General features: G+C 42.0%; 2 protein-coding genes, 1 long non-coding RNA gene and 1 pseudogene across 19 annotated transcripts; 2 read left to right on the forward strand and 2 right to left on the reverse strand.

The window, feature by feature from the left end:
- Positions 1-13,437: 13,437 nt before the first annotated feature.
- Positions 13,438-480,865, reverse strand: LOC124545007 (protein bric-a-brac 1-like). Of its 16 annotated transcripts, none has more exons than XM_047123769.1 (10): positions 378,178-378,525; positions 331,048-331,105; positions 175,491-175,655; positions 42,002-42,357; positions 40,735-40,933; positions 26,646-26,803; positions 16,271-16,642; positions 16,086-16,154; positions 15,274-15,355; positions 13,438-15,130 (listed from the first exon to the last, which is right to left on the reverse strand). In XM_047123769.1, exons 1-10 carry the CDS (start codon positions 378,523-378,525, stop codon positions 14,937-14,939), a joined length of 2,001 nt encoding a protein of 666 aa, XP_046979725.1. In that variant the 3' UTR covers positions 13,438-14,936. The 16 variants fall into 16 exon arrangements, with proteins under 16 accessions (XP_046979725.1, XP_046979723.1, XP_046979727.1 ...); XM_047123767.1 differs by lacking the exon at positions 378,178-378,525 and adding an exon at positions 352,112-352,502; XM_047123771.1 differs by lacking the exons at positions 331,048-331,105; positions 378,178-378,525 and adding an exon at positions 480,503-480,865.
- On the forward strand, positions 162,414-179,320 carry LOC124545009. The gene is made up of 3 exons (XR_006967584.1): positions 162,414-162,587; positions 175,462-175,670; positions 178,915-179,320. It is a non-coding gene; the product is annotated as an uncharacterized LOC124545009 (long non-coding RNA).
- Positions 480,866-512,502: 31,637 nt separating the features above from the next.
- Positions 512,503-567,831, reverse strand: LOC124545008 (spermine synthase-like). 2 transcript variants are annotated; one of them, XM_047123784.1, is made up of 8 exons: positions 567,660-567,831; positions 567,348-567,568; positions 554,531-554,642; positions 552,905-553,027; positions 552,597-552,751; positions 530,781-530,870; positions 524,332-524,523; positions 512,503-513,926 (listed from the first exon to the last, which is right to left on the reverse strand). In XM_047123784.1, the coding sequence occupies exons 1-8, from the start codon at positions 567,718-567,720 to the stop codon at positions 513,774-513,776; spliced, it is 1,107 nt and encodes a 368-aa protein (XP_046979740.1). In that variant the 5' UTR covers positions 567,721-567,831; the 3' UTR covers positions 512,503-513,773. The 2 variants fall into 2 exon arrangements, with proteins under 2 accessions (XP_046979740.1, XP_046979741.1); XM_047123785.1 differs by lacking the exon at positions 554,531-554,642 and adding an exon at positions 566,544-566,655.
- Positions 530,269-530,385, forward strand: LOC124546330 (annotated as a pseudogene).
- Positions 567,832-576,716: the final 8,885 nt, after the last annotated feature.

Consider the following 576,716-nt stretch of genomic DNA (forward strand, 5'->3'; position numbering starts at 1 on the left):
AAGAAAACTACAGCCAATGGATGACGTGTATTGCATTATGATTTACTCCGAATTGAATGTCATGGGTAACTTTCCCACTATTCCTTCTTTCACAACTGGATGGTGATACTGAATGAACTAATGACAGGTGCAAAGTCAGCTGAAAATTCAAAGCTGATATCTGGAGCCCGAAGTGGGCACTACACTGCTTTCCTTTAATGTCCTCCTCAAGAGCTATGACAGTGCTCGATACTGATCTATAATTTATCAGATACACCAAACCACACGATAATCCATTTCAGTTCAGTAGTATCAGTAAAGAGCTGTGTTTCACACCACTGCTATGGATCAGTGCAATAAAGCATTGTCTAATCAGTATATAATCATTTGTTTCATGGCTCACACAGCTGCACTATTGTTATCCTATTTAAATCACCAGAATTCAAAATGCAACTCTTTACCAAGGGTTGGTGTAAGTACTTAAACTACAAATAGATTTATATATTGGAAACTCATAACAGTTCTTGAGCGTCTCTGTTTCTGTGCACCACATATGAGTTGCATGTAAGTGGTTACCTTTCCTAATTCTTGTCTATACCTACTGTAAACAGCTCAATTCCATAATGGAATAAATATTTCCTGGAGTCTTCCACTTGTTTAGTTCATTCTATGTTCAGCACCTAAAGGCTCCTCTTCCCTCTATTCTCTCTCTTCAGGTGACACTTAACATTTTTTAGCATAAAGACTTGTAATTGCTTTTAAATTTGTCTTCTTCAATTTGTGGTTTTATTTTTATATCGATTGGTATGATAAAACAATGCAAATAAATGCAAAAAATGATCAGAATATTGGTTGAACATTAAAATAACACAAGAAAGACAATTATAAGCCGTTTCCCTGTTTACTCCATTCCACAGGCTCTCCACTGCAGTGGACATGTTGCTATTCAGGATAGCAATATATCCCACTTCCTTTTTACAATGCCAATGAAAGATTGTCGTTCAATTTATGGTGGTACTGGTAGAGCAAAAACTGTATACTTCGTAAGCACAGTACAACCATAAGGCGCGATGGAAGGTGATTGTTGTACTGGCAGCAAGGAGGCATTTACTCTTTTATGTCGTGAGTTGGGGGTGCCACAGATGCCAAAGACGATGACGACTGTTGTTCCAAAAGAAAAAACACAAAAAGAAAACACAAAAGAAGATCGCACAGAAATATTGGTTAGGTGAATTCATACTTTCCTGGAGATGGTGAAGACGTTCTATATAGATGCAAGTGGCACTGCATAGCAGGACCACAGCTTTAAGCAATGACACTAGTGCAGAAAGCGAAGATTTAAAGGTAATTACAAACTTATGACTGACAGTTCACATTCACAGAACTGGTACCCTGGTTAAGCACTCTGCAGCAGCAAATACCAGTGCTAACATTACATCACCTTCCTCTTCCTCCTGCTCCTCAAATCCTTCATTTGTGAGCATCTCTTGACTGCAGAGTGAAAATGGAACACACACTTTGACCCCTTTATTACAAAACTTCGAGAATGTTGTTTAAATGTACATAGACCCCGAGCATGTTTCTAGATGTGTGTTTATGTCACCTGCATATGCAAAAATTCTGAATGTAACAGCAGAAAAAAAAGAAGAAAGAAACATTGAAGACAAAAGCATGACTGGAGGTCTTTAAGAATTATAATGGGTGAATGACTGCACAATCCAAGTAATCCGAGAAGCAAATACAAATGTTATGATCATTTGCTGTAATGTTGCCTTGCACTGCAATATCTATGCAGCCTGGTATAGCATTGAAGTGAAACATCCTTTACTGCATGTGTGTGGCACATCACGTCCTCAACCACTTGTTAATTGTGCTCTGTTCCAGTTCAGTTCAAGGTTGCATTTTATGCAGTTTTGTAATGAAGTTTACTAAGACACACACACACACACACACACACACACACACACACACACACACACACACACACACAAAAGGAAGGATTAAGTGATTAGTGAAACATTTTAAACCAGCCAAGTGCAAGTAGTGCTCAAACTCTTGAGTGTACCATACCAATTGTTTTATCACCAAAAGTTTTGTACACTTATGGTTACTTTTCAACATAATCACCGAAAAGATTGAGACATTTATCGTACCTGTGAACAAGCTTTGCAACACCCTCTTCAAAAAATGGTGCCGCCAACGACTGCAAATGAGCACTGGCGTCGTTTTGACATCTTCAATTCAGAGAAAAGGTGAAAGTTCCTGAGTGCCAGGTCAGGACTGTGTGGCGAATGATCAAAAACGTCACATTGAAATTGTTCAAGGAGCCATTCAGTTATGCCAGCAGTGTGTGGACGAGCCATTTATTTATAGCCTGTCGGAGGTTGAAAAAATAAAACGGCCCTCATACATGGTTCATATGAAGGGCTTATTTCAATAGTGTACAAGTCCACTTTTCAAAAAATGGAGTTATCCTCCCGTACGTATTCACACAAGTCATTTTTAATTTATTTGCATAGTGGGACAGCTCCAGCTTCGCCCTGCTACCAACAGAGTGCACCTCGCTGCTGACGCATTAGAGAAAGCAAGCAGGAATTTATTTTATTAGTGGTACAAGTCCATGTGCTTTTGTGCACTGCAGCGTGTATTTCTTGTGAAGATTATGAATTCAGGAGCATTATCAAGTGACTGTGATACAATTGATGATTAAGGTTTCCAAATGATTGCAGGTAAAAAGAATTTACTTACTTTTCTTTCAGCATGATAGACATTTTGTTCCAAAAAAGGAACATGTGAGAATGAAGGTTATTTTTACAATAACAATGGAAATTGAGGGTGTCCATCTTAATGTATTTCACTTATACAAATGTTTTTAATTGTCTGGTGCTGTATAAATCATAACTTGTGTTACTTTCTATCTAGATACCAGTACTGCTGACAATGAAACTTCCAATGAAAGTGCAAAAAATGACAAAACAGGAGACGCTGTATCTGATGCCTGTGTGAACGGTGCAGGACGCGTACTCCAAGCAAGAAAGGTGTAAGGAAAACTGATATACATGAAAAGCATATTCAAAAAAAAAAGGGAACACAGGGGAGTTATACGTCACAGAAGCTAGTAAAATAATTTCTCCAAAAACATTTTGCAATGCGGACTGCAGGTGTGCACGCAAATGTTTCAATAAAATTTCAAGAGGAAGAGCGGAAGACATTGACAATTACTGCGCTATGGACGATATTAATTGCCAAAATAGTTACCTGAACGATTTATGCATGTATCATTCATTCAGTTAACCATCAACAACAAAGAGATGGCTCTGCTTCTCAGAAAAGCTGTATTCATGAATATCTATTACTTGTGAACAGAAACTGTCCAATAGTATACAAGTAGTATTTCTTGAATACTTTTGACATTTCTAACGGACAACTCTCTAGGCTTTTAAAAAATTGCAAGGAAGAAGGTACACCTCACCTTGATGGACGGGTCAAACATCAGAACAAATTCTCTGTACCGGAAGGTCTGATCAACGACGTAAAGGAACGCATCAAAAGCTTTCCAGTTTCCGAGAGCCATTGTGCAAGAAAGGATAATCTCCACAAAAGGTTTTTAAATCCTTAGCTGTGGGTGGCCAAAATGTACGATTTGTACAAAGATAAATGCATGTCTCGAATAAAGAAATTGTGGGGGAGCACATCTATCAAAAAATATTTAACAAAGACTTCAACATGTCATTTCCACCACCATGTAAAGAGAACAAACATCGCCTTAACAATAATGAAAGTGACACCATCTCCTCAATTTCATGTCAACATTACTAATTTAAAGTTCCTGCTCCCAAGTCACTCATACCTGCCAAATGACAGGGATTTTGCCCACATAGAAAAACAAATATAGAGTTTCTGTTTTCCCCAGACGATATTTTTGAAACAATTAGGGAAACTGGCAGAAAAAAAATTTGTATGCACAGAAATGAAGCATTCTAACTTTTTATCACTGAAACAATTACAAAATGCAGTGGTAAGAAGAAAGTAAAATGAGGAGTATGTTCAATGTAACTGGTTGGAAATAAAATTGATGCATTTTGAGAGGCAGAAGCCATACAAAACGCTCTACAAGGAAAAACTGATGATGAATGACTTCCACGTGAGAGGGAGACCACACGCATATGGTACTATTGTGGTTTCACAACTTTTCCCACACAGGAGAAAAGCGCTGAAAAAGTAAGAGCAGGATATGCTCAATTTGCTCACTTATATTCCAGCTATCAAACATAAGTTATTTCCTTACTCTACAAACAGAAGACAGAAACTGGAAGAAGAAGAAGAAGAAGAAGAAGAAGAAGAAGAAGGTAATCCTTAGTTTTACAGAATCTAATTTACCTGAAGAATATCTATATTCACATAACATGTGAATTTAGTAAGGTGTATATTAAAACAGTAATAAAAATTATTTGCAATAAAGGAATTAACAGAGTTATGTACAATGTTCAATTTATTTTATCTCAACAGTGTTACAGCTCCATTACCTCCACTTTTCTGCCTATAATGCTGCTGAAATTATTGATCCAAACAAATAGGAAGAAAGGTTCATCTCTAGCAACAAGCCATAAACTGAATATTTCTGGTATTTCAACTGCAGATTTTTCAGCACTCATTTAACTTTAGGACTCTATCTCAAAATGAAGAAAAATGACTCTTACTACTATTGAAATAAGCCCTTCATATAAAGCAATGGTCATCATCAATCTTTTTTTGCTCGAGAGCCAATGCTGACATCAAGGGGCAGCACCTTAGGCTGCATATGTACCAATTTTTATTACTAATTCATAACATATATAAATTAGTAGGTTAGAAGACCGACATTTTGTGTCGAACATACATCAGCAAGGTTGAATTCTGCAACTCTTCTGACGAAGGCATTTCAATAAAAATATTGAAAACAGCTAATTTCACAGCAACTCACTGAATTACCTTCATAATACATGAATACTAGCTGTGGGAGGGAAGGGGAAGAGAGGGAGGGAGAGCACAAACGGTTAGCAGAGCACCTTGCCACCATTCCCACCCCATGTAATTTTGAGTACACTTTTTACTCATTACAAAATGGATATTGAGTATCAAGCATTTATCATTGTTCACAATGTCTCAGCTGTGATTGATCTTCCGTGAAAGTTGTTTGCATTTTTTGCATTCCTCTAATCCAGAGCCAGTAGTTAATATGCACCACCAGTCACTGGCAGTTTTAACACTAATTGACTATTTTGAAAGCTGTGATAAAATTTATACAGCTTTCGTGTCACAATCATAAATGGCTTTTCAGATGACGATGGACAAATGCTGACAGTCACTACGCACAGTGGACCTCGCAGCACACTGGAATATTGCTGCAGAACAAGCAGATTCTTAAGTTTCAACATTGTCGTCAGGAGGCTGGCTGAGAGCCTATTTATGGAAAAGCTAATCCCAGTACTAAATTTAATAGGTTTAGTGATGAAATTGCGCTATTTTATGAAAATGTATTCCAAAAACAAAATATACAGTGCACTCAAAAAATTAATTAAGAAGCCATGGACTACTTTAGGAACTAGGGACTACTTTAGGAATCAGAATATGCTGCAAGAGGAAATCAGCTATACACTGTGAGCATATCTTCAAATAATCCTGATGAATATCCAAAACAAAGTTATTGGAAAAGCAAATAATATGTACTTCTTAGACAAAATCAGCAAGTCACTCAATTAAAAGTACGTGGAATGCCATAAAAAGTAGACAGTTGTTGCTTCCAATATTATCCTAATCTCAACAACAATTAATCTAGTGATACACTGCAAGTGATTGCTAAGCTCTTCAATAAACACTACGAAAGAGTCACTGAGCAGGTGCACTGTACAATGAGGCGCAAAACGATTGCCCAGCCTGAATAATTTAGCGTCCAAGATTAGAGCATTGCGCCAGGTTTCAGAATTCTAGTAGTCTGTGAAGCTTCAGACTGATGTTCCCATCATCAAATAGAAGCAATATGATAGTGATACAGTACACCTCAAGATTCATTGCAATTTAATTCATCGTATCATTTCTTTTGAACAATTATTCAAGCACACAGAAACGGTTGAAATGCAGAGCTCGACATCGGCAGAATTACTAAGAAGATGAGCAATTCACACATGAGCTTATGTTTTATGAACGTAAAGAACAAGTGTTCGAATCAAACTTGAGTCAATTACAAGAGTAAGTCAATTATTATCCACAAAGTAGTCATAAAATTTTATTGTAATCAAATAGGAAACTTACAAAAACATCATTTTCCTACAGTCTTCTTGCATTTCAACGCACCTGGTCCATCGTTATACAAACTTCCTTATACCCTCATTAAAGAAAGTTCCCAGTTGAGCTGCGAGCCAGAAATGCACCGCTTCTTTCACTTTGTCCGAGGCAAATCGACAGTCCTTTAATGCTTATTTGAAAGGACCAAACAAGTGATAGTTTGGAGGGGGGGGGGGGCAAGATTGGGACTATATGGAGGATGATCCAGTACTTCAAATTTGCGTTTCTGGAGCATTTCAGCAGTGTGGTCAGTCAGCAGTATGCAGATGGGCATTGTCGTGCAACAACAACACCACACCACGCCACACCACACCACACCACACCATGTTTGCTTCGAATTGCAGGGTTTAGCCTGGCAGTAAGCATCTCACTGTAATGTACACTGTTTATTGTTGTCCCCCTTTCCCCATAATTTTCCAGAACTGGACCTTGTGCGTCCCAAAAAACCATAAGCATCAGTTTTCCTGCGGGCGGTCGAGTCTAACTACTTCCTGCACAGTGAATTTCGATGTTTCCATTCCATACTCTGCCATTTACTCTCCGGCTTGTAATGATCGATCCATATTTTGTCACCTGTAATGATCCTGTCTAAGAAGTTGTCCCCTTCGTTACCATAGTGATCCAAATGTTTTTTGCAGTTGTCCAAGCACGTTTGTTTATGCAAATGTGCGAGTTGTTTTGGGACCCATCTTGCACAAACTTGATGAAACCCACGTCTGTTGTGGGTGATTTCGTAGGTGGAACCGTGACTAATTTACAGACGGTGTGCCACTTCATCAATAGTTAATCGTCTAAGAGAATATTTCACATGAATGCTCAAGGTTTCTTCATTTATGGCGGTAAGCGGTTGTCCGGCTTCCTTCATCGTGTGTAACACTTGTGCGACCATTTTGGAATTTTTCAATCCATTTGTAGACACACTGTTGTGGCAAAACACTGTTCCCTTACTGTTCCAAAATTCTTCGATGAATTTCAACCCCTGAAACACCTTCCAAACACAAAAAAAACGTATCACTGACTGTTGCTCTTCTTTGGCGCAAATATACAGCGGAGCAGCCACGATTAACAACATGGCCATGGTAACGAAACTAACCTAGCAGCTTGAAAATTGCATAGATATAAAAACAAATAAACAAAGCATGTGTTATCAATGTAAAATGACAGTACTACCAAAATAAACAAAAATATAACTAAATTGCGGATAATAACAGACTTACCCTCGTATCATATTTATTGGTGAGGTAGCGGCACGCCCAATACCTCACATACCACGAGTCCTTACACAGAGGCAAGATGAAGAATTGGTCAGGGCAGCAGAGAATTCTCTTTTGTCAATCATTCAAGGACTAAGGAGAGCTTCCCATTTCCTGGGCTCGTCGAGAACTGTTCTCAGAAGATAGAAGGACCATGAGATCAGCTCCTGTCGTGCTCTTACCCAAGGACTGTTGCCTGTTGAACAAGCCACGGATAGGCTAGCCATTTTTGAGTTCCTGGGAAGCTGTCAATTGCAGTGAAAACACTTTCTCCAATGAGTGCATAACTGAGTCCACATGCAGAGGTCCTGCTCTTGTTTACCACACAGACGGGTAACGATATGATGCACGCTTCGGGGCCACACACACTAGAAGTAGACACACAAGTGTGAAATGTTGGGGATGGACTTCTTACATGGATGCAGGAACTGTAGAACATATCCAAGACAAATTCACTTCAGCATGCTATGAACATTTCCTCGAATATGTTAATCATTCCTGGAGCTCGACTTTGGTACCCCGAGGGACGTCTCTCTTATCAATATGATAATCACCCATCACACACTAACATTAGGATTTGTAGCTGGTTTCAAAGGAGGGAGATTATTATTCAGTGCCTTCCACAGTCTTCAAAGTCACCTAATCTCAATCCAATTGTGCATTTATGGACTCTAGAAGACTGCGTAACAATTAGACAGATCCTCCTATAGGAGCTGTGAATGCCCTACGGGATTTGGGTCATTCTTCACGAGAGAGAATTCCCATGGATGAGGACTTTTTCCACAGACTTGTAAATTCTATGCCTCGAAGGATCCAATCCTTTCTTGATGCCAATAGCATGTTGACAAAATACTGAAGCTATACGTACCCTACTAATCATTTTATTTTATTTTTCTGTAAAAGACCTATATAGTTATTAATTTCAAAACACAAATCTACTTGCCGCTATATCAGTTGTATTTTAATAGATCAGATGAATGTAATCCTCCAAGGAAAATTACTAGTATTTTTTTATGGGATGTCAGATGAAGATCACCCTCCAAGAAAGATTATTTTTAGACATCAAATTCACAAACCATAATTAGTTACTTACTGAACGGAATACTGAAGAAGTAAAAAAAAGTAACCATAACAAAAGGTAAATGAAGCATAAAATGTCTGCCACGATTTTTTATTTCAAGGGGAGGGGACTTTGGTGAGATTTGAGCTGATACATCCTACAGATACTGGTACAGTAAGCTACCAAGGAGCTACTGATCTCTTCTTTGTAACATAAGGGTTGAATAGGCCTACCGTAATTGAGGAATGCATATTGAACTGGAAACGACAGATACTGGAAGGCACACCCACACACTAATGTATATTGCACCTAAGGTCTTAGAAAAACATGGAAATTCACTTAGTTGAAAGCTGTAGAAGCATCAGCATACACTCGCTGTAATTCCAAATAATTACATCCATTTTCAATGCCTATACTATGGCCATTTGTTTGTTTAAAGCAATCTTTAGAAAGACTGTGGAACCTTGGAAAGCCTAAAACCGCACAATTTGTAGCCAATTACGGCTTAAAATATTATCTGTACTGGCCTTTTTAGAGAGAGAGAGAGAGAGAGAGAGAGAGAGAGAGAGAGAGAGAGAGAGAGAGAGAGAGAGAGAATTATTCCAGTTCAATTCGAATGCTCGTCCTTTACGTTCGTGATGATTAGCCTATCCACTCAGCTACTAAAACAGATCCAAACACACGTCGTCATAATAATTCTAGCAAAGTGGAGTTTTTATAATTCAATTATTTCTACATGCTCAATGATTTTTCAAAAGAAATGATATGAGTTAAAACACAATGAATGCTGACATAGGCTGTATCATAACTATTATATTTCTTCTATTTGACCACGTAAACACCGGGCTGAAGTACTACAGCCCACTAGAGTTGCGAACACTGGCATTTCAGAATTTGTGCATGAGCGATGCTCTGTTCTTGGATTCTAAATTATTCGGACACAATCTTTTTACCTTTCATTGTACATAACATCTATGTGAGGATACTGATATTTGTAAGTGGCAAGCTTAAAACATTTTGATGAAATAATGTAGTCATCTACAACCACCAATAAACTCAACAGTCACTGTCTTATTAAAAAATAAAAATTCACTTGACTGACAATATCTTAGGTTGCTAATCACTGAGCAAGTTCTTTGAAGAAATTTTAAAATGCCAACCAATAAAGAAATGTCAAGAGCTGTTGCCAGTATCTTGTCATGCACATGAACTATTACCGTATTAGCTGCCTTCTGCCAAGTCTGTAACACCTCATTTACAGCAGTGACAACCTTGGCAAGTAATATTGGTGTCCATTGCATAATTTACGTGTAGCACACTTTGCACTGTGCTCTACATTGTTAGGCACTCTTTTTCCAGCTGCTGCCAACGCAATATACGAGGGGGGACCCAAAAGTAACCGGAATCTTAATGACGCACATCGTTTACTTGTAGTAGTAGGTTGTGGCGCCAGATGGTTGTAGTAGGAGCTCTGCTGAGTCATTCTGCCTCGCGGCGTCACCCAACAGTGAGAAGTGTGGTTTCTTTGGCAGTTATCTGAGTGTGCGTACAGTGCAGACGTGACACGAGGAAATGGCTAGTTCTTACGAACAATGTGCAACAGTGAAGTTTTGTTTCTTGCTCAGCAAGAACGCAGCAGAAACTGTTGTGATGATTGAGACAGCCGTGCTCTTAGTAAAACGCAAGTGTACGAATGGTTTTCTTGGTTTAAAAAGGGAGAAATGAAGGTAGAAGATAAGCGCTGTTCTGGTCGACCTTCAACTGCTCGAAGCGAAGACAACACTGACAAAATTCATAATCCCATCAGTGAAGATCGACGCAGGACAATCGACCAACTCGAGAACTTGTCTGGGTTGTCCTGGAGCTCAATTCAGCGCATCTTGACCATCGATTTGGAAATGCGAAGAGTGGCAGCAAAATTTGTGCCGAAGCTTCTTACCAGAGATCAAAGGGATCGTCGAGTTCAAGCCTGTCTCAAAATGAAGGACGCGTTCAAAGAAGATACAGTTTTTCAGCAAAATCGTTACAGGCGATGAGTCATGGTGCTATGGGTACGATCCAGAAAGTAAACAACAGTCATCACAATGGAAGTTACCGGGCTCACCTCGACCAAAAAAGCTCGACAAGTGAAATCGGACATGAAAACTATGTTGATCTGTTTTTTTTTTTTGACATCAAAGGGATTGTACACACAATTTGTCCCTGAAAACCAGACAGTAAACCAACAATTCTATTTGGAGCTTATGAAACGGCTTCGCAGAAGTTTGTCGCAAAAACGTCTGGCTTTGTGGGCTTCTAGCGTGTGGTTCCTGCATCACAACAACGCTTCCGTGCACACGGCTCTCAGCGTTCGCCAGTTTTTGGCCTCAACGAAGACGACTACCTTGACCCACGCACCCTGTTTGCCAGATTTAGCACCCTCTGACTTCTTCCTATTCCCGAGGATGAAAAGAGACTTGGGAGGGAAGCGTTTTGCGGATGTGGAGGACGTAAAATGCAATGTCATGAAAGTGCTAGCAGGTATCAAAGAGGATGAATTTAAAAGGTGCTTCAAACACTGGAATGAACGTTTGGACAAGTGTATTAATGTTAATGGAGAGTACTTCGAAGGAGATTAAGGTTGTATTTGAAAACAATAGAGTATATGCTTTCTAGAAAGAAATTCCGGTTATTTTTGGGTCCCCCTTCGTATAGCTCGTGCCAAAATAGCAATGCAAGCATGTGATGCATCCACAATAGCTACAGACAACTATACTACAATTTCTGCAGATGCACTACAAACCATTTGCTTCCCTGACGATTTCAATTTATGGTCATGGTCAAAGACAAGTTTCTCTTGGAAGCATTTCATCTCCTAATGCTGAAGACATCCTTAAAGGCTGAAAAGGGTTTTTTTAGTTTATTTCTGAACTCAAAGCTCAGCACACATTAGCCCACAGCCTGATGCTCATAGGACTAACCTGGTCAAGGGTGTAAACCATCAGCTGTGGAAGCCTGTATCGTATGACGCCAGTTGCGCTGCTGCCATATGAAGCTTTCAGCCACGCACCAATATCATGACTCCACCTGTCCAGGGACTTCTCTTGCCAAGGCCTTCTGATGTGTGTTTACAGATCTCTACTATTTTTGCTACTCAAATGGTTTTCACTTCAGAGCAAAGTCCACCTCATAATGGAGTTAATGTCAAAATGCCACTGCTTGCAAACCAAGCACTGTGTATCACTGCAGTTGGGCTGCATACCGTATTTACTTGAATCTAAGCCGCACTTTTTTTCCGGTTTTTGTAATCCAAAAAACCGCCCGCGGCTTAGAATCGAGTGCAAAGCAAGCGAAAGTTCTGAAAAATGTTGGTAGGTGCGGCCACAGCTAACTTCTGCCGTCGAACATATGTAGCGCTACACAGGCATGCTTAGTAGGCGCCAAAACCTCTGCGTCAGTAAATAAATTAAAAAGTGGAAGACGAGCTTTTTTCTCTGCCCCGAGTTTCGACCACTGCATTTTCGTACATTATCCAACGAAGTAAATACAAATTCCGTATTGTTCATCTTCGAATGTAGCAGAACTTCAATGTATTACGAAAATCCGACTGGCAAGACTGTTAGGGATGTTTGTCAATATGGCCAACTCTACGTTCCGAGTTTTTTCCTACCTGTGAGAAGAGATGGTTGCTAATAGGAACCTGATGAAATGTGAATCACATGCAGTATTCTCTTCACCATAAGAATAATACGAATATAAACATTTTGCCATGTATTCTTTCATGTTTGCTGCTATCTCATTTAAATCCTGTCTGCCTAATAAACTACAAAACTAGAGTGAGACAACAGCAAACGCGGAAGAATATACGTATCATTTCATGTTTATATTCGTATTATTCTTATGCCTAATAGTGACACAGTCAGAAATGAAGTACGGCAACTGACTAGATTTTTAAATCTAAGGTGACTAATTTCTGTGCAGAATTTGATGCACTAAAGAAGCGGCCGCAAAAATTTTCAAACGGAGAAAATTTTTCGACTAACTCTCGTTCAGAACTATGTTCTATCATACGCAGTCTATTATTTGGTTCTTGTTGATCATTATCAAAGAAAGTAGCAGTGTAAGTAACAACAAATAGCAGTCTCTTGCCGTTGTTTCGGTTATGAGACAATTCCTCTCTTTTTTATTATTGTAACTGGCGGTAGCGCGCACAAAAGCAAGCCATGCCGCGAGCGGCGACAGGCCGTAAACACGAACTATCAGAATGCGACAAACAATGCATGACGCAGTACAGTAATGCATTTTCAGCTTAGAGTGACAAACACCTATAACAAAGAAAACGGCACTTATCAGATCAAAGCAAAATAAGCAATCGATTCAAACCAGACGAAGCGCGTGAAAAAGGAAGGGTACCCGTATAAATACGGATGGAACGCCTGACGCATAGCAATGGCTACCTGCTAAAGCTTAACTGCTAAGCTTATGACTCGAACCAAACTACTGTAGCTGCATCGTCATTCATTCGACCTAAATTGTCTCTCATATTACAATGGACCAACTTTGTTTCGATTTGGAGGTGCGGCCTAAAACTTTTTTCTCCCTTGAATTTCAAGTCTCAGATTTCAGGTGCGGCTTAGATTCGAGAATTTTTTTTCCCTTTATTTCGAGTCTCATTTTTCAGGTGCGACTTAGATTCGAGTAAATACGGTATTCTCCTACTTCTCTTCTAAATATTGTATCCATTCTTTTCAATATTTACATTTATAATGTCCTAAAATAATGATCAATCTAAAAAGGTTAATATGGATTTTAATCTCCTCCTGATGTGGAAACACAGTTGCATCATGTTCAGATTTTATTTTTCATTATTTCTACAAAAACATCAAACTCAAATGTAACAACTACACACTTATAACTAATAATATGGAGGGGAAAATGTCTACTTTGGACAATGCATACTGATCAGTCTGATGAACAAAGTATTCTTTGGGTACATCATTTTTAACACAATAAACTGCCTTACAAATAATGGATGTTTATAAAAAAGAAATTTTTAATACAGACAACATATATAACATATCATATTGTTCTTCATGACACAATCCAACTACTACGGCAAATTGTGTGCAATCCAATACTGCAATATTTATTTCGGGTTCCTACATCCTAGTTTTGAAAGTGGGGGGTGAGAAAAACATACCTCCAGATTGCTGCAATGTAGTGGATGACGAGTTACAGGAAAGAAAATTAACCAGCACATCCAAGTAATAAGCTGCTTTATCTGTACAGGAAGATCAGAATCACTTCTTTCCCATTTTTATGTAACATTCTGTCCAAAATTTCAAGAATAGGAACATTCAGATGAATATTACAAATTTACATCCTTACAGGTAACCAGTTGTAGCATAGAATTCTACACAGCATGAAACACACATTCATTGAGCACCAAACTTCATTTAAATAATGATGTTTGATGCAAGGCACCACAAAATATGGCTACACCATACTGCCATCATCTGACAACACTTTTTAAACAATCAAGGCAAGTGATTCAACATGTTTGAAGACATTTAGGCTCACTAGAAGACAGTTCTGTTGACAACATTTCAGAAGACTTTGCTAATGAATGTATTGCCACTGTGTGCCTAAACCACTGGTGTCATCACTTTTGGGCAAGGACAGAATGTAATATTGCTAGAAGCAAACTGTAAAACATTTTGTATCCAATGTATCTAACCTTGTGCAAAATATAAATCATCAATTATAGCTAACCTGCCGATACAAAAAAATAATCTTTTTTAACAGCTCTGTAGTTCACAGTTACTATAAACCAGAACACATCAGCATTACTTTCAGTTTTCAAGGTGTTAAATGTGACTAATTATGAACATCAGATCTTGAACATCAGATTTTAATTTGTGTAATTTACCAATACGTCACAATGAGAACACAAGTTCTGAATGAATGAAATATGTAACCAACATATATCACGTAATGAGACTATGAGTCTTAAATGAATGAAATATGTACTGTTTTTGTGTAGTCACAGACTATCAAATCAATCCAGTATATGGTTTAAATAAATATAATTAGAAGTATAAAATGCTACCTCATTTCACACAGTTCAGAGACCAGATTATTTTTATGGATGGCCCCAGAACTTCTGCACTAAACCCTTCTCTGTGCGTACTTTCTTACACATCAATTATTAAAAAATGTAGCTGTCAAAACTATGTTTTCCACCTTCACAGTCTTTCTGAGTTAAAGGGAAAAAACCCAAGTCACATAACAATATCACGATTCAGTGGAGCATTAGGAACTGTCAGGAGGACGCAGCAGGCCTAATCTTCACCCGGTGCATCACGAGAATTGACATCATCTCCTCCTGGACTACTGCCAAATGGAGAATCACTTGTGGCTTCTGCAATGTTCTCAGATTTAGCTCCACAGCTGTTGCTCCCCGGCTCGAAAGGATAGTCTTGCATTTCTTGCACATTCGATAGTTCAGTTGCACTAAAATTTTCCGTCTCAATATCTGAAAAAAGGAAGAACAAATTGTTTTTGTTTCATGCGGTACCGAAGAGTTGAGAGGAGATAAAGCCTTAGTGAAGAGAAGATAAACCATGGATATAAGAGTGTCACTGACAGTAATTAAAGACACACCCCACTTCATCTTACCAGGTTTCTGCTCAGTCACAGGTTCAGTCACTGTCTCTGCTCCTCCACCATCATCTTTGGCTTCAGTAGGTGGTGTAAATTTCTAGAAAAGAAAAATTGTTTACCTATGTAGCTATTCACAATAAGTAATACTAACTATTTAAGAGTATTATTTGACTGATTTGGAAAAACCAATCCTTTGTAATTCTACAGTCTTGCCAGTGCATACATAAAGTGCAATATTTGCAAGTCTTAGACTAGAATCAACGTTTCTGTTCAAACAATATAGGTTAAAGGGAAGGGAGAGACGGAAGGGGAGAGGTACGGCATAGTAAAGCTCACGCAAAAATGAAGTAGATGGGTAGAAAAAATGGAAAACACTGTCTGCACACAGCATCCCCTTATTTCAGTTATTGCCTTTTTCCTTTCAGACTAATTTCAAGTTTTGTTACCATAAAGAAACCACAATTATGCCAAAATGAGAGCAATTTGTCTTCCCCACACTCACCTCCCAATCATTATCTACTCCTTCCTGGATTCATCTTTTCTTTCTTGTTCTTACATTTACACTTCCCTCTAGGATCACAATCTCCCCATCCCCTTTCTTCCTGCCTGTCTAGTGAAGCGTGCATACTTTACTACATATGTATTGAGTAAGTATTTCCATTTTGGAATTTCAGTTACTTATACATGCCACTTTTAAAGTATAAAAAATATGCCAACAATCTATCCCAGGTAACAGCTTACTACAACTGTGGTTCCTTTTTATTATCAAGCAACAGTTTAGGGCTACATGAGTGTGACAAATTACATTGCAAACAACTGTTACTTACTTTTTCAACAAATTCTTCATCCATCGAATCATTACTCAAGTCAATATCAATTGGCTCAATTTTCACTTCCTAAACAAGAGAAATAGTAACAATCAGTTGAAGATACAGAATCGAACACAATAGTTTCATCATTAGACATGAATAACAAGTGGAATTTAATATTTCCTCTAAAGCAACAAACTCACTGGTAGTGGTTCAGATCTCCGTTGCTTTCGTGGAGGGGCAGCTTCAGACATTGGCTGTTCGTGCCGGTAACCTGAGGTGGATGGTATGGAGTTAGGAGGGTTGCGAGCTGGGAGCTGCTGAGGCTGCTGCTGTCTCTGAACTCTTCCCAAGGATGATTGTCCTACAGATGAGGTGGAGGATGGGAGAGAGACATGTCGTTGGGGCTGGGGTTGTGGATGTGGCTGAGAATGGCTCTGTAGCTGCTGATGGCGTTGCTGATGTTGATGCTGCTGTTGATGCTGCTGCTGCTGCTGTAACTGCTGGTGCTGTTGCTGTTGCTGCTGCTGGTGGTGGTGGTGCTGCTGCTGCTGCTGCTGTTGAATGTGCTGTGGCTGTAACATAGGAGAGTAAACTTAATTATAATCTTGGTTCCAGCCCCGAGCTATCTAGAATAATTTGTTTTCTTTACAAATGTTATCAATTGCATTAACCCTTGCAATAATGTATTTTCAATAATGTATACTACTGGGGGAGGGAGTTGGTGTACTTTATGCCTACAACAAAAGATTAAAAAATACAAATTTCTTTAATTGTTTTGACTTTCATGAACACATTCTTTACAGAGTCACTGTCTTGAACACACATTTGGTATTTTTCATTTATTTAATCATTTAACTTTCTTTAGTCTTATTATCTTGAGCAATATCACCTCTAAATTGGTAGTGAAAGTCATTATAGAAGTACTACAGTTTACTATGATTCAAAAGTATTACAAATATTTTAGGTAATAAAGAAATAGGTCACGTAACACTTTCTGAGAGAAATTATCAACCTTTTTTCCTGTCATATACTTCACTCCTGGAAAATGCTGTCTAACAGTTTTCTTGCTGTGTTTACAACTGTTACAGATAGCTGCTTTATCACTTTGTTGGAGTTTTTTTTCTTTTTTACTTGCTTTCACTTATACACAAATGACCAGCTTTAACTCTATGAGCTTCCTTTGTGCCAAAGTTCCACTTGATTTTCCATCCGAGAACACCATCCGTGGCTGACATCACAAACTTTTGCAGTCCTACAGCATTGTTGCCTTTTCTTCAAAGTGTGGTTTCATGAGTTGTTGTCTTAGTTCTTGAAGGGAAAGCCATTGTCTATTAGGTTTTTCCTTACTCCAATCCAGGAAGTTGAGTGGAAGTAATGTATAACAATATGCCACTGCTATGTTCACAAGGGTAAAGAAAATAATGCAGTGGCCACCTTCTTGTAGCACTCTTACATAATACTGCCTCATCATTTGACTGGCTGTGTCAATGCAGTCTTTGGTCTCATTATAATATAAATTCATGACTGTCTTCTTCTTATTGTCAATTGCAATGTCAACGTTGGGATGATAGCAACAGAAGCTTCTTTTGGGTTCTTCACAGGGGATATAAGAAACAACTGTGATTGGAAATGTCCCACACTAGAATCATTGAATGCAAATTTACTAGAATATAGTTCTATTCTTGAGATAGGCTTCAGTTCTTGATGCGTATGTTTCGTATCAGCTTGTGATGTTCCGAAGAGTGTTAGCTTCTGATTTCTTGGTAGATCTTTGGCCAAATCAACTGAAGTGTAATATCTGTCTGTGGTGACACTGCTCCCTGAAGTACGTGAAGAAACAACCAGGCATGTCACCACAGCTGCATCTGAATTGTTCCATGCCATCATTTTTCTTCCCTGCATATGACCCATGCTGATAGATATATGCTCACCAGGTATGCTAAGTATTCCACACCTCCCAGATTTTTCCTTCATGAATATGTATTAATGCTTTCACTGCTGTGGATGTGTATACACATCCTGCTCTGCCTTTCCACAGATGCTATGGACATGTGTCTACATGTGCCACTTTTTTTTCCCTATAGAGCCATTGACATCTGTATGCTTTCTGAACCACCAACCTCTCACTACTGCAGACAAGGAAGTTCCAGAACTCTGAGACTAAAAACATTTTGAATGCTTATCATACAACATATGTGGTTTGTGTGCTATCATTTGAAAAAAAAAAAAAAAAAAAAAAACACACAACAACAACAACAACTCATTTCAGTATCTTGAACTGTTTACTGGTATGACCACACAATTCTCAATTCACAGGGACAGAAATGGGCATGTCATGCAAAACCGCCTGTCAGATATAAAAATCAGTAACTCGAGAACAAAATGAGATATCGTTGTGCGCACAATTTTAAATAAAATTTCGAGACCTTATTTACATTTCATATATTGCAAAGTGCGAGATAAAATCAACCATATACGAAGTTTGTGCAATGTGATTTTACTTCTGCAAATTCTTTAAAATAGAGTGCAATGTTTTACTTTACTTGATGCAGCACAGTAACTATGACGAACAGCGAAAAGAACCCAGTCCTTGATCAAGCAGACACATCAAGACAGCTGAAAAATTTGATTTTTGCAAATCTTGCTAATAGGTTTATTCAAATCAGTAGTAAGCATTTCACAGCATTCAGACCATCATCTATCAGCACAAGCATTAGCATTTGGCAAGCAGTACAGCAATAATGAAGCCCCACTCAGCATGAAATTTAAATAGCTCGTACGTAGCAGCTAAAGGGTTAAGGGGGCACCTCCCATGGAACAATGACATTTTATCAGTAACAGAGTGCATCCCAGCAAAATATCTTGGCAGTAAGTCATTCATCTTATCAAATACTTCTCATATTGCAGCAAACTTGTCATATTACCTGTCCTTATTTCCCACTCTTTCTCCACATTTTGAGTTACCCACAGTATGATGAGACATGGTTTCGATGTATGAACTACTCCAGTGATTGTAATGGATTTGTCACTAACCTCAACATCTGGGTCATGATCAGTTCCACCAGGTCGCCAGAGATCATCTTCAGTCAGTCTTTAGTCCACCACTGTCCATATCCTCGCACACAAGAGATTCCTCTCCAGATTCAATCACCACTTCATCAGTATCATCAAATTCACTTCATCTATCATCAAATTCAATTTCAGAATCTGTAGACTCTTCTAAAACCTGTACTATTTCTCTCTCAGTAAGAGAACATCAGTACATTTTCAATCACAGTTGTATCTTAACACTGGACAAAATTCCACTTAATAAGAAAGAACAAACAAACAACCAGAAACTGAAGAGAAAGGGAACATTGAGACCAACATTGCCATCTGCATAGAGAAATTTGATGTCCAGGTGTTCTATATTTCTGCAGTGCTATTACTTACGGAATAAGACATTTGTTGTCCAAAGCCACATCAACTATGGGGGAGGTTTGACACTTTATGATTGCTTTCATTATACTTAAATCTTCAGATTATCTTTGAGTGGAGAAACATAAAATAACTGTAGAATCTGGTAGAAGAATTCATTACAAACAATAAATATTTTTCTCAGAATTTTAAATTATAAAATGCACTACTAAATTACAATGTTTATGAAAGGTGGATACAAAACAATGCACCCCTCCTTGGTACTGCAAGGGTTAAAAGGGAAATTCACTCAAGAAAACTGTAAGATCATGAAAGAGAATTGCTAACCAGTGCTTACTTTCACTAAGGGAAATGTCAGTACTGCCAACAGACACCTATAAATGTACTTACACTATCCTTATTTTCAAACCTAATAGTTCTTTCCATGGGAAGAAGATAGGGATATCATACAGAAGGTTGGAAATAGATAGGTAATTCAAAAGTCCACAGGATGGCAGGCAACCTCCTGTTGTGTCCTTTTTAACTTTTCCCAAATAATGCCTCTCTCCTCCGTGAGGAAGGAAGAATTTGGCTCCTGAAGGCAAATGTAAAATCACACATTGAAATATAACTAATGAAGCTAATATGGCCCAGAAACAATAAAACAGTAGAAAAAATAAAAAAGATGCAGATAAGTAATTTATAGAATGAGGGCATCAAAAGTACGCAGAACTGCCAGAAATGTTATCATAGAAAGAAAGTAAATAAACTGTCAGGGAATAATTATTTAGCCCACCTATTTCCCTTAGCTGTGGGCGAACAACACTACATACAATAACTTCTTACAAACATGATTAGTTGCTGCATAATCCATTACCTCTGTAGTATCGTTCAATGGTGAAACTCATTAAGCAGACTTAATTACTACTAGGGTACTGCAACATTCATATTTTGCAATAAATGTGAGTTTTGCCTCAAAATGAAAATGCAAAATTACCTAATAAATGCTATTTCATAATGAATACTACCCAGATTAAGCTTTATTTTCTACACAAATATTTAAAATTTGATCAACTTTTGTTTACTGGTATTGCACATCATCTAACGAAGCCAAATTTGGAAAGATAAGTCGTAAGAAGCATAAGAACGCGTTCGCAAAATAAAAAGCGAACTCACACAACAACATATGAGTGCATTGATGCTATTGCTGCACCAATTGTGGGTGGCTGAAGGGTCATGTCTGTGTAAAACACATGCTGCGTAATGCTAAGTACTTAGTAATGGGACCTAGCATCCTACAGAAATACGAAAAAAAAGAAAAAAAAGAAAAAAAAAATTTGCCTGCTGGCTTTCAAAAGTTGGTAAATGCGGCCACTTTAATGTGGCAGTTTCAGGTGATGCATTTTTAGAGCTGTAACTGCATCAAATACCAATAGAGATCAGGTCGTTAAATTATCTCGTTTATGACACTGCCCACCTCAGTAATTGTGCGGTAGCCACTATCAAATGCTTCGTGTTGTGCACTCCAACGTTTTCCTCTTCATTTTCAAGTAAGTAAGGAGATTCACCATAGTACATCACAGAGTTGGATTACAAACTTCACAACACCAGAAGGAATTGGGTATCCCATCACCATGTGACAACTCTGCATTTGCAGAAACAAGAAACATGGATGGACGTTTGCTGTCCAATCAGCAACAAAATCTGTGTTGCCAAAATCATTGAGACAAGCTTAACAAATCTGTCATTATATCTATATAACCAAAATACGTAAAAGAAAACAGGATGTTGATGAGAAAACTGAAGTGTTAGGAATAATCCAGAAATACCGTGAAACCCCACTTTCACAGTTTTCAAGGGATTTAAAAAAATAGTGTAAAATGTCAATTCTGGGAAATAACATTTTAAGCTGTACAGGATACTCCCTAGCATTTTCGCACTTTATGTATGATATATGTACACAACAAGCATCAAAAGACTTGTCAAGGACTTGTTAGATAATAACGGTCTTCCTTCTTTACCTTCCCACAACCTCATGATGCTGCACCTGTTGGCATGCTAGGCCCTACACACTCCACCAGATAATGTTCCTCTCTGACGGCCCTCCCCCACTCTTACACTACTATCCGTTCCCCTTCCCACCTCCAGACTGCTGCTTCCATTCATGTGATAGCCGCATTCTGGCCCGAGCTGCCGGAGTTGACGGTCATGTGTGAGTAAAGTGTGCTTGCTTGTGTGTATGAATGGTGTGTTTCCCCTTGGCTGATGAAGGCTGAGGCCAAAAGCTTTCTTCAGTGTCTTTTAATTGTGCCTGTCTGTGATTTAATGTGTCTCCTTTATGGTAAGGAGAATCTATGTTTTCCTACACTGTTTATATTCCCACCTGGAGTTTCCATTTTTTGATACATGCAGGATATAAGATATGTCAGAGACAAATGTGCCAAGAATATTTTAATAATGGCACCAATGGATGGTCTTCTCGATCCAAAAATTTTCTAAGTGGCTGTTCCTCAAAATGTAAGTTTTGAATGACAACCAAATACTCCGTTATTTAATAAATTCATGGCACATGCAGTTTTTAACTGAAGTCATACAGCATTATAGGAAATTTACTTTGAAAGTAATGCTTCTCAACCTCCCCATTCGCAATATTTTCCTGTCATCTGTTATAAAAGTAAACAGTTGTGATGCCACAATCACCAAAAGCAGTTTTTTGTTACTAAGTGTTTTTGAAGCTGTTGGCACATTTTGCTGTCAGCAGACACTTGGCACACTGTCTTGTTGCTGTAAACGCTACATTTTCTTTGCAGCTAAAACTGTGTTTTGGTTTTATTCTCTCGTTTATTACTGCAGTATTATCCTACAGCAGCAGGCTTAAGTGAAATTTTTTCTTAGATCAGTAAAAATTACAAAAATTTAACTCAAAACCAAAACTGAAAAATTCCTGGAATTCTAAAAAAATTTCCAGGTTCTTTCCAGATTATCCAGTTCTGTTGGGGCATATATACCCCGTTTATCTCCAGAAATAATTGTGGGATAATCGTAAAACTTTGCACTAATAACTTACCAATACAAGGTCTTATAAAATTACATTTTCCTATTACTTTCCAATAGATGTTATGGGCAAAGGTTGTGATTTTCATTACTAAAAAAAAAACACCAAAAATGGCTGTTTTTGTCCCATATTTGCAAAAAAGTGTTGTCCATAAATTCTTTTACACTGTTTTCATTACAAAGACTATGTTCTAGACCACCTAAAAACCATTTGATTTTGCAAAGCGAGCATACAAGGCTCTAAAAAAATGACAAGGTGGAGGTGCATTGAAAATGCAGATATATTCCACCAGTACTTAAATGTAACATCTATTATGTTCTGCAATTGCTTAGTACTACCTGGGGAAGGCCCTATCTGAAGTCTTGATTACAAGGAAGAGAGATAATGTACAAATAAATTGATAATCTTCAAAATGGGTAAATAATGAGCAAATGTTTAATGAGCACAATAATGATTTTTTAAAAAAGAACAATATAGTATATACGTACGTTTCATGAAATTGTATGTGCACACATTTCCAAGTTGCAAAAATACAAGTTACATTTTAAAGATGTTGTTTATAGTCATTTTAAAATAGAACCTCCATTTTTTTTAGCACCAATGACGCGCCATTTTCTAGAAAGCATGGTGTCAGTTGGAGTAGCTTCCGCTTGCTGCTTGATATAAAGCAATGCCACATCTAGCGCTGCCAAACATTCGGTGTGAGTGGTCAATTGTAGTTTCTTCAGGCAATTCCACATTGCCACTGTCTTCAGTGGGTTCACTAACCATTTTGACAACTGCAAGAATCGGCTACTTCTAACTGTTAATCACTGTTAATCCAATCTGAAACATCACTCGCATTCACTTTTTCACATCCAGCAAGCTTTTTCGTCAGTCCTGCCAACAATAGGTCATCTTCGTCTGTGCTGAAGGTATCCATTTCATTCTGTAAAATCTGGTTCCAAGACATTTTTACAGTGTCCGCCTTTATTTCAGGCCATGCATCAGCTATACAACAAACTACATCTTTTATCATAGTTTTTTTTCTCCCCCCAGGTATTTGTTGATGGTCCCTTCAACTTTTGTCTGCAGAAGCATCTGATCCGAATGACGACAATCCAGTTTTTTCAAGCACTATAAATCGACAGACTGTATTAAACTCTTCATGTTCAGAGATAAAAATAAGCAAATACTGTCCCATTATCATTCTTCCTCATGAAGTTCTGAACCAACATTGTCAAGTGTTAAGGTTGCTTTGGAAGGCGAGAACTTTCTTTAGGTATCTTTGGGTCTCTTTAACAGAATCTTCAAAAACCACTTCCTAAAAATTATTTGTGTCTATCCAAGTAGATTGTTGGTGTACATGTGTAACAGGCAGTGACAAAGCAGTGGTATTTCTTGAAGCTCTAGACTCAGCTGACTCCCATATTACCATAGCTTCAGTTTATGGTCTCCGCTTGCATTCAATGCAGCAAGAACTATTGATCTCTCTTTACATGTTTTTGTAGCCCAGAGCATTTTATAATTTAGCCTGGTTTCATCACATTTGTACAGTTGATCAGGAGGCAGAATTTTACCTTGTATAATTTTTCCTAATTCCTCTCAAAATTGTGTAATAGTCAGAAAATCCATAGAAAAGTTTTCACCACGAATTTCAAGTTGCTTTATGCCGTATCGGTTCTTCCATCAATCCAATCATCCTGAATTGCAGTAAAATTATCGTCACCTTCCTTTTACTCATCTCTAAAAAATACAGCTTTTTCTTGTAAAATAGGTACTGAAATTGGATCTCCTTTGTGGTCCTTCTTGTTGTACTCAACGGTGAGTGTTCATAGGAGACAGGAGTGCCCCAGGGAAGTGCGATAGGGGCACTGCTAATTTTCTATATACTTAAATAATCTGACAGACAGGGTGGGCAGCAATCCGTGGCTGTTCGCTGATGCTGCTGTGGTGTACAGGAAGATGTCGAAGATAAGCAACTGTAGGTTGATACAAGATGACCTAGACAAAATTTTTAGTTGATGTGATCAAAGGCAGTTGGCTCTTAAAAGTAGAAAAATGCAATTTAATGCGGATGAGTAGGAAAAACAAACACATAATGTTTGGACAGAGCATTAGTAGTGTTCTGCTTGACACAATCACGTCATTTAAATATCTGGGCATAATGTTGCAAAGCGGAACGAGCATGTGAGGACTCTGATCTGGACGGCTGACTTTGGTTTACTGAGAGAATTTTAGGAAAGTGTGATTCATCTGTAAAGGATACCACATATAGGACGGTAGTGCGATCTGTTCTCGAATATTGCTGAATTGTTGGGATCCACACCAGGTCGGATTGAAAGAAGACACCGAAGCAATTCAGAGGCAAGCTGCTAGATTTGTTATCAGTAGGTTTGATCAGCATGTATGTGTTAACGGACATGCTTTGGGAGCAGAAGTGGGAATACCTGGAGGAAAAAAATGGTTCAAATGGCTCTGAACACTTTGGGACTTAACATCTGAGGTCATCAGTCCCTAGACTCAGAACTACTTAAACCTAACTAACCTAAGGACATCACACACATCCGTGCCCAAGGCAGGATTCGAACCTGCGACCGTAGCAGTCGTGCGGTTCCGGACTGAAGCACCCAGAACCGCTCGGCCACCACGGCCGGCCCCTGGAGGAAAGAAGGCATTCATTTCAAAGTACACTACTGATAAAAGTTTAGAGAACTGACGTTTAAAGCCGACTGTAGGATGAACCTACTGCCACCAACATACGTTCCACGTTGGGACCATGAAAATAAAATACAAGAAATTAGGGCTCATACAGAGGCAAATACACAGTAGTTTTTCCCTTGCTCTAAATGCAAGTGTGACAGAAAAGGGAATGAAAAATAAAATACAAGAAATTAGGGCTCATACAGAGGCAAATACACAGTAGTTTTTCCCTTGCTCTAAAGGCAAGTGTGACAGAAAAGGGAATGACTAGTTGTACAGGGTACCCTCCGTCATGCAGTGGCAGTCCCTTCCCAAGCATAGTGCGCAGATGAGCAAGACAGTGAGCAATTTGACATGCTTCCTGGTGTGGCTGAAGACTGTGAGGCATCCATTGGGCACACACTTCACGCATATGCAATCGTTCCTTCATGATGGTGTGAACACTTCCGACCCTCAATACAACCGTGGTGTTTATGGCTTTCACTGTCACTTGGCAGTCCTGGATAATGAGTGCATCCGCCAGTCATTGGTGATCAATGTGGTGCTCTAGACCGTGCGTCATCAGCTAACAACTGTCATTCCCTGAAGCGCTTGTGCTACGCCTTGACCATTGCAAGGGACATGCAGTGCTTGCAGTACACTTGTGACATTCGTCTATGAATGTCCAATCCCCTACTCCTTCAGCTGTCAAAAAACGAACACCACCTCTTTGCTCTTCTTTTGACATCTCCGTGTCACTGTTTGCAATGCAATTGGCAGCCTTGGACGATTGATGCATGCTGCAGCTAGCTCTGTATAATCATGTGACATGCACCTGTGCCCTCTAGCAATGGGCTGTGAACTTCCATGCTCTGGTTGGAACCAAACCTCACTACACACACACACACACCAGGATATTACCCTCCTGTACCCCGTTTGCACATTCCAGACTCAGCTCGTTTCTTTTTTCAATGCCCCTTATACAACAATGGTCAGCCAATGTTGTTAAATGTGTACTGTATTTTAATGACCACTGCTGCAGAGTAAGGCACAACATTAGGGATAACAGTAAGCACGGTACGCTCTATACCCAAAGAAGGAAGGAAGGGTGCGTGTGTGCACACAAGAGAGAAAGAGAGAGCAAATAGGAAAGAAGGAAAATTGAGTTTAACGTCTCATCGTCATTGAAGTCATTAGAGACAGAGATAAACTCTTTAACTGTGTCATCAAGAATGGGGAAGGCAATTGCCCGTATCCTTTCAAAGGAACTGTCCAAGGATTTGCCTGGAGCGATTTGGGGAAATCACGGAAAACTTAAATCTGGACGGCCGGGCTTGGGTTTGAAGCGTCGTCGTCCTGATGTGAGTCCAGTGTGCTAACCACTGCACTACTTCACTCAGTACAACAATGGAATCACAGTATAAATACTAATGATTAGGTGCATAACATGCATTGTAAATTACCCTTATAGTCTGCTGCTGTGGAGAACCCATCATTCTGCGCTTCCGCATGCGCCTCTCAGTTATGGGAGACGGCACTTGCTCATCCAGAAAATCCTCAATAGTTGCGGGCATTGAATCTTCATCTTGTGAGGATGGAGTGGAGGCAGGTCCTGCTAATCCTGTGCAACATATCACATACGATATATCATAACAGTCAAACTATGAGACACATTATTTAATTTTCATTTTTATTCCCTCCAAATATAAAGGATTCATGAATATGGATACGCATGAATCACAGGGAAACCCAAAATTATTTTTTTGGACACCGATTACTGTAAATAGGTTCTGTCAGGAACTAGATATAATGAATCATTCATTACATTTACTTGCACTAAAAGCATATGCTTCTATCATAACATTGCCTTTTTCCCGGTAGGGATTTGGAAACTGGACAGCTAAAAACAGTTTTCCATCGCCCATATACATTCTTTTGACTATGGGAAACCACTTCATATAGTCACTTAGTACAAGCAATAGAAGTAAACCTGCATTCTCAGCACAGCTCAGTAGAAGGCACTGTATCTCTAATTACAAATTAAACAACATGGCTTGCGTATGTTATTCTGCCTGTCAACAAGCTTGACAGGTTATTTGCTAAATAGGTCACATGTGCCTTGTCACTTCACGACGAGAAGGGTTGTCACCATGTGAAGTTGGCTGCTCAGTTGATGTAACTTCACTATCATGAGACACACAGCACTGAACTGCATCATATTGTTCGCTTACAGTCAACACAATCATGTGATGACTTACCTACAAATTACCCAAGTCGAATGAAACAGAAATATAAGCTGAATTTTTGGACAGCTGGGAAGGCTGTGCCAATCCACACAGAACAAAATGGTTTCCACTAAATCAACTTTGCCTCTATGCATCAGTTCAACCACCACAAACTTGTTCTGGGACTTAAGTTTATTTTTGTTCTCTTTCATAGATTGAGGAGGGCAGGGCCCAGAGATCTGGTTTCTGCAAGATACAGAACAAACAGAGCAGGTGACCTTGGGGTGCACAGACTGTGTATTGTGGCCAAATTGTTGTATCAGGCCTTCAGCCTGAGAGGTGTAGGGGGAAGAATGTTTGTTTGTTTTGTTTTGTTTTGTTTTGTTTTGTCGCACAAAAACAACTAGGATCATATGCACCCATGTCAGAACCATAGAACAGGAAGACAGAAAAGTAGTTAAAAACGACTACAACATTAAGCCCAATCGACGGAACAGGGACTTTGAGAAAGGTCCATAAAATATGCCATAGAGAAACCGTTATCCAGAACTAAAAATTAAATTGCCTTTGTCGTACAGCCTCATTTCCTATCAGACCTACGTGACCAGAAATCCACATAAATGTCACAGTGGCTCCATGAAGAGTGAGAAAGTGACAAGCTTTCCTGGACCCGTTGCACAAAGTGATGGACAGCGTGCAGCACACAAAGGCTCTGAAGGGCACAGAGTGTCGGAGCAGGTGATGTAACTGAAAAGCCTGTGTATTCAGATGCACTGCATGGACTGATACAGGGCGAAGAGTTCCGCAGTAAATACTCCGGAAACCAATACCGGAAAAATACAGCAGAATGACAAGTGTTCTATGGGCAGGTCCTGCAGACAGACTCTCAACCAGACTAGTGTAAAAGATGCCTGTCGCCAAACGGATGCCACGATGGTGGATGCTACTGAGACGGTGTAAAAGGGACAGATGTGCAGATGCGTAAACAAAACACCCATAGTCTAGTTTCAAACGGACATGGGGCCTGTACAAATGGAGGAGGGTGGTCCGATCTGCTCCTCGTGGACTACTACTGAGGACACGTAGAACATCGAGGAAGCCAGCGACCAGGTAAGACATGTGGGAGTACCAGAAAGTTTTCTGTCAAGCATAAGCCCCAGAAATTTTTTAGTTTAAACTAATGTAAGAGCAACAGGCCCAAGATGTAAAGGTGGTGGAAAGAACCAGTTGTGCTGCCAGAAATTCGGTTTTGTCAGTGGAAAAGCAAAAGCCATTGTCAATGCTCCACGAGTAAAGAGGATGGAGACAATGCTTGAGACCCTGCTCAAGGAGACAAGTCTGTGGTGAACCGCAATACATGGCAAAATCATCAACGAAAAGGGAGCCGGAGATGCTTGGCTGGAGACAGGCCATAACAGAGATAATAGTGAAGAGGACGACGACAGTAGGGATGGAAGCTTCAGGCACGCCATTTTCCTGGATAAAGGTGTCCAACATGGCAGAACCCACACGTACCTTGGAAAATCTTGTCTTTTAAAAATTCCTGAAGGAAACAGGGCATGTAGTCACAGAACCCCCACATGTACAGAGAAAAAGAGGATACCAATCCTGAAGCAGGAGTCTTAGCGTTTTTCCAAATTGAAAAACACAGCCATTATCTAGTATTTCTGCAAAAAACCATTGATAATACAGGTTGACAGAGTGACAAGATGGCCAACTGCAGAGTGGCACGCTCGAAATACACAGTGTGTAGTAGTTAGTAAATTATGAGACTTCAGCCACCATACCAGACGGGCATCAATCATACATTCCATCACCTTGCAAACACAGCTGGTGAGAGAAATGGGGCAGTAGCTAGAAGGAAGGCATTTTTTCTTAATGGGCTTAGGTACAGGTATGACAGAGACTTCACGCCAGCATCTGGAAAACGTACCCTCTGCTCAGATGCGATTGTATGTATGAAGAAGCAAGTGTTTGCCTGCAGGAGAAAGGTTCTGCAACATCTGAATGCGATCATCATTGGGCATTGGGGCGGAGCATTGAGATAGCAAAGGCAGCACTGTAGCACTCGCAATTCTGAGAAGAGATGGGTATTGCCTGAGCCCTCTCCACTCCTTTCCAATGGAGGAAGGCAGGGCGATATGGAGTGGAGCTCGAAATCTATGCAAAATAGTGGTACAAAGTGTTGGAGATAGCAATAGGGTCCACTAAGAAATTATCTGCTACGGTCAAGGCCAGAAATTGGGGTATAGACCTTGGTCCCAGAAAGCTGTAGGAAGTGGCCCACACAAAGTGGGAATGGAACTGTTACATAGTTAAGGAAATCCAGCTAGCTTTACTGCTATCCCGAATAACGCGATGACACTGTGCACGCATTTATTTATAAAGAACGCAGTTTGCCATTGTACAATAACTGTTGAAAAATGCGGAGTGTCTCCACATGCAAATTGCATCGCTGCACGCCTCTGTCTATCAAGGGAACTGGACACGGCGTGGTAAAGAGGAAGTGGGAGGAATGGAACTTTCTGCGGTGGTAAGGATAATGTTTGTACGATATTCTACCTGGTCATCACAACGAGGGACATGTGGTTTGTTGAAGGCTGCCAGGGAGGAGTAAGGCCTCCAGCCAGCCTTGGAAAGCAGCCATTTGTGTGCACATAGGTAGGGTAGGGTAGGGTAGGAGTCAGCAAAGGGATAGCACATGGGAAATGTGTCACCAGCAGACCACTCAAGACGATGGACAAGCTGGACAGTGTAGGAGGAGAGGTCCAAATGGGAATACGTGAGTGAGGGGTGTGAAAGGAACTTGGGTGCTCCTGTGTTAAGGGAGACGAGATTAAGTTGACTGGCGTCAGCCAGATTCTGGGAGAGCCTTATGGAGGATGGTGCACACAGAAGTCACCAAGCAGCAGAAAGGGGTTAGGGAGTTGCCCAATAAGGTGGAGGAAGTCTGCCCTGGTGACACCAAATGACTGAGGGATGTAAACAGTACAAACTGAAAAGGTGAAATGAGGAAGGAAAATGCAGACTCTGACTGCAAGAGCTTGGAAAGGGATAGTCAGATTGTTTGACTATGAACATCATCCCAGATGAGCAGCATGACTCCCCACAAGATGATGGAATGCCATCCTTCGTGGAAGGGGGGGGGGGGGGGGTCAAAGCGAAATGTAGAGAAATGTGAGAGCTCAAGGCAGTCGTGAGGATGCAAGTTTGTTTGCTGCTATTTCAAAAGCAGCTGTAAGTCCTCACTCTTGGATCTATGGTCGTGAATGTTCCATTGGAGGAGAATCATTATGGGCATAAGGAAGGACGGAAAAATGAATGGGTGTTACCTCGAAGCTGCAGAGTGTGGTGGTGCACACCAGCAACACAGAGGTCAGTCAGATGAGGATATCATGCAGTGACACCACTGAAGGCGATTTCCGAGCCGTCAAAGAAGAAGGACATTTACATTTGTTTGCTATTTTTGAGCCTTTCTGGTTGGCGGACGACGACTCAGATGTTTGTTGGCTGGCGGCGGGGGGATTGTAATAAGTCCTTGCGAGAGCATTCCTTCTGTCCTTTCTGGCTTGCCGGTTGTGTAGCGGGTGACTTCGCCCTGTGAGGTGAAGGTTTGGTGGCTTGTTGCAGAGCTGGAGGATGAGACAGGGATGCTACCGTGACAATGGGCAATTTTACAACCACGGTACAAAATTTGAGGTAGCATGCCTGTGGGGGCCACGTCCTTCACGAAGATGAGTCCTGTACGTGCCAGATCATTGAACACAAGATTTCTGACTAGCCAAAAATTTGCGAGCGACCGAGTAAGGCAATTTTTCTTTCACCCGGATCTCCTGGATAGCCCGCTCATCGAGATTCACGGGACAATCTCAGGAGGAGGTTGCATGGTCACCGTTGCAATTGATACAGTAGGGATGAGGAGGAGGAGGAGGAGGAGGAGGAGGAACACCATCGCCTTTACGAGAACATCTACCACAGGTTACACAATTGGCCAAGTGTTGACACAACATTCATGTGTGATAACTTCATAGCCTGTTTTGATCTTTGGTGGAAGCACCACTCTATCAAAAGTAAGATATAGAGTGTGTGTGGGCACTAAGGATGCATTTACCTTTTTCATCACCCAACGGACTGCAATGACACAGTCAGAGAGGTACGTCCGGACTTCTGCCTCAGTCAGGCCATTGAGCAGCCCACTGTAACACCAGAGGAAGAATGCAGCATTCAATGCGCCCTGACATGAACAGGATAGCCGTGGAGGAGTGAAGCTGCAAGCTGCTGTTGTGCTTGAGAATCAGAAGCCGTGTACAAAAGCAAAGTGCCACTTCGTGAGCGAGAGCACGATTTCATGGGTCAATTGCATCAACACCTATCTGAACAATAATGGGATTTACTGCAGCATACTTGTTGAGCCGGGGGTGGGAATTGTATGTTACCCAGTCACCCATCACGCATCAGACATGTGGGCCGGCCTCGGAGAGGAAGAAGATCAAGAGGAACTTCAAACACCATAGCGGAGGAAGGTTAGTAGAAAGGGAACAAGGAAAGAAGAAAACGAATGAATATCAGTGTTGGGATTGTTCTCATGTCAGCTACCGAAAATGTGGAACACATTACCAAAAACATCCCAGACATTTTCCCCAAGGGAGGGGAAAAAGGATAACAAGAGGACACACACACAGTGTAGCAGAGGAAAGATGCTGCAAAGGTTGGGGCCCCACGGTAACCAAGCAGGAACCCGCCAAAGAGTGAAGGGTGCCCTTGGCCCAACACCAAAGAAGGGGGACACTTCTTTGGCCTGTGAAAGAGAGCAGTAACCACTGGGGAGAGCATGGGAACCACAGGGGAGGGGGAGAGGAGAGCAGGATGAGACTGATTTGAGGAAAAGGGGGAAAGGACATAACAGAGGCAAATGGAGAAGTCATCCACACAGTGTTGAGTCGGTCAAATTTTTGACAAGCCTCAGTGTAACTGACACGATCCAGCGACATATACTCTTAGTTATCTACTCTTCTTTTTTTTGTAAGCTGGGCAATTTGGTGAGTGTGGAGAGTGACAGTCGTGACAATTTACAAGAACAGGTGGTGGAACACACGGGCTCCCTCATGGAGAGGGTGTCCAGTCAGCACACAGACGGTCTGCCATCCATCGGGAAGATGTGCCTGAAATGCAAGCACCGAAAGCACTTCGTGGGTGGCGGGACATATGGCTTCACGTCAGACTGTTAACACACAACCTTGATGATCTCTGGTAGGGTTATCTCTCTCTAAAGACAGAATAAAGGTGCCAATATCGGTGCGACTGTCCTTCAAAAATGCCCCACCATTTCAGATATATTCAGAGCCTGGTGAGGTGTAATAGATAGTAGGACATTGCCAAGACACTCAAAAGCAAGAAGAGCAGCAGATTTGGCAGCAGAAGCAGCTTTGATCAACAGGGAACCTAACCACATCTTACTAAGACACTCCACTTCACCAAACTTGTCTTCGATATTTTGCACAAAAAGTAGCGGCTTTGTTGCGGTGAATGTTTCGCCATGTGTCCTACTACAGACCAATTTGTGGGGAAAGAGTTTCATTCCAAGCCAGCGACGCTAGGGAGGCAGTTATTCCCCAAATGACTTGCACTACAGAAAAAAAATTTGGAAGTGGAGGTCAAACCCTAAAGTGGAACCAAGAATGCAAAAAAAGATGAAAGAGAAAAAGCAAGGGAAACAAAACTGCACAGAATACAGGCTACCAGGTGGATAGCCAGGTTGACGTAAGAAAGAACACTGAAAAAGGGGGAGGAGGGGACAGTGGGGAAGGATTGAGTATCGGGGAGGAGGAGGAGTGAGCATGGGGGAGGAAACGCAGCCCAGGAAGGAAGAATTATCTGCAACAGCTTGGGCCTCCTGGGCACTATACATGAACTCTCGAAACAACCGTCAGACACTTAGGGGTTTAATTGACTGTTTCTTACACTGCAAGAAAAGTTAAAACAATATTACTAAAATGAATTATCATGACAGTAAATAGTTGCAGCAGCAAAATGCATAAATCCTTTATGGCCATTTTTACTGTACTAAAAAAATATTAGTGTCTACCACCGTCTTAATTTTAAACCGTCTTCTGCTTTTCAGCCTTACATCATTCTCAATGGCTCTACAAGAGAAATACATGAAGGGTATCAGTGAAATATCACTGGTACAATTAAATAAAATATACTTCCTACAAACTGAAGAAGCCATTACATCACTCAGTTTATTATCTACCAAATATTCATCTGGTGCAAGAAGATTGCCAAAAATTATCACTGCAAGGTGGCGTCAATGTATGAAAATATTACTAAAATGAGTAAGATGTAGCTCTTCAATAAAATAATTGATTACAACACACACGTAATTTAGTAAACGGTAATGCACATTTACAAATGTTAAAATCAGTATACAGTGCAACCTCACATAGCAAGCGTAATTCGTTCCAGAATCTTACTATTAGTGCAACACACTCATTACCCAAAACCATTTAACGCATATAAATTAATGTAAAATACAATAATGCGTTCCATGCAGTAAAACTACTGTAAGTTCCATCTTATTCACGCCATTTATTCAAAGAAAATTATGTACTTTATTATTCACGATATGTAAATAATTCTTTTTTACTAGGAAGCTACCTGTAGTCTTTTGTTCCTGCCAATGCTTGAACAGATGGCGAAAATGCAACACAGCATTATTGTCAAATTTGCAGCGCGCGTAACCACTGCTTTATTGGGGTGATGATTTTCAATGTACGATGCAACCTATTCCCATGCTTTTATTGCAGCGCAAGATTGCTGCTTTGCTCTTACCACCTCCACCTCAACTTCTTGCTGTGAAACACACTAACTTCATAAGCTCTTCAGCGATTATTTCTTGGCTGTGATCTTCCACAAGCTTATTGCTATCATTATTGTCCAGTTCTAGTCCTATGCTCTTGGCCAAAGACACAATCTTATTGACTTCAGGCTCCCACAGGTACTGACTCACATGCCTAAAAGTCAAAATCGACAACATACTCTAGCCAAAGCTTGGTCCAAGCAAAAGTGAGAGTTCCCTAGGTAGCCCATTCCCATGCCTTTTCAATCATCTTGACGCAGGCCACGATGTTGACGTGATATTTGCAAAATTCTCCGAGAGAGAGAGAGAGAGAGAGAGAGAGAGAGAGAGAGAGAGAGATAGAGATAGATTGGTAGCTCCACTCAACTCAAAGCAACACTCGGAGAGTGCTTCAGTGTAGAACAACTTTTAGTTAGAAACAACCTGCAGGCCCATAGGTTGGAGTAACAGAGTTGTGCTGGGAGGCAGAAATTGGGTCTTGATGAATTGAAATTCTTCAAGGAGGTGGTCTTGTAGCCTGGAGAATGGGCAGGAGCATTGTCCAAAACAAGTGAGGCATAGAGGGGCAGATTCATCTCAAGCAAAGTTTTTCACCGAACGACCGAATACTTCATTGAACCAATCACAAAAAACATCATGTGTCACCCATGACTTCTTGTTGAACCTCCACATCACATTTAACCTGCTCTTCTGGACTTAACACTTCTTGAAGGTTCATCGAGTTTCTCAGTCGTAAACTAGCAGCAGTTTAATTTTCAAATCACTGCTGCATTGGCACCTAATAGCAGCACGAGACAGTTTTCCATTGGATTGTGACTGGGAAATGCATTCTCCTCCGCTGTTATAAACGTAAGCTTCGGCGTTTTTCCAAAACAGACCTGTCTCCTCACAATTAAAAATCTCCCTCGGAATCTATGAGCATCTGAAGTTGCTGATGAAGCTCTCTGCTGCCTGTGTGTCAGAGCTGGCTGCTTCCTCGTGCCTTGCAATTCTGTGGTATGCCGGTTCTTCTCTTAAACTTCCCGAACCACTCACAGCTTCAACCACAGATGATCCTGGCGTCATCTTAATGAGGACGATGAAAATCATTCTCATCTTCTCACAAACGACAGTCTCCTTGCAATTTCTTTTCATTTATCCATATAAGGAGCAATCTTCCATCATCATCCTGAATATGAAACTGTTGTTTAGATACTTTTGTCACTCCCTTTGAAATATGTCTCTCCTTTATCTTGTCCTTGAGGATAGTGTAAATAGTTTATGTAGACCGATTGTATGTACTCGATGCATCAGCAATGCTCACACCATGTTCAAGTTTTTCAATGATTGTGTGTTTCATTTCCAAGGTAATTTTCTTTCTCTTATGGCCGTCGTCTTGTGACGATCTTTGGAGACATTTCTATGAAGGTAATTAAAATTTGCACACACAAAAAAACACAGTATGAATCCCAGTTTAGAAAAACGTGTTATCACAAGCTGCGCTAAGATGATACCAGAGAGAGCACTAAACCCAGATTGCAGTCCTGAAGACATTGTTCATATGCCATTCCCAACGATGAAAGGTGTTCGTTCTGCTGAACATTTTCCCAGCCATACACAAACAGTTGGTAATCTCACACTAAACTGTGAAATCATTGTCACTCATTACTCAAAGCATCGCGAATTGTGATTTTGGGAGATGCTCATTAAGCTAGGTTCCATTGTATTGGTAGCATATATGTATATTATATATTTTGATTTACACACTTGTGCTTCTCTCTGCAAAACTGTTACATGCAAAATACATTTCCTGTCATTTTGCATACAACTTCATACACTTTGTTTTATCTTATGGCTGGAATACCAATATACTGATTTTAACATTTATATATGCATTTCTGAATACTGACACATCCATTGTAATTCATTATTTTACTGACAAGCTAGATGTTCACTTATTTTCATCACATTTTCATGCCTGATGCCACCTTGTGGTCTCCTTGCACCAGTTGGATATTTGGTAGATGATTAACTGGGTGATGTAACAGATATGATACAATATTATTTGTCATTTAAAACAAGACTGTCAATAACTGTATCAGTACTTCTGTATTTCAAAACAATTTTCATGTTGTTGTTGTTGTTGTGGTCTTCAGTCCTGAGACTGGTTTGATGCAGCTCTCCATGCTACTCTATCCTGTGCAAGCTTTTTCATCTCCCAGTACCTACTGCAACCTACATCCTTCTGAATCTGCTTAGTGTATTCATCTCTTGGTCTCCCTCTACGATTTTTACCCTCCACGCTGCCCTCCAATACTAAATTGGTGATCCCTTGATGCCTCGGAACATGTCCTACCAACCGATCCCTTCTTCTGGTCAAGTTGTGCCACAAACTTCTCTTCTCCCCAATCCTATTCAATACTTCCTCATTAGTTATGTGATCTACCCATCTAATCTTCAGCATTCTTCTGTAGCACCACATTTCGAAAGCTTCTATTCTCTTCTTGTCCAAACTATTTATCGTCCATGTTTCACTTCCATACATGGCTACACTCCATACGAATACTTTCAGAAATGACTTCCTGACACTTAAATCAATACTGGATGTTAACAAATTTCTCTTCTTCAGAAACGCTTTCCTTGCCATTGCCAGCCTACATTTTATATCCTCTCTACTTCGACCATCATCAGTTATTTTGCTCCCCAAATAGCAAAACTTCTTTACTACTTTAAGTGCCTCATTTCCTAATCTAATTCCCTCAGCATCACCCGACTTAATTAGACTACATTCCATTATCCTTGTTTTGCTTTTGTTGATGTTCATCTTATATCCTCCTTTCAAGACACTGTCCATTCCATTCAACTGCTCTTCCAAGTCCTTTGCTGTCTCTTGACAGAATTACAATGTCATCGGTGAACCTCAAAGTTTTTATTTCTTCTCCATGAATTTTAATACCTACTCCGAATTTTTCTTTTGTTTCCTTTACTGCTTGCTCAATATACAGATTGAACAACATCGGGGAGAGGCTACAACCCTGTCTTACTCCCTTCCCAACCACTGCTTCCCTTTCATGTCCCTCGACTCTTGTAACTGCAATCTGGTTTCTGTACAAATTGTAAATAGCCTTTCGCTCCCTGTATTTTACCCCTGCCACCTTTAGAATTTGAAAGAGTATTCCAGTCAACATTGTCAAAAGCTTTCTCTAAGTCTACAAATGCTAGAAACGTTGGTTTGCCTTTCCTTAATCTTTCTTCTAAGATAAGTCGTAAGGTCAGTATTGCCTCACGTGTTCCAGTGTTTCTACGGAATCCAAACTGATCTTCCCCGAGGTTGGCTTCTACTAGTTTTTCCATTCGTCTGTAAAGAATTCGTGTTAGTATTTTGCAGCTGTGACTTATTAAGCTGATAGTTCGGTAATTTTCACATCTGTCAACACCTGCTTTCTTTGGGATTGGGATTATTATATTCTTCTTGAAGTCTGAGTGTATTTCACCTGTTTCATACATCTTGCTCACCAGATGGTAGAGTTTTGTCAGGACTGGCTCTCCCACGGCCGTCAGTAGTTCCAATGGAATATTGTCTACTCCGGGGGCCTTGTTTCGACTCAGGTCTTTCAGTGCTCTGTCAAACTCTTCACGCAGTATCATATCTCCCATTTCATCTTCATCTACATCCTCTTCCATTTCCATAATATTGTCCTCAAGTACATTGCCCTTGTATAGACCCTCTATATACTCCTTCCACCTTTCTGCTTTCCCTTCTTTGCTTAGAACTGGGTTTCCATCTGAGCTCTTGATATTCATGCAAGTCTTTCTCTTATCTCCAAAGGTCTCTTTAATTTTCCTGTAGGCAGTATCTATCTTACCCCTAGTGAGATAGGCCTCTACATCCTTACATTTGTCCTCTAGCCATCCCTGCTTAGCCATTTTGCACGTCCTGTCGATCTCATTTTTGAGACGTTTGTATTCCTTTTTGCCTGTTTCACTTACTGCATTTTTATATTTTCTCCTTTCATCAATTAAATTCAATATTTCTTCTGTTACCAAAGGATTTCTACTAGCCCTTGTCTTTTTACCTACTTGATCCTCTGCTGCCTTCACTACTTCATCCCTCAAAGCTACCCATTCTTCTTCTTCTGTATTTATTTCCCCCATTTCTGTCAATTGCTCCCTTATGCTCTCCCTGAATCTCTGTACAACCTCTGGTTCTTTTAGTTTATCCAGGTCCCATCTCCTTAAATTCCCACCTTTTTGCAGTTTCTTCAGTTTTAATCTACAGGTCATAACCAATAGATTGTGGTCAGAGTCCACATCTGCACCTGGAAATGTCTTACAATTTAAAACCTGGTTCCTAAATCTCTGTCTTACCATTATATAATCTATCTGATACCTCTTAGTATCTCCAGGGTTCTTCCATGTATACAACCTTCTTTCATGATTCTTAGGTTGGTTGGTTTTGGGGAAGGAGACCAGACAGCGAGGTCATCGGTCTCGTCGGATTAGGGAAGGACGGGGAAGGAAGTCGGCCGTGCCCTTCGAAAGGAACCATCCCGGCATTTGCCTGAAGCGATTTAGGGAAATCACCGAAAACCTAAATCAGGATGGCCGGACACGGGATTGAACCGTCGTCCTCCCGAATGCGAGTCCAGTGTCTAACCACTGCGCCACCTCGCTCGGTCATGATTCTTAAACCAAGTGTTAGTTATGATTATGTTGTGCTCTGTGCAAAATTCTACCAGGCGGCTTCCTCTTTCATTTCTGTCCCCCAATCCATATTCACCTACTATGTTTCCTTCTCTCCCTTTTCCTACACTCGAATTCCAGTCACCCATGACTATTAAATTTTTGTCTCCCTTCACAATCTGAATAATTTCTTTTATTTCATCATACATTTCTTCAATTTCTTCGTCATCTGCAGAGCTAGTTGGCATATAAACTTGTACTACTGTAGTAGGTGTGGGCTTCGTTTCTATCTTGGCCACAATAATGCATTCACTATGCTGTTTGTAGTAGCTTACCCGCATTCCTATTTTCCTATTCATTATTAAACCTACTCCTGCATTACCCCTATTTGATTTTGTGTTTATAACTCTGTAGTCACCTGACCAGAAGTCTTGTTCCTCCTGCCACCGAACTTCACTAATTCCCACTATATCTAACTTCAACCTATCCATTTCCCTTTTTAAATTTTCTAACCTACCTGCCCGATTAAGGGATCTGACATTCCACGCTCCGATCCGTAGAACGCCAGTTTTCTTTCTCCTGATAACGACATCCTCTTGAGTAGTCCCCGCCCGGAGATCCGAATGGGGGACTATTTTACCTCCGGAATATTTTACCCAAGAGGACGCCATCATCATGTAATCATACAGTAAAGCTGCATGCCCTCGGGAAAAATTACAGCTGTAGTTTCCCCTTGCTTTCAGCCGTTCGCAGTACCAGCACAGCAAGGCCGTTTTGGTTATTGTTACAAGGCCAGATCAGTCAATCATCCAGACTGTTGCCCTTGCAATTACTGAAAGGGCTGCTGCCCCTCTTCAGGGACCACACGTTTGTCTGGCCTCTCAACAGATACCCCTCCGTTGTGGTTGCACCTACGGTACGGCTATCTGTATCGCTGAGGCACGCAAGCCTCCCCACCAACGGCAAGGTCCATGGTTCATGGAGGGGGGGACAATTTTCATAAATTCCTATAATACAGTCATCTGCCGTCTTGTCCACTTAATACTTTCATGTTTACAGCAAGTCTGTTTGCACTAAAATATCAAAGTAATATGGACTAGATATTCTGCAGCCACATTTGGCAGATTCAGTTTCTTTTTACCGAAAAATATGTTATAGATATTTCGACGCGTTAACCTCTCCATTTTTTTCGATGTGCATTTAATGTATTTTATCAATATTTTGTCACTGAATGCTTTCTTCTTCCACCTTTACAAGTACATTTTATGTAACTGCACCAATTTTAGGGCTGAGCTGCATCAGGATAGCATCTTTCAAAATACTATCATACTTCTCACTCAACGTTTCAGCTAAAGGTTCGTCTTACACAAGATAATGCACGAATACGACATGCACTTTTGTGAAAATCTTCAAGTAACTATAAATCGATTGCCTGCAGTATGTGCAGACACAAATCCAACGGAACATGTTTGGGACCAACTGACTAGCAATTCATAGCCACACGAATACACACATACTGAGTCATTTCTAATGAGTCACTGTCAATGACCAAGGCACACTCGAGCAGCAGCATCTCGACAAAAATGTGGGCAGCATGCCAAAAAGGATCCATGTGTTACAATGCATGGGGCAATGTTAACCAGCACCAAATTTTGTTTTCAAAGATGATTCTTTGAGAGAGGGGAAAAAATGCATTTATTTTGGTATTTATTTCACAGTAAAGTTAGTTTTCTGTTTCATAAAGTTAATTGCTTTATTGCCAACACAATCCTCTGCAATAACTAGTTAATAGAGGCAAGGAAATACCTTTGATTTGGAGAGCCTCTGCAGCAGCAAGCAATGAGGGTAACTTGTCTTGACCAACATTGACTTCTCCCCTATACATGAAGTCAACAAGTGCCTGCACTTCCCAATAACGCAGATCCTTCATCAGTACAATTGGGTGCTGGCATGGGTTTTCACTTAACAGTCCTTCAAAGTACGAACTGCAAGCTGACAAGATGACCTGTAGAGGAAAAAAGCTTATCAATTTGTTGAACCCAAAAAATTATGATTCAGTCTTATCAATTTGTTGAACCCAAAAATTATGATTTATTGGAAGTAGCTTCTGAACTATCATTCCACATTCTAATCAGAGATGCTTTAAAATGTATTTAAATTATTAAATCGTTCCCATTACAAGTATAAGGTAAAATCAAAAAGTATCTGTCTGAAGGCCATATAGTCCACAATGAGAAAGCTGATCAGGAAAAATCACTGTGAGCAGTGAGGTAATCATTCCACCAACACATCAGGTTGAAGATATCCGTTTGGTAAAACGGCAGCATCCTGCTGCGTAAAGAAGTCCATAACTGCCTGCTACACATCTCTGTCCACAAGAAATTGTTGACCCTTCAAAGCCTTGTTTAAGGGACCGAAGGCATCATAATCTCACTGGGAGAGATCAGAACTATACGGCAGGTGCTTGGATGTCTCCCACTTGAGTTGGAGTGCCTTCAGAGTTACATTTGCGATACAGAGGCATGCATTATCATATAGCGGCAGCAACCCTCGTGAGCGCACCATCTGACAATGGCGGTTTTAGACATACATGCTGCCCCAGACAGGTTCTACATTCTTTAATGGATGTCTACTGATATTCATCCTTCGGTAGCCAAGGAAAGAATAATAGCACACTGGTCCTGTTTGGACACATTTTTAATACCGTCACCATAGTTCACATTTCCCTACTTACACACACACACACACACACACACACACACACACACACACACACAGAGAGAGAGAGCCAAAACATGAAGGCTACACTAATTCCTTGCCTAATGTTAGTACTTCCATACCCACATCAGAGACATGCTACACTGCATAATGCTGCAGAAATTCCCTCAGACAGAAACTTTTTTAACCCCCCTTATAGCTTTAACTTCTCAACTGTTTCACTGGGTTCAGATAAATGGTCAGTTACTGTGATGTTAATTATCCAACATACTGAAATTTTTAATCAAACTGTTGGTGCTGTCGCACAATTTCCCCCTAAACATCCTACAATAATGTGAGGAATGTAAGAAAATACCTTGTGACATTTTATGCTGCGCCCTTCACACGCCAGCGTCACATCAACAAATTGCTCATTGGTCAGCAAGCTGGGGAAAGTGGCTTGCATGTTTGAGTGATAGCTGTTCCAACGCAGGCAAACCTCCGGAGGGGCCACTTGTGGCGACTGCGGTGGGGACGGGCTCACCGCACGCCGAGGTGGGCCTGTAGCCTTGTTGGCACCGTGCTGCTGCATTGTGCCTGGCTGCCCAATTTGCTTCTTAAGCATTGCCATCTGTTGCCCAACCGACTGCTTCGCAGACTGCTGACCACCTCCACCTGCACCACCTCCCCCTCCTCCTGGGCCTCCACTCGTCCCTGGCATCTGCTGCGGAACTGTAAATATTGGAAATAAAACATTCTTGTGGCTCTGTGTATGTAAGGTTCATTTCGATAAATTAAAGTTGTTCTCAAGTTATCAGATCACAGCAACAAAAAATAACCATTAGTGAGAAAAGAAAAAATTTCCAGCTATGATTCATTAGTAAGAGCTATGTACAATAAATTATGTAAGAAACAGTTTCAAAATGCGTGTACAAGAACAGAGTCAACTGTCGGTTGCTAAATTAAGCAGATGATAAAGCATTAAAATTGTGGAGGAGTGGGGGGCAAAGTACTTTCTTAGGGTCCAAAAAGTGTGATGTGTGGTTTATTTGTTTTGACAAGTAGCTATCTTATCAAATGCTTCACACTGCACTAACAAATGTGTAGACTCTGGCATGGTTATCTGAGCAGAAAGTACAGATTTTTGTCTGTTTACCCCAACAGCAACAGTTCACTATTATAATCAATAATTTCCAGTGGTCTGTTCAAATATCCTGCTTCTCAAGTAACCACTTTGCATGGATGACAATAATACTGCTGAATTTAGCTATCTGATCGGTCTAGAACAGACAACATTATCACATCAGGCTGCAGAAAGAGACTAACAGTGTGCACAGATCGTTTTATGCCTGTGCACATGCTTACGTAATGCCTGTACTAAACTTACTCACAAATGATTCTGTGCATGTTATATTCTATTATGAAATAACATCATCAATAACCTTGCACAACAAAGAGTGGTCTCATGACCAGTCAAATTTTCACGGGCACCATCACATAAGCAATATGGAATTAACCGATATGTTGCCGAGAAGTGTACTGTACCCTGTACAGTACAGATTACATCCTAAAAAGCTTAATCTCAAAAACTTCAAATACTGGAGGTATTTGCTAGTAATAGGTTATAATTCTGACATACTGTTCTGATGATTAAATTAAGGGCCAATGCCTTGGATTAAGTCTCAGGAGTGTTCTCTAACTGTTTTGTAAGAAGTTCACATATTACTTATTTCCAAGGCTTATTTTCTTCTCCCTTGAGGACACACAATTTCTATCCTCATTTGGAATTCCTGGCAGGTAACCCTCCGTAAAACAATACTTTGTTTTTCTTTTCTGCCCAGCCACAATGAATCACTATAAAGTGATTTCTGTAATGAAAATTGAAGAAATTGTGAATGACCACAATTTCATGGCTGCTTCTGATGGTCAGGATGGAGATGAAACAAATGAGACCACTGACATCATCAATCTCCCTCCAGATCACGTAGATGAGGTGTCTGTCTGTGATAAAACATTTGAAGATAATCTTCCAGCTGATGTGCCAGGTACCTTGGAAGTTCACACTTATGAAGATACACAGGATGAGGAAAACGCACACCACCCCAAGAAGAAAATCACTTCTAATCATACAACAGAATATGCAGCCTACAACAAAACCTACCTTGATATGGCAGAAAGTGAACACCACAAATGCAATTTAGTGGCAATGTCTGTAGCTGAGTGCTTTGAAAAAATTTTTTTATGAACAAGTACTGAACTTTATTACCAGTCAAAGCATCCAATATGCTGCACAGAACAATAATCATAGCTTTGAGTTATCCAGTATGGAGCAACATGTCTAAAAATCCTGTATCTATTCATTGGATACCATGCTTTCCCACAGGATCAGCAGTATTGGAATGAAGTCCAGGACTTCGGTATAAGAAGCATACAACAGTGTATGAGGCAAAACAGATAACAGTTAAGTGAAGGCACCACTTCATTTCCAGATAATGCATTTGAACAGAATCACAGCTGGTGAATGGAAAACTTGAAATTTGTCCCTTGATGGCCTTGGTGAATGAGAATTTAATGAAATTTAAAGTTCATTCTTATAGCGGGAGCAATAACGAGCAAATTGTTTGATATCCCTGACACCATTATCTGAAAGAATTTATTTCCACAAAACCAGGTAAGATTTGGATTCAAACAGTGGGCCATGTGTTGTTCCAAATTAGTTGATGTTATTTTAGGATGTTCTATGAAGAGAAAATGAAAGGATTCAGGTGGTGTTTAAGTCTTGGGACTTGGAACATTTGTACTCAATGCTCTTAAGACTTCTATTTTCTGCAACTTCCTGAACTTCACAAAATCTTGTCAAGAATGACAACAGACAATTTAAAGAGTTTCATGTAAAAGTAAATCTGTTGTGCGCTCATGTATTGCAAAAACAAACACTCCACCTCCCTGCCTAAACAATATTTTTGTCCACCCAAATCATCACACTACAATTTGTATTTCAGTAAAAGAAATAATGACAGATGCTTGAAAATTATATGCTAATGTTCAATGTGCATTCCAAAAAGTGCACGACAAGCAATTTTGCCATACGTGGTTTACATGCTCTTATTACTTAGCATCTAGGCCATACCTGTCATTGTGTATGTACACTGCATTGGTGCTTACAAGTCTTGTAAAAGGGTTGATTAAAACCTATCATTCAGAAGGACGTAAGCAACCCAACTCAAATGCTCCATAAATGACTGACTGATGGAAAACTGCCACAGGAGTTTATCACAATGAGAAACTGATTGATAGAATTTTGCATTATAGCAATTTTATGATATAATGTGTGTTGTAAAATAATAAGAGGCTATCAATTTAGGAAATCACAGTTAACTGTTTAAACGTTACCTGGGGAACAATCATGAGATGAGACGACACTCTCTCAAGATATAACTTGTCTTGCGACATTGTTCTGAAGACTATAGTACAACTGCAAGTGTTATTATTAAGGAATAATCCTTTTACCACTGGCAATGTGTTAGGTTGTAGGTACTGCTAGTTACTACACACAAGGATGGTAATACATTCAAACTTCCTGTAACTGTGTATTCATTGTAAGCAATTATTAAAGTTTGAATCAAGGATTAAATACTTTACAGTCTGCTTTCTAGCCCTGATATGATTAGCTGTCTCCCATTCACACTTATTCAGAGCATCAACTCAAGAGTGCACTGTTTATGACAACATACTACTAACAGCACAGCTGGGACCAATCTGCTGAGCTGCGTAGGTCATGCTTCATCGCGGAGAGCTGCTCATGTTCGTGAATGTGCCTGCGCCAAACGTGTCTTTCCAGGTTGGCAGCGTGGTTTCCCTAAGTACAAACAAGTTGTTTAATAAGGAAAGATCTCGTGCAGCACGAGTGTTACTTCAGTTCAGGGTGAAAATAAGAAACAACTTTTCAAATGATTATTTTGGAATACTTGGTCAAAGGGGTAGGCACTGTATGAATTAAGGAAAGGTGAAATTTAGATACTTGTATGTATGACAACTCAGTTCTGTGTAACTAGGAGAAAATTAGAAAGGGTATGAAAGGTAAGCCTGAGTCTACATGCAATGGAAAAAACATGGGCGGGAAAGATGGAAAATTAGTGCTCTATGTCCTATTAACAATGATATCAGCAGTGACAAGAAACAAGTGCGACTTAGACATTGCAATTTGTTTCTTGTATGTTTCTTTGACAATAATTTCAAATTTTGCTCTGACTATACTTCAGTAAGCAGAGAGTACATTGGAAAAAAGTGCGGAAATTTTCCAGTCTTAAGACTTACTGCAAATATATGCATCTCTCAATATTATTATTATTATTATTATTATTATTATTATTATTATTATGTCAAACAGTGCAACTTTCAGTTAACATCACTTCTTGGTATCCTTACAAAAACAATGAAAATATGATTTTAGGACTGCTATTAAAATTCAAGACACCACAAAAAGTAGATTACATAGTGTGTTCGGAAATTCCTGTTACAAGGGGAGTGAATATACAATATTTTGAATAAGAATCCATGCCCAGAAACAAAGTTCCGTCCTATGACACTTTCAGTTCAGATGTTTAAGTCATCCACTTCTACTTTATGAATTGAATTTGGCATTACAATATGATTAACAGGTAACAATCTGAAAGGACATAACAAAAACATTATTTATCACTTAAGCACATTGGCTTGTATTAACACTTAAAATATTACATGTTTATATTATTCCAAAACAAAGTGGAACCTTGCATATTGTACACGCAGAACAGTACTGTTGCATTACAACAGTGGCTCGATGTGGCGACCACTGACATTGCTAAGACATTGTACATAGAAAGCAGATTATCGTAGACACACACTATTCCACATGGTCTCTCTTCAATCTCTAGTGGAGTGGCCAGAACTCTTGTCAGCAGGCATCATCATGCTGAAACCAAATTTCCTGATGTACATTCAGTGCACAGCTTCCAAGAACTGGTCCACCATGTTTTGTAGGAAGATCAAGTGCAAGGAGGTTTGGCCTAATCACATGACCATCCAGAATACCTGCCCACAAACTGATAGCAAACCAGTGATGAAATCCCTGAACACGTGTGGCATGAGGGTTTCATTTGCCCAGAAAGTGCTGTTCCGCGAATTCAGAACACAGTCTCCAGTGAACTTACATTCATTTACTATATTGCAGATACACAGCAGCAAGGCAGACATTAACCGACATAGGTGACCGTCTTGACGTAGCAATTGTAATCCTGCCTACACTACTGCATATCACGACAAGCAACTCTTGACCCTTTACTCTTTCCCTCGGCAGACATTGACACATTACACATCTGAAATGAAACCGTCACAGGATGGTAATGGCACATTCCCAGATAAGAGTTCCTATTCAAAATATTATCTACTCACTCCCTCTACAAGTCATGAAAGTTTGTAACAGGCAATTCCAAATAGCCTGTATGTAGCATAATTGGTTTAAATATCGTGCTCTTATTCCTTGCACCCACTGAAACATTAATAGCTTAAAATATTCAGTTCAATCACACATCTCCCTACACTTCGACCTCTTAAAACCCACTCAAAAATGCATGCACACTTAGCCTTGAACCAGTAAAAAGTGAGCTGAAAACAAAAGTGAGTGGTACATATTAACTAGAAGAACAGTAACAGGATACTCTTACGTAACTTATAAACACAAGGAAAATTTAACCAAAGTCATATTCGTTTCATAAATAAAAGCATCCTTTGGCAAGTGTTAAATTGTTCCAGTGGTTTCTAGGGATGTCGTTACACTGAAATGTATTAGGTAATACTAACACAACTTCCAATACTTTTCATTACGATCTCAAAGTGTCAAATCATGCTTTGGCAGTTCAGCTACTTGAGACAGACTAATATAACATGATACGGTTCAGAAACATTTTTCTCAGAAACATTTTTCAAGTATGAACACTGTGATATGGGAGATGTTCACAAAATAGAATTAAACAGGCAAAAGGAAAGAACTGTAACAGTTCTCCGAACTGCATCAGTATCAGTGTGTGTCTGCTTATCGTATACATGCTAATGTTCCTGCAAAATAATTGTGTTATGTGACTAATAATGACCACACCGAAGGAAAAATGCTTCAACAAACTGAATAATGTAACTGTGTGTTAAACAGTGTGACACACACACACACACACACACACACACACACACACACACACCTGAGCAAGGCTTTCCTGTTGAGCCCAGTTTACTCAGCTTTGTAATTGTTTTCAAGAGTCAGCATTGTAACCTTGAAAGAATCAGCAGACAATCTCTCTCCTTATATTTGAAACTCATGAATGCCGTGTCTTGACTAGGCAGTGCTTGCTTTAAAATTTGACAGCTGCCTGAATGGGGCCAGGGATATGTTCTCCTTGTGACATTTCCCTGTAAACAACTTGTCAACAATCATCTTGATCAGTATTCATGGAGAGATTATTTGTTTTACAACTTGTCACTTCATACTTGGTTCCAGATTCACCATCTTCTAACCTTTTATATATATCTCTCATAGAATGGACAAAACATTTATGTGCAGGCATTTTAATCCCACTTTACATGGCAAAGCTGACTCAAGTTGTCATAACAGAGTGCAAATTAGTATTGTCAGTACCAGTGCAACTAGTGGATGGGGTTGGTGGTGAGTGAGTGTTAGACAATAGCAGGCGCAGGACGGCACTGCAAGCAAGAAATGGTTTGGTTAGGCAGTCGTCCAGTTAACCAACATTTGGATAACACTCTACAGTAGTTGCTGTTGAGTATATTCCTCTGCTCGGCTTGCTAGTAATGCTTGTACTATCTGCAAGAATGGACGATTCCCCCTCCTAATTCAAATAATTTAATGATTAACACAGAGTAAGAACAGCAATGGGCAGCAATGGACCCACTGCAATTTGCCCCATGGAGATGATGTAGCATCCCTACTATTGTTACTAGAACATACCAGCCAAACCTTTTGGATAATGGTCCTTAAACAATAACTAAACCAAGCATATGCTACATTATTTCTCACATCAAAATGTAATATGTGGAAAAATTAAGAATGACAGAATCACATGCCTTCTATAAGTTGCAGAATGTCATTAGTGATATTTTAACAATAAATTTTTTAATGTACATAATGTAAATAACTGCCCCAGTAGATCAGTCTCTTGGAAATCCAAATGTCAATGAATAAGTATACCATTACTAGAAACATGTATGACAACTACTAACGACTAAATTTTGGACTATATACATTAACAATACTGAACACACATACCCTTTATGTAAATTATTTGTTACTTTCCTTACTCAACAATATCTCTAAAAACACTTCCTCTACCACAGATCAATAAGTACACTAGAGTTTGTTGACAAATGAATGCCACAGCAGGTAGGAAGGGAACTGTTCTATAGTGTGACATGTGCAATAGGACTGAACTCGTGGATACTGACAACTTTAAGTAACACCTTAAATCATCCTTTCGATGTAAATAATTCCTGGTACCTTGCCACATTCGGGGCATCTCATGGTGAGCCACTATGACTTGTCTTGTTGTAATAAGAATTGAACAGTCACAAAAGATGACTGGTTGAAGTAATTTCTGAAAACATTTATTTCTCATAGCTGCATTGTGCCACCACAGCCATAACGGATAAAAGTTTTATTTCACCATCTAGCCAGATAACAGGAACAAAGAGACATACAGAAAATTTAATACAGTGGGGTATTTCAGAGTCAATCGATTTTGAATATTACCTACCCAGGGACACTTTGTTGAATCACCATAAATACTTGGATGGAGACGCCAAAGTTTATCAGTCGTTCACAACAGTTTTTGTACCTCCCATATAAAGATCCATACAGATCACTAATTACCCCGTCAAAGTGCCAATTTGATATTTGACAATGATGTCAGCCATGTCAGTCTATGACTAGTGGAAATCTATACTACACAAGTGGAAAACTATACTACACACAGATAAGTCACCATTTAACATTGTTGCCAAAAATATTGATGATTACTTAACCAAGTTACTTCAAATTTTTTTTACACAATACTCAGTTAAACATTAGAGAGGGGGAGGAGGTGATGCACAGACAGTGGGAGAGCGGGGTGGGAGGGGGGGGGGGGAGAGGGGGAGGGGGGGGAGGAGCAAAGTATTGTCAGGTTCGCTACTGGCTGTACTAAACAACATTCATTTGGTGGGTTTGCCAAGGCACTTACTGACAGACTACTACCTACTGACAGATTTATGTCTGGCTCTGTCAACATAGAATGAGGAGAAAAGCTCAGCTATACATTTTTGTGTGTGTGTTCTGTTCATGTGTGCTGACATGAAGTGTGTTACCCACCATTTCAGTTTTAATGTTATTTGATAAATTCCTTTCAAAAACAGCTCATTTCAAAGTTTTTATAATCTGTTGTTTAGGTTACCGTAAAACACTGTTATAATTATTCAGGTGAATGTTCATAAATGATAGAACAGTGTTTGTTTACAATTATCTCTACTGGCAAATCCATTCCTAGTTCATAATGCGATTAGTTTACATTTACTCCTGACGTAATATGGTAAATATAGACTGAAAACAGTGCATGAATCTTTTACAAAAAATGAAAACATTTTACTTTTGTAACAATCATTGAAATTTAGATTGGTGCATATATTACTACCAACAATGCACCTCTTCCAAAAATTTGTGCTGGGCAAAGAAAAATCCCTGCTTCAATGCAAAATCTTTTCTGAACAAGTACAGTCACACAATCATTATTATTATTGTTATTATTATTATCTTTTTTCCTTTCTCAGACCTCAGGTCTGGTTAAAAACGGAAAGTGACGCGGACCTTGATCAAGCGTGACTTCCTTTTAACTGTGTGGTATATGTTATATTGCATTTAGGAACTTTCGGGTAATTGAACATGTATCAATAATTACAGATTTCTGTAGTTGTATACATTCGTTTGGATGTAGCTGTATTGCGTTGATGTACTGGTGGATATTGTGTGGTATGACTCCTGTAGTTGATAGTATAATTGGTATAATGTCAACTTTATCCTGATGCCACATGTCCTTGACTTCCTCAGCCAGTTGGATGTATTTTTCAATTTTTTCCTCCTGTTTTCTTCTGTATATTTGTTGTATTGGATATGGATATTTCGATTAGTTGTGTTAATTTCTTCTTTTTATTGGTCAGTATAACGTCAGGTTTGTTATGTGGTGTTGTTTTATTTGTTATAATGGTTCTGTTCCAGTATAATTTGTATTCATCGTCCTCCAGTACATTTTGTGGTGCATACTTGTATGTGGGAACATGTTGTTTTATAAGTTTATGTTGTAAGGCAAACTGTTGATGTATTATTTTTGCTACATTGTCATGTCTTCTGGGGTATTCTGTATTTGCTAGTATTGTACATCCACTTGCGATGTGATCTACTGTTTCTATTTGTTGTTTGCAAAGTCTGCATTTATCTGTTGTGGTATTGGGATCTTTAATAATATGCTTGCTGTAATATCTGGTGTTTATTGTTTGATCCTGTGTTGCAATCATGAATCCTGTCTCACTGTATATATTACCTTTTCTTAGCCATGTGTTGGTTGCGTCTTGATCGATGTGTGGCTGTGTTAGATAATACGGGTGCTTGCCATGTAGTGTTTTCTTTTTCCAATTTACTTTCTTCGTATCTGTTGATGTTATGTGATCTAAAGGGTTGTAGAAGTGGTTATGAAATTGCAATGGTGTAGCCGATGTATTTATACGAGTGAGTGGTTTGTGTATTTTGCTAGTTTCTGCTCGTTCGATAAAGAATTTTCTTAAATTGTCTACCTGTCCATAATGTAGGTTTTTTATGTCGATAAATCCCCTTCCTTTCTGCTTAATGTGAATCTTTCTGTTGCTGAATGTATGTGATGTATTCTATATTTGTGGCATTGTGATCGTGTAAGTGTATTGAGTGCTTCTAGGTCTGTGTTACTCCATTTCACTACTCCAAATGAGTAGGTCAATATTGGTATAGCATAAGTATTTATAGCTTTTGTCTTGTTTCTTGCTGTCAATTCTGTTTTCAGCATTTTTGTTAGTCTTTGTCTATATTTTTCTTTTAGTTCTTCTTTAATATTTGTATTATCTATTCCTATTTTTTGGTCCGTATCCTAGATATTTATAGGCATCTTTTTTCCATCGCTTCTATGGAGCTGCTGTGGTTATCCAATATGTCATCTTCTTGTTTAGTCTGTTTTCCCTTGACTATGCTATTTTTCTTACATTTGTCTGTTCCAAAAGCCATATTTATATCATTGCTGAATACTTCTGTTATGTTTAGTAACTGGTTGAGTTGTTATTATTACTATTATTACTATTATTATTATTATTATTATTATTATTATTATTAGCGCCACTAATTGTTCACTTGTTACACTACTAGGAGCAACTGACAAATGCTAGTGAGCTAGTAGCAACAGATGGTGGTACTTGTATCCACTTTATTTCCACCACATTAATGGATCATCTATTAGAGGAAGTCTTTTTCCTGTTTGTACTCCAGTAGGTTTGGGTGTAGCATCAAAAGCAGATTGTCTTTTTCGTTAGTCATTGAATTTCATTCATATTTAACATTAAATTCTAACATTTGTAACAATGTTCCTAATTGTGATTCTGTGATTAAGGCACAACTTATTGTTGGGGTGGGGGGGGGGGGGGGGCGGGGGGGGGGGGGGGGGGTTACCTTCAGATTCTCTGATTTTATTGAATTTAGCATGTTAAAATTCAGGAGCAAGTAAGACACACTTTTTTTTGTTTTCTTCGAAAAAAAATTCCTACCCCGAGATACAGGCCTCCAAAATTGGCACTGCAAATTTCAGAAATATTTTTAAAATGCTGTATATCTGTAACAATTCTAGATATTTTGTTAGAGTTTTTTTATTTGAAAGATAATTGCTTTATGATTACAATGGTGTCCTCTGTTTGGACATATCTGCCACCTTTTGAATTTTTTTTTATAGTTTACAGACATTTTTTTGAAAAATGCCAATGCAGAAAAGTTAGATTTTTTTCTGTTGATTAGTACCATGTAGATAGGTAGTACTACATTCTCTGTAATAGAGAGCATCCACTTTAATTGTTTACTGAAGAGGCTTCTAAGAAATCTGAGACCATACAGTGAGTTCTGTGCTTCCATAAGGAATTTGCCAGTGTGTTTCATGAAAAGGACTGTTTGAAATGTCTTCTGACTGGGGCCACAGGAGAGTGAAGTGTGCTGACTATTTGCATATCCATGAATGAGCGATATATAAGAGACAGACAGACTTTGTTCAGGTTCTCATTTGACGAATGCCAGGAATTTTTTTTACGAATATCAATTCAGCTGCTGAATTTGTGCATCGCACAGTGAAAAGGTCCAAGTTTTAACTATTATTTCAGAGACATTTTCAAAGAAAACAATTTTTACCACGTTCCAGCAGTATCAAAGTACATGGAACACGAATCAAGAAATTTGAGGTCTGTAAAAGGAGTCTTTGGAAGAGCAGATCCACATTATGGTCATCCTGTAGAAACAGCTCAAGTTCAAATAGTGCAGTCATTTTATTTGGGAGATATATGGGACTGTTCTCGCCAGAGTGCCAACAAAAGAGGCACTATAACTGTAACAGTTGAAGATCAAAAAGTTGTGAAAGTGAAGAGGTACACGACTCTCAGCATTAAAGAAACTTTTGTAATTTATAAGAGCAACTACACAACTTCACATATTGGAAGACCAAAATTGTATGCACTACAACGTAGTTCCATACCTACCTAGAGATGTCTGTTTATGTGAGAACTGCACAAATTTTGAACATTGTGTGATAATTTTGAAGAACTTAATGGAGCATGTGACATGACACCTTGGTTGGGCATGTGAAGTCATTAGTAGTCTTCGACATAAAGCAAGAGACTTGTTTGTTGCAAGAATGTGGTGATTGCGTTGGAAAGGAAGGACCGTCTTTACAGACACTTGGCCTGGAAGACGTAGCAGATAACTCTGCAGGAATTACATACGTGACATGGGAGGAAAATAAACTAAGTAAGAAAACTATCTTTAGTGCCTCACTGTGATTTTGCTGAGAAATGGCCTGTAATTCTCCCACAAGAAGTCATTGGAGTAATGACCAAGTTTCAATTTTCACAGGAATGACATATTTTCAAAAGAAGACCACAAGTATTGCAGTTATAAATGTTGACACAGGACATGACTCTGAACATGCTTTGCTATCAATGCACAAAATTCTTCAACTGCAAACAGGGCAGAGAGGGTCATCATTATTTCTGATGGTGCTCCTAGTCATTTTAAAAATCGTTACCAGCTTTTTGAGTTGGGGAAGTCGCCTGTGCCAACTGACTGGGTATACAGTGCTACAGGTCATGGGAAGGGACCTTATGATGGTGTAGGAGGCCTGCTGAAGCACCATGCTACAAAACATAAATCTTTCCAGACCAAATACAGCTGCGATTCAGAATGCTAAGGATTTTACAAGTTGTGAAATCTCTCACACCCATAGCCCTCATTCTTTTGTCCAAAGAGGAAATCAAAGAATTCCATGACCAGAAAAAACAAGAATGGTCCAAACAAACTACTCCTGTAATTCAGAAGAGACATTTTTGGACTCAGTGTGATGGCCATGCACTTTAAAGAGCAAGAAAGAAGAGAATTTCGTTCGTTCAGCCGACACTTCAGAAACAACAGGATAATATTCAGATTCACTACTTGAGAAGGGGGATGTTTGTGGCGTGTGTGTGTGTGACTGGTGTATTGCAGAGTTTATAGACACTAGTTATGAGTTAAACAAACTTGTAGTGAACTTTATGCTACTACATGGACCAGCTGCTGGATACAGATTTCCAGCTGAAGGACAGCAACAACGCCATCAGTGCTCACTTCCTGTTCATAACGTTTTGAAGTTTGTAAGTGCTCCAGTTCCTATTGGTTCAAGAGGAAGGCATCACTCTATATCAAAGGAAAATTCTGAAGCAGTGGAACACATTTTTAGTTCATGGCTGGCTAATTTCAGTACAAAACAGAGTGCACAGAAGTTGTATAAATTGAAACATTTTAAGTCTTTGGACCTTTCACATACATTTTGGAACAATTTAAAATGCTTGAAAAATGAGTCTTACTCATCTTTCAAAACTAAAATTAAGTTAAAGAGAGCTATGTTTTGATATTTATGTGCCTTTTATGTGACAATGTGGTAAAAAAACAGGTTTGATGTTTGGAAAAAATATCAATTGTTTATCAAACCAGTTCAGAGGAAGACCTCCTTTTCAAGGAAGGTAGAACTGTATGGTATTAATCAACAGAAAAAAAAAAAAAAAAATTTTGGAGTAGCATTTTTGGAAAAAAATTCATAAATTATAAAAGTTCAAAATGCTATAGTAAAAGAACTTTGACAGATAAGTCCAAATGGAGGATGTCTTTGAAATCATAAAGCAATTATCTTTCAAATAAAAGAAACTCTAACAAAACATTTTGAACTGTTCCAGAGATACAGCATTCTAATTTTTCCCAAAATTCTCATCGTCAGAATGGTATGCGCCGTGTCATCTTTGGAGGGCTGTATCTCTTGAGCAGTATATATATACATATATATATATATATATATATATATATATATATACAATTTTTTTTGACAAAACAAAAAATACGTGTACCTTACTTAGACTTTCATTTTAACATACGCTAAATTCAGTAACATCCGGGACTATGAAGACAAGATTTTTTCCTTGCCTGCCTGAATTAATAGGGGCTACGCCAGACGCTAACACTCGTGATTTACTACATCTACACGCCATCTTGGTAACTTTGCCTTTTACGATGTGAATTGTGCAGTACCATCAGATACGATATTGCAAACAACTGCAATGCTTTACCCTGTTAGATCTGCTATCACAAGCAATACAGTGCACTGCTTGGTGATTTATGCCCTAATCTTTAAGTATCGTTTCAAATTTTGTTGACAATATCTTGAAATACCATGAGAAGTCAAAGAGCCATGAAGTTCCAGAATGTGGATCACAACGTAAGTCAGTTGTGAAAGACCTTTTTTTCCAAATTCAAATAAATTTGATTTTTCTTGCCACCTTATTGTACAAGTTATCAAACGAATCTGCTTTCTTTCTTTTGTTGGTGCATTGTCCCACGGCTTTGCAGGGTCGGCATTGTTGGGAACGGATTGGCAAAGTTAATTTTAAGGGGTGGCCAGATGCCCTTCCTGCAGCCACCCCGTACCCCCCCTCCCAGAGGTCGGAATTAGTGTAATCCATGGAACAGTTCGAACGTATTCATATGTCTGCGAGTCGTGTAACTGAGGCGGAACGTGGGTACCAGCCCGGTATTCACCTAGTGGGATGTGGAAAACAGCCTAAAAGCCACATCCAGGCTGGCCAGCACACCGGGCGGATTCGATCCGTGGGCGGCGCGCCTACCGAGTGCAGGAAGCGGCGCATTAGCGCTCTCGGCTAACCTGGCGGTACAAGTTATAATGATAAAAAAAAAAATCACCTTCCAACTTATACTCTGGAACAGCAGCATTCATTACTCTGCGAAACCAGGTACCCTCGACAAAATTACGCGATGATGTCCGGTGGGTAATCACACAATCCATTTGTTGAGACTTTAGGTCTGAGGAATCCTAATAACCATTTACTTGCAGGCTTTGGTGCAATGATAAAACAGCTTTGCACCACGGCGGTCAGAGCTCACTCTATAATATAATAATCGAACTATATTTTAGTACCTGCCACAATGTTATATCAATATTGACAAGTCTTTGTTTTTTCGCCCCCACTGGAAGTTTGGTATTTTCATCTAACTTCTCGAACTCTGCAAATTTTTTGGCATGTAATGATTTAAGAGAACTCTTAAATGCAGTGGTCGTGCGCCCTTTTCGCGGATATACCGTCACAGATTTTGCATTTGGCACTCAAATAAATAATCTCAACGAAATAGTTCCAAATAAGACTTGTTATTTGGTTTCATTATTGCAGTCTTACGTTGCACCACAAAACTTGTCTAAAAAACACTGTACAATATAGTATTATACAGCAACACAAAGTACACTGACCGGCGCGAAGACAAACTTTCGCGGCGATTGACAAAGATCACTGCGTAATAATCCAATCGCTACGGGCACTTGTCGGCTTGCTACACACCCCACCAGCACACTTCCATCTGCGCAGTACCCCGCGCTTCGACATGTTGAAAGTTCCAATAAACTTCAGATACAAAAATGCGGAAGTGCATAAGAAAAAATGTGCGGAAATAGCTGTGTCGCATTACTATAACGATGGCTTAAGAGGGTGGGGGAACGGCAGCGGCTGTACGTTTACTAACTGCGTGATGCTTCGTTTTCAAATGGCTTTTCATAGTTGAAGTACCTGATAGGTAATATTTATATTGGGTTTAAGGTAGGTTAGATATTATCTGTAAGTTTTTTGTAACTACGTTTCAGAAAAACATCCGCTCATTCCACACAACTGTAATTCGATGAATTAGTACAAACTTTATGGTAACCGTAAAAGAATCAAAAAGAAGCCTAAGGCGCACCTGCTTTTTCCTTCTCCGCTAGTAGATGCACATGACAAACTTACTGTTGTCACCGTTTATAATAAAATACTCCCAAACAGATCTTTTCTGTAGCGACGACAATTTTCATAAATTATCTAGCAATTACCAGATACTTTTCATTAGAAACACAACAATTCGTATTAAATCAAGTAGTTCAGTCAACCACTGTATCTTATCCGTTCTGAAAGACGTCTATTCGTCCACTAAGCCACATGAAATTATACTCACAAACGACAATCTCCCCCCCTCTCTCTCTCTCTCTCGCTCGCGCGCGCGCGCTTCGGGTGCACAGTTTTTATCTTAAAGGAATGAAACAGTCTCTTGCAGACGTGAAAATTACACCGTAAAGAAGCGTCGGAGAAGCCTTGGCATCCTGCATCCTAGTGCAATACAGTCAATCTAGAAATAAAACAACCTGAATCTTCTGCAAAGGGCTACGTATAAGAATCAGTTGTTGCACTAACGCACGTTGTTACCTCACACCACATTCAAGGCAATATAACCAAGTCTAGGAGTTCTATCCGCCTGAATTTTTGACTGAAAAAACTTTCAGACTGCATAGCAGACGTACTGGGATCACTTTCCTGAGAATTTTCACACCACTGACCCGAAGAAGAGGCAAGTGTTACTGTAAAAACCTATATTGTGTGTTGCAGCTCTGCTGGAAAGTAACTATCGTCGGTAGATCATTGTTTCGTAAGCAATTTTTTTGTCTAATTTATTGTAGAATCTTCTCTGAATATGACTGATGGCATAACTGACTTTGCTCTGTCTCCTGGTTCTTCTCTGAAGAAAACCCAGTCTGCTTCTTTTCCTTTCCATAATAGCACTACACAATGATCAATTTATGTCACCCCAAATCAAATTTAACTGAACTGCAAACTGTAGAACACATAGGTAGGTCAAACACACACACACACACACACACACACACACACACACAGACAGACAGAGAGAGAGAGAGAGAGATCCCACAGCAGCTGGTCACGCCATTACGCACGAAAACTATCAGCTAATAATAAGGAAGCAGAGTATGACACAAACTGCACGCGGAAAAAAGAACATGGCGACTCACAATATATTCGGTTTTCTGCACAAAGAATAGGAAACTGGAGGAATATAAAAACAAACGACTAGGTGCAAACTGAGCACTTCTGGTGAGAAAGGAGAGGGAGGGGTCAGCCATGGTGTAATGAGTGAGACTGGCCGATACTAGTCACATTCGAAAAGTCTAACAACGGCAAATTTTGATTATAATACACTGTAAATATCGTTTGAATAGCCGTACATAACCGTAAAAGTATATGCTTAATTTCAGTATAACTTCTTGTTATAATTAAAACTCACTGACGATGCATAAACAAACATATTCCGAGTCATGGCGGCAAACACCATGACAGGTGGAAGCTTCAAAGCACAAACTTCCACTAAAAACGAGTTTCCCAGCTCAATTCAGTAGCTATGAGCTCTACTCACAAGAACGTAATCAGTTTTCACGGCCAGCCGTATCATACAAGTTCACAGCAGAGCTGCTGCCATCTTCGTGCATACAATTCCGGTTCGTCAAACATGATGTGACCTTACCTTAAGGATCTTGTTACAGTCACCGATCTGGCAGGCTGACCTATTCGTTCTACAGTCATAGACGAAGAACTGCCGTACAGGGTTCCTCCTGAGACGGCCCATTGCACTTTCACACAGTCCCGGATACAATGGCTACCGGAAGAAAACGCAGTGCGTTGAAGAATCGTTGCGCAGATGCGTCGCGTCATACCACGCGCACAGAAGCAACGGCGCATGCGCGAGGTCTGCGCCGCACCAAAACAAAAATGAAACCGGTATCCGGCAGCGAGTGGTGGTGGGGACCGTAGGGTACTCGCATGCGGTATTGAGCCACGGGAGGCGGCAGAAGGATGGGACAGCGAGAGTGAGGAGCGCATAGGGTACAGAAAGTGAACGCTGCTACTGATCATGCGGAGAGCACAGCCGTCGTTAATTATCCTGCGCTGCTTTTCACGTCTGCGTGTTTGGCGTCCTTGTTTATGGAGACTGTTTTCTGATCAGGCCACCTGCCGACGTTTCGGCTAAGAGACGCTGACAGGGCGTGGCAGACGAAGGTAATCGCGGCAACAGCGCAGCGGAAGCGGCGGCGGCGTTGTCGTCGTCGTCCGGGGGCGGGGCATGGCGCGACGCGCGTGCGGTCGATACCGGTAGCGCCTGCTACTGCCGCCGCCGGCGACGCTACTCACGTTTGATGCTCGCCTTGTCGATGCGTCCGTACTCGTCGCGTTGCGGCTTGAAGCCGAAGTGGCGGCCGATGTGCACGCGGAGGTTGGTGGTGCCGTGGTAGACCATGACGCGGCCGCAGTGGTCGCAGCGCACGTGCGTATCCGACAGGCGCGTGCAGAAATTCCAAACGTCCGATACCATGGTACTCTACGAGCCCGTCCTTTCGCGTGGCGTGCCCAACCTCGACTCTGTCCGGCGGGTGGGTACCGCGGCAGCCGCCTCGGGCGGTTGTGGACGCGCGGAGGGGAGGGGGAAACGCCCGCCGGGGCAAATGGGGGAACAAGTCGAGTGCCGCAAGGGGGGCGACTCCACCAGCTACGGGGAGGCCTCGCCACAGGCATGCTCAACACTGCCTCCAGCCAGGAACCCTCCAGCCAGGAACATTATACAATTTAATACCACGAGCACACAGTCTTGTCGCAGTCTACAATTCACAGTACGATTCTGGCTGACACCGCCGACGATGCCACTACACAATTCACACACAACGGTATGTGTTCACATCGGACGCGCAACTATATTCTTAAATCAGTGCTAAACGTGTAAATGAGGTAACGGGGTACCTTGACATGTCAGAATATATCTGTATTAAGTAACTAGCAATGACAGCATAGCAGCTCACACACACTCCACAGCATAACCAAAACACCTCTCACCGCCTGCATCCGAATTCCGCAATTAACAGCAGATCTTTAATTTTGTCTTGACACTCCAAACTACACGCCAGAAAGCCGTACTGTAATAGTGTATTACACTATCATATTTCTTTGACAAAGATCTTTGACGTGGCGCTAAAAAGGAGAATTACACTTTCTTCAAATTTCAAGATGGCGGACAACAACTTGTTATGCGCTGCAGTCGCTAGTACCAAAATCCGTGCATTTAGGGTAAGACAAACGTAACTACATTTTTGCCACTCTTGAGTTATTAGTACCGTAATGTACACGCCATCAAGACCTACGTTACGATTAAACAAGTCTTATGTGGTTTCCGCTGTAGTTGTCAACGTATCTACATTTTACGATAAACAGTAAGTATCAGACAGAAGAACTGATCCGTTTTCAGACCACAGAACGCAGGGTGAATTTGTGAAACGGAACAGCTCTTACGTTTCTCTGATCCTAGAACTGTTGCTTTTCCACTACTTCTCTTTAGACGCATTGTCGTCGTCGCTTTGACAGTAAGGAAATGAGACTTCCTGGCAAGCAAGATAAATACTTTTTCAGTTGTGATTGGATTTACAAGCAAGTACAAGCGCTATCAGGTCCAGAGGAAGGAGGATGGTGAAAATGGAATTTGGTTGCCATTTACAGCTGGGACCACGTTGAGACACTCAGAGATGGAGATGTGGAAATGAAGTAAAAAGTTTATGTAATTAATGTTTTTAGAACAATTTCATGGGACTTGTAGCGCCAGATGTAGTTGGTACACCATATTTTTTTAGAAGATTTCATATCTTTCAGATTTTTTTCCCTTTTTACGTATTTATATAACTCGATGCAAGTCATCTTGTAGTTAGGCTGGCACCAAGTCTGATCCCACAGTCCTTGGCCGCAGTGTATTTCTTTCATCGATCCAACGGGCTGACATCAGCGGAAATACTCTTTCCACACTGGCGATGTGTGCGGGAATAGAAGGCAAATATTCCATTTATTTAAGTAGTCTGCATTTGCGTTCGGGATTTTTGGTTTTCCTAAAGAACGTAAATTCACCTTTCTTCCACGAAGTGTTGAGACTTCCATTCTTCCGAGTCACTCTTAGTTTCTAAGGAGCTCTTCATATATTAACCCTGCTGTTCTGTTCGGGTCTATATGACCCGAAACGAATATGAACGTTATTTTACATTATGTAAATACCAATATATATTTATGAAACTTTGTGACTTTGTCTGAAAATGGATGAGCAGCATGTGTTTTAAAAGGTTTTAAAAAAGTTTAAGAAGTTTGGGCTTCAACTGTAATAGTTGCATATGTAATGTTCGGGTCATAATGACCCGACACAAATATGTTTAGTGTAACTCGTATTTATTTCTAAAATCTGGAAATGGCGAAAATTATTTTTGTTGTGTTGTGTGGGAATAGTGACTGCATCATTCCAACTTACTCTCAACAATCACCTAAAGCTCCATGCGTTCACAACAATGGGCTTGTTTGTTGCTTTCCCCAGGAAATAATAATTGGCAGTTCTCAATAATTGGAATGCTTTGTTTCTGCCCAGTTTGACTTGTGACACCATGGCGATGAGACCATTGAATGATCGTGAGTTGGAAGAAATAGTAAATGCCTCACCAGATGAAGGATCACTTTCTGAGTTTGAAGATCACATCAGCAATGCATCTGAAAGCGAGTGTTCCGATGACAGTTACGACAGTCCACAGCCCATACAAAATAGTGTAGAGACTTTTCTTTCTAAAAATGGGAATATAGAATGGCAGTTGCATCCACCAGCACAACATGGTCGCCTACCAGCTTCGAACATCATCAAGAGTACCCCAGGAGTTACCAGGTATGCAGTCAGCAGAATATCTGATGTAAAATGTTCATTTGAAGCAGTATTTCACACAGCGCTTCAAAATGAAATAATAGAGATGACAAATATTGAAGGGCAGCGAGTTTATGGTGAACAGTGGACAGATATTGATGGTTCTGTTTTCCATGCATACTTAGGACTCTTACTCCTAGCGGGTGTATATCGATCTCATGGGGAGTCTACAAAAAGTTTGTGGGATAAAGATACTGGGCGAAACATATTTCGAGCAACCATGTCTCATGAAACATTCTGTAAGATATCACGTGTCCTGCGATTTGACAAGAAATCTACTAGAGAGGAAAGACGACGTACTGACAAACTTGCCGCAATTCGTAGTATTTGGGAGAAGTGGGTAGAGGTCCTTCCTAAACTGTATAATCCAGGAGAAAATGTTACTGTTGACGAGCAGTTAGTAGCATTTAGAGGTCGCTGTCCATTCAAGCAGTATATCCCAAGTAAACCGGCAAAATATGGGATCAAAATATGGACCATGTGTGACAGCAAAACTTCATACGTACTGAAAGCCCAAATTTATACAGGAAAGGTGAGTGGAGCGGCACCAGAAAGAAATCAGGGAATGAGGGTGGTATCTGATCTCACTTCTGAGTTACGTGGTCAGAATATCACGTGTGACAACTTTTTTACGTCGTACAATTTGGGGCAGCTGCTTCTGAAAAGGAAATTGACTATGTTGGGAACTATACGGAAAAATAAGCCGGAGCTTCCACACAAAATGACCAACAAGGAGGTACACAGCTCTTCATTTTACTTCACAAATGACACTACTGTGGTTAATTATATTCCTAAGAGACACAAGAATGTTGTACTTATGAGCACTCTCCACCATGATGCGGAAATCAGTGACAGGGCTGATAAGAAGCCAAAAATGATTTTGGACTATAATTCAACCAAAGGTGCTGTAGACACGCTTGATCAGTTATTAGGTACATATACATGCAAACGAAAAAGTAATAGGTGGCCAATGATAGTTTTCTACAATATTCTTGATGTTTCTGCTTATAATGCATACGTTTTGTGGATTTCGGTTGACCCTAATTGGAATGCAAGCAAATTGACTAGAAGGAGAATATTCTTGGAGGAACTTGGAAAGTCACTGATAAAAGAACATATTGCATCAAGAACGCATTTCCCAAGAACAGAAGATTCTTTGAGAATGGTCACAAGCATCCAAAACCCGAATGATGTGGGTGGTGTGTCAGAATCGGTAACAACAAGAAAATCTACAAAACGTGCACGCTGTAAGTTCTGTCCATCAAGTAATGACAATAAAACAAACATGGTGTGTGGAAAATGTAGTAAACATATTTGCAAGAAACATGTAACCTACTTGTGTCCACAGTGCAAGCAGTAAGAAAAGAACTGTAGTATTTTATAAGATGATTGTATTGAAAATTCTGTTGTTTCAAATTTATGTGAATACTTGTGCCTAAACTACAATCAGTAAGAAGAGAGGATTCTAAAGTTGTAGTGCTTTCTATGTTGGAATGTAATAAAAAAACTGTAGTGTGTTCTGTACTGTAGTGTGCTCTAAGATGAATATCTGTAATGACAACTGTCTGTTGTTAGAAAATGTCAATACTTACGTCTAAACTGTCAACAATAAGAATAGAAGTATGGAAAAACTGTAGTGCTTTCTAAGTTGAATGCCTGTAATGGAAACTGTCTGTTGTTTCAAATTTATGTGCATATTTAAATGAAAAATATCCCTCAATAAAGTTGTATGCATTGTTATTATTATTATTATTACCATTATTATTATTATTATTATTATTATTATTATTACTAACAAGGTACTGGAATAGAACAACAATGTCGATAGCTAAAACTGTACCAAAATTTATGTTTCTAAAGCATTTTGATATGTCGGGTCATATTGACCCGAACAGTATATATGTCAAGTAAAAGTGAACAGAACAGCAGGGTTAAACAGTTATATAAAAGTGTCGTCAAATCACCACCCAATTGGGGCTTTATGTAGCGTCATCCAATCAAATATTTGGCATTTACTGAAAGAAAATAGCCCATTTCTCTAAGTAATCAAATGCTTTAGAATAGGAAGCCACTGTCTCTTCCTCAGATATCGAAATCAAATTAAATATATTTTCGTTAGGATTATTATTCACTGATTTGTTCAAATTCATCTTGGTTTTTGCTTGCAAAAAAAACTGGCAGCCTTCCTTTCATGCAGATATCTTTGGGTGCCGATTACTGTAGTTCGTATTTCAACTGGCTTTATTCTGTTCCACGCTTTTTGCTTTTTCCAACTCTGACTGCAGAAACATGAAGTATATTTCACTTATCGGAATAACGAAAAATCTGAAATGATTTTAGCTGGCCCGATGGCGTTAAAAAACTGTTTTAATGGAATTCTCTCAACTGCAGATTAACGACAGTCAATTGTTTTTGAGTGATATAGTAGAGTCTGATGATCGACAACATATAAGCAGTACTCTTTCAACTTCTCGGTCCCTACCGTGTATAGTGAAAAATTATTAGATATTTTCACGACGATTAGTTCTACATTCACAGTTAAGACTCCAACATTGATGGATATGGAAGATGTTTGCATCGTCGATACAGGGTACGCAAACATGTAACACCATCTGTGAGACGACCGTGTCAAAATGGTTCGAATGGCTTTAAGCACTATGGGGCTTAACATCAGAGGCCATCAGTCCCCTAGACTTCGATCTACTTGAACCTAAGTACATCACATACAGCCATGTCCGTGGCAGGATTCGAACCTGCGACCGTAGCAGCAGCGCGGTTCCGGACTGAAGCGCCTAGAACCACTCGGCCGGGACGGCAACCTTGTCAACGTGAACTTGTTGACATAAATAAAACTAAATGATGCTGCTTATGCTTTAGTTTGCGTTACTTCAGTACTGGGGCCAAGCTCGTAACAGTATTTTGTAAAATTGGGTCTTGGTGGGATGTCGGGACAGGAAGGTCCATAACCGTGACGGTTTCGATGTACCTGGACGTATGGAACCCCACTTGGGAATATCAGTTCGTGCCCTGCAGCTTATAACCAGACTGCTCATGGGAGGCCTGACAATGAAATAAAAATAGGCATAGGCACATTATGAGAAGAATGAAGAAAAGACGTTAATGCTGGGGAAGATCGATGGCATAAGGTGAAGAGGGCGGCGAAGGACGAGATGGGTGGGATCGATAGAGATAGATATAGAGAGAGAGAGAGAGAGAGAGAGAGAGAGAGGTGGGGGGGGGGGGGGGGGGGCTGCCGGAAGATTTTAGTTAATGACGAGGGTGGAAAATATAAAAAATTTTACTGAGAAGCATCAAAATTTCAGTTTGTTGTGGAAGTGATAACTCCGAGTGGGGTCAATTTGCCTGGAAATGTGCTAATGAGAAGCCAAGCCACACACTCTGTCTAATACTATACTGCACTGCACTGTCGTTTTATCCACCGACGTGTGCATACTAATTTGCTTATGTTTCGCCAGCGAGCAGCTCGGGGTCTCTAGTTACCTTTGCTGACTCAAATACAGTGTTCCGGGTTAGATTCCCTGTCGAGTAAGGGATTTCCTCCGCTCGCGACTGCGTGGGTGTGGATGTTACTTCACCATCGACGATCAAGTCCCTGCAGTAGCGTCAGACAGACTTGCACTGGGTCGGTGAACTCCCCAGGAGGGACACCACCGGCAATTTTGCCACACGCGCATTTCGTTTTTATTCATGTTTCGAAAGTTGTCGCTTCGCGTTTCTTTTGTTATTTCTGAAGCAGCGTGGAGTGGTTGAAAGTCACGGTATCGGAAGTCAGAGGACGAGTTCACACAGAGACAACAGATCCCGAAATTCTTTTCTTGAAACCAACGTTGCGCGCTAGTTCATTTCAGTTTCAACATTTTGTGAATGCCACAGCGTAATTATCCAACTAGAAATGAAAACTGGGTAAATTAGTAGTGGTTTAATTCACGCTTCTCTGAAATCAGTACAGATGAGAAGAGAAACAACAAAGATGTTTGGATTCGTGATTGGATATAGAAGAGGACAGCTGTAGTGTTCAGCGAAGAAGTTAAAACAACATATTAGCGAAGACTCAGGAGGTACTCAGTTAGCGTAAGAATGACTCCAGAACAATTCACGGATCACCTTAACAGACTTCAAAAACCCCGTAAGGAATTAAGATACTGAAGGCGAGAATGATTATCGTCGGAACTGGAACGAGATCACCGAGTTTCTTTTGGCAAGTCGTGTTTTTCATTCGTCCCTTCCACGTCGCTTTCCTAACTCCCCCCCCCCCCCCCCCCCCCTCGCCCTAAGATATTTGTGATACCAATAGTTTCGGCAGTTAAAATTTCTCAGACATCAAAGCTTTTCGCAATTGACTCCACACTGTATTCTTTAAGTAACTTCCGTATTTGTGCAGCTGTGCTATATATGCTGGCTGTAACGTCTGTATCTTCCGGGTGGCTTCATACTGACCTCAGAGCATATAAAGCATTTTCTAACTGCAGATAGGGTTCTCTATTAATCTTGCTTTCCTTACTGAATTATTTTGCTCAGTGAGACCGACACCGTTAAGTCTTTCACTGCTACAGCACGAAAGATTGTCTCGTCTGCCGTATTGCCTTGTAATGATTATAAAACGATAGGTATTTCTTGTTCATTTTAATTCCTTTTATGTTTACTAGTATTGTTTTTGGTTCTGCCGTATATCTATAATGGAATTGCCAGTGAATCCAGCACTCCAAAATTAGGAAAATCCACTCGTTACCAACGGGATACAGAAAAAAATGTTTAACGTCTCGCAATCATCATCTACGCATAGCATAACTTGCCATAAGCTACCAATTTTCTAAATTTCCCCACTTTCATGTTGTGTTTGCTGAAATGCGCCACCTAACCTAAAATCACACGCCACTGACAATTTCGTGTCGTAAAACTTCGAGGCACCGGAAGTAAATGATCTGGCCAATGACTTTCGCCCCTGCCCGCTGCGCATGCGCACTGCCTGGCAGCACGTTTTGCAACGTAGTCTATCTCAGCGTGAAGTATGTGTCTGCTCGAATCGCGCAGCTGTAGTAGTCTCACAATGCAAAGATTGCGGTAGCGTCGCGTACACAAGGTACAGAAGGGCAATGCATTAGCGCAGCTGCAGGGATGCCGCATGGTTCCGTTATGGGTCCCACCTTATACTCAGTGTAAACAAGTGACATGCCCAGCAGATGGGGAGCCATCTTGCCTTCTTTGCCGATGGCACGGAGATATATAAAAGTAGGAGCAACGTTCCAAACATAGCTATGAAGCTCCCGCAACACCTAGACGATGTTCATCACTAGGCTCGGCATGGAAAATAACAATAAACGCCGACAAAACGCAGGTCATCATTTTTACCTACAAAAGCATACCACAGAATGTCATCCATCACTTGATAAAAACAACGTACCTATCAAATACCTCGAAATCTGACTACAGACTAACCTTTCAAGAACATGCAGGGCATATCTGTAATAAGGGTCAAGGGCTTATCTGTCATCTGTATGCACTAACCAAAGGAAACGGATTATCATTTAAGACGAAATTCATGATGCTCAAAACATTGATACTTCCAGTGATAACTTGCGGCTTCGAAATCTGGTTGATGACCACCGACACGCATACGATGAAAGACAAAATACCCCAAAAAATATTCCTAATAATAGCTGTGGATGGTCCCCGATTCCTTCTAAACACTCAGATACACAATGTTCATAACATTCCTAAAACCCTACAAATTCTTCAAGAAAAGGCCAGCACTTCTATCAACGTTCCCAAACCTCCCCATAAGACCTCATCCAATTCCTAGGGACAATCCCTCCTGACCCCCAATCCGAATTCCCGCGTATGCTCGATGCTCCTAAACCGCACCTTCACGATATAACTCGCAAATAACATTTCACCATCTGCCAACGAGCTCGTCCCCTCAACCAAAACCCACATATCCGATACAAGGAGAGAGACTGTATAGTACGGGCCTTGAGAAGACAGGGGCCCTGAGCTAATCCGACTAGGCAACGGCAATGGAGCTGTCAGTGGTACTCAGGCGATTGATGTGGAAAGGTTTCCGACGTTATTGTGGCCGCACGACGAGAATTACCAGACTTTGAACGCGGAATGGCAGTTCGAGCCAGACCCATGGGACTTTTCATTTCGGAAACCATTAGAGAATTCAATATTCCGTGAACCACAGTGTCCAGAGTGTGACGGGAATACCAAATTTCACCATGTACGATGCAGTGGCCGACGGCCTTCACTTAACGACCGAGAGCAGCCGTGTTTAGGTGGTGGTGGTGAACGTGGAGGAAAATCAAATATTTGAAACAGGAGGAAAAAAGGAGTTTCCTACGAGAACTGAACGACAACGACCGCATTATGTGGAAGGATGCTTAAGAAAGGACCGTGACTTGGAATGGGACAAGAAGAAGTAAACAGTTGACTGATGATACCCAGATAAATGCATAATAAGCAGCTACGAAAAGAACGGCGGAGAGCTTGCACGACGAGAATACTGAACTAACTGAGTGCGCCTGTAATTTAAATGTGCACGTGAAGCAGCGTAATGGCACACAGTTTAATTGTATCACGCTATGCTGAGGGAATTACATTAGGAAATGAGAAACTAAAAGGAGTAGATCAGTTCTGCTGTTTGGGGAGCAAAATAACTGATGTTCGAAGTAATAGGGATATAAAATGTGGACTGGCTACAGTGCGAAAAAAGAGGAACTTGTTAGCATCTAATACAAATTTCCGATAGGAGGAGAACAGAGGAGTTTGAAATATGATTATAAGAAGAATGTTGCAGATTAGACGCGTAATTTGCATAACTAATGAAGTAGTACTGAACAGAACTGGAGTGAAAAGTTTTTGAAACTCGTCGACTAAAAAGAACGGATCGGTTCAATTGGGCACATGAAGCACTCATCAGTTTTGCAGAGAGAGAGAGAGAGAGAGAGGGGGGGGCACAGAGAGGGGGGGCACAGAGAGGGGGGGAGAAAGAGAGAGGGGGGGAGAAAGAGAGAGGGGGGGAGAAAGAGAGAGGGGGGGAGAAAGAGAGAGGGGGGGAGAAAGAGAGAGGGGGGGAGAAAGAGAGAGGGGGGGAGAAAGAGAGAGGGGGGGAGAAAGAGAGAGGGGGGGAGAAAGAGAGAGGGGGGAGAAAGAGAGAGGGGGGGAGAAAGAGAGAGGGGGGGAGAAAGAGAGAGGGGGGGGAGAAAGAGAGAGGGGGGGAGAAAGAGAGAGGGGGGGAGAAAGAGAGAGGGGGGGAGAAAGAGAGAGGGGGGGGAGAAAGAGAGAGGGGGGGAGAAAGAGAGAGGGGGGGAGAAAGAGAGAGGGGGGGGGAGAAAGAGAGAGGGGGGGGGAGAAAGAGAGAGGGGGGGAGAAAGAGAGAGGGGGGGGAGAAAGAGAGAGGGGGGGGAGAAAGAGAGAGGGGGGGAGAAAGAGAGAGGGGGGGGAGAAAGAGAGAGGGGGGGAGAAAGAGAGAGGGGGGAGAAAGAGAGAGGGGGGGAGAAAGAGAGAGGGGGGGAGAAAGAGAGAGGGGGGGAGAAAGAGAGAGGGGGGGAGAAAGAGAGAGGGGGGGAGAAAGAGAGAGGGGGGGAGAAAGAGAGAGGGGGGGAGAAAGAGAGAGGGGGGGAGAAAGAGAGAGGGGGGGAGAAAGAGAGAGGGGGGGAGAGAGAGGGGGGGGGGGGAGAGAGAGGGGGGAGAGGTCAGGCTTGATTACAGTAGTTCCAATGATGTTGAGGGTGTACAGCTACTTCAATTTCAGGACTGAGGACGATGCTGATGACAAAGCGATATGAGTGCTGCTAGGGTTGGTTTGTTTTGGGGGAAGAGACCAAACTACGAGGTCATCGGTCTCATCGGATTAGGGAAGGAAGTCGGCCGTGCCCTTTCATAGGATCCATCCCGGGATTTGCCTGGAGCAATTTAGGGAAATGACGGAAAACCTATCTCAGGATGGCCGTACGCGGGATTGAACCCGTCGGCCTCCCGAACGCGCGTGCCCAGTGTGCTAACCACTGCGCCGCCGCGCTCGGTAGTGCTGCTAGGCTCCAGCACAAACGTACTGTAACAATCGTACGCGACTGTACCCGACAGAGCGTTATTTGCTTCCCGCCGGTGTATTAAAACATAGAATACGGTCGAACTCGGAAGCCGGTAGAGGGGGATGTATGAAGAAGGGGCCCCGAAGGCGCGGCCTGGCGGGCGGCTCACCGCGCTGCCGACGCACCGGTGTCGTCGGCTAGGGCCGCGCCCGCCTCCGCCCCGTCCTCGGCCAGCGCCCGCTTGCGCCGGCGCTTGGGCTGCCGCCTCCTGCGCGGACCGCCCCCCTCGTCGTCCGCCTCCGCCGGCGGCTGCTCCGGCTCGGGCTCCCGCTGCTGCGCCGGCGGCTGCGGCTGGGAGCAGGTGTGCGGCGAGACGCGGACGACGGCGGAGCCGCAGGTGGTCATGCGGCCGCGGCACCGGTCGCAGTAGTCGCGCACGCAGCGCCAGCCCACGACGGTGCCGCCGCGGCCCACGCGGTCGACGCGGTAGCGGTAGCCGTTGTGCACGGCGCACGGCCGGTTGCGCCGCGTCAGCACCAGCTGCACCGTCTCCATGTCGCACCCGCACGCGACTGCCTCGGCCGGTCGATGGCGGCCCGGCCTCCGCCCTCCATCCCCGTTCTCCCTCCGGCGCCGCGCCGAGCCGCCTTCCTCCTCCGCCTCTTCCTCGACCGCGCAGTCTCACACCGCCCGTCTCTTTCCCTTTTATCGAGCTCTTTTACAACTCGCCTTCTCGGCAGCTGCACGTCGTTGTCGGAGATACGTTACCGCGTAACTGACTGTCGAGTTGCCGCATCAATTCTAAAGCGCTCGCAGCCACAGTACACTGTGTTGCTCCATATATGTAACTCTGCAGACATCCATGGCCGTTGTCATTTACAGCGAAACATTCAGATTTCTTAGACCGTGTCATATTCCTCTTCTGCTGGTATCTTCACGACGATTCTGGTGTCCAACTATGGCTGAATATTGTCGAAAAGTGTTCGTATTCGCGTCCGCTTATAAAATGGCTGTTTCTCCGCACTTTCTCGAGGAAGTGCAGTTACTGGGTAACAATCTTCAGCCTGCTACTGGTGGGTTGTCGTCATTGGATAAATGCTAATGGCAGATGCTGCGTGAAATGCGAAATGTTATCAGAATATCATTTTGTGCAGGTGCTACGAGATAGCTGTTTCATCATCATCAGTAATAGTCAATTTCAAGTAGAATGCAGCTTATCTTTCCACATAGTCTTAGAACACCCGACACTCCTTTTCCTTCGAAGTGTATATTTCTACATGTTTTAAATATTCGTTCTTCTGGAATCCTTTGAATGTGTTCATGCCATTTCTTTCTTCACCACTCTATTTTCTGAAGAATGATTTTCAGACCAATATCATTCCTTATTTCACAACTGTAAGTTTGTAACCAGTTGGAGGTCTTAGTAGTCATCTCTGCTCCCTCAATCCTCCTCCTCCTCTGGTTGGTGTTACGAATCCAAGACTGACCCATTACAAAATTTTAGTACTCTCTCTCTTTACAAACTTCTTTAGGGAGAGTGCGATTTGTAGTATCTACCACCTGCTAGAATTTTTGCAGTTTGCATTCTAGATCATTGTGTGAGATACAGCTTTGCTTACTGGCGCGATGCGTTTCTGTCTCGTCGCCGGGTGACGCTTCGGTCGCCTGTTACTTGAATCTTTGGTTGTAGTTTCTTGGAACAGGTTGTTGACTACATTGGTAGGCTGTCGGTCGCAGTAAGCGGGAGGTGTGTGTGTGTGTGTGTGTGTGTGTGTGTGTGTGTGTGTGTGTGTGTGTGTGTGAGAGAGAGAGAGAGAGAGAGAGAGAGAGAGAGAGAGAGAGAGCGCATGTGACGTACAGGGAGCTGTTCACAGAGCTTAAGGGCGCAAGATGGTTAGGTTAGAATCTATTTAATGTATGAAGTATGTTATATTTTAACCTCCAAGGACGGCATGGATACAACTACGCCTCCGTGCTTGGAGACGAGTGCTGCAGTGCGGCTTTTGCTATTACAATACATGTAAATGAGCTGTATCCGACTCGAAACGAACGTAGCGATACTGTAGACTATGTCCTCGGTTACTGGAATTACCAGACAAATTTTACGAACAAACGGAATCAAGGGGAAAACACCACGCCACAAAAGTTACAAACCCTTTACCTTCTCTCACCAGCTATTAACGTCAGAAGGGACCACTACCTTGGAAACTAACACGGCGTAATGAATGTTTATCATATATATACGCGCGTATTACGAAAATATGTTGTTTCAGTGATTCACTGCACTAAAGATTTCTTCAAAAGACGTTGTTCAGATTGTGGTTTATTATACTACAGTGGTAGGATGTGCGACTTCGGTCTGTTAAGTTTTTGCCTATGAGGTTATGAGCACGTAACTTAATTTACGTGACGTACATGTCTCTATCACATGATGCATGGATAAAATTTGTAAGGGAGCAACTATAATTAATGAATGAAAAATTTGTCGTTTCACAACAGCTCACTTTAGTCTAAAAATGATGAAAATTAACGCAGTACCGGCTAGATATTCAGATTCTCGTAAACTTCACTATTTTCTAAACATTTACCCAGTGGATTTGAGAAATGAAGAAACAATATTCCTGGTGGCGGCATTATTTCCAGTTTGAGTGTTGCTTTTAATAAAACGTTACATTGTCTTTTAGTACACTTACACTGCTTCAAAATTTGGTTTAGAAAAAATTAAAAATTCCTTACAACAGGTATTGGGGGCACAAGAGTGAAAATATTAGATAAATTAGTATTTAGAGCATTGTAAATAACATCCTGCCAAAACGTTGTATAGGTGTAATTATGAGAAACATGAAATTGACAGATCAAATATCAAATTGTCACTTCTGGTGATACCTGAATCAGAACTGCATCTTCAATACTTCAGGTATCGATCTGATCTGAATTTCAGCCTAAGCGGCCGGTGGTCGGTAGAGCTCTGTTGGTCGGCAATATCTGGGCCTAATGTCGACGCAGAAGGTTTACCCTTGATTAATGACCCATAGTTATGGATGTGGGTGTTGGAGCTTTGTTCATTTCCTGGTACAGTCTGTTCTGCCCTCTGAGGGTAAGGTACTCGTTACTTCATTGACATGTGCTCCCGCTAAGCTAGATTGCCTGTGGTTCTCCACCACTCGATGTCTCAAGTGTTAAATTTACCTTTTGGTGCCTCAAATTATTTGAGTGCCATATTTGATGTGTTTTAAAATATCTTTTAATTGCAACTTGTTCAATGTCTACATATTTTGTCACTTGGGCATAGATTTTGACCCCTTAATATTTATTGTTGTACATATAATTACTACTGTAGTCTGAGTGTTAGCCTTCAAGATTTGCCTATTGCCTTTTAAGTCACTGAAGTGTGTTCGAGTATCCTGCGATTTCTTAGCAGTAGTTGTGGTGTTCAGTAAAGAGACTGGTTTGTTGCAGCTCTCGATGCTACTGAATCCTGTACAAGCTGCTTCATCACTAAGTAACTACTGCAACCTACATCCTTCTGAATCTGCCATGTGTATTCATCTCTTGGCCTCCCTCTACGATTTATACCCTCTACGATCTATGCCCTCCACGCTGCCCTCCAATACTAAATTTGTGATCCCATTCTCTTCTTGTCTAAACTATGTATCGTCCATGTTTGACTTCCATACATGGTTACACTCCATGCAAATACTTTCAGAAACGACTTCCTCACACTTAAAATCTATACTCGATGTTAACAAATTTCTCTTCTTCAGACACGCTTTCCTTGCCATTGCCAGTCTACATTTTATATCCTCTCTACTTCGACCATCAGTTACTTTGCTCCCTAAACAGCAAAACTCATCTACTACTTTAAAGTGTCATTTCCTAGCCTACTTCCATCAGCCTCACCTGATTTAACTTGACTACATTTCATTATCCTCGTTTTGATTTTGTTGGTGTTCATCTTATATCCTCCTTTCAAGAAACTGTCCATTCCGTTCAACTCTCTTCCAGGTCCTTTGCTGTCTCCAACAGAATTACAATGTCATCGGCGAACCTCAAAGATTTTATTTCTTCCCCATGGATTTTAGTTCCTACTCCAAATTCTTCTTTTGTTTCGTTTACCCCTTGCTCAATCTATAGATTAAATAACATTGGCGATAGGCTACAACCCTGTCTCACTATCTTCTCAACCACTGCTTCCCTTTGATGTCCCTCGACTCTTATCACTGCCATCTGGTTTCTATACAAATTGTAAATAGCCTTTCGCTCCCTGTATTTGACCCCCGCCACCTCCAGAATTTGAAAGAGAGTATTCCAGTCAACATTGTCAAAAGATTTCTCTAAGTCGACAAATGCTAGAAACTTAAGTTTCCTGTCCTTAATCCATCTTCTAAGATAAGTCGTAGGGTCAGTATTGCCTCATGTGTTCCAATATTTCTACGGAATCCAAACTAACCTTCCCCGAGGTCGGCTTCTACCAGTTTTTCCATTCGTCTGTAAAGAATTCGCGTTAGTATTTAGCAGCCGTGACGTATTAAACTGATATTTCGGTAATTTTCACACCTGTCAACACCTGCTTTCTTTGGAATTGGAATAATTATATTATTCTTGAAGTCTGAGGATATTTCACATGTCCCAGACGTCTTGCTCACCAGATGGTAGAGTTTTGTCAGCGCTGGCTCTACCAAGGCTATCAGTAGTTCTAATGGAATGTTCTCTACTCCCGGGGCCTTGTTTCGTATCAAATTCAACACCTCTTCTGTTAACGAAGGGTTTCCACTAGTCCTCGTATTTTTGCCTACTTGATCCTCTGCTGCCTTCAGTATTTCATTTCTAAAAGCTACCCATTCTTCTTCTATTTCTTTTGGCACTTCTTTCGACGCATGACGACGATCCACACTGCACGTCAACAGAACGGATGAGAACGTTCGTCAATTGGTGGTATGTTCACACCAAAGGAAACGAAATAGCGTCTCGCCGACCAGCTAAGCAATGAGTGGTAAATGTGGTGTTATGAGGGATCATCCTTTACGGAAAGCATGATCACAGCGCCAGCAGAGCCATGGTAGTGATCTGTCCAGAGAGTGGTTTCTGAGACACTAATATTTAGCAGGTGAGTGATACCGAATCTAGTGATATGGGTTTTGCCTTCCATGCTGCTTGCCAACATATCTGGAAGCGAATCGACACGGCGCGCGCGCGGTATTTAGCAGCAAGCGTTTGATGTCCTTAGATGCAGACAACCATGAAAGACATGGCCAGGCCACTTCATCATCATGAGATGGATGGATGGAAAATACATTCGCGTTACGGTAAGTCCGCGCCGACTCCAATGAAATTGAAACTGAGAAGATTCTATTGACACGTAGTACAATTTTACAAGGTAAAGCATGATTCACAATGGACACTCTTCACAAAGATCATACAATCTATTCCGCGCATTACTGAAAAACTAAAGGAGAGATACCGTTGAAAACTTTTCTATCGTTTAAAACCTTTCAAAATATCGACACGATTCAAGAGAATATTATCAATACCTGATGCGACCTCCGCATTTCAGAAAAACAAGGGAAACAATAAGATCTTTATTACTTCTCGGCTAAAACTGTTGCCCTGTTCTAGTAGCAGATACTGTAAATTGCGCATGACAGCACTTTCAAACTGCCAACAAAGTTAACATACAATTTCAAACCTTTTTGTTTCTAAAATTCAAGGGCAGGCAACTCTCAGTATGGATCAAAACAAGAATAAAATATCTAATAAACAAAGGATCTAAAATGCATACCTTAACAGCTATAAGCATTTTTCATCTTCGGTAATGTGAAGCATCTCTTCCACTGAAGAAGTGCCAACAGCTCTTGAGGTAGACATTTTAATGTCGTCGTTTACGACATTTTTTCTTGTTTTGGTCCATACTGCCACCTCTGAAAGTTGCCTACCCTCCAAACTTACCGACACAGTCCCGCGGCGTGAATTCCACTGTCAAGAGATATCAGAATCATTATTTCCTACAACTTTCGACTCTTTGTTATTTCCGGACCAGAATCCCTCTCCTTATATTAATACTTCGTCCATCATCCCTGAAAATCTCAATCATCATCACGGAATCACCACGTACATCATAATTACTCCTATCCAATGACTTGGCCTGTACCTAGTAATAATATAATATCATTACATCAACAGTAATAATACAATATCATTACGAACAGTCGTTTAAAAAATTTCTTGGATGCATAGCTAATTATTTTCGATCTCTATCACGCGAATAAACAATGAACGACGAACGACTGAGGCTCAGGATTATCGTTTCGATGCGTTGTGTAACGCTACTATTATTGTTCAGGAGAAATACGGAAATAACTGAAGATACGGTGTTCAAATGGCAGCAGTTCCTGGCCAAGACGCTGAAGTTCACCCGTGTTGCTGTTCCCTTCGCTTCCTTGAACAGGATGCTAACAAAAGCAACAGCGGTACCTCACATGAACCGCGCAGCAGCTGACTCACTCGCAACTATATAGCGTAGGAGTGAGCAAGAAGTCGCGTATTTGTTAATAAACACAGTGATTGAGAAGTCACAGTGATTGAGAAGTCACAGTGATTGAGAAGTCACAGTGATTGAGAAGTCACAGATATCACAATAACAACTTTATAGAATTTGGTTACGACTTCAGTCACACCTAGGAGAGTCAAGCGGTCTTTAACATTCAACGCCGTGTGCCATCTGTTGGTCGAATTTCGTTCTTCTTCCTGTGACCCTCTTGTCTGCACTCAGTTCATCATAAGAATAAAACATTACGCCATGTATTCTTCCGCGTTTGCTTGCATCTCATTGGATTTTGTTTCATGTGGAGAGGAAGACAAGTTGTGACCAGTACAGTAAAGCACGTTCATAAGGACACGTTTTATGCACATGGACTGAGCGATAATGAGGGGGCAACAGCTTTACCGGCGCATCAAACTTGGACAGCACTGGCCAACCATCGGTCCAATGATGTGGGCACTTGCAGTTCACACGTAAAGAGAGACGGGTAAAGAAACAGTATAGCTTCGAATGTCATTTAATTTTTAAACAGAATGAAATAATATTCAGCAATTCTCCAGCTCTACCGCGCGCTTCTTAGGTCACCACACGGAAAGCGCAAAATGCTCTCGTTCTCACTTGTCGGTATTATCACAAACAAGAGTGATGAAAATTCCTAACAGAGAGCAATTTTTCTGAGCGAACCATGTGTGATGCAAAAGCATACTGCAGGGATTTCACCGTACTGTTGAATACTGAAGCCAATTAAGGTATTAATTACAGTCAGTCGTCTGGTAATCTCTTAGCTCCTTCCTTATCCGAATCCGAGAAATACATCAGTACTGGAACTGTCATCTGCTACGTTGATAACGAGTCGATCAACAACCGAATCCACGAAGCCACCAAGGCATCGCATTTTCTCCTTTCATGACGTGTCATTCTATATCCGGCCACCGTTCGCAGTGATATGAAAAAGCTGCGTGCGTTAGATCCAGTACATCTGGCAGCTTAACGGTCCTGTTACCTCTCGGGCCAAATCCCTTAACTTGGCTCCATATCAGTTCAGTTGGGTTCTTATTGTAATGGTGCAGTGGAAAATGTAAAAATAAAGCATTTGTATGAAGTGCTCGATGATGTGATAATGACTGTTTTTCATGTTTCTACGATTCATCTTTGCCTTATAAAATTAAAAACAAGAAGACTTACATTATTCATAAGAAATGACGATGAATTTTACAATTACGAGATGTAGGTAATTCAAATTGAACGAGGAAATAATTGATTGAGGCGAGATTAACCAGCCTACCAGTGCAGCAATAAGTCAGCAAGCTGTCACGCTACCGATTCCGCTGTCTACCTACTAGCGCTTTGGTTGCATCTGTATCTAATACAGTTCCTCGGATAAGTTCAAAGTCGATTATCTATGTAAACTTATGACAAATATTAAGAACCTACTTCTCGGTACTTTTTAACCGTTTTCTACAGCGACACAGAGCACAACAGTGCAAAGGCTGTGACTATACACTGTTTTTGAAATAAAAACTACATAACCAAAGCATAGAATATGTTACAATTTTCATTTAACCTAACTCAGCAATAATATGTCTAATGCATGTGTTATCCTACGTCTTTACTTCGTTCTAAGACCCTTGTATCTCACAATGTGGATGTATTACATGCTTACTGTTGAAGAAATGCTCTGAGAGAATTATATACTCGACTGAGAAATAGTGCAGCCGAGGAATGTGAAGGCCGAATGTAGGACCTACTTCCAAGAGCCTAACTACATCAGTGTATATGTGCTGCGGCTTCTGACCGATCATCGCGTTTGTATTTGTTTACATCAGGTTTATTCTTATGATGAACGGAGTATAGATGCGATTTCCGTGAAAAGTCTCTAGTAGCACCTAAAACGCGCAGATGACATTCAACGCCGGGTGCCATCTGACGCCATAAGTTCGTACTACTGTTTTTCTTTGTGACACGCTATCAATCAATTTTTTCCTCGTTCAATTTGAATTACCTACATCTCGTAATTGTAAAATTCATCGTCATTTCTTATGAATAATTTAAGTCTTCTTGTTTTTAATTTTGTAAGGCAAAGATGAATCGTAGAAACTTGATTTTAACTGCGATTTCTGCGACAAGTCGCAGCTAGAAGTCGCAAGCAGCAAACAAAAAGCGCAGTTAACATTAGATACCATATGCCATGTGTTATCCTACGTCTTTACTTCGTTCTAAGACCCTTGTATCTCACGATGTGAATGTATTACATGCTTACTGTTGAAGAAATGCTCTCAGAGAATTATATGCTCGACTGAGAAATAGTGCAGCCGAGGAACGTGAAGGCCGAATAAAGGTTATGCTAATAGACAGACCTTTCGCGGAGACTGGAATTTCCGTGACTTATTTTAAACACACCGATCATCATAAAAGGTAAACCTGCATGGTAATTTCAAAAACAGATAAGGCTCCGATGGGTATTTTTATGCGTATTACATACATATATCGTACTGTACTACTAAAAATGCAATGTGGTATCTACTATGTATCTTTTACCCAATGTTTAACAACTGTGTTCACAGGACGGACATTTTTTCGTACAGTACAATACGCAGTTACACTTTTGTCTATATTTTCAAGTACTGCATTAGTAAAATTCCCAATGTCAACTTGTAACTGTAAGCCCAGTGCTTTCCACCGTTTTCGCTTCTACACCACGAACCTTAAAACACGCAATCTTCCAACGTAACCTAGACCTTGGGCTACGCTACAGGTCAGGGTCATCACAACCAACAACTGAGAGAGGGGTGGACGGATCAGCAAACTCTAGCAAGTCTATCACTAAAAACACGGCAAAAATTTTTGGTTATGGGATGAAAGATCAGAACGAAATGTTCATAATTCACTCACAATGTGGTTCAGGTTAATTTATCATCCCCTTCAAATCATGTAATGACTTCAATGACACACTGTACCAATACTCATTTTGCACACTTATGATATCAATAATGGCTCTTTTACACATCGAGTTTTTCAAGCGTCGTTTTGAATTTTCACGATTCTCTCTTCTAGATGTGGATGGGTACATAGAACAATAAGTAATCGAAATGGGAACTGCCTCTGGAGAGTCACGAGTATTCTTATACTTTTATGGTGCTTCTAATTATTAGCAACGTAATTAACATTATAAAACTGCTAACACTTCTGGTAATGAAAGCAAATGAGTGGGGGGAGGTTTCCCACTCTGCATACACGAACTGGGAAACTAAACTTACTTCTTGACGAAGACAGTGTAAAGACGCTGTGCCAACTTTTCCATTTCTGCTATCACTGATATTTTGAATTACTGCTGTATTGAGTGACTGACAATACGGTTCAGATACTTGCGAACGTAACGACGTGGTTAGAATCCGTATTCTAAACACGAATTCCTGTACTACTATGTGGTAGTTTGTGTTACGATTCAACATCACACTATCAATATTTTCTGACTTGTTCCATTAATATAAAACTGAAGCCAAAGGAAGAACATAAGTAAAATATACTCAATATTGACGGATTTGTTGAGATTAAATTTTGTCTGTGGGCCAGCGTATCTTTCGTGTATCACGTAAAAACTGAGGAAGTATTGTTGGAAATGTTAATAATACCATTTCAGGTACGTTTTTTTCAGTTGGGTTACTGAAACGTTACATTAGGCACTCACAAATAATCGCCTGTACAAGCGTTAACATATTTCTCGGTTGCATCGACACAGATCATTTCTTTCTTACGACTGATGACAGTGTAACATCTACGGTGATAAATTGCAGATATCGCGTGAAGCGCAGAAGCTACACAAATTGCGTTAGTCGCAAAAAAAATCAAGTAAATCACCGGAGTAGCAAAAATCGCAGAAATAGTGCAGGGACACAAGTTGTGAATTGATTAACTGCGATTCTTAAATGCGAAAAATAGCAGTTCAGAATCACAGTTACCGGAAAGTAGCATTCATAGAAATCACTGATAACGGAAAATCGCAGTTTAACCTATCCGTAACATAGCGCCATTAGACAACCGGGTCGCTGCTGCTTGCCCAGTAGATTGCGGCAGGGTCGGCAACAGCGCGTTCAGTCCTCTCTAAGTCTTAAGCGCAGTCCCAAGACCATCTTGCTTCAGCACATCGCCCTACCACCTGCATTTTATGGCCTCCTATCTCCAATACGGTACCTGCTGCCCGAGAAGCGTTGACGGTGACTTTCCGCTGCGTTGCGATCCATTACGCTGACGGCTAGCGTGAACGGCAACATCTGAAATCCACTGTGGGATGTTCTGATGCCCAGTGTGGATCGACCTTAACGCAAGCTCGAAAAACGAATGGTGAGGATTTGCGACGTCTCCCTCCCGGGCTGCCCCGTGTGGCAACGCCGCTGGCTCGGCTTACCCAGGCAGAGGCGCGCCTTGGACTCGGCGCCGTGCGTGTGCGTGCCGGAGGCCTTGACGACGGTGCCGAGCCCCGGGTCGGTGCGCACGGTGCAGTGGCAGGCCTTGTTGGTGCAGCGCCACACCATGTCCCCGCCGGGGGCGTCGCGCACGTGCCTGTACTTGTAGCCGCCCAGCACCAGGCACGGCAGGCCGCGCTTCGTCGCCGCCAGCTGCAGCCTCACGTCCGACCTCTCCGCCGTCTCCATGGCGACTGCCCTCACCCGGCAGCGCGCCCGGCTTTTGACTAATTGCGCAAGCGCGCACACTTGTCTGCACGTACCTTACGTCGCGCTACCCGGGTCGAGCTTTGTGCACGACGGCCGGTGCTGCCTGCGCAATTTCGAGACAGTTTTGCTAAGGACGGAAGCTGGGCGGCGCGCGCCTGCGAGGCAATCGATACGAGCCAGTATGGTGCACTGGGCGCCGTGTGGGCGTCCTGCTGACCTGTAGCGGCTGACCGTTACGCACCGCCCTGTATTTGGAGACGAGCGACACCGCGAGCATGTGCTACGCGATACCGCTCTTCCACCAAAACAATAACGTACCACAGAAACAGAGTAAATACGAATGTGTGCTTAAATTGAATCTGACTGGCTTTTGAGCACACCAACGAACATCGACAGAACTGGAACTTGAGTTATCCTCATTGCCGCCTGAGGGTAGCCGTGCCCATGTAACACCCTGCACGAGAACAACGCCACATGCGTTAGCAGAACAAGAGGGGTGTTTCCGGTTGAGCAGTAACCTTCCGACGGTCGCGGCGACTTGCCCAAATAATCGAATTTAACCCCAGCAATACCAAAGTATTTTCAATAACGTGTATTACCATGAGTGTTTGCTTTACGCTCATCATACTGAAAAAAAAACCTTCGTTAATTATGGTCGACTTATATTCACAAACTTTTTAAACTGGTACCGATGTGTATAGTCCTTAAGATATTGAATATGTCATTCACTGTGGACAGTCACAACTACAGCGGCGGAATTATTTATTGCTTCACCAATAATTACTTCTTTCGCGGGTGTTTCCTTCAGGTTATACCAATCCACTGTTGTTAAGCCGTCGATTACACATTATTGCATATATAGTTTCACTTCGTACCGTCTTTTCCACCAACATCCAACTGCTTGTTGCCAGTTATCTACAATGAGGCAGTGTCCACACAGTTATTAGAATTAACGCCAAAGAACAAGCAAGCCGCTATACCTGCTCATGCACCAGTTGGTCTGCGCGTGCGCAGAGAGAGACGTTTTAGTCACTCTACAATTTCGAGGTCACTGAAAATATTCAAAAATGCAGGGAGAAATGAGAAAAAAAGGCGTCTACCGTCAAACAAGATGGATATTGAAAGGACTTTCTCACATGGATCGTCCCCTGTCATCATAAAGCTGTTAGAAACAGACTGCTAGAATCTGCACCCGCTGCCCGTTGACCTAGAAAGAAGACTAATGACAAAAACAATGCTACAAAAGCTGCTAAAATGGGCAAAAGCACATGCGACGCTGGAGATGTGGAACTGAGTAATCTTTCCAGAGGGGTATAAATTTAATCTGCATGGTTCCAATGGCGAAGTGTTCGTGCATCGCAGAGTAAGTGATGAATTTTTGCCTTACTGTATAACACAGACAGACAAACATTAAGTACGGCAGACGGCTTGGGGATGTATTTCTACCCATGGAGTAGGTCGTCTGGTCTTCATCAATGGCACAGTAAAATGTATACATCAACATCCTTGAAAAGAAGCTTATGGCTACAATAAGAGACCAACTGGAAATGTTTCCCATTTTTCCAGTTAGGCTGCGACTTCCTGAACTTGCGCCATAGCGTTGAAAGCTGTAGGATCTCTCCAAATGCGTCAGATGTGCACCACACGTCAGGTAAGTGACTGTGTGTGTGTGTGTGTGTGTGTGTGTGTGTGTGTGTGTGTGCGTGTGCGTGTGTGTGTGTGTGTGTGGTGCACAGAGGGTTTTTAAGGTCGGGCGAAACTCCAACCCAGATAACGATAGCTGTAGGAATCCAGGAAGTATCAGTGTACGATCAAAAGAAATGCCGCACATAGATGAGAGCATTAAATAATGATCTTTTTTTTGTTTGTGGGGAGCTCGACAGCGTGGTTATCAGCACCCGTACAAATTCCTCATCTTTTCACTGTCTAGTCCCGCCTTTTCCTGAATGATGATGGAATAACGAGGACAGCACAAACACCCAATTACCGGGCTGAGAAAATCCCCGACCCGGCCGGAATCGAACTCAGGACCACGCAATCCAGAGGCAGCAACGTTACCCACTAGACGACAAGTTCCGGAGGAAAGTATTGAAAAGCTAATAGTCAACTGGCAAATCGTTGCAATAAAGTGCCAGAGGTCGAAGCGCTAAGTGCTCACGAAAAGAGGTGAAGCTCACATCAAAGCTGGTTGAAACCTGTAACTGATGTAAAGAGATTTTTGGGGAAATTTGACTATATATCCAAAGGATAGGTAAATGGGAAATATTTTTTAATGGAATCCAAAGTTAAGTAAGAATTCTGTCGACTGCGGGCATTAACGACAGAGAATCTGATGTCTGTCAACGTACAAGCAGAATTCTTTCAACTTCTCTGTCCTCACCGTGTATACTAAAAAATTATTTGATATTTTCACGATGATTATTTCAACCTCGACAGTTAAAAGACTCCAGCAGTGCTGGATACAGTATTATGGAGAATAAGGGCAGGGCATCGCGTTTCACATGTTTTCCTTGTTCTTTCATTTGGCGAAACATTCCGTTGATCGCGTCGATGAAGCCCTCCGAAGTTTCTATTGATACTGTCTATACAAAAAGCGATTAATTTATGTCATGGAATTTGCAGTTGCTGTGAAGTACCTAGACAAATCTTTGCAATTGTCTCCGATGTTTCGTTATTCAGCGAATCAAACTTCAACACCTGCTGCTGGATTCCGTCACTTTCAGTAAAGTACTGACAACTAAAGGAATCATCTTTTCTGCCTTATGGTCCGATGCGTGGGCGTTATGACGTAAAATGAAACTTCTTACAACGGTTTTATGCATTCGGATACGGAGTTCTTGGCTATAGGCTACTTTGTGGCGACTTGGCAGTCAGGATGCATTGCGGCATTCAGTTTTACAGTACAATTATCGAAGTACACGTCACTATACACTTCACACCGCATATATCCGCACTGAACACTTCGAACATTACCAACATTACGTTATGGAAGATTCGTTTTATCAGATCATTATTCAAATGGGAATTGTTCGACTCTTCCGCGTGGCGCTGTTTAAATACGAGTAATATACCCATACTACTGGAAAAGGTTGGTTGGTTGGTTTGTTTAAAGGCGGGAGAAGGGGTCAAACTGCGAGGTCATCGGTCCCTTGTTCCTAATAAAACAATGCCGCAAGTGTGAGAATAAAACGGACGAAACATATAACACAAAACGGAAAGAAAGGAAAAGCTACATGAACGAAGGGGGAGCAACGAACACACAAAGGAACGAAAGAGGACAACTAAACAACAGAGACGCTAGTAACAGAGGAGAGTAAAACACGTAAGATTACAGTGGCTGACCAACCACGAGAATGAAAGGGAAAGCCAGCCACTCTGCAACACATTAAAACCTTCACCCTAAAAGCTCTAGGGTTGAGGACACAGGGGGACAAAGGACATGCGCTAAAAGCTACAAAGAAGTATAAAACCCACTCTCACGGATAAAACGTAAAACTAAAGCTGCTGTGGAGGCATTGTTGCCCAACACCGAAGGCAGGGTGCTGGGAAAGTTAAAAGTCTACCGCAGAGCGGCTACAAGTGGGCAGTCCAACAGGAGGTGGACGACTGTCATTTGGGAACCACAGCAACACTGAGGTGGGTCCTTGCGATGGAGTAGGTGACCATGCGTTAGCCACGTACGGCCAATGCGGAGCCGGCAGAGGACAACTGATTCCCTGCGAGACGCCTGCATGGAAGACTTCCACACATTCATAATCTCCTTAATGACACGCAGTTTGTTGTGCGTGCTGTTATGCCATTCCGTCTCCCAAAGCCGGAAAACCCTGTGGTGTAAGAACGCAGGTCAGCTTCGGAGATGCTTATCTCCAGAAGCGATTTCCGCGTCGCCTGTTTGGCCAGCCTGTCGGTAAGTTCGTTGCCGCGGATTCCGACGTGTCCTGGGGTCCACACAAACACCACGGAACGGCGGGACTATTCCAGGGCATAGATGGACTCCTGAATAGACGCTACCACAGGGTGGCGAGGGTAGCTTGTAGGCTGTTCAATGAGTCAGTACACAGGAGAAATGACTCGTCAGGGCATGAGCGGATGTAATGAAGAGCACGAGATACAGCCGCCAGCTCTGCAGTGAAAACACTGCTGCCAACTGGCAAGGAGTGCTGCTCAATATGTCCTCCATGAACATATGCGAAGCCTACGTGACCATCAGCCATTGAGACGTCGGTGTAAACCGCTTCAGAGCCCCGGAACACGTCAAGAATCGAGAGGAAGTGACAGGGGAGAGCGGCGGGATTAACGGAGTCCTTAGGGCCATGCAAGAGATCCAGACGAAGCTGCGCCCGAGACGTACGCCATGGAGGCGTACGTGAACCGACCGCAAGTAGAGGTGATAAAGGAAAGGACTCCAGTTCGGAGAGAAGGGACCGAACGTGAACCGCAATCGTTAGCCCCGATCTGGGCTACCGATGCGGGAGATGGGCTCTAACTGGAAAAGCCTGGGGATTTTCCCATATGAAGGCGCTAGATCTAGAAAGTGCTTGCATTGTCCATACAAGATACACAACATGCAACGCCATCTGTGATACGACCTTGTCAACATGAACTTACTGACATAAAACTGAGGCCGCAGCATTTACATGTTGCTCTGACAGATGGAGTTACTTCCGTACTAGAGCCAAGAGCGTAACAGTATTTTGTGTAATGAGGCAAAATTGGGTCTTGGCGGGGCGTCGGGACAAGATGGTCCATAACGGTGGCAATTGCAGCAGGACTGAGCTTGGAGAGAGAGTTCGAAAATCTTCGGACTGAGACCTCTCCTCTTGAGTTATGGGTTAACCTTAAAACAACAGAAACGGAAACGAACAAACAAACAAACTTCACGACGTTTCGTATTCTCCAGGCCATATTCTTGAAAGACACGTGGAGTATGTGAACCTTTTCTTACACAATTGTATGCTAACCTATGTTCTAGCTTGTAGCGCGCGCTATCCTATGGCAGATAACGTCAGTCACCACCACCCATGAGGCACGACAGAGAAAGCTAGCTACTCCGCCCGTCGGCCTAATGTTCGTACAGTTCAGCAATGAAAGTGAAAGCGTTCGGGAAATTCGAGCTATTTTGTACAGAACTTGACAAGAAGTTGTGTCGTTAGATTTCGCATTTTGTCTGGATGTCGAATGAAATGTGCAGAGAAGCTAGACGAATTCCGACCACCTGAGAACTGTGAAGATGAAACAAAATTTAACCTCTTGTCTCACCTAGCCAGTATTCTTATCGCCCAATGTGTACAATAGGGCTGGGCTAACGATACTCGCGTTCTAAAAGGCTCGAGATTTCCCGATACACCGCAGCGTTCGAATACAGTATCCAGCCTTTTCGAATGATCACGTGACGTTTGACTCGCTCTGCAGAAGTTAAAGCGATATTAGAGACGGCCTACACTCTATCATAAGAATAAACAACATGTAAAGCATTGCACTATGTATTCTTCCACGTTTAGTGGAATCTCATTGGATTTTGCTTTACGTGGAGTGGAAGCCATGCTGTCTGGACTACAGTCAAGTACACGTTTTATGCTGTGCGTTACGCGTTCATCGACTCAGTGAGAATATGAACAGCAGCTTTACTGGGGCATTTAGGAGGCCCGGAAAGCCCTATCTTTCCAGTATTAAAATAATGCTTATAACGTACATGTTTCGGTGTGAAGTATTTGATCTAGGAAGTTGAAATTCTTACAGGTTAATTATTGGAGTACTGGCTACAAATTACCACAGTGATTTTTAAAAATGTGAATTCAGTTTTTAGATTAATATTGTCTTTTGTTAATAAATTCAACAATAGACAGGTTTTTTTTGGAAAGGCTGTGGTAAGTTACGAAGAAGGGGCTGTGTAACATTTCCTAAAAATTTGAAACAAATTAGTTTGATAGATACTGAGAAAACATGTAATTTGTAGGAAAAAATAAGACTTTTGAGAATCGGACGACAAGGTTAGATTACCTTTTTAGTGGATTCCAGGTCCATATGACGGATTGTCTTCATCTTCCGCAACTACTACTACTATAGTTTCCTCTTTGCCCTCCTGTTTACTTAGGCTTGTATTTGAAGGCTATTTACAGACCTGTCAGCGGCTCAAAGACGTTCCTTTTCGAAAGCAAGCATAGTTCATACCATGCCGAAACCTACCTTCATTCCAACATTCCGAAATACTTTGCACCTTACAACGTTGCCATCATTGAAAGTAACAATAGCATCATACGCACCCAAATGAAGTGTTGCTATTACACCAATTCTTGACCGTATAACACTATTTACACTTTCATTTGAGCTTTTAATTTTTCTATGAACGCACTTTTTCAACAGTTCAGATGCTGCTAAGTCTCTGAAAATAGGTTTCAATTACCGCAAAAGGCAGACTGTTAATGAGTGCACTTCTTCAGCTAGCAATCCCTTATCGTTTCTCATCTGCGACACAAGTAATGATGGGGGACTTTCATCGGTAGAGAGAGAGAGAGAGAGAGAGAGAGAGAGAGAAAGCGCGCGCGCGCGTGCGTGTGTGTGTGGTTCCAATCCAACCTTTTACAATCATTGAGTCCTTGTTTTTTGTACGAAGCTTTCGATCGTCAAGTCTTGATCCCATTCGTTTCTGTTCGTGCCCAACATACATTTCTGCACTGCATCACCACCATAGGGCTTCAGTTCTTGAATATGTTTGAAACTTTTAGAATAATCATCACCATCACCAGGTAATTCACGTATCGCACTTTGCCAAACGCAACAGAACGTTGAAACATACTAGCCACTTCCATTCCTCCACTACTGCCACTATCGTTACCTGTGCAATTATTTTTTAGTACATTTTCGTGGACACCTACCACATTTTTATATTACTGCTACATCAAACTTTCTCTGCATACATACTGCTGGCAGATACACCACGAAAAGGTGTCCCCCCGTTGATGCCAGGTACCATCTCTTGCTGCAGTAAAGTCTCTATTACCACTGGTTTTTAATACTGCCTCTTCCACAGCATTCTTCATAGATTCTATACAGACAACTATTTTAGCCCTATAAATCGACTGTATAAGTGGCGCCCAAAAAGAAACGGCGGCATAATTACAGAAACCAGTACCTGTAGGTTAGAAGTTATTGACCCTGGCTGTTGAGACACTTGTCTCACTGTGACAAGGCGGTGAATGGCTCTATCATAAAATTCCCGGGGCTGCGATGTTAACCAATTCCGCACGTACAGCTGGACGTCGGCGTCCCAGGTGAATCAGTTGCCCCTCAGAGCCTTTTCAAGGGAACCAAAAATGGCTTAATCACAGGGACAACAGTAAATGCCCACCGTTACAGGCAAACTTTGACCAACTTTCGCCAAGCGATCAAATCAAAACGACCAGGCAATCTCACCCGTGGGGTCATTCCGCTCCACGACAATGCAAAGTCTCATACGACCAGCACAGTCGCGACACTCCTGTAGAAATTGGAATGGGAGGTTTTCGGCCACCCTCCGTACAGCCCGGACCTCTCTCCCTGTGAGGGGTAAACGATTAACCTCGGACGACGACGACGACGACGGCGGCGAAGTACGTGCGCAACTGGTTAACATCGCAGACCCGGAAATTGTATGGGAGATTCATTCACTGCCTTGTGTCACAGTGGGACAAGTGTCTCAACAGCCAGGCTCAATACTTCTAACATACAGGTACTGGTTTCTGTAATTATGCCTCCGTTTCTTTTTGAGTGCCCCTTATTGTTCGTAAACTTGGTGGTGGGATTTGGAAGATTCATCATGCCACAAAATCTGCACCTGCAGTAGCACCCTCACCAATTTTATGCAAGGTATAAACAAATCTTATGTTGTGTTCATGGATTTTGCTGCCATTTTCTTCATTTGGAGTTACTGCAACAATATTCCAAAAGGTGTTCATGTATGAAAACTTACCACATTTCAGCTCTATTTCCCTGACAAGTCCTAACTGATTTTTTATAGAGCTTCCAGACAGACTTCACTACACTGAAAATCTTTCACAGTTTGCAAAAATTCCAATTACAACTGTCATAACAAATTCATTCACACGCGATTCGCACATAAAACATTCATACTTTTTCACTAACTGAACAAAATTTCCTCCGCGAAGTATTTTCTTTCTCACTTTCACTGTAATGCGCTGTTGTACCACCATGGTTAGGTTCATACACTGTTATCGTCTTCATTGTTTACGGAAATAACGCCTAGCTTTGTCTTTCCAACATTTGTCCTCTTCAATGACTTCAGAGAATTTCTAGTCACTTTGCGTTTACCAAAGATTATCCTTCAATAAAAGAGACTTCGATGAACAGAAGTCACTACGAATATTTTCGGGATAACGAAAGAGTAAATTATCATGAAACACGCGACAGTCGAGCAAGCGATATATATCAAACTATAAGGTTAGCCACAACACAACACTTACTTTGTCTCCCCGGCCACCAATGCCATACGCTCATCATCATCGTACATGATGAGCATGTAGATTCATGAGTACAACATTTGACAGCAGTTTAACAACGCCACAGTGGGTCATGCCCATGCAGAACATATTTAAAAAATATTTTAAAAATAGTTTTCTTCTGAACTGAATAAATTACATGTCAATTGAAAGGGGGAAACACTGTACATTTTTAAAATGCAAAGAAGTAAAAATTGACCATTTCATGATTTTGAAGCTTTCCAGAGCCTCGTAACTTGGACAGCACTGCCCTGCCACCCGGTCCAACTAACCTGCAGTGGTGTGAACAGTCGTAGTAAGGATGTAAAAAAGGGACAAGCAGGGAACAATATAGCCTTGAATGTCATTTAATTTTTGAACAGAAAAAAATAAAGGTAAAACTCAAGTGATACGCTTCTTAGGTGATCTGATGGAAAATGTAACAAGCTCCATCTTTGCTAACATTCTCCTGTAATTGAAAACAACAATGATGAAAATTCCTGACTAACAAGGACTTCTCTGAGCTATGAGAGGCGTACAAAGCGCACTGCTGGAATTTCACCCTGCAGTTAAATATTGAAGCCACTTAAAGGTCTCGTAATCTCTGTAGTTCTTCCATACAGGACTCCGAGGAATACGGTACATTTCAGTATTGTTACGTTCATAACGAGGTGATCAGCAACAGTCCCAAGCCACCAGAAAGTGCACATATCCTCTTCCTTTGTGACATGCAGTTCCGCATTTCGCCATCGTTCGACAGTGATTTGTCACAAAGCTTCTCCCATTAGTTCCAGTACGTTTGGCAGCTGAAGTGTGTTATTTCTCGCGACATCTCTTAACTTGGCTCCAGAGATTGCAGTATTAAGGTGACAACTGTGAAAATGCATCATGTACAGTGTTCTCGACACCGCGAAAATTGTTTGCCATGTGTCTACTACGCTTATCACTCTGGCTCGTGAGAGACCTTCAAAACAAATGGGCATATTCCAAGGAGGACTATCTTATTTTCTCCAAAAAGAATTGAGTAATCTCAACTTCAAAATATTTAACAAGCTTTTAGAAAATATCGATAGTTAAGAATGTGTATTTGCAACGAAGACCAGAATTTTCCGTGTGATACGTAATTAGGAACTAGGAGAGTACATTTTTCTTGAAAAGATTATGCTTGAGTATGAGTTAATTAGCACATTTGATAAATTTCATATTTAAATGATTTAGGTACGGTATTCAAACATAACAAAAAATTGTAAATCTCAACTAGATTGGAACCGCCGCCCACTGTCCAACAATATCAACAACCTACCGATTACACCACACATTGTACTTGTAAACCCTTCTTTAAATTATTACCTACTGCTGCTCGAAAAACATCAAAGCTGATTCTTCTCTGCAATCTTGTGAAAAACAAACAACACGCTTCTAGACACTAACGGTGTTCCGCGCGCTTCTTTAACTATGAAGCAGAAAGCAGTGTTATACAGGTACATAAGGACAGCGAGACACTCAGAGCTCAAGTAGCGCTTACAGAGATAGTGACTGTACACGATAATTCAAATAAAAACCACGTACCTAAAGCATGCTTAAGAAAAACGTTGAAGGCTGTTAATACAGCCGAATGTCTTTAAGTTTCATTTACAGCGACATAGCAACAAGATATCTAATACATAAGTTGGACCTACTTCCACGAGCGGAACAAAACCGGTGTACGAGAGCCACGGCTGCTGACAAATCATCGCGTTTGTGTCAGTTTACATCAGGTTTATTCTATGATGAACGGCATACAGCCGCAACAACCTAAGGCTCTGCTTAAAATTCAACGATGTCGTGAAACTCTGTAGAAAATAATTGTAAATTTTACTACTGCACAAACTACTGTTGTATTTGAACAAATCTGCAGTAGTAGTACTCGGATAATACTAGACTGAATGCATATAGGAACATGTATGTTGCCTTAAGGAAAGGTAACAAAGGCGAAAAATGTATTTCCGTAATAACAACATGACTGAACCTAGTAAAATATTTAATTTGTTTAAGAGAGGCTAATGATCCACAAAGTACGTTGCAAAATAGAATTTCATTCATAAATACCTTTATAAAAGCACAGAAAACGTCACAAATCAGTTCGAAAACATGGTGGCAATATTCAGCTGAAACAAGGAGTTCCCGGCGGGTCAGGGATTTTCTCTGCCTCGTGATGGCTGGGTGTTGTGTGATGTCTTTAGGTTAGTTAGGTTTAAGTAGTTCTAAGTTCTAGGGGATTGATGACCATCGATGTTAAGTCCCATAGTGCTCAGAGCCATTTGAACCATTTTTGAAACAAGGAGGAAAATTAATAAAGAATTAAACGCCTAACAAACAATCTATCGGTAAACTGCATGTAATTGCTATCGCAAGAACAAATTATATGAAGACCGGTTTGAGATGGTACAGTCAGACGTCACCAGATCTCGAGACGAGCAAAAGCTTCAGAATTGGACACAATCATGATTTCTATCTCCTATTTGTTGTCGCTGTTACAAGTGATCTACATCCCAGAAGCTATCTTAGTTTGTATTCCGCAGTTTTTACCATAAAAACCAATAGGACCCCGAGATTTCTCGAACTGTGACAAATCGTTCAACAGCTCCAGTCGTGTTAAAGACAAAGTCCTAACAGTATAGTTACTGACTTAGAATGTAAGGAAGTTGAAGTGTCTGAGATTTATTTTTTATTATTGTTGTTTGTACGAAAGTGTTTGGGATGGCTGCAATACGACCGCAGACACAATAAGCCGACCAGTACCAGAGTCACAACTATGAAGGTAAGTGAAAGACTTCGCTGTACGTTGTTTTGCAGCCACAGAGTACGCGAGGCCTGCCGCCATTTTAAGAGGCCCAAAACAGTAGACTGCTGTTTACTATTTCTTGTTGCTCGTTATTTGTCGTATGCATGTGACAACTGTTTTAATTACTAAGAACGACAGTGCTTGCATTTGTAAGTGCTAGGGAGGCAATTTGAATGATTTTCCGTTCTTGAAATCTTATTTCCTCTAGTAATGACAGGTTTAGTCTCGTAAATGTAATTTGTTTTTACAGATGCATTTCGAACAACAACGAAAGGAACGCCGTGACGTGAGAAGGATGCTTTCGTAATTTTATTCCACTTTTACTATATTTGTATTGGTGGCAAATGAAGCAGCAACTCCTAAACTAATGCTTGTTTGCTTACTGGTACTGCTTCTTGTTAGTCACATTTCCAGTTTTCAACTCCGTATACACATCATTTTTATTGTTCACATTTGTAATAAAACTTACGTGTTCTTTGCTAGCCAATAAACGTGTGAAATGTGAGAAGAAGCAAGGCATGATGTCGTATATTGTGCAAGTCAACGAACATTAAAACGTTAAAAGAATTGCGTAGATATCTATTTCCACGTAGAACTGAGTTCTTGTTTTATTAAATTGTCAGTGTATCAGTTTCACTGTAGTTTACATATCTTCTCACCTTGAAATTTTACCTATGATGCATCATTCACAGTGTAGCCAGTAATAGCAATTTACAGGGCAAAAAAAGTAACTTTTTAAATATCTTCCAGCATTGTGGAATGCTATAAATGTGATTAATGGAAAGATCCTACAAAATGGATATTTTGCTAACATGTATGTAAGTAATTTTTTTTAGTAATGTGGAAGATCTAGACCTACCTTTCCAACAGTAGCCTATTTCCTTCTTTTTCAGGAATATTTCTCGCCAGTAGCTGTCTGTTTTTCAAGAATAACCAAAAATAGCACAATTGGAATGGACGTGTACTTTGATGAATTTCATTCTGAAGTTTTCAAAATATATAAGCCTATATCATGCTTTGTGATATACCAATAATTATTTTACACACACACACACACACACACACACACACACACACACAGGCCACTGTCTCTAGCTGTTCTAGCCAGAATCTTGTTTAAAGGTGGGCAGGAAATGTGAACAACGAATAATTAATTGTTGGTGGGGGGGAATTTGGGGCATCAGATGCTGCCCCAACAATCTGCGCGATTACGTAGCCGTGTGTTGTGTAGGGATGAGACCGCTGACAGTGTGGCACGGATATCTGAGCGTTTGCTATTTAGAAGGCAATGAAAACACACAAGATAAAAGAGAACGGATATTGCGTAAAGTAAGGCAAATCTTAAGTTAAATGACAGAAATACAGCCATTACAATAAACGTAAACAGTGCAGCCATGATTCACGTACACAAAAGAAAATAAAAATATTGTTTGAACGGCCGCACTTTACGAATAAAATGTGACTCCATTGAACTTGAGACTACGATCGGATTGATTAGGGCACCCGTAAACAAAGTATAAGCTGGCATTTTTTATGAAACAACTACGTCCCCACACAATGTAAACACTCGACACGGTCGACACAGGGCACAATCAAGTCACAGTGACATCACGGAGTAGCATCACTGTGGTGAATCATAGAGGTATGAATGCGGTGAACCTTATGTTTTGGGTGGCTATTTAAAATAACTTTTTTACCTCCATGGTCACAACGGAGGACAGCAATGCGACGAAGATTCTTTGGCGCTTAGTGTTGATCATCTCTCGTCCTCGTTATGCATTACTTGTTAATGTAATTAACTGAAAAGTTGAAAATCGAAAATGTTAACATCAATGTGTACGTCACGTATAATGGATCTGTGTGTAATTTGTCGCCAAACTGTTAACGTCTGTCCTTATCGCATCCCGGCAAGAGCAGAGACAATTCAAAAAACGCCGTATTTGAGAAAACTATTTAAATAATTAATTCTATAAAATTTATAACCAATTAGTGTAAGCTTCAATTAAATTTCAAATGTGTTGTTGGCAGTAAATTGCATTCATGATATTTTTTTGTGCACGTTGGGACACTTCACTCGTAATTTCGGTGACAAACTAAAATTGCCGTTTGGCTACTTGGGGCAACTTTTCTTGCCAGGGTGCGGTACGAGTGTTCTAAAACGCGAGGACGCGAAAAATTTGTTTCTCTGCCTACTAAATCCTGAAGTATTAACGGAATTATGAATTTGTGTATCAACAAAGGGTCAATTTTACTGGATGTTTAATTTACCCGCTCAACAGCAGTTTGAATTTTAGGAAGGCGTACTCATTAGACCTGATTGAGCAAAAAAAACACCGAGATTCACCTAATCTTTGATTTACCAGCAACATCAGTTTTCTCCAAGTAAGCCTCGCGACAAATTAACTTCGTGACTGAATTCAAAGTCCGTTTAATGGAACATAATTAAAATTCTACCTCCGTTTTGCTCCTTGGTCACAAGACTTCCTAATACTGTCAGACATACTGGGAGGAAGTTGTCCAATATCCAAGCTTGTCACCTGATCCAGGGGACTGTAGCAGCGCACAACCCCACGCCCCACTCACCTACACATACCTCACCTTCTTTGACACTGGAAACAAAAAGAACTGTACGAACTTTCCGCGAAATAATTATCTACTTTAGACCTGAATTTTCAATAATAGCCATCTTTAAGGACTAGCGGTCGTTAAGTCAATCGTTATATTTATTTAGCACTTAACATTTAACACAGTAAAACACAAGAAACGCATTTTGAAAGTCATGCGCTCCTGTGGCTACACATTCTTAAATCACTAAACGACGGCACCCTAAAATGTCAAACAGTGATCACTAAATAATAAAAAAAAAAAAACTTGGACATAAAGCCCCATGTTAGGATGCATCTATTAAATGATTTAGGAATGGAGAGACCGATGAAAGAAGTGTGACCCGAAACGCACCGTTGTGTTCGTTTTAGCGCGGGTTTATGATAAATACAGATGATTAGACTTGCGGTTTCTAAGCGCGAGCCACTCAAAACGTGCTTGCACAAACATATTTGATTTTGGTACAAGCAAAGAACGACAAGATACTTCCGTATACGTAAGTAGGCCAAGGGAGTGTGTGAAACGAATGCCTACTAACCGTTTCTTGCTCCAACAAATTAGTACACGTGACTTTTTAGTAACAGTTTATTAACAAATTTCAGAAATAATGAGACAAACAAACATCCGCTGTTTCGCCAACCATAATCAGTGACGTTATCTTCGTGTAACTGACCGTTTATGACGCAGTGATGTTGCAAAACTAGGGATATGTTGATTGCTTTCTATTTGCGAAACCAGCGTTGTATCTGCTTCGGGGTTTTCTTTCTCACCCAGACCTGAAAATCTGCTACACTGAATTCCTACGACTCGCCACAAACAGTAACGTGTACATTCCGTGGGATTCGCGGAACTTTTCAATCATATTTGAAACATGCTGTGAATTTGGTTAACACTACATTTCACGATGCACTGTTAAAACTAAACTAACCACCACCAGCTTTCAAAATCACTGCTGTAGTTTTAACAACCATGAAGTACTTGATACTGTTTTATATTACAAGAACATGGGTGTAAAGTTACCGAAGTAATGATGTTCTTATGCTACAGAACACAAAGATCGAACCAGATTTTTGGCATTCACATCAACAAATTATCTAACTTCATAAGCTACTTTCAAAGTGTCTACTACGTGATACTACGAGTTAGGGTTAATCCCTGCTGCAATATTTTGGAACCATTTGCTCACATATATGCTCAGATCTGGACAATCTCCACGTGCCAGCCCGACTGCTGTTGACAGTCGAGGGAAATATTCTTGGAACTGCTCCAGGCCTCAACCGCGGTCGTTGCAAAGCGAGTGAATGCGTAGTTCCCGACTCTGTACGAAAATAGCCTGTCTCTCGGCGTATGTCGCCCTCTTCGAAGTGTAGTTGACACACCTAGAGCAAAAATTTAACACGTCATTTTGCTAAAATTGTGTTCCGATGCACTTATGTTTTGATAGAATGTAATTACGTCAATAGCACACGGTCCTAATCGAAGTCAAGAAGTGGTTACAGTCCACGCAGAATACGTGCCTTCGTGTGTATACTGGGTTCGAAATTATCTCGAGGGATTGCGGCAATCCATTGCTGACGAAGTGCTACATCCTTGGGAAAGGAGAATAGGTTCACGTTGTAACCTCTTCTATAATTCGCCCTGCAATTGGGCACGCAACATTGCATCACCATTTCTTAACCTTACGCTGCTACGGCCGTAACTGGTCGGTGTCCGCGGCTGCAACGCGGGCTGTTTCGCGTGACGTCACAACCAGCTTCCCAGGCAGTGTTGCCGCGACTGCCGCCCGCGCGGCCCTACAGCTCCACACCACGCGAGTGGAAGTTTGGCGTCCGTGCAGCTGCGCCTGCGTCCTTGTGGCTGTGGAGGACCCCAGCGGCCGGCACGCGCGTCATCTCTGGTCGATACCTACGTGGGGCCGCGATCACCTGATGGATACCTGACAAATATTCCCACTTCAAATACTGTATGTGTAGCCACTTAATGCTTCCCTCCATTGCAGTTTGTCTTTTAAGAACTGACAAAGAGAATGCTAGTTATATGAAACTACAATTCTGTGCCAGTCACAATGGTAGCACTGATTCATCCACTACGCGTTTCGACGAAACTATCACGAGTTGAAAACCATGTTACGTAACTGCTTCTAGGACCAAGCATTGCCGATTTCTTGCAAACGCATGAGAGATGGCAACGAGGTTACGTCGCAGCTTGTTCTGGTGATATTAAGTTGAATTAGCCGCAGTAGCTATAGACCCAACATACCACAGACGTTCTCTGTTAATTACCATTGTCGCAGAGTAATTATTCGTTGTTGCGCGGTGCTAAATTAACAGTATTCTCACACGGCAAGCGTATGAAGAATAGCGTTGTGCTTCACTATGATGCTGAAAATCGGATATACTTATCACTCTACCTGAAACGACATAAGTGGTTGTGTGACAAAGGAATCAAATTTCTCCCGTAAAGGCCTGTAGCGGATGATCCGCGCTTCGCGTGCGGTTGGCAGGAAGGGTCGATGGCTTACACAGACGGGCGGATGCACATCGTTGTTTGATCACATGTATAAAGGTGAGCTCGCTGCAATTAAGAATCATTTCAACCTATCGGATGTACAAAAAGAGAAATTCTACACGCGAGAGAAGGTTTTGGGTGCATCCAAAGGTGGACCGGAGATGTACGAAAGGAGCGTTCGTCACACTGTATTCCGATTTGCGCAACGACGAAGACAAATTTGTTACATATTTTCGTATGTTTTTCCGTTCCTTTCACGAGCTTGTCGGCATAACTCTCAAAAGGATAGCTACTACTACGACAGAACGAGTAGCAGCAACCTTAAAGTAAGAATATTAATTAAGTGTAGGGATGACTAAATGTATTTAAGGATTCAAAACTTTACTACAACTATGTATTACAATTGATGTCGACGTTGATTGAGCTAGATGGGTAGTCGCAACTTGCATCTGTAAGGTCGGACCCTCGTGATACGGCATAGATTGATTTTGATGCTGTTGGTATATGGTGGAGCACATGTGAAGGATATCAGTGGGTAGTGGGAAGACCTGAATGCTGCTGAGGAAGGGGGGGGGGGGGAGTGTACGTTTTAAGCTTGCGTGAGTAGTTTGTTTAGTTGCAGTTGAAGTACTTGACTACGAAATAATAGTTCCGGATTTTACATTTGAAGTCTTCAAAGAAGGCAACAACGACGCAAAGAATGCTCGGTCGTCTTCCTCCTTTTCCTTACTATCTTTTAATAATGCGAGCAAATTATCTTCAAATGTGTTCTTGATAGAATTCTTTCTCTCGAAGGCCTGTTTTTCGATGTTTACATTCGATCGGACATCATGGACTTGTTCTTCAGAGGTTTCGTCTCGACTTTTTTCCGCGAGTACGTCATTGTTAGTTATTATCTTTCACAGCCAATTGTGAGTCAATGTTACTCTGTTAGCGCTTCAGGTCTGGACCTTATTAAAATAACAAGTACAAAGCTCATAAATATTTTATTACTGAGGACACATCCATTTGTTATTTTGAGGAGGATTACATCCAAGATTTGAGATAGGATTATATCTAAAATTAACTCTACATTGCTCTGTGATCGTGAGTATGTATCAAACATATGCTTTATACTTCACACGTATAAAGGATGCGGAAGCATTTCCGGATCTTCATTACTCTTATTAAATGGATGCATCAACAACTGGACAGATTACGAGGCAAGTATGTGCCACTTATTTGGACTAGAAGAAGGCATGTCAAAGCCCCCCACAGACAAATAAGACGAAATTAGAAATGATTATCTAAATTTCGCCGTTTTTCTCATTGCATCGGAAAACATAATTCTAGTATAACCTAGCCATTGTTCTCACGGCCATCTGTGACTACTGCTTCATGTTAATTGATGTCTGAGAACGTGGAAGGAACTGATGCAAATCTATTTAAAAACAGCGTGTTTTGCGGGAAAATGGAACGAAGTACATTCGCGTCACTCCACCAACGCCTATGTGCAAAAAAACATTACTCACAAGGTGGTTTTTTAATTACCGACTTACCCGAGCCCGGAGGTTTACTGAATGCATTTTCGAAAGCTAAGTCGCAAGAGTAGGGTTTTCCATCTATCCCTGAATCAATCTTGATCTTGCAGTATGTTGCATTTTGCGTGATTTTGTTCGAGCAAGGGACAGATACAACTTTGAGGACGCCATGTACCTTATGCGATTTCGAAGATGTGGCAGAAACTACTACTGTCAGTAAATCGAGTAATACTGTGCGAGATATTTTTGCGGAGTATTTTGTTGGTACAGGAGCTGTGCCTCGACAGGAATAAAAAATTCACTGAATACAGGCCACCTGTCGGATATTTGCTGTTGTGTACAATTTTTCTACATAATTATCCATTGTGCTGCGCAGAAAATGAACTTGTGAATTTAATTCCTTGACTATAATGCTTTGTATTTCGTATAGAAAAACAAAAATACAAGGAAAATATGCGTCTACTTACCATGTTTCTTCTAATCTGCCTCGTTCAAACCTTCACAGCCGAGTATTATACTTGCACTGGCTTCTTGCCACGCCTTCAAAGAAATTCCACGGATCTTGTAGTCCCCGTGCGACGTATTTCATATGTACAGTGGTCTTTCAACTTCACTAATTAACACGTCGGTATCGATGTCACTAGGCATTGTGGAAACTTCTAAAATTATATTCTTATTGCCACGCCAGTGGAATGCTTCTGCAGCGAACGGTATCCGCATGACTGTGCACGCGCCAACTCGTCCCCATGTATTTGACTGACGCGGACAGTCCGCGGCGCGGAAGGCTTGCCTCTTGGGAACCATCCGCACACACTACCAACCGCGTGCGGAACGCGGGCCATCCGCAAACTGCGCAGCGGGCTCAAGTAAATGTACGCCAACGAATTTACATCAAAGATTTAAAGCAGTTTGAAACAAAGCATTGGCGAGGGCATGTTATGTACATTTTCCGTGTTTATGGTACTTTTGATGGGGAAACGATTAGTACTTTTATTAGGTACTTAGCAATAGTACGAATTGAATAAACTACTTGTGTGTTGTACAATTTACTGTATTGTATTCTACTACGCAACAATCAAATGAACGGCATACACAAGTAGTTACTTCAGTTCCTACTTTTGTTAAAAATGCAATAAAAATTATGATTGAGTTCCCTTGCGGTAAAAGTCTACTGTGAAACAACCACATAAAATTGAGCTTACATGTTCTCATGCACCTCCCGTAAATGTTTTGTACATTATTTATATGTAAATTTTTTCCACACAACCACAACATTGAGTCACGCTGTGTCACTGGTCGCACAGTGATAAGTATGTCTGATTTTCCGCGTCAAAATGCGTCAGCCACACTGCACCTTACACCCCAATTTTTTTTAATCTCTTTAAATTATCTGTGTGTCACATCTGTAGCTACCATTGTTAATTCATTAATTATTGGCATAACCTTATGAGGTTATGTTAACGATCTCACAGGCGTTTGCGCCGGCCGGTGTGGCCGAGCGGTTCTAGGCGCTACAGTCTGGAACCGCGCGACTGCTACGGTCGCAGGTTCGAATCCTGCCTCGGGCATGGATGTGTGTGATGTCCTTAGGTTAGTTAGGTTTAAGTAGTTCTAAGTTATAGGGGACTGATGACCTCAGCAGGTAAGTCCCATAGTGTTGAGAGCCATTTCAACAATTTGAACAGGCGTTTGCAAAAAATCGCCGTGGTGCTCCTAGTGCAAAATTTGTACTTCGGGTGTATAACAATCAGAAGAGAGAGCTACCAAATTCCTCACCCACTAGATGTAAATACATTTTTAACGACCTTACCAATATCAAGCCAAATAATCTATGAGAGGAAGAAGTGGGAATTGTGGCGCAACAACGCTGTGCTCAAAAGAACATGAAAAAAATTATTCAGATTCGGATTGTATGCACAGTCCCAAAACAAAGTTATTTAATGCATTTTCATTACGAGACATTCTACAACTGTGCTGAAATTTAAATTTATGTTCTATTTTACTGCTTCGGTTGAACAAAAAAAATGTCCAAGTCATGGACTGAACTAAAAGATTAAAATTATTGTACAAGATGACGTCATTATCCACTAATTGCAGCGTAAGTTTTTATTCTGCCATTGTGATTTCAGCGATATGCCGACCTCTGGCAAAAATAGTCGATGCCATGTGCAACGGCACATATTTTATACCTAACACGTAGCAGTACTCTTGTAGGGCTGTCTCGTAATCCATAGCAATGGAAGGAACACCTGTGATCGGTCAAGTGACATAATATCTCAACTATTTTGATGCAGATTTAAATAAATCTGACGATACATCGACATACAATGGAGTTAATTTTTCTACTCTCATGAAATTATTTGTATGTTACATACGACTGGCGAGAAGCAACAACTCTGTCGCAATTCTTTTAGGCAGTAGCTTTTACGAAAAGTTCTCCCTCAAATGAAATGCCAACAGTTTATTATACTACCCAGTAAAATGAAATGGATAGGTGGTGGCGGTTAGTGTTTAACGTCCCGTCGACAACGAGGTCAGTAGAGACGGAGCGCAAGCTCGGGTTAGGGAAGGATTGGGAAGGAAATCGGCCGTGCCCTTTCAAAGGAACCATCCTGGCATTTGCCTGAAACGATTTAGGGAAATCACGGAAAACCTAAATCAGGATGGCCGGAGACGGGATTGAACCGTCGTCCTCCCGAATGCGAGTCCAGTGTGCTAACCACTGCGCCACCTTGCTCGGTGAAATGGATAGTTTTTGTTTTTCCGGCAGATGGTTCTTGCTTATCCTATCAAAGCCTGTATGTCTCGTGAAACAGTAATTGCAGACATGCAAAAAGTTTGTCTCCAAGCATACTGCTCTGTATTGTCGTTTGACGGCAACACCATCTACCCGATAACCAAAAATACACCTCTTTCTCATTCGATTAGTCAATGAAGGTTTTTCTCTATTTAATATTACCTATATTTTGTTCTGTTTTTCAACCTGCGTCACGTATAAATGTTTTATTCGTGTCTACATTTTTGTTAAAGTCTGAGCATAATAGAGGAAATTAAATTACTTGGATGTTCGTTCCCTCAAGTCTTTTCGTCCGAGAATTACCTTTATTCAGACCAGTTTCCGTAGCTAGCAAATTCTAATAACTTCAAAAAAACATCCTGTGATAGTATGGCAGCCATTAACGTTAATAAAGATGAGACAATTCTTAAGTAACCATCGTACGACGAAATAATTAAAAGACAAACTCCACCTTAATGGGTAGATTAAATACTGCCGCGCCCTTTCAGAGGTGATATATACTTGTCATCCTTAAATATGAAACCCAGGTCATAAGGTACGGCAACGTTAACGTGTACGATCATAGTGCAGAAGGGCCAAATAAGCACATGTTTTATGCAACACACACAGGGGGGCCGGTTAAGGCTCAAACGACACAAGAAGCTGCTTGGTGTGTCAAGCTCAGAGGGGCGCCGTGGTGCTCCTAGTGCAAAATTTGTACTTCGGGTGTATAACAATCAGAAGAGAGAGCTACCAAATTCCTCACCCACTAGATTTAAATACATTTTTAATGACCTTACCAATATCAAGCCAAATAATCTACGAGAGGACGAAGTGGGGATTGTGGCGCAACAATGCTGTGCTCAAAAGACCGGAACATGAAAAAAATTATTCAGATTCGGATTGTATGCACAGTCCCAAAATGAATTTTCAATAGCATTAACTTGGAAACGGTACGCCAGTGATGAATAATTCATTTCTATGACTGGCAAAATCGGTTAACATGACGTGATGTTACTACTTCTACCTGACACTTCATCAAGCAAATAATAAGCAACATGTTAGTTTTAGGGCCTATACATGATTTTCATCACTGAGTTAACATATCAAGTAATTATCTTTATTCACTTCATATGATAGTTTTTAAGCTAAGAATGATCTTCTACAAGTAGTTTTTATACATAGTAGATATTCATTTACCTGAAGTTGGTAACTGTTACTGTAGGAAATGCCCAGAACATAAACGCACTATACATTTACAGGAGTTAGTTATAACAATTCCGCAAATACGTGAATCTTTTCGGACAATGTGCTCATAAATTCGTCATTAGATAAGCAATGCTCTCTACATTTACAGTTACACTCCACAAGCCAATCTAGAGTGTTTGACATTAGATGCTTGTAAAGTACCTCATGATACACGAAACCTCTTGTCCCATTTCTAAAGGCGCGTACACACTAGGACTAGGCCAACGAACGACTGACAGGATTCCGCCGCTCTGATAACATGCCGACCTTACTACCACTTTGTTACAAAGCAGCGGAGGGCTTGGCAGTCGTTGCATTTGCAGCATTTATTTTCCTGCAAGAAGCTGAGAAAAAGAAGGAACGACGATGGCGGACGCCCTCTTTTAGAATGTAGGGAGCAATGTTGTGCAAAATTACTATCTACCTCATAGTTGAACTGGAATATGGGTTAGTTCATATGTTTTCCCCTAATGAAAGTTACTGATCTCTAATTGTTATTGAATGTGCAGACCCTAAAAATTCCTAAGTTAACGTCTCTTCTAGGAGATCTATACCTCCAGCAGAAAGTTGACAGTCAGTGCTAGTTTCTTTTGGTCGTTCACAGCGGAAAGACGTCAACAAAGGCACCATTTTCTTTTTCATACCGTGCATATCCCTTTCTAGTACCTGGGTTATTTCCCGGCAAGCGCTTTGTCCTTTAGTTTGTTTTTATAATTGCAGTTCGTAGATGCCTATTGAAATTCCATTTCACGATAAAACTATCGGCTTCAGTCTTCGCTCCGTATTCCACTCTATACGACGGTATTTTTAAACACCATAGATAAACACCCTTTGCGAGAGCAAGCACTGCGTGCTGGAAACAGAGACTGTTTACATTTTTTCCGGACAGCCACATGTCGCACTCGATACGTTTTATGGACTGGTATCGATATGTAACAGCCAACTACTGCACTTTATACCGTAAGTTACAGAATTACTTATGAAGCTCTCAAGTGTGACGTACGGCTGTCCTGAAAAACACACATCCGTTCTAGAGACAACGAATTGATACTGAATCATCGAACATTTGACCGGCGCCCACACAGATGCGTCCCTACGACAACAAACCGCCGTTTTGGCGCTACCGCCAGCAGACCGAATCGCAATTCCGACCGACCGCTTCGTTGGCTCGGATTTGCCGCCCTTACACACTAAGCAAATCTCTGGCAATATATCTTGGGTGTCCTTCGTTGGTCTCGTGCGTACGCCGTTTAAGTTTGTATCTCCGTTATCGCTGAAGTCTATACCATCGAGTCTTATATCAGACTTCTTCGCTCCTCTTGCATCTAGCGACTTCGTGATTCGCATTCTAAAGGCGACTCACCGCTCCACAGGTTTTTAAACTCTGACTCAACACAGCCCTCTTCGTGACGTAGCAGTGGCTCTAGTTTCTCCAGTGGGCCTGTCGGCAAGTGCATTTCCTGTGGCAGTATCTCCGCACTCCCACTCCTTGGCGAACTACAAAATTCAGCAAGAGTTAAAATCTTGCTACTAGCTTGATTAAAATTTTTAAGTTTAGTATGTGGCAGTTTGCAATAGCATTTATGTTAATAACCACTTTTTAGGTTGAGTAAATGTGATTCGCGTAAGAGTACAGAAAGTCCAGCCATCTGCTGTTATGCCCGAAAACTATTCTATTCAATTTAACATTTGCTTCGACAACAAACTAGACCAATATCCAACTTATGTCGCAATGGAATTGTGTAATTGGGGAACTTAATATTTCAATAAACCTTGAATCTTCTACAGCACAAAAATGCTACATAACTTTTAGAATTAGTTTTAATATTAGTAAAGCCTGATTTTCCAGAATGGCTTTCAGATTGCAGAAACACACGTACTAGTATCAGTTTCCAGATAACTTTCACACTGTTGACTTGAAGACGATGGAAGTGTAGAAACCGTTCTTAGATGCACTGATGAAAATGAGGTATCATAGGTAGATCGATGTTTCGTAATCAAATGTCTTTTCAAATTTGTTGTGGACCCTCCAGTGTACGAATATGACTGTCGACATATATTACACCTTGCTTTACATCCTGGCTCCTCTTTGTAAAAAGCCCATAGCCTGCTTCTTTTCCGTTCCATGATGATTGCACTACACAATAACAAAATTTACTAAATTAACGTTAATGTTAAGTAAAACTGTAGAACGAGTGATTATAAAACAGAACTATCTTTCTACTCACCTCAGATCACAATATAACACTATAATCGAAATTAACACTTCATAAAAAAAGTCGCGAACTATGTGATTGGACGAAGTTCCCGCACTACATCGCTCGCGTCGTCTACTGGAAGCACGAACGGTATCGAGGAGTAAGGAACTCGAGGATTCCGAATACTGCCGACTCTAGCCGAGACCGACACGAACAGCAGGCGGCGCAGGAACATGGCGACTGACCGGGACGACTAGCCCCGCTGGGACTATAAGAAACTGGAGAAACGCGAGAAGTGCCGATTCGCAATGAAACATGTGGGGAAGAAGACGGGAGAGTAACGAAACGTTACAGTTTCTCCGAGTGATGAGGATAATGCATTGAGGAATATGGAAACTACCGTCTTATTCCGAACTGCGTACGGGGAAGAAAACGTGCGAGTAGCGAAACGGTAACAGACTGATGGCATATTCGTTAGCAGCGAATGCACACGATATGTAACAGCCATGGTGCAAAGCAAATAATATAATCTTAACAGCACAAATACCTCGCCCTCTCCTTGCATAAATATCCTGTCGATTTCCTAGCGATAGTTTTCACACTGCCACGACTACACCAGCACCTCCTTCCGGTACTAACAGCCGTTATTATTGCTCTATGAAAAACGTCCTCTCGTCTATGCACCTATCACATAACAGATTATTTCCCTTTTCCATTCACATCGTTGATTCCCCTTTCCCACCATTCTTAATCTTCACTTGAGGTTCATACGTTAAGTCGTCGCAGTCCTACCTTAGCCACACAAAAATCGATTCCTCAGTTGCTGCCCAATTCCTCTTTCCTTTCTTCAAATCTCTCGTGCAGTTTGTTCGCATAAAACGGCTACTGCCAATTACTACTATCTTTATCCTTCAATCACTGAATGCCTCAAAGTGTTGCGGAACTTGAATAAATAGTGTCATTTAATGCGTAAATCAAAGGCACAATCATTCCTGAAAGAAGATTTTTGTTCGGGTTAGGGTGTCTGATTGTAGTACCAGGCTCGCTCTCCCTCTCAGACCATTTTAGTGGGGGTACAGCTTCAAGATATCAAGTTCGGTTATCGTAAAGCAAAGCTTCGGAATCATTTGTAGCATACTGTAAATGGAAGTTTGAGTACGACACAGTGCCAAGGAAACATTTCTGATGGCTTGCACTGGAAAACAGCTAGTGTCCACGGTCAAAATTTGAAGTGGGAGGCACTGAGAAAGTGTCACGGCTAGCGAGAACACCGAAATCTGTTTCACTCGACGGTATCAAAGAATCTTGATAAGTTATGAAGTGCTTCTGGCGGAAGTCTGCTCTTGCAAGTTCCGATGGGAAAAAACGACTAGCGCACCTGTCGAATAAGGATAAAAAAACGTCCACACAGACAAATGCGCGCGCAGAGATCCTTGCCGTGCTTGACACGCGAGTGGACCCTGTGTCTTGCGAGACGCTCGACTCACCGTCGGCATCGGCGCCGGTGACGATGTGCAGCACGGCCCTGGAGACGGGGTCGCGGTCGGGCTTGCTGGTGTTGCGCGCCTCCCACTTGAGGTAGGTCCACTTCTTGCGCACGTCGGTCTCGGAGCGCGGCAGCCCGTCGGCGGCGGAGACGGCGGCGGCCACGTGGCGCCAGCCGTCGGCCCACTCGCGGCCGCCCGCCACCCCCTGCAGCAGCGCCGCGCGCTGCTCGCGCACCGCCGCCAGCAGCGCGCTCACCTCGCGCGCCGTGAAGTTGCTCTTGCGCGGCCGCGGCCTGTACGCGTGCGCCACCGCCTCGAGCGCCTCGGCCGACTGCGGCCCGGCCTCCACATTCCACGCCTGCCGGCCCAGCACATCGGGCGCGTACGGTCCCGCGTCGGCCATGAGCGGAGCAGACGGTCACGACGCGCGGTCTCCGTGGCTCGCGCTCGGCGACTGCCGCCCGCCCGGCCTCCGGCGGCCGCCGCTTTCCCGCCGCCCTGCCCCCTCCCCGCGCTTTCTCCGGAACAATGTCGGCAGCTCGCCGCATTCTAGAACACTCTTGCCGTGCACCGACAACGAGTCCTGCTCTACGTACCATCTCCTCCCACGCCAGACGAGACAATCTACCACAGACGCTCATTGCTCTGATCTGTCTGTCTAAGTTGACCAACGGTTATTCGACTCGACACTGCGGACATTTGACTATGGCTGACAAAGATGTAAGAAAATTTTTGGAGGGCCAAGCCCTGACGTGCAACGTCTACCAACCTCCACATTATCCGTTCTTAGTTCGGCGATTTTTGAAAAAATAAGAGGCCTGACGAAATATTTTCGTTCAGAATAAACTAATGTACATGTGATCTACGTTGAACAGTCAGAAAATAATGACTTAATTAAATTGTCGGACGAACACCTCTCCGTTGTTTCCCCATCTAATCTAAAGGTAAACGCGGTGACTGCCGTTGTACGTCTGTTAAGCCTGTTTTACACCAGCGACTTTCTGGTCAAAGTCGACTACTCAGAATGAGTGCAAATCAGCACCAAACCACGAAGAAAGTGTGTGTGTGTGTGTGTGTGTGTGTGTGTGTGTGTGTGTGACGTCAATTATCTATAGACTGTGCTGAGTGTGGCCGGCTGTGGCGTTCTAAATTTCAGAGTATGCTGCATACTACGCATGCGCAAAAACGAGGGACTTTGGCGGCGTATGCTAACATCCGAAGTTAACCTATTCTGCGCCGCGCGGGATTAGCCGAGCGGTCTTAGGCGCTGCAGTCATGGCCTGTGCGACAGATCCCGGCGGATGTTCGAGTCCTCCCTCGGGCGTGTGTGTGCGTGTGTGTGTGTGTGTGTGTGTGTGTGTGTGTGTGTGTGTGTGTGTCCTTAGGATACTTTAGGATAAGTAGTGTGTAAGCTTAGATTTCACACGCATTTGAAAATTTTTTAACCTATTCTGTTCATTCTCATTCCTATAAGAGAAATGGATTTTGTGTACTCTTGTTTCAATCTTTATTGTGTTTGAAACGTCTTGCTAAAATCGCAGGACAGGACAGGTAATTGGAATTGTGGAAAGGGGCCAAAATGAGCGACTGCCAGTTTACACTCTAACACACATAACTTTATTTATTGACCAAACATTACAGTGCAAATTCTTGAACTTAGTTATCGGCTGAATACGGCACACTATCTTATGCCTTCAATTTAAAAAAAATAAAAATAAAAAACCGGCTAAAAGCCATTAACTCAAAATTCAGACGCCCAAAGGAATATTTAGAAGGCAGAAGGCTTCACGTTAAGTAAGTTCTGTAATTTGGCTAAAAGCCCAAGACTTAAAGACTCAAGGTAAAATTAAATTTAAAAAAAAAAAAAAACAAGGCAGAAGGCCTTCAATTAGGCTGAAGGCCCCAAACAGTCTGATGCTCGAAAGACAAAGATCCTTAATTTAAAAACAGATGAGGCCCCATGACTCGAAACTCAAGGTGAAATAAACTTAAACAACAAACCCTCATCTTAAATTCGGCTGAAGGCCCAAACTAACACTTGAAAAGCAAGGAACTTTAATTTTAAAGCAGCTGAAGGCCCATGACTTAATACACCACTAAAAACAATTCAACTTTAATTCAAGACCATCGGCTATGTGCCATATAAATTCACACAACAGAAAATAAGAAAAGGCAGTGCAGCTAACGGCGCTCAGAAGTTTCGGGGGTCGGCCAGCACTTGAAATACTGATGTCTACTTGGTGAGACAGGCAGTCGGCACAACAAATCTCGATCTGACGACAACCCAACCAACAGTCAACGGACCCACCGGCAAGGTGACTTGCGATCCACTCGACCAGCAGACAACCGGGAGTTCAATGCAAACGTAAAAGGCATGGACGCCCACAACAATGCCTACAATAAGCTGTCGAACTACACACCGTGCTGGACAGTGACAACACGGTGAGGAAAGGACACTGACTAAATTTACGTCAACGGTCAGGGCAGGTACCCGGAATGTTAACGGCCACGAGGCAGAAAATTCCGCTGGTGCACTTCAATTGCAAATAACCAAATACAGTTAGACTCCACGGGACGGTGGCTAAACCATCGCCAACTCTAACACACACGTTGTTGCTCGCGGGACTGTCCCAAAAGCCAACAACGAGAACCATACGACACAATGTGAACAGTCTTGACTTGTTGGTAAATTAAATCCAAACTCAACTTTCGTGTCAAGGGTCGGTGAGCCACGGACCTCGTAGCAAAGGGAACGCCCCACACACTTGCTGTGTTTTCATGACACACTCAAAAGTTAACCAAGGTCCTCATATTCTTTCCTACTAGTGTTCTCTTACAAGACAGACGAAATATATGAAAGCATAAATGCATTTACGTATTACAGAGAAAAAGCCTACATTGTGCATAAGCAGGAACACGTGTTTTGATGTAAATTATTTCAACAGTGAAACAGAATCGTTTGTCGAGAAAAGTGATTTTCGTTGTTTTTGGCTCTTAGCAATAAAAGAAGATACGAAGGATATAGAAAAAAGGTTCTATTTACTGCGTTCTAGGTACTGTTTAATGTGACACACTAAATATAGTCTCGAACAATGTGTGTATATGTTTTCAAATGTTTGGATGAAACGCTTTGTACTCTTTCGGTTCCTAGGAGTGTAAGGAATTTACCACGCGATCCTTGACAATAATGGCCACCGCGAATTCTCCTTTGGTCATTAGTACACTATTATACTTGCTTGTTCCTACATTATGTACCATATTTTTTCGTGAAAGGTATGTATATAGTCCCTCACTTTCACATTTCAAACGTCTAACTGCACAGCACACACCTTTCACATCACATGCAATTTTGACGCAGACATGTATACGAAAACGACCACACCAAAGAGCAGAGTCTCAGAAGTATAGGAATAAAACGTCAATCTACCCTTACCAGCGAGTAACGCGTTAAATAATGCTGTGGGCTTTCTAGTGTGACACGTAGTATGTTCTCTAAATAAAGTAAATAGCAGTTACTGTTTTTTTCCAAAAGAATGTGTATTTTGATTTATCCGTTAGTCGCATTAAACCGGATAATGGAGGAGCCTGTTGCATATTATTCGCTGACACCGACTAACCACGTTTAAACACTGCAGCATTCGGCAGGGCACTTTCGTTTTCCTATACCAAAAATTACCCCATTTTTTGTTTGTTCTCTTCTGTCTTAGTGGAAGGAGGGGGTGGGAGGCCCACCAAGACATTTTTTTAATGCCATTCATCTCGATTTATCCTATCACTAATCTTTTGCTGATGATTTCCGTCGGACCCATCTTGGTGTTTGATTCCTATTGTGTGGAGGTCGTCTGCGGTATTTGTACACCATGGAATTGCGTTTTTCTCTTTGTGTAGCAAACTTTTTTTTTTGTTTTTAGTCATTTCCATCCATCTTAAGCCATAGTACAAATGCTTTCGCGGTTGTTTCTACAAATTTTCTTACTCTACTGACAAGTTACTTGTTATGTTTGTTTTATAATGCTGTTCTCGTAACTGGATTCTAGCACCCCTCTTAACTGCTTTGAACTTGCTTCTCCATCTCTCCGAGGCTGGGAAAGAGCGTTTTGGCTGCGTACTAAACTATTAGTTTCAGAAACTGCTGTGTGATCATAGGCGACAACAAGGGTGGGATTGGGAGGGGAGGGGTTCAAAAAGCACCGACTATCTGCGATCGTATTAATTTCCCTTTTTTCCTAATTATTTTTGTGGCAATTTTATAATTCCTTTTGTTTTTTATCTCAGATTTTTTCACCAACACGGGTTGAAATATTGATAAATGAAGAAATACATGTCTTGTGAATAACTCGTCGAATACTCTAGATTTAATCATAACATGGATGTAATTTCAGATAGTTGGATAAACATTACGACATACTTACTGATATCGGATACAGAAGTTCAGCATGTACTTGCTTTCGGTTTCGGTATCAATCTACCTATGAAGCCTTGAAGGCAGACCTTTAATCGTTTAAAATACTTAGTCGAATTTAGTCCTTTGGGCTCTTATGTTCACGTCACCACACCAATTAGATAAAGCAAAGCAAATTATACTCTTACTCAGTCTTGAATAAATTTCTGTGGATGCCCAAGTGTATGATGATATTCTGGGAAAGGCTTTTTATTATGGATTCTAAGAATTACTATAGTTTTAGTTAGAAAAATTCTTAATGATTGCAAGGTGTATTACTGTTTTTGTTGCTCCGTCATGCGGTTTTCATAAATTATGTGTGTGTCTAACAGTTTTCATCCAACTACTTAGTATCCATTTTTGTCAAGTCACAAACGTGTCTATGGCTGTTCTGAATATATTGTTAACGTTTTCTGGTAGTATAACACTATTTGTTATCCCTCTTAATATTCTTGTACTTCGGTATTTTTGGAGTTGGTTTCTGTCAATATCTTGCATCCAATTGGGTGGTTGATTTTAAGTATGTAACCACAAAACAATACTTCGTGCACTGGGCCTACAATTTATTTATGTAGAAACCGATTTTATAATCTAGGTCAAGTATATTACATAAGATCTTTATTTTTATCTATTATTATTATATTATTACTGACGGATTTCAGAAGCAAGGGGAATGTCGTACATTGTGATCTCTATCGAACTGGATACTCCGCGAAGGATCCTGTTTTTCACCCATACTCCTTGGTTCCGCAAGACTTAAAGAACAGCAACAATACCATTAACAAGAAATTTGTCTGATTATACAGGGTGAGGCATAAAGCACGGACGTATAAAAAAACCCACTCTATCGTTACCTGCGTTTCAAATTTTTTTATTTACAGAATAATATTCAAACGTGTAGTCATTTTACAAAATTAATGCTAGAAAACATCTTTCAGGTGACGGCCGTTTTCAGCGACGCACTTCTCAAGCCGCTCTAGGAAGTTGTCTTCCACACTCTCCAGCACTGCTCTATTTCAAGCAGTTCCACACGAATTGTTTCCTTCAGTTCTTCAAGTGTACTTGGTTTATGCTCTTATTCATGTGACTTGGGGTAGCACCACAAAAAGTAATCGCACATGGACAGGTCTGGGGAAGGAGGCGGCCAACTGATGTCACCAAACCAGGAAATGACGCGATCGCGAAAAATAGTCAATAGCTTCCACCGACAAACAAAGTAATGTCATTTTGATCAAGTATGGCTTCAACCTTTTTTTGCAGTGCTTGCTGAGTGAGGAGCCACTGGCGGGTTTCCATTCATCACTGTTCCTCGTAAACGAAATGATTCACCCGAACGTAAAACGGTATTACGAGTGGGAACACTATCATGTCTCGCAAGCCTGAAACGGCGAAACTCACGCTGAACTGCAACGACCGACTCATTATTACGAACAAACCTATCTTAAGGAAACAATGTTGCACAGTCCACAGCTTCATGACCTCTACAAAACGTGACCACGAGTTCCCCCACTCCTACTACCTGAGCCAGAATACTACCTGTTAAAGAAACGTCTGTCGTTCCAGCCTCAGCCCGCATATAAATGTAACTTGGACAACAATCAGTTCGTGGTTCACAAAATAGCATTTTTAATTCCACCACCTGGTCCAAGTGTACAGTGTAACGTCTGCTATAGTATGGAAAAATAAATACTCATTAGAAGAGGCAAAGCTGTTGCTATCTCCAATCTAATTGCCGCCTATTTACATAACAGTGGTATCCAACGATGTACAAAAAGGAAAATATCACATCCTTCGCCGAACCCGTTAGGGGCGCGACGGCGATAATCAGCGAGCAATATTTACTTCATTATTTAGATAGAGAACACAGCACGGCCACAGTCTATAGAGGAATGTGTGCGTAACGATAGCGACGCGGTACACAAGACAAATTGTGGAACAAAACTCATTATTTCACATTTAGCTTTCATCTGTTGGTATAATTTGGGTAATTTTCCAACTTTTTTCCTTCGTTCTCTTAAAAAAGCATAACGACTTCTTGTCACAGATATAAATTTTCAAATTTGGAAACAGGAAAAAGTCATGGGACTTTATCTGAAGAAGCCACCTCTATAAAAGAAAATTACTATAAAATATGTTGGAGGATCACATTAGCATCTTTACACTCCATAGTTCATATTCTTTGTATGTTTACATCTTAGCTGCTTTTGTGATCCACACCTGCCATATGAAATTTAAACTGAAGTGTTTATGTCATTATTTCACCATCTTTCTAATGCGTATGGAACAGCAGATACATTCACAACACGACACGCAACTACTCTTACAACACAGTATGTCACAGCTTTATATTACTGAATGAATTCAAACATCCCATGTAACCAGCTTTGAAATTTTCATGTTCAATGGTTGTCACTTTCATAATTACGTGTATTAAATTTGAAGACTGATTTCAGAATGCTTGAAAATGACCACGTGTCGAAATTCCAATCACAATACATGTTTTTACATCCTAAAGCGGAATGATTTCACTTGAAAGGGTACTTTTTAATGCACCAATCACAAATGGAGCGTGGGAGGAATGACTGCACGCACGATTCTCCAAAACTAATCACGGTAATACCACTTTTTTTTTTAAAGACATGGGTTTGTGTCCGGTTGTAACCACCTTCAACAATCTTTTAAGATAATAGCAGTCACACAGTTCAACAAAATCACACACGAATAACTGGAATGAGAGAGAATGTGACAATCGTGTGGCAGCAGTGCTTTTCGATTTCACTGTTTCAACGGCCAAGTTGAAAATCTTTAATCCGGAAACAAACCGTGTTCAGTGCAGGTGCCGATCCCCAGCGGCTCCACTCAACCCATTTTGGTTTCTACAATAGGTCAACATCTCAAATAAAGCGGGGTTATTAACAGCACGATATTTTATTTTGCTGCAGCTGCTGCAATACTGCCTGAGCAGTTACTGCCTGACTATACACATTATTTGTTACAACAATCACGTTTCTTGATGACGACGCCGTCCGAGCAAGATCCCCACCGGTTCATTGAAATTATCGGACTTACCGAATAAACCTCGCACACGATGGAAGATAACACGATAAACAAAACTTTTGACGCAGAACTGAAACCAAGACGCGAATTGGGTATATCACGTCTAGTATCACTAGACGTATTATTTAAAACTTCGTTTGTTGCCTTGTAAAATTAACAGTGCTAGCGCAAGTAGTTCAGTGAAAGTAAGCGAATTAACTAGTGTGGGCAATAGATACACCGAAGAAAGAAGCCAATCGTAAAAATGAACCACTACTGCACAATTAACAACAAATTACTTAGTAACACTGAACATTGTTGAGTGAAAAGAAGACAGCAGTTGTGATATAGTTGTGAGTAGCACAATCGTTTGTATAGTCACTGGAGTTTGCAATGAATTGAACGACACAAGGATTACAAGTTTCGGAACAGCGTTTCAATAATTACCTTGGAAATCTTGGTCGGTATCCTTCCTCTCCTGCCATTATTCTCCCTGAGTCCAATAGGGCCATGCCTAGTAAATCACTGCAGTGTTCACAGCAACCTTCGATTTAATGACTGCTTTTCTTTCTAACGTGTTCCCATGATATGAAGAGTCGGGATGGATTTTTCTGCATTAAAGAATAGTAATATAAAAAAATCAGCAAACACTAAGAACGATTATTTATGGCATTTCTGTTCGCCTCTATGTGTTTGAAAGTACACTTAAGACAGTTCTCCGGAGGCAGCTCCCGCCAACTCCTACCTCTTTCTTCACAAGTTCGAGTTAGTTTTTCATCTCTGAGAACTGTAGGCGCCTCAAATTGTGGTAATATTATTATTAGACATCATCATATCCTGGGCAGTACAATACAGTTATTTAAATTCTGAACATCTACTGTAAGTACACAAGACGTGCCGGAACGTTTGCTGCAATCAGGTCATTCAGCGTGCTGGGCTTCGGACAACTTCGGGCAGACCAAGAAGTGGTCAGGTCAGAAGTTCTCCACATTCGCTAGTTTCATCTCCAGTAATAAAGACCCACTGCTTCAAGTTGTGTGTGCACCGTGCCATTCCAGTTCGCAGTCTGTTCACTGTCTTCCACATCTGGTTGGGTAGTGGCAAACCAGTAGCGGGCTATTTCTTTAGGTTTTGGCTCTATCTTCTGTTGCCATGTTTCGCCAGTTCTATTCGGAGAGCGGAAGGCGATTACTTAATTTGCTTTAGTTTTTCGAAGAAAGCGCTTTCTCGATTTCGGCCTAAGACACGATGCTTCGCTTTCAAACATAGGATGCTCGGAAATTTTTTCCCGTTTTTTTCCTTCTCAAAATCAAGCTGGAGCTCTCGGATCGACGAATACCAGAATAGCTTCATGACAGGAACAATCTTGTTATTTATAATAAAACTAATTCCAAACTCACTGCACTTAAAAAAGAAAAAAAAGTTCAAATGTGTGTGAAATCTTATGGGACTTAAACTGCTATGGTTATCAGTCCGTAAGCTTACACACTACTTAACCTAAGTTATCCTAAGGACAAACACACACACCCTTGCCCGAGGGAGGACTCGAACCTCCGGCGGTACCAGCCACTGCACTTCAATAAATATGTCCTGTCCCTACCGCTTGGAAGACTTAATGAGAAACATATCTCGGCAGATCAAAGTTTCCATTACTAACAGCACAGAATATGGATTGTAAGATATGGACCAGGTAACTTGCATACAGATGGTAAAGCGACGAAGGCTTTACATATGTAAGCAACTTTAAACAGAACTTGTAAAGTACGTTCTATGTTCTATTAGTGTCTTAAGTTCATGAGCCGAAACATAATAAAGGAAGGCAGTTCTCGAGACACACAAGAAGCATTCACTGATTTGTGCGTAGCATGAGTTTGGTTATTTGGGCAAGTTTTTTTTATCTGGACAGCAAAATAACTGATGACGGTCGACATGAAGGTGTAAAATGCAGACTGGCAACAGCAAGAGAAGCATTTCTGGAAATGAGAGCTGAGTTTACATCTAGTTACGAAACCTATTCTAAAGGTATTTGTTTGGACTGTAGCCTTATGTGGGGAAGTAAACGGTTATAAAAAGAAGAAAATAGAAGCTTTTAAAATGTGGTGCTGCAGAAAAATGGCGAGGTTTAGATGGGATGATTGTATATCTAATGAAGAGTTACTGAATCAAATTTTGATCAACTAAATCTGAACTTGAATACAAAATGAAATAGGTTGATAGGGTGCATCCTGGACCGTCTAGGAATAGTCAATTTGGTTAATGGAGGCAAGTGAGGAGAAGAAAAATTGTAGCACGAAACTGATGAATACAGTAACAAGGACAAAATGGCTGTAGGTTGCAGTAGTAATGCAGATACGAAGGGGGGCTTGCATAGGACAGACTAGCGTGGAGAGCTGCATCAAATCAGTCTTCGGAATAGAAAAAATTACGCAGAAACGCTATAAGGAACAATGTTAATCCCAAGAGAACTTGTTATGTTAGCGTTTAACTACCGGTAGTCAGCGGGCGAACAAGGTACGGCAGGTAGTTGGTTGGTTCTAAAGGTGCACTGTCTGAAAGTACGGCTGTTGTAGCAAGGTTACGTGTACGCAGTTATGATGAAACTGTGTGTGTGTGTGTGTGTGTGTGTGTGTGAGAGAGAGAGAGAGAGAGAGAGAGAGAGAGGTGTTCCGACAACCTGCAGATGCAAGCGGTGGATCAATACTGGCCGCGGGCTGGCCTTGAGTGAGGGATCCGCCACCACCAACACCGCAGGCGACACTGTCTACGTGAGACCCGACCCCTCTGTACGTCCGATCCTGCACTCTTGAAGAAGAGGCTCAAAGAGCTTACAAACCGCCGGCCACATTTTCCAAGATTCTCTGGTCCCCTTTTGCATCCGTCACTAGTCACTTCTCACATGGTTGCTTCAAAAATGAATATACAAGCAAGAGAACACCGTAACATACACTTGTAGCAGGAGCGATGTAGATGACGTACAGCTCGCGTTAGGCGACCACTGAAGTGATGTGTCAGACGGCTCGGCAGTACGCCACCAGCCCAGTAAGATGGGTCGACGGTGGAGACCTAACAGAATGGCACACTGGAGGTATCGTGTTTGGACATGTCCAAGACCACGCCGTTATGATGTTGCCCTACTTCTTGGTGTATCAACGCGGACTGTCCCGGTCTAAGGTGTCTACAAGGAACTGCGCACCACTGCTGCCGGCGTAAGAAAAGTTGTATAAGGCGCAGTCAAATGAAAACGAGGCAAACAGTAAAAATTAGAAAACTGCTCATTATTTAAAAAGTAATCGCCGAACTGTTTATACATTTGTCCCACTGTGAGACGGTAGCAACGTCACCGCGACGAGTAACGACATTAATTACATCAGCTCTCACTAATTACAACTAGCGAACAACGATTAAAATTCAATCATTGTGTAGTGATGAGAAAGTCCATATTACCGAGAAAAGTAACAGAACACAGCACTGTAGCGAAATCACTATTTCGAGATCGTAGTGCGAAGTCGTCCCCTCGCTCAGGTGGCCTGATACATGGGCCAGATACATGTAAAAGACACGGTCTGATTACTACAGGCAAAACTCGACGTACCGGCACCCAATTCAGTTCACATGATGATGCAATCATGCGCGCTGGCAAAATACTTCGCTAGTGCAGTGCCGCAACGCGGTTCGAATTTCACGTTACCTAGTTCCCCCTATAACTTGAATAGGCGAGTTGGTTATCGGACAAAATCACAAGATTACCTTGCCACTTCCAGTAGGCCCTAGTTGAGCTTTTCAGCGGTTTATAACACACCAAGATATTCACTGTGGTGTGTGTGTGTGAACCAGACAGCTGGTTCGTTCATGGCTAGCAAGGGTCCAGTCCTAGCCCGGCACCGTTTTAATCTGACAGGAGTGTTCATCACAGCACACACATCACCGCCGACTGTAGGTGTCATTCTACGAATAAATACTATTAACAACAAGTGCCAATCTTATTCATTATACCTGCAATGTGGATGGTAAGGGTTTTTCAGCGCAGAGAACTAGCTGTTGATTTTCCATCTCTTATTCCCCCATAGCTCCAGTTACGCAATGCGGCTATATTGTTTACACATGAGCAGAAAAGTAAGAACAGAATAATAGAAACGTTAAGACTACTTTCTAGCGCACATGTGCGCATGATCACGCCCCAGTTCATGACATCCAATTCGTGATGCCTTCACTCGTTCGTTCGTCGCGCCACACGTCATGATAGATGTGGACATCAAGCTCACTGATGTTCTTGAATTTTTTTTCTGGACAGACCCACTTATACAAGAGGATTTCCGTAACAACAAATAATATGGACTGAAAAAGACGCAAAAGAAGTAGAACAATAGCAATAGTAATAATAGTAGTAGTAGTAGTAAGAGTTATCTTTACGAAAATTGTGAAAGGCAGAGCAAATTTTAATGTTCTTAGATGCTGCAGTAATTTAGACGGATGCAACGTGAATCGTTAAATACTCTCCCCTCTCTCGAGGTAAGCGTTCCAGTCAGCAGACCTTGAGATTATATGACAAACATCGCCAACGGTGGCCGAGCGGTTCTAGGCGCTTCACTCCGGAACCGCGCTACTGCTACGGTCGCAGGTTCGAATGCTGCCTCGGGCATGGATGTGTGTGATGTCCTTAGGTTAGTTAGGTTTAAGTAGTTCTAAGTTCTAGGGGACTGATGACCCAGATGTTAAGTCCCATAGTGCTCAGACCCATTTGAACCAATCTTTACATGACAACGTGTACGTGGATTGTTCCACAACCATTCTAACAGAACTAAGAGGTAAAAGCGAAAGTGCACTGACATGCTGCTATAGGCCCACGTCGTCTGTGTGCTGCTGTAGGCACACAAGTGGATAAATACGATTGCACAGGCTCTTGTACAAAGGATTTTGCAATACGACGCAACAGTAAGTCGCAGGAGTCTGATTGTTACTGTGTTCTGAGTCGAGATGGGCTAAGTCGTTCATCCTTGGGAACTAGTTCACTGGTGATAGCTCTTTTTTGGTAACTTCATTTTTACTTGTTCACCGTTCATTGTGCTTAGTATATGGTTCTTATGAAAAATTGAGAATTAGTAGCATAAGTGACTGAAGATGGAAAGCGCCAAGAGGGGGCACTTGCCTCCCCCCTGGAGTACACAGTTTTTATTCATTACAGAATTCTCACACACTTGATTTTCGTGATTCTGCAAAATCTCTCTTTTAACCAACTGCAGCGTTGTGTGGCTGATCGCAGTGAAATAATAAAAGGTGGCGCACGAAAAACCGGCCCCGAGTGCAGACTTCTCGCCAATTACGGACGATTTGTTGACCGCTACGAGCAGAATAGATAAACATGTAATAATTAGGCAGTGAAGAAATAAGAAATAAACTAATGCAAACAAGTTTGAAACATTAGATGACGATTGGTAAGCGACAATGAGCAGTCTGTACATGGGGCCGATTTTTCGTGCGCCACCCTGTACCACTAAAATAATATTGTAGGAGTTATCATATTCTCTTTACAAAATGTGACACCATACACTCGATTACGAAGCGCGGGCTTCATAAAACGGCCACTCGTGTGTGCCGTGCCGACGTCCTTTGCATGTGTAAAAACAAAAAATCTTGCATTTTTACTAGTAAGCAGATACGCCGTTTTGTTATCTGAAAATATCTATGTATTACATACCACGTAATTTTTATATAATTTACGTAATTATAAAATACATTTTAATTACATGTCGTGGACGCTGAACAGAATACTAAAAGAACCAGAAGTTCGGAGTTTAAAAAAAAGGCTTGAAACAGATCTGGAATGGGCGTGCGAAACGAAAGAAACGAACAACTCGATACAGAAGTAACTATGAGAAGTCGGCAGTGGAACTGTGACGAGTGGCCACGAATAGAAATTCCGGCCGGGCGAGACCGAGACAGACGGAGACTGGAACGAGACCGGCCAACGTGCCATTCGGGAACGAGACCGATCGTTACCCGGAACTTTTAAGAAGAAAGCCGCGACCGAAATGAACTATGAAAGACCGTTCCTCAGAATTCGTTCCTAGCTCGTTCCGTTCATCTTGATGCACCGTTCCTTTGGACCCGTTAGTTCGTGAACGACCCATCTCTAATTCTGAGAATACTTCATATTTGCATTGCAGCCGCTGTGCCATGTCTATGGGCGCAGTCGTTCACTAGCACAGGTAGTTAGAAGTGCTTGCTATGGCATCGTAGTCACGAAGTTTGATTCGGACACTTTTGCGGTACAACTTCGAGCGTAGTTTAAACACACACCAGTGCTTTGAAGGGATGACGCCGGCACTCTGTGATGTATCCACATCGTACAACTATAGTCAGGTGGTACAGAGAACTTCAATCAGGAACTTCGACTCTGGAGGACGCTGAAAGAACGGCAAGGCCACTATCATCAGACATTGATGCTGTGAGGAAATTGCTAGACGAAAACAGGTGAGTGACCTATAAGCAGATAGCCTTAGGGCTAAATGCACCAGCAATTAATTCGGTTTTGCATGATCGTTTGCAAGTTGTTGTCTGTGGCTGCCGCACAGCCTGACGAAAGCGCGTATGACACGACGTGTGTCTTGTTGCTTGGGGATGTTAAAGAAGTTTTGTAAGGGACAATCACAGTATGTGAATAACATCGCGGCAGATGACGAGATATGGCTATACTATTGTGACAAGCCGATTAAGACTCAAAGGAATGTTTGCGTCTTTGAAGATGACACGCGCCTAACTGTCAGAAAATCCCGATAAGAAGAAAATGATAGCTTTCTTTTTAATCGAGTGGAATTGTGGAGCATATTGTTTTGGACACACAGAAGACAGTCACAGCTAAGTGGTACACTGAGCAGTGCCCGCCCAGTCATCCAATGTTGGAAGAACCTGCGATCGAAATCAAGAATGGACACTTTGTTTCTCCATCGCGACGACGGTCAATTTCACCGCGTCAAAGCATGCACCGAATATTTACGGGGTACTGGACTGAAACTCCTTGAGCACCCTCCTTACAATCCAGACCTTGCTCCTCGTGACTTTTTACGTTTCCTCATGTGAAAATGACGCTGAAGAGAGAGGAGTTTTCAAATGATGAGGACCTCCTCAGTGCTTGGAACAACGAGTGTGTCTTGTTCCTACACAAACTTGGGAGAACTGGATTAAGTATTGGTTTCAGAGGATAGAGAGGTGTACCCAATACGGCGGAAATAACTTCGAAAAAAATTAAGTAAATAAAGCTGTATTGCAAAACTTCCTAATAGTCTTTGTATCCTTCACTGGCGGGTGACGACGGCAGTGGAACATATTCGTCCTGCATGTTTCTTTAGGTACTTGCACCCTGGCAACGACGTGTACTAATGAAAGTCGAACCCCAGTGCGTCAAACGGCATTACCTTGTCTCACTGCATGGACGGCTAGTCCATGGTAGGGATGGACGATGTACAAGATCGATGTATTAAAAAAAAATACTATCTATAGCATCAATCATCTATTTCCTTTTTTACTCGCTGATTCGTTGCATTGACTGGTCGAACCCATTTTATTTCTCTTTTTAACGATTTTCATCACCATAGAGGGCAACGGCACGCAGACATTCGTTTGCTTCTTGATTCGCAACGTAACGGCACCCAATGGAAAACAAACTACTGGCCAAATCCCCATACATGTAGCTGGAGGAAGAAAGTATGACAGAATTGGAAGGATACGTTCCTGCGGAACGTTCTTACTACTTTATTCGCACTACAACTGGACGAACTCTGCAGAAGCTTCCACTATTGATACAAAATTACTACAAAATGTACCAACCTGTTGAAACAGTATTAACTATATGACGCAAAGATTTTTGTAACACCAAAGTGTTGTAAAAGATGTTCTCTTCTGTCACAAATTGAGACCTCCAAAGATGGCTTCGGAAGATAATTGTTAACAAACACCACACAAGTAGCAAAATTATACTCTTGGTTTGCTGCATGCCTTCTAAACTTACTGCAACTGTCGTTGAAGAACCCATGGCAAAAGATGTGCAGAAACTAGCTCTAATTAAAATAAACTCAAGAATGGGCCTCATAGAAGATGTAATACAAACGACTTGCAGTACCACTTCAAATGGATGAACTTTTAAGTTGCAATGCCCTGTGCAAATGTTGTAGAAAGAATTGAAGACTTTATGAAAACTGATTTGTGTCAAAATAAAGGCACTGAATCAGACTCTAAGAAGTCAGATAAAAAAAGAACAGTCATTTTCATACGGAGTGATCATTATAAATTAGTGCATCAGAAATGGAATAGTTAATATACCTGAAGATAGTTCTTTGAGGACTCGAGTTTTCAATGTATCTTTGAGGACTCGAGTTTTCAATATAACTGATAACTTCTATAGAAGACTTAAAATGAAAATCACTGGAAATTTGTAATTATTATAAAACACAATTTGCAGAATTGTATAGAACCACAACTGAATATTTGACAATGGTTTGGCGTATCTGGTCAAGCTGAGACACTATTTCGCAAAGCATAAACAAATTAATTTTAGGGCTTTCTTTCAGGCATTATGAAATTGTTTTCTTTTACATTCAGCCATATCTCAACTACACTTGTACTCAGTTGTAAAAACAGTATATTGCAAACAGTGACATATTTCTCTATGTATCATAACATGCAATACAATGCATAAAAAGCCAATGACATGTTCTTTTAATTCTGTAACTAGCTCAAGGACTGTGATCAGAGCAGAAAAGGAGAGAGAGAGAGAGAGAGAGAGAGAGAGAGAGAAAAGGGAAGGGGCGTTGTGAAAACAGCAGAGAAGTTTTGTATTTTGAGTCAGTTTAAAAGACCACTTCCAGTTTACTTTGAAGGGATATTCTCTAAACCACTATGCCCTATTACATAAATAATAGTTGCATAGGTTAATGTCTGGTGAGAACATTAGAATTTGGAGTCAATTTAAGCAGCAGGAAGGATACGGCACAGCAGCACCTATACAGGTAATAAATCGCTTTATCATAGGCCTAAATGATATTTAGGAAGCATATTTTTTGTAATCTGAATGCACAGTAAGGTATTAGGACCTGTAAATCAGAAGAAATGTGGTACCACACTGGGCACAAATTGATACTGAACATGATCTGTGAAAATGATTTGGAGTGAAATGGTCATGAATCGGCAACTGAAATGTGTAGTACGGCGCTGGAATTTTCTTTGACAGGTTCAACGTGTGATGAATTAAGAGCCACTGAAACATATTAAAATACTTTCCAGTGTTCTGTGGAGTCAACAAATCACCAAGAGTGAGTACTCGTTAAGTGCAAAGATTCTACGAATCACAAACCTGAAGAATAATTCCATTAGGTGACACTAAGTAAACGGTACAACATTACTACATCAGATAACAATGGGAGTGCAGAAATCTAATGAAACACATTTGCATGCAATGTAAAAGTTTCGGTAAGCAGAGAAAAGGTTAATATCACCTCCAGTTAATCGCAAACTTGACCACAGTGGTTTTAATAAACCAAATGAAAAATGAAGATAATGTCATTACAAATTTGGTCAGTCATAGCAGAGGGATGGCAAAAACTGCATGCGATTATCATTTACACCTGAATCCATACTCTGCAAATCACTGTGAGGTGCATGGCAGAGGGTAAGTCCCAGTTACTAGGGTTTCTTACTGCTCCATTCACATAGGGAATATGGAAAGAATGATTGATTGAATGCCTCTGTACATGCAGTAATCATTCTAATCTTATCCTCACAGTCCTTAAGTGAGTGATGCATAGACGGTTGTTGTATGTTCCTAGGGTCATCACTTATAGCCAGTCCTTCGATCTTTATTAACAGACTTTCTCAGGATAGCTTATCTTCAAGAGTCCTCCAGTTCAGTTCCTTCAATATCTTTATGGCACTCTCCCGCAGATCAAACACATCTGCGACCATTCATGCTGCCCTTCTCTGTAAACGTCCAATATCCTCCGTTAGTTCTATGTGGCACAGGTCCCACACACTTTAGCAATGTTCTAGACCCAGTTGAACGAGTGATTTGTAGGAAATCTCCTTTGTACACTCATAAAATTGAACTCTGAAGTAGCCACATGTTCTCTAAGACAAATATTAGAATGAAATTTGTGAATGTTCTCGTCGTTCCTTGGAAGTGTGATCTGAAGAATCTCTCCTGAGTACACATATATAGAAAGCCAACAGATTCCAGAATCTTTCATAATCAGGATGGCTGCATAAACTTGGGAAAAACTCCCTGGGAATTCCAGGAGCTCCTGAATTCCAGGAAGCTCCTGATAAATCAATGGTGTGTGTGTGTGTGTGGGTGTGTGTGTGTGGGTGTGTGTGTGTGTGTGTGTGTGTGTGTGTGGGTGGGGTGGGGGTGGGGGGGTGGGGGGGGTGCAGCTTACCACAATAATAATCTTCCTTTCCTCGCAGCTGAGCAATATACCAGTCAAACAGTAGTTTACCACAGTTTTTAAACACTGATAATTTATACGGAATGTTATTCATATAATCAATGCACTTAGAAATGCAAGTATTATATATTTTAAAAATTTTTGATTTACAAAAATAAATAAAATCCAATTTGAATGCTAGGTTAAAAATGCAGAATTCCCTGAGATTTTAGAATTTCAATTAATTCCCTGATTTTTCCAGGTAAAATGTGATTCCCTGAGAATTCCAGGTTTTCCAAAAGAATTGCTACCCCAATTATACATACTCTCCCTTCATAAATCAGATACGGTTAGCGAACTTTTCACGAGACAAGATTTGCACTTCATTTCAAAGGACACCTATCTGAGTCAACAAGTCATAAAACTGTATAGGAGTTCTTGTTCTCAATCTGCAGCTCCCATTGCTCCATTACATGATAACCAAGTGCACCACTGAGTAGAACACATTACTGCTAAAAGAACAAGGTAGCAGATAACATCAATAACAACAGAACCACAGAATGAGTATTGTAACTTCAGACCGAGCTGCAAGCTAAAGATCAAGAACTGCCAACATACAAAATTCAACAGCCAAAGAGCTCTTCCACTGCACAAACGAATGCAACAGAATCGTCAGTACCAGCTAGCCCGTAGGGAATGTGCCTGACCCCGAGAAGATCCACAATACTGAAGGACTGTTTATGGTTTTGTTGAGAAAAGACAATATGTTTCTACCAATGTGTAACATGATCCAATCCAATAAATATAAGTGTCATCACAACAGCAGCTCTCCCTCCCTACAAAGTACCGCCCCTCTTGTATGTAGAAGGAAATAAATCTGTCACGACAGCAGCACCAGCAGATCAAACGATGTCGCTGCCAGTAAACTCGGCGTATTTCATAAAATGATAATAGAACTAAATAACAACTTCACCGACTGTCAACATGTGACTTAAACTTTACATGGTGTACAGATCTTACATTTTATTGAATATCATTTGTTAGAAAGAACAGTGCTGATGTAACTGCTTTCTACACAATAAACAATGGGGAATTGAGAGGTGGTTATTTAAATTGAAGATAATGGTAGTGCTAACTGGGAATATTTGATTTATGGGCTTAATGCTACAGTCTAACATGTAATTCTATGCCTAACATTTCGTCTTCCACTGCTGGAGACTTCATCAGAGGTTCTAAAGACTCAAAGCTGTTACAGACTCTAAACAAGCCGATTATATCGGTTCATGATGTCATCTGACAGCTGCCTACGATTGTGGAGCCCCACTAACAAATGCTATGGAGTTGGTTGTTCATTTTATTTAGCTCTATGCTCACAACTTATTTAACTACTCCTCATCCTCCTCCTCCTCCACCGCTACCTCCATTGAGATAGTTTCTGTGCTTATGAATTTCTGTAGCCTCTCTGTACATCCTAGTATAGTAATTGTTAGATCTTAATAAAACCACAGTGTCAGAGAATATAATATTGTGGCTTCTTGGTCCTAGTGTGTGATTGGCTATTGCTGATTTATCATGTGGGCAAGACAGATAAATTAGTAGTAGCATATCATGCACTAGGGCCAGGAAAACAACCAAATTCATTTCCATGACACTGTGGTTTTAGGAAGAACTAATAATTACTATTCTAGGATGAACTGAGGGGCCATAGAAATTCAAAACCACAAAAACAATTTCAACATAAAATGAGAAGGACTAAAATCACACAAGTTGTGGCTCCTAGAGCTAAATAAAACAAACAGTGCTAACTCTTACCTTCCACGAGCTCCACAGCATATTCTATGCAACTCCACAGGCTTGGGCAGCAGTCCAATGATGTCACGAACCAACTGTTGCGTGGAGACAAACAATTTGGCTTGTTGAACTTTTTCCTAGTCTGTAATAGCTTTCCAATTCCCTAAAGCCTCTGATTTAGTCTCCAGTAGTGGGAGACAATGTCACACAAAGAATTATGCCTTGGACCACAAACTTATGCCCATAAATCAAGTATCAGCAATATCAAAAGTATTGGCCATGAAAGACTACACTGAACGTAGTACTTACTCATATAAATACTTATTGTGTCGACTAATATTTTGATGTTTATGAGATTTAATTAACTGAATACACACATTCATTATTTATACGAGAAAAATTGAGGGTCAGAAAGCAGACCGAGTTAACTTGCCTGTTTACAAAAACAAAGAAAATATCATTACTGGTGGTAATCTCAAATTCCTTACATACAATAAACACAGAACAGACACTGAACATGCTGAATTCATACAGTCTAATAATTGTGGTTGGTTTCCCCCAAGAGCAAAAGCTGTGACAGTCTCATAGGCAACATTTTTATAGATTAACAGCTGTTATAAAAATAGAAGTCAAATAAATTCTTAAATGGTATGCCAGGTCACAACTGTCAGCTGTTTACAATTTGCACTACTACTCCCACTAGGAACTTCTGATATGTCAGTAAAAGGATCAGATTAATAAATGAACCAGAACTACACATTTTTAACAACTCCTTGCAACATAAAGACTAGGATACAGTGCACAAAAAAAGATTGAGTATTCACATCTGAGGAAGTTCTTCCACAAGAACATCAAAAATAACCCTCAGAAAAATACTAGTTGCAGGTGACTCACAAAAGGAATAAAAAATACTGTTACTGAGGATGTTGTATGCCTGTCAGAAAATCAAATGATTCCCAGAAAATGCTTCTCAGAAAATGCTTCTCCAGAAGTTTCTTGGAATGTTTTAAGATGTAAGTTATATAAATAAAGCCTTTTCTTAAAATCTGGAATTGAGAATGAGACCACCACACACACACACACACACACACACACACACACACACACACAGAGACAGAGAGAGAGAGAGAGAGAGAGAGAGAGAGAGAGAGAGAGAGAGAGAGAGAGAAACAGGTAGAATTAATTGCCAGACAATGGATGATGCAGGGTAAATCATAATAGGAGTAGGTAGTTGAAGGGAAGGGGTATATAATAATCATTTTTAACAACTTGATTACTTGAAACGATCTGTAAAGTAAGGTACAAAACATGTGCAACCTTGTGCTGACAAAACTTGACCACACACGTATACTTCCTGTCTAAGAAAAATGAGGTAATTCGAACAATGAAAAATAAAAACTTCACTGATGTGGGCAATACATAAGACTACTGAAACAGTTACAAATCTAAAAGTAAAGTTATCTCACACAAATTCAATGAGTCTTTAAACAAGAAATTGTCCTCAATAGACTCAAACAAGCAATTGTCAATTAAAGGTGATAAAACAGAGATTCCTAATAACTACCTTAGTTTCCTCTGAAGAAGTCCATAAAAAATTCTGGAAAATCTATGTTCAGCCACACTAGCTACAGTACATCAATAATACAATCCCCTCAACATAAAATATTTTGGCTTATAATGTCATTTTCTCATGAGCTAATGAATCTCTAGAATCCTTGAACAATAACAAAATGGCTCTAGTAGTGAACTCGCTTTCATCCTTGAACAATAACAAAATGGCTCTAGTAGTGAACTCGCTTTCAAAGGCCTTAGATTGTGTGACAAATCAGATTTTGCTTAAGCAGGAATAGGAGATGCAATCATGCTCGAATCATCTCAACAATGAATAGAAAAAGGTGGTTCTAAACTATGCTGAAAGCACATCTGCCGTATCTGACTGGGGTATCATCAGCTTTGGTATCCCATATTGTTCTGTGCTGGATCCTCTGTTTTAAGCTGAAATCTTTAGAAGTCCTTTCATTGTGTCTGACTGTGACTCTACACCTCCTTTACATGGCGAGTAGCAATTTATCCATCTACATGGTGTGTAGAAATCTACCCTTTTCCCGAACACGAATTAAAAGCACCTCCACCCTTCCTCAACAACTGCATTGCTACTTGGAATTCTTGTGATAATGATTCAACAGGTGGATTACACAGCATTCCTCATTACTGAACTTTTTTTAAAAAAGTACATGAAACTCTGTAGCAGAGGGCCTCACAAAACAATTTGAAATAATTTTTGAATAAAACGAACAAAATATGTTAAATTATTGAGTGTGTATATACTGCAGCTCAGCTTTAATTCACTCATCACGAATCTTAAACACCTCAGCTCTGCAACTTTTGCCATACAAATAGAAGATTGCGAGGATAAAAATGTAAATGAGTTCGATTTTCAACAAAGTTTATTGCAACATATTTAGGGGTAGCTCAACATTAAAGCAACAAGTGTTTCTCACACAGAAATGGGTAATATGGATAATATGTGGTGCCCATTATACAACCTCTTTTGGACAGCTCTAAACAACAGAGCATACTGCCATCAGCATCTACATACTTTCTCCCTTATTAAGTTTTTTCAATTAATGCTCAATCGCAATCCGTTAACAACAGTAACGTTCATAAATATAATACTAGGAGGAAGTATCTCTCACACTATCTTTCACCCACCCTTCGTGTATCGCAGAAATCAACGAAGTATTAGCCATAAAAAAATCTTTGACCACCTACAAAGTGATTTAACGATAAGTGTGTACTACAACTGTAAAACAGACTCGTTCCATATCATAGTGAGTGGTCGCAATTAAGACCGGTAACTAAATTGACCGGCTGTTTCCGCATTCGCGCCAATTCTACCGGAGTCTCCCAGCTGCTCCGGCTGAAAAGGGAGCGAGGGTATTTCAAAATTGATGGCCTCCGTGGTCTGAGCTCGCTCCTCCAACCCCACGTGTAGGGCGGAGGCGTGTATTTACGTGCAGATACTTTTTGATACGATTAAGACATTGACAATCCATCTTCACTCTGACGCACATTCAACATGGGTTCATGAAATAGTGAATTCCGGTTGGTGCGTATTCTACCCAACAACATAAGGAAACGCTAATTTATATACCTTTTGTACGTAATTTCTTCACAGACAACTCCCCCTCCCCCAGCTAGCTAGCTAGTAGCTCTCTCTAAACAAACAAACACACACACACACACACACACACACACACACACAATTCTGTATTTTTCATGTACATACTTTCCTGTTCGTTAGATATTTCGTCAGTTTGTGGCCCTCCATCACTATAATAATCCTTGAAGCAGCGTTTTAAATGATTGTGCAGGTTAGACGTTCCTCCACCTGTGGCATAGGACCGCCCACACAAGTTACAAATAGCATACTTTTGGTTCATCGATCTTTGAAAAAACTGCCACACATCAGATCTCCGTTTTGACATATCTAAAAAACATTTTTCGGTTACAACGTTAGTATTATTGTCAGATGAAGCACTCTTCCAACAAAAATTCACGAATCTATATAAACCTTAACGTACCTGCTTCTTTGAGTGCAAAGTGAAATGTATTAGAACAGATAGCGTCAACTTCGGTTCGAACACTGTAGATAACCTGAGGGAGAGCCGCACAAGTCGGAAGCTCCGATTTACTCACCAGTTAACCGAATGCACTAACTAGCTATACTTCAATAAAATGGCTGCCTGTCCGTTTACGGTGACCAGCCTCCTGTTGCTGGTCGCCTTCTTCGGTAGTACCGGAGCTAACCGGTAGGAGCGCACAACTCTGAGTTACTCGCCGGTTAACCGAATCCTACGACGCTATTGGTCAGAGTGTCACGTGGTACACCGCGTCTTGCTACTGCGCATCACCCCACCACCCGTATGGTCAGCTGCACGTGACTCCAGTGTCAATTACTTGTTAATAATCCTAATTCAATAGCATGAAGTGTCAAACTCTGCAATACCGGTAACTTCTGGGAAGCAATAATTATTTTCCGAAAAATGGAAGACTGCGACACTTGCAGCCCATCATATCAGACGGCACGTGAAACTCCTTCCCTCGTACTCAACTGTCAGCGGTAGCTTTCGCGGTAATGATTCGACAGGTGGGTTACACAGTGTGTCATACACGACGCCGACGCACTTACGGCATGCGTTTAGCGTGCGGTGTACCTGCAGAGAAGCGCTTGCGGCAGAAATAGTAGGCGTGACGGTAGAGCGAAGAAGTGCCGGTACGGTGGCTGTTGTGGCGCAAGACTGTGCCGCAGGCGATGCAGGTCACGTAGCCGACGGGCCGGCGCGAGCGTTTGGTGACTAGCAGCTTGAAGTGCCGCCACACGCTCGATGTGCCCGCCTGCCGCACCTTCATCAGCTTGCCCGCCGACAGCATTTCTGCCGCCTCCATTTTGCTACCCGGCAACATGGCGCCGCACTGCACAGCACTGCCCAGGCCGTGCGCGATATTACCCAACCCGACGCCGTACCCGCGCGGGCCCGCACGCTATGTATCCTTCCGCACCACGCAGCGCTACCCGCACGTCGATCCACTTGCGCCCAGGCCGTGCGTGCACTCGGGATACAGTTTGGGTGTCAGCAAACTAAAAAGCGAGCAGGATAGTCATCATCAATACACAAGAAGCAAGGAATAACTACAACGCATAGTCAAGAGCATGGCTACCGGCGCGTCTTTTGTTTGCCCATCCCTGCCCGCGGGCGGGTATTCGAGCTGGAGCAGCTGCGGTCACTGTGGCGCCGACTTCGGTGGATTCCGACAACGACCGACATCGACCGAAGACAGCCTAGCGTTTCGTATGCCAGCATGTGCCCGGTCGCAATGCAGCCGATCTCACCGTCCGAATTACGAACGTACGACAATCGGTAAAACTCTACTCTGTTTTCTACGGTGGGATCGGTCGACGTTCGCACACACGAAACACTGTAAGAAACTGGTAATTTAGTTCAAGAAGGGGGTTTGTGGAACGCTAGGGGTGAAAAATATCTTAATAGGGATATAGCTCGAATCTATGGGCTGAAATAGCAGCTTTATTGGAAACCAAATCTTAAACGGAAATTTTAGGCGTGAATAGTAACCTCAAAAAATAATTTGAGAAAGATGGTCTACCTTATGTTTAAGGTTACAGTAGTGGATCTTTTTTGGGTTTTAAGTACAGTCTTCGAATTATTACTAATACTGTCTACGGGCGGTTTATACCAGTTGGGCGGTGATTCTGTTATAAGAAGTGGTTTGCAAATAGCTGTTTTTCCGTTTCTCAATGCTTTATATTTGTCTTTCAAACATACGCTGAATGAAAGTCATTAAATGTTATTGACTTATGCTGTTTTGCTAAATTTATCTGAAATTGTGCAGAGTGTTTGTACTCTTGCTTTTCAATGTCATCACGAATCATCTCGCATATGTATGTATGTAAGATTCTTTCTTTATCTCATATGTTCGTTGAACATCTCAGGTTATTCCTGTAATTAAAGTCCCAAATCTTTCAGAAACAAATATAACTCATTCACGTGCATTCGGTGTCTTTTTAATGGAAAAAGCCGTAATGCGACACTCCTCTACGCAGAGGCGTCGTGGTATCCATCCCACCCTGAGAAGTTGAAATCTAACCTCCTCCATACATAGAAAAGATTCTAACTTAACCAACAAGACCCCGCCAAAAACTGAGCGAGGTCACCCGGACTGTGACCATGCTGTCTGCCGAGGTTATCGGACGACCTCCGGCGACGGTGTGAGATGCAGCGTGTCTGCTCAAAGCTCAGGCCGTTTCCCAATGTTGTATCAGACCTCTCGCTGTGCGCCTTTCCAACCTGCGCTGTGCCAGCGCACAGAACACCCGGCAGAAGTTTATATAACTAAATTAATAACTACCGCAAAAACGCATGAACAGAATTACATAAATCACTGCACACTGCCCCTACCCTGTTGTACGGGAAACACATTCCTTGTACTGTACCATGTGGCAGCTGTAGCGTTGTTCCTGATAAGGTCGCTTCCCCCAGTACTATCGCTGCTAGCTTTTCCGTTTACAGACTAAAGCTGAGCGTCGCAGGTCTTTCTTAAACCCAATTACAAGGGCGACTGGGTTACTTGTGGCAAGTTAGTCTACTGCAGCGCAAGGGCATGTTATTGCTGTACTGAATCTACCCTGCCACAACGGTCTTTTTTTACATCGGCTCCCTGCGCCTAAACTGTTTGGGTTGTGACAGCTGTCTATTGTGCAGTTCGGAACTCGAACGATGAAAGTGAGGTTATAGAGGTCAGTCCTTACAAAGAGTCGAAATATCTAGAAATAGCAATTTTTTTTTAAAAGTCTCTGCCCGAACAGGCCGCAAAGGCCCAACTGTACCGACCGGCCCCGTGTTATCCTCAGCCCACAGGCGTCACTGGATGTGGATACAGGCGGGCATGAGATCAGCACACCGCTCTCCCGGCCGTGTGTGTGTTTACAAAACCGGAGCCGCTACTTAGATTGCCTCAAGTGCTATGTGCACCCCGCTTGCCAACAGCTCTCAAAGCAGGATGGTCACCCACCCATGTGCTAGCCCAGTCTGACAGCGCTTACGTTCGATGTCTGACAGGAACCGGTGTTACCAATGCGGCAAAGTCGTTGGCATTGAAATAGCAATGACAAGATTTACTAAACAATGACAGGGTTTACTAATGGCAAAACAAAAAATGTGTATTTTCTTAACAAAGATCGTATTATTGAGTGAATAGGTAGTAAATAGCGTTTTTTTGCTGTATCCTCTGTATTTTGTTTCATTTTATGTACCTAATAACATCTAAAATTATTTCCCTTGTTCAACAGATCTTCACTATCGAGATAATTTTAGTTAAAAACGTTTGTGTATTTACGAGTTTATGCAAAGTGCAGGCTCTGCCCAAGTATTGTGAAACTTATCGTTTTCTTTACAGACTTTTGCCTTTTAAGGTGTAACACTAGTAGCAAAGCCCTCTTTCAGGTTTAGCAATGTACAATGACAGTAAAAATGAACAATAACATATACTTTAAAGATCAATACGACAAAAAACCCATTTCCAAGCACTGAATGAGAGCAGGCGAGGTCAGATTAATTTCCGATGTTAAAATAGAACATCAGAGTCCCTTGTTTCTGTGCAATCGTCAGAATACTCGGTATTTTGTAACTATATGCTGTATAACCCACACATCATTGACGTCACTGTCTCGCATGCCACGCGGTTGGCGGCTGAACGCACAGGTGGCGTAGCCAGATCTAACAATAGAAAAGCCGGACTCTCCGTTATACTTCGCCGGACTATTGCACTGAAAGCCGGACTACCTATTTTAAACAGAAACAGTGTCGGTTACTTTCAATCGTTTCTTAATGAGCAATTACAGTCAAGTTTTTTTTTGCAGAATTAGGTTTCAGCAATATCGCTGGGTATGGCTTGTAGATCAAGTAAGAGAACTTGAATTCCCCAGTCTCGTGGTTAAAATATTAGCTGAGCCAAAAAGCTTAGTAGTACCATAACTACTGCTACCAACTGTGGCGGCGCTTATTAATCGAATTTTCAAAACATATAATGTTTGTTCTAGCGCAAATGAGGCTAAACGTTATTCCAGTATAATTTCTGCTTTAGTTCTGAAACATGTTACATTTTTAGCGACTTTTGCATCGGGATGGATACACATACCAACTGCAGCAGTCAAGTCTAGTGGCTTATAATATCCGTGATGTTATCATAAACTAAAGTAACTTCTGCGGCACGAACGCTTCGTTTTAAACTTTAGGCCACGTTTGGCAACGTAATAGTACCTATTTTGGAAGTAGATGCTATACTACGGATCTTCATTTGGTGTTTCTCTGTTTTTAAATGCTTTTCTAAGTCAGCTTTGCCTTTATGAGCAATAGAAATTGTTTGGTCACAAATATCACATTTTGCTTCCCACGGTTCCTTCCCACATATAAACATCTTGTACTGACTTTGTAATCTGTCAGAAAATCGGCATTTTCTCTTCGACATAGTTAAATCTGAAAGAAAATGGTATTACAAATCAGTATAAAGTGTTTTAAAAAGAGTAAGCGAATTTTAACAGTGTACTTTGGCATTACTTTTGTACTTCGGGAATATCACTTAACAATAACACATTAATACCAGAACAGGGAAAATAATTATCTTACCAGAATTACGGTCTGCTACTCACCGATAAAACGAACGGTGTCGCGTGCAAAGCAAGCATGTACAACGCGCTTTCCTAGCGAATGCGCCGCGCAGACTAATTCACGTTCGGACGCTGCGTGTCTCAAAACTCGTAGGAGCGACGAGCGCGCGTGGTGGGGGTGGGGGTGGGGGCAGGGTGGGGAGGGCTGGCATCGGCTGTTCACTTCATTGCCTCGCTCGCTCTGCGCGTAGCGTCGTTTTGACAATGTATACGGCTTACATATAAGAATTGGTTGGTACACCTACATATCCTGTTAGTATAATTGGCGGTTAAGTCATTAGCTCGAAATCGGCCTCATTGTATTCTATTTCATAGGTAAATAGCCTAACAATCACCGGACATACGAACTTTTAATATATTTGGCCGGATGCGACAGTAAAGGGCCGGACTTGTCCGACTAAAGCCGGTTACCTGACGACCCTGCACGCAGGCGCGTAACATTACCCACAAGCAGTCTATTCTGACTAGAAAGTCACTCTTGTAAAGTGGGCTTCACTTCGGGCATGGCAGACCCATGTACATCATACTTGACACACATGCATGATCGAGCACTTTGGACACGCATGCCTGATGATTTCGGTGAATTTTGCGCACTCATTCGGACTTCTCAAGGTGATTGTGGGATGAAATGAAATTTAATGTCCCGTGGCCAAGGCCTTGATCGATTTTCAACTGTGCACGCTTGAACAGGCAAATTGCAGCTATCACAGAGAAAACTTTGTCAGAAAGGCAAGTCGTAGGTATTTGTTAACATGGCGTAAAATGGGTTGAGAAATTACGTAGATCAAGACGTTAACATTACAGGTGTGTGCAAATACGAATTTATGATCTTCTTAGCACTTTCAACGAAAAACCGCAATATTGTCGTCAGTCTTTCGTATGGTGTTATAGCTTGTATCATTATTGTATCTTGCTTTCTAATCCATGGAGATGTGAGTGATCAGTAATGGTGTACATCATTAATTCATCCAATCTAACGGTGCACCCAATCTAACGGTGAATGAGCTCTGTGGCTATGGATTGAATGGCTTGAAGAAACACAGCATCAGCCACTTTTTGTAGTACTTTATTTTATACCAAGCCCCATTTTCAGCTTTCAACCACTTCAATTGGTGTAATATATTAATATCTTCAACAGTATAAAGAGGTTTTCTTTTATTATTATTGCACTAGCTGAAAATGGATGAAAGCCCGAAATAGATCTTGGTATCATGTGGATATATTTGCAACTCTGAGTAACTTAAATTTTTCATTATACGACGAGTTCTCACACCACATCTCGCATTGTCTTAGTCCAGCTCTGCATATTCGAAGCACATGATGCTAGCACAGATATGCTTGGGCAGTGTGTGACAAGGAGAATTTGTGTATGTCTGTACAAAATGATTAGTTACACATTATTTCTCAAGCTTACAGTTACACGCATGGCCACCTGTAAGGCATGTCATTCTGGACCCCTCTGGAAATAATGGAACTTCAAAATATTCCACAAAGGATTACATATTTTTGATCCAGTTGATCAGAAGGGATATTTCCTAGTCAACTGTAATTGATTAAAGTATTACCTGTATACAAAAGGGAAAAAATGGTGATCTTAATAATTACAGAGTAGTAACTTTTGTATCGCACTTCTCAGTATTATCAGAAGTGCTCATATTCACAGACTAAATGCTTTCTTGGAAGAGCTTTAACTACAGCACAGTATAGATATCAGAAACAGAATCATTGGAAACAGGAACTGAATCTTTAACAGAATTCACTATACAGCATGTGGATTCTTCCTAGACTTCTCCAAGGTGTTGGGACAAAATCATGCACTCCTGGTAAAGAAACTAGAGAATACTAGTACCCATGATCATGCAGCAGACAGGTATCACCATCTCAGTAACAAAATACAATATTAACCATTGAAATCTTATACAAATCCAAGTGAGAACTATTAAGTATGGTGTACCTCAAGGATCTGTAATGGTGTCTATCCTGTTAATTTACCAGTAAATAATGTACAAACATACGAAAATGAAATTATGATGATGCACACAGGTATCATGACTGCTAAATGTTGTGAACAATTTTGAGGTACTTGGTTCATGATACTACACAATGCTTCGTGGGAAATGAGCTATTTTCAATCTAAAATAACTATGTACACAGTTTTTAACAATAAACAAACAGTGGAAAACACAGCACTCATTTTTTTAATATGAAGGGACTGAAAGAACTAGTTACAGTTAATTTTTCAAATACAACAACATAGAGTGACCTAAAGTGCAGACAAACACTATTTTCAGCAAGACAGGGTCAATGTATCTGAGTGAAACAGCTGGCTTAGAATGCCTATCAAGACCTCTTGTGCATTGTCTGTCATGAAATATGAAACCACACTATGGGAGCTGAAAGAGCCTGATATTCAGACTTTTCCACCACTGTATATACTAAAAATCACTGTGATTGCGCATTACAAGATCCAACAAAACCGGAAATCAATGAACGTATTGAGTCATCCACAAAAGACAAAGAAAAGAAATTAATTGCTGTGTCTTTCACACATAGATTAGAGGTATCTAGGAGAACAGGGAGGAGAGGGAGGGAGGGGGGAGAGGGAGGGGGGAGAGGGAGGGAGGGAGGGATGGGGGAGAGGGAGGGAGGGGGGAGGGGGAGAGGGAGGGAGGAGGGGGAGAGGGAGGGAGGGATGGGGGAGAGGGAGGGAGGGATGGGGGAGAGGGAGGGAGAGGGAGGGAGGGAGAGGGAGGGAGGGCGGAGAGGGGAGAGGGAGGGGGGAGAGGGAGGGGGGAGAGGGGAGAGGGAGGGGGGAGAGGGGAGAGGGAGGGGGAGAGGGGAGAGGGAGGGGGAGAGGGGAGGGGGGAGAGGGAGGGGGGAGAGGGGAGAGGGAGGGGGGAGAGGGGACAGGGGAGAGGGGAGAGGGAGGGGGGAGGGAGGGGGGAGAGGGGGGAGGGAGGGGGAGGGAGGGGGGAGAGGGGGAGGGAGGGGGGAGAGGGGAGGGGGGAGAGGGAGGGAGGGAGGAGGGGGAGGGAGGGGGAGGGAGGGGGGAGGGGGAGGGAGGGAGGGAGGGGGGAGGGAGGGGGAGGGAGGGGGGAGGGAGAGGGGAGGGAGGGAGAGGGAGGGAGAGGGAGGGAGAGGGAGGGAGGGAGAGGGAGGGAGGGGAGGGAGGGAGAGAGAGAAAAAAACAAGAAGGGGGGAGTGGATACAATAATCTGGTACTGCCAAGAGAATTACCACACCTGGAAACTGAGAAGACTTTCCCTGAAAACCTAAAAAAAATTAAAATAGAAGAAGAATTTTTAATGTGGCAGTGTATATGAATATACAGTGAGCAAAAGATCATCCTGGATCTAATAAATTGCATGTACCATTTTAAGAGAAGGTAGCATTAGAAATTAAATAATTGTATGTCACAAAATTGTATTTTTTAACTTCTGGTACTGTAAATCATTGAGTAATATTACATGTTGTCTAAGATTATGAATTGTACGTCACTGTGTTTTAGGTATAATCATGTAGAGACTGTACAAGATGATATATGTATCTATTGTGTAAGCTGTTATATATTTCTACTGTCTAGACTGTACGCTTAATGATGTGACCAATGTTACAAGTACATAGCTCTACAAAAAGTAATTTATGAGACGCGTAAAAATCACAATCACAAAACATGCTAGCATTCACAATTACCGTTGATGAAGTGGAATGGCATGAAATGCTTGTATTATTGCTGCACATAGGTAACTGTTGTTTCATGATCAATGTCAATGTGCTCCTGTGAAGATTGAGTTAGCAATGAGTAATGAATGGCACATGCTTAATACAACCGAGGAAGCAGTAGCTTTTTTTCCAAGTACAGCAATGTCTTTCTGTTACTTTTGTAATATTTAACATAGTTGCAGTAAATGCGAATAGTTGGTACCTGTCCAATAATAGCATATTACTGATGTGTTTTCTTAAAGCTGGTTCACTTTAATAATGGTATACCATAACTCAATCCATATTCCTGACTTTTCTTCTACTGAACTACGTTGATGAATTAAGTCACATATTCTGCAAGTGTATTTAGTCACCTGTAAGTTGGTAATTTTATTAACATAGCTACAACAATACCAACATGTGAGCCATAATTGCACATACATCAGATCCTCTACCTGCCAACAGGGAAGTACCCACAGAGTATCTGTTTCAATGCAAAAATTTTATGACCAGCGATAAGGTCATTATAAACAAACCCCAAGCTCCAATGGATATGGAAATGGAAGAAAATAAGCTATGTGTGTGCTATAATAATCTTTCCAACATAGGCACAAACTGATTTATGAAAACACGGAAAAACTAATTCACAATAATTAAATGGGAATTTGCCCACCACTGTACCCAATCCTAGTCCAGCGGCCTAACCATTAAGTGCGTTCTAATTTTATGGACCCACAGAGGAATATTTAAACACATTTTACATTCTTGAACTATTCAAACATTAAGCACAATACAACAGCTTCTTAGGATTTCTCAACAGCAGAAATAAGTACTCCTATATGGCAGTAAGAAAAATTCATCACTTTATAATTTCTATGTATGTCTCTGTGTATGCATAGTATTCTAGTACTTTTGGACAAGATTTACAACAGTCCCCTTGTTCCCTTCATCGCTGCTTACAAAGCAAATTCCACCTCCCACGTGGTTCATATGGCTCTTACACTACAGCTCAGCACCTTCATACAACATTTCCGATCTCCAAAATATAGTTTTCTTCCTTCAAAAGTACAAAACTATCCAACACTTTCGTTGCTCCTCCACTCACATCACTATTTTCATTCTTCCCTGTCCAACGCCATCAATCAAAGCTCTGGATGCCGAGCAATAAATGTCACTATAGATATCATTCTGCTCTCCTAGCCTGTTCCATGTGAGAGTATTAGGCTGGTGCATATATTCGTAGAGTTTTTGTTTTGCATGTTGGTATTCTGGTTGCTATTTGCAATTGCATATTGTCATTTTTTCATCTGGAGATAGGGAGCGGAGCTGTGGACACTAGAAAATGGAGTATCAAATGGAGAATTTCTGACACATTCTTCTGCTTCAATTCAAAAGACAGGTAACAGCAAAGGAGGCAACCACACATTACCATCATGAATGTGGATAATGACACCAGACAGAGCAGAGCAAGAAAGTTATTTTCTCATTTCAAGGATGATCGTTTTGATATTAGTGACTTTCCACATTCAGGAAGACCTTCAGGGTTTGATGAAGATTGTGTAAACACATTAATCCACAATAACCCATGTCATTGTACTGAAGAACTAACAAATGTGGTCCACTGTGATCATTCCACCATCACCTGACATTTGCAAGCAATGGGGGAGGTTAAGAAATTGGGTGTATTGGTACCACATGCTCTAAGCCAAAATCACAAAAATCAGTAGGTGGCCATACATGCATCTCTGCTTGCTGGTCATCAATTGGGTCACGAACAAAACCGACCAGTCCTCTCATGTATCATTACTGGTGACGAGGAATGGTGTCTTTCTGCTAACATAACGAAAAGAAAGGAACGGCTGAGCCAAAACAAAGCACTAACTCCCCATACAAAAACCCGCAGAAGTCTGAGAAAAATAGGTTTAAGACATAGAGAAAGATGGGTAATATACTACATTTACAAGAACAAAAAGGTGATGATAATACTGGAAGACCCAGAAAGAAGTGCTCAGATTAAAAAGGGTGTAAGGCAGGGGCGTTTTCTTTTGCCCCAACTGTTCAATCTATATATCAAAGAAGCATTGATGAAAATGAAAGAAAGGTTCAGGAGTGAGATTAAAATTCAAGGTGAAAGGATATCAATGATAAGATCCAGTGAAAGTGAAGAAGAATTACAGGCTGTGCTGAACGAAACAAATAGTCCAATGTATACAGATTAAGAACGGAGAGTAAATTAAAGAAAGATGAAAATAATTAGAAGCAGCAAAGAATGAGAACACTGAGAAATTTAATATCAGAACTGGGGATCACAAAGTAAGAAAGTAAATTCTGCTACCTAGGCAACAAATTAATCCGTGACAGATGGTACAAGGAAGACATAAAAAGCAGAATAGCATTGGCTAAAAGGGGATTCCTGATCAAGAGAAGTTTGCTAGTATCAAACATAGGTCTTAATTTGAGAAAGAAATTTCTGAAAATGTACGTTTGGAGCACAGCACTGTAATTGGCGGTGTGGCATGGATTGATGGGAAAACAGGAACCAAAAAGAATCGAAGCCTTTGAGATGTGGTGCCACAAAATAATGCTGAAAACTACATGCACTGATAAGGTAAGGAATGAGGTAGTTCTCTGCGGGATCGGTGAGGGAAAGAACATGGAAAACACTGACAAGAAGAAGGGGCAGGGTGACAGGATATCTGTTAAGACATGAAGGATTAACTTCATGGTACTACAGGGAGCTGTAGAGGGTAAAAACTGTAGAGGAAGACAGAGCCTGGAATACTTTCAACAACTAATTGAGAACATAGGTTGCAATTGCTACTCTGAGATGAAAAGTTTCACACAGGGGAGGAATTCAAAGTGGGCTGCATCAAACCAGTCAGAAAACTGATGACCAAAAAATCTAGCAAAACATCACACTCCCAATGTGTCCCATCCACTGCGTGTTCTCCAGACCTAGCCCAAGCAGGCTTTTCCATGTTCTGCAAACTTAAAACAATGTTGAAAGGTCATCATTTCCAAACCACAGAAGAGATTCAGGACAATGCAACATGAGATCTGTGTGCATCCCAAAAAATGTGTTTCAGGTGGATTTTGAAGTGTGGAAGAAACAATGAGAACGATTTATTGAAAGCAGAGTGGTCTATTTTGAGGGGATTGTGCTTGAAAAAGTTGTACAATAAGCAATAAAGGCATTACAGCAAAAGTAGGTTGCTTTTTTTGTACACATCTCATGCTGTGCAGTCAATTCTGTTCGTTTCAAAGATGCTGGCTATGTAACTAGCAGCATTAACACCTCTTTGCTGCAATTACATAATTTTAATCACTGGGAAATTCCTTCTTCTGTGTTCTGACACAGTGTAGCAAAAACTGGTTTACATTCTTCATTAACGTCTAAGCTAAATTGATTGGTTACACAACAATTCATCCCAAGGAACTCAAATGAACTCTCAGTATGAAAATTCAGCAAAGTCACGTAACTTCCTTCAAATTGCAATACAATGCTGTTTACTATGCGGAGAGATTACAATGGAACTTGGTTTATAGATAAATAACAAAGAAACCTTGTATTGCCCAACTATTTACTCATAGATGTGCATCCATGTCAATATGACACAACTTCTGTCCTTGTGCTTAATTTTTATGTCAGATCTCTTGAACTGTGTGTCATACAATGACATAATTTTGCATTTACATTCAGTGGTATATGTGCCTGCTGTCTGTAAACTGTGTCACAAATACAGTTAGTAGTAAAGAAGTAATAACTCTTAACATCATGCCTCATAAGGTACTTTTACCACATGACCAGTGAAAAAGTAGTAAGCAATAAACGTTTTTCCTTTCATCGTTTTGCAGGGGTTGTCAGGAAGAAAAAAAATTTGTAAAGGATTGAAATTGTGTGCAAAGTTTGTTGAAAGTTGCTAAGTGGACTCATTCTCAAATACTGGATGTATAAAGTCTGCAAATTCATCCATCAGAGGCTATGTGATACACAGGTGGTTCTCACCCCCAAAGTGATTATTGCCCAACAGTAAGGTGTGTGTGTGTGTGTGTGTGTGTGTGTGTGTGTGTGTGTGTGTGTAACAAGTTTAGTTGGAATCAGTTTAGTGGTTTAGGAGGAAACATGGAACCCCCCCCCCCCACACACACAAAATCCATTTACACATCAATTTTTAATATATATGTGGATATTATTACTATAAGAGCACAGAAAACCTTTGATTAGAAACTACGCTATTCTCTAAAATGCTTTTTTTAAACAGTTGCATTAATTTTTTCTTTGGCTCAACTTCAAATCCATACCAGAAATCAAAACACCAATCTCACAGTATCTTCCGAGCTTAAATGGTGCCACAACACGATCAACTTAAGACCAGTCACTAAACCTTTGCCAAGTGTAATTTATGCTTGTCTTGTTAAAAGAAATAATTTTTTTTAAAAAAAAGCAAGGAGGAAGGAAGGAAGGAAAGTGGTATCTATCATCTGGAGAATGACAAGATCATTACAGACTTAAACATAAGATGGGATTGGGTGAAAGATGTTTAAGAAGATTGGTCATTCCCTTTTCAAATCAACTATCACAGCATTCGCCTTGTAACGGTATGTCTCAAGGAATGAAACCACACCACACCATGTATAGAATAACAACAACATTGTCTGCTCCACTCTAGACAACACCATGCATTTTTTTGTTACCAGTGGTGTCTACTGCATCTTGATGTACTATTTCTTCTTTGACCCTTGTATGTGAACAATAAAATTCCTCTGCAATAGATTTCAGACAGTTTGATCACATGGTAGGTTTCTGAGATCAGCAATCCCTTTCACTTATGTTCTCTCAGATTAATACCCTCCCTGTAGAATTGCCCTGACGGAATGCCCAGACCATTTCTCTTACAATCGCATCTTGTTTAAATTCCCTGGATTCTGTTTGATGGCTTATTTGATGTCTATTAAAATGATGTATTTTCTTGAATTTCTATAGTCCTAATGCCTACATTATTCAGTGGGATCTACTGGAGATTTTTGATCACAGTGGTAAGTACAGAGTAACAAGTTTCTGTCAGCACATATCAATGGAGATTTTGTACAGGCTTCAGTTTTTCAAAGTATTCTTTAAACTAGTTGAAGGAGTGATGTAGTTTACATTTCAGTTTTTTGTCCGACTTCTGTGAAATATGTGACAAACGTATTTTCTTTCATTTTCAGACAACGTGTTTAAACTGAAGTTTAGTTAACACAGACACAGATGGCAATATAAATGACAACTTGAACGCTATCTCCATATCAACACAAATATTACTGCAGCAACCCACATCTTACAAGGCATCTATAATTGAGTCAAAATTTCCACTTCAATGAAAGAGTATCATAGGCCAAAATAATAAGAAACTTCTGAGGCATCTCTGACAATGTGTCCGCTTAGTGATTAGTAAACCATTCAAATTATGTGGTATAATTAATTGATTTATTTGAGCTTACTCAATACTTGGAAAGCATTACATGTCACATAAAGTTGCCAGACTAACAGGTGTAGATTAATAAGCAAAGGAATGTTTAGATTCTCTCTCTTTGATAAGACAAGTCACACACACTTATTTCATTAACTTTTCACACCCACTATATTCAGACTGGGACTTAAGCTTTTATTTTGGTTTTGTTTCGCAATATCAGGCACTACACCACTACAAACTGCTTCACGGTATTCCTTGACGACTACGTGATTGATTAAAGGAGGAAGAAATATTGGGGCGAAGGTGCCTCACCACTATAGTGAATGTTATACTTGGCATAAAGCGAACACTAGAAGCATTACATTATGAAGCAAGAACATGAATTGCCCAGTATGTTTTTCTAAGGAGAGGCGAAAGCAGGGACAAAATGTGGTACTTACGCTTACCACTGCCAAATTACTCTAGGGTACACAAAGACTGAAGTGTTTTGAGTAATCTAGAGATAGATAGAAAACTGCAGTACTGCCATGTATTCTCTATCCCTCTCTGTGTGAAATGCACACAGCATCTGCCTTCTCACTTGCACACCACTATAATAGGGCACTGTGAAAGCCAAGATTCAAGTCACAACACAACATATTATTTTAAGTTAACAAGAAGCTTGACTATGGCATACTCCTAGCTGTAGTGCCAAATGAAAATAACTATTTGAAGAAGTATAAAGCCTTCTGTTGATAGAAAAAAAGTCCTCACTGATCCTGTGAAGATATTTTAACACTAAGCTGATTAATTATTCTTGAATGGGCATTTGTCAATCATAGGAAACTTTAGTAACTGTAAACCCAATTGCAGGGAGATCAAGTATTAATAGCACACACTTTCAGAATTATGTTATCATTTTTGTTAATAAGCAAAACTTGATCAAAGCAGAATGTAGATAACTTTTAAGTTGGCCAAACTGTACAGGTTCAGTGCGTATGCATTCAAAACACTTATTTGCTAATTTTTTGTATAAAATGAAACATGTCTAACTTGGAAACAGAATGTAAATTTTACGACTTAACTGATAATTTATTGTATAATGCACAAAAATGTACAGTACTACTGTATTACAGTGGACCTCACATTATTCATTTCTATACAAGGATGCTACTTTTAACACAAAAAATGTACAGTCTTGTCAGTCATGTTACGCCAAAGAAGTGACTGTTGCTCCATTAAACAATGGTTTTACCCAACAAGGTCAAGAATTCCAAAGAAATGCACTACTTGCATTACTTTCTGCCAGTTTCAGCTGACACGTAGCACTTTAAGTGACAACTATGATGTCGAACAGAAAGTACGCACTACTAACACTTAACGAAAAGATTAAGGTAATCGAGGTGAGTTAGAAAGAGAAACTACCAGTGTGCAAAATAATGTTGCATCCCAAATATGGCAGAGCACACATTTATGAAAATGTAAGAAACAAGGATAAGATATGACATGAATGGATGACGGGGAATAGGCAACTAAAAAGGGAGGCACAGAAAATGGGAAATTAGGAAATTAATGAGATGGTGTGGGAATGGTTCGTAAGTGTGGGGGGAATGCACCTTTGTATGGACCCACTCTGCAGAGTGAGGCTCTGAAAGACACTAACGAGCTTGAGAAGAGAGAGCTGGTCATCCACAGGATGGCTGAACAGTTTCAAAGCTAAACATATCTTGTGGAATGAAATGTGTGGGGGGAGTTAAGAATGCACAGGAAAGCATAGCAACAGTATGCGAACAATACTACACAAATTAATTGGGAACTATGACCCAAGAGATGTGTTCAGTTCTGATGAATGGGAAGTTACAGTAAAAATACGGACATGCCATATTAAACTATGCGATCGAAAGTATCCGGACACCCCCAAAAACATATGTTTTTCATACTAGGTGCATTGGTGCTGCCACCTACTGGCAGGTACTCCATACCAGCGACCTCAGTAGTCATCAGACATTGAGAGAGCAGAATGGGGCACTCTGCGGAACTCGCAGACCTTTAACGTTGTTAGGCGTCATACATCTATACGCAAGATTTCCACACTCCTAAACATCCCTAGGTCCATTGTTTCTGATGTGATAGTGTAGTGGAAACATGAAGCGACACCTACAGCACAGAAGTGTACAGGCCAACCCCTCTGTTGACTGATAGAGACCGCTGACAGTTGAAGAGGGTCATAATGTGTAATAAGCAGACGTCTATCCAGACCATCACACAGGAATTCCAAACTGCATCAGGATCCACTGGAAGTACTACGACAGTTAGGCGGGAGGTAAGAAAACATTGATTTCATGGTCATGCGGCTGCTCATAAGTCACACATCACACCGGTAAATGCCAAACGACGCCTCGCTTGGTGTATGTAGCATAAACATTGGATGATTGAACAGTGGAAAAATGTTGTGTGGAGTGACGAATCACGGTACACAAAGAGGCTATCTGATAACAGGGTGTGAGTATGGCGAATGCCTGGTGTACATCTTCTGCCAGCGTGTGTAGTGCCAACAGTAAAATTCGGAGGTGGTGGTGCTATGGTGTAGTACTGTTTTTCATGGAGGAGGCTTGCACCCCTTCTTGTTTTGCGTGGTAGTATCACAGCACGGGCCTAAATTCATGTTCTAAGCACCTTCCTGTTTCCCACTTTTGAAGAGCAATTTGGGGATGGCAATTGCATCTTTCAACACAACTGATCACTTGTTCATAATGCATAGCCTGTTACGGAGTGGTTACATGACAATAACATCCCTGTAATGGAGTGGCCTGCACACAGTCCTGACCTGAATCCTATAGGACACCTCTGGGATGTTTTGGAACGGCAACTTCGTGCCAGGACTCACCAACTGACATTGACACCTCTCCTCAATGCAGCAATCTGTGACGAATGCACTGGAATTCCCCAAGAATGCCTTCCAGGACCTGATTAAACATACGCCTACGAGAGAGGAAGATGTCATCAAAGCCAAGGGTGGGCCAACACCACACTGAATTCCACTATTACCGATGGAACACTGGCTGCTGTGGTCGAGCGGTTCTAGGCATTTCAGCCCAGAAGCACGCTGCTGCTACGGTCGCAGGTTTGAATCCTGCCTCGAGCCTGGATGTGTCTTATGTCCTTAGGTTAGTTAATTTTAAGTACTTCTAAGTCTAGGGGACTGATGACTTCAGATGTTAAGTCCCATAGTGCTTAGAGACATTTGAACCATTTTTTTTTTAACCAATGGAGGGCGCCACGAACTTTTGAGCCATTTTCAGCCAGGTGTCTGAATACTTTTGATCACACAGTGTATGTTATCAACACAGTGTATGTTATCAATTAGTGTGATAATCTACTGTTGTTCTGTGTAACAGTAAATGATCATCTACTGTACAGGAGTATAGGTGCATAAACAGATACACATAAACAAAATTTATACTTTTGTGCACAGTACCTGACAATCCTTACATAACCTAGATCATTTTGTGTAACTCGGAAACTTGTTCAATTTGGCACATCATTTTAGCGCACACGATTCTGTTTTGAACAAATTTTACTGTATTTGCACTTTGCAAGAGTCAAATATTAATATTTGCTGTAAATTAGCTTACATTTTATATCTGTTGAAACAAAAGACTAAATGTTTTAAAGACAGATGATATACAGTAAAGTTATGACAAGAATTTTAAGAAAATGTATTTCACCCACTATTCATGACTAGCTAATCAATTGGGAGCAGGATTAATAGAGAACACAGACATGATCCACAGAAGAGCTGCATATTCTGACATAGGCTTATGAGAGCATCACAGATATGCTCACCTGTCTCCATCATTAGAAGTTACATGAGAGACTTTATAAGACATGTGGATGCTTACAGTTGAAATTCTGAAAACAAGCATTCTGACAGAAGTAAAACACCACATGTCCTCCCACACATACCTCATACAAAGAAATTAACTGAAAAATCAAACTTGAAATATTACAGAAGTATACCGACAACCATTGTTTCAACACGACATTTGCAAATAGAACAGGATGGCAGGGGAGGGGAGGGAATGGTAACGATATGTGGATCACCTTCCAACACAAACTATATGGAAACAAGCATAGAAAATTACACACCATTTCCAAGTGTTGTGTGGGTGTGCTATAAATCTTAACTGTGTCTGTGAAAAACTACTGAATTTCAGGTCCTTCATACCATTAACTTCTCGTAACAATTTAGTAATAATTTTATTAAATGATTACAGTAACTGGGAAACACAAGACAAAGAAATTCACACAAAGCAACATTCCAACAGAAGTATATACTAAAAACCACTGAACAGGAACACACATTTATTCCAAAGCTACCAGGAAAAAACTGATTATAAAATTTTGTGGTAACTTATTAATTCTGAAACATTAAAACTTGTCTGCATCCACAGACTCAAAAACATGTGAGAAAGGATGGGAGTGCTGGTGGTGGTGGTTGTTGCCCCTGCACCTCTCTGTCTGCACACACTAAAATCTTTTGTTTAGATAGAAGATCAGGCATAACACAAAACTTTACAACATGACAGTCAGCTGCCCCAAACGGGGCACGGTGGCTTCTGAAGCAGTGAAATCAAGACTGTGCTGCGCAATGTGCTTCTGTCAGTCAATCATACCTCCATCAAAAAATTTTTTGCTCTTTTTCCCCAGTTAGTGGCTAGGCAGAATCCTGAGAACACAGCTTTAATTGTAATGGCTGATCTTTCTGACATGCACGATTATAAATTTCACTGCAGTGCACTGAACATTTGTCAGTTACCTGGGCGAATACATGCTGTGCTAAGCACTTCAACTTTTCCACAGAAAAATTGATTACACCTGTAACGTTCTCTGGCTGCACGCATCCAAAGTGAAAGTTAAAAGAACTTTTCAATGTATACTGATCACTGCAACAAATAATTTAAATATATTTCTGTTAATTGAATTTTAAAAGGACACTTAATTTTGTGAGGAAAAATGTAATTATAAATTTTGCTATTATAAATGATTATTCAAAGAGTGTGAAATACTATCTGTGGTGGAGGATGTGAAAACCGCCACAGAAGAAACGACATGTAATAAAATGACAAAGACTGTACAAGAATTAGTTAAGATATAAATAGGCAATATATTGTAACAGAATCGCTTGTCTTCTGCACGGACTGAATGGGAGAGGCACCCGTGACGTTGCATTAGGCTCTTACGTAGTCTTCATTATGATCAACGCCATTTGCAGCTGGGATTGTAAAAGGTGTGTAAAGATTTTAAGTGTTTCTGTTAAAATATATTTATCTAGTAAAATCTGCCTGTCACAATTGCTGCAAAGTTCGCACCGGTCAGTAACCATTTTAATTATGAAATTTCAGCGTTTTATCGGATATTGCTGGCGGTGCAGAGCTGCGCCGCGAGCGAGCAGTCTGCAGCAGTGGCAGATTTAAACATATGATCACTGTAACGACCACATCCTAAAAAGTGTACAGGTAGAGGTGAACGAAAATAATAAAGTGTTTCTTTCCACAGCATTCCAGACGCAGAATAAAAAGAGATAGTAGATTTTATCTTGTGCATTCACAGGTGGATGCAAGCTGCAGCTTTTGTAAATATTCATTAAAAAAGAGTGATAAATTCTGAACATATCGTAAAGTGTATTTAAAACTGGATAATTTTCATGAGAGCTTAGCAAAATACGCTTCAAAGCTAGTCGGGGTACATCCAGTAAAACAAAATTACACTGCAACGTGAAAATGTTTGCTAAGTTCGATGGACAATAATATTTTCATTCTTGCACAAACAGCTTTAGTACTTGAATAAAAGTAAAACCTGAATAATTATTTTAGAATATTCAAGGAAATTCATTTTTATTCATCTGCAACAGAATATTTCATACGTAAAGTAATAATCACTTTCTGGCATCGTTACTGCATAATTTGTAAGAACTAAAGAACTAAAATAAGTATGAAAGACTAACTGTGAAGCTTGGTCTTATTTAGCACATGTTGCCCTTCAAAATATACCAAACACAAATGAGCCACAAAATTTTTAATAATGGCATAAATGGCTGGTTCTGGGCCCAACATGTTTTTAAGTCGTGGGTCCTCAGAGCGTTAAGTTTTCAATGAGGGTTAAAGAAATTCATCACACTTTCTCACACATAAGAAAATTCATCTTGAATAAAAGAAAATTTACTTTTTAAGTAACACTTCCCAAACCACAAATGCAATATTTTCCCACAACCTGTAAGATATGTATACAGCTGTGACATCATGCTCATCTAAAGCGTTTTGTTGCTACAAAGCATTTCATAGTCTTCGTCCTAAAGCCTTTGAAACAGTTTGGTGTCGGCAGATGCTTTCGTGTGCACTGCGTTTTGTTGTTGTAAATGGCACGTACAGTTTTATTTTGGTGGTACACTCTTGTTTAAGTTTCATTGCTGCAGTAATATTTTGCAGCAGCAGGATGAAGTAAAATTCTTTGCTACAATATCAGTTATTACCAGTCAAAATTACAAAAATTTAACTGAAAACTAAAATGATAAAAAGTTCTCAGAATTCTAAAAAAAATTCAGATTTTTCTTGGATTGCTCCCACATGAAAAAAAACTCACTGGTTTTTCCTGCTTGTCCCACGGCATATACCACCCAACACAATGGGCAAATCCCAGCCAATGTATGGACTATCCTCACAAGCAGATAGGATGCTTTCCACCAATGGGGAGGGCACTAATACGCAAAGACTGTACAACAGCTGAGTTAATTTTATAAGTTACATTTGAAAAAAGCAGCTGAGCAGTTAAAGACATCACCTCTCTCTCCTCATTTACATGCCTCAGTGTTTACCCCTACATGGTTATAGTGCTCAAATAAGTAGATTTCTCATTAACACACTCATAAATTTTGAAATCTATCCTCTTTAATGACCAACCTAGGGAACAACGTTGCAGAGCAATCAGCAGAGTAAAAGGCTGATGATGTTGGAAACAATAAGGTGTTGATAACTGACACCACATGAGGTGTCACAACCCGATTCAAGTAGCAGTTCACTCGACTTAAAGAAGAGCTACTGAAAAGGGCTGGCACTAAGAGCTCCTGCTGTTAGCCTTATCTTTCCATAATGAATAGGCTGGTGTCAGTTTTTAGAAACAACTGTCAACCTGTAACATTTACTGCGGATCCACAATACGGCTGGAATTGTTAAACCCTCTAATTACATGAAAATTTTCAAATTTTTCTGTCCAAAATTGTAGCGCATTTTTATTCAATAGTTCGAATAGGTGTAAGGATAGAATTTTAGGAATATAGCAAAAAAAAACAGAAACTTCCTTTAGAATCAATTTTTTAACTGACATTTAACATAGTTAATGCAGGAAATGCGAACCTCATTTTCAACGGAGTAAAAGCAGAACAAAATTATTGACAAATTTTCAGAGTATTGTATACCTGAAAGGAAGGTTCAATCAAATAATGAAAAATCCAGGATGGAATAATGACAATATTACAAAAATGACAGATTGCTACTCACGTATGGAGGAGATGGTGAGTCACAGACTGGCACAGCAAAGAGACTACTAACAAGTAAAGCTTTCGGCCAAAATGCGTAACATCAAATTAGACAAAACTCACAAGCATGCGTGCGTCCACCTGCACACACACAATATTAAAGGAAGTTTCCATACCCAAGTTTGGAAATATGGGTACAAAATTGATGCCAGGAGTAGGTACATGTGTAGCTGACAGTGAGACTAAAGAATGAGAAAACACAACTCTCAGTGTTTCAGATGGGAAAGTAGCAGGCTACAATGTTCCAGAGCAACAGAAAAGTAATCAACAGTAAAATAATGACTTCCAACTTGCAAACAGAGCAGAAATCATGTTCAATGTGAAAATCACAGGCCTCCCAAAACTGTCTGGAAATAGTTGAACACATACATCCTTGTCACCCGCAGCTGGAAGGTTAAAATGAATTTTATAATAAGAACATTAACAAGTTCGAAGCTTTCTGATGAGGCATAGCCTGCTCAATATTACAAGAAGGGTCATAATATGATGGAGAGATATCCTCACAAATTCTGTAAATAATATTATTTGAAGATACATTTGTGAACTGGATTAATAGATAACACATGAAGTTTTATAGTTCACCAAGTATTAAAATAATAAATAAAATTCAAACCTCTGCATGAGCTAAAAAAAAATGCCATGTAATGCTTTTTGATTTATTTGCTCCAATAGTTGCGTACTGTGGTTAAATTCTGCGCAGTTTAATATTTTCAGGGGATTCACTTGCATGAACCACGAAGCAAATCACTACTAACACGACAAAGCTGTGGAAATGACTCTTAACCAAAGCCACACGTAATGATTCGAGAAGCAATACTGCACATGTCTGCAGCATTCTCCAAGGTCTGTATGGGTAAAAAGAATACAAATACATCACATATTTCCTCTTATATGGCTGTTACATCCTGGAGAACAGTTGTCACATTCCTTGTTGAGTCGGTGTAAGCTAATCCCCAACAGTTGCAGCAGGCTAAGCACAGCAGCTTTGCGTGCCTACCTCAACCAATAATGTTACATGAATTTGTTAATGTCTCCATGACAATGCCTCTATTGCTACAACACTGTAAATGGCTACTCTTTTAGCCTGGAATTATTAGTGCTTGGCGGTAGAAAGCTGGCAATTGCAGTGCGCAGCATCAGCTTTGTCTCTCTATCATAAATGCACGATTTTAGTAGTAGCTACTGAGAACATAGACAATATACGACAAAACCAATAATCGAAGTTGTGTGTACTGTTGGAAGCAAGGGGTTACTGTACTGGTGACATGCCTATCCGTACTGAACAGAAAGATGGTTCAAGGTTTAAAATTTTTACTGTATAACAGTCTGACATCAAGATAAACATTTTCATTTTCGACAAATTACTCTCAATGTTACTTACAAAACATGTAAATGTCACTACCATTCTAAACAACTGGGTAAAAATTGTTTCATACCTAGCACATAACCACATGTGAAGTTCACTGATAGTATTGTTCAGTGTGATAGCCTCTCATATGTTGTCCTACAGTTTGCAAATGCTTTAGTTTCCCATATCTTTGAAATTCTGTCTACTATGGGTTAAAAATGCAGAATATTATTCTCCTTGTAGAACACACTCTGAACAAAAAAGTATCTAATTATGTAATACAAATATAACAAGTTTGGATGACAAACTTCAAATGTCTCAATATAAAACATCAAATGTTTTTACAAAAATTGCAGAAAGTTGTGACAAATATGGAAGCAATGCAAGAACACCGACAAAAGTACACAATAAAATCCACTTAAAGAGTGAAACAACTATGCAGATTCATCAAGCTAATATGAAAATATGTAATTCCCATGAACAGAGCATTTAAACTTGATCAATGACACTGTTAATGCTATCCAGTTTAATCAGGAAGCTAAAACGATTTCTAAAAATGCGTCACAATCTCAAGTGAACTTTAAATTCTATAGTTAACTAAATGTTGCATCCAAAATCTACATTTCAGAATGAAGAGTTAGAAAATATATTTTAAGTTCAAATTAAACTACTATCCTGCATATAACTGCAAGAATGGCAACACAGCAGTCTCCTTTAGCTTTTGTAGCTACATCTACGTGATTACTCTGCTATTCACAATAAAGTGCCTGGCAAAGAGTTCAATCAACCACCTGCATGCTGTCTCTCTACCATTCCACTCTCTTATGGCACGCGGGAAAAACGAGCACTTCAATCTTTCTGTGCGAGTCCTGATCTCTTTTATTTTATTGGGATGATCATTTCTCCCTGTGTAGGTGTGTGCCAACAGAATGTTTTCACAATCGGAGGAGAAAACTGGTGATTGAAATTTCATGATAAGATCCTGTAGCAACGAAAAACGCCTTTGTTCAATGACTGCTGCTCCAATTCACATATGATGTCTGTCACACTATCTCCCCTATTTTGCGATAATACAAAACGAGCTGCCCTTTTTTGTACTTTTTCGATGTCATCCGCCAGTTCCACCTCATGCAGATCCCACACCACACAGCAATACTCGAGAATAGGGCGGACAAGTGTAACGGAAGCAATCTCTTTGGCAAACCTGTTGCACCTTCTAAGTGTTCTGCCAACGAATCGCAGTCTTTGGTTTGCTCTACCCACAATATTATCTATGTGGTCGTTCCAATTTAGGTTATTTGTAATTGTAATCCGTAAGTATTTAGTTGAATTTACAGCCCTCAGATTTGTGGGACTTATCACGTAATCGAGATTTAGATTATTTCTTTTAGTAGACATATGAATAACTTCACACTTTTCTTTATTCAGGGTCAATTGCCACTTTTTGCACCACACAGGTTTATTATCTAAATCACTTTGCAAGTAGTTTTGATCATCTGATGACTTTACAAGATGGTAAATGACAGCATCATTTGCAAATAATCTAAGACGGCTACTCAGATTGTCTCCTATGTCGTTAATATAGATCGGGAACAATAGACAACCTATAACTCTTCCATGGGGAACGCTGAATATAAATTCTGTTTTACTTTATGACTTTCCATCTATTACTACGAACTGTGACCTGACAGGAAATCACAAATCCAGTCGCACAACTGAGGCGATACTCCGTAGGCACGCAGTTTCGTTAGAAGACGCTTGTGAGGGACAGTGTCGGAAGCCTTCCGTAAATCTAAAAATATGGAATCAATTTTAAATCCGCTGTCGATAGCACTTATTACTTCACAAGTATAAAGAGGTAGTTGTGTTTCAGAAGAACGATATTTTCTGAAACCGTGCTGACTGTGTGTCAATAAATCATTTTCTTCAAGGTATTTCATAATGTTCGAATACAGTATATGTTCTAAAACCCTACTGCAAATCGACGTTAGTGACATAGGCCTGTACTTCAGCCGATTACTCCTACTTCCCTTTTTGGGTATTGGTGTGATTTGAGCAATTTTCCAGTCTTTAGGTACAGATCTTTCTGTGAGCGAGTGGTTGTATATAATTGCTAAATATGGTGCTATTTTATCAGCATACTCAGAGGAACCTGACTGGTATACAATCTGGACCGGAGCCCCTGCCTTTATTAAGTGATTCAGGCTGCTTCATTACACCGAGGATATCTACTTCTATGTTTCTCATCTTGGCAGTTTTCTTGATTGGAATTCAGGAATATTTATTTCGTCGTCTTTGGTGGAGGAGTTTCTGAAAACCGTGTTTAATAACTCTGCTTTAGTGGCACTGTCATCAGTGACTTCACCGTCGTTATCGCGCAGTGAAGGTATTGATTGCGCCTTGCCACTGGTGTGCTTTATGTATGACCAGAATCTCTCTGGTTTTCTGCCACATTTTGAGACATAATTTCGTTGTGCAAATTGTTAGAAGCATATTTTGAACTTCTGTAAAAATTTGCCAATCTTGTGGATTTTGCGTTCTTTTAAATTTGGCATGCTTTTTTTCATTGCTTCTGTAACATCGATCTGACCCATTTTATGTACCATGGGGGATCAGTACCATCACTTGTTAATTTATGTGGTATATATCTCTCAACTGCTGTTGAAACTATTTCTTTGAAAACATTCCACAACTTTTCTACACTTACATGATCAGATCGGAAGGAGTGAAGACTTGTCTCTTAAAAAAGGCGTTAAGAGCATTTTTATCAGCTTTTTTTAAATAGATATACTTTGTGTTTATTTTTGATGGTTGTAGGTGTTACATTATTCAGCCTAGCAGCAACTGCCTTGTGATTGCTAATCCCTGTATTCGTCACAACACTCACTATTTGTCCCGGATTATTTGTTGCTAATAGGCCAAGTATGCTTTCGCAACCATTTATGCTTCCAGTGGGCTCGTGAACTAATCGTTCAAAATAATTTTCTGAGAAACTAGAAGTCTAAGAAGCCGACATTGCCTAGGGTATTGGATGGGTCACAGGTGGCAGATAGCAAACATTCCACCAGATACAGTGGAAAGCAATACAGAATAAGCAGTCCCAGACCAAGGCAATGCGAAACCAAATCCACTTTGCATCTGTCTTGTAGCAAGTGGCAAAGTGGTCAGTGTGCGTTCGCCAGTGGTACAGCTGAAATTTATATTCTGGAACTAACACTTCCAGTCTTAACACTGAGTTCACTCAATGGGTCTCTACCCAACCCCACCTGATTCCAGATACAATAACCATGGAGCATTCCGATAAACACATTATTACCCAAGGTGGTCAATCCACTGCCAGTATTACTGGCGCAACTGGTCTTTCGGATTCTGGGGTGGCCAGGTGATAAAGCAGTGTGATTCAACAGAGGTGAGTCCTGACCAGTTTAAAACCAAAACAAATATATTTTCTGCAACACATAGCATACAAACACTTTTGCAACCAGGTAAACTTCACAAAATGGGAGATACTTAAAAGAACAGAAGATCAAAATTTTGGTGCTTCAAGAAACATGAATGATAGACAATAACACCATGGATTTTGGGAATTACCATCTTTTTACAAGCAAAACTGATAAAAGAATACTTAATAATACACCCCATCTCGGAGTTGCTTTTGCAGTCTCCAAAATTATTTTTAAGTCAATAACGGAGGTAAAACCCATTACTAATAGACTAATGACAATTTCTCTTAAATGTGCAAATAGGGCACACACTTTAATTAATGCCCATATGCCAGTCAATGAGGATAATGATAAAAAGAAGAAATTAATGAAGTTTGGGAAACATTAGAAATCATCTTGAAAATTCCCTCAAACCATGTTAAAATTTTAATGAGTGATTTTAATGCTCAATTTGGTAAAGAGGAAAAAAATAAGAAAACGGTGGTGGATTTCCTACGCATAAATGGACAAACCAAAATTGCCAAAGACTTCTTGTAACAATTTCATACCCTAACTACAAAGAAATTTTAGCAAAGGGGCTAATATAGATTCTGCTCATTATTTAATACGAATAAAAGTAAAACGTCAACCTCAAGAACTCTTCAAAACAAAAAATGTTATCCCAAAATTTGACACTACTAAAATAATCCAATTCTAACAACCGAACTTGACAAAAAACAAGCCACAATTAGCAAAGCGTAAGAGAAAAGTTTATCATGACGCACAACTCAATTCCACTTCGAAAGAAATAAAAACGCCCTTAGAGGAAAGTGGTTTGTGAAACAGTGGTTAATTCTAGGCCTGAGACTTTCAAAAACTGGAATAATAACAAAACTGAAAATATTTACAACACTTTTCAAACTGTAAGAAAAGGAACATCTAAATTCATCTGACAGACTGAAGGAAACTACGAAAATGCCCAACTTGTCGAAATCAAAAAAGACTTCCAAAAGAACAATGCAAGAAACTTTTATAAAACATCCAAAACAAAACTAACTGGTTACAAACCTTGAAGTCTTTGCTCCAAAAATGAAAATGGCTATTTGGCTCTTAACATCCAGGAAAACTGGAAGGTACTTGCTAATTATTTTGAAAAACTATTGAACTGTCAGAACCAGCGAATAAATACCAACCACAGCAAACTAGTAACAAAATAAAGCATCTCGAGAAAACCGTGTAACTGCAGGATTACTAAAATCAGCTGGCCCTAACACTATAAGAGAAATCACTCAACTAACATGGCATGTCTGGCAAAGAGAGAAAATACCCGAGGACTGCAAAACTGCCCTAATTCATTCATTGCATAAAAAACGGGGTAGGACTGATGTTAATAATTACGGAGGAATCTCTCTTCTCCCAGTCACATACTAAATTCTCTTGCATTGTTTACTTGATCAAGGCTAAGAACAGTTAGAACCTAAAACTGATGAATACCAAGCAGGCTTTAGACCAAACAGACCTGTCCAGAATAAATTCTTAATTTAAAACTAATCCTTAGACACAAAGGATTTCTGGTAACAATATTGTATGTACGTTTGAGCATTTTAAAAAGACCTACAACTCAGTTGATCATGAATCTCTTTTCCAAATTTTAAAGGAACAAGAGCTAGATAATAAAACTCTAACATTGATTAAGGAATCGTTAACTGACACTAGCTCTGAAGTTTAATTCATGGGAGAAATTTCTGAACCATTTGATAAAGACTGGTGTTAGGCAGGGAGATGGACTTATCTCATTACTGTTTAACTATGTTTGGAAAAGGCGATTACAGAATGGCGAAAGCAAAAGTAGAGCCAAAATATAGATGAATCAATCAAGTTGAGCAGCATAACTATTAGAGTAGATTGCCTCTCCTTTGCATATATATTGTGGCCCATACATGAATAAAATAATAATTATTGCTTACTACAAAACATGTGTTTTGAATGAATTAATTTGATCTATTCTTATATGAAATAACTAAATAGAAGTGTTGTTCAGAAATATATGGGGACTTAAAAATTAATTCCTCGGCAAAAGGTTGGATTGAAGAGTCCATTTTAAATCTCATGACAAATAATTTACACAACAAAGTAAATATACTATTAGAATAATACACAATTCAAGGACAAATTATGATCAACAAACATCATCATAGCTGTATAGGCCTAATGCACAATGCATCACTAAACCACATCAAAACCCATTCACATATTTTCTGCAGTGAAAAGAACATTTTCTTCTTAATGGCTTAATGAAGCAAGCAAGAAATGCAGGAATAGATGAAGCACCATTGAAACAAAATGTTTCCTTAGAAGAGAGGATGAAGAAAGGCAAACAATTTCGAAACATTTGTAGATCTAGAGAAAAGCTCTAGACAATGTTGGATGAAATACTCTCTGGAGTTCTGAGGTAATCAGTGATAAAAAATACCAGAAAGGAGCTATTAAAATGTACTTTTACATAGAAATAAACAGTAACTAAGATGTGAATAGACATATTAGTAATCTATTCCCCATATTATCCATTTTTGCTTACAGTAACCAGAAAAGCAAACCACAGAGAAATTTGGAGAAGCACAAATTAAATTAAAATTAATTTGAATATTAATAACCTTCCTTACATGACATCTATTCAAGATGTACTATGTGAAAACCTTCACAGCATTGACACACAATCACATAATTACATCATGTAAGTGTTTCTCTCAAATAATATTACGAAAAAAGACTGCAAAGAACCTGTAATTCTCACAGACATTAAACACATTACCTTCTTGCAAACTATAGTAAAAAATTCAGCTGGTCGAAAAGTGAACATTTCACATGGATTTTAGTCTTTGAAAAATTCCCTGAGAGAATAAAAGCAATTGACCATACACTGTTACTGCTTTTGCACAGGCAGTGAAAATTGGTTCTGTTAAGTACCGTGTGTGATAAAATTTCTATTCATTCTCGCCGAGCATTTTATGTGGAGTTAAAACAATATTACATGTATGTATCTTGGGCTTCATGTATAACTCACAGTAACACTATCAAAGACTATGCATTTTAATTGGTCACAGACAGGAAAATAAGTTATCCGTGGTCTTCACAGAGAAACTTATATCTTTAACTACGTGATATGCAAGAGCAAGTAGTAAACATAAATGGAAATTTTATTTGAATATCTGCCAACCAACCAGTATAAAATTTGTTAAGAAAATTATGTAACTATGTCAGAAATCACAAACCGGGATAACTTTTGGAAGTCTTGTTTTCCTCCAATATTTACTTCGCTTTTATTGCAGGGGTATTTGTCGCTCGGTTTGCCTTAAATAATTGCCAATCGTTAGTATATAAAAAATTAAGCAAAAAGCGGAGTGATATTAAATTCAAATATTAAATACGCTATATGTGGTTAATTCCTGTTATAGGTGAAGATAAAGTAAGTTAGGTATCGAATTTAGTATAATAGGTTGTCAATTTAATGTCATACGACATAATGTAAGTTGCTGTTTTTTGTTGTTCGGTTGTTGAAAGCCATAAAATAGCTGGTCACGTCAAGATCATCTGCTGCAGTCACTGAATAATACAAACACCAAAATTATATGAAACACAACCCCTCATTCGTGACTGCGTAACCAATGCTTCGCTGTGTTAAATTAAATGAATAATATGACAGTTCTGCAAAGGATACTACAATACTGCGATGAAGTAAAAGGGGTGGATGTCTTCTGACTTACACAAACGCATTGAACCAACAACTAGCAAATTCTAAACAGAAATAACAAACACGGCATAAAAATTAACATTCATTCAAGGAATAACACAAAACACATTTTCTAAACGATTTGCCACTACAAAAAAGGCACTGAATGAAGTGGCATGACTGCTGGTATGCTCACCATTAAAGTTGTGTAAAGATCCAATCGCTCTGAGAAACAGAGGCGATGCAGGTTGATTATCATATGCCTGTTTGGATGTGACTGCTTTTTTCCCGCTGCTACAGCGGTCTTCTAATGACTGCGAACTGTCAGTGTCAGCTGAGCTCACATCCGTCGCATTGTAACTGTTTTTTGAACATCGTCTCAACTGCCAATTATCAAGAATATCACATTCTCTAGATTTAATACGGGAGACTGAGGATTGTGAAATACCATACTGCAGTGCTACCTGCATCTGACTTTTAGTTTCTAAAGCTTTAATGACTTCAACCTTTTGGTCCAACGACAGGACAGTTTTCGACCTTGTCATGCTCCATCGAGCGAAATCTAGAGATGTCATCGGTCAGAGTTACCTAATACCGATTATCTCACCAAAATAGACTACTTTGCATTTAGCGCACACTTCGGAAGCGTTACACAGCTATACTATATACACACGCACAAATATTACGCTGTTTCCCGATGAGCCTGGCCATACACAACTTCACTTAAAAATGAATAAAAACACTTCCTTTTTGCGCTACTTGTGTGTGTGGTCTTAGGCAAGGCTGCAAACAAAACAGATTTTCCACATTAATTCCCGCCTTCGGCTATTGCGTTGAAACACGCAGCACTGACAACATGGCGGCAATCGATGCGCACTCTGACGGACGGAAAATGTACTGACACACAATTTATCTCGATGTTAGGACAAGCGTAATCTGTTACCTACCTCCGACAAAATTCCTTATCTGATGGCCATAGCGTTCGCTGAAATTAGGCTCAGGTAGCTGCACACAAGGCACTGCATTTCCTCTCAATTTCGTTCTTATACGACGCTGTAACTGATTACATTCATCGATAACTTCGCAACTTTTTCCAACAACATCGCAAGTTTTAAAATGATTTAAACAAACAGCAGAACTGTACGAAGGCGTCCAGTTTGTTTTACCTATCGCGTCAAGCCACATCTGCCTAAGTCTGTAATTTCTTGGAAATCTAAATACTGGCACATACCCTAAATTTCTGTAATTTGTCAAGTAGTTGCTTTTGCAACCAGGGACGCAGCATTTCTGCGGCATATCTATTTTACAGCACTCAATTTTAGCTTACTTTCGGTGAATTGCAAACGCGTGATGTATCACAGTTAATGCTTTGCAGTACACTGCATTCTCACGCATTTCTACTGCCGATACAGCAGCGCCTCCTGCGGTCAGAATTTTCACTACTCAGCAGTGTAGCCGCCTGACAGATCGTCAATGCAACGCTCGGTTATATGAAACTGTAATTCCATGCGCAGACTGTACCAATGTTAGTCAATGATCAGCTGGCTGCTTTGAAATTTAGGGTACTCTACGCGGAAACGGCTACGGGGAAAATGCATAATGTGTGAGGGCTATCTTACCGAAAGTCGACAGCTGTGCAGCTAACGAAGCTGCGAAAATATTTTACGCGCTATCAAAGATAACGTACCTGATACATGTTCAGTGTCTGGCACTATCATTGCACCATGATAACTCTTCATGTGTCTCCATAAGGAGGTTGTTCCCAGCCTACGACTGTTCAGGCCTCTTGAGACAGACATGAAGCACAACTGGCAAATTGCCTTGGTATCCTGGCAGTTATCGACCTCAAAATACCGCCACACGTTACTGGAGGACATGTTTATCTCTTCATCTGAAGGTATCCAGTAAACATTCAAAGAAAGCATACAACTGTCAGCGGTAGCAGATTAAACGTCCATTAACCTCTCAATCGGCGATGATTATCTTCTGCACATACATCAATCAAAGCTAAAAACGCGCATTTTAGCGAACAAAGGTCATAAATATCTCAAAATATAGTTTTTATGGGAATTGCGCCCTGAAATTGCAAAATACGGCGAAAGCAGTAAGTTTCAACATGGCGACTGTTTTGGCTTCTAGTCGCCAGCCAATCCGAAACCACGTCAGTGGTACGACCAATCCCGGCAAGGAGTCGTCCTCTGTAGCTGACAAGAAACTATCGGGTTCCGCGAGGTCGCGAGTAGCATGTGACGTCCCGGAAACCCGTGAAGAACTAGTATCGGTTTCCTTTGCCAGCAATTTTTTAAGGCAATAGCATAAGCCTTGCAGATAACCAACTGATCATTTATTTCTGTCAGTCTATCACAGTTCCTGTTCAAAAACATCGTTCTTCTTTGTGTACGTCGAATCTTCCGTGCATATTTTCTGCGATCGAATTGGTAAGTAAGCGAAACTTTCTCGTGAATATTTCTGCGACACTGTTCTTATCTACAAGAATAAAAGAATTTATGAATGAATGATAACGCATACAATGGGAAGAGGAAGTATTGTTCCACATGTAACGCAAAGAATTTAACATCTTAATAGATCCTCCAAATAATTGGAGTTTTATGTCATTTAAAAAGTTACTGTTGATTTCAAGCCAAACTGACATATCTGAAAGTCTTTCTGTACAGTGACAAACGCATGCTGATCGAAGTTAGCCAGGAAAGGATACCAGCCGCAAACTGCGTCTCAATTTTACTGCGTCGGGCAGATTGTTGGAAAAAGTTGTCGCGTGAAATACGTATTTTTGCTTTACCTGTTTCTGCGCTTTGGAAGCTCTCCGGTAAGACCTCTTGATGGAACGACACTATGTGCTTGGCCATGCCGGATGTGCTGGAGCAAAAAACGAGCCTCTTCCCACATAACAAACAAACTACGTTCTCACGGCCAAGAGCTTGAAAGTGCTCCCACACCCACGATCGCTTTCTGTAGGCCGAGGACATGGCTGCGGTCCGGTACCGACACGAATATCGACACCGGGAGCCGGCGCCGAGCCGAGGCTAGCCGAGCAGGCCGTGACGTCACGCCTTCCGGCTGCTGATTAGGCGACGCACATGGCAGTGGGTAGGGATGAGACTAGGAGGGGGCGGCCCGCTACGGAGGAGGCGGGGCAGTCGCGCGTGACGCAATTCACACGCTGCGCCATGTGACTGTCGGTTACGTCAACAAGTGCAATGATACAGCGTAGCGGCGGAAAGTGTAAACAGCACTGTCACCAACAGAATTTATTTTACAGCATAGCTCTGAGCAGCGATAAGTGCCTCGATTGCCCCTGCTTGTATTTTCTTTGCTAGTGTACTGAGTATGGATGTCAAAGTCTCATAAGTGAAATTTACGAGGTCCGCGGGGTTTATATTCACAGTAATAATTGTGGTACACAAGGCGAACACGTTCGTTCTGCCAGATTTGTGGAGACGACGGATAAATACGTGGAGTGTTTGTCTGTCTGTATTCAACAGGATGATACAACATAGCACACTGCTAATGCATCTATGGCAGTTGTGAAGAAACGTCCCCGTGGTCTCCAAATTTCTCATTTCGATGACATCTCGTTGTCAGCAACATTTTAGCCCCTCTGTCCGCGATAATTTGAGTGCGAACTGTGCCGTCAATAGTGTCGCTCAGGGCGGCAGATCATTACGGTTCTGCTCTTCTTTTCTGGAGTAAAATCCTCAATACAGTGCAAATGAGAAACTCAGCGTCTGCGTCAAAACCCAGAATTACTTCACTGAATTGCCATCCAGGACGGCAACATGGGCCCTAGCCCGACTGGGCATCGACGCGAACTGGGCTTCGATTGCACCATTCCATGCTGTTTCAGCTCTAGAGCAGAGTCCTAAGTCGTCGTGGCTGGCCTGTGGTGACGTGTCCGCCTCTCGGCAACTCACAATAAAATGTTTTCAACAAGTGTGAGATTTGGATAATGTGCTTGGCAGAATGAAAACTGGTACATCCTCAATATTGAGGACATGAGGACATCAGGAGTAAATGCGATCTTGCATTAAACGTCACAGTCACAAAGAGAAGACAGCACAGCCGTTGGCGTTAACATGTCAGAAATATACGAGAAGCGTTCAATAAATAATTCACCCCATTTTTTCTCGGCCAATTTCAGTTCAAAAGCGGGGGAATTTGCTGCGGAGCTTCTGGAATATTCCCGCTTCATCTCCTACAGTTTCATGAAGTTCCGATAGATGGCGGCGCTATACGTAGTCTCCAAAATGGCGGTCGTAATGGAGGTGCGTTCCAGGCAGAGAGCTCTCACTGCTTTGTTTGGCGGAAAACCAGAGGTATTCATAGACGCTTCCAGAATGTCTACGGAGGCCAGTGAACAAAGGCAGTGTGAGTCGTTGGGCAGAGCGTCCGTCATCATCGCAACTTTTAAGTCGTGCAATTCTGCCCGATCTAACGCGTATTGGCGGGCCGCACACAACTCTTGACTCCTGCAATGTTGGAACGTGCGCACACACTCATTCGAGGTGATCGGCGAATGCCTCGCTGTACAACTGGACATCACCGTTGGTAGTGTTGACACAGTCATCCACCTAGTGGGGTACTCAAAGATGGGTTCCTCGACGCCTATTTTAACAGAAGACCATAAAGAGAAACTGATGACTGAGCCGTGGTAAAAATTGCTGTTTTGAAGAGCGCGCCGCAGCGCGTAGTGTGAAGCAGTCGCCCTCCGTTTCTGGCGGTGGCGCCGCTGTGACAATCGCAGCTCTGGTGGGAAAGGGGAAAGATTGCCTGTTCACGTGCATTTATGGGGCGCTATGAGCTCGCCAGTCGGTCAGTCTGGGTCTGTCTCTCGTCCGCATGTGTTAGGCAGTTAGTGTCTGTCTGTCGTTCGGAGTGCTAGTATGTCTGTCGTTCGGATCAACCTTTAAAGCCGGTAAAATGAGAGTCTTTTCGCTCCGCCAGTAAGAGAACTCAGCGAGTAGTCGCTCGATCGGGGCCCAGTTCCTGCATCTGAGGCTGCGCGTTAGGCCGCCAGTCTGCTCGAGTTTGCTCAGGCAATAGTCATTGGCGGTTGAATCGATCGGTTGGTCGGTCGCGCACTGAGACACAAGATGACTTGTCCGCCTTGAGCGTCGGCGCATGTGAGGTCGCCACGTGAGTCCAGTGGGCCGCGGGCGCATGTGAGGTCGCCACGTGAGTCCAGTGGGCCGCGGCGTATGGCGAGGGGTAGTGACTTCGCGGTCGAAACGACGGCAACAGGAGTCAACCCACGACATCACTCTGGCCGATGGGAGCTGCGACGTCGTGAGACGGGAGATCGGCGCGCCTTTCTTCGTCCGCTGAAGCGGCTGGCAGCGGACGGTTCGGGAGAACGATTTTGGGGTGCTGCGCCAGGTCTTCTCGAGAAATCGCAGTTTATTAGTAGCTAAGTGATTGATGATATGTTGTTTGATTTACTCTTGTTAAATTCTACTTGTTTTCTTGGTGAGGTCACCAGCCGTTTTGCTTTGGGGTCGTCCCACCATTCTTCTCCGTTTGCCCATCCGCGGGAAGGTGGTGGTTTATAAACTGGGTCGTCCGTTTTTCCCTTGTGGACTAGGGGCGGGAAAGAGCAACCTGCGGTTACGGTTGTTTGGCAATCTCCCTATCAATCTACCGAACGTTAGTAGCTGTCTCTGTCATGTTTGTCGGATTTGGTGTGTTAACGAATTTATTACTTGGAGTGTAACGGCCTAATACCTGAAATATGTTTTGATCTTTGGAAACTTTGATATTATTGCCTATGATCTTGAGATGCGGTATCTGTGTACTGTAGAGCATCTTAACTATTGTTTGGCCAACCTTGTAGAATTTTATATAAGATTGCATTTCATGGGCTTTTATTTAAATGATCATTTTAGTATGTGAAGTTGCCATCCTTTCACCATTAGACTCTTCTTACAAGTTAAAATCAAGTTGCACCTTCGGCTGCAAGGTTAATCTTTTAATTGTGTTTTGTACCATTTACATCCCTCCTACCGGGGTGCATAGTTTGTGTGCTTGTGTAAATTGTTAAAACTCTTAGTTTAAAGTTATCTGGCGTGTTGCAGATTTGCACCAGTGTAGTTTTTCAAAGGCCGTTGTGAGCGGTCGTAACTACAGCCGTGCCAAAAGAGAGTGGCAAGGTTCTCTGCCCGAAAGCTCATACAGTCAAAACTTGTTTCTTTCTGCCTCTGAATAAACTGTAACTTTGATATTTAGAGGGTGCTTTCTGATTATAATTTTAAATCTGTTTCTTTTAAAAAATGCTTTTAGGCTCTATTAAAGTGAATAAAATTCCTATTTGTTAAAAGGAATTAGGTTATGATAGCATCAGTTACTCCCTGGCAACTACTTCCAGGCTTACATAGTGTGATTAAATATGTTAATGTTCTTGATGAATCGCTAGTAAATAAAGTAAATTCTTAACAATATTCTTTGAAAATAAATCACGGTTCAATGACCATCTGAGGATAATTGTTTGACAGGTTGATCGTGACAAGTTTTTGTCGAACATCGTCACAGGCGATGAAACATGTGTTCATTACTTCGACCCGGAAACAAAACCACAATCCGTGGAGCGGCGCCACACCACTTCTCTTCCAAAGTTCAAGGCCGCACACGGCTCTTCTGGGGCTCTGAAGGGGTTACTCCGTTTGATGTCCTCCCTCACAGTGCAACGATAAACTTTGATGTGTATTGTGCAACCTTCTCGAAACTGAAGAAACGACTTCAGCGTGTTCGTCGCCACAGCACTGCAAACGAACTTCTCATTCTCCATGGCAATGCAAGGTCTCACACGTTTGCGTACTCGAGACGAGTTCACGAAACTTCACTGTACTATACTTCCTTATTCACCCTACAACTCTGATCTCGCACCTTCCGACTTCCATCTGTATAGCCCGACGAAGGATGCACTCCACGTAAAGCAGTACGTGAATCATGGGGAGATACTGATGAAACAAGACGTTGGCCCTGGCGTCGTTCGGTACACGGGTGCCAAGCGGGCATAGAGGCTCTCCCGGTAAGGTTGTGTAAGGCCATCCCACTCAACGGAGACTGTGCTGACAAATGGAGTTTTGCTGCGAAAAGAGTGGGAATAATGTGTGTATTTGAATCCCGAATGAAATAAACCTGCTTTCAGAAAAAAATGTGTTACTTCACTTATTGAACGCTCCCTGTAAGACCTGCTGTCCCAATTACCGGCTACGCCAACTATGGATGATCGTCTTGTGTACCCGATGGCAGCCCATATAATAACGCTGGTGCTCGGTTCGTACGACGATGACGACTGCAAGGTGACAAGGTTCGTTCTCCTCCGAGTATTTACAAACGGGGACGTGCATCGTGGTGCACGCAGAAGCGGAACTCGTCTGGAAAGACTACTGGTGGCCCTTCTGTCTCCAGTGTTGTCGTTGGGAGCACAAGTGTCGACGCCGTTGTCTCTGCTGACGCATCGAGTGATAATGATGTTTGGCTTGAAGGGCGCGCCAATGCGCAGTTATCAGCACCCGAACAAATTCCTAATGTTTACACAGTCCAATCTCGCCACTTTCACGAATGATGATGAAATGATGAGGACAACACAAACACCCAGTCCCCGGGCACAGAAAATTCCCAATCCGGTCGGGAATCGAACCTAGGGTCTCGTGATTCATAGCCACTAGACCACGAGCTGCGAATTGGGGCCGTTGAGATCCTAGACGGCTTTGAGTACGAACCCCCTGAACCCAGCACAGATTCGCATCGCGGTTTTCGGATTCCGACCAACGCTAGCAACAAACTGGCGGGAAAACAAACTATAATCTCCATGAGCCAGAATCCTAGCAGAATTTCGATTCACGCCACGAGAAGCCTCTCGTTCTTACATGAGGCATAAAATTATATTCTCACAAACGATATTCAAATGCGACTCCTGAATGAGAAACCCGTTACGCACTTATGTTGTTGTAGTCTTCAGTCCTGAGACTGGTTTGATGCAGCTCTCCATGCTACTCTATCCTGTGCAACTGCTTCATCTCCCAGTACCTACTGCAACCTACATCCTTCTGAATCTGTTTAATGTATTCATGTCTTGGTCTCCCTCTACGATTTTTACTCTCCACACTGCCCTCCAATACTAAATTGGTGATCCTTGATGCCTCAGAACATGCCCTACCAATCGATCCCTTCTTCTTGTCAAGTTGTGCCACAAACTCCTCTTCTCCCCAATTCTATTCAATACCTCCTCATTAGTTATGTGATCTACCCATCTAATATTCAGCATTCTTCTGTAGCACCACATTTCAAAAGCTTCTATTCTCTTCTTGTTCAAACTATTTATCGTCCATGTTTCACTTCCATACATGGCTACACTCCACACAAATACTTTCAGAAACGACTTCCTGACACTTAAATCTATACTCTATGTTAACAAATTTCTCTTCTTCAGAAACGCTTTCCTTGCCATTGCCAGTCTACATTTTATATCCTCTCTACTTCGACCATCATCAGTTATTTTGCTCCCTAAATAGCAAAACTCCTTTACTACTTTAAGTGTCTCATTTCCTAATCTAATTCCCTCATCATCACCTGTTTAATTCAACTACATTCCATTATCCTCGTTATGGTTATGTTGATGTTCACCTTAAATCTTCCTTTCAAGACACTGTCCATTCCGCTCAACTGCTCTTCCAAGTCCTTTGCTGTCTCTGACAGAATTACAATGTCATCGGATAACCTCAATGTTTTTATTTCTTCTCCATGGACTTTAATACCTACTCCGAATTTTCCTTTGTTTCGTTCACTGCTTGCTCAATATACAGATTGAATAACATCGGGGAGGGGCTACAACCCTGTCTCACTCCCTTCCCAACCACTGCTTCCCTTCCATGTCCCTCGACTCTTATAACTGCCATCTGGTTTCTGTACAAATTGTAAATAGCCGTTCGCTCGCTGTATTTTTCCCCTGCCACCTTCAGCATTTGAAAGAGAGTATTCCAGTCAACATTGTCAAAAGCTTTTTGTAAGTCTACAAATGCTAGAAACGTAGGTTAGCTTCTCCCTAATCTTCCTTCTAAGATAAGTCGTAGGGTCAGTATTGCTCACGTGTTCCAACATTTCTACGGAATCCAAACTGATCTTCACCGAGGTCGGCTTCTACCAGTTTTTCCATTCGTCTGTAAAGAATTCGCGTTAGTATTTTGCAGCTGTGACTTATTAGACTGATAGTTCGGTAATTTTCACATCTGTCAACACCTGCTTTCTTTGAGATTGGAATTATTATAATACAAAAATAGGTTACACACTGAGGTAACAGGAGTCATGGGATAGCAATATACAGGGTGTTACAAAAAGGTACGGCCAAACCTTCAGGAAACATTCCTCACACACAAATAAAGAAAAGATGTTATGTGGACATGTATCCGGAAACGCTTAATTTCCATGTTAAAGCTCATTTAATTTCGTCAGTATGTACTGTACTTCCTCGATTCACCGCCATGATTTCATACGGGATACTCTACCTGTGCTGCTAGAACATGTGCCTTTACAAGTACGACACAACATATGGTTCATGCACGACGGAGCTCCTGCACATTTCAATCCAAGTATTCGTACGCTTCTCAACAACAGATTCGGTGACCGATGGATTGGTAGAGGCGGACCAAGTCCATGGTCTCCACGCTCTCCTTACCTCAACCCTCTTGACTTTCATTTATGGGGGCATTTGAAAGCTCTTGCCTACGCAACCCTGGTACCAAACGTAGAGACTCTTCGTGCTCGTATTGTGGACGGCTGTGATACAATACGCCATTCTCGAGGGCTGCATCAGCGCATCAGGGATTCCATGCGACGGAGGGTGGATGCATGTATCCTCGCTAACGGAAGACATTTTGAACATTTCCTGTAACAAAGTGTTTGAAGTCACGCTGGTACGTTCTGTTGCTGTGCGTTTCCATTCCATGATTAATGTGATTTGAAGAGAAGTAATAAAATGAGCTCTAACATGGAAAGTAAGCGTTTCCGGACACATGTCCACATAACATATTTTCTTTATTTGTGTGTGAGGAATGTTTCCTGAAAGTTTGGCCGTACCTTTTTGTAACACCCTGTATACATATATAGGCGCCGCTAGTATCGCGTACACATGGTATAAAACGGCAGTGCGTTGGCGGAGCCGTTATTTCGACTCAGGTGATTCATGTCAGAACGTTTCCGTCGTGATTATGGCTGCACGACGAAAATTAACGTTCTTTCAACGGGGAATGGCAGTTGGAACTAGACATGTGACAGTCCATTTCAAAAATCGTCGGGGAATTCAATATTCCGAGATTCACACTGTCAAAGTGTAACACTAATACTCAATTTCCGGCGTTACCTCTCGCCAAGAATAACGCAACGGCCGACAGCGTTCACTCAACAATCGAGAGCACGACATTTGTGTGGCTTGTCAGTGCTAACAGACACGTTTCACTGCGTAAAATAACAGCAGAAATCAATGTGGGACGTACTACGAACTTATCCATTGGATCAATGCGGGAAAATTTGGCGTTAATGGGCTATGGCAGGAACGAGCGGCGCGGGTGCCTTTACTAACAGCACGACACGGCCTGCAGCGCCTCTCCTGGGCTCGTCACCACATCGTCTGGACCCTAAAAGACTGGTCAGATGAGTCCCGATTTCAGTTGATAGGAGCTGATGTACGGTCCGAGCACGGTGTAGACCCCAAGAGGCCATGAACACAAGTTGTCAACAAGCCACTGTGGCACTATAATGCTATGAGCTGTGTTTATATGTAATGGACCGATCATTGACTGGAACTGGTTATGTTCGGCTACTTGAAGACCATTTGGTTCTGGACAATTAGAGCGAATGATTTAATCACCCGAATCGCCCGACATTTATCCCATCGAACATTCATGGGACGTGATGAGAGGTCAGTTCATGCACAAAATCCTGCACCGCAAAGTGAATTCTGGACCGGTAAACAGGCAGCATGGCTCGATATTTCTGCTAGGGATTTCCAATGACTCGAGTCCATGCCATGTCGTGTTGCTGCACTACGGTGAGGAAAAGGAGGTTTCATACGATATTTGCAGGTATCCAACGACTAGTGTCACCCAGGGTAAGATGAGCGTAACAAGACCAAAAGAAAGGTAACAAATTATAGTCGAACTAAGTCAGGCGAGAATGAAAAGTAGATTAGGAAACCAAAAAATGTAGTAGATGAATTTTGTTGCTCGGGCAGCGAAGTAACTGATGATGGTTGAAGTACGGAGTGGCCGAGCGGTCCTAGGCGCTACAATGTGGAACCGCGCGACCGCTACGGTCGCAGGTTCGAATCCTGCCTCGGGCATGGATGTGTGTGTTCTTAGGTTAGTTAGGTTTAAGTAGTTTTAAGTTCTAGGGGACTGATGACCTCAGAAGTTAAGTCCCATAGTGCTCAGAGCCATTTGAACCATTTTTATAAAGCAGGCTAGCTATAGCATGAAAGCATTTCCGCAAATATGAATTTGCTGACACTGAAACATAAATTTAAGCGTTTGGAAGTCTTCTCTAAAAGCATTTGTCTGGAGGTAGCCTTGTACTAAAGTGAAACGTGGATGATAAGCAATTCAGACAAGAAGAGAACATGAGGTTTTAAAATGTGGTGTTACAGAATTACGCTGAAAATTAGATGGGTAAGTCGCACAGCTAATGAAGAGGACTAAAACTGGGGAGAAAAGAAATTTATGGCACCACTTGGCTAAAAGAAGGGCTTGGTTCATTCTGAGGAGTCTCCGAATTGTCAAACTGGTATTGGAACGTAGTGGGGTATAGGGGCAGTATAGGGAGACCAAGAGATGAACACAGTAAGGAAGTTGAAATGAATGTTGGTTGCAGTAGTTATTCGCGGATGAAGAGGCTTGCTCAGGGCAGACTAGCCTGGAGAGTTGCATCAAACCAATATCTTTAAGCATATAATACGTTCCACGCCTAAGCCTATTAATTTTTAATGCAGTAGGATTCACCAATAGAAAATCGATTTTGCACACATCTCTGTATTGGATATTATGAGAAAACTGGTAAAAAAATATTGTCTCTCTTACGATAGTCTCACATCGCCCCTTGATAATGGCTGTTTTCAGTGCTCTTCAAAATTGTAATTCTCCGAAATCAAGTAACACACTGCACGAAAATCTACAATTTTGTACTAATTTACTTGTGGTGAAAATTAGTGAGAGATCATTTTGTTGCAAAGGAGACTTAAAAACTTCTGAGACCTGAAGTCTAGAATTAAACTGAAAATAAGACAATTTCAGTAACTACATAACAGCTTATTTTCACAATATTTAATCCTCTCCTGTTTCCATTATCATTTGTGAAAATTAATGGGTGTATCCCGAGCGAAATTATGTGTTATTATGCTTGAGAAAATGTAAGCATGTATGATCGAATATTGTTATTTAAATGTACTAATCCACGCTGCGTTATTTACTGTAAACAATTCCATGTCAGAGGCAACTAGAAACGAACGGATACGAATGCACATCCGAGAACCTTTACGAGGAAAACCAACAACTGACCTCTCGCATTTTCTCGGTGCTCTTTATTAATAGTGTGCTTCCGGCTGTTCTGCCGAGCTGCTGTTTTCACTTCGTGTTCAACATTATGATGGCCGACCCAGCCGCCTTCTTTAGGTAATGCGAGTTTTGCTCTGCGTGTACTCGCTGCCTTGACTCATAACACACTGCGAGACCTGGCAGCGAGTACAGAACAGCAAAACTCGCAGCACCTAAAGAACGGGCCTGGGCCGAGCAACGAAATATTGTGCATAAAATGCAAACAACAACTCTGCAAGCACACTATTACAGCGTGTATACGGGGACAAGGAAAAAAAATTCCCGAATTATTCCCGGATTTCTCCCGGATATCCCGTTTAAAAAATATGCTTTTTCCAGGGCGAAAATAAACTTTTTCTGTGCTAAGTGACAGTAGGTTTTCGGTAGATTTTCCCTCGGAACTGTAAAACTTATCAATCCTTTGAATGGTTAACGTTTCATACAATCGCGTAGAACTTCCCGGAAAAAGAAAGAAAAGACGGGGCAAAGAAGTTTTGGAGAGACTTCTAATTAAAAACAAAAGGAAAGAAGTTTTGGAAAGACCTTTGATTTGCAGCAACATATACGCTGCATAATTTCGTATTACGAAAGTATAAATTCGAATTGCACCAAACACAGCGCGTCAGTTTCCGGAGCGTTGCAACCGAGGTTGCGACGTCCTTTTGTAAGCGAGTCGTATCTCAAGCCACGAGATGTCGCCAGCCGATGACAGCAGCTATTTTGAGCATAGGACACGTGTTATAGTCAGCCAATAGCAAGATTACTGGTTACATAGCGCGCACACACAAGAGGAAAAGTTAACGGTTTACATTAATGTACACAGTACCATATATCTACAAGAAAAGCTAAGCTTTCACATATAATATTGGTCTCTAAGATTAACACGCTACAATAGAAGCTAAGCTTTCACAAGTAATATTGACCTTTATTGCGTGTGTTATACTTTAAGATACATCACACAAATGTGCCAGTAAATTTAAAATTATGACATAAATGCCTCGGCTCGAAATTCTTGTAAGTGGCTGGTCCTCAAACTGTTCAGTTTCGAACGCTCTGTGATTTAGATATCCATCCCACTTTCTCACACGAAACATAATTCATCTTGCGTAAAAAGAAATTTACTTTGAAAGTAACGCTTTTCTAACCACCGTTCGCAATACTGTTAGAAATAGGTTCGGTTTACCAGTTGCCAGAGAGCGCCAGAAAATGCATTATTGTGCGTGTGCAACTGCAGTGGTGTAGGAAGCCCGCATGTTCGTGTGTATAAAGCACTAAGAGAGCTTACATTACACCATAAAAGAAACAGGGCATCAGAGGATACTCCTAAGAGCATCGAAATTTCGTAAACCGTACTAAATGCATAATTCGGCTTGAAGTGCTAATTGGCTTTTTCCAGATTCACAATGAAGTAGGTCCCATCTGATATTAAGCTTTTCAGTGTGGTTTTTGGGATGTAAACTTTCTTGGAGTACCAGTACTCTACGATCTCATTTTTGGTTCTTTAATACGGCATAATGCCATGTATGGCAGAAGATAACGTGCATTTGAAATTCAGCGAACAGTTGGAACTAGCCAATACTGTAGAATGAAACACTTAGTTTCAAATAAAATGATTGCCTCGGCGAAAAGATTAACAAAGCCAAATTTCTTTAGCAAACTTGCAAAAATAACTTCACTGTTCTGCAGGGCGATTAATGCTTGACTGCTACTAACTTGAAAATAAAATAAAATCAGAAAACTGAAATTTAAAATATATTTTTCCCCTCCGTAATAATGTGAATGTATTTTAATTCACTTGATAGCTCCCGGCCACAGAAATCCGTTTTGTTTTCATTTGACGTGGGAGCTGTACACGAATGCAAGCAGCGAAATCACTTAACGTAAACACGGGTCACGTAGAGGTTAACCCCCTCCCCACAACTCTGTGCAAGCGTGAATCTGGCAGCTAGGGCGCGCGAGAAAATTTTTTGTCGTTTGCATCTGGCTGCTTGCTGCTACTACCGATACAGCTAATAGCCATTAGCCAAACTTCAAGTAGCGGGAGAAGGTACTGCTTATACGCGAGTCAAATGCGCATGCGCAACAGACCGCTGGCAATTGGTCAAACGAACATAATGTGAACAGTGGCGACGTCATGCTCATAGCAAGCAGTTTATTGTTACGAAGAATTACAGTCTGCGCCCTACGGCCCTTGACATATTTTTACGATCTGCAGACTGTGCGTGCACGGTGTTTTGTTCTCGTAAATTGCACATTTCCTTTGCAACTAAAGTTTTATTTTCTTTCCCTCTCGTTTATATTTTATTGCTGCAGTATCATTCTCCAGCAGCACATAAAATAACATTCTTTGCTAGACAATCAACTCTGCAGTCAAAATTACAAAAATTTAACTGAAAGTTAAAACAATGAAAAATTCCCGGAATTACGAAAAATTCCCGGATTTTTCCCCGCTTTCTCCCGGATGAAAAAATTCCCGGGTTTTCCCGGATTTCCCGGGTCGTATACACCCTGTATTATAAACAAGTTTTTTCGTTCTGGCTTCAAGTGATGCAGACACGAGTCGTACTCGACATGTGACACGGCGGAGGGGGGACGGGGGGGGGGGGGGGGAAGAGGAGGAGGAACCAGAGAGGCATGTTCTCGGATGTGGGCTGAAGAGATGGTGGCATTTCTCGAGAGCATCTTGGAATCTACATCGAATTCTCGGTTCTAGGACTGCTCAACGCTAGAAGAAGTACTCACCTTGGCGGCGTGGCCATGGTTGCTGCTGATGCTCCCTGAGAGTAGGGCGGATAAAGCGAGATGGTGGCGGCGGCGGCGACGCAGACGTCGACGGCACGTCGGGCGGCTCCTCTTTGATATGCCCCAGCAGCAGCGGCTCCTGCGGCCCCAGGAAGCTGTCCTCGACTGCACCCACAAGACGTAAGAGTATGAATGAACTGTCTACAGTAAGTACATACAAACAAATGGTGAAGAGAAGCTACAGAACTAACAGCGACGAGGACACGACAAAATACACAGAAATAGACAGCAACTTATGCCCGTACGGCAGTCTGTACCTAAGAAGAGATGTTTTCCGATTTTGGGTCTAGAAGGACTCTAAGAAACCACTTGGCAGCTGACGGGGGAACTCTTCAAACGACACGCAAGCAGCCTTAGTGGCGTCAAATCAAAAGCTTTACTTCCAAATTTATTCATAAAACACTGTACAGAGCCTTAGTGGCGTCAAATCAAAAGCTTTACTTCCAAATTTATTCATAAAACACTGTACAATGACGGAAAAAATTAAATTTCTGAAATAAATTTGTCTAGGTAACATATTAAAGCGACTAACATTGCAAGATCACAGGTTAATGCATGCAAAAGTGAAATGTTGCTACATCAATAACAGGTGAAACCGCCTGAATGTTGAATGCAAACATGCATGCATTGTGTCGCACAGATGTCAGTTTGTCGGATGGAATTCCATGCCTTGGTTGATTATTACAGGGAAGGTTAATGCTGGTTGTGGAGGATGCTGGAGTCTTAGTCCGATGCTGCCCCATGTGTGTTCGATACGAAACTGGTGACCAAGCGGGCCTAGGCAATGTGCCGACACTGTAGAGCATGTTAGGTTGCAACAGCAGTATGTGGGCGAGCGTTATCCTGTTGGTGAACACCCCCTGCATGGCAGCAAAACAGGTCGAATCACCAGACCGACGTACAAGTTTGCACTCAGGGCGCGTAGATGGTCGCGGGAGTGCTCCTGCTGTAATGCGAAATCGCCCTCAGACCATTGCGTCTAGCACGCAAATGGTTCAAATGGCTCTAAGCACTATGGGACTTAACATCTGAGGTCCTCAGTCCCCTAGACTTAGAACTACTTAAACCTAACTAACCTAAGGACATCACACACACCCATGCCCGAGGCAGGACTCGAACCTGCGGCCGTAGCAGCAGCGCGGTATCTGACTGAAGCGCCTAGAACCGCTCGGCTACAACGGCCGGCTCTAGCACACACACTGACTGTGTGCATGAACTAAGATGGTCTCCTTTTAACCAACACACCAAGGCGCTCTCTCTCTCTCTCTCTCTCTCTCTCTCTCTCTCTCTCTCTCTCTCTCACACACACACACACACACACACACACACACACACACACCACAGATAAGTTGGACAAGTCGTAAAAGTGTTGTCACGAGACATGTTTTGAAAAATCTTCGACTCTGGTAACAATCAGCCTGGTATTTTTGCCAACATCGACGTTGCCATTTTTGGTCTTTAATCCTTAGCCTTAGATTTTGAGTATATTTCCAGCCTTGCACACATGCCGCAATAACTGCTTTAACCGCTACCTAACGGAGCACCGCCTCTCACAACCAGCGATTCCAGATTTTTTTCTCAACTTTGAGGAAACATTTTTTGAGGAAACTTTCAGAGAAAAGGAAACCTTGGGGAAATGTTTGGGTACGAAAATTTCGGTATCGGGGCAATTGGGGGAGTATTTTACGAGGTTTGGAACTTAAACAGTGGCAACTATTTATTCACAACCGATACAAAAGAGATGCGTGTTTGCAGCTGTTACTGTCCTTCAAAGTAGTCACCAGCGATACGTAGAACCCGTTGCTAGCGATGTGAAAGGCGTAGTATACCGTTGGCAGAGCCTGCTCTATTAACGGTGCGAAAGGGGCGGTCTAAAATTATGGTGATTCTCGTGTACGACTGTGATGGTGTTATCCGAACACATTACGTTACTTCACAGCAGACCGTCAATGCACAGTATTACTGTTCGTTTTTGGAGCATCACTTGCGACCAGCTTTGCGAAAGAAGCGGCGACACTTTCTGCGCAACCCGCCAATCATTTTGCACGACAATGCGCGGGCGCATACGGCGAAAGCTGTGGCTGCTTTGTTCGGTCGATGGGGCAGGGAAATACCGTACCATCCACCATACTCCCCAGACCTAAGTCCTTGTGACTCTGATTTGATTCCGAAGACGAAGGAACCACATCGTGTCATTCGCTTCAGTACTGTTCCAGAGATCCGACAGGCAGTAGACCGCTCCATTCACACCAGCAACAGAACAGGCTCTGCTAACGGTACACTACGCCTTCCACATCGCTGGCAACGGGTTCTACACAACGCTGGTGACTACTTTGAAGGACAGTAACAGGTGCAAACATGTAAACTCTTTTGTATCGGTTGTGAATAAATAGTTGCCACTATTTAACTTCCAATCCTCGTATCTGTCTAGCTTTAGTGTTAATGCCGGCTCATGCCGGGGCATGAGTCGTGCTTGGATAGCTCAGTTGGTAGAGCACTTGCCCGCGAAAGGCAAAGGTCCAGAATTCGAGTCGCGGTCCGGCACACAGTTTTAATCTGCCAGGACGCTTCTTAGCCTACTTTCTTGGATCTTCTTCCCTGTGGGCCCCACTTCCACTGTTTCTCTGATGTACTCATTCCTTAGTCTATCCTTTCGTATCACCCCACTCATCTACCTTAACATTCTCATTTTTGCCACATCCATCTTTTACTGTTGGGCTTTTGTAATTGGCCAAGTTTCTGAACTATACTGCATCGCAGGCCTCACCACAGACTTGTAAAGCTTACCTTTCATTCTACAGTTAACCTTCTTATCACACAGTACTCCGCTGTTTCCTCCAGCTCATCCATCCACTATTTACCCTGTGCTGTACTTCCGCCTCCAGTCCTCCATCACTTTGCATGTTAGAGCCTAGGTATTTAAATTTCTTGACCAGCGTCAGTTTTTTCCCTTGCAGGTTAATATTGGCATCCTTTGTACACACTCTCTCTCTCACACACACACACACACACACACACACACACACACACACAGTCTTCACCCAGCTAATTCTCATTCCCCTTTCCTCTAGAGCTTTTCCTTTTGTAATACTCATTCCCCTTTCCTCTAAAGCTTTTCCTTTTGTAATAAACTCTATTATACGACTTGCTTGAATTGTTGTCTAGCGATCCGAGAAAGCAGCTTCCTAGGCACCTTATACTAGACGAGTGGGCAGAACATAACACTTGCGACGAGGATGGGATCGTTCGTCAACTTGGCGCATGTATGTATCTCATTTCAGGCTTCGACGGATTGCGCGCAGACATTACAATCAAATTCGCCACTGTTATGTGCACGGTGATCCTTCCGTCTCTCTCCCCCCAGAATCACGGATCCCGAGGACACCGCGGCCACAGCATCTGCCACAGGGGGCGTCATCACGACACCGCGGGACGACCCCATGGAGACGGAGCCTCCGCCTCCTCTCATCCTACCGATGGAGCTGGACCCGCCCACGTCTTCGACATTTTGCTATTGGCCTCAGGAGGGGGACGCGTACTCTTCTGGTCGTTTTCCGGGGAACGTTTCCGCCAGAAGGAAGGCCGGATGGCGGGGTACGACCGGAAGCCTGACGTCCCCTGCGGCCACGGCTTCCGGTACAGCGCAGTGTCCACCCTCCTGCCTCCCACGCCGTGGTGGCGCTCAGTATACTACTACGACGGTCCGTCGCTTTGGGGGCGGGGAGGGGGAGGGGGAATGTTCCGGCGTAACGTCAAGCGCTAGCAAGACGATCAAGGGCGGAAGAGCAGAGGCGGCTGTGAGACGCTGACTGACCCCTCCCTAGGACGACACCGAGACAGGAGCGGCATGTAGGACAAGGTAATACGAGGATTAGAACTTAAATAGTGGCAAATATGTATTTACAGCTCATACAAAATAGGTACGTGTTTCATATTTACCATCAAAGTAATCACTAGCATTGTGTACAACCAGTTGCCAGCGATATGGAAGTCGTAGGATACTCTTAGAAGGGAACCTCCCCATCGCACCCTCCTCAGATTTAGTTATAAGTTGGCACAGTGGATAGGCCTTGAAAAACTGAACACAGATCAATCGAGAAAACAGGAAGAAGTTGTGTGGAACTACGAAAAAAATAAGCGAAATATACAAACTGAGTAGTCCAAGTGCAACATCCTGGTTACTGTTAGCTCAGGAACGCCGTGGTCCAGTGGTTAGCGTGAGCAGCTGCGGAACGAGAGGTCCTTGGTTCAAGTCTGCCCTCGAGTGAAAATTTTAATTTTTTATTTTCAGTTTATGTGACAAACTCTTATGTTTTCATCACTTTTTTGGGAGCGATTATCACATCCACAAAAAAAAACCTAAATCGGGCAAGGTAGAAGAATCTTTTTACCCATTCGCCAAGTGTACTAGTTAGGTGGGTCGACAACATATTCCTATCTTGTGACGCAATCCGCCACCAGTGTCGTATAGAATATATCAGACATGTTTTCCTGTGGAGGAATCGGTTGCGATCAAACGTTTTCGGTCCTTTAGTCTACAAATCGCACGGTTTTGCGGTGCGGTCGCAAAACACAGACACTAAACTTATTACAGTGAACAGAGACGTCAATGAACGAACGGACAGATCATAGCCTTGCGAAAATAAGGAAACTAAAATTTTCACTCGAGGGAAGACCACGGAGCTCCTGAGCTCACATTATCCTTGATGTTGCCTATCTTGCACATGGACTACTCAGTTTGTATATTTTGCTCATTTTTTCCATAGTTCCACACAACTTCTTCCTGTTTTCTCGATTGATCGGTTTTTCAAGGCCTATCCACTGTGCCAACTTATAACTAAATCTGAGGGGGGTGCGATGGGGAGGTTCCCTTGTTAGCAGTGCCAGTTGTATTGACAGATCGAGAGGCGCAGTCTATTGCCCGACGAATTTGTGGCAGTTCTGAAGAGAATGCAGTGAAGTGTTTGCTCCAGTTCCGAAATCGAGTTGAACTCAGGAGGGCTTAAGTCGGGGGAGTGCACTAAGTGGGACTGCATTTATTTTTTTCATAGTTCCACAAAACTTCTTCCTGTTTTCTCGATTGATCTGTGTTCAGTTTTTCAAGGCCCATCCACTGTGTCAACTTATAACTAAATCTGAGGGGGGTGCGATGGGGAGGTTCCCTTGTTAGCAGCCCCATCAGTCAACCAAATCAGTAACGGCTTGCACTGTACGTGCTTGAGCATTGTCCTGCAAAATGATGGTCAGGTCCTGCACAAAATGTCATCGCTTCTGTCTCTAGGCTGGTCATAGCTTGTGTTCCAAAAATGATCATGATGGAGACAGAAGTGATGACACTTTCTGCAGGACCTGACAATCATTTTGCAGGACAATGCTCAAGCACGTACAGTGCAAACTGTTACTGATTTGTTTGACTGATGGGGGCTGCTAAGTGCTATACCACCTATTGCACTCCCTTGACTTAACCCCTCGTAAGTTCAACTGGATTTCTAAACTGAAGGAAACACTTCACGGCAGTCGCTTCAGAACTGCTACAAATTCGTCGGGCAATAGACCGCGCCGCTCGAACTGTCAACACAACTGGCACTGCTAAGAGTATCCTACGAATTCCATATCGCTGGCAACGGGTTATACACAATGCTGGTGACTACTTAGTAGGTCAGTAAAACTTTAGCCGGCCGAAGTGGCCGTGCGGTTAAAGGCGCTGCAGTCTGGAACCGCAAGACCGCTACGGTCGCAGGTTCGAATCCTGCCTCGGGCATGGATGTTTGTGATGTCCTTAGGTTAGTTAGGTTTAACTAGTTCTAAGTTCTAGGGGACTAATGACCTCAGCAGTTGAGTCCCATAGTGCTCAGAGCCATTTGAACCATTTTTTTAGTAAAACTTTGAAACACTTATCTATTTTGTACGAGCAGTAAATAAATAGTTGCCACTATTAAAGTTCCAACCCTCGTATAAGCGCCGCTCCGCACGGCCGCGGCCGATTTGAAGTCGAGCCGACCTATGAATGCTACAGCAGTGACTTGGAACCCATATTCGTTCACTTGTATTACGGATTGTATATACTGAAGAGATTGCTTATGTTTGTTTGTCGCCCCTTGCTTGGGACACGTCTATATCCCACAAAGTTAAGTATAGTAATCATTTCATTTTATAATAAACTTCATTAATACGATTTGCTTGAATTGTTGTCTAGCGACCAGAGAAATCAGCTTCCTTAGGCACCCTATATTAGACGAATGGGCAGAACATAACATTGTTTTGGAACTGATGAGAGGTATATTCTCGATTTTTGGACTTGCACGAACTACACTGCGCCACTGTCAGTAATCCAAAATGCAGGCGATACTAGTCCAACATCCTTTATAGTGCTTTCTACGACCCACTGCGTAGTTAGAATGCCCTGTAGTGAGCAGTTGATCTGATATGATGCACTATTTTTGGATTTTTGATAGTATGATCCCAACGGTATTTCTCTTTATTTTCGAGATAACGTGCATGGATTTCTCCACAGCCACGGGCAGCTTCATGGATTTCGCTCCAGAGGTTTGAAAAAAAAAATTATCTCTGTTAAATATACAGATACTCTCTCTCCCCTTTCCCTTCCTCCTCTATTATGTTGGTTAGAACTATTGAGACACTGGACTCGCATTCGGAAGGACGACGGTTCAATCCCGCGTCCGGCCATCCTGATTTAGGTTTTCCGTGATTTCCCTAAATCTCTCCAGGCAAATGCCGGGATGGTTCCTTTGAAAGGGCACGGCCGACTTCCTTCCCCATCCTTCCCTAATCCGATGAGACCGATGACCTCGCTGTTTGGTCTCTTCCCCCAAACAACCAACCAACCAACTATTGAGAGAGGCGTAGTTAGGGACCAATGCCAGAAGTGACGCAGTTTTTTTAAGGCCCAAAGTGGCGGTGGAAAATAAGCCTTTTCTGTGTATGTTCCTTTATAATCAAGCCAGTGAGAGGAGGGGGGGGGGGGGAGGAAAAAAATTGGTTACAAATTCGAAGGTCGCGGGTTCGATCCCCTCTCAATCATTGGATTTTAATTTGTCACCACTTCTTTCACCTCTGGCAATGTTTGTTGATGGGAAAATTCGGAATCTACGATGAATTGTGGATCTCCTTATAATTGGTTGGGTTAGTCAGCTCAAAAGTCGGGGAAAGGCAAGGCAGTGTCATGCCTACTAAAGCACTGTGATGTTCAAAACGATCTTCAGACTGATGACCACTTTACTTGCGTTGCAGTAGTAATGCAGAGGCAAGTGGGACTGCAGAGGACGGACATGCGTGGAGGGCACACACCACAACACAGAGTAGAATACGCGCAGGACGCGGTGGCGTATGCGCAGCGACTACATTTTCGCCCAAGGCGACGGCCGAGTTCATACGTTTGTTTGATAGAGAGGCCAACACTGTTTGCCCGCTTCGGCTGGCCAGTGACGCGCTGCGATGACAGAATCGAGGCGCAGGCCTTGCAGTTTCTCTCAAACGATTTTACAGAAACTATTTGGTAAAAAAAACATTTTTGCGTAACTTATGGCTTTATATGCCTGCTTCATGATAACGTGCCCATCATTTCGCAAATGGTCATAGTTGTTCTGATATTTGCACTTAAGTGAGACATCGCGCGATCGAAAAAGTTTGCAATGAAAAATAGAAGTCACTATGATTTTTCATCTGGTGCATATTATATAGTACGTTGCTGCTTGTTAAATTTAGCTAACATATTGAAGTTTTTTTTTTTAGACTTTGGCGGAGATCTCTCTCACCGATATGGAGAGAAAGGTCAGATGTCGCACACACATTTGCGATCGCACGCGCCACCGGTAAGTCAAAATGAAATATCCACAACATTCATCATATTTCATAAACAGTTTGAGATAGTTAAATGAGATTTTTCAAGTAATAGCAGCAGAGAGGTGAGTATTCCGTCATATGGTTATTATGCAAAACTTCGTTATCTACCTTGTTATTCCAATAACTACAGACTTTTCGATGAAGGAATGTATTTTTAAGGGCCATCAATAGCTGGTGAAACGAGAAATGACGTGGATTTTGGAAGAGCATAAGGGAAAATATTACGCGTTTCTTTTTATGCTGAGGATACGCTTTTTCATGAGATACTGACCTTACTTGTCCTCAGGTCCTCACTTAATGAACTGCTGTTTAAAATTTCTCTCGCAACGACGTCTGCACAACATGTTATTGAGGTGACATTGTCTAAACTCCGCTCTGTTTTGACAAAACAAGCAAATTTTAACATGGCAACAAAAGAAATGTATGTTTTACTAACAATTCTTCACTCATAAAGTTGCAAATTCTTAACACGCCAGGCGAAAATAAAATCGCTGTTTTTCTTGCGTTTCAGCGGAATTATTTTCAGATACTAAGCAAAGCAGACGTGACACTAGATCTTTTTGAATGGTCATCATGCAAGTGTGGGCGTGGAGTGATTCCACTTAACATTTCAAAAACAAGCACGGTTGACTAGATCAGAGGAAAGGAATACAGTAGAAGACGAAAGAGAGGTTTAAGAGATAAAATAGTGAAGGCAGTAAAGGATCAAATAGGTAAACGGCAAGGCCTAGTGGAAGTCTTGACAGCAGAGGAGTTACTAAATTTAAAAAAGAAGAAAATGAAGCTGACGAAAGGGAATAAAACGAGACTGACAGGAAATGCAAAATGGCTAAACAGAATGGCTACAGGACAAATGTAAGGATTTAGAAGCATATTTCATTAAAAGAAAGGAAGATACTATGAAAATTAAAGACACTTTTGGAGAAACGAGAAGCAGCAGTATAAATACCAACAGCTCAGATAGAAAACCAGTACTAAGCAAAGAGGGGAAGCTGAAGGGTGGAAGGAGCATAAAGAGAATCTATACAAGGAGATCAATTTGGAAGGCAATGTTACAGAAATGGAATAGGAAGAAGATGAAGATGTTTATCTTAGAACATAGGTTACTCATTTGCGAGCATCGACGAAAATATACCGTCTAATTTGACGTAATGCTCTATAGCTTAAAAAATAACGTTAGTATAAGGACTGGTTGCATAGCGTAATGATTAACGTACTGACTTTACATGCAAAACTATGTGGGTTGTCTAGTGCTCAGAATTTTTTTATTTTCAAATATTTATCGACATTATTTGAACCATTATTTTTTCTATTCCTTTGTATCATATTAGTCATCATATGAAATCATCATTTGCTCACATTTCTCTTCCCATCAGTCTTTTTCCATCTGGAATCTTTGTTCATTAGATTTTGGTTGTTGTGCTGTATTAACTTCCATTTCATCCGCGTTACTGTTTTCATTATTTCTAGAATTTCGTTTCACTTATAATCCCTGATTTCGTTTAAGTCATCATCCACGTTATTTTGTCCTTAGTGCAATAAGAATTAACGTTTTAAATGTCTGTATGGCGATTGCCATCCAAAAAGATGTACATTTTGTAATGACAAATACTTTCTTAACACCACTGAACAGTGAATATGAATATATTATTCCGTCTTTTGTTTTTTAACCGACAGATAGGCATTTTCAAATGTTTAAACATTATGACAGACAAATAAAAATAATTAAAATCACATGCACCAAGATTCCAAGTGGAAAAAGAATGATAGTAAGAAAACATAAGAGCAACTGAAGAAGTTAATACACTGTTTACAATGACGTGACAAAGGAACACAAATAAAAAATTGCATGTAAACCAAGTAATTGAATAAAAATAGTGATCAAAGTCATTTTCATAGATATTTTAAAATGAAAAAAATTTTCATGAACCTGACGATATTAGAACCCACATGCTTCACTTCAGTACCTCAACCATGACGCTATGCAATCATTATGTGAATTAACAATATTTTTTGAGCTGTTGGGCACCGAGCGAAATTCCAAATTTTTTTTCGTCGATTACTCGCAAATAAGAGCTCACCGGGTGAATGGTTACAGAGTGCAATTCCTTGGACCTTGAACTACATTACCATATAGACTGCTCCAAAATATCAATCCCACCACTGGGAACCTCTCTTTGTCGGAGAGGACTTTTGACAATGTTTACTGGAACACTCTCTGACGGTAGCAGAGGTAAAATACAGGGAGCGAAAGGCTATTCACAACTTGCAGAGAAACCAGACAGCAGTTGTAAGTGTCGAGGGGGCATGAAAAGGAAGCAATGATTAAGAAGCGAGTGACACATGGTTGCAGCGTATCCTTATGTTACTCAATCTGTACATTGAGCAACCAGTAAAAAGATGCAAAGAAAAATTTGAAGTTCGAACTAAAGTTCACGGGGAATAAATAAAAACTTTGAGGTTTACCGATGATACTCAAATTCTGTCACAGACAACAAAGCACCTGGAAGAGTAGTTGAACGGAATGGACAGTGTCTTAAAAGGAGGATGTAAGGCGAACATCAACAAACGCAAAACTAGAATAATGGAATGCAGTCGAATTAACTATGGGGATGACGAGGGTATTAGATTAGGAAGTAGTAGTAGTAGTAGTAGTAGTAGTAGTAGTAGTATGGTATTCTGCCTTACGGCAGGTCTTTTCATGGGTTAAGCCCCTTCCACATTTGTCTGTCCATAGCCAGTCTTTTCATTTCTGAATATTTGTCTCCTTTTATATTTTCCAGCATTTGATATCTTCTTTTTCCTCTTCCCCTTCTTCTCTCCACCATTTGTTCTATTCCTTCCTTCAATAAACAGACCCTCCTCAATGTCCAATCCAGTTCCGTTTTCTCTTTCTGATAACTTTCAGCACGTTTGTTTCTTCTTCAACTCCTCTTAATACTTCTTCATTCCTTACTCGGTCTTCCCATTTCACTTTTTCCATTCTTCTCCACATTCACATCTCTAGTGCCTCCAATCTTCTTTCATCTTCCTTCCGCAATGTCCAGGTCTCCGCACCATACAGTGCAACGCTCCAGATGTAACATTTGGCAAATCTTTTCCTCTTATATTTGTTTAGTGGTCCACAAAGTAATTTCTGTTTCCTCTTGAATCCTTCTTTTGCCACTGAAATCCTTTTCCTAATTTCTCTTGAGCAATACATATCATCCATTATTACACTTCCCAAGTCATTGAAGTTATTCACTTGCTCTATTCCTTCTCCCCCTATTTCCATACGGCATTTTCTCCCCTTTCCTCCAATTACCATGCTTTTTGTTTTCTTCTTGTTAATCTTCATTCCATATTATTCTAATTTTGTGTTTAGATCATCTAACATTTGTTCCATCTCTCTTGCACTCTCTGCCATCACAACCATGTCGTCTGCAAATCTTATACACTCGACTCTCGAGCCCCCTATACAAACTCCTCTCCTTCCATGAAAACTTTCATTAATAATTTCCTGCAGATATATATTGAACAGTGTTGGTGATAAACAACTTCGTCTTACACCTCTTCCCAGTTCAATTTTTTCACTCATCGCACCGCCTATTCTTACTCTAGCTCTCTGGTTCAAATATAAATTTCTAATTAACCATCTATCCCTCCAGTCACTCCCTGTTTCCTTAGGATTTCGATCAGTTTGTCCCATCTGACACAGTCAAAAGCCTTTTCAAGATCAATGAACACAACACACACCTTCCTCTTCTTCTCCATGTACCTCTCCCCTATCACTCTCACTCTCAGTAGCCCAATGGCATCTGTAGTTCCCACTCCTCGCCTGAAACCAAATTGTTCATCTCCTATTACGCAATTCAACTTTTGTTGAGCGTCCTCAGCAAGACTTTGAATGCACGCAATATCAGCCTCACTGTTCTATGTTCCTCACACTTTTTGCTGTTCTTTTTCTTTCTAGAGGTGTTAAGATACTTTCTGTAAAGTCCTTTGACCATTTTTCTGTCATGTATATTTGATCACACAATTCAATCGACTCCCTTTTCCCTTCTTTCTCCAACAACTTTAACAGTTCCACAGGAATCTCATCAATTCCCATTGCCTTTCCATTTTTCTTCTCCTTCATAGATGCTTCAATCCTACTAGTTAGTGTTGCATTTCTTTTGTCATCATCTGAAACTTTATCTTGTTCTTCTATCCCAAGGTATTCTTCACTTGGTGCGGGGGGAAAATGAGACACTAATATTGGTTGATGAATTTTGCTATTTGGGCATCAAAATAATTGATAATGGCCTCAGTAGAGAGAATATAAATGTAGCCTGGCAATGGCAATATTGCTGAAGAGAAATATGTTAACGTCCAGTATAGATTTAAGTAGTGTTTTCTGAAAGCCGCGCGGAGTGGCCGCGCGGTTTGAGGCGCCATGTAACAGACTATGCGGTCCCTCCCGCCAGAGGTTCGAGTCTTCCCTCGGGCGGGCGTGTGTGTGTGTGTGTGTGTGTGTGTGTGTGTGTGTGTGTGTGTGTGTGTGTGTGTGTGTGTCTGGTGTTCTTAGCATAAGTTAGTTTAAATAGTGTGTAAGTCTAGGGGCTGATTACCTCAGCGGTTTTTTCCTTAAGAATTCACACACATTTGAACAGTCACACATTTGTTTTCTGAAAGGATTTGTATGGAGTATAGTCGTGTATGAAAGCGAAACATTGACGATAAACCGTTCACACAAGAGGAGAACAGCAGCTTTAGAAATGTGGTGCTGCAGAAGAATACTGAGGATTAGATAGGAAGATCACGTAACTAGTGATGAGGCACTGAATGGGTTTGGGGAGACAAGAAATTTGTGGCACAAATTGACTAAAAAACGGTTCAAATGGCTCTGAGCACTATGGGACTTAACATCTGAGGTCATCAGTCCCCTAAAACTTAGAACTACTTCAACCTAACTAGCATAACTAACCTAGGGACATGGACATCACACACATCCATACCCGAGGCAGGATTCGAACCTGCGACCATAGCGCTCGCACGGTTCCAGACTAAAGCGCCTAGAACCGCTCGGCCACACCGGCCGACGTTTGACTAAAAGGAGGGTATGTTGACAGGACACATTCTGAGACATCAAGGGATCACTAATCTACACTACAGACGCGAAATTTAACCGACAGGAAGAGGATGCTGTGATATGCAAATGATTAGCTTTTCAGAGCATTCACACAAGGTTGGCCTGGTGGCGACACCTACAACTTGCTGACATGAGGAAAGTTTCCAGCCAATTTCTCATACACAAACAGCAGTTGACCGACGTTGCCTGGTGAAACGTTGTTGTGATGCCTCGTGTAAGGAGGAGAAATGCGTACCATCACGTTTCCTACTTTGATAAAGGTCGGATTATAGCCTACCGCGATTGCGGTTTATCGTGTCGCGACATTGCTGCTCGCGTTGGTCGAGATCCAATGACTGTTAGCAGAATATGGAATCGGTGAGTTCAGGGGGGTAATACGGAACGTCGTGCTGGATCCCAACGGCCTCTTATCACTAACGGTCGAGATGACAGGCACCTTATCCGCATGGCTGTAACGGATCGTGTAGCCACGTCTCGATCCCTGAGTCAACAGATGGGGACGTTTGCAAGATGATAACCATCTGCACCAACAGTTCGACGACATTTGCAGCAGCATGGACTATCAGCTCTAAGACTATGGCTGCGGTTACCCTTGACGCTGCATCACAGACAGGAGGGCCTGCGATGGTGTACTCAACGACGAACCTGAGTGCACGAATGGCAAAACATTTTTTCGGGTGAATTCAGGTTCTGTTTACAGCAAGCATCATGATGGTCGCATCCGTGTTTGGCGACATCGCGGTGAACGCACATTGGAAGCGAGTATTCGTCATCGCCATACTGGCATATTACCAGGTGTGATGGTATTGGGTGTCGTTGGTTACACGTCTCGGTCACCTCTTGTTCGCATTGACGGCGCTTTGAACAGTGGACGTTACATTTCAGATGTGTTACGACCCGTAGCTCTACCCTTCATTCGATCTTTGCGAAACCCTAACACTTCAGCAGGATAACGCACGACCGCATGTTGCAGGTCCTGTACGGGTCTTTCTGGATACCGAAAATGTTCGCCTGCTGCCCTGGCCAGCACATTCTCCAGATCTCTCACCAATTGAAAACGTCTGGTCAATGGTGGACGAGCAACTGGCTCGTCACAATACGCCAGTCACTACTCTTGATGAACTGTGGTATCGTGTTGAAGCTGCATGGGCAGCTGTACCTATACACGCCATCCAAGCAAGCTCTCTTTGACTCAATGCCCAGGCGTATCAAAGCCGTTATTACGACCAGAGGTGGTTGTTGTGGGTAGTTATTTCTCAGGACTCATGCACCCAAATTGCGTGAAAATGTAATCACATGTCAGTTCTAGTATAATATATTTGTCCAATTAATACCCGTTTATCATCTGCATTTCTTCTTGGTGTAGCAATTTGATGGCCAGTAGTGTAGTACTGGATGAGGTGTGGGGATAAAAATTGTCCCGGCGTAAAAGTAAAGCGGCAGCACGACGGTCAGGAACGTAGAGCAGAGAGGGCTGTGAAGACGGCGTCAGCCAACCGTACGCTGATGGCCCCTCTCTAGGGAGTCACCGAGACAGCAGCTGCCTCCAGCAGCACCTCCTACAGGTGGCGAAGTGAAGCGCCGCGCCACCTGACCGCGGACCAGTTGAAGACACCGTTCTACAGCAGGGACTTAGTAACTGGATTGTTTCACTTGTATTAGGAGTTGTGTATAGTGAAGAGATTTTCTTATTTTGTCTGTCGCGCACTGCTTGCAACACAGCATTGTCATTTATCCTACTGTAATGAAATTCATTAGTACGATTTGTTTGAATTGTCGTCCATCGGTCCGAGAAAGCAGGATTCCTGGGCACCCCATATTCGACGAGTAAGTAGGACACAACAAAAACCATAGAGGAAGACAAAGGGATGAATACAGTATCAGACTCAGAAGAATGTAGGTTGCAGTAGTTACTCGGACAGGAAGAGGCTAGCACCACTTAGTACAGCGTGGAGAACTGCATCAAACCAATCTCTGGACTGAACACCACACCAATAACAACACCAGATATTTATTTTATTAAAAACAGTCTTGATCACGATTTATTTATTAAGGTGACCGGTTTCGACCACTGCTGTGGTCATCTTCAGACCTACAAGTAGTATACAAAGCTTTAATTAGAGGGCTACATACATTAAAGAAAATACATAAAGTTCTAAAGCTATAAGACGATGAATTACCATTGAGTAGGAACCTCTTTGAGCTGGATAATCACTACTGGAGAAACCAGTGCACGTCCTACTATGTATAATGGAGGCTCCGCCCACTTCTGACGGCATGACGTCATTACTAACCAATAAGTCGAAAAACAATGTAAAATTTCTTAGTTAAAAGAACATTGTCAAGAAATAAAAATAAACACGCACTAAGCTTATTAAACAGCTATTGTCAATTAAGAAGCGTTAAAAATATTTAAATATGTAGGATAAATGGACTTCGGTTTGGCAGTAAATGGGTTGGCCTCTCAAGGCCTGTTAGTGAACCATTTGGAACCAGTGGTTGGTTCTTTCCGCTGAAGTTGTAAAGTCGATAGGGGAACTAGTGGTTGCCATGGTGAGGATAAACGCCAGTGCAAAGATGTGGCAGCAGGCTTCTTTCTAACGAAGTTGTTGCAAAAGTGGAATGGCGAAGACTGCCACGTCAGATGATGTATTATTGAGCAGCAACATGTCTTCATTGAAACGATTTTCAATGAGTAGGCTGCAATAATCTTTAGCTGACATGTATACTACATACTGCACAAATACGAAACGAAGTAGTTGTCCATATTTACGAAATACTGTCTGTGAAGTTCGTATGTAGATTGCATTTTTTTAATTACATGTGACAATTTTTAAAAGGCATTGGTATTCCTTAAGTTGTATGCCAGTCTTTTTTATTATTATTTTTATTTGTTTATAGGACTGGCATAAATCCTACATATTTAAATAATTTTAACGCTTCTTAATTGACAATAGCTGTTTAATAAGCTAAGTTTAGTGTATGTTTATTTTTATTTCTTGACAATGTTCTTTTAACTAAGAAATTTTACATTGTTATTCGACTTATAACTCATCGGTTAGTAATGACATCATGCCGTCACAAGTGGGCGGAGCCTCCATTATACAGGATGTTACAAAAAGGTTGTCCGCAGCTCGTTGTCGTGCGGTAGCGTTCTCGCTTCCCGCGCCCGGGTTCGATTCCCGGCGGGGTCAGGGATTTTCTCTGCCTCGTGATGACTGGGTGTTGTGTGATGTCCTTAGGTTAGTTAGGTTTAAGTAGCTCTAAGTTCTAGGGGACTGATGACCATAGATGTTAAGTCCCATAGTGCTCAGAGCCATTTGAACCATTTGAACAAAAAGGTGGGGCCAAACTTTCCGGAAACATTCCTCACACACAAAGAAAGAAAATATGTTATGTGGACATGTGTCCGGAAACGCTTACTTTCAATGTTAGAGCTCATTTTATTACTTCTCTTCAAATCACATTAGTCATGGAATGGAAACACACAGCAACAGAACATTTGCACTGAAATGAGGATTGACACATTGTTGGATGAACCATTCGCAGAAGTGTACCCGTGGAGGCCAATCACCTGCTGACAGTGCCTGCACATGCTGTACATGGTACAGAAACAACTGGTTCTCCCGTAGCACTCTCCATACAGTGACGTGGTCAACGTTACCTTGCACAGCAGCAACTTCTCTGACGCTGACATTAGGGTTCTCGTCAACTGCACGAAGAATTGCCTCGTCCATTGCAGGTGTCTTCGTCGTTCTAGGTCTTCCCCAGTCGCCAGTCATAGGCTGGAATGTTTCGTGCTCCCTAAGACGCCGATCAATTGCTTCGAACGTCTTCCTGTCGGGACACCTTCGTTCTGGAAATCTGTCTCGATACAAACGTACCGCGCCACGGCTATTGCCCCGTGCTAATCCATACATCAAATGGGCATCTGCCAAACTCCGCATTTGGAAACATTGCAGTGACTGCAAAACCACGTTCCTGATGAACACTAACCTGTTGATGTTACGTACTGATGTGCTGGATGATAGTACTGTAGAGCAATGAGTCGCATGTCAACACAAGCACCGAAGTCAACATTACCTTCCTTCAATTGGGCCAACTGGCGGTGAATCGAGGAAGTACAGTACATACTGACGAAACTAAAATGAGCTCTAACACGGAAATTAACCGTTTCCGGACACATGTCCACATAACATCTTTTCTTTATTTGTGTGTGAGGAATGTTTCCTCAAAGTTTGGCCGTACCTTTTTGTAACACCCTGTATATAGTAAGACGTGCACTGGTTTCTCCAGTAGTGATTCTCCAGCTCAAAGAGGTTCCTACTCAATGGTAACTCATCGTTTTATAGCTTTATAACTTTTATGTATTTTCTTTAATGTATGTAGCCCTCTAATTAAAGCGTTGATACTACTTGTAGGTCTGAAGATGGCCACAGCGGTTTTCAAAACCGGTCACCTTAATAAATAAATCGTGATCAAGACTGTTCTTAATAGTAAATATTTGTAACGCATTGATCACTGCCACTCCCACAATGTATTCAAAAGTAACAACATCACAGCTCGGCATTTCCCCTAGAGCGGCTGCTCGCAACAGCCACCACTACCGCCGTCCCCACGAGTGCTCCGCTGTTGTGGGCAGTCTCCGTAAGTTGTGACTCGTGTGAGAGCGACGCGGCAGTACCGTAGTGCACGAGGTGCGGCAGGGCGAGGCGGCGCGCGCGGCCGTGCAGCGCGCTGGCGGCGGCGTCGGCGTCGGGCGGGTGGTTGTGCTCGACGGTGGGCCGCGGGTCCAGCAGCTGCTCCGTCGTGAAGATGGAGCCGCGGCACTGCGCCGCGCGCCGCACGCAGCGCCAGCGCACGCGCCCGCCGCACGCCTTGTGCAGCGTGTACACGTAGCCGCCGTGGATCACCTTGCGCCCGCCCTTGTTCGACGGCACCACCTGCAGCTGCGACACTGCCGCGCACGGCCCTCACTGACAGATCCCCCCACACCCGCGCTCGCCACCGCCGCCTGGGAAGGTGCGTCGTGCGTCGCCAAACGCCGTCCGTGACCGATTAGTCTGATTTTAATTAACAGGCATCTGCAGGCAGCCGGCACAACGATCTGCTATACGCGACGACAGAAAACCCGTTTCAAGTCTCCATCCCCACAAAAATCGTATAAAAATTTGACATTCTCGTATCGTATACGTCGCTATAGTGTCCCTAAATCTTTCAACAAAAAGTAAGTCGTAGTTTCTACATCTACGTGATTACTCTACTATTCATAATAAAGTGCCTGGCACAGGGTTCAAGCTGTCTCTAGCGTCCCACTCTTGAAAGGCGCGCGAGAAAAACGAGCACTTAAATTTCTCTGTGCGAGCCCTGATTTCTCTTATTTTATTGTGATGATCATTTCTCCCTATGTACATAAGGTCCCAACAGAATGTTTTCGCAATCGGAGGAGAAAACTGTTGATTGAAATTTCGTGAGAAGATCAAGATTTTAAACATGGCTGAAAAAGCAACTGTTGAAATTCTTCACGGTAAATGATGACAGCCAAAACAGTTGCAGGATAAAGGCGCCGTCAATAATTAAGACATCTCCACATGTTGTACAAATGGAGATGATGTCTTAATTATTGGCGACACCTTTAGCACAATTGTTTTATTAATCTCCATTGCAGGATATAATTTTGGAATTGAAATTTCGTGAGAAGATCAAGATTTTAAACATGGCTGAAACAGCAACTGTTGAAATTCTTCACGGTAAATGATGACAGCCAAAACAGTTGCAGGATAAAGGCGCCGTCAATAATTAAGACATCTCCACATGTCTTAATTATTGGCGACACCTTTAGCACAATTGTTTTATTAATCTCCATTGCAGGATATAATTTTGGAATTTTTACTTGTGATGAAGGTATATTTATATATACCGAAACCTTGGTCAAGAATTTTAATAAATCTTTATCCTGCAACTGTTCTGGCTGTCATCATTTACCGTGAATCATGAGAAGATCCCATCGCAACGAAAAACGTCTTTGTTTTAATGATTGCCACTCCAATTCACGTATCATGACTTTAGCACTATCTCCCCTATTTCATGATAATACAAAACGAGCTGCCCTTCTCTGTGCTTTTTCGATGTCATCCGTCGGTCCCACCTGATGCGGATCCCACACCGCACAGCAAAACTCCAGAACAGGCTGGACAAGCGCGGTGTAAGCAGTCTCTTTAGTACACCTGTTGAACCTTCTAAGTGTTCTGCCACTGAATCGCAGTCTTTTGTTTGCTCTACCCACGAAATTATCCATGTGATCGTTCCAATTTATTTTTCTTAATTGAAGACATTTTCCCGCCTGTAAATGGCTTCAAACTTACCGCGTCGTATCTCGACAACTACAGAACTCATTGAAATGCATTTTATACAGACGGAAAAAAATCGCAACGCCAAGAAGGAGTTGTGCGACACAAACGAAATTTGGTAGGCGTGTTCCTACATTAGAAAGATTAAATATATTCTAATTTCGCGCCAGTCGCATAACATTAGCGCTAGTACCGCCACTATGAGGGCGCAAATCAGGTTTGCTTGAAACTTCCTGGCAGATTAAAACTGTGTGCCGGACCGAGACTCGAACTCGGGACCTTTGCCTTTCGCGGGCAAGTGCTCTACCAACCCCCGTCCTCACAGCTTTACTTCTGCCAGTACCTCGTCTCCTATCTTCCAAACTTTACAGACGCTCTGCTTGCTTTTTAAATGTAAGTAGTAACGGTCGTCGGCTTTATTCACCTTTGAGACTGGACACGTTGAGTCCGTCAAGAATGCCTTTAAGGGACAAAGACGCTGGATGTTCATTCTGCGATATTCCAGAAAGACTTGGCAGCAATGTGGCCACTGTACACGGCTGCTGGCAGCCGCGGTCACGGCAATGCACGGTCGCAAGAAGACCGGGCCGTCGGCGGCCACGTCGTGCTACCGAGAGAGAAGACCATCTTCGGTGTACGCCTTGTAGCACGCATTCCACTGATACCATATCACAGTCATTTCAGACTTCAGTGGTGGCAAGCGAGAGCTCAGAGGTGGGAAGGGTGCACACGAAACCTGGTTTTGCCTCAGTGGTAGTGATGGCCGTGTGTTGGTTATAAGGACGCCATTTGAGGGACTGCAACCAACCTGTCTGCGTGGTAGACAAATTGGACCTACACGTGGAGTTATGGGCTGAGGTGCGATTTCGTATGACAGCAGGAGCACTCTCGTGGTTATACCACGCACCCTGACTGCAATTTTCACTCTAGTGAGTCGAGACCTGTTGTACTTCCATTCATGAACAACATTCTAGGGCGCGTTTTCCAACAGGATAACGCTAGCCCACACACTGCCGTAACCCAACATGCTCTACAGGGTGCCAACACGTTGCCTAGCCTGCTCGATCACTAGATCTGTGTACAGTGGTGCACATACGGGACATTATCAGACGATATCTCCAGCGTCAACCACAACCGGCATAACCGTTCCTGTATTCACCTACCATCTGCGACAGTCATGGAACTTCATCCCACAAACTGACAACCAGCACCTGCAGAACACAATGCAGGCACGTTTACATGATAGCATTCACCATTCTGGCGGAGAACCCCGAGTTCCGCACGGACGCGGAAAATCATTAAGAGCTCCGAGAAATACCGGGTGATCAAAACGTCAGTATAAATTTGAAAATTTAATAAACCACGGAATAATGTAGATAGAGGGGTAAAAATTGACACACATGCTTGGAATGACATGGGGTTTTATTAGAACAAAAAAAAAAAAAATTGCTAGACTCGTGAAAGATCTCTTACGCGCGTCGTTTGGTGATGATCATGTGCTCAGCCGCCACTTTCGTCATGCTTGGCCTCCCAGGTCCCTAGACCTCAATCCGTGCGATTATTGACTTTAGGGTTACCTGAAGTCGCAAGTTTATCGTGATCGACCGACATCTCTAGGGATGCTGAAAGACATCATCTTACGCCAATGCCTCACCATAGCTCCGGGCATGCTTTACAGTGCTGTTCACAACATTATTCCTCGACTACAGCTATTGTTGAGGAATGATGGTGGACATATTGAGCATTTCCTGTAAGGATCATCATCTTTGCTTTGTCTTACTTTGTTACGCTAATTGTTGCTATTCTGATCAGATGAAGCGCCATCTGTCGGACATTCTTTGAACTTTTGTATTTTTTTGGTTCTAATAAAACCCCATGTCATTTCAAGTATGTGTGCCAATTTGTACCTCTATCTACATTATTCCGTGATTTATTCAGGTTACAAACTTATACTGACTTTTTGATCACCCGGTATATTGTGATCAATGTTTTCACGAAGCTTTTAAGAACAACTTCTTCCTTTGCGATACGACAGATAGTGGAAATAACATTGAGTTTAGCAGACTGTGGGTCGACCGTATTGTGTACGCTGAACGGAAAACAGGACACGGGTCAATGGTATCTCCTCATTGTGGCTTCAGTTTTTGTTTAGTATTAAATCTCTACAATACATTCTTATATCATACATTTCTCCGATAGTAAGCTATCCCATACTTGAGACGTATTTCCTTTTCTCGCCAAACATATGATTTTCGCCGGACCCTTATGTACAATTTTACTGGAGTTTGATCGAAATCTAGGATATTTTTACAAATTGCACTAAACGGCATTTGAGGTTTTCCTGCTTTTATGAATCACATACACACAGAATTAGACTTTCTATCGCTCGGCTGCTGGAGTACTTCACGTGGCAGGTTTATCCTCATTCTCGCCTGGGGCAGGTGCCAGCGACGAGCAGGGTACACAGCACAACTGCAGGAAGAAGATAACATACAATCCGCGACGGTGCAGCATGAATGTGTGCTTATAACCTTACGCGACGGAGGCTGCAACGGCGCAGTCCCAATCGCGGATGTTGGACTGTAATGTGTTAGTCAACACGAACATCCATCGCAATGACGTCTTATTTGAAACACATACAACACCAACGGTTGCTTCGCACGTATTGTGCCTAACACAGAAAAGGCGCTGTATTTACCTCTTCCTCACAAGGGAACCTCCCCATCGCACCCCCCTCATATTCAGTTCTAAGTTGGCACAGTGGATAGGCCTTGAAAAACTGAACAAAAATCAATCGACAAAACAGGAAGAAGTTGTGTGGAACTATGAAAAAAAATAGCAAAAATATACAAACTGAGGAATCCATGTGCAAGATGGGCAACATCAAGGATAGCGTGAGCTCACGAGCTCCGTGGTCCTGTGGTTAGCGTGAGCAGCTGCGGAACGAGAGGTCCTTGGTTCAAGTCTTCCCTCGAGTGAAAAGTTTACTTTCTTTATTTTCGCAAAGTTATGATCTGTCCGCTCGTTCATTGACGTTCTGTTCACTTTAATAAGTTTAGTGTCTGTGTTTTGCGACGGCACTGCAAAACCGTGCGATTAGTAGACGAAATGACGTGCCTCTCCAATGGGAACCGAAAACATTTGATCGCAAGGTCATAGGTCAACCGATTCCTCCACAGGAAAACACGTCTGATATATTCTATAAGACACTGGTGACGGCATGTGCGTCACATCACAGGAATATGTTGTCGACCCATCTAACTTGTACACTTGGCGAATGGGTAAAAAGATTCTTCTATCTTGCCCGATTTAGGTTTTCTTGTGGATGTGATAATCACTCCCAAAAAGTGATGAAAACATGAAGAGTTTGCCACATAAACTGCAACAAATTAATGCAACAGTTTCACAGTCGCACAGTTTTCCCTGTGCTCTGTCAAAACATATGTTTCCAACGTTTTCAAATTTTTCCGTGCGTAGACCGTCAAATCCTGCAATGTCCAAGCAAATCTGAACATGTCCTGGAATTTTGGAGACGGACGGACGGACGGACAGGTAATAATTGTCTGAAAATAAAAAATTAAACTTTTCACTCGATGGAAGACTTGAACCGAGGACCTCTTGTTTCGCAGCTGCTCACGCTAACCACGGGACCACGGAGCTCCTGAGCTCACGCTATCCTTGATGTTGCCTATCTTGCACATGGACTACTTAGTTTGTATATTTTTGCTATTTTTTTTTCATAGTTCCACGAAACTTCTTCCTGTTTTGTCGATTGATCTGTGTTCAGTTTTTCAAGGCCTATCCACTGGACCAACTTATAACTAAATCTGAGGGGGTGCGATGGGGAGGTTCCCTTGTCAGTGACACAGTAACAGTATCTCTATCACTCGATCCGGCTCTCCTGTGCTGGCTGGTATAATTTTCCCCGCTTTAATGGTGGGTATACCCTGTCTTCCGGAATGAATTTACGCTCTGCAGCGGAGAGTGTGCGCTAATATGAATCTTCCTACTGCGCAAGTTATATAGCCCGCGAACGAAAATAGTCCTGGGCTCGAGTTGCGATTGATGTCACAACTCTTAAGATTTCGGTATAAATTACTGACTACCCCCTCTTTCATTTCGGTATCTGCAGTTTCTTTCAGTACAGCAGTAACTGTCCCTTCGATCGTAATGCTATACTCGTTATGACACACAGTCTCCCTTCGGTCGGTCTGTAATGAACATTTCCTCCACCTGGTCGTAAACGAAGCGTTCGCTTCTGCAATCGCCGTTACTCAAGGGAACACGCTCCTTTGCTTAAGATTTTCTTTTGTTTTTCTACTTGAGAGTCGCCAGTTTCAACGTGACTCGAGATAAGGCTAACTAGTACGAACTCTTACTCTAGTAAATCGCCCTGCAGCACTCTGATTCTCAGAAAACGCCACAAGTACCACCATTGAACGGGAAGCCGAAATGTCGCTCAGCCGCCTTTGGTGTTCCACAAAACCACAAACTCTGGGGTGGCAAGTCTCTTGATAATAGTTACAAGATATGAGACTTAGCCATTTGAAATTAGTTTGATACTGCCTCTTCCCCTTCCAAGGCGAACTGAACTAAAAGTTTTCGGGCTTCCAGCTAGGTGAGTTCTTCAAAATGTTCAACTGCATTGAGCACCAGATAAATTCCTTTTCACTTTCGGCGATTACTGCTATATTGTCAGCGAACCATATCATGCTGATTGGCTGTATGTGATAAATCATTCGTACACTGGGTCTACAATCTTTGAAACTCATAGAACTGCCACGCGGGGTAGCCGTGCGGTAGGCGCCTCGCCACTGCTCGCGGGGATCTTCTCGTCGAAGGTTCGAGTCCTCCCTCGTGTGTGTGTGTGTGTGTGTGTGTGTGTGTGTGTGTGTGTGTGTGTGATGTCTTTAGCGTAAGTCAGTTTAAGTTAGATTAGGTAGTGTGTACACCGAGGGACCGATGACCTCAGCAGTTTGGTACCATAGGAATTTACCACAAATTTCCAATTTTTTCCAAAGAACTAACGGAACTTCTTATCGCTCGTCTGTGCACTGCGGATACCCAACAAATCAATACAAACAAATCCTCTCAAGATCACGACACCAGAGACTCCTGATAACTGTGAATAATTTCTGTCTTCCTGCCAGTCATCATCAGACTATCCGCCCACGTTAGCTGAGTGGTCAGCGCGGCGGAATGCCACGCCGAGGGGCCCGGTGTCGATTCCCGGCTAGGGCAGGAGATTTTCTCCACTCAGGGACTGGGTGTTGTGTTATCATCATTTCATCCCCATCTCCGGAATGCAATGAATACTTGACCTCGGCGGCCGAACGTCCACGAATGGGGGACTCCCGGCCCACAATGCCGTACGCCATCAGTCAGACTGCATTTTGATTCACTCACGGCTGCTCACAAAGGTTCTGCTCCCATGTTCACCAATTTTAGCGCTCTATAGTGCACTGCTTCTTTGGCAGGACCTCTCTTACTATTATTAATCATCCAATGTTTAGAAAACGTCTGCTGCTGTGTGAAAAACCATTAAATGCTGCATGAGCAGTAACTAACTGAAGCCAAAAATGAGAAAATTGGGGAAAAACGAGGTCATCGTAACGGTGTTGCCATTAGAGGAGACTACAGTTTACCCTGACTCTTAGGAAATCCAGCTGACGCCTTCGTTCGTCGCAGTAAGACAAAAGTTTTCCCCACACTGCGGCAGTCTTTCGTCTCGCTCTTAATCTACACTTGGTCTCAAGTTTGGTAATCCGTGTAACAAATGTTAGCAAGATCACAATAAAACGAAGGATTCAATCAAAACGAATTACATGGAAGTATAATAACGACCGACTTATCAAACAATCTGAGTACCGCTGCCTAGTGTCCTACGTTAAACTTGGTCGGTTTATACGTAGTTTGTCAGCTGTGGTTCGGGAGCCACGTTAAGATGGCGGTCCCCCTGTAATTGGCTGGGTCAGTCAGCTGCAGATCGGAGGAAGGCAACGGCGCGTCACGTCTAAGAGGAGCCTGTCTTGCAAAGCAATGCGGCGTTCACAACCTTCAGGTTGATTGCAGCCTTGCCTGTAAGCTGAGGAGAGAACTTGCTCGTGCTGGAGGAAGTAGTCTTTACCGGAACAACGCTAGAACTGCCATACACCATCTATAAGTGCAGTGCAGCGTTCGCTGGTTACGTAAATTTTGTTCGTGTGCCTTTCTTGTATATTAATAACTCCTGTCTTCCGTATAGTTTCGTCGTAACAGCGTGCAAGGATTCAGGATGAGATGGTTTTAAGAACAAGTATTAACGCTCTATATTCTAGTTTCTAAAGAATAAACATACGTTATAACAAATATTCAGATCTACTTCGTATTAAGAAGTCAATAACACTTCTGTAATTGAGGAATTAATAAGCACTCTACCCCCACCACTGCAACGGCCTTGCCGCAGTGGATACACCGGTTCCCGCGAGATCACCGAAGTTAAGCGCTGTCGGGCGTGGCCGGCACTTGGATGGGTGACCATCCAGCCGCCATGCGCTGTTGCCATTTTTCGGGGTGCAGTCAGCCTCGTGATGCTAATTGAGGAGCCACTCGACCGAACAGTAACGGATCCGGTCATAGAAAACCATTAAAACGACCGGGAGAGCGGTGTGCTGACCACACGCCCCCCTATCCGCATCCTCAACTGAGGATGACACGGCGGTCGGATGGTACCGATGGGCCACTTGTGGCCTGAAGACGGAGTGCTACCTCCACCATTGCTGTACCCTGCTACAACACTCTTTGTTTCAGCCTCATGCCAATTTTACGTTCTTTGCGAACAAACAGCAGTTTTTTTTTTTTTTTTTTTTTTTTTTTTTTGAGCACTATGGGACTTAACTTCTGAGGTCATCAGTCCCCCAGAACTTAAAACTACTTAAACCTAACGAACCTAAGGACATCACACACATCCATGCCCGAGGCAGGATTCGACCCTGCGACCGTAGTGGTCGCGCGGTGCCAGACTGTAACGCCTAGAACCGCTCGGCCACTCCGGCCGGCAAACAGCAGTTTGTTTCTGAATATTACTAAGAGGCACCCGTAACACGTCCCGCGTGTAATCCTCAGGGAGGAAATGTTCTGGTCATATCTCTGAGTTGTAGCACTGTTACTACCTAGTTTGCACCGAGATACTCATTCACGTTGGAGGCTCCTGCTTTTCGGAAAACAATGATGACCGAAGTCTTAGGATGTGTTGGCAGTGTAGATGCAATAAGCATCAGCAGAATAGTCTAATATATTTTCCAGTACCGAGGCATCTGCGCAAGGGACAGCAGCACATGAAAATGATATTATGGGGGCAAGATTATGCAAGTCGCTCTGCTTCCCGATAAAGGCTTGAAGGAGAGGCTGGATTGACCGCCGAAGAGGCCAACCAGGGTTTTCCCAAGTGCCGTCCCCACAGCTAATTAACAGTCGTTCACCAACCGCAGATGTCACCGTCAATCAGCCAAGGCTCTCGCCGACAGTCTTCGTTTCGTAAGCCTAAGCTATTCGAGTTCAGCACATTGTTAGTAATGGAAAAAATTACAGCAACGAAAGGGAAGCTATTGACTTCTCTAGGAAGGTGCAAAGGAAAAGTGATGGGTATGCCAATTGGTTGTGCGTGAATTTCGAATGGACTAAATGCCGACACCGTCTAAAAATTGCAAATGGTAGAATCATGGCTCAACAGCAAAATTCTTGGCGACCTGGCATAGCAGATGCGCAGATTACAAAACGAATGCCTAACGCCAGTAAAATGAGTACAGGAAGGAAAGAAATGTGTTTTCCAAATTTTTAAAGAGGAGTTCCCAGATTTGAATGTAAAGGCTTAGATTTCGTCGCAATTATGCCAAATAACGGTAACTCCAAGGCCACATTATATAAAGCAAGAAGGAAAGCTACTGGGACGACCCAGAACCCTGGCACTAGTTCAGAAATTCAGCTGGGTGACGACATTTTGAGATTAATTAAACGTATTTTCTAACGATGGATATAGTCGCGACAAAAGAATCATTGGTTTCTGTGCTGAAGTAGCGGAGAAAATCCTATGTGAAAATGGAATTGTTCTTATGGATGGGGTCATTTTACTGTTGTTCAAAACAATTCGAACAACTGTACACCATATACGATGACATAGGAAGCGTAGAGGAAGAGATGCTGTTTTTGAAGAAATTATTTTGTAGCCTAGCTCCCATTCAAAACGGTGACCGCCCCCGGTAGCTGAATGGTTAGCGTGGCGGATTGTCAATCCTCTGGGGTCGGGTTAGATTCCCGACTGGATCGGGGAATTTTCTCCGCCCAGGGACTGGGTGTTGTGCTGTCATCATCATCATCATCATCATCATCGTCGTCATCATCATCGTCGTCATCGACTGGAGGTCGTCGAAGTGGCGTCAAATTGAAAAACCGGCACCCGGAGAACGGCCTGCCCGACGGGGGGCCGTAGCCATACGATTAAATAAAATAAATAAATTCAAAACTGTTTTCTATTGACTGGTTTCGACAGGTAAGACTGTCATCTTCAGATATTTAAAAGCTTTTCGGTTGTACGTCATGTTCCACCGTGCATTCATTACTCGTGCCATGTTAATGTTTTAGTGGAGACTTAAAATGCACACTCTACGTAGGTTTGTCAAAAATGTGGAATGTGCTAATACTCTCCACTAAAATGTTAACATGGGATGAGTAATGAACTCACAACAGGACATAATGTACAACCCCAAAATTTTTTAATGATCTGAAAATGTCAGTCTAATCTGTCAAGAACAGTTTTGAACGCGAGCTTGGCTATAAAAAATTTCCTTAAAGTACATACAGATTTCTCATGTTCTGCTTGACCTGCTTTGCTCTCAAACGTCAAAATACATATGAAAGATTTTCTTTCTGAATTGGAAAATAAGATGCCTGAAGTTCACCGAAAACTACAGTGCTAAATTTTGAAACGGCGACCACTAAAGCTACGAGAACAGTGATCCCGAAACATATCTTTGCGGTTGCAATTTTCACCTCAACCAATGCCTGCGGAAGAAAATACAAGAATTGTGACTGACGGAGGAATGCAGGAATAGAGAAGAAGTCCTATTGCTTTGCCGTACGTGCGCTGCAGTGGCACATCTTTCACCCAACAGTGTTAATGAAGCATGGTTGGTGATACTGTAACTGGGTATTCCTTCCCGACATCACATTACTCACGGTAATACGATACAAACAACTATATCGCCAATCACGGTACTCCATATCGCAGTCTTAATAACGTGACGATGGAAGGTATTCGCTACCTCAGTCAACACATGAATCGTTTAATTCTTCACGTCATGGAGTAATGATATAGCCTGCTCTGTCCTACATCTATTTCCTATTGGTTTATATTTGATTTCTTGTTTAACTAATCTTTCCCAATTCTATTGATGTTTCCATTTTATGAATCCTCACTCTTTTTTATTTACACAGCATCTGTTCTCTCGTAATAGTGATCTCTGAGGATACATAACTCACAATTTTCTTAACATTGCATTTGTGCCGACTATATTATTTTTGTCTACTATTCATTATTAGCATAAATTTGTTCTTTACTTGCCAGTTCTCAAGAAGATTGAGGTATAGTAGCAGTATCACAAAGAAAAGAAGGCAGGCAGACTCCGCGCAATGAAGTGATCCAGAGTTCTGGCTCAGGTACAGAAGCATTAAAAAATTACTATCGCTAACCTGGGATATGTTATCTGAGAGAGATGTATGTGAGAAGGGCGTAATTAGATTTTTGACCTTATAGCCAAATACTGAAGCCCCCGAGGGCAATATTTACTGTCGAGAGTGAACAGTTTACCGTATACTGTTTCTCCCTCTTTTTATTTTTCCAGTTTTTCTGCGTACCTTATACACTCGGTACAAACTCGGACAGACTCTGATGTTATTTCTGATATATGTCGTAGCGGTTGTGACGGGTCCCCCCCCCCCCAAAAAAAAACACCTATTACACACATTAAGAATAACTGATAGAAATCAGAGCCGGCTACAATTTTTTTTTTAAATTTGTATTTTGTTTTATCCATCTACATCGACATTACATCTACATGGATACTCTGCAAATCACATTTAAGTGCCTGGCAGAGGGTTCATCGAACCACCTTCACAATTCTCTATTATTCCAATCTCGTATAGCGCGCGGAAAGAATGAACACCTATATCTTTCCGTACGAGCCCTGATTTCACTTATTTTATCGTGGTGATCGTTCCGCCCTATGTAGGTGGGTGTCAACAAAATATTTTCGCATTCGGAGAAGAAAATTGGTGATTGGAATTTCGTGAGAAGATTCCCTCGCAACGACAAACGCCTTTCTTTTAATGATTTCCAGCCCAAATCCTATATCAATCTGTGACACTCTCTCCCATATTTCGCGATAATACAAAACGTGCTGCCTTTCTTTGAACTTTTTCGATGTACTCCGTCAGTCCTACCTGGTAAGAATCCCACACCGCGCAGCAGTATTCTAAAAGAGGACGGACAAGCGTAGTGTAGGAAGTCTCCTTAGGAGGTCTGTTACATTTTTTAAGTGTCCTGCCAATAAAACGCAGTCTTTGGTTGGCCTTCCCCACAACATTTTCTATGTGTTCTTTCCAATTTAAGTTGTTCGTAATTGTAATACCTAGGTATTTAGTTGAATTTACGGCTTTTAGATTAGACTGATTTATCGTGTAACCGAAGTTTAACGACTTCTTTTTAGTACTCATGTGGATGACCTCACTTTTCGTTATTTAGGGTCAACTGCAACTTTTCGCACCATTCAGATATTTTTTCTAAATCGTTTTGCAGTTGTTTTGAATATGAGATCGTTGCTGTAACTATCGATGACAACATGTCAGCTGAACGACCTATTTACAGTGTAAAATCAGTGGAATTTGCGCGTTTCGAAGCACAATCCTACCATCATCAGAATTGCTGTACAAGAGCACCTAAAAGCAACCAATACGAAACATAAAAATTATGTGGCTACTTCCTTTCAAGGCGTGCGTTTGCAACATGCACACCCACCTCCTTGTCAACTGATAAAGTAGGCTGAAATACAACGGTATATATTATCCTGTGTATTTGCAGCGTCACAATAACCATCAATACACGTTCCTGGCCCATATAGTAGATAATAATGGTTGATCAGCTCTGACTGACTTCTGTGTCAAACAGAGTTGCTATTGTTATTCCATCACATTCAGAACAAGGATTATCTCAAATGTATATTCGTTGCAGATGACTAGGGAATGAACTATAATTAAATCTCATGCAATTTAGAGAATTTTCAAATTTTTTATTTGCCTTAAGTGTGTGGAACAAGGCTTCGAGGGAATGTTAGGCTGCATTAGATCATATTACTTTCCCTTAAAGGCGTATCATCTTCCCACTGGCGCCTTGTTCTTACGAACGACGGTAAGATGTTTTTAAACAGACGTTTTGAACGGCAGTTTTCGCAAAGCAACAGACCATTTCCCTACATTTAACGCTATCCTGTCATTTGGTTCACATAAACATCGTTTCTTCCTGCGATATTAGTTTTCCTTGGTAACTTTCATGGCGTCCATTACCACTGGGTTAGTTTTCTTGAGAAAGACAAATGTCTGCATATCTAGGAGTAAGATTCTACAATCCGTTAAAATCGAAATGTAGGTTTCTGTGAGGTTCTGAAAGTAATTCAGCTTCATAGATGGAGTGGAAAAAGAAGTTACAGAAATTGTAATTAAATTTAATGGCTTATACCACAAAACTGAATGTGCTAAAGAACATGAGAACAAAAGACTTTCTCCTTTCGCAGTCTTAACATATAGAGCAATTAAAGGCCCGATAAAGAAGTCCACTAGAATGACTGTGGTAAACATGTTAAAAGAGCTAGACAGAGCTAACGGTTATCACGAAAACACTGAATAAATAAATACGCAAGAAGCAGAGCAGAAATGTAAAGCAAAATGTTGTGCGAAATACTACGAGATACAATTCTGCACTTCCGCAATCTTTCTCAGAAAGTGGCTAATATTTTCGAACTTTTTAATGTCGATGCCGCCTGTGAAACCAACACTACGCTGCGATATAATCTAACAGTCGACAGATACGAGACAGCAGATATCTAAAACATTCAATGTAACACCTGCAATGCGAACTACATCGGCCAAACTGGTACGTTCTTTAAGTTAAGGTACAAAGAACACAAGGTTGCTTTTTCAGCTTAAGCTTCTGGTCGTAGACGTAGCTATAGTAGTCCTAAAACTGGTCACCCGATGTTGGGAAATAATTATCTCGCAGTTTTTCACATACAAGATAAAGGCAAGAAACTGATCTTCTAAAACAATTGGAGATTACTAAACAAAACATGGGAAATCATAATACATTAAATGATCAGCTTATAGGTGAATCTTTCTTAGTATCTGTAACTATTTAGCGATTTTAATTACAATGTTACTTAAAATCCGTCTTGATTGCAAATTTTTTTTATTATTCATATGACCGGTTTCGGTTCATTCAGAACCATCTTCAGATCTGATATTACAGTTACAGAAGTAACCAGTCCAAATCCAGCAACTTTCACATGCTACGTGACGTTGTAATATCAGATCTGAAGATGGTTCTGAATGAACCGAAACCGGTCATATGAATAATAAAAACAAAAAATTTGCAATCAAGACGGATTTTAAGTAACATTATAAAATCACTGATTGCTGTTATCTCATAAGACATTATGTCTGTTTTTGCAAAATTTTAATTACAGTATACCATTAACTTTCTGTTCATGGTGGAATTTAAATTTCCGGGATAACCGCATAGTTATGCATCATCTTTGTTTCTTCGGTATATCTTATTTCGTATTCAAATTTTCGAAGTGCTCAGTCGCGTTACTTCTTGCTTTATGTACGGAATGTGGATTTCAGGAAGACGCACAGCCATTCCATTTTAGTATATTTTATCTGTAGACGGTGGTATGTACGTACATGTTTACATCGCGACATAACGAATCATTCACTATAATGGAATCACCTTCATCGTTATTGTCGGAATCATTTGAACACACTGCCACCTTACGCTTCTTCGCAGGTGTAAAGATGTGACAGTCACTGTCATGAAGACATTCATTCACGAAGGCATACGGATCTTCATTCTCACTAAAATGTCTGAATAATTACCGTTAAAAATCTTACGTAATTTAGATTCGTTCATTTCCTCCCGTTTCTGAATAGAGCCATCTCTAAAAGCAGGAGTAATTTCAAAACGAAAATAGTAAGTATTTGAAATACCAAAATGCAATCAAAATGCTAAATATGCAAAAGGTACCATGAAGTCACTCAAATTTGAGACATTGATTACTGCTGTAAACACTAAGTAGACGAAGTAGTTAAAATACATCCACAGACAATGCGTAGCAAAAAGAAGTCATCTCGAGATCCGTGCGGGATATGTTACGAATACATGGCTGCAAGCGACGCAGCCATGTTAATTTTTGTTGACCTTGTTTGTGTTTTATATTGGTCGATTTTTGAGGTTCTGGTACAGAAATTCTGATGACTAATGATTGATCTTAGAAAAGCTCCAATCCTAATTGCGTAAAGAATGAAAAGTACTGTGACGTGTTTTTGTGCGACAGTTAATTGTGTAATATCTGTGTGCCACTACACTTAGGCACTTTGAGCTTGCTCCCAGAATTAAAATAAAGTTTTCTCTATGCCACGTTGCACTCTGTACCAACAACCCTCAACAGTTAATAAAATAACATTAAGCACTATTGCTTCGAACAGATTTTCACTATTTTCCGCGCCTGTGTTTTGTAGTGCGAAACTTGAAGCAACTTCACACAATTCCATAACCCGTACAAGAGAGCATCGATGGGCACGTACCGCGGGGAAAGAGAAAACGTCTTTCCAATGAGATTCACAACAAGAATGCAAGGGGTAAAAATTTAGCATAGTGGTTAGTAAAACACTGCCAACTTTCAGTGCTTCAACGTGCCTCCGTGTATATCACTCGCGCTAAAACTAGAACGAAACACCTAATACATACGTAAGCGTAATCAACACCCACAATCTGCAAACCACCAAAGTGCATGGAAGAGCATTCTTCCCACTCAATGTTTTTAGGGTCGATTTCCATTGTTTTACTGTTACTACACCAACTGGATACGCACTGCGTTTATTTACACTAGAGATGAACGCACTAACACACCGATATACTTGCTTTTATCATAAATTATTTCATTTCTCTTCCTCATCTTCGTACCATACGCACAACAACAGCTAATTTAAAATCCAGAAACGACCTTACATTATTCGAAAATAAATAATCCAGCACACTTTAACTACAGATGTGCAACTGAAGGAATAGATAAATATACATAAACACAAATTCCTGTGTACATTTGACTATGTACGTGTTCTGCATTTTTTCGTATTTTGTATGTTAAAAGTTTTGCCGGCAAGATAGCGATATGTGAAACTAGCACTTGCAGAAAAACAAAATTTCTCTTTACCGTACAATCCTATCTTAAGCAAATCTGGGGAATAAGTTTAAGTAAGGTCAGTTCAGAGGTCGGCGGAACACAAAACCCATGCTTACGTACGTATAATCGTGAACACAACGATCAAATTGACTACTACTTTACTTACGCAAACATTGAAATTAAAATGGCTAAAAAGATAAGTCTATTTCCAAGCGATGTATAACTGATTCGGCTGCTACCGACTCTACAGACTGAAACAAAGTTTGCTGATCATTGTTGCCTACTTCTTCGTCGAAACACTTGATTTGAATTTTCTTACGTACGGCGAGGACGTCCTCTTCATCTGCCTTTGCACCTACGGTGTCATAACTACCCAAACTCACGGGATACGAACATGGTAAGCGCACGACGCCAGCCATTTTGTCCGGTGACGTACACGATCGAAGTCCGTAGCTGACTGGGGCCATTTTGGTACCCACGCTCGCCTTGCTGCCTGCAGCTGTGTGTATCAAACGAGTAACGCAATCCTTCCCAACCGACGTGACGCAGCACGCTCACATACAACAAAATACAATAGAATATCTCACAAGACGATCACACGTGGTCGTCAGAGCAGTACATCACACGTGGTCATCAGAGCAGTACTTACTGTCCGCGTTGCGCCCAGTCCCAGTTCGCGCGCGGGAAGTGTGTTCCAGACTGGCAGCAGGGGAGCTTTATGCTATTCTTCGGCAACGTTCGGGGGCCGTTCGGGTGGTTATCGGCACCACGGCAGCTGGCGTGGCCGTGCCTTTCCAGCGGAAACAGCTTCCGCAGGGGCGGGGACCAAGCGAAGCTGCGAGCGGCGGGCATCGGAGGGGAGACTTGAAGAGGGGACCAACCCCAGGGGCGAGGGTGCACAACACCCGGACAGGGAACCGGTTGCCTCTGCTTTTCACGCAGGGGCTGGGGATATCAAAAGAGGAAACGTTACCTGGCCCTGCTTCCGCGTACGCAAACGCGACGGACCGACTTCAAGTAGCCTCGAACAATATGAAGCGTCGAATGGGAATGCTAACGTATGTTGCCGGGGACAGCTTTCTTAATCATTATGTGCTTGAAGTGGGCAGAAATTACGATTATTCCTGCTTTCTCAGCGAAACTGATGATTTCAGAGTTTCTACATTTGCATCAGATTTAATTTTCTAGCTGTCTTCGTCAAGAGTTCACCGTAGATTTCGGTGCTCGCCGCTTGGACTCCATCAAAACAACGGGACATGTTGCGCCCCACCTCAGCGATTGTTTCTCAGCGCTGCCAAGGAGCAAAGGAGTCCCACGGAAATTTAAACTAACCTATAGGATATGTCTAAACGTAAAATAGTTTTGCGTAGGCCTTACCACGTTTTTCTTACCTAGCAAATTAAGACCGACCAAATCCTAAAGAAAATGACAAACTTTTGTTCCTTGATTACGCACTGTATTCTATTTCGACTGGGGATGTTCGTTGATCACCGATATTAATAAAATACCGGTATTGGGAGTTTAAACATCGATGTTTCAATGTTTATACTGAAGCCTAGTTGAAACATAACACCGATATCAAAGACAAAATATCGAACATCGATGTCGGGGAAAAAATCAAAACAATCCTGCGACAGCGAATCCAATAAAAGCAGTATGTCGGATCAGTGTCTGAAAATTCTCTTCAGCCAACATCGAGTTCAACTTTTTGAAATGTCTCACAATACGCTTCAGACACTGGAACGAAAGGTTTATGTCGGTAGCGATTTTTTACATGATTTTAAAGATTCCAATATTTTCGAATGGTTGACAATGAAGGTTTTATAAATCCCTCGCCAATAATTACACCGTTGCGCAAAGTACCACCGAGACATGCATTCAGGAGGATACCAGCAAATCAATTTGAAGTTACCCACAACAAAATTCAAAACGAGAACAGTTTAACACTCATGACATACTCGTATTTTGATAACGTTTGCCCTGGAATTACCGTTCATTATTTTGGTAATGATATAATTAAATCTGATTAACTTCTTATGGTCGAAGTTCCAAGTCATGTAGAATTTTTTAAACGACATCTTTTTCGCCCTTGCCTGTAGAAACTATTAATTTTGCAATTGCAATTTCGGTCTTTGGGTCATTTTCAAGTGATACTGCAAAATATTTTGCTTCAGCATATTTCTCATTTTAAAATCCTCCACCATGTACACATGTCATCGTCAAAAAGTGAAAAGAATTATTTTTGACGCTGACAGGTATACATGTCGGCGGATATAGAAGTCAGACATGTGCTGGAACAAAATCTTTTGCAGCACCACTTGAAAATCGTCCGAAGGCAATTTAAAGAGTAGCATCATAAAACAAATTACACAGAGTATATACTAGCAACTAAACGTGTTAACACAATAGCCATATCAACGCTGCTCGAGCCTAAATTCAAGAATTTCCAAGATGTTTAGCATGTAAGATAGCAATCAAAATCATTAAGAACTTATTTGTTGCTTTTGATACATTGACTGTTAATGAGAATGAGCAGTACACTGATACAATACAGGGAAACAGAAAACCCAAATTTGGTTTAAGCAGCGAACATTATAAAATATCACAAGGACAGAATTAGCTGCATAGGAACAGAAACTGACCTACAACCGCCGTTCAACTTTAATCTAAAACCAAACACAAGAGCAATGCAAAAATTGTCATGGAATTTAGGATTGAACCAGAGCCAATGTTTGAGCAATCCCGTGGGCTATCATCTAAGCCACGGGTGTCCAACGTGCGGCCCGAGGGCCGCGTGCGGCCCATACCAAGTGTCAGTGCGGTCCAAGAACTGCTCGACCGGATAAAATTCCATGAAATCCGTTTATGCACATTTACGATTAATTGAATAATTAATTCCCTCTAAACGATGCTTTTCTCTCATAGATACATCTTTTTTTCCTCAGCAGTTATTGTAAAGGTATATTATCTTTAGCCCAAAAATACACTTCTTCCAACGTGGTCCACGTGGCTGAAAGGTTGTATACCCCTGATCTCCGCTATGACAACAACTAACACGAATTGCATCTGGCGGGACGCTTGAATTTGCGCGCACAACGGCCTGAATGGCTAACGCCAATGCTGATTAACTCGGAAACAGCGCAATGTATCGAATTTTTTCTTACTAATTACTTCTCAGCACAGCCTACCCTACAACAAATTCAAATGGTTCCAATGGTTCTGAGCACTATGGGACAACATCTGCGGTCATCAGTCCCCTAGAACTTAGAACTAATTAAACCTAACTAACCTAAGGGCATCACACACATCCATGCCCGAGGCAGGATTCGAACCTGCGACCGTAGTGGTCGCGCGGCTCCAGACTGCAGCGCCTAGAACCACTCGGCCACTCCGGCCGGCACCCTGCAACACGCTTACAAGCTTTATCCTGTATACTGACGCCCATCTTGACACTTTAATCAGCTTTGTTCACGCTGTGCGCTGCGGTGCTACGGTGCACTGTGACTGAGCACCTGGTACGCCGTAGGTCTGTTCCGTGATTAGTGGTAAAGAACGCAGCTGTGGGGAAATTTCATTTCTGGTGTCAATGTGTGGCCTCGAAGGAACTCCACTTTACATTTCGCGTTTAAGAAATCGTTTACGTAGGAGGATAATACAAACATACGGTCGTTTTCTCGACACACAGACTCCCGTATGTAAGACATACTCGTACTAATAGGCGTCCCTGGCGTAGAAAAGCAAATAAAAGCGTTGAGAACAAGTGGCAGGTACGGAAGGAATCCCAATTCGGTTTTAGAAAGAGTACTCTACGGCATTTCGCCCCTTTTTGCATTTATCGCGAATCTCTCGCCCAGCGCAAAGTCATAAGCGACTGGAAAAAGGCGCCGGTGACTACTGTATACAGGGTGGAGAAAAATTGTCACGAAATTTTAACCGCGGATAGGGACCAAAGTTACTAATGTTGCGTAGGTCGGCAACGAAAATTTTGTAACTACGGAAACTCGAGCCACGCGCTCCTATTGGCCGCGGGATTGCCCTGTTGTCGGATGCTCTTTACAACGCATGAACGCGAATGCTTTGCCTGCCGGAGATCGCGATATATGTCTAAATCGCAGGTGATGAGTGTGTGTTCCGAAACGAAGCTTACGTGTGAATGCATCTGACGTGAGATGGAGACAAGCAGCAAGACCCATTCGACACGTGTGCCTATCACGTTGGGGCAGTGACAGGGCGAGAGAAGTTTATCTGTGTGAACCGACAACCACAGCGCTGCCCGTCAACCGACGAACGGCAAACGGCAACAGAGCAATCCCACGGCCAATCGGAGCGCGTGGCGCCAAGTTTCCGTTGTTTAAAAGTGGTGCGTTGTCGACCTAGACAACACTAGTAATTTTGATTCCTACTGGCATCAGCTATCCAGGGTTAAAATTTCCTGGCACAGTTTTTCTCCACCCTGTATTATGATGATTTTATTGTTGTTGTTGTAGTCTTCAGTACAGAGATTGGTTTGATGCAGCTCTCCATGCTACTCTATCCTGTGCAAGCTTCTTCATCTCCCAGTACCTACTGCAACCTACATCCTTTTGAATCTGCTTAGTGTATTCATCTCTTGGTCTCCCTCTACGATTTTTACCCTCCACGCTGGGCTCCAATACTAAATTGGTGATCCCTTGATGCCTCAGAACATGTCCTACCAACCGATCCCTTCTTCTAGTCAAGTTGTGCCACAAATTTCTCTTCTCCCCAATTCTATTCAATACCTCTTCATTAGTCATGTGATCTACCCATCTAATCTTCAGCATTCTTCTGTAGCACCACATTTCGAAAGCTTCTATTCTCTTCTTGTCCAAACTATTTATCGTCCATGTTTCACTTCCATACATGGCTACACTCCATACAAATACTTTTAGATACGACTTTGACAAATCTATACTATATGTAAACAAATCTCTCTTCTTGAATGCTTTCCTTGCCATTGCCAGTCTACATTTTATATCCTACTACCATCATCAGTTATTTTGCTCCCTGAGCCGTGGTAAAATTTGCTGTTTTGAGGAGCGCGCCGCAGCGCGTAGTGTGAAGCAGTCGCCTTCCGTTTCTGGCGGTGGCGCCGCTGTGGCTATCGCAGCTCTGGTGTCTCCCTCTGGTGGGAAAGCGGAAATGTTGCCTGTTGACGTGCATTTAAAGGGCGCGATGAGCTCGCAAGGGTGGTCAGTTGGTCAGTCGGAGGCAGTCTGAGTCAGTCTGAGTCGGTGCAGTCTGGGGCGTGTCTGGTCAATTGGTCAGCCGGGTCAGTGCGGGACAGTCAGTGTGTCTGTCGTCCGAAGTCCTAGTATGTGTTAGGCCGCCAGTCTGCCCAAGTTTGTTCAGGCAATGGTCATTGGCGGTTGGATCGATCGGTTGGTCGGTCGCGCACTGAGACACAAGATGACTTGTCCGCCTTGAGCGTCGGCGCATGTGAGGTCGCCTCGTGAGTCCAGTAGGCCGCGCCGTATAGCGAGGACACGAGAGCAACAAGAGTCAACCCACGACATCGACTGGCCGGTGCGAACTGCGACCGCTGTGAGACGGGAGATCGGCGCGCCTTCCTGCGTCCGCTGAAGCGGCTGGCAGCGGACGGTTCGGGAGAGCGTTTTGGGAGTGCTGCGCCAGGTCTTCGCCAGACATCGCAGTTTATTAGAAGATAAGTGACTCGTGATATGTTGTTTCATTTACTTGTTAAATTCTACTTGTTTTCTTGGTCAGTCTCTCGTCCCCAGCTTGTTCGTCTGTCCCCCGTCCGCATTTGTTAGGCAGTGTCTGTCGGTATCCGTACGTTAATAGCTGCCTCTGTCATGTTTGTCGGATTCGGTGTTAACGAATTTATTGCTTAAGGTGTAAAGGCCGAATTCCTGAAATATGTTTTTATCTTGCCTATCATCTTGAGAGGCCGTATATGTGTAATGTAGAGCACGTTTGTACATTTTATGTAAGACTGCACTTCATGGGTTTTTATTTAAATGGTCATTTTAGTATATAAAGTTGCCGCCACCCTTCCTCCGTAAGAGTTTTCTAAAAAAACAAGTCGCACTTTCGGTGGCAAATATATTTTTTTAAATGTGTTTTGTACCATTTCCATCCCTCTTACGGGGTGCATAGTTTATGTATTTGGGTGAGTCGTTAAAATTTTTAGTTTAAAATAATCTGGTGTGTTGCAGATTTGCACCAGTGCAGTCTTTCAGAGGTTGTTATGAGCGGTCGTGACTACTGCTGTGTTAAAAGGGAGCGGCAAGGTTCGCAGCCCGAAAACTCATACTGTAAAAAAAAATTAAAAAAAATAAAAAAATTCTGCCTCTGAATAAATTGTAACTTGATATTTACAGGGTGCTTTCTGATTATAATTTTAAACCCGTTTTTAAAAAAGAAAGGGTTTTTAGGAATAAAATTTCCATTTGTTGAAAGAAATTTGTTTTCATCAGTTAACCACTGGCAACTACTTCCTACATAGTGTGATTAAATGTGTTAATGTTCTTGATGAATCGCTAGTAAATAAAGTAAACTCTTTAAGAAAAGATTTTGAAAGTAAATCCACGGTTCACTCCCCAAATAGCAAAATTCATTTACTACTTTAAGTGTCTCATTTTCTAATCTAATTCCCTCAGCATTACCCGACTTAATTCGACTACATTCCATTATCCTCGTTTTGCTTTTGTTGATGTTCATCTTACATCATTCTTTCAAGACACTGTCCATTCCGTTCAACTGCTCTTCCAGGTCCTTTGCTGTCTCTTACAGAATTACAATGTCATCGGCGAACCTGAAGGTCAGTACTGCCTCGTGTGTTCCAACAGTTCTACGGAATCCAAACAGATCTTCCCCGAGGTCGGCTTCTACCAATTTTCCTATTTGTCTGTGAAGAATTTATGTTAGTATTTTGCAACCGTGACTTATTAAGCTGATTATTCGCTAATTTTCACACCTGTCAACACCTGCTTTCTTTGGGATTGGATTTATTGTATTCTTCTTGAAGTCTGAGAGTATTTCGCCTGTCTCAGACATCTTGCTCACCAGAGGGTAGAGTTTCGTCAGGGCTGGCTGGGTCTCCCAAGGCTATCAATATTTCTAATGGAATGTTGTCTCTGTTTCAGTGCTCTGTCAAACTCTTCACGCACTATCATATCTCCCATTTCATCTTCACCTACGTCCTCTTCCATTTCCACAATACTGTCCTCAGGTACATCGCCCTTGTATAGATCCTCTGCTTTCCCTTCTTTGTTTGGGACTGGTTTTCCATCTGCATTCTTGATATTCATTCAGGTGGTTTCTTTTCTCTTTAATTTTCCTGTAGGCAGTATCTATCTTACCCCTAGCTATACATGCCTATACCTCCTTAACATTTGTCCTCTAGCCATTCTTGCTTAGCCTTTTTGCACTTCCTGTCGATCTCATTTTTAAGACATGTGTGTACCTTTTCGCCTGCTACATTTAGTGCATTTTTTATACTTTCTCCTTTCATCAATTAAATTCAATCTCTCTTCTGTTACCCAAGGATTCCTACTAGCCCCCGTCTTTTTACACACTTGATCCTCTGCTACCTTCACTATTTAATCTCTCAAAGCTGCCCATTCTTCTTGTACTGTATCTCTTTCCCCTGTGTTTGTCAATCTTTCCTTAATTCTCTCTCTGAAACTCTCTACAGCCTCTCGTTCTTTCAGTTTATCCAAGTCCCATCTCCTTACAAATTCCTACCTTTTTGCAGTTTCTTCAGTTTTAGTCTACAGTTCATAACCAATAGATTGTACTCAGAGACTACATCTGCCCCTGTTAATGTCTTACAATTTAAAACCTGGTTCATAAATCTGTGTCTTACGATTTTATAATCTATCTGAAGGCTTCCAGTGTCTCCAGACCTCTTCCATGTATAGAACCTTTTCTCGTGATTCTTGAACCATGTGTTAGCTATGATTAAGTTATTCTCAGTGCAAAATTCTACCAGGCGGCTTCCTCTTTCATTCCCTACCCCCATTCCATGTTCACCTATTACTTTTCCTTTCCCTATTGAATTCCAGTCACCCATGACTATTAAATTTTCGTCTCCCTTGACCATCTGAATAATCTCTTTTATCGCATAACACATTTCTTCAATCTCTTCATCATCTGCGGAGCTAGTTGGCATATAAACCTGTACTGCTGTGGTAGGCGTGGACTTCGTGTCTATCTTGGAGACAATAATTCGTTCACTATGCTGTTCGTACTAACTTACCCGGGCTCTGACTTTTTACTGTTGAAATATATGTTACGAAAACCCATATAGTTTACAGTGGGAGGGGGAAGAAAGAAACTAAATGCAGATAGAGTAGACATATTTCGACGTATTTCCCTCAACTTTAGTTATTTCCCATCAGTTTGTTGTAATGATACCCGGCTTTCATCGATTTTTACCGATTTTATGACATTTTTCAGATTTCTGCGATGTTTTCCATATGTATATGGTCATATTGCTGGCATATTCATGTGCTATTTGATTTTATACGAGAATATTTGTGTGTCATATATCCGCCTACTAAAAAATCCTAAGAATTCCTCTGTTCCCGATAATCTACTCTCATATGTTTTGGATAGGATGACCATGAAAAGTAGAGTTACACTCGCTTCGTACCTAGATGAGGCTCAACGAGTGGGGCAGATGATGGATGCACTGGAAACTTGGAAGTCTGAAAACAATTCCGTGTACTGCTACGAGACATCAGACTCGTGTAGTGGTGCACTTGAGGGGAAACTCAGTCTGGAAACAGTTCTACAGGTTCATTTGACATTCACTCTATTGTATAGGGCTCTGCAAAAGGGAGTTGATATGTGTACGTGTACAGAGTTTATTTCTGTTGGTGCTCTGGTATTCTTCCGTTAAGTATATTATCTTACAGCTTACCAGATGACCTTTACTACTTATGTTTACACTTTCCAACTCTGATATGCTTCCACAAGCATGTCAAGACATCGACAAATTGTAGATTTCGGGCATTTCTTTTGCCCTAGTAATAAGTTATTCGCTAGGTGACTATGTCGATTGCAAATGGTTCAAATGGCTCTGAGCACTATGGGACTTAACATCTAAGGTCATCAGTCCCCTAGAACTTAGAACTACTTAAACCTAACCTAACTAACCCAAGGACATCACACACATCCATGCCCGAGGCAGCATTCGAACCTGCGACCGTAGCGGTGACGCGGTTCCAGACTGTAGCGCCTAGAACCACACGGCCACTCGGCCGGCTTGCCGATTGCACTTAGCATCGTGGATCTTATGAGTTTCCCTACCTACAGAGTGCGTCTCCCCAGCAGCATAATTTAGAGGCAAATAGTTAGCAAGTTACGCATTCGAACTGCAACCGTCCGCCGCTGACATCTTTAAACACACACACCCACACAGACTGCATGCGTATTACCTATCTCGAAACCTCGATTTCAACCACTATTATGTTATTTTCGACAGCACTGCAGTCCTGTAAATAGCGAAGTACTCTTCGCAAAACTGTTCCGTAGAGGACATAAGCACACTTAAATTCCTCCTGCTAAAGAGCAGAACATCTTTGATGCAAGTGAAATCACCAATATTTTGTAAACGAGGCAGTCTAGATTCTCCGATAACAACAACGCAAGGCATCCTGCTGCGCCTATCGAACCTTCTTTTGTACTCTTAAAGACCCACAATGATGGCGCATGATCATCCCAGTTCCGCTATTCTGTGTGCTAGATGTCTGTTGGATGGAAGGAGACATTCCTTCGTGAATATTATTTTATGTACGAGATTTTGTCATCAGTCTACGGACTGGTTTGATGCGGCCCGCCACGAATTCCTTTCCTGTGCTAACCTCTTCGTCTCAGAGTACCACTTGCAACCTACGTCCTCAATTATTTGCTTGACGTATTCCAATCTCTGTCTTCCTCTACAGTTTTTGCCCTCTACAGCTCCCTATAGTACCATGGAAGTCATTCCCTCATGTCTTAGCAGATGTCCTATCATCCTGTCCCTTCTCCTTATCAGTGTTTTCCACATATTCCTTTCCTCTCCGATATTGCGTAGAACCTCCTCATTCCTTACCTTATCAGTCCACTTAATTTTCAACATTCGTCTATAGCACCACATCTCAAACGCTTCGAATCTCTTCTGTTCCGGTTTTCCCACAGTCCACGTTTCACTACCATACCATGCTGTACTCCAGACGTACATCCTCAGAAATTTCTTCCTCAAATTAAGGCCGGTATTTGATATTAGTAGACTTCTCTTGGCCAGAAATACCTTTTTTGCCACAGCGAGTCTGCTTTTGATGTCCTCCTTGCTCCGTCCGTCATTGGTTATTTTACTGCCTAGGTAGCAGAATTCCTTCACTTCATTGACTTCGTGACCATCAATCCTGATAAGTTTCTCGCCGTTCTCATTTCTACTACGTCATTACCTTCGTCTTTCTCCGATTTACTCTCAAACCATACTGTGTACTCATTAGACTGTTCATTCCGTTCAGCAGATCATTTAATTCTTCTTCACTTTCACTCAGGATAGCAATGTCATCAGCGAATCGTATCATTGATATCCTTTCACCTTGTATTTTAATTCCACTCCTGAACCTTTCTTTTATTTCCATCATTGCTTCCTCGTTGTACAGATTGAAGAGTAGGGGCGAAAGGCTACAGCCTTGTCTTACACCCTTCTTAATACGAGCACTTCGTTCTTGATCGTCCACTCTTATTATTCCCTCTTGGTTGTTGTACATATTGTATATGACCCGTCTCTCCCTATAGCTTATCCCTACTTTTTTCAGAATCTCACACAGCTTGCACCATTTTATGTTGTCGAACGCTTTTTCCAGGTCGACAAATCCTATGAAAGTGTCTTTATTCTTCTTTAGCCTTGCTTCCATTATTAGCCGTAACGTCAGAATTGCCTCTCTCGTCCCTTTACTTTTCCTAAAGTCAAACCGATCGTCACCTAGCGCATTCTCAATTTTCTTTTCCATTCTTCTGTATATTATTCTTGTAAGCAGCTTCGATGCATGAGCTGTTAAGCTGATTATGCGATAATTCTCGCACTTGTCAGCTCTTGCCGTCTTCGGAATTGTGTGGATGATGCTTTTCCGAAAGTCAGATGGTATATCGCCAGACTCATATATTCTACACACCAACGTAAATAGTCGTTTTGTTGCCACTTCCCCCAATGATTTTAGAAATTCTGATGGAATGTTATCTATCCCTTCTGCCTTATTTGACCGTAAGTCCTCCAAAGCTCTTTTAAATTCCGATTCTAATACTGGATCCCCTATATCTTCTAAATCGACTCCTGTTTCTTCTTCTATCACATCAGACAAATCTTCACCCTCATAGAGGCTTTCAATATATTCTTTCCACCTATCTGCTCTCTCCTCTGCATTTAACAGTCGAATTCCCGTTGCACTCTTAATGTTACCACCTTTGCTTTTAATGTCACCGAAGGTTGCTTTGACTTTCCTGTATGCTGAGTCTGTCCTTCCGACAATCATATCTTTTTCGATGTCTTGACATTTTTTCTGCAGCCATTTCGTCTTAGCTTCTCTGCACTTCCTATTTATTTCATTCCTCAGCGACTTGTATTTCTGTATTCCTGATTTTCCCGGAACATGTTTGTACTTCCTCCTTTCATTAATCAACTGAAGTATTTCTTCTGTTACCCATGGTTTCTTCGCAGCTACCTTCTTTGTACCTATGTTTTCCTTCCCAACTTCTGTGATGGCCCTTTTTAGAAATGTCCATTCCTCTTCAACTGTACTGCCTATTGCGCTATTCCTTATTGCTGTATCTATAGCGTTAGAGAACTTCAAACGTATCTCGTCATTCCTTAGTACTTCCGTATCCCACTTCTTTGCGTATTGATTCTTCCTGACTAATGTTTTGAACTTCAGCCTACTCTTCATCACTACTATATTGTGATCTGAGTCTATATCTGCTCCTGGGTACGCCTTACAATCCAGTATCTGATTTCGGAATCTCTGTCTGACCATGATGTAATCTAATTGAAATCTTCCCGTATCTCCCGGCCTTTTCCAAGTATACCTCCTCCTCTTGTGATTCTTGAACAGGGTATTCGCTATTACTAGCTGAAACTTGTTACAGAACTCTCCCCTTTCATTCGTTGTCCCAAGCCCATATTCTCGTGTTACCTTTTCTTCTACTCCTTCCCCTACAACTGCAGTCCAGTCGCCCATGGCTATTAGATTTTCGTCCCCCTTTACATACTGCATTGCCCTTTCAATATCCTCATACACTTTCTCTATCTGTTCATCTTCAGCTTGCGACGTCGGCATGTATACCTGAACTATCGTTGTCGGTGTTGGTCTGCTGTCGATTCTGATTAGAACAACCCGGTCACTGAACTGTTCACAGTAACACACCCTCTGCCCTACCTTCCTATTCATAACGAATCCTACACCTGTTATACCATTTACTGCTGCTGTTGATATTACCCGATACTCATCTGACCAAAAATCCTTGTCTTCACTGACCCCAACTATATCCAGATGGAGCCTTTGCATTTCCCTTTTCAGATTTTCTAGTATCCCTACCACGTTCAAGCTTCTGACATTCCACGCCCCGACTCGTAGAACGTTATCCTTTCGTTGATTATTCAATCTATTTCTCATGGTAACCTCCCCCTTGGCTGTCCCCTCCCGGAGATCCGAATGGGGGACTATTCCGATATCGTTTGCCAATGGAGAGATCATCATGACAGTTCTTCAATTACAGGGCACATGTCCTGTGGATACACGTTACGTGTCTTTAATGCAGTGGTTTCCATTGCCTTCTGCATCCTCATGTCGTTGATCATTGCTGATTCTTCCACCTTTAGGGGCAATTTCCCATCCCTAGGACAAGAGAGTGCCCCGAACCTCTATCCGCTCCTCCGCCCTCTTTGACCAGGCCGTTGGCAGAATGAGACTGACTTCTTATGCCGGAAGTCTTCGGCCGCCAATGCTGATTAATTATCAAAATTTAGGCAGTGGCGTGGATCGAAACCGGGACGGAAGACGTTTTGATTATGAATCAAAGACGCTACCCCTAGACCACGGGTACGAGATAGAACAGCACATTTATCGGTCGGTGTAGTACAGCACTGTACCCGAATCTACCCAGTATGCACTGCATCTGCTCCATTTTCTGTATTTCTATGGGAATGCGTACGTCGTGGATGGCTTCCATAAATTTGCCACAGCCCTCTCGCTGGCAGATCCACCTTCGAACCCCATCCCAGACTTAGTGCATTGCGGACCACCCTCTAGACACCATTCCAGATATCATGTGTGGTGGATCCACCATCAAACCCTGTCCGGGATGTAACGCGTTACAGATCCACCTCTAGAAACCATTCCGGATATAAAATGGAGTGGATTCACAGTCGAACACTAACTCAGGCCTACCTTGGGTCATGTGTGCCTTCCGCGACGCACGCATTGACATAAAAATACAGAAAATAGAACAAATGCACGGCTTATGTAGAACATATAGTTGTAAGTGACTGGGTGCACTGTGTACAGCGCAACACTATACTGTTCGACTAATGTGCTGTTATGCTTCGTACATAAGAATAACACTGGCGACATGTGAGTAGACTGCATGAAACAGGCCGTTCTGTGATGACCAAATTGCTTACGAAACTACAATACAAGAATGTTGTGCTATTGCGAATGATAGTCTGCTGAAGATGGACTGCTTCTTAGTACGGGTAACAGAAACTTTACACATACATCGGTAGAGGCAAGGCTGGCGGGTAATTTGAAGAGCTCGAAATCTCAGCAAAGTGTTGACCCAATGAGTTGGAAATTGCTACTGGGTCCACTAAGGTATCTTTCGCGACAGTTAGGGCGGCTACCGCTGGACAGCGCTGTAGATGAGACACGCCGTGGCGGAGAAGGAGGGAACTTGGTTTCTTATGAGCCTTCTTGGTAGCAGGACGTTGAGATGGAGGAGTGGAGAGTTGTGAGGTCTGGGTGCGTAAAAAATCTTCACGGGTAGGCTCTTTTTCGGAAGTCCGGGCGTCCGATTTTGGGGCCCGTGATTTAGCAGGAGCCGATGAAGGTATAGCCTTAAGCCCTCGGCATACGGACTGTGCATCCGAATGTTGAGCGTGCCGAGTTTCTAACGTCATAGCATGGAATAGCACGCTCGGGAGTCTTTCCGAATTTGAAGGCAGCGACACACTGAAGATCCACCCAAAACGCATAGTTCTGGGTACAATTTGATATAATTAAATTTCAATTAGTAACATAATTATCTACGATTAACATTTTCAGTAACCGCTAACATAAAATGATTATTACAAGGACCATGTTGTTGGTTTAGCGTAATGAGTAGCGTCTCTGTCCATTAATGAGTTTTTGTTGAGGCAGTTGTTCGCTTCTCAACACTTCCAAATTTTTTTCCTAACATTCGCGTTTTTATTAGGTTCTGATACTTTATTATTAGTATATGCTATAATATATATATATATATATATAATATTTGATATGTAAATATAAATTCACCTTGTTTTGAGGGGTGACTTTGTTCGATTGGCTTAATCTACAGGACAGCTTGCGCTACTTGTATAAAGATATTTTGCTCCTTTTTCTTTTACGCTTCGTAATTCACATGTTGTAAAGATTCCGCTACTGGGTAGGAACAGTGATCAAGTAAGACTGACCTTGGGGTTTTACTAAAATGTGGGAATGATGAAAGAATGTTGATCTTATGCGGAGAAGTATTCCAAATTTGTACCGCACTGTTTGTAATGGAACTTTTATAAGCCTGTGTCCTAATTGATGGTACTTTCCTTTTCGTGGACGATGGAGGAAATGTGTGTTTTAATAGAGCTAACGTGGGAATTTTACGCGCGCCCGTTGAGTAAACAGTGTGACTTACGAACTAGAAACATCCCTCAAACTGCCTCTGGAGTGCGTTGCGATCGCGTATACTACGTTGGGGCCCACGTACCGTATGGAAGAGTAGCATCGTTCCCGCGCTTTCAGCAGCACGTTGAACTTCGCACGCTCAACGTTAACGTTCGACAGCACGGTCCGTGTGCCGACGGCTTTAGAATGTGCGGGTGATAATGGGGAGGTTGAACGGACGATCTTTGTGCTGGCCTATTTGACGACCGTGGCGCTAAAGGTGAGATCGCAAGTGTGCGTGGCTACCTCCTTATTATGTCGAGGAGAAGCGAGGATAATGCTGTATTTACCTGCTGCGAGGGCAGTGGGCTTTCTACTGGCGAATAACTTACGAGCAGCAAAGGTAGACACCTTTTCCTTCACTCGGATTTCCTGAATAATGCGCTTATCTTTAAAATTAGGGCACTCTCTAGAGGAAGCAGCGTGGTCGCCCATACAGTTGATGCAACGAGGGGATAGAGGTGGATAATCATCCTAATGGGCATCCCTGCCACAGGTAACACATTTGGCCGTATTGGAACACGATTGGCTGGTGTGACTAAACCGCTGACACCGATAGCAACGCGTAGGGTTGGGGATGTAAGGGCGAACTGAAATGATCTCACATCTCACTTTAATGTTTGAAGGATGTTGAATTCTGTCAGACGTCAAAAGAATGCTGGTCGGTACCAATTCCTTTTAAACTCTTTTCATGACACGATGTACGTCCGTTACGCCCTGACCAGACAGGTGGTCATGTATGTCCTCAATGGATAATACGTCGAGTGATAAACCACCCCGCGCGATGAATTTAAAGTACGGTGCGCTTCCATCCAGATTGGGCAGGTATGTAGCAGTGCAGTTCGATGTAATTTATGTGCCTGGAGGCCACTATCTGTTTCTAACAAACAGGTGTCATTTCGTAACCGGGAACAAGACTTTTTATACGACTGCAATTGCGTCTATACGTTTTTGAATAATGAAAGGGTTGACTGCGGAGAAGTCTTGGCCTTCGTCAGACCGAGAAACATTACTAACTAGGCACTGACGGAAGAATTTTCTGTGGCTGAGACTCATCTAGCTTTCTCTTGTGGGCAGAAGTTGTAGAATTAGAAGGAACCAGTGCGGAAGTATCCCCGTGATTACCGGCGTCTCCGATGGCGCGCTCCTTCCTAGTGGGGACCCTCTCTGAGGGCAATCCCGCCTTAGGTGATTGTCCACACCTCCCGAGAAACGGACGAGGGACCAATCGGCACGTTCGAAAGGTACCAGCTCGGGTAATCACCCATCCCTGGCCATGGCATTTACCAGAGGGTACGTATGTGTCCTACTTGTCTACCCAGGGCGAGGAATTACGCGTTACCCTGTCACCAGGAACGCGTGGGTATGCCTTCAGACACGCACACAGAGGAAAGATATAGGGAGGAACAAAGAGAATGACAGAAGAGAAGAATACTCAAACGCCGCAGCTGAGAAGAAGTTAAATAAAAGAATGAAGGAAAAGAGGACAAAGTAAGGAGACTTTTCAGTAGAGAGATAAAAGAGAGAAACCCCATCTCCAGACGTAGGCACAAAACATTCTCTCACAGAATGGGAGAAAGGAAAGAAGGGATGAGGGGGGAGGAAGGCTCGGGGACAGGGAACGATGCAGAATTGGAAGGTATGTAGCCTAGAAAGAAGCTGCACTAACTCGGGCGCCCGTGCTCGCCACACACGTATCCACAAAAGAGTCGTTGACCCCCTGCGGGGTACTGCAGTGGATGACCACTACCTACAGATTATGGCTCGGAGGAACCCTGACAGCAATGCCACCACGCTGAATAATGCTTTTCGTGCAGCCACAGGACGTCGGGTTACAACTCAAACTGTGCGCAATAGGCTGCATGACACCAGGCAGCGTGGTACAGATGGGCCCAACAACATGCCGAATGGACCGCTCAGAATTGGCATCACGTACTCTTCACCGACGAGTGTCGAATTTGCCTTCAACCAGACAATAATCGGAGACGTATTTGGAGGCAACCCAGTCAGGCTGAACGCCTTAGACACACTGTCCAGCGATTGCAGCAAGATGGAGGTTCCCTGCTGTTTCGGGGTGGCATTACGTGGGGCCGACGTACACCACTTGTAGTCATGGAAGGCGCCGTAATGGCTTTACGATACGTGAATGCCATCCTCCGACCGATAGTGCAACCATATCGGCAGCATATTGGCGAGGCATTCGTCTTCATGGAAGACAAATCTCGCCCCCATCGTGAGCATCTTGTAAATGACTTCCTTCAGGATAACGACATCGCTCGACATGAGTGGGCAGCATGTTCTCCAGACATGAACGCTATCGAACATGCGTGGGATAGACTGAAAAGGGCTGTTTATGGACGACGTGACCCACCAACCACTCTGAGGGATCTACGTCAAATAGCCGTTCAGGAGTGGGCCAAACTGGACCAACTGGACCTTGATGAACTTGTGGATAGTATGCCACGACGAATATAGGAAAGCATCAATGCAGGAGGACGTGCTACTGGGTATTAGAGGTACCCGTGTGTACAGCAATCTGCACTACCACCTCTGAAGGTCTCGCTGTATGGAGGTACAACATGCAATGGGTGGTTTTCATGAACAATAAAAAGGGCGGAAATGTTTATGTCGATCTCTCTTCCAATTTTCTGTACAAGTTCCGGAACTCTCGGAACCGAGGTGATGCAAAACTTTTTTGATGTGTGTGGTTCTGGGGTGTGATAATACGCAATGTGGTCAGTGTTTAATGCCGTTATTCAGACATAGAGATAGTGGAAGAGGTATAGCTTTTTAAACGTAATGATCCACTTGTTATGGTGGAATCAGTAATTGTCATGACGTTATATTTGTCAGAAACCCTTGTACCTTTCTTCGCCGCTGCGTCATGTCACGGATTGCGCGGCGTCTCCCGCCGAAGTTCGAGACCTTCCTCGGGCACGGGTGTGTTTGCTGTTCTCAGCGTAAGTTAGTTTAAGTAGTGTGTAAATCTAGGGACCGATGACCTAAGCAGTTTGGTCCCTTAGGAATTCACACACATTTGAAATTTCTTCGTAATTTTTCTGCTTTGTTATGTCTGCATTACATTTATTGACTGGAAGCTCTCCGCTTCCATGTGCCGTTCCTTAATCTGTTGCTAAGTTTCTCCATTTCTACTGACGTGTAGCATCCCAAGTTCTTCTTCTTCTTCTTCTTCTTCTTCTTCTTCTCCTTTCTTCTCCTCCTCCTCCTGCCTGTGATCTTTCTTAAGAGATTCTTGGTTACAGGCTATTTCTTCGTAGTATACAGGCATGAAATTGTCTTCATTCATTTGATTCCCGCATGCTTTTTTTTTCTATTCTTAGAGGCAACTCCTCAAACCACCTATTGTCAGTCCGTTTCACTTCTAGTATTTTTCTCCATAACCACATTGCTTTTTCTTTTTGACTGCACGTGAATCGCTACCATGTAAAACTACACTCCAGACAAACCAACTGGCGAATCTCTTTGTTAATTCTATTGGAAATGGCACTATTAAACCGACGCCCCACAAATGGCTCCCGGTACTGGCTAACATAGCCCCACCTCATCTAAGGCGAAGATCTGCACTGAAAAGGGAATGGCAAAAGTGCGCTAACAACCGTGACCTACCCTTACACGAAGACTGCAAGAACCCCAGCCACAGGCTCAAGTCCCGTAAGCCATCATGGAGATTAGGGCAACAGCTGATCGAGGACAATTATGATATCGACGAAGCCTGGCGTCGGGAATGGGATATGTCTAACCCTGATCACCTTAACTTAGTCTTGGACCCAACCGTACGGCCCGAGGGCTTCGGTCTTCCCAGAAAATCTTGGACAACTTTAAATCGTATCCGAACAGGCTATGGTAGATGTAATTACTGGAAGCACAAATGGAGACAGACCGACTCACCCAACTGCGACTGTGGGAATCCACAAACTCTACATCATATCGCAATGGACTGCCCTACGAGGAGATTCCCTGGCACAATGCAGGAGCTGCACCTCCTGGAGGGAGATGCTTCTGGGTGGCTGAGGGACTTGGACATACAACCATGAGTCTGGTCTACTCTTCTCCTTCTGAAAAACCTATTACTAGATACTATTACCATAATTTCTATGTATTTTTGTGTATTTTGTGTTTTACTTCCTTTTTTAGATCTAATAATTGTTTGTTGCCTGTAACATTGACCATTCATTGTTTTTATACGTTGTTTGTGTTACTACTTACTTACTGCTGTGTTCTATTAGCCATACGAAATATATATATATATATATATATATATATATATATATATATATATATTGGAATTATTTCTGTCACCTATTCTAAAGCGCTTGTACCCACAGATCATCACATTGAGGTTCAAGCTATTGTGTCCGCGTTTGCTTACAAACACACTTCCTTTTGGATGAGATCTGTCTTCTTCAAACAATTTTTCTACTTTGAACCAGAAATCTTTCTTTGAGGTTACATCATCGGTGTTTATTATTTTCCTTCTATCGAATAAAATAAAATTCTCTCTTTTCCATCTGTACATACACTGACGGGAAAAAAAAAAATCGCGACACCAAGACGGTGTTTCATCAAGAAAGTTAGTAAGCGTGTTTCCACGTGTGGAAGATGATGTGTACTCAAATTTTGCACCAGTCGCATAAGAGTAAGGCTAGAAGAGCCACTATGAGGACGTAAATCAGTTTGGCTTTTGATATATGCGGTAACTGCCGTGAGTGTTAATTACCTCTGAGATGGCGTGGTGCGCTGACATTAGTCAAGAATAACTTTAAGGCAACAACACGTCACCGAGTCCGAACGAGGTCTGCTACAGGGCTACGAGAAGCAGGATGCCGCTTCTGCGATATTGCAGAAAGACATGGCAGGAATGTAGCGACTGTACATGACTGCCGGCAGCCGTAGTCGCGAGAATGTACAGTCGCGAGAAGACTGGCTCCGGACGGTCACGTGGTACTACCGAGAGGACCATCGTGTTCGGCGCATGCGTCTGGCGTATCGTACCGCATCTGCAGCAGGCATTTGAGCAGTAGTTGGCACGGTAATGTTACAAATCGGTTACTGTAAGGACAACTTCGAGCCAGACGCACTATAGCGTGCATTCTACCGACCCCAAACCACCGCCATTTGCGACTTCCATAGTGTCAACGTAGAGCGCACTGGTGCGCAGGATGAATGTCTGTTGTGTTTTCTGATGAAAGCTGGTTCCACCTCAGTGCCAGTGATGATCGTGTTTTGGTTAGGCGGCGGCCCGTTGAGGGCCTGCAACCAACCCGTCTGCGTGCTAAACACACTGGACCTACACCTAGGAGTTACGGTCTGGCGCGCGATTTGGTATGACGGCAGGAGCACTCTCGTAGTTATGCCACGCACCCTGACTGCAAATTTGTACGCCAGTCTGGTGACGACCTGTTGAGCTGGAACTCACGAACAGCATTTCAGGGGCTGTTTTCCAACAGGATAATGTTCATTCACCTACCGCCGTTGTAAACTAAGATGCTAACCAGCAAACATAAACATAGCCAAAGCCTTGCAGACAAACAAAAATCACGCGAAGCGAAATGTAGTGTGAGGAGGGCTAAGCGTGAGGCGTTCAATGAATTCGAAAGTAAAGTTCTATGTACTGACTTGGCAGAAAATCCTAAGAAATTTTGGTCTTATGTCAAAGGGGTAGGTGGATCAAAACAAAATGTCCAGACACTCTGTGACCAAAATGGTACCGAAACAGAGGATGACAGACAAACGGCCGAAATACTAAATGCCTTTTTCCAAAGCTGTTTCACAGAGGAAGACTGCACTGTAGTTCCTTCTCTAGATTGTCGCACAGATGACAAAATGGTAGATATCGAAATAGACGACAGAGGGATAGAGAAACAATTAAAATCGCTCAAAAGAGGAAAGGCCGCTGGACCTGGTGGGATACCAGTTCTATTTTACACAGAGTACGCGAAGGAACTTGCCCCCTTCTTGCAGCGGTGTACCGTAGGTCTCTATAAGAGCCTAGCGTTCCAAAGGATAGGAAACGGGCACAGGTCATCCCCGTTTTCAAGAAGGGACGTCGAACAGATGTGCAGAACCATAGACCTATATCTCTAACGTCGATCAGTTGTAGAATTTTGGAACACGTATTGTGTTCGAGTATAATGACTTTCCTGGAGACTAGAAATCTACTCTGTAGGAATCAGCATTGGTTTCGAAAAAGACGGTCATGTGAAACCCAGCTCGCGCTATTCGTCCACGAGACTCAGAGGGCCATAGACACGGGTTCCCAGGTAGATGCCGTGTTTCTTGACTTCCGCAAGGCGTTCGATACAGTTCCACACAGTCGTTTAATGAACAAAGTAAGGGCATATGGACTATCAGACCAATTGTGTGATTGGATTGAAGAGTTCCTAGATAACAGAACGCAGCATGGAGAGAAGTCCTCCGAAGTAAGAGTGATTTCAGGTGTGCCGCAGGGGAGTGTCATAGGACCGTTGCTATTCACAATATACATGAATGACCTTGTGGATGACATCAGAAGTTCACTGAGGCTTTTTGCAGACGATGCTGTGGTGTATCGAGAGGTTGTAACAATGGAAAATTGTACTGAAACGCAGGAGGATCTGCAGCGAATTGACGCATGGTGCAGGGAATGGCAATTGAATCTCAATGTAGACAAGTGTAATGTCATTTAGCTACAATACAGCAGGTCAGCAACTGGAAGCAGTTAATTCCATAAATTATCTGGGAGTACGCATTAGGTGTGATTTAAAATGGAATGATCATATAAAGTTAATCGTTGGTAAAGCAGATGCCAGACAGATTCATTGTAAGAATCCTAAGGAAATGCAATCCGAAAACAAAGGAAGTAGGTTCCTGTACGCTTGTTCGTCCACTGCTTGAATACTGCTCAGCAGTGTGGGATCCGTACCAGATAGGGTTGATAGAAGAGATAGAGAAGATCCAACGGAGAGCAGCGCGCTTCGGTACAGGATCATTTAGTAATCGCGAAAGCGTCACGGAGATGATGGATAGACGCCAGTGGAAGACTCCGCAAGAGAGACGCTCAGTAGCTCGGTACGGGCTTTTGTTGAAGTTTCGAGAACATACCTTCACCCATGAGTCAAGCAGTATATTGCTCCCTCCTACGTACATCTCGCGAAGAGACCATGAGGATAAAATCAGAGAGATTAGAGCCCACACAGAGGCATACCGACAATCCTTCTTTCCACGAACAATACGAGACTGGAATAGAAGGGAGAACCGATAGAGGTACTCAAGGTACCCTCCGCCACACATCGTCAGGTGGCTTGCGGAGTATGGATGTAGATGTAGATGCTCTACGGAGTGACGACATGTTGCCTTGGCCTCCTAGATCTCCAGAACTGTCTCCAATCGACCACATATGGGACATCATCATCCGATGACAAGTCCAGCGTCATCCACAACCAGCATTAATCGACTCTGTATTGACGAAATGCAACAGGCATGGAACTGCATCCCACAAACTGACATCTGGCACATGTACAACACAATAACAGTAGTCTTCGGTAAGTCTTGTTTTCCTGTTAAAAAGGCATCCTTGTTGTTCTGTCGGATTACTTAGGTCACTAATTAACCTTTTATACCTGGGATTCACAGTCATGTAGAACATGACTGAATAATAATAAGAAATAAGTGACTAGTGACGGGCTAACGAACAAGAGTGTCTACAGGCTATGTTGTTTAATGACATATGGATATGTGTGCTCGCAATATGTAACAGCGCCACGAATGTATTTAATAGTAATGGCAACGACATATAAATGCGTCAGCTCATTTTAAGTTGACATGGCTTAAAGCCACAAAAATCTGCACTTGATAATGGCCTAAGGCCGGAATTGCAATCGCGAAATAAAGAAAGTGTTACAGTCACTGGTGTAAATACGCTGTCTTTTGTAAACTTAGGTCACTGTTATCAGAAGCCTCCTCAGTGGCTACAAAATGTTTCCATCGGAGCGTAGCGTTCTGAGAACGAATCAAATTCTGGTGGGCTTGTGTGAGGACTGTAGGGTTGATGAGGAAAGATTTCCCATCCACAGTTCTCCAAATCTCAGCGTACTGGTTCGCCAATATGCGATCGTGCGTTATCATGCAGAATGAAAACTTCAGCTGCAAAAGCGTGGGACCTTCTCTGGCGAATTTTCGGCGCAAAAAATTTTGCAGAAAGTCTGTGCAGGATCGCCCCGTTACATTGGTTGCCTGAGCATTATCAGTTCCTATCAGTCTATTCCTATCATAAGCCATAATCATCATCATCTTGACTTTGGACTGTTGGCGACGGCAAAATCTCTATCAATATTTCATCTGTAGCAACAATCCTGTTTAAAATCTGATATTCCTGTGTCTCGTGGCGTTGAAGCAATTTGTTGTGCGATTCTCTCGCTATTTTCGTAATTTACTCTTCACCCAGATAACGAGGAACTTATTTTCTCTGTAGTTTCTCTGGTTTGTTTCTAAACACTGAAGAGACAGCCGGCCGGTTTGACCGAGAGGTTCTAGGCGCTTCAGTCGAACTGCGCGACCGCTACGGTCGCAGGTTCGAATCCTGCCTCGGGCATGGATGTGTGTGATGTCCTTAGGTTAGTTAGGTTTAAGTAGTTCTAAGTTCTAGGGGACTGATGACCTCAGATGTTAAGTCCCATAGTGCTCAGAGCCATTTGAACCATTTTTGAAGAGACACACATGTTTCCTTCAACTGCAGTTTCTTCGCGTGATTTCTTACGACCGTCTTGGAAAATGTTGCCAAGTGTAGTTTCTTGCAGTTATCAGCCGCCCACTCTGAGTTGCCTTCAGTACTTGTTCAGCCTTCGCGGAAACGAGAGGACCACCGTTGCACTGTGCTTCCGTGCAAAAATGGTTCATATGGCTCTAAGCACTAAGGGACTTAACATCTGAGGTCATCAGTCCCCTAGACTTAGAACTACTTAAACCTAACTAACCTAACGACATCACGCACATCCATGCCCGAGGCAGGTTTCGAACCTGCGACCGTAGCGGTCGCGCGGTTCCTGACTGTAGCGCCTAGAACCGCTCGGCCACGCCGGCCGGCTCGTGTGCTAGAACGTCGGTCGATGTGACCGAAGAAAAATTGATTTCAATTCCACCGACAGTCATCCGAAGTCTATACTTTCGGGAGATAGGATCTGCTATAGTGTGACCATGCACGTAGTGCTGCATTGATTTGAAACAATCAGCTATCTCTGGCCAATGTCGGTCGTCGGCGGAATCCACCGACATCGGAGCCACTGTGACCACAGCCTTACAACGCAGATGTATGAGAAATTAATGTACTGACCATGGACAAAATGATATCCTTGGCAGGAGTCGGCGCTTACGCCAAACTGAAGGATTCAGTGTGAGGAGCGGACTCGCTGATTACTTCAACGGGCCAAATTTTAATCGCCGTTCACAGTACTGATGACAATAACAACACTCTTGTCATAACTGTAGTTAAAGGCTCAATAGTAATACAGGGCTATTACAAATGATTGAAGCGATTTCATAAATTCATTGTAGCTCCATTCATTGACATATGGTCACGACACACTACAGATAAGTAGAAAAACTCATAAAGTTTTGTTCGGCTGAAGCCGTACTTCAGGTTTCTGCTGCCAGAGCGCTCGAGAGCGCAGTGAGACAAAATGGCGACAGGAGACAAGAAAGCGTATGTTGTGCTTGAAATGCACTCACATCAGTCATAACAGTGCAACGACACTTCAGAACGAAGTTCAACAAAGATCCACCAACTGCTAACTCCATTCGGCGATGGTATGCGCAGTTTAAAGTTTCTGGATGCCTCTGTAAGGGGAAATCAACGGGTCGGCCTGCAGTAAGCGAAGACACAGTTGAACGCGTGCGGGCAAGTTTCACGCGTAGCCCGCGGAAGCCGACGAATAAAGCAAGCAGGGAGCTAAATGTACCACAGCCGACGGTTTGGAAAATCTTACCGAAAAGCCTAAAGTAGAAGCCTTACCGTTTACAATTGCTAAAAGCCCTGACACCCGATGACAAAGTCAAACGCTTTGAATTTTCGGCGCGGTTGCAACAGCTCATGGAAGAGGATGCGTTCAGTGCGAAACTTGTTTTCAGTGATGAAGCAACATTTTTTCTTAATGGTGAAGTGAACAGACACACTGTGCGAATCTGGGCGGTAGAGAATCCTCACGCATTCGTGCAGCAAATTCGCAATTCACCAAAAGTTAACGTGTTTTGTGCAATCTCACAGTTTAAAGTTTACGGCCCCTTTTTCTTCTGCGAAAAAAACGTTACAGGATGTGTGTATCTGGACATGCTGGAAAATTGGCTCATGCCACAACTGGAGACCGACAGCGCCGACTTCATCTTTCAACAGGATGGTGCTCCACCGCACTTCCATCATGATGTTCGGAATTTCTTAAACAGGAGATTGGAAAATCGATGGATCGGTCGTGGTGGAGATCATGATCAGCAATTCATGTCATGGCCTCCACGCTCTCCCGACTTAACCCCATGCGATTTCTTTCTGTGCGGTTATGTGAAAGATTCAGTGTTTAAACCTCCTCTACCAAGAAACGTGCCAGAACTGCGAGCTCGCATCAACGATGCTTTCGAGCTCATTGATGGGGACATGCTGCGCCGAGTGTGTGAGGAACTTGATTATCGGCTTGATGTCTGCCGAATCACTAAAGGGGCACATATCGAACATTTGTGAATGCCTAAAAAAACTTTGAGTTTTTGTATGTGTGTGCAAAGCATTGTGAAAATATCTCAAATAATAAAGTTATTGTAGAGCTGTGAAATCGCTTCAATCATTAGTAATAACCCTGTATATTTCCGACTGTGTTACATTAGACATAAAGACATTTCTTATACCACATTTCATTAATTATTCTTTCAACTTCTGCCAAATTAAGTCCTTTCACAATTTGTTTTTCAAATTGGCGTCAGCCGTGTTCCGCAAAATATGCTTTTCGGATACCAACTCGGTAGGCTGCTCATCCTCTGAGGTAGCTGACATTTCTGGTGGATGTTTCAATAATTAGATCGGAAGAATTACCTGTTCTCTTGCTGTCTGTGCGCGCGAAACAAGTACTGCAGCTATTGCGTAGTAGCCGCTGCTGCTCAGTTGGACTTCCACCACTTCCCCAAGCAAATCGCTGAGACTCCTGCCGCAGTAGGCAAGCGTTTCCCCACAGGTTGCGCCCGCAGCGGCACTGCGTAGGGATGTGGTCCGGCACGTCTGCATTGCGCGAGTAGGTGGTGCGATCTCGCACGCCTTGTATGCAGCACGTTGCGGGAAATTCTCATAGCTAGGAAAACGTAGCTTAAGGGATAGTGCGTCGTTCGCTCTACAGTGACAAGACAGTGGAGATGTTTTCCGACAACGCAATGCGTAACGTAGTCAGCCAGAACTTTACGTCAGGTGCGACACAACTAGTTTTGGACGAGTGTCAGACGTTGCATACTGCATCCTATTGAAGCAATTGCTGCAAGGCAGGCGAATTTCTCATATAAAATCTATTAAGTGTGCTGAAACACTACAGGCGCATTTCAGTACCGCGGAAGATAACCTGCTAATTTACACGTGGAGCAGATAATGCTATTCTTCAAGGTCCATCAGCTAACCCAGTAGTCTTCCATCAATACTGTACAGTATATCTATACTTTGGCTAACGCAAATTTGAAGACACTTCCCAGTCAGCTCATGTGGACTGAATAGTTAATGTGCTTGCTGTTTCATTTCCTGGGAAAACAAAAATGTGTAACGTATTTAAGTTTCCTATCGACGCAGAACGACCTACCCAGATTGCACGGCGCAAAATTCCTGTGAAAACCCGGCTTTCGGCGCAAGTGATACTATGGACAGGCAGTGACGCAGCGATCGGTAAATCCTACCGGTACCTGGGGTTCAGAAATAGTTGATGAGATCCCTCCTGAAAAGGTCACGTTGGATTTCTCACCATGGTGTTTCCAACTCGTTGGTTGGTGCCATACGAGTTCCGTCCAACCAATTTTACGCCGTGGGTTTGTCGACCAGAGTCTCACCCACTGCTGATTTACGCCATTCACCGGCAGCGAATGTGTTGCCACCGTTATTGTTTCTGTGTAGTTTCGACGGCGTAACCTACTTGAGTTCTATGCACTATGAGTAATGGAAATACACCGTGCAACGAAAATTAAAGGATCACTTTTTTCTAAATCCAATAATTGTCTCCCACTAAAAGGCATAACTTTGAAATTTGACTAAAATGTGAAAAAAGCTGTTGTGTTGGCAGAAGAGCCAACACCGTGTTACCAGAGGAGGCCGAAATGCACGCGTTTTAGCTAACGCAGGCTGGCGTGAGGAGGGGAGAACTATACTGACGTGAGGTCTGGAACATGACAAGGAATGAGAATTCAGAAAGCGGACGTAATTAGTTTGATACTTAACTTTAATCCATTAATGACGAACGTCGCTCTTGACGGTACATGATTCACAACATTATCTGTCAGAATACATTCTTAGTAACTGAATATGGTGCCTTGCTAGGTCGTAGCAAATGACGTAGCTGAAGGCTATGCTAAACTGTAGTCTCTGCAAATGAGAGCGTATGTAGACAGTGAACCATCGCCAGCAAAGTCGGCTGTACAACTGGGGCGAGTGCTAGGGAGTCTCTAGACTAGACCTGCCGTGTGGCGGCGGTCGGTCTGCAATCACTGATAGTGGCGACACGCGGGTCCGACGTATACTAACGGACCGCGGCCGATTTAAAGGCTACCACCTGGCGGTGACACCACAAAAGCCACAGCTCGTAAGTTAATGTGAAGGGTTGTGGGGTCGCATTGGCACCACATTTCACCACAATTCTTCCCAACGCCACCAGTGATGTGCCATACGTTAGGAAGGTCGTCACAGTCACTTAACGCCCCGGGGAAGGAGGTTGCTTAACTGGCGCCCTCTATGCCACGACCTAAAGCCTTTTCGTGTATATTCCGAGCGGCTGCGGGTCTAAAATTTTTTCCTCGGCCAATAAGAAAATCACATCTCAACGCGCTGCGTCGCGATTTGGGCCTCCATCGCAGAAGCGTCATAAAGGGTGAAATGTGGGGAGAGGCGCTGTTACGATCTTCCCATCGTGTGGCATGGCTATAGTGCCGTTGGGTAGAATTGTGGTGAAATTTGGAGCCAATGTGACATCAGCAAGAGACCTTACAGCTCACAGGAACTTGTTTTCGTCCTTTTTTCGCATACATCGACACCTGGCTGTTTGAAGCGTCGCGTTGTTGAGGCCAAGGGTGGCGTCGCAGGGCGGCAACTTTTGCAACGTTACAGAGGAGGGTTGTAGGTATGTTTGAGCCAAATTTCACACTTAAAATTCGCAATGGCGGGCAATTACGGTTTTTCGATAAAGCAGTCCTTTAATTCTGTTGCGGAGTATATTTGCAACGAAAAGGAAGCCTTATCTTCTCAAAGGCGGTCATTGCCACAGGGTACACAGGAAATGTGCTGAGTATGACCTGGTTGTGCGTGAGCTCTGAACAGGATAGGTGTCCAGGCCGTTTAATCCCTTCAGGCTTGCTTTTTTCCTTGAGAAGGGAATATTTTTCTTTATGCTCTTGTGCTTTTAGCTGATTTTTAATGATTTTAGGCGCTCAAAACATACTTTGTAGCCGGCCGGAGCGGCCGTGCGGTTCTAGGCGCTACAGTCTGGAACCGTGCGACCGCTACGGTCGCAGGTTCGAATCCTGCCTCGGGAATGGATGTGTGTGATATCCTTAGGTTAATTAGGTTTAATTAGTTCTAAGTTCTAGGCGACTGATGACCTCAGAAGTTAAGTCGCATAGTGCTCAGATCCATTTGAACCATTTGAGCCATACTTTGTACACTTGACTTCTTTTTATGGACTAAAACAATTTTGAAATATTCACTGTTGTAATAAACTTATCACTCGATAATCACCATGCAAAATAACATAATAATAATATTCAGTTATACAGGAAATATAACTAACCACTTCCGTGTATTCTGGAGGCCACTAGCTGCTGCGTACGGTTACATTCACTTGTTGATATTTTCATAGTTATGCCCAACAGGTGGCAGCACTTACGCAATCATGGCTGAACAGCAACATTCTTGCCCACCTGACGAACCAGATGTCCAGACTGAAAAACGAGTGTATACCTGCTATAAATGCTATATTTGAAATTGACATAAGATTCCATTGGCCATCGTCAGAAAAGATCACAGATCTTTACAGAAGGTTAAAAGACGTAAGGATATACAACAACAAGTCTATGGATGAAGGAAGATATTTAACACCTCTAGTTTTCTCACAAAAAATTCAGTGAGAAATAATAATTCACAAAATAAGACAAGAAATTTAATCATTTGCTGCAGCAATGTTATAGAAAGTAAAAAAGGTATGAAAAACAACATTTAAACATGCCTGTGTTTATGTGCATAGACAGTCCGAAGCCTGGATAAAATGTTAAGCGGATAATATTACAAAATGGCCGGCGGAGGCTTCCCGTTGTTGCGGCTTCCTTTCACTGTCTGAAAATCCAGCGCTGAAATATTTGTGGTCGGAAACGCCACGCTGACGTCACGAGTCGCAAAGCATCGCGAGCGCTCGGCTGCATCCGGAGCCCCCGAGAGATCAATATGTCAACGAAAAAGTACCCACTAAAGGTCTTATCTTAGTCGTTTGCTATCCAGCACGTATTTAATTGCGCAGTTAAGGAATTATCAAACCCTTCTGAAACAGCAACTCGCTCCCAGCCGGAGATGGTCACTGCAATTCGTGCAGACCTATAGTGTCACGTGCTGTGCCGTATGTCACAAGGCTTGTAGCTTTCTTTGGCCCCATGGCAAAGCCCTCGCTCAGAAAGCCCACGACACCAACAATACCGCAGAGGGACGTAGTATACGAATGTTCCCGATAGGCAACATCAGAAGTCAGAAGCAAGCAGGGGATATTAGCAGAGAAAGTTACTGGTGATAAAGATGTTCCGACACAGCTTTATCACAAAATATTCCCAAAGACAGCACTTTTAAAACTAATAGTAGAAAAAGTACTTATATTTTAGCAACTGAGATATCGCAGGATGGCTGTCGGTAAAAGCTATCAATTAAGCTACTCAGACATGCTGTACGATGTATATGAATGGCGCAAGGGCGAACTATTACAACTGTACGATCATTAGTTTGTAATCAGGAAGCAGTAAGAAACATATTGAAACCTAGCAGTACTTCAAGAAGCACTACAGCAACATACCACACGTTCAAAAGGCTTCATACTAGTACATTCACATTTGATGTGATGATAATACTGAAGTACGTGAACTACTAGAGAACAGTAAGAGAAATCACCAATCTGAATATTCTAGTAGAAAGCTGAGAAATTTATCTATTAGAACGACAACATACACAGATGTAAATCAACGGATGTCTATCAAATGATTTATATGTTTTTTTTTGTACGAATTCACACAATTGGAAATGACACTTAACAGTCAATCTCATGTACTAATTAAGTAGGATCCACCGCTTGGTCTTGTTTCTCTTATTCATTACATCTATTGTATATTACAAACTGTATTTAGCCGGTCGTTGTGGCCGTGCGGTTCTAGGCGCTTCAGTCTAGAACCGCGTGACCACTACGGTAGCAGGTTGAATCCAGCCTTGGGCATGGATGTGTGTGATGTCCTTAGGTTAGTTAGGTTTAAGTAGTTCCAAGTTCTAGGGGACTGATGACCACATATGTTAAGTCCCATAGTGCTCAGAGCCATTTGAACCAAACTGTATTTATGATTTTACCTGACGGTTTAATGTAAGTATAGTACGCAAACCTATTTACTGAAGCATTAACTAATTTTTGTGCCAGCAAACTCCTTGTCAGATGGGGGTGGTACAGGAACATATTATGGACTACGTGCAACTAGAAGATAGGGTACCTGCTGCTGGCAGTAATAACGCAAATTTAGCCGACGAAATGTTTACGAAAGGAGAAGATTGTGTTTTATGATGCTTACATTGCACCGCCTCGTGGTTTCCATGACTAAATTCATTCCGACTATGTACTGTGCATTTTGCCAGCTGACATACACACACAACCTCGAGTACAGCACGTATCCTTCAGCAGTTGTTTTCGTCGAATTAATAACAAAAGGCTCGAACTATTCAAGAATAATGGGGGCAAGTCACCCAATGGCAGAAGCGCTGCGTTGCCAACAGGTACACTAACAAAAGGCACAGAGGTTAGCTAGCTTTCAGAATATCACTTTTGTTCGTATACCTTTGGACGATGCAGCGTTTCTTTGGTGAGTCGTCCCCTTTATCCGGAATAATTCGTAATTCTCAACCAGAACTTTCCGTACACTATTATTGCAAAACTCTCGAATTGTCAAAGGCGCGTCCTCATTTAGATCTCACTCAATACTGTATTTACAATGGTAGGACCTAAATGTGCCTGTCAGACAGCATATAAGTAGTAATAAAGAAAAACGTACAGGCTTACAGTGACCCTGCTGTACATTACCTTCAGTAAACTTCCAACTGTCTTCGCTCAGCTGACTCTCCGAACTGGAGCTATGTTTCTGGTTCGTCCCAATAGCTTCTCTTCTGGCTTTATACAATCCAGTCTTTGAGTTCTCGTAATTTGGAATATTTCCGACGAAATCTAAACCTTCCCCATTCATATCTCGAAATTCTTCTCTAAAAATTTGGGAAACAGGCACTGCCATTTCTTCGCAGACTCTTACCCTGCAATTATGCATTCGTTTTTTAAGTTGCACATCTCTCTCGTTAGGTAAGCAAGAATGTTGCTGTTCACGAATGATTTTGCCATTCGCAATTTTTAAACGGCCTCGGCACTTCCACCGTTCCGAATTCACGCATAACCAATTTGTGTACTGAGCACTTTTTCTGTGCACCCGATAGCGATGGCCATCCTTAAGAAGACACGGCTTCCCTTTCGTCGTCGTAATTATTTCCATCACACACACTGTATTCAACACAAGTAGCGTACGGAAACGATGGGTGAAGACGATAGCAGCAGACTGCCAACACACCCGCAACTGGTGAACGACTGACGTAGTTCAGCAGTGGGAGAACCTCGACCTTAGAGACAGGAAGGCAGCCGCGGCTTCGCTCCGAACGCGATCGTTGGTAGCCGAAATGTTCCGAAGCTAGCGCTTGGCGATGGGGCGACTCGCGTGGCGCGCTTTTTGTTATTGTATTCAGTTCCTAGCGTGATCGTGTTCGTAGCGTTTTCCGTGGGTGTCTTACATCTTCCGACACGAGTGAAACTAAGCAGTTTGAACGTTCGAGTGCGGAAAGGCGTCTGCAAAGAGGTAGAATATCACAGAGGCAACACGCGACCAGATTGAAGCAAGCTGAAAATCACCCTCAGCTAGGTTTCCGGAAGTCGCAAGAAAGGGGCGTGGTACGTGACAGTGCTACACAACGCAAGAATGAAATTGCAAACCTCTGCCGCAAAAACAGATAAAATGCGCCTGAACGACTCTTTACAGAGACACCCGGCATATAAAAATATTTACACCAATCATAATCGAGTCTGACCTCGACAGTTAGAGACAGTGGTCGTGTGTGTGTGTGTGTGTGTGTGTGTGTGTGTGTGTGTGTAATCCGGAAGAAGGTCTTGTGGGTAACGGGCTTTGTGTTGTGCCTATTTGCGACTCAACACCTCCGCTACACGATGAATTGCAATATATGCTTTTCATAATATTGTCATCATTCTATCCTGGATTTTCCATTGTTTAATTACGCCAATCCTCAAACATTTTTCGTGATATATGCGTGAATTCACACTGAGCACACGGCAGGCACGATTCCGAAAAAGTTGTTCAGCTAAAAAACCGTACATGAACTTTCTCACTTTCAAAACAACCGCAGAATGACACCTAAGAATTTTTCGGCGTGGCACCACAGAGAGCGCTGAAAAGGCGCCGTTACCTCTGTGTACGAAATATGCTCAGAGAGTAAGTGTACTACTCTTGCTTTTTTTTTTTTTTTTTTTTTTTTTTTTTTTTTTTTTTTTTTTTTAGAAACTTGTATTTGGAAAGAATTACAGGATGCTATTGATACACTTGTTGAATGTTTTTCCACCAGTTCACCAGTTAATGCACGTGATGAGCCGTGGCACCAGCTTCTTTATGCCCTTCTCTAAGAACTCTCCTGCCAGCTGTCTCCACCGCTTCTGAACCTCTTTCTACCCCTGTTCGTCGATTGAAAATTTCATTCCACTCATGTAAGCCTTCACGAAGGTGAAAAGATGATAACCTGTAGGCGCCAAGTTATGGGACTGTGTTCAAAACATCCCAACCAAACGAGTCTAACGGTGTCTTGGTGCTTACGACTGTACGAGGAAGGGCGTTGTGCAACAAATGCACTCTTCTCGTCAGCATAAACCCCCCTTTTTTGTTTTGAATGCTCCTTTCGAGTTTAAGAGTCTCACAACGTTGTTGTGGCTAGATCTCCGTCAAGGCAGAAATATCGACCGAAATTGTGTGTGTTTTCAATTCCAAACACTGAGGCCATGCTTTTTTTCCCCAAAAATATGGTTTTGAATATTTCAGCAGCTGGGGAATTGGTGTGACGCCACTGCGACGACTGTCTCTCTCTCTCTCAGGTGTGTAATGAGCGACGCACGTTTCATCTCCACAAAAGAGCTCAGAAAATCCTCACCAATCCAATCCAAGTCGTTCCTGACAATAGTGGCTGCTACTGACCCCATTTTTCTTGTGCTGCTGTTTCAGCGGTTTTGGGACCTGTCTTACACTCAGTTTCCGGTATTCCAGCGTTTCTTTTCCCCTAATATGAGAGAGTTATGAAGAGCTGTCAGAACATCGCTTTCTTGCCGACATCCTTTCCGCAACTGTACACATCATGAGTTTTGTACTATCGCGTTCCTTGAATGCTCGCTCTGGTCAAGGCAACCCCCTCCAGCACACAGCGTTGCAAGCCTCAAAAAACTACAGTCCGTTATGGTCACAAAACACTTACCTCATAAAAATGTGTCTGGTTCTCTCTCTCTTCGCATTAACACATTCAAGGTTCTCTTCGCAACAAAAATTCTGGTTGTGATAAGTACGTGAGCGATCATCAGCGAAGCCATCATGGAGAGGGTGCTGTTGATAACAGACGCTGAGGTGCTGCCTCTGTAATCATGAAGAACCTACAGAAATGTGATTGTTGGAACATTTAGCACTGGCACACGAAGTACACTTTAGGTGCGAAGAACTGAATTTGTTAGCCTTCGATCGCTTTCAGAGCTTGAAGCACGAACAGAAGACGATGCATTAATTGTATATCCAGAACAGGGGGTTTAAAGTTGTTGCTGACAGTACCATAAGATAGTATTGCTGATGCCATCGTCCAGGCAATTTTACCTTTACACATAAAGGTGTCTTGCATTTAATGCTGCTAGATAAGCATAAAAATCTCAGGAGTATGTCCAGCAAGAATGGAACTGGATCAAGCTGAAGTTGGAAACTGCCTAGTGAAACTTGTCCTCTCGTTGAATATGAAAATTATCATAACCGTTTAAGTTTCTTAGAAAAACAGAACAGTACCGCTGCAGATACAGCAAATAAAATTCGATTTCAAGTTATTCTGGACAAAATTCGGTACTCAGCGACTGATTATAAATTTGAAAGAATATACCTATACCGGTAAACAAAACAAGATCTGTACAACACTGAACAGAATTATAATTTGTGCTCTACCTACATCAAACACCAGAATGATGGGACCAAAGTTAAGTAAACTTGAGTGATGGTCCATGGGTAGTGTTGCACACACCAAACGACATCGTAAGTGAATTGCGCTCACAACTACAGTTCACATTTTGTGTTAATAACAATGAACAAAATGCGAGGTGAAATATTTAAGTATGTAAGTGACTTAGGGATTGATGGAACGCATAGACTTAGTAACTCTTATTTTGAGCTCATTATATTACTAGTATTTGACGACATGAGCCTGCCGGTGTGGCCGTGCGGTTCTAGGCGCTTCAGTCTGGAACCGCGTGATCGCTACGGTCGCAGGTTCGAATCCTGCCTCGGGCATGTATGTGTGTGATGTCCTTCGGTTAGTTAAGTTTAAGTAGTTGTAAGTTTTTTTTTTGTTTTTTTTTTTTTTTTTTTTTTTGACGACATAAGACAATGATTCCCATGTATTCTCACTTCTCTCATTTCCAACTGGAGCGACAGTCAAGCGCTGTCCAAATTTTTTTCATTGTTTGAAACTGGAAACCGTTAAGATCTCCCCTTAAAGTCTTCATGTCAAACTTGGCACAGTCTCCCTGTAATGCTTTAAACTCCACAATGGACGTTCCAAAAACAAGGTGTACTGTACATGGCACGTGGTCAGCGCAAAGAGGATGAACATTAACAACTACGTCAGAAACCAACAGTAGAGGATAACAAGCGGATTTTTACAAGCTTATCAGAACCTTGTTGGAGAGAGGTTGTGTTACATTTAACACTCTGAGTACCACTCGTTTCTGCCTGAAATCAGTATATTATTAATTTTGTTTTCAAGTACCAATGCCTTTAACAAGAAACCACCGACGGTGCTGCAAGACAGACATCCGGTGGTACTCTGAAATGTGAAACTACCTTCTTAAAACAACTGATTATTTACTTTTTGTCAATTTCCTTTTGTATTCGTTGCTTACTGTGATAATAAAAGTAACTTTTGTGAAAAATTTTAAAATAATATTTTTTTCATATTTTTGGGACTCAAATGGTTAATGCGATGCTTCCTGCTGTTTTCGACAGGATGAATGACAATGAAGAAACATCAAGAATTTGCAACCTACATCCAGAAGAACTGTGCCAATAACGTAGACTGCTCGATTTTCTGCCACAGAATGCATACGGAAATTCCCGTCACACACAGCCCATGTCCAGAAACGTTCCGTTTCTGTGTTCCAGCCGTTTGAAAACATGTTTGCTAGGTAGGCATGCAACAGGGTAGATATGGTGGGGAGGTGCTTGCGTCGGGTCGGCTGATGTCATTTGACATTTATCCTACCTTGACCTGGTTCGAGCTTCATATGCGTGTGTGTGTGTGTGTGTGTGTGTGTGTGTGTGTGTGTGTGTGTGTGTGTGTGTGTGTGTGTGTTAAGAGTAACACGCTTGAGTACGCGTTTGCAGAAGAAACCCAACATGATCCTTCTTAATGGCGAATTTCACAGTAATGGAAGAGCTGCTCGTCGCCTTTATCAAGATCGTTATCCACAACGTCCGACTCCATCGCTTGCCTTTTTCACCATAATCATCAAACGGCTTCCAGAAAGAGTACCTTCATGTCAGCAGACGTAACAGTGGTGCTCCAAGGAGACGCGGCACACCGAATTGGGAGACGCCGTACTGTAAACAACAGCGTTTGTGAAAGTAATTAGGTTTCCTTTTTGTTTCTTTGGTTATTAATGACTGGAATTGTTGAACATGTGATGCACTGGGCCACGCCCAATAATTACTTGTAAAAGTCGTCGAATTACCAACATGTTTTCAAATGGTTGTAGCACACAAACGGTACGTTTTCGGATATGGGTTTCAATTCCAAATATTATCTACTCAGTTCTCTCAACAGATTCTAGAAGTTTGTAACGGGAATCTCCGAACAACCTATAGACAAAAACCATTTCTCCATTGACAGAACGTGAAACGTCTATATAACGCAAACAAAAGGTAAGAAATTCGTCGTAGCCACAAGTCAAATTCACCTTCAAAAAAGGAGATGATTTTAAAGAAAGAAAGAAAGCAAATGCCAGTGTAATCCTGGTCAACAATAAGTGAAGTGTAAGTAAAGGATGTTCACTATCGATGTAAAATGACATGTGATGACTGCAATACTATACATGCACACACAGGTATTACTGCACGTGTTTGAACTAGAGCATAAATAAGAACATATGCAAACACATACGTAGTGTATGTTACCCTCTAAGCGCATTAGCAGCTTGTTGCAAACGCTCCCGACGTGAACGATCTCACGATAAGCAGTGAAGATACTGCAAATAAGCGTCAAACAATATTATCCCAAGGAAGTGCAATTGGAACCTCCAAGACCTCCATATCGTTTACGCAACGTGACATTATCACCTCCCAGTTACTTCAATTTGTACACGACACAACAACAGTACAAGAGCGTAAGACTGTGGAGAAGCGTTGTGTGTGTTTAAAGGCGACATTGGCTGCAGTATGCTACAGAAGTGAGCAGACGCCAGACTTCAAAATAAAAAAAACCGCATCGCTGAAGAGAAACGTTATCGAGCAGGCGAAGAAGACTTTTCTACCCAAAAGAAGAAAGTGTAACACAATAAATACTCGTTTCTCTACTGCAAGAAAGACTGATAGCTTATGATGTCACAAAAGAGGATGAAAGGCAACGGAACTGTGATTAGTTACAGGGAATTATAGTTTATTATTCTTAATTCAAAGAGTGCAAAGGAAAATTTGGTTTTCAAATTTTAGGTTGTGTGTTCGGTATTTCTTTTTTCCCCCTCATTATTGTCATATTTATTTAATTTATATACCAAAATTACTAAAATAGCTATTGTGTTAGGGTTACCATGACAGAATGGTGACGTATGTTGTAAAACAGCTACACGCCAATGAATTGAAATGTTCCCATAATTTCATTATTCCTTAGCGTTTCATTAAACAATACGGTGCAGCTATGAGAAGAATAATTAATCTATTCAATAATTATTACTGATCTGTTGCATGTTTTTGTGATGGCTCCTTACATAACATCTGCTTAGTTTTTTTCCGAAAATCTACATATATACATCACAAAGGACGGTGCTGGTCCACTTTTTACTATATTATCCATTGATAAGTTCCATGCTCTCTGTGGCACCTACGGTCGGAACGTGCACGTAACGATCTGTCGGCTACGTAGGGCTTCCTATCGTGGGGCTTCCTACAAGGGTGCAGCAGGTAGCGAAGCTGTCCCGTGCACCGGTTCCCTGACGAGGTGTTTGCGAACTGAGCCTCCCTCACTGCTTGTCTACCCCAGTCCCTCACCCTCAGTGCAGGTGTGGTCACCGTTTCTCAGGCAGTGCCGTCGTCGATAGCTTTCGTTCCGTGCGTTTTCCTATACAGCTTCTGTTCTGTGCAGTGTACACGATGGAAGTGATAACAACGAAAGGGAGGCCGTGTCTTCATCACGGATGGTCATCGCTAACGTATTTATAGGAAAAATGAAGAATATACGAACTGGATGTGCGTCAATTATGAACGGAGTAGGTGCAAAGGCCGTTTAAAAGTTGCAAATGGTGAAATCGTTGCTCAACAGCAACATTCTTGTCCACCTGACAAAACAGATGTAGAGATAAAGAAAAGTCTACGTAATTACAGAAAAAGAGCTCGTGAAGAAAAGACAGTGCCTGCAATCCAAATTTTTAAGCAGGAATTTCAAGATCTGAAAGATAAAGGATTAGAATTCGTGGCGTATATTCCGAATTATGAAAGCTCCAACACTCAATTGTGTAAGGCGAGAAGAGGCGCTATTGGGACGACCCAGAACCCTGGCTCTAGTTCGGAAATTCATCTTAGCGGAGATTGGTTGGTTTGGGGAAGGAGACCAGACAGCGAGGTCATCGGTCTCATCGGATTATGGAAGGACGGGGAAGGAAGTCGGCCGCGCCCTTTGAAAAGAACCATCCCGGCAGTTGCCTGGAGCGATTTAGGGAAATCACGGAAAACCTAAATCAGGATGGCCGGACGCGGGATTGAACCGTCGTCCTCATCTTAGCGGAGACCTTTTGAAATTAACAGAAGGTAATAGTTTTTTGAAGATTGATTATAGCTCTCTTCCAGGCAAAAAGCTTCTAGTATTTGCTTGTGAAGAAGCAGAGAAAATCCTTTGTGACAACGACACTGTGCTTATGGATGGGACATTTGACAGCTGTTCGAAACAGTTCCAACAATTGTACACAATCCATGTCGGCATCGGAAGTACAGAAGAGGCAACTAATATTTCCTGTTTGCTTTGCTGCCAGACAAAAGTCAAAATTCATAGGAAAGACTTTTTTCTCGGTTGAAATCTAAGATGCCTGGGTGGTCACCAAAAACTGCAGTGCTAGATTTTGAAATGGCTACAATTAAAGCAATGAATTTTGTGTTCCCTGAAACACAACTTTCCGGCTGTAATTTTCTCTTTAACCAGTGTCTGTGGAAGAAGATACAGGAACTGGGATTAACGGAAGACTACAGGGATAGGGAGGAAGTCCGACTGTTTTGTCGGATGTGTTCTGCAGTGGCACATCTTACACTTAACACTGTCGATCAAGCGTGGATTTTAATAATGGAACACATGCCCAGCAGATAGATCACAGCATGAAGACCCTGGAGATTTAAAAAGGTGTTTAAAATCTCTAGCCTTTTTACTAAAAATTGAATAAGAAATTACGATTGATAAGGAAAAAAGTTATCAATTTGCTACTTTGATGTTGAACAACAACAAAATATAAACAATAACAAAAACAACAAAAAATAAATAAAATGAGAAAAAATTAAACATGCCTATGTACTACGTGCATTAGCCAGGCCTAAGCCTGAATAAAATGTGAAGGGATGTTCTTATTTTCATGTCAAAGTTCACGGTTACGATATTTATTTGTAGTCGGAAACACGAGCGTCACCACGGAAGGGGTCTAGCGATTCCAAAAGTTGGGTGATAAAAAATTTACCGCGATGTTCTGTGTGAAAAATTCTGGGATTTGCTGTGGGCCTTAAAAATATTGTTGTTTCAAAACGGTATGTGTAAATACAGCACACATTTTACCAGCATCAACAATTTCGCAAAGTTAACTTGCCGATTCTGGAGTCTCGTCATATATGTCATACGAAACTAATTATTTGATTTTGGCGGATCTCATTCACAAAAGTACGCTTTTAAAGGTATTTCTGAAGTTCTAATACAAAATCTGCTGTTTATTTAATTTTTAACTCAACAAAAGTGAAATTTTACTTGGTAAATTCCTTACATAACATGGTCACTCGTCCTGTGAAGCTTCCAGAATTTTTGGTGAAGAAGGCGGAATGAGGACTCTGACAGCTGGTTGCCCACGTTTCTGCCAGTCTTTTAAACACGATCATATTTGCTTTTATTGTGCTCCAACAGGAGCATTTTTCAGCTGATTATTATGTAGTTCATTTTATAAAGATGAAATTCCAACTAGCCTAGATGAACTTTTGTGGAGTCATCTATATTAAGCAACGAATTTTATCTGTAGACATCAAGAACAACATTCTAGTTATCGAGACTTTATACGTCGCATCTAACCATAGGAAAATATTCTGTAATTTCTTTCAGATGAACACGCCCATTGTTGCGTAAATCTTTATCTAATTACTAACAGTAAACCCAGCGTTGCCCGGTTTTTTCTAATAGTACATCAAATTCACAATAACACCCGTAATTTATGTATTTATTACAGTGTTCTATTAGTCTTTCACCACCTTCCCCTTTTCCCTGTTTACCTATTGCTCCCTCTCTCCTTTAATCTGCTTCTCTCACTTCTCTGGATGCACTTCCTCCCCCCCCCCCCCCCGACCACATCACGTTCTCCTCTCTCCGTATATCTCCTCCTCCGCCTCCGTCATGCTATCTCCTCTTTCCCCGTCTATGAAAAAATCCGTATATCTGCCAACTTTCGTGCTGATTGACGAAACGATGTTGAATTTATTTATAGGTAGGCCTACCATCCAGCTTGTATAAATGCCTTCACCACGAAAACATACATACATGAGCCAACTCCCAGGGTGATCAGTCAAACGGTGTGTAATTCTGTTGTAAGGTACCCTCCGCCATACACCGTATGAAATTTCACGTAGACGGTGAGGTTCTCCTGGATTTGAAGATCAAATGTACAACATTTCATCAAGACCGGAGCAACACTGTGGATTTTGTTCAAATGCGTAAGTAAAGTACCCTCCACCATGCATTGGACGAAGTTTTATGTAAACAGTGACCTTCCTCTTGGTTTGAGAAATAGGGATTCATTTTTATACACCCCGCTCTCCCTATGCCGACTTAGTTGCGAAACATAAATAATAGATTCGAGCAACAGAAATCATGTAATGATTTCTGTCGTGTAAGGGGCAACATAGCTATTAAATAATAGCAACGAGATTACAAGAGCAGTCACTTTCAGTGTTACGTAAAATAACGTTATACCTTGTAAATTATCACGACACAAAATGAAGATGATAAGCAATGTGGGACTTCCTCCTGTTTGCGTTTGAAACTCTCGGAGAAATCATTTGTGGTGAGGAGGGTGGGAGGGGGCAGCAAGGGGAGCCTAGATTTGTTTTGCCGGCCCGGGCCTCTGACAAGTTTAGTGTGCCACTGCTCGTAGGAAACCCCACGACACCGATCTGTCTGCGCACATCACATTTGCGCTGTTAGGTCATTGCGAGAGGGCGGTAGGTTCGCGCTGATACGAGATGTGTGTAAATCTAGAAGCTAGAGGTTTGAGCAAAATTTCTCAATTTACTGAAATATATATGTGGGTCATACTTTTGTGGAAAACTGAGACCAAGGATTCAAGTGATGGGAGACAAGGATGCAGATGGTAGTTCCGCCATCTTTGCACTTGAAATTGGTAGCATACCTTCTCTGAATACTGCCTTATAGTAAAATATTTTGTGGCAGCGTGGATGAAGTAAAAATAGAAGTATTTATTCTACAAAACAGGGCAGTCAGAATACTGTGTTGACAAAGGAATGTCTTGTAGCCAGTCTTCAGGTACGCTCTTATACTTTTGTGCCAATACATTTGCTCCCTGATAGACTGCGTGTTTCGTAACAAGACTGAATCAATGGTAAACAGCGTAATTCACTACAGCAATGCTAAAAGTAAAACTCTCGAGTTATATATTCCGGTGCAACAGTTTATAAAAGGTTGCTTCAGACAGAGAAAGGAAAATTCCCTTTTTTTTCAGAAACGAAGTACAACATACTTCACTCGCTACTCATATGATCTACAACGAAGTATGGAGTTCAAAATACGACTAAAAGAGTAAAAATAATTTCTGTCACTGGTCACAATCAATATACAGGGTGAAAAGTATTTAAACCGACAAACTCTGGGAGGTTGTAGGGGACATCAAAACAAATATTTTTTCCTAATGTCATTTTTTCCTGTGAGGAGTATTTAAACCAGTAGAGGAAGATTTCTCTAGCGGCAAATTAATGAAACCAACAAACACTTTTCCATTTTTTATGACCAAGAGTCAACAAATTAACACAACCCAATTTCAGTTACAGTAGATTTTCAAAAATGCCTCCATTGGCACGTAAACAAAGGTTATATCATCGGATCATGTTCTGTCTGACATGGGCAAAAACCCCCAGGAGTATCCTGAATTGTTCCTGCTGCTGCTACTATCCGGGCAACCAGATCCTCTTCTGATGCAACAGGAGTTGCGTAAACAGGGTTGCGCATCTCTTCTCACACAAAAAAGTCCAGAGGGGACATATCTGGGGATCGAGCAGGCCATGGTACAGGACCACCTCTGCCAATCCACATTTCTGGGAACCGTCGGTCCAGGAAACGACGCACACGACGACTGAAATGTGCCGGCGCCCCTTCATGTTGGAAGCATATGCTTTGTCTTGTAGCGAGCGAGACGTCTTCCGGCAATTTTGGGAATGCTCTAGGGAGAAAATTGTAATATTGCCTGCCATTTAATGGCCTAGGTAGCCGATCGGCCCAATTAAACAGTCCCCAACAACACCGACCCACACATTAACGAAGAACCGCACTTGATGAGCGCTAGTAACTGTGGCATGTGGGTCATCCTCACTCCAAACATGCGAATTGTGCATGTTGAAGAGTCCATCACGCCCGAAAGTTGCTTCATCGGTAAACAGAGGATGGAAATGCAGGATGCATTTCACACTGTTCCAGATACTACTGCGAAAACTGTGCTCTGGGTGAATAATCAACTGGTTCCTGGTTGTGGACACGCTGTAAGTGCAATGGACGAAACAATTGCTCTCTAAGGACTGTTCTTATATTCGTCTGATGCGTCCCCACCTTACGTGCAATTGCACGAGTGCTGATTGAAGGATCCCGCTCCACAAACTGCCAGACAGCTTCCTCAAATTGCAGAGTACTTACCGTGCAACGGCGTCCCTGTCCAGGTAATCTGCTAAATGACCCGGTCTCACGCAGACGTTGGTACACAGCAGCAAAGGTCGTATGATGCGGGATACGGCGCTTAGGATATTGTTGTTGATAAACCCGCTGTGCAGTTCGTCCGTTGTGGTGCGCTACGTAGTACGCATCAACCATATCAGTGTACTCACTCCAGGTGTATCGCTCCATTAGAAAACAGACAATGCACTTCTACACTGGTGAACAGCTGTTGCATACAACTGAAGAGCGTAATACGCCCTCTAACAACTGAAGATCATAAAACGGCCTCTAACAACTGAAGAGCGTAATACGGCCTCCACCGGTTTAAATAATCCTCATAGGAAAAATTGACATTAGGGAAAAATATTTGTTTTGATGTCCCCTACAACCTCCCAGAGTTTGTCGGTTTAAATACTTTTCACCCTGTATTAACATAAATGAAGTGGGTGCATTCATCGAATTCTCCTTCAGGACAATCACATTTTTCAGGTATTGTTTCGCTTAATGGTTGTTTGGACGGTGCTGTCGAAAATTCGTGATCTTTGTAACTTCTCTCCGTTCCCATGAATCATAATGTCGCTATCAGCCGCTCGTATGGTGAAATTACTCTCCTCATAAAGGAATATTCCCGTGTTAAATGAAAGTAAGTTGCAAAGTAACTAAAAATCTTAAAACTGGCGTTGCTTAAAGAGCCACAGTCTTGACCACTTACGATGTTCTTTCTGCCTCTGACGTTTTTTTTAAAAACATTTAGGGCTATTTCCGAACACAGATGAGAGCAGAATTTTCCTTCATTATCAGTTATGAAATTTCCTTTGCGAGACGGTAGCCGATTTTCACTGAAAGTGCTTTCAGACAGCGAAAAGCCTGGCGGCGACCTACGGGGTGTGGAGCTTGCATGGCGTCACAGAGTCGGTGCTGCGCCAGTGCGCGGTACCACTGACATCTTGGAAACCCCGCAAGCTTCTTCCATGTTTCTTCTCCGTTTCTTGGTGCTTACAATAACTTTAGGAATTTCTGGGTGTCGTCGGTAACCCATCCGTCGTATCTGAGAAACCTGTCTGATGACATTAAGCGTGAAGTGAGCTCGTAAATCGCGTATGTACTGAGACAAATGCAATCGGATGAAAGCACAAGAACAATTCTGAATGTGCTCTTAGACGTACTGCCAAAAGTTATCTACAGAGAAGGACGTCTGAATGGGATCTCGGAAAGCAAGAAAATTGTTACTGAAATTCAGGTAAACACACTCTTCAGAAAAAAAAAGAAACTGACGGTCCACGAAGGAATTGTCCGAATGGGTCAGATATCAGTAGACGTTATGTACAGACAAACAAATGATTACAATTTCAGAAAAATTGAGTGATTTATTTAAGAGGAAGAGCTTCACAAATTCAGCAAGTCAATGCGTTGGTCCAGCTCCGGCTCTTGTGAAAGCAGTTACTCGACTTGGCACTGATTGACAAAGTCGTTGAATGTCCTACTGAAGGATATTTTGGTATTTCGCAAAATTGTGTCAATAAGCGCGTCAGCGGCCTCGTTTCCTGTCAGACGTATGTGACAGGAACCCACAAACATCACAGTGGCTCCATCAAGAGTGAGCAACTGCAGCTTTCCCGGCCCCGTTGCACTGAGGGACAGACGGTGTACAGCACACAGGGGCTCTGAAGGGCGCTGAGAGTCTGAGCAGATGGCTCAATTGGAACGCCTGTGTCGCCGGATGTACCCCGTGGCCTGACACAGGGCGAAGACCTCTGCTGGAAATGCAGAGCAGTGTTCCGGAAGCCGATACCGAAAAACGTCGACACAATGACGAAGGCATCCCACAAGAATCCATCTTAGGGCCATTGCTTTTTGATGTGTACATTAATTATCTCTCATCAGTTACACTGCCAGAAGCAGAGTTCGTTTTGTTTGCAAATGACACAAGTATTACAATAAATAGTATGTCGAGTGTAGTTCTAGAAAGATCTGCTAATGATATTTTCATGGATATTAATAAATGGTTTAAAGCCAACTCACTGACATTAATCTTCGAAAAGACTCACTATATGCAATTCAGAACCTGTAAGAGGTTTCCACCCAGCATATGCATAAAGATTGAAGAAGAGCAGATAGAAGAGGTTGACAGTCTTAAATTCCTGGGATTACAACTTGATAATAAATTCAGTTGGGAGGAGCACACCACAGAACTGCAGAAACGCCTTAACAAATCTGTATTTGCAATTCGAATGTTAGCAGACATAGGCGACATAAAAATGAAAAAGCTTACATACTTTGCCTAATTTCATTCCATGTCATATGGTATAATATTTTGGGGTAACTCTTCAAGTCAAACAAAAGTTTTCAGAGTCCAAAAGCGTGTAATACGTATTATTTGTGGAGTAAATTCACGGACGTCCTGTAGAAACCTCTTCAAAGAACTGGGTATACTAACAACTGCCTCTCAGTATATTTACTCCTTAATGAAATTTGTCCTAAATAATACATCTCTTTTTCCAACAAACAGCTCAGTTCATACATGCAATACCAGGTACAAAAATGGTCTGCACAAGGACTTTATTTAGAAGCACGCACTTTAGTTCAAAAAGGGGTCCACTACTCAGGAACACTCATCTTCAATAATTTGCCAGCAAACATAAAAAATTTAGTTACAAATAAAGATCAGTTTAAAAGAAGCCTGAAAGACTTACTAGTGGCCAACTCCTTCTACTCCATTGACGAATTTTTTAATAGAAACAAATGATGTATTGTATATATTCATACTATTAGTATTGTTATTTCAGCTTTTAAAAAAATGACATGTTCCACATCCACGAGGATCTCCTCAACACCGATCTATGGAACGAAAAACTAATCTAAACACCCGACACAGGGTCAGCCCGAGACCCATCAGTGTGCACGAAGGGTACTATCGCGAAATTCAATGCTAAGGTCGTGAAAGGTGATAGTGTGAGGATGGAGTGGTGTCCTTAGGAAGCGAATGAAGGCCAAGGTGAACACGGGCCACCGCACGGAGCCAAGGTGGAGAAGGGTTCACACCCACTGGGAGAGTGGAAGGGAGCGTGAAGTTAATCTGTCGGAGCAAGAACCGAAAGCGAACTCCAGGAGGTAACAGAGAAGAGGCCCGCCCCGGTAGCTCAGACGGTAGAATACTTGCCCGCAAAAGGTAAAAGTACCGCGTTCGAGTCTCGGTCCAGCACTCAGTTTTAATCTACCAGGAAGTTTCATATCAGCGTATCAAAATTTCGTTCTGTAAATGATGATTTGCTGACTTCGTCTATGCATAACGAAAGTGTTGATCTTAGTGGGTAGTACTGGATTTTTTCCTTCCACACCAATTAAAATACTAATTAATATAGTGTAGACTTTACTGTTTCGGAAGGACAAGGAATGGGACTGACAAAGAGTTTGAAACATTGATTTTGTAGTTTGGGCGAAATGTATTGCAGCACCGAAAAGAAAATAATACTAGGAGGCGTGTTTTTTTAAAAGTAAGTACCGTTTTCGTTCAAATGGCTCCGAGTTCTATGCGACTTCTGACGTCATCAATAGCCTAGAACTTCGAACTAATTAAACCTAACTAACCTAAGGACATCACACACATCCATGCCCGAGGCAGGATTCGAACCTGCGACCGTAACGGTCGCTCCGTTCCAGACTGTAGCGCCTAGAACCGCACAGCCACTCCGGCCGGCTAAGTACCGTTTTGAAATTAAAAAAAAGACTTGCTAAGATATCTCAATAATTTCGTTTTTACATGAAAGCCTGTACCTTAATCTACGCACTGACGCCATTACAGTCTGATTCTTCCTTGTTTACGTTGTGTACTGAGTGTTTAAGATGCCTCCGACAATAGTGACTCCCGCCGACTGTGAAGTACGGACTGTTATACGATTTCTTAGTGCTAAAGGTCTAAAAGCGATCGATGTTCATCGTGATATCTGTGCAGTTTACGGAGAAAACATTATGAGTGTTGGAATGGTAAGAAAGTGGGTGAAAGCATTTAAAGGTGGCCGCACAAATGTGCATGATGAACAACGGAGTGGGCGTCCTTCGGTCGTTAATGAAAGTCTGGTGCAGGAAGTGGACAATAAGGTGAGAGAAAACAGACGCTTTACGATTTCCTCCTTGCGGGATGACTTTCCTAATGTTTCTCGTAGTGTATTGTATGGCATTGTGACCGAGCACTTGAATTACCGAAAATTGTGCGCACGTTGGGTACCGAAAATGTTGACGGATGTGCACAAAACCAAACGTTTAGACAGTGGATTGACTTTCCTTGAGCGGTACCACAACGATGGTGACGATTTCGTAAGCCAAATTGTTACGGGCGATGGAAAATGGGTGGCCTACGTCACACCAGAATCAAATCAACAGTTCATGGAAGTTGAGTAAGGGCATCGTTTTGCTGCAAGACAATGCCCGTCCGCATGTGGCGAATCAGACCAAAGATCTCATCACACCTTTTCGATGGGAAACTCTAGATCATCCTCCGTACAGCCCCGATCTTGCGCCCAGTGACTACCATCTGAAGAAACACCTGGCGGTCAGCGTCTTCAAGACTATGTCAAGACAGTGGTGATGCAGTGGTTAACAAGTCAGGCGGCAGAGTTCTATGAGGAGGGTGTTCAAAAACTGGTACAACGTTATGACAAGTGCCTCAATATTGACGGAAATTATGTAGAAAAGTAGATTAAGATATAGGCTTTCATGTAAAAATAAAATTATTGAGATATCTTAGCACGTCTTTCTTTTTAATTTCAAAACGGTACGTACTTAAAAAAAAAACACGCCTCGTATATGACATAAAATACAACGCATCTTTCCGTTAGTGTAGGTAGCGAAGTCAGCTGCAGTGAAGTTAAGTTAGTCGTGTTGTATAGGATCTTGCTCACTGTCAACACTTGAGGTAGAAGCATGAAGGGAAGATGACGATGTGCCGCTGTAGTTTTCGTACCGAAACGTCGAGTTGCTGGCATATCCTCGATCTCTTAATTTATGATTTCCAAATAAAAGGTAGCGTCTAAAGTTTTGACTGTTGCTGCCACGGATTTTAAGAAAAACTCCGTGTCGTCCTCAATTTCGAGGTCCACTAGCTTATCGCTGTAGTTTTGTTCTGTTGGCTGCGGGTCGATGGACGAGCGGAGAAGAGGTGTCCGGTGCTCCTCCAACCAAGCAAGCTGCGACGTGCGGGACAAACTCCACCAGAAGAACGCAGGCATTTTCCGCAGCGGCTCTGCGTTGTTCGCAGGCTAGGAAAACGGTCTGATATGCTGGTATTGTGCGAGTCGGCAGTAGGAATGGGGTTTATCGCTGACGCAACCGGTTTTCGGTTATATCGATATTTTTCAACGACAGTTTACATTGACTGGTAAAACCGCTCAGAATGACATATCTAAAATAACCGATTTTCGGTTTTTTATTCCTGTTGTTTCCTGTAATAAACATAGTAATCGAACAAAGATTGAAACATTTTGACTCGCTCAGTTTCAAGGTACAAAGAATGAAAATATTAAAGAGGCAAATAAAAGACAAATTAAGTCTGTTCACAGTTCGCTGCTTTGGTGACTGAATACTAAAAAACACACCATTTTTTAAACTCTGCTGAAACATGCTGTAATCGGGTATCATACCACTATTTGGGCATTACGAATAATCAACGTTAAAGAGAGAAAACTGAGGTTGATGCACTGCGTTTTTCGTGTTAATTTGTCCGCTTTCAAGGGCTACGATCAAATAAAGGAATGTTATGTGGGGAAGCAGTTCAGTAGCTTTCTATTTTTATTGCAACTTTGAACGAACTGATAACCTTTCAAGATGTCTCCACGTATTACGTCAAAAGTTCGTTGTAGCTTCTCCGGGTTTTAATCTTTTAAAGAATATGGAGCATTGTACTTCACAGACGCCGCACTTCTTAAAATACTTAGAGACAAGAGGTGGTGCCATTCCGTAATACAAATGATATCCGATAAAGACAGTGAGAAACTGACATACAAACTAGATGGCGCAAGTCTTGCTAACTGCATGTACACGCGTACCAGCCAATAGCCTCGCCGCATGATAAATGGTACATTACTGTCTCAGCAATGCTGTACTTATTATTATGCCTTTTGTTTGTCTGTCATTTCTGTAGGTATTATTATTAGAACAATAATGATCGCTTTTCCCACTTTCTACAATAACACAATACTTCAGACCAATGCAAATTTAGGACTAAGAATTGCTCGTTCTTTTGTTCTTGCAGTTTGCAAGACTTACACGATGCTAAATCAGTATTAATACACCGAATACACAGAGAGAGCAATTTAACAAAACGAGATAATTGGCCCACCGGCAGGAGAGAATGGACACAGAAAAGGAAGTGGTGTGTGTCATGTCAAACTAACGAGATAGGCGCAGAGGCTGGAACACGGCCGGAACCCCAAAGGAAGTTGTTTATGTCATGTCAAACTAACGAGATGGCCGTAGAGGCTGAACTACGGCCGGACCCCATGTCGGCTGGCACTTCAGGCCACCAAAGACGTTGGAAGAGGCTGGGCCATCACAACAAGAAGTGAGATGGAGCTATATGCAAAAGACAGAAACGATTTCGCGCCACAGCGGAAAATCTGCGGAAGACTGTGACGGGACTGGCGCAGAGCGAATAGAGATACATATTAAAAAGTTTGGCTGCAACAGTAACAGCGGGAGAATTCTGTGTCGTGGTTGGGTACAAACACGCACGGATACATGAAAGTCCGTGTCGTGACTGGCTACCAACGCGCACGGATCCATGAGGCGAAAAACGGCCAAGTTTGCAAAAATCTGAAAGGGGACTCTAGGGTCGGCAGCCGCGGTGTCTGGCTGCCCTGCTTGGAGAGCGTAGAGAGAAGTCGGTTGGAGAAATTACGGGCAGAGTCCAAAGGTTACTCCAGAAGTATGAATAGTGTAGAGCATACGACTCCACACACGTAGCATTATCTGTTCCTCTGAGAAGAGAAATAGATTTGTACTAACTTGTGGTGTTCATATGCAATCTGAAGTGTGCCTTTTCTGCCGCGCACTTAAGTCGACCAACTACTCTTGGCATATGTGCAAGTAGCTTGAGTATTGACTCGTGACGGACTCCGCAATTGAACACTTACGTACAGGAGTTTACTGACAGCCGGCAGCTGTGGCCGAGCGGTTCTAGGAGCTTCAGTCCGGAACCGCGCTGCTGCTACGGTCGCAGGTTCGAATCCTGCCTCGGGCATGGATGTGTGTGGTGTCCTTAGGTTAGTTAGGTTCTAAGTCTAGTGGACTGATGACCTCAGATGTGAACTCCCATAGTGCTCAGAGCCATTTGAACCATTTTGAGTTTACGGACGCAAATCACGTCCACGTTTGAGATTAAAGCCAAGCTCGCTCACGGGAAAGACGGCATCACGACGTTGGCTGAGCCGACCGTCGTAATCATCACGGAGAATTACGGTGATATTAGTGATCATCAGCCAAAGTACGGTACTCTAATTCTAAATGAATTCGTGTCCCACTAGCTCTCTGACTGGCGCTTTCTGTGTCCGTTAAGGCAGAGCTTCAATAGAGTCACTTGCGGGTTCAGTGTTGACTTAAGAAGTTAGGAAAAGAGGATAGATTGTGCCAATGATACGCTAGTTAGGTTAGCGAGTGTATTGGAGTGTTATGTTAGGCTAGAAATATTGCTCATCCTGTTTTGTGAGTAATATTATTCAATATATCGATAACTATACAATAAATACCCCCGAAAGTTGCACTTTATACATCGATACTCTGCAAATCACATTTAAGTGCCTGGCAGAGGATTCATGGAACCACCTTCACAATTCTCTATTATTCCAATCTCGTATAGCGTGCAGGAAGAATGAACATCTATACCTTTCCGTACGAGCTTTGATTTCCCTTATTTTATCGTGGTGATCGTTCCGCCCTATGTAGGTCGGTGTCAACAAAATACTATCGCATTCGGAGGAGAAAGTTGGTGATTGGAATTTCGTGAGAAGATTCAGTCGCAACGAAAAACGCCTTTCTTTTAATGATTTCCAGCCCAAATCCTGTATCATTTCTATGACACTCTCTCCCATATTTCGCGATAATACAAAACGTGCTGCCTTTCTTTGAACTTTTTCGATGTACTCCGTCAGTCCTATCTGGTAAGGATCCCACACCGCGCAGCAGTATTCTAAAAGAGGACGGATAAGTGTAGTGTAGGCGGTCTCCTTAGTAGGTCTGTTACATTTTATAAGTGTCCTGCCAATAAAACGCAGCCTTTGGTTAGGTTTCCCACAACATTTTCTGTGTTCTTTCCAATTTAAGTTGTTCGTAATTGTAATACGTAAGTAGTAGTAGTAGTAGTAGTAGTAGTAGTTGTTGTTGTTGTCTTCAGTCCAGAGACTAGTTTGATGCAGTTCTCCATGCTACTCTATCCTGTGCAAGTTTCATCTCCCAGTACCTACTGCAGCCTACATCCTTCTGAATCTGCTTAGTGTATTTATCTCTTGGTCTCCCTCTACGATTTTTACCCTCACGCTGCCCTCCAATACTAAATTGGTGATCCCTTGATGCCTCAGAATATGCCCTACCAACCGATCCGTTCTTCTAGTTAAGCTGTGCCACAAATTTCTCTTCAATCCTATTCAATACCTCCTCATTAGTTATGTGATCTACCCATCTAATCTTCAGCAGGCTTTTAGATTAGACTGATTTATCGTGTAACCGAAGTTTAATGAGTTCCTTTTAGCACTCATGTGGATGACCTCGCACTTTTCGTTATTTAGGGTCAACTGCCATTTTACCCAGCATTCAGATATTTTTTCTAAATCGTTTTTCGGTTTGTTTTGATCTTCTGACGACTTTATTAGTCGATAAACGACATCGTCATCTGCAAACAACCGAAGACGGCTGCTCTGATTGTCTCCCAAATCATTTATATAGATAAGGAATAGCAAAAAAAATGGTTCAAATGGCTCTGAGCGCTATGGGACTTAACATCTATGGTCATCAGTCCCCTAGAACTTAGAACTACTTAAACCTAACTAACCTAAGGACATCACACACATCCATGCCCGAGGCGGGATTCGAACCTGCGACCATAGCAGTCGCGCGGTTCCGGACTGAGCGCCTAGAACCACGAGACCACCGCGGCCGGCTCTCCATGCTACTCTATCCTGTGCAAGCCTCTTCATCTCTTAGTACGTGCTTCAGCCTATATCCTTCTGAATCTGTTTAGTGTATTCATCTCGGTCTCCCTCTACGATTTTTACCCTCCACGCTGCCATCTGTGATAACCGAGACCAAACAAATACCGAACTAAAATACTGCTATCGGTTTTAGTCGGGCGGTTTTTCCCATTCTTAGTGGAGAGCGCGGTTACGCACGCGGCAGCATGTTGCGGGAAATTCTGACAGCTAGGAAAGCGTGACTTCTCTCTCTCTCTCTCTCTCTCTCTCTCTCTCTCTCTCTCTCTCTCTCTCTATACGGTTTACGCATTAGCATCGGAAATGGGCAGGTGAAGAAATACGAAGAAAATGGGAGAGCGGCAGCTGCAGGCACCTGTTGTGCGCCAGTCGACGCTGGAGCCCTGTCGGCGGATCTTCTGCACGAAGCGCTGCACGGCCATGTGGTTGAGGCCGTGCGCGCGCGCCGCCACGCGCAGCGACTGCCCCTGCTGCAGCACGGCCGCCGCCGCAGACTGCTTCCGCTCGGCCCGCAGCGCCGCCTCCTGCTGCTCCGCCACCACGCCCGACCACTGCCGAGGAGACACCCCTGCGCCTGCCCTGTCCTCACACGTCAGCCACGCAGCTACACCGTGCACCACACAGCGCCCTCTGCTCGCCTCACCAGCTTCTCGCCACTCGTCCGTACAATACCGGCGCATTTTCCATAACGCGGAATACCAAGGGAATGCGCTTTATACCCAACACAAACAATCGTTGAATGTTGCTAACTTTTGCCAACACATGGCCCTACTGTTTGAACAGTAAGTACACACATCAAAAATAGTTTTGCATCACCTCCGAGAGTTCCGGAACCTATACAAAAAATTTCCGCCCTTTTTATTGCTCATGAAAACCACACTTTGCATGTTGTACCACCATACAGCGAAACCTCCAGTGGTGGAGGTCCAGACTGCTGTACACACCGGTAACTCTAATACCCAGTAGCACGTCCTATTGCATTGATGCTTTCCTGTATTCGTCGTGGCATACCATCCAAAAGTTCATCAAGGCACTGTTGGTCCAGACTGTCCCACTGCTCAATGGCGATTCGGCGTACATCCCTCACAGTGGTTGGAGGGTCAAGTCGTCCATAAACAGCCCTTTTCAATCTATCCCAGGCATGTTCGATTGGGTTCATGTCTGGAGAACATGCTGGCCACTCTAGTCGAGCGATGTCGTTATCCTGAAGGAAGTCATTCACGAGATGCTCACGATGGGGGTGCGAATTGTCGTCCTTCAAGACGAATGCCTCGCCAATATGCTGCCAATATGGTTGCACTATCGGTCGAGAATGGCATTCACGTATCGTACAGCCGTTACGGCGCCTCCATGACCACCAGCGGCGTACGTCGGCCCCACATAATGCCTACCCAAAACAGCAGCAGACCTCCACCTTGCTGCAGCCGGGCTCGGTGGCCGAGCGGTTCAAGGTACTTCAGTCTGCAACCGCGCGACTTCTACGGTCGCAGGTTCGAATCCTGCCTCGGGCAGGTTAGTTAGGTTTAAGTAGTTCTATGTTCTAGGGGACTGATGAGCTCAGATGTTCCCATAGTGCTCACAGCCATTTGAACCATTTTTGAACTTCGCTGCACACGCTGGACAGTGCGTCTAAGGCGATCAGCCTGACCGGATTCCTCCAAACACGTCTCCGACGATTGCCTGGTTGAAGGCAATGCGACGCTCATCGGTGAAGAGAACGTGATGACAATCCTGAGCGGTCCATTCGGCATGTTGTTGGGCCCATCTGTACCGCGATGCATGCTGACGTGTTTGCAAAAATGGACCTCGCCATGGACGTTGGGAGTGAAGTTGCGCATCATGCAGTCAATTGCGCGCATTTTGAGTCTTAACACGACGTCCTGTGGCTGCACGATAAACATTGTTCAATGTGGTGGCGTAGCTGTCAGCGTTTCTCCGAGCCATAATTCGTAGGGAGCAGTCATCCACCGCAGTAGTAGCCCTCGGGAGGCCTGAGCGAGGCATGTCCTCGACCCTGTATCTCTGTATCTCCTCCATGTCCGAACAACATCGCCTTAGTTCACTCCGGGACGCCTGGACACTTCACTTCCATTTGTTGAGAGTCCTTCCAGGCACAAAGTAACAATACGGACGCGATCGAACCGCGGTATTGACCGTCAAGATATGGTCGAACTACAGATAACAAGAGCCGTATACCTCCTTCCTGGTGGAATGACTGGAACTGACCGGCTGTCGGACCCCCTCCGTCTAATATGCGCTGTTCATGCATGGTTCTTTACGTCTTTGGGCGGATTTAGTGACATCTCTGAACAGCCAAAGGGACTGTGTCTTTGATACAATATCCACAGTCAACGTCTATCTTCAGAACTTCTGGGAACCGGGGTAATGCAAAACGTTTATTGATGTATGTGGATTCCAGAACGTGACAACATCTATTAGAACAATTTCAGCAGTTCCAACGCATTTTCCGTAATATGTGCACCGAGGGGAGAGGTACTTAAGGGCCATAAGAGGAGCCCTCAATCTGAAAATGTATGATATTCGCTGCAGAAATCACATTCACTATGCGAAAAATTTTAAAAAATTGCGGAATCTGCTACAGGTATCACTAAAACCAGTAAAATTTTTTTCACAATTCTGAAATACACTGAGGTGATAAAACTAATGCACAGATACAGCTGGCGTTAGTTACCGCGTACCCGAGGTATAAAACGGCAGTGCACTGGTGGAGCTCTCATTCGTAATCAGGTAATTAATCTGAAACGGCTTCCGGCATCATTATCGCCCCACGACTCTGAACGTGGAGTGTTTGTTAGAGACAGACGCACCGAACATTCCTTTTAGGAAATAGGTATTTCAATATTTTGAGATCCAAAAGTGTCAAGAGTGTGTCGAGAATACGAAATACCTCTCACCATGGACAACGCAGTGCCCGCCGGCCTACAGCAACGGTTGTATAAAGTTGCAAGTGTTGACGGACAAGCAACACTACGTTACCGCAGAAATCTATGTGGGACGTACGATGAAAGTATCCGTTGTGTCAATACGGCAAAATTTGGCGTTAATAGGCTATGGCAGCAGACGACTGACGCGAGCGGCTCCGCGAACAGCAGGACATCGCCTGCAGCGCCTCTCATTGACTTGTGACCGTATCAGTTGAACCCTAGACTACCAGAAAACCGCGGCTTGTTCTGATGAGTCCCGATTTCACTTTTTAAGAGCTGGTAGTAGGGTTAGAGCGACAGTAAGCCAGGGACAAAAGTTGTCAACCAGGCACTGTGCGAGCTGGTCGTGGTTCCATAAGGGTGCACGCTGTGTTTACACGGAATGGAATGGATCCTCTGGTCTGACTGGAAATGATTATGTTCGGCTGCTTGGAGACCATGTGCAGCCATTCATGAACTTCACGTTCCCAAACAAAATTGGAATTTTTATGAATGACAATGCATAATGACGCCGGGCCACAACTGTTCGCGATTGGTTTGAAGAACTTCCTGAACAATTCCAGCGAATGATTTGGCGCCCCAGTTCGCCCGAGATGAATCCATCAAACATTTATGGGGCATAGTCCAGAGGTCAGCTGGGGCACAAAATGCTGCACGGGCAACTCTTTCGTAATTACGGGCGGCTGTAGAGGCAGCGTGGTTCAATAGTTCTACAGGGCACTTCCAACGACTTGTTGAGTCCATGCCATGTCGAGCTGCTGCACTACGCCGGGCGATATTAGGAGGCATCTCATGATTTTTGTGAGATAAGTGTTACTGTAACATTTAATGCAACTGCGGGATCTAGTACAAGAATTTATTAGAAGCAATAATTATTTTTTCAAATTTCTGAAATATAAAGTAAATGATTAGATTACAATACGCCCACCATGCGTAAGTAAAGTACGCCCCGCCCCCCTTGGTATTGCGAGGCTTAGGCCGTCGGTAAATGGACCTTGCATCCGATCGTCAACGTTGAGCGTGCCGTGTTCAACGCGCTGATGAACGCTCAAGAAAGGATGCGGCTTGTGCATGCGGTCGCTATGCAACAGTTCTTGGTGGCCAGACGACACAGACTGTTGCATAGCGATTTGATTCACGGATACAGTTATATGGCTACCTCCGCGTACAGCGATTTTACGACTATGACGTGTGGGGGCCTGAAGATGGCATCAATGTATTGCCGAAACTGGTAACACAAAGGAAGTTCAGAAAATAAATTTCTACAATACATACGGCTGTTGGTAAATTATTGCATCAAGAAAGACCCAATTTTGTAAAGAACCTTCTACATCGCAGCGCGTCAGCAATCGTTGGTTAATATATTAAAAAACTAAAAAACCGCCTCGATTGCGATAAAAGCACCTAGTGTTAACCTAGGTTTCGGCGTAGATAACTACACCTTCTTCAGAACAACAATAAAACCCACAAGTGCCTAAGAAGACCTTTGTCATTGACTAAAAGAACACCATAGCTATATAATTATAAACGAAAAAGAAAAGGAAAACACGAACAGTACATATGTACAAAGTCAAAACCACCACTTAACTTAATGGTGTACGCTCCACCTCACAACGGCCTATGTACGATGGGCCATGACCCGGGTCATGACTTTGTACATATGTACTGTTCGTGTTTTCTTTTTCGTTTATAAATGTATAGCTATGGTGTTCTTTTAATCATTGACAAAGGTCTTCTTAGGCACTTGTGGGTTTTATTGTTGTTCTGAAGAAGGTGTAGTTATCTACGCCGAAACCTAGGTTAACACTAGGTGCTTTTATCGCAATCGAGGCGGGTTTTTAGTTTTTTAATATAAAACCCAATTTTGTCCCGATTTTGCAAAATATTGTTACCTGCTTCAAATACTGAAGTAACGCCGTCTGCTAGCGCAACATGGTAAGTGCAGCCTCAGTTTTATTTATGTCAACAATTTATGTTGACACGGTCGTATCACAGATGGCGTTGCATGTTGCGTATCCTGTATCGACGATGCAAGCACCTTCTAGATCTAGCGCCATCATTCGAGAAAATACCACTACTTCTCCAGTAGTGGGGGGGCTGGAACTATTTCAGCATCGCCAGGCGGAAGACTCGGGCAGTTCCCATTTGAATAGTTCAAATAGACGTTTAGTTGTTCATACTTTATGAAACTGACGTAATCCAACAGAAGCTGATGAAGTTTGATTCGTTGAATAATGAAACTTCAGAGACAATTGCAAAGCTTTGTTTAGATGCTCTAAGACAATTACAAATTCCATCACATAAATTAGGCTCTTTTTGTGGAAGCACAATACTATATCAAGTGCTGGTATAGTCTTAACCGTCGACATTGAAATAATCGCCATGAAAATATTTAATAATTTTTCAATATCCACGATAAGGACAGAAGAATTTAAAGAGTTCTGCTTGTGCGTTATCAACCATCAGACTCTTTTATCTCACTCACAACCAAGATAGCTGTCGTTAATGCTCGCAGTTGAGAGAATTCTTAAGCTCTGGATTCTAATAAAACAATTTTTTGAAGCGGAAGATAGGCCACGTAAAATAATTTCAATTTACTTCATGTTCCTGCAGTAAAACTTGAAAAGCGAGAAGAAGAATAAGGCTTCGACCATTGCAATAAGAAACAGAAACATAGACATCAAAAGAAGTTTTGCACCACCCCTGTTCGCAGAACTCGTGAAGATAGACGTTGACTGTAGATGATGTATCACAGACACAGTCCCTTTGACTGTTCAGAGATGTCACTAAACCCGCCCAAAGATGTAAACAACCATGCATGAACCGCGCGCCTATTAGATGGAGGAGGTCCGACAGCCGATCAGTTCCGGTCATTCCACCAGGAAGGAGATACACGGCTCTCGTTGTCGACAATGGCTTTCCGTAACACAGCATTCGATTACTTAGAGAAATAGGTTATTTCTTTCAACAAATATCAAGTATTGGATTGGATGACGCTATCTGAAACACCACATTCGGTGATGAAACACTATTATGTACCTAACTAAAAATGGTGTGAAGATTTCAGGTGAAATTGTTGGGAATACATGAAGAGCTTTTCAGGAACTAAGCGTGACTCGGCAGAATGGGCCATCTAAACACTCCGTGGAAGAAAAGTGAAATTACTTTCTTAAGGAAACTGAAAATCCTGAATGCTAACCGAGGGATGTTGCGCAGTGATTAGCACACTGGACTCGCCGCATTCGGAAGGACAGCGGTTCAAACGCCGGACGGTGGCTCAGCGTGTTCGATCAGAGAGCCGGTTGGTCTCTGTAATAAAAAAAACTGAGTGGAAGCGTCAACAAACGAACTTGAACGGATGTCATATGACGTCCGGAACAACCAAACAACGATCAACAACGGAAAAAAACCGCGTCCGGCCATCCTGGTTTAGGTTCTCCGTGATTTCGCTAAATCGCTGCAGGCACATGCCAGGGTCGTTCCTTTGCAAGGGCACGGCCGACTTCCTTCCCCGTCCTTCCCTAATCCGATGGGACCGATGACCTCGCTGTTTAGTCCCCTCCCCCAAATCAACCTACGGTCGCAGGTTGGAATCCTGCCTCGGGCATGGATGTGTGTGATGTCCTTAGGTTAGTTAGGTGTAAGTAGTTCTACGTTCTAGGGGACTGATGACCGCAGATGTTAAGTCCCATAGTGCTCAGAGCCTTTTTTTTTTTTAACCCAAAGCAACCACAACGCTAATGCAAACTGCTAACATTATGCGAGTGCCTGTTTCCTATTCCCCACACAACGCCATTGTGGAAACAGTATTTTCGCTGATGTTGCCTGACGGACTCTGGGACTGAAAATAAATCATACGGTCCCAGTTTAACTGTAAGCACACTTGCATGAGTTTTATAAATACGTAAAAGGAAAAGAAGACTTACCGAAAAATGTGAAATCTCCCGAAAAAAAAAAAAAATTGCTATGTCAACTATTTCTGGCGCAACAATTTCTATGTAATTGTGACTGTGTTTCAAATAAAAAATTTATATTTAACAAAGTTTTTACTTTATTTCTATACACCCATCTCACAGTGTCCCGACGAGGTATCAGCTAGATAAGAAAACTATGTGGATATTTGGATGTAGATGTAGAACGCACCACGGTAGTGCTTCCCCCCCCCCCCCCTACCCTCCCCTCTGCGGTGAGAGGAGGTTGCATGTGCACATGGTGACATGTTTTGAATTACTCTTAACTGTCACGTCATTAGAGATATTGCGTATATCTTATTGCCAGCGGCATATTACTACATGCGAAATTCCAGACATTACACTTCAATCTAAAGATATAGCCAACAAAGCTTTTTTTACAAGTTCTACGGAACGATGAAGGTAGTTTTAATCAAATACTTTCAGTAATTCCTCCATACATACAACGTTGTGATCACTCAGGGAAACGCTATCACCAGAAAAGAGGGCATTAATTACATTAAGCTAACTGAAACATACCTACAATCATTGCAACTGTTTTTATTAATTAAACACATTGCAAATCATGACAGATCAGACAAAACATTTTATGTAATATTCGTAACGTAGATACATGGCAAGTTTTAAACAGTATTTGGTCTTGATGACAGAGGAGGTCATAGAAAGTAAGAACTGGTCGTGCACAGAAGCTCTTGCTGTGAATCCTGTAACTTGGGCAGAGTTACTCGTATATACCACTGGCCATTAAAATTCCTACACCACGAAGATAATGTGCTACAGACGCGAAATTTAACCGACAGGAAGAAGATGCTGTGATATGCAAATGATTAGCTTTTCAGAGCATTCACACAAGGTTGGCGCCGGTGGCGACACCTACAATTTGCTGACATGAGGAACGTTTCCAACCGATTTCTCATACACAAACAGCAGCTGACCGGCGTTGCCTGGTGAAACGCAGTTGTGATGCCTAATGTAAGGAGGAGAAATGTGTACTATCACTTTTCCAACTTTCATAAAGGTCGGATTGTAGCCTATCGCGATTGCGGTTTATGATATCGCGACATTGCTGCTCGTGTTGGTCGAGATCCAATGACTGTTAGCAGAATATGGAATCGGTGGGTTCAGGAGGGTAATACGGAACGCCGTGCTGGATCCCAACGGCCTCTTATCACTAGCAGTCGAGATAACAGTCATCTTACCAGCATGGCTGTAACGGATCGTGCAGCCACGTCTCGATCCCTGAGTCAACAGATGGGGACGTTTGCAAGACAACAACCATCTACACGAACAGTTCGACGACGTTTGCAGCAGCATGGACTATCAGCTCGGAGACCGTGGCTGCGGTTAACCTTGACGCTGCATCACAGGAGCGCCTGCGATGGTGTACTCAACGACGAACCTGGGTGCATAAATGGCAAAGCGTCATTTTGTCGGATGAATCCAGGTTCTGTTTACAGCATCATGATGGTCGCATCCGTGTTTGGCGACATCGCGGTGAACGCACATTGGAAGCGTGTTTTCGTCATCACCCGGCGTGATGGTATGGGGGTGCCATTGGTTACACGTCTCGGTCACCTCTTGTTCGCATTGACGGCACTTTGAATAATGGACGTTACATTTCAGATGTGTTACGACCCGTGGCTCTACTCTTCATTCGATCCCTGCGAAACCCTACATTTTTGCAGGATAATGCACGACCGCATGTTGCAGGTCCTGTACGGACCTTTCTGGATACAGCAAATGTTCGACTGCTGCCCTGGCTAACACATTCTCCAGATCTCTCACCAATTGAAAACGTCTGGTCAATGGTGGCCGAGCAACTAGCTCGTCACAATACGCCAGTCAATACTCTTGATGAACTGTGGTAGCGTGTTGAAGCTGGATGGGCAGCTGTACCTGTACACGCCATCCAAGCTCTGTTTGACTCAATGCCCAGGCGTATCAGAGGTGGTTGTTCTGGGTACTGATTTCTCAGGATCTATGCACCCAAATTGCGTGAAAATGCGATACATGTCAGTTCTAGTATAATATATTTGTCCAATGAATACCCGTTTATCATCTGCATTTCTTCTTGGTGTAGTAATTTAGATGGCCAGTAATGTATTTCCCTGAAACTGGTCATTCTGTTAACTCTCCCTCCTCCCCCCCCCCCCCTCCCACCACTATCTTTGCAGATTGTACTGCGAAAACTTTACGAAAAGAACAAAGTTCTTGTTCTCGTACAAACAGTTGTTTGAAGTAACGAACTATGATTCTTGGAAGTCTACATTTGGAGTTTCTTGTGGATTTTTTTGTTTTTTATTTTATTATTTCTTTTTGTCTGACGGGAACATCACCTTCCTCTTCAGAATAACGTGCAATATGTCACTTTCACTGAGTCTTTAAATCGTACTGCAAATTCTAAAAATGTATGTACTTTAGACATTTATTTGTGGGTAGTCCTAATTTAGTTTCTCGAGCCTTCAATTTTCTGAAGAAGCAAGTCTTCTTCTGAAAGTATTCAATATTTTGAGAGCTTTAACAAAGAATGTGACCCAAATGATTGTCAGAACGCATATGAAAGATCGCGGATCAACTGTTTAGTTTACTGTAGGTTCTAATGAAAAACAGAGAGAAGTGAAGACATGATTATATTGCTTCTAGTGTTCTACGCAATCTACCCCACTCGAGCTTAATTCACAAAATGTTCATAAAATCATGTGAAACTGTTAGAAAAGTTCTTCTTTGGGATGTTGTTCAACTTGTGCGTCATTTTGACTTTAAAGTCAATTATGTCGTCAAAGCGTTGACCCTTCATGTGAAATCCTGCACTTTGTCGTTTTGGGGGGGGTTTCAAACTGACATCAAGTCTTGTCACCCGTGATGATTTTTACCATAAAACAATGTCCAAGTTTTGCGTTTCAATCACGTCGTGGCACGCGTCCACGTGTAGATGTTTTTGTTCGGGAGTTCAAATGGCCCTGAGCACTATGCGACTTAACCTCTATGGTCATCAGTCCCCTAGAACTTAGAACTACTTAAACCTAACTAACCTAAGGACATCACACAACACCCAGCCATCACGAGGCAGAGAAAATCCCTGACCCCGCCGGGAATCGAACCCGGGAACCCGGGCGTGGGAAGCGAGAACGCTACCGCACGACCACGAGCTGCGGACTTTGATGAATTAACAGTAAAACAAATGCTGTGAGATCAGCCATGTACTCTATCTGGGTAGCGGTTGCACTCTGATCTGCATTATCAATACAGAATCGCCCACACAACGCTGTAAAGCTGTGTGGGAAGTCTTGGACAAGAGTGCATATCGAAATTCGCGAAAGATTGGGGGACTGAAAAATTCCAGGGGTTTGAAAGCATGTAGTTAATAGACCACCAATTTATTCTCTCCACTGAATCCCACGTTACTCCTCAAGTGATCATTACTCTGGTCGTTCCATCTCTTCCTAGACGACCTAATAGGTCTTTTTTCTTGCACCTCCATCCCCAAATACTGACGTGGAATTTGAGGCTGGTGCATTGGCTTCTCATGGCCTAACCAGTTCAATCTTGCAGCGCTCGTTCTTTCCTCCGTGGTCAAGGTCGCCTGTAAGTCTTTCCTTACATATTCGTTCCCGTCTCTGTCTCCCCTGAACTGACCTATGGGAATTCATTTCACATGCCTGTATCTGAAGGTCTTCTCTCTAATTTACGACATAAGTATCCAGACTATACAGCATGATTGGCTGGAGATACGTTTTATGCATGGTCTTTTTAGCTCTTAAAGGAACATCTTTGTCCCATATTAGGTTTCGTATTTGGTGGAAGAAGTTGGACCCTTTTGTTATAACTTCTAGTTTGGCGCTTACATCACTTGATATGACACTTCCGGGATAACTGAAACTTGTCTCACTATTAGCCTTCTCTCCTTCCAGTGTGATCTTACAAGGTGTGGGTTACCTACTCAGCTTCATGGCCCGTGCCTTGCTCTTACTCATAATCAATGAATTCTTTAATTTTTTTTTTATTCCAGTGACCAAGCCTGCCCTCAATCTCCACTTTCGTCTCTCCCAAATGACGATGTCGCCAGCAAAAGCAAAAGCACTGAGATCTTCGTTTTCTACTTCCTTGACTACTTTCATGAGTGTGTCCATACGTGTAAGGAAGAGTAACGGGGAAAGTTATCAGCCTTGCTGATCACTTATCTTTGTCTTAAACCATTTTGATCGTCCACCTCTTATTTGTACATAGTTTTCACAACCCTCATACAGTACCTATACTGTTTTTATAATTAATGAATCAGCGACATTGTGTTTTGTAAGTATTCCCATACGCACTACTTATATCACCACTGAAATGTCTGCAATTAAGTATTTTGTAGCTGCAATAATATAAAGCACTGATTATAATGAACATGCTGGGGTAAAATCAGTTCATTCAGATGAAAGGGCTCTTGCAGGGAGCCAGACTATTTGAAGTTTTAGATAGCCACATTCAGGCTACAACGCCATCTCCAAAACACAAACACAAAATAATTTAACAGTGATGTTTCTCTCCTTATTCGGTTTCACGAAACGTTACGCGCAATTGAAACCATGCGGCTCTGTTCTTAATCATATCGTGATGTATCCCGTATTTCAAGGTCCTTTTTCACCCCTTCAATGAAAAATGTCTAAATCGGCTTCATCCATGGCAGGCTATTGCGTGCACTGCCCCATTCGACTACGACTCCAATTTCGCGCCGGCAGGCGGGATAGCTGCCTTGCAGCAGTGGCTGGCGAGCACAGTTCTCTTGCAGCGAGTCCGCAGCGCCAGCGCCGTCAACTGCGCGGCTTCATTGTTTCATATTTGAAACGCGCGCGCCAGAAAATGGCGCTGCGAGCTGACGATAATAAATCGCTCGGCCATATTTAGGTTCCAGGTTGCAAACATTGCTCAATGTGACGATCTGCATCCACGACAGCCTGGAGCCACACTACAGATATTTCACAATAGGCTATAGACTGCACTCAGCAGGCGCCTGGTGGTGCAACAGATAGCGCATGGAACAGTGGACAAAGAGCTCATGTTCGAACCCTCGATGTGTCGAATGATTTTAATAGTTTTACACTAAACACGAAAATAGCGTTAGCAAAAACTAATTGTATCAGTTGTTTCGATGGTGAGATGTCATATATCGCTTCGCGTTAACTTCAGTCTGAAAAATGGGCAACAGAGGATAAACGCATTTGCTTTTCGAACTAACAATTTAGTTTCTTGGAAAGAACTGCTAGTAGTGAAGATGTTTGGTTTTGTTGGACGCTCAACTGCGCAGTCATCAGCGCCCATACAAAGTCCCAATTTTTTTCACACAGTCCAATTTCTTTACTCAGTGCAATTTAGCCACTGTCACGAATGATGATGAAATGATGAGAACAACACATACACTCAGTCCCTGGGCAAAGAAAATCTCGAACCCCACCGGGAATCGAACCCCGGCCCCGTGATAGTAGTGAAGATATCACCACACGCCCACAGTACAACGAGGTGTATGACGATGAACTTTTATATACGGAGATATACCAAGCATGCACAACATGCAGGTAGCGCCGACGTAAGGTCTGTGATGTTTGTGAGTGCAAGTTACTTCATCTTTATGTGCGATGACGAAACTACATTGTTGAAACACTAGGGATAGTACCAAAATAAAAAAGGTATCTAATAAAATAAAAAAGGTATCTAATAAAATAAAAAAGGTATCTAATAAAATAAAAAAGGTATCTAATAAAATAAAAAAGGTATCTAATAAAATAAAAAAGGTATCTAATAAAATAGAACCAGAAACTATGTTTTTGAACGTGACTTATGTGAACAACGATTGTAAATATAAGCGCGTGTAAACTGCAAGGAAAAAATAATATTCTGTTTCTGATCGGTGTGGTGATGTTTTGTAATTGTGATCTAGTTTTCATATGAGAGAACTTTTGGGTCGTCCCGCAGTACTTTTCGAACGGTCGTGGCACAAGTCGTGAATTGCTTTCAGATTACACATTGCACACAGCAATCTCAACCATGGTAACAGTTAACATCTCTTCAACCATTTATGGCGCAACTGACGGAATATGTGACACTGTTGGCTGAGATTTCCCGTAGGAGTTCAGCAACCTAAACACTAATCGATTCTGTATTTGCACCCGTGACACGAAAAAAAAAAATAAATAAAATACATGTAATACCTAATAATACGAATTTTGTAACAGGATCTAAACTCTGTGAATAATGAAACATAATATGCGTTACTAATCAAAGACGCACGAGAATTTCATGAAACAGCTGTTATTTGTTTCCAGATAGAGACTATTTGTGGTGCATTAAAGCTACCATCAGTAAATCGAGAGTTGGACCTGCAACTGAGGTAGAAATTCATTTTTTTTTTCTGTCAAGATGATCGTTAAGCAAAGGCAGGGCAAAATCTTTAAGAACTTTCTCAAAGAAATCAATACAGATATATTTAAGGGTTAAAATTATACTGCAGCTTTCGTACGTGGTATATTCCCTCGTGAACATTGTTACGTTGATCAGAATGGCTTTTGCAACATGCTTCTGTATATATGTCGATAATGCTTTTACAAATATATCTATAATCAAATGTCTTCCAATGACGAAAAAAACTGTCGGTTTTACAAGATAAAACCGAAATATTAACCTTTCAACCAATTAGAAGCTTACCAAAACCAACTATAAAAGGGCGTACATTACTTAGTTACACATTTTGACGACAATGTTAGTACAGCCTGAAGCCTGTTTCAGGGCAGCTGAATATCATTTTTCTTTACTTGATGGATCGTTCTACTACCCCTTTCATCGACTGTGCGTATTGGGGAACGTTTTATGCATAAGACTTTCTAATTAGTGTGAAGGAAAAATTCGTAATTACGTAAAGATAAATACGTAACTCAGTCTCATATGATTTAACTAAACGGTGGAAAACTTAAATGATAACTGCAGAATTTGAATTAGAAACGGGGTCCCTATGACGTTAAGTTTTCCATTATTGCAATGTGTAGTCGCTGTGCCCAGTGTAGATTAAGAAGCATGAATAACAACTATGAAGACTATCAGTGAACCTGACAATGCAGTTATCAACACTCTTTCTAAAATATTGCAAGTCAAATGTTACGACATTTAAAACGCATATAGCCAGTTGCCAATATCATTAACACAATATGGCGTTACATAGGGCGTCGCACGAAAAACTGGCCCCGAATGAAGACTGCGCGCCAGGTACGCACGAACTGTTAACCGCCACGACCGGAACAAACAGATGCACATGTAATAATAATACAGAAATAACAGCTAAGCTAACGCAAAGGTGTATATTTACATAATCGCCACAGCTTTGAAACAATACACAACAACTGGTGCGCGACAATGAGCAGTCTAGTACTCTGAGTCGGTTTTTGTGCTCTACCTTACACAACATGAGATTTTTATGCGAGACATGAGATTTCTATGCAAGGCCTGACCTCCCACCCCCCACCCCGACGAGCAAATTTTTTAGGCGACAAAAATTTCGAATTAAAAAAAACATATTAGAGATGCCAAAGTGTGAAATTCATATCGCCGCACTAACGTGTATCAAGTAAATAACCACTGCCGCTATCGTCGCACAAAAACCGGTGTTTTGAGAATTGCGTGTAACGCTTGAGAGTGCCTGGCATAAGAGCGTCTCAGAGCTGGCGAGAAAAGCTTTCTTAGGCTTCATAGGCCGCTGTGTGGCGCACACATGACAAATCTACTCTTTCCGGAGATAGCCAAGACGTCAGCTTACCTCCCTGTAGGATACATAGCGTCCCGTCAATGGCGTCAGTTGCCACAAACCGCCGGGAGCTGCTGCGGGCTGTAACAGACTGCGTAACGTCACGCGCCGACGTCGCCATCTAGTACCCATACGCGAAACGACGCCCGCTGTGTTACGTCACGTCCGGCTGGGCGCTTCGACCGACTGTGAGACAGGGCAGAGGGGAGGCCGCACGAAAATGGCCGTTACAGCTAGCTGCGTGTTACAGCTCAAGCGCATTTGCGCCGATTAAAAACACCGCTATATCCTCCAGCGAGCAGGCGCTTCATTACACCTGGCACTGTCACGATGCCTACTGTAATATGTTACTGTTGCTGTTTCAATTACAGCAGTTATCCGCGGTAAATCTTTCGCAACGTTTAACCAATCTCCAAGAATTACGCAGTCCATGTTGTAAATTACAGATTATATTTATTGTTGGGTGTTCCACCTGATCTGCGATTCGGCCGCTCTGCGGAAAACCGTGTCGTCTTTGTGGAAAAACGTGAATCAGTCATACATTTTACACGATCTATGTCTTCTGGCGACACTGGATGCTGTTATTTTGGCAACACATAGTTAACGTCTCGCTTGTATCTTTGATTCTTGTTCCCTCTTCCCTCGTTGTACCCATATTCTGTTGAAGAAAGTAAAAATGTTATTTATGAACGAAAATTGTCCTACGAAAGACTTGTAAACCGAAATCGATCAAACAGAGAAACAAACTTGTCTAGAAATCTATAATATCTATTTACATGAGTAAGTATGAAATTGTTCTACGGACAGCGACGGAAGACTTAATGACATTGGTTCACTGTGGAACTTAATGAAATTATAATTCTTACGGTATGTTGTCCGAACAATTACTTCGTATCTTAATGACCCTGCTTTTGGTGTATCTGCCGCACGGTCTGGGCCGTCTTGTCACGTTCCGGGCAGCTCTCCCGTTGGAGGTTCGAGGCATTCCTTCGTGTGTGTGTGTGTGTGTGTGTGTGTGTGTGTGTGTGTGTGTGTGTTGCCAGTGGGGTAATTTAGTTTAAGTTGGATTAAGTAGTGCGTAAGCTTAGGGACCGATGACATCAGCAGTTTCATCCCATACATAGGACCTACCACAAATTTCGAATTTTTTTTTGGTGTATTTATTGGTGATTGTGGTGTCTACCCTATAAGCGCCACCGTTCCACAAGATTTCCTTTCGGAACCGACACTGCTTAACATATTTATCTGACGTACCAGACTTACTTGCAGCCAGTCAACATGGCTTCTTTCGCTGATAAAGCGATATATTACCCTGACAACAACTTAGCGAACATTCATGACAAACTCCACCGGGCTGCACTGGCGCCTCAGAAATGGTTCACGGCACCGCAGGTCAAGATGAATGTGGACAAAAGTAAAGTTTAGACAAGAAAAAGCCAGGATTTACATACACCACTGTTGCTATTCTGTGAAGGTATTCCTTGGGCTGACTTCGCCAAACACCTTTGAGTTCACCTTGATAAACGCCTTATCTTAAAAAACAAATAATCGACGTGGCAAACAAAGCTAACAGCGTATTAGCTATCTTATATCACTCAACAGGAAAAGTATCCTACTTTATAAATCAATAACACGACCAGTCACGGTATATGACTGCCAGCAATAGGGGGACATGGCACACCTACGCATCCTCGCAAACTTACTTCAGGCAATTCAAAATAGGACATTGCGCATTATATTAAATGCACACAACGATTCACACGGGCACACAAATAAACACTGTTCCAAAGGAGATTCGATCTATATCTTCCTTACTCTATCAACACACTCATTTGTCAATCATCGAAGTATGATCGCAATGACCTGCACAAACAAACATCCCAAACTGTTATTGTTACCGTGTCGGCAATCCACTCTGAGGCTGTCTGCGACAGGCAATTTCCTAATCGGTATCATCCCATATTTATGTATGTTGGCAGACGCGTCATTAAGAATAACGTTTATTTAATATTGTGAATTGTAACTGTAATATTGAACATTTTAAATAATGTTTTGTTCTTTTTATTCCACAATGTATGTATGTTGCCCAATACTTATGTAGATGGCTATTCCCAAATCTATCATTTTACTAATGATCCAGCTCTTGTAACACAAAACCTGTATCCATGTTCAAAACCCATCTGTATCTTGTCATATTGTAGGGTTTTTATTGCCTCCGTTGTTTGTTGTTGTTGTTGTTGTCTTCAGTCCTGAGACTGGTTTGATGCAGCTCTCCATGCTAATCTATCCTGTGAAAGCTCCATCTCCCAGTACCTACTGCAACCTACATCCTTCTGAATCTGCTTAGTGTATTCATCTCTTGGTCTCTACGATTTTTACCCTCCACGCTGCCCTCCAATACTAAATTGGTGATCCCTTGATGCCTCAGGACATGTCCTGCCATCCGATCCCTTCTTCTAGTCAAGTTGTGCCACAAACTTCTCTTCTCCCCAATCCTATTCAATACCTCCTTATTAGTTACGTGATCTACCCACCTAATCTTCAACATTCTTCTGTAGCACCACATTTAAAAAGCTACTATTCTCTTCTTGTCCAAACTATTAATTGTCCATGTTTCACTTCCATACATGGCTACACTCCATGCAAATACTTTCAGCCGGCCGGAGTGGCCGCGCGGTTAAAGGCGCTCCAGGCTGGAACCGCACAACCGCTACGGTCGCAGGTTCGAATCCTGCCTCGGGCATGGATGTGTGTGATGTCCTTAGGTTAGTTAGGTTTAAGTGTTCTAAGTTCTAGGGGACTGATGACCTCAGAAGTTAAGTCTCATAGTGCTCAGAGCCATTTGAACCACGGGTTGGGGCACAACAAAATAAATCCGTAGATATTACAAAAACGGATGTATCTACGCTCCACATCTGTTCCTAAATCACAGTACCGATTTCAACTAAACTTAGTACACATATCCCTTAACTGTCAGGCAACAATCTAAGTGGGGATGAAATCACGCACCTAACACAGCTCAAGAGATATAACGTCATAAACACTGAGATGCGTAAATTGCGTAGATACGTTTACAAAGTCGCGATGCGACATATAATTGAAAAAAATATATATATGAAATAAGCGTACGGCATTGTTGCCCCGGAGGCCCCATTCGAGGGAGTTCGGCCGCCAAGCGCAAGTCTTATTTCAGTCGACGCCACACTGGGCGACTTGCGTGCCGGTGACGAGGATGAAATGATGATGAGGGCAACACAACACCCAGCCCGCGAGCGGAGAAAATCTCCAAACCCGGCCGGGAATCGAACCCGTCGCCGCTGCACGAGAGGCAAGCACGTTACCACTCAGCTAAGCAAGCGGACATATAATTATAAATATTATTTATAATAAAGTTGTAAATCAAACAAATATTACAGAGAACTTGTATTTTGCACGCTATGTTTCCTAATTTGGATACGGCACTTACAGTCCCACATTATGCATACGCAAAGGTGTTTTCTTACGAATACATAGAAATAAATTTTTTTCGGTATTACACTAGAAATACGGTTCATTTTTTGTTTTCATTTCTAATAGAAAATCGGCAAAATGCGTACACGACCAGCGACAGAGCTAAATTCTCATGCCTATAAATCGTGTTATTAGCAGCATGCACTTGATCTCAAATATTTTCACGTTCCGCTTGATAAGAAAATACTAAATTAAAAATTGTTTTGTTGCGTTCTTAATGTTCCGTTGACAAGATGCATACTTCTTGGGTGCATTTATGTTTATCTAATCGGGTAACGAAAATTTGTTTAGGCCTACTTTTTTTGTTTCTTCCTTTCGTATGATACCTTTTTATGTCGGTCGGTACGCAACACCTTGTTTGAGTTTCTAGTCTTGAGAATGATCGTTAATATGACACGAAATCATCTATGACTTTTCCACACTGTCATATGTAAAGTGTACAACGGACGGTGGCTAGCCGACACACTGTTTAATAGCAACGAGGGACGATAATTTCAGATACTTGCAGTGCTTCATAAACTACGGCTTGCTTGCGTTTGAAAATGCATCACAAGACACCAGTCTCTTCGGTATTTGACTGTGTTCAGTTGCTTTCGCTAATGTCTGCATTTCGGTTCTTGACTGTACTACTTCCGCACTCGGGTGCTGCAACCTCCGAACCAGTGAAGCATGTGTCTGATGGTCTCGAGGCTCTGGATAAAAATAATAGTTTTCGTTTGCGTTTCGATCACGAAACTAAATTATTTTTAAAGAACATTACTATTATCATTATTTCGTGAGACAGTAATAATAACTACATAAGTTACCAATAATTGCATTTATTGTCGAGTAGCATTAACGCGTGACACCACGTGGTGGAGGTTACAGCTTCACGTGGTGGAGGTTACAGCTTAGGAAACGAATGCATGATCATCATCTTCCTCACACAGCATGTCCACCACACACACACACACACACACACACACACACACACACACACACACACACACACACACTTTGTACCATTCCTCACTGACAGCGAAAATGAGACATGTATATTACATACGCTTAGGTATCTCATGCAAATGCCTTTTCCGACGTGTAGGCGATTCCCACAATGGACCAAAAATTGCTTCATTATTCACTCCGCAACAAACAAATGAACTAATTGACAGCACAACAGAACATCCATTACGTAATGGCTGCTACTTTGCTGCAGGATCTACAGAGTATTATTATTATTATTATTATTATTATTATTAGTGGCAGTGTCATACACGAAGCATTGGCAGCATTAAGCTTCCCAATGTCTGCCAGTTTAGAAGCAAGGAGTCCATCAGTAGGTGATTTACAAAGTTCAGTGCACACATTTTAAAGTCCGCTAATTTTAAACAGGGAAGCAGGATGTGGGCGACGCAAGTGCCGCTAGGGAGAGGAATGGTGCAGTTAAGCAAGATTTGTAACAAGTGTACCTTCGATTCGAATGGTCAGCTTTCTTTTCTGAGAATAATTGTACGCAGCTCTGAGAATTGCGTCATCATTCTGTTAGAAAAATGTTGTTAGAAATATGGAGTGTCAATTGTCTCACTCATTAGTTCGTGGTTTCATAGAACACCTATAAATTTTAAAAATAATATTTATTTTTAAAGTATGCAAAGAACATTCTTTCGTGTTCTGAAGTTTAATTGGGCAGAGAGTGAGGGAATGGTGTTACTCGGTAATACACTATTGCACTTGTGGGCAATGGTGTCAGAAAGCTTGGGAGCCACTGGTCCAAATGTATTTCCGCCGTTAACTGAGCGTGTATGGAAAGGTGGGAGTGGCAACCCTATGCCACCAACGTACATGTCGCAAAAGGACACCTAAGACAAGACAAGGAGAAATCAGGGCTCGTACGGAAGCATATACAGGGGATTCAAAAAGTTGCGCGCAGACTGAAAGAGCTGATAGAGACGTCGGAATACAACTTTGAAAGAGGAAGTATCTTAGACAGTGAAAATTATGGAATGTCAGGAAAAACGAGGAGAATCAACGCACGCGCGCGCGCCGGTAAGATAATGTACCGCTTCTGCGCACGTACAACTGCTTATCATTCAAGCGCGTTCCGTCTGTTCCCACGCCGTTACGCACTTGTGTATCAGGTGCTGCGTACGGTACTTCCGCTTTCTATTCGTGCACTGAGATCAGAACGTAAGGTACAATTGCATGGGCACGTCGCCATCCTGATCTATGCTTCTTCATTTTTTTGAGGGGTGGTGGTGGTGGGGGGGGGGGGGCGGATATAAAAATACTCGTGTTAAGTGGCACATGGCACCAGTTCCCGACGAAAAAAATGCTTTTCGCCAGGATATTTGGAGCGTCTAATGAGGTACATATGGTGCCTCGTGTACTTGATAGAGTTACGCCTATTATGACTGTATTAAACATGATGGCAGCCATTTTGAACACCTTATGTAATATTCAACATTGTTGAGAACGCAGGGCATTATCTTTGCTGAATTGTGCATTCACTTGCTTTGTTGTTCCTAACATTCCAAAGCTTTCTACTGGCCCAGGATTACTTCCGAAATCAATGAAGTTTTATTTCGACTTCTCTATCAGCTCCTTCAATACGTGCGCAATCTTTTGAACCATCCCGCGCAAAGTCGTTTCTCTGTCCCTACATTTTCTAGTGGCACACGGAAGTGAGCGATCAGCAGTAGTACAAGGTACCTCCGTCATGCACCATATGGTATATGCATGTAAATGTAGATGTACCGATTCCAGGAAACTGCTAAGATGATGACAAAGGATTCAACCGCTTATTCCTAAAATTAGAGATAGTACTTAAGAGCTAAAACTTGCTCGATGTCGTATCCATATAATAAAATGGTATTGTCAGCCGTCGTCCCTGTCTGTTTGTACACGGTGATCTCCAAAACTACTAGACGGCTTTTCATGGGGTTTTCACAGGTAAAGTGAGCCTCATCGAAACCGGAACACGAAAAACAAAACGTAATTTAAAGTTTTATCTAAAACTTTCCGCTTAGTAGTTCGAAAGTTTAATCATAGTGACGTAGTACACCTAAGAGCGAACAGATGCCGATGTTAGTTTTTTAACTCAGTGACATGTATTTTCGGAACTGTACGCCAGCGACAGAATTTAGCGTCGCAATCTTATCTTTACGAATACAAGCTAACACTGAATTTTCTTGGCAAGTATTTAATGATTTCGCGTTTCTGTATTAAAAACTTCACGACGTTGCTTTGCTTCTTTCAACAGGTTTTATTTACATAATTTGATAGGACAAACGAATTTATTAGCTTGCTTTATGATTACATTTTGATTTCATTTTAATTACGAATAAAAATGCCAAGATGTCGCACGGCTAGATCTTTCTTGCTGTCTCCGGTGTTACCGAGGCAGACAAGCTCTCCGTTTATGCCCCCAATCAAACTATTTCAAACGCTGAATACAAAGAAGGTTTACAAGCCAAACGTAAATTTCACGCGTACGAAGTCTCGGGCAAAGACATAAATAAATAGCCGACAGAGCTGATATTCTCAGCTGGTAACATAATATGAATGAGAAACTGGAAGGGATGTTACCCTCTAAGTCCCTACAAGGTCAAAGGCGAAGATCATTCTTCAGAACTGGCAGACCTACATTGCTAGGCAGTTCCCCTCACAACAGCTACAAAGCCAAACTCCATAGGCAACCACAACACTGAGAGCTACTCCATCGACAAGTGTAAGGCTAGGCGCGCACTGGCGATTTTCCGTCGCGCGATTTATTTGTCGCAAGAATGAAACACAGTGGCTCGAATAGGAGCGCGCGCACGTGCGACAAAAAAGTAGCGGCGATTTAAAAGACGCAACCGGCGCTATTTCACGCGCGACGCGATTGTCGCAGGTGTGGAATGATTCACAGGCACTGGCATGGGCCCGCGCGCACTAGCGACGCGATTTCTCAGTCAGTCGCTCTCGCTCTGTGTTGCATACAGACAAGTTCAGTGCGCCAGCAGCATGTCTGATAACGGGAGTTGCGCTACGGATGACATTGTAACTTGTGTTGTCGATTAAGAAAGACTAATTGCAGAAGTAGAAAAGCGACCAGCTCTCTACAACAGGAAATTAAAAGAATACAGTGATCGCAATTTGAAAGAGAAACTATGGGGAGAAGTATGCTGAGCCTAATTCGGAACTGGACTGAACTGCCTGGACCAGAAAAGACTAACAAAGGTATTTCATAGTTCACTTATATTATTGATTCGTGTAGACATCACAGTTACAACAATTTAAATTCTTTCATATTGCCAAGATACTTATCCTTGTGGAGTCACAAAGTAGTTTGCAAGATAATACTTATCTGCATACCACACGCATCAGCTCTTATTCCTACAGGCTCACAGCCTTGCAGAAGGCATTCGTACGACTCGTCCTCAGTTCGTACACCGTCATTTCTTCTTACGAAATTATGCAGAGTACAACATGCTTTTATGATTATGTCTGAAAAACCAACATCCACGTCCATAGGTCGATGAAATATTCTCCATTTGTTAGCCAAAACCCCCAAAGTACATTCCACCATTCTACGAGCACGACAATGTCTATAATCAAAAACACGCTGTTTTGCCAGTTTCGACTTGCAGTAGTGATTTTCTTGATGTATCTAATCAATAATGTAAAAGGGCAATAAAAACTGTTGAATAAAATACTGTGTGCTCACCTCAAAGTCACTGATAAGCGCTCCTCAGGTGGTATACACTTCCTCCATGTTGTATCTTGTTTTGTTATATTCGATCCTACTGTCTGAAGCAGTGTATCAAAATTATTCTTACTCATTTGATAGTATTGAAAGAATTTATTTGGGTGATTTTGTAACTCTTCGTGTAATTTGTAAAACTGCCCTTTCACTAGTCTTCGACTTACAATCGGATGCACCCAGTAACGACATTTGCGCTGTTTTCTCGCTCTTCTTCGTAGTAAAAGCGCCACCAAACAAGCTGTTTCGATGAAATCCATACTGGTACTGCGAGTAGTTGCGATTTTCCTGCCGCTGTGTGCGCACCACAATGTACTTCCGCGACAGCGATTGATAAGTCGCGCCGACTGAAAAATCGCCTGTGCGCGCCTAGCCTAACGAATGTTGCTCGAGAGGCGAAAACCGTTGTCCACATGGTCCGTAAATTTCAAGAAGTGCAGACTCGAGCCATAGCAACAGCCTTATGAGGCAATACTGAGCTTGCCGATATCAGCCGTCTGCTGTGACGTCGTCATAATGGCGGCCAAAACCACTCATCGAAATTCTACGTATGTAAAATTTGCGCCATAAGAATTAAAGTTACTCTCACGATATCACATTCATTGACTTTTTCAAATTACAACCAACCTTTCACCATTCAACTTAACCTAGCCCCCGGCCTAAGCTAGATCAGGCTGTTACCGTAATCTATATTCCAAAAGAGTAATACAGAAGCAAAATAAATTATGGGTGTTCCGTCTCTTTGCGCACGTAACACGTCACACACAACATGGTCACCTCCTAGGTCAAAGACGACGTTCGGTACCGGTAAATTCAACCAACCTCACCGAGTGAAATTTCGCCCTGGAAAGATACTAGACTCGTAATCGGAAGGGAGGCGGTTCAAACCCCCGCCCGGCCATTCAAATCTAGGTATCCGTCATTTTCCTTCGTCGTTTAAGGCAAATTCCAGCATGGTTCCTCTAAAACGGTGTTTTCCAACCTTTCTGAGGCCATTACACCAGAGTGACATCAGATATTAACTGGTACACCCCTAACATCATACCGCTATGGTCGCAGGTTCGAATCCTGCCTCGGGCATGGATGTGTGTGATGTCCTTAGGTTAGCTAGGTTTAAGTAGTTCTAAGTTCTATTTGTGTGGAAGTGAAACATGGACGATAAATAGTTTGGACAGGAACAGAATAGAAGCTTTCGAAATGTGGTGCTACAGAAGAATGCTGAAGATTAGATGGGTAGATCACATAACTAATGACGAGGTATTGAATAGGATTGGGGAGAAAAGGAATTTGTGGCACAACTTGACAAGGAGGAGGAACCGGTTGGTAGGACATGTTCTGAGGCATCAGGGGATCACAAATTTAGCATTGGAGGGCAGCGTGGATGGTAAAAATCGTAGAGGGGGACCAAGAGATGAATACACTAAGCAGATTCAGAAGGATGTAGGTTGCAGTAAGTACTGGGAGATCAAGAAACTCGCACAGGACAGGGTAGCATGGAGAGCTGCATCAAACCAGTCTCAGGACTGAAGACAACAACAACAACAACAACAAGTTCTACGGGACTGATGACCTCAGAAGTTAAGTCCCCTAGTGCTCAGAACCATTTGCACCCATCATCATAAACACTAGCGCCCAATTACAACTTTAGGAAGAAAAAGAATTTTTCTATGAACGCTTTTTTTTAATGACGAGAGACTAATGGTATTCATTTTTCGTTGGAATTCTGTTAATCCACCAACTAATGAGTCTACGACACAACCAAGAAGTAATAAGTCTGTGAAACAACTGGTATTTGTTATTTTATCCATGCTGTAGAAAGAAATCAATATTATCAAAACTGTTGCTAAAATTAATGGCTATAAGCCATAATTAATTGATCGCGTGTACAATAAAATTAAAGATACTAAATCACCTGCAATAAATTCACAACCAACAACAGAAAAAGTATTTGTATGTATTCCCTTTCTAGGCCCAATCTCATACCGAACCGCCTGTCTATTCCGAAGCACATAAATTCAAAGAAGTTTCCGCACCTGTAACACTGTGCTACATAACACTGATCGCAGCGCCAAAACCACCAGCCTAGGTAGGCCTAGAAAAATTAGGTATTTACAAGATTATTTGTGACAATTGCCCCAGCGTTTATCTTGGACAGATCGACAGAAGTTTCAGTGTAAGATATCCTGAACATATGGACGTCTTTACACTAAAAAAATTAAGTAAGTCTGCAATAGCCACTCACACGAGCCAATGTGTGCGCACTGTTTCGAACAGTGACGTCTTGCAGATACTGCATACCATTACACAAAGACAAGAAATGCATCTCTTAGAGGGACTACACCCAATATACATTCATACCCCCAGCTCACTCCAATACATTCTGGAGCTACGCAATAAACAGTTTCTCCATAATTTCCTTGGGCTGTTCACAGAAATCAAACGCAAACTGGGGCTCTAACAATCACATCAGTGCAGTTTAAGATATCGCAATTGTATAAATATATACTATTAAGATGAACTAATGTGTTGTTCTTATCCCACCATCTGCTTTTTAATTTTTTATTTCCTGCTACTAACTTACAAGAAACTGGCACAGGCATGCGTATTCAAATACAGATATATGTAAACTGACAGAACACGTCGCTGCGGTCGGCAACGCTTATATGAAAAGTGCCTGGCGCAGTTGTTAGATCGGTTATTGCTGTTACAATGGCAGGTTATAACGATTTAAGCGAGTTTGAACGTGGTGTTACAGTCGGCGCATGAGCGCTGGGGACACAGCATCTCCGAGGTAGCGATAAAGTGGTGATTTTCCCGTACGACCATTTCACGAGTGTACCGTGAATATCAGGAATCCGGCAAAACATCAAATCTGCGACTTCTCTGCGACCGGAAAAAGATCCTGCAAGAACGGGACCAACGATGACTGAAGAGAATCGTTCAACGTGACGGAAGTGTAACCCTTTCGCAAACTGCTGCAGATTGGAATGCTGGGCCGTCAACAAGTGTCAGCGTGCGAACCATTCAACGAAACACAATCGATACGGGCTTTCGGATCCAAAGGCCCACCACTCATGTATACTTGATGACTGCACGACACAAAGCCCTACGCCTCGCCTGCGCCCGTCGACACCGACATTGAGCTGAAAACATGTTGCCTTTTCGGACGACTCTCGTTTCAGATTATATCGAGCGGATGGACGTGTACGGGTATGAAGACACTCTCATGAATCCATGGATCCTGCATGTCAGCAGGGAACTGTTCAAGATGGTGGAGGCTCATTCATGTCCATTGTGTAGTCCGACGGACTTGAGCAATTCCAGCAGGACAATGCGACACTCCACATGTCCGAAATTGCTACAGAGTGGCTCCAGGAACACTCATCTGCGTTTAATCACTTCCGCTGGCCACCAAACTCCCCAGACATGAACATTACTGCCTTACAACGTGCAGTTCAGAAGAGATCTCCACCCCGTCGTACTCTTACGGATTTATGGACTGACCTGCAGGGTCCATGGTCTCAGTTCCCTCCAGCACTCCTTCAGACATTAGTCGAGTCCTTGCCACGTCGTGTTTCGGCACTACTTCGTGCTCGCGGGGACCCTACACGATATTAGGCAGGTGTACCAGTTTCTTTGGTTCTTCAGGTATATATATATATATATATATATATATATATATATATGTGTGTGTGTGTGTGTGTGTGTGTGTGTGTGTGTGTGTGTGTGCGCGCGCGCATATATATCTAATTTACAGTAAGCAATCAGTTGGCTAAAAATTGTCTTATCTTTTAATGGTAAGTTTACTCTTAGAGTGTAAACTTTTTTCTGTTGTTAACATGTTGAATTCTGGACATCACACACACATCACTTTATTCTTTTTACATCCTTGTTAACAGGTAATGAGTGATAGCTTTGTATCTTTGTTTAATGGTAAACTCTGCACTGTAAACAAAAACATCAAGTGTCTAGCACATGGGTGATGCTTAACACGGGCATTTAAAGTATTAAGTGTGCCACAGCAATTTATTTGCAGTATTTGTGCTGTGTGGAATTCAACAACCCGGAAAACCACATGGACTTCAACAAAACAAATAGTCATCTACTGGATCTTATGTAAATCAACGCAACTATTTTACATGTAAGCACATAGCGTAATTTTATTAATGAAACGAAGGGGTACTAAAGACTCAAATATTCTCGTGTAGTGTGAAATGAAATGAAATGTCGTGTGGCTAGGGCCTCCCGTCGGGTAGACCGTTCGCCTGGTGCAGGTCTTTCGATTTGACGCCACTTCGGCGACCTGCGCGTCGATGGGGATGAAATGATGATGATTAGGACAACACAACACCCAGTCCCTGAGCGGAGAAAATCTCCGACCCAGCCGGGAATCGAACCCGGGCCCTTAGGATTGACAGTCTGTCACGCTGACCACTCAGCTACCGGGGGTAGTGTGAAAGCAGACGACGCGCTATTGATCAAAACATCTGTGCAAACTAAAAATATTTGCTATCTGCCGAAACTGGTAGTATTTACGGCTGGTTGCATCATTCGCCAACCAAAATTGGGACTGCTTATTTCCGACCTTTTTTTTTCTAAAATGATGAAGCAATTCTCATTGTGAGTGCTATTATCAATCTTTATCAGAAAAGAAAGCTAACTATCCACATTTAGAATATGCACTTGTTACAAAACATGCTTCCTCTGCACCACTCCTCTTCCTAGCGATAGTTGCTCCACCCACACCCTGCACCCCACTTAAATTCAGCCACGCTAAAATGCGTCTATCTGTAATCACTTGATTGCTGGACCTCTTACTTCTCAATTGGTACAAAGTGTAGCACCCATTACATAGTTACTGTTTATTGAGCTGTAAGTTCGTTTATTGTTGTGAAATGAATAAAAAAGCAATTTATCGTCTATTGCAGGAACTACCAACAACTCCGCTATGTGATGCTGGATTATGTGACTCAGTTCACTATCATAGATGCATAGTACATAGCACGCAATATGCGTGTGCTGGTTGGAGTTAGAATATGCGAGGAAGAAGTTCATATATTAACTTCACAAGCTGCAATTTCACCATATTGTGTCTCGCATTTGTACTACCATCTGGAAATGGAGGGGGGGAGGAATTATTGTGAACTCTTGTAAGCATTATTACAGTCTTACGAGATAGCAATTACAGTACTGGCCTATTAAGGGTAATTTATATTCGCGACGAAAAGGCAGTTGAACCCCTTTGTTTTACGCCTCAGTAAACTATAATTTTATACCTCGGGGGTAATTAACCCCGTGTTTGAAATCACTACTCTAAAAGGACACAGTTGATTTCCTTCTCTATCTGTTCCCTTTCTGAGTTTGGGCGCCGTCTCTAATGATCTCGTAGCCGACAAGACATTTATTCTGATCTTCTCTTTCTTTCCATTATTTTAATGACGTTTACACTGATCAACTGATTGACGAGGAACCCTGCGAAACTTAACTGGTCCCAGAAAGTCGTCAATGATGCATATCACCATCACTTGACTTATTAAGGAAAGAAATCAAAATATTATATGATGCGGAGCTTGAGTATGTAATTAAGAGCCGTGAGAATGATATATTCAAAACTCGTTGTAAACAAATGAAACCATTATGTAGTTTACAAACGTTTCAATAACACCTGTATCTTTCCGAACGAGCTCTGATTTCCCTTTTTTTATCATGGTGATCGTTTCTCCCTATGTAGGTCGGTGTCAACAAAATATTTTCACATTCAGAGGATGAAGATGGTGACTGGAATTTTGAGACAATATTCCGCCGCAACGAAAAACGCCTTTCTTTTAATGATGTCCAACCCAAATCCTGTATCATTTTAGTGACACTCTCTCCACTATTTCGCGATAATACAAAACGTGCTGCCCTTCTTTGAACTTTTTGATGTTACCGTCAATCCCATCTGGTAAGGATCCAACACCGCACAGCAGTATTCTGAAAAAAAAAAAAAAACGACGGACAAGCGTAGTGTAGGCAGTCTCCTTAGTAGATCTCTTACATTTTCTAAGTGTCCTGCCAATAAAGCGCAGTCTTCGGTTAGCCTTCGCCACAATATTTTCTGTGTGTTCATTCCAATTTAAATTGTTCGTAACTATAATTCCTAGGTATTTAGTTGAATTTACGGCCTTTAGATTTGACTGATTTATCGTGGACCGAAGTTTAAAGGATACCTTTTAGCACTCATGTTGATGACCTCACACTTTTCGTTATTCAGGGTCAATTGCCAATTTTCGCACCCCACAGATATTTTCTAAATAGTTTTAAAATTTGCTTTAATCTTCTGGTGACTTTATTAGTCAATAAACGACAGCCTCATCTGCAAACAATCTAAGACGGCTGCTCAGATTGTCTCCCAAATCGTTTATATAGATAAGGAACAGCAAACGGCCTATAACACTAACTTGGGGAACGCCAGAAATCACTTCTGTTTTACTCGATGACTTTCCATTAATTACTACGAACTGTGACCTCTCTGGCAGGCATTCACAAATCTTTATTGTATGTACACCCTTTTAGCAGGACGCCTCTGGGACGACGGCCGTTTACTATCGCGACAAGAAATAAAAACACCTACAGCCGTGCTTATGATTTTATTTTGTCGCTACCAGTTTCGAAGCTTCACTGCTGGTAACTCGCATCAAAACAGCTTGAAGATGACGCAATGAAGACTCGAAACTGGTAGCGACAAAATAAAATAAAATCATAAGGGCAGCTGTAGATTTTTTTATTTTTTGTCACGAATCACAAATCCAGTCACATAACAGACGATATTCCATAAGCACGCAATTTCACTACGAGCCTTCCGGAAATCCAGAAATACGGAATCAATATGAAATCCCTTGTCAACTGCAGTCAACACTTCATACGAGTAAAGAGCTAGTTGTGTTTTACAAGAACGATGTTTTCTAAATCCATGTTGACAGTGTGTCAATAGACCGTTTTGTTCGAGGTAATTCATAATCTTCGAACACAATATATGTTCCAAAATCCTGCTGCAAATCGACGTTAATGATATGGGCCTGTATCTTAGTGGATTACTCCTACTACCTTTCTTGAATATCGGCGTGACCTGTGCAACTTTCCAGTCTTTGGGTATGGATCTTTGATCAAGCGAACGGTTGTATATGATTGTTAAGTATGGAGCTATTGCATCAGCATACTCTGAAAGGAGCCTAATCCATATACAGTCTGGAGCAGAAGACTTGCTTTTATTAGTGTGACTTAAGTTGTATCACTACTCCGAGGATACTTACTTCTACGTTACTTATGTTGGCAGCTGTTCTTGTTTCGAATTCTGGAATATTTACTTCGTCTTATTTTGTAAAGGCATTTCGGAAGGCTGTGTTTAGTAACTCTGCTTTAGCAGCACTGTCTTCGATAGTATCTCCATTGCAATCGTGCAGGGAAGGCACTGATTGTGTCTTGCCGTCTGTTTAGTGGTACCCAAAACCCAACCACTTTTTGGCGCAAGTCGAGGAATCTGCAGCCTACACGGTCACAGGATCGTCTGAGCCTCTGATTCAGACCATCCACTCGGCTCTTTGTACCAAAGGTCCGCAATCGGACCTGTCGGCTATGCTGCTTTCATCTCGCAAGCAAGACTGGCAGCCTTTACCACTTCTGATAGCCGCTGGAAACCAGAGAGAATCTCTTCTGATCCAAAGTGACCCACAACATTGGTACCGATGTGGGCCATCACCTGCAGTTGGCTGCACCCTGTGGTCTTCATGGCATCCGAGTGGACCCGTTCCACGTCTGGAATGGCTCCACCAGGTATACACACGGAGTGCACATTGGCTTTCTTCCTCTTCTTGGCAGTCATATCCCTAAGGGGCCACATTACGCACCTAACGTTGGAGCTCCGAACCATCAATAATCGCAACCTCTGTGGTTGTTCGGATCTTGCAGGCTGAGAGGTTTCCTCTCTAACAGGACAGGCGACGGCATAGTGTATGTGGTTCAACAGCTGTGCAGCTAGACATCTTATTAAAATAAATCAAAAATTATGAAGGGCAAAATCTGCAAGTTACTTTTCGCATTCTATGACGAAGGGTATAGCAAGACTAGAAACTTTTTTTTTTTTTTTTAATGTTGGTGTTTTCATTCCGAAGACATTGGTGCAGCTCTCAACGCTAGTGTATCCGTGCTTGCTATGGCATCGTAGTCACTAAGTGAGATTCGGGTAGTTTTACGGTACAACTTCGCGCGTAGTTTAAAGATAGACCAGTGCTTTGAAGATATGACTCTTCCACTTCACATCGTACAACTATATTCAGGTAGTACAGAGAATTCCAAAGAGGAAATTTCACTCTGAAGGACGCTAAGAGAACGGGAAGTCCACGATCACCAGTTACGGAAGATATCGTTCGATTTTGTACGATCGCTTGCAAACTTTGTTGTCTCTGGATACCGCTAGACTGGCGGAAGATGACACGACATGTGACTTATTGCCAAGAGATGTTAAAGTAATGGCTGTACTATTATGAAGTGCCGACTAAGACTCAACAAAGTTTGCGTCTTTGAAGATGATTGCACACCTGTAACTGTCAGAAAATGCTGATGAGTAAAGAAGAAAATGATAGCTTTTTTTTCCAAATCGATTGGAAATGTTGAGCTTAGGGTTTTGGACACACAGAAGACAGTCACAGCTAAGTGGTACATTGAACAGTGCCTGCCAAAGTCATCCAATCTTTGAAGAACCTGCGACCGAAGTCAAGAAGGGACACTTGGTTCCTCCATCACGACGCTCCAGTTCACCGCGCCAAAGCATACACCAAATATTTGGGGTATTGGACTGAAACTTCTTGAGCACCCTCCTAACAGTCCAGTACTTGCTCCTCGTGACTTTTCACTGTTCTCGCATGTGAAAATGAAGCTGAAAGGAGTGCAGTTTTCAAGTGATGAGGACCTCCGAAGGACTTGGAGCATCGACTGTGGCTTGCTTCCTTCAGAAACTTGGAAGAATGGGTTTAGAGATTGGTTTCGGAGGATGGAGATGTGTATCCAATGTGACGAAAATTACTTCGTAAAAATTAAATAAATGAAGCTGTATTACAAAACTTTCCTAGTGCCCCTTGCATTCATGCTAACGGCCTTGCCGCAGCGGTAACACAATCTCCGTGAGATCACCGAAGGTAGCGCTGTCAAGTTGGCTGGCTCTTGGATGGATCACCGTCCTTGTCTGCCGAGTGCTGCTGGTAAGCGGGGTGCGCTGTATCTTTGACTTCACTGAGAAGTAGCGGCTTCGGTAGCATGTTACAACGGCCGGAAGGCCGGTGTGCTCATCACATGCTCCTCAGTATCCGCATCCAGTGACGCCTAAGGGCTAATGATGACACGGCGGGCGGTAGTTTAGTTTCTGTATTCAAATCTCGCTCTTCCTCTACAATTTTTATCTCCCACAATTCCCTCCATTACGAAATTGACGATTCCTTGATGAATTAAAATGTGTTCCACCAACTGATCCCTTCTTTATTTTCCTCCCAATTCTATTCAGTGCCTTGTAATTAGTTTCACGATATACCCATCTAATGTTCAGCATTTTTTTTATAGCGCGACATTTCAAAAGCTTCTATTCTCCTCTTATGTAAACTCCTTATCGTCCGCGTTTCACTTCCGTACAAGGTTGCACTCCCGACAAAAATCTTCAGCAAAGATTTCTTAACACTCAAATTTATTAAAAACTTCAATAAACAGAATTAATGTTCCACAATAATATTTATTTAATAGTTCTTTAAGAACCGGCTTTTGGCTTCCTAGGCCACCATCAGGTAAATTGATCTGACAATGACCTAGCAAGCCGAAAGCTGGTTCATAACGAACTACTAAATAAACATTATTGTGGAACATTACTACTGTTTATTCAAGCTTTTAATGTATCTATGTTCCTGTAGGAATCGTTGGAATATCCAAAAATACTTAAATTAGTACTAAATGTTAACAAATTACTCTTTTTCAGATTTTTTTTTCTTGCTGTAGCCTGTGTGCATTTCATATCCTCTTTTCTTCGCCCACCGTCGGTTATTTCGCTGCCCAAGTAGCAAAAGTCATCTCCCTTTCTAGCCTTATTCCTTCAGCAACGCCTAATTTAATTCGGTTACGTTCCATAGTCTTTGTTTTACTTTTCTCGATGTTTATCTTACAACTTATTTTCAAGGCGTTATCGATGTAGTTCAACTGATCTTCCAAGTGCTTTGCGGTCTCTGGCAGAAATCCAATGTCATTTCTTCTTCGTGTGCTGTACTTCCTTAGCATATTTTTCCTTCGTTTCCTCACAGCTTGCTCACTAGACACTTATAACAGTGTGTGAATGTGCAAGCTGATAAAACGCACATTAGTGGATTGATTTCTCATGGACACCAAGTCACATTCTACAGTGACAGTATCAACATACTGGTCTCTCGTTGGGAGAATGTGTTCGTCGCCACGGTGACTACGTTGAGAAATAAATATGTAGACATGAATATACAAACGAAAAATGTTAATACCGTCTCTGGTGACGGAATGGAGAGCTGATGCACTATGTGAATCATACCTAAAGTTGTTTCCTACAAAATGACACATTTACCGGGTCTGTAAAGTCCTTTTTGACTCACCTTGTATAAATATTTAACTTTTTTATGGACTCTAAAAATTTTAATTTCTGTTTTCATAGAAACTATTCGAGAGATTTGTACAAAATTTTCTGTTTAATCTCTTTGCATATAGTAAGCTTCTCTCATCAGGTTTTCTGAATATATCGAATGGTGGAATTGCAGTAATTTTTTAATTTTAATTATGTAAGTATAGCATAAAATTCACGCAAAATTCCGAACACTTTGTAACGTATCTAATTTACACTCACACTTAAAATTTACTCTTGCGATTAGGTTTACAGAAATATGTGATCAAAATTTCATAATTCTAGTCTTAATTGATTCTGCGAAAAACGAACATCTTTAAAAAAAAATTCAGGAAATGCAATTTGAAGTTCAACGTAACATTTCTTATGTCACCTATTCAGAAGGACCTAGATTTGTACTCTCTTCTCTCCCTTCAAGGCTTCTCTTCTGGTTTCTTGTTTTCTGCCTGCCTTCCTTTACCACGTCTTCGACTGTCTTCTCAGCTGCACAGAGGCGCTGTAAATCTTATGTTTCTCAATACGTCTTGAGTGAAATTTCCTGTCTTAAAGCCTATCCTCTCTAATATCTTCATCCTCCATACGCATCATTAAATACAAGAACTGCAACATTAGTTGTAATTCTGACAACTATAGAAGGTGAAAGTGTAATTTCCAAATGAGTGAATTTAGAGACTCGTTTGGATTCAGGGTCCAGCATAAACACTTTTTTAGAAGTTCACGATCGGCCAGAAACCTGTAAGTGGGCATGAAAAAATCCAGGATACTATCTGGAAGCCTCTCCTTGTGAGTGTGGGGTTGTTATCCCTCTGAGCCTGTATATATACCAGCTAATGTGGCATAGATGATGAATTGGATGTTCCTCCATTGACACCATGTGGAAAGTTGTACCACATACGGCGCTTTTCATGTCGCTTACACTGGATAGGTTCCGGCATAACTGAATGATGAAAGCATGGAACACTTGCATAAATCTCCATCAGTAGCGTAAGGCAAAAAAAGAAAAGAATTGCCTCTTCATAAATAAAACAGCTGGTTAGTTATCGTTACCAAGATACTGAACAGAGTCACAGATGATCTATAAAATCAAAGAATAATAATCACTGCCTTCTAGATGTATCCCGCGCAAGTTCGCTTGAAAGTTATCTACGAAGTCGTCGCTCACCGAGCTAGTAATGAAGTGTTGCTTCACAAAGTGGGCGTGGCAAGAAGGCCAGGTCACACGTTTCATTATTTCTTTCAGTCACTTCGGATATGATTTCATCACTGAAACATTGGGGACATTATCCATGAGGTCTACTAACAAATAAAAAATTGAAAATTGACATTTTCGGTCAATTTTATGAACGCCTCCCCCCCCCCTCCCCAACCACTTTGACTATCCGTGCACGACCCACGGCCAGACCCAGACTCCCATATGTCGTCGTTCCTGAGTCACAGACTGTACTCCTACACACGTTATATACTTCCCGTACAAAGTGGGGCACTTTAACTGAAGGTCACTGCCTGGTACTGACGGACGAATAAGATATTGCAGCTGCAGTGCCTGTGTTGTTAAGAAGAGCGATGCTGTGTTCCTTCGGTCATGCAAAAAATTTCCCCCCCTGCACGGGAACTGCGTAATGTGAGTAAGAGCACAGGCTGTGACGCAGGCACGAGACATACGGAAGATTCGGCGTGGTAGCCGATTGTGCAAGGGTAGAACAAGCGGTCAAGGACACCGCTCGCGTAAAGCGGGGAATCCGGGTTAGAGTGCCGGTCCGGCACAAATTTTCATCCTTGTCATTGCGTTATACGGCTAATGGTTGTTCGTATTCGCGACTGCGAATACATTTTTCTATTTGAAAACGGCTATAATCGATGTAGTGCCTGCTCCTTCGAGCATACATGCATGTCCGAAGGAACAATGCATCATCTTTCTTAACAAAACAGGCATTGCACTACCGTATTTTCAAAGGATTTCCACAGAAACAACGGTAATTACGGGAACACATCTAGATAATAATCACGAGGGTGTGCTGAGAAGTAATGGCTTCGAATTTTTATGCGAAAACTCTTCAACCTTTCTAAATAAAACGTTAACATTCTACATCTTTATTATTATTATTTTCAGCCATAATGGCTATGTTTGTGAACCGTGACTGTGTGGGATAATTATTTATTTCAAGTTTCTGCTACCAGTCACTTTTTATTTTATGCTTAATGTAACATAATGCAACGCGTTTCGAACATGTTTTGTTCTCTTCAGGCGTTTATACTTACATACATAATCTAATGTTTCTGTATGTACGAAATATTTTCGCAACTTGGCTGGTTCAATCATAATTACTTTCAGCCATAATGGCGTTGCATTACGTTAGATTAAGCACAAAATAAAAAGTGACTGGTAGCAGAAACTTGAAAAAATAATTATCCCACACAGTCACGCTTCACAAACATAGCCATTATGGATAATAATAATTATGATTCCACCAGCCAAGTTGTGAAAGTATTTCGTACACACAGAAATATTAGACTGTGTGTATAAACGCCTGAAGATGAACAAAAAATGTTCGAAATGCGTTGCATTATGTTAGATTAAGCATAAAATAAAAAGTGACTGGTAGCAGAAACTTGAAATAGATAATTCTACATCTTAATTCTTCATGTTTATTTCTCAACATAGATTAACACATTTCTCCCAACGAAAGACGAGTTTGTTTATACCGTCACTGTAGAACGTTTCACTTTGTTGACGAAGCCACAACTTCACTCTCCTTGCACTCCTTCATTACTATAGAAGCGAAACCCTCGACAGTGTTTTTAAGTTCTGGAAACAGATGGAAAACGGACAGGGCCAAGTCGGGACTGTATGGAGGACGATCGAGGGCAGTGAAACCAAAGCACCGGACTGTTGCAGATGTTGCAGCTCTGGAGTGAGGTCTGACAATGCCTTGTCGAAGGAGAAGGCGTCCCCTGTGTTCAAATGGTTCAAATGGCTCTGAGCACTATGGCACTTAACATCTGAGGTCATAAGTCCCTTAGAAATACATAAACCAAACTAAGGATAGCACACACATCCATACCCGAGGCAGGATTCGAACCTGCGACCGTAGCAGCAGCGCGGTGCCAGACTAAAGCACCAACAATCGCTGGGCCACACCGGCCGGCCGGTCCCATGTGTGGCCGAAAGAACAGATACCATCTCACCGGCCACTTGAGCATCTTCTGTGCGGATGCACAAACAGTGCCCGAACTCTTACGGGACCGGCAGAAAAGCAACAAGTAATGAGTATAATGGGCAGGGGCACTATGAATATAGTGCGGGACAAGTTGCGAATGTGGGTCTCACTGGAGGCGTGCCAGAGATAATTCCCTACAGTCGCACTATTCTGTGTTCTCGGTGGCTCAGATGGATAGAGTGCCTGCTACGTAAGCAGGAGATTCCGGGTTCGAGTCCCCGTCGGGGCACACATTTTCAACTGTCCCCGTTGACTTATAGCAACGCCTGTATGCAGCTAGGGGTATTCATTTCATTGTAAATTCGAATTCTTCCAATACGAGACTCGTTTACAGCACGCTGTTAGTCACGCACAGGAATCGTTACGTTACTCACCGCCATGTTACATACTACAATTCGGAGCCCTCCAGCGGCAAAGGGCTACAGGTATGTTGATAACGTTTGTTTTATTTAAAAAGCATTAACAGTTTTCACATAAAAAAATTCGGAACCACTACTTTTCAGCATGCCCTCGTACATTATTACTCTGTAACAAGACGCCGGACGCCGCAGGTCCCTTTATCAAAATACTCAGAAGGTATCCCTGAACAACTCTGAAACTTCGTCGTTGAAGTTCTGGTTCACTCTGTAGAAAGAACTGACATACATATTGGTGCTAGCCAGCGGCGATATTTATTTTCCTCTCACGTTCAGAGAACTGCCGGTACAATTACTATTTATGTCCTACTGCTGTGAAACCAAGGTCTTTCCAATCTTCTGAAGAAGATACAAACATGCTGGCGGAGTAGTATACCGCCGCGCCTAAGTCCACCCACATGCCGCCGGGCATTTTTTTTACTCAACAAAACAGCGCCAGTGTAGACCAGCAGCGCCTTGGCCGGCCCCTCCTCTTTCCACGAGCGACTATTTTTGGCGTCGAGGCGGGCGTCGGTAGAGAAACCGTGTTGTGGCAAAGAAAACTCTAAGCATGGCTCGTAGTTCTAAAATAAAACGCAGGACGATCATAGAAACTGAAACGCCTTGCATATCATCGCTCATCTCGACCACACACATATACAGGGTGTTACAAAAAGGTACGGCCAAACTTTGAGGAAACATTCCTCACACACAAATAAAGAAAAGATGTTATGTGGACATGTGTCCGGAAACGCTTAATTTCCATGTTAGAGCTCATTTTAGATTCGTCAGTATGTACTGTACTTCCTCGATTCACCGCCAGTTGGCCCTATTGAAGGAAGGTAATGTTGAGTTCGGTGCTTGTGTTGACATACGACTCATTGCTCTACAGTACAGCATATCAGTACTAGCATCAACAGTTTAGTGTTCATCACGAACGTGGTTTTGCAGTCAGTGCAATGTTTACAAATGCGGAGTTGGCAGATGCCCATTTAATGTATGGATTAGCACGGGGCAATAGCCGTGGCGCGGTACGTTTGTATCGAGACAGATTTCCAGAACGAAGGTGTCCCGACAGGAAGACGTTCGAAGCAATTGATCGGCGTCTTAGGGAGCACGAAACATTCCAGCCTATGACTCGCGACTGGGGAAGACCTAGAACGACGAGGACACCTGCAATGGACGAGGCAATTCTTCGTGCAGTTGACGATAACCCTAATGTCAGCGTCAGAGAAGTTGCTGCTGTACAAGGTAACATTGACCACGTCACTGTATGGAGAGTGCTACGGGAGAACCAGTTGTTTCCGTACCATGTACAGCGTGTGCAGGCACTATCAACAGCTGATTGGCCTCCACGGGTACACTTCTGCGAATGGTTCATCCAACATTGTGTCAATCCTCATTTCAGTGCAAATGTTCTGTTGCTGTGTGTTTCCATTCCATGACTAATGTGATTTGAAGATAAGTAATAAAATGAGCTCTAACATTGAAAGTAAGCGTTTCCGGACACATGTCCACATAACATTTTCTTTCTTTGTGTGTGAGAATTGTTTCCTGAAAGTTTGGCCGTACCTTTTTGTAACACCCTGTACACAGGGGACAAAAGTCATAAGACATGAAACGCACCTATACAGATGGCGGTAAGTATGGCGTACACACGGTATGAAAGGGCAGTGCACTGGGGGAGCTGTCATTTCCTCTCGGGTGATTGTCCGCACGGCGGGAATTAACAAACCTTGGACTCGTAATGGCACTTGGAGCTCCATGCATGCAATATTCCATTTCGAAAATCGTTAGGGAATTCAATATTACGAGACCCACAGTGTCCCGAGTGTGAAGCGAATAGCAAATTTCAGGTATTACCTCTCATCACGGGCAACGCAGTGGCCGACAGCCTTCACTTAACGACCGAGGGCAGTGGCAGTTGCAAAGAGTTAGGGCTAACAGACAAGCAACACTGCGTGATATAATCGCAGAAATAGGACGTATGGCGAACGTATCCGTTCGACGCGAGTGTCTTTGCTAATAGCACGGCATGGCCTGCAGCGCCTCTCTTGGGCTCGAACACAAATCGGTTGGGTCCAAAGACCGTGGCCTGCTCAGATGAGTCCCGGTATCAGTTGGTAGGAACTGATGGTAAGGCTCGTGTTTGGCGCAGACTTGAACTGATAATACAATGCGTAGGAGCAATAAGATCGTCACCAACCAATGGCCTTCTAATAGAATCCAGTGAAAATCATTTAGAAGTTCGTAGCAATCTTTTTGCTTCAGATGCATACTCGTCTAAAGTTCAGCGTTTGTGAAGAAGAGGACATCAAGAGAATGCTAGTAAACATCATTGTTAATGTAGTGCTGCCACAATCTCAGATACACATTTTTTTTAGATACGGATGCACCAAACGCTTACTGTGTTTAATGATGATTGTATTAGTCTGCCACCCAGACATCTTTTAGCTGCCAGTAATTCTCAGTTTGTTCGTTAAATCTTAGTAAAGGAGCCACTAACTACCCGAAAAGAGCATGATTTGGGTACCTAGATAAATGTACTGACGGATTCAAGACACGTGACAAAGTTGGTTTAGATTACTGTCCTGTGCTGTAGATAGCAAAAACGTTTTCATTACTGCAAGTAGGTAGAGTTTATAGTACAAAAGCAGCGGCAGTTAAAGATGTAAATGCGTTTGGTATATAATGAGCGGAAAATAGTACAGTGTGCATTGTTTATATCCCCCTGAGGATGCGCTTAAATTGACGTGAAACCGGTCGTGGCTTTAGTAATAAACTTTCTACAGCCAAAAGGGATTTTCATTACCTTCTTATAAAAATGTGGACATTTTTCTGCGGCTGCTCTCAGTCCAAAATAATATGTGCATTCATAGAAATTTTAGGCAGAAATAAATTTCCTTTATTAATTTTAATCGGGAATAATCATGTAAAGTTAAATCGTGAATATTAATTTGCACTTGTAGATGTCCGAGTTAGCTGATTCGTCGGCCAATAGGTTCAGGGAACAATAGCAAAGTTATTAGCCCCTCGTTCATGGGATAGACCTTGTAAAGTTAGTAGCACCAGGCGAACATCTGATCGAACTGTGACAGTATGTAGGAGTAGTAAAATCGACTTATTTAAAGCAATATCGATCCAGGAAGGAAAAAGTAATTTCGTAGCGGGTAAAAGACCAAAGAGCAGCAAAGCCGCCCCCCCCCCCCCCCCCCCGAGCTCGTCTGCGGCGAAAGATAAACTCTCCCTCCCCGTCCCAATAAATCCCACTGTTTACTCGATGGAGGAGTAAGACAGTAACAGTATAAATAATTGCTACAGATGTCCGTATTATTTCCATCTAAAAAACAAATATATTATACCGGGTGATCAAAAAGTCAGTATAAATTTGAAAACTTAATAAACCACGGAATAATGTAGATAGGTAAAAATTGACACACATGCTTGGAATGCTTGGTTTAATAATGAATAGGAAAATAGGAATGCGGGTAAGCTACTACAAACAGCATTGTGAACGCATTATTGTGGCCAAGATAGATACGAAGCCCACACCTACTACAGTAGTACAAGTTTATATGCCAACTAGCTCTGCAGATGACGAAGAAATTGAAGAAATGTATGATGAAATAAAAGAAATTATTCAGATTGTGAAGGGAGACGAAAATTTAATAGTCATGGGTGACTGGAATTCGAGTGTAGGAAAAGGGAGAGAAGGAAACGCCGGCCGCGGTGGTCTAGCGGTTCTGGCGCTGCAGTCCGGAACCGCGGGACTGCTACGGTCGCAGGTTCGAATCCTGCCTCGGGCATGGGTGTGTGTGATGTCTTTAGGTTAGTTAGGTTTAAGTAGTTCTAAGTTCTAGGGGACTTATGACCTAAGATGTTGAGTCCCATAGTGCTCAGAGCCATTTGAACCATTTTTAGAGAAGGAAACATAGTAGGTGAATATGGATTGGGGGACAGAAATGAAAGAGGAAGCCGCCTGGTAGAATTTTGCACAGAGCACAACATAATCATAACTAACACTTGGTTTAAGAATCATGAAAGAAGGCTGTATACATGGAAGAACCCTGGAGATACTAAAAGGTATCAGATAGATTATATAATGGTAAGACAGAGATTTAGGAACCAGGTTTTAAATTGTAAGACATTTCCAGGGGCAGATGTGGACTCTGACCACAATCTATTGGTTATGACCTGTAGATTAAAACTGAAGAAACTGCAAAAATGTGGGAATTTAAGGAGATGGGACCTGGATAAACTAAAAGACCCAGAGGTTGTACAGAGATTCGGGGAGAGCATAAGGGAGCAATTGACAGGAATGGGGGAAATAAATACAGTAGAAGAAGAATGGGTAGCTTTGAGGGATGAAGTAGTGAAGGCAGCAGAGGATCAAGTAGGTAAAAAGACGAGGGCTAGTAGAAACCCTTGGGTAACAGAAGAAATATTGAATTTAATTGATGAAAGGAGAAAATATAAAAATGCAGTAAGTGAAACAGGCAAAAAGGAATACAAACGTCTCAAAAATGATATCGACAGGAAGTGCAAAATGGCTAAGCAGGGATGGCTAGAGGACAAATGTAAGGATGTAGAGGCCTATCTCACTAGGGGTAAGATAGATACCGCCTACAGGAAAATTAAAGAGACCTTTGGAGATAAGAGAACGACTTGTATGAATATCAAGAGCTCAGATGGAAACCCAGTTCTAAGCAAAGAAGGGAAAGCAGAAAGGTGGAAGGAGTATATAGAGGGTCTATACAAGGGCGATGTACTTGAGGACAATATTATGGAAATGGAAGAGGATGTAGATGAAGATGAAATGGGAGATATGATACTGCGTGAAGAGTTTGACAGAGCACTGAAAGACCTGAGTCGAAACAAGGCCCCCGGAGTAGACAATATTCCATTGGAACTACTGACGGCCGTGGGAGAGCCAGTCCTGACAAAACTCTACAATCTGGTGAGCAAGATGTATGAAACAGGCGAAATACCCTCAGACTTCAAGAAGAATATAATAATTCCAATCCCAAAGAAAGCAGGTGTTGACAGATGTGAAAATTACCGAACTATCAGCTTAATAAGTCACAGCTGCAAAGTACTAACACGAATTCTTTACAGACGAATGGAAAAACTAGTAGAAGCCAACCTCGGGGAAGATCAGTTTGGATTCCGTAGAAACACTGGAACACGTGAGGCAATACTGACCTTACGACTTATCTTAGAAGAAAGATTAAGGAAAGGCAAACCTACGTTTCTAGCATTTGTAGACTTAGAGAAAGCTTTTGACAATGTTGACTGGAATACTCTCTTTCAAATTCTAAAGGTGGCAGGGGTAAAATACAGGGAGCGAAAGGCTATTTACAATTTGTACAGAAACCAGATGACAGTTATAAGAGTCGAGGGACATGAAAGGGAAGCAGTGGTTGGGAAGGGAGTAAGACAGGGTTGTAGCCTCTCCCCGATGTTGTTCAATCTGTATATTGAGCAAGCAATAAAGGAAACAAAAGAAAAATTCGGAGTAGGTATTAAAATTCATGGAGAAGAAATAAAAACTTTGAGGTTCGCCGATGACATTGTAATTCTGTCAGAGACAGCAAAGGACTTGGAAGAGCATTTGAATGGAATGGACAGTGTCTTGAAAGGAGGATATAAGATGAACATCAACAAAAGCAAAACAAGGATAATGGAATGTAGTCTAATTAAGTCGGGTGATGCTGAGGGAATTAGATTAGGAAATGAGGCACTTAAAGTAGTAAAGGAGTTTTGCTATTTGGGGAGCAAAATAACTGATGATGGTCGAAGTAGAGAGGATATAAAATGTAGGCTGGCAATGGCAAGGAAAGCGTTTCTGAAGAAGAGAAATTTGTTAACATCCAGTATTGATTTAAGTGTCAGGAAGTCGTTTCTGAAAGTATTCGTATGGAGTGTAGCCATGTATGGAAGTGAAACATGGACAATAAATAGTTTGGACAAGAAGAGAATAGAAGCTTTCGAAATGTGGTGCTACAGAAGAATGCTGAAGATTAGATGGGTAGATCACATAACTAATGAGGAGGTATTGAATAGGATTGGGGAGAAGAGAAGTTTGTGGCACAACTTGACCAGAAGAAGGGATCGGATGGTAGGACATGTTCTGAGGCATCAAGGGATCACCAATTTAGTATTGGAGGGCAGTGTGGAGGGTAAAAATCGTAGAGGGAGACCAAGAGATGAATACACTAAGCAGATTCAGAAGGATGTAGGTTGCAGTAGGTACTGGGAGATGAAAAAGCTTGCACAGGATAGAGTAGCATGGAGAGCTGCATCAAACCAGTCTCAGGACTGAAGACCACAACAACAACAACATGCTTGGAATTACATGGGGTTTTATTAGAACCACAAAAACAAAGTTCACAAAATGTCCGACGGATGGCGCTGGACAGCAAAACTGCTACCGTGACGGGTGAGCGGTATGCCGATATGTTACAGAATCGCATCATCCCCAACTTGGCTGATAAACACCTGCTGGAACGTACGATATTTATGCAGGATGGCGCTCCACCCCATATTGCTAGACGCGTGAAAGATCTCTTGCGCGCGTCGTTTGGTGATGATCGTGTGCTCAGCCGCCACTTTCGTCATGCTTGCCCTCCCAGGTCTCGAGACCTCAATCCGTGCGATTATTGGCTTTGGGGTTACCTGAAGTCGCAAGTGTGTCGTGATCGACTGACATCTCTAGGGATGCTGACAGACAACATCCGACGCCAGTGCCTCACTATAACTACGGACATGCTTTACAGTGCTGTTCACAACATTATTCCTCGACTACAGTTATTGTTGAGGAATGATGGTGGACATATTGAACATTTCCTGTAAAGAACATCATCTTTGCTTTGTCTTACTTTGTTATGCTAATTTTTGTTATTCTGATCAGATAAAACGTCATCTGTCGGACATTTTTTTAACTTTTGTATTTTTTGGTTCTAATAAAACCCCATGTCATTCCAAGCATGTGTGTCAATTTGTACCTCTCTATCTACATTATTCCGTGATTTATTCAGTTTTCAAATTTATACTGACTTTTTCATCACCCGGTATATATATAAGAGCTACTTATAACGGTTACATCAATTCGCGGAATAAAAGACTTCCTTTTTTAAAATTTAACGATAGCGTTTCGCGAGGAGAATGTCCTCTTTCTATCTACAAACAGTCATTAAGGGCTTGGTGTGAGGATGGGTTGTGAGTCTTCTTGGGTAGCTCAGTTGGTAGAGCACTTGCCCGCGAAAGGCAAACGTTCCGAGTTCGAGACACATTCTAACACACAGTTTTCATCCGTTACGAGGCTTCTTCATATCAGTGCACACACTGCTGCAAAGCGAACATTTCATTATGCAAACTTCCCCCACGCTGTGGCTAAGCAATATCCCCGCATAATCTTTCATCCAGGAGTACTAGTCCTGCAAGTTTCGCAGAACATTTGTGAAGTACGGAAGGAGGGAGACGAGGTACTGGTGGAAGTAAAGCCGTGAGGATGGATCGTGAATTGTGCTCGGGTAGCTGAGCTGACAGGGCACTTCCCCGCGAGAGACAAGCATCCCGATTTCGAGCCCCGGTCCGACACACAGTTTTATCTGGCACGACGTTTCAATAACTAAGAAGCTCGAGGACACCCGTTACACTTCCATACGAACTATATCGACTGGCAGCTGTCCCAGCAGCATGCTAAAAGTCTTTTTCTGCCAGCCATTTGATTCGTAATTAGGACTATCTATTTCACTCAACTCCGCGAGCTCCAAGCCACGCTACGAAATTTGTTTTAACATTTAGCCTTTTCAGCCGATCATGATCAGAAGCAGAAATGCTGGCATTTCGTCAGTTGATCCCTCCTCTCACTAGTCTATTTCCGACAGACGCTGGAAAACATGCGCTTTCATGTGAAAGTCACCAGTCTAGTCGGTCACGACCACAACCCACCCGTGCTGCACAACAGCCCGAGTTCCGGCGATACCGGACACTGGCCCTGGCGTAACGGAGCCCACGGGTGCGTCCGGAAATGATAGGTAACAACACACACACACACACACACACACACACACACACACACACACACACACACACAGAGGTTCCACGTCTCTTCCTAAAACACTGAACGTATTTCAAAGTGTTGCCGTTGCAGGATTTTGAGCACGAACTGACCTTCCGATTATGCCTCATAAATATTCAGATGGGATGCATGTCGAACGATCTGGGTGGCCAAATCATCGGCTAGAATTGTCCACAATGTTCTTCAAAACAGTTGCGAACAATTGTGGCACAGTTACATGCCGCATTATCATTCATAAAAATTCGCCATGGCTGCAAATGGTCTCCCAATAGCGGAACATAACCATTTCCAGTCATTGATCAGTTCAGTTAGACGAAAGGATCCAGTCCGTTCAATGTAAAAACAGCCCACACCATTATCGAACCACACCAGCTTGTACAGGACCTTATTCATATCTTGCGTCCATGGCTTCGTGGGGTCTGCGCCACGCGCGAACCCTACCACCAGCTCCTACCAACTTAAATCGGGGTTCATCTCACTAGGCCACGGTTCCCCCGTTGTCTAGGGTCCAACCGATATTGCCACAACGTCAGGATTGGCGCTGCAGATGATGTGCTATTACACTACTGGCTATTAAAATTGCTACACCACGAAGATGACGTGCTACAGATACGAAATTTAACCGACAGGAAGAAGATGCTGTCATATGCAAATGATTAGCTTTTCACAGCATTCACACAAGGTTGGCGCCGGTGGTGACACCTACAACGTGCTGACATGAGGAAAGTTTCCAACCGATTTGTCATACACAAACAGCAGTTGACCGGCGTCGCCTGGTGAAACGTTGTTGTGATGCCTCGTGTAAGGAGGAGAAATGCGTACCATCACGTTTCCGACTTTGATAAAGGTGGGATTGTAGCCTATCGCTATTGCGGTTTATCGTATCGCGACATTGCTGCTCGCGTTGGTCGAGATCCAATGGCTGTTAGCAGAATATGGAATCGGTTGGTTCAGGAGGGTAATACGGAACGCCGTGCTGGAACCCAACTGCCTCGTATCACTAGCAGTCGAGATAACAGTCATCTTATCCGCATGGCTGTAACGGATCGTGCAGCTACGTCTCGATCCCTGAGTCAACAGATGGGGACTGTACGGGCCTTTCTGGATACAGAAAATGTTCGACTGCTGCCCTAGCCAGCACATCCTCCAGACCTCTCACCAATTGAAAACGTCTGGTCAAAGGTGGCCGAGCAACTGGCTCGTCACAATACGCCAGTCACTGCTCTTCATGAACTGTGGTATCGTGTTGACGCTGCATGGGCAGCTGTACCTGTACACGCCATCCAAGCTCTGTTTGACTCAATACCCAGGCGTATCAAGGCCGTTATTACTGCCTGAGGATACTGGATACTGATTTCTCAGGATCTATGCACTTAAATTGCGTGAAAATGTAATCATATGTCAGTTCTAGTATAATATATTTCTCCAGTGAATACGCATTTATCATCTGCGTTTATTCTAGGTGTAGCAATTTTAATGTTCAGTAGTGTAGGATTAGCACTCACGTCGGTCGCCTGTTGCCATAGACCATTAAGTCACAATTTCCCCGCACTGTCCAAACGGACACGTTCGTTGAACGTCTAACTTTGCAGTGTTGCCTGTCTGTTAGCATTGACAACTCTACGCAAACACCGCTGCTCTCTGTCATGAAGTGAAGGCCATCGTCCACTGCGTTGTCCGTGGTGGAATGCCAGAAATTTGGTAGCCTCGACACAATCCTGACAATGTGGATCTCGGAACTTGAATTTCCTAACGATTTCAGAATTGGAATATCCCATGCGCCTAGCTCTAACAACCATTCCGCATTCTGTTAGTTCACGTAGTGCGTCCATAATCACGTCGGAAGCCTTTTCACATTAATCACCTGAGTAGGAATGACATCTCCACTAATGTACTGCCCTTTTATATCTTGTGTACGCGATACTATCGCCATCTCTATACGTGCATACCGCTATCGCATGATTGTCCTCACCTCAGTGACAACACTCGCTGTGGGGATAAGAACCACCTACCTCTCACAGTTCAGGGGACATTATATCATAAGCAATTAGATGCGTGAAAAACTGCGTGCATGACATCTAAGTTTATTACTTAGGTGCTACTAACTCTTCAAGGAATAAATTTCGCAGGGAGTATCCACATAAGCCGCTGAAAAATTTGGAAATTTGTGGTAAGGTCTTACGGGACCAAACTGCCAAGGTCATCGGTCCCTAAGCTTACACACTGCTTAACCTACATTATACTAACTTACGCTAAGGACAGCACACACACCCATGCCCGAGGGAGGACTCGAACCCCCGATGGGGGGAGCCGCCCGAACCGTGACAAGACGCCGGAGACGGAGCGGCTATATGCTGCTGAATGTACAACACGTAGACCAAGAGGCACGATGACAAACACCGAGATGCAGTGATCACAACAATGGAATCTCGAATATTTCACAGCAGTACGTGAAATTCGGTGAGAATGCCACAGTAACATACGGAAACATCAAGCAGGCTTCTGGAAACGAGGTTCTGTCAGGTGCTCATGTGTTGCGTTCCCACAAAGTGTTTTCTGAACGAGGAACGAATGTCCAAGTTTAACGGCGCAATGGGCGCCCATCACCAACACGAACATATGACAACACAGCCAGGAGGAGTGAACTTGTACGAGTTGATCGTAGATTACCATGAAAATGATTACAAACGAACCGGACATTAATCGGGAAACTGTTCACTTTCTATTGATTTAAAATGCTGCAAATGAAAAAACTGTGTCAAAATGGTTGCCAAAAATCTCACACAGCAACAAAAAGCTCGAGGATTATGGCTAATGGTCTGTTGGAACACGTGGAATTTAACCAAGAATTACTGAATCGTGTTATTACTGGTGATGAAAGATGGTTTTTCCATTATGATCCCGAGGCGAAACGTCAAACGTTCGCACTGGTATTCGAAAGAATCGCCAAGACCAACGAAAGCGCGGATGTCATACTCAAAGGTGAAATGCATGCTTGTATGTTTCTTTGACTACGTGAGTATTGTGGACAAAGAGCTGCTGCCTCCAGGCCAGACAGTAAACCAATATTACTATTAAGAAATTCTCGAAAGACTTCAGAAACAGGGCCGACGTGTTCGTCCACGAATTGCTAACAACTGGATCCTGCATCACGATAACGCACCAGCCCATACTGCATTGACTGGCGAGCAGTTGTGACGTCAAAGTCCACTGCAGTGCTTCCACAACCTCATCCATACAACATAGTTCCGTAAGATTTTTAAAATCCCAGTAGTGAAGTCAGTCGTTGAAGGACACAACTTACAACAGTACAGGAAATCCAAACAGGTATGATAAGGGCTTTTGCTGGTATCCTAGATGATGAGCTCCTGTGATGCTACCAAGAATGGAAACACAGATGAATTAAGTGCCTGCATGCACAAGGGAGAAACTTCAAAACTGATACAAATGTAATTGGTTAAGACCATAGGAAATTGTGTTTTTTCTAACTTGTCTCATTACTTTATTGTCGCACCTGGTGTTAGACTGACGAGAAACTGACATTTTAACACGTGTAAAATCGTTGAACTTGTTTTTCAGTTCGGTCATCAATGAATATTTTTCTCAAACAATACTTTCACTAGACAAACTCAGCAAAGAAAACAACATGCAGCCAAATCATTTGCCACACACGTAAATTTGACAAACTGTTTGCTTACAAGCCGCTTAAAATGTAAGAGAGAAACTATGTGCATGCAGAGGTAAACATGAGCGTATGTTACGGGATTAATGGCCTTAATAGCGATGATATCACTGCCCTTAAATGAATATGCTTGAAAAGCGTAAAACTTGAGAGCATCAAATACAGTCTCACCTAAAATTTTACCTGCTTTCTCTAATTCCCATTCACATTCACGTAAACTGCAAACATAGACGCTATTCTAAAACCACATTAAAATGTCGATAAAATAAAGAGAAGAATAACATAACGACTCCGAATGTTCTACCAGGCTGACAACTTAAAGCAAAAAGAAAAAAAAACCTAGGATCCAGCACATCCTGTAACACAATATTTTTTCTAATCATTTGTGTATCATCGTTAACTGCTCTCGGATTCTTATGAAATTCCTATCACTTTCCATTGTCCGTAAAAACAAGCCAGGTTTGCAGATTTAATTTCTGCCGTCTTGCTAAATATAACATCAATAGAAACTTGGTGTACTGCAATCTACAGCGAACGGTCAGCTAAGACGAAAACAAGAATTATACAATGCAGGTTTTTGCGGGCTGCCAACAACTTCTTTTTTGGAGCCTTCAGCGCGATCCAAAGCCTGACGTTTCGTCTTCTACTGTTGGAGGTACCTTAAAGACTAAAGTGATAACTGGTCAAGTGCAATGCACGCTGTTACTCGCTAGCGAACAGTTATCACCGAGACGTTACGTCGTATGAACATTAACCATGTTTGGCTATCCTCGTACGGCAGCAAAATCAGCTCATTTGTTTCGGTTAGGGTGAGCGACGACGCGTGAATTAAACACGTCTTCGTAAAAGCATTTAGAAACTAAAACTTAGTTGAAGATATGCTAAAGTCTCCTGATTTAAAACTGTTGACACTTCGTGGAACATCTCACGTCCTACATTAAAATAAAAGCCATCTGACGAAACCACTTCGAGAAGCCTAAGGTAAAATATCTTCAGTGAAGACATGGAATCTGTTAGATTGCATTAAGTTAATAAATTCTTCCAGAGAGTACTTACCGTTCCTCCGCGCTTGACTCCGCTGATAACGTAAGCACCTCTTCATATTTTCGGAGTGAGGCATTGCCGTAAAAAAATCATAACCCTTATTACGAAGATTCCCCATTTCATCCGCGTATATCTCTGATAACCGCGTAGTTTCTTCTCGAGCCCTCATCTTCGCCTTCTCGCATTGCTTCCTCACTTCTAGAGCAGCGTCGTCAGGTGGTCCACAGGAATGTTCGGACACGTAAAACACTTCTCCATTCTTCGAACGTATCTTCCCCCTGCAATGATCCGACTTCTCGCGTAAGCACAGCCACGTAACAACGCCGTCTTTAGATTCCCTAAATTTACGATACGCGTAGCCATTGTAATGAGCAGAAGGTCTGCCCTTTGTCGTCGTAATAACTTCCATACTGATAATCACGCTGGGAACCTCGAAAGCAGAGTAAGCGCAGAGACTTGTTTCAAACAGCGCGACGCTCACACAGCACTGTCCCTTCCGACTAAGTAACCGGTTGTGTCTGCTAATATCCGGTGTACGCGTATCTCCGCACACCGTGCCACATCCATTCCGGGATGATACTGCAGCCCGGCCACAACTTCGAAAGCTGCGCCCATCCCTCCTTCCCCTCCTCTTCTCTCCCCCCCTCCCCCCCACTACCTGACAGGCCGTGCCCCTCCCATCAAGCGCACCGTAACGTCCGGAGATTTGCGGTCACCGAAGATAAGACCACAAAGATAAGATACGAGAGATTGGGGCTCGTACAGAGGCATATATGCAGTCATTTTTCCCTCTTTCTGTTTGGGAGTGGAACAGGGAGAGAAGATGCTAGTTGTACGAGGTACCCTCCGCCACGCACCGTATGGTGGATTGCGGAGTATGTATGTAGATGTAGATTTGCGGACACAACCGCTTCAAGCAACTGTTTACCTGGTCGGTAGGGATAGGTCCCCGTTCCTTTCCCCTATCAGTAAAGAGCCTGGTGGAAAAAACAGATCACTGTACTTGCTTTAAGCCCGTATCGCATGGAGCAAGGTTCGCCGCAAGTTTGCGAGATGGCGTGCATGCCTGCCAGCTTGCAGGGAAAGGAGCCGGCTATCTTCCATGCTGAAGCTCTCCTACGGTGCAAGATCGGCAGCTAGTTGTGTTGTGATCGGCTGCATGTTGTATCGAACGAAGATGGCTGCTTCAGGTACGGATGTTCAGAGCAAACTGGCGTTATTAGCTGTTTTGGTGCTAAACGATGCAGGAATGCATGCTAATGAGAGAAGAAGAAAGAAAGAAAGAATGGACGAAAAACTGGATTAAGAGGAGAAACGCTGGAAAAGGTGTGCTGTCCATGCTTCATAAAGAGTTGAGGTTAGTTCGCATAACACCTACTTTTGTTTGAAAAGTATCACCATTTCATTACTGTTTGACTTTATAAATATACCAATAATGACTGTTATATACGACTTTATTTTATAGGATAGAAGATCGTACATCCTTAGCAAATTTTATACGAATGGATGTATTGTTATTTGAAGAACTGCTTTGTATGGTTTCGCCTCTGATTCAGAAGAAAGCTACATCGTAATCCATTACCATTCAAGATTATGTGCTTTCAAAAATCGGGTGAATACTCAGTGTGATATTTCTAGGAAACAGTCTTAAATGTGTCCGATTTTTGCAAGTAGTAGGTTTCTACGTTCAACACAAAATTCATAGCTTTGTACTTACGTCGTTTATCCCAGAGCCACTGCTTTTCTATGATTTTACTTTGGTGTACTCCACATTAAACTGAGTACGTAAATTGTGCATTTTGCTATAGCACTCCTTGCTCGTCGTATATGGTCGAACAAGACACACTGCACTTGCAACTCTTTCGAGTGCTTCTGCACGCAAGTGTTTATTATAATAGTTTGCGCTTTTCACTGTTCTTCCCTATAAGTACATATCTATGCTTCAATGGCTTCCTTGGACCACTGCGGTGCCATTATTTAATAATTATAAGAACTTCCTACCGCACCTCACAACAGCAGAAAAGCGACTTTCAACAAAGGCTTCCCGCCCAAGCTTTCCGCGTCTGACGTCACAAACGAAACGTCTCATGATTGGCCAACGCAGGTAGCACGTAGGGAACCTTACAAGAAAAATAGCACCGGACCTATCCTGGAAATCTTACAAGGTTCCCAGCAAGGTAGCCCGCTAGCGGACGACGGAGCCCGCAAGGTAGCCGTCGCGCGAGCCAGCAAGGAAACTTACAGCGAATCTTGCTCCGTGTGAGACGGGCATAAGCAAGGACAGGACATGGTGGTGTTTAACACGAAAAGAGAAAATTGTTCAAATATGAGAGCGTGCTGATCAGTAATGCCTCTGAATTTATGTGAAAAGACAGATTTTTAGATAAAACGAATGTTATTAACATTCTACACCTTTATTCTTCACGTTTACATATTTATTTCTCAACATAATTATCCTGGCGACGAACACATTTTTCGCACCGAGATACCAGTTTGTTGAGATCGCCACCGTAGAATATTTCACTTTGGTGACGGAGCCACAACCTCACCTCTGCCTGCACTGCTACCTCACTTTCAAAGTGATGTCCTCGAAGGTGTTAAGTTTTGGAAACAGATGGAAACCGAAACGGGTCAATTCAGGGACTGTATGGAGGATGATCCAGGACAGTGAAACCAAGGTACTGGAATGCTGAAGATATAGCAGAGCTTGTGTGCTGTCTGACATTATGCTGAAGGACACGGTGCCCCATCTGTGGAGGCACGTCTTCTGCATTTAGAAACTCGATTACAGCACTATTTCACACACACCGACACAGTTACACCACGTATACGTTCGCGACACTCACTGCCGCGAAAATGCTCACCGTCTGACAGTTGGCACGATACTAGCGCCCCAAACAGCGAGAAAGCAAGCCGTAAGATTACCGCGTCTTTTTTATTTTTCTGATTAATTAACGACACAGTTGTTATATTTTTGCATTCCAAGCATTAGTAAATCATCAATAGACATGAACAATCGCGAAATCTCACTGATTCAGTGACATAACTTATATCCTATTCATGACGGAATATTTTCAAATATGCTTGTAATTGTAGTTTACTTCGCTGAAAGCAAGAGAATATAAACATACATTTCATGCACGAGAAGCATATACTTCTATTGTCCATTCTTACTGCGAGTGTCTGCAGAATAATTGCATGCGTATGAACAACTCACCGCCCACTGTGTGTGCGTATATTGTATACACGCACTGTACACTATATGCACATGTAACTACTGTATTTACGTGTCCGCACTTTTTGCACCTGACTTACTGCCCAGGGGAAAATATGCATTTCTGGCTTGCTCTTTCTACATGTACTTAGAGACCAGGAACGTACTCCTCCTAATAGCTAGAATAATTAGTCTGCAAATGAAGTAAATACTGATGTAATGTTATTCAGTACTCTGTCCTTAGTCTCCAATAAAAAATATCTGCAGTTATACTCATGACATCCTGTATGTTTGGCTTTGTGTGTAGGTGTATTCGTCTCTGTGAAACTGATCTAACGATAAAAATCCCATTTCATATATATAAGAAAGACAATGTTTGACAACGAGAGAAAACTATTCCTATCATCAAAGATGCAGCTGCAAAGCTTATTTCATCATTTCAACCTTCTCCTATAGTCTCGCCATTAATAAACAATTGTTTTCGAGATATACGGCGAATTTCATCTTCCCAATCTTGAAATGCAATTTGCCTCATCATTAGCACTTCTATTTCTCTAATTGGTACATCTCATTTTGACAATCATCCAACAGTGTACCCATCCTATACATATGGCGGATGGTACTAAGCATCTATTAAACTCCAAAAACATGGTGCCAGCCGTAACACTCGACTAACTGCATCACCAAGCACACTTAAGGTCTGTAGAGCAGCTGTTGTTCAACGTTGATAGAACTGGGATGCTGGAACAATTGTACATAGCAAGAATATAGCGAGAGTCAGTGTTATTGGACTGGATGGAATCTGCGATGCAAACCTGATCTCATTTGGTACTTACTAACATGTGTAGATTACAGGTGTGTAGCACTTTGCTATGCTGGAGTGCTGGCAATTGCTCGTGTTTAATGTGTGTTAATACATTTAGATCAAACAAATATCAAACTAAACAAGTATTTGACAACCCTACTGAATGGCTAGCACTGTATCCATGATCGCTACGATAACATTACATTATACAGTGGGAGTAATCGGAATTTGCTTAAAATAAAGCAAGCAATAATCATTTTAACCACTGATAGGTGTCCAGTAGCTCTAAACAAAATAATATGGAATTGAATTCATCTGCTGACAATGATGTTTTGTGTGTGTGTGTGTGTGTGTGTGTGTGTGTGTGTGTGTGTGTGTGTGTGTGTGTGACGGGTCTAATGTGACATACTGCACATTGTTTATGACAGTAAACCGTTGGAAATCGTAAAAATTACGTATAAGTAATCTCCAGTGTGACCTTAAATGGAATGAATACAAAAAATACATGGCGAGATAATAGAAAAAGAGAGCCTTAATGGCTGTTGAATAAGTACCAAGTGTCTTAACAGAAAGAGTAATGGCGTCTTTTTAAGTGTTACAGGAAGGCCTCACCGGTCTTATGCTGGGGCCATGTAATCTCGTGATAATGGCGTCTTTTAGTGGGGACCAGCCATTACGGTGGTGGTGTTCTGAACCTAACTATCTCGGGTTTTCCAGCCGTTTCTTAATTTCTCAGACTTATATGTCAATTGTCTTCCCTTTTTCTGCCTGGGTGTGGTGACTGATCTTTGCTGCTGCTACAGGCACTTTCTAGAGAAAATATAATTTTTGCTATGTCCCCTGTGTGATATGTAGTGAAATTGTTAGGTGTGTGTGTGTGTGTGTGTGTGTGTGTGTGAGAGAGAGAGAGAGAGAGAGAGAGAGAGAGAGAGAGTGTGTGGGAGAGAGATAATGGACTTCCGGCTGTGGGTCTATATCCAATGAGAGGCACTGAGCACTATGAGACTTAACTTCCGAGGTCATCAGTCCCCTAGAACTTAGAACTACTTAAACCTAACTAACCTAAGGACATCACACACATTCATGCCCGAGGCAGGGTTCGAACCTGAGACCGTAGCGGTCGCGCGGTTCCAGACTGTAGCGCCTAGAACTGCTCGGCCACCCCGGCCGGCTCCAATGAGAGGAATGGGTTCATACATATTTTTTTCTTATTCGGCCTAGGGTGGCGGTAGCTGGCGCTACAATTTCTGATAGGATCATCTGGTGTGTGTGTGTGTGTGTGTGTGTGTGTGTGTGTGTGTGTGTGTGTAAAGCCATGAGCGCACATAGGAAATGTAAACCCTCAAGCCCAATCACGTTGGCATTCCGACTGCACATGAATATAAAACACAATTGTGCTACGGGGAGGGGAGGAGAGCCACCGGGGCTGTAAGTGTTCAGTAGAGTCTCGATGGTTCGATGTGAATGGGACCAGGACCACCTCGAACTACTGAAAATTCGGACTACCAAAATTTGGGAAAAAGAAATGAAACGATGTTTAAAAGAATACAGGCGTCAAAGCATGAACTTTATTAAAACGTCCACAACTTGTGGCCTAGTGGCTAGCGTTGCTGCCTCGGGATCACCGGGTCCTGTGTTCAGCCGGCCGCTGTGGTAGAGCGGTTCTAGGCGCTTCGGTCCGGAACCGCGCTGCTGCTACGGTCGCAGGTTAGAATCCTGCCTCGGGCAGGTTAGTTAGGTTTACGTAGTTCTAGGTCTAGGGGACCTCAAATGTTAAGTCCCATAGTGCTTAGAGCCATTTGATCCTGTGTTCAGTTCCCGGCTGGGTTGGGGACTTCCTCTGCCGGGGAACTGGACTGTGTGTTTGTGTTTTCACAGCGTGCAAAGCTATTTTGACAATGAGTAATCTGTCCTACTTCCAAGTGTAGGAGAATTGCAGTGCGATGGGATCCACGCCTTATATTTCTCACGCCGAACTATTACCAATTTGATTCAGTCAATGGATGAGAGCGTTCTGCACAGCCTGAAGAAAAAGTATCGTAGGCGATTCCAAGAATCAATCTTGTATTTGGAATACAATGAAAGCATTCTAGGAGCTTTAAAGAAAGTGACTGTAAAGGAAGTTGTGTACGGGATCATTGAGTCTTCGAGCGAGATAGTCAGATATAGATTCTAAGTGATGAAGAAAAAAAAATACAGAAATGTTGGCCTAAACCGAAGATTTTGACAGTGAGGACGATCAGAAAGTCGACAGGCTGTGAAGAGGGAGAAAATTTGGAAATAACGGAGTGGTTTAATTCAGACCAACAGTTAGAAGTTACAGACTCTTCTACACACATCAAAAAAAGTTTTGCATCACCACGGTTCCGAGAGTTCCGGAACCTGTACAGAAAATTGGAATAGAGATCAACATAAGCATTATTCCCGCCCTTTTTATGGCTCATGAAAACCACACAGTACATGTTGTACCACCATACAGCGAGACCTTCAAAGGTGATGGTCCAGATTGGTATAAACACTGGTACCTCTGATACCCAATAGCACGTCCTCTTGCATTGATGCATGCCTGTATTCGTTGTGGCATACTATCCACAAGTTCATCAAGGCACTGTCGGTCCAGATTGTCCTCAACGGCTATTTGGTGTCGATCCCTCGGAGTGGTTGGTAGATCACATCGCCCATAAAAAGCCCTTTTCAATCTATCCCAGGCATGTTCGATAGGGTTCATGTCTGAAGAACATGCTGGCCACTAGTCCAGGCATTGTTTTGATACATGTAGATAACTGGAAGAGCTGCAATGGTTACATTCTTGAATACTCTTGGTTTTTCAGTTGCATTTAAAGATTGTCGTAACTGTGAGTCTCTCTTTACTTTCTTTGTACTCAAGAGCAATTTTTCCTCATAAGAAGCAACTCTTTCTGACGGCAACATTTTGAAATTTAAGTTCCGTCGCTTTTGTTAATTTGTTCATGACAAATTTTATTTTCAGGGATGATTATTTTAGACTTCAAAATAAATTCTGGAACGGTCTCAGAGTCGCCCGAGAGCTTTTCTCCGCATATATCTAGCTGACGCAGTTCATGTCTCCTCTTCCACTTCTCGAGTAATCCCAAACTAGTGGAGAAACTATCATCTTCTTCCTGCGGCTGGTTTCTAAAAAAAACAAGGTTTTATGCTGCAAGATTGGACTATAAATCGAAGCCCCTTCCGTCTTTGTTGCGTAAATCACATAAGCAACGTCTCACTTTTTCTTTCAAAATCCGATTTTTTAAAATAGTTTTTCGGCTAAGGGATTTTTCAAGACATTTCTTTGAAGAAAACTGTTCCAATTTAAGTCGATTTCTTGACCAGTCACCAATAGTAACTTAGCTGGCACCATATTCGAGAACAAGTTTTGTTACTGTTACTACTTTGTCGAGTCGTTTCAATGCTTCTATTGTTCAAAGGCATAATTTTCCTTTTGTGTGTTGCAGCACTCATGAAGTGTGCAACAAGAAACAGTCTACAAAGAAAACAAAACGACATTTCACTGTACTGACCACGACAAACCTAAAACACCACTTTGAGCAAAAGAACTGCTTGTGCAAACAATTGAAAACGAGTAGTTGCGTATGCGTGGTGTCATTGACAAAGACACAACTAAGGTGAACGCTGTTTGTCCGCGATAAGTTGACGATTGCCGCGGTGGCTGTCGGGAACTGCCGTGCCCCATAATTGCTGCTGCCGAGGGGAGAGGAGCGGTGAGGTGAAGGCAGCGTCGGCTGTTTGCACCACCACCACCACCACCCGCGTTTTGCACTTAACACGAAATCCAGGCAGCACTCGCTGAAGTATTGCCCACTTGAATGACACTTTCGTGTGATCAGGAATCACCTAATTAATTCGCATATTCATGCTCGAGAGTTTTACCTATAACTTATGTATTATTTATACATCGAAAACAGTGAAAAATGAATGTACGAGGGATATTCGGAAAGTACACTATTGGCCATTAAAATTGCTACACCAAGAAGAAATGCAGATGATAAACGGGTATTCACTGGACAAATATATTATACTAGAACTGACATGTATCACATTTTCACGCAATTCGGGGGCATAGATCCTGATAAATCAGTACCCAGAACAACCACCTCTGATACGCCTGGGCATTGAGTCAAACAGAGCTTAGATGGCGTATACAGGTACAGCTGCCTATCCAGCTTCAACACGATACCACAGTTCATCAAGAGGTGTGACTGGCGTATTGTGACGAGCCAGTTGCTCGGCCACCATTGACCAGACGTTTTCAATTGGTGAGAGATCTGGAGAATGTGCTGGCCAGGGCAGCAGTCGAACATTTTCTGTATCCAAAAAGGCCCGTACAGGCCCTGCAACATGCGGTCGTGCATTATCCTGCTGAAATGTAGGGTTTCACAGGGTTCGAATTAAGGGTAGAGCCACGGGTCGTAACACATCTGGAATGTAACGTCCATTGTTCAAAGCGCCGTCAATGCGAACAAGAGGTGACCGAGACGTGTAACCAATGGCACCCAATAGCATCACGCCGGGTGATACGCAGTATAACGATGACAAATACACGCTTCCAATGTGCGTTCACCGCGATGTCGCCAAACACGGATGCGACCATCATGATGCTGTAAACAGAACCAGGATTCATCCGAAAAAATGACGTTTTGCCATTCATGCACCCAGGTTCGTCGTTCAGTACACCATCGCAGGCGCTCCTGTCTGTGATGCAGCGTCAGGGTAACCACAGCCGTAGTCTCCGAGCTGATAGTCCATGCTGCTGAAACGTCGTCGAACTGTTCGTACAGGTGATTGTTGTCTTACAAACGTCCCCATCTGTTGACTCAGGGATCGAGACGTGGCTGCACGATCCGTTACAGCCATGCGATAAGATGCCTGTCACCTCGACTGCTAGCGATACGGGGCCGTTGGGATCCAGCACGGCGTTCCATTTACCCTCCTCAACCCACCGATTCCATATTCTGCTAACAGTCATTGGATGGCTCTGAGCACTATGGGACTTAACTTCGGAGGTTATCAGTCCACTAGAACTTAGAACTACGTAAACCTAACTAACCTAAGGACATCACAAACATCCATGCCCGAGGCAGGATTCGAATCTGCGACCGTAGCTGTCGCGCGGTTCCAGACTGTAGCGCCTAGAACCGCTCGGCCACCGCGGCCGGCTAACAGTCATTGGATCTCGACCAACGCGAGCAGCAATGTCGCGATACGATAAACCGCAATCGTGATACGCTACAATCCGACCTTTATCTAAGTCGGAAACGTGATGGTACGCATTTCTCCTCCTTACACGAGGCATCACAACAACGTTTTACCAGGCGAACGTCATCTTCGTGGTGTAGCAATTTTAATGGCCAGTAGTGTAACTTCCGATTGGTCAAGAAATGGAAACCATTTGTGAAAATGTAATAAAGCTTGGCACATATGTGTTCGACAGTGTCTCTAGTATCCGTACGGTTGCATCACTTCGCTCTTTTCAGTTCTGAGCGCATGGTTAGCGCATAAAATAGTGCCTCCCGCCAAGTATGAGGTCCTGGAGAGAAATTTCGCCTGATGTTACGCAACCCACATTACAGAACTGACATAAGTTTCCCACTTCGTGACAATTCTCGGTCGCAATCTGCAGGGGCAATGAAAATGCTCCTGGCGTTTTCGATGGAGAGTGATCACCCGCACTACAGCCGCTGTGTTTCATCTCTGCACACATTAACTACTGGCTATGAAGACAACATCTTCGCTCAGACAACGAGGTATAGATGAGCGTAGGGAATTGGCGAGAAGCACAAGCGGCTGCCTTCTATGACGAGGGTATCGGAAAGTTGGTATAACGATGCGAGAGATGTCGTAGCTGGGGCGGCGACTATGTAGAGAAGTAGCTGGAAGGTGGAGCCAACTGTCCAAATAAAACGTTTCTGATTTTCAATGTGCTTTCCATTTCGCGACTGAATCCGGAACTTACTTTCTGGACAAGCCTCGTACGACTTACGACACTATGAATCTAAAGTTTTAAACTTATTTTTGGAATGTGTTTGCACATTGCATTTATTAAACGCATTTATTTATTTTTGAGAATAACGCATTGTTGCAACGGACTGTGACGCAGTGTTATATGAAGTAGGCAGAGTCAGTTGTGCGCTGCGACAGTTAGCTTGACGCTGTCGTTCATAGTGAGTGAGAAACTGTGTCTTGAAAATAGGGCCGATTTTACCATGGACGAACTGACTGACCTTGTCATCGATGGGTACGTATATTTTCTTTCGTATTGTGTCAATAATTCTGAAACTTGTCATATAATATCTTAAAGCATTAACCTTTATTATTTATGGGTTCATATTACGATCGAAAGCTTTCATCAGTTGTAATTCAATAATGTCAGGGTAATATGTTGTCTTTTGTATTCACAGAAAACGATGTACGCTGATGGAACTTTTGGACATGTTAGAATCAAAAGATGAGGAAATACCTAATACTGGTGTGAATATAACATTACACCCTCCTCTAAATTCAACTGATCATGTAACAGATAAAGATTCGGGTGCTGAAGAAAATCCAAGTGTAGATAAATTGCCAGCAAGTCAGCTCAATGCTACTGCGCTTTGTGATTTGGCCATTTATACCAATGGTAATGCTGTGAATGCAAGAAGGTAACAATCCTTTACCTCTGATGATGTTCCAGGACCCTCCAGCAGTACAAAAACAGCAACAATACCAACACCAACCACAAACAAACCAGCAAGGCTATCGAAGAATAAAGTTCTAAACCTCAAGAAATATAACAGGTAAAGTGGTGAAATAGTTAATCCATCACCTGTATGGCCTCTAATGTTCACAGCTGCAATGAAGAAAGAGCAAACACCGTTTGAATATTCCCAGCAGTTTTTTGATAATGAAGTGCTTCAAATGATGGTCACTTACACAAATCAGTACGCAGCCAAGAGAAATAGACTAGGTGAATGCTCAGAAGATGAGATGTTGGTGTTTACTGCAAGACTTCTGTTAAGTGGATATGTAACAGTATCACGCAGAAATATGTACTGGCAATCAGATAAAGACAGTCACAACGACCTCGTAACAAATGCCATGTCCAGAGATCGATTTGACTTTATCTTTTCCAATTTGCATGTATGCAACAATGACATATAGATAAATCAGACTGTTTTAGGAAAATCTGCCAGTTACTGTGTATGCTGAATGATAGATTCAAACAATTTGCGCCTCATGTGCGGCATCATTCTGTCGATGAATCGATAGTCCCATAATTCGGAAGTCACGGGTGCAAACAACTCATAAAAGGGAAACCAATCCGATGCAGATTCAAATTTTTGTGTGGAGGCACAAGTGGTGGATATATTATTTGGCTCAAATCCTATCAAGGAGCTGGCACGTTTAGTAAGGATTATGAAACGAAAGGTATGGGGTATGGTGTGGTAATGACTTATGTTGACCAATTACTTCCACATGTTCCATATCGAATATACTTTTATAATCTCTTTACCAGCATTGAACTACTACATGACCTAAAAGAGAAGGGCGTGGAAGCAACAGGAACAATAAGAGGAAACAGAGTTAAGAACTGTACTCTATCATTTGTTGGTAAAATGATAAAAGAAAATAGAGCATCATATGAAGTTTGTTCTGACTCAGCTCCCGGGATTTCCATTGTATGTTGGAATGACAACAATGTTGTTACTGTAGCCACTAACTTTGACAGAGTGCAACCACTACGCTCTGTAGCAAGATTTTCCATAGAACAAAAGAAAAGGGTTAGCGTGCCTCAACCTAACTTATTACATGCCTACAATACTCATATGGGAGGCATAAATCGAGCTGACCAAAATGTATCCCTATATATATGCTCTATAAGAGGGAAAAAGTGGTATTTCCCGATCATTGCACATTTTATAGACATTGCAGAGCGAAATGCCTGGGATCTTTACAACCACAACGAAGAACCCATAGATCATCTGACATTTCGTCGTCGAATTGTCACTGCAGTTTTTGAAAGTAACAAAAGAATCACTCCAGCAGAGGACGTCCTAGTAAGAGGACAAAACTAGATTGTAGATTTGATGGCAGAGAACATTATGTTGCTGAATTACCAACGGACGGGATAACAAAAAAGAAGCAGCAGCTGAAATGTCGAAGATGTCACAAAAAACTACTACTATGTGCGTAAAATGTGACGAACCACTTCATGTTTGTTGCTTTTTGTCCTATCATACTAGTGCATAAAATGTGTGTATAGGTTATTTTCTTTTTTGTATTTATTGGGTGTTTTAGCCCGTAATTCAAATTTATTTACGTTTATTTGAAATTATAAAAACCAAAAGAAGTTAATTGTGCAATGTCATACTTTAAAAACGTGTTCCCTTACTGTCCTGACGTCCTTCTGGAAGGACGCCCATTTTTGGAAATACTAAATAAAAATAAACACTCAAAATTGTTTTTACTTTCTTCCTTACAACCTTGTGAATGAATGTAGGTGAGATATAAATCAATTTTGAAAAACAAATAATTTAGGACTATCTGGGTTAATCATAATTTTTAATAAAAATAACACCTTTTTCTTCTAAATTGCTAATCACATGAAAATGTGAGTAGACAATAAATTAACAACGGTACAAAAATGCAACAACCGTACAAAAATGCGAAACATCACATAGAGAACTTCTTTAATTTCCAGAGATTAAACAGTACGTACACTCCTGGAAATGGAAAAAAGAACACATTGACACCGGTGTGTCAGACCCACCATACTTGCTCCGGACACTGCGAGAGGGCTGTACAAGCAATGATCACACGCACGGCACAGCGGACACACCAGGAACCGCGGTGTTGGACGTCGAATGGCGCTAGCTGCGCAGCATTTGTGCACCGCCGCCGTCAGTGTCAGCCAGTTTGCCGTGGCATACGGAGCTCCATCGCAGTCTTTAACACTGGTAGCATGCCGCGACAGCGTGGACGTGAACCGTATGTGCAGTTGACGGACTTTGAGCGAGGGCGTATAGTGGGCATGCGGGAGGCCGGGTGGACGTACCGCCGAATTGCTCAACACGTGGGGCGTGAGGTCTCCACAGTACATCGATGTTGTCGCCAGTGGTCGGCGGAAGGTGCACGTGCCCGTCGACCTGGGACCGGACCGCAGCGACGCACGGATGCACGCCAAGACCGTAGGACCCTACGCAGTGCCGTAGGGGACCGCACCGCCACTTCCCAGCAAATTAGGGACACTGTTGCTCCTGGGGTATCGGCGAGGACCATTCGCAACCGTCTCCATGAAGCTGGGCTACGGTCCCGCACACCGTTAGGCCGTCTTCCGCTCACGCCCCAACATCGTGCAGCCCGCCTCCAGTGGTGTCGCGACAGGCGTGAATGGTGGGACGAATGGAGACGTGTCGTCTTCAGCGATGAGAGACGCTTCTGCCTTGGTGCCAATGATGGTCGTATGCGTGTTTGGCGCCGTGCAGGTGAGCGCCACAATCAGGACTGCATACGACCGAGGCACACAGGGCCAACACCCGGCATCATGGTGTGGGGAGCGATCTCCTACACTGGCCGTACACCACTGGTGATCGTCGAGGGGACACTGAATAGTGCACGGTACATCCAAACCGTCATCGAACCCATCGTTCTACCATTCCTAGACCGGCAATGGAACTTGCTGTTCCAACAGGACAATGCACGTTCGCATGTATCCCGTGCCACCCAACGTGCTCTAGAAGGTGTAAGTCAACTACCCTGGCCAGCAAGATCTCCGGATCTGTCCCCCATTGAGCATGTTTGGGACTGGATGAAGCGTCGTCTCACGCGGTCTGCACGTCCAGCACGAACGCTGGTCCAACTGAGGCGCCAGGTGGAAATGGCATGGCAAGCCGTTCCACAGGACTACATCCAGCATCTCTACGATCGTCTCCATGGGAGAATAGCAGCCTGCATTGCTGCGAAAGGTGGATATACACTGTACTAGTGCCGACATTGTGCATGCTCTGTTGCCTGTGTCTATGTGCCTGTGGTTCTGTCAGTGTGATCATGTGATGTATCTGACCCCAGGAATGTGTCAATAAAGTTTCCCCTTCCTGGGACAATGAATTCACGGTGTTCTTATTTCAATTTCCAGGAGTGTATTTATGTATCAAATTTTAATTCATTATGAATATTCTCATTCTCTTGCAATAGTAACTTAAAATAAAGATAATTTGTCTCTGAGAAATTTTGATACTATTTGCTAATATGCAATTCAAATAAAAAAAAGGTTACTAACATCGAGTATCGTTCCCATAACTTACGATTACAAGGCTTATAGAATACTCACTCGGTTACTTTCATTTCCTTTGCTAAAAATATTTTATTGCGTTGAAATGCAATGAACTATCATGCTGTGCAAATGTTGGTGCAAAACTTAACTGTTATCAGCAACATCTTGAAATTGTTTACGTAAAAAAAGGAATAGTATCCAGAAAATCGAAGAGGGCAGTTCGTTAGTTCCCCTCGCCATGCGGCCCAAAAACTGAGCATCTATCACACGATTAGTAAAAAATAAAAAACCCCACGAAATTCGGTTTACGTGAAGTTATGATGAATTGAATATTTTCCATTTGAAACTCCCGCCACACAATGCTACTCTCTCGCTGATCCATTCCGCTATCAACCTCGCCGACCGTGCTATACTTGAACTTTAGAATCATTCTTATAACAGGCATTTATGGAAATACAAGGAAATTCTGTTATTTCTGTACAGTTGTGATACAGAACGTGTTTCACCATAGTCTTCATCACTAGAAGTCGCTATAAATTAGAAATCATCATGTAGATTGCAACTGATGCCAATTTTCGCTATCTAACAGCACCGTAATTCTGCTGTAACAACTATAATTTGATCTCATGTCCACTGCAGCAAATAAGAACCACATTTGAATATGAAAGTATCTAGAATGAATTTTCAGGTACGTCTGTGAACAGTTACTTTTAAGAGTAAAGCACACAGAGAGTGAAAATACAACCAAAATCCCACTTGAACATCTTGACAACACCCTGAGAACTTCAACAACTTCGATCGAACCTGATACTGATATGAGTCAAATGTCGGATTAATTCCGTGATATGTAATTACTTGCATACAAAATTATTAATCAAATGTCATGCATAAAAGGTCAAATTAATTTCATCTTGCTTTTTTTAGAATTAGGATTCCTACAGTCCCCCCCTTTTTTCCTCTCCCTTTTCTTATTTTTTCCTCAGAGCGTATTGTTAGTGTTAAGATCGAGGGACAGTTCATAAATAATGCACAGGCTCTTATTACTGTTGATTGTTTGATGCAACAACAATGAAAATGACTCAGATGCAGTTGGGAGCTTGAAGAAGAAACATGTGTCTTTGTTTTTTCTTTGTGTATTCTAACATAAAATTGGCGAGAGGTACAAATGGACCCTGCAGGGGTCTTGGGTACTGTAACTGTTGAAGACCAGAGGTCATACATCGGCATCGATACTTTTTGCGCGGCAAAAACCCGACAAAAATCCACAGTGTGTTAAGTAAAGTTTGTGGTGAGTTTACAATGGACCGTAATCCAGTTTGACGTTGGATTAATCGTTTTCGTGGTGGTCGTATGAGTACGGACGGTAATCCAAAACTAGGAAGGCCAAAAACGTCAACAGAGGAACAATGTGTAAAACTTGTGGCAGACGCTCTTGAAGATCGCAGTGCGATTTGCGATGAACTCGCAAAACCCACGGGAATTCCCCTACCACCAGTATTCTGACGAATCATTTGGAGAAAAATTTATGCGAGATGGGTCACACTGACTGCTGAAGAGAATTAAAAACGCCTGGATATTGCAACCTTGCTCAAACAACGATCCGACCGTAGAGGTCAATGATTCTTGTGTCGAATTGTCGCTATCGATGACACTCTGAATTAGAGTTGAAATCACAGTCCAATGAGTGAAGACCTTCAGATTCTCCACGTCCAAAAAATTTTTGACCCACGTAATCAAAGCTCAAGGCAAATGCTGAGTTTTGTTTATGATCACCAAGGAACATTATGACAAATAGAGCCCCTTGCGGAAGAAGTGTCACAGCAGTGTATTATCATAAATTCATGCAAAACCTGCACAGAAAAATTCACAAAATCGGGCCTCAGTTGCTCGAAGCTGGGCCACCCATTCTGCACGAGAATGCTTGACCGCATAACGGTAACGTTGTAACCCAAAAACCGCCCGAATACGAATGGGAAGTGTTGCCGCATCCTCCCTACAGCTCGGACACAAGTCCACCAAACTTTCTACTTGTTCACAACGTTGAAAAACCTATTTGTGGAATACGTTATCTTTCTCTGGAAGAGCTTTCTACCACCGTTACCTGAGTCATTCAACAGATGAACAGAAGTGGTCTCATGGATGGAACAACAGAGCTTGCGAGACGTTGGCATTGAATCACAGAGAAGCGGGGAGACTATACAGAACGATTGTAATGATATATTGAAAATAAAAGTAAAACGTGTGAGTAAAAAAGGGTAGAGGGCGTTACTTATGAAATATCCCTCACATATTATGTGTGGCCCAAAAATACTCTTCTTCCAAGGTAGCCCAGATACGCTGAAAGGTTGAACACCACTGCTTTAATTCATTGTTAGGTCGAATTACGGTAGTCTCTTTTATCCTTACATCGTATTTTCCTGTAGAGCATCACCGCTCGGAGGGACTTTCGCCCAATGCATATTTGCCAACATTACACGTACAACATTAGCTATACGTAATTTTATAACAGCCGTCAGATGATAAACCTGTCGGTTCGAAACAGTTATCGGAGCTTTCTGTTCGTAACAGGGGTGATGCGTCACCCCAGTGATAGTTTGTTTCTTCTGTTAAGTTGGCAACAATGGTATTTTTTCTGGCAGACTTGTGTATTCACGATGCTGTCTACTTCGAAAGTTTTATGGAATACTGGACCAGGCTGCAACAAAGGAACGAAGAGAACAAAGGACCCACAAACCAGGAAAAGAGGCCCACAAAACTGCAGAAGCAAGCAAGATGTCATGTACTCCCTAGAGATAAAGACAGAACAGTGAAAGTAGCTTGTGTAAAATGTTTTAGGCCTGCATGAAATGATCACAGAAAAGCAATTTGCATAATTTGTTTCTCTTGAATAACAATTTCCTAGTAATTGTTATCCAATTACTGTAACCTGTTTATATGTTAATAAGAATGTTAATGATTTTAAACAGATCAAGTTTCGTTCTACATCTACATCCATACTCCGCAACCCACCTGACGGTGTGTGGCGGAGGGTACCTTGAATACCTCTATCGGTTCTCCCTTGTATTCCAGTCTCGTATTGTTCGTGGAAAGAAGGATTGTCGGTATGCCTCTGTGTGGGCTCTAATCTCTCTGATTTTATCCTCATGGCCTCTTCGCGAGATATACGTAGGTGGGAGCAATATACTCCTTGACTCCTCGGTGAAGGTATGTTCTCGAAACTTTAACAAAAGCCCGTACCGAGCTACTGAGCGTCTCTCCTGCAGAGTCTTCCACTGGAGTTTATCATATCCGTAACGCTTTCGCGATTACTAAATGATCCTGTACCGAAGCGCGCTGCTCTCCGTTGGATCTTCTCTATCTCTTCTATCAACCCTATCTGGTACGGATCCAACACTGCTGAGCAGTATTCAAGCAGTGGGCGAACAAGCGTACTGTAACCTACTCCCTTTGCTTTCGGATTGCATTTCCTTAGGATTCTTCCAATGAATCTCAGTCTGGCATCAGCTTTACCGACGATCAACTTTATATGATCGTTCCATTTTAAATCACTCCTAATGCGTACTCCCAGATAATTTATGGAATTAACTGCTTCCAGTTGCTGACCTGCTGTATTGTAGCTAAAATATAAGGGTTTTGTAAAGTTGTAATTATTGGCAAAATAAAACTTCAGGGTGACGAGTCACCCCTGTTACCATTGAAAGGTGTGTTATTCACGTTACTATAGTTCAATTCTTTTATCTTGGCGGTTTGCGCATGCCCGCCCAGACGCGGGAAATTGCTGCGTTGCCAGTTGTACGCGCCAAGAGAAGCAGCGCCATAGTATAGTTCGCATATTTACGTTTAGGGGGGATCGCGCAGTTTACGAGATGAAGCCACCACGGCCGCATTAACCCTTTCGCTGCTACAGAGACTTGCTCCACGCATTCCGCGATGTGCGCGATTTTGTCATCATTGCACTGCTCGCCTGCGCAGACACATGGTGTTTCGACTGCTTTGACACACTTTATCATTCGATTTCATAAAAACTATTTGGTCCAAAAATTTGGTTTTTACACATCTTCTTGACTGATACCTTCCCCCCACAAATGACTTAATTTTCTTTCGAAGTTCAACGCAGTTATTGTGCAGCATTAGATGTAGTAAACCATTGCACGAAATTTTGAAGCGTTTGCAGAGGTAAAAGTCCATAGCGTATACTTACCGTATAGTCGATTTTAGTTGCCACTAGAAATTTCAAAAGATTACATTCAAGCGAATAAAATTCATGAAGTAAGACACTTCGATATTGTTTTTAAATAAAGAAAATATGAAGCACCAAACAAGGCTTGAACTCATAACCTTTCATTTAACAGCCATACACTTCAACCAATACGCTAACGCAACTCGCCGTTCAATACATCTCCCGGAGGACTTTAAAATATCACGCAAAATACCGACAAACACTGTTGGTATGACTATGAATTACGTTTCGTCGAAGTAGAATAGGAAATAAACAATTACCGCTGTTCTTTATTGCGAAAAAGCGGTTAGTGAGAATGATACAAACACCATTCCTTGCTATCGCCTGAATTGGGAGGCTTATTGCTTGTTTGGTTTAATTAATTAATAGAATATGAAGCAATTGGTATAAAGAATGCTTTTTCCAAACTTTCTATAAAAGAAAGTCTGCTATCAAGACACTGCTTTTGTTCAATTACTTTATTTATGACTGAACGTTTCTAAAACTGAAGGCACTCGTCCGTGCTTTGCACTGCAGTCGAGCTCTGGCAACGCCGTTCTCTGTTCATTGGCTGACTGTTTTGTGACGTCAGATGCGCAGAACGACTCTAAACTCGGCCGCCGTCATAAATGACGCGCACTTTAACGGAGGGTACATAAATAGCATTATTAACGGTAACTCATTGCTACTTTTACTTTGCTGTAACAATTTACCGGGATTTTCTCACAGCCACGGTCTCACCGTGCGATTTTCAACAAAACAGCAGTGGTAACATGACTTATTAGCAGTTTAGCAGTTAAAGAGGCACAAAAAGGTAAAAGAGAAGGCAAAGCGCCGTGGGAGCCGCACTACTCACCGTCGGCGTCGTCCCAGACCTCGTGGCGCTGAGCCGCCCTCGCCGCCTCCGCCTGAATCTGCAAATAGGGACGTTTCTGAGCCGGCAGCCACAGACGGTGGAAGGCGCGTCAGAACCGATCGCTGTACGGCCGGCCGTGTCAGCGCTCTGCATGGCAGGCTTTGCATGGGAGGGCGACTACGAAACATCTCTGGCACTCCGCATATGATGCCAGAGTTTCTATCGCACCTGAGGATCGCAAGGGAAGGAGGATCACAGGGGGAGGTGACGACGTCTAGTCCGCTTATAAGGGACAACTATCCTTTGATACCTCAACAGGTTCGTCTATTCCCCTATCACTGCTTATGCCCCTAGGTATTAATCGGGCAACTAAATCTTCCCTGGATCGCTGACAGCATCGCATGCGACAATGTATCATCACTCTCACAAACATATCTTTCTCTCCGCCAAACCAAAAGACGATAACAGATATAGAAGTAAAACATCACGAAAGACCTCTTACAACTTGCTGCAAGTCTAACTCAACCAAAAAAACGTTACCACCACACTAAAAATATAATCATGCAACAAAAACGTTACACAGGCAACAGACATAGCTACCAATGGCAACGCATCCACGGAGTGGAACGTGCACCGGTAAACCTACTAGTCAAACGACAGCTGCAATAATTTAAGTCAGAACTACGCACATATTTCTGTCAACAGGTCCACCATAGACAGGGGGGAAAGTATTGGAAAACACACAAAAACATCGCTTGCGTGACACACACAAGCCGAACCTGCACGAGTATACCATGGCAAATAATATCAAATGAAATAACCATGTTAAGGCCGAAATATTCACAACAATATTAGTTGAAACACACAAAACACCCAACAGGTACTAATTTTGATAACACACATAAAGAAAACATAACCAAAAAATCGACTTACTTTTCCACTCACAAAACGTCCGAACGGAAGACGAATACAACCTCAGTGCACAACAAAAAAAGAAGAAACAGAACAGCCAACATGCACTCCTAAATTTAAAAATCGTCACACCAGTATAAGTAATTCTGAGAATGGGACGGAAATCGGTAGATGTGATACTGAGAACTATGTATGAAGGGCAACAGACAGATCCGATATTTCTAGATTTCTGGAAAGCATTTGGCATGATGGCCCATTGCAGGCTGTTAACGAAGGTACGAGCAAATGGAATAAGTTGAGAGATTCTTAAATAATAGAACCGAGTATGTTCTCGTCGACGGCGGGTGTTCATCAGAGAGAAGGGTATCGTCGGGAGTGTCCCAAGAAGGTGTGATAGGACCGCTGTTGTTCTCTGTATACTTAAATGGTTTGGCGGACAGGGTGGGCAGCAGTCTGCAGTTGTTTGCGGATGATGCCATGGTGTGCGGTGAGGCGCCGAAGTTGAATGACTGTAGGATAGACGAAAGTTCGAGTTGGTGTGACGAATGGCAGCTAGCCCTAAATGTGGGAAAATTTAAGTTAATACAGATGAGTAAGAAGATCAAACCCGTATTGTTCCGATAAAGTGTTACTAGTGTTCTGGTTGACACAGATAAGTGGTTTAAATATCTGGGCATAACGCTGCAAAGCGATATGAGGTGGAACGAGCATGTGACAACTGTGGTAGGGAAGGCGAATGGTCGACTTCGGTTTATTGGGAGTATTTTAGGAAAGAGTGGTTCACCTGTAAAGGAAATCGTACACGGGACACTGGTGCGACCTATTCTTGAGTACTGCTCGAATGTTTGGGATCCGTACCAATCAGGTCGGATTGAAGGAAGACATGAAGCAATTTAGAGGCGAGCTGCTACACTTGTTACCGGTAAATTCGAACAACACGTGTTACGCAGATGCTTCGGGAACTCAAATGGGAATCCCTGGAGGGAAGGCGACGTTCTTCTCGAGAAACACTACTGAGAAAATTCAGAGAACCGGCATTTGAAGCTGGCTGCCGGACGATTCTACTGCCGCTAACATATATTGCTTGGAAGGACTACGAGGATAAGATACGAGAAATCAGGGTTCATGTGAAGGCATACAGTCGTTTGCCACTCGTTCAATTTGGGAGCGGATGACCGTACGGTGACTTGCGGAGTACCGATGTCTATGTAGATGTAGATGCACAGACAAACAAATGATCACAGTTTCAGAAAATTTGGATGATATATTCCAGAAACGAAATGATCGTATGGCATTGTTGGCCGGGAGATCCCATTCGGGGTTGTTCGGCCGCCGTATTGCAAGTCCTTTTTAGATGACGCCACATCGGCGACTTGCGAGTCAATGACTATGAAAATGATGGACACGCAACACCCAGTCCCCTGCTGGGAATCGAACCCGGGCCCCTTACGTAGTAGGTGGTAACGCTGCCGCTACGCTACGGAGGCGGACTGATATATTCCAGAGAAAGTGCTTCACAAATTGGAAAAACCAGTAATATGTTGGTCAATCTATTGCAAGCAATTATCAAGATCCAAGCTGATATAGTTGTTGGTTGTTCTCCTGTGGGATATCGTGCCACACACAGTCCAGTTGGCGCGTTAGATGGTCAAAAGACCAAGCTGGTTGGACGACGCTGACACTGATGCTCTTAACTTTCTCGGCTCGGGAGAGATCCGGCGGCCTCGCTGGCCTAGACAGAGTTCGGCAAACACGAAGACGAGCAGTAGCAGCTCTCGCGTGTACGGGTGAAATGTAAGCCCACAATGGCTTGCCATGAAGGGCAACAAAACGAGGCGTTAAATTTCGCCGACGTACCGCTGTGCTACAAGCATGCCGCAGATGAAACCAAACGGGTCCTGCTATGGAAAAAGAAGTGGCACCCCAACCATCACTCCCGGTTGTTGGGTTTGGCCGTATGGCGGACGACATGCATACTGGGATCCCACCCTGCCCGAGGCGTCTCTAGACACATCTTCACTGGTCATCTGGTCTCGACTCGAACCGGAACTTGTGACTGAAGACAATACTACTCCATTCAAGGAGATTCTAGACCGAAGACGTGTCAGGAGATGCCCCACACAGCAGTCGGATCCATCCTATCGACCGCCACAGGGACCGAGTTATGGTCTGAGTGCAAATTCTTTTTATAGCCGGACCGCTTTAGGTGCCATCGGCGGCGTTCTTACAGCACAGCGGTACGTCGACCATATTTTACCCCTCGTTTTGTTGCCCTTCATGGAAAACCATCCTGAGCTTACACTTCAACAAAATAATGCCCGCTCCCGCACGACCGAGAGCTTCTACGGCTTGTCTTCGAGCTTGTCAAACCCTACACTGCTGGCCATAGTGGCCGAGCGGTTCTAGGCGCTACAGTCTGGAACCGCGGGACCGCTACGATCGCAGGTTCGAATCCTGCCTCCTTAGATTAGTTAGAAATACTTAAACCTAAGTCCTTGGGGACTGATGACCTCAGTGCTCAGAGCCATTTGAACCAAACCCTACACTGGCCAACACGGTAGTCACATCTCTCCCCAATTGAGAACATTTGGAGCATTATGGGCATGGCTCTCCAACCTGCTCGGGATTCTGACGATTTAACGCGCCGATTAGACAGCATTTGGCACGATATCCTCACGAGGACATCGAGCAACTACATCAATCTATTCCAATCCGAATAACAGAACATAAGGGTAACGCGTTACTGGCTTGTTCATTTTGTGAATCTCTTTCTCTGAATAAATGATCCAATTTTTCTGAAATTGTCATTTGTTTGTTTGTTGTTGTGGTCTTCAGTCCAGAGACTGGTTTGATGCAGCTCTCCATGCTACTCTATCCTGTGCAAGCTTCTTGATCTCCAAGTAACTACTGCAACCTACATCCTTTTGAATCTTGGTGTATTCATCTCTTGGTCTCCCTCTATGATTTTTACCCTCCACGCTGCCCTCCAATACTAAATTGGTGATCCCTTGATGCCTCAGAATGTGACCTACCAACCGGTCCCTTTTTCCAGTCAAGTTGTGCCACAAACTCCTCTTCTCCCCAATTCTATTCAATACCTCCTCATTAGTTATGTGATCTACCCATCTAATCTTCAGCATTCTGCTGTAGCACCACATTTCGAAAGCTTCTATTCTCTTCTTGTCTAAACTATTTATCGTCCATGTTTCGCTTCCATACATGGCTACACTCCATACAAATACTTTCAGAAACGACTTCCTGACACTTAAATCTATACTCGATGTTAACAAATTTCTCTTCTTCAGAAACGCTTTCCTTGCCATTGCCAGTCTACATTTTATATCCTCTCTACTTCGACCATCATCAGTTATTTTGCTCCCCAAATAGCAAGCTCATTTACTACTTTAAGCATCTCATTTCCTAATCTAATACCCTCAGCATCACCCGATTTAATTCGACTACATTCCATTATCCTCGTTTTTTTATTATTTTTTTACCCGTACATATACATAACATTTACCAATTTCTGTCCCTTTCGGATAATTTATTCGTGATGCGTCGTTTTCTTGTGTATACGTGTAGCCAGTACGGCTCGCTTCATGTAAACAATTAGATTGTCCACAAATCGTTTACATCGCTGCGCTAAGTACCACCCCGATTCCGTGGAAATCATAATGCAGACGAAACTGTGCAAAGCCCCTAATAGATCGTACATAAATGGTATGGTCCAATAATATTCCTTCCAGTCACAGTTAAATCTATCGAAACAGTAATAAATGCAATCCTACTGAAAACAATGGCATACCGAAGGTGAACAGCCTTTCGTAAAGGGCACGCAACCACAAACTCCATATTTAAAGGCTATGCAGTTGGTATCACGGACGACATAAACCTGGCAAGGACGCCTCAGTCCTTTTCCTAGACAAAGAAAGAGCGTTTGACGAAGTGTGGCACAACGGTCCAAGCTCCAGACGTGTAACATGGAGCGACTTCGAATAGCGTCGGCGTCGTGGTTATGTGGTAGCGATGTTGGACTACGAAGAGGGAGATCCATGTTCAAATCTGCCTCCTGCCCCATGATTTTTTGAAACAAAATTACGAACTACCGTATGGTCATTGGCGTGTATGTTCGCTGTGTTCAAATTTGTGTCTGTGTCTTGTCCAGACGTACGTGCCTCCTATTTGTTCAAAGTACCACATATTATGACTCTTGCGTTCCGTTTTGGCTAGTTTTTTTAGTCTTGAATTCTTTTGTTGAAACATAGTTCACACTCTTATCTGCTTTTTTTTCATTTATGTGAGAGGCCTATGTGACATCTCCCCTGCTCTCACTATTCATCACATTTACTTGCGACAGTAATATATTCTTACCACATGATTCATATTCTACAGCCAATGTACATTGTAACTGCCAAGACTACAGAAGAACAGATACATCAACGAAGAAAAAAAAGGTGGAGCACAAGGGAAACTTGAGCATGAATCTCCCATTTTGTAGTCCAGCACCGTGACAACCACGACGCCGTGATTCTTACAATTCGTTCGATACTGCCCGTCTTGAACTTGGATCGTTCACTGTTTTAATTTTGCTTTTTTCACAGTTCAGTACACCTTCGTCCTGTTTCCATGCTTAATCTGTGTTCAGCTTTTGACGGGCTATCCAATGGGCCATTTTATCACTGAATCTGTGGGGGGCAGGGGGGGGGGGGGGGTGAGATGGGGAGTTTCCCTTTTCAGAATCTTATACCCAGAAGCAAGCGTACCACTGGGAGCAATCCTATCGACCCTGTTATACATTACCTACACGTCAGACACTGCACAGTCAACGAGATGAAATGATGGGCTGGCGTTACACGCAGATGACAACGCCATCTGGGGGCATGCATGAGCTACGTAACAAGAATAACGAGTACATGAACAAGCCAGAATCTTTGTTAAATAAACGACGAATAAAACCGAACATCCAGAAAACACAAGTAACACAAGTCAGCCAGAGATCCTTCTCTAGAAAAGCAATCGGCAAAACTAAAAACGCAGAACTTCGGCTGTGGGAGGAAATAGTAAAATCAAAGGAAACAGCAATTTATTTAGCAACAACGATAGACAGAACAATGTCACGGGTCCCACACTCACAACATGAGGAAATGTCAACAACATGAGCAACCTGCTAAGGCTTACGACGAAGAGCAAACGGCACAAACGACACACAATGTACACATACAAAGTTTTCATAAGACCGTTTTTAAAAAATGCCTCCCAGTTTGGATTTCGAGCAAAACTAACACTGACGATATTAGCGCTGTCGAAAAAAATGTCCTCGAAACTCCCATATAAAAACAACGTTGGGTGCGGTTAACGGCGAAAGTAAAACAAGAATCAGTACACTCACCAACGAAATCTTGGAATATCACCAACAGAATTCAACTTTCGGCAATACATGCCTACCCACCGAACATTACAAATGAATGTTTGACGATCATTTAAACCAAACAATAACCCTTCCAGCCGAACTGGAATTTTTATCATCCAACCGATTCAAAAGAAACAAAATGCGAATAAACTTGAATAGGGGAAGAAAAGTAAAATCAGTAAGAAGCACACGCCCAAGGCAGCGGCCTTGGGGCGTTTCCCCAAACGCAGGACAAACGCCGCATGTTGACAACGCAGTGTGGAACACGACGTGCTGACAATATCTAAGCATATAACATAATTTTTGTTTGATGTTCCATCACAGTATCCAAATGGGCAATATCAACTAATCGTGAATGAAGTAAAAGTGTTTCACATAAAAAAAACAGCCTCACGCAGAAAGACTGGCTCTCATTATGATAATAGAATGCATAGGACTTAGATGACATGATATTCGTTTTGATGCAGAGTATATATCTTTAATTTAGCGTGGCAGTGTCAGATAACTGAGGTACGATGTGGCACCGTTGTTAAGATACTAGACACAGATATGTAAGAACCACCACTACCACGGATTAGGTTCTAGACCCGTTCCGACTGGCCGACTGCTACCTACAAGGCAGTATGAGGAACTACCCATGATCGTTGGACATGTGATCAGCATGCCGCCAATCCTCCAGCCCTTGTTGCTAGTAAATCACTCTTAATGGCGCCGCTGATTCCTTAGTCAAGCAGTTCCTCATCTGGCCTAACGAGGACGGCGTTCAAGAATCCTCTAACACAGAAAATCCCGAGGAGCTACCGGGAATCGAACCCGGGTTTTTCCGCAATAAAAGCAGCGACACTATCCATTCAGCTACAAAGACGGTCCATATCAACTGCATCTCCACCTAGATATACCGTTATAGGACCGAGCGAGATGGCGCAATGGTTAGCAAACTGGACTCGCATTCTGGAAGACAACGGTTCAAACCCGTCTCCAGCCATCCTGAGTTAGGTTTTCCGTGATCTCCCAAAATCGTTCCAGGCAAATGCCGGGATGGTTCTTTGAAAGAGCACGGCCGATTTCCTTCCCAATACTTCCCTAATCCGAGCTTGTGCTCCGTCTCTAATTACCTCGTTGTCGACGGGACGCCTAAACACTAATCTCCTCCTATACCGTTATAGGCTTCTTGTTGTTTTGCTATATCACTGCCAGTGATTGCCAGGATGGACGCTACAGCAATTTCCTGCCCCACTGAGGTTGTCCTGTATAACGACCCAGCTATTCGTAGTATGTTGAATTCGAACCCATAAATGAATAAAAATACCTCCAATTTTCCCCTTTCATTCTGCACTTAAACGCCAAGCTGTATAGTGTGATTGTCTAAAACTAAGTGTGAACGAATGACCAACACAGACGTTCACTATTAAATCGTTCTTACATCTTTGACAGTACACGGTATTTGAAAAAGATCCGTCCGATTTCACAAGCTTATGTGCTCTACAGGAACGAAGATACTGTTGTCATACACTTCACGACCAGTATACCGAGCGGTGAATTATAGTAGTGTAATGTTAAGACCGCTACACTGAAAATCACACCACTAAGGTCTTGAGGAATGCGCTGATACTCCCATTTCTCATCCAAAGACCATTACTGGCTTGTGACGGGAAGATGTATAATGGTTCAAATAGCTCTAAGCACTATGGGACCCAACAGCTGAGGTCATCAGTCCCCTAAACTTAGGACTACTTAAACCTAACTAACCTAAGGACATCACACACATCCATGCCCGAGGCAGGATTCGAACCTGCGACCGTAGCAGCCGGAAGATGTATAGCTTCGTACTCTCCAGCCAGCAATCCTCATAAAATCACAAAACTTATCTTTCGCGTATGTCAATAAATTCTTCAACATGACATCTGGAGGTTGTTCATTTCCATATGACAATGAATACAAGTACATATTTGCGTCCTTGGGGATCGCACCTCACAACGATGATGCAAAATTTACATCAATTCCGAACGGAATTGTTTAATGATTTAATACAAATTACGTGGTGAGTACTTCCACAAACTTATATCACAGTAATGTTTCATGATATATTACTTCCCATTTCCGTCAGTGTAGTACTTAGCAAAGGTACACTCCTGATAACTTCATTAGCTACTGTGTTGAGGAGATAATGGTCCTGTCGCAATGCCGAATTGAATAAATCAGCTTGTCAATTAACAGAATACTGTCAGACCGCTGCAAGAGGCAAGATGCGCGTCACCCGTTAATTTCATCGTAGCGAAATCTTAGATGTCTGGGTACGGGAGACGATTTACAAGGCCGTGCACGCAACAGGTTATTCAGGTGCCTGCGTGCCAAGGGTGCATCGTGAGTAATTCGTTTCGAGGAGAAATACCTCTGAGAGATAACAAAGCGCTGATGCTTGGGGTCACCGTCGACTGTCACAGGCTGTTAACAGTGGATAGAATGGAAACTCTCATAAGTGCAGCAAATCGCTTTCAAATTCAGTGCTGGGCTGCGGCAACAAACGACACGGAGCGAAGCACCTGTTTTGGTAACAGAGTACCGGTCAGGTAGGGGGTACACGTATTCTCGTATAGAGAATGCTTATATGCATCTCTCATCATATGCGCCTCGCCGACGATATAACAGGGCCTACCATCCGATCCTGTGCATACATTTAGACTCTTTCTGCACCTGAAATTGACCTGGACCTTCAGCAGCGCACTATATCACCCGGAATTTGTGGAATATTCTAGCTTCAGTCCTAATGAGCACATCTGGAACACTAAAGAGTCAAATATGCGCGCCTTGAATCAGTTTCCGAGGAAGATTTATCGTGACGGATAATGTAATAAAATATTTAACTGATAGTCTCTCCAACAGAATGCTTAAAAAACCGCACTTAATACTCTCGAACGCCAGCCACAATCTGACATCATAACCCCTCACGTTAATGCGGGTCCGAAGGTCTAGGAGTCGAACCCTGTCAGTGATACGACTTTGATCAGCCACTTCATTCACTTCATGAATAACGCTGCATCATATTTTGGGGCCCGCGTTATTCATGATGGAAGTTAAAAATCGCAACATAACGGAAGCTGGAAGATTTCTACATCTGAAAGATCATGTCCATTCACATTTCGCGCCAGTCCCCCATGTGGATACAAATCAGGTTTGCTTTAAATACACGCTGTAACGGTCGTGATGTCAGGTACTTTTACGATTGGACTTTTTAACTTGATGATAGTCAAGGCTTTTAAGGCTACACAAATGCCATTATCAACAACTCTCTGAGTGTGAGCGAGGTCGTGTAACAGGGCTACGAAAAGCTGGATATTCCTTCTGTGATATTTTAGAAAGACTTGGCAGGAATGTACCCATTGTACATAACTGATGACAGCAATGGTCACGGAAATGTACGCTCGCAGGAAGACCGTGCTCCGGACGGCCACGTGGCATTGCCGAGAGGGAAGACCATTGTGTTATGGCGTATGGCTCTGGGGCATCATACTGCATCTGCAGCAGCAATTCGAGCAGCAGTTGGCAGCTCAGTCACACAACGAAAGGTTAAAAACCAGCCACTTCAAGGACAGCTGCGAACGAGACGCCCTGTAGCGTGCATTCCACCGACCCCAAACCGCAGCCATTTGCGAGTTCAGTTGTGTCGAGCGAGAGCTCACTGCAGGGCAAGATCGAGGTCAGTTGTGTTTTCTGACGAAGGCTGGATCTGCGTCAGGGCCAGTGATGGCTTTGTGTTAGTTAGCAGGTAAGGTGAGGGCCTGCAGTTAAACCGTCCGCATGCTAGACACACTGGACTTTAATTACATTATGGGACGTGATTTCGTAAAACAGTAGGAGCACTCACCTGACTGCAAATCTTAAGTCAATCTGGTTATTTGAATGTTGTGCTGCCATTCATGAACAGCATTCCAGAGAGTGTTTTCCAACAGGATAACGCTCGTCCACCTACCGCTGTTGTAACCCAACATGCTCTACAGACTGTCGAGATGTTGCATTGGCCTGCTCCATCATCAGATCTGTCAACCCGATCACATATGGGACTTCATCGGATAATAACTCCAGTGTCATCTACAACCAGCATCAAACGTCCCTGTATACGCCGACTAAGAGCAACAGGAACTCCATCGCACTAACTGACATCAGACACATGTTCTACATAATGAATGCACTTTTCCACGCTTTCATTCAACATTCTGGCGGCTACACAGGTTATTAATGTAGCAACATTACACATCTGCAATGGCATCTCTAGCACTTACATTAACCTGTGATCCTGCAATGTTAATCTCTTAAAGATGTCATCTAGACAAACGTATTCTTGAAATTTCATTACTCTACATTAATTATTTTTTGGTGTTGTGACTTTTTCCGTCAAGTGTACTTCAGTTACCCCTATAACTGGCTACAGAAGTCAATTTTGCGGTCTGAGCAGGGCAAAATAGTACCATCTACAAAAGGACCATGCCCAGTAAAGGTCGGTCGTGTTCAAACCAACGCTCGGGTCTACACTCCTGGAAATGGAAAAAAGAACACATTGACACCGGTGTGTCAGACCCACCATACTTGCTCCGGACACTGCGAGAGGGCTGTACAAGCAATGATCACACGCACGGCACAGCGGAAACACCAGGAACCGCGGTGTTGGCCGTCGAATGGCGCTAGCTGCGCAGCATTTGTGCACCGCCGCCGTCAGTGTCAGCCAGTTTGCCGTGGCATACGGAGCTCCATCGCAGTCTTTAACACTGGTAGCATGCCGCGACAGCGTGGACGTGAACCGTATGTGCAGTTGACGTACTTTGAGCGAGGGCGTATAGTGGGCATGCGGGAGGCCGGGTGGACGTACCGCCGAATTGCTCAACACGTGGGGTGTGAGGTCTCCACAGTACATCGATGTTGTCGCCAGTGGTCGGCGGAAGGTGCACGTGCCCGTCGACCTGGGACCGGACCGCAGCGACGCACGGATGCACGCCAAGACCGTAGGATCCTACGCAGTGCCGTAGAGGACCGCACCACCACTTCCCAGCAAATTAGGGACACTGTTGCTCCTGGGGTATCGGCGAGGACCATTCGCAACCGTCTCCATGAAGCTGGGCTACGGTCCCGCACACCGTTAGGCCGTCTTCCGCTCACGCCCCAACATCGTGCAGCCCGCCTCCAGTGGTGTCGCGACAGGCGTGAATGGAGGAACGAATGGAGACGTGTCGTCTTCAGCGATGAGAGTCGCTTCTGCCTTGGTGCCAATGATGGTCGTATGCGTGTTTGGCGCCGTGCAGGTGAGCGCCACAATCAGGACTGCATACGACCGAGGCACACAGGGCCAACACCCGGCATCATGGTGTGGGGAGCGATCTCCTACACTGGCCGTACACCACTGGTGATCGTCGAGGGGACACTGAATAGTGCACGGTACATCCAAACCGTCATCGAACCCATCGTTCTACCATTCCTAGACCGGCAAGGGAACTTGCTGTTCCAACAGGACAATGCACGTCTGCATGTATCCCGTGCCACCCAACGTGCTCTAGAAGGTGTAAGTCAACTACCCTGGCCAGCAAGATCTCCGGATCTGTCCCCTATTGAGCATGTTTGGGACTGGATGAAGCGTCGTCTCACGCGGTCTGCACGTCCAGCACGAACGCTGGTCCAACTGAGGCGCCAGGTGGAAATGGCATGGCAAGCCGTTCCACAGGACTACATCCAGCATCTCTACGATCGTCTCCATGGGAGAATAGCAGCCTGCATTGCTGCGAAAGGTGGATATACACTGTACTAGTGCCGACATTGTGCATGCTCTGTTGCCTGTGTCTATGTGCCTGTGGTTCTGTCAGTGTGATCATGTGATGTATCTGACCCCAGGAATGTGTCAATAAAGTTTCCCCTTCCTGGGACAATGAATTCACGGTGTTCTTATTTCAATTTCCAGGAGTGTATTATGACAGCTTCCTGGGATGAGCGATTTATATTCTCAGCACATTTTCCATTTACGTGCGTTCGAGATGACGCTTAGCCCTTTGTAAGTATTCTAGCCAAAACGAGGACAACAGGCGCTTAACTGACGGATTCAAGTAAAAATGACGTGAATAGCGCAAAACATTCACGTGCGACAGCCTAGTCTATAGTAAAATAGAGGAGTGACGCTTCCGCAGGATCAGAAACTAAAAACGGACTGCTAGCTTCATACGATAAGTCATGTTGCCTCAGAGGTGGTTGAAAAAGTAATACATATGAGGCACAAAAGAGACTGATCCTTTCATAATTCTGTTTATAATTAATGATTACAATGTTATCAATATGGCTATTTTAAAAAACTTGCATAATATAAATAATATCTGTAAATTTTCCAAAAGATAACCCACTGACGTGAAAATTGATGGGGATGTTAATAGACAGCAAGGATGTTGGATCTTACTGAAATAAAAAAAAACAAATCGTGCAACACATAACTACATGACAGTTAATCAACTAATAACAAGCAAATGAGAATGGTGATGACAAACCTCTTGTTCCAACAGGCCAGTTTCGTAGCACCAAATAATGAAAACAGAAACAACGCCGTTTCCTATTGGAAGGAAATTTGGAAAAACTAAAGTGAACTCGAATGGCAAAAGGATTACGACGACTCAAAGTATGATGCGGATAATACAGGATGTCCATAAATGTTTATCCTGATTTCAAGATTAAATAGCTTACTAATAGTATTTATGATGGTAACGTTTGTTTATTACAGGTCTACTACCCATGAAGTTTCCGTATAGCTGTGTCTTATTCTACACTTTTGCCACAAGGAGAATTTTGTGAGGTATATCAATCGTAAAAATGGCTCCACCCCGTCCCTGAAGACAATTCAATGTGTTGTGTGGCTAGAAATACCAAATCACCAATGACTGTGCAGTGAATATTTGTGTCCCATTATAAATAGAAAGAAAGCACCTGATGTCAAGTTAATCAGAACATGGATGGAAACTTTTTAGCATAGGGGTCAATTCAGAAACGGGCAAGCAGCGGCAACTATTTCGGAGGAGAATGTGCATGCAGTACAAACCGTATTCACGATGGCACAGAAATCGATCAGACAAGCTGTATGCAAAGACACTATCATCTTTCTGCAAGATGGCGCTGTCCGCAATTTTCTTAATGAAACCTTCCCCAAAAAGTGGCGTGGCAGAGACGGCCCAGCAGCATGTCCCCCTCAATCATCTGGCATTACTCCCTTATATTTATTTCTTTGGGGTATGTGAAAGATAGTGTACAAAATAGCAGTTCCTAATATTGTGACATTGCAACAACGCATCAGGCATACTACTGACACAATCACATTATACATGTTGCAGAATCTGTGGCAAGAAATTTAATACCAGCTTGATATCTTGCGTGCTATCGGCTTTGCACATGTTGACGTGATTTAAGTGTATTACCTGTGTTACATGTTTTTGTAAGAATCAGAACGTAATGGGTAGTGGCATATGCGGTATAACGCATGTTTCATTACTGTATCCATTAAAAGAGCTACACTGTTTTGTTATAGACACCCTGTATACAGAGACTATGATTTGCTGTACGAGGAGGTGGCGATGGGAAAGAAATTCCTGAGGCAACATACAATACACATATTGTTCGTGTTTCATATGACGAGTACGCGGTGTTTTTGATAAAAGGATAGTATGTAAAGGGATAAGTATTTTGCAGTTAATATTTCGATCCTGAGACCCTTAGTTTTGCCGTTCTATGATTACATACAGTGAATAACCTTAATATTCGTACACTAAGAGAAGATTGCTGCATCGTAACTGTATTCTGAATAAAAGAAAAATATAATATATCCACTATTATGAATCATGTTTACACAACGTATACCACTTGCTAAATAATACGATTGAAATAAAGCAATCTTCAATGGTCACGTTACTTTAATATCCGGACAGATGGCAGTGCCGCACTTATTTTCACCCTTCACACAGGGGTAAATACTTCCGAGTCAGAAGGCGGTTATTCCCAAGAATGACTGCCTATCGAAGTCGCGGAGTCCAAACGATACATATCGAACGTGCGATTGTGAATCGATCATGTGACTGGTGGCGGGCGTTGTGATCAATTATTTGTGATTGTCCTTTTTATCTGTTTACCGTCGTTCCCTTAATTGCTCTAAATTACATACCTCCGCGAATTATTTGTGAGTTGCTAGGAAATCCCAGACAATATATGTCGTGCGTGGGATGTCTGGTTTTCTTGACGTTTCTTCGGCAAATTCTCTCACATGGAAAAAATCTAATTCCATGCTTATCCAGCGTAGAAAATTGTTCGACTATCGCAAATATGGAGTACTACCGGACGAGGAAAGAAGGGACTGTGTAGACTGTGGTGGTGCGAAGTGTGTAAAACTTCGTAAGAACAGTTTCGATGCTGAAATACCACTCACAATTTCATTGCGGACTGTGCGGAAAACGAACGAGTATCAGGAAGAATACATGGTTCGACTCTTCCAAATTATCCATCCAGAGCACCTAATGGACTTTCACATGTTAACACCGACGACGTGTAAGGTAAGTCGTCTCCTTTGCAATTACAAGTATTTTTTAACGCTCTTCTTTTGTCGTTGCTGTAGCGACCCCCTTAAACATACTCATCACGCACGTTTGATATGTGTCGTTTGGACCCCGCGACTTCAATAGACAATCATTCTTGGAAATTACTCAGAAGGCAAGTGTGTGTCTACAAGCGCGGTCGACTGTCCAGACTGTACGATGTCACGCAAAGTTAATACTAGTTTTGAGATTGGACAGCTTGTGATTTTTCACAACGCGTGAGGTAAATCATATAGACAAATTGCTGCCACGCTCAACATAAGTAAGAGTGCTGTGGCAGATATCGTCAGACGATTCAAAAATGAGGACCGTATCGCCACTATCGCAAAAGGGCCAGTCACCGAAGCTGGATGCACGTGGCAAGACGCAGCTAATACGGGAAATAAAGAAGGATCCTACACTCAGTGCACCCCGATTAGCACGTAAGCTGCTAAACAAGCCTGGCAAGAAGGTACATCCTCAAACGATTCGCAGTGCACTGAATGAACGTGGCTACAATGGAAGAGTGGCCAGGAAGAAATCATATGCGAATGAACAGAATCGAAAGAAGAGATTGCACTTTACCAGGGAGTTTATTATGAAGTATGAAATATGGCGGAACGACGTCATTTTTGCCGACGAAAGTAAATTTAACGTCTGTGGGTCTGATGTACGACGCATGGTGTGGCGGAAGAACGAAGAATTTACAGTGAAAAATATTAAATCGACTGTAAAGTATGAAGGTGGCAGCGTTCTTGTCTGGGGCTCTATTTCGATATTGGGTCATTCCATGCCAAGTGGTCTAGAGGCTCCCACATGACCCTCATGGATTTTGAACATTCACACATGTTCTCAATGAACACTAGTAAAGTTTCAGTTTCAGAAATTCAATACTTTCGGAGATACAGTCACTTGTTTAAGACCATAGAACAGCTTTCTACAGTGCGTCCTTGAATTTTCAGCAACTTTGAGATGAGATATCTCTGTAAGTATTTGCATGAAAGAAACAAAACTTGGCCATCTTATACAACTTTTAGAGCTCTTTAAAGTAAAATATTAAGAAAAGGATTTCTGAGCAATTTTCATATAGATAGTGAGAAGCAAAGTTGGGTGAAAAAATAGCTGTTTTTAAAAAAAATGCGAACTTTAGTTTTTTAAATCTCCAAAAGTAATTGTGGGATGTACATGAAACTTTCGACACCATAACTTACCAACACAAGGTCTTAGAATATAAAATTTCATTCTCCTATTGCTTTCCATTATTTCACAAATCTAGGGTAAAGTTAACGATTTTTCAAAAAGTGCTAAAATGGGTATTTTTAGTCAAATTTTTCAAAAAAGTGTTTTCTCCAAACTCTTCTAAACTATGGTCATTAGAAAGAACGTATTCTAAACTATCTAGAAAAGTGGATTTGGTTTTGCAATGCAAGCATATAAGGCCCTAAAAAGTAGCATAATCAAAGAGGCGCACTGGAAGATTGAACACATTTTTCTGGCACTCAAATTATACCTGAAATCTTTTATTTTGCCTTATACATGTTTATTAATGTCTGGGATAAGTGAAATTAGAAGTCCTGATGAATAGGACCGAGCTTAAGTCCGAATAGCCAAAAAATAAAAATAGAAACAATGTTATTTCTTAATTGTGACCTCCCCCCCTCCCCCAACTACACGACAAGATACTGAAACATCTTATGTTCCACAAAATCTTGTCTAGAAATGGTTAGTTCTGCAAAGTGTCCGAATATTAATGTAACGTAAACGTAGGACCGAGTTGTATTTAAATAGTGTTATAAAAGAACTTAGGTGCGTTATCTTAATAAAGTTTCTGCTATTATTTACATGACATCACAGAATATAATACTTAGTTATATGTTTTGTTTTGTTATGAATAAAGTTATGATGCTAAAAGGCTAACATATCATAATGTCCGAGTATTATAGTGATTCACTGTAGATCTCAGTAAGTACATTGCATGCGTGACACGGTGGCTCAGTGGGTAAAACCAACTTACAAACCCAAAGCGGTTCGATCCCCAGTTGGCGATTCTATTATTCCCCTGATATGTCAAGTTCAGCGTGGTCCGATGTTCATGTTAAGCTACATGATGTCCCAGAAGGAATGCTCAGTATTCAGTGATGACAGGAACGATCATTCGAAGCAAAAAAGTCTAGTAAACATGGGGATACGTTAAGAGCTATGAACATTTGTTCATTTTTGCTACTGTAAAACTTCTCATCAATTGGAAAAGTGCTCATAGCTCTCAAGTTATACATTTTTAACTACTTTTTTTGCTTGGAATGATTGCTCCTGTCCTATCCCTGAATACTGATCATTTCCTGGGACACCCTATATAGGTTCCCCCGTCACTGGCTGATAGTTCAAAAATCGGAGGAAGACAACGGCATTCCATCTCTGGCAGGCCATGCTTACAAGGGGACTACGTGATCTCGAACCGCACCGCGACGAAAATGTGCTCAGTTTATGAATCGCCCATCCCAAAAACGATGGCCATCCGGTGTGGCCGAGCGGTTCTAGGAGCTTCAGTCTGGAACCGCGCGATCGCTACGGTCGCAGGTTCGAATCCTGCCTCGGACATGGATGTGTGTGATGTCCTTAGGTTAGTTAGGTTTAAGTAGTTCGTTCTAGGGGACTGATGACCTCAAATGTTAAGTCCCATAGTGCTCAGAGCCATTTGAACCAAAAACAATGACATGAACACTTCGCATGCAAAACTGTGCGTCTTGCCACAACGCACATTCGAATGATCACCTATTGATAGTCTTAAGCGTGGAACTTTGGCAACGCGAAGGGACATATCGGCATAATGGACCAAAGTCAGACATTTAAATAGCGAGACTTCCAGCTATATTTCCCTCTGCTCAATCTGTCTGCATAACAAACATTCGACCGCCTCCAAATCGGATGGTCAGCGTTGCTGCTTTCGACGCGTAAGGACCTGGGTTCGATTCCCGGTACTTCAGATTTTTTATGAAGTAGGAAAGTCTAGAACAGTATCAACTGCAACTCTTAAGACCAAATGAAGGGCTGCTTGAATAAAGATACAGAGGCGTCATCAAGCTGTACTAACAATAACGGCTGTAGGGACTGGCGACATGCTGCTCACATTGTCTCACGATCACAGATCGCTTCTGTCAAAGCTTTGTAGGCAGCATTCGGCTGATCGGAAAAGGCCGAAGAAGTTTCCGTTTCAACCAACAACAAACTTTTTCTACTGACTTAATAGTGTTGCTCAACTATTGAACCTTCAAGGTGCAGGTGTGGGATTTCAATGAAGTGATCAGAACAAGAACAATATTCGCATCTGACAAATCACTTTTTTCACATTAAACGTCACTTCTCTGCCCTGAAACAGTCCAATATCAAACGCAACACTAATTATGTTTTCAAACGATGATACTGGTATGGCAATGTCATAACCTGCCTTTTGACAAGCATATTTTAACATATGCCTTGTACCTCAGTGTAGACCAGCTGATTATAAAGCACACATGATGAAATGACGATTGCGTAAATTTTACTTGTCTCTGCCTCTACTTTTTGACAATAGTCGTGCGATTAATTTGTTTTATGATACCGGTGCACGCCTTTATCCTTCACACTAATCCACAAGCGAACACTCCTACTGACCTACTACTGCAGCTATAATATTCACACAACAAAAGAACTTGATAGTGCAGGTACAACAAGCACCGTCGAATGGTACGAACAGACTACCAATGTCATATCAGAAACATTTCTGTATGGTTATTTTAATTATTGCCATTTTCCCGCTGAATCTTTTCCAAAGGGGTTGGGGAAGAGGTGTGGTACATACAGGAGTATTCATTAAGAGTCTCCAGCATTTCAGAAGACGACTGCGTAGAAACGAACACGAACAGAAATCACACATACATCAGTGGGCAGAACATCTCTCCAAGTTTGTAACTCACACTACATGTTCACTATATGGGCTTCGATTGTGATGTGGGTGCAGCCCGCTTTGCGCGTCTCTTAATTGGGATGCCTGTTTGCAAGTGCGAACTAATTCGATGCGACAATACCGAGACGAGGATTAACAATGAAACTTGAGGACGGCGCAACCTACATGTGCAATCTGTAGTTATAGGAATCCCGCTAATTATTAGCAAACTTTCTTTACAAGTGGGACATTAATACATGCAAATTCCAACTGGTTCTCTAAAAACCTATCGTGGGACATAATACGTCCCGTCGGTAGTCAAAGAGTTAAAAACCTACCTCCAGACTGGCCGATTTTCTTTAAAAAATCTTAAATTTCTGTCCCTAGTGAAAAAATACTAAATTATATCGCCTGCAAAGTAGTTTCGTCCTCTTGCCACAAACAGATTTTTTACTGTTTTACTAAAGATTCGTCATGTGTCACAGTATTGCTATCTTCTTTTGGACCGCTCCTTTAAAACTTGCTATGAGCCGTTTAACAAACTGACGCTAGTTTATGCGTTCAAAAGATAATATTTTGAGTCACAATAATACATGTTCAGAAATAGAAAACCGAATCCTTCATACAAAATCCTTAGGCGACTATCAATGAGTCGTATGGTATCAATCAACAGAGACAAATACAGGCGTGTAACAATTTGTGGCGATATGAAATGGATGGACCACATAGTCTCAATCTTGGGTACAACGTCTAACAAACTCCGTTTCTTTTGTTGCCAAGTGGGAATATGCAGTCAATCTAGAGATTATTTACAAAACACATCATACGATATTGGTGAAGTGTGTGGAATCTGTACCAAAATGGATCAAGGTGGTCTGCTGAATAAATACAAATAAATAAAAGTGAGGGAGAATTAGAGCATGGAATATGGACTGAGAGCAAATCAGAGAAAGACGAAAGCAATGTGAAGTAGTAGGAACGAGTTTAGAGACTAACTTTAGCGTCACATTTATGAACCACGTGCAAAAATATTTTTGATACCTTGCAAGCAAATTAACGTCGGGCGGACGATGCAAGGTGGATATAACGAGTAGAGTAACGCAGACAAATGGGGCATTCCTCGCAAAAAGAAGTCCACTACTAATGTGGTCTTACATAGAGAAAGAAATTTCTGAAAACGTACGTTTGGAGAACACTATCATACTGAAGTGGATCACGGACTACGGGAAAAACCGGAAAAGAAGGGAATCGGAAAGTTTGAAGAATATTGACAGAATCAGCGAGCAGAGAAACATGTGGAAAATACTGGCAAGAAGGGACAGGATGTGAGGATATGAAGGGATTAATAACCTTCCTTGTATAAGTGGGCAAACAGCCTAATGGGGCATTGGAATATATCCTCCAAATAATTTGAGAACAATTGGTGTAAATGCTACTCTGAGATGAAGAGACTACCACATGAGAGGAAGCCATGGTGAGCCGCATCAAGCCAGTTAGAAAACTGGTAACAAAAACAAACGAAAAGCGCCATGATTGCACAGGTTTGACTGGTGGCGCGCGTTGGAAAGGAGACGTCAACTGTGCCACCATAGTCTACTTTCAAAGTTCCACGAGCCAGTATTAAGCCGCCTACGTTTCGTCCCTGTAGAGACCGGAATGACCACTTCCAGCACGCACAAAAGCATTTAAACAGTCCTACCCTCTATACGCGAATGGAACGATAAGAAATTCTACTCTGTGGCAGAACGGCAAGTACTAGCTGCCATGCAGAGTACTGATGTCCCTTTCCCTCGACGTCACGTAAACGAACTGGTTTGCTATTATCCACAATTGAGGCAGGATGCTACTCATTACATGAAGCGCATATTTTGTCAAACTCGTGCTGGTATGAAAAAATGGAAATTCCATTATGAAAACGTCAAATAAAAAACTACCAATCGTTAATAGGTAGCGTACTTGGCTTATTATCCAGCGAATGTACAGACTACTCCGCCTCCCTTCCCAGAAGAGCGCAGGTTTGCCACTCATTTTGCATCTGCAGGTGAGTGGTTGCCCTTCTTCGTTTCTCGTCTGTCGTTCGAAATCTGCTTACAGATATTCGGGTAGATCAGACAAGTAAACAAAATCGTCAGCGAACAGAATCGCCAGTTAACCCGCACCCTCACTGAATCCTTAACTTCCCTCACCACACGAGAGTGACTTTGTGAAGGGGAAACCCTGTAAAAACGCTCTGCCTACCCTGGCAGTGGAACCGCTCCTTTCGACGATGACGGACCGGAGGAAGGAGTCGGCCTTGTCGTACCACACGAGCTGGGGCCGGAACGGCGGCCCCCCGCGACGCTGCGCCTCCTTCACTTTGAGCAGCTCCTGGTTGTAGGTGGAGCGCAGCGCCTTCAGCTTGAGCTTCACCTCGCCAACCGTGAGATCGGGCATGCGCATGCTCTCGCAGATGCGCTTTAGTGCCCCCTCGCGGACGGCTGTCCAGCGGTGGTACAGGTTGGTGGGATTCCACAACACCTCGTGCTGCTCGTACAGATCGAGCAGGCGCATGATCTCGCGCTGCGACCACTTCCTGGGAAACGTCGCCGTCATTGCGTAACCGAACCGCGTCCGCGCTCGTACGGGCCTACCAGCCGACTGGCCTGGCGCGGGAACTAAACATGGCGGCTGGCGGGGCAACTGTCCTGTCCCGCGCGCAGCTGTCCCGTTGCCAACATGGCGTACTGCGCAGCGCAGCACAGCCCAGCCCGACCCGCGCCGGCTCACCTCTCCACGCAATGTAAACAACACACCGGCGGCGGCGGCGGTCCATCCAACTGCCACCGTGTTTACCGCTGCGAATCCTGAGCTCCCGCGAACGCTGTTGCAAAGCTGGCATGATATCCACCTTTCAATGATTACATCAATTTCACACCTGTAGTGATTTAAGTGGATTCTGTTAGAGTGTGTTTCTTAGTCATAATAGTTACAAATTTCCGTATCCCTTACAGTATAAATGCATTTAACGACGTGTCTACCATTCGCGTCGCCGCTAATTCAAAAGATGCGCTGCAGAAGGGTCTATATAAACTCTTGGAACAACCTGCAGTTGTCCCCCCCCCCCCCCCCCCCCCCGAGTCCTTTTGTATTCCCCTCCTCTGCCTTCCCCACTCCCTCTCGCGTCTGCCCAGCACCCCCCACCCCTCTTATGGGTCATCATCCTCCATCGGCTCCTTTCCCCCCTCCCCCCCCACACTTTTCCTTTCCTTCCCCCCTTTTTTATTTTCCCATCATCTGTCCAGTTTCCCCCCACCTGCTCTCGGCTGTGGTATGCCACATTTGGCAACTTTTTAGTGCAGTGTTCCAGTGAATGTTCAGTGTTGCTCGTCTTTCTAGTGGTGCGAACAGAAATCATGCTGACACTGGGTGTGAACTTTATGTCTTTTGCGAACAGAAACCAGACTGTCGCCGTGTTTTTTAATTGTCTGTCTATTATTTTACCTATCTGCTTCGTATGTATTTTATTCGCATCATCATCCCTTTGTTCTATGTTTTAAGTTTCCACGATTTTTTTTCGCCATGTTCCTATTTAAGTCTCCGATTTTATCGCATGTTTTTATCATTTATTCAAATGGTTCAAATGGCTCTGAGCACTATGGGACTTAACATCTGTGGTCATCAGTCCCATAGAACTTAAAACTACTTAAACCTAACTAATCTAAGGACATCACACACATCCATGCCCGAGGCAGGATTCGAACCTGCGACCGTAGCAGCAGCGCGGCTCCAGACTGGAGTGCCTAGAACCGCACGACCACCGCGGCCGGCTATTATTTATTCTCTTCATCTTTTTAACAAAGTCTGTAAGCTGAAGAGCGGCATACTACGCTGCTGCCAGCCCACCCGCTTCGGGGGGGGGGGGGGGGGGGAGGATCGAAATTCAATAATGGAAAAAAAAACCTGCAGTTGCTCCTAGTGACTCAGCTGGGTCAACAAGGACATTCGCCTGCTCGCCCTTTAGTGTACAGACTATAAAAGAACGTGGGGCTATAAATAGCCATGTGCGACCACCTTCAAAAAAACATGCTTCCTCAAATGAGATGCATAATTTTACTATGTATCGGATGTTTCTTTTTGCGGCAATAACCGGTATATGACGGCGTGTGGCCTCTTTAGCAAATCAGTCTACGTTCGTAATCCGCTTATCCAAACAACGGTTTCCTTTTCCAAGCATTACCAACTTCCGCTTCTTTCTGGAATATTTACTTGCGCATATTCACAACAGTGTTTCTGTTTGGATTCAAAGCTGCAGCAGTTCTTTTGATCACCTAATTACCCCTAACTGGTGCACCTAAAAATTGCAACGCATATGGTTCACCTGGGTTCTCAGGACCTACTTCAGTTTTGAGTATCTTCTGACAAAAAAGAAAACAGTTGGGGGGGGGGGATTAAAATATTAAAAATTTAATAAGGGTTTATTACTGCCGTTTTATTCACAACATTCATAAATTCTTCGCATACCTTAAAGACCCACCCCCCATGAACCATGGACCTTGCCGTTGGTGGGGAGGCTTGCGTGCCTCAACGATACAGATAGCCGTACCGTAGGTGCAACAACAACGGAGGGGTATCTGTTGAGAGGCCAGACAAACGTGGGGTTCCTGAAGAGGGGGAGCAGCCTTTTCAGTAGTTGCAGGGGCAACAGTCTGGATGATTGACTGGTCTGGCCTTGTTAACACTAACCGAAACGGCCTTGCTGTTGTGGTACTGCGAACGCCTGAAAGCAAGGGGAAACTACAGACGTAATTTTTCCCGAGGGCACGCAACTTTACTGTACGGTTAAATGATGATGGCATCCTCTTGGGTAAAATATTCCTGAGGTAAAATAGTCCCCCATTCGGATCTCCGGGCGGGGACTACTCAGGAGGACATCATTATCAGGAGAAAGAAAACTGGCGTTCTACGGATCGGAGAGTGGAATGTCAGATCCCTTAATCGGGAGGTAGGTTAGAGTTTGATATAGTGGGAATTAGTGAAGTTCGGTGGCAGGAGGAACAAGACTTCTGGTCAGGTGAATACAGGATTATAAATACAAAATCAAATAAGGGTAATGCAGTAGTAGGTTTAATAATGAATAAAAAAAATAGGAGTGCGGGTAAGCTACTACATAGTGAACGTATTATAGTGGCCAAGATAGACACGAAGCCCATGCCTACTACAGTAGTACAAGTTTATATGCCAACTAGCTCTGCCGATGACGAAGAAATTGAAGAAATGTATGATGAGATAAAAGAAATTATTCAGGTAGTGAAGGGAGACGAAAATTTAATAGTCACGGGTGACTGCAATTCGACAGTAGGAAACGGGAGAGAACGAAACATAGTAGGTGAATATGGATTGGGACTAAGAAATGAAAGAGGAAGCCGTCTGGTAGAATTTTGCACAGAGCATAACTTAATCATAGCTAACACTTGGTTCAAGAATCATAAAAGAAGGATGTATACATGGAAGAATCCTGGAGATACTAAAAGGTATCAGATAGATTATATAATGGTAAGACAGACATTTAGGAACCAGTTTTTAAATTGTAAGACATTTCCAGGGGCAGATGTGGACTCTGACCACAATCTATTAGTTATGACCTGTAGATTAAAATTGAAGAAACTGCAAAAAGGTGGGAATTTAAGGAGATGGGATCTGGATAAACTGACTAAACCAGAGTTTGTACAGAGTTTCACGGACAGCATAAGGGAACAATTGACAGGAATGGGGGAAATAAATACAGTAGAAGACGAATGGGTAGCTCTGAGTAGTAGTGAAGGCAGCAGAGGATCAAGTAGGTAAAAAGACGAGGGCTAGTAGAACTCCTTGGGTCTCAAAAATGAGATCGACAGGAAGTGCAAAATGGCTAAGCAGGCACGGCTAGAGGACAAATGTAAGGATGCAGAGGCTTATCTCACTAGGGGTAAGATAGATACTGCCTACAGGCAAATTAAAGAGACCTTTGGAGAAAAGACAACCATTTGTATGAATATCAAGATGGGAACCCAGTTCTAAGCAAAGAAGGGAAAGCAGAAAGGTGGAAGGAGTATATAGAGGGTCGATACAAGGGCGATGTACTTGAGGACAATATTATGGAAATGGAAGAGGATGTAGATGAAGATGAAATGGGAGATATGATACTGCGTGAAGAATTTGACAGATCACTGAAAGATCTGAGTCGAAACAAGGCCCCGGGAGTAGACAACATTCCATTAGAACTACTGACGGCCTTGGGAGAGCCAGTCCTGACAAAACTCTACCATCTGGTGAGCAAGATGTACGAGACAGGCGAAATACCCTCAGACTTCAAGAAGAATATAATAATTCCAATCCCAAAGAAAGCAGGTGTTGACAGATGTGAAAATTACCGAACTATCAGTTTAATAAGCCACAGCTGCAAAATACTAACGCGAATTATTTACAGACGAATGGAAAAACTGGTAGAAGCCGACCTCGGGGAAGATCACTTTGGAATCCGTAGAAATGTTGGAACACGTGAGGCAATACTGATCTTACGACTTATCTTAGAAGCTAGATTAAGGAAAGGCAAACCTACGTTTCTAGCATTTGTAGACTTAAAGAAAGCTTCTGACAATGTTGACTGGAATACTCTCTTTCAAATTCTAAAGGAGGCAGGGATAAAATACAGGGAGTGAAAGGCTATCTACAATTTGTACAGAAAACAGATGGCAGTTATAAGAGTCGAGGGGCATGAAAGGGAAGCAGTGGTTGGGAAGGGAGTGAGACAGGGTTGTAGCTTCTCCCCGATGTTATTCAATCTGTATATTGAGCAAGCAGTAAAGGAAACAAAAGAAATATTTAGAGTAGGTATTAAAATCCAGGGAGAAGAAATAAAAGCTTTGAGGTTCGCAGATGACATTGTAATTCTGTCAGAGACAGCAAAGGACTTGGGAGAGCAGTTGAACGGAATGGACAGTGTCTTGAAAGGAGGATAGAAGATGAACACGAACAAATGTAAAACGAGGATAATGGAATGTAGTCGAATTAAGTCGGGTGATGCTGAGGGAATTAGATTAGGAAATGAGACACTTAAAGTAGTAAAGGAGTTTTGCTATTTAGGGAGTAAAATAACTGATGATGGTCGAAGTAGAGAGGATATAAAATGTAGACTGGCAATGGCAAGGAAAGCGTTTCTGAAGAAGAGAAATTTGATAACATCGAGTACAGATTTAAGTGTCAGGAAGTCGTTTCCGAAAGTATTTGTGTGGAGTGTAGCCTTGTATGGAAGTGAAACATGGACGATAAATAGTTTGGGCAAGAAGAGAATAGAAGCTTTCGAAATGTGGTGCTACAGAAGAATGTTGAAGATTCGGTGGGTAGATCACGTAACAAATGCGGAGGTATTGAATAGGATTGGGGAGAAGAGAAGTTTGTGGCGCAACTTGACTAGAAGAAGGGATCGGTTGGTAGGACATATCCTGTGGCATCAAGGGATCACAAATTTAGCATTGGAGGGCAGCGTGGGGGGTAAAAATCGTAGAGGGAGACCAAGAGATGAATACACTAAGCAGATTCAGAAGGATGTAGGTTGCAGTAGGTACTGGGAGATGGGGGAGCTTGCACAGGTTAGATTAGCATGGAGAGCTGCATCAAACCAGTCTCAGGACTGAAGATCACAACAACAACAACCTTAAAGACGTTATAAAAAAGAACGTGAAGTACGTAAAGTATCTAACGTAGAAAATATACTTCAGTCCTACTACGCATCAACTAAAACAGACAGCTTGCAGGGGTCGACATGATCCCAACGATAGATGTACTTATCTATTGTGTCTTCCAGAAGACGAGATCTTCTACTAAATTCCCTCCGGCCTGGACTGTTGCAGTGTGTTTGCTTTTAGACGTTTCACACCGCACATGCCAACGGCCATCCATCCGATTAAGCTTTTTTTCTTTTCTTTTTTATTTCTGTTGATTTAAACACTACAGAGTAGCCCACCACCTGGGTTACTAAGGTGGGCCGTGTGCTACTTAAGACAACAAACCAGGCAGCGTGTAGGTCTCTTAGCCGTTATGGCTGCTCGCAAGTTAGGTTTGCTTGACAAGCACCCATTCCGTTACCGTCCCTGCCACGTGGAGGCGGACCTTTTTCTAATGTTTCTGCCCTGGCTGTTGCTCTGTGTGTTGGTACACTCTTTAACACAGTATCCGATGAAGTATAAAACGTGATTCACCTGAAAAGGTGACCTGTCGCTGCTCAGCAAACGCCCACTACGGCACTGGCGTGCGAATTCCAGCCTTCGCCGCAGATGATCAGCAGTCAGCGTAGGTGCACATACTAGGCGCCTGCTGTGAAGGCGCACACGCAGCAACGTTCGCTGAACTCTCACTGAGGAGATACTGTTGTTAGCCCTTGGTTCATCTGAACGGTAAGTCGCCCAACCTTAGCACGTCTACTCGCTCGCACACACGTCTACAGCCGTCTGTTTACCCCTGTCGTCTACGTCCCGTGGTGCAACACAGCCGCCGCGGTGATGGTTTTGGATAGCGCCATTTTGCCATGCACTGTATATTTTAACCACGCTGGCAAGCGACCAGTTAACACTAAACAACACCAAACACCGTACACCCCCTCTCAGGATACATTAACAATAAAAAACGTCAACCAAAATGGAAAATACCCAAGGAAAAACATTGTAAAAACAGCTACGCTCGGAATTCGATGTATACAACAGATTACCGAAACATATGCATAACGATCAAGAAAATCACCCTTGATACTTACAGTGTAAATTCTTAAAAAAAAAAAAAAAAACTATAAATTACAATTCAGTATATATCAACTTTTCTCTCTCTCTCTCTCTCTCTCTCTCTCTCTCTCTCTCTCTCTCTCTCACACACACACACACACACACACACACACACACACACACACACACACACAATTATTTCCTATGTTTTTAACATGTGTCTTGTCTTTCTTATATCTTATGTTATCATTATGTATATTGTGTATTTTATTGGTATTGTCAACCATATATAACAACGCACTTGCGAAAAAAATAAATTGTATCAAATAAAAATAAATATGTTTAAGTGCAGGAAAAAAAAAGAAAAAGAAAAAAAGACGACTGAGCGGGATCTCACGGCGCATCGTTCTCTCTCTTGTTTACCGTCATCTACGTGTTCAGAAATTCGTTTTGGAACTTAAATGTACTCGGCCATATTTGAAGTGACTATGCATTAATTTCGAATTGTTAAAAACCGGCCGCTAAACCGTCAACTATTGTTGCGCGATATTTCAGGATGCGCAATAATATTAAAAGTATGGGTAAGCGGCCGCTAAACTGTCAACTACTATGAAACTTCCTGGCAGATTAAAACTGTGTGCCGGACAGAGACTCGAACTCGGGACCTTTGCCTTTCGCGGGCAAGTACTCTACCAACTGAGCTACCCAAGCACGACTCACGCCCCATCCTCACAGCTTTGGGTAGCTCAGTTAGTAGAGCACTTGCCCGCGAAAGGCAAAGGTCCCGAGTTCGAGTCTCGGTCCGGCACACAGTTTTAATCTGCCAGGAAGTTTCATATCAGCGCACACTCCGCTGCAGAGTGAAAATCTCGTTCTGTGAACTATTATATTGTTGCGCGATATTTCAGGAAGCGCAATAATGCTAAAAGTATGGGTGAGTTGCGAGGTTTCGCAATACTATTGAGCACATCGTAAACTTTTAAAATATAAAGGATGATTCCGTGATGACATTACTAACTCTCAGGGCCGATGGTGTCCATTTGACGCAAGGAACGTGGTTCCGGAAATGACCAAGTCTAAAAATATAAGCGAAAATCTTTTTGATAGTTCTGACAGTAGAATACACGTATCGGTACTGTCGTTGCTGAGACTGTATAGTAGGCAATTTTCAGTGGTGGTAGTATGAACAAAAACAAGAATAAAGCCTAATAAATATGGGCCTTAAAATGCATACCTTAAGAGCTTGTTCATCCTCACTACTGTGAAACACAGTTCTTCTACTGAGCAAGTGCCCATACCTCTTAAAACGAGCATTTTAGAGCACATATTTACTGTTCGATTTTTCGTGTTTTGATTCATACAACTTCCCCCAGGAATACACAAGACAAGAAGCTCGCAGTAAAAGAGATATTTCATAGTATCAGACATGAACTATTTTTGTGCTAATAGCTCTTAAGGTACAACAATACCAGTGCATGTATCCCATTGTCAGAGATATCAGAACGATTTACACTTATAACTTTCGACCTGGTCGTTTTCGGACCAGGGTCCCCTACTTCGAGTTAATGCACTTCATCGTCCGTGAAAGTATGCAACATTATCAAGGAATCTCGTGTATTAGTGCTGTTTATAAATATTGTACAGTCTGTGGGCAGTCTCTCGCGTGGTACAGGCTATCTTTGTGTTCGCTGTTGGTTTGGTGAAAATGAATTCAAAACAAGACGAAAGAGCACTATTATTAGAGTGAATCGAAATGTATACATAATTGACGATATTGTGGAATGTTAAGGTAGATGAGTATAAAAACATAAATGTTAAAAATCAATCGTATGATTTGTTTCTCAGAAATTACAGGTAACGGCCACAAAGGAAGATGTTTTTAAAAAATTAATTTATGCAAAGAATAAAAGTATACACTGAGTAAATCACCCAAAACGTGACCGCAAATATTGCGGAAATGGAAAGTGCTATTGATGTGCAGTTTTCACAAAGTGGGTTGGCAGTCACGGGCTCGTATTGTTTGCCAATAAACAGACTGTAATAACACTTTAGAGCGTGTATTTTTGTGCAAAATGGAACAATGCCTACGGACATTAACAAACTACAAGTAAGATAAATTAAAATATCTAGTGTTTGTCGCAGGATTCAATTATTCAGCAGTTGACAAAAAAGTTATCTGAGTATCGTACTGCGTCATAATTAAAGACCCAAAAGAATGTAAAGACCCAGAAGAAGGCCACTGTAATCGCGATCGAAACGTTGATTTCCGCAGGAAAGCTTTTTACATTACGACGCGGTACGATACTCAGATAACTTTTACGTCAACTGACTCTGGCCGCAAAAGCCTACGCAGTTAAATTATACGACAATTGTTACAGCCGTGCAATTGCCTCTGTGTATCAGCCACGTAGTGCTACATTTGGCTAAACAAGAAGCTTAGCGGAATCACTTCTAAAGTGTACATGAGAACTTTGTAATGAATAAAAACTTTGTACCCCAGACTGCAAGGGGGAGAAGAGGGGGTTGAGAGAGAGGGGAGGAGGCAAATGCCTATGTATAGGGACCATCATTTACAGTAGTATCAAATTTTGAATTATCAACACATACAATATTTTGATAATTTTTTTTTTTCGTTCAACCTCAATTCTCTCAACAAATCTTAATGACTGATCGTTGACACTCCGACGCCTACTGAGGCGAGTGTCGCCGCAGGAACTCACGTTGCTGTAAGCAGTAAACACTCTCGTGTAGCAAATTCTTGGCGCAACTGTTCAACCGATTTTTTTTTTTTTTTTTTCATGCTCAACGGAATTCTGTGCATTTTATCATCACAGACTCTGCAGATAAGTCCATTAAGAATAAATGTAGTTTTTACCAGGAGTCATGTGGCCACAGTTTCTTTTGCACGACCAATCCAGATAATAGACTGTGTTGTTATTCTCACCTGTCTTCTAGATCTGGAATCATAACACAATCACCATAATGCTGTTCGGCCCAACAAATAGAATCGAACCGATGCTCCTCGACACAACGCATTTCCTTGGAAACTACTTCTATTAACCCTTAAATCTTTGTCAGTTTCATTATCTCCTTCTCTTTTGTTGTTGAAACGTGCTATTGATACGGGTTGGGGTCTCCTATACCGCGCCTCGAACTACGTACCTGTTTTCGTACTTGTATACAAAATGTGTTAGCAGGACTGTGTCAGTTTTAACGATCCTATGTTGGATGAAGTTGTTAGCCGGTGAATAGAGGACCATGTCAGTGCTACACATCACGAAGTAGACGAAAGAGACGACGATTTTACAACAGCCGGTAATCACAATTCTGCTGGGGCACAAGAGTATCATCCAGGACAGTGGGGGTGAGAACATTCCTGTTTCTTCAGTGAAATACTTGGCTAGTTAATATCAAACGTGTTCTTAGTGGTGATAAAGGAAAATGTTGACCACACCAGTGAATGTCAGTTTTGCAGATTTTCTTTTTGTCCTATCGAGTGCAATCTTTTATCTGTAAGTTTTATGTGAAAACTTACGAGCTACAGAGATAATATTTTTTTTAGAATGTAGAGTTCAGTTCTCTGTTTATGTATACTATTTAAAAAGGCGCACGAAAGTGTGTGGTGTGATAAAAAGTAAAATTCTGTAGGCATTATTTAGTGCAATAATATCAACGACAAGTATTTAAACAACACTGAAACCACTGTAAAAATGAATGTTATATGACTTAAATGAAAATTTTCAAACGACTTATCCCCTATATCTCAGTTTAAAGATATGGGACACAGAGACCACATTTTGTAGTATATGTAACAGAAAAATCACCTCGTGAGTTTAGGGTTAATGAAGCGATGGTTATTTCGGAGGAACCAATGAGTAACTTCAATCTTGCTACTGTATTTTATTCAGTTATTTCAAACAGCCAAGCAGCTTTCGAAGTAATAAATGAAGCATGAACAATAAGTTAATCTCAGGTGGAGACCGTAGATTAATGGAAAAGATTCGAAGATGAGCGGCAACAGTGTGTTTGGTCACTGTGCGAGTCACAGAAATGATCAATGAACTGCACTCAGAGGCGATACAAGAAAGACTTTCACCACAGAGGTCATTTCTTCACAATACACAGGGAATAGGCAAAATAATGTGAACACCTGTACTTACTTAGGAATGGTTTATTAATAAGGGGTTGCATCCCCATTTGCCCGTAATACAGCTGCGATTCTTCTTGGAATACTGGCATATAATGATTGTATAGTTTCTAGTGGAATGTTTTGCTACTCTTCGATCAGAATCTCTCCGAACTTCTGTAGTGACGAGGGAGGCCGAAGTTTGCTCCGGAGTCTGCGCTACAATACGGATCATGAGGGTGCAATAATGTTCAAGTCCGGGACTGTGCTGGCCAGGGAAGACGCTGAATGCGCCTCATACCACGATTCTACTGTCCTGGCTGTGTGAATGGGTGCATTATCGTTCTGAAATAGGGCATCATGTCGGGGAACAACATTTGAATCATGGCGTGCATTTGATCGCCTAAAATGTTCACACAATCCTTGGCTGTAACACGGCTTTTAGGAGTAATGATGGGACCAGCAGAATACCATGATATGGCTGCCCACACCATCACACTTCCACCTCCACGCTTAACCGTTGGAATCAAGCAATCGGGATTGTAGGCTTCTTATGGCATTGGCCAGACATAAACCCGGCCCGATGTTGAAAATAATGAAAACGTTGACTCGTCGGACCGTATGACGTGTTTCCACTGGCCAGCCGTCCAGGATTTATGCTCCTGACACTATGTTTTACGCTTTTTGCGTTGGTTGACATCACTAATGGTTTCGGTATAGAAGATCGTCCATAAATATTCGCTTTATGCAGTTCTCGGCAAACAGTGTCGATAGATACGAGGTCTCGAATATGGCTATTGAGCTCTGCAGTCACTTTAGCCGCCATAGTTTTGTGTTGATTTGACAAAATTCTGTCAGCATATGACGATATCTATCATTTAGTTTTAATTTGCGCCCACTATTACCTTTACACGATAGTGTTTTACAATGTTTTCTGTAGCCTGTCGCAACTGTTGAAATAGTTGTTCTTGTAATATTTAGTAAGTTGACTGTCTTGGTTACTGATGCTCCAGCTAACCGGGCCCCCACAATCTGTCCTCTCTGGAACCTGTTAGGTCTTTCGTTGCACATCGACCTCGGCCTCTGAATGCAAATACGAAATGTTATAACACCCCAACGACCCCCTTAAAGTCAATTAAGACAGAATATCATAATATGAAGTAGGGAAGAGTTATCTTGGCAAATACGACTTCTTTGCCGATAAGCTAACACCAAGAAGTTTTAATAAGAAAAACATTATACATCACTGAGAGTTTTTGTTATGAAAAGCGGAGGAAGAAACCTCAGATTTAATTAATGGACAAATATCCAAGTGATAATTGCAATTAATATCTTGAAAGCTAAGTCCAAGGTGATGTTAGTCAGAGATAACTTTTATGTGGAAGAGAGTTGTAAGTGCAACGAAGAAATCCAATGCGCCTACAATACTCTTTCACAGAAGAAGTCGCTTGCTGGCTCTCGTCCTGTAAAGGCGTGCGATAACAATTCTTGTCTTAGTTATTGAGAGTACGGAACGCGACGAGTTTGTTTTGCGTTCAGAAGTGTTTCTTGCGTGACGTGATTCACGAACTTTGGAAACTGATTTTCTAAGCAGAGACAGGAACTGATAGACGCGTTTAACCGTGCATAAAGGGTTTATTGAACTTTATTGACGAAACTAGTGAATTGACTTTGAAATAGTTTGAACTAAAAGAAGAGTGGATAGTATATCAAAGGACTACACTCAATTAGTCTCGAGCAGGACACAATTACACGACTTCACGAAGATAATACTGAAGAGTCAAGTTGTAATTGTCAAGAAACTTAATTTTAATAGAACTGACTTTACCAACCAACTGCGTGTGCGTGTGGTGCGAAAGTTATAAAGTATTTAATGGCCCTAGGAACAATAAACTGTTTGTTCCAAGTGAAATACGAAGCGTGGACTACATTATTAAGTGATTTAATCAATGACAGTTAACAACGACTATCCAGCAGGGACGATTTAGTCTGAATATCAAAACACCAATTTCATTAATTGAAAAGAGAACTTCTCAACTTTTTTTTAACATTACGGCGTAGATTCACTCAGACGTGACCAAAGAGTATCTGTGGATCTCGCTTCATACAGGTTCAACAACTCCATAGCAACGAGCCAACAACGTGCGAGAAGACTGATAATTACAATGTTTCCTCGCAATTGGTGGTGTGTACGATGCGGATTAGATAAGATTTAACAACTACTGCATATCCGGGCATTGAATCACTCAATCTTAAATCAGAAGAAGCATCAATCGTACGAGTTCGCATTTCTGTCTCCCGTTCACCAACTGGGACCTACGTCATCGCGCATCGTGTCTCAACTCCACTGCGAGAGCTGTGGCAGTAGCAGCTCTACGGCGTCGACAATATCAGCACGCGATTGGAGTGCTGGGACGCCACACACCATTTTGGCTCCCAACGTGGGGCTTGACGACGCGAGCTCTCGCCTCATCTGAGAGACAACGCAGCGCCTAACGACGCCTCATCGAGAAGACGACGCTAGTCGGATCGTTGAAAAGACGACGTGGTGTTTGTGGGCAATAGCTGCACATTGTTTGTTCACAGAACTAAACTCAACGACGCCGGACGTCACACCGTCTGACGTTTCTTCTCAACGACGAGTGCAGAGACGACGTGGCTGACTCCTCCACAACTCCACGACTTCGAGTGAGCTTAAATGCAGAACGACGCAGCGCGTCGGAGAACGCGACAGTGATCACACCCACGCCACGACAATTTATAACTACAGAGAAAAGTAAGCAATCCACAAAATAAGTGATCCTTTGAGTATCATAGAGTAGACTTTGTACCGTAGTTATAATTGAGATTTCACTGTGCTTGTGTTCTATAGTTATCATGATGCCTAAAAGAACCTTGAGACTGCGTAGTGATATAGATAAGAGAATACCCGAATCGGAGGAGCAGATTAGTGATTTGTCAGAACAGGAAGAAGGTAATAGAAATATTGTCAATGTAGGAGGTGAAACGTTTACTGAACCAGATAAAGAAGCGATACCGAGTGTATCGGGGTTTAGAACAGAAAAAGTCGTAGAATTACCAGATAATAATTCTGATGTTAGAGAGGGAATAGATCGCGAATGTAGAATGAATGTCGCACCGAACAGCTCTCGAAGTGTAGACATACTCAGCGTAATGTTATTAAAATTGAATATGAGGGGGGAAAAATTTGCTGAAGTACAAGTAAAATTAGACATTAAATTTTCAGAACAGCAAGCGTCTTTCAATAGTAAATTTTCTGAATTAGCTGAACAGCAGGTTAAAGTAGATAACCGGGTAGAGAATGTTGCAGCTCGATTTGTCGATCAAAAGGTCAAAGTGGATAATAAATTGGAAGATGTTGAGTCTAGATTAACTAAACAAGAAAAACAAGAAATTAAAATTACTGATTGTAAAGATTAATTGCAAGAAAATTTTGGTAATTTATCGGAACAGTGTGATATGGTATCAATAAGGGTTGATTCCTTGGCAGATAATTATAGTAATATGACAGAACATCTTAATGAAATTGAAAAGAATATGGTTAAGAAGATCGATAACTATATAATTAGTCAGAGTAATTGATTAGAAGATGTGACAATTTTATTGATGAATTTCATCAAATTAAAAATAAAGTTGCGCATAATGTCATGTACGGTTTACTCAAACATTCGAGCAACGATTTAGTAATGACGCAAAACCAGAAAATGAATATGTAGGTAGTCAAATAAAAGCCAACTGCGAGACGAAGCATCCGTGTATGCAGTCCAACACCTTTGCTAGTGATCCGTGGGAAGTAAATTCACATTGGGAAGTAGAAGATGATCCGCATGTCCAACGAAGCTGTGTTTCTTCTCTAAAGGTGGGACACAGCATCTTTAAGAGTAGGCAATTTCCCACATTCTCTAGTGATAAAAACAATATCAATCTGAAAGTGTTCATAAACTTGTTTAAGAGAATATTTCCGCGCAGCTGAACTGAATTTGATAAGATACAATTTATCGTGTCTAAGATCACAGGAGAAGCTGCATTACGGGCCGCGGAAATTAGTGAAACATGTAACACGTGTTCAGAATTTGAAAGGCTTTTCTTGGAGAAATATTGGTCCTTCTGTCGTCAAGAACGTTTGCAGAAGAAAGTTTACCAACCCGAATTTTACAACCCTAAGAAAGAAACGTTAAGACAATACTTTGAACGTTGTATAAATAAAACTAGATACTGGACGGAACCCATTTCAAGCCGTGAAGTAATCCGTATATTGAAGGGCAGGCTGCGCGTTCAATATAAGGGAAAAGCTTATTCATGCACCGAACTTTGACATAGAACAATTTTTATCAGTAATTGACTCGATCGATATGTTAATGGAGGACGCCAGACAATGGCACAACAACAGTAATTATAATAGTAATAACGGTAATAACAATCAATGGAATCAAATAGGTCAAATAATAATAAGAATTTTAACAACTATAACCAGAACTTTAAAAATGGTAGCGCACAAAGTGATCGCAGGCCAAGCGATAATCCAAACTGGAATTCAAATTATAATCGTCCTAAAGGTGCTTTCGCACCCAGCAATAACCAAGTGCAAGGACATAATAAATTCGAAAGAGTAAATGTAGTAGCAATGAATAGGAAAAGAAATAAGTATGGGGGGCAGCAAAACGCCAAACCACCAATGTTGTGGCGATGGCCGACAGAATAACTGTGCTCCTATTGAGCCTCCGAGCAAATCTAGATGGGGAACGTGCCAAATGACTAATGTAGATTGGAATAATCCCAATACTACCGGCAACTCCTGTAATTCTAATCGACCTATACCATTACCGGATAGTAGAAACGTAAGAGGAGACAACGTGTGCTCACAAAAGGTGAATGAAGTACATTTAGTTGAAATACACGAACAACCGTGGAACCTAAGTGACGGGCGGTCAAACGAGAGCCAGTAATTTTGGGCCTTCCTCGGATGGCTGGTTATGAGGAGGGAGGCAAACTTCACGAGTAATCAATGTCCTTAATTATAATAACGGCTCTGACATCAGAGAAGAGTTAATGAAAGAACCAAGGGCTGAAGTCAATAAGGAAGAATTTACTTTACAGGTTACAGTAGATGCTAAGATTAATAATATTCCTGTAAGTATTCTGACTGACACAGATGCAACGGTCAGTGTAATGACGAGTAATTGTTTAAATATGGTTAGTAGGCAGCAGAAGCTACTCACTTTACCAGTGTCAGGATGTACAGTTTCGGGGGCTTTTAGCGCTAAAGCGCAAAAGATAATTAAACAAGTGCGGGTAGCAGTAGAACTACAAGAAGCTAAATTGGAATGTACTTTCTTGATAGTACCTAAAATGGCTACACTGTGCATCTGGGGAATGAATTTTTTATATGAATATGGTCAATCCTGGACATTAAGGAAGGTGTTTGTACGTTAACTGTTAACGATAAGCCATTGAAGATAACGTTAAGAAAGAAGAGAATTATTTTAGGAAAATATTGTCAACATTTGATTGTCAATTATGTTCCGATGAATATTGTGCATTACATATTGTGCATTACATAGGTGATGACCGTGATAAATTAACCGAGGTTGAAACCGAGCTGTTGAGCATCAATGAAAAGGTTAGGGAATCAGAATATTCAGCAGCAGATAGAGTTAAGAGAAGTGTTAAGATCATATCTACCTGTATTTAATAAAAGCCAAGAATAATTACAAACTTAAAGAGTACCACATTGAAACCTACCTTCATAATACATTCTGTAAGACGACATGCTCAGTCCCTTGGTCAAAAAGAGAAGCAGTGACGAAGGAAATAAAGAAAATGTTAGACTGGGGTATTACATAAACTTCGACGCCAGAGTACTCCAGCCCTCTTTTAGCTGTAACTACGCCAAATCGAGAGATACGTTTAGGCGTTACAGTCTGGAACCGAGCGACCGCTACGGTCGCAGGTTCCAATCCTGCCTCGGACATTGGATGTGTGTGATATCCTTAGGTTAGTTAGGTTTAATTAGTTCTAAGTTCTAGGCGACTGATGACCTGAAAAGTTAAGTCGCATAGTGCTCAGAGCCATTTGAGAGATACGTTTAGTCTTAGATGCGAGGGACATCAATAAAATTATCAAGTGAGGACTCGTGCAAAAATTCCATGGAGTGAAGTTTCTGACCTCCCTCCATCTCAAAAGTTCATATTGGCAAACAAAGATCTCTAAAGAATCACGAAAATACACCGCTTTTATTTATTTGGGAAGAAGCTATCAATTTAAGGTAATGCCGTTTGGGTAAACATTAGTGGTGGTGTAGTCATAGCAGCACTAGACAGAGTGCTTGGTCCAGATCTATTGGAACGAGTTACGGTTTATTTAGACGATTTACTAACTGCCACGGAAACGTGGGCAGAACATCTTGAATTATTAAATCGTGTGTTTGAAAAATTCTTACATATGGAGTGACATATGGAGTGACAATTAATTTGGCTAAATCAAAATTCGTTAGAGATAAAATTAAATTTCTTGGTCATATAGTTATACCAGAGGGAATAGAGCCAAACCCTAAGAAGTTAGACGCAATTAGAAACGGCCCATATCCTATCAATAGGAAGCAGTTGAAATCATTCTTGGGATTAGCGTCCTTTTTCAGAAAATTCATCTAACACCAGTTATTGAATAAAGAATGCCTGTTACAATTGTTACGAAAAAATATACCATGGCATTGGACTGATGTTTGTAGTCAAGCTTTTGATGAAATACGTAGTGCTCCACTTAATGCTCCGCTGCTGCACCATCCGCGAATGGAAGAGGATTTTTTCATCTCGACTGATGCATCAGAGACAGGATTGGGGGCTACGTTATTTCAGATGGATGGCGAAACTAACGTAGATACCATTAAAATAATTGATTTTGCTAGTAGAACACTCTCTAATTGTGTACGTTCATACTGTACAACTGAATTAGAGGTATTAGCGATAATATGGGCGTTGAAGAAATTCAGATACTTCGTATATGGTAAGAAAATAGTCATATATTGTGATCACAAAGCTTTCACTTTTCTTATGTCAAGTCGAATGTTACATGGACGACTTACACGATGGGCATTAGTGTTACAAGAGTACAACATAACAGTTAAGCACGTCAAGGGTCGCGACAATGTCGTGGCAGACACATTGTAGAAACTGCCAACACCTAAGTCCGGTGAAATCGAAGAAGAGCGGATCGTAGATTTTAAGATAATGATACTGGAAACTTCCATGTACTAATGTGTTCCCATTTGGGGCAAATGCAAAGGATAGATGGTAGATGGAAGGAAATTATAAGTAATTTAAGTACTGGCAATGATAATGAGATTAAGAAATCACCAGGAAATAATACGTAAGGCATACTCAAGATTAAAACATAAGGCTAAAATACGCAAGAATCAGTTTGATAAGAGACTAGGAGTAGTAATTACCTATAAAGTAGGTGAAGCTGTATTATTAAGAAATCATCCTAAGTTATCAAGGAACAAGAGACTGAATAAGAAGTGGTGTAATCTGTATAATGGACCTTATCGAATTATTCAGATACCTCATGCTGGAAGTTACCTTCTCAGAGACGAAGAACATAGAAAAGTAAAAGGAGTTTACCCTCATTTTGAATTAAAAAGATATTTTAGTTAGTTTATAAGAAAGAATTTTATATCGAGAGATTTGTAAAGCAAGAGAAGTTCAAGACGGTTCATATTTTCTATTTAGATTAGTAGATTAATAGTTCGTAATCGTTAGTGTTTTCTTAATTAAGTTTAATTAAGTCAAGATGGATTAATTAATGAATATACATTCAATTGAGTTATTAATTGATCAAACCATAAAAAAGAATAATATATTGGAATTTAGTTGATTAATTATATGTTTGTTTTAGATTAAGATGAATGTTTATTTTTAATATTGTTCACATGTTTTGTGATAACAAAGGCACCGCATGTACACACGCAAGTACAATGAAAACTACAATCAGGATTAATGTGGATAGGAGATTAATTTTAAAATAAGATCACTTATTTTGGGGAAAGCAAACGAAGTTGGTATAGAAAGAGACCAAGTAACCATGAAGGTACCAGATAGTGAGAACTATTTTAAATGACGTAAGCGAAACAATTAAGTGACAATAGTGTGAACAATCCATGAATAATAAACTAAAGAAGTTTCCATAGACTAATAAGACACTATTCAAACTACTGAATGACATTATTCGGCGGAAACAAAATATACTGTCCTTAGTAAACAGTGAACCATTAGTGTTGTGTGTGTGTGTGTGTGTGTGTGTGTGTGTGTGTGTTACACTCCCTCAAAGAGAGGGAGTGTAATAAGTGTTACAGATTTACGACTGTGATGTTGCCCACACCCAAGAGGCAGGCTGCACTAAGCTGTGGTGTAGTCTACTGCTGACGTCACCACAGGACAACGAGATCAACCCTCGACCGGCGACAATCGGATCGTAATCGCTGCATTGTACGATCTGACACAGCAGCAGGGTCGCCAGCGGTTCGGACCGGGGTTCGGAGCGGAAGAACAGGCTTCGAACTGGGCCATGTCTCGCAGCCCACATGGTCCAGTGCTGTCGCAGCGTCAGTGCGACGATGCGACGTCAACAGTGCAATAAAATGAATTATTTAAGTTATGAACATCAGGTTCATTTTCTGTAAAAATCGATGTATATGTATGAATGGTGTACAGTTCAAATTTGTAAATGTGTGTCAGAATGGAAAACCCAAAATAAGGACCCGAACTAAGTACGGACTTCGAAGTAGGAATGAAATACCCACTTCATCGTCTGGGGGGGGGGGGGGGGGGGGGCGGCAAGTATAACACCCCAACGACCCCCTTAAAGTCAATTAAGACAGAATATCATAATATGAAGTAGGGAAGAGTTATCTTCGCAAAACATCTTTGCCGATACGTTAACACCAAGAAGTTTTGATAACAACAACATTATACATCACTGAGAGTTTTTGTTATGAAAAGAGGAGAAAGAGACCGCAGATTTAATTAATAGACAAATACCCAAGTGATAATTGCAATTAATATCTTGAAAGCTAAGTCCAAGGTGATGTTAGTCAGAGATGACTTTAATGTGGAAGAGAGATGTAAGCGCAACGAAGAAATTCAATGCGCCTACAATACTTTTTCCAGGAGAAGTCGCTTGCTGGCTCTCGTCCTGTAAACACGTGCGAGAACAATTATTGTCTTGGTTATTGAGAGTACGGAAAGCGACGAGATTGTTTTGCGTTCAGAAGTGTTTCTTGCGTGACGTGATTCAAGAACTTTGGAAACTGATTTTCTAAGCAGAGACAGGAACTGATAGACGCGTTTAACCGTGCATAAAGGGTTTATTGAACTTTATTGACGAAACTAGTGAACATTGGACTTGACTTTGAAATAGTTTGAACTAAAAGAAGAGTGGATAGTATATCAAAGGACTACACTCAATTAGTCTCGAGCAGGACACAATTACATGACTTCACGAAGATAATACTGAAGAGTCAAGTTGTAATTGTCAAGAAACTTAATTTTAATAGAACTGACTTTACCAACCAACTGCGTGTGCGTGTGGTGCGAAAGTTATAAAGTATTTAATGGCCCTAGGAACAATAAACTGTTTGTTCCAAGTGAAATACGAAGCGTGGACTACATTATTAAGTGATTTAATCAGTGACAGTTAACAACGACTATTCAGCAGGGACGATTTAGTCTGAATATCAAAACACCAATTTCATTAATTGAAAAGAGAACTTCTCAACTTTTTTTTAACATTACGGCGTAGATTCACTCAGACGCGACCAAAGAGTATCTGTGGATCTCGCTTCATACAGGTTCAACAACTCCATAGCAACGAGCCAACAACGTGCGAGAAGACTGATAATTACAATGTTTCCTCGCGATTTGTGGTGTGTACGATGCGGATTAGATAAGATTTAACAACTACTGCATATCCAGGGAATGAATCATTGAATCTTAAATCAGAAGAAGCATCCATCGTACGAGTTCGCATTTCTGTCTCCCGTTCACCAACGGGGACCTACGTCATCGCGCATCGTGTCTCAACTCCACTGCGAGAGCTGTGGCAGTAGCAGCTCTACGGCGTCGACAATATCAGCACGCGGTTGGAGTGCGGGGACGCCACAGCGGGTACCGAGTCGCTGGCAACTGGTTGGCAATGCGTTGGACGCGATTGGCTGGTAAGTCGCTCTGCAGTTGCGCCGTCTGCTGGGCCCTATTCAATTACACGGAAGTGCGTCGCTGGCGACCCGTTACACACTCACAAATGCAACCAGTTGCTTTTGAGTCGCTCCATGCGCGGAGGGGCTTCCACCCAGGTATTTGCACGAGTTGACCGATTCCAACTACGACTTATTGATATTATAGCGTACTACGCTATTCAGTTCTGTGAGGTGTACAATTTTACATTTTTGGCAAGCTGCCATTCCCGGCACCAGTCTTGAAATCTTATCAAGATCTGACTGAATATTTAAGCATCCTCAGAATTACAAAGAAGGTACAGTTATGGCTGGTCATTTGAAAAGATTCGAATCGAGAATGTGTGGCCACTCTACAGTTTTTCTGAAGGCGAGAGTTCGTGTACGGTGTTGTTAACGACACAACTACTGAAACTCTTTGCGAAATCGTGCATGCCGTGTGCTGATAGTTTTACTGCATATACATATCTGCAAAAAAGATAAAAGTTTGGTTACGTATTACAGCATGTACATATCAAAAAAGATAAAACTATGGTTACGTATTTTTTCACGTGTTCAGTAACTGTGCTGTGTTTTGTGTACACTGATGTATTTGTTGATTTCCGCGCGCGCGCGCGCGCGCGCACGCGCGCGTGCGTGTGTGTGTGTGTGTGTGTGTGTGTGTGTGTGTGTGTTCCTAAGGGACCAAACTGCTAACGTCATCGGTCCCTAGACTTACACACTACTTAAACTAACTTATGCTAAGAACAAAACACACACACACACACACACACACACACACACACACACACACACACGAGGGAGGACTGGAACCTCCGGCGGGAGGGCCCGCGCTGGGCGCCTCAAACCGCGCGGCGTTGATTTCCGTAACAAAGGTTGCATCATGCTACATTCCGTCGCTGTATGATATTCCAAGAATTTTGTGACCATGAAGAATCTTGATAAACGCTTACCGTCACATTATAGTGTGGTACTGATGTTGTAGTGGAATGATTAAAAGTGACGAGATACTGAGCATCGATGTTAAATCACCAAATTTTCCAAATTGCAGAAACAAAGTTTGTGCCTGTAGCTTCTGATGACGATATGGTAGGAATTTACGAAGAGTTTGATAAGGAGCAAGCGTCGCAAGAAATAAAAAGGTATACCAGGCGTGCAACCAGATCTCATGACGAAAAGTAGCCCAAATCGCGCCACTAGAGGCTAGAAATACAGAAAAACAATTTTTGTGGTGACCACGCATACAAACATTAGGGCCAACGTGGTCGCAGACGTCCTCAAATACTTGCTTTCTGGAAATTTTAACTTAAGTATGGTTTGACATTAGAAAACGTGGATTACAGGCAGGTTACGCTTATTTAGTTGTTTTAATTGACTTCAAGTCATAACAGCTCTTTCCATGCAAAGTAAAAATTATAAATTAAACCATGAAACAATCTTGGTACCCATTATTTAATTTCTGTAGTGTTAGTTGGCGCAACGCATTTCTTCAACCATACAGCCCCCCCCCTCCGACACACACACACACACACACACACACACACACACACACACACCGCAACTTTTCCACCACACAACTCTCCCTCACAAGAGTCGATTTATAAAACTTATGGAAAAATTTACAACGGACAAACATCTTTTACGGACTACTGTTCTCAAAGTGAAATTTTTGAGACAATTTGTTTTAACTAAAACAATAAAACTGCAGGACTTACTACAAACAATAGATGGTAAGGTCTCTACCCGCAATAGTATCACTTTGCTCGATACAGATCGACACAAGTTCGCCGTCTTCGTGACTTTGACGTCACGTTTTCAGTTGCTGCAGCTACAGTATTCAAACAGGTGTATTGTAGTTGCATGGTGAATGTGTATCTAGTTCATGGGCGTCCGCAGGGCGCGGGGTGGGGGATCGTAAGAGATGGCTCTTGCCTCCCCCCCCCCCCCCCGGAAGGAGTACAGAGTTTTTATCACTGAATTCTCATATCCTTCTTGAAGTAATTTCCGTGATTCCGCAAAAAACTCTCGTTTGGCCAGTTATGTGGCTGATCGCAGTGAGACAATGCTATAGCAATTACCATCTTCTCCATAGAAAATTTGACACCAGACATTCGATTATGAACAATGGCTTCATTCGTTTGTAAGTCGACTTGCTTTTCATAACAATGAACACGCTGCTGTACCGCGGATCAAAAGAAGGCGGAAAAAAAGCCGCTCCTGCGTGCTACGCCGACTTCCTTTATTGCCTTCTTCAACGTACTGTTGTCAAGTTGGCTATGAGGCGTTTCCGAAGGGTTGTGGAATCGTATTTCTCCGTCAGAGTCCTCTTACCATAGTCAGCAATAGCTAAACGCAACGATTCCTTGAGCATTGTTTCGTTTCACAGAATGCCATGTGCGGTACCGTGAGCACTCTGTTAAGCATTAAAATTTTGTTCTCTGCATTATCACTTTCGAGGACGATCAGTCAAAGGCTCTTTATGACTGGTTATTTTTGTTTATAAGCAACAGTATTCTCCCTTCTGACTATTTCCTACTTCAGAGTTTCGGCATATCAAACATTATTGAAATATGAATGAAAATAACTTTTCTATATATTTTGCCGCTTTATTTCCCAGTTTATTGATAATTTTGTTGGAGACATGTCAAATAAAAACCAAAAAGTGTGTAATTTTAGATCGCCAACTTAAAAAAAATGTCACATCCGTAATCATTTTAATAATACAATTAACGGTTTACTCTGAGGGTAATCATGGGCTATGATTACCTTTTAAGTATCAAAGTAATACATCTATAACAAATATTGAGTGGATAACCTTCAGTTCTCTGGAATATAATAAACTGCACAAGTAATATGTATCAACAATGGCAATTTTAGGTTCTTGCCCCTCCCCCACCCACTCCATCTGGAAAAACTTCTGCGGGCGCCTATGTCTAGTATTACTTAATGCAGCATTTAGCGATGAATAATGCCATCGGGGGTCACGTACAATTCCGACTTCCCAACGTGTTAGAAGACGTAACTTATGACACGGGACACGTAGGAAGATTGTTAGTATATTCTTTAAACGTAATTTACCTTCTAGTCATTGAGTCGTATTAAAACTGAACTGATACTAGTTCATATTCAGACAATGAAGATACATTCACGTGGAAACGAACCACTTTCTGGATATGGGGTTTCCATAAAAAAAAAAAAGTAAAAATTGAGGAACATTTCTGGTTAAGAGGGAGGACATTGTAGTATGGCGTGCACACTTTGAGAGAAAACGAGAAAGATGCGAAGAAATCCGTCGTGTACACTGATGAAACATAGGTGCATACACACTACACTGTCAGGAAATGTCGGTAGCATGGTGACGTACCATGTGCGCGGAAAAATAAACCTTTCCCAACTTCAACGAAATAAAGAATACGGCTGCAATACATAGCATTACGAAAGACGACTGGAAGACGGCGTTTGATAAGTTGAAAACTATTATGGACGAATACTGGCACAGAGACGCATTGATGGACGAAACTGGACAAATGAAATGATCGTATGGCATTGTTGGCCGGGAGGTCCCATTCGGGTTCGGCCGCTAAGTCGGCGCTGCATTGGGCGACTTGCGCGGTTGAGGAGGATGAGAACAACACAAACACAGTCCACGAGCGGAGAAAATCTCCAACCCGACCGGGAATCGAACCCGGGCCCAGTGCATGGGAGGCAAGCATGTTACCACCCATCTAAGCAGGCGGACATGGACGACGCTATTGCAAGCGTAATTATTCAACGTCGTCCAAACAGTGACAGTGAAATTTCGTCGCGTGGTTCTGACGATATAGCGGACAGGGCAGAGACAGCTGCTTCGTACGTCAGGAACAGCTCTACTGAGTCAGCAGATGAGGCAGAATTGTGAGCCTAAGAGATAGGTGTTTTTATTTTTATTGGCCCATCATAATATTTAAACGTTTGATTAAAAAACAAATATAGATTAATCTTTTTCCATTGGATGTCCAATGCGGTCAAAAATGTATTTTTCACTACAAGGTTTAATAATATAGTGATCAAGTCATTTCGATAAAGATTTCAAAAATTAAAAAAAAAATGTTAACACCTGGCAAAATAGGAGCCCACAACCTCTCGCACAGTAATCAAACGCGTTCTCCGAAACTTTTATTTTCGTCCATTACTTACAAACGAGGGTCCACTAGGGTGAATCGCTCCAGGATGTGATACCTGAGATCCTAATCTACACCATAGTGTATAAGGTTTCTAAAATCGATCCTCCCCGACAGTTCTATTCTGCTAGTTATTAGATCGTACACCAAAATTTCTATTTAATTTTAATTTTTTACTGTTTCTTGTAGAATAATATAGTAACAACGAATTTATTTTCATCTTCCACAAGTTGTTGATGTTGTTGTTGATGTCTTCAGTCCTGAGACTGGTTTGATGCAGCTCTCCACGCTACTCCATGCTGTGCAAGCTTCTTCATCTCCCAGTACCTACTGCAACCTACATCCTTCTGAATCTGTTTAGTGTATTCATCTCTTGGCCTCCCTCTACGAAGTTATTAGATCCAAAAACAACAGTTTTAATTTCGCAAGATTGTCTGTAGAAGAAAGTGTTAATAGGAAATATATTACACCTTCACTTCACTTCAGTTATTAGACCGTAACACAACAATTTTTTTTCCTTTGCTATGATTTTCTGTAGAAGAATATATTAAAATTGAATGTACCGCTGTCTCCCTAAACGCACGCACAGCTGCATTGCTCGAGCCTAAAACAACAGTTTTATATTATTATTGTTCATTTCCATTGTTTTTCTGAACAATGATGTATTGACAGAGTGTACATTTGTTTTATCTGCTGCACTTGTACCAAGTACAGATCACGAACCGTGTTACATTTACAATGAAGGCAGTTATAACGTTCGTGCTTCATCCGAAACAAACCAATAGCAGCACACGTCAACGGTTCGCACCGCGCCCACCTAAAACGTCAATGGTAAACTGAACGAGTAATAGTCTGCTTCAAAGCGTAAAGTAACTTGCGAAGGAAAAGATGTAGATACGGACAAACATGGGACGTATCGATGTATAAAGACTAATGGAAGCCATCTTTCACCGAGACTGTACGAAGCCTGCCACGACAGAGCGAGAAATTATAACAGCGAGCCGAAAGCATCAAATAGCTGCCAGCGAATGACTCACGTGCCGGTACGCGACCTGCGAGCGTTGCTTTACGTGGGGCCGCAGGAACGAGTCGATCTTGCGGAACCAGACGACGGTCGGTACGTAACGTTCGCCACGATGCGCGCACGTTTTGATTTTCTTAAGCTCCTGCAAGTAGGACGAACGCAGGTTGTTAATCTTGTACTTTGCGTCGGAGACACCGAATTCCGGAATGCCCATTGCGGCAACGATGGCCTCGAGCGCGGTCAGACGGGACGGCTTGTCGTTGTAGACGTCGAGCTCTGTGTTCCAGAGGCACTCGTGCCTGCAGTAGAGGTTGACGAAGCGCATCACCGTGTCGTCGCTCCATCGCGTGCACGTTGCCATCGCTGCGGCGCGGGTTACTAGAAACTACCGGCCGATGACTGTGCGGCTCGCGTCCGAACTTGGCCGGAGCCACCCGAGCGCCGGCAGCGACATCCGTGGCGGCTCTGACGTGGCCACCGAGCTCGGACGGGGTCGGCCAGCGAACCGATGTCGATCGGCTACTGCCGCGCCGCGCCGCGCCGTGCGCTACTCGAGTCACGCAGGACCAGCGTCGTGAGGACGACCTACAATTCCGCCCGCTTTTGGGTGCCTATTTCCGTCCGCGCGCGGTGCGAAATGTTGGGCCGTGTGCTCTGCTCATTTCGACTGAGGAGCTGGCTGCGTCTAGTCTGATCCATAGCAGGCAATAAGGAAGAGAAAGATTAAGGTTAATCGTCTGAACGTGGACGAGGTCACTGGAGACAAAGCAGAAGTTCGGTGAAACGAAACCAGCCATGCCCTACTTCGAAAAATGCTGAAGCGCACTGAATTGTTGCAATGTTAGTCATTCGATCGTCGCTACCTGTGAGATACCTCCAACCTCGGCAACCTTCGTTATTGTTCGTCTGTTCTCGTAGTCCGTTTGCCGCTGCACTATTGTGAGTAAATCCGCGCGTGAGACTATGTCATGTAGCTGTGTTTTTGTCATTTCCACAAAAGCGAAATGCTGCCGAGAATTCTTCCGGGTTGTATGGCCGTGGTCCATGGAACTCTTCTATTGCAGTCCGCAGCTCGTGGTCGTGCGGTAGCGTTCTCGCTTCCCACGCCCGGGTTCCCGGGTTCGATTCCCGGCGGGGTCAGGGATTTTCTCTGCCTCGTGATGACTGGGTGTTGTGTGCTGTCCTTAGGTTAGTTAGGTTTAAGTAGTTCTAAGTTCTAGGGGACTGATAACCATTGATGTTAAGTCCCATAGTGCTCAGAGCCATTTGAACCATTCTTCTATCGCTGACGTTTCGTCCAAAGCTACGTTGGACATCTTCGGAAGTGCTCCTGGTTGTGCTGAGTCTTGCCGACTGACGAGTCGGACGTCAAAGAACAGCCTAAATACCGTGGAAAGTGGGCGTGGTCTGGATTTCACCCAATAGCAGAGATAAACCTTGTCACGAATAAAATATAGCTACCGATCACAGTACGTCAAAGATAAAAACTTCTCTTCGATTCTGTAGTGCCACGGTCCATACATCACTGAGTTTCATAGATTCTTCTTTTCTGTTAAAATTATCCCCAAGTTTGTATCTTTCGATGGCTTCTCTGAATAGCCGTGGATAATAGTTCGTCATAGTTCCCGAAAATTTCACTACGTGATCACCCGACTGAAGAGCATGTTCCGCCACGGCTGACTTGTCTGTTTTCCCTAGTCGGCAAAGACTTTTATGTTCCTTCAACTGTGTATTCATACTTTTCTTTGTAATTCTAGTGTAGACCCTACCACATGTACACGGAATCTTATATATACCACTAGCAGACAGAGAGGGGACGTTTACCCTTAACGGAACGAAGTGCTTGGCCCATTTTCTTAGTTGGTCTGAAAATCGGTCGAACGTTATGTTTCCTTAAAATGATATTTTGAATTAAAAATATTTGTTGAGATCTATACTTGGACTTGCGTATTTCGTCGATCAATCCTGAATATTCAGTTTTGAGTTCTTTTTTCTTATTTCATTACTTCGTCGAGTTTCTCACGCTGTCATGCTTCAAGTTAATAATAACGATGGTGCGAAGAGGTCCCGGTTTCAAATATTATGCGTCATGTTATCAAAGCCTATAGCATACGAGGACTGCATTCCAGTAGCAACGGCTGGAAGCGTGTCCTGCGAGAATTTTTTATATACTTCAGGTTATCGCACAGTGGAAAAATGACGTGCAAAAGCAAACGGTAAAAACATAATTTCCCAGGGCGGCAAGACTTACGGAACTGTTAATGAAATCGTAAATTAACTGTTCCTTCGTTGTCACTCGTTTGATGTTTAGTTAATTATGTAACCATAAACCTTTCACTATAGTCAGAAAACCTAAGCCATAGGGACTTCTGCTTTGTTTCTGTAATGTCATTAATTTTGTCGGACTGAAAAGTCCTCCAGCAGAATAAGAGACAGGCACTACACTATTTCGACGAATGTAGTTCGCGAGATTTTGTTTGCCATTGTTACTGCTTGGTTATTAGTACCTGAAAGTATAAATTCCCATTCGTGATTACGGAATTGTGGCTGTTATACATTTTCTTCTGTACTGCCTTTAGAAGAACTCAAACATGCTTGAATGATAAACTAATTCACATTACAAACCTAGAATGAGTTTTTTGGCTTGTTAATAAAGTTCATAATTAAAACATTTTAATTTTACCTCAGGTATTGTGTTACAAGATATTACTATTCAAAATTATTCCTCTAACAACAAAAACAAAATCATCGGTTTCGTCTATATTTCGTTTTAAATCCTAGCTGAACTTTGGTTAATGAATGGCGTGACAACTCAAAAAAACTTCATCTGCAGCCATGAAAAATAGTAGAGTAAAGCTGTCCATCACATATAATAATTGGTTTGAGGAAATTCGGAATTTAGACTTGGTAAAACAGAGAAATGTCTGTTGATGAAACAATCACGGAAAATCTAAATCTCGTTGGCCGGACGGAGATCGAACCACCGTCCTCCCATTACAAACCCAGTATTTTGCAATTGCGTCATCCCACTCGATTAAAAAAAAAAAAAAAAAAAAAAAAAGGAGAGAGAGAGAGAGAATTCAAACCCTGTCTCCCACTAGATTCCATTTCACTACTGATATTTATAACCTAATTTCGTTCATGTCGAACTGTGATATGGAAATCACGACTGTTCATGACATATAAGGTGAGTTAAAACAATTTTTGGGTTTGTAACTAACAGATTGCGGGCCTCAGGATACAGATAGCTGCACCGTAGGTGCGACCACAACGGAGGGATATCTGTTGAGAGGCCAGACAAACGTGTGGTTCCTGAAGAGGGGCAGCAGCCTTTTCAGTAGTTGCAGGGGCAACAGTCTGGATGATTGACTGATCTGGCTTAGTAACACTAACCAAAACGGCCTTGCTGTGCTGGTACTGCGAACGGCTGAAAGCAAGGGGAAACTACAGCCGTAATTTTTCCCGAGGACATGCTGCAACTTTACTGTACAGTTAAATGATGATGGCGTCCTCTTGGGTAAAATATTCCGGAGGTAAAATAGTCCCCCATTCGGATCTCCGGGCGGGGACTACTCAGGAGGGCGTCGTTATCAGGAGAAAGAAAACTGGCGTTCTACGGATCAGAGCGTGGAATGTCAGATCCCTTAATCGGGCAGGTAGGTTAGAAAATTTAAAAAGGGAAATGGATAGGTTAAAGTTAGATATAGTGGGAATTAGTGAATGTCGCTGGCAGGAGGAACAAGACTTCTGGTCAGGTGAATACAGGGTTATAAATACAAAATCAAATAAGGGTAATGCAGAATAGGTTCAATAATGAATTAAAAAAAATAGGAGTGCTGATAAGCTAATATAACGAGCATAGTGAACGCATTACTGTAGTTAAGATAGACACGAAGTCCATGCCTACCACAGTACTACAAGTTTATATGCCAACTATCTCTGCAGATGACGAAGAGATTGATGAAACGTAATGTGGCGCTACAGAAGAATGCTGAAGATTGGATGGGTAGATCACATAACTAATGAGTAAGTATTGAATAGGATTAGGGAGAAGAGAAGTTTGTGGCACAACTTGACTAGAAGAAGGGATCGGTTGGTAGGACATATTCTGAGGCATCAAGGGATCACCAATTTAGTATTGGAGGGCAGCGTGGTAAAAATCGTAGAGGGAGACCAAGAAATGAATACACAAGCAGATTCAGAAGGATGTAGGTTCCGATAGGTACTGGGAGATGAAGAAGCTTGCACAGGATACAGTAGCATGGACAGCTCCATCAAACCAGTCTCAGGACTGAAGACCATAACAACAACAACATGATGAGATAAAAGAAATTATTCAGATAGTGAAGGGAGACGAAAATTTAATAGTCATTGGTGACTGGAATTCGATAGTAGGAAAAGGAAGAGAAGCAAAAGTAGTAGTTGACTATGGAATGGGGGTAAGGAATGAAAGAGGAAGCTGCCTGGTAGAATTTTGCACAGAGCATAACTTAATCATAGCTAACACTTGGTTCAAGAATTATGAAAGAAGGTTGTATACATGGAAGAAGCCTAGAGATACTATAAGGTATCAGATAGATTATATAATGGTAAGACAGAGATTCAGGAACCAGGTTTTAAATTGTAAGAGCCGGCCGCGGTGGTCTCGCGGTTCTAGGCGCTCAGTCCAGAGCCGCGCGACCGCTACGGTCGCAGGTTCGAATCCTGCCTCGGGCATGGATGTGTGTGATGTCCTTAGGTTAGTTAGGTTTAAGTAGTTCTAAGTTCTAGGGGACTGATGACCACAGATGTTAAGTCCCATAGTGCTCAGAGCCATTTGAACCATTTTTTAAATTGTAAGACATTTCCAGGGGCAGATGTGGACTCTGACCACAATCCATTGGTTATGAACTGTAGATTAAAATTGAATAAGCTTCAAGAAGATGGGAATTTAAGGAAATCTGACCTGGATAAATTGAAAGAACCCAGAGGTTGTAGAGAGTTTCAGAGAGAGCACTGGGGAACGATTGACAAGAATGGGAGAAAGAAATACAATAGAAGAAGAACGGGTGCCTTTGAGAGAAGAAATAGCGAAGGCAGCAGAGGATCAAGTAGGTAAAAAGATGAGAGCAAGTAGAAATTCTTGGGTAACAGAAGGGATATTGAATTTAATTGCTGAAAGGAAATATAAAAATGCAGTAAATGAAGCAGGCAAAAAGACATTCAAACGTCTCAAATACGTTACGGTTGCAAAATACTAATGCGAATTCCTTACAGACGAATGGAAAAACTGGTAGTAGTCGACCTCGGGGAAGATCAGTTTGAATTCCATAGAAATGTTGGAACACACGAGGCAATACTGGTCCTACGACTTTTCTTACAAGATAGATTAAGAAAAGGCAAACCTACGTTTCTAGCTTTTGACAATGTTGACTGAAATACTCTCTTTCAAATTCTGAAGGTGGCAGGGGTCAAATACAGGGAGCGAAATGCTATTTACAATTTATACAGAAACCAAATGGCAGTTATAACAGTCGAAGGGCGTGAAAGGGAAACAGTGGTTGGGAAGGGAGTGACACAGGGTGGTAGCCTACCCCTGATGTTATTCAATCTGTGTATTCAGCAGGCAGTAAAGGAAACAAAAGAAAAATGGAGTAGGAATTAAAATCCATGGAGAAGAAATAAAAACTTTGAAGTTTGCCGATGACACTGTAATTCTGTCAGAGACGGCAAAGGACCTGGAAGAGCAGTTGAACGGAATGGACAGTGTCTTGAAAGGAGGATATAAGATTAATCTCAACAAAAGCGAAACGAGGATAATGGAACGTAGTCGAATTAAATCAGGTGACGATCAGGGAATTAGATTAGGAAATGAGACACTTAAATTAGAAGACGAGTTTTGCTACTTGGGTAGCAAAATAACTGATGATAGTCGAAGTAGAAATAAAATTTAGACTGGCAATAGCAAGGAAAGCGTTTCTGAAGAAGAGAAATTTGTTAACATCGAGTATAGGTTTGAGTGCCAGGAAGTTTTTTCTGGAAGTATTTGCATCGAGTGTAGCCATGTATGGAAGTCAACCATGGACGATAAATAGTTTAGACAAGAAGAGAATAGAAGCTTTCGAAATGTGGTGCTACTGAAGAATGCTGAAGGTTAGATGGGTAGATCACGTAACTAATGAGGAGGTACTAAATAAAATGGGGGAGAAGACGAATTTGTGGCACAACTTGACTAGAAATGGGATCGGTTGGTAGGACATATTCTGCTTTTCGTGAGAAAAGGTGATTGCTTGGCACACAAACTTCCTTTGAACTACACGTCCTGCTACATCAAAATTGGTCAGTGGAGTTCAGCACCATACTATTGTACAAAATTATAATCCAATTACTGTAATGAATAAATTATGAGAGGTATTGAATGAAAACTATAGAGAATGCATTTCCTTTCCTGTATTTTTAGTGAACTTTGTACATTTACAATTCTGTCGATTGATAGCTGGTGACGACAATGAAGTTCACCACCTCTACCAAAAACAAGATATTTCTATCCTTCACTTCCAGAAAATTTGTATACATAAATGTTTGGCAACTCTTACACATACATTACTCAGTTTTATCACTACAATAGCAATTTTCATTACGACGGCCTAACAACACGTCCTCTTTCCAAAAGATACAGATTAACAGTCCTCTTTTTCTTTTAATGAATCAGGTTTTTTTTGAGTACATACTCAAAAATTCACAACTAATATCGTTGCAGGGATTGCGCGCTAAAGAGTTTCTTGCTGTGCAACTGTGCTTCGCTTGGTATTTACATACATTACTGAGCTTCTCAGAATAAAATTAGGCACAAATTAGTTAAGAAAAGGGCAGTGAGGGTCTCATAACATTACAGAGTGCGCTTCCTGTGTGTTTTGGTGTATTTCGATATGCTATAAACTTTTTAATTCCACAGGTCGACGCAGATGACCGAGACCGAGATGGGAGGGTTTACAACCAGCAAGACAGTGCACCACCTTATTTCCTCAGGGAAGTTCGAGGTTTTCTCGATAATCGCTTCCCAGGTCGGTGGATTGGCCGTGAAGGGCTAATCACATGGCCACCTCGCTCCACAAACTTGACACCACTGGATTTCTTTCTCTGGGGTTTCATTAAAGACCGTTCCTCCCCACCAAACAATTCAGCCGACCTGAGAAATCGAATGTACGCTGCCGGTGCTCATGTTACATCCGACATGCTGCAACGAGTGTGAAAAGAAATTGATTACCGGTGGGATGTTTGCCGCATCACATCGAGCCAAAATGGTACTTAACACTTTTCTGTGAAACTTGAGGTTGTTTGCTACAGAATGACACACACATCTACCGGTTCAGTAAGTTTTCACAATAAATTTCTATATAATTCCAAAGTTGTTGACTCACCCCAGTAGAGCGGCATTAAGGGATACATTATGCTCTGGGGACGCGGTGGATGCCAGTGCGTCCCCAAAACGAAGACCAAGTAGGTGGGTCCCCACCTTTTCAAGCCCATCACGACAAGAAGCAACTACACGCCGTTTCACAGTTATACCGATCTTCCGCAGTGCGACTTGTAAATCACTTATGACGTAGTGTGCAGACATTCCTGGAGAGCGTTTATTTTCCAAAAAATGTGTTAACAGTATATGGTATATGGATATTAGTTATTAATAAAAATGCATATATGTACAGGAGCTACGTAAACCTCTGATCACCGCCTTGTACTGCCAGACAGGAATCAGATTCTTAGTCATCCTGTACAGCAGTTCTGTCTTTCCTCTGGCAAAGGCCACTTCCCCCACCAAGACCATTCCTCGCTCTTCAGTTTACAGATTAATAGACCATATCCTCCTCAGCATTTCCTGCCCAACTCTGATAAGGGAGTAGAAAAAATTACTTCACTGTGCTCCTGATTATATAGTGGAGGTGTTTTCAGCTTATTCATTAAGTACTTATTTGCATAAATTAAGAGAGTTTTACATAATACATAATCCTATAAATAAAACGTGAGAAGTGTTTAAATTATTAATGTGATATTGTCAGATTTCATTAATGAAGCAGTTCATTATCGAGCCACATTCATGTGACCACCTGTCAAAAGCCTGAGTGACCATGTTTTTAAGTGCAGTGTGAGACATGCAGGAAGAGAGCCAGTGAGGTTTCCAGTGCCATGCCAGCTGTGCTCCGATTAGGTTTCCCAGCTGAAGATCCATGGCACATACAGACGGATCGAGTTGGTCCCACAGATTCTCAATTGGGTTTAAATTGGAGGTGTTTGACGGCCGGGAGTGTACAGTAAACTCTCTGGTGCTCTTCAAACCACACACATTGACTGCGAAGACTGGGAGCAGTGTGACACGTTGCATTGTCTTGCTGGTAGATGGCATCGTACCGAGGAAAAACAAACTAATAGCCACAGTTCTCGCGTTTTCGTTTGCGTCAGAAAGTAAACCGATTTTGTGACATATTACAAGTTCCTTATCAGGGGCAAATTATTTAGTTTAACCTGAGTGCTTCGGTAGTTAGGTTTTTGAATATCTGTGTATTGCTAGGCACAGTTCGTGCGTTTCCGGCAGGTTCTAAAGTAGAATTGCACAGCACGTACTGATAGTCCGTTTAGCTGTTTTCCACGGTCTTAAGTATGGACAGGGACTGCGATTGTTGTGTGCTGGTGCGAGCCGAGTTGGTGACACTTCGCTCTCAGCTTCAGGCTGTGATGGCTCCGGTTATACAGTTTGAGGCTGCAGTGGATGGGCACCACTGTTATGGGCCTGCCGTGGGGATCCAACGGACGTCCAGCACGCCAGAGTCCTCCGATCGGTCCTCACCAGTGACCAACCCAGTTACTGCTCGCACTGAGGTTGATCCCTCACCTGTGGTCGAGTGGGAGGTCGCTCCGGGGCGAAGCAGGCGCTGAAAGACTTCCCAGGAAGCCGCACTGAAGGCCTCCCCAGTTTGTCTGACAAACAAGTTCCAGGTGACGTCTGTGGCTGACACTGTCGCTGAGCCAGACGCTGTCGCCTGTCCTGTTTCAGAGGTAACCACTCAGCCTGCAAGGTCCGGGCAAACGCAGAGGGTGGGATTATTGGTAGTTGGGAGCTCCAACGTTAGGCGCATTATGGGGCCTCTTAGGGACTTGGCCGACAAGGAGGGTAAGATATCTAATGTGGACCGTGTGCACACCGGATGGAATCATTCCAGATGTGGAAACGATCCTCTCGGATGCCATGAAGAGCACAAGGTGCAGCCAACTGCAGGTGGTGGCTCACGTCGGTACCAATGATCTGTGTCACTTTGGATCAGAAGAGATTCTCTCTGGTTTAGAGCGGCTAACAGAAGTGGTAAAGGCTGCCAGTCTTGCTTGCAAGATGAAACCATGGCTCATCATTTGCAGCATAGTCGACAGGACTGATTGCGGACCTCTGGTACAGAGCCGAGTGGAGGGTCTGAATCAGAGCCTCAGACGGTTCTGCGACAGTGTAGGCTGCAGATTCCTCGACTTGCGCCAAAGGTTGGTTGGGTTTCGGGTTCTGCTGAATAGGTCAGGTGTCCACTATACGCAGGAGGCGGTTACAAAGGTAGCAGGGGCTGTGTGGCGTGGACTGGGCGGTTTTTTTTTTTAGGTTAGGGGGTCTCGGGAAAACACGAGAAGGGCTTCAGTCACAAAGGGAGCAGGCTGAACACTGGAAGAACGTAGATAAAGGAACCATTGGTATAACAGTCGAAAATTGTCGTAGCTGTGTTGGGAAAGTACCAGAGCTCCAAGCGCTAACAGAAAGCACTACTTCTCAAATCGTTATAGGCACTGAAAGCTGGCTAAAGCCGGACATAAGCTCAGCCGAAATTTTTGCGAAGAACAACAGTTTAACTTGTCGCGAAATGGAAGTAGATGCATCCGGTGAGTTAGTATGGGCAGAGGTCATTGTTGGCAACCGGAATTAAATAATAATTGGACCCTTTTATCGACCTCCCAATTCAGATGATACTGTTGCTGAAAGGTGCAAAGAAAACTTGAGTTTGATTTCAAACACGTACCCGACTCATACGATAATAGTTGGTGGTGACTCTAATTTACTCTCGATATGTTGGCGTAAATACATGTTTAATTCGCGAGGTACGCTTAAAATATCATCCGAAATTGTGCTAAACGCATTCTCTGAAAATTATTTCGAGCAGCTAGTTCATGAGCCCACGCGAATAGTAAACGGTTGTCAAAACACACTTGACCTCTGAGCAACAAATAATCCTGAGTTAATGACGAGCATCAAAACCGAATCAGGGATTAGTGAACACAGGGTTGTTGTAGCGAGATTGAATATTGTAATCTCCAAATCCCCGAAAAATAAGCGAAAAATATACCTATTCAAAAAAGGAAATAAAAATTCACTTGGCGCCTTCCTGAGAGACAATCTCCATTCATTCAAAATTTATAAAATTCACTTGACGCCTTCCTGAGAGACAATCTCCACTCATTCCAAATTAATAATATAAGTGTAGACCAGATGTGGCTTAAATTCAGACATCGGCAGCAATTGAGAGATTTATACCAAATAAATTAACAAACGACGGAGCTGATCCTCCTTGGTACACAGAACGGGTTAGAACACTGTTGCAGATACAACGAAACAAACATGCCAAATTTAAATAGACGCAAAATCACCAAGATTGATGATATTTTACAGATGCTCGAAGTTTAAAGCGGACTTCAATGCGAGACGCCTATAACAGTTTCCACAACGAAACGGTGTCTCGAAACCTGGCAGAAAATCCAAAGAGATTCTGGTCGTATGTGCAGTATGTTAGCGGCAAGAAACAATCAATGTCTTCTCTGCGCGATAGCAATGGAGATATTATCGAAGACAGTAATGCCAAAGCAGAGTTACTAAACATAGTCTTCCGAAATGCCATCACAAAAGAAGACGAAGTAAATATTCCAGAATTCGAATCAAGAACAGCTGCCAACATGAGTAACGTAGAAGTAAATATCCTCGGAGTAGTGAAGCAACTTAAATCACTTAAAAAATAAAGTCTTCTGGTCCAGACTGTATACCAATTAGGTTCCTTTCAGAGTATGCTGATGTATTAGCTCCATACTTAACAATCATATACAACCGTTGGCTCGACGAATGGTCCTTACCCAAAGACTGGAAAGTTGCACAGGTCACACCGATATTCAAGAAAGGTAGTATGAGTAACCCACTAAATTACAGGCCCATATCGTTAACGTCGATATGTAGCAGGCTTTTGAACATATATGGTGTTCGAACACCATGAATTACCTCTAAGAAAACTGTGTGTTGACACACAGTCAACTTGGATTTAGGAAACATCGTTCCTGTGAAACACAACTAGCTCTTTATTCACATGAAGTGTAGAGTGCTATTGACAAGGGGTTTCAGATAGATACGTATTTCTGGATTTCCGGAAGGCTTTTGACACTGTGTCACACAAGCGGCTCGTATTGAAGTTGCGTGCTTAAGAATATCGTCTCAGTTATGTGACTGGATTTGTGATTTCCTGTCAGAGATCACAGTTCGTAGTAATCGACGGAAAGTCATCGTGTAAAACAGAAGTGATTTCCGGCGTTCCGTAAGGTAGTGGCATAGGCCCTTTGCTGTTCCTTATCTATATAAACGGTTTGGGAACCAATCTGAGCAGCCGTCTTCGGTTGTTTGCAGATGATGCTGTCGTTTATCGACTAATAAAGTCACCAGAAGATCAAAACAAACTGCTAAACAATTTAGAAAAAATATCTGAATGGTGCGAAAAGTTGCAGTTGACCCTAAATAACGAAAAGTGTGAGGTCATCCACATGAGTACTAAAAAGAAGTCGTTAAGCTTCGGTTACACGATAAATCAGTATAATCTAAAAGCCGTAAATTCAACTAAATACCTAGGTATTACAATTACGAACAACTTAAATTGGAAAGAACACATAGAAAATGTTGTGGGGAAGGCTAACCAAAGACTGCGTTTTATTGGCAGGCCACTTAGAAAATGTAACGGACCTCCTAAGGAGACTGCCTACACTACGCTTGTCCGTCCTCTTTTAGAATACTGCTGCGCGGTGTGGGATTCTTACCAGGTAGGACTGACGGAGTACATCGAAAAAGTTCAAAGAAAGGCAGCACGTTTTGTATTATCGCGAAATATGGGAGAGTGTGTCACAGATTGATATAGGATTTGGGCTGGAAATCATTAAAAGAAAGGCGTTTGTCGTTGCGACGGAATCTTCTCACGAAATTCCAATCACCAACTTTCTTCTCCGAATGCGAAAATATTTTGTTGACACCCACCTACATAGGGCGGAACGATCACCACGATAAAATAAGGGAAGTCAGAGCTCGTACGGAAAGATATAGGTGTTCATTCTTTCCGCGCGCTATATGAGATTGGAATAATAGAGAATTGTGAAGGTGGTTAGATGAACCCTCTGCCAGGCACTTAAATGTGATTTGCAGAGTATCCATGTAGATGTAGATATAGAAACTGCATGTAGGAGTGAACATGTTTCCCAAGCATAGATGCGTACATGTACGGATCCACTGCGCCCTCCAGAATGACTAGACCATACAGAGAATAGTATAATGCTAACTCATCCAGCCTGGACCATTCCGACGATTGTTGCAGAGTGTTTGTTTTCAGACGTTTCAAGCTGTACACACCAACGGCCATGTGTGCGATTGAGTGTAAAACGTGATTCATCGAAAAGGCCACGTATCATCATTGGACGTCCATTTGCGGTATTAGCGTGCGAATTCCAGCTTTCGCTGTCGATGAGCAGCAGTCAGCGTGGGTGCACGAACCAGGCGGCTGATGCAGAGTACTAGAGCTGGGTGGTTCGCGAACTAAGGAACGGTTCATCAAAATGAACGGAATGAGTGATGAACGAATTCTAAGGAACGGTCTTTCACAGTTCACTTCGGTCGTGGCGTTCTACTTACAGTTCCCGGGAACGGTAAACAGTTGGTCTCGTTCCCGCAACGGCACGTCGGCCTGTCTCGTTCCAGCCTCGGTCCCGTTCCCGTCTGTCTCGGTCTCGCTCGGCCGGACTCTTCCTTCTTCGCGTGGCCACTTGTTGCAGTTCCACTGCCGACTGCTCATAGTTTGTTCAGTATAGAGTTGTTCGCTTCGTTCGCTGTGCACGCCCATTCTAGATCTGTTCCATACCTTTTTTGAACTCTGAACTTCTAGTTCTTTTCGTATTCTATTCACCGTCCATGACCGGTAATTAATATGTATTTTATAATCACGTAGATTACATAAAATTACGTAGTATGTAATACATACATCTTTTCAGGTAGCAAAACGGCATATCACACTTCACTATTTCGATAAATAGCAGAAGAAATACCTGTAAAAATGCAAGATTTTTTTATTACACATGCAAAGGATGTCGGTACGGCACACACGAGTGGCCATTTTCCGTCTTTTTTTGACCCAAGTAAAAAGAGCATGTTCATTGTTATGGAAGGCAGACCGACTTACAACCGAATGAAGTCCGCGTTCCATAATCGAGTGTCCGGTGTCACATTTTGTAAAGAGAATATGATAACTTCTACAATATTATTTCAGTGGTACAGGGTGGTACACGAAAAATCGGCCCCGAGTACTGGACTGCCCATTGTCGCCTACCAATCGTCATCTGTTGTTTCGAAGTTGTTGTTTGCATTAGCTTATTTATTATTTCTTCACTGCCTAATTATTGCGTGTTTATGTATTCTGCTCGTAGCGGCCAACAAATCCTGCGTAATTTGCGAGCAGTCTGCACTCGGGGCCGGTTTTGCGTGCGCCACTATAATTATTTCACTGCGATCAGCCATATAACGCTGCAGTTGGCTAAACGAGAGGTTTTGCAGAATCACGAAAATTACAGGTGTGTTAGAATTCTGTTATGAATAAAAATTCTGTACTGCAGGGCGGAGACAAGTTCCCCCTCTTGGCACCTTCCATCTTCAGACACCTATGATACTAATTTTCAATTTTTCATAAGAACCGGATACCAAGCACAAATGAACGGCGAACGAGTAAAAATGAACGGTTCCCAAAAAACAGCGATCACCAGTGAACTAGTTCTCAAGGATGAACGAGTCTGCCCCTCTCTACAGAGTACCAGACGCAGCAATGTTCACTGAACGGTCGTTGAGGAGAACTATGGTAGCCCATTCGTTCATCTGGGCTGTCAATTGCTCAACAGTTGCACGTCTATTCGTCCGTACACATGTCCACAGCCATCTTTCACGTCTGTTATCTACGGCCCGTGGTAAAACAGAGTTGCCTGGGCGCCGGTATTCCCATTTTTCCATACACTTTATACTGTAACTAAGACGACAAGCGAACGGTCTGCAAACGTAGCCGTTTCGAAAAAGGTTTCATGCTTGGCCAGTCAACGATCCCGCCATTTTGGTAGTCAGATAAATCGTTCCGTTTCCTCATTACGACAACCACTGTATTTCCGCGTCCCAACACCCAGTCTGTGAGTGATTGCACGTTGACATCCAACAAGGGGTTCACATTAATGTGACTGGACCTTACAGATACTGAGTGCCATGGTGACTGCAGTGGCCGTTTTGCCTGTAATCAAAAAATGATACCATTCTTCCATGCAAGTAGTCATTTTCAGTATGCAAAATGTCCCTATCTTTACGTCCAAGACATAAAAGAATTGAAAACTAGCGACCCACATGTCTTCAAGGTTTAGTCAGACATGACCACAGAATAGATTCTAACGCACTCATTGCAACTCCAGTGGCCTGGCACGAGGGAGAGGCATAAATGATTCTGCACTAGCGAAGTGTGTTGGAGGGTCCCCTTGAGAAACCGCCATCTGCTCGTCACTAGAGGAGTTTACTATAGTCTCACGTGGGAAGCAGCTTACTGATATCCAGTGTCCACGGCAAAACAGGGATGGACAAGACCGAACAAATATTTATGAGTGGTTCAGTGACCATCCTTCTTTTCCGAAAATGAATTCACTTACTTCTCTGTCGACAGGGATAACCAGAAACTCAAAAACAATCACCGAGCCCTAGAAACTGGTACCAAAACAATGCGAAGTTATACTGGTTGTAATTTTGGCGACATAAAACAGTTTAAGAAGAATGTGGTGTTGTACATCGCTAGTATGGATAGTACCGCGAAAGTTAACTGTGAAACAATGACTGTAAGCCCTCTGAAAATTTTCCAAAGAACAGTCATCGCAAAAAAAGTGATGAAGATGTTGCAAGGTTTATGGAATATTAATTATTTTTATTCCCTTTGGCTCTCTTTAAGGAAGGGGGAATGAGGAAAGGAAAGGAAAGAAATCTTTGTCAACGCTCTTCTGGAGGGCAATTATGCACCTCATGATCTGAGAACGAGCACTAATGTAATAGATGGAGGCTTCCTCTTTCACCACATAAAATGGAAGATTTCCATACTTCGCAATCAATACATAGCCTGTGTGCTCAAATACGAGGGCAATCCCAAAAGTAACGTCTCCTATTTTTTTTTATAAGTCATGGACCTGTTTATTTCTACAATGGTTTACATCAGTTTACAGCTTGAACATGTAGCTGTTTTTCGACATAATCACCATTTCTGTAGACAATGTGGCAGTTTTTGTACGCCCATGTCATACCAGCTCGCAGCCAAGCTGTTCAGAAAGTTATGAACCTCTTCTCAGGTGTAAAGTGGTATGCCCAGGTTTCGTCACCCGTGACAGTTGAGTCCAGACAGTTGTCATGTTGCTGCGAGGCAGTGAAGAAATGCGCGAGAAGCATCAACTCGTTGCTGCATGTGGCCCTCAGTCAGCATGCGTGGCACGCATCTTGCGCATATCTTCCGGTAGTTCAATGTTTCCGTTAAAATTCTGTGAGCGGTGCTTCGGGAAACCTCAGGAACCAACGTGCAGAGATCATCCAGGGTGATCCGCCGATCTTCACGCATGCTTTGCTCAACTTTCAACAATGTCTCCTCAGAAATTGACGGTGTCCCACTCCATTGTTCGTCGTGAATTTCGCTCCGACCAGCTGCAAACTCTCTACACCAATTACGAACATTTTTTTAAAAAAATGGCTCTGAGCACTATGGGACTTAACATCTACGGTCATCAGTCCCCTAGAACTTAGAACTACTTAAACCTAACTAACCTAAGGACAGCACACGACACCCAGCCATCACGAGGCAGAGGAAATCCCTGACCCCGCCGGGAATCGAACCCGGGAACCCGGGCGTGGGAAGCGAGAACGCTACCGCACGACCACGAGATGCGGGCAACATTTTTGACATCCATGCACGACTCACCATACACTTCCGTCAATTGGCGATGGATTTCAATCGGCGCAGTGCCCTTTGCGTTCAGAAACCGAATAACTGTGCGCAATTCGCACTTGGCGGTAACATCCAACGGGAGGTCCATTCTCAATGGCTGCCAAGTCGAGACTGAGCGCCTCAGCGCCTCTTCATAACAGTGTGACGAACTGCCACACAAACAGAGTTGTGCACTTATAAAAAAATAGGAGACCTTATTTGGGATTACCCTCGTATTATAGACAAAATGGTTGTGTTGGCGTACGCTAGCGCCAGCACACCATGCGGCATAGACGTTAGGAGAGTATCGATAGACGCCAACAAGACTCGCTGGAAACACGCCGCCAATCCCTCTCAGCCGCCAGTATTTAGGATCGCCGCCGGACCGGAGGGCCAGTTAAGCCAGTTAGTTCCAGCCTGTTACGCCAGTTAGTTCGAGCCTGTACGCCGTGGAGTCTCACCGACACGGAGCCGCAGACTTAGCCTCTAGCACAGAGACAGGCAGCACATGGCAACCTCACAGTGAACACAGCAGACTTCTACTTCAACAGCATTGAGGCTACGTGGGCTATACAGACGAGAGCTTGTACCACAGCACATGTGAACTTAAAGTTAAGTAACTCTTTGTTTAAGAATAAAGAACCCAGTTATTATTTGGGTGCAGTTTGCGTTATAGAACGAGGATACCGACTACCAACCAACATCCTTCTCCTAGCTTCCCAAGGTACAACGCTACAGAGGCAACGAAACGACATAAAAGCGGCTAACGAGAATACAACAATTGTGCTGTGGTTCTCGTTGGTTATGGCGAAGAGCATCGAAGGATCCTCATAAAAACTTCAGTTGACATTAATTTTAATGAAAGCATGACTATCCCTGTTTAACAGGAGCACTTTTTCGCGAACGAAAGGAACAAAACCAGGCTTACAGAACACTTCAGTGGAAAAGTGGCAGCAAGGGAAACAGAAATAGCAGTTATATAAATGCGATGCTGATGGTACTGTAGTGAGATGTGGGTTAGAGAAAACTACCGTGTCATGATAATGGGGGAGGATGTCTACGTAATTGTTTTATTCACTGCTTTTTCGCGTCTGGGCGCTAACAAGTTCTTCATGAAGACTGAAAGAGGCAAGGTTGGATCCGAATTGTTTTGAACAGGCAGTCTCTAACGACTTCCTTTTGTTGAAACCACCTCCTTTCCATACCTTTAGCAGGTGTCACACGACCTCCGCCATAAAAAAAGGAGAAATGGTTAAGTACAGGCAAATGAAGACAATGTTCGACATCTTTGCTAACCCCTAACCCCTCAGTACCACAGGCTAGTGAGAAGACGTTTCTACAAGTATCATATACGAGGTGACTGAATATCAATAATATCTGAATAAACTCCGCTACATTCTGCATCGGAGAAGCTAAAACCAGAACTCACGTGACTGGCGCCAATCGCAGGAACTGTGCACTACAATTTTTTTAGAGTTTACTTACAGGTATATTAATTTTCTGTTTTAGGAGGAGGAGGAGATTACTGGCTAACGTCCCGTCGACAGCGAACCCATTAGAGACAGAGCACAAGCTCGGATTAGGGAAGGATGGGAAAGCAAATAGGCCGTGCCCTTTCAAAGAACCATCCCGGCATTAGCCTGAAACGATGTAGGGAAAGCACGGAATCAGGATGGCTGGACGCGGGTTTGAAATGTCGTCCTCCCAAATGCGAGTCCGATGTGCTAACCACTGCGCCACTTCGCTTGGTAATTTTTTGTTCTACATAATGCTTTTTACGCCATCACTTCTTCTTATTTGCAGGTGCTTGGTTACTTACAGGTACGACAATGGCTCAGCAGCCCGCTACTGCCAACCGAATGTGGATAGAACCGAGGCGATGATGGATCGCTCAAGCCAGTGGCAATCAGAGATCCTGTACAATCTGAAGCTATACTGAACAGCATCTTTTGCCGCTGTTCTACTCGGGTGGAGGGAGGGGGGAGGGACGTGGATGCCGAAAAACCGGCATTCCGTGCTCCCTGGTTTGCAGCACGTGCCATGGTACAGACTGTGTGGCTTGTCCCCCCCCCCCCCCCTCTCTGCCCTCCCGCGGCAAATGGGTGACACGAATGAGTCAGGACAGTCCTTTCGGAAACCACTAGTGGCACTTGGTTTAACGGCTGCTGTTGACATCTGTGACGTGGTCTGCTGGATCTTCGCCAGTGTACAAGCACAAGCAATGGCCAGCTTCAGAAAAAGCGCAAGCGCGCCTACTGTTCCGTGGATCCCAACAGTCAGGAAGAATGTCCAGTAATGTGGAATGAAACGGAAACAGAAACATGTTTTACTGCTAACTCCTGGGTGGCGGTGGACACGGAAGAATACATCTATATCTACATCGATACTACGCAAACTATCTGCCAGTTTGTGGCGGAGAGTACTTTTGTATTAGCTCTCAAAATGGTTCAAATGGTTCTGAGCACCATGGGACAATGTCTGAGGTCATCAGTCCCGTAGACTTAGAACTACTTAAACCTAACTAACCTAAGGACATCATACACATCCATGACCGAGCCAAGATTCGAATGTGTGTGTGTGTGAAATCTTATGGGACTTAACTGCTAATGTCATCAGTCCCTAAGCTTACACACAACTTAACCTAAATTACCCTAAGGACAAACACACACACCCATGCCCGAGGGAGGATTCGAACCTCCGCCGGGACCAGCCGCACAGTCCATGACTGCAGCGCCCAAGACCGCTCGGCTAATCCCGCGCGGCGCCAAGATTCGAACCTGCGACCGTAGCAGCAGCGCGGTTCCGGACTGAAGCGCCTAGAACCGCTCGGCCACAACGGCCGGCTGTGTATTAGCTCTAATTCCTCGTGTTTTCTCCTCGTGATCATTTCGCGAGATGTATATGGGAGGAATTAACACACTGTCCGACTCTTCTCTTGAAGTTTCAATAGTGAACTTCTCCGTGGTGCACAGCGCCTGCCTTGTAGCGTCTGCCACTGAAATTTGTTGAGCATCTGTGTAACGCTCTTCTGCCGACTAAACGATTCCCGTGACTAACCGCGCAGCTATTCGTTGGATCTTCTCTAGCTCTTCTATCAGTACTACCTGGTAAGAGTTCCACAATAATGAACAATACTCAAAAATCGGTCGAACAAGCGCTTTGTAAGCCACTTCCTATGAATCTCATTCTGGCATCTGCTTTTCCTAGCATTTGTTTTATGTGATCATTCGACTTATGGTCGCTCTGGATCGTTACTCCTACATATCTTACGGCAGATACTATTTCCAGCAATTTTTCATCAACAGTGTAGTTGTACAGCAGTGTATTTCTTTTCCTGTGTATGCGCAATATGTTACGTTTATGTCGGTCACCGAGGCAGATGGAGCAGTGGTTAGCACACTGGACTAGCATTCGGTTCCCTTTGAAACGGAACGGCCGACTTCTTTCCCCAGCCTTCCGCAATGCGATGGGACCGCTTACCTCACTGTTTGGTCCCCTCCCCCAAATCAACCAACCAAGAAACTCTGTAGATCATTCAGCAACTTGATGGCACAAATGGCTCTGAGCACTATGCGACTTAACTTCTGAGGTCATCAGTCGCCTAGAACTTAGAACTAATTAAACCTAACTAACCTAAGGACATCACACACATCCATGCCCGAAGCAGGGTTCGAACCTGCGACCGTAGCGGTCGCTCGGTTCCAGACTGTAGCGCCTAGAACCGCACGGCCACTCCGGCCGGCAGCAACTTGATACTGTCTTCTACCGTTGTTACTTTCTTGTAGACAACCGCATAATCTGCGAACAGTCTTAAAGACCTTCTGGCGACTTCTGCTAGATCATTTATATACATTGTTTTACTGCCTGCAGGCACGTTGTCACTATTTCCGTGTTTCCTACCTTCTGTGCTGTTGAAGCTGTTACTTTCAGGATAGTTGCTCAAATTTCTTGGTATTATGAACGGCTGTTTTCCTGTTTTCGTGAATCGCAATTGATTGCACCATTTCACTTGCCTCTATATTCCAGTAGTTGGCTGATTTACAGTTACTTCGTGAAGACGAAGTTTTGAATTAATTCAGATATGAATAGTTTCTTAACTTAGCAACTCATACACACATGAGCTTACAAGCACAATATTCGGTTATCTCCTCACATATATTGTCAATGACGAAAAAATGCCGTTTGTTTCTGAATGCGCGTACATTATTAATTTCCTTTCTCCCATTGGGCCGGCCGGTGTGGCCGTGCGGTTCTAGGCGCTTCAGTCGGGAACCGCGTGACCGCTACGGTCGCAGGTTCGAATCCTGCCTCGGGCATGGATGTGTGTGATGTCCTTAGGTTAGTTAGGTGTAAGTAGTTCTAAGTTCTAGGGGACTGATGACCATAGATGTTAAGTCCCATAGTGCTCAGAGCCATTTGAACCATTTTTTTTCTCCCTTGGGAGATTAGCTTCTTGCAGAGCGTACAGAAGCCTTTTATTCTGAAAGTCAGAAAGTAGATACTCTTGTTTGTTTCGTACCATGGTATACTGCACAAGTGTCTGGATGGAATACAGCGCCTTAGATACAATTATGTGCAGCAGATTACTTTTTGTTGCTATAATCACACTTGTATACACGCTGAGCCAAAATGTTACGACCGAAAGTCAACTTCGGCTGATGGCGTTGTAGGCCCGTGACACAGTAAGGGATGTATGCAGTGAGATCAGAAATAGTCTGAAAAGCGTGTAAGATTCTTGCAGGGTAGGTTGTGCTGAGAAATAATGTTAAGAAAAAAAATCAATACGTTACGTCGTTTCCGAGTTAATTAGCACTGAAAAGCCAATCAGGAAATTATGGGCACAAATTCAAGCGGCCCGCCAGAGACGGTGTCGCCAAACGAGCTCTTCGTTTTGCTTGTAAAAATTGAACAAGGGAACGATATAAAAATTGGAGAGGGGTTGGTAGTAAGGCCCGAACCCGAGCCAAGTGTTGAGCTCGGTATGCTATCATCTACGCTAGGAACAACTGTTATTAATTGTACCTGGCGGACATTTCTCATCACAACGTACCCTGAAACATGAGCACAAGCTTTTTCAGATTGTTTTTGATCACCCTGTATAAGCAGAGCAGAAACGAAAGGGGAATAATTCTAGCGACGATACGGATCGCAAATGGGGAAATTCATTTTGCACTCGGAAATGTTAGCGCAGACCATTTTTATTCCTTCCTGGCTGATGCCTTCCCCATCGGAAATGCCATTTCCCACACGAATAACTGCTCACTCTATGAGAGGAGGTCACAAACTTGCAGTACTGGTGTGGAGACGTACGAGGGCGTACTGAAAAGTAATGCCACCGAATTTTTTATGTGAAAACTCTTGAAGTTTTTTTAAATAAAAAGTACATCGTTATTCTTCAAGCCTTCATATTTGTTTCTCAACGTAGTCACCCTGGCGACGAGCACATTGCTCCCAACGAGAGGCCAGTTTGTAGATACCGACTCTGTAGAATGTTTCACTTTGTTGACGGAACCACAATCTCACATCGGCTTGCACCGCTTCAATTGTATCAAAGTCAAGTCCTCGAAGGCGTTCTTTAAATTTTGGAAACAGATGAAAATCGGATGGTGTCAAGTCGGGACTATATGGAGGATGACCGATGACAGTGAATCCAAGGCGTCGGATTTTTGCAGACGTCGCAGCGCTCGTGTGTGGACCGGCATTGTCATGCTGAAGGAGAGGAATTCTTCGAATTTGGAACTCGATTACAGCACACTGTTTCCCACGCACCGACACAGCTACGTTACACACCGACACTTTGGACGCTGCAATTCGGCACCCTCGAGCGGCAGAGGGCTGCAAATACATAGAAATTGACGAATAAAGATGTAGAAAGTTAATAACATATGTGTTATTTAAAAGGCTTTAATAGTTTTCGCATAAAAAATTCGGAGGCATTACTTTAAGTACGTTCTCGTAATAATTTATTGCGGCTGATGTCCTCTAGTTAGGACACACAACATCTACGCGATCTCACGAGATCTGTGATACTACATGCATCCTAGTTATGGCAAACAACGATGCAGTCGAAATTGTAGCATTGGAGTAATTTTATGTAGCTAGATATTTCCTGACTACGAAAATACAGTAAAGTAAGAACTTACGGAATTTGGAATATCGTATGCGCCTTAGCTATGCCAAACGACGGTGCAATCCAAGTTGCAGAATTGGACTGCTACATATTTCCGGAATCAAAAAGTATAAAGGAAAGTATGTACTTAAGGGATTTGAGGCACAAAATAAGTGGAATACAAGTTTGTTGTCACAACCGTCACAACCATACTCTCAGAATGATGTTCGTCTCATAACTTCTTTTCAAGACACTACCTGTTAAGTGCAGTTGTGCTTTTTCCTTTGCCGCCTCTGCCAGTATTAAAACATCGTCTGCTATTAGGGAATTGGGTTAGGAAATGATACATTAAAAGTAGCAGATCATTCTTGCTATTTGGCCACTAAAATAAATGATGATGGCCGCAGCAGATAGGCTATAAAATGCAGACTGGCTAGGGCAAGAAAAACATTTATGAAAAAGAGTAATTTTTTAACATCTGACATTAATCTAGTGTATTAGATTTTTTTTTTTTTTTTTTTTTTTTTTAAGAATAGTTATCTGGAACGTAGCTTTGTACGGAAGTGAAACATGAACGATATTTCTAACAAGAAGAGAATAGAAGCTTTTGAAATTTGATGCTGTAAAAGATTGCTACATGCTGATACACAGGTCGAGTAACTGGTGAAAAGGTACTAAACCGAACTGGGGAAGAAAGGACTTTGAAGAACAACTGAAATTAATAGCATCTTGAAAAGGACTTATAAGATGAACACAATTTTCAGAGTATACTTCTGAAAACTAACTCACATTCCATTTATGGCACAACTTGACTAAAAGGAGGGATTGGTTGGTAGGACGCATCCTAAGGCATCAAGGAATCCTTAAGTTGGTAACGGTGGAAAGTGATGGTGAAGGAGGAGGAGACGAGGGGGGGGGGGGGGGGGGGTGTCGGAAATTACAGAGAGATCTAGGCCTAGGCATGAATGCGGTAACCAGCTTGAAACAGACGCAGGTTGCAGTAATTGTTCGGAGAGGAAGAGGCTTGTACTGAATAGACTAGCGTCTAGAACTACATCAGACCAGTCGTCGTACTGAAAACAACTCAAAATCCATGCACTTTTTTAAACGTAGAAAATCATTGTTCTCTAGGCAGAGAATTACTAATTGTGGTATCTACAGTGTCTTATGTGAAATCCATGATTTTGCAACATACTGGTATCAACGACTGCGTAGTGAATTTTCAGTATCTGTCTGCACATTTTGTGTAGAGTTTTGACCAAGTTTTCGCTTAATCCCTATAAATAATTTTCTGTCTGAGTGCGGCAATATTGAAAAAAGACTGTCCATAAATACACCGATGAATACGCAATTGTATACGTCTCTCTCTCTCTCTCTCTCTCTCTCTCTCTCTCTCTCTCTCTCTCTCTCTCTGTGTGTGTGTGTGTGTGTGTGTGTGTGTGTGTGTGTGTCCAGTCGGAGGGGGTTTGGACTCTCGCTCACTGTGCTATCTTGCTCATAAGTATACATCGAGTGGCGCCGAGGCGTCATTTACGCGATCTCTAATGAAGAGCCACTACATGGCCGGAGACTGTTCAATTTCAGACTTCGCGCGTTAACCTCAAGTTAAGAGACGGACAGCCACTTTTAAACACAGGTGCAGCACATGGTAAGTGCCATCAAGGGGTACGACGCCGATGACCGATATTACTTGCTATGCAATGGCGGAAACAACCACATAAAAGGTAGTTCAGTCTTGCAATGTGGGCAAAAGCCTATGTGAACGTGAGAAACACTGCCTGACAAAAAAACTGAAGCATCCAGAAAGGGGAGGCAGGGAGGAAACTTCGTGGGTTGAGAGGATATGTGGTTATGTTTCAGTGATTACAATATCTAGTCAGATTTACAAAGATATTGGTAGGATGAGCCCACTTACCAGTACAGTGTATACGCAGACAAGGAAAAAAATTCCCAGATTTCCCCGTTAAAAATACATTTTTCTCGGGTGAAATAAACTTTTTCCATGTTAAGTGACAGTATACTTTCCTTCGTGACTGTAAAACTTTTGAATCCTTTGAATGGTTAAGGTTTCAGCCACAAGCATAGAACTTCCTGGCACTTTAGAAAACGAAACCCGGAAAAAGAAGTTTTGGAAAGATCTTTGATGTGCGGCAACATGTACGCTGCATATTTACACAGAGAACGTTAGTCTCCGAAGCATTGAAATCGAGATTGCGATGCGCTTTTGTAGGCCAGTGATAGCTCATGTCACGTGATCTCGCCAGCTGATGACAGCAGATATTCGGAGCTTAGGACACGTGATGTAGTCAGCCAATAGTATCACTGTTAAGCAGCACGAACACACAAATAGAAAAAGTTAATGATTTAAATTAATATACATAGAGTGGCCACAAGAAAAGCTAAACTTTCACATACAATATTTGTCGTTTTTTGCGCGTGTTACACTTTAAGATACATCACACAAATGTGCCAGTAAAATTTTGCATAATGACATAAATGTCTGGTCTTCTGGACTCAGAAATCTTCTAAGCAGCTGGTCCTCAAAGAGTTAAGTTTTAAATGAGAGTCAAACGCTCTGATATTTAAGAAATTCAGCCGACATTCTCATACGTAGCATAATTCATCTTGCATAAAAGGTTAAATTACTTTGAAAGTAACGCTTTTCAAACCACCATTCGCAATATTTTTCCGCGACCTGTTAGAAATAGGTTCGTTTCAGCAATCGTCGGAGAGCGGCAGAAAACAGGCGTTACTGCGTGTGTACCGCTGCGATGACGTTGGAAGTCCGAATGTTCGTACGTATAAAGCATTAACTTACGTCATAAAAGAATCAGGACATCGGAGGCTACTCCCAGATCATTGGAATTTGGTAAACCATACTAAAAAGCATAATTCGGTTTAAAGTGCACATTCGTATGTCCAGATTCACAATGAAATGGGCCCCAACCGGATTTTTCAGTGTTTTTTCGGGATGTAGATTTTCTTTGAGTACCAGTACTGTAATATCTCATGTCACGTTCTTTATTATGGCATAATGCCATACCTGCCAAGAAGATGAAAACGTGCATTTGAAATTCAGCGAACAGTTGAAACTAGTCAATTGTGTGGAATAAAACACTTCGTTTGAAATAAATCGACTGCCTCAGGGGAAAAGATTAATAAAAGCCAAATTTCTTTGCAAACCGACAAAAGTAACTTCACTGTTCTGCAAGGCGCTTAATGCTTGACAGCCAAAAGCGTCCAAATAAAATAAAATCAGAAAACTGAAACTAATAACATATTTTAGCCTTCCGTAGTTGTGTAAACGTATTTTAATTCAATTGATATCTCCCGACCACAGAAATCCGTTTTGTTTTCATTCGACGTGAGAGCTTTAAACGGAGATGAAAACAGCAAAACCGCTAAGTCACACTACCAGTAGCCAGAAGCGGGCGCAGGTACCGCCCATACACAACTGAACTGCGCATGCGCTTGGTGGCGGCGGCGGCGGCGGCGGCGGCGGTGGTGGTGGTAAGTTCCTATGGGACTAAACTGCTGAGGTCACCGGTCCCTTGGCTTACACAGTACTTAATCTAAGTTAAACTAACTTACGCTAAGGACAACACACACACCCATGCCCGAGGGAGGGCTCGAACATCCGTCGGGGGGAGTCGTGCGGACCGTGGCAAGGCGTCATAGACTGCGCGGCGCATGCGCTTGAGCCCGCTGGCAACTGCTCAAACGAACCAATGTACACAGTTGTAAAGTCACGCTCATCGGAAGCAGTTTGTTGTTATGAAGTATTGCGTAATCTCCATCCTTTGCATACTTTGCTGTTGGCAGACGCTCGTGTGTGCACTGCGTTTTGTTGTTGTAAGTGGCGCATTTCCTTTGCAACTTGGGTTTTATTAATTTTTTCTCTCTCTCTCATTTATGCGTTATCGTTTATTGTTCTGCAGTAGCGGGAAACAGTAATATTCTTTGTTGGAGTATCAGTTCTTACCAGAGTAAGTTTAACTGAAAACTAAAACACTGAAAATTCCCGGGATTTCGCGATTTCCTCACGGACGAAAAAATTCCCGGGTTTTTCCCGGTTGCCCCGAAGCGTATACACAACCTGCAGTATGACGCTGCGCCCTCTCTGGCCTGAACGCATGCACTTATTCCATTGGGAAGGGCATCAGAAGCCTTTGTATGATTTCCCGAGATGAGATGGCACACAACTGTTGTAACTGGCCTCTGATATCTTGCATGTTTCCAGAATGAGATTTTCACTCTACAGCGGAGTGTGAGCTGATATGAAACTTCCTGGCAGATTAAAAGTGTGTGCCGGACCGAGACTCGAACTCGGGACCTTTGCCTTTCGCGGGCAAGTGCTCTACCAACTTTTTTTTTTTTTCTAAGCTCATTTTGTTCGATTTTGTTCTTATCATCTGCTCGGGGCGGACGTCGTAAGACACCCGTCTAAGTTCGTTGTTGATCGATTAACTCAGTTTTTTTATTACAGAGGGCAGCTAACCTTCTGACCGAACACGCTGAGCTACCGTGTCGGCGCCAACTGAGCTACCCAAGCACGACTCACGCCCCGTCCTCACAGCTTTACTTCCGCCAGTACCTCGTCTCCTACCTTCCAAACTTTACAGCAGCTCTCCTGCGAACCTTGCACAACTAGCACTCCTGTAAGAGAGGACATTGCAGAGACATGGTTTAGCCACAGCCTGGGGGATGTTTCCAGAATGAGATTTTCAGTCTGCAGCGGAGTGTGCGCTGATGCGAAACTTCCTGGCAAATTAAAACTGTGTGCCGGACCGAGACTCGAACTCGGGACCTTTGCAAAGATCCCGAGTTCGAGTCTCGGTCCGGCACACAGTTTTAATCTGCGAGGAAGTTTCATCTTGCATGTTATCAGTGGTACGGACTTGAGGACCGAGCTGTTTCCTTGGGGCAGATCTGGGAATCTTGTTGGCACACTGGAGTACCTCAAAATCACGTAGACAGTTCGTAGACACACGTGTCGTATGTGGACGAGCGTTGTCCTGTTGAACTATGGCATCACGATACTGTGCAAATTACAAAGATTACCTGACAGTGGTAACCTGTGCTGTTCAGCTAAGATGTAAAGATCCTTCCTAGTCCTCATAATTCGGTTTACGTCAGATTAATTCATTACGCTAATCTCTGGGTCGTGAAGAATACTGTTGCGAACAGTTCGTCAGGGGCCGCGTGCAGCCTTGACTGATGTCTGGTATCGGCTTACACCTCATGATAGTCCATCACGAGCAGCACTTCTGGGATTTTGTAGAATATTTCATTACCGCGTTCTTTGCTAGATTTCTCGAAGTCGATACGGTAAACGTGTTGTTACGTACGCACTCTGTTCTCTGCAGAGCAAGAGGAACTAACATTCTTATCGTCAGTGTACATAGCAGGGCCGGGTATCAGCTCGAAGTGGGAGTCCGACACTTCCGCCTTGGATACTTTTGAGCAAGGAGAGCGCCCGAAATTTTAACAACCTGCAGAAATATTTTATCCTGTCACTAGAGATATTTACTATAACAAACCAAAGAGCACAGATGAGCAACCGGCGGCCCGAGGACCGGATGTGTCCTGCGATTGGTTTCAATCCGGCCCGCGGAAGTAATTAGTGAGAGGGAGGAGGCGAGAAAGAAAGAGAGAGAGAGAGAGACAGAGAGAGAGAGAGAGAGAGAGAGAGAGGTGAGGATAGATTAGGAGCCATAATACGTTCAATGTTAGTGTCAATATAGTGCCGTTTGAGTGCAAGTATTGTCGTACTCGCAATACTAGAAATAGTGATGATCACTATTGATGCCAACAAAAATATTTGCAATATTATCAGTAATACATATTGAGTGTGTCATGGCGAGTATTACCAGTCTGACAACTCGCCATTTTGTTCTTTGAAGTTTTTCATGTTGCTTTTTGTATAATACATCCAGTATATGCTAAGTTCAAGCCGTTTTAAAATAAACAAAGAAATAATGTCTTAATTCGATTGCAATCCACGCCGACGCGGTCAGTCATCAAAAGTACTTTTTGGAATAATAGTTAAAGCTGCTTCTTAATATGTTTGTGGATGATAAGATGTGCAAGTGACCTGCATGTAACAAAAAATCGCGAAGTTACTCCTAATTGCTTGTCAACTGGGGATGCCTTTCCCATTGTTGTATTTTGTTTTTCTATTGCTCCTCGTATTCAGATAAGCAAATAATTCTTGTGCGCTGTGGCTGTATCAGAACACAAACTACTGAAACTGAAGGCACTTTATAATGAATTAGCTGCAACTACTTGCTTTTATCGGCTTTTTGCATTACAGCGTTTCAAAATTCCTGGCGTCCCATCTTCAGATGTTTACATTTTTTCATGTGTAGTGATCACTTTTTCTGCACTAATGACGTTACAGAATTTTGAAAAGGAAGTTTTTAAGACAGCTATTGTAAAACGTTGTTCAGCAATCATACGTACGCTACAGCTTTGACCTTTATGTTCTAGGAGCGCTGCTGTCGCGTCACTTGACAATGCGGTCCGTGAACTTAAGTACGTGAATCAGGACCAGGGTCACCAAAGGTTGCCAATGCCTGTCATAGAAGAACTGCAATGACAATATTGCAACTATAACGAAACTTAACGAATGTCAACACAGAGATTTCTACGTAAGTTTTGTCCTGCAATTATTGTTACGTTGCGCTGTGTATTAATACAGAAGTTCAGTTTAATATGTCTCGTCTTATTATGTTGGTTCATATGGTGGAAGCGATCAAACAGCGAGGTCATCGGTTCCATCGGACGAGGGAAGGAAATAGGCAGTGCCTTTTCAAAGGAACCATCCTGGCTTTTGCCTGAAGCGATTTAGGGAAATCACGGAAAACCTAAATCAGGATGGCCGGACGCGACTTTGAAACGACGTCCTCCCGAATGCGAGTCAAGTGTGCTAAACCACTGCGCCACCTCGCTCGGTATTCTTATTAGCTCTTTTATCTGACCTCAGATGATACTGTCTGACGAAAGCTATCAACCGTCACATAAGGAGGCTTTCCTAAATAGGGTAAAGAAACTATGGTAGAAGCACCACAATTGCGAAGTACTGTTCTCACTACACACAAGTGTTTGGTACGGTACATTACTCATCGGCGGATACATGCGCACGGGTAACTATACTGTCCAGTCACATTAATGTGAAAACCTGTCAAAAGCCTGAATAACCAGCTTTTACAGTGGGGACCGCTGCGAGACGTTCAGAAAGAGAGTCAGTGAGGTTCTGGAAGATAACGACACGTACGAGCAACTAACACGGATGCATTTTTTTTTTTTTTTTATGCCGGCCGCGGTGGTCTAGCGGTTCTAGGCGCTCAGTCCGGAACCGCGCGACTGCTACGGTCGCAGGTTCGAATCCTGCCTCGGGCATGGATGTGTGTGATGTCCTTAGGTTAGTTAGGTTTAAGTAGTTCTAAGTTCTAGGGGAATGATGACCACAGATGTTAAGTCCCATAGTGCTCAGAGCCATTTGGATGCATATTTGAGTCAATCCTTTGTGCCTTCCAGATCACCCATGAAAACATTCCCCAGACCATAACGCTTCCTCGTTGTTTACTTTCTAACGTTTCATGCCATACTCACCAACGGCCGTCTGTCGGATGGAGCATAAAACGTGGTTCACCTGAAAAGGCTCACTGGCGTGCAAATTCCAGCCTTCGTCGCCGATGAACAGTATTCAGCATGGGTGCATGAACCTTGTGCCTGCTGCAGAGGCCCATACGCAGCAATGTTCTCTGAATGGTCGTTGAGGAGCCATTGTTGATTCATCTAGGCGGTCAGTTGGTGAACAGTTGCACGACTATTCGCAACCGTCGTTCACCCCTGTCATCTAAGGCTCCTGATGCACCATAGTTTCCTTGGCGTCGGTTTTGGATAGCACAGTTTTCCCACGCACGGAATAGTTTAACCACGTGAAAGGTTTACGAACGCAGCTGTTTCTGAAATGCTTCCACCTTTAGCGAGAAAGACAACGATCATGCCATTTCTTACCGTCGGATAAATCGCTCCGTTTACGCATTATGACAATGACAGCACTGTTTTCCAAGTGCTCTGCCATGCTTCATATACCCTCTACTGGCAGTGTTCAAATGTTCAAATGTGTGTGAAAACTTATTGGACTTAACTGCTAAGGTCATCAGTCCCTAAGCTTACACACTACTTAACCTAAATTATCCCAAGGACAAACACACACACCTCCGCTGGGACCAGCCGTACTGGCAGTGTTGCAACTGTCGTTTGTGAGTGGTTACTGCACGCCGACTTCGAACGTAGGTGACTGGACCGTGTACATTCTCTCACGAGTCACCGTGCCTCGTCACGTTAATGTGACTGGACCGTGTAGATTCTCTCACGAATTGCCGTGCCTCCTGCGTTTTGTTTCTTGGTGCTGATAGTGATGGTTATCGACCAACATATAAGGTCACCTGACAAACTATTAGTAAACCTCGTAAACTCGTATGCTGATCACTTGGGAGTTGTGTGCATATTGCAGAACTGGTACCAGGCGGTCATGCGATCTTCCACCTCTCACATGTCATGACAGTGAAGTGGTGTAGACATCATGCGATCCTCCACCTCTAACATGTCATGACAGTGAAGTGGTGTAGACATGCTAGTCGGTTATACGAAATCAGCACAGTAACATAGGTCGACCTGGAACCGTGACAGAATGCCACGGTTATCGTGCTGTCGTGCTTGGAGGAGCCCATGACCGTGAATGAAGTTGCACGATGTGTTGGTATACGAAAGACGACTATCGGGAACCTGTACAAGGGACAGCGTATCACCACCAGTCGCAGCCATGTACCACGGCGTAGTGAAATGAAATGTGCGTAAGGCATTTTTGTCCGGGAGTCCGCCTCCAGGGAGTTAGACGCCTGGCGCAAATCTTTTTAGGGTTCCGTACCTCAGTCGGTGAAAACAGAATTCTTAGGGTCGGGCAAAACAGATGTGTGTCAGGACTAGGGCTGTTGATAAAATATTAATACATCGATAATTTTTCCGAAAAGATATCGATATACACCGGCGATATTTTTTCCCCTTATATCTTGATATCCAAATGGGCAATATCGACTGTCCTTATTTTTATTTTATATTTTTTGGCAATTTTCGGTAAATATATGAAATTGCAGTAGAACATAGTTTTACTTCCACTGTGTGAAGGAGTCTTACTACTTTCTGAGCTCCCATCAAGTCCAGTCTTTCTCTTTGAATTTGTGAAGCAAGTGATGGTGACACAAAAGAAGTAGTCCGATCGCACTGGGGGGTGGCGGTGTGAATGGAATAAAAAGATTTTCGATGTGGAGAAAAAGCACACCAGTTGCGTTCAAAAACTAGTGTGCTATTTCTTCACATCGGCATTCTTCAAAAACAGTTGCTGAAAAAGATGGCCGTAATCTAAATGACAAGATTGGTGCTTTTGCGGTGGGCGGAGACGTGTCAGGGGACATGCTGACGTAATCGGCGGTCAGCGCTACCATGAGAAACTGCAACACTTAACTGACGCCTGACATCGAAAAAGTACAAAGAAGGGCAGCTCGTTTTGTATTATCGCGAAATAGGGAAGATAGTGTCACAGACATGGTACGTGATTTGGAGTGGCAATCATTAAAACGAAGGCGTTTTTCGTTGCGACGGGATCTTCTCATTAAATTTCAATCACCAGTTTTCTCCTCCGATTGCGAAAACATTCTGTTGGCACCCACCTACATAGAGAGAAATGATCATCACGATAAAATAAGAGAAATGAGGGCTCGCACAGAAAAATTTAAGTGCTCGTTTTTCCCGCGTGTTGTTCGAGAGTGGAAAGTTAGAGAGACAGCTTGAAGGTGGTTCATTGAACCCTCTGCCACGCACTTTATTGTGGATAGCAGAGTAATCACGTAGATGTAGATAATTAAGTTTGTATGGAACCCACAGAGCACGAGTCCTACTCGCACTTCGGCTTTTTCTGCATTTAACGCCGCTTCGGGGACTTGGTGTCGATGAGGATGAAGTGATGATGAGGACAAGTCACACGCTCAGCCGGCCGAGAATCGAATCCGAGGCCCTACGATCCAGAGTCGGCAACGCTAACCGCGAGACCACGAACTGCTGGTAACATGGCGTTATAACATCGGCCGTAAAAAGCTCCTAACGCACAGCGATCGGCGACGACTGTTACGCATTGTCCATGACACTCGGTTCCAAGCCGGCAGGAATTGTCGCTGCTTGTGAATACAAGTTCACTCCAACCACTTTCCGTACGAGCATTGCGGAGGGAACTTAAAGCCATAACAGCCCATTTTTCATACGATGCCGAAGCTAATCTGGATCGCTTCAGTAACTGTTATGTCATTAGGTAGGACCTAAGTATGTAATTATGCCTTTTGAGCTCTGCAATGTGATTTTCGACAACTTCATGTCAGAGTATTCGCTAATAGCACGTCCATCCATTAGTAAGAATATGTATCGCCGATTCGTTTAGTTGCAATCAGCAGCAGTCTTTTGCAAACAACTGGCTAGCAAAAATGGCATATATTACGAGGGTCGCCCACAAAGTAAGTTCCGTTTCTATTTCTATTCGCGGCAGCGCTACGATCGCAGTTCCGAGATTGCGCTGCAGTTACTCTGACTCGAGGAGAGTACCTCATTTTCAGATCGCTGCTGCCGACGTGTGCTTTCTGGTGGTTCTTTATAATGTCGGCCGTAATTGAAAAAGCCGCCGCGTGTGAAATCAGATCTGTGATGCGTTTTCTAAATGAAAAGAAAGTTAAACCAAAGGAAATTCATCGGCAAATCTGCGAGGTTTACGGACAAAATGCTATGAGTGATTCAATGGTTAGGAGATGGTCAGACTGTTCAATGAAGGACGTGATAAGTGCACGATGAAGAACGAAGTGGACACCCGTCTGTGGTTACTGATGAACTGTTTCACACAATTGAAGAGAAGATGAAGCACAACCGTAAGTTTACACTTAGTGTCCTTGCTATGGAAGTTCCGCAAATCTCACAATCACTAATTCATGACATTGTTACTGAAATTTCGAAACTTTTGCTCACGTTGGTTACCCGAAATTCTTACTGAACAATACAAAAAATAACGGATCGGCAGAGCACTTCAGTTTTTGACGCGCTACAATGAAGAAGGCGATGGTTTTCTTTCTTGTATAGTCACGGGGGATGAAACTTGGGTATCGTACGACACCTCTGAAACAAAACGGCGATCAATGGAATGGAGGCACACTTCATCCCCAACGGAGGTTAAGCCTATGCAAATTTTGGCACCTCGAAACGTCATGTGCACCATCTTTTGGGAAAAAAAGGCATTTTGCTGATTGATTTCTTACCACGAAGCCAAACAATCAAGGCACATGGTTACTGCGACACCATTAAGAAATTGCGCCGCGCAATACAGAACAAGCGTCGAGGATTACTGCCAAAGTTTTTTTTTTTTGCCACGATAATTCCCGAACTCACACGGCGAATGTGACCAAACAACTCTTTCACTGAGACGCGTTTGATCATCCTCTGTACAGCCCGGATCTCGCTCCTAGCGACTTTCATCTCTTCTTACACCTAAAATTTGTGCTTGGTGGTCAACACTTCAACGATGATTACGAGCTGAAAGAACATGTTACCACATGGTTGAATACACAGGCGGCAACCTTCTATGAAGAAGGCATACAAAAACTTGTGCCACGCTATGACAAGTGCCTACAGAATTTCGGAAGCTATGTAGAAAAGTAGTTTAACAGTTGTAGATTTTTGCACAATAAATATTTTTTCTGTATCTATACACGTTTGTTTTATACAACCAAACGGAACTTACTTTGTGGACGACCCTCGTATAATGTATTTTATAGCGTCTGAGACGTGGAACAACTGAATAAATAGTTCTCGGGTTTTCAGCCGCGCCAAAAATTAAAATTATGACAGCTTTCGGCAAAGCACTCCTTGGCCATTGTCAAGTGGTATGACTGTCAGTGGGCTGTTGGTACGCCCATTATATAAACTACCTGCCGGCTGTGACGCCACAGGTGCCCGCGGCATCGCCGTATTCGGACATAAGAGAATACTGATTCGACGTTCGATGCGCCCGCTTCAACGGCGCGATCGCTGGATCCCACGCCGTGCTGAGATGCAGGCCACCGTCTCTAGGGCGATATTGGCGATTTTTATTTCAATGACTTCACCGTCTCTATTTAGGGTGTCATGTGTTATTTTCATTTCAATGGCTCTGCATTCTTACATTGTAACAACTCTGTTTGTCATACTGTCAACTTGTTATACCACAGGGTGTATCAAAAACAATCATCCGATTTAAAAAAAAAATTATAACTGTTATGTAATTTGAGATATGTGCGTGAACAATGTACTGTTGGAAAGAGCAAACCTCGAGTTTTACAATGTTCCCGCTAGGTATCAGTGGTGTGTGCCCACTTCAGTTCTAGTAAAAATGGTGTCGTGACAACAGAAAGCGTTTTGTGTTCTGCGTTTTGCGCAATGCGAGTGAGTAATAACAGTTCCGTACTAGGTATGGTGTGGATCTTCCTACAGCCCAGAGCATTACACGATGGCATGAACAATTCCGAGAAACAGGTTGTTTCTGTAAAGGCAAATCGCCGGGCCTTCGCCGAGTGTCTCACACAGACGTCGAACGCATCCGCCATAGTTCCACAAGAAGTCCGCAGAAATCCGTTCGCCGTGCAGCTCGACAGCTTAACATGCCCCCACGTCCACCTAGCGTGTGTTGCATCGACGTTTACTCATGAATTCAGCTACTGCAAGCTCTTCGTGAAGGTGATAAACAACAACGCGTGGAGTTCTTGACAAAGATGGATGATGACAGTTTTCTTCCACGCTTAGTGTTAAGCTCCATATGCTTGAGAAGTTTCTTTTCTCGTGGTCGTGCGGTAGCGTTCTCGCTTCCCACGCCCGGGTTCCCGGGTTCGATTCCCGGCGGGGTGAGGGATTTTCTCCGCCTCGTGATGATTGGGTGTTGTGTGATGTCCTTAGGTTAGTTAGGTTTAAGTAGTTCTAAGTTCTAGGGGACTGATGACCATAGATGTTAAGTCGCATAGTGCTCAGGGCCATTTGAACTTTCTTTTCCCACAGTTGGAGACTGATTCGAACGACTTCATTTACCAACAGGATGGGGCACTGCCACACTGGCATCTGGAAGTGGGGAATTTTTAAATCAAAGGATTACTGAACGATGGATAAGTCGCACTGTACCAAATGATTCAGCCTTACATTATTGCCTTCCAAGGTCACCGGACCTGACTGTATGTAGTTATTTCTTGTGGGGGTTTATAAAAGACTCTTTTTGTGCCTCCGTTACAAACAACAATGAATCAACTGAGACATCGCATAACAATAGCTGTGGAAGCTGCAAGTCAGGACATTCTCGCTGCAGTGGGAACAATTTGAATACCGCGCTGACATACGCTTTGCATCTCAAATGGGGCATATTGAACACCTATGAAGAGGCATGAAAAACTTTTTTTAGTTTCCCATTCATCAAAAAACAAAATTCATTACATATATTTTTTGGTTTCAGGAATACAGACGAGCCAAATCGGATGATTCTTTTTGATACATCCTGTAAGTAGTTGTGCAAGGCAGTTTGTGGTGCATTTGTTACTGGACTTTGCCTACATCAGGGGCAAGTATACACTCAGGGGCAAACCTATTGTTCTCCTTTGATTGACAGGTACTTAACATATTGTCCTCCTTTGATTGACAGGTACTTCACCTATTGTTCTTCTTTGATTGACGGGTTGTTAACTTTTGTTCTGCTAAAAGGATCCTTCCTTTTGATTGACAGGCACTTAGCCTATTGTTCCCCAGCCTCCCCCACCCAACCCCCACCCCTCTATTTCTCAGGAAACCTCCACCCCTCACTGCTACAGGTACACTTTCAGGTCTGAGTTATTGGAATAGCCCCTCTCACTCTTATCAGTTTGATTGACTACTTAATTAAACTGATCAATTAAGTAACCTAACTCCCCTCCCCTAGAAAATGGCGGGAAGTTCAAATTCCATCAGGACAATGCAACCCCTCCACAGCTACCTCCAATAACCTAAGAAAATGGTGGGAAAATAGATCACTTTGGATACCTCCACTAACCTATGTCATCTGACTGCCACCTCTTCCTAGGAATTGGCAGGAAACGGACTCTGCCTGTACTGCATAGGATGGATGTAAGTCTTTATTTTGGAGGCAATCTTTATTTAAACAACTTGAGGCAGTACTGCTATCCAGTGTGTCCACCACAAGGTCCACTGACCTAGTACACAGTACTGCCACCAGAGGGCACTGTTGTCCCTCCTATGATGTAATCCAAAATGGCAGTGTGGAGGGGGAAAAATGGCAGAACAATGACAGCCTGTTGTGGGCTGTTGGGAAGAGGAAGGAGTATACTTTATTCATTTCAGAACAATTTATTTATGGACGCATTTGACATAGTATATTTATTACACTGATACAAAACACTCATCCTGACGTGCTTGAGGTAGCAGTAAATAGTCTACACACCTGCAAACTACTAGTAAATAATGCAGTACACTGATGTGTAGAAACGAAAACAACTCCGGGGCAAACATGTTGCATAACCCAAAGTTCAACACTGTACTCTGGGTGTCTTAACCTAATGTTCGGCCCTTTGTCAGCACTTAACCTATTGTTCTGATAAGTGGTTTTCCATGTCACCCCCATTTCGTGAAACTATTGTACCGCCTTTGATACCAAATTAAGAACTTAGTTATGTCCTCCCACCATTTTCTGGTACACTTTTCGAATTTCACATGCTTTTGAACGCCATTTCTGGCGCATTCTTCTGTGTCACCCACCCTTTTAAACTATTCTACTGCGTTTTACATAAAAATTATGCAAATTAACCTAGTGTTCTGCACTTAACCTGCTTTCTGCTCCATGTCACCCACTCATATAGGTACGAAAAGGGCGTTGCTACGCTTTCAACTACCTAGTTTCAACTACTTTTCAAGGTCATCCAACCACCCACTCCCACAACCAAAATACATGCACATAGTTCGTTGTATATAGGAAATGTCTCTAGGATTTTCGGTAGCTTAACAAATAAGACAGGTATATATTCTCGTACAAAATATTTATTAACTTTTTCATATACATTTACACAGAGAAAACAACTCTTTCTTTATTTTTGTTAGGTGTAGTTTTAATAATGTCCAATTTAATTTTTAACTTAATAATGTCCAATTTAATTTTTAACTTATAACTTAAATCCACATCTGAATCATCTATTTCTTTCTCCAACCAGTAATTTGACAAATACAGTGAAGGTATATTCTCGAATTCTAATATATATCTAATTTTCTTCCTGTGAAGTACTTGTTTTATGGATTTAACTATGAGCTCAGTTCCTTCCTGCCGCTCTTCTAGGCGAGAGCATTAGGGAATTTTAATTTTCCTCGTATCTCCTCCATGACGCTACTGTTAAAGTGTTCCATGTCTTCCTGGGTGTATGTCGGTAACTCTTCTGCTCCACATTGTTGCGGGATTTCTGTATAGAACTTTAAGTTAACAACTTTTGCAAAGGAGTGTCCATTAAATGTAGTTATTCCATCAGTTTTAAACTAGGCAAATGGCTGTTCTGTTGCTAGGTGGACAACATCCAGCTCGCCACACTTAGATAGGATATAACCATCCTTTTTAAGCCGATCGAAATGGGAACAGAGCTAAATAAACACATTTTTCGTGTATCCCTTAATATAGTAAACGTTCTCGGTTTCATAGATTTCGCCCAGTACTCCAACACGTGACCAGTTTCCATTGCTGTTTACTGTAAATGCCAATATATTGCATTCCCCCTTCGTAGATAGATTTTTCCATACACTGTGTTTAAAGCCGTACGTAAACCTGGCCTGCACATCCGCAATAGCCTCTTCCTTTTCCATCTGCAGCTTATATTCTTCCTTTATGGCAGCTGTCTTCACTGTATACTCTAGTTTTCTTTTCTTTAGTTCGATGTCTTCCATTTCCAGTTTCCTTTTTCGTGCACATAAAACATTAACTGTACTTAAAGCGGTAATTTCTTTAATGGAAAATGGGTTAAGTCTGTGTGAGACATTTATTCTTTTTCTTAGGACTTATGGAATGATATTGTTAGTGTCAACCAATCCCAATTCTGCAATATTTATATCGGCCAGTATTGTGGAGAACAGTGTTCTAGACTGAGAAAAATAAGTTTCTCCTGCTTTAACGTAACACTTCTGTGTAATACTTATATTGTCTTTATTGGAGTCAGAGTTAAGAATCTCCACTTAGTTTATACGGTGGTAACTAAAACTGTATGCAGACAGAACATAGCTGATAAGCTTCTCACTGACTGGAGTATCTGGAAGACTTACTTGTACGCCTGTCAATTTTTGGGTGTTCTTATTACCCCAGTACACAAACTGCAGAACGTTATTAAACACAACACAACAGTTATTCTGTACGTTATCCGTTAATTGACGCCACATGGAAGAAAGTGGCACAGAGTAAAGTGGCGTACATTGTAAATACTGTTTATTAGTGTCTAATACACGTAAACACTCATGCACAGGCTCGAATACACGATCGATTCTGTAGTTGTATATTGTAGCCTCTAACCTGGTAATGCCATGCTGCTTAGCCAGGGGAGACCTAAAAGTTTCTCGCAGTCGCATGTCTCGACACTTTATAAAGTCTATAACGTGGTTGCCACTATCTTTATTCACTCCTGGACTGACATATAAATTTGCTATATATGTTTGCTCTATAGTTGGAGCTTAACCACGTTAGTCTATTCCAAATGTCTTATCGTTGTCCACAATCACACTGCTGTTTCCCTGGTGGTCTCCTTCCATGCACATCTCCATTTTATTAAAAATTCCGGCGAAGTCTTGCGTTATGTCCAAATCCAAAAGGTAATAGTTGTCTACACGTAGCTGCTGCAGTATTCCAGGCAGCTCTTCCTTAAGAACATCCGTCTTAACATCAGATAATTCCACTTTACATGGTATAGCCACAGGATTTTCATATTTTTTCCAAATACTTTCCAGTGCTTCCTTGCTGATTTTTTCCCGCATCCCTATTGCTGTCACACCATCGTTCCCGTGTAGGAGAAAAGGCAGCTTCGCCTTGACACCATGTCTTGCAGTGACGAAATTGGAGAATTTACTACGCAGATAATAGTTAAATGAGCCACACATCTCCATCTTTAACATTACAGACCATCCTCTTTCTAATTGTTCTTGACAGTCCACTTGATCACAGATTTTAATCACCATAATGTTATCGCAAAACGGTTCTGAAAGACATGTAAGCACATTTACATTCTTCTTGCTAAGTAGTTTACCATTTTCGGTGTAATTTATGTTGCCAATGTCAGTAGCAAGATTATCCACGTTCTGCTGTAATAACCACAAACTGAAGCGTTCGTACGTTGGTCATATCTTCCCCCCTAATAGCTGTGGGATGTTAAGCACTTTGGAGGAATCCATGTTGATACTTGCAACTACCGCAAGGCTGATTAGTTGCGGCTGTCAAGCCTTCTTTTATAATCTACAAATCTGAGATGATTGCACTTCTGGTCACGTGATTTCCGGTCATACACTCTGCTTAGACCCTAGCCCAATTGCGGTATTCTGTGTGTAAGATGCCCGTGGGGGGAAGGGAGACTGCCCCTCGTAAGTAATATTCTATGAGGCTATTAAGTAACTCCACCATTTTTGCAGTCTGACAAATTTCAAGACCACTTCTGTGGTTAGATGCTCGCCCACTGCCACTCGGCTCATTGAGTTTGATGAATATGTCACGGGCTAAGAATGCGGTTTAAAACTGAAATATTTTTCGCACTTATAGTTTACAGGAAGTAGCCCGACGGTAACGCGAGAACCCTCGTTTCTTTTGTGTTGAGCTATTACGAAAGATTTGTACCGAAAGACTGGAGAGTTGCACAGGTCACACCAATATTCAAGAAAGGTAGTAGGAGTAATCCACTAAATTACAGGCCCATATCGTTAACGTCGATTTGCAGCAGGATTTTGGCAAATACATTGTGTTCGAACATTATGAATTACCTCGGAGAAAAGGTCTATTGACACACAGTCAACATGGGTTTAGAAAACATCTTTCCTGTGAAACACAACTAGCTCTTTATTCACATGAAGTGTTAAGTGCTATTGCCAAGGGATTTCAGATAGATTCTGTATTTCTAGATTTCCGAAAGGCTTTTGACACTGTACCACACAAGCGACTTTAGTGGAATGCGTGCTTATGTAATATCGTCTCAGTTATGTGACTGGATTTGTGATTTCCTGTCAAAGAGGTCACAGTTCGTAGTAACTGACGGAAAGTCATCGAGTAAAACAGAAGTGATTTCTGGTGTTCCCCGAGGTAGTGTTATAGGCCCTTTGCTGTTCCTTATCTATATAAACGATTTGGGAGATCATCTGACCAGCCGTCTTCGGTTGTTTGCAGATGACGCTGTCGTTTATCGGCTAATAAAGTCATCAGAAGATAAAAAAAAACTGCAAAACGATTTAGAAAAGACATCGGAGTGGTGCGGAAAGTTGCAGTTGACCCTAAATAACGAAAAGTGTGAGGTCATCCACATGAGTGCTAAAAGGAACTCGTTAAACTTCGGTTACACGATAAATCAGTCTAATCCAAAAGCCGTAAACTTAACTAAATACCTAGGTATTACAGTTACGAACAACTTAAATTGGAACGAACACAGAAAATGTTGTGGGGAAGGCTAACCAAAGACTGCGTTTTATTGGCTAGACACTTAGAAGATGTAACAGACCTACTAAGGAAACTGCCTACACTACATTTGTCCGTCCTCTTTTAGAATACTGCTGCGCGGTGTGGGATCCTTACCAGATAGGACTGACAGAGTACATCGAAAAAGTTCAAAGAGAGGCAGCGCGTTTTGTATTATCGCGAAATATGGGAGAAAGTCTCACATAAATGATACAGGATTTGGGCTGGACATCATTAAAAGAAAAGCGTTTTTCGTTGCGACGGAATCTTCTCAACGAAATCCCAATCACCAACTTTCTACCACGAATGCGAAAATATTTTGTTAACACCGATCAACATAGGGAGGAACGATCACCACGATAAAATAAGGGAAATCAGAGCTCGTACGGAAAGATATAGGTGTTCATTCTTTCCGCGCGCTATACGAGATTGGAATAATAGAGAATTGTGAAGGTGGTTCGATGAACCCTCTGCCAGGCACTTAAATGTGATTTGCAGAGTATCCATGTAGATGTAGATTACATGTTCATTATACCCCGCTAGCCGCTGTACAGAGCATTTGAGAGCGGACTATGTACCACCATCATCGATCCCCATTGTATTCCTTTCGTTGATATTGGGAAGAAGTACTATGAACACACCCATTCCTTTTCGAAGTACGACGTTTTCGGGTGGCTGGCTCATCTAATAATAATTTAATCTTGATTATGTTGAACCCACGGCTGACATTAATGTTAATGATTAATGAAAACCACCTCACCTGTAGTTTTTACACATTTATCGTGTTACGACCGGTTTCGTTACTTTGAACATCTTCAGACTGCCCAGTTGTGCTGAACTAAGAACATAGATTGTCTGGTTATCGTATGCAATGTTAAAGCCAAGAACACTGATCGTTAACATTCTGCCGAGAGCGTGGCGGAAGTATGACGAGCCGACACGGCATGCTGCGAATCTGCTCGCCGTACTTCCATCCAGCCCTCGGCAGAACATTTACGATCGGTCTTCTTGGATGTCGTCTTTAACATTACATACGACAGTTAGACCACCTATGTCCTAACTGGAGCTCTACTCGGGAACCTGGAGAAATTCAAAGTAACGAAACCGGTCACAACGCCACCGGAGGTATAAAATTACAGATGAGAGGGTTTCCATGGATTATTAACATTCTCATACAGTTTTGACGCCAGTATATGTATCTAGAAAATGTTGATTTTGTACAACATTTTTCAAATGCCCAAAGAGATGGAAATCAAAGTGTTAAATCAGGACTGAGGACTGCACTTGGATGTGGTAGGAGAGTCCAATAAAATGGTCACAAAACTGTTATGGGGCCTGGCTTTATTGTGTTGATAGCGAATGCTTGTTCTCTCCTATGGCCTGCCTCTGGAAATTATGACTTTCAGCCTATCCTAACTTAGCCAAGCATGATGTTGCAGCTCTAGACTACAAGATATCCAAAATAATCATACCCTGCCTGTCCCAAAAGACTGTTCACAGCACTCTGCTTGCTGATGGCTATATTTTGAACTACTTCTTTGTTGGAAAATTCACGTGTCACAACTCTATGGACTATCATTTATATTCTGACTCGTAGTGATGATATCACGTGTTATCTCTGGCAATGATTGTGTTCAGAAAATTGCCACTTTCAACCTAGTATTGGCCCAACAGGGGCCGACAATCCATCCTATGTTTTTTCTTTTGCGTAAGCACCTTTGGGACCCAAGTCGCACACACTTTGCGATAAGCAAGTTTGCGCAAAATTTTGTGTAAGGAATTACAGCTGAAATTCAGCTGTGTACACAATTACTTGGTGGTAATACAGCGATAATCACGGATGAGTTAATGGGAGACGCTGTTCATTGTGATGGGATAACAGCTAAGCAGACTCGACCGGAGCTTCGCTTGCCGTATTCACCTTTTCACCATTACTGAGGTGCAGCACCCAGCGCCTCAAAATACTCGAACCTACTTTATTACCTAAATATACCTTTGTAAATCACCGATGAGTTTCAAGTGGCACGTTTCTTCAGCAGTGAAGCATACAATAAAAATGCCTGTTCCATACACACCTAGATGTCCGACGCCGTTTTTGAACGCTTCCCTACTGCTGCCGTCTGTGACAGGATAACGAGCTCAACAGGCCATTAGCCGGAATAATGCTCGCAGTACAGGGGTAGTTCGGCTAAAATGATGTACCAGTTTGTTTTCAGGTCATTATTACTTCATAAGCCATGCTATTAAATAGAATTTATATCAGGACCGTGCCTCATTCACTTGTAGGATTCGCCGTCTTGGTGTCATGTTTTTAAATTAATATAAACCGTACGTTTTTGACATTCTTGTAAAAAGTGCATAATATGTCTTTTAGACCGATATCAGGGTAACATGACATATGAGAAATAGTAAGAAATTCAGATAAACATTGATATTTGATACATTAGTAGATTCGTATTTAACAAATAAAAGACTACTTCTGAAACAATTCTTCAGCAGCACCAGTTAAAGTTTCTCAGTTCAATCGTACAAAAAGTGAGGGCTGAAAGTGCACTACTGGCCATTAAAATTGCGACACCAAGAAGAAATGCAGACGATAAACGGTTATTCATTGGTCAAATATATTATACTAGAACTGACATGTCATTACATTTTCACGCAATTTGGGTGCATAGCTCCTGAGAAATCAGTTACCAGAACAACCACCTCTGGCCGTAATAACGGCCTTGATACGCCTGGGCATTGAGTCAAACAGAGCTTGGATGGCGTGTGCAGGTACAGCTGCCCATGCAGCTTCAACACTATACCACAGTTCATCAAGAGTAGTGACTGGCGTATTGTGAAGAGCCAGTTGCTCGGCCACCTTTGACCAGACGTTTTCAATTGGTGAGAGATCTGGAGAGTGTGCTGGCCAGGGCAGCAGTCGAACATTTTCTGTATCCAGAAAGGCCCGTACAGGACCTGCAACATGCGGTCGTGCACTATCCTGCTGAAATGTAGGGTTTCGCAGGAATCGAATGAAGGGTAGAGCAACGGGTCGTAACACATCTGAAATGTAACGTCCACTGTTCAAAGTGCCGTCAATGCGAACAAGAAATGACCGAGACGTATAACCAATGGCACCACATACCATCACGCCGGGTGATACGCCAGTATGTCGATGACGAATACACGCTTCCAATGTGCGTTCACCGCGATGTCGCCAAACACGGATGCGACCATCATGATGCTGTAATCAAAACCTGGGTTCATCCGAAAAAATGACGTTTTGCCATTCGTGCACCCAGGTTCGTCGTTGAGTACACCATCGCAGGCGTTCCTGTCTGTGTGTCAGCTTGTGGCCGTGCGGTTCTAGGCGCTTCAGTCTGGAACCGCGTGACCGCTACGGTCGCAGGTTCGAATCCTGCCTCGGGCATGGATGTGTGTGATGTCGTTAGGTTAGTTAGGTTTAAGCAGTTCTAAGTTCTAGGGGGCTGATGACCACAGATGTTAAGTCCTATAGTGCTCAGAGCCATTTGAACCATTTTTTGTGTTGCAGCGTCAAGGGTAACCGCAGCCATGGTCTCTGAGCTGATAGTCCATGCTGCTGCAAACGTCGTCGAACTGTTCGTGTAGATGGTTGTTGTCTTGAAAACGTCCCCATCTGTTCACTCAGGGTCGAGACGTGGCTGCACGATCCGTTACAGCTATGCGGATAAGATGCCTGTCATCTCGACTGCTAGTGATACGAGGCCGTTGGGATCCAGCACGGCGTTTCGTATTGCTCTCCTGAAACCACCGATTCCATATTCTGCTAACAGTCGTTGGATCTCGACCAACGCGAACAGCAATGTCGCGATAGGATAAACCGCAATCGCGATAGGCTACAATCCGACCTTTATCAAAATCGGCAACGTGATGGTACGCATTTCTCCTCCTTACACGAAGCATCACAACAGCGTTTCACCAGGCAACGCCGGTCAACTACTGTTTGTGTATGAGAAATCGGTTGGAAACTTTCCTCATGTCAGCACGTTGTAGGTGTCGCCACTGGCGCCAACCTTGTGTGAATGCTCTGAAAAGCTAATCATTTGCATATGACAGCATCTCCATCCTGTCGGTTAAATTTCGCGACTGTAGCACATCATCTTCGTGGTGTAGCAATTTTAATGGCCAGTAGCGTAGAATTACGAATGTGAATCCACGAAACAACAAAATTATTTTGTTTTGGGAAAAAGTAATTCTCACCAATCCTATCTACTCGTATATGAAGACATTACAAATAAAGCTTTTTGTTCTGTGGCTTACTCCAGCACACTCAGGGTGTGCCATTCAATTACACTACTGACATCTAAATCAGTGTTCTCCGGGTTTTGAATGCGAGTATAGTTCCAAGCAGTTCAAACAGTGACTATCTTCGGAAGCATCTCTGTTGTCGCCAAAAAGGTCATTTTCGTACGATTTTCATTCCCAAAATTAAGTTATGTCTTTGCTTTTTTTCATAGTCATACCAAACATAAGCGACTCCAATAATTTCAGGTGTTGTAACAGTTCACGCTCCAAACAGTGTTGAAAGTTGGCTGGAATCCACCCAGTACTTTCTGAATAGCATTGAAGATTTCGTTCGTATTCCTAGTTCGTCTTCTGTGCGTAGCCTGGGGAACTGCGAATGCTTTAGATGCCCGCAGCCATCCCATCTCGCCTCTGGTAACAGCATCTGCCGCACTGCATCACAAGGCTGTCTTGGCGATGTCCTCACTTTATTGCCTGCCATCGGAAAGGGGAAATTCATGTTCTTACGTCTGGTCTATGTAAATTCATTGCATTTGTATATCATGGCACATTTATCAATTCATGTTTAATGCGTCGTTTAGTTTATTTTATTACAGACTGACCTACTGCTACTGTTGTTAAATTTAAACAGATACGTAAAACAAATAGTTTAATTAATATCAAAGATCACATAGAGCAGAACTACAGTCCACATCGGGGTAAAATGACAAACTGTATCACTTCACCCTGACACATGTTATGTCATTGTTGCCCAAAACGCCTCCTTTGATTCGTTCGAAAAACGTTGAACTCAAAAAATGACTCTGAGCACTATGGGACTTTACATCTGAGGTCATCAGTCCCCTAGACTTAGAACTAAGTAAACCTAACTAACCTAAGGACAACACACACATCCACGCCCGAGGCAGCATTCGAACCTGCGATCGTAGCAGCCACGTGGTTTCGGACTGAAGCGCCTAGAACCGATCTGCCACCGCGGCCGGCCAAAACGTTCAACTACTGCGTGCTCTAGCAGGACCCTGCACCTCTCAAAACATAGCTAAAAGTATGCTTTACAAGATAACTTTCATTTTTCTCAAACATGTAATTACCAACAATACTTAATAAATGAATAAAATAAAAAATTGGAGGCTTACCTATAAGTTTTTCGTTCACAGTACCACGACGAAAGCTGGCAGCTCGTCGCCATATACGTAGGAACACGGTTGCCTGTCGATCTTTCTGAACAGCTTAGTGCAGGTGGCACTACTCAACTGGTTTCGTCCATATCCTCGCTATGTCATTTTCCCCGGGTATGTTATTATAGCCTAACTTCCCCTAGATATTTGAATTTTTACCACAGCTTCTCACTGTTTTAGTAAAACGGAAATAACCGCACTGTTGAGCAGCCACAACCAACTTTCAACATTATCAGCTTCAAAATAATCCCCTTGTTATCATTTGACTTTTAGAATTGAGGTGTCAGAACTGCTTCGTTCATATCGGATACTGGTTGTCTTAGCTAACCAACATTTCCGTGAAGACCCTCCCATCTCTCCTTACTGCGCTCATGTGCTGCCCCAGAAAAACTCTCATATCGCTAAACAAGCCCATCACGGCACGCAGAACGACTGTTTATCTCCCCCCTTCTGCCATGTTGGCGTTCGCAGAAACTGACTGTTGTGACTGTGCTCGAGAACAGAGCTCCACGAGTGCATTGTCAGCGGTCTCCTTTGCAGACGCGCATTTTCCTAGAACCTCCTACAACAGCAACGTAATCCGCTCGCTCTCGGTGCTACTGATTGCGAGTTCATTCCACTTCACGCTTCCTGACTTCAGCGAAACTTGTGCCTTTCATTACCAAGACGTGGCCAAGGCTTAGACGCAGTGCTCATAAGCGGTAGTTCCAAGGAACTTCTCAGTATTTCTTTCTCTTCAATAGATGTTGTGTGTTCGTGGGTGTGTGGGCGCGCGTTTAGTACTCCGCCGCAACTCACTAGGGAATTAATATTAAAAGAGAAATTCACAAATAATAACAGGTTTGTTTCCAAAGTGTATTTGCCTACATCTACTTTTGAGACGTTTCCACTTTCAACGGTAAAAAAAAGAAAAAAAAAAGATAGAGGGGGGAGCAAGAGCGTTGCATAAGTTCGTAGCGTTTTCCGTAAGTTTAAGAAACACAGCAGATACACATAACAGAGACCTCATCATCAATAATATATTCTCCTTCACTATTTACAACAGTCTGCTACCGCTGAGGTAAATTTTCGATTCTGCGACTGTAGAAATCATGCAATTTTGAGGCGAAAAACTTGTCGGGCCGATCGAAGCGCATTTTCATCCGGAACGGAAGTTCCGTGAAGACCGTTCGATAGAGATCGAAAAGGCGAAAATCTGAGGGTACACGGTTAGGTGAATAAGGTGGGTGCGGAATGACTTCCCAACTCAACTCCTGTAAAGTGGTTTTCGTCAGTTTAGCAGATTGCGATCTGGCGTAATCGTGGAATAGCATCACTTGACGCAGTCTTCCTTGTCGTTCTTCTTGGACTGCGTCTGCAAGTCGTCTCAGCTGGATTGTTACGCGTAGGTGAAGCAATTCACAGTGCACCACACCGTCGCTGTTCCCAGATGCATAATACTATCTTTTGTGGATGCGGGCTGCTCTTTGTATTGGAGTTGCGCCGGCCAGAGTGGCCGAGCGGTTCTAGGCGCTACAGTCTGGAACCGCACGACCGCTACGGTCGCAGGTTCGAATCCTGCCTCGGGCATGGATGTGTGTGTTTTCGTTAGGTTAGTTACGTTTAAGTAGTTCTACGTTCTAGGGGACTGATGAGCTCAGCAGTTAAGTCCCATAGTGCTCAGAGCCATTTGAACCATTGGAATTGCTGCTTTGTTTGGGGCTCAACTGTTCCTTTTTTCCCTTGTGTTAGCACAAAGACACAATTTCTCGTCACCAATGGAATGGACGGTGTTGCTCGCGAGCCAACTGATGACGAGCGAGCAGAGATGCACAATGGCCACCGGCTGATTTTTGTGATTTTCGCTTAGACCATACACCCGATTTTTTAACCTTCCCCATTGCATGAAAATGTCGCACGATGGTGGAATGATCAGAGTTCATCACATCTGCCAGCTCTCGAGTACACTGACGTCGATCTCTGTGGATTAATGCGTTTAAATGATGTTCATCCGCCGTGCTCTGTCCAATGGCAGTATCCCCCACACACGGCGTAAATGTTGCCTCCGCTGCTATCACCCCCTCTAATGAACACAAACAGAAGAATATGTCGGAAATGTTTCGATTTCTCCACTTGGCATTCCATTTTTCTAGCGATCACAGCTCCACTCACTATCTCCAAATGACAAAATGTAAATTCAAATACCAACAGTGAACTAAAATAAATAGTGACGATCGATATATAAACCCATAGCATACAAAACAAGCATGCAAAACAAAAACGCCACGAACTTATGCAACAACCTAATAGATTGCAGGGCCTCGTCAACGTCATTAGAGACGGAGTGCTGGAGCAGTCTCAGAATGTTGGAAGAAAGCAGCCACCGCCTGCAATCACGTGCACTAAGGCTAGGCGCAAATTGAGAAGCGTATAGCACGTGTGACGTGACACTAGACTACAGCGCGACACGCACGTGCCGCACGGGTCGCGCGGGTGCAGCGCATATTGCGACGCGTACATCATACTTCGCACGAGCCGACTGGCGATGTTCTGCGCTGACTGAACCGAAGCGCGCGCAACCTCTTATCTTTCTCAAACGATTTTACAGAAACTATTCTCTGAAAATATATGATTTTTGCCTTACTTGTAGCGTTATATGTCAGCTTCGTGACGAAGTGCCCATCACCTCGCTAATGACCATTCTTATTGTGATGTACACATTTTAGTGAGACACTACGCAAAACTCAAAAAGTTTGCAACGAAAATTAGGGGTCGCTATGATTTTACGTTTGGTGCGTGTTACACCATATGTTGCTGCGTATGAAATTCAGCTAACATGCTGAATTTTTGTTCAGACTTGGGAGGAGATCTCTATCTGCCTCCGATCTCGAGAAAATGGATCCCATGTAGCGGGCTCACTTCCGATCTCTTGCCCGCGAGAATGAAATACTCACAACATCTCTCGTATCTCCTAAACCGCTCGAGACATCGAAACGAAAGTTTGGCGAATGATAGCACACAAGAAGGAGAGTGTTTTGCCAATTCTTAAACACACGGAACTTTGTTATCTATGGCGATATATCACTAATTGTACTTCTTTTCTATTTATTTCACTCCAGAGACTGTAATTTTTTAAGAGTTATCGACAGCTAGCGAAACAAGAGCTTCCTAGTATGAAAATAAACATGAAATTTCTTCTTTTATGTTACTGCAAATTGATACTACGAGGTTTTTCGTAAGTTACTGAGCTCTGTGATTGCCAATTACTTGTTTAATGAGGCCCTCCGTTTCGGAATTCTGTCTGAATAGATGATGTGAGATGAGTTTGGCAAATTACATTGTGACAAAGTAAGTACAATTAAACCAGTCACCAAGAGAAATGTGGCCTTTACTCATAAATGGTGATGCTTCTTCGAATGAGAAAAGGTTAACAACTCACACAAAAACAGATTGGTAATTCTGTTGGAATTTTGATGGAATCCCCGTAACCCATCGTATTTTTAGCACTGAGCGACTGGAGCAGAAACTTGCCAAAGGATTGTATTCCTTCTCTTGATCTGAGCGGTATTAAAATAATGACGAGCGTTCCTTCCGGCGGAATGACAGGCATATGCCAGATACTGTTTACTCACCTAGGGCGTGCCAAACTGACAATGCGTGATCGCGAATAAAATAGTTGTTATTGAGGAAAGTAAACAACTGATCTGTCGCACAACACAATGGTGAGTGTATTGTCAGCAGCGAAGGATAATGCGTGCGACAGGGATGCACAAGCTAGCCATGTGTGCCTTGTGAGATGGAGTTCGAAAAACATTGTCATGAAAGTAGATCTGCCTTTGTCAGCAGCACATTTCAACAAATTAAATATATCTAATCATAACACTCTCTTAGGATACTCCTACTTTCGTAATAATACCGACCATTTCCTTCATTTGTGTAACCTGTTGTTGAATAATTAGTTTATTAACGCTGATAATGTCCATGCAACAATTGAAATGCTTTTTCTTATCACGGCGATCCAATTAAAATATTGTTATTTGTGACTGCTTTTCGACTGTTTCTAGCTTGCAGTGGAAATGTGTTGTTCACATGCATGTAGTACAGTGTGTCGTATTACATTATTACATCCATATCAGAGTAATCACAGTGAAACTTCTATACTTCAGATCTTGGACGCTTTTTACCAGATGCACAAAGGGATCGCACCTGTGGAGATTATCCCTTTCTAAATTTTTGTAACAGATCGTACAGATACGCTAGCTTACTAGGCAGCGAGAAGATAACCTTGCTTTACTTTCCTGCCTTGATTCTTAATCACATGATTTTATAATATTCCTTGCTTCCTTATTCACTACCCTCTGTCCCTTCTTGCGATCTGAAAACATCGCGGAGGCATATGGTGCAGTTCCAGTGGCTAATGGCTCATCAGTTACTGAAGTATGCATTTTTCTTGACAGAAGAAAAACAAAACAAAACTATGCACATATAAGTAACAAAAAAGTATAACGTGCTAACGAAGAAAGCTGGAGCGTTTAAATGGCGAAAACCGAAATACTACCCAAAGGCAATAAAATTCGGTACACAGTAAGGCAAAATTTATCGTATGGGCAATATTACCGCTGCTGATATGTGCCGTTCCGATGTGAGCAGATGGCCGTGCTACTTTTCCGCTCCCCGCCTCAAATTTCCCACGGTGCTAGCGACGCGAGAAACTGTGCCTCAACCACAACGCCGCGCGACCTGGCGCAGGCGCGTGTCGCGTCCCAGTCGCGTCGCGACGCAATTTGCGCGGTCCCATTTGAACCTGTGATGTTACAAAAACGCGCGCTGCGCTGCGTCGCGCCACACGCGCTATACGCGTCTCAATTTGCGCCTAGCCTAAAGGGAAGCCTAGAATTGGACACCTCGACGAAGCACGACTGGTGTGTGTTACCCGCTGCGACACCTCACAGAGTAGACCATTCACCGAGGGTGTCGTGAATCTAGACAGTGACACATTTTTGCAATGGGAATTTTAAGTACGAAACAAAAGAATCACACTCCAGTCGTTTTTCTTTGAATCATTGAGCCTAATTACTAATGCATTTCTCCATTCCTATCGCTTGCCAGTTATTTTCTTAACTTCTGCATAGCTGCGTCATCCCACATTATCGGACTGGCTTATATGCGCGCATTTAGGCCTCTGGCCTGCTCGTCACACAACCTTAATTGACGTAATTCAGAGGCGTGTTGGGAAATTTGTTGCTGGTTAGTTGGGTCAATAAAGGAGTGTTACGGAAATCCTCTGTAAACTTAGATGGGAATCCTTCGAAGGAACAAAGACATTCTTTTGCGAAACACTACTGAAGCAGGCACGGTTCGAAGAGGGGTGATGAAGGTCATGCTTCAACCCCCCCCCCCCCCAAAATAAAAGACAGCATAACCACTGTGCTAACCACTGTGTCATTATGATTCTATTGAAACAGTTTATAATTTTATCGTTAATATTAAAACGCGTGGCGTTTTTGGTACGCTAAATGTGGCAAATTGTATTTTGACGGGGTGGGAGGGGGATGCAGCGAACCTTGGACCCGTGCCTCTATTGAGAAACGCTAGAGAATCCGCGTTTGCGACGGACTGCAAATATATGGTGCTGGCCCCAATATATCATCTCGCGTAATTTCAAAATACGGGAGATTAGGGTCTCACATTGAGACATATAGAGAATGTTTTTTTCGTCACTCCAACGGGACAGGGAATCACCAGCAATGATACAAAGTGCTCTCCACCATGTACTCTACAGTATATTGTAACGTATGTATTAAGATGTATAACGTGATTTTAGCGTTTTCGTTACGGACTGAAAAATTCACTGAGAGTCGCTGACAATGGACTGCTTGTCCAAAGCTAGTTCAGTGTAATTACATTTGAAAAGAACTGAACAATGGACAGCAGCTGTGTGACACCAAATTTCATTTTGTTTCGCTGTAAATGGAGCTTTTCCATTCGCAAATCACCGACCATACCCTTGTAGACAATTAATTAATGAATAGCGCATATTTAATTCAATCAAATGGTTCAAATGGCTCTGAGCACTATGGGGCTTAACATCTGAGGTCATCAGTCCCCTAGAACAGAACTACTTAAACCTAACTAACCTAAGGACATTACACACATCCATGCCCGTGCAGGATTCGAACCTGCGACCGTAGCAGTCGCACGGTTCCGGACTGAAGCGCCTAGAACCGCTCGGCCACCGGGACCGGCTTAATTCAATCAATTGCGACTTGAGTAACATATACCGAGAACATGTAGTTAGTATATTCCATTTTTTGAATAGGTTTCGGCATGCTGTCCTTGAATTTACACCAAAAATGAGTCTCATAACACGTTTTTGTACTCTAGACTTTCTCTCGTTTTTGTGTAATAATCCAAAATATGATACTATATGACACAATAGAGTAACAGTAAGCAAAACACGTACTTTTTTTTACATTTATATCTCCATTGCCACCCATTTCAAGACAATAGGATACAGTTGTGCAGTTGAAATTTACTGCGACTAAATCTCTCACAGAATCATGGTCAGACGTTGGTCATCTCCGTTACAACCATGATCAAACGTTTGTCGCGCTAATTCGTCATCTGTGCCGTGCAATATACACTCCACATTTAAAATTCTCATGAAAAGCCAGAAAAGCAACAGCGATCCACAATGTTACGGAGTTGAGTAATCTACTCTGTACAGAATGTTAGAGTTGGCCGATCCGCTCCCTAGTCCTGTATCCTTGAAGTCGGGAGGCATCTTTTGATAGCCATTTGTTTTCGGTTGCACCCAACATTGGCTAGCTGGCGGTAATGCGTGAGGAAGCCATTGTTGTCTACCGTCTATCTTTGTTTAACTTCACTGTATTTCGTATTATTTCCTTTCCTTGCGATAAGTGTATGTAATTGCTGCAGTTAGGATCGTTATTAGCTATTTCAATATGTAAGACGATTTAAGTTTCGTTAACAAATAACATTTAGCGATTTTTACTTCCGTGCGTGACTTCTTTCGCAGAAACATGAAGCGCTGTTGACGCTGCCAGCACCGCAGGAGGAAGGCATGGCTTGTTTTCACCTCTTGGCGGTCTACAGTGTGTGTGTGTGTGTGTGTGTGTGTGTGTGTGTGTGTGCGTGTGTGTGTGTGTGTTTAGGGGGGGGGGGGGTCTCCGCTCCCCGCAACCCCATTTTGAAGTCTGCCAAATTACAATTAATATACCATAGTATCTTTCAAGTCCACCAGGTGGTGGATAAGAACACGAAAAAAATTAATAAAAATAAAAACACAGCACATAATCATGCCTAATACGGTGTATGAAAACCCTTGGCATCCAAAAGCCGGCCGTGGTGGCCGTGCGCTTCTAGGCGCTGCAGTCCGGAACCGTGGGACTGTTACGGTCGCAGGTTCGAATCTTGCCTCGGGCATGGATGGGTGTGATGTCCTTAGGTTAGTTAGGTTTAAGTAGTTCTACGTTCTAGGGGACTGATGACCTAAGTTGTTAAGTCCCATAGTGCTCAGAGCCATTTGAACCATTTGGCGTCCAAAACAGCTTCCAGTCGTCCTGTAAATAAACAGAGATACTGCATGGTTTTCAAGGGAAACTTACACAACTCTTTCTGCAAAATAGTGGTAAGTTTTGGTAACGATGATGGCGGTGGATAGCAATCATGCACCCTTCTCTCCAAAATAGACCACAAAGGCTGATGTGGTGACTGTGTTGGACAGGGGAGAAGAGGCAATTCATCCTCGTGCTCACAAACCCAGTCCCGACCGATGCGAGTTGTGGGAAGCATCGGGGAACCAACATTGTCCCATGGTATGGACCTAATCAGCCAAAATGGTCACATAATCCTTGGTACTAATGCGATGTTGCGGAGAAGCACGCGGCCCATACAATAGCACGATATGGCTGTCCAAATAATCACCGAACACCCGCCATGTTTTTACACTACTGGCCATTAAAATTGCTACACCACGAAGATGACGTGCTACAAACGCGAAATTTAACCGACAGGATGAAGATGCTGTCATATGCAAATGATTAGCTTTTCAGAGCATTCACACACGGTTGGCGCCGGTGGCGACACCTACAACGTACTGACATGAGGAAAGTTTCCAACCGATTTCTCATACACAAACAGCAGTTGACCGGCGTTGCCTGGTGAAACGTTGTTGTTTTGCCTCGTGTACGGAGGAGAAATGCGTACCATCACGTTACCGACTTTAATAAAGGTCGGATTGTAGCCTATCGCGATTGCGGTTTATCGTATCGCGACATTGCTGCTCGCGTTGGTCGAGATCCAATGGCTGTTAGCAGAATATGGAATCGGTGGGTTCAGGAGGGTAATACGGAACGCCATGCTGGATCCCAATGGCCTCGTATCACTAGCAGTCGAGATGACAGGCGTCCGCATGGCTGTAACGGATCGTGCAGCCACGTCTCAATCCCTGAGTCAACAGATGGGGACGTTTGCAATACAACAGCCATCTGTACGAACAGTTCGACGACGTTTGCAGCAGCATGGACTATCAGCTCGGAGACCACGGCTGCGGTTACCCTTGACGCTGCATCACAGACAGGAGGGCCTGCGATGGTGTACTCAACGACGAACCTGGGTGCACGAATGGCAAAACGCCATTTTTTCGGATGAATCCGGGCTCTGTTTACAGCATCATGATGGTCGTATCCGTGCTTGGCGACATCGCGGTGAACGCACATTGGAAGCGTGTATTCGTCATCGCCACACTGGCATATCACCCGGCGTGATGGTATGCGGTGCCATTGGTTGCACGTCTCGGTCACCTCTTGTTCGCATTGACGGCACTTTGAACAGTGGACGTTACATTTCAGATGTGTTACGACCCGTAGCTCTGCCCTTCATTCGATCCCTGCGAAACCCTACATTTCAGCAGGATAATGCACACCGCATGTTGCAGGTCCTCTACGGGCCTTTCTGGATACAGAATATGTTCGACTGCTGTCCTGGCCAGCACATTCTCCAGATATCTCACCAATTGAAAACGTCTGGTCAAAGGTGGCCGAGCAACTGGCTCTTCACAATACGCCAGTCACTACTCTTGATGAACTGTGGTATAGTGATGAAACTGCATGGGCAGCTGTACCTGTACACGGCATCCAAGCTCTGTTTGACTCAATGCCCAGGCGTATCAAGGCCGTCATTACGGCCAGAGGTGGTTGTTCTGGGTACTGATATCTCAGGATCTATGCACCCAAATTGCGTGAAAATGTAATGACATGTCAGTTCTAGTATAATATATTTGTCCAATGGATACCCGTTTATCATCTGCATTTCTTCTTGGTGTCGCAATTTTAATGGCCAGTAGTGTACTTCTGGGACGTAAACTCGGCCAGAAATTGGAAACAGCGTGAAACATGACTCATCCACTTGACTTTCATGCATTTATCGCCGCGTTTCCATAGTTTGTACAACCACTGTATGTACATATATACCTAAAAGATGACTCTGTTTACTTCTATATCTTCATTCTCTTCCACAAACAAATTAGATGAATTTAAATTATTGTATCTATGATACGTCACTTGCAATCCATTCCCACGCTTTATTTTGAGCATTGCAATCGATGCACTGAGCGCTGCTTCGATCTTAAATAATACTATTTTTCCAATACGGGTACAGCTAAAAAATTAATAATGAACTCAGAACAGTTTCTATTTTTTCTGGGTGCAAAGACAATCGCACAATCAAAGCAGAATCGTTTATAAACTGTCACTAGCGTAGCCATGGCGCGCGGCAACAGTAGAAGACGCTGCATTCGTCTGGCAATGGCGTGGCATGCCCTAACATGCAAGTGTGCATCGCGTCAGCCTGGATGCGCTGCCCATTAGACCGCATGTGTTCCATCAGAGGTTGCAAGCTGTAGTAGAGTCGGCGAAAAACGATCCCAGACAGCTGGTTGCCTTGTGCCACGGCACTTATCATGTCACTCCGATGGGCGCTGGCACAAACGGCGAACATACTTGCGGACGTCTGCTGCATTTACAATACAATATTTATGCCCGCTATTTCGGGAGAACGCAGACATGCTTTATAGTTAACGATATGGACCCGTCAAAACTGAGAACGTTGGACAGGCGCATACAATGATTTCAACGGTTTCCGAGATACAGCCTTTAGAAAATTAGGTCACGGGAACGGTGCTGGTGGCAGTGTGTTAATAGATCCAGTGTAGATGAAATGGCGATGCTGCCGTCCTGATTTTACCATTGCCGTAATGTCAGTTTAAAAAATATATTTAATGGAGTTCTGATGGCGAACTTATACCTAACGTACCCCAAAATCAGGCTTAAAAATGACATTCTGACTGCGAGTTATTGACGGCTAAGAATGGGCTACGACGATTTTTTTTAAACAATGTATATATCGAAATTAATGTCCCACATGACAACCCTATTTTTCCATCGCGGTTTGTGTTTCAAGTTTTTTATGTGTTTGAAGACCTTAGTAACAAGAAAATATGCACCCAAAATACTAACACTTCTACGGGAATCCCGATACTTTGACCTTTACAATACGCGTGTTTATATGACGTCACAGTCGCCGTACCGGTTCAATTCATCAAATAAATAGTTATTGCAGTGTTTTGTCATTTTCAACGTCAGTTCTCAGTTAACACATGGTACATTTGACGTTATTGACCACCTACCTATACGGATTAACATTTACACTTTCTTCTACAATACAGAAGTACGTCTCCGATATCGCTCATTAATTCCGTTTCCAGTCGCAACTAATTTCTAGTATCAAATGATTTTTAAAGTTTCCTATTTCCTCACACACCCCCATTCACATGCAACCTCTGAGCCATTCGACCGTGGAGCGATAATTACGTCATTGTAACTGGATACTAAAATCCCGACAACAGATAGGCAACAACTAGAAAGGGAAAATGACAGCGAAATAACACACGAGAAAATGTTTCTCTTCATTTCTAGCATATCACAAAATATTATTCTGCGACTGTTGATATTCGTTAGTAAGGACCGTTCACAGACGTGGATACAGACAGAAGGGATGAAAAGGTACAGCTGTAATTAATCGTACGGTTGGTTTCAGCACCATAATATTTTACTAGGTTTGATCTCTTGCTTTCCTTCGACCTTTGAACTGGCTTACCCAACCAGTTATACAGGAACCTACAATTAAACGGACTACAAACAATGGTGCAACTCGAAATGGGATGAACAAAATCCAAGACTGAGCCATTGCGGGTTAGTGATAAAAAAACATGGAAAGTCAGCTAGGCACTATCGAAAACCTTGACGGTTTAGGAAGTAAAATGGTGTGAACAGTATGGCTAATCACAATAGTTTCGTCATCACAGACTAGAAATAAAGAAATTCCTACACCGGTATCTCTATGATCATGACGCGACTTTGTTCTAACTTCTGAAGACGTGCCGTTATATACTTTTCTTGACATATGGTTCTGCAGCTATGATAAATTTTTCATGATTTTTTTATCCACTTCTAATAGAATCTACATCCCAAAGCAGATGGCGACATCTTTGTAAAGGTGTCTTTCTGTCCATGCCATGTACAACCGCTTACATTCCCGAATCATCACAATGTTACGCTTCGGAAAACATCGAGAATGGAGCACCATTGCATATTTGTACGTTGCTGTCCCCCCAGAACGGCCCATACCACACCGTGTACTTTTTACGTATGCGTCTTCCTTGTGAAAAATCTTAGGAAACAAAAATACTGAGCTAATCGTGCACAGTCCAGTTGGGAGGCATGAGGTTCAACCCAATTATTCACAAACAGTCTTAATGGCATTTATTATTATTGTTATTATTATTATACCGCCAACCGGTTTCAACCCGACGTAGGGGTCAGTTATGTAGACAGGAGTGACACCACCAGCTATGGACCAATGGTGTAAACGCCAAGAAGATGACCCCTACGTCCGGTTGAAACCGGTTGGCGGTATAATAATAATAATAATAATAAATGCGATTAAGACTGTTTTTGAATAATTGATTAATCGTACTAATTGCTGCTTCATCTCCACACCGATGTTGTCCACAGATCTATGAGGTTCAAATCCTCGTGAGACTGCCCTGATTTGGATTTTCCGCGGTCTCCGTAAAATGCCAGGGGCAAATACATATCTGGTTACTGTTAACAGCGCCACGGTCAATTTTCTTCACCAGTCTCTCCATTGTTCATCTCGACATCGAAGTAATACACGGTGGGAAGCGGCGACTGCAGGCTTACCCGGTGCGCGCGGCCGCAGCTGGTGCACGTTGGACAGGTGCTTGATCATGGTGGAGGTGTTGCGGCTGCGGTTCTTGAGCTGCTCGCGGCAGACGCGGCAGCGCACCATGTCGTCGGGCGCATCCTCGAAGTACTCCCACACCCAGGAGCGGCGCTTCATCGCGGCTGCCGGCCCGCTACTGCGCCACGACACAGACGGGCGGTCGACGCGAGCCGCCTCGAACCGGCGAGGCGAGGCGCGGACTGGCGCGACGTGCGGTCGATACTCGCCTAGCCTCGAGCCCGCCCGACCGTGCTTCGAGTCGGACGTTTCGAGGTCATTCTAGCGGACGTTCCTTCCTACCAGAAACGGCCAGCCGCTCTCGGGATGATGTCACCCCGCCTCGTCCGAGCGCGAGACGTGACTCGGGGCAATACGTTACCGGTACAGAAGAAGTGTTAATTATTTCAGGAGGCGGCAGCATGGAAAATTCCGAGTTTAGCAGAACACTTGATACCACACGATGTCTCATATAAAGCCATTACGCCTCATACCCGAGTTTCAACTAACAATAAACTAACTACAAAAGAATAGATAATAGTAACGCTAAAAAACATGTACTTACCCGTTTATAAGAAAAAATGTTCAAATGCGTGTGAAATCGTATGGGACTTAACTGCTAAGGTCATCAGTCCCTAAGCTTACACACTACTTAACCTAAATTACCCTAAGGACAAACACACACACCCATGCCTGAGGGAGGACACGAACCTCCGCCGGGACGAACCGCACAGTCCATGACTGCAGCGCCTCAGACCGCTCGGCTAATCCCGCGCGGCCGTTTATAAGAAATGCTGGAAGTAGTGACAATGGGCATCCAGCCATCGCTGACTTCATGTGATGACGTTACAAGCAATACGTTGTAATTTTGCAGGCGTGATGTTAATTTCTGTAGTTATTTTCCTTTTAAGCTCGTTTATTGTGGGAGCTTTGTCAGGATACACTTTGCTTTTTAGTGTGCCCCAAACACACACTACGTTACGTCCTGGACCTTCGGAACCAGAAGCCTCTACTGACACGTCTTGTCTTCAGGGAACACACTGGCGATGTCCGCCGTGATTTGGTTGAACGTGTGAGCGGTTGCTCCATCTAGTTGGAATACTGCATACAACCTCTCTGCACCTGTTAATTATGCATAGAAAGAGTCAAAGATCCCTATCTATCTATCTGGCACTGTTTAAGGTGTAACTGAAAAATATGGGGCGAATAAGGAGCATGCTAAGAACCTATGTTCCCTGAGTGGAGAGATTCCTTATGCAGAATATATGGGTTGTCCTGCGAACAGTATCTGCAATTCCGGGAGTTTACATGATCTGACAAATGAAATCAGACGTCATCTGACATGAAGTAAAGCAAGGGGTACAAGTAACAGTTATTAACCGACGTTAACAGTCAGTTACAAACTTCAACTCTTGCACCACTCTGACACAACAGGCTGTTAATTTCACATCTATAGTTGCGATGACACAATGTACGAGATACACCAGCCTGCTGCAGTAACATCCTTATCAACTTGCGGGACTTCTCACAATGTCCATGCGAATTCTGCCTACAACGGATTCTGTAGCCTTCCACTCCTTTTACAGATCTTAACAGTGCTGGTCGTGGGGAGCTTCCTACCAGAATACTTCGTTTGGAAAATTTATTTACATTCCTTTATGGAGTCTGCCTTTAAGTAACACTGCACAATATCAATTCGTTGTTCTAATGCAAACTGCCCAATTTCTGTAACAACTCAACAATACGAGCTTCTCACAGCAACTGACGCACGAACACACAGTTGCACTCAACTTCCTGGTAAAATACAGAGTAGCTACATTCGAGACAGTGTCGCAACTTCACAAGCATTTCGACTAGACATGCTTAATGGGTACGTGTGTTGTACCCGTTTTATGTGGGACTCACTGCATTTTACACGGCTATACACTTAAAACAATGATACTAATGAAAAAAAGATAAAACATAGAGTGTAAATATTATACACATATGGTGCAGTATTTTATGACATTAGACTTAATTTCTCAGTTCAGCCGACAATGTCCGGAGTCAGAGATAGGAAGTACTTCGCATTGCCTAAATGTAGTGTTGGATAGTCTGAAGTTTTCCGTCGAAACTTCAAGATGGGTCTGGCACTTTCTTTGTACCGACAGGGCATACACCCCCTTATTTCGCGCTGGAGGAAGGCCATAGAACGGAATGGAGATTACGCGGAAAAATAGGGTGTGTAGATAAAACACCATTCTTTCGTGTGTGTAACTCTCATTATGTTCAATGAAGAACTGTCGAAGAAAAAAAAATGCGGTACATTACATTCTGGGCAACCTCGTATATGCATGCCTCAGTGGCAATTTTGGTTTTTTGTGCCATGAACTTCGAAATAAAGGTGTGATTCCAAACTTTTTGTCCTAAAATGTCTTCCACGAATGGCATCCTTTAATGCGTCTGTCCTCGCGAATGACATCAGCTCGCTGCAACATGTTATGAGAGAGCCGTGGATGGTTTCCTCGACCGCTGCAAATCGTGGAGCTCCACCGAACCGCCTTCTGATGATCTCAACTCTTCGCGCCCAGCGACTAATCGAATTTTTGTCGACGGCAGATGCTTCATAGACTTTGCAGAAGCGTTTGTTCTTTCTCTGCAGTGAGAAATTCAATGAAGGCACATTGCTTGTAACGTACATCACCTACAGACGCCATTTTGGAACTGTCTTGCAAATATACTATGTGTCGGAAGTGAAGGAAACTTGGCGCGCTCACTCAGGAGACTTCAGATAATACATACGTGACGAAACTTCATGGCAGATTAAAACCGTGAGCCGGACCGAAACTCGAACTCGGGACCTTTGCCTTTCGCGGGCAAGTGCTCTACCGTCTGAGCTACCCAAGCACGGCACGCGCCCCGTCCTCACAGCTTTACTTCTGCCAGTACCTCGTCTCCTACCATTCTGGAAACATACGTAACGTTTCGCATTCGTAGCATTGTTTTCGGCTGAGAAAAAAATGCGGTGCATTACTTTCTGGGCAACCCTTGAATCTTCATCTACATTATGCCCAGATTACCAAATCAAAGAAACCAACATTTTGGTAACGACAAAATCGTCTGTTTCCTAGAGGATGTTTACTCATAGCACTCCTGAGAAAGCGCAGTACTCCTTGTTGCTATGATTCAGGCTTGAATCCGTCGTGCCATACCATCGATGAGGTCATCAAGCCCTGGTCCACATTGTCCCACTCTTCAATGGCGATTCGGGGTTAAATCGCTCAGAGTACGTGATCGTTGTCGACGCCCAAAGGCAGCTCATTTCAATCGATCCCACGCGTGTTAGATTGGGTTCATGCCCGGAGAACTGACAGGAAATTCCTTTCTGGTGATCCTAGCATTATGAAGAAACGTGTTAAAGAGAACAGCACGATGAGTACCCGAGTTGCCATCCATACAAACGAAACTGTCACCAAAATATTGGTCACAAGGCCCTACTATTGGTTACAAAATCTCTTCCTCGTACCGTAGAGATTGCCCTCAGCAACCACGAGAGGTGTATCGTAACCCCTCGAAATGCCACCCTATAACTTCGCTCCCCACAATCTTGTTGCACATGTGGGACACAGTGTTAGAGGCGTTCCATATTATCAGACTGTCTCCAGACTTGTCTGCGATTCGTCCATAAATAACTACCGCCCATCCTGGGGCTCCATTTTGCATGATTTCTTGCCCATATGTAACGGAATCCATTGTATTGTGGTGTACGATGTGCCGCTCGCCATGATCGTCGGGAATGTTGATTCGCATCATGCAATCGTCTATTAACAGTTTGCCGTGATACACGACGTCCTGAATTCTCTTCAAACGCCGAATTCGTTCTACAGCACTCAGCCCACGGTTCCTTTGCCTCAAAAATCGTAGATTCTGTGCACGTGACGAACGTGGATAGCATGTGCGGTGTAAGTCCTCAACATTACCTGTCAACTGGAACCGATTCCATGTCCATACCCCTCCGCACCACATTACACTCATGCTCATAAAAATACATGGTGACACAACGCTCTGGTGGACAGTTTGCAGGTTTAAATCACCTCGGGGCATGACCATGCGATGCATTTGACCTGCGGTCGTCGCTTGGTGGCGCTAGCAGCAGTCCACATACACAGAGGTGTGTTGGTCCATGTCAGAGTAAAGTGCAGCGAGTAAGTGTGCAGACGTTTTCAGAAGTGCTAATGGTGACTGTGTGTTGAAAATGTCTCAAAGAACACATATTGATGGCGTTATGAGGGGTAGAATACCAGGGCAATTGGAGGCTGGTCAAACACAGCAGGTCGTAGCATGGGCCCTCCGTGTGCCACGAAGTGTGATCTCAAGATTATGGCAACGATTCCAGCAGACAGGAAACGTGTCCAGGCGCTACAGTACGGGACGTCCACAGTGTACAACACCACAAGAAGACCGACCTCTCACCATCAGTGCCCACAGACGGCCATGGAGTACTGCAGGTAACCTTGCTCGGGACCTTACTGCAGCCACTGGAGCAGTTGTCTCCAGACACACAGTCTACAGACAACTGAACAGACATGATTTATTCGCCTGGAGACCTGCAAGGTGCATTCCACTGACCCCTGGTCACAGGAGAGCCCATAACGCCTGGTGTCAAGAACACAGTACATGGTCATTGGAACAGTGGTCCCAGGTTATGTTCATGGACGAGTCCAGGTATAGTCTCAACAGTGATTCCCGCCGGGTTTTCATCTGGCGTGAACCAGGAACCAGATACCAACCCCTTAATGTCCTTGAAAGGGACCTGTATGGAGGTCGTGGTTTGATGGTGTGAGGTGGGATTATGATTGGTGCACGTACAGCCATGCATGTCTTTGTCAGAGGAACTGTAACAGAACAGGTGAATCGGGACGACATTCTGCACCAGTATATCCGCCTTTTCAGGGGTGCAGATGATAACGCACAGCCCCACCAAGCTGCCATCGTGGAGGAGTACCTTGAAACAGAAGATATCAGGCGAATGGAGTGGCCTGCCTGTTCTCCAGACCTAAACCCCATCGAACACGTGTAGGATGTTCTCGGTCGACGTATCGCTGCACGTCTTCAAACCCCTAGGAAACTTCACGAGCGACAGTCACTGGTGCAAGAATGCGAGGCTATACCCCAGCAGCTGCTTGACCACCTGATCCAGAGTATGCCAACCCGTTGTGCGGCCAGTGTGCGTGTGCATGGTGATCATATCCCATATTGATGTCGGGGCACATGCTCAGGAGTCAGTGGCGTTTTGTAGCACATGTGTTTCGGGACGGTTTTCTCAACTTATCATCAATACCGTGTCGTGTGTGTTCCCTGTGTGCCTATGCTATTAGCACCAGTTTTGTGTAGTGCCACGTTGTGTGGCACCACATTCTGCAATTATCCTTAATTTATGAGCATGAGTGTACTTTGACTCCGGTGCATACGTCGAACAACTTCTTGGCTGACAAGTCTTCTGCACGTAGTGATCGCGATTGTCTTTCCTGGTTTGACGGATGTTCACTCTACTGTTCCACAGACGTCTCTAAATGCGTCGTCCGCAGCTCGTGGTGTCGCGGTAGCGTTCTCGCTTCCCGAGCACGGGGTCCCGGGTTCGATTCCCGGCGGGGTCAGGGATTTTCTCTGCCTCGTGATGACTGGGTGTTGTGTGATGTCCTTAGGTTAGTTAGGTTTAAGTAGTTCTAAGTTCTAGGGGACTGATGACCATAGATGTTAAGTCCCATAGTGCTCAGAGCCATTTGAACCATTTTTCAAAATGCGTCGCTACTGGTGCTTTACTTGACACTGAAATGCTGCAGTCCATTCGAGAGCGGCGTTCTATCCCTAGCTACCGCTCATGGTAACCATGTATAACCATATATACTCCATGTTTCCAAACAGGATCGGTACAGGAACAATCATACAGCAACACAAAATGGTTCAAATGGCTCTGAGCACTATGGGACTCAACTGCTGAGGTCATTAGTCCCCTAGAACTTAGAACTAGTTAAACCTAACTAACCTAAGGACATCACAAACATCCATGCCCGAGGCAGGATTCGAACCTGCGACCGTAGCGGTCTTGCGGTTCCAGACTGCAGCGCCTTTAACCGCACGGCCACTTCGGCCGGCCACAGCAACACACGTACACGACATGTTGGGGTAATGCAACGGTTTTGGCGGTGTGTACCTGTATATGAGTGACAGACGTCGTAACACTTGCGACACCCATGTTTAACTTTATGTCCTTTAATTTGAATTGTAGTTTGTGACGTTTCAAGAATTTTGTGGACATTAACGTCGAAAAATAGAATTTCTGTAAATATTTTCAAAACAGAATGGCTAAGTACCTGTTTAATGTAGAATGTGTCAAAAAATGTAGAGTCTATGGAATGCGTTTTTGTGTAAATCCTTAAAAAATGAATATCCCAAAAATATTTTTTAATACTAAGCCTGAATTTGCTACACAGTCGGACTGTAATACCAACTAGAGTCGTCACTGTGTTCGCATCTTGGCGACTTACAGGCTAAGGACGTTTCTGTGGACACTTCATGATTTATGTTAGCACAATAATCCACCTATATCATGGTAAATCGAAGCCTGCTAGTTTGGTGCGGATGTTTGGGTCGCTTTGTACCCTTGATGGTGATTCTTGATTCCATATTTGTGGTTCTTGTTTCCGAAAGGAACCAAATAAAACTGTGCAGATTCTTGAGCAGAAAAGGAAAATTCCCTGTAGCCACAATAGTTCTCGTATGCAAACCATAGTTCACATACAGCTTGTCTGGGACTCACTGGCAAGTCTTTCAGAAAATTTTAAGGTATTCCTCATTATTTTTCTACAGTTATTGCGAATTTAATGTTTGATCTGGTACCTTTTGTCATAAAAATTCTTTTAAAAGTGTACAAATTATACTTCATGAACAAATCATACCATCTTCGGAAAATAAATTCCACATCTTACGCATAGCTAATTCTGGAGGCAAATATTTTCTTAATGGTGTCTCTTTTTTTCTTCCCCAGTGCTGTTATCTGCATTTAAAACTTGTTATGTGAGCTATAATTTCAGCCTGTATCTCTTTATAGCATCACCAAGCCTTGCACCACCTCTTGTTACAGAAACTGCTGCCCCACTATTCATCTTCTCAACAGCTGCGTGCTTACCTTTCCTTCCTTCAACATAAAAAATACTTAGGAATGTAAATCTACAAGCGGGAACCATCCCCTGAAGAGCAGTTTGTAACCTGTAGCTTAAAGTTTTCGATTGAACATTCTTTCTTACCCTGATCAGGCCTTCTTCTTTTAGGATAGTTCACGTCAATATACCCCGTTAAAAACTTTGACTCACAGCATCTGGATTGTAGCAATATCCGTTATTTTCACGTATCATATCATCTTCCGATATGCGTAATGCTTTTCAGAAGTTTTAATTATGTTTACACATGAGGAGATTTTGTACTTGTTTTTCGCGTTTCAAAACCCTCCACTTTCATGTATTTACAGATCTTTCACGTTTCTTTAGCTTTTCTGTAAATTTAAGTCATCGTGATATACTCATCGGAAAAAATTGGAATTCATTAGTGTTCACAAAAAACAAACACGACAGACAACACAGGAATATTACATGAAATAATACAATAACAAACTGAAGTTAACTGGCTGCGTTTATGACGTCATGGGCACTCAGCCAGATCAGTGCTAGAGGATTTGGTACTTCTTGCTATGTAAATTCAGAGGGATTTGGTATGTTCTGATGTAACACGCTTTATATGACTACCTCTATACAAGAGACTTGATACTTCTCGCAAGAAAATTTTAACTTGTTATATCCAGAAAACTTAGGTGTGGGCTGCCATCTCTAAATCCTTTTTTTTTTTTATTTTTAGGTTTCGTACCTCTTGGAAAATGGCTCCACATTTGCTCCCATTTTAAGCATACGTCAGATCCTTTTTCAAGCAGTTCTGCAGCAATTTCTATTCCTGTTTATATGGACTTTTCCTTGACAGATGTTGCACTTGAGATAATAGCTACGAGTGAGAAGCTCGAGATTTACGAGTGTCTTCGTACACACGTGTAACAAAGCTTACTGCGACTGAAGCCTCGTAGGGCAATAAGTCTTAGAGTTGGAAGCCTGTAAATTGAGTAGTTTTTAACAGACATGTACACATTGTTGTATCAAATTGGGGTTAGAGCTCGTTAATATGGGTTAGCTACGCAGGAGCACTTCTTATACTGTGCTATGTACTAGTCCCAATGGAGATCAGCGGACGGTTTTAGTAGTACCACATCTGTGGAGGATACGTTATTATTCCTCGTGAGAGCTTTAGCTATAGTATTAGTTCACTGTGCTCGATAGGTACCCGATATTTTCGGGTAAGGTTGTGTTTTAAGTGTTTTCCGTCGAAACAGATTTGTAGTTGACTGTTGGTGTTTCTGTTATTGACATGGAAGCAAGAGAATTTCGAGTTAATAAGTTCATACAAACATGTGCCCCACTGATCGTAGGTGTTCTTTGAAGTGGTTGCGTATAATTTCAGATGTGTTGGTTTGCGTGTTTAGGGCGATCAACTGGATGGTTGTTTGTGTCGTTGGCGACCTTTTGAACACCTCCAGTGTTATTAACTATAACTTTCCAGGTATAGCAGGATTAAATGGTTCAGTTGAAGAAGCAAAAGCAATTAAGAAAGCAATTCCATCTCACTTCTAGCAAATGGAAGTCGCACTGACAACCGTACCTGAAATTAATAGAATTACCAGAAGCGCCAAAGAAACTGGTGTAGGCATGCGTATTCAAATACAGAGATATGTGAGCAGGCAGATTACGGCGCTGCAGTCGACAACGCCTATATTAGGCAACAAATGTCTGGCGCAATTGTTAGATCGGTTACTGCTGCTACACTGACAGGTTATCAAGATTTAAGTGAGTCTGAACGTGGTGTTATAGTCAGCACAGGAGCGATGAGACACAGTATCTCCGAGGTAGCGATGAAGTGGGGATTTTCCCGTGCGACCATTTCACGAGTGTACCGTGAATATCAGGAATCCTGTAAAACATCATATCTCCTACATCGCTGCGGCCGTAAAAAGATCATGCAAGTACGGGACCAACGACGAAGAGAATCGTTCAACGTGACAGAAGTGAAACCCTTCCGCAAATTGCTGCAGATTTCAACGCTGGGCCATCAGCAAGTGGCAGCGTACGAACCATTCAACGAAACATCATTGATATAGGCGAGTCTCGTTTCAAATTCTATCGAGCGGCTGGGCGTATACGGTTAAGGAGACGCCCTCATAATCCATGGAGCCTGCATGTCAGCAGGGGACTCTTCAAGCTGGTGGAGGCTCTGTAATGGTGTGCAGTTGGAGTGACATGGGGCTCCTGATACGTCTAGATACGACTCTGACAGGTGACACGTACTTAAGCATCCTGTCTGATCACCTGCATCCATTCATGTCCGTTGTGCATTCCGACGGACGTATGCAATTCCAGCGCGACAATGCGACACCCCACACGTCCAGAATTGCTACAGAGTGGCTCGAGGAACACTCTTCTGAGTTTAAACATTTCCGCTCATCACCAAACTCCCCAGATATGAACAATATTGGGCATAGCTGGGATGCCTTGCAACGCGCTGTTCAGAAGAGATATTCACCCCCTCGTACTCTCACGGATTTATGGACAACCCTTTAAGGTTCATGGTATCAGTTCCCTCCAGCAATACTTCAGACATTAGGTAAGTCCATGCCACGTCGTGTTGCGGTACTTCTTCGTGCCCGCGGGGGCCCTATACGACATTAGGCAGGTGTACCAGCTTCTTTGGCTCTTCAGTTTATAAAACTTCTCAAAAACAAAAGCTCCTACGCTGTTCATGGAATTTGTCTACAGAATTCTGAAGAGCTGTTCTAACTTAAGTTACGTTCTTAGTACTATACGTGCGGTAGAGTCGTATAAAAAGTACCGCTTCTTAAATCGTACCAACATATCTAGCGAACTGTCTGCATGGCTATTCTGCCTGTTAGACACAATGTATATTAGACTGAACCTAGCTGTTGTACGTGACCAGTCTGACATGCCGTTGAGAAGTCTGGCGTGGAGCAGTTCAAGCTTGTTTTGTGGTCTGAAGGGGGCAACTATCTTTTTGGAAAGCTACGCATATTTTCTCTTACAGGTACTCGAAGTCTATTTGTAATTTATGTAGGATATACTTATACTCATCCGGTGACAACGTAGTGTAGAAATATGTACGTAGCTTCTGTACAGTAAAAAGTAAGTTAAAGAAAGTATGGTATTGTCTTATAAATTGCTGCAGATTTAGATCAGTGCAGCGTGGACGCTGTGACAGTAAAGCTATCTGTTTTAAATGTAAAACTGACAGGATATACTGCAGTAGAATTTTCGTTTCTCCGTGTGCTATGTACGGCAGACGTTTGCATGATGCCGTTTAGTCTGACGTCTCTTGCGCTGTGTATGTGCCGATCTTAGCCTGCTTCAGTAGTTAACTTGTGCCGCCGCTTGCACCTATGATTGATTTTTCTGTAATAACTGTTTATTTTATTATGACATATATTCTTGACTCATGGCACAAATACATGCCATTTGACAATAGCACTGTTGCTGAAAATTTAAAAGTTGTCATGTGAGTCCATGTAACTTTTACCATTCTGATGAATATGGTCTTAGAGCTATAGAAACCTGGTTAATGTGTTTTTGAAAAAAAAAAAAAAAAGTGTGCAACCGGTTGGCTGACTGTTAAATTTTATATCATACAGTGAGTCCATACTGCGTCAGGAGCAACCTCTTTAACTTTCACTGGCAGTCCACCATGAATTCCAGACGAGCGAGCTCCATCTGTGCATACTCCAATGCACCTATTCTGTGATATCCCATTTTGATTTAAAAAAGTATCGATCATTTAAAAAGACTTTGAGCTGTTGCTTTTTACAGTATCGGCTCACAGAAAAGCAATTCATCTCGAATGTTAAACTCATCAACGAAACGAACATAAGCAATCGCTTCGGCCACTTGAAGTGCAAAATAGTTGTTACGCGAGTTATCGATTAATTGCTTGAGTAAATCGTCAAAAACTTTTAAAATTCTTCTGCGCAATGTGTCATTAGAGATAGGAATACTTTTTAACTGTTGAGCAAATGAGTCACCTAACATTGTTGATACTATGTCACCTGGCTGGAAGAACCCGAATTTCTGCAAGAGTGGGTGGTTTTTTGCATGTAGCAATCCTATACGAAATCTGGCAAGAACCTACAGGACCTTAGAAGTCACAACATCTTCCTAGACTACCAGGAATTCTGCACCACAGATATTTCATGTAAGGACCTTGAAGTCAAAATAGAAAGTATGCCTAGAGTCAAAGCATAAAGAGAGTCTTTTTGCCCCCTCACTCTATTTGCGAGTGGAACAGGAAAAGAATGTCTGGTACAAGGTATCCTCTACAATGCACCATACGAAAGCTTGTGGAGTATGCATGTAGAAGTAGTTCTGTTCTACAATTTAGGAGTCATAACCAGAAATGACGTCAGATTACACTGTGGTGATCGGAGAAAGTGACAAGGATGACGTAGTAACATTGCACATCAATTCCAGCTGTGGCAAGGATTCTACCATGTCTTGATGCTGCTACTGACGAAATATACACTTAATAACAAGTCCCCATCCGCATCTTGCATCGACTTCTTGCTTCATTGACGTAGTGGGGGTTCCAAACACTCAGCCAATACTCAAGTCATATAAAGGGTCTGCACGATGTCTCCTTTATAAATGAGCTACACCTTTCTGGAATTCTCTCAATAAAACGAAGAGCCTAGTGTCATTTCTATAACCGACCTTACATACTTGTGCCATTCCACGTTACTTTGCAATGGCTGTGGACAGAATGTCTATTGGTAAACCTACGTAATTTTTCATTGCAGTCATTTCCACTAAGTAATCGTTCTTATGAACGAGTATATAAACCATATTAGTGATGTTGTCACAGATGCTGTAAAAGTGTTAATGTATACATACATTATTTTCTTGATGTTTATCTCGTTAACATCCAGTGCTAATAATCTTGGCGATTCAAACTTTACCCAATTTCACACACCCGTACGTCATGTCAGCCATACTAGGCGTGTGTGACGAGGGCCTCCCGTCGGGTAGACCGCTCGCCTGGTGCAAGTCTTTCGATTTGACGCCACTTCGGCGACTTGCGCGTCGTTGGGGGTGAAATGATGATGATTAGGACAACATAGCACCCAGTCCCTGAGCGGAGAAAATCTCCGATCCAGCCGGAAAGCGAACCCGGGCCCATAGGATTGACAGTCCGTCGCGCTGACCACTCAGCTACCGGGGCCGGACGTCAGCCATGCTGAAGAATTGGCTGTGTGGGTAACTTGTCAGTTTTATGTGTGAAGACGCAATGCTGTCAGGATAAGATAATTTATAAACATGTCTCTGAACTGATGGATTAGTCAGCGAGATAATTTTGTCAACGGTACACCTTAAGCAAATAGGCAACTTTTTAGATACAGCCAGTGTGTGTTGATTCATTCAGTTCTTTGAATAATATTTAAAAATCCTTGTACCATTCGCTGTCATAGTACTTCCTAATTTTTCTGCAATTTTTTGGTGGAAACAATTTGGCAGTAGTTTCATGCGGAAATCTGAAACATTATAACACACTCCTTACGTCCCCAAAGTTGGCATTATCAAAGGCTTTCTCTAAAACAGAGTTCAGTAGACCTAATGTTTACATCTGATGCTGTCACAAGAAACCTGCGTCTTCCTTAAGGAACAAATTCCATCTAAGATACTTTTTTTGGAAGCGCTATATGTCTGTTCATATCCAACCCCCGGGAATCTGGAGTTGATGCCAACTATAGTTGTCAATGCATCACTGCAAACAAACATGGTTTCCGGTCTTGGGTCAACTGGCTACATAGCAAGAATCCGACCACAATGAGTCAGCTGTTGAATAGATTACCACACAGCGCAGCACTCCAACAAAAATAAATGCTTGTAAAATACAGTAATTCTACAGGCTTTAAAAAATCCTAAAGAGTGACTGTTGGCAAGCCCAAATATTAGCTCTAACATCTCGAATTTTCCCATTGCAAAATATATGGGGGGGGGGGGGGGGGGGGGAGTAATATGCTGCCACTGCAGAGACTCTTTGCTTTTGGCTATGGTCCAAATTTGGGCTGTCTACCACAGGTAAGTCAGCAACTAGTAATCCTTTAACCAAACTTAGTCCACCAGCACTGAAATAATCCGCTCTCACAGAAATACCAACTGTCTAAATCCTGTACACGTACAATACCTCTATGTATAAAACATAGTGATGCATCCAGTACGTAGTTCTCTTCCCATACTTTTAATACACAAAGCACGTCAGCGGGTAGTAATATTCCCAAGCCCACCCAGAGTAATTTCCAGATGCATTACAGTACTTTACCACGTGAAATGAGGCTTAGTGACTTTACCTACAGTTTAATTGGATCGTCCTCCATGATGAACGATCCCTGGCAGTGCTTTACAGAGTGAACATTAATAAATTCGAAAAACTGCAGGGACGAATTCCTGACCGGAAATAGAGGAAAAAATATCCTATGAACATGTGTCCAGATATGGACGGTAGGTGTGCAATGACAAAAAATCGTCCCGGAGCACAGTACAGAGCGCATCGCATCCACACCACATCAGATGTTCAAATTGGCCTCTGTGGGACGCAATGCACATTTTGTCTGCAGGATGTACATAATCATACTATGGCTTACACAATATTGACAGACCACTTGCCTGGTGCTTGTACTAGGACTTGTCTGAGAATCTTGTAGAACCTTACATAGTCTGCCGCCTACCTGCACGTCTAAAAGGACCCATGATCACACAAACGCCCAAAAATGGCTTGAAACGTTGTGTGATGTGGTTGGTATCTGTGAGGGTACTTGTTTTGATAGAGCTGTGCTACCTCTCTGCCATTTCCATCTGCTTGGGTCTACACAAACACCATCTTTGACCTGTTCCTGACATGAAATCCGGACCATTCTGCTGCTTACAGTATGCTGCGTCAATCACACAGCCTGCAACACACAAGAAACGCATGGCACATGGTCAGAGGAACTTTCACTTGTAAGTGCCATCTGCCATGGTAATGATGCATTTCTGGACACATGTTCCCGAGCAGTCTAAGGCGCTGCAGTCATGGACTGTGCGGCTGGTCCCGGAGGAGGTTCGAGTCCTCCCTCGGGCATGGGTGTGTGTGTTTGTCCTTAGGATAATTTAGGTTAAGAAGTGTGTAAGCTTAGGGACTGATGACCTTAGCAGTTAAGTCCCATAAGATTTCAGACACATTTAACATTTTTTTGGACACATGTTCATAGGACCTTTCTTACTCCATTTCTAATAAGGAATCCGTCTGCAGTTTGTGGTTCAGATCTAATCAACAACCTCCTCGGAATGCACAGGAATTAGGTGAATTGTGTGTGCAGATGTTGTGCCAACTTCGTCCAGTGACCTACCAAGGCCTCATAGCTTCGCCGCTGCTATCTGTGCAGAAGACGGACATAACAGCTACTAGGTAGGCAGTCATAATGTTCTGATTGATCAGTGTGTATGCACCTTATACTCTAAAGACCTAAGACTGTAGCATTTCCTGTCATGTGATCTTGTTTCTTAGAGAAAGACACAGCCGATTTTCACCTTCCACCCTTGCCTAATCCAACTTATGCATTCTTTGTAGAAAACATTCCAGGAAACGTTATTCTATACAAGTGCACCAGAGGTATGAGTTTATGTAGTTGATGTCCACGTTAAATAATTAAAACTATAGAGAGACAGATAATAGTTTACAACCTTTTCTCGGTCTTGGTTGTCAGGGAAGTGTACTTCTACACCAAACAACTTTTGTTTGTTCTTATTATCGCAGTAGACAAACTGCAGAACGACAACTCGATTTCTTTAATACAGAAGGGTTTAAGTCTGCTTGACACATTGGTTTCTTTGGTTTTATCCACTTCAGTATATCAAAGGATATATATATATATATATATATATATATATATATATATATATATATATATATATATTAAAGGTCCAAAATGTATGTACATAACAAATGGACAATAATAATCATGTTTCAGGAACTTAGTTTATTCTAATGTAGACACACATAGCCTTATTATACTAGTTTTAGTGTGTCAGTTACTGGCGCCCTACCCCTCCCCCTCCCCCTCCCCCACCCCACAGCCTTGCCCCGGGACGTAACGCTGGTGAGTCCACCTCTGGATGCTAACACAGATGTAACATGTGTGGATCCATCTCCGGATGTTAGCTTTGACCTAATGCTATTGGATTTACTCTGAACAATGCCCCCAGCATGACGCTGGTGAATGTACCCTAAACTATTTCCTGGACCTGCTATGGGTCGATCCACACCGAACAACGTCCTTGACTCAGCACTGGTGAATTCACCCAGAGCAATGTCTCAGACCTCACACTGGTGGATCCAATCCAGCCAATATCCCAGACATAACGTGTGTGAATCCAGCTCCAGACACTACCCGAGAACTAACACGGGTAGATCCACTTCTGAAGCCTATACCAGACCTACCCAAACTGTTGGAACCTCTCTTGCGAAATGTTAAATAGTGACATCATTTCTGAATAATGTGTAATCTTTATTATATTTTGTATGTTCTCTCTCTCTCTCTCTCTCTGACTGCTCTTACTGTCTAAAAGAGAAAGCAATCAGCAAATATTCCAGAGACACAATCACAACAAAATTTAGGAGATATATTTATTGAAACAACTAATAGGAAAACTTTATTCACATTTTCACTACCAAAAGTCAATTGTTCAATGGTAAGTTGAAACATTGCTGACGCATTGTGATGAACTGTTGCTTATGCCAACAGACACAAAGGAAGATTATGCATGTTTTTCCTCTTCCTCATCCATATTTTATCACATTTGTCCTGCAGCATATGAGGTTTTGAACATAAAAGTAACAAGATTCTATATATTAAATAATACTCATTCAAAACTAACTATGCATGGAGTAATTAATGGAATAATTATAATTAGAAGTATTACAGTAACATGATAATTGTTTGTTGGGTACCTAGTGCATACTTTGTAAGCACAGTTGCTCAAGTGTGCAATTTTTCATTATGGTCATTATATCTTAAAGAATCATACATGAGTCGCAATCTGATTTTATTACCTTAGAACAGAAATATCTATAGAGTGAGAGTAATGTACTACGAAAGTCACCAGCATCAGACTGAAACTGTTACGTGACTTTATGTATAACACTAACTGTTTACATTTTCAATGTGTAATTCCAGTTATCATACCAGGAAGAGCCGCTTCATGTTTTTAAAATATTGAGATGTAGCGTGAGAAGAGTTAAAATCATAGGGCTAATTTATGTTACTGTATTACCTCAAATTTATGAGACCAGTGCCACATGAATTCGTTAGTTTTCATCAGCATATAAAATTTGCATAAAACAGTCTGAGCCATTACTCTGGATTATACACATGTGCTTCTGGCTGTGATAAATCGCTCATTTTCTGCATGTCATGGCTCCAGATCTGACTTCTTTCTGGAACTCTTTCACATTGGCGTTCTAGGAAGACATTTAGCACTACCACAATAGCATAATTTATTAAAACAGATATTTGGCAATAGGCTCAAGAGCACTACAAAACCGAAAAATAGTGGCGACTATCACTTTTTCCCATAGCAACAAAAAATAACGATATCAGAACTAAAAGTTATTGCAAATATGCGAAACGATTGTAAACATTGGATCTTCTGTTAATCGAACCTGGCAAATGTCCCATCCTTATTAATAATACTCAAAAGCCAGGCTAACAAGTGTTTCGTAAGCCACTTCTTTTGTGGGTGAATTACATTGCCTTAATTAGGCATCCTACTTTAGGTCAGTATGGGTGTTTACTCCTACATATTATACGGTTGTTACTGTTTCAACCAATAGTGTATTCCAACAGTAATGGACCTTTCCACCTACTTATACATAGTAGTTATGTTTATCTGCTTTCAGATCCCTGTAGCAATCATCCATCTGTTACAACCTTCCGGCATTGCCAACTTCTTTTAGACAGTCACATCATCTAAGAACTTGCAAAATAAAGCAGTACATACTGCAATACCCCATCTATATACAACGTTTTGGATGATTGTGATCCCACACAGCTATCATTGGCTGACTGGAAAAGTGTTCCTATGACGCCTTAGTGAATCCTACCCCTACCAAATCCATGCTCACATTCCCTTATGATATCATGTTGCTCCTATATTGCTGCCTACTCTTATTTGACAGCATGTGCCTACACAATTTATTCAACCCACACACTGTGTAATGTGATGTATAACTTAGAATGCTTTGTCATCCCTCTATTAAAGTAAAAATATGTGGTGTCACGTCTCTCTTATATGTAGTACTTGTATGAGATTTAAGCTCACTGGCTTCTGCCACGAATTCTGATTACTTTCTGCATATACTGTTTTTTCCTAAGTATGATCTATATATCGCTGTAACAAGACATACGGGAATAGGCAACAAAATATGGTTGATATCATAAGGGTGGTAACTGAATTGAATAGTTTTCCATGCAATACACCCCAGTGCAGCATTGAGTCACTACTAGCTTAGTGGAGCGTAAAGATTCGTCTGGTATGCTATTCTCAACACTGCGAAGCACACTTGTTTATGTCACAGTGTAATCGGATTAACCGTTTACCTATTTCGGTATTATATGCATCAATATAGAACGTTGATGTCTGTCTTTCACAAAAAACAGCTATGTCCTTTGGATGTTCATATATATACAGCATTTTCTCACCATAGTACTTGTGTTTGTGTATTTCTGCTGCAGAATATCCTAAATTCTACTTACTTTACTTTTCACCCCATCTCTGAATTGTACAAAATTAGTGTATCTTGCTATACATCACAATAGTACCACATTCTATTACCAGAACACTTAGAATATGATGTTAGCCATGTAACTGTGGGTATGGTGGCGCCATGTGTTGGTAGAGAGACTGATGTGTGACCACCGTTTGGTGTTGCCACATACACAATGCTTACCACTGTATGCATACTGACAGCTATGAAAGCAGTAGTGGTAATATTTGTCCTATGTGTATTTATCTACTGCTATAGAACAATTAAGTAGCAACAGTAGCACTACACATATGTTTTGAACTAGAAATCTTCAATAGCGTCAGTTTGTCTTTTCAACACATTGGTTCTTTTTCTTAAGAATAACACTGTTTGTAGGAAACGATCCTAATTTGGTTATGTATATGCATTTGATTGTATTGTGATGAGCAGTGTTCTGGATTGACAAAAAAGTATGTTTCTCCTGCTTCAAAATAACTCTTCCACATCAAAAGCATTTAGTACATATAGACAGTCCTACAGAGGATGAAACATGAACAATCCTTCCATAGTTATAGATTGCAGCTTAAAGTATATTTCCTTGATACGGTCTCCAATGCTCGATCACAGTTTTCATCTTCTACTGCAAGTTCCAATTACTTCCATAGTGTCATGCTTTTGTCTAGGTGTGTCAACAAAATCAGTATAATATTACTTAAATAACATAACGTACTGGGATAGGCAACGAATTGTAACTGATATGTTAAGGATATTTGTGTGGTGAAGGACTCAAATGAAACCTGGTCAGTGCGTCTACTTTTGCGTTATATGTAAGGTGGCGCCACGTAACTGCGGGTCTGGTGGCGCCATCTATTGGTAGAGAGACTGACGCGTGAGCACCGTTTGGTGTTGGATAGCGCCAGTGTGGTTTCATGCCGAAGTTCATGGTCACACAAGTTATCCTCCACTACCGAACATGCAGGCGAGTAAGCAGGAACAAGGAGTGATTCGATTTTTGGCAGTGGAGGGAGTTGGAGGCCGTGAAATGTATCGATTGGTGAAGGCTGTGTACAGTGAATACAGTCTGAGTCGTAGTCGTTCGATTCTTGTGGAGAGGCGCAAACGATTCCTTGAGGGGCGCTGGAAGACGATGCTCGTCCTGGACAGGCTCATCGTGTCTTCACACTGGAAGTGGATGCGGAAGTGGATGCTTTAGTCTTGGACGACCACAGAATCACTGTGGACGAGATCCCGAGGCATGTCGTCCAATGGTGTTATCCTCCTGTGTGTTATCCGCCCACACACAGCCAATCCGGTGAAGACGACGCTGCAGCAGTTTCGGTGCAAAACGCTGGAACATCCACCGTTCAGTCCCGACCTTACACCGTGTGACTTTCATGTGTTTAGACCTCTAAAACAAGCTATTTGCGGAAATCGGTTCGCAACAGACGACGAAGTGTGTGACTGGGTCCAGGCCCGGACCCGACAGCAGCCTACTAGCTTCTTCAAGGATGGAATCGACCGGCTAGTGTCGCAATGGCATAAATGTGCCAACAGTTTTGATGACTATTTTTGAGTATGTGTACTGTATATAAGTACATTTTTGAAGTAAAAAATCGTTACCATTACGTTACACCAGGTTTAGTTTGAATGCCCCTTATATTTTTCCATGCATTACACCCTGATTCAGTCGCTATTAGATCAGTGGAGTGTAAATGTTGCCTCTGGAGTGCTATGCCACATCAAAAAGCACTTTTTACCGGATGATAGGGAACTATGTAGTACAGGCCTTGACAGTAGTACTCTGCAGGGAATAAAATAATGTTTGTAACCCTAAAGCCGTGTACACACTTTTAAAAATGAAAAACTCAGAAAGTTGTCTCAAAAAGAAAAAAAGGTGAGTTCTGACCACCTTTTAACTGCAAAACATGACACAAATGTTTCATAGCTGCATAGCGTCGAAGAATGGCGATGGAAGTCTACTGTACAACAATTTTTTTTATTTTTATTTAAATTCTGTATTTTTTGTCAAGTGGAATTATAATAAACAAAAATTAAATCACAATTTTCTAATGAAAATAATATTTTGATTTTCAATTATGGGTCATACGAAACAAACTAAAATTTGATACAGACACTGGAGATGACTCATAAACATCAATAATTTTCACTCTTCTGCGGAGTGTGTGCTGAAAGGAAACTTCCTCACAATTTAAAACCAGATTAATCTGTCAGGAAGTTTCATAGATTGTACTGATGCATTTCATATGCTTGTTCCTCTGTGTAATGAAGAAAGAAGAAATTAGTGGGCGTTAACAGTAAACACAGGAGATGTATAGTGAAATTAATTCTGAAGTCAAATTGCGATTTGTTTCTTATGGCTCAGAACTGAAAATAAAATGACATTCCTTCATTAGAAAATTATGATTCAATATTTCTTTATTATAATTTCCTCTTGACAAAAATACAGAGTTGAAATAAAAGTAAAAATAAAAATGTTGTATAGAAGACTCAAACCAGAGATTTCAACATTACGCGTTCAGCCACAGTCAACTACAAAATATTTGCGACATGCGTTGTAGTCAAAAGTGGTCGGAAATCATCTCATTTTTAGATGCAATTTTTTTGAGTTTTTTTTTAATTGTGTCACACTGCTTTAGAAAATTGATGTCTGGGCAAAGACTTTCAAATCCTATATATACATGTAAAGAAAACCGAACAGGGCCAGTCCATAACGTCCCCTTGTCAGATAAAAGCTGATGTATAAGGGGTATTCAAAAAGAAATGAGCTGGAGGCATAATTACAGAAACCAGTACCTGTATGTTAGAAGTATTGAACCGGGCTGTTAAGACATTTGTCCCACTGTGACACAAGGTGGTGAATGGCTGTCTCATAAAATTCCCTGGGCTGCGAGGTGAATCGTTTGCCCCTCAGAGCCTTTTTACGGGGACCAAAAATGGCATAATCACAGGGACTGTTTGGAGGGTGGCCGAGAACTTCCCATTTGAATTTCTACGGGAGTGTCGCGGTTGTGTTGGCCATATGAGACTTTGCATTGTCGTGGAGCAGATTGAGCCCACGAGTGAGATTGCCAGGCCGTTTTGATTTGATCGCTTGGCAAAGGGTGGTCAAAGTTTGCGAGTAACGGTGGGCATTCACTGTTGTCCCGTGCTGCAGGAAGTGAATCAGAAGGGCGCCATCTTGATCCTCTTAAAAAGGCTCTGAGGACCAAACGATTCATCTCGGACGACGACGTCCAGCTGTACGTGCAAAACTGGTTAATATCGCAGCCCCGAGAATTTTATGAGACAGCCATTGGCTGCCTTGTGTCACAATGGGACAAGTGTCTTGCCAGGGTCAATACTTCTAACACATAGGCACTGGTTTCTGTAATTATGCCTTCAGCTCATTTCTTTTTGAATGCCCCTTATATATGGTCACATCTGTAAAATTTATACAACCTACTTTCTGATCAGAGTACAAACACATACAGAGTGTGTAAAAAATTCAACAATAACTCAAATACACTCCTGGAAATTGAAATAAGAACACCGTGAATTCATTGTCCCAGGAAGGGGAAACTTTATTGACACATTCCTGGGGTCAGATACATCACATGATCACACTGACAGAACCACAGGCACATAGACACAGGCAACAGAGCATGCACAATGTCGGCACTAGTACAGTGTATATCCACCTTTCGCAGCAATGCAGGCTGCTATTCTCCCATGGAGACGATCGTAGAGATGCTGGATGTAGTCCTGTGGAACGGCTTGCCATGCCATTTCCACTTGGCGCTTCAGTTGGACCAGCGTTCGTGCTGGACGTGCAGACCGCGTGAGACGACGCTTCATCCAGTCCCAAACATGCTCAATGGGGGACAGATCCGGAGATCTTGCTGCCCAGGGTAGTTGACTTACACCTTCTAGAGCACGTTGGGTGGCACGGGATACATGCGGACGTGCATTGTCCTGTTGGAACAGCAAGTTCCCTTGACGGTCTAGGAATGGTACAACGATGGGTTCGATGACGGTTTGGATGTACCGTGCACTATTCAGTGTCCCCTCGACGATCACCAGTGGTGTACGGCCAGTGTAGGAGATCGCTCCCCACACCATGATGCCGGGTGTTGGCCCTGTGTGCCTCGGTCGTATGCAGTCCTGATTGTGGCGCTCACCTTCACGGCGCCAAACACGCATACGACCGTCATTGGCACCAAGGCAGAAGCGACTCTCATCGCTGAAGACGACACGTCTCCATTCGTCCCTCCATTCACGCCTGTCGCGACACCACTGGAGGCGGGCTGCACGATGTTGGGGCGTGAGCGGAAGACGGCCTAACGGTGCGCGGGACCGTAGCCCAGCTTCATGGAGACGGTTGCGAATGGTCCTCGCCGATACCCCAGGAGCAACAGTGTCCCTAATTTGCTGGGAAGTGGCGGTGCGGTCCCCTACGGCACTGCGTAGGATCCTACGGTCTTGGCGTGCATCCGTGCGTCGCTGCGGTCCGGTCCCAGGTCGACGGGCACGTGCACCTTCCGCCGACCACTGGCGACAACATCGATGTACTGTGGAGACCTCACGCCCCACGTGTTGAGCAATTCGGCGGTACGTCCACCCGGCCTCCCGCATGCCCACTATACGCCCTCGCTCAAAGTCCATCAACTGCACATACGGTTCACGTCCACGCTGTCGCGGCATGCTACCAGTGTTAAAGACTGCGATGGACCTCCGTATGCCACGGCAAACTGGCTGACACTGACGGCGGCAGTGCACAAATGCTGCGCAGCTAGCGCCATTCGACGGCCAACACCGCGGTTCCTGGTGTGTCCGCTGTGCCGTGCGTGTGATCATTGCTTGTACAGCCCTCTCGCAGTGTCCGGAGCAAGTATGGTGGGTCTGACACACCGGTGTCAATGTGTTCTTTTTTCCATTTCCAGGAGTGTACATTGCAGCCATTTTCACACATCTGGAAAAAATTGATTCGCTTAGTGTTGCAGGCTTTCAAATAACTACGCACCCTCCAACTCAGAGTGGAAATATTAAAAATTTGACTGGTTTCATTGTCTGGGGGCTGGGATACGTAGTTGCCACATTACAGGCCAAATACTGCTGAGTGTACAGTATACGATAAGAATACACACATGCATCGAATGGTCGAAGGTTTCTATCACTCGGCAACTGCGAATTATGAAAGTAACATATAAATTTATAAATGAAAGATTGCAATTAAATAAAATCTGCAGGTACTATCTTAACGACTTTAACTGATGACTACGATAGTAGAAGTACTTCCGGGAATTCGGTATATTTCTGCAAAACACTTATAGGTGTCGATGGTCCAGCTATTAAATGAAATGTAAGTTGAATAACAGGGAAACAATAGATTCCTACTTCACGTAATTAGTTATGAACAACAACATAGCTCGCGAGATATTCACTTCCAAACGCGTACTTCGTCTTCACTGCAGAAGCCACGGAAATCTCATGAGTACACAAGTCGGCACTCCGAAGTATCACCATCTCTCGCGACTCCGCGTCGGTCGCGCCGTACTGTCCCGCACTTTACGTCCTGTGCGACCATCCCTCGCGCCGCACCGTTCCGAACTCCCCGTGTCCTCTCCGGAAACTCGCTTCCATCCAGTTTCCCCATTCACGAGCGCTGTGAATGGCTAGAGCGCTCCCGCCATGTCTCCAAGACAACGCACACTCAAAACATATTGAAACACATACGAAATACTGGTTTTACATTTAAATAACTTGAAATTAAATAAATATTCCTACGGCTGGACCATAAACACGCTGTAACACACATTATTAAATACATAAACAAATTAAATAAACATATATTAAAAGAAAAAAGGAAAAACGTAGGCCAGGAGCCTAATGTCTCTATGCTTTCTAAAACACAGTAAATGTTTAACCATTTTCTTCATGAATAGTATATATCGGATATAAACAAAGACCTAGCTGAACAAATATATTTATAATCATGCTGCTGCCGTTTTTTCGTGTAACTGTGGAGTACTTATGGCCTGACGCGATGGGTAGTAATCGGCCACTTTGACCTCCAATAACTCACGTACTATTCAAGTTACATGTCTTTAATTCATACCGCCGGCCGGGGTGGCCGAGCGGTTCAAGGCGCTACACTCTGGAACCGCGCGACCGCTACGGTCGCAGGTTCGAATCCTGCCTCGGGCATGGATGTGTGTGATGTCCTCAGGTTAGTTAGGTTTAAGTAGTTCTAAGTTCTAAGGGATTGATGACCTCAGAAGTTAAGTCCCATAGTGCTCAGAGCCATTTGAACAATTTTTTGCAATTCATACCAACTTAGGTTTACACTAATAGCTTTCTCAAGACACGTAGATCGACGAAATCGGATGAACCGTTTAGAGTTTGGAAATCCGTTGCTGGGTGTTACTTGTACAATTTACCCTTAGATACTAAACTTTAAACTAATAAAGATATTGAAAATCTGATTACACCATCAGAATCGTCGTGCAAATAATAGTAATGTACATGTTTCTTTTTGAGGTATCATGATCATCTGGCTACTATTAATTTGTATACGAACAGTGAAATGTCTGCCATGATGGTTTCACATAGTCCGCCATCTTTGGCACTCCCGGCATGTCTCTTTCACCGTCACAAAGCACCGTTCTCGTCACAGCGGAATTCCCAGCCACGCGGCTGGGGCTACCCCTCACGATCTGCCCCAATGTGGTCGGCCTGCCGCCAAGCGGTCCGTGCGGCCACTGCTTCCTCCGAACTTAGAATATTTTCAGGGCGCCACGACTCACAGTGTGACATCTGCGACAGCGTCAGATACTTGGTGGCCTGACATCACAAGCCGTGACCCCAGAAATCTAAGGATTTAGTGTCGAGTATACCATCGACATTTGCACTAATGTGCAGATATTATCAAGACATTACAGATGCAACGGGCAAGAAATCAAACGAAATGTAATTACTCTGTAACGAGCCACCAGAAACCATGGACCTCTTGCACCAAAATACTTGCAAAATATCCTCGAACAATCTCCGAACGTTTGTGGTGAGGTTCTGGTTCACCATGTGTAAACTTGGAGTGGTGTTAGGCGGAGTCGTGAAAAATTTGTATAACTTATTCATTGCAAGAAGAAAGTATATTCGACTGCTTTGAATAAATATCTATTAATGGCATCTCTTTTACTACTCAAAATGACAGCATTGCAATCCACAAACGTATAACAGCTTCCTGAGTAAGGTATCTGTAAGAGCAATTAATTCTACGGCACTGTCGATGTAACCTACATAGTACTATAGGTATGTGACGAACCTCAGAGGTAGATCTCAAGTTCTTTGGTAAAGTGAACATCGTTTACAAAATTAAAGTTGCAATTTGTATGAAAAGGAATGTTTGCAGTCAATATAAATTATGACTATTGACTTGCAAAAAAGCAGCGTCATCTAAAAAAGAAAATAAATTAACACAGAGGATCGATCCACGTCAGAGAAGTAGGACAGACGTCAAATGACATCTGCCGATGCGATGTAACGACCCCCACCATGACTATCCTGATGTATGCCTACCTAGCAAATATGTTTTCAAACGGTGCGAGGGTTCCTGATCAAAATCTTATGTATTCACTCTTCTTCACGAGTCCTAGAAGTTTGTAACGGGAATTTCGGAACACAGTGTATGTGGATACTGCCTGAAAATTAAAACGTCCTGCCGGTTGCTGCCGTCTTACTACATGAAAACCGGAAATGTAGTAGGCGATAAACTTTTTAGCTTTCACCATTTTTCGGCGAGCGTCAGCAAGAAAAAGTTTCAGAAAGGTTCGGAACTGTGTGTAAAGTTCGTTTGAAGTCGCTAAATGCTCACATACTCAAACACTGGATACTATTTGCGCGCCGTCGATTAGGTGTCCTCGAGAAAGTCAAGCATTTTCTGACCACTCTCATCAAAACAATTTTAGCACATTTCCAAATTACCCACCAGTAGTTACTATGGACATTCCTTTTGTGTTTATGTAGCAAGCTGGTTGCGTACATAATGCGAACTCTTTCGTCGTTGCCACTCTGTCTCATCAGGGGCCGTGCAATCACGGCTTGTCAACAAACCCAGTACACCAGAGCTGAGATCTTGTGAATGCACAGTTGTTCGTGTGCCTCGTACTGCAGCACAACGCCTCGGAACAGGTTCTCCGTGACAGATCGTATCAAGATCATCACATTGATAGGACAAAACATGAGACAAGTTGACGTTGCGAATATTACTTACGTGTTGTCTCCAGACTGTGGAAAAAGTTCCAGAAAACGCGTTCAATAGCGGATTGACATCGCGAAGGCCGTCCACGCAAAACTACAGTAACTCAGGCAACTCAGACCCGGTATGTAACGATATCTGCACGGAGAAACCCTAAAAAGACAGGCGACTACTCTGCACTATGAGCTTCGAGCAGTCACAGTGATCAACGTTAAGTATCCAAACTGTGCGCAACAGACTTCATGATGGGGAATTACAGCCGAAGACCTCTCAAGACTCCACCACTCTGTCCACATCACAGGAGTGCTCGCGTAAGATGGGCTAGAGCACATAAACACTGGACACGGGCCGGCCGGAGTGGCCGGGCGGTTCTAGGCGCTACAGTCTGGAACCGCGCGACCGCTACGGTCGCAGGTTCGAATCCTGCCTCGGGCATGGATGTGTGTGATGTCCTTAGGTTAGTTAGGTTTAAGTAGTTCTAAGTTCTCGGGGACTTATGACCTCAGAAGTTGTCCCATAGTGCTCAGAGCCATTTGAACCATTGGACACGGGACCACAACATTGGACACGGGACCACAACATTGGACACGGGACCAATGGACCAAAACGCTGTTCACAGACGAAGTGCGAATAGGCTTACACCCTGACAACAACTCTGTTCGCATATGGAGGCGAACAGGAGAACGCAGTCATCCCTCAGTGACTGTGGAACGTCACCAAGAATCCAGTGGCTCAATCGTATTCTGGGTAGGTATTATGTGCGACTGCCGCTCACCACTCGTTCCAGTTGAAGGCAACATGACTGCTGCAGTGTATGGAAACATCATTTTCCGACCAATAATCAGTGGTTTCGCAGAGACTGTTGGGGAAGGGTTCAATCTGCAGGGTGATAACGCCCGACCTCATCTTGCTCGCAGTGTGTGTCCGTATCTGACAGGGCGTGGGATCCGAAGAATGGATTGGCCAGCATGCTCATCGGACATGAACTGCATAGAGCATGCATGGAGCTTAATCAAAAGAGCGAGTTATCGTGCTGCCACTGAGGAGTGCGACAATATGTCTTAAAGAGGCCTACTACGAGTTGGTACTGATCACGCCTAGTGGCATTCAAGAGTGTCAGAGGAATTTCACGTTATTGAACTGAACACACCATTTTATATTTTTTGATGTTGTGGGACATTGCAACTTTTTTTTCAAATAATGTTCCTTTTTCATAGTCGATTCAAAACAACATATAGTGTAGTTTTCCTTTGCGTAATATTCCGTATCATCAAAAAATACATTATAAGACGTCTCTCTCATTTCAAGATACGAGAACCAGTTATATGCTTAGCTTTTTTGGTAAGAGAATAATACTTCCCGTACTGTGTTAACTTTCAACATAATATTATAGCTCTTAATAAACAGATTATGATAGCATTTTAAATTTTTAAATTAGGCCAATAACTACGCGTAATATGAAAAATCAAATTTTTTTGTCGCTGGAAATCGTTAGATAGACAAACTGCAAATGGCTCTGGGACCATACCACGAGTTCTGGGGTCGTCATTTATTAATACAGACAACAGCGCTACAAACCACTGTTCTGCCGTTATGTGAAGGCGTCCTGCAAGCTTCTGTCTAAATGTACTATATGTCTACATCTACATCTACATCTACATCTATACTCCGCGAGCCACCTTACGGTGTGTGGCGGAGAGTACTTATTGTACCACTATCTGATCCCCCCTTCCCTGTTCCATTCACGAATTGTGCGTGGGAAGAACGACTGCTTGTAAGTCTCCGTATTTGCTCTAATTTCTCGGATCTTTTCGTTGTGATCATTACGCGAGATATATGTGGGCGGTAGTAATATGTTGCCCATCTCTTCCCGGAATGTGCTCTCTCGTAATTTCGATAATATTGCGTAACGCCTTTCTTGAAGTGTCCGCCACTGGAGCTTGTTCAGCATCTCCGTAACGCTCTCGCGCTGACTAAATGTCCCCATGACGAATCGCGCTGCTTTTCGCTGGATCATGTCTATCTCTTCTATTAATCCAACCTGGTAAGGGTCCCATACTGATGAGCAATACTCAAGAATCGGACGAACAAGCGTTTTGTAAGCTACTTCTTTCGTCGATGAGTCACATTTTCTTAGAATTCTTCCTATGAATCTCAACCTGGCGCCTGCTTTTCCCACTATTTGTTTTATGTGATCATTCCACTTCAGATCGCTCCGGGTAGTAACTCCTAAGTATTTTACGGTCGTTACCGCTTCCAATGATTTACCACCTATGGCATAATCGTACTGGAATGGATTTCTGCCCCTATGTATGCGCATTATATTACATTTATCTACGTTTAGGGAAAGCTGCCAGCTGTCGCACCATGCATTAATCCTCTGCAGGTCCTCCTGGAGTACGTACGAGTCTTCTGATGTTGCTACTTTCTTGTAGACAACCGTGTCATCTGCAAATAGCCTCACGGAGCTACCGATGTTGTCAACTAAGTCATTTATGTATATTGTAAACAATAAATGCAAGGAAATACGAGCGGTTCTTGCGTATGGCTGTCATAACAAATGCTGAAACTGTTCACCATGATCACTGATACATGCCCCAAAGCTGTTCTTGGCAGACGATACTACACTTTGAATTTTATCTAGAATGGGTGCAGCCCAAGCCAGTATTGTACGGCATAGTATGTCTTCGCGAGCTGCTGGTGTTTACTTGTAAGTTTATTGCTTTAATTTTCCTCACAGATTAAACTACGGAGTTGCTAACACGTGACCATGTGGGCCATTTTTCTGTTCTGTTAAGAAAATCTGTAATTATCTGAATGGTCGGGACGGAGGTATGAAACAAAGCATAGGGCTACAGACAGACAGATGTTGAATGAAACGCGTTTGGCAGTCAAGAAAAAAATTGTTCAAATGGCTCTGAGCACTATGGGACTTAAACATTTGAAGTCATCAGTCCCCTAGAACGCAAAACTACTTAAACCTAACCAACCAAAGGACATCACACAGATCCATGCCCGAGGCAGGATTCGAACCTGCGACCTAGCGGTCGCGTGGTTCCAGGCTGAAGGGCAGTCAGGAGAGCAATGCGTGAAGCCTTCAGTGACTGTCGTAACAGAATATTGTTGAAAGATCTTTTACAAAACCCAAAGAAATTCTGGTCGTATGTAAAGATTGTTAGTGGCAGCAAAGTTAGTGTCCAGTCACTCATGGACGAGACAGGAACTGAAACTGTGAATAGCAAAGCAAAAGCAGAAATGCTTAACTGCGTTTCCAGATTTTCTTTTACAAAGGAAACCCCAGGAGTACTGCCCCAATTTAATTCTCGTACTACTGAAAAGATGAGTTAAATAGATATTAGTGCCAGTGGATTGGAAAACAGCTGAAGCCATTACATTCAATAAAACCCCAGAGCCCGATGGATTCCTATTAGATTCTATACGCAGTTCATCACGGCTAAGTTAGCTCTTGGGTTAGCTATAATCTATCGTAGATTCCTTGTACAAAAAACCGTGCCCAGTAGCTGGAAGAAAGCACAGATCACACCGGTCTACAGAAAAGGAAGCGGAAGTGATCACAAAACTACCGTCCAATACCCTTGATATTCATTTGTTACAGAGTTTTAGAACATATTCTGAGCTCAAACGTTATGAGGTATCTCGAAAAGAACGACCTCCTCCACCCCAACCAGCACAGATTTCGAAAACTGAGATACTGTGGAAGCCAACTCGCACTTTTCTCATATGACATCCTGAAAATCATGGATCAAGGCAGTCAGGTAGATGAAGTATTTCTCGATTTCCAAAAGGCATTTCACTTAGTACCACACCTACGCTTATTATCAAAAGTACGATCGTATGGGGTATCAGACTAAAGATGTGACTGGACTGCGGATTCTTTGGTAGAGAGAACACATCATGTTACTCTGGATGGAGAGGTATAAAAGAAATAACTTCAGGTGTACCCCAAAAAAGTGTGCTTGGTTCGTTGCTGTTCATGTTGCGTATTAATGATTTTGTGGACAATATTAATAGTAACCTCAGACTTTTCGCAGATGATGGATTCACCTACAAGGAAGTACAGTCTGAACAAATACGCAGTGAAACAGTGACAAGATTTCAAACTGGTGCAATGATTGCCAACTTGCTTTAAATGTTCAGAAATGTAAAATTTTGCACTTCACTAAACGGAAAAAAACCACAGTACCCTATGAATATAACATCAGTGAGTCATAGTTGGAATCTGTAAACTCGTACAAATACTTGGGTGTAAAGCTTAGTACGGATTCAAAGTGGAATAATCACATAAGCTCAGTCGTAGCAGGTAGCTAGCGGACTTCGGTTTATTGGTAGAATACTAGGAAAATTTAATCAGTCTACAAACGAGACTGCATGTGACTCATGCTAGGATAGTGGCCAAGTGTGTGGGACGCATGCCGAATAGGACTAGCACGGGATATTGAAAGTGCGCAGAGAAGGGCAGCACGAATGGTCACAGGTTTGTTTGGCCAGCGGGAGTGTGTCGCTGAGATATAGAAAGAACTGAACTGGCAGATTCTTGAAGATAGACGGAAATATTCCGAGAAAGTCTGCTGCATATCATTTCCATAGGGATCGTGAGGATAAGATTAGACTAATTTCTCCACGCACAGAGGCATTTAAGCCGTCATTTTTGCCGCGTTCCATACGTGAATGGAACTGGTAAGAAGCCTAATAAATGGTTTAATGGGACGTACCCTCTGCCATGCACTTCACTGTCGTTAGCTGAATACAGATGTAGATGTAGACATCCGTCATGTTGGTACCCCAGCGGTCTTCTTTACCCCATTGACATGTCTTCCGGTAACTGCGGTAGCACACCTGTTAGGAACAGTTGGTGGTTGATGCGGGATCCCTTAATAAAACAGGAGCCAGATCAAGTTCGTTGTTTTACCCATTTCTCTCCGACTGGGTGGGTTTTCAGCTGATCAATAGTGTATATTACGAAGATTGATATGCCCGAAGTTTTGCAATCAACGTTTCATCCATAATCACTTTGCGATTTCCTAGGCACAATTCGGAGAACTACCTATTTCGAAGGTGATTATCACAAAGCTATTGATAGAGCGAAATGTGGAAAGGGTGAAATACGAACCACCAGCTTTACAATGGAATAACGACAATGAAAATTTGTGCCGACTGGAACTCAAACCCCGATTTCCTGCTTTATGCGAGACGTCGCCTTAACCGATTTTGATATTCGTGCACGACCCACGTCTAGACCTAAATTTCCATATGCCGTCGTTTCTGCAGCACAACCTGTACTCGTACACTCATTATGTAATTCCCGCACAGGACATTTTAACTGAAAGTCGCGCGGGTAAATACGATGTTGTAGTGGGTGTTGTTAAGAGGAACTATGTATTGTTCCTTTGTTGGATGTCCGATGAAACATTACACCGTTCTTCTTAACAACACAGGAACTGCAATATCGGATTACTTTTCCTCGCGCGCAATCGCAAACGCACGGGAACAAAATCGGATACACAAAAATCAGCGGAAAGAACGCACGTAGGCATGCATGCGCATTCTCGTGTCCACATGTTGCCTCATTGCGCAAGCAGCTTGACATGCATCCCAACTTTTGCATGGTGGGGGGGGGGGGGGGAGGTTGAGCAGTGTTTATTGTGATGAAAGGGCCAAAGAAATAGAAAACACAAAAGGCGACTGTGGATAAAAAAAAAAGTGTCTAAATACCTGAAGTACGAGAAATACAAATGACCGTGACGTTTTGTCTCTAAATTTCAGGAGTCAAAATATCGAGATTTTAGATTTTCGACTTGGAAAGCTACATCGATAAGGCTTGCAACAAAATTTCGTTAGCTGGCAATCGGTGACTTATATAGCAGTTTGAACTATTTATTTCGCATTTCGAAACAAGGCACTACAGTGATTATTCCTGAAACTGAGAGACTTACGGAGGGTCTTGGTGGTTATTTAAAGGTTACTTGGCTTTCCATATGTCATTTCTATTTTATTTTATAAAAAATCCGTTTATACAATTTTAATCTTTTAATATTCTATGCAGATGAACATCCTTGGACTCCACAAATTCGCGAATGTCACAGACCCCAGAATCCATTAGAAAGGAGGTTGCATTTTCCAATTTTGGAATTTTTGGATCATCAATGTGCTTCATTTCAGTTTCTAGTAGTTTGTTGAAGAACTACACAAACCCCATCTTTTCTTTTGTTCAGGTGTCACGATCCTCAACTCTTGTGCTCTAAGTCGCCTTAGCATGTCTATTCATCCACAGTTTTTGTGATTATATAGTTTTCATAAATTTTGTAGGCTTTTTCTTCTTCTTCTTCTTTGTATTCCTACTTCAAGAATTATCTTATTCCTTACATTCATATGAACGGAGGTTTTCACCTAACACTTCTCGTTCACGGGTTCGCTTCACAAATTTTAATTCCATCAATCTTCAGAAGTGGCGTTCCACTATGACTTGACTTTCTCTGTAATCATCTGTAAATTTCAACGTGCTTTCTTTGGAGTCAACAGACGTCATTGCACATAAATCACCCTAAAGCATTACCTCAGCATACTACACAACAAAACACACATGGGCCCCACTTGCCTACTGTTCGCTAAACAGCGCAAAAGATTCTCACCTAACCCGGCAAGCAATGCACAATTACGCACCGCCCCCATTTCGAGGAAATTACGCGAGCAAAAATGCGGATGCCTAATTGCGCTGTTGGAAATGTAAGCGCATTTGCAAAGTTGGAACAGAAAAAAAGGCATCGAGTGGACGCACCTTTTGGCTGTTTCCACTCGCACGTTCACGCTGCCCTATCGTGGCATGGGTTGCGTGTCACTGCTACTAAAATGTTAGTTTCATTTCTCTCATCTACAGCTCTCTTTTTCGTTGGCGTATTTTTCTTCACGCTTCTGGTATTTGAAATTTTGTATGCACTGAATGATGGGCTTAAATTCAGATGTAAACACACGAGCCGTACTTGAGTTACGTGTTTGCTTTCATTTGGCTCTGCAGGACAGACGTTTATGCAATCTCTTCTCCTGTCGGCGGGCAATGGTGTACAGCGCATTATGATTATTATTATTTTTTTTACTATTTGATCGAGTTCCGCACATGTTATGTCTTTGATGATCTTTTCGAAGATTACTCCTAATTCCACAGAGAAAGGTACCGTACATACGAGTGACAGTCAATAATTAAAGAGACAGATTGATGTAAAAAGGAAATAGTTTGTACGATGAGTTTTGTATTTTTATGACTTTGGGATTGCATCACTGAGATTAGCTGAGAACAGCTGCGGATAAAATTTTTTTAAATTTATAATCTCAGTATTGTTTTCAACGATGACGTGTCCGCTTGAAGTTTCCACATTAGTTGACAACATTCAGTGATCCGTTTCTTGCTTTTCTCCAATGATTTTACAATATGATGACAGTTGTATGAACCGCACACATGAATGTAAGTGGGTAGAACAGTTCAAAAACGAGCGCGAACCTCAGTGACTGACAAGCATGTCCTTGGCAGGCAGTTAAAAGTGTCGACTCCATCGCTTGAAACCAGCATTGGCGACATTATTCGTGAAGTCGACGTGTTACAGTTGAACATAAAGCAAAAGCAGTTGCGCAGTTGCACTAAGTACTGCTGCAGTTCGTAACGTCATCAGTAACAAGCTCAAGTACAGCAAAACACGTGCAAAGTAGGCCCCGAAGGAGTTAACGCAACAACCCAAAGAAACAAGACTCAAGAGTGTGTACAGACTTGAAAGAACGCGATTGAATGGTGTGTGACCCTTCTCTAAGTAAGATTTTGGCGTGTGATGAAACGTAGCTTCACCATTTTGAACACTCCCTTCTTAACCACTGCCTCCGTTTCATGGCCCTCAACTCATAACTGCCACCTGGCTTCTGATCAATATTTCAGTATAGTGGTGTAAAATGCCTGGGCATTTAGAAATTGGGGCGAATGTCCAGGATAAATTCCTAGGGATAAATGCCCAAAATTCATAAATGTCCATGCATTTACGCATTTTCCAGATTAATATGTGGTGTGTATAAAAAAAATTAAACTGATATTTTGTATGGAAAAAGATGTTTTGCAAACTGCTTCTTCAGTGGTTGGGCAAACAATCTGAAAACGCTGCTTGAGAATTAGGGGAGGGTTACAAGGAGAAATAAACTTTTTACATAATTAATGAGGACCATTCTTGGGGTAGCACAAAATAAAAAAATGAAAACGACACTCAAGTTTGAAAGTAATTTTTGAAATAAAGTAGCTAGCCTGTAGATATTATTTTTACTTATACTATACAACTGCAAAAAAATTAAAAGGTTGTTGACAGTCACTGTACCTAACTCAAGCACGCTTTTCAAATTCTGAAGGCGCTTGAAACACTCTATGATATGCTTTTCCATTTTGTTGGAATGTGACTGTTTGTATCCCTTAAAACAATATTTACAAGATATTCCTTTCCCTTTTAAATTGAAAAATCTCCAAACAGGTCCTTCTTTCTTAACCATCTTGCAACTGCTCAATAGCCTGTTATCTATAACATCGTAAATAACACACATACAAGGTTACGCTGCTTCTCACTCACCTACATAGACTTGAATAACTGTCAAATGATCAGACCAGTGTTGCCCAATTCCAGTTAACTAAATAACCCACAGAATTGCATGAACTACCTGAAATTACCAGCCACCCACTCAAAATTTCATCTACTACTTATTTGTTACAACAGCAATAGCACTAATATTTACTCAGAATAGCTGGAATTAAAGTGAAAAAAAGTTTATCCATAACGATTTTTAGTTAGGTATGCGTCACGTACTGTACCGATTCAACAATTACAAGACTCGCGGATTCTCTAGGAATCGACTAGCATCGGAATCGAACGATATCAGCGTCATTCTTCGTTATTAAATCTTTTTTGTGACAGTGTTCTCAGTTTGTCTCCACGGCAATGCAGGCAAACGAAAGTAGATAAAGAAAGAACAGAGCAGCAAACTATAGTCTGTCTCAAATATCGGTGCATATGACAACAAATTTTTTTTGTTTTTTCACTGAAAATTGTTTAACATTTATTGTCAAGAAACACATTCCAGCTGTTTAATACATTCAGTAATAATTCGGTTATCCATAATCATTCTTCAATAATATTCAAAGATCGGACTGTAAAGTGTGTTACGTTACAAAGTGACGACCTAAGGGCAATGTTTTTTTATACTGGCTTGTCACTACACAGCTGTTCAGCACGGAGTGTGTGTGTATACGCGCGCGATAGTAAAAAAAAAATCTTTCCTTCCGTTCTTAGTAATAAAGGCAAGTGTAAACATTTACTAACTTTTAATATCAGGAATATCGTCCATTCCCCTTCTTTTAATTGCTATATTATACGCTGAACACAGTAAAACCTTTAAAAAGTACTTTTCTTATAAATGTCCAGATTTTGGGCATTTAAAACCGCTCTGGGCAAATTCCCGGGCAAATACCCATTTAGAAATGTCCTGCCCACTGGGCATATGCCGGCCCACATCACTATTTCTGTACATAGCTCGTATTATTATTTTGCAGCCATGACTTATTTAACTCACAGTTTGGTAACACTCGCATGTGTCAGCACCTGCTCTCGTTGGGATTGGAATTATTACATTCTTATTGGAGTCTGTCTCGCACATCTTGCACAACATGTGGAATAGTTTTGTCATGGGTTTCAAGGATATCATTAGTCCTCACACAATATCGTCTACTTCAGGTGCCTTGCTTCGAGGTCACCGAGCGATGTGGCTCAGTGCTTAGTACAATGCAGTCGTATTCGGGAGGACAGCTCTTCAAGCCTGCATCCGGCGATCCTGTTTTAGATTTTCCGTGATTCCCGTAAATCGCTTCAGGCAAATGCCGGGATGGTTCCTTTGAAAGGGTACGAGCTATTGCCTCCCCCATCCTTCCCTAATCCGAGCGTTTGCCTGTCTCTAATGGCCCCATTGTCGACTGTACGTTAAACATTGATCTCCTCCTCTTCTTCCTTGACTTAGGTCTTTCAGTGCTCCGCCAAATTCTTGTTTCAGTATCATATTTTCCATCTCATCTTCATTTACATCCTCTTACCTTTCTATAATGTTGCCTTCAAGTTCGTTTCCATTGTTTAGCCCCTCTTCCATCTTCCAGCTCTCCCTTCTTTCCTTAGTATTGGTTTTCCATCTGAGGTCTTGCTATTGATACAGCTCCTTCTCTTTTAAAAGCCACTTTAATTTTTCTATAGGCGGTATTTATCTTTCCTCTAGTGATAGATGCTGCTATACCCTTACATATGCCTTCTAGCCATTTTGGACTTCTTGCCAATATCATTTTTAAACGTTTGTACTTCCTGTCGCCTGCTTCAGTTGTTATATTTTTTTTTGTATTTTCTTCTGTCATCAGTTAAATTCAGTATCTCCTGTGATATCCAAGAATATCTACTACGCCTTATCTTTTTCCCCTTGTGATCCTCTGCTGCCCTCACTATTTCATTTTTCAAAGTAACACATTCGTCTTCCACTGAATTCCTTCTCGCTGTTTCAATCAATCGTTGCTAATGTCGCTTTGGAACTCTTGACAACCTCTGGTTCTTTCAGCTTATCCAGGTTCCATCTCCTTTTAGTTTCCCACCATTTTGCAAATTCTTCAGTTTTAATCTACAGTTCATAATCAATCAATTATGGTCCGAGTCACTTCCACCACTTGAAATGCGGTACAGTGTAAAATCTGGTTCAAAATCTCTCTCCTCCCATTATAAAATCAATCTGAAACATACCCGTGTCTCCAGGTTTCTTCCACATATACAACATTCTTTCATGATTCTTAGACAAAGTGTCAGTGATGATTAAATTATGTTCTGTGCAGAACCCTATCAGGCAGCTTGCTCTTTCATTCCTTTCCTGTAGTCCATACTCACCCACTACTTTTCTTTCTCTTCCTTTTCCTACTAGCGAATTCCAGTCCCCTATCACAATTATACGCTGACGGAAAAAAATCGCAACACAAAAAAATTAATGTAGAGTTATGACACTTTGAGAATACATTTGTTTAGGTAACATATTGAAGTGATTAACATTGCAAGATCACTTGTTAATGTAAGCGTCAGATAAGCCACTGCAAATTATGTGACATGCATGTAAGAGGTGTGTTTTTTAAGTAAGTACCGTTTTGAAATTAAAAAAAGACGTGCTAAGATATCTCAATAACTTTATTTTTACATGAAAGCCTGTACCTTAATCTACTTTTCTACATAATTTCCGTCAATATTGAGGCTGTTGTCATAACGTTGTACCAGTTTTTGAATACTCTCCTCATAGAAGTCTGCCACCTGACTCGTTAACCACTGCATCACCACTGTTTTGACTTACTGCATCACCACTGCTTTGACTGCGTCATCGTCTTGAAGACGCTGACCGCCCAGGTATTTCTTCAGGTGCAGGAACAGATGGTAGTCACTGGGCGCAAGATCGGGGCTGTACGGAGGATGATCTAGAGTTTCCCATCGAAAAGATGTGATGAGATCTTTGGTCTGATTCGCCACATGCGGACGGGCATTGTCTTGCAGCAAAACGATGCCCTTGCTCAACTTCCATGGACTGTTGCTTTGATTCTGGTGTGACGTAGGCCACCCATGTTTCATCGTCCGTAACAATTTGGCTTAAGAAATCATCACCATCGTTGTGGTACCGCTCAAGGAAAGTCAATCCACTGTCTAAACGTTTGGTTTTGTGCACATCCGTCAACATTTTCGGTACCCAACGAGCGCACAATGCCATACAAAACACTACGAGAAACGTTAGGAAAGTCATCCCGCGAGGAGGAAATCGTAAAGCGTTTGTTTTCTCTCACCTTATTGTCCACTTCCTGCACCAAACTTTCATTAACGACCGAAGGACGCCCACTCCGTTGTTCATCACGCACACTTGTGCGGCCACCTTTTAATGCTCTCACCCACTTTCTTACCATTCCATAACTCATAATATTTTCTCCGTAAACTGCACAGGTCTCACGATGAATATCTATCGTCAGTGCGTAGATTAAGGTACAGGCTTTTATGTAAAAATAAAATTATTGAGATATCTTAGCACGTCTTTTTTTAATTTCAAAACGGTACTTACTTAAAAAAAGACGTCTCGTACATTAATAACCGGTGTAACCTGTAGAATGTTGAATGTAACCATGGAAACGTGCATGCATTGTGTTGTACAAGCGCCGAATGTCAGTTTATGAGATGGAGTTCCACGGCTGTTGCACTTCATCGGTCAGTAAAGCAACGGTTAATGCTGGTTGTTGATGACGCTGGAGTTGTCGTCCGATGATGTCCCATACGTGCTCGATTTGAGACGGATCTGGTGATCTACCAGCCCAAGACAACACGTAGACATTTTGTAGAGCACGTTGGATTACAACAGCGGTATGTGGGCGAGCGTTATGCTCTCGAAAAACACCTCCTAGAACGCTATTCATGAATGGCAGCACAACACGTCGAATCACCGCACTGACGTACAATTTTGCAGTCAGGGGGCGTGGGATAGCAACGAGAGTGCTCCTGCTGTCATACGAAACCGCAACCCAGACCATAACTCCAGGTGTAGGTCCAACGTGTCTAGCTTGCTGACAGATCGGCTGCAAGTCCTCAACTGGCCCCTTTCTAACCAACACACGGTTATCACTGGCACTGGCAGGACCAGCATACATGAACTAACACAACAGACCTCCTCCTTGCCCTCCAAAGAGCTCTCGCTTGACACCACTGAAGTCGCAAATGACCGTTGTTTGCGGTCAGTGGAACGCACGCTACGGGGCATCTGGTTTGCAGCTGCCCTTGAAGTAACCGATTTGTAACAGTTCGTTGTGTCATTGCGGTGCAAAGTGCTTCTCTAATGGCTGCTGCAGAAGCAGTATGATGCGTCACAGCCATACGACGAACATGATGGTCTTTCCTATCCCACGTGGTCGTATAGAGCTCGCTTCTCTTGCGAATGGACAGTCTCGTGACCAACGGCGCCAGCAATCGCGTACAGTGGGCACATTACTGCTAAGTCTTTCTGTAATATTGCAGAAGAAATATCCAGCTCCTCATAGCCCTATTACACGACCTTGCCAAACTCAGTGATGTGTTGAGAACGACGACTTTGTCGCCTTAATGGCCCTCTTGACTAACATCAACTCACGATGCCCAATCTCAAAGATAACTAACGCTCTTATGCGGCTGGCGCAAAATTTGAATAGACCTTATCTTTCAGATGTAGCAACACGCCTACCAACTTTCGTTAGGTCGCACAATTGCTTCTTGGTGCTGTGTTTTTTTTTTCCACCAAAAGTATATTTCCTCTCCCTTAACTATCTGAATAATTTCTTTTATCTGATCATACAGTCTATTAATTTATTCATCATCTGTGGAGCTTGGTAGCATATAAACCTGCACTATTGTGGTGGGAGTCCGCCCCGGTAGCTGAGTGGTCAGGGTGACAGACTGTTAATCCTAAGGGCCCGGGTTCGATTCCCGGCTGGGTCGGAGATTTTCTCCGCTCAGAGACTGGCTGTTGTGTTGTCCTAATCATCATCATTTCATCCCCATCGACGCGCAGGTCGCCGAAGTGGCGTCAAATCGAAAGACCTGCACCAGGCGAACGGTCTACCCGACGGGAGGCCCTAACCACACGACATTTCCATTTTTATTGTGGTGGGCGTTGGCTTCGTGTCTATCTTGGCTATGATAATGCTTTCAGTATCTGTTCGTAGTAGCTTACCCGCATTCCTAGTTTCTTATTCTCTATCAGACCTACTCCTGCATCACCCCCATTGGATTTTGTATTTATAACCCTTTAGTCAACTAGCCAGAAGTCCTATTCATCCTGCTACCGAAGTGCACTAATCCTCACTGTCCAACCTATTCATTTCCATTTTAAAAGTTTCTAACCTACCTCACCGAGGAAGAAATATGACATTCCACACTCGGAAACGTAGATTGGTTTTGTTTTTCCTCATGACGACATCCTTTTGTGTAGTATCGCCCAGAGACCCGACTGAGGGGCTATTTTATCTCCGGAATATTTTACCTAAGAGAAAAGTAACGACTGTCACTTTCCCTTGGGTCCAGCCCTTCGCAGTACCAGCGCGGAGAGGCCAGGTTTGCTGATGTTACAAGGCAAGATCAGTCGATCATCTGCAACTAATGAAAAGGCTGTTGCCCTCTTCAGGAACCACACGTCTAGCTGACCTCTCAACAGATACGTCGTCGCTCTAAAACTTCCTGGCAGATTAAAACTTGTGCCGGAACGATACTCGAACTTGCGACTTTGCCTTTCGCGGGCGAGTAAAGTTGTGGTGACGGATCGCGAGTTGTGCTTGGTTAGCTTAGTTCGTAGAGCACTTGCCCGCCAAAGGCAAAGGTCCTAAGTTTTTGTGTCTCTGGCACACAGTGTTAATCTGCCAGGACGTTCCATGTCTGCGCACACTCCGCCGCAGAGTGAAAATTTTATTCTGGAAATCCCTCCGTTGTGGTTGCACCTTCGGTGCGGCTTTCTGTTATCTTAGAAGCACGTAAGTCATTCCATCACAACAGCAAGGTCCACGGTTAATAGGGGGGGAGGGGAGCGGGGGGCGGGGTGAGTGAGTGCTGGTGAGTGAGTGGCTGGTCACTGTAAAAGGAGTTAAATCCAGCTTGACTGTAGGGTAGCGTCGATACCACCACTGGATTAGAGACACCATTATTTTCCATGAACTGCGTGACAAATACGAAAGTAAACGTAATCTCAAAAAGAGTGGAAAGTTCAGGTTTGCGCGGCTTCCGAGTTGGGACACCGGGCGCACTAAAGCCGTCCTCCTCTCCTCTTCCTCCCCCCCCCCCCCCCCCCAAACCCCGTGAAACTACCTTCCTGCAGTTTTTCTACATAGATTTAGCAAGTAGTTTTTCTACATAGATTTAGCAAGTCTGATGATTTCATGTGTAGGTTTAATAAAATACATATTATTAAAAATTTTACCTTAATGGACAGTAGCGAAAAATGTTGCACACGAAAAAATCCATATTGTATTATGTGAGCTATTGTGCATTGGTTGTAGTATGATGTATGATAAAGACAGGTTTTATTTGCTGAACTTATTAATTAACAATGCATAAATTAATAATTAGAAATAATCAGGACTTGATAGAATATCTTTTTCCCTTTGCATTTACCTGCTTTGAGAGGAGAAAACTCATTATCTCATTTACGACACGTTTAGCACCTGTGTCGTATTCTGTCAACAAGACAGCTACATTTCATACTCTTCTTTCAACCATACTCGATCTTAAGCAGTGTTTTATGAATTTGTGTTCACAAAATGCGGCTGTTACTGGCATAATTCTAAATGTCTGCAGGGGTATCTCGATATTTCGATACGCATCTCTTAACCCTAACTATGAAAAAAATTTCAAAATATTTTAATAGCAAGCCACATCAACGCTCTTAATCAGTTCTTTCATCCGGAACTAGAAAGCACCTACTCCATTAATTATTTCCACTAGGTTAGCATTTCTGCTATATTTGGCTCCAATATCAACTGCATAGTTTTCGCGATAAAGTATGTCCGTCTCAGTAGCTGAGTGGTCAGCGTGACGGAATGTAATGACAAGCGGCCCGGGTTCGATTCCCGGATGGGTCGGAAATTTTCTCCGCTCAGGAACTGGGTGTTGTGTTGTGTTGTCTTCATATCATCCCCTCCCCATCAACACGCAAGTCGCCGAAGAGACTTCCACCAGGCGACGGGTCTACCCGACGGGAGGCCCTAGCCACACGACATTTCATTTCACGGTGAGATATAAGCCATTTCCCGACCGGAAATTAAAGCCAGATGAGATGGTGTCACGTATATCACATATATTTTCAGTTTCCCTCATTATTCTATCAAATATTTCGGCTCTCTAGCTCTAATCGAAATCCTTCGGTCAAATAGCATATTTGTTTCAGCACCTGCTCGCCAACCTTTAAGATCCTTCAACACCGTGGCGAAATAGCAGCAAGAACTTTGTTGTTGAACATCAGCCTGCTGTGAAGTCCGGCAGCTGTGTGAACCGAATGTACCGTTGACAAATAAACCACGGTAGCGATGGACGTTTGTTGGGTAATAGGTTTTTCTTTATGATGCTGCTTGGCCAAGGTGATATTGCAGAAATGACACTGACAACAGGGTGTTTTGTGCAGTCTCCAAAGGAAAGGCTCCTTTTCGTAGGCAGAATATAGCATCAGGGATAGGAGACTATACATACCTCTCCCGGTTAATTCTTAAAGATCGTCTTTAATTCATATTTTTTCCGTCAGTTTTTGCGTCTTGTCTGTGCCTCTGACCGTGGCGGGAGCCTATGTAGACTCATGTCGCCGACTCGCTGCCCCCTCTGATGCCCCTGCCAATGCTACAAAATATAGCTGTTTGCGCCAAGTCCATTCATGCAGTGGTGAGATATGGCAAATAATGCTATTTAGACGGCTACAGAAAGAGATCTTTCTTTGTTATTGTTGTAAACTTTACACGGTGTTGTCACGTCGCATCCAATGCTAAAGTTTGTATGACTAAACAAGATACCATCCAGTAATCGCTAGTTAAGTGAGGGAGCGCAACAGAAAGTTTAGAAAGTAAAATCCAGCCCACCATTTGTTTCCAAGCTGTAACATTTTTTTCTGCCTCTGCTATTTAAAGAGCAAAAAAAAAAAAAAAAGGACAGTGCAAGTTTATGACTTAGATAACACAGCAGCATCACCTCCGTAATTTATTAATACTTAAAATACATAGATTCGTTATGAAGATTCATTAGCGGGTTGCCTAAACCGTTAGTGTAGCATATCTTTCCTCTATAAGGAAATGGTTTCTAACTTTCTATGATAGTCGTTTGTCAGCTGTCGCAGCTAGAGGTTCGACGTGCTACTAAGCAGTTAGGATATGAGGTACAATAAATTTGAAAATTTGTAGAAAAACATCGAATCTCATTAACAAACAGCGATAGCAATGTAGCACTGCATATATACATACGGTGTGTACATTATAACTGAAGCAGTTAAATATGATCGGAAGAATGCGTTGATTAGCAAGATGAATACAGAAAACAAAAATTCCTGCGTACTACTGCCAGTTACAGACAACAATCTCAAGTGCACGCAAACGTCGACGCCGTTTTCAAGAGTGGTTAACAATAAATAACGATATAAAACATGAATCACTTACCTAAAGTGGCACTTTCGATGTGGCTTATCAGTCCTCTTTGCGCTCGGTCCACTAAAATATCGAGTCTGTCAAAAATAGGTTCCACGCTTTTTGAGAGATGGTGTCGGCTGTTTGTCTTTTTTGTCATTACGTATTCGTGCTTCATATGTTTCCATCGTATACGGACCTGTTCTTTGGTTCGGTGTATACCAAACCGAGTGCTCAGTTCTGAACTAAGTCGTCTAAATGTATCACGATTGCAGCGATGGAAAAATAACGAAGGTATCATGTCGAATTCTTCGATGAGGGAAAGCAGAGTCTCAGTTTCTTCCGTCGACCACTTGCAACGCGATTGCCTATCCATGATTTCGGCAAATGTTATTGTATCGGCACTCATATACCACTCCCCTAAATCAGAGATCCTACATATAAAAAGTAGCGTGAAATGAACTTGTAAGCCAGACACAGGATTGGTTAAATTGCTGACGGAATTCGATTTTTTAATTTTTTTAGAATTTGCTGTTTATTTAATATACATATAGTGGTTTGCAGTGTGTTGCTGTTTGATGTGCCGTATGAGTATAAGCGGTGTTTCGTCACGAAATACTGAAAATGTCATATTGACACCGTAAGTATTCGTGTACTTTTCGTTGCATAAGTAGGCATCGTTGTTGAATCACATACTTCACTGTCTTGAAAGGCATACATCTAGTATCACTCCACATCATTAAAGTGCGAACAACATCTAGGCATTACGTCTGTAGTGGCTCAAGCCTTCGGGTTCAATAAATAAGCAACTATTTTTCCAGAAATTGTGATATAAATTACATCCAAGAAGTTCGAAGTGTTTACCTATAGTGTTGGTTTTCGTATTTTACCGTTAGTTTTAACTTGATTGCTATTGATTTGTATATTGGAAGCGACAACGAGGAATTACGTTTTAGTGTTGGTCCTGGGCCTCACAATTTTTTTCGTTTTAAACGGATTCGGAGCTACGACAGAAATACAGGGTAAGAACCGTATCTGTTATATATGCGCATTAAGGAGGTAAGTGCGTAGCATTGCATCTAAAAGTTACTGTAAGTTTACGATGATGTGTGGATATAGGGAAATTCGTGACTGCGCGACATCCGTACTACACTTCTAGCTTCCTGTTTATATAATACCTTGGCGTTGAAGTGTAACATAATCGACAAACAAATGTTTAATCTATGGTTACCAGCAGCTTTCGCTCCTGTCATTCCGATTGGTCACAGAGTTCAGTATCTCCTGTGATTTCCAAGGATTTCTACCAGGCTTTGTCTTTTCCCCTATGTGAACCTCCACAGTCGTTACTATTTCATCTCGGAGCAACCCATTCGTTTTCCAATATATTCCTTTCTTCCTGTTTCTATCAGTTGTTGCCTAATACTCCCTTTGAAACTCTCATCAGCTTCTGGTTTTTCAGAACTTATGCAGGTGCCCTATCTTAATTTTCTACTGTTTTCGCAAATTGTTCAGTTTACTTCTTCAAATTAAGGCATATGTTCAATACCATAAGATTTCTTTTGGTCAGGGGTGCTCTCTTGGCCTCTGCTAGTCTTCCGTATGTCTTCTTTGCTTTGTTCGTGATATGTTATTTTGCTTCAAAGCTATCAGGATTCCATCACTTTGTCTACTTTGTGACCATCAATTGTGATGTTTAAGTTTAATGCTAATCTCACTTCTGCCACTCCTCATTGCCTTAGTCTTTCTTCATTTTACGTTCAATCTGTGTTTGTACTCATTAGACTGATTATTGTATTCAATGGGCCCATTAATTCTCTTTCACTGAGGAAGACTGTTCGTCAGTGAATCTTACGATTGATAACTTTTCACTCTGAATTTTAATACTACCCTTGAAACTTTATTCTATTTCTATTATCTTATTCGGTATATACATTGAACAAAAGGGCTAAAGGATTACATCTATATTGTACACCATTTTAGTTCCAGCACTTTGTTGTTTGTCTTACACTTCTATTGTTCTTCCTTGGTTCTTGTACATATTGTGTATTACTTGTGTCTCTCTCTATATCTTCTTGTATTTTCTCAGATTTTCGAACATCCTGCATCAGTTTAAATTGTAAACACTTTTTCAGGTTTACAAATCCTATGGACATGTCTTGATGTTTCTTTTTAAGTCTCATTATATTATCAACCATAATGTCAGAACTGCGTCTCTGGTGCGTATACCTTTTCTAAAGCCAAACAAATCGTCATCTAGCAGATTGGCTTACTTCGCCATTCTTCCGTGTTACCCGTGTCAGCAATTTATGTGTATGAGCTATTAAGAAATTTTAAGTATTATTAATTAGAAGTGCTGACAGGATCCTCTCAGCTTGTGTGTTTCTTTTTTCTGAATCCTTTTTTTTTTTTTTTTTTTTAAATTGGGGGTGTGTGCATATGCAGTTATTAGCCTGTATGTAGGATTTCTCAGTTTGCCTGTTGTCTTAATACCTTTTCCCTGTAAGCATTCATTATCATAGGGTTTAAATTCAATAACGTATTCAAGTGTGTGTGTGTGTGTGTGTGTGTGTGTGTGTGTGTGTGTGTGTGTGTGTAAATTGTACAGAGAAATGCTGGGACACGTCCTTACAAAATTTTCCACTTGAATGTGGCTGTACAGTCGAAATAGCAATTGGTGAGCTTGAATACTAAGGTAACTATCATCAGCAGAAATATTAAAGAAACAGTTTACTGAAGTTCATTTAATGAACTGTGTGCAAAAAGTAAATGTCTCAATGAAAAGATCTCAGTTCACAGGTGCCGGAACATACAAAATCACAAGGATTTTACCAAAGTGCACCAGAATGAAAACGTATTGCAGTACAGTACTGACACACTTAGAAATCGCTACCTTCTTGTTAGTAATAGACATGACTTAACACTGAAGTATGATTAGTAATACCTGCTATTCATATCATTATAATAAACACCATTACAGAAATAAAAATGCAAGAAATCACAAATAAATTTTTCAGTGGAAGCATTGATAGATTTTTATGTGTAGGTCAATGACTTAATTTAGGATAGATAAATAAATAAATAAATCAATAAAACTTAGTACATACAGTCATGTACATGCAAAATGTAACATTGTGGGAGGAAAAAGACAATAAGAGAAGAGCGATGTTCAAAATATCTGAGTGTGGAACTGGATAACATGTTGAAATGGAGAACTAGTATTGTAACTCTTCTTCAGAAACTATGCTTATTGTATGTATTTAAAGAAAGATACCTTTTTAATGTTCAGTTGCCACAGCATGGAATTCCATAGTAGCTGCAATTTAAAAAAATAAAATAAATTGTGGCTGCTATGGGATACGGGAGTATGTCTAATAATGAATAAGAAAATAGGAATGTAAATATACTATGATGAACATCGTAGTGAATGCATCATTGTAGCCGCAATAGGCATGAAGCCAGCAGCATTCACTGCAGTAGTACAGGTTTTATGGCAACTACCTCCATAGATGTTGAAGAGTTTGAAGAAATGTGTAACGAAAGAAAAGGAATTATTCAGATAGTTATGGGAGATGAAAATTTAATTATAATGGGGGCTGGCAATTTGATAGTGGGAACAAGAAGTATGGACTGGGAGAGGGGGGGGGGGGGGGAGAATGGAAGAGGAAGCCGCCTGATAGCATTTTGCATGGAGTATAATTTAATCACCACTACCACGTGGTTTGAGAATAATGAAATGAGGTTGTATACATGTAAGAAACCAGGGGACACCAGAAGATTTCAGATAAATTGTATAATGGGAAGAGATATATTTTGGAACCAGATTTTAAACCATAAGACATTTCCAGAGCAGATGTGGACTCCACCATGGCTTATTGGTTATGAACTGCAGAGAAAATCTGCAGAATTTGCAAACAGGTAATAAATCAAAGATAGAAAGAACCAGAGATTTTTTGAGAGTTTCAGTGGGAGCATTAGGCAACAACTGACTATAACAGGGGACAGGAATACAGTGGAGGACGAATGGGTTGCTTTGCGAGATGAAATACTGAAGGCTGCAGGGTGGGATCACATAGAAAGAAAGACAAGGCCTGGTAGAAATCCTTGGATATCATGAGCGACATTGAATTTAACAGTTGAAAGGAGAAAACGTAAGAACTGAGCAGTCAAAAACAAATAGAAATGTCTAAAAATGAGATTGACAGGAACTGAAAAATGTCTAGAGGAAAATGTAATGATATAGAAGCATAGATGGATAATGTGTATAGAAAAATTAAAAAGGCCTTTAGAGGAAAGAGAAGCAGCTGTGTGAATACCAAGAGCTCAGATGGAAAACAATACTAAGCAAAGAAGGGAAAGGTGAAATATGGAAAGGATGTATAGAGGGCTTATACAAGGGGAATGAACTTGAAGATGGTATTATAGAAAGATAAGAGGATGTAGATGAGATGGGAGTATGATACTGCGAGAAGAATTTGAGAGAACTCAGAATGACCTAAGTCGAAGTAAGGCCCCTGGAGTAGACGACATTCTGTCAGGATCGCTGATATCCTTGGGAGAGCCAGCCACAACAAAACTATTCCACATGGTGTGCAAGCTGTGTGAGATACAATTCGAAAAGAATGTTAGAATTACAATTCCAAAGAAAGTGTGCATTAACGTGTCCAAATACTACCAAACATTAAGTATGGAAAAACTGGTAGAAGCTGACCTCAGGGACTATCAGAAACCAGATGGCAGTTATGAGTCAAGGATCATGAAAGGGGAAACAGTGGTTGTAGGCTATCCTCAATGTTATTTGTTTTGTACATTGAGCAAGCAGTAAAGGAACCTAGGAAAAGACTGGAGTAGGAATTAAACTTCAGGGAGGAGAATTTTTCTTATCACTGCTATCTCATCTCTGAACAAAGTTTTTTCAGTAATTTTTACCAAACATTCAGAATAAGCAGCTTTTTTCAGAAAGCTTTCATGTTTGTGGAGACATTTATGAATAAATGTAATAATGTGATAAGAAAAGTTTTAATAAAATGATTTTAAATGTTAAAAACTAGTAGACATTTAAATATGTTGGTAGTGGAAGGATAAATTGACTTTGCAACAACAATCCGCATTGTTGGTTATGTAGCTTATATGCTGGCATGTGTTTTATGTATTTGAAAGTTTTATATTGAATTTGGTCTCACTTAGATTTCATAGCGAGTTAAATACAGATTATTGGTGTGTTGTTGTTATTAATATCTCATCTGATATTAGCAGAGTACCTTCACTAGTGAGGAAGTGATTAATACAAACCAAAAGCATTTTCTCAATTTTAATAGTTTCATGCACTCAAATTATTTGAAATGAGATTCTAACTATCTTTGAATTTAGAAGTGGTTCTGTGTTTGAATTTCTGTCTCATGAGTTAGTTTAATCTATTGTCAAAAGTTGATATGGTTTAATAACATGTCAGTGACAAGGTTATTAGAGACAGAGCACAAACTAGCACCGGGAAAGAATTTCGAGTGATATTGGCTGTCTGTTTTCGAACGAAACATCTCATCATTTGCCGTAAATGCATTAGGCAATCTAGATGGTCAGACACAGATTTGAACTGCTGCTGTCCCAAATGCAAGTTAGTAAACTGTGTGTACCACATTGTGTAGTGCTATTTTAATGGGTATAGGTGTATTATCAAAGAACTATACACAGCTGTGCTTTGGGTGGCTCACCTCTGATCCTGGAAAGTAAAGTCGATATCACTTCTTATGTAACAGTGGAAACTCCAGGTAGGAATATCAATAATGTAAAAAAAAAAAGATTGCTACTGACCATAAAAATCGTCTAGTTCCAGACAGGCACAATTAAAAGATGCTTACAGAAAGCTTTCAGCCACAGCATTCATCAGGAAAAAGATAAAAATACGCCATTCTTAGGCACAAGCAAGCACACCTCACATATACAAGATCGTCAACTCTGGCAGCTTGAGCCAGAATGCAAACTGGTCAGAATTTATGTGGGTCCCCGCCCGAAAGTTTATGGAACAATCGGTACCACTGCATCCTGAAAAGGACACTGTGTGGTGCAGGTTTACGGCATCATTTATCATAGGGCCATATTTTTTAGAAGAGACAGGTGCTTCTGGTTCTGCTACCTGTACTGTCTTTGGTAAGTGTGATGAGTGGCTTTTGCGCAGCCACATCATTCCAGCACTCCAACAGCGAGGATGTGTGGATGGTATCATTTTTACACATGATGGTGCACCTCTGCACATTGCTTATCCAGTTAAGCAGCTGCTGAAGTGCCATTTCAGAAATGCTATAATTATCAGCCGCCATTTCCCTACAAATTTGTTAAAGTCTCACTGTGAGGACAATTACTGTCGAAAAAGCATAAGGTTTATTTTGCTTGAATCCATACTATGAGGAGTAACTCACGAAATTTTGATGAGTCTGATACCCAGAACTGACTTATCAGTTGATTGTAAATCAAACAATGGAAACTCCAGGGTGGAAAATCAACAATTTTTGGAAAAGGATAGACTGCCACTCACTGTAAAGATGAGACATTGAGTTGCAACAGACATAATGAGAAGACTGTTACACATTGCAACTGTCACATTGAATGAAAGCATAGATCTGGAGTGTGGTGGAAAAGGAGGAGTGATAGCAGGATACGGGTGAGTGGTGAGGAGAGCACTGTCTGACAGTGTGTGTAGGGACTGGTAGAGGCATGACAAGGCTGCCAGGCACAGTGTATGGAGGCTGTGAGGCAAGGAGGTGGTGGTGGTGGTGGTGGGAAACAGGAAGTGGAAAAGGAGAGGAGCAGGAACAGGGAAAGGTGGGCTGGTGGTTGGTTGGGTGGGTGGGTGGGTGGGTGCATTGGCAGAGGGCGGCACACATTGAGGGTGAGGGGACAGAGAATGCAAAAAGCAAAAACTGTTAGGTGGAGGTTGTGCGGATAGTGGTTTACCCTAGGTGGAGTCTGGGATAATTTCAGTAGCAGAAAACGTGTTGTTATCACAACTTCCATCTGCACAGTTCAGAAAAGCTCTTGGTTGTGGGGAGGATCCGAAGTGTATGAGTTGTGAAGCAGCCGTTGAAATCAAGCATTTTATGTTCATCCACATATTGTGCCACAGGGTGGTCTACTATACCCTTGGCCACAGTTTGGCTGTTGATTCTGGGAGGAGTGATGGTAGTTATATTAGTATAAAAAGCTGTGCAATGATTGCAGCAGAGCTAGTGTGTGACATGGTTGCTTTCACAGGTGGCCCAGCTTCTGATGGGTATGATAAGTTAGTAGTGGAATAGTAAATGCTGGGTTTGTGGAGTGGGCAGGTCTTGCACCGGGGTCTTCCACAGGGATATGATTCCTGTGGCAAGGGATTGGGATTGTGAGTGACAGAGGGATGGACTAGGATGTTGTGGAGGTTGGGTGGGGTGGGTGACAAAACACACCTTTGGCAGGGGTGGAAAGTGTCTTTGATAGGATCTCCCTCATTTCAGGGCATGATGATAGGTAATCAAAGCCCTGATGAAGAATGTGGTTTGGCTATTCCAGTCTGGGGTGGTATTGGCTGACAAAGGGGGCACTCCTTGGTAGCTGGTTCTTTGGAGTGGCGAAAGGGGGAGGGAGGGAGGGAGGGAGAGAGAGGGAGAGTGTGTGTGTGTCCGTTATGCGTGTCTGCAACTCAATGTATCATCTTTATGGTGAGTAGCGACCTTTCCTTTTTTCAATAATGTTGATATTCCAACTTGGAGCTTGAATTGTTTGGTTTTCTCTAGCAGCTTTTCTTCTGTCCCACAATCCTGTGATATCTTCCTTTGTTACTATTTTCTGAAGCGTTACTCTTCTTTTGTGTGTTTTTTCATCTGCTTTCTAACTCCACTTGGTCTGACTTCCAAGGCACACTGTATCAACAATCTTGTCCACACACAACACACAGCTACGTGACTGCATGGATTGTTGATACAGCACCTCATGCCCCAAATGCTTCTCACCAATAATTATATTTATTTCTATTGTTCACATTTTCTCCCACATCCTCGCATGTATTTGCATTTCATTTTCCGCACCTACCAGTACCACTCACTTGTGAATCTCAGCCTAACCAATCCAATCCCCCTTCACCCTTTCTCTCATATCTCAACATGTGCGTATTCCCATGCCTCATACTTTCCCTTTCTTCCACTTTTTTTTTACGTATTTTCTTGTGTTTGTGCATACTTTTTTTTTTTCTTTTTTGTTATTAGCTCGCCTCAAAACCATCTGACACCTTCATTTGCCAATATTTGTATCATTCCTGTTTCCCCAATACCATCTCTGTTTCACTGAACCCTTGCTCCATCTTTCTGCAACAGTTCAGAAAAATATCCCTTTCACTGACTAAAACTCAGTCCCATAGCCTGTTCCTTACATGCTGCCTAAACTCACGATTCCTCCCCCCCACACCCCCACCCCCAATTGATAAAATTTCCTTTCTCTGTATTTCACCCCTCCTTTCACAATGACCATCACCTTTTTCAGATTCCACCAGTCCATGGCCCTCACAAACCTGCTACTGAAGAAATGCGCCCTCATGGCACAGGCATCCAATAGTGATTGGAACCATCAAATGAAAACAGTCGATTCATTTGGTTGTAATTACACATATCAGTTGAATTATTCATTCTTTCGAGTGAAAGTAATCTGTAGGAGCAACCGAATGAAAAGACTCATCACCGTTTTAGCTTTATATATTAACTGAAGGATTCATTCTTTCTTTTCAAGTGAAAACTATCACTAGTTTTTCTGTCAGTTGAACCGCATACTCCTTTCAACTGAAAATGCTCTTTAGTGTTTTAGCTGACCAAGCTATCCACTTATTCCTCTGGGTGAAACCAGCCTGCAGTACTGTAATTAGTTGAATTAAAGCAGTGCTACATAGTGACAGAGGGTGGCCCTAAGTGAAGGTGTATCTATCTCATGGGTATGCCAAAGTTAAAATAAGCAGTATACATGTTCATTTAATCATTAACAAAAGGAGTAATTTTTCGTCATGTAAAACAAATTTGTATGCTGTTGTGGATTAAACTGTTCCAGATGCCATTAATGTGTAACTCATTAAGGTGACATATCACTGGGGTAGGCTTGTCATCACTTAAATTGCCAACTCCAGTGGAAAACTTCGTAAATCCTGGACATTGGATTATTTTCCTGGACACAAACAGTGTGTATACAAAAAGTTGGGCGATGGGTATGATGTCCGTGGGGAACGGGAAGATGACAGGTGGGAATGTTTCAGTGCTGACAGTGGGATATCAAACCAGGTTATCTGCCCCAGGTGGTAATTTCAGGGGGCACCAAACTCATATTCTTGAAGAAAAAGCCTTGTTTCACAAAGCGCGTAGCATTCAGTGCATGTTGGTCTATCGATTTTTCATATGATTTTTAAACGCATCCCACCCTCAGGGGCTCAGCATTTGTTTGCCGAGTACGGCTTGGTGACCCCACGGTTACTGATCTTGGGACTGGTAAGTACTGCCAGTCCCCTGTCACCGTAAGCCCTGGGCATGCTTCAGCAACCACTGCAAGGTGTGGCAGTGGAATGTTGTGTGTCACAGGGAACAGGGATCTTTGTTTGACTGCCTGGATCGTATGGACTTATTTCCGTAGCTGCCTGGGGCCAAGATGGATCTTTCTAAGTCTTCTCTTCCACCTCCTAGCAGAATGGGTGGGCCACTGGTCGGTACTAATGCCCAGTCAAATAAGAGGGCTCGTATAACCAGTCCTTCAGACTCAGATATATTGAAGAATTCAACTGGGTTTAGTAACAGAATGCATGCTGCTGACCAGAGTGTATTTTTATTAGTTAAATGGAAAGAGGGGAGTTTTGAAAAGGTGTCACCTTTTTACATACAAAAGGGTTTATAAAGGATTGCCGGTACCTTAAAATCAGTAAAGCGGCTATGAAATGTGACACTGTTGATGGAAATATCAAGTTCCCAACAATTAACAAACCTGCAGAAGGCCAATACCCTGGGGAATATCCCATTGAGGCCGAGCTCCATATCACATTAAACTACAGTAAAGGTGTTGTGATCTGCAAAGACCTGGTGAACATCCCCAAGGAAGACCTGACAGTTGAATGGTCCCAAGAATGCATTGTAGATGTGCAGAATATTATGAAGAGGGTGGAAGGTGATCTGATTAAATCCGACTCGTTCATCTTCACTTTTAATGTCACAAAACTCCCAGAACATATTAAGCCATGTTTTCTTCGCTTAACTGTGTGGCCCTACGTCCCAATCCCATGTTTTGTTTTAAATGCCAATGATTTGGGCACATCACACATAGCTTTAAGGGAGAGGTCACTTGTGGCAAATGTGGAAAGTCTGCCCATGACAGAGTCTGATGTTTGTCTCCTCCAAAGTGTGACAGTTGTTCTGGGGCTCACCCTGTCTGGAGTAGGGACTGCTTTGTCTTCCTTGAAGAACAGAAGATACAGGAAATAAAAAAGACATGACAGAAGATTTATAAGATCATGCAGCCCCCAACATTCACCACCTCCTTTGCGTCAATTGTTAAACAGCCAGTACAGAAAACTGATGCTGCTACACAAACGGAGGTAACTAGTGTTAGCACTAGTACCTGCATTTGTCAGTGTACTAGAGGTGCTGCAGTTTCTTTACCATCTACTCTGCCTCCCAAAACATTGGAAAAGTCTGTGGCTGCTAATGTTGCAGAGCTGCTCCCTCTAAGTTTCAGTCTGGTCCGACATCAAGTGCTGCCACTACTGTTGCCCCCGTTGTGGTTCCAGAGCCTATCCAGGGCAAAAAATCAGAGGCCAAGCATCCCCCACTAACGGCGTCAAGCCAGTAAACAGTCCGATGATGTCGACATGATGCTATCTGACGTCTCTCTTGACTCTTCTGTAGAGCTAATGGTGGTTGATGTTGAACAGGGCAATCATCTTGCTCCAAGACTGAGCCCACACCCTTTGTGGGTTCCCCTCCCCAGCAGAAAGACAGAGTGAAAGTGCAACCTACATGGTAGATCGCTCCTATATTACAGTGGAATATTAATGGGTTCAGTACCATGTAGAGGATCTGAAATTGCTAGTGCAGGACTGCCCCCTGTGCCTTTGTTTATAGGAAACACATTTTAAAGCCACTGACACTCCTGTGTTACGGGGCTATACCCTTCACCGAAAGGATGACCTCAGTGGGGAGAGTTTGGTGTGTTTGCCATTAACACACATCGCTGCTCTCCCTTTGGCTACTGACCTGCAAGCAGTTGCTGTTAAAATTCACAGGTGTCAGAGGATCACAGATGCAATAGACTCTGTGGCTCTTACAGATCTTGTGGAACTACTCTGTGACCATTTCTCCTGCAGCACTGGTACTCACACTCATTTCTGTACTGCTACCAGGTCATTCTCAGCCATCGACCTCTCTGCATCGCAGATTCTGTTCAGTAGGAGGTCATTGACAATCTTCATTCCAGTGACCACTTCTCACACTGCACTCTGAATTGGGCATTACCTGAAGTAAAGTCACCAACATGCTTGGTCAGCAGGGCTAATTGGACACTGTTCAGCCAGACGGCTGTGTGAATATCGCAGCAGTGTCCCTGAATGGATGGGCCACATCACATGAGTGATGCATCATGCCACTGACTTATCTATCCCAGGTCATCTTATTAGGTGACCTGTACCTTGGTGGACAGATGAGTGCTGTTCAGCCATCAGGGAAAGGCGTGCAACTCTTCCAAGTCGAGAGGGCCAAGGCTTCATATGTAATCAAGGAGAACAAGGAAAGGTCATGGCAAGTGTTCTATTCCACTTGTGCTACGAAAGTATGGGAAGCCATAAGGAGGATTTCTGGTAAATGCATTCGTTTACCCTCAGTAGCAGTACTGAAACAGGGATGTGTCTAAACAGCTCCCAAAAACACCACTTGGGCACTGGCAGAGAATTTTGCACAAACTAATGCCAATGCCAGCCATGATCTGGCATTTCATCACTACCATGCGACTGTAGAAAGGAGAAAATTGTACTTTAGATCCAATGTTTCTGAAACTTACAGTTACCCTTTCTCAATGTGGGGGCTGGAATCAGCTCTGTCTGTGACTCGTGATACTGCACCTGGTTACGACCAAATCTGGTACTGCATGCCTAAACATTTGCCTGCAACATCATAGGAAATCCTTCTTGTATGTTTTAATCTTATGTGGCAGACAGCTATCTTCCCCGACTCGCGTAGAGAGGCATTTTTGATACCTCTCCTCAAACCGGGAAAGGACCGCACATATCCCAGTGGTTACTGGATTATCACCTTAATGAGCTGTGTAGGAAGTACACTGGAGCAAATGGTTATCCATTGTCTGATCTTTTTTTAGAGACCAGACAACTCCTTAGTCACTCTCAGTGTGGATTCTGGAGATTTCGGTGAATTGTCGACAACCTGACCCTGCTAGAGGAAGCTATTCAGCAGTCTTTCTTATGTAACCATCACTGTATCAGAATGTTCTTTGATATCAGTAAGGCAAATGATACTACTTGGAGACACTGTATTCTCGCATAACTGCATCAATGCAGCTTTCATGGTCACCTCCCCATCTTCATACTGCCTTTCCTGTCTCACCAGTTTTTTAGCACACGAGTTGGCGACTCACAGTCAGATTGATTTGAACAGGAGAATGGTATGGTGTGGTGTGATGTGATGTGATGTGATGTGTGTGTTTGTTTTCATTTTAATTGTTCTCATATTTTTATTTTATCTGCCTTGCATGTGGGGATACCATCCTACATTTTAGAGACTCAGTGAGGTTTCTGGGTCTCATTTTTGACTCTAAATTGTCGTGGTTGCCACACCTGAGACACCTGAAATCCAGGATCCTGAAAGCACTGAATATCTTAAAGTGCCTTAGCCACAGGTCTTGGTGAGCAGACAGAGCACATCATCTCTAGTTTTATAGGGTTTTCATGCATTCAGCACTGGGTGCACAGTGTATGGGTCAGTGAGGCCCTCTTACTTGTGGGTGATTGACACTGACCACCATGAGGGTATTCGGCTGGCTGTAAGTGCTTAGCAGACCAGTCGCATACCCAGCCTCTGTTCTGAGGTGGGGGAACTGCCACTTATCATCTGACACCAGCTCCTAATGGTGCATTTGGCGTGCAAGTTCCTCACAGCTCCGACTTCACCCGCACATCATACTGTTGCTCGTCCGCCTCTGGAGAGCCTTTTTCCCAACCATTGATGGGTCACAATGCCATTCGGGATCCACGTGCAGCGTGTGCTGGAGTCACTCAGTTTGGAGCCGTATGACTCCCGAGACCAGGGTTTTACGCATCTGTCGCCCTGGTTACTGGAGAGGCCCAGAGAGATTTTAGATTTTAATGCAATATTTTCTGACATTTTATCTGAGCACAACTACTATATTGCTGCTGGTTTTTTTTTTACCCTGTAGATAAAGTAGTCCAGACTATCCAGAATAGTCTCCTCCACCTACAACAGGTGGGGAAATGAGGTGTCTTTCTGCTGGGTACCAGGGCACCTGGGAATTGGAAACGAAAGGGCAGATCTAGCAGCTGAGGCGGCATGCCTTGATCCTCAGGTATTTCAGTGTGCCATCTCCCTGTGTGCTATGACCTCACTGTTGAGCTCAAGAGTCTTGGGGCGGCTGCTTTGTCAGGCATAGGTTTGGTTCCTGTTGATAGTATTGGTAAGTAGGGCTTCACAAGGCATAGCCTGCATCTTAATGGGAAAGGGTAGGGGAAACTGGCTGGGATGATAGCAAAATCTTTAAGGGGGGCACTGAAACTCATGGGAGTACTTCTTTTTTTAGGCTAAGATCAGTGTCTAGTCGTCCAATTCTGATTAAAATTAAGCTTAATGAGAAGCTCAGACAGGCAGGTAGGTACTAGAGATGTTAAAATATCACAAGATTTCATAACAGTACAGTGAAAAATGATGTTAGTATATTGCATAAGAATATCAGAGGATTAAAAATCAAAGTAGATGAACTTCTTGTTTGTTTCGAAAATTTAGAAACTGAGGGCGGAATAGATGTACTATGCCTGTCTGATCATCATATAGTCACAGGTATGGAAATGGTAAATGTAAGTGGATATAAACTTTCAGCACATGTAAGTAGAGACACTATGGAGAGAGGAGGAGTTGCCATATATTTTAAAATCTGCCGTAGTGTGAAAACTCTGGAAATTAAAATTTTTTGTGTAGAGCAATATATAGAAGTGTGTGCCAACTAAATAATGGCACTTTTATAATTTTAGCCATCTATAGGTCGCCATTGGGAAATTTTCAATTAATTTTGAAACCTTGGGGTCTTTGTTGTGCTGTCTGTCAGACAGATGGAAGCAAATTATTGTTTGTGGGGATTTCAGTGTAGATTTTCTGAAAGAGTCCGATAGAAAGCTTGACCTTGAAGTATTATTTGGTTCTTTCAATTTGATGTCAGTTATTGATTTTCCTACTCAGGTGGTACAGTAAAGCAGCACATTGACAGATAATGTTTTTATAGACCAAGATAAATTTAATCAAATAAAAACTTTTCTATTAAGAATGGTCTGTCTTATCATGATGCACAGCTATTTTCAGTACACGACATAGCTCCATAAAGGAATGCAAAACAGTCCTCCAAAATAGTGTGTTCAATTATGATTTAACAATTGAGAATTTTAGGGAAAGCTTGCAACAGTTAGTCTGGGATGAGGTGTACAGGGAACCTGATGCTAATTTAAAATTTAACCTATTTCATGATACCTGTGAGAGTATATTTGAAAACTATTTCCCTAAAACATAAGTGAAATATAATTGTAGGTAACCATAAAAAAGCCATGGCTCGCTAAAGGGATAAAAATATCTTGTAAACAGGAAAGGGAAATGTATCTTATAGCTAGGAGCGGTAATGAACCCGAAACTGAAACATTATAAAAACTACTGCGCTGTACTAAGGAAAGTTTTAATAACTCCAGAAGTATGTGCATTATGTCTGTGATTAGCACATCTGATAATAAAATTAAAACAATTTGGAATATTGTTAAAAGGGAAACATGGCAACCGAGAGCACAGGAAGATTGTATTTCTGTCAAACTCAATGAAATGTTTGTAATAGAAAGTCTGAAGTAAAAAGCATTTCTAATAATCATTTTTAAATGTTGTAGAGAAAATAGGATCCAACTATTCATTAGAAAATGCAAGGTAGTATATGGAAAAGGTAATATCTATGGAATTTGAAGAAATTGAACCCACCTCTCCTACTGAAATTAGAAAAAATAATAAATTCACTCTAAAGTAAAAGCTCGCGTGGAATTGATGGCATTTCCAGCGGAGTACTAAAAGCTTGTTCCCAACAAATAAGTAGGAGCCTCAGCCACATACGTAGTAAGCCACATACGTAGTAGCTCACTGAAACGGCATTTTTCCAGATAGACTGAAATACGCTACTATTAAACCATTGCATAGAAACGGGGGTAGGTCTGTTGCTAACAACTACCGCTCCATCTCACTTCTGACAGCTTTATCCAAAATCCTTGAAAAAGTAATGTATTCAAGATTGTGTGTAGTGATGCATAGTGAACGAGTGAATAAAAGTTACTGTTCTGTCGTAAAAAAGGAATCCTGTGAAAACTGTAAAAGTGAAATCGAAAAACTAAAAGAACGCATTTCAAGTTTACAAAAAATTGTAGATCTTCTAGGACGTGAGTATAACTAATGAAAACTGTGAGCTGAAGAAGTTGAGCCATATTCTAAATGATAAAACAATTAAGCCACAAAACGGGAACCTGGTGAGTGATGAGAAGTGGAAAGGAAGCGATAGACAGGCGTCAAACGCAGCAAATGAAATTATAATTACAGATAACAGGTATAGTGTTCTGTCGACTAGTAGTGATGACTGCAATAAGGATGACGAACTACGTAAAGAGTGTGTGACCAAGAAAACAAACCAGTGGGCGAAAGACGAATGCAACAGAAAACGACTGTGCCAGCGACTAAAAGTAGTGACATATGCTTCAAAAATAGTGAAAGCAGCGGAAGGGTAGAATCAGATGGAAAAAAGTCTGTTAAACTTAATAAACATATTGAAGGTAGCAACCCCACTCTGAATTCCGCCACGAAGTGCAATGTACGCTTGCTTGCTGACAGTCATGGAAGAAAGCAGACTGAGATTCTACAAAGTGATAATCAAAATATCCAAGTAAGTAGTGTGGTGAAGCCATGTGCGAAAACAAATAACATTGTAATAAACACATCTTTAGATGGCAAAATGTCGCATGACAATGACTTCATTGCCTGTATTGCAGGTTCAAATGATGTGGCTTGTAATGAAGCCAATTCGTGTATTGGAGGTTTGTCTAAATTTCTGGAACGAAAAAAAAAAAAAAAAGAGAGAGAGAGAGAGAGAGAGAGAGAGAACTATTGTTGCTACCATCCCGCACCGACACGACTTAATGTACAACTCTTGTGTAAACAAAGAGATTAGAAAAACAAATGCCAGGATTAAATTATTGTGTTCAAGTTATGAAAAATGTTTAATTTTACACACGAGCACACTAGATAAGGGCATGCATACTAAACACGGACTGCATCTGAACTATGAGGGTAAGCGTTTTCTTTGCGAAAAAGTAAGCATATTGATCACTGAAAAGATCGAACTCAGTAGCCGCATATATAAAAATAGTTTGCTTTCGAGTGAAACTAATGTTCCTTTTTTAGTGTAAATCGGCCTTCAGCGTGCACACACGAAGGCGAAATCTTTACTGACTGCATCAAGAAAGACGAAAAATGTAAAATAATGTTTCAGAATGTTCAGTACATTACTAACAAAATAGAGCAAATTGATGAAATTCTAGGAGAATGTAAACCACACATATATATTGTGAATGAACTTGGATGCAAGTCTGAAGAGGGTCATAGTTTTAAGTTAAACAATTACAAAATTGTGAGTGCATACTACAGAAAGATACACAAGGGTGGAGGTGTTGGCATTTTTTGTTAGAAATTACATACATTGTGAAAAAATTGACTGGGTTGACAATCTTGCAATCTGGCCTTTGAAGGTAGGCAAAATCAGCCTAATAATTGTAGGCCTGTATAGATAACCAAATAGTGATGTAGAAGAGTTCTTTTGCCAGCTAGAACAGTTTCTGAATAAACTATCAACAAACAAAAAACAGGTAATAATAACAGGAGATGTAAACATAGACTCTTTAAACTATACTCGTAGTGTAAATTATCTTAGATATTCTGACTTATTGCATTGCTATAACTATAACAAAATAAATGATGAACTAACCAGAATAACACTTAACTCTCAATCTTGTATTGATCATGTTCTTTCAAATCTAGAAAGGAAACACATAGTGGTAAGAGCTGTTTGAAACATATTTCTCAGACCATACAGCTCTATCCATAGAAATTAATACAGACCACAAAATAGTTCTGCATAGTGACCTACACACTTATAAAAGGAAGATTAATTATAACTTACTTAAGAAGGAGCTTGCTGAGAGAGAGTGGGATAAGGTATATAGATCACAAGGTATTAATGAAAAGTGGGGCCTTTTATAGGAAATATTTAACCATAGCTTTAATCAGGCATGTCCAATAGTAAAAAAAGAACTAAAGAAATCAGATCCCACAAAGAAACATAAAATTCCTCCAGAAATACATAAACTAAAGGAAAATATGAAGGACCTTTATGTGCTGTTCCGAGAAACAAAATTGCAGTACTTCCTAACAAAGTACAAAAGCACCAGAAAGACATACAGGGAATCCCTGAAGAGACTAAAAGCACTTCATTATGCTGAACAGATAAGAAAAACTAGTAACATTAGCAAAACAGCCTGGCATATTGTAAACAAAGAATGTGAACATAGAGAAAAACTAGGCTGCAGAAACATTGCATTAGAAGAAAATGGAGTACTGTTGAATGAACCAAAGTTTGTATGTGAGGCCTTCATTAAACATTTTAGTAAGGCATGCAGAGAAGAAAAAGATGAATCAGCCCTGAAAATTAACACAGTTAAAATGAGTAATTCATTTTTTCTAAGGAGTGTAACAGTGTTTGAGGTCATGAATATAATCTCAAAACTCAAAGTAAAATCATCTAGTGGCTGGGATGACATATCGTCCACACTACTTAAAGAATGCAAAAATAAGTTAATAAAACCAATAACACATCTAATTAACAGTTCAATTGGCCAGGGGAACTCTCCAGAGCTTTTAAAAATCACTGACATACAACCAGTGTATAAAAAGGGGGCTATCACAGACATAAATAACTGCCAGCCAATCTCTTTGACTTCAACACTTGGCAACCTGTTTGAAAGAATAATTCTAGATCAAATGGAATCCTTCTTCTGTAAATACAAACTATTAAACAAAACACAACATGGGTTTCGAAAAGGACGATCTACAATAACAGCATTAGCAACTGGGGTGGGGCACCCACTGTCTATATGGATTGCATTTTCAGCCTTCAAAAGAGAGCAGTTAGGATAATTGCTAATATAAGTCCAGTAGGGACTATTTCAAAAATTATAAATTATGACTGTGTACTTATAGTATGTATTTAAGACCATAATGTTTGTAAAAGAGAATGAGGAAACTAGTGTAAAGAACAGTCACACCCACAATTACAGTACTCGAGCCAAAAGTGACTATCACGGGATACGGACTAAAAAGAAAGATACAAATCACAGTCCATATGTAACTGGGAGACAATTCTATAATAAGTTGCCAAAAAATATAAAGCAACTCCAAGGCAATCTTTTCAATGGCAAATTGAAAAATTTGTTAATAGAAAGATGTTTATACTCATTAAAAGAATTCTGAGCAGCAATACTGTTAGTTTATTCTTTTACATACTGCAGTATATTAGTGGTGGTATTGTTATAATTGACCAATTGATGTATATAATCATTACATGTACGGAGTGATATATAATGTGCTAATGTGTTTATAACATTATTGCGGTGAATGATATACAATGTGCTACTTGATGTATACATTCATTCTTGGAATGACATGATATTGATATAATTGTACAAATAATGATGATGTCCAAGACTGTAAAGTTAACATGGGCAAATAAACATTATTATTATTATTATATTATTACTACTACCATCACATATTTGTAAAAATGAAGTACTAACAAAATGTCAGTTTGGTTTTCAGAAAGGCTTTTCAACAGAAAATGCTATATATGCTGTCTCTGATCAAATATTAAATGCATTGAATAACCGAACATCACCCATTGAAATATTTTGTGATCTCTTAAAGGCTTTTGATTGTGTGAATCATAAAATTAATCTAGATAAGTTTAACTGTTGTGGTATGAGTGGTACAGTGCACAGATGGTTTAATTCATATTTAACTGGAAGAAGATTGAAATTAACATTACAGATAGTCTGCAAAAAACAGCAGTGGGGAGGTGTCAAGAATGGTGTCCCCACAGGGCTCAGTCTTAGGTCCCTTATTGTTCTTAATACATATTAATGACTTGGCGCTATATTCATGAAGATGCAGAGCTAGTTCTTTTTGCTGATGATACAAGTATAGTAATCACACCCAAAAAACAAGAATCAGCAGAGGAATAATGTCTTTCAGAAAATTGTTACGTGGTTCTCTGCAAATGAACTCATTAAATTTTGAGAAAACACCATTTATACATTTCTGTAGTAAATGGCATAACACCATTGATAAATATAGACTATGAACAGAAGTCTGTTGCTAGGGCAGAATATTCAAAATGTCTAGATATGTGTGCACTGATGAGAAACTGAATTGGAAGAAATACATTGATGATCTGCTGAAACAGTTAGGTTCAGCAATTTATACTATTAGGGTTATTGCAAATTTTGGTGATAAACAGATCAATAAATTAGCATACTACAATTCTGTGCTTCCATATGTCATCATATTTAGGGGCAATTAATATTTAAGAGGGAAAGTAATCATTGCACAAAAGCGTGTAATCAGAATAATAGCTGGAGACCACCCAAGTTCACCTTGCAGACATTTATTTAAGGAACTTGTGATATTCAAAGTACCGTCGCAATACATGTATTCCCTTATGTAATTTATTATTAATAACCCATCCCAATTCAAAAATAACAGTGAAGTGCATAGCTACAACACTAGAAGAAAGGATGATCTTCACTATTCTGGATCAAATCTCACTCTGTCACAGAAAGGGGTGAATTATGCTGCCCCAAAAATCTTTGGTCATTTGCCAAATAGCATTAAAATCTGGACAGATAGCCAACCAGCATTTAAAAGCAAATTTAAAGAATTTCCGAATGACATCTCCTCCTACTCCATAGATGAATTTTAATATATGTAGTAAATATTTAAAAAATTAATTATTTTGTGTAAAGAAAACTTATGTTAAAGTTACACGTTCCACATCATTACGAAATGTCGTATTCATGATCTATGGAACATGTATGTATGTATGTATTTATTACATGCAGTTGTCTGGCGGGCGGAACGGTGTTGTGGTATATGTGATTGGCAACTGTCGGTGGCTTTCATTGTCTCTACAAAGGAGGATGGAAAATATAGGGTGTTTCAAAATTGTCTTTACAACTTTGATCACATATATTTAAGAAATGAGAATAGGCAGAAAAGCGCAGTTTGCGGCACGATGTTAATGTATACCTAAGGTTCTAGTAGCTGCATCACACAGTTCAGCGTGTTAAGGTGATCAATTTTCTACAGCCAAATTTGGAACACATTAAAAAATATTGAGATTACAATACTGTCTGAATTGCACATAATACATGCAAATTATCACTATAATTTGCTACAAAAAGTACATTAATTTACATTTTATTAGTACCTTCTAATATGGAGTGCGAGCAGGCATACAGTATTTATCAGTACTGTAAATTTTCTTCAATATATATTCAACAGCCTTATGAAAACATCCTACTCAAGTTTCGTAATAATTCACTCTAGTCTCTAACACTGCTTTCGTAGTTTCCAAAACAAACTGTTTTGTCACTGCTCCATACATTACTCATTTGGGAAATTACCCTTTCAGTGACAGTATACCGATACAGGTGAAATTAATATACAGTTTGGGATAAATCATTTCATAATTGTTAAGTCCAGGACAAATAGGTGTTCTGAATTACTTTTGAAACAAATTGTGACAGAGCTAGAAAAATCATGTCTGTCACGAGAAAAGAGGTGACGAGAGGACGGGTGATCACCTTAAATGTGTGTGTGGTTTGTAGCACACATGTTATCTAAGTGATATTCGAGTCCCATGTCCGGCTTAGGATGTCCTCATTAAAGTGTGCTATTGCTGCTCTGATGCGAGCACACAGTTCATTCAAGTCCCGCCCGAAGAAAAAAATATATGCAGTTCTGCCAGACTTGGGTGTCAGATCTGGTCTGTACAAACCATTTCACACACTATGCCAACTGCTGTAGGATGGTCAGTCGATAACTATCCTGGAAAAAGAAGGGGGGGAAAAAAAGGTGTGTGTCATCATTGTGCCACAAAGTACACCTTTCTATCTATTCCCATTTCTAAGACATACGTGATCAAAGTAGTAGAGGCAGTCTTGGAACATGCTGTATGTGTGAAGGAGAGCAGCTAAGCGTGCTTACTCATGCATTTTTAATAGACTAAAATGAGGAAACTATTTATAGTTAGATCCTGATATTTATTACAACCTATTTCCAACCAATCGACTTTCCAAAGGCACGAAGGCAGGTCCAGGTTTACCCCAGTTGTATCCCTCCAGCACGCCTCTGTACACTATTAAAACTAGGACCAATCCGGGGAAACCTGGACTTACTGCAGCCCTAGTTTGGGGTGCAAAAGTGAGTGGAGTGGTTCCCTTAAGGATATACGAAGAGGAAAGGAACCTTGCCTCGTTTTAACAATAGTTTGCATTCTGCTTAGTAGGAATGTGTGATGTCCACAAATGAAAAATCATTTGAAAATTCAGCCATTTATTTGTGTGGAAGGTAAATACACTGCCATTTGTGGAAAGTGCAACACCGAGAAGGAATTACCCAAATAGTGCCACACATTGTGGAAGTGGCGACAGGTGTGCAAGAAATACGCGATACGTTTTGCAGCGAGATGGGGTACACACAGGCTGAGCAGAGCCCTCTCGTGTCAGTCCGACAGGGTCGGTGTTGCACCTAGTGTAGTCAGTGCAGAGCTATCACACAAAGTGGAAACAATACAAGTGAAACTTCCTGGCAGATTAAAACTGTGTGCCGGACCGAGACTCGAACTCAGGACCTTTGCCTTTCGCGGGCAAGTGCTCTACCAACGGAGCTACCCAAGCACGACTCACGCCCCGTCCTCACAGCTTTACTTCTGCCAGTACCTTGTCTCCTACCTTCCAAACTTTACAGTAGCTCTCCTACGAACCTTGCAGAACTAGCACTCGTGAAAGAAAGGATATTGCGGAGACATGGCTTAGCCACAGCCTGGGGGATGTTAAGGCAAAGGTCCCGAGTTCTAGTCTCGGTCTGGCACACAGTTTTAATCTGCCAGGAAGTTTCACATCAGCACACACTCCGCTGCAGAGTGAAAATCTCATTCTGAATACTGTAAGTGTCAGTATGCCTCGTCGACATCAAAGGCAGCCATATCCGCATGTGAGCTAGTTCGAACGGGGCAAAGTGATCGGTCTCTGGGAAACGGGGTTGTCATACCGTGACATTTCGACTCACACAGGACATGATACTATGACAATAATGCCTGTGTGGAAGCAGTGGATAGAGGAAGGTCGTACGCAGTGACAAGCAGGAACTGGACCATGGAACATGACCACAGCACGGGATGACTTTCATCTCGTCTGCATGGCCACTGTGGACTGTGCAGCATCATCTACAGTGTTGGCTTGTCGCTGGAGTACTCCAACAGGTGTGAACTTGTCTGCATCAACAGTTTGTCACTGCTGTCTGCTGCAGGTTGGACTGGTTGCAAGCATGCCATTACGCCGGCGTCCATTGTCCAGAAACCACAAGCTCCTCCAACTGCAATGGGCACGTGAACACCATCACTGGTGTGATGAGTGGCAACTTGTAATCTTTTCGGATGAGTCCCACTTCAACGTGTCCAGCAGTACTGTGGTGAGCCTAGAGGGTTGCATTGTGGAGTGGCATAGCGGTCAAACACCAGGTGCGATGGGTTGGGGCACCATTGCTTTCAACAACAGATACCTAATGGAAGTTGTGGAGCCTGAGGTACTACTCCTGCTTCAGGAATCTCCACAGGCCACATTTCAATAGGAGAATCCCTGGCCACATATTGCAAGAAATGTAGAGGCCTTCTTCGAAGAGCAACGGAACCTTTGCTTCCCTGGCCTGCACATTTGCCAGAAATGTCGCCCATCGAACATGTCTGGGATATGGTTGGTCGGCAACTGGTGCGTCGTGGACCTCCAGTAACTGGTGTCTCAGATTTGTGGACTCTGATACAAACTGCATGGAGGGAAATTCCTCACGAACGTATTCAGAACCTTAGTGATTTAATGCCATGGTGTGTAGCAGCTCTAATTGCAGCACATGGTGCCCACACGGCATAGTGAATAGTAGGGCTCAAAGGACGTGTACCAGTTTGAAAAAGGTAATCATTTGTTACTTGTCGTGTACCTAACATGTGGTATTAAATTAATTGGATTCATTCATTTTCTTCTTGGTGCTGCGGTTTCCACAAATGGTAGTGCATTTTGTACAGAAAACTAAGTCACCAGCTACATATGTACGGCCCATGTTTTCAGTTTTATGGATTGTGTCATTGCTATAAAAATTCACAAGCACATATTTTCAGGACTATCTGTATATATGGAAAGACTAGGAGAGATTATTTAATATTTACTAGTCTGTTTTAAAACCAAATTATATTAAAAAGCTTTTCCATTTAAATATTTATTTTTTGTTTTTTAGTCTTGTGTGTGCTAAATTTTTTGGTTGATTTCAAACATTTTGATGAGATTACAGCAGGACATGAGGCAAACTTCAGCTGTATTTCAGTCTCTCTTCAAATGAGTCAACCAATACATTGCTCCCTCATAGGCATATCTCACGAGAAATTAACCAATGTAAAAACTAGATAGAATCGAGCTGACAGGGAAGCTTAGCAGTAACAGTTTTTAAGTGCAGAACATTCGTGACTGGGACAAGGAAACAGAGAAGCAGCAGTGGTACACCAGTACCTACTCTGTCACACACCAGACTTGAAAGCAAGCGAATATTAGTCTCATCCAGTTCTGAGGTAGTTGAAAGTGTCTAGCTAATCAGGAAGCTAGTTTAAAATCAACTGCAAAATTTGTGCCGAAAAAACAGACAAGAAAACGACCTAATAAAAGGTACTAAAAAGTGGTTGTTCCTTTACATACACACAATTTCACAATGCAGCACCAGATATTAAACTTTTAAAACCAACCAAAAATTGACATTTAATGCCACAAGTATGAAACATCGTATTTCAGTTAGTACATACATACATTTTGAATGGACTTGTTTTTAGAAATACACGTTTTGTTCATATCTCCTTGAAATAAGGTACTTTTTTGTCACTAAAAAAAGTTGTCAACCCTTGTCATGTTTCATGATACCAAAAAGGCTGAAAAAGTATGTAAATAAAATCACTCAAACTCGGTGAGTGAGTGAAACCTTCATATAACCACTGAAACCGACGGAGACTTGTTTCAGTCAGTTGTCTCACACTGAATGAAACAACTCAAACTCAGTGAGTGAGTGTAAACATTTATATAGCTGACATTGCTGCTGAGACTAGTTTCATTCGACTGGAGGAAAAAATTGTTAAAAACAGTCAGTTGTCCCATCACTACATCCCAGAACCACCTCCCTCTGCAAGATACTGCTACAGTGCAGTGCAATCTTGATTAAAGCATTAGGCCTGCCTAGAACTTTTTCCCCATGGCACCCACACGCCTGCCTTCTACATGCTTCCCAGAATCCACAAATCCAACAATCTCAGACACCCTGTTATGGGTTATTATGCTGCCATTGAAAGAATTTCAGCCCACACTGACCAACACCTCCAACCAAGTACCCAGAATCTTGCCTCCCACGTAAAAGATACCAACTACTTCCTTCACCAACTCTCCACTAGCCTCACACCTTTACATCCTGGATCTCTACTCGTTGCTGTCGATTCCACTTTCCAATACACTAACATCCCTAATGCCCGAGATCTTGCCGCTGTTGAATACTGCCTTTCCCAATGTGCCTCATACTCCAAAACCACTACATTGCTCCTCATACACTGTACTAATTTTGTCATAAAAAAAGAACTACTTCTCCTTTGAAGAGAAGATATACAACCAAATCTGTGGTGCAGCCATGGCCACCCTCCTATGCCAACCTGTTTATAGGTCATCTAGAGGAAACCTTCTTAACCACCCAAAATCCCACACCTTTGGTTCGTTTCAAGTTCACTGATAGCATCTTCCTGATAACAGATTCAGGGCCAAGACACCTTACCCCAATTCTTTGACAACATCAACACCTTTCTCCTATCCTCTTCACCTAGTCATCCTCAACCCAGCTTGATATCTTGCTGGGAGGTGACCACCTCCTCTCTGATGTCTCCATCCACACCTCTGTCCGCATTAAACCCACCAACACTACTTGCATTTTGACAGCTGCCATCCCTTCCACACTGAAAAATCCCTCCCATACAGCCTTGCCACCTGGGGAACTCCTTCGCCCAGTATCCTGAAGGCCTTCACAGACAGGCCTAGTCCACAAACATGTCTCCTGTGCCATTTCCTCACATCCCCCCAATCCCCCTACAGCACCCCAAGAACCAGCTACATAAGAGTGTCCCCTTCATCACCCAGTACCATCCTGTATTGGAATAACTGAACTATGTCCTTCATCAGGTCTGTGATCACCTATCATCATACCCTGAATACTACCAAAGATCCTTCCCATCCATTCTAAAGTGGTGTTCCATCGCCCACCCAACCTCCACATCATCCTAGTTCATCCCTATGCTACTCCCAATCCCAGACCCTTGCTCAATTCATCTCCCCCCCCCCCCCCCCCCCCCAGCACTTCCTACTTCAGTTGTCACATTCTTATCCTATGCCATCAGAGGCTGGGCCACCTGTGAAAGTGGCCATGTTGTATACCAGCTCTGCTGCAATCATTGCACAGCTTTTTATGTCGGTATGACTACCAACCAGCTGTCCACTGACATGAACTGCCACTGCCAAATTGTGGCCAAAAGCATGGTAGATCACCTTGTGGCACAAGATGGAGCTGAACATAAAATGCTCAATTCCAATGACTGCTTCACCACCCTGACCATCTGGATCCTTCCCTCCACCACCAGCTTTTCTGAACTGTCAAGAAGGGAGTTATCCTTAAAACAAATTCTCCACTCCCGAAACTGTCTCTTTCTCAATCTATTGTCCCCACACCCAACAGTTTTGGCTATATTACCTCCTGCCTATTCACGGCCCCGCACCCCCATTGTGTGCTACCCTCTGCTAGCACACCGACCCCCCTTTCCCCTCCACACAGCCTTCAAACTGATGCCTTTATCAGTCCGTGCACACACTCTCTTCACCCACACCCTTCTATCCCTCCCCCTTTCCCACTTCAGATTTCTGCTTCTATTCAACATGGCAGTTCATTCTGGTCTGAGCTTTCTGAGATGGCTGTTGTGTAAATTTGTGTATGTTTTCTTTTCTGAAAAAGGATTTGCCTGCAAGCTAAATGTGTAACAGGTTTTCTTATTGTGCCTGTCTGCAACTCAGTGTCTTTGTACGGTGAGTGGCAGTCTATTTTTTCCCTAAAATTGTTGATTTTTCCATCCTGGAGTTTCCATTGTCTGATTTAATCAACTGATGAGTCAGTTTGGATATCAAACAACCCATAGCTTCCTTTTTATCCCACCCGTCACAATTTAGTGAGTTACATCTCAAGCTGGATTCACGTGAAATGAACCCTGTGCTTTTTCAACAGTAACTGTCCTCACAGTGAGACTAACACGTTTGATGTATGTGAAGGGAGGGAGGTAGATTCCAGTTCAGAGTCTCATCAAAAACTAGGCCATTAGAAATTGAACTTATGCTCAAACTGTACAAGAACATGGAACGAAATCAGTTTTGGCCTTTTCACTGGAATCACCCAAAAATTTATATGCATTATTTGTGGAAACCATAAACATTTTAAATCAGGATGACTGAACAGCACCAATTTGGTCTGTTGGACACACTTGGGGAACTTATGCGTCTGTACATATGCGCCCCCCTCCCCCACACACAAACATTAAATATACTGTTCATTGTGCCCTTCAATCCGAAAACTAGTTTGATGATCTCTACACACTAGACTATCCTGGGCAAGCCTCTTCACACCTATTGCAATTTGCATCCATTTGAACCTGATTACGGTATTCCAGCATTGGTCTCCCTATGTGATCTTTATCTCCCTTCCCCTTCCAAACACACACACACACACACACACACACACACACACACACTACCTTACAGTGTATCATTAGTTCTCAACATACCCATATAATTTCTCAGCATTCTTCTGCCGCACCACATTTAAAAAGCTTCTATTCTCTTTTCATCTCAACTGCTTATTGTCCATGTTTCGTTTGAGTAGAAGGCTACACCCCATACAAAAACTATCAGTTGTATTCTACGTTGTTCCATTCTCCTCGCCCCCAAATGCCTTTCTTGCTTTTGCCAGTCTACATTTTACATGCTCTCTACTTTGATTATCATTGGTTATTTTGCTGCCCAAATAATGAAACTCCTCAACTCCTATTTGTTTTTCATTCCCCTAATTTAATTCAACCAGCATCTTTTTTTTTTTTAATTTGACTCAGTTCCATTACCATATTTTTTTTCTTCATACTCAACTGAAACTTTTCAAGATACTATCCATTCTGCTCAACTCTTCAAATTCCTTTATACGTTCTGGTCATCAACATTAAATTAGACAGGGAAAGTATGAGGAAGGAAACAATTTGATGCGACATGCAAATCTATAGTTTTACAAAGCTTCTCCAAAGCCCTCAGCTAAAATCTGGACCTGATGCCTCTATCCAGACCCAAGATACATCCCAAACCATTAATACATTGCAAGATCCTTTTCACAGTACAGTTTCATATTTTAAAAGGAGACCAGGTCACTTTATTGGTGATTTGTGCCATGCTATCTTGATTGAATCACAACACACTGTTAGAACTAACCTGAGTTAATTTTAATTTGCCTTTGATCTGCTACAGAAGCACATTTAAGTCATCTGTTTTACATTCCATTTAATACAAACAAAACCTATCAAATTTAGGAAAATGCAAGTATTGCGTTTAATAAAACTAAATGTATGGTTGTTAGCCTAGTGAAACCACTTCAGTTTGACATCAAGAAAGTAGAGAATTCAGTCACAGTTCGTTACAGCAAAAATAGCAGATGTGGTTATTGGGGATTAAAGGCAGGACCATCAATGAGTGACCAATAACCCTTCCACTGTGGAAGTGTGTGTTGTAATTAACCCAGTTTCTTCCCTAGATACTTCAGTCAAAATAAATAACTTTTTTACCTCTTAATATTGTATGGCGTTGTAACTTTCATGTATGTTATTCGTGAGAGGGGGGCACCGAATGTCTATTCCTCACAGTGTTGCCACATTGCTCAGCATGAAACAGATATTTTTTGTGAGTAAGCAATCCTTTCAAGGATGTCAAACATTCTTTGAGAGAAATGATATTCCCTATCTCAATGTGTTCTCTAATCCCAAAGAGTCCAAATTACTAGTACAAATAAAAGTTTTGAAATAAAACTTTCAAATCTTCCTAGTGATGAGTTATCTCGATGTCTACTTTCTTCTCATGTCACCTTGCTTGAATTGACCAACATACTTCATGCTGTTAGTTAGGGAATATCACTTTTTATAAAACCATTTTCTGAGTTTTTAACTGCCATGTAAAAAGTTTTAAAGTGTAAATATTAAGAAGGTAACATCTCATAAGGCTAACAAAATACTTCACTTATTTTTATGTGATTTGTTACTTATTGGCCATGTGCACGACAGCTTCCTTTAAACTGGTCTTATGTTAACATTATAATACATGTTCAGAGATAAACATAACACCTTTAACAACTAGAGGTGGACGTTCTTATTACAGGACATCTATATTAGTATGTTCTGCAGAAATGATTAGCATTTGAACCATGTCAGCCTGTGGGTTTGGTATCGCAGTGCAACACCCACTATTGGTAAAAGGTGCCTATGGCTGTTGTTGCTATAAACCAAAGATAATGGATCATTGTGACTTGAGCAGACATGCAGTATGCCTTGCAGATGTATGCGCAAACTGTACTATCAAATCAGTGACTTTGAAAGAGGGCGCATTATTGGCATGAGCGAATGAGATGCAGCCATCATGGAAATTCCAGAATGAAAATTGCTGCTCATGTGGAACAAAGTGTTTCAGCTGTGCAATGAGCTTGTGCAGAATGGTTCACAGAAGGCTGTAGAACACGACGAGAGGGGTCAGGTCACACCACCCAGACCACCCATTGAGATGATCGACATCTCATGTGAATGGCATTGCACAATAGATCTGCATCCTCCTCAGCTCTGGCAACAGTAACACATCATACACTATCACGGGTAACAGTCCATGGCTACCTGCAAGTCATCCACTTCCCTGCCTACCTGCGACGAATGTGCAGAAACGTGCTAGATGGCACTTGTGTGTGGAATGTCGTCACTGGGGACAGGAATGGCACCATATAGTGTTTACAGACGAATCCAGGTTTTGTTTGAAACTGATGACTGCATTTTGGTTCCCTGCAGACAGTGGAGGCAGTATCACAGTGACTGCATTGGCACAAGACATACAATACCAACGCAAGGCCTTAAGGAGTGGTGTGCTATTAACTACAACTACAAATCACAGTTGGTGCATGTCCAGGGCACTGTGATCTACGTGAATGACTCCTGTGATCCATAACCATACCCTTTCTGCCCAACACCCCAGATGACATTTTTCAGTAAGACAATGCAGAACCTTGTTGCTGCACAAACATATGCCTTGTTGGTTGTCACAAGATATCAGCTTTTTGCTTTGGCCTGCCCAGGTCACCATACTTGTTGCCAATTGAAAATGTGTGGGGTATGGTAACACCTGGTGCACTGCTGTGATCCAATGCCAACCATCACAGCTGAATGCAGCATGGGTGGCTGCAACTGAAGAAGCCATTCGTGCCTTATATGCTTCGATGCCATAACGGATGGAACAAGTTATCAGGCTCCATAGTGACCCTGTGCCTAGTAGGCAACAGGGACACATACTAACCGAGGCGACTGACATGCTAATCATTTCTGCAGAACATACTAATTTACATGTCCTGTGAAATGTGAACATGCTATCTCTACTTATTTAAGGCATTCTGTTTTTTGTGAACATGTATGTATCCATCTGGCATGGCAAGTTTGTTGGTTGCTCTAACTTAAACTTTATGAATTAGATGTATTATGATTAATACATTTAAGTAGCTATAGGAATGGTAAAAGATATAATTGCTGCTACTGAACTTTATTTCAGTACATGAAAGGTGGGGACGAACATTGAATTTTTAGCTCACTGTGTGTGACACAGTCATTACAAATTAGTTTTTGAGTCACAATTCATTGCAATAGTAATACAGTCAGATGATCAAAAAGCTGGTGTATCATTAGATGCTACAACAAATACTGGCTGCACCAGACTGCTTTTAAATGTTCATTCACAGGACAATGCTGTAATGCTACATGCATTATTGGGTACTGTTCTCAGAAGGTCAGTTGACACGGAGTGACAGTCTTTAGAGTACCGCATTGCAGCATTAGAGGAATTTATAAAGACATTGCATTACAGCTTCTTGTGTTGTCCTGAATGGTTAGCTTGTTGCTGAGCTATTGCTTTTGGGTTGGTGGATACCAGCATTCACTGTATCCAACAAAGATCTTCACTATCACAAGGACACAATGATGAGACTTCAAATTTTGAAACACGTTCTTGGAGCTTCCGAAAGTTGAAGAGGGCATAGAGGACAGATTAATGATGTCAAATTACACCCATTCCAGTTTGTCTGGATATGTAAACAAATGGAAGTCAGTTCTGGGCTGCACACACCTCATGTGAACTGCTAGAGTGTGCTACACTAAAGTGCCAGTATTTCTTCAGAGCCCCTTTTTTTTTAAATGAGGACCTTTCTGTAACAGTAAATTCTGAGTGCTAGATTTGTCATGCTGTATCACCATCTATAGCTCCAGCAAGACAAAGCAACAGTCCATTCTGCGCATCTTCCCGCGGTAATCCTGAATTAAATGATTCCAGGCAGAGTTATTTCTCACGTTGGGAACATCAATTGGCATGTTTGTTCCCCTGACATCACATCATCTAATTATTTTCTTGTGAGGCTATCTTGAAGTTCATGAGCAACTCCCAAGCATTATTAGTGAGCTGAAAGACGAAATTCATGAATGCTTTTGGGAGATTCCAAGAAATGTGTTGTGTCTTCTCTTCCAGACAGACTACATGAATGTGTCATTCAGCAAGGACATGTACCAAATGTTATTGTCAAGAAGTATGTAGACACTAATTCTCGATAAAAAATAATTTATCTTTACTAAAAAGATAAAGATTTTCACTTTTCTCCCCTGAATTACTGCTGAATTTTCAAAACAAACAGCTGTTTCTGGTGCACCCTGTATAAACCTACAAAACTTGGCTATCAATTTATGAGCACAATTAAGCTTTTACCTTGTGACAACTGCATTGGCTTATAAAATATAGATACAAGACTGTAGCATACAATGTAAAAATATTTATGGAAACAGAGTGCTTACGAGCAAATTACATCACTAATCAAACAAATACTACTTCCTTATTACTGCCAATATTGCATTAAAACACAAAAACGATACATTGACATGACTCATAATTTGAGACTAGAATTCTCCAGTCTAAATGCAACCAATCGTGCTGCACAGCATCACAATTAATTTACTTACTGGCCTCTAAATAATGTACACAAACATTATCAATGTCCACGGAATATGTTGAAAGTGGGCACACTAGTTAAATAGTTAATGTTTTGCAACTTAAATTGGTGCAGGTACTAGGTAAATTTCTTAAGAGAGTAAGAAAAACAAAATTAACATTAATAAAAACAGTGAAAACCAATTCCAGAAGTAACACTTGATGATTTCAAATACTTAACTACTGCACTATTTCCGACAAGGATGTTTTAAAATACACACTACAGAAGCTTCTGAACCTGTTGAATGGTACTACACTCCAAAAACACTGCACCGGCATTCTTATTGATTATGAATACAGTGCTAGTTTTCTGTTTTGTTTCAAGTAACATTTGCCTTCCAATCAAATACCAATTTTTCACTTTTTACATTTCAGGGCTTCTGGTCATGTTAGATGAGTTACCTTTGTTAAATGACCAGCTGAATGTCAGTGTGGATAAATATATGTGGCAGCTTCTTAACTTTTTATCCCAGATTATAATATTAATGAAGTCCAGAAGGCCCACTTTTCCTCTCATTTGTAAAGCGTACATAATTTTAGCAGTGCAGTTCATACATAAATAAAAACTGAGAAAATAAATCTTTTATAACTACTGACAGTGGTGGGCAATATATTAAGATGCATATATCAAAAGATGGGATAATGATAATTTATGAAAAGGATAAATTACTGCTCACATATAGCAGAGTCACAGACAAGCACAGAGAGACTGAGCTAACTTTCTTAGTAGTCTTTCCGTTGTGCCTGTCTGCAACTCTAACTCAACTTCTCCACTATACGGTGAGTAGTGATTTACCCTTTTTACAATATTGTCACTCAGATATAGATATGCTATATTTTATGTACTACACACAGTCACTTGCAGAAATAATACTTAAAGAGCACAGTAGAAAACTAAATGGATTAGAATAACAAAACCTAATAATGACTTCACATGTCTTAAATGTTTATGAGGAACAACCATGACAATATGGCATTTGCACCAAATTAAGGGACTTAACACTTTGCATTTCAGTCACATTTCATGTTAACATAAGTTACATATAACTTGCAGACGACACTATTTCTGTATCTACTAAATTTAAAGCAGTACTGAGAAAATATCCTTGTGACTTAATTGTGTGCACACATTTCTTGACTGCACAGCTTTCATCTTGTAGATGATCTGGCAGTTTACTGTTGCTGTCATCTTGAGATCACAAGGGCTGTGAATGCTGTGTGCAGCATATTTTCCTTAATGTGAAATTTGAAATGCTAGTTGGGTACTGGCTGTACTTGATAGAAGATCCAGTCTTCCATAAATGAGGGTACAAATGCATGATCACGTGTGAACTGTACTGGTACGGAAAGTTGCTTTAGCTGAGACTCAAACATGCTGAGAGACTCTGGACAAGATGCTCCATTTCCCTAAAGAAAACAACAACCATAAAATTAAAGTGTCTAGGTAAAAAACATAGAAATTAGTATTAATAAAACAATACACTGACATATCATCTAGAGACCACATCATCACTGAATACTAAAAAAATTGGTTCTTTCAGGTTCTCACTTAAAGAAAAATGCCAAACTGTTCATTCTGAACAAAAATCAGGTATTTTAAGTGAAGATTGACTGGATTCAATCATAACAACAGCTTTCAATTTGACACCACTGCAGCAGTATGTCTGTAAATTTTACTGTTTACTTACTCAAGCAGCTTCATCTGACCTGAGTAAACCTGAGGCTGAGTAAGCCATATTCCAGACCTTTCGAGGGAGAAGCAACATGTCAATAGCCACCAACACTGACCTCTTGACTATGAAGATGGTCACTGAAAACTGTTTCATGCAGCACTTTTCAAGCTAACAATTTTTTTCCCTCTACGGACCAGTGTACAAAGTAATGAGGGTCATTTGCCATCATGAAACAGAAGTGTGTTAACACAATACTACAAAGTTCTGGAGACTAAGGAGAAGTACCGCTACTCTACATTTTAACATCTAATCTTCTTAAACTGAAAGAGAAGTACGTAATAATTCTGAAAGGAACCCGAACAGTTTTACAAAAATTCTTTAGGACCAGACTTCTTCATCATCTTGAATACTGCATAGCTCTATTGCTAAGTTAAGGGCAGCTGTTTGGGGATTGGAGGTGGGGGGGGGGGGGGGGAGGAGAGAGGGAAAATACAGAGAACACTAATAATACGGGGCGTTCGAAGAGAAACGAGCCGGAGGCATCATTACATAAGCCAGTTCCTGTATGTTAGAACTATTGACCATGGCTGTTGAGACACTTGTCCCAATGTGACAAGGTGGTGAGGGACTGCCTCATAAAATTCCAGGGGCTGCAGTGTTAAGTAGTTCTGCAGATACAGCTGAACGCCATCGTCCGAGGTGAATCACTGCCCCACAGAGCCTTTTTTAAGGGGACCAAAAATGACATAACCACGGGGAGAGAGGTCTGGACTGTATGGAGGGTGGCCGAGAACCTCCCATTTGAATTTCTGCAGGAGTCTCGCGACTGTGTTGGCCATATGAGGCTTTGCATTGTCGTGGAGCAGAATGGCCCCACGGGTGAGACTGCCTTGTCATTTCAATTTGATAACTTGGCAAAGGGTGGTCAAGGTTTGCGAGTAACACTGGGCATTCACTGTTGTTCCGTGCTGTGGGAAATGAATAAGAGGGCCATCTTGGTCAAAGAAGATTCACCTCTGACGACGATGTCCAGCCCAACAGCCAGGGTCAATACTTCTAACATACAGGTACTGGTTTCTGTAATTACGTCTCTGGCTCATTCCATTTTTATGCCCCTTATATATTCTGCTCCAAAATTTAAATGCTAATTTAGTGACAGAAAATACCTAGATTGGGCAAATTAAATTGGCTGTAAAAGCCACTGTAGAGAAGAGGGAAAAACACTATTTGACATGTTGGTTATGTCAACTGTTTCAAGCAACTGCAACAATGTTACACTTTTTGTTTGGGTGGGTGGGCAGGTGGGCCATGTAATATAGCATAATTCCCTGCAAGACATTCTGGTAACTGAATGCTCTACCAAAGTCAATATCTGCCTCTCAAAATATGGGAAATTCATTTGCTAAGCTAAGCTTTTTAAAACCAAATTGTAATCAAGGCACTCTTACGGTCGTTTCTTCCTCCTGTTTGTCAATGTAAATGTCTGTCCTTTAACGTGTTTTGGCGGCAACACAACCACCTAACCTTTGTGCACATCGTTGTCTACCAACCCAATTTCACCACAGGATCAACATAGCCCATTTTTAACCAACACTTTTTCGCCTTTTTTCACAACAGATCTCCAGTTACTTTCTCCAGTTATTTTCATTTTCATTTCAACCTCATGTGACACTTTCCACCTTCTAATACCGTGTCACGCACACAACACCCCCACAACGACCCCATTAAGTTTTATTTACATTCCCTCCGCAAACATGCCTTCACCCTAGCCAGATTACGCTCGCATATTTTATTTTCTCAGGCTTGTCTGACATTTGGCATTACCCCCAAAGGCCTCACACTTAAAGTTCCCATCTCTGGCTGCAACCCTTCTTTCCATCAGTCCCTATACCAGTTCCAAACTGAACAATCCATTGCCCTCACCCACCTAATCCTTCACCTACACATCAACTCAGCCAATGAACACACCCGTCAACTCCTATCCTTAATGAAAGTCCTCAACCTTTCCTCTCCCACATCCACACCGGCTGTTCAGAGCATCCTCCTACAGGCCAACCGCAAATTAGAACAGCATGCCACCCTTCACCTCAAAAAACTATCCAATCTCCTGGTTTCCCACCTGCGGAAAGGCAACTCACTCACCCTTCACAACCTTTCCAGCAAACCTCAACCTCCTCTCATTGCACACAAACCCAGTCTCTCCCATCTACTCAACCTCCCACTTCCAGCTCCACTCCCTCCAAAACCTCAAAATTCCAATCAACACAATCTGGAACCACAGCACCCTAATTCAGTAGTTAACCTTTCCTCCAAACCTCTCTCCCAATCCGAAACCTCTGTCCTATCCAAAGGCCTCACCTTCAGTCCCACTCCCAGATTCAACCAAACAGCACTCGTCAAAGATTTACTGTCCTACACTCGTACTCTCTGCTGGAAGTATCACTTTGCCACGAAGAAAAATGATCCTACTCCTACTCCTAATGATCCAACTCCCCAAGACACTATCCAAATGGAACCCTGCCTGGAACAGTTCCGTCCTCTGTCACAGCGGGACCCACCTCCTCTTCCTCAAAATCACCCTCTCCAAACCTTCCAGGAATTTCTGCCTTTCAGCCTTGCCTCTCAATCCTTCTTAAAAAACCTTAATCCTACTCCCAACATCACCACTGCTGAAGCCCAGGCTATCCGTGATCTGAAGGCTGACCGGCCCATCGTCATCCTTCCGGTGGACAAGGGTTCCATGACCGTGGTACTTGATCGTCGGGAGTATGTGGCTGAGGGGCTGCGTCAGCTTTCAGACTACACCACATACAAAGTTTGCCAAGGTAATCCCATTCCTGATGTCCAGGCGGAGCTTCAAGGAATCCTCAGAACCTTAGGCCCCCTACAAAACCTTTCACCTGACTCCATCAACCTCCTGACCCCACCGACACCCCGCACCCCTACCTTCTACCTTCTTCCTAAAATTCACAAACCCAATCATCCCGGCCGCCCCATTGTAGCTGGTTACCAAGCCCCCACAGAACGTATCTCTGCCTACGTAGATCAACACCTTCAACCCATTACATGCAGTCTCCCATCCTTCATCAAAGACACCAACCACTTTCTCGAACGCCTGGAATCCTTACCCAATCCGTTACCCCCGGAAACTATCCTTGTAACCATTGATGCCACTTCCTTATACACAAATATCCCGCACGTCCAGGGCCTCGCTGCGATGGAGCACTTCCTTTCACGCCGATCACCTGTCACCCTAACCTAAAACCTCTTTCCTCATTACCTTAGCCAGCTTCATCCTGACCCACAACTTCTTCACTTTCGAAGGCCAGACATACCAACAATTAAAGGGAACAGCCATGGGTACCAGGATGGCCCCCTCGTACGCCAACCTATTCATGGGTCGCTTAGAGGAAGCCTTCTTGGTTACCCAAGCCTGCCAACCCAAAGTTTGGTACAGATTTATTGATGACATCTTCATGATCTGGACTCACAGTGAAGAAGAACTCCAGAATTTCCTCTCCAACCTCAACTCCTTTGGTTCCATCAGATTCACCTGGTCCTACTCCAAATCCCATGCCACTTTCCTTGATGTTGACCTCCACCTGTCCAATGGCCAGCTTCACACGTCCGTCCAAATCAAACCCACCAACAAGCAACAGTACCTCCATTATGACAGCTGCCACCCATTCCACATCAAACGGTCCCTTCCCTACAGCCTAGGTCTTCGTGGCAAACGAATCTGCTCCAGTCCGGAATCCCTGAACCATTACACCAACAACCTGACAACAGCTTTCGCATCCCGCAACTACCCTCCCGACCTGGTACAGAAGCAAATAACCAGAGCCACTTTCTCATCCTCTCAAACCCAGAACCTCCCACAGAAGAAACACAAAAGTGCCCCACTTGTGACAGGATACTTTCCGGGACTGGATCAGACTCTGAATGTGGCTCTCCAGCAGGGATACGACTTCCTCAAATCCTGCCGTGAAATGAGATCCATCCTTCATGAAATCCTCCCCACTCCACCAAGAGTGTCTTTCCGCCGTCCACCTAACGTTCCTAGCTTCTTGGTTCATCCCAATGAAATCCCCAAACCTCCTTCCCTACCCTCTGGCTCCTACCCTTGTAACCGCCCCCGGTGTAAAACCTGTCCCATGCACCCTCCCACCACCACCTACTCCAGTCCTGTAACCCGGAAGGTCTACACGATCAAAGGCAGAGCCAACGTGTGAAAGCACCCACGTGATCTACAAACTGACCTGCCTACACTGTGACGCATTCTATGTGGGAATGACCAGCAACAAACTGTCCATTTGCATGAATGGACACAGGCAGACAGTGTTTGTTGGTAATGAGGATCACCCTGTGGCTAAACATGCCTTGGTGCACGGCCAGCACATCTTGGCACAGTGTTACATCGCCCGGCTTATCTGGATACTTCCCACTAACACCAACCTATCCGAACTCCGGAGATGGGAACTTGCTCTTCAATATATCCTCTCTTCCCATTATCCATCAGGCCTCAATCTCCACTAATTTCAAGTTGCCACCACTCATACCTCACCTGTCATTCAACAACATCTTTGCCTCTGCACTTCCGCCTCGACTGACATCTCTGCCCAAACTCTTTGCCTCTGTATATGTCTGCTTGTGTCTGTATATGTGTGGATGGATATGTGTGTGTGTGTGTGTGTGTGTGTGTGTGTGTGTGTGCGCGCGCGCGAGCGCGCGAGCGTATACCCGTTCTTTTTTCCCCCCTAAGGTAAGTCTTTCCGCTCCCGGGACTGGAATGACTCCTTACCCTCTCCCTTAAAACTCACATCCTTTCGTCTTTCCCTCTCCTTCCCTCTTTCCTGATGAGGCAACAGTTTGTTGCAAAAGCTTGAATTTTGTGTGTATGTTTGTGTGTCTATCGACCTGCCAGCACTTTCGTTCAAGTCACATCATCTGTGTTTTTAGATATATATATATATCTGTGTGTGTGTGTGTGTGTGTGTGTGTGTGTGTGTGTGAGAGAGAGAGAGAGAGAGAGAGAGAGAGAGAGAGAGAGAGAGAGAGAGAGAGAGAGAGAGAGAAAATATTCAATGGAAAATCCCACTCTCTTTCAGAAAAATGAAAATATCCACTCCTCTAACACCAGGCGAAAAGGAAACTTTCATTTAAAGCCCACCAACACAATCCCAAACAAAAACAAAAAGGAACCCTGTATTATGGGGAAGTTATTTATAATAAACTTCCCCCACAAATTAAATCAATAAATGACCTGGCAAATTTCAAGTCAACTGCTAAGGCATACAGTCTTTGACTAATCATTGCTTCTACAGCCTCCACAAGTTCCTTCACGAAGTTCACTAATGATCTGTGTCTTTGCCTTAGTGATGTATCATATAAATGTTACTAGAACTTTAATTATTTACCATGTTAATGTTGGTGTAATAAAAATATGAATCTGCCAAATTTTGGCTAATATTGGCAGAGTGGCTTTTTCTACAGTGAAGGATAAGTAGAAATATTAGACTGAAGCTGTTTTCACCTCGTCTTAACTGAAGAGAAATAGTGATTGTGCTCACTAAATCATAAATTACATGTGCTGTTATCCAGGCGACGTAGTTAACAACTGGGCTAGCAAACCTGCTTCAGACCTTAACATGCAAACATGACAGCGAAAAACCGTCTCCGAAATTCAGTTTTCGTCTTTCGGAAGATGTGTCTCATGTAAAAGTAGTGATTTTCGGAGCATAGGACACGTGATGTAGTCAGCCTATAGCAACATCACTTAGGTAGCACAAACACACAATTAGGAAAATTAATGTACATAGTGTATCTACAAGAAGATCTAAGGTTTCACATATAATATTTTTTACGTTTTGATAGATCACATAAATGTGCTGGCAAAATTTTAAGTAATGACTTCTAAGTGGCTGTCCTTCAAAGTGTTAAGCTTTAAGTAAAAATCAAACACACTGTGATTTAAGAAATTCAGAGCGATAACTCATTGTTTAAAATGAAACTTACTTTGAAAGTAATGCTTTTCAAACGACCAATTGCAATATATTGCAATACTTTCCGGCGACCTGTTACAATTCGTTTCAGCAGTTGTCAGAGAGCACCAGAAAACGGTGTTACTGTGCCTGCGCAGCTACGATGAAGTAGGTAGCATGTATGTTCATACGTATATAGCATTAAGAGATGTTACATTATGTCATAAACGAAACAGGACATCAGAGGATACTCCAAGAGCATCAGGATCCTGTACACCATATTAAAATCCATAATACAACTTGAAGAGCACAGTCGTATGTCCAGGCCCCAAGCTGATATCAATCTTTTCAGTGTGGTTTTGGGAACGCAAATTTTCAAATTTTCTTGAAGTACCAATACTGTATTACCTCATGTTTAGTTCTATGGCATAATGTCATACAGTGCAAAAGATAACAATGTGCACTTGAAATTCTGTGAACAGTTGACACTAGCCAATAGTGTTTCAAATAAATTGACTACCTCTGAGGAAAAGATTAATTAAAGCCATTTTTTTTGCAAATCAACAAAAATAACCTCATTGTTCGGCAAGGCAATTAATATCAGACTGCCAAAAACCTGCAAAATAAAATAAAATCCAAAAACTGAGACTAATTATGTATTTTATAAACATGGTTCACAACTCACACTACTCTGCACATGCACCAGAAAAATGTTTCCGTGTAGCATCTGGTTGCTTGTTGCTACTGCTGATACAACTCGTGTCTAGTTATCTTGGATACAGCTAACAGCCGTACTTCAAGTAGTCAGAAGTGGGAGAAGGTATTGTTCATACGCAACTCAACTGGGCATGCACTTAAGCCCGCAGGCAACTGCTCAAATGAACCTAATGTTAACCGTTGTGATGTCACACCCATTGGAAGCAGTTTGTTGCTATGAAGTATTGCATAGTCTTCGCCCTACCGCCTTCGACACATTTTGCTGTTGGCAGACGCTTGTGTGTGCACTATGTTTTGTTGCTGTAAATGGCACATTTCCTTTGCAATTTACTTTTTATTTATTCTTTTCCTCGTTTAAGTTTTATTGCTGCAATATTACATTGCAGTAATGGACTAAAGTAAAATTCTTTGTTAGCGTATCAGTTATTACCAGTCAAAACTACAAAAATTTAACTGAAAGCTAAAACAACGAAAAATTCCTGGATTTCTTAAGAATTCCCAGCTTTCTCCCAGATGAAAAAATTCCCGGGTTTTTTCCCAGATTTCCTGGAGCGTATACACCCTGTTCCATAATCATCACGGGCAGTATTGGACTCTAATTCCAATGATAACCAGCAGTTAATTATTTGCTCCAGTGTTTTTCCACACATTTTCTACAGGAATTGCTGTATTTACATAGGAATCTTTGTTGGATGTTTGTTTTTATTTCTTTTCATTTTACAGAGGTGGCATATGACTGACTATCTTCAGAGAAGAATTCACTTTTAAATGGGGATTTTAGGATCATGACAGGCACTATTTATTTTAATAAACAAGAGATTCATGTTTCTGTGCCAGAAAGGAGCAACTGATGCTTCACATTATTGGGAGTTTTCATCTAATCCATTAATCTCTTTGGCATAACAGTGACTAGAATCAAGACATACTGGTTCTGAAGCAGTCCCCCTGCCAAAGTTACATCACCACTGCAATTATGAGAACATTTGGAGGCATACTTGTGCTGTTCTTACGAAGTCTATCTAGGTTTTACAATCAGTAGTATGTATCAGTTATCACTTGATCTCTCTGTTATCACACCAAAGTCTGCAGTATTTTTGTAACGGATCAGCTTTTAAATAGTAATTCACAATCAGCTTTTAAATAGTAATTCACAGTCGACAATATTTTCCAACAGAACTAGAAAATTTTGAACACTGATGCATTCACACCATGCCGAAGCATATTATATTAATATCACAGAATGTTCACTGCTTGTCACAGTCTTCTAAACCTTCACTTTCCAATGTTTAGGGGAATTTGGTAAGATGGACATCATATATGACACTATAATTCCAAGTTATGTTTTCGATACATTGCAAATAAAGGCTGACAGTATTCTAGTAATTGGCCTAGTCAGTTAATAAGGACAGTAGGCCACAGCGGTATCTGGTCTGCTTAAGGAATGTCCTGCTGAGATAGAGCCCTCAGCTGGCATACTGACAGCAACTAGATATATTGCACTTGGCAGATATAGTAAGGCTAATAAGGGAACAGGAAGCAATGGTTAGAGAACTTGTACTGGGAACTCTTACTATTCTATTTCATGCTGTTATGGACACGGAGCAGATGTAAGATCAGGGGGAAAGAAGTAAAAAGATTGCCTTAAGTCTAAGGCACAAGCAAATAGTACATAAATGAAGAGGTAAAAGTGTACTTTAAAAATACTGAAGACAAGCCAGTTTTAACAATGGAGAAGGGCTAAGGCTGAGTGTCAGGTGTTTAAGACTGTCCGAGGTCGATGGCAAGTCTTTTTCTACATGCCTTTCTGCTGATCGGCACCTCTTATTTTTGATGGGTAGTGATCTAGTCTCAAATATAAGTGCGTGCTAAAAAGTGTGTCTTCCGAATTTTTTATTTGATAACTCTAAGCTTTTTAATAAAGCTAATGTTACTAGCATTCTACATCTTTATTCTTCATGTCTATACATTTGTAGCCCTCTACCGGCAGAGGGATGCGAATTGTAGCATGTAACATGGTGGTGTGTAATGGACTATTGGTGCATGAGAAATAGTAGTGTAATCTAGTTTTGAATTTGAAGAGTTTGTGCATGCATGGAGCACACTCTCTTTCAGCAGACCACAAAAGAGCACCACAACATCTGCATCTATCCAATACTTTGGGTTCACTGTCATTGATCATCCTACATACAGCCGCAACTTGGCCTCACCCAATTTGCATCTGTTTCCAAAACTTAAAGAATGCCTTCAAGGATTTCAATTTGACATTGATGATATGGTGCAAGTAGAGGTGAGGTCGTGGCTCCATCAACAAAGTCACTCATTCTACAGTGACAGTATCAACAAACTGGTCTCTTGTTGGAAGACTATGTTGAGAAATATGTAAGTAGACACAAAGAATAAGGATATAGAATGTCAATACTGTTTATTATATTTAAAAATCTTTGAAAGAGTTTTCACATAAAAATCCAGAGATATTACTTTTCAGCACACACTCATATCAACAAGTGTGTTTAAGTGTGAACTTTCAGTCAGCGAAAACTGAACATTTTCCAGTATTCAGGAAACTTGCTTTTGATCTGATGAGGACATTACAGATTGCACAAAATTACCAATTAATAATTGCCAAATTTAAGGACCTAAGAGAAAAATGTGTATCTTACAACAAGAACATAAATGAATTTGCAACCTACTATGCATTCAGCAGACTATGTACAGGAGCATGAACTGATATGCAACTTCACCTTTCATTGCCTACAATTTTACTAGATTGTCATTAAAATCTGGTATTTACATTTTAAAAGCAAAAATAGAAATATACTACTACAAAAAGTGCTATCAGAGAATAGTTTTGGATTTTTACTTTGAGAAACTGCTGAAGTGCTTCATGTCACCCAATTTTCATTTATAACTAAATAATTTCCTTGATAGACTGCAAAAATGTCAATTTTCCAGAATAATTGAAAATGTTTGATTCTGAATGATTCAAACGTCTGCAGCTGTACATCTATAAAACCAACTATACAAGACACTTTCTGTAACCTCAGTTAAGAATGAATTGCTCTTCTAACTACTCTTTAAAGACTGCATCTAACCTTGATATCTAAACATCCATATGAACGAACGTAAGAACTGTTGTGAATAACAAGTCTGAATACTGGAAAAATTGGAATATGGGCTATTATGTGATAACTTATTATTGAAATGAGTGTAAATGCAAAAATCATCATCAGTAAATGAATTTTTGAATATTTTCATTGCCACTTTTCAGTGGCTTATAGCAAGTATTGCTCTCCTAAATTTATCTACTGCCCTTCAGGTAACATGGCTGCACATTTATTATATGATTGTTATGTACAGAGGATACATAGTCAGAATAAACCAATTAAGTATGATAAGTTCCATTTTTATGGAAGGAAAACCTTAGTGTGTAATCATACTTACATGAGTCATATACTTTCCATTCGGTTTCAAGACACGCATTGATGTATTTAAGATAAGTCTGATGAAGTCCCACACTTCTCCTTGAGGAACTGGTGATAAAGGAATGTCGGTAAGATCACCGAACACATAATCAAATTTCTTTCCTTCCTTAATGAACTTATCCAGTATTTTCAAGCAGTCCTCCACAATAATCTATAACAAATTGAACCAGAAATTTTAAAACATAATATCTGACATTTTTATGCGACCTCTTACAGCAAATGTGAATGTCTTTGACAGTGCCTTCATTTAATACATTTATTGTGAAATATGCTATGAAGTCAGGTGATACATGACAAACTTACACAAGAGGCAAATAATATGGGTTAGGATTTCAATCCTCCAGTTTCTCCCAGAACCACCGACTTTATAAAGAAAACTTTATGTACAGTTTTGGTACAGTAACCATTCCTTTCTAACAGGTCTGTAAATGTTACAGGCAGCTTTTGAAATTAGATTTGTGTAATTATAATCATTAACCAAGTAAACAATATTTTCATTGCAAAATTTGGGAGAAACAAAGGCCACTAAAATATCTTTTCTGACATGTACATATGAGTTTTATGTTCCCTGGATCATTTGTATAATTAATAGTAATGATGCAGGACAAGCCATTTTACAGTCATACATAATAAGTAAAAATGGGTGAATGCTGACTATTCACAAAATTTTATTTGGTGCATCTGTGATAACGTGCGCTACCAATATATTCCAAAATGCTGCGCATAAATACAGCAACTTTTCCAGGGCTCATACCTTGGGCTCTATTGCTTATAGAAAGGCAGGGTCAAGTGTGTTGGATAGCCCTGAGGCTAGGGACCATTTGTATACCCAACAGAAGGATTATCTTACTGAAACTCTTCTACAGTACAACATCAAAGTTTGAATATTACAAACCTTTTCCAGCTTAAGCAAATGGAACAGACTGGTTGGTTCTTTTTTCCATTAAACATGGTCTATGGTGTGCCTTAAGCCACGGATCTACCCACAGCAAAGTTTTACAATATATTCCTAAGATTCTGACCTCTAACAACCTTGAAAATTTTCTTGATATCTTTATCCATTTTTGAGCAAAATTACCCTACTTGTACATACAAAATCTAGCACGATGTGAGAACTTAGTTTATGAAGTGACACAGCACAGAGAAATATGCTGTGAAGTGTCTCCGTTATCACAGTTCTGGGAACCCCAAGTAGTACTAAAGCACATGCAAAACTTTTGTGACAAAAAATAATCTGGTCTGAGGTCTAAAAGTAGTTTTCATTATTTCAGTTTCACATAATTAAACTAATAAAAGTTATTTTTGTATAAGTGACATGCCCTGCTGTAGCTGGGTAAAGATGGGAACCAGCAGTAAAATGCTTTTATCAGAGCATAAAAAAGGCACATATGCTTCTGTTAAAGAGACTGACTGAAAAGTGGGGTACCAGCTGCCTCATTCTACCTTCCTCAGCACCTTTAAAAAATTTCCCAAAAATTTTGGCTTGTGAAAATATTTGCGTTTTTTTATACAGAGAGAAAAGGAGACAGTGGCAGTGGAAAGTAATAAATACTGGAAGATACTTGACAGCGGTTGTGTTACAGAAAGAGCAAAAGAGACAGTGACAGTGGAACATAGAACAGCTGCAGTCTGCATGAAAATGGTAGGAGATGAAGCAGCCATTTGGATGCACTTTAATAACTTTCAGATGTCTTAACCACACTTTTTATTGGTTTCAAAATTGCCTTATGCGTTTTGACATGCCATCATTTTCAAAGGCTACAAAATGCAACACAAAACTGGTATCAAAACATAAGAAAATATGTTATGTTTCACCATTGGTTACAGATGTAACAATGAGCAGAATACGGCTTTCTAGCTTACTAATGTTATTTCAATTATATAAAATTGTTCATAATGGAATTGGATTGATAAAAAATCTACTCACCAAGTGGCGGCAGAACAGACACTCACCAAGTGGCGGCAGAACAGACACATAAAAGAAGGTTACAATTAGGCAAGCTTTTGGAGCCAGTGGCTCCTCCTCCTTCAGACAGAAGGGCTGACAGGGAAGGAAGAGGGGGGAAGTAAAAAAAAAAAACTTGAGATGTCTAGGAAAAGGAGTAGATTTTGGAAAAGTGATCCCGAACTGCCTGTCAGGGGAGACTTACCAGATGGGACGAGAAGGTAAGACTGATTGTTGGGACTGCATTTGAATACAATATTATGAAAAGGAAAGTTGCTCTTCACCATATATCCTAATTAGGAGATAGGCACAACAGAAAAACTGTCACACAGAAATAAAGCTTTCGGCCTTTGTCAACAATACGCACATGCACACACAACCGCAGTCACAGGCAACTGAAACCACACACATGTGGTTTCAGTTGTCTCAGACTGTGGTTGTATGTGTGAGTTGCGTGCCAAAGTACCATAGGGAACGTTAGCTGGTAGACCTGTACTCTCCACTATACTCCATGTCTTCCAAGCCAAGATGTTTGCATCACGTCGCAGAGTCATTGCAGCGGTACATACCGTTGCGATGCCTCTCCAATGTGGCTATCATCGCTGTTGGCGGCACAGTGTTCCTGTATACAAGTCTTCGAAAGCAATAGAGATTGACTTGGCTGGACAATTCACTGGGTGTTGGCTTGCAATGTTCACTTGTGTTAACGTACCGTTGCAATGCCTCTCACATCTATTGTTGACAAATACCTTAACAGCTGTAAACTTTATTTATTTGTGACGGTCTTTTTGTTGCACCCATCTGCGACTCAGCACCTCCGCTATATTGTGAGTAGCAACTTTACTTTTCATTACATTGTTTGATTATGTACTAATTAATAAGAGTGAAAAGCTAAGTGTATTGTATGTAACAGATGTGTGATGGGAACGGTGAAAAATAGACAGGTAAGAAAATGAGAGATGTAGAAAACTAAAACAGAGTGAAGAAAGGAGTAGTTACTGTGAAGAAGTGCTGAAATGGAAGAAATTAACATAAATTAGGGCCAGATGGGTCGCGAGAACCAAGAACCTGTTGTAGCGTTAGTTCCCACCTTTGGAGTCCTGAGGAACTGTTGTCTGGAGGAAGAATCCAGATGGTGCGTGTGATGAAATAGGTACCAAGGTTATGATTGTCATGTTGTAAAGCATGCTATACAACAGGATATTATGTATTGCCAGCATACACTCTCTGCCTATGCCCATTCAGCCCAACTGATAGGCCAAAACAGTGTTTACATAACAGCAGGTAGATGACATGTCGTTTCACAGATGGCTCCCCTTTGGACGGCAGCATTTGTGGAGATCACCATTGACCTACTGTAGCAAAAATGTGACTCAGCTGAAGAGCTGACATATTTCCACTGATCAATCATCAAATTGTGGTGGTCCTGTGCCCACTGCAATTGTAACTGACAATTTCACTGAGTCAACATGTGAACACGTAGGGGTGATCTGCTGAGGAGCTCCATGTTCAACGAAGTACGATGAACGATGTGCGCTGAAACACTTGTGTGTGCACCAGCTTTGTGCTCTTTCAACAGAGATGCCACAGGTAACCATCTATCTTATTTTACAGATCAGGCATATCTCCGAACCCGTAATTCTGTGGAGAGTCACAGATGTGCAACCATTTAGTGCCTAATGGTAGTTTCACGTCCTTCTACCTCTTTCCACAGATGCTCAAAAAAAGTAGCATGTGAACATTTGACCAGCTTTGCTGTTTTTGAGGTACTTCTTCATAGGTACTGTGTAATAATAATAATAATAATAATAATAATAATCTATTCTTTGTCAGAGTCAATTATCTCAATGGATTTCCCCTGTGCAGCCAATATCTTCGCTAGGATTATCCCCCCTCTGTGTCTGCTCCATTTACATAATTTTGTTATCATGTCACGTGCATGCAACGCCACCAGGCAGCATCAAACATAGCGGTGGGCAGTGTGTTTAACATCTGCCTGTGTGTGTACAAATTCCTTTTCATGTTAAAATTTGTGCATTACGGTCTGAAAGACCAACTGAATGTCCCTCTAGTAACAAAGAATGAATAAAATTTTGTCACTACTTGTGCTACTATTCCGATGCACTCTGGAAAGAAAACAGTCAGCATCAAATGATATGAACTTATGATTACTTCCAACATTCTTTTCCTTGCACAACCGCGTACAAATTAATATTAGGTCGGTGCATAAGTTCATAGTGTTTTTTTTGGCACGTTGGTATTACAATTGCTATTGTTTTATTTATTGAGTGTAATTTTTTATTTGCAGTTCACCATTATTATTTGAATTTACATACTGTCATTTGGAGATAGTGATTGGAGCCGTGGACGCTAGAAAATAGAGTTCCAAGCAGAGAAAACTGAACATTTCCGATATATTCTTGTGTTCGAGTTCAATAGAGGGGTTACAGCGAATGATTTTCTTGTTTTAAGGTGCATCATTTTGACATTAGTTACTGTACACTTTCAGAAAGACCTTTGGAGTCCGTCATTTAAACATATTAATCATGCTGATCTCCACATCAGCGTACTCGACAACTAGCATACGTGATGTACTGTGTTCATTTCACCATTGTGCGACATTTGCATACAATGGGGGAAGGTTAAAAAAATCTGGTGTATGGCTACCGCATGCCTTAAGCCAAAATCACAGCATCCCTGCTTGCTCCTTATCAGTTGGCTTGTGAACAACAACTACTATTCCTATCATGTATAGTTACTGGTGACAAGAAATGGTGTCTTTATGCTAACATAAGGAAAAGAAAGGAACGGCTGACTAACAAAGCAGCAACTTTCCGTACAAAGACCCATGTGTATCCAGGAAAGATAATGTTATGCATCTGATGGAACAGCGAGAGTGTCGTGTACTACGAGTTGCTTCCCCAACATGTAACCATTACTGCTGACATTTACTGTTAACAACCGGGACATCCGAAAACAACCACCAGGAAGACTGCATGAAGTGATGCTACTCAACAATAACGTCCGCCCGCATTCTGCTAGACTGACAAAAAACACTATACATAAATTTACATAAATTGGGTTGGGAACACATTCCACAACCACTTTATTCACGTGATCTTATGCACTCAGATTTTCACCTTATCTTCTATCATACAACCTTCAAGGAACTTCCTTTCTGGATGAAAATGCGGTCCAAACATGGCCCGATGAGTTCTTCGCATCAAAACCTCTTGATTTCTACAGTTGTGGAAGCAAAAAGTTATCCCACCATTACTCAACTGTCATAAATAGTGAAGGTGAATATACTATTGATGACTGAAGTCATATGTGTGTCCATTGTGTTTATTAAACTTATAGAAAATGCTGCCAACTTATGCACCAACCCAATATTAAAGTCACCTGCAAAACTGATTCTTAGAGGTCTTCTAACTCTACACGAGATAGCAAGTGCATTAATCTATAGAGTTAATCCCACATTTTTTTAAGTGCAGCAGTTAAGTCCAAAATTTCTTCACTTTCTGACAAATTGCTCTTAATTTTTTGTTTTCAATAACGCCTACTCATAAAATGCCCTTCTTGCTTCATTGTTCTACAGTAAATAAAGTGATTTTAATTGTACTTGGTTGGGTGTTTTCTTTTCACTTCATTTCTGATAACCCTAATATTAATTTTATTTGACGATGAATTACTCTTATGACTCTACTAGCCTATATTCGAACTCTTACATTCTGCAATCTGCTGCCCTAAAACAAGAAGTTAAAGCAATTGTGTTATCAAGCAGCAATTTTTATTGTAATGAATATTTTGCCATTTTTCATTCCCTACTTCCGTTTTGTTAAGTTATAATATATGATGGAGCCAAATATCTAATTTCCATTTCCTTTATTCCACTTTCCATTACACCTCCACTCTTAAGTCTGGAATTATGAAAGGTATTACTCGTATATAGGCAACGGCCTTGCCGCAGTGGATACACTGGTTCCCGTGAGATCACCGAAGTTAAGCGCTGTTGGGCGTGGCCGGCACTTGGATGGGTGACCATCCAGCCGCCATGCGCTGTTGCCATTTTTCGGGGTGCACTCAGCCTCGTGATGCCAACTGAGGAGCTATTCGACCGAATAGTAGTGGCTTTGGTCAAGAATACCATCATAACGACCAGGAGAGCGGTGTGCTGACCCCACGCCCCTCCTATCCACATCCTCCTCGGAGGATGACACGGCAGTCGGATGGTCCCGGTAGGCCACTCATGGCCTGAAGATGGCGTCAATTATTGTTATTATTCATATATGCCTGGCATAATTCCCATGAAGTTCAGTGTTCCTGTTAATACCCATCTTTTTGCTATTAAGCTTTTGTTCATAAAGATTGGAAACGGAATTTGTATGCAGTTAACCTATAATAAATGTGAGGAAAATGTGTGCTTAATTAGTGTTGGTTATGAAGAAATGACTAGTACATACCTCATAATTATCTGTTTTGTACTCATCAAGACAAGTTCCACAGCACGTGCGAAGGTATTTGCGACAAGCCTTCATTACCAGTTCATCAATCTGTAATCAATACAAATTCATGCTCCAACTGAAAAAGTGTTAACAATAAATTAAGTAAATTATGTTTGAGCCACTGGAAGCATTCTCATACTTTAGCAATGATGGTAAAGGCATCAGACCACCTTCAAAGCGTGCAGAAATTTTTTGCTGGCCAAATGTCTGCGATACTGTAGCTCTGACATGACAAATTCAATAATAGTGATATTTTAAATATCCTGGAAGTAGTACTTGATGTTGGTTAAGACGTGAAAGTGACAATTCTCAAGTAAGCAACAACAAAAAAGAAATTTTGCAGGAACGTTATGAAATAATGTTTGCAAAAATGTTCTGCTAGTAAAATATATCATAATCTGAATGTATGCAAATAAAGTGATAATGCAGAGCCTTTACACTTTTCAGTTGCAAAAACCAAAGACTGTTATGCTAGGTCAAGGTCAATAACAGCTAATGGGTGGTATTTCACCATTAGTACACTTATAATAATTCACATGTGTCTTATGAAGATGCCCACAATCAGTGGATTTTGGTAAAAGCATCAATATTTCGTAACCCATTTCCTTCAACCTATGGTCTGAAAGCAATTTTATCAAACTTTTACGTTAATAACAATGACATTTACCATGATCCACTTTTCAAAATTTGCTCATTTTGTGTGCTGATGAATTGTGTGAGGCTTTCAAGGACAAATTCACTGTCATGGCTATATGAAAAGCAAGCTGTGTGTTTCAAACAGACAACTGGAAAACTAACTCTGACAGAGATTATATCATATACAGGGATAATTATTGTATCTCACCTGGTATATCTGATTATTTACTGGATCACAAGACAAAGGCAATGGGTACTCGCATGACTAACAAAAATGATCTTCCACAATGTATGGTTAATAAGTTGAGAATCCAAAAATGAAAAATGACATGACTTGACAGACGGGAACATCTGTTATCTGAAATTGAAGGACAAAAGGGATCTGATGCTCTCAACATGACACAGTGATTCACTGACAACAGCAATTGTGCATTTGTGAGATGGGCCTGTGACTACTAACAAAACCAGACATTTTGGATTACAATAATGAATGGAAAAACCAAACAAAATTATTTGTTTCCATTCAGTCACAAGGAAGCAATTCAAATGACAGAGAAAGTGTTCTTTCATTTGTTTGTAATGGACATCAACTGCGAATTCCCCCTTCATAAGCGAACTAAAATACTGATGAAAGAAAAAATGTATCCTCTCTAAGTTACAAACTTAGTTTGCTGAAATGGATCACCCACCATACGTCTGCAAAATGTGTGCCAATGTAAGTATGAGCCAGAAAGCTATACGTAACCAACTGCTCATCAAAAGACCTGTATCTAAGGACGGGAGAGTCGCACCAGTATCCAAGAAAGGAAATACGAGTAATCATTTGTATTACAGTCCTATATCACTAACTTAGATTTGCAGTGGAACATATACTGTGTGCCAACATTATGAAACACCTTGATGAAAACTTGATTGACAAAAACCCAATGCTAATTATTCTCACAATATAATGAGTGCTATCATTTGGGGATATCAAATTGATTCCATATTTTTAGATTTTCAGAAGGCTTTTGACACTACCTCACACGCGACTTCTAATCAAATTGCATGTTTATGGACTATCATCTCAGTTGTGCGACTGGTTTCAAGATTTCCTGTCAGTAATGTCAGTGTTTGCAGTAAGACATTGAGTAAAACAGAAGTAATAACTGGTGTCCCCCAAGAAAGTGTCATAGGCTCACTGCTCTTCCTGATCTCCCTAAATGATTTAGGTGTACATTATGCAATCATTTATCATCTTATAAAGTGATCACGTGAGCGTAACAAGTTTCAAAACAATTTACACTATGTGAAAAGTGGCAACTGACTCTAAATAATGAAAAGTGAGAAGAAGTCCCCCTCTTAAGTACTAAAAGGAATCCACTACACTTCAGTTACACAACAAACCACACAAATCTAAAGGCTGTAAACTGAATTAAATACTTAGGGATTATGGTTACGAATAACTTAAGTTGCAACAATCACATAAATAATAATGTGAGTAAAGCAAACCAAAAGCTACAATTTATTGCCAGAACACTTACAAACCTCCCCCCATGAACCATGGACCTTGTCGTTGGTGGGGAGGCTTGCGTGCCTCAACGATACAGATAGCCGTACCGCAGTTGCAACCACAACGGAGGGGTATCTGTTGAGAGGCCAGACAAACGTGTGGTTCCTGAAGAGGGGCAGCAGCGTTTTCAGTAGTTGCAGGGGCAACAGTCAGGATGATTGACTGATCTGGCCTTGTAACACTAACCAAAATGGCCTTGCTGTTGTTGTACTGGGAACGGCTGAAGGCAAGGGGAAACTACATCCATAATTTTTCCCGAGGGCATGCAGCTTTACTGTATGGTTAAATGATGATGGCGTCCTCTTGGGTAAAATATTCCGGAGGTAAAATGGTCCCCCATTCGGATCTCTGGGCGGGGACTACTCAGGACGACGACGTTATCAGGAGAAAGAAAACTGGCATTCTACGGATCAGAGCGTGGAATGTCAGATCCCTTAATCGGGCAGGTAGGTTAGAAAATTTAAAAAGGGAAATGGATAGGTTAAAGTTAGATATAGTGGGAATTAGTGAAGTTCGGTGGCAGGAGGAACAAGACTTCTGGTCAGGTGAATACAGGGTTATAAATACAAAATCAAAGAGGGGTAATGCAGGAGTAGGTTTAATAATGAATAAAAAATAGGAGTGCGGGTAAGCTACTACAAACAGCATAGTGAACGTATTATAGTGGCCAAGATAGACACGAAGCCCATGCCCACTACAGAAGTACAAGTTTATATGCCAACTAGCTCTGCAGATGACGAAGAAATTGAAGAAATGTATGATGAGATAAAAGAAATTATTCAGGTAGTGAAGGGAGACGAAAATTTAATAGTCATGGGTGGCTGGAATTCGACAGTAGGAAAAGGGAGAGAAGGAAACATAGTAGGCGAATATGGATTGGGGCTAAGAAATGAATGAGGAAGCCATCTGGTAGAGTTTTGCACAGAGCATAACTTAATCATAGCTAACACTTGGTTCAAGAATCATAAAAGAAGGGTGTATACATGGAAGAATCCTGGAGACACTAAAAGGTATCAGATAGATTATATAATGGGAAGACAGAGATTCAGGAACCAGGTTTTAAATTATAGGACATTTCCAGGGGCAGATGTGGACTCTGACCACAATCTATTGGTTACGAACTGTAGATTAAAACTGAAGAAACTGCAAAAATGTGGGAATTTAAGGAGATGGGACCTGGATAAACTGACTAAACCAGAGGTTGTACAGAGTTTCAGGGAGAGAATAAGGGAACAATTGACAGGAATGGGGGAAAGAAATACAGTAGAAGACGAATGGGTAGTTCTGAGGGATGAAGCAGTGAATGCAGCAGAGGATCAAGTAGGTAAAAAGACGAGGGCTAGTAGAAATCCTTTGGTAACAGAAGAAATATTGAATTTAATTGATGAAAGGAGATTGATGAAAGGAGAAAATATAAAAATGCAGTAAATGAAGCAGGCAAAAAGGAACACAAACGTCTCAAAAATGAGATCGACAGGAAGTGCAAAATGGCTAAGCAGGCATGGCTAGAGGACAAATGTAAGGATGTAGAGGCATATATCACTACGGATAAGATAGATACTGCCTATAGGAAAATTAGAAAGACCTTCGCAGAAACGAGATCCGCTTGTATGAATATCAAGAGCTCAGATGGAAACCCAGTTCTAAACAAAGAGGGGATAGCAGAAAGATGGAAGAGTATATAGAGGGCCTATACAACGGCGATGTACTTGAGGGCAATATTATGGAAATGGAAGAGGATGTAGATGAAGATGAAATGGGAGATATGATATTGCGTGAAGAGTTTGACAGAGCACTGAAAGACCTCAGTCGAAACAAGGCCCAGGGAGTAGACAACATTCCATTAGAACTAATGACGGCCTTGGGAGAGCCAGTCCTGACAAAACTCTACCATCTGGTGAGCAAGATGTATGAAACAGGCGAAATACCCTCAGACTTCAAGAAGAATATAATAATTCCAATCCCAAAGAAAGCAGGTGTTGACAGGTGTGAAAATTACCGAACTATCAGTTTAATAAGCCACAGCTGCAAAACACTAACGCGAATTATTTACAGATGAATGGAAAAACTGGTAGAAGCCGACCTCGGGGAAGATCAGTTTGGGTTCCGTAGAAATGTTGGAACACGTGAGGCAATACTGACATTACGACTTATCTTAGAAGAAAGATTAAGGAAAGGCAAACCTACGTTTCCAGCATTTGTAGATTTAGAGAATGCTTTTGACAATATTGACTGGAATACTCTCTTTCAAATTCTAAAGGTGGCAGGGGTAAAATATAGGGAGCGAAAGGCTATTTACAATTTGTACAGAAACCACATGGCAGTTATGAGTCGAGCGGCATCAAAGGGAAGCAGTGGTTGGGAATGGAGTGAGACAGGGTTGTAGCCTCTCCCCGATGTTATTCAATCTGTATATTGAGCAAGCAGTAAAGGAAACAAAAGAAAAATTTGGAGTAGGTATTAAAATCCATGGAGAAGAAATAAAAACTTTGAGGTTCGCCGATGACATTGTAATTCTGTCAGAGACAGCAAAGGACTTGGAAGAGCAGTTGAGCGGAATGGACAGTGTCTTGAAAGGAGGGTATAAGATGAACATCAACAAAAGTAAAACGAGGATAATGGAATGTAGTCTAATTAAGTCGGGTGATGCTGAGGGAATTAGATTAGGAAATGAGACACTTAAAGTAGTAAAGGAGTTTTGCTATTTAGGGAGTAAAATAACTGATGATGGTCGAGGTAGAGAGGATATAAAATGTAGACTGGCAATGGCAAGGAAATCGTTTCTGAAGAAGAGAAATTTGTTAACATCGAGTATAGATTTAAGTGTCAGGAAGTCGTTTCTGAAAGTATTTGTATGGAGTGTAGCTATGTATGGAAGTGAAACATGGACGATAACCAGTTTGGACAAGAAGAGAATAGAAGCTTTCGAAATGTGGTGCTACAGAAGAATGCTGAAGATTAGATGGGTAGAGCACGTAACTAATGAGGAAGTATTGAATAGGATTGGGGAGAAGAGAAGTTTGTGGCACAACTTGACCAGAAGAAGGGATCGGTTGGTAGGACATGTTCTGAGGCATCAAGCGATCACCAATTTAGCATTGGAGGGCAGCGTGGAGGGTAAAAATCGTAGAGGAAGACCAAGAGATGAATACACTAAGCAGATTCAGAAGGATGTAGACTGCAGTAGGTACTGGGAGATGAAGGAGCTTGCACAGGGTATTTTAGCATGGAAAGCTGCATCAAACCAGTCTCAGGACTGAAGACCACCACAAGAACAACAACAACAACAACAACAACACTTACAAAATGCAACATGTCTACTAAAGAGACAGCTTGCACTACGTTCGTCCACCCTCTTCTAGAGTATCGCTGTGCAGTGTGGGATCGGCATCAAATAGGACATCAAAAAAGTCCACAGGAGGACAGTGTGTTCTGTAGTATCGTGAAATAGAGGAGAGAGTGTCATGCATGCGATACGTACATTGGGACGGCAATCATTAAGGCAAAGGCAATTTTCATTGTGGCAGGCTCTTGCCATGAAGCTTGAATCACCAACTTTGTCCTCAGAATGTGAAAATATTTTTTTGGTGCCCATCTATATAGGGAAGAATGATGATAAAACGGAGAAATCAGAGCTCGCATGAAAAGATTTAAGTGTTTGTTTTTCCCACACGGTGTTTGAGAGTGGAACAGTAGGGAAATAGCTTGAAGATGATCCGTTGACCCCTCTGCCAGGCACTTAATAGTGAAATGCAGAGTAATCATGTAGATGTGAGTAAACATGAATTTTGAGAATAACCATAATGTCAGTTATTTGTAATATATTGTCATAAATACGCAGAGATTGGCTCAGAGTGCCAAATTGCTAAGCAGGAATGGTTATAGAGGACTAATTTGAGTCTGTAGAAGCATACATGCCTAGTGGAAAGGAAGATGCTGCATATAGGAAAATTAGAGAGGCCTTTGGTAGACAGACAAGGCATTTTATGAATTTGATATGTTCAGATGCAAGCCAGTACTGAACAAAGAATGCAAAGTTGACACGTAAAAGGAATATACATAAAGGATATACAATGGAAATAAACTTCCATGAGAATATTACAGAAAGAGAGATGAAGATGAGATGGGAGATATAATACAACTTAGAATAATGACGTACTAATTCCAGTTCCAAAGAAGGCAGGCACTGACAGATATAATTACAAAACAACCAGTTTAGTGAGTCATGGCTACAAAACACTGATACAAATTAACAGAAGAATAATAGATAAGCTGGCAAGAGTCTAAGCGAAGGGCTATAAACAGATGCTGAATGAAATGTTTTTGGCTGTCAAGAGGGAAATGTGTGAAGCCTTCAATGACTACTGTAGCAGAATATTGTCAAGTGATCTTTCACAGAACCCAAAGAAATCCTGGTTGTATATAAAAGCTGTTAGTGGCACAGAAGTTAGTCCAGTCAATAGTGAATGAGAAAGGAACTGAAATGGAGTGTAGAAAAGAAGCTGAAATGCTTAACTCTGTTTTCAAATGAAAGCCCATGAGAACTGCCCCAATTTGATCCTCGTACCACTGGAAAGATGAGTGAAATAAGATTAGTGTCTGTAGTGTCGAGAAAAAGCTGAAATCATTAAAACTGAATGAATCTCCATGCCTCGATGGAGTTCCTGTCAGAATCTATACCAAATTTGCAGCTGAATCAGCTCCTTCTTAACTATAATGTATAGTAGATCTCTTGAACAAAAAACCATGTCCAGTTCTTGGAAAAAAGCACAGGTCGCACCATGTACAAGAAGGGTTGTAGAAGAGCTCCATAGATCTACCGTCCGATATCCTTGATATCTATTTGTTTTAGAATCTTAGAGCACATTTTGGACTCAAACATAATGTGATATTTTGAACAGAATGACCTTTAATGCCAACCACCATGGATTTCAAAAACATTGATCATGTGAAACACAACTCACATATTCCGCATATGACATACTGAAGGCTTTGGATCGAGAAAACCATGTAGATGCAGTGTTTCTTGATTTCTAAAAGACATTTGACTCCGTACCGCACCTACGCTCATTAAGTACAATCATATGGGGTATCATGTGAAATTTGTGACTTGATTGAGAACTTTTTGGTAGGAAGGGGACACAATGTTACCTCAGATGGAGAGTCATTGCCAGATGAAGTAACAGGGAAATGTGTTGGGATCCTTGCTGTTCATATTGTATATTAATGACCTTGCAGACAATAATAATTGTAAAATCAGGCTTTTTGCAGATGATGCATTATCTATAATGAAGTACTCTCTGATAGAAGCTGCATAAATATTCAGTCCGACCTTAATAAGATTTCAACGTGGTGCAGACTGGCAACTTGCTCTAAATGTTCAGAAATGTAAAATTTTGCACTTCACACAATGAAAAAGCGTAGTATCCTATGCCTATAATATCAGTGAGTCACTGTTGGAATTGGCCAACTCACAAATACCTGGGTGTAACACTTTGTAGGGATAAAGAATGGAATGATTACATAGGTTCAGTTGTGCATAAAGGAGGTGGTAGACTTTGGTCTACTGGTAGAGCACTGGGGAGGTGCAATCGGTGTACAAAGGAGATCGCTTACAAATCACTTGTGCAACCGGTTCTAGAATACCACTTAAATGTGTGGGACCTGTATCAAATAGGACTAACGGGGGATATTTAATGTATCCAGAGAAGGGCAGTATGAATGGTTTGTTTAATTTGTGGGAGAGTGTCACAGGATACTGACGGAACTGAACTGGATGATTCTTGAAGACAGACTTAAACTACCATGAGAAAGTCTATTAACAAAGTTTCGAGAATTGGCTTTAAATGATTACTCTAGGAATATACTACAACCCCATACATATTGCGCACATAGGGATTGTGAGCATAACATCAGAATAATTATTGCAGACACATAGGCATGCAAACAGTCATTCTTCCTGCACTCCTTATGTGAATGGAAAAGGAAGAAACCCTAATAACTGGTACAACGAGACGTACCCTCTGCCATGCACCTCACACTGGTTTGCAGAGTATAGGTGTAGATGTAGAATGGGAGCTGCATCAAATCAATCTTTGGCAGAGTTGGGGAGTAACACCATTACTACTAACAGTTACTTCTCGAAGTTAACATTTTGTGATGGCTTTATTATTTCCATAAAGTAACTTCACATATAAGTGAGTCATTCTTATACGTAATGATTTAATAAGAGTGTCTGATGGAGTACACTGTTTTATGCTGTTTATACATTGGCTATACCCGGCTCACCCATTGTTTCCTCCTACGTAACGACCCACCCCCCACCATGTGGTTGTGGCGCCAGACTGATGGTATCTCACATACTGGTGGCATGTCCCCTTCTTTCAACCCTTCATGCTAAGTATAGTCTTCCTGCTTCCTTAAATTTAATATTAGCAGACGATCCATGGATGGTTGACCTGGTCCTCTGTTTCCTCCATGAAAGTGGTTTTTATTTCCAGATATAAGGTTGCCCTTTAGTCTAGGAGCAGGGGCGAGTTGGTTGTGGTTGGGACTCCTTTTGCAGTCTTTATGGTCTGTGACCCCATGATGACCCCCCCCCCCCCCCTTTTCTTCCAGTTTTTAGATTTGGTCTCACCTTTTACGCTTTTACTGTGTGTGTTTAATGTTCATTCTTTTATAATTTGACTCCTCTGCTCATGGAGTTAAAATAATTAAACAATATGGAGGGAGGCCTGAGAAACAAAAAGGAGGGCACTGTGAATGGCTATAAGTTTGGTGAAAATACACTACATGATCCTGGCAACAAATGGTGCTCAAAGCCAGTAGGAGTTGTGAAAGCGTATCCCACCTTATCAGTAGTCTTACAACCATCATTGTAAAAGATGGCACCCTGGAACTCTGCAAGGACGGCACATAGAAGATGCTGGTAAATCACAGGAGCAACACAGACCTTAGGACCCTGGAAGAGATCGGTCCTAATCTGTGGTCTAGGCACCGCCCAGGGGGTATGGGGGGGGGGGGGGGGGGTATGGGAGGAAAGACATGGGGTGCAGTCCAGTGAGTGCAGATCCCAGCAGAGGCTAGTGAGATGCATGCCAACCGGCAATATCACCCTTGAGCGGGTGTTAGGAGGGAGACATCCCTCACTGGCGAAGAGCGTAGGGTACACAGGATGGTCAGGGAATCAGCGAATGGCGACTGCGTAAGAAACAAGGAGTTGGCTCCATCGGATGTGTAGAGGGGGAATCCCTGCTTCTGTGAGGAGATTATCAACAGGGCTAGTGTGAAAGGTGCCAATAGCCAGACACAACCCACAATGATGGACAGGGTCAAGGAGTTTCAAAGTGGAAGGAGCTGCTGTGCCATAAAGCTGATTACCATAATTGTCTGGACAAGACCAGAGCACGGTAAAGATGGAGAAGAGTGGAACAGTCTGCACCCCAAGATGTGTGGGCCAAGAGGCAGAGAGCATTAAGCTACCACATGCATGTAGTCTTTAGATGGCAAATGTGGGACAGCCATGTTAGCTTGTTATAAAAAATAAGGCCCAAGAAACGGGACTGCTACATCGAGGAGCTGGTTGCCTAAATAAAGTTCAGGATCAGGGTGTACTGTGGGTCAATGACAAAAATACATAGCCCGCATTTTGGAAGGGGAAAACTGGAAGCCATGGGCGGTGGCCCAAGCAGAGGCCCATCGGACAGTACCTTGTAGCTGGTGCTCGGCAGATGCCACAGAGTGGGAGCTGCACCAGATGCAAAAATCGTCAACGTACAATGCCGGGATAACCAGAGGCCCAACAGAAGTCACAAGCACATTTATGGCAATGAGGAGGAATGTGAAACTTAGCACACAACCCCAAGGGATACCATTCTCCTGAATCTGAGGGTTGCTGAGAGAAGTGCCAACTCGAACCCGGAAGAGCCGATAAGATAAAAACTCGCCAATAAAAATCTGGAGGGGACCATGGAAACCCCAGTCATGGAGGGTAACCAATATGTGATGGCACCAAGCCATGTCATACACCTTATGTAGGTCCAAGAAAACTGCGACAAGGTGCCAGCAGTGCGTAAAAGCCGGTCGGATGGCGGAATCCAGTTGGAGTAAATGATCACTTTGAGATTGCCCTGCCCGGAAGCCACACTGATATGGTGACAAAAGGCCCTGAGATTCGAGTACCCAACATAATCAAGAGTTGACCATCCTTTTGAGCAGTTTACAAAGCACATTCGTAAGGCTAATGGGTCAGTAGCTGCCTAGAGACGTTGGGTTTTTCCAGGGCTTAAGGACGGGGATAACTATACTGTCGCGCCATTGTGCCGGAAAAGCACCCGTGAGCCAGATCTGATTGAAGACCCTGAGGAGCTGTTGCCTCTGGGGAATGTCCAAGTGTTGAATCATGTGATTATGCATGGAATCTGGCACTTGTGAAGAGCTAAGAGCCTGCACCAGTTCCCATTCAGCAAACAGTGCATTATATGGCTCAATGTGGTGCAGGATGAAATGGAGGGGGGTCTGTTCAACTCTGCATTTCTGCTGGAGAAAGGTAGGAGAGTAGGAAGTGGACGACGATGCAATCACAAAGTGTCACAAGGTGTTCCGTGAGGACCAATGGATCAGTGCACAGAGCTCCTTGGAGGGTCAGACCCTGGACAACTGACCATTGCTGGCAGCCCAGAACGCTACGGAGCTTTGACCAAACCTGCGAGAAAGAGGCATACGTCCCCAGGGAGGAGAAACAGCACTCCCAGCATTCCTTTTTACTTCGCTTACTAAGGTAATGAGCCTTAGCTCGGAGATGCTTAAAAGTGAAGATGTTGGTCTGGGAGGGGTTTTGCTTAAATCACTGCGGCGCTCGTCGGCAGTCCTGGACAGTGACTGCGACGTCCTTGGTCCAGCACGGTACTGGCCGATGACGAGGAGGCCCTGTGGATAGGGGGACAGCAGTGCCAGCAGCACGAAGAAGAGCAGCAGAGATGCCTTGCACGACTACATCAATGGAATTCGAGAGGGAGGTGTCAAAGCAAATAGCAAACCTGTATAAAGGCCAATTGGCCTTGCAGAATGCCCAAGGTGGGGGCCTGTCTTCCTGGCGGCAGCAGGGGAACGAGAGAGTCACTGGAAAGTGGTCACTGTCACTAGGGTCATCGTGGGATGACCAATGTAGGGAAGCCACGAGGACAGGGAGAGGAGATTGTGAAATCAATAGCAGAGAAGATGAGTGGCACTGATGTGGTTGGCGGAACCATCATTGAGGAGAGAGAAATCTAAGTCCGCGGTAAGTTGATCAATAAGGAGACACTGACCCGTTGAAGTGACACTCCCCCACAGTGGACGGTGGGCGTTGAAATCCCCAAGGAGGAGAAATGGGGGTGGGAGTTGCTGGTTTAAGGTAGATAGTGGAACGTAGGCAAGTGGCCGACCTGGAGGGAGATAGACATTTCAAAGGGTGATTGCCGGAGTCATTTGCACTCTAACCGCTATCACTTCCAAGGTGGTATGTAAGGGGATCCAGTCACTAAGGACATCAGAGCAAACCAAAGTGCAGATCCCACCAGATGCTATCCCAGGGTCATGTCCATTATAATTATCCAGGCTGTTAATGCTGTGGTCGGTTGATGAATTCTGTGTCAAGTCCCAATGTTTCGTTCCCGTCTGCGGAGGACATCTTCACGGGTGTCTGTAGCTCGATGGAAGGTCCAACACACTGGCTCGCTAGCGGCCATGAAAGTCTACATTTTAGTTAGTATCCCACAGTTCCGATAACCACGGAAAGTTGGCGAGTGGTCATCACAGAAATGCATTCTTGTAGAACAAGACAGAATGCAGGATAAGAGGAGACAAGATGTTGCAGTTCCGGTAGGTGATGATAGTATCCGTTGCAGTTCCACTGGATGTTAATGTGGCATGAATCCAAGGCAGGCATGAAGTAACTGAGGAGATGGTCAGGTCACTTTGTCAGTAGTTGTCACTGACAAGGATGGGGTGACACCCATAAATAAGATGGCAGACTCAGGTTGCTAGAGGGGAGTTGGCACCTCCGGGTGCACCAGGGGGTACCTTATCGTGGGATTTATGTTTCTTCTCCTCCTCTTTCTGAGGTGGAGGAGGGCAGGACAGAGGGGGAGTACAGGGAGAGCGGGCGACCCTGGGGTGCACAGATGGTGTGCCTCGTGGTGGTGAGAGTCTTCTGGCCTGAGAGATGCAGGGAGAGGGTTCCTGGGAGAAAGCCCAATCACCGGCAGATGCCAAAGAAGAGGGGCACTTCTTCGGCCCGGGAGGGTGAGCATTTCCATGACGGAGGGTCGTGGGAACTGCGAGGGAGGTGGAGAGGAGAGTGGGCAGGACTGGGGTAAGGACGAGGCGGGGGGGCGGGGGGGGGGGGGGGGGTGGGGGTGGGGGGAAGTAACAGAGGCAAAAGTGGAAGATTGTGACACCGGATGGAGTCTCTCATACTTTTGGCGAGCCTCCGCATAAGAAAGACGATCCAGGGACTTGTATTCTTGTATCTTCTTTTCTCTCCTGTAAGCCGGGCAATCCGGTGAGCGAGGGGAGTCATGGTCACAGCACAGCTGACACACACAAGCGGCAGAACACAAGGGCTTCCCTCATGGACTGGGTGGCCACAGTCACCACACAAAGGGTCTGCCGTAAAGTGGGAAGTCATATGCCCAAAACGCAAGCACAAAAAGCACTGCATAGGTGGAGGGATGTATGGCTTCATGTCACATCTGTAGCACATAACCTTGACGACCTCTGGGAGGGCAGCCCCCTCGAAAGCCAGAATGAAGGCGCCAGTATCGGTGGAGGTGTCTTTGCGACCCTTCTGCACACGTTGAACAAAATGAATGTCACACCGCTCCAGATTAGCCCGGAGTTCCTCATCAGTTTGCAGGATGAGGTCCCTATGAAAAATTACGCCCTGGGCCATATTCAGAGATTGGTGAGGAGTGATAGACACTGGGATGTTGCCAAGACGACTACAGACACGAAGAGCTGTGGACTGGGTGGCAAAAGAAGCTTTGATCAACAGAGAGCCCGAACAAATCTTACTAATAGTCTCCACTTCACCCCAAACTTGTTTTCGATGTTTTCCACAAAAAACAATGGCTTTGTGGCAGTGAAAGTGCCCCATCCATCCTAGTACAGACAAGGTAACGGGGTTTCAGCCCAAGACTGCGAGCCTGGCCCTCCTCCTATGGGGTAGCCAGGGAAGGGAAGGCTGCCAGGTCATACAGGGCAGCATTAAGGATCCTTCACCATTCAAAGAGACAGTCGTGTGAGAATGGCCAGATTTTTTGCAGCTTGATATGCTTCATGCACCAAGCACTCACTCTGAAACCACCCACTCCAACTAGGGAATCTCCCCATGGGCACCACCCAGCCACAGAAAGGTCTGTTGGCACGGCGGCTGTTGCCCGGAGTTCTGATGCTACAAGAAGACAAGCAACCACTCCTTGGCATACACAGGGAGGGAACAGCTCAGGTATCAGTAGAGTGATCATTGTATTGTCAGGGGGCTCAGCCATATTGGTACATAACAGCCCCACCACATGGACTGGCTACATGTGCTGGTGACCCAGCAAGGTGGAAGGAGGCTACAGTGGGGAAGGGAGAAGGGAAGGGAGAGAGGAATCCACACAGTAGATGCTAGGGAGAGAGTTCTTTCCCATATGGGTCACACTAAAAGCAGGAAATTTTGAAGTGGAGGTCAAACCTCAAGTGGGGACAGAAACACCAAAAGAGTGAAAAAACAGGCAAAAGGAACAAAATTGCAACCAATACAGGAAACCAGAGGAATAGCCAGGTTGATATAAATCAGAACACAAAGAGGGGAAGAAAGTGGTGACAAGGAAGGAGCGAGGATAGATAGGGAGGGAGGGGACAGGGAGAAGGAAATGCAGCATGGGAATGAAGAATGAGCTGCAATAGCTCAGGGCCCGGTGTGCGCCACTCATGAAAGAACCGTGAGCCCCCTGGGGGCTATTGGAACTGGAGCAGACTGTGCAAGCATAGAGACTTCACTAATGGCACAGCACTATTTCTTTACTGTTCCACACTAACAGCACACCGAGAAAAACGAACACTTGAATCTTTCCGTGTGTGCTCTGAATTTTCTTATTTTATAACAATGATCATTTCTCTCTGTGCAGATGGGTGTCAAAATATTTTTGCAGCAGAACATTGGAGATTGAAATTTTATGAAAAATGCTTGCCCCAACAACAAATAATTCCTTTGTTTTAATGATTGCCACCCCAACTCATTTATCATATCCTCTCTCTCTCTCTCTCTCACACACACACACACACACACAATTTTGCAATAATACAAATGAACTGTTCTGATTTGAACTTTTGTAATGTTCTCTTTCAACCTATGTGGTAGGAAAACTATACAACACAGCAGTACTCTCACAGAGGACAGACAAGCATAGTGTAGGCAGTCTCTTTAGGCTGCCAATGAAATGCAGCCTTTGGTTTGCCTTCCCCCACAACATTATCTATATGATCAACCGATTTAAGTTGTTGTAACTGTAGTGCCTAGGTATTTAGAACTGACAACCTTTAGATTTGCCCGATTTATGGTGTAACTGTACTTTAATGGATTCCTTTTAGCATTCATGCAGATGACTGCACACTTTTCATTACTTAGAGTCAACTGCCACCCTTTGCATTAGGTATTTTGCCTAAATCATTTTCCAATTGGTTTTGATCTGATGGCTTTACTAGACAGTAAATGACAGCATCTTCCACAAATATTCCAAGAGTGCAGCTCATATTGTCTCCTAAATTGTTTATATAGATTAGAAATAGCAGGGGGGGGGGGGGCTATAACATTTCCTTGGGGAATGCCACATATAACTTCTATTTTACTCTTTCTGTCAATTACTATTAATTATCTTTTCTGACAGGAAATCATGAATCGAGTTGCACAACTGAGACAGTACTCCATAGGCAATTAACCTGATTAGAAGCCACTTGTGTGGAAATCTACAAATAAGGAATCAATCTGAGATCCTCTGTCCACAACACTCATTACTTTGTGAGAATAAAGAGCTAGTTGTGTTTCAGAAGAACAATATTTCCTGAATTCATACTGTCTGTCAATAGATTTCTTTCTTTCTTCTTCTATTCCTTCTCCTCCTTTTGACGTAATTCATAATGTTTGGACACAGTTTATGTTCCAAAATCCTACTGCAAATCAGTGTCAGTGATATGCGACCTGTGCAACTTCCCCGTCTTTAGGCATGTAAATTTTGTCAAGCGAGCAGTTGTATATGATTATTCAGTACAGAGCTATTATATCAGCATACTCTGAAAGAAATCAACACTGACCGGAGAAATGTGCATTTATCAAGCAATTTAAGCTGCTTTGCTAGAATGAGGATATTTACTTCTAAGTAGTTGTTGTTGTTGTCTTCAGTCCTGAGACTGGTTTGATGCAGCTCTCCATGCTACTCTATCCTGTGCAAGCTTTTTCATCTCCCAGTGCCTACTGCAACCTACACCCTTCTGAATCTGCTTAGTGTATTCATCTCTTGGTCTCCCTCTACGATTTTTACCCTCCACGCTGCCCTCCAATACTAAATTGGTGATCGCTTGATGCCTCAGAACATGTCCTACCAACCGATCCCTTTTTCTGGTCAAGTTGTGCCACAAACTTCTCTTCTCCCCAATCCTATTCAATACTTCCTCATTAGTTATGTGATCTACCCATCTAATCTTCAGCATTCTTCTGTAGCACCACATTTCGAAAGCTTCTATTCTCTTCTTGTCCAAACTATTTATCGTCCATGTTTCACTTCCATACATGGCTACACTCCATACGAATACTTTCAGAAATGACTTCCTGACACTTAAATCACTACTGGATGTTAACAAATTTCTCTTCTTCAGAAACACTTTCCTTGCTATTGCCAGCCTACATTTTATATCCTCTCTACTTCGACCATCATCAGTTATTTTGCTCCCTAAATAGCAAAACTCCTTTAGTACTTTAAGTACCTCATTTCCTAATCTAATTCCCTCAGCATCACCCGACTTAATTAGACTACATTCCATTATCCTTGTTTTGCTTTTGTTGATGTTCATCTTATATCCCCCTTTCAAGACACTGTTCATTCCATTCAACTGCTCTTCCAAGTCCTTTGCTGTCTCTGACAGAATTAGAATGTCATCGGTGAACCTCAAAGTTTTTATTTCTTCTCCATGAATTTTAATACCTACTCCGAATTTTTCTTTTGTTTCCTTTACTGCTTGCTCAATATACAGATTGAACAACATCAGGGAGAGGCTACAACCCTGTCTTACTCCCTTCCCAACCACTGCTTCCCTTTCATGTCCCTCGACTCATAACTGCCATCTGGTTTCTGTACAAATTGTAAATAGCCTTTCGCTCCCTGTATTTTACCCCTGCCACCTTTAGAATTTGAAAGAGAGTATTCCAGTCAACATTGTCAAAAGCTTTCTCTAAGTCTACAAATGCTGGAAACGTAGGTTTGCCTTTCCTTAATCTTTCTTCTAAGATAAGTCGTAAGGTCAGTATTGCCTCACGTGTTCGATTTCTACGGAATCCAAACTGATCTTCCCCGAGGTTGGCTTCTACTAGTTTTTCCATTCGTCTGTAAAGAATTCGTGTTAGTATTTTGCAGCTGTGACTTATTAAACTGATAGTTCGGTAATTTTCACATCTGTCAACACCTGCTTTCTTTGGGATTGGAATTATTATATTCTTCTTGAAGTCTGAGGGTATTTCGCCTGTTTCATACATCTTGCTCACCAGATGGTAGAGTTTTGTCAGGTCTGGCTCTCCCAAGGCCGTCAGTAGCTCCAATGGAATGTTGTCTACTCCGGGGGCCTTGTTTCGACTCAGGTCTTTCAATGCTCTGTCAAACTCTTCACTCGGTATTGTATCTCCCATTTCATCTTCATCTACATCCTCTTCCATTTCCATAATATTGTCCTAAGTTACTTATTCAAATTCTGGAATATTTACTTCATATTCTATGGTGAAAAATTTAGAGAACTGTATTTAGTAACACCACTTTAGTGGCACTGCCATTAGCAACACTACCATAACTATCTTGCTGTGAAGCAATTGACTGTGCCTTGCTGCTAATGTACTTTACATACAAGACAGAATTGCTCTGGATTTTCTGCCAGATTTTGGCTTCATTGTGGAAACTATTACAAGCATCTCGCAATGAAGTTCAAGCTAAATTTCGAGCTTCTGTAAAACTTCACCAATCTTGGAAATTTTATGTTCTTTTAAATTTGGCATGCTTTTTTGTTGCTTCTGCAACAGTGTTCTGCCTGTTCCGTGTAGCTTGGGGGGTCAGTTCTGTCTCTGATTTACTTGGTATAAATCCTTCTTTGCTGTTGATACTATTTCTTTGAACTTGAGCCACATCTGGTCTGCACTTTTATATTTAGTTTGGAAAGGAATTGAGGGTGTCTATTAGGAAGACATAAACCGAATTTTTATCTGGATTTTAAATAGATGTATTTTGCATTTATTTTTGGTGGGTTTGAATGTTACGGTATTCAGTCTTGCTACAATGACCTTGAGGCATCTACCATGTTGCTCCCCTTCCTCCTTGGGATTATTTGTTTATGCAACCATTTACACTTCAAGTGGGTTCGTGAACTAATCATTCAAAATAATTTTTGGAGAAAGGCATGAAACAGCATCTGTTCTAAAAGCTAACTTCAACTTACAACAACTATTTTTGCCAATGCATTGAGGGTAGATTGATGTCACAACTGTATGAGTACGGCAGGTACCTATTTGAAATGAGACTGAAGTCTTCTTTGAACTATTCAGGAACAGTACTATCTGAATAGGGATTAATGTTTTCCAGTTGCCACATATAACTGTGTACTAGCACACAGGAACTTCTTATCTCAATTTCACTAAAAGGTAAACTTCTGATAGCAATAAACACTCCACCACTAACTGTATTTGATCCAACCTTTCAGAACACAGCGAGGTCCTCTGCAACAATTTTGGCTGAACTTATTTTCAGCTTTAGCCAGCTTTCTGTACCTGCAACGATTTGAGACTCAGTGCCTTCTATCAATACTTGGAGTTCTGGTTCTTTCGCAACACAGCTACAACTATAATACTGACTGCTGCTATCCTCCCTTGTTCATCCTGCACACTTTAAAACTGAACACCTTTATGCACTTTCCCAAGATCCTCCAATCCAAAGAAAACTGTCCAGTATACTCCACACAGCCACTGCTACCTGCCACCGCCTGTGTATAGCAAAACACTGACCTACTAAGAAAGAACTAGTACCCCACCACCCTATGGCACAAGTCGAATCTGCAGCCTACACAGTCACAGAACTGTCTAATCTTCTGATTTGGAACCTCCACTGGGCTCTGTACCAAAGATCTGCAATCAGTCCTGTCTATGATGTTACATGGTGAGCTCTGTCCTTATTTTGCAAGAAAGGCTGGTGGTCTTTACCAATTCATATAGCTGCCTGAAATTAGAATCTCCTCCAATTCAAAGGGTATATATCATTAGTACCAACATGAGCCACCCACCTGCCATTGGCTGCACCCTGTGCTCTTCATGGCATTCAGAAGGACCTGCTCTGCATCTAGGATAACTCCCCCTTTTATACACAGAGTGAACACTGTACTACTTCCGTTCCTTGGTAGCCATGTTCCGAAGGGCCCCATTACATGTCTAACATTGGAGCTCCCAATTACCAATAATCCCTCCTTTGTGACTACCTGGATCTTGTGGGCTGAGAGGCTTCCTCTAAAACGGAGCAAACGAGTGCATCTGGCTCAGGATCTTTGTCGGCCACAGATAGCACCTTAAACATGTCTGTCAGTGCATTGTTGAGGTCTTTTGATTGGTTCCTTGGAAAGCCTTTCATTGTCTGCTACATCTTGGGACCTCCCATTGGACAATGGGTGAGGGGTCAACCTCAGTGCAAGCAGGCATTGACAGTAGTGGAGCAATCAGAAGGCATGTGGGACTTGCTGTACGTCCATAGGATGCCCACAATGATGTCCACCGGGCAACAGCCTCAAGCTGCATAACCCAAGCCACCACCACGTAGAGCTGTGAAGGGGCATCCGAACACAGTGAACACAGTTCCTATTCGTACTGAAGACAGTGGAAATTTACACTAAACAGTTATTAAAATGCAAGACACTGCCCAGTAAGCACACAAACATGCAAGAAACTTAAAAATTAAAATAGTAACCACACAGGTAGCCAAAAATGAGTCACTCCTGTTCGGAACTTGTAAAAATAATTCACCAACGAATGCTGTACTCGCCTGTGCTGTTGCAGAAATAGAAGCATCCCCCTGACTGACTGCCTAACTGACAGGTGCTTAACTGACAGGTGCTATTTTTGTGCAGGTTCCTGTGTTTCACATTAATGTGGAATCCAGTTTACATTCTCAATCTTGGAAAGATGAAAAATGAATTTAGTATACAGCAACTGAAATTGCCTACTTCTGCTGAAGACATGTGCATGTTATTTGCCAGCTAATTTCTTGGACTTTTATTTAAATGATGGCGACATTCTGTCAGAAACAAATGGAAACATTAGAATAAATAGAAAAAACCTGACAATCCTGTAAATTGTGGTTCAAATGCAATAGTTGTGCCACTAAGAGTCTGGAACAAGCCCAGAGAAAATGTGTACTATAGTAACTTTCAGTGATAAAGAAAAGACTGTCGAATTTTTGGTTTAAGGAAGGGGGAAGAAAATATTTAAGCAATGTGCAGAGCTGGTCTTGTTTCATGGAGTGGGGGAAGAGGGGGGGGGGGGGGGGTGGAAGAAGAAGAAGAAAGAAGGCAGTTGGTTGTGCGATATCTGAATGCATATACAACAATGCCATTGACAAGTATGAGTAGATTACTGTTTCCATGGCTTTATATCCGTCTTCAGGAACCTCACAGCAAATTTGGCCCAAAAATAAAAAAGGACTTTTAATCTATGTATCAAAATCAAGGAAAAAGGGAAAGATTAACTGTCAACATTTCATTCAAAACCTCTTAACAGCTGCAGAAAATAATTGTTTTTATTGGACCCTTGGCCAAGATATAATGACACCACTATTTTCAAGGACGACAAAGAAAACGTTGTTGATATAGCATAGATTCCACTTGAAACAATGAATGTTATTCAACTACTTGATAAAGAAGTTTTTCAAGAATGGAAAGCATTTTTTACGAAATTGTTGCACAATATAATTTCTGATAACTTAATCATTTCAGGTTTATTAGCGGAACAGTGTTCTTAAACTACAATAATTTGTCCATTGTCAGTTTGCTTTGCTATGTTTTACAAATCTGATTGAGTACGCATGGTACACAGTGCAAGCAATGGCTGGGATCATTTCTTTCTCTGTCCCAATTCTGTCTAAATGAAACTTAAAATTTATGTCAACTGTTTGAATGCATTAGTTTTTATTTTGTCAAGTGTGTCTGGTGCAAGGAAAAGTTTTTGTCATTCAAAAGACACTTTGCATTTTTGTAACAACCATAGGGAATAAACAAGGAATTTCATTAGTAAAATGTACAATATTCAAAAATTGTCATAAGAACTGTGCTAAAGGAATTATAAATGACATATATGCAAGAAATATTTCATTTCCACAAATTGAAATCCCAACTGAGACAAGTTGTGTACAGTCATTACCTTGGTTTTATTTCCTCTGCTAGTCACCACTGTAAGAATTACATCTGCAATGAATTGAAAGTTATTTAAAAAATTAAGAGTGCAATATTCTTTCTGGTATGATTTAGGTCCTTAAAATTTGTGTATGTGCACTCTGGATTTTTTTCACTATACTTGTCACAGCTTCTTTTTCTTCTCCTTATTCTCATTCACCAATTTGTGCATTAGGAAAGAAGAGCTATACAAACTGCTGTTACAAGTAGTCCTTTGTGTGACAAAAATTAACTTTAACCTAAAAAAAACTTGCGTAGCTTCTTAGCAACTAAAATTTTGACGCTGTGTTTCTTTCAGTGTGTTCTTCCTGTGTAAGAAATTTCAGGGTAGATTTTGAAATGTCAAACTGGACCATTCCCTTGACAAATATCCTTGTCTGTCATACTGCAAGATATGCACCTAGGCGCTAATCAACTTGTTAATTGTCAGTTTCAATTTGAGTTCCATTCACCAATACCAATAAAATCATGTAACTGCACAGGTTACAATCAACCACTGAAACATCATCACAGAGAATGGGGGAAATTTTTTTGAAGGTAGCGTCACTAATGCTGACACTGTATGCACTCTGTTATGAAACTATCAGTTTCATCAGTCACACTGTGCAATGAAAATATTTTCCTTCTTGAAATATTCATTTCTGACCCCTGGTTGTTTATCTCAAAATATTTAACACAGTATCAACTACCACTTATTTTAATTCTATAGATTAGGGATAACCACACATTTAAGTGCTAATTAAATAACTAAGATCAAGTTATTAAATTTAGTGATCAAACTCTTAGTATAAAAATAAGATGTTCTACAAGTGCAGGATGCTATCATTTTCAATGAAAGCAAAACTGTACAATAATAGTAAAATCTCATAACTTACCTCCACCATTGTAACAAATTTTGGATTCTCTTTAAGAAGTTCCCATAAAAGAGCTCCATCTCCACCACCTAAAATAATTATTTCTTTTCCTGCATAGCTCTCCTTGCCTCTCTGCATTAATGTCTCAGTGTACACCAGGTCACTCTCTGACATATCTTGATATGACAGAAACAATGTTATTAGTTTATGTTCAGTGTAAAATAAAATTACCACCACAACAAAATAAAATAGTAAAGCATTAATTTAATTTACACATCTAAAAGTAAATTATTTCTGACACCAACTTGTATTAATTGTTTTTTACATACTCTGAAGATCATCCAGAACCAAGAGATTTCCCAGGCTACGAGAATGAACGATCTGTATTTTCTGGTATGGTGATCTCTCTTCATACAGAACCTCATCTATGTCATACTCCAGAATACGTTCATCTGCAAAATGAAATTAGTGATCAGAAATAAAAAGTGGACCACTTCTGCCTTTCTAAATAAGTATATAATTTGTTGGTGCAATGTCATTCATTGCATTGCTTAAGTGTCAGCAAAGTTTCATTGTCATCTGTCACTCATAGAGGGGGGGGGGGATCTAGTATATAACTTTAAGACATGTCAACTACGCTGAAGCAAGCATTCGATTTTTAAGCATAAAAATTACAGAATGCTAATGTTTCAGTTCAGCTAACAATCTCGACAACATACACTGGATTTCCCGATTTTTGTCACGTTGGAGATATAACAATGACAGTTCACTGACACTCGAGCATTACACTGAATGGCTCTGGTTTTCTTCCAATCAAGAGTCATCTCAGACAGCTAGAAGATGTTTCATCAAAATACCACTGAGTATAGCAGCGTCATATGGCACAATGCCTGAAAAACTTGCCAACGTTTCCCTTCCATTTACCAAATTATCTCCTTCCCTTCTGCTCTTTCGTCACCTCGCATTTTAATCACCAAAGCTTGATGTTCAACCTTCAGTGTTGAACATTCCCATTAAGATGTCTTTAAGAGCAATTATTCAGGCACTGATGAAAGATAACAGCCTCATGCAACTCCAATTATTATAAAACCATTTTTTTCATATTGTTGTGCACATAATAAGCACTGCAGAGCAAAAAATTAAACATATCAGCTACTCATCAAAAAATTAAACATATCAGCTACTCATCAAAAAATTAAACATATCAGCTACTCATCAAAAAATTAAACATATCAGCTACTCATCAAAAAATTAAACATATCAGCTATTCATGCAGGCTGCAATAAGATTTAGAACAAACAACATGAACTAAAACTTACCAAAAGAGTTTACTAAAAATTAACAAACAAAAGCAGTTCCTTTAGTGCACAGATTTAATTTTATTTACAAGGAACAATTCAACTTTATAACAAAGAGCTTTTAAACTACTTAAAAGTGTGTGCTATGGGCATAATTCATAGTTACAAATATATATATTTATAATATACCAGTGTGTTATGCAGCATGCTTTAATTAAATGACTGAGAACATGCTGAAAAAGGGATTAAAATTGTTGTTGCTGGTTAATTTGTACAAAATAAATATGAACAATGGAGAAAAGATGGAGCAGGAAGATTTGGGGGAAGGGGAGAAAGGGTGAGATGTGGGGAAGAGAGGGAACAAGGGAGAGGGGAGGGAGAGGGAGGGAGTGGGGAGGAAGGGGGGGGGGGGGAGAGAGAGAGAGAGAGAGAGAGAGAGAGAGAGAGAGAGAGAGCTGTGGCAGCAGTTTAATGTAAGAACGTACCTGGTTCACTGATCCTCATTACTCTAACTGACAGTTACACTCAGTTCTTAATACAAGTAGTTTACAAGCGACATGACAGGTTTTTCAAGTATGGCAATTCTGATACCTCTGAATAAAATAGTCATTCTATCCTACAACTGGCTTCCTTATCTGCAAGCACCCACTATCTTACCTGCTGTTGGGAAATATCTATCAACGATACCTCCACGTTTTATAGCTGGAAAAGCATGACTTCTCTTGCCTTGGCATTTTTCTCTTAAAGATTTCTCGAGCTTGTGAGTCAGCTGTAACAAAAGCAAGCGTAGGGAAAACAAACCAAAACATTCAACTATTTTACATTCAATAAAGTTAACAATGCAACATGCAAATACAACATGCATAAAATTGGCATTTGTTCTGGATAAGGATGCTCTATGTTCTTTTAAATTGTGAGTAGCTTTCTTCTCACTTCAGTATAAAGTACAAGAGCAACTTCCCGAAGCACTACTACATTGTGTAGTGAACCAAGTGCTGACATGCATATAGTACTTAACACTGGATTTTTCATTTCAAACAAAAACAACTTGCCAAACTAAATCACATTCCTCATTTCATGATAATTTTACATATGAAACTATAATTACATTTCCACAAGGTAAATCATTCAAATCACTTATGCATGCATGCTGCTCACTTTATGACAACTTGTGGACATGAAGTTGAAAGAATAACAAGTTCTCAGAATTAAATTTTCATTCTGCAGCGGAGCGTGTGGTGATATGAAACATCCTGTCAGATTAAAACTGTGTGGCAGACTGAGACTCCAACTTGGGACCTCTGCCTTTTGCAATGAAGTGACCTACTCTGAGCCACCCAAGAACAACTCACAACCCATCCTCACAGCTCTACTTCTGCCAGTACCTTTTCTCTTACTGTCCATACTTCACAGAAGCTCTCCTGCGATACTTAAAAGATCAGCACTCCTGGAAGAAAGGATATTGTGGAGACACGGCTTAGCCACAGCCTGGGGGATGTTTCCGGAGTTCCAGAATTTTCAAGTTTCAAGTGACAAGTTAATTGACAAGAGCTATATATGAGCTGCCCCTGTCACATACTTAAGAACTATCCTACAGCACTAGAGAGACATAACTATGGGTAACATTACAAATGCTTATCAAGTTATGGTCAAGTAAATAATTTGTGATAAATCAAGTGTTCTAAAGTTTTGAACTGACGTGATAACGAATATTACAAGTCAAATAAAAATGGAACAGGTCTGTGGATGTAGAGGGGGGGGGGGGGGGGGGGGGGGGGGGGGGACAGAGGCACTTTGAGCAAAAGGATTAATTGAAATTTTACAAAGACAAAAAAGTCACAGATAAAGCAAAGCTACCGAAAGATTAAAAAAGACAAAACTGAAACATGTTTGGGTAGAGAAGATGTACAACAGTATTGGTACTTTTAACAATGGAACTCAAGAGGCCTCAGGAAATTCAACAAGTCACAGTATTTGGGCAGATACTATCATACTGAAGGGAAAAATAAATAAATAAAATAAAAAAATTCCTCATCGACTGTGAAAACAACACTTGTAAATCAATCATTTGTGCACAGTAAGCCAAAGTCTGAGGCAGAAGAAAACTACATGATGATCTATTCTGCAACAATATAATTAATTAAATCTTTTTAGGCTTCCAGCTGCATTACATCCATCACATCCAGTTGTCAGCACAGGCTTTCATGACTAACAGGTGCACGGTTGCTTAAAAGCCCATGAAGACTGAATCACATGAAAGACTCGGGGAAGATTTTACTAAAAAAGAATGAATGGTATTTTATCACTTTCATAGATGCATATGTTTTATATAATGAGAGCAGGTAACAAGAGAGAGAGAGAGAGAGAGAGAGAGAGAGAGAGAGAGAGAGAGAGAGAGAGTGTGTCTGCCAATAATTAGGCTGTGTTAGTTTTTTCACTGACTACACAGTACAAACAGAAATGCCAAGAATCCTAAGTATACGGAGCATTTAGTTTTGTACTTGTACTGTTTAATCTGTTATTACAATTTTCAACAAATGAATAATCTTTATAACTGGTTGAGTTACTTCCACTGTGCTCTGCATAGATGAAACACACAAGCCCCATTAGTGCCGAAGTCAGAAACTACAAGACATTTGTCATCCATGCAGCTGAAACTATACAGCACTTTGGTGCAAAGCTTCTATTAACTCTTCTCAATCCAATTATTATACTTTCTGCATTTTCCCCAACTCTTATTTATTTAACACTAATGGAAATGTGTCAGGCATTGCCCGAAATCGGAGCTGTAGCGGAAAACTGTTATGTCTGATGTAGCCCAACAGTGGATCTGAAAGATGTTAGCCACAACAGAAAGCTGCTAAATGTGAAATAGATGAGGCCTTTTGAAATTTAAGGGCTGCATATGTTGTGTTGTTGTGGTCTTCAGTCCTGAGACTGGTTTGATGCAGCTCTCCATGCTACTCTATCCTGTGCAAGCTTTTTCATCTCCCAGTACCTACTGCAACCTACATCCTTCTGAATCTGCTTAGTGTATTCATCTCTTGGTCTCCCTCTACGATTTTTACCCTCCACGCTGCCCTCCAATACTAAATTGGTGATCCCTTGATGCCTCAGAACATGTCCTACCAACCGATCCCTTCTTCTGGTCAAGTTGTGCCAAAAACTTCTCTTCTCCCCAATCCTATTCAATACTTCCTCATTAGTTATGTGATCTACCCATCTAGTCTTCAGCATTCTTCTGTAGCACCACATTTCGAAAGCTTCTATTCTCTTCTTGTCCAAACTATTTATCGTCCATGTTTCACTTCCATACATGGCTACACTCCATACGAATACTTTCAGAAATGACTTCCTGACACTTAAATCAATACTGGATGTTAACAAATTTCTCTTCTTCAGAAACGCTTTCCTTGCCATTGCCAGCCTACATTTTATATCCTCTCTACTTCGACCATCATCAGTTATTTTGCTCCCCAAATAGCAAAACTCCTTTACTACTGTAAGTGCCTCATTTCCTAATCTAATTCCCTCAGCATCACCCGACTTAATTACACTACATTCCATTATCCTTGTTTTGCTTTTGTTGATGTTCATCTTATATCCTCCTTTCAAGACACTGTCCATTCCATTCAACTGCTCTTCCAAGTCCTTTGCTGTCTCTGACAGAATTACAATGTCATCGGCGAACCTCAAAGTTTTTATTTCTTCTCCATGAATTTTAACACCTACTCCGAATTTTTCTTTTGTTTCCTTTACTGCTTGCTCAATATACAGATTGAACAACATCGGGGAGAGGCTACAACCCTGTCTCACTCCCTTCCCAACCACTGCTTCCCTTTCATGTCCCTCGACTCTTATAACTGCCATCTGGTTTCTGTACAAATTGTAAATAGCCTTTCGCTCCCTGTATTTTACCCCTGCCACCTTTAGAATTTTAAAGAGAGTATTCCAGTCAACATTGTCAAAAGCTTTCTCTAAGTCTATAAATGCTAGAAACGTAGGTTTGCCTTTCCTTAATCTTTCTTCTAAGATAAGTCGTAATGTCAGTATTGCCTCACGTGTTCCAGTGTTTCTACGGAATCCAAACTGATCTTCCCCGAGGTTGGCTTCTACTAGTTTTTCCATTCGTCTGTAAAGAATTCGTGTTAGTATTTTGCAGCTGTGACTTATTAAGCTGATAGTTCGGTAATTTTCACATCTGTCAACACCTGCTTTCTTTGGGATTGGAATTATTATATTCTTCTTGAAGTCTGAGGGTATTTCGCCTGTTTCATACATCTTGCTCACCAGATGGTAGAGTTTTGTCAGGACTGGCTCTCCCACAGCCGTCAGTAGTTCCAATGGAATATTGTCTACTCCGGAGGCCTTGTTTCGACTCAGGTCTTTCAGTGCTCTGTCAAACTCTTCACGCAGTATCATATCTCCCATTTCATCTTCATCTACATCCTCTTCCATTTCCATAATATTGTCCTCAAGTACATCGCCCTTGTATAGACCCTCTATATACTCCTTCCACCTTTCTGCTTTCCCTTCTTTGCTTAGAACTGGGTTTCCATCTGAGCTCTTGATATTCATACAAGTCGTTCTCTTATCTCCAAAGGTCTCTTTAATTTTCCTATAGGCGGTATCTATCTTACCCCTAGTGAGATAGGCCTCTACATCCTTACATTTGTCCTCTAGCCATCCCTGCTTAGCCATTTTGCACTTCCTGTCGATCTCATTTTTGAGACGTTTGTATTCCTTTTTGCCTGTTTCACTTACTGCATTTTTATATTTTCTCCTTTCATCAAGTAAATTCAATATTTCTTCTGTTACCCAAGGATTTCTACTAGCCCTCGTCTTTTTACCTACTTGTTCCTCTGCTGCCTTCACTACTTCATCCCTCAAAGCTACCTATTCTTCTTCTACTGTATTTATTTCCCCCATCCCCGTCAATTGCTCCCTTATGCTCTCCCTGAATCTCTGTACAACCTCTGGTTCTTTTAGTTTATCCAGGTTCCATCTCCTTAAATTCCCACCTTTTTGCAGTTTCTTCAGTTTTAACCTACAGGTCATAACCAATAGATTGTGGTCAGAGTCCACATCTGCCCCTGGAAATGTCTTACAATTTAAAACCTGGTTCCTAAATCTCTGTCTTACCATTATATAATCTATCTGATACCTTTTAGTATCTCCAGGGTTCTTCCATGTATACAACCTTCTTTCATGATTCTTAAACCAAGTGTTAGTTATGATTATGTTGTGCTCTGTGCAAAATTCTACCAGGCGGCTTCCTCTCATTTCTGTCCCCCAATCCATATTCACCTACTATGTTTCCTTCTCTCCCATTTCCTACACTCGAATTCCAGTCACCCATGACTATTAAATTTTCGTCTCCCTTCACAATCTGAATAATTTCTTTTATTTCATCATACATTTCTTCAATTTCTTCGTCATCTGCAGAGCTAGTTGGCATATAAACTTGTACTACTGTAGTAGGCGTGGGCTTCGTATCTATCTTGGCCACAATAATGCGTTCACTATGCTGTTTGTAGTAGCTTACCCGCATTCCTATTTTCCTATTCATTATTAAACCTACTCCTGCATTACCCCTATTTGATTTTGTGTTTATAACCCTGTAGTCACCTGACCAGAAGTCTTGTTCCTCCTGCCACCGAACTTCACTAATTCCCACTATATCTAACTTCAACCTATCCATTTCCCTTTTTAAATTTTCTAACCTACCTGCCCGATTAAGGGATCTGACATTCCACGCTCCGATCCGTAGAACGCCAGTTTTCTTTTTCCTGATAACGACATCCTCTTGAGTAGTCCCCGCCCGGAGATCCGAATGGGGGACTATTTTACCTCCGGAATATTTTACCCAAGAGGACGCCATCATCATGTAATCATACAGTAAAGCTGCATGCCCTCGGGAAAAATTACGGCTGTAGTTTCCCCTTGGTTTCAGCCGTTCGCAGTACCAGCACAGCAAGGCCGTTTTGGTTATTGTTACAAGGCCAGATCAGTCAATCATCCAGACTGTTGCCCTTGCAACTACTGAAAAGGCTGCTGCCCCTCTTCAGGAACCACACGTTTGTCTGGCCTCTCAACAGATACCCCTCCGTTGTGGTTGCACCTACGGTACGGCTATCTGTATCGCTGAGGCACGCAAGCCTCCCCACCAACGGCAAGGTCCATGGTTCATGGGGGGGGGGGGGGGGGGCTGCATATTGCTTGCAGAAATTATAAATTATGTCACAGCATGATCCTCAAGACAGTACTTAAATTACTTTTGCATGATCCTTTCAACCAGTGTCTTGCAGAGGGTGAAATATAAGCTGTGAATTATGAAATTATGTTTTTGCTTAATTGGGCTGGTGGTGATAAATTAGAATTTTGACTATAATGGGATATCTACTAACTTTATTTCACAGAGAATGTTTTGGAGAAGTTCTGAAACAATGGAAAATCAGGCATAGTCTCCGCACCACATGAACTCCACCAATATGTCTTCCATGAAGGGACATCAATTACAGCAACTGTTAACATGAATGTTAACTACCAGTACTACTTTCATATTAATTCGAGGCTTATTACAAGAAGCTACAGAGTTACTTATGGTTATGAAATTAAAACACGTAGGTATAATTGGATTCCATGGAAAGTATTCAGTTGATGCGGATTTAACAGAGCTGAGGTAATTTATCTAGAGCCATTTTGCACACTTGTTACAGAAATCTCTGTGTTACAATTACCGTGCTTTTTCTTTATCTTGATAATCTGGGGTAAGCAAAGCAAGCTGCCTGTTTTCTGATGGTCACGACAGTATGTAGAAGGGTAATCATAGGTGTTGCTTTGGTTGAAGTTTGCTGTACTGAGCACAAAAGTGATCAAGGTGACAACACGTTGAACATTCAGTACAACTACCCACATCTCAACTCCAGCATGTTCCAAGTGTATCACTGTGTCCCTGACGTAAAAAGGCTTTGCTCTGACAATTCATATCTTAATTCCCTGGGTGCACATTATGTTTGTCTAGCATCAACTACTTAAGCCTGAAGAGTTGTGTGTGTAGTAACAGTAAAAATGACAATTATGTATCAAAAATTTTTCATCATGGGTCTACAGGAAAATAACTTTTCCTGGAATCTTTGAGCAACCCTGTAATCTTTCAAAATGAAATACATTTATCCACTGCACATCATGTTTGAACAGCTTATGTAGAACTCCACTACCTTTAGTGTGTTCCTAACTTACCCCACTTCACTAGATGCCTCTTTTTTGGACTTTCTGGATTGGTGCACAAAATCATTTGACAAATCTGCACCTCTATCACCACAGCACACTGCATGCAGTTCGGACTGCCATATAACAAGACTACTACCAGTATCGCACTGCAACACTGTGGCACTGGCTCTATGTTGTAAGAAACGCTAAAACAAGACCAACACAGTATTTAGAAAGAATTTACTCCTACTTAAAGCTAAGAGTTGCAGTATGAAATGAGTTGGAAAAAATATTATACTGCCTTAGTCCACACTAGGATTGAGCAGAGAACAGTCAGTTAATAGCATACAAAAATATGTGTTTACCATATAATGACTGACTCCAGTCTGTCTGTAGCTATAGAGTCCATTCTTAAGGGAAATAGATCTATGAAGCACCTACAATTTTATGAAATTTATTGGCAGACCAGTTTCAAAGTTTTATAGCTCCATTATCGATGCTCAAGAAGTGATTTCACAGATGCCATTACAATTAAAGCACTGGTCAAAGCTAACGACCAGTACCACAAATTCCACTTGACTCACATTTAGCTATTCCCAGTGGTTTCTTCCATACCGACTACACTGCAGCATTGGATGTTTCTGTATCATCAGATTTCCAACCTATGCTCCGTTGCTGCCTGCCCATACACGAGAGGCCACCAGGAAAAAGAATAATCAGATGTTTGGCGATAAACATAGTAATGGGTAGCTGCGCAACATTTCTGAAGTAGTTTATGGTTGCCAAACCAAGGATGCCGAGATGAGTGAAACAGTTGTCAACGCCTATGAGTAACATTCACCCCTCTATGGTAACACTGTCTCCATAAATAACTACCGCTGCACCCCTTCGATTAGCTAGTGCATTCTGGTGTCAAGCCACTCTGAACACTATGTCTATCCCTCCCAACTCTCATATTGAAAAGCCTACTTTTGGCTAATTCTCTGCCCATTAAGAGCTTGAAGTCTAGCACAATTGTGTCCAACGATTTGGAGCCACAACTGCATTCACAACTGTGTGAATCATTCTAAGGTGCACACAGATAAATGACTTAGTTATGCTCAATGAAACTTTTTACCGCTCATTACAAACGAGCTCTATCAATGGCAAGGGGATGGACAATAATGTGCCCTTAATTCTTTTCCCAATACACACCACAAACAAGATTTATATCTGGTGATTCAAGTAGCCACTGTAGACATTTCATGTTCGTGTCAATCAAGAAAATCTGACAGTTTCAGTTGTGAACATGAGGCCTTCATAATCTTGGAACATGCAATCCTGTTTCACTTGAGGAACATGGTCACCTAAAATTTCACCAATCATCAGGTACCTTTTCTGTGAATGTGACCCAAGGAACCACTGATAATGGAAGCATCTAGGCCAAAGTTGTACCTACAGCACTGACATAGATGGTGATGTGAAGAAATGGGCAGCAAATGGTGAAATCCATTGAGATAAGCAACTCTGAGAATGGGTAGGTTGCTATTATTGCTATTGCCTGTGAACAAGTATCTAAAAAACGGTGAAGCTAGTCGAATAGTCACGTGCCACTGTTATAGAATTGATAGAAAAAGGTTGGAGGACAGTGAAACTACCACCAGGTACTAAATGGTTGAATGTCCACATTCCTTCACAAAAGGTGGGTTTCGAAAGCTAGTCTGCTCTGTAAAGGTGGACAGACTGATCTGTGGCATCTCTGCCAGAAGAGCACAATGATGGTGCATGCACCAAGTGTTTCTGAGCGCATCATTCATCATACACTGTTTAACATGGAGCTTCACAGCAGACCACCCTTACATGTTCACATGGCGACCCAATGGACATTTATGATTGCTGTGGGCACAGGATCATCAGGAAACATGTCCGCTATTCGGGTGAATCACATTTTTGCTACACTATGTCAGTGGTTGTCTCCACAAGCATTGTCATTGAGATGAACGTGCAGTGTGTCATGGATGCAAGTTTGGGGGGGGGGGGGGGGGGGGGAAGCAATATTACACTATGGGAAACGTTCTCCTGCACTTGCATGGGACCTGTGGTAGTGATCGAAGACAAGCTGACAGCTGCGAACCACCTGCCTCGCTTCATGCTTGATGTCTTCCCTGAAGGCATCCTCTTTCAGCAGTATAACTGACTGTGCCTCAGAGCCAGAATGTGCTACAATGATTCAAGGAGCATCTTAGTGAACTCATGTTGATGGCTTGATGACCAAATTCGCCTGATGTAAATCCCATGGAACCCACTGGCTCTCTATTGGGAGGCACCACTGTCGACACATTATTTGTGTGAATTACATGACCTGTGTGTAGACACTTAGTGCCACTTACCTCCACTAATCTACCAACAAACTGTCGGATCCCTGATACACAGAATCAGTGATGTATTTCGGTCTGAAGGCAGACACAAGCTATTGAGCAGGTGGTCATAATGTTTTGCTCAGCAGTGTGTAAAACCCAGTAACCACTTTTATGGCAGTAGCCCTACTAGAGTATCAATCCTCTAATTTTCACCTCAATTTTGTGTAACAGTTGAAGTCCCTTCAAAAATTATGTTTACTATCATGACACCAAATAAAAGAACTAAATGCTGCTATTAGGTTAATGGCTTTTCACAGTTACACCACAATAATATTCCCTCATTTGAAGTCGGTGCGGTCTGACACGATAGTCAACACAACAGTTACAGATTTTTTGAAGATACAACACTTTCAAACACATTCTATTGTGTGTGTGAGTGGTGGTGGTGGGGGGGGGGGGGAGCGATGGAGGGGGGGGGGGGGGGGGTTAGAAACTGATAGTGCAGTACAGACGAATTATAAAAACAAAGAAATACCTACCAATTCCAACTGCTGTGACACATGACAAAGTGGCAAACTTAAAACACCCATCAAAATTCAATATGCACATCATAACAAAAATTATACTTTTTCTCATATAAAATTCATTGTCTTCACCAACTCAAAAGCAGCCGCCTTTCAACCTAACCTACATGTGGGATTGCTACTGATTAGTCTGTCACCATAACCCACATTTCCAAAAAAAATGTACAGAAGCAAAATAAATGTCAGTGTTGGGTTTTACCTTTTGTTATGCCACAACATAATAGTGGGTCAAAGTCCAGTGTTGGTAGCTTCAACTTATTTTTTGTAGCAACTCAGCGAAGATGATGCTTTTGCTCTTATTAGAATTGTTATCAACCGACTATATTTTTTGATAATTGTTTACATCATTTAAGACCAAAAACTATGGTGGTACATATGTTACCATTGGACCTTTGACAGGTATTCTATTATGTGTTGCCACTGCACATAAAAAAATAATGAACAGTTTGTTGTTTTTATTTTATGTTTTCTTTTACTCTATTTAAAAAAAATATTTGTTACTCATATTAAAGTTTACTTACCACTATGTGAACACAATCCTTGAAACTTTAGCATGCAATAATAAAGGTGATACAGGTCACAATAATGTATATAGCAGAAGCCAATCAACGTGTTCCAACAATAATAGTGATCCGATGACACACAGATTGTTGTAGCAGTTTTCATACACTTGGTGCAGCGTAATACTACAAGATGTCAGGCATAGACAGAGCTGGTAAGGCATATTCCCAAAAGTTTGGGACACGCTTAAGTTGGTGGTAAGAATGCTTTCCAAGGACCACAAATGACATTAATTTTGTGATAAGTAAACCTCCCAAGCACCTTCTAGAAACTATTTTGGTGGTTACTTCCCAATAACCATAAACCCACTATTGTTTTGTGAGATATACAGTTCCCACAATCCAGAAGGCTATATTTCACAACAAACAGAAACTACAGTTGGTGCAGTGGACTGCCTCCAAATGCCAGTAGTGTACAGAAGTGGTAACACAGGTATCCTCTTAATGCTGTAAAGAAATACATGCAGTGCGAAACTACTTCCATGGCAGACAAAAGTGTTAACTGAGAATTTCCAGAAAGTGTTATGTCTATTTGAGACTTAACAGTTTGTCAGTCCATGTAAATCTATGCCAGTTTCAAAAGCTGCTGAATTTCTGCTTAGAGGTAGTCAACAGGTCCACTTCTATTCAGCATTGATAATGCAAATTAAAAATGTTGTCACAGTGTTCACTATACACCTTAGTTTAACATAGCTGTTCATTAGTGCATTCCAGGAGAAATCTGCAACCTTTTTTAATGACGAGTATTTGGATAACAAAACATATCTTTATAAGAAACTGAACAACAGGATAAATGAGCTAGAGAGTGAATCTTAATGGTGTGTCAGACAGATCTGTAGTGTAGCCCAAGGTGTAGGTTAGGTTGAAAGGTAGTATGTGTAAGAGTTGACAAAGTCAATTAATGTCAGTGCCCCAAGGTTGTGGTAATAGAATGACCTGTATAATAGCCTAATGTTTATGTTCATACTATATTTAACATACTCTGTCACAAAACAAACTGGAAGGCAAATTCCGAAAAACAAACTAGGTACAACTAATGAACAAGTCTCTGATGAGTATTGTGATGCCTATTATGTACGTACATTGTACATAATCTACGAAAAATACCTAGCAGGGTCCACAACAAAACTTCTGCCTCTAATTATCACCTTCCAGACTAACCTAGATCTCTCACTATCTCATAGCCAACATCTTTTTCAGTAATACAACCATCATTTCTTTAACTTAAACAATTTGATGAGTTAAAAAATAGTGAAACATTTACAGTGACAGTAGATAAGAACTGCACAGCAATCAAGAGTGCATCAAGGTTAAGGAGGGTGGGGGGAGAGCAGAAGGGCGAAAAAAATTAAAATAAAAAATGCCTTGCATAAAAATCACCGAAGATTTAAGAATCCGATTTGGCCATATGAAAAATGTAGCAAAACTTCCCAATCACACACTCTTAGGTTATATGTTCAAATTTGTGTTTATTCATGCAAATAATTCATCCTGCATAAGTTGTTACCCAGTTGATAACAGTGCACATTTCACACACTTTGGATTAAAGGTGCAGATAGACAACTTCACAATCCCTTCAAGTCTGCTGAGACATCTGCGAGATTGTCTGCAATTCTGTATGTGTAAGAGCATTTATTTCGCACCATATTAAGAGGTTATATGAGACATATAACAAGGCACTGAAAGAAAATTTAAGTATTTGATTCCAAGCAGTCTGATAGTAACTATGAATTAGCATCTGCTGAAATAATCTGTTTCAGTAATCCTTTAGCTGATTACCATATTTCATTGCATATGCATTGGGAAATTAATATGTATGCTGTATTACAATTGGTGTTACCCATTTATGGTGAGAAACTCACAAATTTCCCCACTTATGTAAATCATGATCCCACAAGTGCGTAATTTCTACTGAAAAGTGGGCATAAACAAGCATCCAGATGCAAGATCGGTGAGGCACCCAAGTGCCTCTTACCTGAGGTAGTTAGGTAAACGTCGAGGGCAGCTCCACGCTTCACGGCCGGAAATGCCTTGCTACGGGAGCTACCTAGCTTGGCCCGCAATCTCGTCTCCAAGCCCCGCACGTGCTGCAAAGTGCAGGGGCATTAACAACATAACCCTACGTGCAGATCCAATACACCCTGGTGAGTGGACAATACTGTCATTAGATTTATGACAAATGGCTAGTTGTATTACATTCAAGAATCAAGTAACTTTGACAAAATGCCCACTGTTAAAGATTATTCTTTAAAAATGTTTAAAAACAGGTAGAAAAATGTGAGAAACAAATACATTACAGTAACACCTTATTTTTCTTTTACATGATGCAGAAATAAAAGATATAGGCAGCTTCTTTGATGATTTCTTGAAACTACAAAGGACTAAACAAAGAGGTTAAATGGCACGTAAGAATTGCTGCTGCCAGACTGGGCAGGATAATGAACAAAATACTTCATTGTCTTCACAGCTCTTGATGCTGCACTCAATGACTGAAGGGCCTGTAATGGCATTAGGAAAAAGGGGGTTAAGATTAACAATGTTTGAGGCTTGAGATGGACCCTTCCATATCTATGTATTTCCCCCCCTCATGACGTTACACCGGTAAGTAGTTATCCGTAAAAGACACTCTGCAGTTTCGTCAATACTGGGTACCACATACTACTGCAACTTTGAACGCATGCTGTGAGAGTTTATGGTAAAATAATAATTTCATTTATTTAAGATGTTGTATCAGCCTGAGGTCCTGAAATACTAAAACAAGTTCACGTCATGGGCTTACCTCGAATGTCAACAACGGTTTTTCGTTGTCGTCCTTGTAGTATTCTATGTTGCACGCAACAAGACCTTTATCAAAGGTTCTCACCGTAATTAAACTGTTTCTGTCTGCTTCGTACAGGGACACAAACGTATCACCAATTTCAAGAGAATGTCTGAATTTTAAAGAAGGTAGATAATCCAATAAGACGCTTTCCACATTTTCTTGTAGTAGCTTTCTTTCGTCTGTAGAGAAGTAAAACAATTATAATGAATAGCCTGCTTATACCACATGAAAAACTTCATAGCTCGAACGAATTTTCGCCCCTCGGATTACCTTTATTTGTGATAGCTGAAGGGTTGACAGAGAAGTCTAAAAGAATCGTGTTAATAGCCATATTTGAAAGAGTGGTTGGTGTACGGAATCAAATCTTGCGTCCCTCTAAACTGCTATGCGCAAGGTAGTTCTTATTCCGCCGATTCAAGGTTAGCCCGCCGATAACCTACGATGTTTGGCCAACCAAAAAAAAATTGTTATGTAATTCTGACGTCAAAGATTCTATCTTGAACTGGATTTGGGACTGTTTTCCCATGCTTGCGTATAGCACTGGCGGGAACTTGAACAGATTTTGACTTTTCTTTTATTTACTTCTCTTTATTCATCCAAGAATCATCTCACACTTGTCAAGGTAATACACTGCAAATCAACAGGCCAAAATATACAGCACACAGCGTACTTAACACGTTTTATGAGGTTACGACAGGTAGCATTTACTAAAGAAGAAGGCGTTTATACACAAAATATACCTGAAATCGCCTGTTTGTATACAACACTGTTGAGATATGATGCAGTACGGAAAGTGTCGTCCATATGTTACAAAACATAGAAAGATACTTCTCATAGAAAATATATGCATACAAACGCTTCAAAACGTTTATAAGGCAATGCGGAAACTAAGTTTGCAATCGGCGCGTTACCTGATGGGAGTGTCAACATAGTTTGCGCGAATATTAGAGCTGTTTTACCTGGCCCATAATTCTTTACAAGTGTCAAATAACCGTTTCTCAACAGAGCAAACTTTTTCACGTTGGGGAGGTTGTTAACGGAAACTATAGCATCAATTTATGTTCTTACTTACGCAAAGTGTAGGATTCTTCTTTATCCAAATGCTATGGTACTTTAATCATTTTCGCTTTTACATATTAGACCTCTTTTGTGGAAGAAAACCATCACATGAAAGATATGCAATCTGTTACGAAGCCAAAAGCATACCATATAATAAAGACTAAAAATGCATAAAAGCAGAAGATCCATTTCTGTAACATGAATGAGCACAGTGACAATAGGCTAACTTATGTTAGCAGAGTAACTTGCTGTCGGTATCTAATTGGGAAGATCAGATTTATTATATACACATTAGCAAAACAAGAACATAGAACATTTTTATTAATGTACATAGAGTTCTATAAATCGATGCCTGCACTACAAGCTGTAAAAGCAGAAAGTTACAAGAACAGAAACATAACCAATGAGTGCTATGAATTTTTACTAACCAAATGCAGAGAATATAATAGAATCAGGCACCTTTCCAGACAGACTAAAAACAGCACTGGTTACACTCATTTTTAAGAAAGGTGACAACAACAAAATAGAAAACTACAGACCAGTCTGAATCCTTCCTGTCTTTTCCAAAATAGTTGAGTTATACACAACAAGATTATAAACTTTCTTAACAAACACAAACTGATGTTCGAAAATCAAAATGGATTCCTAAAAGGAAAATCAACTAGCACCGCAGCTGCTCAACTAATTGAAGAGGTGTTAGGGTGTATCGAAAGCAAGGAACATGTGGCAGGTGTATACCTAGACCTGGAAAAAGCCTTTGATTGTGTGAATGTTGACATCCTATTAGACGAGCTAGGGAACATGGGCATTAGAGGCGCTGCTTATGACCTAATAGAGTGTTATATGAGCAATAGAAAACAGTTTGTTCTACTTAGAACGGAAAGTGGTGTCTACAAATCAGAGATCACTTGCATAAAATATGGTGTGCCCCAGGGCTCGGTGTTGGGCCCCCTTCTCTTCTTGATCTATGTAAATGATATTAAATACTGTACTATAAATTCCAAAATTGTTCTGTATGCTAATGACGCATTCATTGTGTTTAAAAAAGGAATCATGTAATGAACTAGAGGCCGAGTGTAATAATGTGACAAAAGAAATTGTTCAGTTTTTTAATGAAAGCCACTTAAATGTAAGCACCAGTGAAACATGTTTCATGGAGTTTAACAAAAGTAGTTTGAATAATGAAATTAAATTATACATTGTCAACGAACTGGTAAAGAAAGAGTCTAGTGTAAAATTCCTTGGCGTAACAATCCAAAGCGACCTGAAATGAGACACACATATTGACTCCCTAGCAACTAAGTTGTCAAAAAATAGATTTGCTATCAGTACTCTCAGCAAGTTCTGTAGAGACACTGTAGTCCTAAAGACTGTATACTATGCTCTTTTCTCCTTTCACTTGAACTACAGTATTGAAATTTGGGGGGCTACAACCAAAGCTAATCTTGATAAGCTACTCATTCTTCAAAAAAGGAGTGTGAGAATAATCTGTGGAGCAAAATATAGGGAATCTTGTCGCAACTTGTTTCCAAAAACAGAGGTGTTAACTGTTATAGACACATACATTCTAAAAGCCATATTGCTTGTGAAAAGACTGCACCCAAACACTTATTCAGATTTCCACCAGTACAATACTAGAAATAAAGAAAGATTTTTAAATTGGCAGCCACAGAACAGCACTTTACGAAAAGGGGCCTCAGTACGCAGGTATAAAATTAGCTAATGCACTGCCTAGTGCAGTCATGGCTCTTCCTACAATTAAACTGAAACATCAGCTTAAGAAACTTTTAGTGAAAACCCTTTCTACACATTAGAAGAGTACCATACTTATATGAAGACCAACAAATGCTATGTGGAATTATGTGAATAGAAATCAGTAAACATCTTACTGTAATTTTGTTGTAAATTAATGACGTATTCAGAAGAATGTGTCTTGTGCATTGTACAAATAACTTTAATCATTACTGTTTCTTTGTACATGTGCAGTGTACCATTCGATGTTGAATAAAGCTGTTATTATTGTTATTATTATTATTATCACACAGCCAGAAGAAAGATTTGGTAAAAAATTGATTCTTTAAGGAAAGAGGTGAAAAGAATAAAGGATTCCAGGGAGAGTTGTGCTGGCTCAGATGAAATATTAGAATCCACTTTGCAGTAGGAGTTTTTAACACATTACCTTTGTGGCTGTGTGATACTGTTCTCTGTATTTTGTTAACAAAATCTTATAGTAATATTTTTTTGCATTAAAAATATGCAAATAATTATGTCAAAGATTGTAGATATTACAATTCAATATTTTATTATATATTTGTGTCAGTATCCATGTTGCTGTGTAGATTCTCTTTCTTTGAAGTTTTCAGGTGTTGATGTGTGCGTTGCTAAGAGTAATGTGTTGTTTATTTTAGAACACTGAATAAATCTTTGTTTAAGCAGCATATTTGTTAGGTCTTTTATATTCGTGACTTGTTAGTAGATGCGTGTGGTTCTGCTAAACATTGATCTCGTGAACAACTGAGATGTATAATTAAATAGCCAGTCACTGTGGCCGAGCCATTCTAGACACTTCAGTTTGCAACCGCACTGCTGCTATGGTCGCTGGTTCGAATCCTGCCTCGGGCGTGGATGTGTGTGATGTCCTTAGGTTAGTCAGGTTTAAGTAGTTCTAAGTCTACGGGACTGATGACCTCAGATGTTAAGTCCCATAGTGCTTAGAGCCATTTGAACCATTTTTATAACTAAATAAAGCGACGCCGACTGGGGTTACTTTGGTGCTTGCAGGGTTACTTTGGTGCAAAACCAAAAAAGTTTTAAATTTTTGTGCTGAACAAACAAAACAAGATATATTGGTATTTTTGGGTTTAAAATAATCTTATACCCTACTTGAGGGTATTTTAATAGTTTAGAGTAATTTAAAATTTTTACCATTGACAACACTGGAGTTTTTGTAAACCTTTGTTCTAATGTGTGCTCAAAACTTTTCATTGTGGACGAATTCAGTAACAAGATAAAAATAAGGTGTCAAAATATCATCTTCCATTATCTGTTATAAGTCTGTGATAATTGTTTGTTTCTTATTATTTTTTTAAACAGTACATGTTTAACTTTTTGTAAACTTCACCTAAAAACTAGTTTTTCAGGGCTACTGTGTACCAGGCCTATTTAGACTGAAGTAGCCCTATCAGTTTACATATACGTTTTTTACTTCCAAATGAAAACGAAAATATACATTGTTGTATACGTTACTGTTGTGCAAAATTACTTTGGTTGTTTTTGTTCAACTTGCTGATTGCAGAATGACGAAAACCTGCAAGATAAAGCCAGGTCCAAGAAAGTACACTGGTTATAATGCTGAAACCTTGGAAGCTTGTTTGAAGGACATACGACATGGAGTCAGTATTACAATGCACCTAGAAGCACAGTAATAAATAAGCTTAATACCTATGGGTTACTGGTACCGGAAGGGCTACTTTCAAAAACACTTGGCCATCCTACAGTCTCAGTCGAGAAGAAGAACAAGCCTTTGAGGCTCATATTGACAAGTTAGCTACATTTGGATTTAGTATCACTGATCTCGATTTACGATAGTCCACAAAATGCAGTCTTGACAAACAGGGGCGTACAGTGAAGAGTTTTAAAAACGAATTTTCAGGTCCTGATCGGGCAGCATCATTTAGAAAACGTCATCCTAAGCTAACGCTGCATACAGCGAGCAACATTAAATGAGTAAGGGCTGCTATCAATGATACGGTAGTCAGTGATTATTTTGACAACATACAAACTTTTCTCAGTAACGTTCAGATGAGAACATACGGAATTACGACGAGACGAACCTGCGAGATGACCCCAGAGAGAGCGAGATCATTTGTAAAAGAGAGCAGAAGTACGTTGAGCATATAATGGAGTTAACAAAGTCTTGTATTTCTTTAATGTTTTGCGGAAGTGGCTTTGTAGAGATGTTACCACTCTATATGTTATATAGGTCTGAGCATTTACGGTCTACACAGACTGAAGATGGTCCTGCTGGATGCAGGTACAACAGAACGAAAAGTGAGTGGTTTGATTTGCAGACATTCGAAGATCAGTTTATGACCACTTTACTTCCTCAGCTGAAAAAGCTGCCTGGTGTCAAGATTGTGATTGGGGACAACTTTAGTTATATCAACTCAGAAATTGTAAAAGCTCATGATGCTAACGATTTAATGTTTGGTGTCTGCCACCAAACTCGATACATATCACCCGACTGTTGGACGTCGCCTACTGTAGCCCTACGAAAAGGGAGTGCCATAAGATATTGACTTTGTGGAAGGCTTGCCCAATGATCAGTTTCCTAAACTGCTAAAACAGCTAGTTGATTGTTTGTATGTGGAGAGGAAGGAAAATATGATATCTGAAATAAAAAAAGAGGCATCATACCTTTTGACAGTACCAAAGTACTGGAGTGCTCGCTTCAACATGGTAACTTCAGCAGCCCTATGAAAAGTCTAATAGGAGAAAGTTATGCAACATCTTGCAGAAAAAAGGAAGGATGTAACAAAAAGTACTAGGTCAACTCAGAAGTTGGATGCTCCAGCTGGAAAAAGTTTTTGTTCAAAGTTGTTTGACGAGTCGAGCGAAAATGAAATGGACTTTGGAGGCATACCAACTTCTACACCTAAGCCGAAAAAAGGGGCCCAGCGTAGAAAGCTGGAACTGGCAAGCGAATCAGATAACTCTAGTTCTTACACTCTTGGTGATGGTAGCGCTTCTGATGGTGGCTCACAGCTTTCTTTAACTGAAAGTGAATCTGGAGATTCCAATGAAGAAGTTGGTACCGTTGAGCTTATCGAGGAAACACCACCGTCACCAGACCTAGAATCATTGAAATATAACTTGAAAGAAGGTGACTTCATTGTTGTCATGTAAGAAAGAAAGCATTATCCATGTCTGATAACAAAACTGCCTAATGGGGGAGAGTTAAGCAATTCAGTATACTGTATGAGCAAGACCAAAAAGTGACCCGACAAAAAGGATATTCTCGTTTATGAGTGGACTGAGATGAAGAAAAAAATCAACCCTCTCAAGCTCATGAAATGGGGACTTTTTAATGTTCCTGAGATGGCTGATTTTGAGTTGGTATAAGAAATTAGCTTTAATAAGGTTTGTAGAACAAAATAATGGCTTTTCACGTTTTTCAAATCAAATCTAAAATTTTGTTTTCTTTATAGGTATTTGAATAAGTGATTAAATTTTTTTGCTACTTTGTATTGTCATTTCATTACCTGATTGTTGTGTAACAGGTTACAATAGACTAACATGTGATTTGTATTCAATTTGTGTTAAAGTAAGTGAGTGGTCCAAAGTAGCTCCGAGCAGGGGTTGTTGTTGCTGTGGTCTTCAGTCCTGAGACTGGTTTGATGTAGCTCTCCATGCTACTCTATCCTGGGCAAGCTTCTTCATCTCCCAGTACCTACTGCAGTCTACATCCTTCTGAATCAGCTAAGTGTATTCATCTCTTGGTCTCCCTCTTTGAATTTTACACTTCACACTGCCCTCCAGTACTAAATCGGTGATCCCACGATGTCTCAGAACATGTCCTACCAACCGATCCCTTCTTCTAGTCAAGTTGTGCCACAAGCTCCTCTTCTCCCCAATTCTATTCAATACCTCCTCATTAGTTATGTGATCTACCCATCTAATCTTCAGCATTCTTCTGTAGCACCACATTTCGAAAGCTTCTATTCTCTTCTTGTCCAAACTATTTATCGCCCATGTTTCACTTCCATACATGGCTACACTCCATACAAATACTTTCAGAAACGACTTCCTGATACTTAAATCTATACTCGATGTTAACAGATTTCTCTTCTTCAGAAACGCTTTCCTTGTCATTGCCAGTCTACATTTTATATCCTCTCTACTTCGACCATCATCAGTTATTTTGCTCCCCAAATAGCAAAACTCCTTTACTACTTTAAGTGTCTCATTTTCTAATCTAATTCCGTCAGCATCACCCAACTTAATTCGACTGTATTTTAATACCTACTCCGAACTTTTCTTTTGTTTCCTTTACTGCTTGTTCAATATACAGACTGAATAACATCGGGAATAGGCTAGAACCCTGTCTCACTCTCTTTTCAACCACTGCTTCCCTTTCATACCCCTCGACTCTTATAACTGCCATATGCTTTCTGTACAAATTGTAAATAGCCTTTCACTCCCTGTATTTTACCCCTGCCACCTTTAGAATTTGAAAGAGAGTATTCCAGTCAACATTGTCAAAGGCTTTCTCTAAGTCTACAGATGCTAGAAACGTAGGCTTGCCTTTCCTTAATCTTTCTTCTAAGATAAGACGTAGGGTCAGTATTGCCTCATGTGTTCCAACATTTCTGCGGAATCCAAACTGATCTTCCCTGAGGTCGGTTTCTATCAGTTTTTCCATACGTCTGTAAAGAATTCGCATTAGTGTTTTGCATCCGTGACTTATTAAACTGATAGTTCGGTAATTTTCACATCTGTCAGCACCTGCTTTCTTTGGGATTGGAATTAAAATATTTTTCTTGAAGTCTGAGGGTATTTCGCCCCTTCTCATACGTCTTGCTCACCAGATGGTAGAGTTTTGTCAGGACTGGCTCTGCCAAGGCTGTCAGTAGTTCTAATGGAATGTTGTCTACTCTGGGGGCCTTGTTTCGACTGAGGTCTTTCAGTGCTATGTCAAACTCTTCACGCAGTATCATATCTCCCATTTCATCTTCATCTACATCCTCTTCCATTTCCATAATATTGTCCTCAACTACATCGCCCTTGGATACGCCCTCTATATACTCCTTTCACATTTCTGCTTTCCCTTCTTTGCTTAGAACTGGTTTTCCATCAAAGCTCTTGATATTCATGCAAGTGGTTCTCCTTTCTCCAAAGGTCTATTTAATTTTCCTGTAGGCTGTATCTGTCTTACCCCTAGTGAGATAGGCCTCTACATCCCTACATTTGTCCTCTAGCCATCCCTGCTTAGCCATTTTGCACTTCCTGTCGATCTCATTTTTGAGACGTTTGTATTCCTATTTGCCTGCTTCATTTACTGCATTTTTATATTTTCTCCTTTCATCAATTAAATATAATATTTCTTCTGTTACCCAAGGGTTTCTGCTAGCCCTCGTCTTTTTACCTGTGTGATCCTTTGCTGTCTTCGCTATTTCATCCCTCAAAGCAACCCATTCTTCTTCTACTGTATTTCTTTCCCCCATTCCTGTCAATTGTTCCCCTATGCTCTCCCTGAAACCCTGTACAGCCTCTGGTTTAGTCAGTTTATCCAGGTCCCATCTCCTTAAATTACCACATTTTTGCAGTTTCTTCGGTTTTAATCCACAGTTCATAACCGATGGATTGTGGTCAGAGTCCATATCTGCCCCTGGAAATGTCTTACAATTTAAAATCTGGTTCCTAAATCTCTGTCTTGCCATTATATAATCTATCTGATATCATCCAGTATCTCCAGGGTTCTTCCATGTATACAACCTTCTTTCATGATTCTTGAACGAAGTGTTAGCTACGATTAAGTTATGGTCTGCGCAAAATTCTACCAGGCGGCTTCCTCTTTCATTTCTTAGCTCCAATCCATATTCACCTACTATGTTTCCTTCTCTCCCTTTTCCTACTCTCAAATTCCAGTCACCCATGACTATTAAATTTTCGTCTCCCTTCACTCTCTGAATAATTTCTTTTATCTCATCATGCATTTCAGCAATCTCTTCGTCATTTGCAGAGCTAGTTAGCATATAAACTTGTACTACTGTAGTAGGCATGGGCTTCATGTCTATCTTGGTCACAAAATGTGTTCACTATGCTGTTTGCAGTAGCTTACCTGTACTCCTATTTTTTTTAAATTCATCATTAAACCTACTCCTGCATTACCGCTATTTGATTTTGTATTTATAACCCTGTATTCACCTGACCAAAAGTCTTGTACCTCCTGCCACAGAACTTCACTAATTCCCACTATATCTAACTTTACCCTATCCATTTCCCTTTTTAAGTTTCCTAACCTACCTGCCCGATTAAGGGATCTGACATTTTGATCCGTAGAACGTCAGTTATCTTTCTCTTGGTAACAACGTCCTCTTGAGTAGTCCCCTACTGGAGATCCGAATGGGGGACTATTTTACCTCCAGAATATTTTACCCAAGAGGACGCCATCATTATTTAATTATACAGTAAAGGTGCATGCCCTCGGGAAACATTACGGCTGTAGTTTCCCCTTGCTTTCAGCCGTTCACAGTACCAGAACAGCAA

The sequence above is a fragment of the Schistocerca americana genome, chromosome 8 (assembly GCF_021461395.2).
Source record: "Schistocerca americana isolate TAMUIC-IGC-003095 chromosome 8, iqSchAmer2.1, whole genome shotgun sequence".
Lineage (NCBI taxonomy): Eukaryota > Metazoa > Arthropoda > Insecta > Orthoptera > Acrididae > Schistocerca > Schistocerca americana.

Excerpts from the sequence above, each read along its gene's own strand:
- LOC124545007 (XM_047123767.1), bottom strand. The coding sequence starts at position 352,465 with ATGACGGCGACGTTTCCCAGGAAGTGGTCGCAGCGCGAGATCATGCGC. Across the intron at positions 175,656-331,047 it reads GGTCTGGGACGACGCCGACG|TCGAGGACAGCTTCCTGGGG; the intron begins GTGAGTAGTGCG and ends TTGTGGGTGCAG. Across the intron at positions 26,804-40,734 it reads AGAGGCTCTCCAAATCAAAG|GATTAGCAGGACCTGCCTCC; the intron begins GTATTTCCTTGC and ends TATGTTGCACAG.
- LOC124545008 (XM_047123784.1), bottom strand. The coding sequence starts at position 567,720 with ATGGCTATTAACACGATTCTTTTAGACTTCTCTGTCAACCCTTCAGCT. Across the intron at positions 567,569-567,659 it reads TTCAGCTATCACAAATAAAG|ACGAAAGAAAGCTACTACAA; the intron begins GTAATCCGAGGG and ends ACTTCTCTACAG. Across the intron at positions 530,871-552,596 it reads AATTTGTTACAATGGTGGAG|ATTGATGAACTGGTAATGAA; the intron begins GTAAGTTATGAG and ends TATTGATTACAG.